The sequence below is a fragment of the Peromyscus leucopus genome, chromosome 13 (assembly GCF_004664715.2).
Source record: "Peromyscus leucopus breed LL Stock chromosome 13, UCI_PerLeu_2.1, whole genome shotgun sequence".
Taxonomy (NCBI): Eukaryota; Metazoa; Chordata; class Mammalia; order Rodentia; family Cricetidae; genus Peromyscus; species Peromyscus leucopus.
The window spans coordinates 8,631,220-9,207,935 of NC_051074.1; the positions used below are offsets into that span (position 1 = coordinate 8,631,220).

Consider the following 576,716-nt stretch of genomic DNA (forward strand, 5'->3'; position numbering starts at 1 on the left):
ATGCATACATAAAACTCTCAAATAATAAAAAAAATTAGAAGAAAAGATTTTAAGTAATCACCACAGTGTATTAATGTTGCAAGAATAAAAATGAAATGGCAAGTGGTCTATTAACTGACCTGCAAAGCATTTGACAGTATTCAGCACCCACTGATGGTGAGAAGTGAAATCCTCAGACACATGGTTATAGAAGAGACTTAATTAAGTAAAAACACCTACCAAGTCCCCATATCCAAATTGCATTTACTATGAAAGATGGAATGTGAGATAGAGAGAGACAGAGTGTCAGGCTGGCTGCAAATTAATATGCTCATAGAAGGCCATGGCAATCAGTCATGAAAAGAAAATGAATGAAATGCAAACACACTGGAGAGGCATGAGACTACCCGCCTGCTGATGACATGTCCCTCTACACCCAAATCCCAGAGTCTATTTTTTAAAATTCTAGGACATTTATTGAGTTTAGAAAGTTTCCAGATATATGACTAACAGACAAAATTAATTGCATTTGTATGTATTAGCCATGAACAAAGGGTCACTGTTAGGATTCTGCTCTCACTCCAGCACATGAGCAGCTGGGGTTTTTACATCTTATGTCCTCAGGGGCGCTGGCGACTACGTACCTGCCACGTGGTCACACAATCTGCACCTTAAAAAGCTGGATGTGGACCACCACCCTCTCTCTCTGCTCTCTGCTCTCTCTCTCTGTTCCCTCTCTGCTCTCTGCTCTCTCTTCTGCTCCCGCCATCTTTCTCTCCAGGCCTGTCTCTCCTTCCTCCTCTCCTCTCCTTCCTTCTAATAAAGTTCTTTGTAACTCTGGTAGTTGTGGCCGTGGCCCACGACTTTTCCGCCTGTAACCAGTGCTGCCACCAGTGCTGTTTATCTATCAGTCACTGTGCTGATTAGTGTTTTGTCAACTTGGCACAATCGAGAGTCCTTTGGGAAGTTGGAACCTCAATTGAGAAAATACTTCCATCAGATTGGCCTGTGGGCAAGCCTATGAGGCATTTTCTTGATTGATGATTGAGGGCAGTGCCACCCCTGGGCAGGTGGCCCTGAATTGAATATGAAAGCAAACTGAGCAAGCCATGGGCAACAAATCAGTAAGCAGCATTCGCCCATGATTTCTGCTTCAGCCCCTGCCTTGTGTTCCTGCTCTGTCTAATGTGGAAATTTAACAAGAAAACTCTACAAGTCCTAGGTAGGCTTGACAGTTACCGGCTGCCTCACTGGGGTGGTGCTTCAAGGTCAAAGCTGGAACAGCTGCCCACTAGACTTCCTTCCATGATGGAGTGTGATGTGGAACTCTAAGCTGAAATAAACCTTTTCCTCCCCAAATTGATTTTGATTATGGCATTTATCAAAGTGATAGACACCCTAAATAAGACAGCAAGCTTAACAATTCAATGCTTTTGCATTGTTCAAAAAATGGAAGCTCCTAGATGTCACTCTTGCGAAGGAATTGTACACCAAAAGCTGCACATGCAAATGAAAGTGGTCAAGAGAGAGGCCTACCATGTTCACAGAGGTCAAGAGAGAGGCCTACCATGTCCATAGAGGTCAAGAGAGAGACCTACCGTGTTCATAGAGGTCAAGAGAGAGGCCTACCATGTTCATAGAGGTCAAGAGAGAGGCCTACCGTGTTCACAGAGGTCAAGAGAAAGGCCTACCATGTTCACAGAGGTCAAGAGAAAGGCCAACCGTGTTCATAGAGGTCAAGAGAGAGGCCTACTGTGTTCATAGAGGTCAAGAGAGAGGCCTACCATGTTCATAGAGGTCAAGAGAGAGGCCTACTGTGTTCATAGAGGTCAAGAGAGAGGCCTACCATGTTCATAGAGGTCAAGAGAGAGGCCTACCATGTTCATAGAGGTCAAGAGAGAGGCCTACCATGTTCACAGAGGTCAAGAGAGAGGCCTACCTACCATGTTCATAGATGCAAATGCTTGGCACAATAAATGTGTGTATTTCCCCTACATGGGTATGCAGATTTAATGAGATTCCAAGCTAAACTCCAGCAATAGTCACTGTAGAAATAGGGAAGAATATCCAGAAATTCATACAGAAAGGCAATGAAGGTTGATGGTTTGCAAAAGGAGAACAAGTCAAAGAACTTGGCTCCCTGGTTTTCCAAAACTCACTCAGTGTATAACTAGAGAGCCCCAAACTGTGACACCACCTGAGTGACCACACAAGGAAGCCCAGAATAGAGCCACGTAAAATACACCCAGCTGGTTCGATGGAGGCGTGGGATCATCTAGAGGATGAAAACAGCCTCTGAGTGTGCGATAATGGAGCAGCTGCACAGCCCAAACCTCACACCCTGTGGCACATCCACTCAGGACAGACCGCAGACGTGAAGGTTAAACCACGAAGTACAAAGTTGTAAGTGGGAGAGAATCCTGGGATCTAGAGTTGGATAAAGAGTTCATACATTCGACATAAAACAAACAATTTACCAAAGAAAAACCTGATAGCTGGACATCATGAAATTGAAAAGGGTTTGCTGTGCAATCAACCCCTTAAGAATGGAGAACTGGGCTGGAGAGGTGGCTCAGTGGTCAAGATTGCATGCTGCTCTTCCAGGGGACCTGGGTTTGCTTTTTATCCTCATGCCAGGTGGCTCCCAACCTCCTGTAACACACGCCTAAAAGCAAAAATAGAATAACATCTTTTTAAAAGAAAATGAACACTCAAATTACAGGTGAGTTTGGCTCCTGCCTCTAGGTCCCTACCTTGACTTCTTTTGATGATGGACTGGGATGTGGAAGTGTAAGCCAAAATACACTATTTTGTATTTTTATTGAGACTCAACAGAAAAGGGACAAAGGCTGTGACAGACACTTCTAAGGAGAGAGTCTCTTGATAACAAAGCATCATCAGCCATCACGGAGATGAAAACAAAGTGTCTCTTGACTCTCATCGGAATGGCTGCACACAGGGACATCCCGATCTCTGGAGGGGATGCCCAGGATAAAGGCCATTTACACATCGCCGGTATGAACACAAAACGATGCAGCCTCCTGAAAGCAGTTTGGAAGGTTTTGAAAATTCTAAAGACCTCACTGCCCGATGGCGCAGCAACTTTGCTCCTGGGCTTGTATCCTGGAGAAACCTGTTCACAGACGTCTTCATTAAAGACGAACTGTGACCCAAGCTGAGCTGCATTCATGGCACCAAATGTGCCTCCACCATTGAAAGACGCCGCGGAGCACAGCTAGGATACGTCTCCAGAAAATGACAATGTGTGGAACGGTGGATTCCAAATGATTGCATCTGCAGAGGTCTCCCTTAATAGCTGGTGAACTCCATAGACCTGGGGAACAGAGTAGCCGTTACAGGGATAGGGAAGGAGAGAGGGAAGCCATCCCTACAGGGTACTGTTGGAGATCTGGGGATGAGAGACCCGGGAATCAGAGCCATCGAGGAGGGATGATTGAACGCTCGGCTATGACTGCATGGGGTCAGTTTTCTAGTCTCATTTTCTGTCCTTCCTTATTACGAGATGTTGCTATTGTTGGGCACTGGGTAGAAGTCACACGGGGCCTCTGAATACTATTTCTAACACCTGCCTGTGAATCTACAATTGTTTGGTTAAATGTTTTAATTAAAACAAGCAATGCTACATGAAAATGCAATTCATGAAAAGGGTGCTTTCAGCTGTGAGAAAGTGCCTCTGCATTGCCATGATACAGAAATGAATTCAGTGAAGGGGTTGGAGAGAGAGCTCAGCGGTTAAGAGCACTGGCTGGTCTTGCAGAAGACCTGGGTTCAGTGCCCAGCACCTACATGGTAGCACAAAACTGCCTGTAACTCCAGTTCCAGGGGGATCTGATGCCCTCTTCTGGCTTCTGTGGGTACTGCATGCATGTGGTGCATATACATACATGCAGGCAAACACCCACACACATAAACTAAAACTAAATAAAGGAGAGTAACTGTCTCAGGGAAGGTGGGGCTGAAAGGTGCCTTCAGTGTTGGGTGAACTATGACTCTGACCTGGGTTTATGACTCCCCTCTGTGTGATCAATGAAAGCTCCCGCAATTTAAACAGCTTTTCAAATCTTCCAACCCCTTTTCTCCCACAGTTCCTGTACTTGCTGACAATGCTTCTCCATCACCGCCCTTTGTGGGACCCAAGAGAACAAGAAGACATAGTCTGAGCTTGTTTTTCTGCTGACAACTACTCCCCCATGAGCGCCTGGCCGCCATGTGTGTGTTCCCTGCTGGGTCTCTGTCTCCAGCATGCTACTTAGCAGATAGGACCAACTCAGTCATTGGCTGGCTTGCTAGAGCTGTGTGGCCCAGCACTCCGCATTGTCCATCCCAGACACAGCTTTGACAGCTCACAGCAAGGTTCTCTACCCTTGTACTTTGCCCAGCTGTCAAGATTCAGCCACTAGGTCCCACTCCTGGTCTAAAGAAGATTTATTCCCTCTGGCTGAACAGCAAGCTGGTTCTTATCTATATGCAAAACATTCACAGAAATGGAGGCTGAAGATAAACAGCCCTGTAAGAACACAATACTCTATCACCCAGACAGGAGACTGTAGTTCTGATGCACAGTAACACACAGTACCTGTGGCACTCAGCTCTCTGTCTGCCCAGGACCGAGTTCTACTGGGAATAATGTCCACACTTGCTGCTCAGTCCTTGGCTTCTAAAGGAGTCCCAGGCTGTGGGTCCTTTGTGGCCTCCGAGGTCAGATCCATAGCCAGAGTAGTCACATGGTAGGAAGGCCTCCAAGCTACTTCTCACTTGGAGAGAAAACACACATTTGAGTTTGCTCTCATTCTTGGCACGCTTTATTTCTGCGTTGGATAAGAATGGCCTGCGCCTTGTCAACCTTCCCCAGCATGTGACTGAAGCAATGACCTCTGCTCTCCTTCTCTACCACCCAAGCTTTCAAGAAAAGGTTTGATCAGCCAAAAGGGCCCTGCATGGTTGGGGCTAGAGCACAATTCAGTGGTAGCCACTGGCCTTGCATATGTGAGGCCCTAGGTTCAAGTCCCAGAAGGTCTGCTGGCTTTTGGCAGGGTGAGTTTGCGAGAAGCCATGCCAGATATCCCTGTCAGATCTCCTGGGGGGACACACACTTGGAGCCTGGATGGACGGACACACACACACACACACACACACACACACACACACACGCACGTACGCACGCACGCACGCAAACAGAGAGAGAGAGAGAGAGAGAGAGAGAGAGAGAGAGAGAGAGAGAGAGAAGACTAGTGGGATCTCTGACCATTATCTTGCTGACCTCACGCCAGAGCTGCCTTGATCAGAGGCCATTCCCACTGCGTGAGGACCTGAGATGCTTTCTTAGGGCTGGGAGGGTTCTTTCCAGCATGAGTCACTGTCCGCCTCTCTTCCTTAATTAGTGCTCAGGGAGTTGCTGTTGTAACTCTGGTGAAGTCCACGGAAATTAATCAAAGAATCTCTTAGACCTGAAATAGATGAGAACTGCCACCGGCCAAGTCTGCAGGCACTGGGACCTGAATGGCCCGGCTCTCCTCTAGAAATGCATTTTCAGTCTCCCACATGCTCAACACTCCCTGCCCTGGCACTTCCTTCTTCAGTGTTTGTTTTCTGGAAGGTTTTCTACTTGTTTTTTCCGACTATGGCAATTTCTCAATCCACTACATACCACAATCCTCAATAAAAAACGGTTCTCATGGAACCCTGGTCCCGAGGGCTTGGCCAAGTACTGCTTCTTGGATGTGGTCCCTGTGTGTCTGCACACTCTGGGATGCAAAACACGGGAGGGCTAGCCACACTCAGATAACCCCCACCCCTGCTAGCCTCCAGAGGATCAGCCAGCCTTACAGGTGCCAGAACTAGGGGCTGGAGATGCCCAGCAAGACGGTTCTGTGGTCCCAGTTAGCCCCGTTATATCAAGAGGCTGAGTATGGAGTGGGACCTCATTCAGAACATGCAAGATAACAGACCCACAGCGGCAGCACCCAGACTAGGAAGCTGCCCCATCACCTACAGCAACCATCCCAGGAGGCCTCCCTTCATCCCAGGTGCTCAGCCTGGTAGGCTACCCATACCCATAGTACCTAGCTCCGAAGACCCCTTGCCCCACACAGCTCAGGCACTAGCCTGATCACCCATAGTTCCCAGTCTAGGCTGTCTGTCTGGAAGTCCTTCTCCCACTAGACGGAAGCCCTCTAGGTCAGTGCCGCTCCCTCCATCCCACCCCAGGACCACAGACCTAGGGGCATCAGAACACAAAGCGGCACACGGGCTGACTCGTCCTGCAGGAGCGCTGGGCACAGCCGTGGTCTAGTTCCTCTGCTAAGTAAACTCTGGTAGAGCAGAGGGGAGGGGTGGGAGACGCTGACAAGAAAGGAAGGTGGTCCCACGGAGTCACAGAGGACAGCCAGGAATGTCGAGTCCAGCCAGAAGGGCCGGCCCCCACACAGGGTCTCTAAGGTAAGGCCATGGGGCCTTAGCATCCCCCTTGGGCCTACACGGTCTTCATGACTTGGATCTTAGGAGTTTTGAGCTTTCTAGAAGTCTTAGAAGGGCTTTCTGTACTGAGGGGCTACCCATGTGCTTGTACCACCCCCAGGGCTTGCCAAGCTGGGTCACTGGGGAAAATGAAGGGTGTTGGTGACTGCACTGAACAAGGAGCCTGGGACACCCACCTCCTGGGTCACCTTGGGCAAACGGGTGAGCCACTTGCTGGTGTGCTAAGTTACTACAGGGACTTTTGCAGCAGAGTCAGCAAATCCTATTTTGGGAAAGAGGACCAGCTCCTAACATCGGGGTCAATCATGGCATGGACGTGGTCATGAGGGAGGTGATTATATCCTAGAAGTGCTCTGGAGACAGGCACAAGGCAGAGTTTCCAGAGCAGGAGGCAGAAAGGGGACACACACTCAGCTGAGGCCCTGATCTTAGCGTTGCAGACATCCACAGGTGGGAAACCTAGATGCATGGACCTCACAGCCACACTCACTCTGCCTTCCACTCTGCTTCCTCCATCCTGTGCTGTTTTCCAATGTAAATGCTTGTATCTGAAGTCCTTTTCTGATTTTTTTTTAATTGCATGTGTGTTCAGTACATGAATGTATGTGTATACATGTTGGGGGATGCAGGTGTATGTAGGCCAGAGGAGGATGTCAAATGTCGCTCTTTATCACTCTCCACCTTATTCCCTTGGGATAGGATCTCTCTCTGTGATCTCTCTGGAGCTTTCATTGATCACACAGACCTGGGAGTCTGACCACCACATGGTATATTCTCATCTTTGCTCAAACTCTGAGCTTATCTTCAGCAGAGAAGACATTTTTCCACCGGGGGATGAGAGCGGTGTCTGGGTATAGCTTGGTTGTCCCCAGTGGGTGGAGCCAGGGGTGCTGTTGATCTGCCTGCAATGCTCAGGGGCATGTCTCACATCTTTAAGTGCATTGACCTGACTCCCCAAAGTGTTACTTTGGCCCTAATCCTCTGCTCCAGCCAGGGCACTGGCCTTGGCTGAGAATGGAGAGATCTTCTTGGTCTAAGCCCAGCTATCATGGGACCTTGACGGAGAGAGATGAGTGGAAACGGATGTGCAAAGGGCAGGGAGCAGAGAGGCTGTGTCCTGTCTCTGCCCCATTCCATTCTTAGAGTTTCTATTGCTGTGAAGAGACACCATGACCAAGCGTTTAATTGGGGCTCGCTTATCGTTTCAGAGAGTTAGTCCGTTATCATCCTGGTGGCGTGCACCAGACATTGCATTGAGATGTCTCAATAGTTGAGAGCTTACATCCTGATCTACAAGAATGAGACAGAGAGAGCTAACTTGGAACCTCAAAGCCCACCCCCAGTGACACACTCTCTCCAACAAGGCCACACCTCCTCCCACATGGCCACACATTTTAGTCCTTCTCAAGCAGTTCACCAACTGGGGATGAAGCTTGCAAACACATGGACCTATGGGGGCCATTCTCGTTCAGAGCCGCACACATACATCTCACAAAGGCTGAGTCAAAACAATCGTTGGAGAAGAATCAGCAGACGTTTGGAGAACTTGAACTAGGAAGAAAGCAGCTCTCAAATTGGTAGTAAATGAGCACACAGCAAAACGTCAACAAAAGGAAAACCAAGGCCAGGCTGCACACAGCCACTCCAACCACAGTACAGGGACATGCGTCAGCCAAGAACACATTGACAAGATGCCCTTTCGTTCCACATTAAAGACACATTCCTGGGTAACAGACAGATCAAGGAGCAGATGAAGCGTGTGGTAAAATATGTTTTAGTTTGGAAGATTTAAAAATTACACACCAAGATGAAGTTTTGGTCACAGTCGTGAGCAAAGAGATTTCCGGGGTTTCAAGTGCCTCGTTAACAAAACAGAGAATAAAAAAAGAAAATGATCCAACAACGTCTACCATCTATGACCTTAAGAAGGTCTAAGGAACCAGATGAAAAACATAACTGACGTAGGGTAAGTGCCTTTAAACATGAAGAAAGTTCAGCCAGCCGCTGCAGCCAAGAGCTCATCCAAACAAAATAAATTAGGGTATTTGGGACTAATCTTGAATGGGGTTTCTGAACCGCAGCCCTGCTGACACTTGGATCCGTTCACATCTGGGGTGGGTGTCACTTGCTCCCTGCATTGCAGGCCAATCAGCAGCACTTCTGGCTCCACCCACTGGGGACAACCAAGCTATATCCAGATGCTTCCCCCATCCCTGGGCGGACAGTGTGTTCTCTGCAGAAGGTAAGCAAGCTCAGGATTTGAGCAAAGATGAGGGAACCCACACCATGTGGTGGGTAAGCAGAGTGATGTGATCTTGTCAAGGGAATGGCTTGACCAGTATATGGTTTTTGTTCGTTCATTGGTTTGTTTTGGAGACATGGTTTTTATAATCCAGGCTGGTCTGGAATTTGCAATCCTCCTGCCTCAGTCTTTTAAGTGTTGGGCTTATAGGTGTATGCCACCACATTCTGCTCACGTTTGAATATCATTTGAGATATATATCACGCGGTCAGAAAGCTTGGAAAGGACTTCGGGGGGCTGGGGAGTTGACTCGATGGGTAAGGGCTCTTGCTGGGCAAGCATGAAGACCCAAGTTCAGATCCTCTCACACACCTGAAAAGCACAGCATGGCTGGGTGCCGTAACTGTGCTGCCAGCACAGGGGTAGAGACAGAAGGATCACTGGGGCTTGTGGGGCTTGCTGGCTGCCAGTGTGGCTGAAAAACCCAGAATTCCACAATCAGAGAGAGAGAGAGAGAGAGAGAGAGAGAGAGAGAGAGAGAGAGAGACACGGGGAGGGGGGGAGGGAGAGAGAGAGATCTCCTAATCACTTGGCCTGGGAAGGGCCCACCGTCTCTTCTCAAAATGTCGGTGCCCCCACCATTGTTTGAAGACTGCAGCGGCTTTTGCCCTGCACGGCAGCTCACGTGGTAGCAGCTGCCTCTGAGTCATCCATGGCTCACCCACTTCCGGTACCTGAGCACGGACCCATAAAGCCAAGGGCAGGTTTGAGGCTGTGAGTGGCGGCTCCGGCCCCGCAAAGGGTGACCATACTTGCAACTGAAGCTGGTCCATGTGAGGGTAGAGTATTCACAGTCCCACTGTGGCTACCTTGCCCCATAGGGCGTGGGATGGTGTGCCACCTTGCTGCAGTGGTGACAGCATGCTCCCTGAGACGAAGTTGCATGAAACCAAGACTGAGCTACCTGGAGACACTCCTCAGGTAGCCGCCTTCTTCTCTGTGGATAAGCGGGATCTACTTTGTGAGAATGGGGGTGCCCCCAATATTGTTGATACTTTAAAGAACATATCAAAGCCCCTAAAAGTAGTACCTTTGGGACTAGATCATAATCAGGTCATGGTGTCTATGGTATGTGGTCTTTTTTGTGGGTGATAAGACATACAATTGAGGCTCAACCCCCCTCCCAGAAAGACTTCTGTTGTAAGTGAGGAGTGGCAACAGAAAAAACCGACATGAAGCCGCTAGCCTCGAGTGAGCATCTGACTTGACAGGGAAAGTGTTGGGGAGAGAGAAGCATGAGATGGGAGGATGGGAAGGAAGTGTTGTGACATTTCCTGCCCTGACAGGATGCAAAGGAAAGAACATCTACGTTAGAGCCTTCCTGGGCTCCAAAACCGTGAAACTTGTCGGAAGAGTCAGTCAGTGAGGAGGAGGAAGACATGTTAAAGACACAGAGGAAGGGGGAATCCGTGAATCAGCATGCAGAGTTGGGGTGTAGAAAACTAAGACAACCAGGGAGCACTCTGCCCTGAGCCGTGGGACTGGGGGCTTAGCTTGGTCCAAGAACAAAAGTGTCAGAACCACCGGAACCAGATGTGCCACTCTTTGGCCAGTGTGAATTCCAGAGATGAACGCCTGGAGTTGTGGCTTCTATGGAGCAAGAAGCTCTGTCTGCTCTAGGAGGAGACCACTGTGTGTATCAGTTCTTTCTGGGTCCCCAGCCACTGGAGGTCCCCACCACACCGAGGGTGGGTGATTCCTACTAAGCATACCTGATTCCTTCTGGAAACAGGTATGCTCACCGCTATACCACCAACACATGTCACCGGCTCCTCCACATAAGCACAGTCCAATGCTAACTGTAGGGGATAGTCACACAGAGACCAGAAAGGAGGCTCTAGGTAAGGAGGTCCCACCTGAGGAGTGTGCTTCTCATTCCCAGAGCCGAGCCATCTGCTGCAGTCACGTGAATTCACCAGTGTGGGGCACCGGTGTTTCTGGGAGCCCAGGATTGTTGTCCTCTGTGGGTCTGGGGGAGAAAGAGCCTTCACTACACAGCATGGTCCCAAGTAGCGGGGGTAGGGAGGGCACAGAATCCCAAATATGAAAAGTGTGTGGTGGCCTTTCACATAGAGAAAGGTGCTCTAAGGGGTCTTGAGATATGGGTCTGAGGAACAGCCAGAGGGCCAGAGTCACCTATATAAGCAGGCATTTAGCCACTGGGCAAGATAGATGGGTGCCAGAGAACGTTTGATGTGGAAGCCATGATTTGGCTGGCCTGTGTGATATGGGCAGTCAGGGGAGGAGCATGGCCATGCTAGAGAAAGCTCAGACTGAGGTAAAGGAGAGAGGTGGGTTCCTATATCCTGGCTCTGCTGCTTTCTGTCAGAGTGTTTGGGGGGCTGTGGGAGGCAGGAACTCACCTTTCCTAGGAACTCCTGTGAAGAGAGGGATAAGAAATATTAGGTAGAAAGAGAGACCTGGCAGACAAGAGGAAACATAGAAACACAGGATAGCTTCGGGAAGACCTGGGTCAATACCCAAAGGCCCAGGACTTCATTCAAAAGGGCTTTTTATAACAATGCCAAGGAGAGGGACAAAGACCTCCCCTTTGGTAGAGTAAACCCTTCCAAATACCTGGTACCCAGGCCCATGGTCCAATCATCCTCATGTAGTCCTGCTGGGTAAAGCAAGCTCAGATTTCACTAGGAAACTTCTGTGGGCTCCCACAGGGTACCAATTCCCAGCCTTGGGGCGTTGAAAGGACAACAACACTTGGACCTTTCAGATGCAACTGTTGGGTGGAGCATATTCACACATCCGAGTTACTATGTCGTGATGGTTCTCCAGAAGCAACACGGGCTGATCTGACTGGAGTGGTCTCTGCTGCCAGCCAGAAGTCCACCAGAATCTTGGCTACGAATGTCATGGAACCTGGACACTTTCCCTTCCCACCAAAGCCCTTCCAACTTTTTAATCTTTAATGCAAAGCCAGAAAGGACTGCATGTTGACCACCCCCAACCTCACCCTTAGGTATTTCTTCACGGACGTACTAGTTGTTGGTTTTCCTCTGTGCAAAAGTTTCCCTTGCTCTACACTCTCATTGACTCAGCCTCAGGTAATTCCCAGAAAGAGAATTCCCTTGTATTGGGTCAGGGCTCTGCAGGAGAACAGAATCAATAGAATGAATACATATTAAAGGGAGATTTAGAAATGGCTTATACAATATGGTTAGAGAAGTCCAGCAATGACTTTCTCACACCAGAGAGGCCAAATACCTGGTAGTTTCTTGGTACATGAGGCTGGGTACCTCAGCAGTTCCAATCTGGCTCCAACAGCCTGGAGGATTCCTGGAGAGTAGGCAGTGTTCAGTCCACATTGAAGACTGAAGACGTTGGCTCAGTATCAGTCAGCAAAGGAATCAGCAGTGGCGGCGGCAGAGTAGATGAGCTTGCCAGCAAGAGTGAAGGCTGAGTGAGAAAAAAAGCAAAACAGCTTCCTTCTCCAGTCCTCTTATCTGGGGTGATACCTGAAAACGCTGCCCATGCTTAGGCTGGGTCTTCCCACATCAACAAGAAGTATCAAGATAGACCCCCACAGACATGTCCACGGGCCAACTTAATCTAAAGGGTTTCTCGCTGAGACCCTTCCCTGGTTGGTCTAAGTTGTGTCAAAGTGACAACACCGGCCACCATAGCCTTCTCCCCCCAAACACTTGTGTAGAGACTTACCTGCTGAGGGACGGTGGTCGGGAGGCACTGGAAGTCTTCGATTCCTGTGATTAAAGCATTACGTTTCTACAAACACGCCAGGAACTTGGCTTAGATAATAAAAACTTACTGCAAGGAATGCCACAGCCTGGAATCTGAGCGGAGTCTTTTCAGGCAGTGTTCCCTGGTGTGAGACAAGTGCAGGGGCGAGTGTGCATGTTGTGTTCAGAGCCACGGCAGCAGGGCACTTCTGCAGGAACCTGAGTGAGCGCTGCACTTATTATGCACATTCGCCTTTGAATTGCTTTTCGGTCACTGTGCGTTCAGGAAATCATACATTGTTGCCAATTTTTTTTATGGTCCCCACATTCCATATCTGAGTCTAGTTTAAGAAACTGGTTAGGGTAAGGACGCAGTTTAAGGTTTTTTGTTTTTGTTTTTGTTACATTCCAGAAACTGCAGACTTTGTAAATTTTTCACACATGATTGCATTTTTTTTAAAATAAAAATTTAAAATGTACGAAGTGCAAAGTTATTCCAAACTGGAGAACTCTAGATACAAAATGTGTCCATCAGTGCTGGGAAGAGACCATCGGCCAGCCTAGACCTGGTCTTTGGCTCTGAGCCTTGAACCCCTGGATAGATGCGCTGAGCTACGGGCAGAATGGAGTCCAGAGGAATTGTGGGACTCTCCAAGGCCATCCCCGTCACCCTCCTTACTCATGTCTCTCTTACCATGCTCCTCTGTGTACAGAGAGGAGCTAGATGGCATCAGACTCCCCGAAGCCGTGCCTTGCTTCCCAGGCCCTCCTCGTAGTACCAGGGCATGGATGGCAAGCCCGTGCACCTGTGCCTGGACTGAGCCTCGGCCTTCCTCCTCCGCACTCCCATGGCCAGCATTTGACTGGCAGGGAGAGGAGCGGCAGGGACGACAAAGAAGACAGATGAGCCAAGGTGACATCCGAGGGGCGACAGCTGGCAGGGAGGGCTGACTGCAAAGGTTGTGGGGTCAGAGCAGAGACAAGGGAACCTCTTCTCCTGAGTTCTGGAGCCTCTGCTCTCCAACTCTCGTCAGCTGACTTCGGGCATCCCGAGTCCCGTAGATGACTTTCGACCTGCGCGTTCTCCGTAAACCAAGTGTTCGCTGCACAGTGAAATAGAGCATCCTATCAACCAAAGCAACTGAACCAAGGAGGCCTGATCATTATCCACCGTCCTTCTCCCCAAGCCATGGGATCTAATTCAAGCAGGGGATGATTTACTAGTTCACGTGTATTTCAGTTGGGATCCCCTGTTTGGGCACAGGGTGAGCCTCTGCAGCCCCAGCCCTGACATTCTTTCATGCCACAGTGAAGTACCAAGGTTCCTTTGTTTGTTATTTGTTTGAATTTACATCCCAACCGCAGTTTCCCCTCCCTCCTCTCTTCCCAGTCCCTGCCACCCACCCACCCCATCCACTCCTCCTCTGTTTCTCATCAGAAGCAGGTGGGCCTCCCATGGATATCAGCAAGCAAAGTATATCAAGTTGCAGTGAGACTAGGCACCTCCTCTTCTACTAAGGCCGGATGAGACGATCCAGGAGGAGGAATGGGTCCCACAAGCAGGCAACAGAGTCAGAGGCAGGCAGCCCCTGTTCCCACTGTTGGGAGTCCCACAAGACGACCAAGGTGCACAATGTCACACATATGCAGAGGGCCCAGGTCAGTCCCATGAAGGCTTCCTGGTTGTCGGTTCAGACTCTGTGAGCCCCTGTGAGCCCAGGTTAGTTGATTCTGTGGGTTTTCTTGTTTCCTTGACTTCGCTGGCTCTCACAATCCCTCCTCCCTTTCTGCAGGATTCCCTAAGCTCTGCCCCGTGTCTGTACCAAGATACTTATTCATGATGCTTTGGGAAATGTCGCTGTCACTCTTGGCTCTTCTGCCTGTTATAAAAGCTGCTGCTTCCTTTTCCTCTTCCTTCTTCCTAACTCCTTCCTCCTCCTCTTCCTTCTGCTTATTCAGTATCATGAAGTAGGTGTTTCTACTGTGAAGTCCTCCTTCAGCATATCTGCAAGCCGATCCTTCCTGGAGGCCTTGGGTGTTTACTTAGTCTGGCAGGCTGTTTTGCAAGTGTTGGGTTCCTTGTTCTAGACTTCTCTCTGTGGTGTTACAGTTTTGTTTTCTGTGCTTTTTTTTTTTTTTTTTTTTTTTTTTTTTGTCAATTTTGAGGATTAAGGGTTTAAAATGCTGTGAAGTCCAATCCTTCCCTTTTTGTGTGTTTTGGGTCATTAGGATTTACATCCTATAATAAAATAATTTAGCCCAAACTGTCCCTTGGTACCCAATTTTTAATATGGTCTCCTTTATATTTTTGTTGTTTAAAGTCGGTGTGTGTGTGTGTGTGTGTGTAAATTATCACTCCTTCCACTAAGATTTAAATTGTCAGCTAGTATGATTTGATCTATCTTCTGTTCTCCATTTTGCATGCCTGGGTTTCTCTTGATTAAAATAAGGCCAGGGGATCTGGGGGGGGGGGGCTCTGTTGGTGACATTCTTGCCATGTAAGCACGAAGACTTGATCTAAGCCCAAAAACTCACATAAAATACCCAGGCATGGAGATGCCCACTTGGTCACCCAGGACTGGAGAATGGAGACAGTACTGGAGAGGCAGCTATCCTACCCAGTGAGCCCCAGTGGGAGGCCTGAATTAAAAAGCAAGATGTTCGACACCCGAGGAACCACACTTGAGACTGACCTATGGCATCCATGTGTATGCACACGCACATACGTGTACCATGCCACACAAAATTAACTGAAATGAGGAGAGCTAGTTCTCCGTTGGCTTAACTGATCTCACTTGGAAGACTGAGCTTCTGAATCTACCCCATAACATGTATTTCTCCCCGGAACTCCTGAACATTTTATTGTTTTTCACACTTAGGATTTTTGTTTTCAGCAAAACGAAAGTGTGAAGTGAGAGGAGCTCCTGAAGGACATGAACTTGCAGGCTCCTCAGGAGTGCTGGGGAGAGACGGTCAGTTCTGGATCTTTCCCCTTGTGGAACAGAAGGACCCAACCCATTCATCCTTAAGGGCGCTTGAAGGAAAAGGAGGAGGAGGACAAGGAGGACCAGAACAAGGATGAGGTGGGGAGGGAGACAGTGAGCAGCTCCAGGAGCTGGAAGGCAGTGAGTAAGCCCCTCCCACAGCCGCTGGAGCTTAGACAGTGACGTCAGACCTCTGCATGTTTTAACTACTGTATGGTCCTTTACCACAGCAGGCCCAGGACACTGTGGGGTCCACCCGAGTCGTACCCCTAACCTCCAACTCAGCCACACGCTCCTGCTCCTTCTTCCAAAGCCCCGATCTCAGGCATGTCCCTCCCCGGATGTCCATATGCAAGCCTGGTTCCCTCCTGCGGGTTATCTGTCCGAATCTCACCCCCACTGTGACCTACCTTCCCTGCCTGTCCCTTTTCCTGTGCCTCACCCCGCCTTGCTGCACACCTGGGGCTCACTGGTACTTGTCATTTGTCCCCAGAACATGAACTCCCTCAGGACAGGGGTCTGGTCTGCTTCACGGTCAAGGATTGTCCCAAGGGCCTGGCATGAAGTTGGCTCATGGTGTATGCACAGTAAATATTTGGTGAGCGGATGGGTGAGAAGGTCACAGGCAGAGCTGTCGGGAGAGAGTGCAAAGGAAGGGAAAGAAGCAGGGAAGCCCAGTGGTCAGGGCTGGAGGTGCAGTGCTGTGGGGAGGGAGAAGGCCTCTGGCCTCTGACCTTTGGCTTGAGTGTCCCGCTCTCCCAGCTGCCTCCCACCCAAAGGAAAGGAAGGCAGCCCCGTGAGGAGTCTGTAACCGAAGACTCTGATCCACGGCTCCTGGCACTCAGAAGAAAACCCCCCATTCAAAATACCCACTTGGATTTTGTATGGACTAGTGTCAAATATTAAGTGTAAGAACAGATGAGAAGACATGTGATGTTTTCTCAGTAAATACTGAGCGAGCCAGAGTGGCCTCTGTGCCCGCTGACCTGCAAGTGTGATGGCCCCGAGGGCTCTTTACACAGAAATAATGCACTGTGAGTGTGTGCTGCTGTTGGGGACCTGGCTCTCGGAGGCCGCTCTTCTGTCCCATTAATTACCGCAGTGGAGGAAGTGAGGTCAGGCCTCCCACCAAGGCAATTGGGCTCGCAGGGCCACTCTGCGGTTCCTCAGGAAAGCGGTTTTTCTTATCCACACAGCATCACCATCTCAAGGCAATAAATCCTGTTAGAGGAAAGACAAAGGGGAGAGAGAGGAGCTCCATTTTGGGGTGTGTCTTTGAGTCCCCACACAGACAAAGGGCCACCATGCCCAGGAGCAGGACCTGCCCACATCTCAGCCCTCCAGGACCAGCAGCGGGGTTGCTGGGACAGGGTCAGCTAGTGTGATGACCTCAATGTAAAATGAGGGGACAGGGACTCCTGGGGAGCAGGCCACATCCACACACACATCAGCGAGTGGCCGGCTGGGCAGTGGCTCTGGAGCTCGGGGTCTCTTCCTGCCGGCCACAGGCTCACTAGTGCCGGCCACATAAGTGAGTGGCTTCTACACTGTGTCCCCCAGGGTCTCTGAGGCTCCCACCAGCAAAGCCATCTTTTCAGGGATCATAAACTCTCCAGCATCAGCTAATGTGGAACCCTGGGTCAGGAGGGAGGGACCGCCCCAGGGCCCCTGGTGACAGGCAGTTTAGAGGTCTCCCTCCTTGTTTAATGGCATCTCTGGCCAGGCTCCAGAGGCCACCCAGAACACACCCGGTTGTCAGCTGGTGACTTTGTTTCCAGAGCTTCAGGGAAGAGGGACAAGATTAGAGGATGACAAGTCAGCAGAGACTGTTATCCCAGGGTTCCAACATCTTTGTTTCATATATGGGCTCCACTCAGTGAGAGGCAGGTGTGAGCACCCCATGTTGGTCACAGGTGTGAGCACCCCATGTTGGTCACAGGTGTGAACGCCCCATGTTGGTCACAGGTGTGAACGCCCCATGTTGGTCACAGGTGTGAATGCCCCATGTTGGTCACAGGTGTGAACGCCCCATGTTGGTCACAGGTGTGAATGCCCCATGTTGTTCACAGGTGTGAGCACCCCATGTTGTTCCAGTATGACACCCATTTTCACAGGTATGAGCACCCCATGTTGGTCACAGGTGTGAGCAACACATGTTGGTCACAGGTATGAGCACCCCATGTTGGTCACAGGTATGAGCACCCCATGTTGGTCACAGATGTGAGCACCCCATGTTGGTCACAGATGTGAGCACCCCACGTTGGTCACAGGTGTGAGCACCCCATGTTGGTCACAGGTGTGAACGCCCCTGAGTCACAGGTGTGACGCCCATGGGTCACAGGTGGACGCCCATGTTGGTCACAGGTGTGAATGCCCATGGGTCACAGGTGTGAACGCCCCATGTTGGTCACAGGTGTGAATGCCCCATGTTGTTCACAGGTGTGAGCACCCCATGTTGTTCACAGGTATGAGCACCCCATGTTGTTCACAGGTGTGAGCAACACATGTTGGTCACAGGTATGAGCACCCCATGTTGGTCACAGGTATGAGCACCCCATGTTGGTCACAGATGTGAGCACCCCATGTTGGTCACAGATGTGAGCACCCCACGTTGGTCACAGGTGTGAGCACCCCATGTTGGTCACAGGTGTGAACGCCCCCTGTTGGTCACACGTGTGAGCCTTTGGGACCAGCCACAGAGCCTGTGCAGGTGTGCATGTATGGTCCCAGACTGGAGTGGGTTATTTCTTCTCTGTGACAGGTCTTTCAGGCCGGTGTTTGTTGGTGGCCTCTGGCCCCTGCTCATGCTTGCCTGAGTGTCACGTGCCTGCCCACAGCATCCCCTCACCCCCTCTGTTCCCTCCACTGCTGATTTTTCTGCCTTGTCTTCCCGTGGGCTGTCCTCAGCACCCTGTGCTGAGGAACCAGCTTAGCATCCTTTGCCCATGTCCCGCCCCCACCGAGGTAAGTGACGGGTGATGACGTGGCATTTCAATCCGGAGACAATTTCGTACTTCCCAGCTCTCCAGCGGCTCACCGTGCCCTTGCTCACACTCACATAGATGTGAGGTCCAGAGGTGTTTGCTTAAACCCGTGACCTACATTCTCCATCACGCAGCCATCCAACCTGGAAATGGCTGGGCAGCGGCACTGCCAACACAAACAGGGCTGTGCCGGGCTGTCGGTGGCTGGGCTCTTCCCACCCTCTGCCTGCCTGGCCCACACACCATTCCACCAGGAGGAGGGCACCCCCACTGTGACAGCCTCCTGAGGACTGCAGGTCGGTCAGGCAGGTTCCTCTGCAGTGGGGTCTCCTGGACCTGGCTCTGCCCTAAACATGCATGTACCTCTCCCAGGATACCTCGGAAGTAACGGCTGAGTGGAAACCTCATGTTTCTCCTCCAGCATTCCAATGCAAGCTGGAGCCATAACTAAGGGGTGTGTTCTTGGTTTAGAGTGTCGAGGGACTTCCAAACTGGTCTGGGGAGGACCTGGTCCCTGTGACCTTTGGCCACCTCACTGACACCTCAACAAGCCAAGGTTCAAGGGTTAATAACATGCATAAAGCAATGGCTTAGGGCTGAACATTCTAGAAAGGATCCTATGAAATAGACATAAGGAGGCAGCTAGAAGCTTTGGGCCTTGGTCTCACGGCCTTTGGAGGGTTGCAGGGCCTGGAGGTCTCAAGTTCCACTGTGGAAAGGGGTCACTTACCACTGTTCTGACAGACCTGACTGGAGCAGAGGAAAAAAAGAAAAGGCAAATACAAGAACACACGGACAACCTGGAACCAGATAGACTGGGCTCCCTGACGGAGATGCTGCGGTACCCGAGATGCTGACGTGTTTATTCTATAGCATTGAAGAGGGGCAGAGTTATCGCATACAGCCGGACATGGAGGTGGGTGCATTACATACAGATAAACAGGAGACAGGGTTATTATATACAACTGAATAAGGAGGCAGGTTTAGCTATTCTCAGTAGGAACAGTGTCTGCTGGGGAGCAGTCTTCAGGCTGTAATCATGCCGGGGCTAGAAAGCTGTGGTAGACATTTTACGCACACGCATCTACACTCAGACCTAAAGAAGACTCTCTCACTCATCTGAGCCTCACCTTGGGAAGGCTTTGCCACATCCCTGGAACTGAGGCATGAGGGGTCCTTGACGTGGTTATGCCCATGTCAGCAACATTCACTCAGGACTTCACACACTGCTCTGTCCCCTCCACAAGGCGCTGTGAGAACAGTTAAGAGAATACCCAGAGCACGGGGAAGCTCCTACAGTTCTGAGATGCCGTAGTACCAGATTTTTCTCTGCAGATACAGAGAGACCAGGGAGAGTGGGTTATAGCCCTCAACTCCCTCACCCAAGGCGTGCACACACTAGGGAACCACCGGCGCCTGGGGCCTGTCCACTGACCAGGGTGGTCGTTTCCAGAAGTCTTGGAGAAATGCCTCCAGTCTGGGCCTTCCTTTCACAACCCCATCTGGCACCCAGCTCCCAGCTCTCATCTGCACAGTCCCTAAGATGAGACCATTTGACCTCCCAGTTCCTTCTCAAAACACCCTGGCAGCCCCCTAGCTGGAAACCCAGTGGCACTAAATAGAAATTTATGTGACAGCCTCCGGGGAGAAGCCCAGAGGCGTTTGTTTAAAAGAAAATTCGTCAAGGCAAGCTGAGTCCGCGTCTGACCTATGATCTCCTCTGACCCTCCCCAGCGAGGGGGAGAGCGCCCAGCTACATCAACAAGCCACAGCAGAGGCTCCCACGTCAGGCTCCCAGTCCCCTCCAGCCTTAGGCACCAAGAGATGAGCTCTGAGGTGACGGCAGCGCCCCACACCTCAGGTGCCTGCTCAGCCCGAGGAACAGAGACCATCTTTCCTACTCCGGTTGTGGAGAGCAAAGGCATGTGTGGTCACACAGACAGGGAGAGCGGCTGCCTCCCTGAAAGCAACAGGCCCTGCCTGTGCGGAAGAGGGTCCAATGCTGTCCCATGCCCAGAAGCCGTTTTCCCTCCCACTGAGACATAGACTCCTCGTGTACATGGTTTGCCCCTGTGTACGCCAGGCTTCCTGAATGAGAAGCGTCAGTACAGTTCTGCGGGGTACCAGAGGGAGAGAGCTGGGGGTGCTTTGTGACCCGGAAGTTGGCCCCCTCACTCCCCACCCACCTTTCCTTCCCTTGATCTATGAGTTCCCTGCTGTGTCCCACGTCCTTACGTCTGGCCACATGAATTTCATACTTCCTTTCAGTACCCCACCCCACCCTGTGTTGATGTTCCCAAGACCCACCCTGCCCGGTGATGCCAGGACCAAGAGTTATGAACCCGAAGCATCACGCATCAAGGTGTCCTCGCCGTGCTCCCCCCAGGCAGATGGTTGCCCTCCCCCTGAGTACTAGGAAGGGATGAGGGGTGCCATAGGCTGGGGTGCTCCAGGCAGAGAAGAGATGGAAGGGCAAGTCTCAGACCTCAGCTGTGGACCGAGGTAGGATGCGCCCACTTGGCAACTCTAGGGCCTCCAGGCCAAGCTTCAGGGCACTGCTTCTCTGAGAGCATCTGTCTGCTCAGCCCAAGCCCTCTGCCACAGCCTGGAGTCCTTGCCCCATTTTGCTTAGCCAGCTCTAAGCCATCCTCTAAGGCTGCGTGAGTGCCCTCCAATGAGCCAGACGGGCCCGCCCCCACCTACTCCCCATCCTGTCTCCGCCACCCCTCTGTCTCACCTGCCTTGGAGCCCCCAGAGACCTTGGGCTATGTGGACACAGCGCTGACCATCTCAGCCACACTGGGTTCTCCTCTGCCATCTGGTGGCTGCAGTTTGCAACTGCCGTGATTCTGCAACTGCCCTAGAGTGGAGCGGAACTCTTGGGCAACACCCAGGCCCCGGGGGATCAGCGCAGGGACCTGCTCCCTTTCTGAGTCATGGATAGTGAGGGAAGCTGTTAGCTGTGAGGCCCGGCGTCCCTGACCCTGAATGAATCCAGTAGGGAAGCATAAGGGCCTACCTGAAAAGATTCTTGAACCCCACCAGTGAGAAGGTAGTATTGATACAGAATCCACTGTGGGTTCTAGGGTTTCTAGAACACTCTAGGGTTCCTAGCCATAGTCACCCCCAAAGCCCCCATGGGTGCTGTAGCCTTTCAGGATGAAAGTCTCACCCACAGGCCCACTTTGCCTGCCAAGAACTCCTCCTGCTGTGTCCCTGGGGGTACCCACAAGGGCCAGAGTGGAGCAATGCCAGCTTCCTCGACCCTTGCTTGCTCTCAGCCCAGCCAGAGCCGTCTGTGGACCAGGGCATGGAAGTACACTGAGGTCCAAGCTCACACACAGCCCTCCACTCCAGCCACACAGTAGAGGTTCCAGGTGGCCACACACTACACTGTCTCCATAGTGATGATCCAGAGAATAACGGGACAGAGACACACACAAGAGGCCTTCCCAAGACCCCATACCACACCCTTTCCTGTGTCTCAGGGTTGGGCTGAGGAAGTGGCCAGGGCAAATCCCTGGGCTCATTGCCTGGAACCCCACCCACCCCGAGTAGCTAAATGCAGTTACCCCAGAACTTAAGCACCCTAAGAGGAGTGCCGGCCCTGCGGCAGGCCCACCCTTTCAACTCCTGAGGCAAGGACGTAAGCACTTGACCCTTTCCTTCGTGGACAATACAGGAGCCCTCAGGCTGGAATCCATAAGCACCACAGGCACATGCCTAGGAATTCCTTCATTATGTTGCAGAGTGTGGGTCTGTGTGGACACTTGCTTCCATGAGCATCATTATGCCCTGTTCTTATCCCCACCCCCACCCCCTTCAATCCTCCTCCCCTCCCCCCTTCAACCATCCTCCCCTCCCCACTTCATTCCTCTTCCCCTCCCCCTCCTCCTCAGTCTCCCTCCTCTTCACGACACTACATATACATGGTTTTATAAGCCATATATGTGGTTTATATGTCCATCAAGAATTCCAAGAGCCACAAATGAGAAAAAAAATGTGATTTTTTTGTCTTTCTGTATCTGACTTAGTTTACTTGAGATGATCTCCAGTTGCATCCATTTTTCTAATAAACAGCATCATTTTGTTCTTCTTTATGGCTAAATAAGACTCCATTGTGCGTGCATGGACCACATATTCTTTATTTTTATTTTATGAACATTAGTGTTTTTGCCTGCGTGTATGTCTGTGTGAGGGGGTCCTGTCCCCTGGAACTGGAGTTACAGACAGTTGTGAGCTACCATGTGGGTGCTGGGAATTGAACCTGGGTCCTTTAAAAGAGCAGTCGGTGGCCTTAACCTCAGAGCCATCTTTCCAGCCCTTGACCACGTATTCTTTTTTTTTTTTTAAGATGGCTATTCATGTTTACTTAGTTAACATTTCCTTTTTTATTAAGACAATTTTTTTATTCATTTTACATACCAATCAAAGATCCCCCTCTTCCCTCGTCCCATCCCTCCCTCCCAACTCACCCCCCCCCCCATTCCCTACTACAAGAAGGTAAGGACTCCCATAGGGAGGTACATTTAGTAGAGGCAGGTCCAAGCCCCTCCCCCTGTCTCAAGACTGTTCAAGGTGTCCCATCATAGAAGTGGGTTCCAAAAAGCCCCCTCATGCACCAGGGATGGATCCTGATCCTCCTGCCAGGGGGCCCCTTAAGCAGATCAAGCTACACAACTGTCTCTCTATGCAGAGGGCCTAGTCCAGTCTTGTGGAGGCTCCACAGAACACATATGCTTTATCCCTCCATCTACTGACAGAGACTCAAGCTGGCTCTGTGAACTCTCTGTCCATTGCCTCATCGGCTCCTTTGATTAGTTGGGTCATTTGCTTTGGGAGGTATTTAGATTTTTAAAAGTTATTTATATAACCTAGACATTAATCCTCTATCAGATCTATATTGATCAAGACCTCTCTCCCATTCTTTGGCCGTCTCGGCTCAATAATTGTGTCTTTAGCTTTTTTATTTCATGCAATTCCGTTTATCAATCCCTGGTCCTATTTCCTGAGCTACTGGGCTCCTTTTCCAAAAGTTCTTGCCTGTGCCTATGTTTTGAAGTGTTTTCCTCTGGGACTTTTAGAGTTTCTGGTCTTAAGGGGCTTGACCCATTTTGAAACTGGTTTTGTACCCGGTTCTTCTTCACGCGGACACCCCATTTCCCCAGAAGTGTTTGTTGAGTAAGGTGGTTTCTTTTCTCCGATGTATATCTTCGGCATCTTTGTCAAAAGTCAGGTGGCTGCAGCTGTGAGCTGATGTCTGGGTCCTGTACTCTGCTTCATCCATCTGTCTGTTTTGCTATGACTTTGTAGTGTAACTCGAAGTCAGTCAGGACGCTTCCTGCCTGTGCCCTGGGCATGTAGTGAGGCTCCCCGCAGGGCACCATGTGTGTGTTGCAGAGACGCACACAGAGAATCTTTGGGAGCCCTCTGCACACACCACGAAGCATACAGAGACCCTGGTTTGGCATGTGCATACAACACAGGAGCTTACAGAGACTTGGTCAGCAGCCTTCAGCATATCCCACCGACATTCTGGAAGGTTCTTCTGTGTACACTGACAATCTCACAGAGGGTCTGGCACCCCATCACTACTATTTCCCTACCCCATGTGCCCACAAAGCTGTTTGTTGTCTTCCTGGTTTGAGACTGCTGAACTGGGGATGGTGGCTCTCTGTATGCAGCTCAGCCCAGGACGTGCCTTGTTTTAGCCAAGGAAGACCCTCTCCCTAAAAACCCTTAGTCCAGGCATACCTAGACAGGTGTCATTGTCCAGGAAGCTCGCTTTGGGAAGAGGGCTCTGATGAATTACTTCCGAAGCACACCCCACTTGGAGCTTTGGCAAAAAGCAGTAGGAAGCAGGAAGTAAAATCAGGCGGAGAGATGCTGGGTTATTAGGTCAAGCAAAAAGCTCCCTGCTTGACTTCCATGCTGTGGGGGCAGAGAGCCTGGGCGGGATGGGCCCTCAGGAAGGGGAGTGCCCTGGAGGTCTGTGGCATCCGTCAGAGTCTTCATGACCCGTCCAGACAATGAAAGATTCCTGGATCCCAAAAAGGGCAGAATAATTCACGAGGCTTATATTTCACGTGACAAGCCAGTTATTTATTGGGAAAACAGCTTCTCGAGGGGGAGGGGGAGGGACAAAGGGCCTCCTACCACAGCGCCTCCTCTTCCCCCTCCTCCTCCCTCCTCCTCCTCCTCCTCCCCCTCCTGTCTCTTGTCTGCTTGGCCAGGGACCGCATTCCGTTCCTGCCCGGTCCCTGGGGCCCACCTCCTACCTTCTGGCTGACAACTCCATCCCCAGGTCACAGCGCAGAGGAATGGCCCTGGGCGTTCGCGGTCCCTGCCAGGAGGTGTTCTGACCTCTGCCAAGTCCTTCACAAGGCTATGGGGAAATATGTTTTTCTTTTAGACATGTTGACCTATTTAAAAAAAAAGAAAAGCTTTTAGTTTAGGGCACCCGTCACACAACAATAAGAAGGGGGGAAGTCTAATTTGAGACGCCACATTTTCTCCTCCCTAGCAAACTGTCTTCTGTCCCCTCTCTGCTACAGTGACGGCCCCCTTAATCACTGCAGGGGAATAACCAGCCTCCAACGGAAGTTTGTGTTTTGCTTTTTCCAATCAACACATCCTGAAGCCATGTCTGTGTTGCTAGTCTCGCCAGTTACCCAGGGAACGGGGCACAGCCAACAATGAGAAGACGCAGCATGGTTTGCCCTCTGTCCCCTGGTCCCTCCTTTGAGGATGCAGGAATGTCCCCCCTGTTGACCTGTGTTGCATTGAGTGTCTCCATGCCCACATCTTTCCTCCATCAGCATATGGACTCGACTCCAAAAGTGACACTTGGATCCCTTCCTAATAGCCTTCCAGACTCATGATAACATCTCCACAATGACAGAGGACGCTCAGAAAACAGACTTTAAGACCCCGGCCGAGGGAAGAGGATACAGGCTGACTCATTTATTTTATTTTATTTTTGGTTTCTGTAAATGCAGGTAACTACATGAACCAAATGCTAAGCTAAGAATAGCTGCAAGTAATCCCTGTGGGAATGGCAGAGGAAAGCATCTACACCCACGCATGGGCCATGCAAGCTGGCGTGGGGGTGCAAAGTAAGCTTTTCAGAACATAAAATTTACTGAAGACTTGCAACAAGCCCCGAGAGCATTTACTCAAGAAAACAGACTGGCTCTCAGCTGGAACAGTGAGGCATGCAGTATTCTTCCAGCTACCTACCCGCTCTGCTCCTCTGGCCCTGCAGCAACCTCACAGTCCAGCGTCCCTCAGGCTCAAGGAAGCTGGAGGGCTACATAGCACTGTAGGGAGCCCACTCCAGGAGAACCTCCTCAGCCTGTTGTAGATGACAATGGCTATCACTGCGGTAGCTTGGGATAACCCCAAGTGGATGAAAGTGTAAAAAGAAAGCTGGGGAAAGAAATGTCTGGAACGGAGCTTAGAAAAACTCCACCACATCCGTGGAATCTCAAAGGCAGCTTGCCTGCTTAGGGCTGAGCACATGTTCCAGGCTCTGGGTGTGTGAAAAGGACAGGGGGCTTTGGTAACTGGCTGAGTTGGCCCGGCTTTCAGCAAGCAGGAAGGGAAGGTACCTGCATCATAGTGACCTGCTTGCTGGAGAGTTCAGAATCATCCTAGCATTCAGACAGCACATCCTTGCAACGGCTGCAAGAATGCCTGCCCAGGACTAAGGGAACTCCCATCCAGCCATGAGCAGCCTGCTGAGCTGAGCACAGACTCGGGTCTAAGCAAGCAAATCACATCACTAACCCCAGGACCAGGAGACTCCGCGGCTCAGGTATTCAGGGCTGGCATATTGTAGAACAGTCTTGGATATGAACGAGGACATGGTGACAGCTTTCCTCGAAGCCACAAGATGGTTTTCGATACCAAGGACACAGTGACAAATAGCAGTGTGGTGGCCGCTCTGAGGAAATTTCAGGCCCCTAGACCAGAGACAGAGGGGCTGTGGGGTTGGGGGCTCTGAAGAGAGGAAACCGGGGCTCATGTGATAGAAGTGGGGATCTTCTTATACATCTCTGAGAATGAGGGGGTTTTACAGTCTGAGCCTGCAGACAGGCTCTCTGGTTCCTATGTCTAATATTGGAAAAGGGTAGGGAACAGGATGTGTGGCCACCAATCTCTTCTTTGATAGAAAGTAACTTCCCAGGTTTGAGATCCTGGCACCTGGAAGCCCGTTAGCTGGGGACCCACAGACTGTGTCTCAGTAGAGGGTTCATCAGCATCTGTGAAAGGGGGCCGTGGCCTGTGCAGCAGCAAGATCCTAACATTACACTCTTACATGTAATATTATTACGTGTTATTCAAAATGTCCACGAAGCAGGTAAGGCTGTGGGTGAGTGTGACCATCAGAGCTGTCCAGTGTCCTGAGGAAGCCTGGGTGTTGAACTTCATAAAAAATTTAAGTCAACTATGTTCAATATATTTACAGAATGAAAAGAAACTAAAGTAACTGAAGGAAAATTAATAATTGTGTCTCACTAAACACAGAAGATCAATAGAAACAGTTAATTTTTATTTATGTTTGTTGTATTTTTCGCTACTTATTTTTAAAGAGGTATATAAGAATCAAAGATTGCATGTGCTAAAAATGGCACATGTACACAGTGTGCAATGTTTAAATCAAGTTAAACTTCTGCAGGAAAGTAGATAACTCACGAAAATAAAGCAGTTTTTAACCTACCATCTACAGAAAGTGATACAGAAAAGGTACAAGTGACCAGTGTGCTGATTTGGTGCCTGACAGTGATTTTTTTAAAGTTCTCCAACCACAAGAAATTCCTGTTTTTTCTTCCCATAGGCCAAGACTTGCCCTTTCCAAATTCACCTTCTCATTGGTTTAGGACACAAAGCCTTATCTCATGGATAACACACACACACACTTTTTTATTGCAGGCTCAGTCATGTAGCAGACTGCCTGCAACTTTCCAGTTCTCAGGGTCCTGAGATAAGTGGGTACAAACTGCCAATTAGGAGAGACGGAAGCCTCCAGCGATCCTTCTAGGCTCTTGAAAGGCACAGCGCACAGCTGATGTCTATGGCCACCCTATGTGAGACAGCGTAGAAGATCTACCAGACTCCTCGCTAACTGTGACTTGACTTCTGCTGGCCACCGTTTTTCCACCCTGTTCCTGTGCTCCCCAGCCTGTTTCTACAAGATCAACCCAGTTAGATCCCATGGGTGAGGGCACGCAGGGTTGGTCTTTTTATGTCGGGATTATTTCTCTAGACACAAGGATCCCTCCAGCCTTCTACCGGGTTGCAAACTGTAGCTTCCACCTGCTTCTGGCAGCTGGGTGGTGTGCCACAGCCTGTGAGTCCCGCGGTTTTCTTTATTCGGTGGTCAGCTGGTAGACACAGGCAGCTCCACTTCTACACCATTGTGAGCTGTGTCCAGGTGAACGCTGGGGTGCGCATGTCTCTGGGACAATCTGATTCTGTTTTGCTTTCTTTGGCCGCCTGCCCAGGAGTAGGACTGCTGATCCTATCATGGCTTTGCTTGTTTGCTTTTCTGAGGAAGCACCGTTCCATTTTTCATGGTGGCTGCAGTGTTTACACCCAGCACCAATGTGAGAGCCTCCCCGCCTGCCCTGTCCTCACCAGCACTGACTGATGTCTTCCTCATTTTGATCTTACTTTTGTTAAAGAGCTGAGTAGAGATTCTGGAGTTGTAAGTACAACAACTAAGATTAAAACTGCTCCAGGGGAGTCAATGGTGCTGTTCTTCACAAAGAAAGAAAAAGAAAGACATACCTGACTCTTGTTGTCTGTTTGATTTTCAAGACAGGGTCTCTCTGTGTAGCCCTGGCTCTTCTGGAACTCACTCTGTAGACCAGGCTGGCCTCGAACTCACAGAGATCTGCCTGGCTCTGCCTCCCCAGTGTTGGGATTAAAGGTGTGCGCCACCACTGCCTGGAAGACTTATTTTTTAAGGAAAAAAAAAATGAAAGAACTTGTCAGTAGCAAACCTGCCCCCACAGTAAACACTAAGGAGACTCTTAAGGTGGAAAGGACAGCATACTCCACAGTAGCTTGAGTCCTCCTGAAAACTAAAGGGTGGCCACTGATGAAAAACTATAACCCCCCCTCCCCGCAAAATACCCAAGTGCACCAAAAAGCATTTTTCAACATGAAAGGGGGCATAAATGAAGTAACAAAAAGCATGTAAGACAGATGGAAAGTGAGGATGCACACACCTGAACCACAGAGACAGCAGCAGCATGCACAGACCTGCACAAGTTCAAACCCAGACAAAACACAGCTCTTAGAGGGAGCCGTGGACACAAAGTCCCACCCCTAAGCAAGATGGTATTTGCAATTGATGCCTTCTGGGAAAAGAAAGGTTTTCAATTTTTCACCAATAGTCACTGCATATATCAACCACTCAGCAGGGCAGGCCCCAGACCCAGGATTAGTTGGCCAACACAAAGCAAGCTCCATGGCTTTTTGATTTTTTTTTGGGGGGGGCAGGGGATGGTTGGTGGCATTGAGAAAGAGAAAGAACATGAAGTTGGGTGGGTAGGGAAGTAGAGAGGATCTGGGAAGAGTTGGGGGAGGGAAAAGACATGATCAAAACATACTGAATGAAAAAAAATTAATTAAAAAAAAAGGGGGGTCGCCGGGTGGCAGTGGTGCACATCTTTAATCAGAGCACTTGGGAGGCAGAGACAGGCGGATCTCTGTGAGTTCGAGGCCAGTCTGGTCTACAGAGCAAGATCCAGGACAGGCACCAAAACTACACAGAGGAAACCCTGTCTTGAAAACAAAACAAAACAAACAAACAACCCCTCCAAAAAAAAAAAAAAAAACCAAAAAGGGTCAAAACAATTCAGTGGGAGAGGAAATAGTTACTTCAACTAATGGTGCAGGGACGATTGATTAGCTGCATTCAGAATGACATTGCACCTCCTTCATACCTTGTACAAAAATGAGTGAAAATGGATTAAGTTAAAACTAAAAGATTTAGATGATTTGGAATTAGGCAATTGTCTCTTAGCTTTGACATCCAAAATATAAGCAACCAAAGAAAACAGTAGATAATTGGACTTTATCAAATGTAAATTCCTGTTTTATTTAAAGCATGTTTTTTAAAGTAAAAAGGGAGCCCTCAGAATGGTAGAAATACTAGGAAAACTACACATCTGGCGAAGGATTGGTGCCCAGAGTAAGATTTCTTACAACTCAACAATGAAATGACAGTTTTAAAATGGGAGAGCATCTAAAAGGCAGTGCTCACTGGAACATCCAAATGGTAACCCATGCTCCATAAGATGAGGCATCTAGTCATTAGCAAAGACAGCCAATCACAGCAGAGCACCACATCTGCTGTGAATGCGTCTGGAGGTAGAAAGGGCGTGGAGAAATGGACCCCTCTACACTGCTCCTGGGATTTTATATCCAGGACATCACCTGCCCACCAGCTGCAGATGGTTATATACATGTGTGCACGTGGCCCGTGGAATATCGATCCGTGATAGAGTGAACCAACACAGGACTCTTTGACCCATCTGAAACTTAACAATGTTATATGATTCATTCACATCAAATATTTTTTAAAAAAGAAAGAAAAGAAAAGAAAAGGAAGTATATAAAAATGGAAATTAAATTTTCAGGATCCAGAGGTTGGGTCAGGGAGAGTAAGAGTGATCTAATAAGTTTTCTTTTTGGAATGATGGAATTTCCTAGAAGTAGATAACAGTGACTGTTACAAAATATTATGTGTATATTAAGAGCCACAGAATTATAGACTTTGGGGGTAACTGTAGCCGCAGTGTGGTGGCACTCTGATGGAAAATGTTTTCATTTTATGCATATTTAGGGAAAGACCTGGAAAGACGTCAACTATTGACAGTGATCATCCCTAGGTGATGAAAAGATGGTTCTAGAACGAAATTACACAGAACTTCTGGAAAATCCAAGATTGTTTTTAATTTAGAGCAAAAGAAACCATGAAGGATTGCAAGTTGATTCCCATGTAGCCGATGAGTAGAACTTTATTGTCTTCCCTGGCCACAGCCTACTCCTGTCCCCCCCACGAAGGGTGGCCACCATCATAGCATCTGTCCTCTTCCCAGGTCACATACATCCTGTACACAACGTGCAGTCCCACCTGCTTTGAAACGGAATGCCTGTGGGACTGAATTTATGTTGTTTCTTGGATTCTGCGTTTTCTTTTCCAGCTGCCTGATGGGAGGTCCCCGAGATGCTGCATGTGACATTGAGCAGTGGACATCAATGTATCCACTAGGGTGACTTGGGGAGCGCTGCTGTGATGAATCTAGAACATCCACATGCAATTCCCAGGGACTCGCGTCGTCAACGTCACAGGAAATGCCCTACTTTTCCAAAGTGGTTGAAACAATTAAGACTCCCACGGTATGTGTTCTTCCCAGGCCACGCCTTCAACAACATACTGCAGGGTCAGGCTTTTCTGCCAGCTTGGTAGGTGTGTGATAGTGTCTCACACTAGCTGATTTTCCTCTCCTCTAACTACCTGTGAGAAATGCCACATAAGAGCGTGTGTGTGCGTGTGTGTGAGTGTGTGTGTGCATTTGCATGTATGTGTGGCATGTGTGTATGGTGTATGAATATGTGTATGGTGTATGTGTGAGTGATGTGTGTGTCCATTTGCATGTATGTGTGGCATGTGTGTGTATGTGTGTAGTGTATAAGTATGGGTGTGGTGTATGTGTATGTGTGAGTGATGTGTGTATATGTATGTGTTGTAGCAGGCTTTCTTTTGGGCCACCAACCAGCTTCTAAATCATAACACAGAGACTCATTATCAATTATGAATGCTCAGCCTTATTTTATGCTTGTCCTACCAGCTCTTATAATTATAATCTACTTCTTTTCATCTATGTTTTGCTTGCCTCAGGGGTTTTTACCTTTCTTTCATTCTGTATGTCCTGCTCTGTGCTGGCGGCTGGTGGCTGTGTGCTGGCCCCAAGCAGCTCTCCTTTTTCTCCTTCATTCTCTCTTCTCTTCTTCTCTCCCTGGAGCCTAGATTTCTCTTCCTACTTATTCTCTCTGCCCTCCAGCCCTGCCTATCCCAACTGCCTAACTACTGGCCATTCAGCTTTTTGTTAGACCAATCAGGTGCCTTAGGCAGGCAAGGTGCAACAGATGCAACACATCTTTACATAATTAAACAAATGCAACATAAACAAATGTAACACATCTTTGCCTAGTTAAAGTAATGTTCCACAACAATGTGTATGTGTGATGTGGTTCGAGTTTAGCTCTGTATGTGGTGTCAGGTAGGGATCTCCAAAGCCATGGAGTCATGTGAAAAGTGGCGCACATTGTGCTGCAAACGAAGCAGGAATTGCATGGTGAGGAATTCTGGTGGAGCCAGTTCTTTGTCCTCTTTGAGCTTCTGTTTGTGACAGTCCTTAAATTCTGTCATCAATGAGACTAAGAACCCTAAGGGACTCCCTAAGATTTCTGCTAACACTCTGCAGTGGTTTTAATAGGTATGCACCACACACACACATAGATTCATGTGTTTGAATGCTTGGTAATAGGGAATGTCACAATTAGGAGGTGTGGCCTTGTTGGAGGAAGTGTGCCACTGTGGAGGCGAGCTTTAAGGTTTCCTATGCTCAGTGTGGCACACAGACTCCTGCTGTCTGTGGATCAAGATGTAGAACTCAAGCCAGGCAGCAGTGGTGCACACCATTAATCCCAGCACTCAGGGAGCAGAGGCAGGCAGATCTCTGAGCTCAGGGCCAGCCTGGTCTACTGAGTGAGTTCCGGGACAGCCAGGGCTACACAGAAGAAACCTTGACTCCATAAACAAACAAACAAACAAACAAACAACAACAACAAAGATGTAGAATTCTAAGCTCCTTCTCCAGCACCATGTCTGCCTACACACCATCATGTCCCACCTTGATGATAATGGACTAAACCTCTGAACTGTAAGCCAGCCCCAATTAAATGTTGTTCTCTATAAAAGTTGTCGTGGTCATGGTGTCTCTTCAGAGCAATAGAACCCTAACTAAGACAACTTTTTTCCTGCCTTTGAATTCCTTGTTGGCAGAGGAAAGGCACCAGCTCCTGCACCTCTGCAGGCATCTGTGCAGAGCACCTTTACCAGCTCAGCTGTCACGGGCCCCACTCTCTCATTTCCAGCTGCAGTGAGACAGCTGGAGCACGCATCTCCTGCGGCTCTCATACACGGCGGAGATTCATCCTGGGGGAACAGTTCCTGCTTCGTGACACTAGTGTCAGGATTTCACGCAAGCACCCAGAGAGGGAGTGAGGAAGAGAGAGGAGGAGGAGCCGGGTAAGGCTGTATCACTGTGCCGACCAGATGGGACAGAGTGTTAGTCAAGTTCTCTCTGGGCTCTTGCTTTAAGAGCATGTTGTGGCCACATTGAACGTAGAGATGTCCAGTGCAGCCATCCTGGGAAATGTCAACTGGTCTGGCATCCATTTTTCATGTGGGCATCCAACACTCCTGGCCTGTGATTTCCCCTACACTACTTCATACAGCATTTTGAGACATGGTGCTCTGTCCCACCGTCCTGTTACTCTAACGGGAGTAGGTCACATTGTCTTAATTGTTATGGAAAGTAAACCCTGTGTAAGTACAGTTGGCTCATACATCAAGTTCCCGCTTCATGATCGTTTTCTGTGTTTGTTCCTGGGATGTAGATGTGCAATTGATCTTTATACACACGTTTTGTGAGTACTAAGTTCGTTAAATTCTTATTAATTCTAATCACTTCTTGTTAGCTTCTCTTGGTGCTTTTAAGCACACAGTCAGAACGCAGGTGACCTTTTTGTCTCCTCTCTCTGATTGTCACCTTCTTTTTCACTCCTTGCTTGACTGCACTGGTGATGACCCCCCCCCCCCGCCGGGGTGTGGGGTGAGGAGAGAGGCGTCTTTGCCTCCCTGCCTTTAAGAAGTGTCATAGTCAGTGCTGTATTGCTGGGAAGAGACATCATGGCCATGGCAACTCTAAAGGAAAGCATTTAATTGGGTCTAGCTTACAGTTCAATGGGTCAGTCCATTATCATCATGCAGGAAGCATGGCAGTGTGCAGGCAAACATGGTGCTGGAGAAGGAGCTGAGAGTTCTTCATAAGGATCCATGGCAGCAGGAAGAGAGAGGTAATGAGCCAGGCTTGAGCATTCGAAACCCCAAAACCCACCACCAGAGACACACTTCCTCCAACAAGGCCGCACCTACTTCAGCAAAGCCACACCTCCTAATCCTTATCAAGTAGCATCACTCCCTAATGGCCAGTCATTCAAATATATGAGCCTACGGGGACCATTCCTGTTCAAACCACCATATTCGGCTCCCCGGTGCCCATAGGACTGTAACCATCGGTTGTGCTGGCTAGCCTTTTCTCAACTTGACACACGCTAGAGTTTTCTGAAAGGAGGGACCTCAATTGAGAAAATGCCTCCAAAAGATCCAGCTCTAAGACATTTTCTTAATTAGAGATCAGTGGGGGAGGGCCCAGCCCATGGTGGGTGGAGCCATCCCTAGGCTGGGAGGTCCTGAATTCTATAGGAAAGCAGGCTGAGCAAGCAATGGAGAGGAAGCCAGTAAGCAGCACCCCTCCATGATCTCTACATCAGCTCCTGCCTCCAGGATCCTGCCCTGTCTGAGTTCCTGTCCTGACTTCCTTTAGTGATGAACAGCAATGCTGAATGAAGTGTAAGCCAAATAAACCCTTTCCTCCCTCACTTGCCTTTTGGTCATGGTGTTTCATCACAGCAATAGAAACCTTAACTAAGACAAAGAGTAAACTTTCCTTTCTCACCACTAAACATGTTGCCCTGTTAAATCATATTCCCTTCTGATCCTAGTTAAGAGTGGTCACATCTGTCTATTAGTTTAGAGTCCCATCACACTGTCCCTTTAATGTGATAATTAATATTTATATTAAACCAACTGTTGTCTTGAGAAAAGCACAATGTGGAAGATCACTTCCCACCTCTGAGCTACAATCTGGGAAGGGTCATGAGAGAGCAGGATGCTCAGAAATACCCAGAAGTGCTCTGTCAGCCCTTCCTATGCAAGACAAATCCATTCCAAAGGGGCCTTGCCCTTTCTCTAAATCCCTGTGACAAGTCAGGAAGATGTTTGCATGTAAAGATGGCATCACATTTGGGGTCGTGGGTTTCTAAGGCTGAGCTTATATGTTTACTACCTCAGGATTCAACTCCATCCTTTCACATCAGAAGGAAGCAAAGATGGTGTTCTCACATCATCTCTCCTGGCTCAGTGTCCTTCTAAGGAGCAGTAGTGGCCAGTGGATTCAGGAGACCTCAAAGAACAGACTCTCTGAGTCCAGACACCTCACAGGACTGGGGACGAGGCAGCTCTCCATGATCTGAGACCCTGTTGTGGGCAGGAACATGGGTTTGTGGACTTGGCTGAGTTAACCAGGAAAGACCAGTGTAGCTCACAGCATGGCGCATGAAGAACAGGGATCTTCTGTGGGAGACGAAGCCCCCCAGCCCTGTGGCCTGAGTTAGGGTGCCCCAATGAGGGGTGCACCTGTCCCATGGGTGCCTCTAGGAGAGGCAAGAAAGCCCAATGAGCTGTAGGCTCCAAAGTAAGCCACCTGCACTGAGCACCCCACAAAGATGTTGTCACTCCGTCAACTGTGGGGTTTTTTTTTTTGTTTTGTTTTATATTTTAGAGAGGGTCTCACTGTGTAGCCCTGGCTGTTTTGGAACTCACTATGTAGACCTGACTAGCCTCAAACTCAGAAATCCACCTGCCTCTGCTTCCTAAGTACTGGAGTTAGAAGCATGTGCCACCCCGTCTTACCAGTTCAACCATGAATGTGGTAATTCAGTCCTCTCCTGTGTCAGAACGGCTTCCTGCAACGCTACAGCCAACACCTTCACCTCTGTCCAGCTGAGTGCAGACCTCACAGGGCAGACTTGTGCCACACTCCTGGCTGCTAGCCTCTCCCTCCCAGGAAAGCTTGCTAAAACAAAGCTAGCCGCAAGAAGGACCTCACCCTCTGCACGGTGAGCCCCACCACTGGTGACCCTTCAGCCTGGCATGATGGTGGCTGGAGTCAGAGTTTGCTTCAGACCCCTCAAGAATTCTAGCTGTAAGAGAAGGAAAAGGCTACCCGCTGCACCACATCACACCTCATCCTGGTGAATACATGAGCCCTCAGGTGGCTTGCTCTAGGACACTGGGTGTTGGTTCTGTAGGCTTGCACATGATGGCTGGAAACACTGGTCCTTCCTTGTCCTCTGCTATCCAAGCTCCTCTCTCTACCTCCTGTTTCTTCCAAGAGCCTCACCTTGCTTTCCATTAGGAACTTCAGACATCTTGTGATGTTCCTCCAAGGCCATCCCCTGCCATACAGCCTGACTCTGTACAGGCTCCAGCTGTCTCTCTCCTACCTTGGACAAAGTCACACCTACCAACCAAAAAGCAAGGTGAGGCCTGTAGGGAGGATGAGGTCTTTGTGAACTTAGCATATGTGGATATGTGGACCTGTGTGGCACTGCTGGACTCCAGTGTGGCCCTGGCTCCCCAGAATAGACTGCCTTTGCCTTGGTGCAAAGACCCATGCTGTTTATCCGACTCCCGACCCTGAAGGCAAGTTCACTTGTGTCCAGCTCCTCACCCACCACTTACTGAAGAACCCCAAATAAGAAGTTACTGGAGGGCCACGCTCACCCTTCCTGCATGGAGGCTACCATACTGTCAGGACAGATGGATAGTGAGGCCCAGAGCTGGGCAAAGCAGGGTCAAGGCAGACAGACACGAGAGGGCCAGGTCAAGACCAGCACGGGCAGAGTCTTGGAGGTGGAGAGTACACTCTAGGCTCCTAGACCTACAGTGTCCCAGTCCCTGGGTGGGATCCTCTCTGAACACCCTTGAGACACATATACCAGAGTCACAGAATTGGTTCCCAGAGGTGAGCAGTGGCTTGTACTTTATGGTTAAAAACAGGGCTTTCTGCTCCCTGAGGCCCCAAGCTCTGTGTCCTCCAAATTCTGTGCTCCTCACATTTTCTGCTCCCCATCATCTGGGTCGCCCATCCTCTGTGCACCCCACATTCTGTGCCACAAAAGCCCCTGGCCAGCAGAAATGGATGCCACTTTGAGGGACACATCTTGTCCCTGCCTCCTATGGTGTCACGTGACCTGCCTGGGCATCTGTGCCGTTGTCCAAATGGCCCCAGGAGGGCTACTGAAGGGAGCAGGGAGGCAAGGCCACCTTGCGGTGCCTTAGGGGTTAAAGCTGCAGGTGAAGGCCTCTGATGGAACTGGAGATGCAGAAGGGCTGGGGCTCCCTGGGGGCTCTGCCCTGCTCCTGCCCCTGCCAACCCTCACCTGTTTGAGCATAGCCTGGCCACACAGCAACCCTCCGAGGGGCCTCAAGCTCCCCGACCAAGTAGAGGAACACGAACGTCTCCGTCACCCCAGTGACAGCCCCAGCCAGAGTGTCTGCGGGGAAGGGGAAGGCCGAGCACGCTGTTAAAACATGATTTGAACACACAGAACAGCCACGTGAGGCTGAGTTCTCGACGTGGTGAGTGGATAGGAACAAAACTACGGAGGAAGTGGCTTCGCAGTGCCTAACGAAGGGCTAATTAGAGACCTCTCTGGAGCCCTGAGGAGGAGTTATTTACAGTTCTTCAGAGGGGAATGATTATAATAATAAGGTTACGGTGCCCCAATTAAGCTTATTACGATCTTTTCCTCTGCTCCAGGAATCCTCTGAGGTCTGTCATCAGCGAGAGGCAAGAAGAGGTGAGCGGGCCTGTGGGCAGCCCCCACGGGGTGGCCTGTGGCCCTCACTCCTCTCAGAGCTCTCGGGGGTCAGCCTGGGCAGACAGACAGCAGGCTGTGTGGCCAACAGTGTGGTCCCTGTGAAGGGCCAAGACACTTCCTTTCTCTCTGATGGCCTAAGGTACCCTGCTGTCTAAATCAGAACTAGGCAAGGTGCAGGACTCCATCACTGCTGATGAAACCATGGGGCCTAAGACAAACCCACAGAGAGGCGAGGGCAGCAGCCGCTAGGAAAGGACGCCAAACACAGCTCTGCTGTCTGCTCACCCTGCTTTATAGATGCTCTCCTTTAAATGTCACGTTCCCTGGGCCCACAGACTGCAGGTGCTGGGTCCCACAGATTAGCTGTGGGACGTGGTGGCTGTCTCCCCCAAAAGGGCCCCCAATGCTCCTGTAGCTGAAGGAGCCTCCTCGGGCTCTCTTGGGTTCTACAAGGCTGTCCTTGCATTTTGGTACCCCTCCCTGACATGGGTACCAAACTGAGGTACCCTGACCTCAGCTCCCCCAAGCACAGCACTGAGAAAGGAGGTGCCCTCTTTGCAGGTCATCAGGAACCTTGGTGACCAAGGCTAGTCATCGGACTCAAGTGTGCATACCAACTCCACATCCACCTGCAGGAGCTTAATGATAGCCTCCTAAAAGACAAGTCAACACCCCAGGCCTTGTCACTGTGACCTTTGCACACATGACCAAGGATCTCTAGATGATGCTCCAGATGAGAGCTACAGGTCCAGGGTCGCTTGGAGCCCCACCAAACCAGAAGAGGGAGGGAGGAGCCACCTGAGGCTCTGCAGGGAGTGCTCCCACGTCCACACGTTGATCTTGGACTCCAGAGCTAAACGGCCCCCCAGGTCCTGGTCTCTGCTCTTCTCCTGTCTGCCACACCCCCTCCTGCCCCTGAAGCTGGCAATGGATGGCCACGTCCTGTCCCACACCACCTAAAGGGCCCTTGCTGTAGAGTCACCATGGCTGCAAGCAAGGGGCACGCCCCACTCTCCGAGACCTTCAGGCAGCATTTGCAGACTCAGACGCCACAACGGGCAGGGAGCAGCGGCTGACACTGAGCGCTGTGAGGACCCTGCTTTGAGGAGGCGGCCTGCATCCCCTCCTGGGGTAGTTGGATGAGGCAGTGTTGATGGCCATTGCATACTGAGCTCCTGGTGCCGGATGGTAAGAGAGAAACAAAGACACCATCTCAGGGACCCTCGGGGCAGCTGCTCCCTGAGTGTGCTGTCTTGGGGTCAGGCCCACATCCATGCCCCTGTACTCCAGTGTCTTTTCTCCATTTACCTTCAGAGTGGCCACCACAGCCTCCCCCTTACCATCCAAATCCCCCCCCCCCCCACCGCTGGCCTCGGTCAGCCTTCCCCAGGTTGGATTTAAGCATTTCTCTCTCCTGCCCACTCGGCTCACGGTCCTCCTCGGCAGCGAATGTTCTAGGGCTTTGGGGCTGGATCAGTGACTTTCGTTGTGACCGTGACCAAACATCTGACAGAAAGGGTTTAGAAGAAAGGTTTCTTTGGGCTTGCCAGGTTTAGGGCCGCCGTCCTGGGCTGCCTCATGCGAGGCCCTGGGGAGGCAGAAAGTCAAGGCACCAACAGTGGAGTTGCTGGGAAGAGATCATCACATCGCACTGGACAGGAAGCAGTGAGTTGTGGGGGGTGGACACCTATATTTCTTCCAACTAGGCTTCACCTAGCATTTCCAGAACCTCCCAAATGAGTGCCCACAGCTATGCTTTAACACGCTCGCTTATGGGGATATTTTCACATTCAAATCATATCGGGCATTTATATTTCTCTGTCTCCATCATCCTCAACTATTCCATGTCTCCTTAGATTGCCCTAGCCTCCTAAGAGGGAGGACACACATCCCTCCTCACCCTCCTACCACCTCTGAGCTCCTCTTCCTAGACCTAACCTGTCTTCACGTTTTCTCTTTGGTGTGCTGTCTCCTTGGGGCAGCTGCGTTGTGACTCAGGACCCTGGGGCTCCAGGCCTAGTTTTCAGATGCCATAGGAGATGACTGGGAGTTTGCAACTGTAAAGAATGGGAAGCAAGTTGGGTAACAAGTATGAGCACATGCAGACGTGGGCAAAGACTGTGACCATGTGCAAGCAGTGGGTAAAAACTGTGGGCATGTCCAGACAGTGGGTAATGTCTGTGGGTATGTCCAGATAGTGGGCAAAGACTGTGGCCATTTTCAGACAGTGGGCTAAAACTGTGGGCATGTCCAGACAGGGGTAATGACTGTGGGCATGTCCAGACAGTGGCTAATGACTGTGGCCATGTCCAGACAATGGCTAACAACTGTGGCCATGTCCAGATAGTGGCTAATGACTGTGGCCATGTCCAGACAGTGGCTAACAACTGTGGGCATGTCCAGACAGTGGCTAACGACTGTGACTGTGTCCAGATAGTGGCTAACAACTGTGGCTGTGTCCAGACAGTGGCTAACAACTGTGAGCATGTCCAGACAGTGGCTAATGACTGTGGGTATGTCCAGACAGTGGGCAATGACTGTGGCCATGTCCAGACAGTGGCTAACAACTGTGGGCGTGTCCAGACAGTGGCTAATGACTGTGGGCATGTTCAGACAGTGGCTAACGACTGTGGCCATGTCCAGACAGTGGCTAACGACTGTGGGCGTGTCCAGACAGTGGCTAACAACTGTGGGCGTGTCCAGACAGTGGCTAACAACTGTGGCCGTGTCCAGACAGTGGCTAATGACTGTGGCCATGTCCAGAGAGTGGCTAACAACTGTGGCCGTGTCCAGAGAGTAGACTGAAACTGAGGGAAATGGTGTGGTGTGGTCAAGAAGCAAGCCTCGGAGCATGGCAATGGAGACATACATCTGCCAGTCCAGCACTCTGAAGGCAGAGGAAGGAAAATTGAGGGCTTGAGGACAACCAGAGGCATCCAGTGAGTCCTGCTTCAGACAAAGAAGGGGAGGAGGAAGAGGCAGAAGAAGAAGAAGAAGAAGAGGGGGGAGTGAACAAGCAAGAGGAAGAACAAGAGGGAAGAAGAGAGGAAAAGGAGGAAGGGGGAGTGACACTGAGTTTGAGGATGGCGAGGCTCCAGAACCTTCTCCTGTGGAGCTGTGTTCTAAGGGGTGGTCACACTACTTTGGAGCACATGCCTGTGAGGCATCTTGGCAGCGTTCTAATGGCTCTGGTCGGTCTCCATTACGGCTGGATCTGGAGTCACGGGGAGACACATCACGGGTGTCTCTGTGAGTGCATTTCCAGAGAGGTTTAACTGAGGAGGGAAAACCCACCTCGAATGTGGGCGGCACTGTTCTCGGGGCTGTGGTCCAAAGTAAACAAAGGAGGGAACAGGAGAAGCCGGGTAAGCACTGCATTGCCTCTGCTTCCTGCTGTGGACCCATGTGAGCGTGCCCCACACCATGTGAGCGTGCCCCACACCATGTGAGCGTGCCCCACACCATGTGAGCGTGCCCCACACCATGTGAGCGTGCCCCACACCGCGGTGGCTGCCACAGCTCTTGCCTCACTCACCATCATGAGTTCTCCACCACGATGGCCTACACCCTCAAACTGTGAGCCGCAGTAGATGTTCAGGGGATACAGTCCATCGGGGTGGGATGGCGGGGTGGGATGGCATGATAGGAGCTCCTGTCTGTCAGGGGCCGCAGCTTGCTCACACCTTGGCGAACCAGGAGACAGAGGGGCGCTGGGGTGCTCAGCTCTTTTTTTCTGTTCCCCTTTTAGGATCTCAGCTCCACGGAATAGTCTGCCACACTGGATGTGACTGAAAAGCCAGCCACTGAACAGAATGAAAAGTCCGGAACACTGGTCGCAAACTGTAGGAAATGTTCGCAGCACCCATCATGGGCGGCGTAGTGATTTTGCGGGGTATAAAACATTCCTGGTAGTCCGAGGGGACGCATCCACAAACAGGTGGGGAAAGTGAGGAGATGCAGACCGTACAAAGCGAGATGATCGTTCCCAAACCACATGAAACGAAGTCCATCTTCACTCACAAAGAACCGTCACCCATTGCATGGGCAAAAAAGCAGAAGTGACCAGGCTGATGAGGCACATGACTGGGAGGCTGCTGGTGGCACTCGGTGACCATCCCTGACAGCGCTTCGCAATAGAACCCATCACACCCCGACTCCCCAGCCATCCCACTACACAAATTAAACTTAAGTATTCCAACATAAAGTTATTATATATATATATATATATATATATATATATATATATATATATATATATATATATATATATGGTTGTGGGGATTTATCAGAGGCGACTGCTGGGACACAGGTTTAAGCCAATAGAAAGTTTTTATTAGACAGCTGGGTGTTCGAGATCCCAGAATAGCCCCAAGCCTTTCTCAGGGTGAGCTTTTAAGCACAAAAACCATACCCTGGGCTGACATACTTCAGCTAACAAGAACAGTTAGCCAGAAGCAGAACTACAGAAGCCAAAAAGCAAGGTTAGCACATTTAGAGACTTTCCCAGAACTATGTGGACTTTGATGGATTGGGTCTTTGTTTTAGTTTTGGCAAGTGGCGCTGTCTACGTGTTGAGTTTTACAGCCTGAATGGTACTTCCCCCCATGGAGTCAGTAGTGCTGAGGTCTGGGGGCCTACTGAGATCTGGGGCTCTGTTACATTGACAAAATATTGAAAATAACTCCCACTGCACGGTGCGTGTTGAACTGGTGAGGAATATGGAGAATTACGCCATTTCACAACGAATAAGAGCAGCTTGCAAGGGAAAGGAAGCATGTAAAGTATATGAAATACCCTGCGACAGAGAAAGAAGAAGCACGGGATGCCTTTCTTCAAAGGGGGCCCAAGACAAACCAGAAACTAACGAGGTGGATTCGCTCACAGGGTAGGAACATGGAGGGTGCCGTGAGGAGGAACAAACCACATCCCTGTTTCGTAGATTTTGGTGTTTGGACCCAACTTCAAATTTTATATGTTCAAAAATGTGAATCAACCAAAAGGAAAGAAAAACCCCGGAAACTATATATGCGGCTAGACTAAACCCACCAGCTGTGTATCCAGGGCGGGCATTCGACTGTAGCAGGGTGTACTTTGCAAATGCATGAAGACTTTACCCCTGTCTCCACCCACGCAGTCTGTTTCCTCCTCCCTCCATGGTAGAAGTCCCTGTGGCCGCTTAGAGAAATAGAACATGTCGGAGGTGATGCTGGGCCAGAATAACACTCCTCCTCATTGGCCCAGCAGGCTCCACTCCCCTCTTGTAGCCAGAACTCCATATAAGAAGTCCAAATTCTTCTGCTAGGGACAGGGCCAAAGCAAGGGGCACTGGGTATGAGACGAGAGACAGGAGATTGGCCCCCTGGTCATCCAGCCAGTGTGACTTAGCCTCAGGCAAAACTTGATGGGTACCTGTGTTCTTCCTCAGAGAGCCCAGCCTAAGTACACTCACTGCCCTGCCGGAGAAGCCAGCAGGGGATGCATGGGGGCACCAGGAGCCGCTGAAGCAGGAAGCCCCCAGCAGAGCATGGTCCACCCTCAGCGCTTAGGGGCTAGCATGTTCCTACCTCTCTCCATTTGTGGTGATCTGTCATACAGTAACAGATAACACCACAGAAACAATCCAACAATGATTTCAGGGGTTTTGTTTGTTTGTTTGTTTAAGAAAACCCATGTTGCCGGGCGGTGGTGGCGCACGCCTTTAATCCCAGCACTCGGGAGGCAGAGCCAGGCGGATCTTTGTGAGTTCGAGGCCAGCCTGGGCTACCAAGTGAGTTCCAGGAAAGGCGCAAAGCTACACAGAGAAACCCTGTCTCGAAAAACCAAAAAAAAAAAAGAAAACCCATGTCTACTGAGACAATGTCCCCATGGACAACCTTGACCTTCCTTCATATGTTTGCTTTGAGTTATTTTGTGCATGTTCTGTGTGTATCACAGACGGTGAAGAGAACTCCCACAGAGGAAACTTCTGATTGCTTTCCCTATCCCTTCTAGTCTTTCACACGCCAGCCTGACAGAAGGGTCCAGATGGAACACCAGTGTGTGAGCATGCCTGTGCTCGTAGACGCTGAAGTTTGGTCCACCAGAAAGACTGAGGCAGTCTTACTCATCATCATCAGGCCCTGATAACTAGGTGTGGCCCCTGAATCACCTTTTCCAATGGAAGGATCAAGAGTTCAGAGAAAGGGTCTGGACACGGCTGAAGCACCAAGGGCTGGGGCAGGGTAATGCTGTCTGAAGCCCAGAATCTCTTGTTAGGTCATGAAGTGGAACATTCCCAGGAGCCAGTGTGGTGGTTGGGTGGATAAAGGTGCCCGGTGGTAAGCCTGAGAACCTGAGTGCCTCCCCCAAGATCCTATAGTGGAAGAAGATGCTAGAAATAAAATCTGATGGTTCATTTTCAAAGTGGCCTTGAGCCAACTTAGTCCAGGGACAAACAGAAAACACTAGTGTAGCCGGACACTTTTCTCTGTCCAACCCCCGTCCCGTGGTCCCACAGCTGCCTTTAAAATAATCACTCAGAGGCTTAATATTAATTACAAACTCTTTGGTCTATGGCTCAGGCTCATTGCTAGCTAGCTCTTACATCTTAAATTAACCCATTTCTATTAACCTATATTTTGCCACGTGGCTGTGGCATTACCAGTCTGCTGGCATGTTGCTCCTTGGGCGGCTGGATGGTGTCTGCCCTGACTCCACCCTTCTTCTCTCTGTATCTCTGTTTGGATTTCCCACCTGGCTCTTATCCTGCCTTGCCATAGGCCAAAGCAGCTTTATTTATCAACTAATGGGAGCAACACATATTCACAGCATACAAAAAGACATCCTGTAACTGAAGTCTTCTCCAGTTCTGCCTGGCCCACAGTCAGGACAAATCTCTCTCACCCACCAGTCCCGCAGCTGCTCAGACCCAACTGAGTAAACACACAGAGACTTATATTGCTTACAAACTGTATGGCCATGGCAGGCTTCTTGCTAACTGTTCTTATATCTTAACCCATTTCTATTAATCTATGAGTTGCCACATAGCTTGTGGCTTACCAGTATTTTAACATCTGCTTCTCATCATGGCAACTGGCAGCATCCCTCTGCCTCAGCCTTCCATTTCCCAGAATTCTCCTCTCTCCTTGTCCTGCCTATACTTTCTGCCTGGCTACTGGCCAATCAGCTTTATTTATCAATCAATCATCCACTGCACTTCCCCTTTTCTTTTTTTCAAAAAGGAAGGTTTTAAATTTCACATAGTACAATTACATATAACAAAACAGTTATTGGCCAGGTGGTGGTTGCACGCGCCTTTAATCCCAGCACTCAGGAGGCAGAGGCAGGCGGATCTTTGTGAGTTCGAGGCCAGCCTGGTCTACAGAGCGAGATCCAGTAAAGGCGCAAAGCTACACAGAGAAACCCTGTCTCGAAGAAAAAAAAAAAAAACCACACACACACACACACACACACACAAAACAGTTATCAAGCAAGAATTACAGTTTTAATATCTAGTCTATTTGTATTTGGCAAAATTAAAGAAAATAGTCTATCTATCCTATATTTGTGAGTCTAAGGTTTCATATCTTACAAATCTCTTATCATAACTAAGGAAATTATAACTATCTAGCCTTCAACTACATCAAAGACCTCAGAAGGATATACTATTACCTGAGAAATGGGAGAAGGACGCAAGCAACTTTTGGGAGTCTTGCGAGAGTAGACAGAGACAGCTGGCAGCCTGGACAGTCATCCAAAGTTCCTTTGTAAAGTTGGGACATCTATCTTCAGCCCACAGGCCTAGAGTCTCTCAGTCACTTCTCTGTGTCCTGTAGAATGTCTGGCAGTTTCCTCTGCAAAGCAGGAACCTGAAGGACCATTTTGTCAAGCAAAGTTCAGTGGTCACCTTCCTATGGGTCCTGCATGTCCGTCCAGTTGATCAAGCAGTTCAGGCAAGAACAGTTTCTTGCCCAAATGGCTATTTTTGCCAAGAAGAAGATAAACTCTATATAGAGTGTCTCTGATGCCCATCCTCCTCTCTGAAGTAAATTAGTGCTACCAGGAGCAGACATGTCTCATTGTCCAGAAAGTCTAAATTTTTTAAAACATTTTAAATGCCATATTCTGTAGGTCTTTGAAGTGTTTGCAGATTACCTATCTATCTGAAAGATATCTATGTATACCTAGAAAACTTAACTAACATGGTTACAAGCTTGAATATCATAGAAGACTAATTATTAATCTGTATTTCTTGATTATCCATTACAATTTAAATTAGTTACCTAAACATAATACCTCAAACAAGAATAGAAATATATATATATATATATATATATATATATATATATATACAGTATAACAAAATTAAGTTTAAACTTGTATCAATAAACTAAAATCCATAACAATGTAAAACATTTTAAACAAGTTGTTCTTTAAAAGTAGATTCAATAATCTACCCTTTCATCCTATCATATCTATATCAACATCCCTCAGCACACTAGAGCCTGCTAATGCTTCCCAGCCTAGCTGTTCTACCTACCCAAACTAGAAGTTTGGAGTGAAAAATTATTTTGCTTGCCTGCAAAGTCATATGCCTAAGAGGTTTTAAAATAAACGGGTTGTAAAACGTGGAGATGCAAGCCGGGCGGTGGTGGCGCACGCCTTTAATCCCAGCACTCGGGAGGCAGAGCCAGGTGGATCTCTGTGAGTTCGAGGCCAGCCTGGGCTACCAAGTGAGTCCCCGGAAAGGTACAAAGCTACGCAGAGAAACCCTGTCTTGAAAAACCAAAAAAAAAAAAAAAAAAACCGTGGAGATGCAGCTACACACAACTTTGGTTGAGAAAAAGAGAGACACACACAAGCCACAGAGGGAAAACCCAGGTGACAGGTGAGATTGTACCTTCCTGATCATGTGATTATGTAAACGACGGGGGAAGGACCCTGGGTTAGGCTTCATAACCTGCTCTGACCTTGCAGGATCTAAAAAAATAAAAAATAAAATAAAACTGCTTCACTTTTCACTACCCTGCGTCTCCAGTGTTCTTCTGAAGTGGGGTGTTTGTTTCTCACATGCTAAATGAACAAACGTATTGCTGAAAGGAAGAACGAATTGAAGCGGGGAGGACAGGGATGAGTGGGAGGCGGGTACCTGCTAAGAGTTCCCACTGTGTCCCAGCCTCTGCAGTGAGTGCCCTGTCACCTGAACTGTGGCTTAGGCTTGGCAGTTCTGCACTGCCACACAGAGGCCATCGGCTGAGCTGTGGGGTGTGCTCAAGCTCCGGGTAAGTTTGTTGGGTAACCTGCAAGGGTCAGTGTCTCCAGTCACCGCCGAGGGCCCGGTGTGTCTGTCTAGACTCTAGACTCAGTCTAGAGCATCACTGCCTGGATCGCCGAAGAGCCTTGCAGTCCATGGAGGAGTGTGACCACTGAGCAGCCATCCAGAGGAGCGTGGAACCCCAGTGGAATCCTGAAACAGCAGGTGATGGAGCTGTTCCTGAGCCCATGCCTGAGACCCAGAGGCCAACCTCCGACATTCTGCCAAGGGAAGGAGGTAGCATTCATGCGGAGACCCAGACTCTTTGGCAAAGAGAGGCTGGCTCCCATGATCCTGTGCTGACCTATCCACTCAATAGCTGGCAGCCAGTGGTTCCTGTCTTTGAAACTGCCACACATCAGGAGAGTCTTCATTTACTCTGGGACGGCTTGTACCTCTTTGGCCTCTTGGGGACAGCTCAGCTGTGGTGTCAGCAGCCATATGTGATGGTGACAGACAGCTCTCTCCCTCACCCTGAGCTGGCAGTGATTTCATACACCTCACCAGAAAGGCTAGTTTCTGGAGCCAGAGCTGTGTTCCTCAGAGGATGAGAAGGGGTTCAGGGTGGTGTAATACGACCTGAGGGTGCTGCCCTCAGCTCTGGCCAAGTCCACAAGGTCTGAGGAAGGCTGGCCAAAAGAGCCCAAAGTCATAGAGATCATGGAGGCGTGGTCCTCAAATCTCACCGCTATGGTTGGCTCTAAGCAAGTCTCTTTATGGTTCTGGAAAGAGACGCACTGACCTTTCTATCACCTCAGAATGCTCAAAGCTCCTTAGAATGCCACTTTTCTCCTCAGTCCTGAAAGTGTTTGCAGGTCTCTCTGCCAAGGATGGATAACCTAGCCTAAGCATGCCAGGGCCAGCATTCTGGGAGGGGTCGCTGTAGGTCAGCTCTGAATGGTGGTGCTCAAGTCAGCAACATGCACACTCTTAACACTCCCAAGAATGGTGAAGAGATGCCAGCTGCCCATCCTAGCCTGGTCCCAAACTGCTGCTCTTGCCTCCAATGAGAGCAATTAATACAAGGCAGAGTCCGCAAAATGGCTGCCAATTGGCAGGGCTAAGAGGACCCTTCACATGAACCCCAGGCACCCACCCGCGGGCTCTGGCAGAGAGCTGTGTACACGACCACACCTCCCGAGATGTCTGCAGTGGCTCTGGAGCCAGCAGAGAGAAAGCAGCCTTCCCACAGCCAGAGTCGTCAGACTGTACAGCGTCAGGAGGCAGGACCCCAGGAGAGAAGGTGGTCAGTAAGCCTGAGGGAAGAGTAAGGAGCCAGGGGTCTGCACACAGGAGGTACAGCTGGGGGCCTGGCTTGCCTGTGTTCTGATTTCACAGAACCGTTCACAGGAAACGGCTCAGCCATTGCAGGTGATCTCACGCTCCAGCCACCCCGGCAATGTGCCCCACAAGAAGGACTGGCCCCTGCCCCACATGACCCCCTTTAAAATCCCTTCCAAAACCCACTCACACACAGGATTTGAATAGTCACACGGGTGTTTCAACATACAAGATGGCTCAAGGATTGTCTTAGGTGAGGTTCCTATTGCTGTGACGAAGCACTATGATCAAAAAATCAAGTTGGAGAGGAATGGGTTTATTTTGCTTACACTTCCCTATTGTGTATTGTTCACACTGAACACAATCCATATACTGTTCATCACTGAAGGAAGTCAGGACAGGAACTCAAACAGGGCAGGAACCTGCAGGCAGGAGCTGATACAGAGGCTGTGGAGGGGTGCTGCTTACTGGCTTGCTCCCCAATGGCTAGTTCAGCCTGCTTTCTTATAGAACCCAGGGCCACCAGCCCAAGGTGGCACCATCCACAACAGGCTGGGCCCTCTCCCCCACCCATCACTAATTAAGAAAATGCCCTACAGCTGGATCTTATGGTGGCATCTTCTCAACTGAGGCTCCCTCCTTTCAGATAACTCTAGTTTTGTATCGAGTTGACATAAAACTAGCCAGCCCAAGTACTATGTCTGTTTCCCATGCGTTGTCTCTCAAACTTAGGAGTAGAGTCTCATTTCCCAGAAGTGGAATGAGAGACAAGCCAAACGGGAGGAGGCCGGTGGCAGTGTGGTAGCCTCAAACAGTGTGGACAGCTGGACCTGGGCTGGTCTCCCGCTCTATCAGAGAGCCAACCTTTTGGGACCTACACTTACTGGGTGCTGCCTGCCCGGGAGCAGCGTCCCCACACTGATAAAACTGGCTTAAAGTTCCGCGCTAAATGTGAGCTGACGCTCGAGCCATGTGGCTCCCAGTTTGGTCCTTCTTCCCATTCTGGGGACGGAAAATGGAAGTTAAAGGCCTCTGTACAGCAGCAGCTGCAGGAAGGCTCCGTCCTGAGATCCCAGAGTCCTGTCAGATGTCCTAAAAGACACCATGCTGGACAACCTAGCTTGTCAGATCTGCCTTGATTCAAGGAGCAGAGTGAAGGAGGGCGGACCCTGGAGACCAGAAGTCAAAGAAGTGAAACGTGGACATCTCAGAGCAGCTCCAGGAAACTCCCCCAGGACACACCGGTTTGCTGCCTTCCTCGGCCATTAGTCCCTCCCTGACCCCCGGGGAACTCTCCTCCCAGGCCCTGGCCTCCTCAGCGGACCTCCTTCCACCTGCTGGATCTCAGCATGGCCTTCATGCTGGCCTATGTGTGTCTGCTTATGTGGGACACCGTGGGAAGAGGGTCACTCCTCGACAAGCACTTTACCTCACTCCAGCCAGGAGCCCCTGGGCAGTGGTGTGGGGCATCTTCCTCCGAGGAGCCGGAGGTATCAGGTGGCCTGACCACCAGGACCTCAGATCCAGCCTGCTCCTTCAGCTTGCCCCTGATTCCAGTGATTATGACATGTGGCTGTGGCATGTAGGGTGAGTGTAGTTATAAACCCTGGAGCTGGAGCTGGCTTGTCACCCCAGCATCACTGTCCAGGGAGCCTGTGAGCATAGCCACCTTAAATCTGTCTTGCTTGTCCTGATACACAACCTCCTTCTGCTCCTGCATAAATAAATAAAGCAACCTTAAATAAAGCAACCCGCTTGTCTCGGTCATTTGTTCTGTGTCCTCGTACTTAGGAGAGAGTGGTGGGTCCTACGATGTCAGCTTTTGTACAGAAATCTAAAACCTGTTTACAGTGACGGTGAACACCAAAATAATGGAAATAATCTCCTCCCTTACGTGATCTTTCATCCAGCGTGGCTTTCCTTTCCTTGCTTTTTATCTTTGTGACTTTTCCAGACATGCTGCTGTTATTTAGACACTCTTTCCCTAAAACGCAGCCCCCAAACACCTGTACCCCCTTCCCAAATCAGGAAAGGCGTTCTATGTAGCTTACCTCGCGTTTCCACAGCCAAGTGCCGATTCCAGAGAGATGCTTCACATGCTCTGTGCGGAACTGGAGTCGCCTTGCTTATTCGCTGGGGGTGGGCGCTGTCTGCAGCCCACGATACTCCAGTTTGTAGACACCGGAGCCCCATTTTCCTCCTACTCTCTACTGGAGCCCTGGAGGGGGTGCGAGTAGTCAGTCCACCCCAGAGATCTCTGTCAAGCTTCGGTCTCCATGTTGGCTCACACTGGATCTTGGGAATCCCCCGTACCCACCTTCCCCAGTGCCTCCCCATGTGTGGTCGAAAACAGTGATTCTCAACCTTCCTAATGCCTTGACCCTTTAATACAGCTCCTCCTGTTGTGGTGACCCACAACCATAAAATTATTTTCTTGCTATTCCTAACTGTAATTTTGCTACTGTTATGAATCGTGATGTAAATATCTGTGTTTTCCGATTATCTTAGGTGACCCTGTGAAAGGATCCTTCAAACCCCCAAAGGGTCATGACCCACCAGTTGAGAACCACTGGCCTGGTGGTTTACCATCACTGGTTTTCCTTTCCCTGTGAGTGTATGTTTTATGTCCAGGGTTTCTGATTGGCTGTGTTCTGTGTCACTCACTCCTGAACTTGGCTCAGAGTCATCCCTGAGATGGTGATGCTCCCACCACGTGGGCCTGCATCACAGAGGTGAGGTTGAGCTGTGGGGAGCACTTGCCTGGACTTTCCTTCCACTCCCCTTTGGGGATCCACGTTGGGCAACTGGGGTCTGCACCTGACCTTGGGAATCTCTCGACTTAGTCCTCTTCATCTTCTTCCCAGGTCTTTGCTTTGTTGGGGGAGGAGGGCGTGGCTCAGACTCCAAACTATGTGGGTCTTTTCCTGCTGTACATTTCAATGGAGATGGGGGTCTCATAGTGTACACTTTCAAGCCAGAGGGCCTCCATTGTTTTCTGAAACCAACTGAGACCCAACACTGAGTCCTGCCTGTGCAGGGGACAACAAACACACCCCACTCTGCGGTGAAGACCCCAGACTGTCTTAGAGGGCCTGCTCACCGGCATTCTCCTGTAGTGCCCCATTGGCAGCCACTCACGTGCTGTGCCTGGTGCTAAAAAACCCTTGCCAGAGGCAAGAACCTGGGCACAGTGTGCCAGGCCTCAGGTGGGCAGGACACCCAGCCCTCCCCTCACTCCCCTGGGCTTTCTGTTTATAAAACAGGGTTAGAGTTTTCACAAAAGACAGAAAGGGCCTTTGGCTTCCGGTTGCTCTGGCTTTGTGCCTGGAAACAGACAAACAAACAGACAGACAAAGGAATAAACTCCTCAAGACCAAAACATCACGAAAAGCCTGGTGATCTGCTTGAAAGTGGACGAGAGAGAAAAACGCAGAAAAACTAAAGCTTGGCTTCCAGAATGTCCCACATGACATCCAGCAGAGGGGCAGGAATCCGTGAGCCACCCTCAGAGAACACATTTTCACTGACTCCAGGCCCAGAGTCTGGGAAGGTTGGGACATTCAGTGCAGGCCACAGTATGCTCAGGTCCATCCTGAAGGCTGGGCCACAGCCCATGTAGAGCATGGCCACTCTTTGCTACTCTGATGTTTAACTGTGTTTAGTGTGGGCTGGAGAAGTTATGTTTCTATGTTGACAACTTGTAACTTAGGCACGGTTCCCGTGACTGTCTCTCAAAAGAGACAAGCTTTAATTACCGAACCTCTCGGGACACCATGGGCTACAGCAGAATGCTGCCCTCTGTCCCTGTGAGAGGATTCACAAAGTGACTGGGTCCTTGTTATACATGGTCTCCACTAGCTCACCAGCCCTCCTGCGCAGGGGCCTCTCGTTCCATTGTTGGCTGAGTCTGCCTGGGACGGTGATATAAACAGAAGTGTGGGTTCGGTAATGTCATCTCTGAAGTCTGTGTGCGAGCCTACTAGTTGACGGGGCCTTCACTTAACACTAAGTTAGACATTCTGGCTTAGGGTACGGTGAGATTCTGAATCCCATGACACCGTCCTTATGAGACAGGGGAAGACCACCTGAGGTTGCAGTCGGTAAGCACTGGTGTATCTTCTCTACAAACCACGCCATGCCTGGGACAGCAGCCACCTGAGAACGAATGGAGGCCTGGCACCAACCCACTCTCAACCTCAGCAAGAACCAACCCAGCCACCATGATTTGGGACATTTTTGCCTCCGCACCCGGAAGAAGTTACCACTATTAAGCCACCAAGCTCTTGGCAGCCTTGGGAGGCTCAGGCGGGAGTTGAACCTGAGGTGTGATAAAACGTAGTGACCAATCGCAACTTGGGGAGGAAAGGGTCTGTTTTACCTTACAGTTTACAGAAGGGAGGTTTGAGCAGGAACTCAAGGCTGGAACCTGGAGGCAGAAACGGAAGCAGAGGCCACAGAGGGGTGTTGTTTACTGTCTTGCTCAGCCCTCTTCTTAATACCATCCAAGATCACTTGCCCAGGGGTTGCATTGCTCACAGTGGGCTGGGCCGGGCCCTCCCACATCAATCATGGGTTGAGAAACCGCTCCACAGACTCGTCTACAGTCCAACCTGAAGAATGCAGTTCCTCAACTGACATACCCTCTTTTCCAGTAAGAGGGATGGCTTCTGGATGTGAGGGTACAGTCCAGGCAAAGAGGCAAGTCACTCATGAAGCCAGAGAAGCAGCGCCACACTGGTGAAATTGTCCCCGTTTGGGATGCATTCATGTTTCTATAGTTTTAGGTGAAGCCCGCGGGGTCTTCCTGCTGGGATTCAGTTTCCCTGCTGGAAAGGCTGTTGCTTTATGAGCAGGGTGAGCTCAGGCCGCTCTCTCTGAAAACCTGGAGGCTCCCCTGAGGGTCTGCAGCACATCACACATACACCCACCTCCCGGGCTAGCTAACCTTACTAATACACACCTCCATCCTCAGAAAGTGGAGCTCTGTAAACAGGAGTCTGTACTTCTAGAGAGCCATTGTGTCACCTGGGGATGGGAACACAGGAACAAAACCAGGTGGTTCCTGGGCAGGACCTGTCCAGACTAATACCTACTAATCCAAGATCCAGCTCAGGGACCAGCTGGTCACCACGAACCATCCTCCTGAGCTCCGAGGCTCTCTGCCTATGCAGGCCGATAGAGCTTTCATTGCCCAAACTGGTGATTATATCTTCATCCCAGTCATTTCTTCTCTACTTTTGATCAATTACATCCATTTTCCCCATGAGCCTTATCCATCTTCTCCTGAGAGGAGCTTCCAGCTCGTCAGATAAGGCTGGCGGGGAGTGCGTTAAATTTTACTGTGTGTACATGTGCAAACACACATGTATGTGCTTTTTGTTGTTGTTGTTGTTTGGTTTTTTGAGACAGGGTTTCTCTGTGTAGTTTTGGTGCTTGTCCTGGATCTCGCTCTGTAGACCAGGTTGGCCTCGAACTCACAGAGATTTGCCTGGCTCTGCCTCCCGAGTGCTGGGATTAAAGGCGTGCACCGCCACTGCCAGGCAAGTATGTGCTTTTTAAGTCTTTGAGATCAGGCACTTTGAGCTTCCAAGGGTTGGGGTGGACTGCAGGAGCCCTGGCTACGTCCTCACCCTGTGCCAAGTGCGGACATCCCTGTGGCTCCTGAAAACTGGGATCTTGCCCTGCACCCTGCTTTGTGTCTTTGGCCCATGAATCCCAGGGCTTCTCTGATCCTCCATGGCCAATCCACCCTGCCCACCAGATCCTTGTCCTGTGCCCAGCTTTGGCCTCCCTCCAGACCAACCTAGGGTTCCCTGACCCACTTTGACGCTCCTCCAAGAATTCCTGCTTTATTTAGTGAATGCATCCTGATACTGATTCTGCATCAGCTGTGAGTTGGGGTCACAGATGTGGACATTTCTGCCCCCCACCCCATGTTTTGTACTTCTGGTGGGCATGGGGCAGATTCTCCACAGACAAATACGCAGACACATGTCATCTCTAGTGCCGCTGACCAATGAGGTGATCTCTCTGAGCGAGAAAGAGAGGACCTGTTGATTTAGACTGGAGTGCGGTGAGGAAGGATCCCCGAAGTCAGGACATTGAATGTGAGACCTAAAGGTGTTGGGCTAAAGACGTCAATGAGTTTGGGGCAATGTTTGATGTCCTAAACTTTGTGTTACCTTCCTTCTTCATTCCCTCCCTCCTTTTTCGTTTTCTTCTCTTTTGAGTCATGCCCTGTAGCTCAAACTGACCTTGAATCTACAATCCCTCCCCCTCAATGTCCTGAATGCTGCGATTGCAGACACATCCCGCCACACCTGGTGACTCCTCAGGCCACGGGGCTTGGGCAGTCCTCCCAGGAACCAGCCCCAGCTGTGGTCAGTGCTGGGCAGTGATGAGCAGAGTGTCCGAGGAGACCAGAAGGGTGACCGGTGACCTGCCTGGACAGTTGTGTGGCACAGCGCAGTTTCCTTAGGATGGGGAGAAGGTCGAGTGGGTTCTGCAGAACCTGCCAGCTTTACTTACTTATTTTTGGAGCCTCCACTTTGGTTCTGACAAGCTTGTAGAGCTCAGGGGTTAATGAAGAAGATAAAATCAAGCCATTAGAGCCACCAAGGGCACACTCAGTGGCCCCTTTCTTCCCACTGACTCCTGCAGCTCAGGCCCTGGGAAGAGACCCATGGCACAGGACTGCAGCTCCCGACCCTCAAAGGCTCATTATTCATATCATATCACTCAAAGGTGGGGCCGCTCCTTTGCATCGTCCTCATCTCCAGGTCTCTGCTCTGGTAGGCTGTTTTGTCAAGGCCATGTCCCCAGCATCTTCCATGATGATGTACTCAGAGAGAAAACTCAATCCATTCCTGTATAGCGTGTGTGTGTGTGTGTGTGTGTGTGTGTGTGTGTGTGTGTGTGTGTGCGCGTGCGTGCGTGCGTGCGTGCGTGTGTGTGTGTGTGTGTGTGTGTGTGTGTGTGTATGTGTGCACATGGAACATGTGTGAGCATGGGCATGTGAGGCCAGGGGACAACCTCAGCATCTCTCACTGACCCGGCACTCAACAGTGGACTGTTTAGAGTATTGTCACACATATGTAAAGTCGGGGTTCAGACTGAACGGGGAAGGCAGGAGTATGGATAGGTGGCACTCCTCTGGAGATCCCGAGACTTCCTCATGCGGAGGGGTCCCCAAGTGTGTTAGGCTAACTGCCAGTGAGTCCTAGGGGTTCACCTGTCTCTGCTTTCCCGGTGCTGAGATTGCAAGAGAAGAACCACTCTCCACCAGTTTGTTTTTATATAGGTTCTGGGTGAGCGCTTTATTGTGTGAGGTATCTTCCAGCTCCCAAGTGTCCACAGTGTTTTGTCAGACCTAGTGGTCCACACCTGTAATCCCAGCACCAGGGAGGCTGAGGAGCAGCTTAGAGTACATAGAGAGACCGTCAAAAAAAGTCATCTTTGACTCTGCTAGCTAGCACCCCCGCTGGATCTGGCCTCTTGGCTGGAGTCACTCACCGGTGTCGGCAAGTGAGATCCCATTGCCTGGCTTCACACACTGGAGCTGTCGAGTGGTTTCAGGTACCGTGTTCTTTATGATTGGAAAACACCTTGGGTGTTCTTTTCTCACAGAGAAACTGTCATTTTCCATTCCCCTTTGTTTGATGAAGTTGGGATGTAACAGAATGGACTGTCCTGATGACCAGCACCAGCGAGTTCTGACCCAGCCATCCTGTCTTGCACTATAGATCGGATTTGTTGTTTCCAGAATGTTCTGTCAGTGTAGCAGCAGTGTGTGCACACAGAGCCTGGTGCATCATATCAAGATCCAAGTCTCATGGTTGAAACTGGAATTCTGCTAGCCCCCTGTGCAGACTGCCTGCCACTCTTGGGAGTGTTCACCCCGCTGTCTTTCCGGCTTTGGAGAGCCTATACTTCCGGTTAGAGACCTTGGGTCCATCTCAAGCCTCATGTCTCTTCTGCTGTGTCTCTCTCTCTGTCACACTGATTTTTGGCTTCAGGGACACTAGCAGCCTGGACTCTGTGATTGAAGATGCTTTAAATGTGCCATTGAGTTCCCAGCTTCTGGAATTCTCTCCAGCTAGGACGTGGATCTGCTTTCATGCCTTAGCACATAAGTCAGGAGTCAAGGCACCCTGAACCCTACTGTAGCCCTGCTCCATTGGCTCCATGGAAGGCCACTATGACATCCCTTACTCCCATGTCCCTCCCACCTCGTCCTCTCCCCCTCCCCACCACATGACCACCCCTGGCTCCTTGACTGATAGGAGCTCAGGCCTGTTGTTAGATTATCCTTAAAGTCCTACCGGGCAGAAAAAGCAGAGTCATGTCCCAGCCCAAGGGCCTGGGGAGCTCTGCCCTCTCCCGAGAAAATGCTGCCTGCCCACCAACACTCCCTGGACAGCACTAGGCTCTGCCTCTCTCTTCCTGGACCAGCATCACTCAGCCTTGGGCTCTGCCCTGGGCCCTTGCCTCTGTGTGGCAATCACCTTCCCCTCAGGATGAGTGAATCCTGTGTGACCCAAGGCTGCTCTGCGCCTGGTGCCCAGCCACAGCTGTCACAGGCCTAAACCAGGAATGTGGGGAGAAGTCCTCCATGCTCCAAGTACCTAGCCTGGCCTCCTCTTCAAGGACGGGTGCCTGGCTTTTGCTTTTATGAGACAAGCATTTGACACCCCTGACCCTGACCAGTGGCCAGCTATTGACAGCTCTTTGCAGGGATTTGAGAAGTCTGGACATGGAGGCAAAGCCAAAATTTTAGTAGAACAGAAAGAAAGAATAGTTCTTTTGGGTTTTGTTGGTTTTCTTTTTCCCCTTTTGGAGGCAGGGTGTAAGAATATGAATCTGTGGAAACTGTGCTTTGAAAATTGATGTTTGTGGAAAAAAATCTACTGTCATGTAATTTTGTGGCTTTAAGTATATTTGTTTTTCATCTCCAAACTTCTAAGATTTCTGTTTCTAACTTAAGGACAGAATTTTCTCTGACTTCATTGAAAGTCTCCCAGATGAAGAGCTCTCGTGAGAGATAAACCGGAGTGTTGAAGAATTACAAACTAACCCCTCTCCTCTCAATTAATTTACAACAACAAACCCCAGTTACCAGGGGGAAATGAATGCAGACAAAATGCTGGGGGGGGGGGGGAACAAACTCACAAAGCCAGCGAGTGATGTTTAAAGATTAATGCATAATTACAGCACCCTACCCCCATATTTAGATGTCTATGACTTCAGAAAGAATCTTCTCTGTGCCAATCACAGCCACTAAAACTGAGTTAGAAAAAGCAAAAGCAGGGTACTTCTTTAGACGTAGGCCTTGGGGTCACTGTGTTAGAAGTCATCGAGCCAGGCAGCTGGGGCTGGACTCACATAAGAACAAATTGTTGCTTGATTTCTGGGTGCTTAGTGTGATGGCGCAGTGTCATACGGGTCACAGCAAACACAAGCACGTGTCCTGTCATAGAGTTCTGACCTTCACCCTAGGCTGCCCCCTCCCCGGCTCCCGGAGTCCCACCTCAGGGTCCTCTGCTATTGGCATGGCCAGGGGCACTGCCAGGAGAAGGTGCCAGGGTGGCTCAGGCCAGTAAAAGGAGGGGCTGCTTGGCCCCCAGGGTCCTTCCTGGACACAGGTAGCAGGCTGAGGACAGCCATGTGCTCTCTCCTGAGTTTAGTGGTACCCGTGGGTAACTTCCTAGTGGATCCTCCAGGGACAGAGAGCAGCTCCCTGGGAGTGTGGGGAATATCCAAGAAGTCGTGTAACCAGGAACACCGCAGGGCACTGGTGGTGGCCCAACCTGTGGTGCCTGTGCTCAGGGAGCCCCCTGTCACCAGGGGGCTGATGTCCTTTTGTCATCTGCAGCAGGGATCCTGGATTGAGTGTGTGGCTATAACACCCAGTGGCTTTGCAGGGGGGAGGGTTGGCCTGGTGCTGATGGGCTGTTTCATACGAGTTTCTCGTGCATCAATGTGTGGCTTGCTTAGCTGGGTACTGTGAATACAAACATACTTCCAGTAGTCATTTTTTTTTTTTTAATGCACAAAGTGATTTCATAGGCCCCACCCTTTGGGTGCATAGCTGGACCCCAGCAAACAGGGCCCATCTACCCTGTCTAGGCCCCAATATTTGGATGCCACGACTCCCCAAGGTGATGCATCTGAGCAGTAAACCTAGACCTCTGTTCTCTAGGCCAGACCCATGGACCTATCAGGGAGCTGCTGGTGGATGTCTCCCCAAAGTGGCAGGCTAGTGTTCCAGTGGAGGTCCAGGGGACGCTTTGATCTGTATGCCTAGGGCTCACCAGGCTCATTCCAGGGCTGCATTTCCCAAACCTATTTGAGCACAGAACCCTCCTCTGTTTTGTTTTGTCCTTGAAAAAATAACGAACAACCCCTGCAGACTAGTGTTCCGTGGAACCCAAGTTTGAGAAACTCAAGTACCTACTTGTGGAGAGATGTAGGTTTTCCAGTGCAGTTCAGAAGCCCGGACAGCTGAAGTGATGACTGAATCCAGTCTCTGGGACAGGCTTGCTGGCAGTACCTCATCTCACAGTGTGTGTGCTGTAACTCTCTGTCTTAGTTTGGGTTTTATTGCTGTGAAGAGACACCATGACCACGGCAACTCTTACAAAGAAAACATTTCATTGGGGTGGCTCCCTTACAGTTTCAGAGAGTCAGCCCGTTATCATCATGACAGGCAGGGAGCGTGGCGGCATGCAGGCAGACACAGTGCTGGAGCTGAGAGTCCTCCATCTTAGCCAGAAGGCAGCAGGAAGTCGACTGACTGTCACACTGAGGGAAGCTTGAGAAAAGAGACCTCAAAACCCGCCCCCACAGTGACACACTTCCTGCAACAAGGTCATACCTCCTAATAGTGCCACTCCCCTTTGGGGGGCTATTTCCTTTCAGACCACCACATCCTCTAAGGATGATTTCACTGATACAGGAGAGCCATGCGCAGGGCAATGGGCGGGCTAATGGTGGGGACTTGACACCTGTCTAGATAGAGACCTTACTGCCCCTGCAGGGTCTTCACAATGTTTTAAACATCCCATCATCTCTTCCTCCTCCGTGGATTAAGAATCTGATAGGACACGGTGATGATCAAATAGCTCTGCTCCCTGGATGTATCCAGGGCTCTGTGGCCTGCCTAAGCCAAGCCTACCCTTCAGCTGACCATCCTGCAGGGATGTCTTGCTGATGAGGTACGGGGTGTGAGCTGGAAATGCTTTGCAGGGAGCTAGGCTACGCCTGAGGGGAGACACCAGGTATTGTTGGAGGCCAAGGCCCAGTCAGGACGGCTTTCGGATGGAGTGTCTTTTGGAGCTGGGGGAGGGACTGCCTGCTCTAGCCTCACCTTGGCACCTGTGCCGACTCCAGAGTGACCAGAAGTCGGGTCCCTTCTCCATCCAGGTGCACACTTTCCTCAGTGACACAGACCAGGAACCCCTGCTGCGATGCGTGTGGTTGAGCCAGCTTGGGGGTTGGATTCTTACAAAGGTGAGGCTGGGCCATGTTTCCTCTGTGGAAGAAGCCTGTGGCTGCCTTGCTGCAAGCCAGGGCTTTACCTCAGAGGCATTGCTTGGCTAGGGACAGACTTGAAGCTGACAGTGGCTAATCAAAGCCCTCCTTTGGAGAAGTCTCCTTCCTGCAGACGGCTTCTCTCTCTTATCCTCCTGTGAGGAAGTTCCAGCAGACACCGTGTGTAGCCCCCACCAGGCCTCCCGGCCTGCTCCGGTGGTGGGAGGCTCAGCTGCCTCTGGGTTCAGAAATGACCCTTATTCCCACTTCCTTGTGGGAGTGATCATCCCGGCCAACGCGCATCAGTTATCTTGAATCATTTTAATCTGCTCAGTGGAGCATTTCCACCTGTGGGATTTGGATGATTCATAAGCGAGACAGAACTCTCGGCTGCATGAAGGAGAGCTATGCATTAGGAATTTGACTTATGGAGGCAAACCCAAATATGCATAATTTTTCCGCTAAAATTGGGGATGAGGGAGGATTACACGTGACCTCAGGTCTGCTTCATTTTCCTTCTCAAAAACAGACATTTATATGGCCGATTTTAAAGTCCCTCTTAGAAAACTGAAAACTTGCATGTATGTACATACAACTTCAATGAAAAGGAGGAAGAGAGGGGAACAAGTTGAGTTTTCCATGTTCAAGGGAAAGTCGTCCAACTATGGTATATCTATACAAACAAATAATATGCAACTGTGAAAAATGGTAAGCACATCTACATGAGCCAGACACAGGTACCATGATGTGTAGTCAGTCATACTAGCATGTGATCTGTGGCAGGAACATACAACTTTGTTATGCTCTGGGCACACTGGCATGGGTCCTGCTCTGCCACTTCCAGCTTCCAACCACAGGTTGCTTGGTTTAGATGGTGAGGTTCTGAGCAAAACATTTTTAAATGCCTTAAAATTGATTCAGTACCAAATGAGCGGATGGTGGGGGGTCTTTTAAAAATATCAGGTAGGTAGATAACTGTTGCTAAATCTATTGCTTCTGAGTTCACAACAATGGTTTTGTTGGTTTTCCCCCAGGCCGTTTCCCTCAGCATCCTCCACTGGATGTAAGGATGTAGGTGAGCTCCTGCATCACAGGGTGCTGTGTTGGCTGTGAGTCAGCCCAGCTGCAGTGCCCTGGGGGTGGGAGTCAGCAGAATGACTTACTTCCCATTCCAGCTGAGAAGTGGCTGCCTGTTCCATAGCCTGGGGCCTTCACTCACGTTCTTTGAGCCCCAGAGGTTCAAGGTCTGCGTCAGTACTGACAGCCCTGTGGGAAAGGATGACGTGAGGCATGGTGGTCTATCTCTGGCCATTGCACTTTTGGTCAAGGCTCCTTTTAAAGAAATATTTCCACCACTGGGGAGAGTGATTTTTGAGACCCGATGGATGGGTGTAGAACCAACTGGAGTTCCACCCCTGCTGGATCACCTGGAACAGTGACTTCAGCTGGGACACTGTGGCTTGCCACTGTGCGTCTTCTCAAGGCAGAGAAGGGAGGTGGGTGCTGCTTTCGGAGGCTTGAGGGGGAGGGTGCTGTGGAATTTGGGCTGGAGTGGCGTGGAGAAGTTGGGCCGGGGTGGTGTTTTAGACAGGAACAGCAAAATGCAAGGATGCCAGGTCTGTGGGTGTATCAAGGGCAACACTAGAAGAACGACCGGAAGTAACCCCTTACAGCTTAGTCTACAGCGAGCACGGACCGGAAGTAACCCCTTAAAGCTTAGTCTACAGCGAGAACGGACCGGAAGTAACCCCTTACAGCTTAGTCTACAGCGAGAACGGACCAGAAGTAACCCCTTACAGCTTAGTCTACAGCGAGAACGGACCGGAAGTAACCCCTTACAGCTTAGTCTACAGCGAGCACCTGCCAACACCTGAGGGGAGGGTGGATGCTGGACAGAACTGGAGATGGGGTGTGGGTAAGGAAGAAGAGGGTCCTTCCTCCAGTCCTCCAGCTCTGCCCCTTGGCCTCAGGCCTGTGTTACCATGACAACCAGGGAAACAAGTGTGTGAGCAAGTGACCACCCAAGACTCAGGGCTGAGCGGGGTGTGTGCCATTGTTGGGTGACATCAGTGAGAGGTCTTCTTTTCCTCAAAGAAAAACAAACCTGGCAAGGAAGGAGGGGCAGAGCCAAGAGCACAGCTGGGGGAGGCCCGGAGCTGCCGGAGGCCCGGAGCTGCTGGAGCCCGGGAGGGGAGCCTCCTTTCTCCTCCTCGCCTGGCCCCCAGAGGCCCTGCTTGTCCTCCTTCCTTGGCACGCCGTTGCTGCACACTCTCAAGTGGACACAGATTTTTTAAAAGTCATGTTAAATTTCTTTAAAGCCACTTCCTTCCCCCGCCCCGCCCCCCGCGCGCCGCCCCCTCCACCCCCACCCCCACCCCCGCTCTCCGGCCATCCCTTCTTCCCTGCGCAGTGAGTATCCTAGGCCAGCAGGCTGACTCCCCTCAGCCTTCCCCACCAAGAGCCCAGCGCACGCACGCACACTCTGCATTTGCTCCACCACATCTGGTCTCTGGTGCCCTCCCTCACATATCCCCCATCCCCCGGTCTCCAAGGAGGAAATTTGGCCTACATCTCCATAGTTGCTTTTCACAAGGATGTCAGAAATCTGGCTGGAGGTCCCAGAAGCCTCCCCCGCCCCGCCCCTGCCTACACTAGCATTCCATTGCATCCCAAACATCTGGCTGCATCTGCAGGGCTGAGCGACTTGCGGCAGCTCACATTGCATGTGGGCACCGGGACCTTCAGTCCTAATGCTCAGACAGAGGGAGGCTCTGGCCTCCGGCTTGTGGCTCAGATCTGAGGCTGGAAGGCACCGTTGCCCCACAAACTCCTCTGTCCACAGTCTCACGAGATTCCTGCCTGATCAGAGTGAACCTCCAGAGCAGTGGAAGGGGCCCTGGGACCCGCCAGCCCTGCCAGGTCACCACCTAGAGGCCTTTTCCTCCACCTCTGATCCAAGGCTTGGCTATGGACTCTTCAGGGCAAACAGGTACCGGGGAAGGGCTTTAAAAACGTGCAAAGGGCTCAGTAGACGCCTCCGTTGGTAAAGCGCTTGCCTCACACACATGAAGACCTGAGTTCCATCCCGGAGGTCACGTAGCGGCACTTGTAACCCCCCACATCTGGGAGGCTGAGCGAAGCAGATCCCTGGTGCTTGCTGGCCAGCCTAGCCTAATAGGACCATGAGCCACCGGAATGACACCCGAGGGTGACCTCTGACCTCCACACGCACATACACAAGTGGACATGTGCAGGTGAAATGGGGGAGGGGGGCGAGAGGGAGGGGGGTCACAAAGCAACCCTGGGCTTTGAGGCCACCTCTGAAGAACAGGGGCAGTGGTGGGGAAGGATTCTGATAGGACTGAGCAAGCTCTTAAAACACTGAAGTCATAGGGGTGCCCAGAGCTCAGGTGTCCAGCTCTTTCCTGTCCCGTTAGGACCTTTCATGGCTGCTTCCCAGCCACACTAGCCATGCCGCCTGCTTGTTTCACTCAGGACTTCTTGCATAGTCCAGAGCTCATTGCTTATCATATCACACTTCCCTGATTCAACCCTTGACCAGCGGCGGGGGACTTGTCCTCACAGCTGTATCACCCTGCTGTGGGATGGATGGTGGGGACCTCCCGGAGGTGCCACACCACACCACGGGGTTAATTTTCCCAGCAGTCTTCCCAGTCCCTGGGCAAAGTCTCCTGGAGAGGGCAATGGTGCTGACCTCAGAGATGGGTCAGTTTGCATTCAGAGGGCTAACCATAGGAGACTCACCTCTCCAGGAGAGCGGGCATGTTGGGGAGGAAGAGAGCCATAAAGCCACAGAGCCGAAGAGCCATAGCCCTTTGGAGTGGGTGGAGGCCTTGGGGAGCCCCTCTCTGAGGGTATGGGAAAATCTTGTCTTTCTCTGGTTACCCACTCCACCTCCTACCCCCATACCAAGATGCAAGAACTTTAAAGCAGACGAATCAGTTTCTGCAGGAGAACACAGGATACCCCACCCACCGATGTACATACACACCTGTATGCCCGTGGAGAGACACACACACACACACACACACACACACACACACACACACACACACATTCTGTTCACATCCCTCCCGCTCCCTTAAGCAGACCTCCTCTGCCAGAGCCCTGGCTGGCCCGCCCTGTCCTCCCACCCTGTCCCCCACGCTGTCCCCCACCTTGCTGCCTGCTCCCAGGTTGATTTACCGCCCCAGAGAGTGAAGAAGCCCAGACTCCCGTGCTCCTTATGGACCGCGCTTCCTTGCCAGCAGAGTTCAAGGTGGGGTCAGTTCTCTTCAGCACTGGCTTCCCAGCTCCCTGCCAAGCTGGGCCACAATGTCCCTTTTGGGGGAAGGAGACCTCCCAAGCAGAGGGTCCAGAGAGCCGAGGAGGCATGAGGAGCATGGAGACTCAGACCGGGGTGCAGAGAGCCCAGGGGTGCTGCCCCCCTGCATTGTGAGCACCCTCCCAGATCCAGCCTCTCTCACCCCATGTCTGTGCAGGGAGGACAGGGCTTGGTCAGAGGAGCATGTCTATGTTTCTCCGTTCCTTCTGTGCCAAGATGGATGTGATTCGTGGCCTGGAGGGCTTTGGTTCCTGCAGACAGCATTGTGCTAGCTCGGCCAGCCTGGCTGAAATTTGGGTTGCAGATCCCTGCCTGTGCTTGGTTGCATCTCCTTGGGGTAGGGACCACATCACCTCTGCCTGGATGCTGTGGATGCCCGGGGCCTCAGAATCACTGAGAAACGTTTCAAGGAACATTCCAGAGGAGTGGAACTCTGAGAGCCATCATAGGCACAAATGTCATTTCAGGGGATGTTGGACTGGTCCAAGCGAGCCAGTACCTTTCCTTTACACATACTCCTGTTTTAATGAACAAACTTTGTTTTTCTCTGTTACAAAGCAGTGCGTCTTTTCTTGTTGAAAATTTAGGAGACACATTTTTTTATTTTTTATTGTTTACAGTTACCCCTCCCTCCTTCCCTCCTGTCCTCCCAGTCCTTCCCATCCCAACCTCCCCTCTGCCACCGCCCCACATGCTCTCCTCCATTTCCATTCACAAAAGGGCAGACCATCCCATGGATATCAACCAAACCTGGCATATCAAGACGAAGCACCTCTCCCTGTATCAGGCTGGGCAAAGCAATCCAGTATGAGGAATAGGGTCGCAGAAGCCAGCAAGAGTCAGAGGCAGTTCCTGCTCCCACTGTTGGGAGTCCCACAAGAAGACCAAGGTACACAACTGTCACACATATGCAGAGACCTAGGTCGGCCCTGTGCAGGCTCCCTGGTTGCCGGTTCGGTCTCTGTGAGCTCCTGTGAGCCCAGCTTAGTTGATTCTGTGGGTTTTCTTGTGATGCCCTTGACCCCTCTGACTCCTACAATCCTCTCTTCAGCAGGATTCTCTGAGCTCAGCTGTGGATCTCTGCATCTTCCCATCAGTTGCTGGATGAAACCTCCCTGATGACTACTGGCCTCGGCACCAATCTATGAGTATAGCAGTATCTCGTTGGGCATCATTACATGGACCTTTTTCTCCCCTCTAGTCATATTTGGTTCTATCCTGTCTCTGGGCCATCCAGCCTCTGGGTCCTGGAGGGGAGATACACTCTTGAATAAGCGAAATGACATTTAGCACACAGCCTCAAGACACAGCGAAGTGAGAGCCTTGATGCCGTTTTCAACTCCAGACCTCTGCTCCCTGCTCTTTGGTCTCCCAAACCACAATGTCCTTGCTGCGGCACTGGACTCACAGCCTTCCTTCCTGCTTTCCTGTCAGACGCAAGGGGTAGTGAACACCCCGAGAGTGTCGAGCTGTCTTTACCTCCCTGAATAGTTTTTAGGGTTGCAGGAGCTACTGAGACCCCGACCTCCTCCTCTCATGCAAATTCAGATGGAGAAGACCCAGAAGCAGCAGATGTAGCCCTAAGTGGCATGGAGCTTGCTGTGTAGAGCAAATTGGTTTCGAATGTACAGAGCTCCACCTACCTCTGTCTGCCTCTAGAATGCTGGGATTAGAGGTGCATGGCACCGTAGCTGGCCTTCCTCAATTCTTCTTTCTCAAAGTACTGAGGCTCAACATTTCAAGGCCCTGGAGAGCCTATATTCAGGATGAGAGAACCATGTCCCCAAGGGGAAAGAGAAGACCATTCCTTCAAAATGGAGGCTGGGTCCACGAGCTGCAATCTCCCTTCTCCCAAAACCTACTGAACCATAGGGAAATGATGGAAAGAGCCAGCCTGTGACTGCACCAGAAACAGGTGCTTTGTTACCCAAGGTGCATGAGTTGCCGCTGGACAGGAACACGGACAGGACCCCATTGAGAGAATGAAGGTTGACAGCATGCCATCCACAGGCACACGTGAGCCCAGCAGTCTCCAGGAGGCTATGCTGGGAGATGGGGGCAGCAGGACTCTGGTGAACACAAGGACACCTTCCTACAGGTCAGAATGTGTCCTTGAGTGAGAAGATCTGTTGATGGAGTCAGTGTTTCCCTCTTAGGAAGAGGCTCGATCTGGAAGGGAGGGGAGCCAATCCCCAGGGGCCCAAGGCTCAGAGCATAAGAAGGAGCCAGGCCCACCCTGAGCTGGCTGCTCGCCTTCCATGGGTCTGTCTTAAGCTGCTTGTCCTTCCCACCCTCTCCCAGCTAGTCAGCTAGGCTTCTCTTCCAACCCTTCCTTCTCGGTCTTTTACAAGGTTATAAAAGTTTCCTAGAATTGTTGGGAAAACAAAGGAGTGTGGAAAACACTTGGGCTGGGACCATGACATGTGGGCGTGGGGAGCCAGCATGGCTCCCTCACCGGCCAAGTGACTCACCAGCGTCCGACCACCCAGAAGCCAGGTCTCTGTCTCCAAGGGACAGTTCCTGCTTGTCATGGGCCTCTGGGCTGGCTCAGGAGGGGCCCAACTTTGAAGGTAGAATCCAGGGAGGCTGGGCATCCACGTCAGTGCTGCCCTGGGTTCTGGGGTGTACTCTGCCACCGTCGTCCCTCACATGTGTTCCACATGTGTGTATGTCGTGGATTTTGACAGGTGTCAGCCTTGAGAGGAGGGCATGGCTGCTATTTCAGTGGCCTCATCACAGACTCTGGCATAGGTGGGGTTTGGGAACCACCCCATCTACCCAAGATGTCACTGTAAGAAGTTCTGCATACCTGGGGTCCTGATGGAAGGCGACAGGCCTGTGGATGGTGGTCCCGTCCCACAGTGGGGCCTTGTTGGTTATACTTTTACCCAGGCGTCTGTTCACGTAGACTGAACATTCCCGAAAGCTGGTCCTTCCTTCATCACAAACAGTGTGACCTGTGCTTGATTACTGAGCCTGATCAAGGTCATACTCCACGGCCACCGTGTCCTCTCACCCCTCTGACGGGCTCAGTGGGTTCCAGGCCACATTGCAGAAACCTCAGGGAGGACTGGCCCTTCACTCTTAGTTTTCGCCATCAGACAAATTAGACACTCCGTTTTCGTTGGTATTTATAACACTCCAGAGAGAGCTCTGCACTCTCCCACCCGGGCTTCTGGAGGCCTCTGCCAGCTCTCCCCCGAGCCCTGGGTGGTGAGTCAGCCCCTGCTTCCACGGTGAGGTGGCTGTGGCAGTCTGTCAGTGAGCATGGAGCGCTTGAGTTTACAGTCAACTGGTCCGTGGACCGGATGAGTGGACTCCACGGCAAAGTGACCCAGACCTTGTGCAGAGCTATCAGGAGCCTGGATCTAGCAGGGTGGCCAGGCAGCCCTTGCCCTGAGGGGTAAGGTCAGCAGAGGGTGACGTGACCACCAGGCAGGGCTGCTCTTTATATTTAGAGGGGGCGCAGAAGGGGGACAAAGGGCCCCAGGCACTATTTGGTGGAGGATTGAGGGCAGAGTAGAGGCGGGACCAGCTGGGAGTCCTGCACCACAGCTGACAGGCAGTACTGCCCTGCCGAGGGCCTGAAGGAAGGGGGGGGGGGAAACGCTTCCAGAAACAGCTGTGAATCACTCCCCGTGCCCCCCCACCCCCACCCCAGCTGTGTTATGGTCCCGAGGCACAAAATAATCTCCAGGGGCTGCCCTGTGCTTAGATGTCTATCTTGTTTCCAAGGTAAAGGGGGCAGGGAGGGGGTCTTTCTCGTCCCTGTTCATTTCAAACTCTTAACCAAAAAGCACTAAGCCAAGATCCTGTGGCCTCCAGGATTGCCCTGGGCGCTTCTGGGAAGCAGGGCAAAAGCATTTATTGTCATCTTAAGGTCAGGTTCCTTTCCCTCTTGGCACTGACTGCCAGGAAGCTCGCGGCTTGATTTCTAACCCACTCCGAGCAGCTGTACAGAACCACGTGGTACACTGTGTGACTCCCGTGAGTCTTGGCTTTACCACAACGTCAATCCAGCACCCATCCTGTGGGCCGCCCTGTAGGCTGTCCTAGGTCTCTTCCTTCCTCTTTCCAAGCTTCACACTAGGGTCCAGGTCCTCAGTGTCCAAGATGGCCATGTGGTCACTGATAAAAGGCAGGTGGAAAGCAGGATTTCAGCAGCCCTGGGGCAGTATTGGGCCCCTGGAGCAGCCCTGCTCCTGGAATTGTTGGAGGGTTCAGTCTCTGTGGTACTGGTTCTCTGATGGTGGGATCTGAAGCTGAAGCTGAGCCTCTCGGAGGGCCATCAGCTCCCACTCCCAACTGGGAGGAGCGGGGTAATGTGGCAGGCTCTGCATTCTGGGTGGTGTGGCCCTGCCACATCTATTTCTGGTGAGTAGGATCAGGCCTCATGGATGTGACTGGAGTCCCCAGGAGGATGGCTAGAGATATAGCCTTCAACATGGCTATGAACTCACCCATCAGCTCCATACTCCAGCAGAGCTCAGAGACCCATGATTGCCTTGCTTCCTGAGGCTTCAGGACCTTTAGTCTCCAGACTCTGACTGTCCACAAGACACCCGGGCAAGAAAGGATATGTGCGGCCAGCCCATGACTCAGGCCTTCCCAGCTACAGATTCTGCATGTCCCAGCCAGGGCGCAGGGTTCTAGATCGGTTTGGTGGACCAGGGTTCTGCATGTAACATGAGCTGAGAACATACAGTTCCGTGGCACTGAGGCGCAGGTGAGCATGTTTGTCTTTGTGCTGCATTGAGGCGCAGGGGCTCATGGCTTCTGAGCACGGACCTTCTTACTGCGCTGTTAGGAAATGGGTGTTCTCTAGCTCCAGACCAAGGCTGTGCAAATGCCGGGGTATTTTGGGCCACCTCCCATCCAAGATTGTGTGTGTGTGTGTATGTGTGTCTGTGTGTGTGTGTGTCTGTGTGTGTGTGTCTGTGTGTGTGTGTGTCTGTGTGTGTGTGTCTGTGTGTGTGTGTGTCTGTGTGTGTATGTCTGTGTGTGTGTGTGTGTGTGTGTGTGTGTGTGTGTGTCTGTGTCTGTGTCTGTGTCTGTGTCTGTGTATCTGGAATCTCTGTTGCTACAAACACACATTACTGTGGTCCATACCAGGCTTCAATGGCCCACTGCCCAGGAGGGAATAAATGTGCCCTCAGCTTGGGTGTGGACCTAGACCCTTTCTAAGGCACTTTTGTCCCAAAGACTTTGCTTAACCTGGTCTTGCGAGAATAATTATCCCGGATAAAGAGAGCAGGTCTGGTCAAGTGAACAGACTGTTTCCTTGAGAAACATGGAAACTGAGCCTTTGGGTGCTGGCCAGTGAGGCTAGGAGCAATGACATTATGAGCGGAGACACAGTTGCCGATGTTTGGAGACAGAAAAGACTTAGAGTCAGCTGTGGAGACAGTAGGAGTGGACTGCAGCATCCAGAATCCCTGCAGTTATATTCTAGATGATTCACTGGCCTACCTTGCCAATCTGGCAGTTTATCAACCCTGGCAGCAGAGCTGAGGTCCTAGATCTAGCTTGGAGGGGGCTGCCCAGGAGTCCCTTGTCCATCCACGTGGGGGAGGTTGTCCAGGCGAAGGCCCTCACCTGCTAACGTCTGTGGCCTTGATTACGCCGTGCCTGGTGGGTGTGATCAAGGGCTGAGGCCAGGGCTGAGGCCCTTCCTGACCCTCTGGCTTTGCCCAGGGAGGGAGGAAGGGACATCAGATTCTGCAGCCAGCTCCCTCAGGACACCTGCCCAACCTCCCCCGGCCTGCTCAGGCCTTACCAGCTGCTTCAATGCCCCAGGGCCTGTGGGGGTTTCCAAGCTTGTCCCCAGAGACTGGAGGAAGGGGGCTAGGCCCGGCAGGCTCCCCCCTGCTTCCTGCGCTTTCCATTAAAGATGAAGCCGACTCCCTCCCCATCTGTTTCTTCTTCAGATAAAATCTATTTTCGGACAGAAGTATGTGCTCTGCTTTGCCACATGCCTCCCCAGTGCTGGGATGCAGCCTCCTCTGTGGGTGGCTGCAGCTGTGGCCCAGCGCATCCCTGGAGCATCTCAGAGCTGGGCTGGGGGTCAGGCCTGTGATCTACTCCTGCTCCAGGGGCCTGAGGGAATTCCTATGTAAAAGTTGGAGTCCTGTTGGTGGCCTGTTCAGACCCCAGGGCCCCCCAACCTGGCCATCCACCAGCCCTGGGACCCTGTGGGCTCTCAGGCCCTGCAGCCTGGTAGAGAAGTCTTTGTTGCCTGGTCCATGAGCTACCTCACTGGGCTCTCCCCAGGGCAGTTTTCAGACTCCTGAGAATTAGCCCAAATCCTCAAGGACCCCTCTTGCCTTACTTCCTGTCTGGGCACTTTCTGCTTCTCCCTATTTCCACCTCAGCAGGAAGCTGAGGGGACTCCCATCCTTAGTGACTTGGGTGTGACTTTAGCTGAAGTTAACTTTGCCTTAAGGTCTGGTTGGGGGAGGCCTCAGATCTATGTCTGTCGGAGGCCGGGGACCACAGGAGGCGGGACTTTGGGACAAGTTCATTCACAGCTAGGATGGTGTTCTGCGCAGGGTGGAGACTGCTCTCCGTGTCAGATGACTGCTTTTATTAAGTATACAGCAGGCACAAGTAAAAGAATAGACAGTAAGCAGCAGATAGAAGCAGCTGCGGGATCACAAAACCCCATCCAACTGGAGCAGCCGCAGCATCCAGATGACTGGCGAAGCCAGGCTGGAGTGAGCACGCTTGAATTCTCCGTCAAGAATCCAGAGAGCAGGCCAGTTTCTCCATGACTGAGCTTCCCAATGAAAGAGCCGAGAACAGAGGAGAGATAACCTCGTCCTTCGGAAACCGACGGGGAGGCTGAGGCAGTCAGCGGGGCTTCCCCGGTGAGCTTCCCCTCCACCGCGGCTCGGCTTCCCACTTGCACTTCAGGCACTTTTGTGTCACGTGATAAACAGTAGTAGCAGCCCCTGTTGGAAATGGTTTTCCTTCCAGTTGTTTTCCAGAACACAGTGTTTCTATTTTTAGGCCGTTTCCCGTCTCAGGTTGAGCTGGAAGACACTTGACACAGCCATGCTCCGGTCTGAAGTGGGGAGGGCCCAACCCAGCATCTCATGAACTCCAAGCGCACATAACAACTTACCAATAGAACCTTCTTTCCGGGTGTGTCCTAGGACAGGACCTTGGCGTATGTGGCCAGAGGGTCACTTGCTTTTGTCCACACCGCGGCTCCTCCCAGGTAATGCCATTCTCATCCCATCAGTAGCCAAACAGCACGATGCTCTTAGAGACCACTCGGTCCTCCCAGCAGTCTGGCCTCAGGCAGCTTTGCTGAGTCAAATGGCTTAAGGCACATGTCAGTTTGGACTTGGTTGTAGTAAGAGAAAACACAGGACTACAGCTATGATCCAAGACGAAAACATCCGTGCTGAGCCAAGCTCATGTCCCCTCAGCATGTTACACTTTCCCTGGGGGTGTGTCCCCGCAGGTCTCCAGTCAAAGGGGCCTCAGGCTTGGAGGCGGGAGGGCTCCATCGGAGGAACCAAAGCCAGAGAGCTAGGTGCAGGGTCCCCAGCACAATCCCCCACACAACTGCTTGCTCACATCTGTCTCCCTGACTGTGGCTCCCAGCCACGGTGCATGGAAGGGTGGGAGCCTTGAAGACACTAAGAGACGTGGAGCCAGCAGGGTGCAGACTTTAGAGTCTAAAGTTTAGACCATGAAACAGACCCAGAGGAGAGAATGTGCTGAGCACCTCAGAATAGAGATATAGGGCAGCTCCATGGAAGGAGCTATGCTAGACTCTTTAGGCCTCTGTAGGAGGATTGGGCCCTCTTCCCCCGCGAACACTACGGGGCTTAGATGGGAACTGTGATACTTGAGAATTTTGAAGAGAAGAGAACACTCCCCCTGACTAGTGGAACCAAAGGTATCAGAGATGAGTTCACACCTGTCCCCAGTCCCGGGCCACCAGAGGTCACACCAGCACTGCTCCCTAGGCCTGGCCAGCCTGTCCATCCTCTGCTTCTCGGCGGATGGCACATGGCCTCCAACAACGGCCAGTGCACCAGATGAGGCTGGGCTAAACAGAATCTGCCAGACCCATGGACCCCACTGCATGCCTGTGGAGGATGCCAGAACTCCGGGCCTTCCTCTCACCACCCAGAATACTTTCTCACTCTGGATGACAAGGATCAGAACCAAATGTTTCCCCCACACAGAAGGCTGAGGCCCGCCCTATATACAGCGCCACCCAGCTGAGGACCCGGATGCTGGCCCCACCCTCAACCTCCCCTGGGCCTGATGGCTCTTCCTCTGTCCTCTCATCCTGCTAGGTGCCCTGGGAGCTGCCTGCTCCAAGGGGGCCTCTACATCTCTAGTCTTAGCTTTCCCAGGGATTGGTTTGGCTTACTTGCCAGGCCAGCCCTCCTCCAAGAGCCAAGCTGTGGGCCAGGAGTCAGTGCTGCTGGCTTGCTCATCCAAAGGCTGTTTCGGGAACAAAATAAATGACTTTCCCTGGGATGGCAGTAGGCATGGGAAAGTCAACCCTCCTGGTCTGGGCTTGCACCCTGTGCTCATCACAGCATTCTCCAGCTGCCTATGGTCACCTCTGCTGGCTTCGGTACATGGCGCTTTAGATACACAGCAGCTTCCAATGCTCCGTGTGCCCTATCCAACCCACCCAGTCAGCCTTCAGTAGCACGAGAACTAGCTGCCACTTTTCAATGGAAAAATTTTTCAATGAAAAAACAAAACACAAAAAACCAAAAATCAAAAGGCAGGAAGACTAGCAGTTGCTACCTCAAGCCTGTGAGTAAAGTTCACAGACACTGGCACTCCCAAAGGACCCTCTGGAGCAAATGTCAGCTGTGGCAGAGAGGAGCCATGTGTGACCATGGAGGCCTTGATGTACCCAAATGAACAGGCTCAGACCTTTACTCCATTTCACGTCGTCCCATTTGGATTTCAGTTGAATAGCCCCATGGGACAGCAGTGGCCGTCTGGGATGGAGCAGGCCCAGGAAACCCGAAGAGCTCACTGAATGGGAGAAGGTGGAGTCTCGGAGGTTAGAGGGAGACATCTGTGAACATGGGGCTGGGAAAGATGCACAAAGTGAATTCAGTGATATCATGGCAGTGGTGTCAACACAGTCTTATCAGAGTGTCAATGAGGTTGTACACTATCAACAGTGTTTATACTTTAATATACTGCCAATTGAGTTTCAACAGTCATTACACTATCAATATTGTCAACACTGTCAACAGTGGCACAGTGGCATCCACAGTCTATCAGCAATGTCGATGGCATCCATGTTCCATCAGTGGAGTGCCGATGGCATCTGTAGATGCCATCCGTACTCTATCCACGTAGTATTGATGACATCTGTGTCCCATCAACGCACTATCGGTCATGTCCTTCCTCCATCAACAGAGTACTGGTGGTGTCCCACATACTATCAGAGCATCTGTGGCATGAACTGATGGTTGATGTCATCCTTACCCTGTTACTAGAATACTGTTGGCTTCCACACTCTGCCAGCACACTCTCAGGGCAGCATTGACAATATGAAACACTGTCAATAGGGCATCCTGGCATGGTTGTGGTACTGATGGTGCCAGTACACTTGCCCTCTGATTCCTCTCATTACAATTCAGTTCAGTGTTGTGAGTCAAGGTCTCATGTGATTCAGGCTGGCCCCTACCTCATGATCCTCCTGCCCTAACCTGTTGAGACCTGGGATTATGCCTCCACACTTGGCTTGGATCTGGCTACTTAATTTTGGATCATCAATTGATAGTATATAGAAATATATTTAATTTTTATATGTTGATTTTTTTTCTTTTGAGATAGAATCTCACCATGACCTTGGATCTTCTTGCCTTGGCTTCCTGGGTGCATATTGTCATTACCCAAGTGGCCTCATGCCTATTTTACTTTCTGATTTCATATCCTGTAACCTTGCTCAGACCATCTGTTAGAGAACATATTGTTAGATATTAATATTCAAGTGTTAAATTAAGTTTACATTCTTGGGATAAAGCCCACCTCACCATGGGATGGTTCTATATTTCTGTATCTTGATGGATTCAATGCACTACTATCTTGTTCAAGGTCTAATGGTGTGTTGTGGTTTGAATGTGAAATACCGCCCCCCAGCTGTTTGAACACTTGTTTCCCAGCAAGTTTCCCAGCAAGTTTCGGAAACTTGTGGAGCCTTTAAGAGGCAAGGTCTTGCTAGAGAAAGTAGGTCAGTGGGGGAAAGTTGGGCTTTGAGGGTTAGTTTTGGCCCTGTTTCTAGACATATTTGTTTCCTCATCCACTGAGATGTGAACAAGCAGCCTTACATGTCCGCTGCCACAGACCCAGTCAATCCAGACACCACGCCTTCCGTTCTATGGAGGACTGCACCCTCTCAGTGAGCCAGAAAGAGTCCTGCTACCTTTACTAGCTTCTTGGTGACTAGGGAAGTGCCCAGCACAGTGCATGCATGACAGTGGCCCATGGTGTCAGCTGGCTTTCTGCTCCTGAGTGTGAGGGTAGAAGTTTGTGTGAAGCGTCTGAGCCTGGGCGTTTGAGTGGGGAAGACCTATAATTTCCGATTCCACCAGCTGTATTTGTTAGTCATTTGTTTTGTGTGAGTCCATCTTACTCCTCTTCTCTGTTAATTTCTTTTAATGTAGAGATATTGGTGGTATTTTTTAATAGGTTCTAAGCACGTAAGCAAATAAAGAGAAAATGCTACTTTCTGAAGCTGAGGGTTTTAAACTGTCAATACTCAGTTTTGTTTCTAACATCCTAAAATATTTTTAAAATTATTTTTAATAATCTGTACTCATGTGTGTGCCTGTGAAGGTATGCACACACCCAGTGCGTGAGGCCAGCAGAAGGTGTCAGGGGTCGGATCTCACGGAGCTGGAGTTACAGGTGGTTTCCAGCCAAGTGATGTGGATACTAGGACCCGGGCTTGGGTCCTCTGCAAGAGCAGTGTGTGCTCTTAACCACAGAGTCCTCTCTCCTGACCCCTATGACGTTAGGAAAGAAAAAGGTGGGAAAGAAAATGCTATTTGTTACATGGAGATGATGTTCAACGGAAAAAGATAAAAATAAAATGGCACAGGGACAGGCATGGAGGCCATGCGGAGGGGTCTGTGAAACAATGCCCTCATCTATCACTGGGCAGTAGTTGGGCAAGGGCACGTCTCTCCCAGCAGGGCTTACGGTAGCTGTAGTGGGGGAGATACTAGAGTGGGACCAGAAGTCGGTTCACAGCAGGTCCTGCCAGCAACACAGTGTGAGTACCGTCAGCTGGAGCTACCTACCTCCAGCGCTTGTCCTTGCTTCTGGGAACATCCATCTCTTCCTGTGTAGAGAAATGTCTGCCTCTGCTGGTGGCCCTGCCAGTTCAGTGACATCGCTGGAGCTTTGTGCATCCAGTCATCAGTTGGAAATTTCAGAGCTGTGGGTTCCTGGCAAGCAAGAGCCTGCTTCCTTCTGGGGTGGGAGTGGTTCCTGGTGCTGTGCCTAGGAGAGTATCTACAGCCAGGTGTTAGGACGGATGGGGAAGGGTCTGTTCAGGTATGCGCTGCAGGCTCATTCTCCTGGCCATAGGAGAGACATCCCTGCTCCCGACCCCCCTAATCTGTGCTTTAGCCGTGGACTGCTATCTTCCTAGGAATGGTGCCCTAGAGTCCCACAAGCTGTGCTTTCCTTACATCGCGGGCCGCCCCTCCTGCATCTCCTCAGCTAGCTCCTCTGAGGATGTAGCACCTTCTCTCAGCTTGCCACTCACTGCTCCACCCTGTCATCCACCCAGCTTCGTGGCCAAGATGGACACCTAGCCCGAGACACGGATGTGCATTTCTAGTCAAGTTCTGCCCCTCTGTCTCTAGACTCCTGTGTCCAAGTATCTGCTACCATCTCCAGTTGGAGAGACGGTGGCCACTGCAGCCCAGTCAGAGGCTCCAAAGCCTGTGGCACTGTGAGCTTCACCAGACTGGCCCCCAGGAAACCCTGTCAGCCTTAGCCACTTAGTCCCTTCTCATACGGCAGCTGGCTACCACCCTGAGTTCCACCCCCTCTCACTTCTGCTCTGTCTGTCAGAAGACCAAGCCAGAGTCTGGGCAGGTGTCTCCTGCAGGCTATACCCTGCTGGGCAACTGCAGCTGTGCTTAGATGCTTTACAACTTCCAGATGGAAGGGCCCCAAGTCCATAGGCAGCTCTCTGGGGCCTGTGGGTGCTGGGTCCCTTCAGAGGATGAATTGCAGTCTAGTCAGCTCATCTGCAGGGTCCCCGCCCCACTTCCTCAGCCCCCACCCCCAACCATGCCCACCGCTTGGATGGCTCTTCCTGCTGTCCATTCCACGCCTCTTGCTCTCTTTCCACCTGCCCCTCCCTGTCTCCCCTGTGAGCTCAAGCCATTTCCCTCTCAGTTACTGGCTCAGGGTGCTGTGTGTCTGCATTCTGCTCCCTTGACCGCAGGTCCATGGACAGGACCTGACAGTACACAGCTAGCCAGTGAGAAGAGAGAAGAGGGTGAGTACATGTGGGAGCCAGTGCTGGGGCCAGGGGCCAGGACCCTGGCTCAGAAAGACCACAGCTGCCCTGTGGGACAGATGAAGAGATTAACCCAAGGGACCCCAGAGAGGAGTTTCAGGATTCTGGGGAATGGCTTGAGTATCTGACATTCAAGCGGCACTACCTCAAATTGTTTCCTTCCTGGGGTCAGGGCTTGGGGACTCAGGGGTGGTAGCCCACTGGGTAAGGATGTGGTTCTGGGAACCACCACCAGGTGGTGCTGGAATAGCATTGGCGTGTGTACACACACACACACACACACACACACACACACACACACACACACACACACACACACACACACACACACACCTGCACCCTGCTTCTACTGTGGTACTCAATAGAGCAAGTGTCCTCAGACCTCAGCTTGACCTGACTTCAGCAGCCCTCCTACTCTGGTTCAGGGCCCTCCTCACACATTGGGATGCGGCTGTGAATGGAAACCCATGGGATCAAGGCTTTACCATGAATTCCGTCTGACCTGCTTCCTGATCGGCGGGGGAAATCCAACTTTAAGCAACCTTGTCTCTGCCTTACTTTGCCCAGTGTCCCACTTCCAACTCCCACACAATTGGACACTACTGGACTCCTTCTGTCCCTGGAAAGAAGATTCACACCGACCTGGAACTGCTTCCCCAGCTGGGTGCGGTGCGGCTGTCTTGGGTTCCAGGCAGCCACTCACTCTGATGTTGGCATGAGCTCCAGGGAGGAGAGGTTCTCCAGAACCCCAGGACGCCTCACGGTGCTGCAGGACAGGCTAGGCCTCTACCCACTGTCTGGTCATGACTGGGAACACGTTTCTTAATACTAGGGAACTCCTTCCACCCCCCACCACACCCTTACCCAAGCAGGTCACCATCCTTGGGTTTATTTTGTTCAGTCTACACATGCACAGAATGGATGTGCCCGAAGCACTCGCCCCTCCCTTTAATCCTCCTCAGCTGTTTGGACTAGTGTCCTGGTGAACGGAGGTAGTAACAGCAGAGCACGCGTTGGGAGGCCGGCACTCTCCTAAGTGGACAGTTTAGCGAGAGCTTTCAGCCTAAGCTTTGCTGCCTGCAGGGCTGGGGCTAACCGTTCTGGGAACTGTGGAAGCCACCCTTCCAGTTCCGTGACCTCACCATGCTTCCCAGCATGGCTTGGATGAGGCTTGGGCCTGAGGCTTTACGGTAGACTGTACAGTGAATGGTTCTGAACACTCCCAAGTTTCTCCTTATCCAATCTTAGGTAAAGTCTTCTCAGAATGGCTAGCTGGCACGCATTTGACTTTTCATCAAAATGAATTAGAAGACCAGGAGATATTTGAAATCTGTAAGGACCACTCCCAACTTTTGCCCAGGGGATGCCCTCTCCCAGGTTGCTTGCTGTGGGTGGCCATGCTAGGCTGTGAGTCCGGAAGGGAGGTCTGCCAACCCCAGGAGTGTATGGTAGGCTTCAGGGAAGGCCTTAGGAGACCTGGAGCTAGGGGCACTGGACCGTGTTTTGTTTCACAGCGTGGAGAGTAGACATACTGTGGCATGCAAACTGAAAGTACAGCAAAGACATACGTTGTAGATGGCTGGCTGATGTGAGCATGGTAGTAGACAGTTCTCCTCTGGAAACCAAACTCCGAATGTGAAAGTGGGGATGGCTCAGTCACCATGCAGAGGGACCCCTTGCGTGTCCCAGGAGGGGGATGGGGTACTCGGCTCCATGTTGTTAGTGGTGGGAACTGGCAGTTTGCATACTGGCTCTGAGTCTCAGAGCAAGCAGTGGAATGCAGCCCTGGTCCCCGTCTCTGGGCCTCATTCACTGCTGAGGTTGGTTCTAACCCAGTTCATCACTGACTGCAAACAATGTCAGGGGAGACAACAGCAAAATGCTTTAAATGACTGGGAACTGAAAATGAGACCACAGTGGAGTCTACTTGTAGGCAAAGCATGAGAGGATACCATCTGTGGCCTGCAAGATGTAGGACTCTCGGCTCTAGCACCACATCTGCCTGCACGCCACCATGCTCCTCATCGTGATGATAATGGACTGACCCTCTGAAACTGTAAGTGAGCCACCTCAATTAAATATTTTCTTTATAAAGAGTTGCCATGGTCATGGTGCTTCTTTACAGTAATAAAGACCCTAAGAAAGAAGTTGGTATCAGGAGCAGGGTATTGCTGTGATAGGCCTGACCATGTTTTTGTTTGGAGGAATTTGAACTTTGGTACTTTGGGTTAGGAAAGCAGTGGAATGCTTTAAGCACTGCTTAATGAGTCATACTAGTAGGAGCATGGGAACTAGAGGTGCTAAGAGTTATTTGAACTGTTGGGGGCTCACTCAGGAGGTTCCAGAGAAGTTTGAGATCGTTCTGGTGATACTTTGGTGAGGGAAATGACTACCTTTTGCTCATGTCCAGAGTCTGCCTGAGGCTAAAGCAAAGTTTTAGATTAATTCTGTTGGCAGAAGAAATCTCAAAACAGCCTAGTATAGACTCTGTCATGTGGATATTAGTGGCAACTCTAAGGAAGATTTATAAGCTGAGCAGGTTATTACAAAATGAAAATTCTGAGGAGAAAAAGAGCACCAGGAAGTGGAATAGAGCTAACTATGTTCAAGGAGATAAATGGATTAAGAAATGAAATAAAGGGAGTGGTGACCTCAGGGCAAGATCCCACCCAGTTAAATTTCTAACTTGTGGAAATGAAAGAAAAGCTTAGAGCCAGGTGTGGTGGGGCACACCTTTAATCCCAGCCGTGGGAAGGCATAGGCTAGTGTTTCTGAGTCTGAGGGCAGCTTGGTCTACAGAGCAAGTTCCAGGACAGCCAAGTTTAGGCAGTGTAGTAAAATAGAAAGCTGGTGAAGATGTAATTAAACAAGGGGGCCATGTTCCAGCCCCAGCAAGCAGCAGGACTTAAGGTTAGAAGTTAAGGTTAGAAGAAAGGAGTTAAGGAATAAAGCTGCTTTGGCCAGGTATGTGTCAGGGTTGTCCCTGAATGGAGGCCTAGTAGAGAGGCCACTGCATGAAACTGTGAAGCTGAAGTCCAGATTGCTTTGGAGAACCCAAGATGTTAGAGATGCCAGAGTCATGGGATACCTGCCAGGAGAGCTGCTAACAGGGAGTGAAACCAGCCCAAGAGAAAGAAGTGTGTTGCAGTCAATAAAGCTGAAACAGAGTTGGAGATCGGAGGAACACTTGGACATCAGATATGGAGGTGCAGAGTTTGAAGTTTCCCCAGCGGGCCTATAGTCTTGCTTTTGTCCAGTATTTCCTTGCTATGCTCCTTTCCTTGCATTTTGTAATGGTAATGTATACCCTGTGACATTATGTGTTGAAAGTACGTGATCTGCTTTTTGATTTTGATTTTTTACAGGTTATTACAGTTAAGAGATTGCCATGTGCCTCAGAACCTCAGGAGAGACTCTGGACTTTGAGACTGTTATAGACTATGGGGACTTTTGAAGTTGGACTGAATGCCTTTTTTTTTTTGTATTATGATATGGCTATGAGCCTTTGGGGACCAGGGAGCGGAATGGGGTGTGAAAGAAAATAGCTCCTAAGGGAATGGCACTATTAGGAGGTGTGGCCTTGTTGAAGGAAGTGTGTCACTGTAGGAGCAGATTTTGAGGTTTCTTTTGCTCAAGTTTCCTTCAGTGTGACAGTCGACTTCCTGCTGCCTTCTGGTCAAGATGTAGCCAGCACCACATCTGCCTGCACCCTGCCATGCTTCCCCGCCATGATGATAATGGACTGAACCTCTGAAACTATAAGTCGCCACCTCAATTAAATGTTTTCTTTTAAGAGTTGCTGTGGTTACGGTGTCTCTTTACAGCAATTAAAAAAAAAAAAAAAAAACTAGCTAAGGCTGAAGTTGAAGTGTTGGAGCCCAGTGATTCCCTGGGCACAGAAGTCGGTCCCCAGGATTACAGGCACACACGTGCTAAGAGAGAGACCACAGCAGAGAACAGAGATGGGAGGGCAATTAACGCAGTCTTTATTTACACCACAAGAGTGACAAGTGTGTGATGTGGTACAGACACTGGACCCGGGAGGTGGAAAGAGGTGACCGCCAGAGGACACCGCCGGTCAGTGAAACCCACCACACAAAATGAAACAAGAATGAGAAAACCAAACATGACCTCCAACCCCGCCAAGAGGAGAAAGCGCCGCCGAGGGGAGGTCCAGACAACCAAAGAGAAAACAGGCTGTTACAGAGTGAAGGTGGCGTGGCTGCGGAGCCCACCCAGCATCATGTCACAGCGCTTCAATGGCTTCGACCACACTTCTGTAGTGAGCTCTTGCTGAGTGAGGTCAGCCTCCTGTGCATACATGGAAACAGCATGTTTAACATTCTTACAGATTGGAAAATAGTGCCTCCTCAGTGGAGTGCACACCCCCAGAACAAGGCCTGTCTGCATTCTGTTCTTTCCATAGCAGACTTTGATCAATGTGAGGCCAGAGAGGCCATCAAGGCCGGGTGCAGAGCATGCCCGGGTCCTTGAGAGGGAGAAATGTTTTCCTCCAGTGCTAAGTATCGCTTAGACCCAGGGCTCACAAAGGCCTGGATTGCTCAGTGTGGAACCCCAGCCCCGTGTCTTCCAGAAGGAACGAACCCGTCAACACAGCTGTGCTGAGACGGGAACTCACCCGACCCCCAGGTTCTCAACCAGAGGCCGGTGACAGCAGGCAGGGTGCACCTGGCCCTGTGCAGGGAGAGAAAAGGAAACAAACAAAACAGAACAAAATCCTCTCAACCAGCTTGAGAGACAGGCAGTAGGGTCTGAATGTGGAGCTTGCACATGGATACAATCGACTCTCTGTCAAAGGTGCTAGGTAAACTCTTCTTAATGACACATGTGTAAGTAGTCCTTTCATTGTTCTTACAATAAAAAGTACAATTTCTTAAGAATAAGTTCAATAAGACTCAAACTCCCCCCTCCTCTCCTTCAAGATTTTGTTTTGTTTTACAGAAAAAAATTTCTGCATCTGCAAACATCATGAGAGGGGAAAGAAAGGCATCGTTTCTCCTTCCCCAGAGCTGCCGAGTTTGGCGTGCAAAATCTGTATACAATATAAAGACATGCCGGCGTACGTCCATGCAACCTCCAGATGTAGGAAACTTAAAAAAATATATTTATATATTTATATCTATATATTTATATATGTATCAATGCCCATAAAATACATGGGCCCAAAGTCTACAAAAAGAAGGATGGAATGAGCACGTGGCTGTGACCAGTGAAGAAGGAATGTTCTGACGGAAAGAAACACAACCAAGTCCATCACCAGTGCTGCGGAGACCACTGCAAAATGGTCCTTCCTCTTGGGGACAGATTTGAAAGTAAAGAAAAACTGAAACACTTTGATAAAGCGGCCCTCGGAAGCCAGAGCCCTGGGATGTCCCTGTGGGTGTGGCCTTGGGAACAGCCGCCTGCTGGTGGGGCATGGGCTCTCAGGGTGCAGCTGGAAGACCCAAGGGTGAGTGAACACCAGCATCCTGAGGACATGGTGTCTTCGGGCTTCCCTTAAAGGGATGTAAAGTGCTTGCCCCCAGCTCCCTTGCCAGCACCCACCAAGGCCTTTGCAAAGGAAGGGAGAAGGTGGAAGGTTCAAGGTCCAGGCAGGGGAGTGCTGTGGTCCTGCCCTGGAGGTCAAGGCCGACCTTCTGCCCTCCCTCTGTCCTGGGAGACAACTCTGGGGAAGGGCCACGTGTCTTCAAAGGGAAGAAAAGGCTATATGGTAGGTAATGCTTTCGGCTCCCAGGGAAGCTGGAGTGAGCTGGCTCCCTGGCCAGGCCCCTGAATCAAAGGTGACTCAATGGGACCAAACTGAGCCTCTCTCACAGTCCCCTGGCCACCGAATAGCCTGTTTGCTACCCATCACCTGAAAAAGGAAGATGATGTGTACCTCCCACGAGTCGTGGCTGGCACAAGAGGGCAGGTGGCAGGGTGTGCAGAAAATGGGCCAAGGCGGCCAGAAGAGCAGCTAGCTGGCCTCTGCCACCATGCAGTGCCACAAGCTGGGAGGGGCTGCAGGTTGGCTCCTTCTGCCAAGGGCCAGAGTAGCCACAGGCAGGAAGGAGTCAGGCATGTCCCAAGACCTCTCTACCCCGCGCTCTGCCCACCATCTTAGCTCTGCACTGACTCACAGCAGCCCAGCCGGCAAAAGTCCAAGAATGTGTGCTCAGCCTGGCTGTCAAAAGCCTGACCCAGTTCCCTTACCCTGTAAATGCCACCTAACTCAGAAACTTAGCTGGGTGTCCCTTCTGAGTACCTCAACTTCCTCTTACCAGTCTGAACTCCACATACTTTGGAATGAAATTGGCGGCTTTAAGTGCTAAAAAAGAAGTTAGCAGTAAAAAGAGTCAGTTGTCATAGAAAAAAAAAAGAGCAAAGACAAAGACTGCCTGTCCCTCAGGACCCTGTGCTCCTCCAGGCTCAAGTGACAAGGGGCTGGTTCAGCAGCCACAGGCTCCAAACCCAGGGCGGTGGCTGCAGCCAGAGTCTAGGCTGCAAGGCTGCAGTGGACACCCCTGAACAGGTGCAGGGCCGGGCTCCGAGCCAGGCACTGTGGACATGCTTCAAAGGTCTTTGGGAAACTAGAGCTGGAGTTCTATTCTGACGGAGTGGTTACAAGTCCACACTCATTAATGCCGACCGCCCTCACGGCTCACACGGCCTGCCCACCCTTGTAATACTACTAGTGTTGCAAGACAGAAGCCCCTGGCTGGGCGGCTCCTGGGGGGAGCCTGAAAAGACAAGGCAAGGGGACCTCGCAGACCTGCTAGCCATTCCCGAGAGGTTCCCTCTGAAAACCAAGGATGACAGCAGCGGTCCTGTGCACAGCAGAGCTCTGCTTGCTGTACAAAAAGAAACAGAACCAAACCATAAAAACAACCTTCAGAGCTATAAAAAAAATGTACAAGTAAGAATTTAGAAAGAAAAGGTTTTAGACATTACCACCTTCAGAAAACTGCTGAATGGTGAGGGAAAAAAAAAATGTAAAATCCACGAAACAATGTTTTCTTCAGGATCTTTTGTGAAAAAATTCATACAAAAATCAACAGCAAGTTTATATCCTTTGCTATAAAAACTCATCAGGTACATATGTGCATGGAGGCTTGGAGAGGGCAGAGGCTTTGTTAGAAAATAATTAAAATTAAAGTACAAACTGGTAGGGAAGTTGCCCAGGGGTGAACATGTTGGTGATCTGGAAGCTGGAGCTCAAAATTCCTTGGGCTTCAATCCAGACCCCAGCCCTCAGCACCTCAGAGCTAACACACATGTCTTTCACCTGCCAGGACCTCTGCGGTCTGGATTTATTATATATATTTATATATACTTTGTCTATAAATGCATTATAAATATTTTATCAAGATCTCATAAGAATCAAGTTTCTTAGCTTGGAATACAGTGGAATATATATTATACATATATATATTTATTTATACCTAAAATTTAAGCAATACTTCATGCTACCTGCTTTTAATGAAAAGCATTCCGATCGTAACACTGCAGTGTGCCTACGACATGCTTCACAACCGAATGGAGATGCTCCACTGCTACGTGACGGATGAGAAAAGAACACTTTGGATCCGTTGAAAACATGTTGGACTTCAAAACTGCCGGCAGTTCGCTGCTTTCTGGAACTACCTCATCTTCCTTAAACAGCGATCAAACCAAGCAAGGCTGGCTGCACTGTGGCCCGGGGACAGTGGCTGGTGCCTACTCTTGTAATGCCAGGCCAGCATCACAGCTCAGCCAGCCGCAGGACACTGTCACACCAATCCTTGGTGTTTTTTTTTTTTTTTTTCTTAAGGCATTGTTCCTCAGACTTCAGAAAACCCAGCCACAAAAAAATCCATCAGAGCAATAAAAAAAGGCACAAACTCGCATCTTCCGATGGCTTCGAGAAGCTCCAGCTGACTCCCAGGCTCACATTTCTGTTCTGTCCAGTTTCTTTTTTTCTTTAAAGTTTCTTCCAACTCTGTCCCTCACTAGCTGTGAACCCCCACAGCACCCACTAAGGTTCACAGGCCAGAGCCATAGAAAACTCTGTTTAGAAAAAAGCTACAAGACGAGTTGAGTGGTTTACACGGAGAGTGTGGGATTGTGGGTAAGAATCAAATGTTAAGCACCAGTTTTAATCAAGTCTTTTCTGTATTATTAGATCTTTGATTTTCATTTTCCTCATGTCAACTCGATTCAGCAACTTTGCCCACGTTGCCACAGGCTTCTTCCTTCGTGGGCTTCCCTGGGGGACCCCACCAGTGTGTGCTTGGCTTTCCGCGTGTCTGTGTGCCTGTGTGGTGCACGCTGTCCTGTGTTCCATGTGATCTGCCACACCTGGGGTTCGTGTGCGTCTCCAGACCTGTGTCCAGGGCGGCGGAAAGGCCTCCTGTTGCTGCTGCACGCCTGGTGTCCCTTGCACTCAGAGAGAGCACCGAGGCAGGACGCAGGAGTGACACGGGAAAGTTTCTTGGCTGAGCTTCAAGACAGACAGACAAAGGAGAGAGCAGCAGCCTGGGCTACAGTGGTGGCTCCTCCTCCATAGGCTCCTCCTCCGACCTGCGGAGGAGAGAAGGGGGTCAGGCCGGGTGCACGGTGGGGAGGCCCTGCGCGATCAGGCTCAAGTTCTTCCCTGGTGGACAGTTCTGGTTGGTGGAGTCAGTGGGCATGTCCACCAGCCGTCCTGTCCACGAAGGGCTAGCCTGGCACAAGGCCGGGTGCACACAGTAAGAATCCGACAGGTCCTCATGCACAGGTGTACCCAGCAGGCCTTCCTCAGGGAGGGTATGGGCAGGCCTTACCTCTTCTCAGCAGGTTTTACGCCTACAGACAGGGAGGCCATGGCGGTGACTGTCTCAGCCTCTTCGGTCTCACACTTCTGCGCCTCAATCAGAGAGTGCCCCACAGTGGAGGACAAGCGCTGCAGGCAGCGCCAGTACTTGCCTGAAGGGAGGGGGAGCACTCAGTGACTTTCCCGCTTCTGCAGGTGGCTGGCTTGGCTCCCGGGTCCCGGGGCCCTAGGAAGCCTTTCACTTGTGCCTGAAAAGTGCCTCTCTGAAAGAGCACTGCCTGGTGATAGCTCACACACACTTATCTGCAGCAGAGGTCACTGGACATGGGGTTGGGACTGTTGTGGGGCCTGGCTCTCCACATTCACGGGACTCTGCCTTGCTGTGGGCAACCAGAAATTCTGGGAGCAGGCGTATGCAGACTTGATGGCACCTAGACTCTCGGAGTTTCCTACCTGGAGTCTTGTAGATGCTAGGGATCTACCACACCCAGATCCAGCACAGGGAGCCCTGCTTGAGCAGCTTTTTAGGGTCAGGGGCATCAGCAGAAACAGCTTTGAGGCCAGAACTAAATGGCCCCATGCAGACCTAGTAGAAGCCTTCAGGTGTGCAGATCAGAGCCCAGGCAAGGAGTGGCAGGTGTACCTGGGGCAGGGTGTTGCGTGGGCGCCTAGCTCTGTGCCTAGCCCTGGGGCTTTCTGCTTGAATGGGAGATGAGTTCTACCCTATATGGGGTACCTCTGGCCCAGGACACAGACTTACAGTTCAAGGTACCCTGGTTCTGGGCATCAAAACTAAGTAACTTGGGATCATTGGTGTCCAGATTCTTTCAAACCCCAATACAGCAGGAACTAGTTCTGGGAGTCTCTACTAGCTTATCAAATACCAGGGAAAGAGAGGCCTTGTGTTCTTGCCCTGGGTCCCCAGGATCACCTGGCAAGTCACTTACTGTGGATGTCCATCACTTTCTCCATGGAGTGGACAGCATTGGCATTGGGTCTCTGCTGCAGAACCTTTTCTGGCAGAGGCTCAAGCTGTAAGAGAGAAACAGATATATTATGATGGCGATGGACAGCATATAATCTGTGTATGTGTTAATCTATGTATGATCTGTGTATTTGTTAATAGGTGTCCAGAGACAGCACTTCGCTCCCCAAGATACAGCAATTTGTAGGGAAGATACAGAAACTCTAAAAAGCCAACATGACTCCATACTTTTTTTTCTCCTTAGGGTTCAATGGATTGTAGTCATGGCTTCCCAGGAGGACAGACCCAGGAGGAGGCTGCACAGAGAACGTCAGCTTGGTGTCATCGTTGTGTACCACTCAGAGCAGAGAAAGAATGATTAGTTGCTGAAGCTACACTTGTATGACCTGGCCTTGTAATGCCCAAGATCTCCAATACTGCTTTTCTCACACACGTGGAAGATGGCGGCACATGGAGGGAAGTGAGTAGGTCTCTCACAGATGAAATATCTAACAACAGGGTAGTAAGTAGGTAGCAGGGCCCCAGGGCAGAATCACGTCTGCAACAACAGCTATGCAGAAAGGCTGTTCTACAGATCAGGGAGAACACACAAAAGAGAGAACTAGAGCCAGGCCAAAAGGGGAAGCTGATCTTACCTCAGCTCTGGGTGGAAGCCAAAAAATAAAGTCACCCTGAATTTGCCCTGGCCTCAACCTGACTGGAGAGCTGCCATGTATAGTTGCTGGGCTTCCTGATCCAGGGCACCTGGCCAGTCACTGCAGCCTTCTGTGAGACATCCATCCCCAACCTGGCTGCATGTGAGCACTGCCAATTACATGGCAGGAGGCAGGAAGTGTGCCCTTCTAACTGAAGACAGCATTCAACATGCCATCAGGAGCCTGGGTGAGGGGAGCCAACACGGCACCCTCAAGCTCTTCACCAACAAGAGACAAGGGCTGAGGCCAGGCTGGTGGGAAGAGACTGGAGAAGCTATGGGGACACCAGAGAACACAGAGGGTCCACCTGGAACAGTGCCCCATAGCCACAGCTGGGCCAGGCTGAGCACTGGAATAACACAGCGTGGAGTCAGTACCCAACCTATAACCCGAGCATAAACACAGAAGGAAGGAAGAAAGGAAGTGTGTGTGGGGGAAGACAGACATTCCCGATAGAACTGCTAATGATCCCAGGACGTCACCTTCCTGCTTCTCCACCTCCACCTCCCACAGGGGAACAGAAGTGACTGCAAGTAGAGGCTGGTGACTGAGGTGAAGACACCACTGTGCAGCCCCGAGGACACCTCCCTCCCATGCCCACCACCAGCAAACCTCACACTTACTTTCACACTGCTGGGAGAGGAGGGAGGGTTTGCTTGGCTCAGGGCTCGAGGCTCAGTAAATCCTGCTGGGAGGTGCAATGGCAGGGACAGCCACACCGGCCCTCACTCGGGCAGTCAGGCAGAAGCACAGGTGAAAACAGGACAAACTTGACCCTCAAGCCATGCCCCTAGGGCCCTACAGCCAAAGGTCACACAGCTTCCCCAACAGCATCAAACATACAAGTTTGTAAGGGACGTTTCATACTCACACTGGCCAACATAAACCAGAACGTCCTGAGGTCATCAGAGCCAGGAAACGCAATGGGAAGTGGCACAGGCAGGAGACGAGGGGTGCAGAAGGACCAAGCCCAACACTAGATCCTGGGGGGGGACGGAGGAAGGGCCCTGTGTAGCACTGGTGACATCCAGACATACCTGGAGTTCTGTGGACAGCCAGAGGAGAGCTGTGACCAGCTATGACAAGGCTCAGGCAGTGGGGAGGCTGGCAAAGGGGACGTTTCCGATCGGTGTGTGGGAACTCAGGCACTGACACTAACACCTCCCCTCCCCTCCCCTCCCCAAATAAAAAGTGCATTTGGATTATCAAAGACTGCAGTTATAGCTGTTAGATGTGTTTTCAATGGCGAAAGAAAGAGATCACTGAACCTGACCTGGCAGACGGGGGGAGCCAGTGCTAGCCCTGTGTGTAACAGCAACAACCAGAACATAAGAAGGTAAGCTGGGAAGTCCAAACGCTGATGCTATAGCTGAAGGGACGAGGCAGAGCAGAAGCCCGACGGTGCTCGGGAGAGAGGCCCCAGCAAAGTCCCCAGCTTCTAGGAATGAGCATCGGAGGAAGCAATGACTGATGTCTTCTGCTGCGGCTGAGATATGTAGGTTTAAACTAAGTCTCCACCGCTCTATTGACCAATAGACTCAGAAGTCAGATGTGAGGGTGAAAACCTGCTAGATCAGAGAAGCAACCAGCTGACCTTGCTTTTTGGCCAGAGGTGGAGCAAGAGATGCGTCTCTTCACTGGTCTCAAACCCAAAAGAAGCGTCCAACTCTAGTCTGGCCCTTTCCTTCCTTTTCATCTTATCTATCCAAATTCCTGGTTTCTAGGCTAATTCCAGTCAGCTAGTCACTGGCTCCATCCCGATTCACGGTTAACTTTATTAACAGTCTCGGAGTGTCACAGTGTGATCAAATATCCCACAACAAATGACCATGGACTCTCCAGAGCTGGGAAATCCCAGGCTCAGGCAGGGAAGAGCCCCGCAGGGACAGCCAGAACCAGAAATCTAAAGGTATGCTGGAAACAAACCTCAGAACATCCGACTCAGGATCGTCAAAGTAGCTAGGGAGAGCAGGTCCCTCCACAGTCGGGGCAGTGGGCCATACACAGCTTTCCGACAGCAAGGGAAGCCAAGGGAGCAGCGTGAGATCTCTACGTGCCAAGAGGAGACACTGGCTACCCTGAATCGTATGCCCAGCGAAGCTGTCATTAACAACAGGCTGGAACAAAAGTATCTCCCCCAAAACCAAGTGGGATGTTGTCCACGCCTGCCCTTTTCCTAGAGAAAACCCACAGGATACTCCTGAGACACAGTAAGAATGTCCTGCAGGAAGACAGGAAATGAGGGATAATGGGGGAAGAAATCGCCTGAGTGCAGTGTGGCCCAGACCCAATGTGGGTGACACATGACAGCAACAAAAATGTCTAGTCAGTGAAATTAAGTAAGTCAGAGTGAGGCATGCAGCCTGGGAGGGGCTGGGACTGGGCTGCCAGTTTGGCAGGAAAACATGTAAGAGCTAGTTAAATTAGAATTTCTAATGAACAACAGTTTCTTAAATATACAGAGGTTATATGTTCACCCTGGAGATCCTGGTGAGGCCACTGCGGTCCAGGCCCTAGCTAACCAGGAATAACGGCACCTCCAGACTCTGCTGAGGATGCTGGCCCATGGTGAGGATGCCAGCTGCACATCTTTCAAGTGGGCACTGGGAACACAGGGAGTTTCGGGACCCCTCGATCAGATCACATGAAAAGATGGCAAGGAAGGAGAGCTGGGAGCTCCAAGACAAGCCAACAGAGAGTCTGGAGAAGGGAGTGGAGAGCTGGGAGTGACCTGGGTCCCACCTACAGCAGACGGCTGGTGTAGACAGAACCCAGCTTTGGGCTGTTAGCAAAGATGCATACGGAATCTAGGAGGACGGCTGGAAGCCAATGACAAAAACAAAGGTCGCTGGGCACAGCTGACCAAAGGAAGGCTGGGTGGCAACTTAAATGTTTAGCACAGAGATTTGAGGGCTGACTGTGATGGATGTAAACTCTGCATGGCAACAGCAGAGTTTCAGTTCATCCAAAAGAACAGGATGGCTTGATTCTCTACCTTTTAGAAAACAGTCTTAAGATGGGTAGTACTGAGAAGAGATGCAAAGAAACGTCCACCATGGTGGGCGATAGCAACAGGCATTTTTGAGACACAGAAGACAAATAGACCAGGAAGCAGGGGTGACTAAAAGATCGGCAAGCTTGTTTGGTGGACACATGTGATTCCAGAAACATGTGGAATGCCTGTGCTGACTGACCAGGGTAGTAGACCATCCAGCCACCCCCACCAAACACATCTCCTTTCTGTATGACAATAGTCTGTTAGGAATTGGCAACAGAGACCATGAGTGCTCATGTTCTCATGCCTAGAACTCATGGGACAGAGACTCAGTCACAGAAACCAGTAATTGGGGGTTGGCGAGATGCCTCCGTGGGTAAAGGGGCTTGCTGTAATCAACCTGAGTTCAATCCCTGGAACCCCCTTGATGAAAGAGGACTGATTTCTCGAAGTTGTCCACTGACCTCCATATGTGCTGTAGGATAGGCAGGCAGGCAAACAGGTAGACACACAGACAGACAGACAGACAGACAGACACACACACACACACACACACACACACAGACTGGGGAGATGATTCAGTGGACAGTGTGTGTTGTGTAAGCATGAAGACCTGAGTTTGAGTTTATGCCCCCACCAGCAGATGGCATGGCAATGTTCCTTCCCAACAGGGACTGATGTTTGGTTACATGGGGCCTGTGGTGGTTTGAAAGAAAATGGCCCCCAAAGGGAGTAGCACTATTAATTAGGAGGTATGACTTTGCTGGCCTTGTTGGAGGAAGTGTGCCACTGTGAAGGCACATATGCTCAAACCACGCCCAGTGTCTCAGACCACTTCCTGTTGCCTGCAACTCAAGATGCAGGACTATTGGCTCCTTCTCCAGCACCGTGTCTGCCTGCATGGCTCCATGTTGCACCATGATGAGAATGGACTAAATCTCTGAAATGTAAGCCACCCCAACTAAACGTTTTTCCTTTATAAGAGTTTCTGGGATTATGGTGTCTCTTCATAGCAACAGAAACCCTAACTAAGACAGTGCCCAGGGCCCTTTGCGGATGGGAAGCAAGGACAGAACAGAGACCCTCAGATACGGGGCCATGGTTGCAGCACAGACACATTGTTAGTGTCATCACTTAAGACAATACCCAAAACACACATTTCTCATCACGTTGGAGCACAGTGTGTGCCAACAGTGCACGCTCACAAGGTTCCCCAGAAGGCTGTAGAGGTTCTTTTAGAACCCTGGTTCCTCAGCTCTCTTAGGTCTCCCTTGTACCAGACTTTCCCCAGATTAAGGTCAGTATATATATATATCCAGGGCACCGTAGGCCACATGCTCTGTTGTGTGCAGCACGGTCACCATGCTAACAGCCTCTGTGACCCCCCAAAGTCCCCAGCCACAACCCTCCATCTTCAGTCACTGTGCCAGCTTGCTTCTTCACCAGTGTCTCAGACTTGCCTCCCACATGTAATGCTCAGTGCAGTGGCTGAGCAGACCACCCTGACACTCCAGGGCTCCCTCCCTGCAGGAGTCCATGGAGAATGGACATGGGGCCAACTGCCATCTGAGCTGGCCATATGTCTGCTCTCTGCTTGTGCCAGCTGCTCTGAAATCTTTCTCAACTGCTTTTTCTTTCCCTTTTCTGGAAACTATTTCCCCATGAAAGCTGACATGAAAACTGGAACGGAGGAATATGGTGGCCTTTCAGCAGTCCCCAAGAAAAAGGGCACAGAACAGAGAGGGCCCATCCTCAGTGATGAAGCTCCTATGTGTTCCCTTCAGAAGAGAGGAAGGATCAAATTGCATTTGGACACTTGGGATCTTATGATGAGTCTGCTATCCAGGCATGGTGTCAATCTGTGAAGACAACAGTGTTCAAAGATTTTTTCTAATGCTACAGGTAGAGAGAACACTTCATGAATGACGGCTCTGTTCTGGGGATGGAAAGGCTGGAGCACAGGGAGAGTAGTTCCACACATCTCAAGATGCCAGCCCTGTCCTGACAGTGGTTACGCTCCTTTGTTTACCACAAGTGCTTATCAACTGTGGGTTTCATATGGCATCTAAGGTTTAAGGTACAGTCACATCTACCTGTCATCCACACTCACCCCTCCACTTCAACAGTGGCCCCCTTCCTCTTCCCTAACCTTTTCCCTGTCCTATCCCATTCTTACTGTTTCCAGATTTCACACGTACAAAAATGTGTGATGCCTGTTCATTCCACTCCACGGTTGTGTCTGTTTGTTTGTGCCAGTACCATACTTACACCAAAACTGGGTAAGGCACAAAAAAAAGAAAAAAAAATCAAAAAACAAAAACCAAAAAAAAAAAAAAACAAAAACCCAAACAAACAAACAAACAAACAAACAAAACATTGCAGGCACATCTCCTTGATGAACAAATATGAATGCAAAATACTGGGGGAAAAAGTATAAACTTAGTTCAACAGCACATTAAAAAGATCATACATCACAACCAAGTCAGATTCATTTCAGGCAACCAAGGATGTTTCAGTGTAGATAAACTGGTAAGTGTAATATAGCAGAGAAATCACACAATCATTTCAATAGACGCAAAAAAAGTCTTCAGCGAAATTCAACATCACATCCTAATAGAAGTGTAGAAAAAGCTGGAACAGTAGGGTAACAATGTCAACACAATAAATCCTATGCATAACAGCCCCACAGGGGGGACCACCACTCATTCAGATCAGTGTTCAGAATCTTAGCCAGAGCAACAAGGTAAGAGAAAGAAATGCAGAAGATACAAATAGCAACGGAGTAAGTCAAGTTATCCCTATGCCTACAATACTATTCTATGCTTTAAAAATTCTAAAGACTCTACCAAAAAAAAAAATCTTAGATCTGATAAACACTATTGGCAAAACAGGATACAAAAATTAACACAAAAATCAATACTTTTAAATATACATGAACAAATTTGCTGAGAAAAAAGTCTACTCATAAGCCTGTTCAAAAATAAAAATAGAAATAAACTTAAGATGTGACAGCTTAGATAGCTTCTATTATATCTCATATTAAAACTTTAGATTAAGGTAAGAACCCAACAGCAAACCACAACCCAATTATCTGTTCACCTCATTCTGCCATTAAACAGTGACACATAAGCACTTCGACGTCTGTTCCCAGCAAGTACAGTGTATTGGACTGAAGAGAAGCTCCTGTTTTACTTAGTTTCTAATACTGAGTTGAACTAGATATGCCCGTTTGTGTAGGAAGCACAGTTCTTTTTTCTGAGCTAGCTCACTGTACTGGCCCTATAAGAAACACAGTAGAGGGAAAGAGGCCTGTTTCTCAAAAGCAGAGTGTTTTTCTTGTAAGGCCAACTGGGGTTCAATACAACTTCCTAAACGGAGTTGAATGACATTCAGTTTCAAAGCTTCTATTGATCCCAGTGTTACTTTCAGCCACTAATTCGGTACACGAACTGCCACTATGAGCTATTCTGGCCATAAACAGTGCAAATAGCACTGGTCCTCTTTCCAGAAACTTAGCTACAGTGTATTGGAGTGAAGAGGAAACTACCTTGTTACTTCCGTTTCATACTGAGGCTTCTGAACTAGAATATGCCCCGTTTGTGTAGGAAGCACAGTTCTTGTTCGTGAGCTAGCTCACCTGTACCTGGCCCATATAGGAAACACATAGAGGAAAGGGGCTGTTTCTCAAAGCAGAGTGTTTTTCTTGTTTGATGTGAGGATTGTGTGTGATATACGTGGTGTTCCAATATACAAACTTATTACCTAACAGAGTTGCCGTAATTTGACATTCTACCGTTTTCAGGGTATCTAAGCGATTTACGAGTGATCTTTTTTCGAGGAGTGTGGTTAAATGCAGTCCCTATCTAATTCAATGACATTCCTATGCCAATCGGAAACTGAGCTGGTGAAGCACAACAGGAACCGAACGTAGTCAAAGGCTACTCGCTCTTGAACGATGAGTAATCCGGATAGTTTGTTCGGTACTCGCCCCGAGTATCATCTCTATGAGACACAGTGTAGGCAAAATCAGTGTCAGGTCTTCATGTCGTTGTATTTTTAAAGGCTACTTATGGCATTGGAAAGTGGCTCTATTTACCATGCATTCTAGGGAATAACAGCCTGGGTATCTATTATGGCAAGTATGAAAAGAGAATGACTCCGTGCTCCGCTACTTACTTAGTTTTTCTGTGAGACAGACCGTAATATAGTGAAAATCACATTACACTAATCTAGTGACAAGTCACAGGCGGCTCCTTGGGATGGTTCGCCAGTGCTCCGTATAGGGAAAAGCACGGCGTGTCTTGTTGATTGAGTGATGCAGAGTGTGACAGTTATCTAGCAACATTCTGAAGCTAGCTGGCGTCCACTGTCTACTGGCCCCCTGACCAAACAAGGGGTATTAGGACGCACGTACTAGAGGGAAGAGTGAGGTGATTCAGGACGGTATTCGCTCATTCAAGGTCATGAAAGCCTAACCGGGGTTGGTTCTGCGAGTTGGCAGTCTCTTTTTTCACTGCAGCCAGATAATTGCTGCTCCGCAATCCTCGCATGCGCTGCAGGAGTACGCCTTCTCTGCACATATGAGCTGCTTCCTAACTCGGGCGTGACAGGTAGTCCTTGGTGATGCTGTTATAGTCAGTGCAGTGTTCGCCACAGTATACTTGGACTCTTCCTTTTTATGGTTGTAGTAGCAAGTGACAGTGTTTTTGGCCAGTCATAGTGGTGTCTAAGCTGGATTCAGGAAGGATTCGGTGTGGGCATTGAAGGCCAATCAGAGGAGGGCTCATTTTCATATAGATTACTCAGGCAGGCTCGACCAGATCTGTGATGTGAGTTATTCTTGTGTTTCTCCTTGAGTCCTCACTTCAGCACAAGTGGCTAACCACGTCTGATGCTTTCTACTTCGTGCAGAATGCTCAATGTCTCTCGCGCGAGCAAGAAGAATCACATTCACTGTCTTCACAGATGCGAGCGTACAAGACAGAAGCTCTCTCTTGTTTTAGAGGTTATGCATTTCTGAACTTAGCCTGAGTGCTTCGAGACTTGGATATTGGGCTCTCAGCCCCCGTTTGTGTAGGAAGCACCAGTTCTATATTCTGAGTCTTAGCTTCCTTGGTTACTGGCACTCTCGCTCCTCTACTATACTCAGTTAGAGGAAGAAGCGAAGGCCTGATATTCCTTAATAAAGCCAGAGTGGTGTTTTTCCTTGATGTAGAGCTTCACTCGTGTCCATCACAACCAACTGCTTAAAGCCGACGCTGCAATTGATGACAGTTGTGTTATCAGCAGATTCTTCAGCACTACGTGCTGTGGGTCTTTTGGCTGCAACTTAGAGAGTAAGCCAGCATAATGACGTTGTTCTATTACTCGGCAGTAGAACCTACTATGTACAACTGTGATGTCCACATAGCGCGTGTGGTTGTCTCTCTGCTCTTAGCTACTTCTTCTACCTCGTGAGATTGACTCTGCACGAAGCTCCTGTGTTTTTGAGTTAGTTCTAATACTGAGGGTAATCAAGATTCGCATAGCTAGAGTGTCCAGGCTGTCCAATTCGCCCCGTTGTTGATAACGGGCACAAGCACGAGTCGTCTTTTTTGTTAGCTGATGCTCTCACTGGATACCTCGACTTAGTATACAGCAAGCTTAGATGGGTGGCTAGAGAATTTACTGAGCGGGGTGTCCCGACCCGCTTCAAGTCGGGGGCCTGGTTCTTCCTGCTCTTTTATCACAAGAAGCTTCAGAGTATTCGTTTTTGCTCTGTACGGGCGTGGTGTTCTCAATAGCAAACTTCCACCACCAACGGAAAGTTACGAAATGATTCAGCTTTCATTATGGAGCGCTTACTTAAGTGCTCATCTACTCTGAGTGCTTGCCATCAGTCTCATCTTCCACAGCGGTGGGAAGTACACTCTTGCTTGTTGCTTATTTGTGCTCTCGTCCCTCCTCTGCACGTGAGCAGTTGCTATACTAGTCCCCCGTGTGTTTTTCTCTGGCCAGTCGAGTGTCTCATTTGGATCTTGAGAGAAGAGGCTCCGTGAGATTATATCTTGTTTCTTCATAAATCTGTACGTTATAGAACTAGGATCATGCTCGGCATCGTGAGGTTAGGTGAAGCACCTTCTTATTGTTCTGAGCTAGCTCAGCGGTCTGCTAGAGCCTCGTTATCAGCCACACTAGTGCCTGTGAGAGGAAGTATGGCTCTGTGTTCTTACCAATAGCAGTGGTGTTGTTCTTGTGACATGAGCGACCAACTGTAGCTTGTGCCACTACAAGAATCTCTAGTCTCACGGTCGGAGATGTTGAGATGTAAAGTCATGAGTTTCAAGTTTCTTTGCAGTGTGTGCTCCGCTTGTGTTTATCAGAATGGGTGTGTGTTGCAGAATCATTTCCGCGACGTACTGTGTAACTCATTCCTTGAGTTCGGTATATGCAGTACGAGGAATATGTGCTCAGTCATAGTGTCACTAATACGACTAAAGTTATAATTCCTTTGCAAAAATGCTTAATTAAGCAGCTATCGGTGCTGATTGGATGAAGTAGAAGCTCCTGTTACTTATTTCTAGAAGGATCGAGTTGCAGCTTGAATTGGACTCGATGCCCCGTGTGTGTCAGGATAGCGCAGTTCTTGTTGTGAGTCATGCTGACAGCCCTAACACGCTCTCAGTAAAATTTGCCGTTTTCCCAGGCGTAGTAGCCAGAACCACGCAACAGGAGAGGGAAGACGGGCCTGTTGCTCACACAGGCAGAGCTTATGTCCTCTCTGTCCAGAGGCCAACTGGGGTCAATACAACTTCCTAAACGGAGTGAATGCTGTCTTTGCTCAATGTGTCATTTTAGTTTTTATGCTTATTTATAGTGTTTATTCTCGTGTTGTTTTGATAGCGCTACTTTATTTTGCTTTGTCTTTATTCTGGCCTATAAAATACAGTTAAAGTTTTAGCACTCGATTGTCTGTTCCTCCAGCAAGTACAGTTGTTTATGGACGTGAATATGATTGTATATATTGTTTTATTTATATTATTTCTTTATATACTTTATTTTTATACTTATGATTATTTGCCTCTTGTTTGTTTGGTAAGTGCACTATTTTCTTTTGTTTTCTCGTTGACAGCTCTTATCTGTACTGGTCCTTATTAGTTAAACTCAGAGACTGAATAGTAAGGGCTGTTTTCTCAAATTGTCCAGATGTCTGTGTTTTTTTTTCTTTTTTTTTTAATGTTATATATTTTATTGTGTGTTTCAATACTCAATTCTTACTCTGTGAATTTTTTATTTTTTTTTTTTTTTTTTTTTTTTTTTTTTTTTTTTATGTTGTATTGATTATTCTCTAGTTTTTCATATGTTTCTCTAGCTCATTATTAGTTTTATTTTCAGTTGTGTTATGATATCTTCCTCAGCCTACTTATTTTTTTCTTTTTTATTCTCTTTCTCTTTAATTAATAATCTCAGTGCATATATAGCAACTCCGCTTTTTGTTTTTTTTCCCTATGAAGTATATGGATTTTTGTTTCTGGATTTATTGTAAAGTCTTCCTGTCTTTTTACTTGTTTTTCTTTTTAAACTGAGTTGATAACTAGTATTTGTCCCTCTTGTTTTGTTAGGTAAGTGCATCTCTATGTGTCTTTTTTGTTTTCTATGCTTGATGTTTCTCTATTTACTTGGCCCTTTTATAGTAATACTCTTGTATGAGAAATGTAGTGTCTTTGTTTTTCTCCATATAGTTTAGTGTGTAGGTTCTTTCTAAGGCCTCAATCTGGGCTGTTTTTTCAATTTTACATAACTTTCTCTAAACGGGTTGATATATATGTATCCTCAGTTTTCAAGTATCTTAGTCATTATATTTTTTTTTTCTTTTCTTTTAAAGGTACGAACTCTAGCACCTTTTATCGTGTGCTTTTTTTCTGAGTCCATATATCATGCAAAATTTTAGCCTGCTTCTGTTCCTCTTATTGCATTATACGTAATATTTGTTTATATTTGTGTATGAGTTTAGTTTCTTTTTTATTTATGTTTCTAATTACTGTGTTGATGAATCTTTATTATTATGCTCTCTCGTTTGTTTTAGTGAAGTTTACAGTTCTTTTTTTGTTTTTTGCCGCCACTAGTACTTCCTGCAGTGGACTCCTCAGGATATTACTGGAAAGACTGCAGGCCCGTAGAGGAGAACCGCGGCCCATGGTGTTCTGCTCAAGAAAGCAGAGTGAGTGATTCTAGGTGTGTGCATAGGCCGAACCTTGCGGTCTTCCCACTCGCAACTCCTAAGCGAAGGATTACTGCAATCGCGTTAATAGAAGTTCGACACTGCGTGCTCACTTAATGCCCATTAAGTTTGTGGTCATTTCTGCGGTAATGAGACAGCACTGTGTGTGCTCATTACTGATAGGGTATAACCTGAGTTAAATTCACTCGCTTTTGTACTTATTGCTCAACCTGGCGAAGATCTCACTCATTGTATGTGGATGCAAGACTCTCTCTTGGTGTGTGTATTAGGTTTCATCAAGATACTAGAGTGTCGTATACTACCTGTGATGAATGGTCTCTTTGTTACGAGGAACGCACAGTATTTTGTTCGTGATGGCGTATGGTCTCGACTATCTTATCTGGGGCTAGCACCTGGTATAAGAGAATCACTAATAAGAGGGTGGAAGAGACGAGGGCCCTGATTTCTCAAGCGCTAGATGTGTATCTCTCTCTCGGTCGATACTGGTATTCCATGATGCAATAGCTACTATGCTAACACGGGAGGTGTGAGGATGACACTTCCTCTGTGGTTTCACAGTGTCACGCCTTCTCTCTAGTACAGCTTTATCATCTGGGTCGTGGGAGGAACGCAGGCACTATTTGTTCGTGAAGTGAATGCGAGGCGGGACAGTCACACTGTGGCAAATGAGGCCACTGTGGTGTGTCTGTTGTAGAAGCGCACCTCTCTCGTGTAAGATTAGTCGTGCCAGTTAATTGACTGGATAAGGCTCCTGTGTTTTATCGATTAGTTGTCTCAATACTTGGGTTGTGACCTATAGTTAGGTCACGTTGTTGGTAGGAAGCACACTTCTCTGTTATGTACTGCAGCTGATGCTCTCACTGTGAGCTGGCTCCTGGATACCTCTAGACTAGGAGCACTTGTTATGATCACAAGCCAACACACCCAACACACGAGCGCATGCTGCTCGTACAGCTTGTGCTGAGCCTTTCGCTATTTGTTACTTACAGACAGGGGAATCTGAAACGACCAAGGGCATACTGGATGGTCTTATGAACATGCCTTGTTAACATTATGTGTATATGTCCTCCTCTCCTCCTTTGCATCTTTCTAGCACAAGGATTATGGAATATCTGGGGCAGGACCCGTGATGTGTCCGGGGTAGAAGACATGCGCTGTCAGAACATTATCTGAGGATGGTGTCCTGCACCACTCCCTACCACCTCTGTGGAAGGCTGGAGTCTCATGCCTGTGCAAGTGGATGATGGCCTGTTCTGTGCTAAAAAGTGGGACGAGTAGTGTTTTCTGCAGATGGGTGTCCATGCGCCAGACTTGGGGGTTCTAATACAACTTCCTAAACGTGTGATATGGACATGACATTGACTGGATATCATGTCTCTCTCTGTGGCGTGTAATCAGTCTCGTACAAGCCTCGTTGAAAGTACTGTATTCATGACTAGCAGCGGCTGCTGAACCATTAGAAGACCACTATTCGCTAGGCCATCTCATTGTGCACGAATAGACCTATGCTGTCTCGGCTAATAGCTTCGTGTGTGTGTTCTCTCTGGCACAGAGTGTTGAGCATTGGTTATTGGACACTGAAGAGCATATGTCTCACTAGGTTGTTGACTTAGTTCTCTACCCTCGTGGATGAAATAGAATGCCCCGTTGTTAGGAAGACAGTTGTCTATTCCTTTCGCGCTAGTCTCCGGACCATCTACTCGCCCAGTTTAGGCAACCTCATCGATAGCCGCTCATAAAAGGGGCGGTCGGGTTCTGTGCAAGTCAGGAGTCGTTGCATACTTTTGTTTTATCAGTGGGATATAGTTCAAAAGCGTCGTGTTTCAAAACTAATATGAACTTCCCTTATACGTGTGATGGTATTGGCTTGCTCTATATATCGTAGCGAGTGCAGTTGTGAGAGTGATACTAGCGTCAGTTCAGTGTTATTTTCAAAGTGAGACACAGGTCAATGCCCGTGCAAACTATTGTCTTTATTTGCGCTATTCTTACTTAAAAAGTAACTCTAGTGGACCTGTAGCTACTTCTCATTCTCTTCCAGCAAAAACGGTGTATTCAGGACTGAGACGAGCGTTTCGATCGTTAACTATTGTATACTCAGTATACTGTCTGTAGGCATCTCGAAAGGCAACGCTTGTTCAATACTACGTATGCCCGCGATGTTTGTTAGGAGCACAGTCTACTTGTTTCTGAGCTAGCTCACGTGTACTGGCTCCTATTAGAAACACAGTGAGGGAAAGAGGCCTGTTGCTTCAACAAGCTAGTGAGTCGTGTAGTATAGTGTCATATGTTAGTGTGAACTCCTAACATATGGGGAGGTGTCTCTGAATGATAAACTTCCTAAACGGAGGGACGTTGTTGATGAGCATATTGCGTAAGCAGTGTGATTCTCAACTCCACTTGCCCTCTGCCCTCTATTAAGCTTGCTATCGTGTGTCTATCTCAAGAGGTGGACACGCACGAGCCCTAATGTGTCGCTGTTTGGTCGTGGCAGACTCTTTAATGGACTATGCTAAGGATCGATGGGTGTTGTTCTACTTTTGGTGACGCATTGAGTACAGGTGTTATTATGGACTAGAATGAGCACAGCTGTCTCGTTTATCGTAGCTCTTCTGAATTGTGATGCTGAGACTTGACATACGTAAGAAATCTATCCCTCGGTGTTGTGGTACAGAGTGCCACTCGCAGAGGTCTTTGACTTGGGGTGTCCGAGCTTAGGCTATTGGCCACTGGACTGCTCTCTCTGCTTAGTAGATACCCTAAATGTGAGGGGGATAGACAGTAAGCGACTCCTAGCTTTTCTCTCTTGAAAAGCGGGGGCATCTTTCTCAGTCCTGCAAGGCTCTCACTTCGTGCTTGTCAGCTCACGATCGTCCTAACGAGTTGGTCTCTAGACTACTCTCGTCGTTTTACTGTCTCGTAGGCCATTAGCGTGGTGCTATGGCAGTGCAGTGCGTTTTCAAAAGACCAGATGTCCATTGATGGGTGTAGTGGTCACCTTCGCGACAGCGTAAAATATTAATCAGTGCATTAGAGATAATATGTCTATCCTCATATGGTCTCAACTGTTCCTTGCATAGGCGTCACCAGTTGTCTGGGGAATGATCTGAGAGAAGCTTTCTGTTTTACTTAGTTTCTTAAACATGTATAGTATGAACTAGATTTGACCAGCGTATGATTATGTGGAAGCTACTCCGTTCACACATTCCTAGTGCCATGCTGAAGCTAGGCGCACTGTACTGGCCCGATAGTGTTGTAGTAGACGTAGTATGTGAGGTAGTGTGTTGCGCTGTGTTTGTCGAAGCAGGAGTGTTGCTTTCTCTAAGGCAACTGGGGTTCAATACACTCCTAAACTGGTGTGTGTAGTGAGCATCTTCAGTGTTCAGCATTTGTATATAGGCATTACTAGCTCTAGAGAATGGAGTGTGAACGAAGAGGACCTTATTTGCTGCTTATCTGTCTGGGTCAATAAACAGTGGCTGATCAAGTGCGCACATCGCGGGCTTCGTTTCTGGAGTGTCCTCGCACGCTCTCAAGATGCATACTCAGTTTATTGAACTCGTAGGCGCATGAGCTCGTGTTTCTTGATATCTTAGTCTCTTCTTATAAGAGAGCGATGAAAGATATTGCCCCGTTTGTGTAGAAGCACGTTCTTTTTTTTGGCCATAGCCTCTACTCGTACTTCGTGCCCTAATCGAATACTACAGTAGAGGATTACCAGTAGCGTGACTGCCTGCTGTTGAAGTACCCCTGTTTCGTTCCCTACGCACGTGTGTGGATGTGATTTAACCTGAACTTGTTAATGCGCAGCTAGGTATCGTCTGGGTACCATTCACCAATCTACGCTAAACATTACTGTTTAAATGACATTAAGTTTCAAGTTCATAGCATTTCTAAGAGTGTGTCGTATTGAGGGTCCGGGCTGTATGAACAACCTAGCTTTTCTGGTCGCTCTATCTCTCGCCAGTTGATTCCGCTACAGAATACTGGCAAGGCTCGTTGGTACGTCACCTCTTCCATGACGCATGCTGGCGATTGAACGCAAGCGATCTGTTATGCGATGTGAAGAGTAAGCTTCCTGTTTGATCTAGTTTCTCTTCTTTTCATATACCTGATGGTATGCTGACTAGATATTTCTTCCGAGGTCTGTTGTTGTGGTAGACACTATGTCACCCTTTGTGGTCTTGTTAATCCTAGTTCAGCCTGTTCTATCGCCTAGTTGTGACTCTGGCCCTCTCCATACAGAAACACACAGCTTATAATGCGGAAACGCAGGGTCTCTCCGGCGTTTCTCGAAAGCCATGTGGTTCATGTTTCCTCGATAGAGTACCCAACATAGGGAGGTCTTCTCAATTGACAACTTCTATAACGAGCACCTTGAACAGATGATCGCTATTCGCTCCAGTTGACGCTTCTTTATGCATTCAAGTGTGTATTCTTCGTGGGGGATGAACTTGCTAGTATACTGTGGCGCTTGTGGTGTGTGACGCTGCGATAAACAGTTGCATTAAGTTGAGCACTTGCGTCTCGTTCTCATTTCATAGTAACGATGTTTCATTCTGATCTGATGGAGGAGATCGCTGTTGTGTACTTAGGTGTATCTTAAATCTCGCAGGGGTTGAGAGCAAGTGAGATATGCTTCCCGTGGTCGTAGTACTGGTCTAGGTTGCCCACCTTATCTTTATGCGTCTTGGATGCTTTCGATGCTTCTGTGTATGATTGGTGTCGGCTATAGAACACTGATACGATATAATGGGAACACGCTAGGTCCTCACTACCCTTCACAGGTGCATGAGATTCTTGCAAGCCGTAGGAAGAATGTCTTGTCTCCCTCGTATAAGTCTTCATCTGAGGGGTATCATGATTATCAAACTTACTAGAACTATGATGTGTGAGGGATGCTCTCTCGCATGTTTCATATATCTAGCATTAGAGTTCTCTTGTCAAGGGTAAGAGTGCACATCATTAGTCTGCGGCCCTTCCATTTAGGTTGATATAGGGCGCTCTGATGGTTGTGTTCTGATGTTATGAAACGAGTGCGGCATAAGGCACTGCGGGTGTGCTGGGTATAACACAGGCCAACAAGTACGACGCTTGATTGACTATCTTCCGCATCGAGAAGTCCCCAGCAAATATGCTCTCACGTTGAGTTTCTCCTAATGACTGTGGTTTGAATGCACTAGAGACTAGGCCCTCCAGGGTACTTCGTGTAGGGAACGTCACAGTTTCGTTATGTTCCGACGCTTGAGCTGCACTCGTTTACTGGCCTCTGGATCAGTGTTTTTCCTCATACCAGCTGATCGAAGCACTGACTAAGAGGAGAAGAGCACGGTGTTGTGTCAAATTAGCCCGAATGTTTTCTTGGTACGGGAACTGGGAGGGGCTCTTCGATGTCCATCTTGCGTAAACAGGTAGTGCGATAGAGAATTGCATCTTGCTAAGAGTCTAGCATTAAGGTTTATTCAGAGTAAGACCAGCACTATTGTGCTATTTCTGCCACTAAAGTTGCAAAGAGTGCTGGCGTGTTGTTCCCGCCATGTTCTCATGTAGTGAAGGGCAATATCCTGACTATTGAAGAGCTCCTGTTGGGTCTTGAGCGTATTGAGTCATGTGTACTAGATGAGTGTGTAGGGTTTAAGATATTCTCCTGATATATTGTGTAGGGTCTCTACTTAACTTTTGTTAGGAGACACAGTATATTTAGTGTACTTGGTTTCCCAGCCTTACTGAAGTAAACACTCAAGCTCGAGGTAGAAGAGGGACTGCTCTTCTTGCAAAAGCAGTGTAGTGTGATCCTTTTTCTATGCTCTCTTATCACGCGTCTGCAACTTGTGCTAGATCGAAAAATACCATTCTCAGAGAAGCGGATCAAGGACAATGCACTTTTGAATACATTCAGTTTCTACGTGTCTACTCTAGCGATTATATTCTGCTTGGGTCAGTCTTGAGCGAACTTCAAGTCACACTAGGAGCACTTTACTATAGTGCTGTCTTCTCTGCACATAGCGCAGTAGCTCAATAGCACTCGTGTCGCTCGGATCCACAGACACCCCGCCTCACAGCCTGTATTGCGCTCGCTCAAGAGGCACCTAGCTGTTTGTACTGAGCTCTGCTGTTGACTCACTGAGGGTCGAGACTGAGTTGCGCCGCAGGGTTGATAGTGGGGCTCAGTGATATAGACGATGTGCTTATCTGTTCTGAGCATAGCCTCACGGACTAGCAAGTGAGCGCGGGTGGATCGCCTCCGAGACTTTAAGTAACACTAGGTAGAGTGCAGAACTGAGGGCCGTTTTCGCTGCACGAAAGCAGTGACGAGACTGTCCTTTTCTGTAGAAAAGAGACGCAATTGCAGCGAGGTCCAAGTAACTCCTTCGCAGCTAACGCCTGATCACTTGCCGACTATCCCCTGACTGAGCATTCAGTATATTCAAGTTCTGAGCGTTTTGTTAGTTTTATATTCGTAGTAGACAGCACTATTGTGCTGAAGTGCTCGCCTCTGAGAGACTTGCCTGTCAGAGGGTAGTCTAGGCCGACCTAGGCCCGCGTGTTCGGAAGCATAGACGGGAACAGCAGTGTATGGACTGAGAGAGAGCTCTGTCTCTTATCTTAGCCGGTTTCTACCGTGCTGCGTTTCCTTGGACCACTTAGAACACCTCTCTTCGCCCGTTGTGTAGGAAGGCGACAGTTAGCTATGTATGTGAGCAGGCATCGCACCCACATTTACTCGGATGTAGAGAGAGACACACCACCCCAAGCGTATAGAGGAAACAGTGCTTCCGTGTCTCTTCGCAGAAAAGCAGTTGAACGCGCGTTTTTATATTTGTAGAGGCGCGAACCTCCGGCACGGGGGTAGCCATAGCAGTTTCTTATTATCTCAAGTAGCTGTGCCAGAGAGGTACTTTCTCTGTCTCCACGATTTCATAAAGATTAAGTGTATGTCGCGATGAAGATTTCGTATGAGATTAGAGCAGCACACTAGTTGTGCAACCTTTCTGGGCACTGCATAAAACAGTTGCAATCAGTAGTCGAGGTCACAGTCGGTTGGTCTGCAGCCACATGCACATGTGACAGTATTGGCAGAACTTGAAGAGAGAGCTACCTTTCTCTGCCCTAGTCTGCTAAGTATATAGAGTTGATCATAGATATGCGCCTACCGATTTTGCTGATTTGGAAGAGATCTTTGTGTTTTCTAGGCTACTCACGTTATGAAAATAATTCGACTACGTGCTTGGTCAGCCCTATATCATGAGGTAGCACCTAGGGTTTCAACAGGGAATACGAGGTGCAGAGCGTATATCGGGGGCGATGTTCTTTCAAAGCGAGTGTTTGTTCTTTGTAAGGCCAACTGGGGTTCAACACTTCTAAATGGAGTTGATGACAGTTCAGTTTCAATTCTAGCATTAGGTGTACTATTCGAGTGCCAAAGCCAAGGCCAGGGTGAAGCCGTGTCACAGGAACTCAGGGATCACTCAATTTGTCGCTTGCTATTCTGGCAATCTACAATATCACGTTGATGCGCAAGTGACCCTCCGTGCTGTCTTTTGCAGATGTACGACGTGGTATTTGGACTGGGAGAGTTTGGCTCGTGATTCCTGTTACTCTTAGTGTCTTTCAATACTGCGCGTGAAGACATAGCATAATGCTCGCTGCTTTATGTAAAGGCAGATGATAATGTGCTGTTAAATTGTCGAGTCGTCCGCTCCACTCTACGTGACGCCTCGAGCCCTGATATGGCAGACCAGCTTAGATGGCGAAAAGGTGCTAGCTTTTAAATGCAGAGTGTTTTCTTTGTAAAGACAAGCTAGAGGGACTAGTGCTTTTCGAATACAACTTCGTACACTCTGTGTAGTTGTAATGACCAGGTCTCGTTATCATGTAGCTTCTAGCATTTCGCAGTGTAGTTATTCAAGTACTCAGGCGGCTGAGTTCACCTCCTTATTTGTTTTGGTTCTCTGGTGTCTTGGATATTACACTCTAGTTGTCACATAGCACTCCAGCTTCTTGCCATGCTGTGAGATATTTTCAGTTTTCTGCGAATGCTGGAAGAGTAAGTTCTCTGTTATTTACTAGTGTTACGTCAATACTCCGATTCGCAAATGAGGCAATTATGTGCTCCCGCTTTGCTTTCGCTGTGTAGGTCTGCGAACTCGTCTGTTGTCATTATTGTTATCATCAGCGTAAGGCAACGATGTCATGCTCGGATCTCTGAATATGTGCTTGTAATTGGAGTAAACACAGATAGAGGGCGTATAAGAGGAGCCTGTTGCCTCTAAAAGCTCGAGTGTGTTTTTCTTGTAAGGCCAACTGCGCGTTCAGTATAATATGACTCTCTCTTATCAGCGGGGTCATGAATGTGAATTACTTCTCAGTATCATCTCGCTATGATTTACATGTGTATATTTTCAGTGTAAGAACATTCCGACGTATGTGTGCCATGGTGTGTGGCCACTATACAGCTAACAGGTGTGGACTTGCTCGATATAGGAGCTACGGCTCGCTTGGTGTTCACAGCCAGTACAGTGTATTGGACTGAAGAGAAGCTCCTGTTTTACTTAGTTCTAATTTCTAGGTGAAGTTGAACTCGAGCTAAGTTGACACCGCTCGTTAGTTAGTGTAGGCAAGCCACTGCTCTCGCTCATTCTGTCGCATTGTGGAGCTAGAACATCACTGATGTACTCGCGCACCAGGTATGTAGTTGGAACATCGATGTATTAGATGCACTGAGAAGAGCGTCTGCTAGATTCTCAAATGCAGGGAGTTGCTATTATTCTTGCTGTAAGGCTCAATATGATGGTATCAATACACTTCTTAAACGGAAGTATTGTACATGAGACAACTTCTCGCAGATTTCTAATTATAGCGGATTTAGTGGTTGTTTATTTCAGTGCTTTGGACCCACGAGGGTGTGCAGTGAGAGAACAGCTACTATTGGGCTGATTCCTGGCTGATTAACAGAGCATATAGCATCGGTTCTTCCATGCGCTTCCCAGTCACCATCTCAGTGCATTGATCTTGTACTGCTAGGAGATGCTCCCTGACTTTACTTATGTCTCTCTTGATAGCATAGAGGGTGGAGCGTACAGGGAACTTATCTCTGCCTCTTGGTATTTTAGGATTGAGTTGTGGAATGCGACAATTCGTGTTCTGTTGGCTAGGAAACATAGGATAGCACAGTGTTACTGGGATGCCAGATCCTTGACTGTATGAATGATCGGCAGTGGACGCAGTCGAAGAGGAGCCGTAGGTCCTGTGTTTGCTCTCTCTCGAAGCCGAGGCTCGACTGTGTTTTGGTGCGTGTGAATGTGGCATGGCTCTACCCTTGAGGTCAGGTAGTTACTACTCCAAAGCGAGTGCGTTTCTTTTGACACTATCATTTCTCGGTGTCTACGAGAGCTGGGATGCATCATTCAAGTTTTAAGTAGAGCGTAGCAGAGTCATGCTATTACATTGCTTGAGTGCTATTTCCTGCCAGCATAAACGTGTTTGGAAACTAAGCCACGCCCCTCTCTTTGATGGTTCTCCTCCGCTCACGGTGGTCCTATTTAAAAACGGACTCGGCACGCTCATGAGAAGAACCAAAAGATCTCTCTTGGGACCAGGACATCGTGTTTGGAAGAGTAGGCTCGCATCGTTGTTTAGGGCCACCTCTCATGCTTCTATGGAGCTGAAGGCTGTGGCATATCATAGATCGCAACTGTCGCACTGTTCGCAGGTAAGCAAGCACGATAGGTTCGTGTTTCGTTTCTGGTGTTAGTGCCTCACTCTTGCCCTTTGAGTTTCTTGATGCCCGTGGCCTATAGGAACACGTGAGAGTCTTGTAGGTCGATGGACGAAGAGCCCTCGTTTCTACGAAAATTTGGAGCAGAGTGTTGTTCTGCTTGTGTGAGCTCTCAACTCTCGGTTCAAATACACACTTACGTTGATGGAGTTGATGATGGATTCAGCATTTCAGAGTCGTCTAGGCGGTAAGGTGTATGAATCTCTCCTCTGGTGTAAGATTAACAAGCATCTATTTGTCATGAGAATTTTGTAGCATGTGTGTGTGTGGCAAGGCATCGAAATACAATAGCACTGTACTGACTATCTCTAGTACCACATCCTGGCAGGGCGACTCAGTTTTTTGTTCGGATTGCATTGCAGAGACCGCTCCTGTTATGAGCTAATCGTGTCTAATAGCACTGGAGATTTTCTGAGATCCGTATGATGAATGACCCGCTTATGTGTAGGCATAGATAGGCAAATTATCTCTGTTATAGCTGTCACTGACATCAGATTGCCTTTCACCTGTTAGCGTCACCCTGGCCAGCCTTGATGGAGCGGAAACAGCGCTCCGAACTCGAGAAGATAAGAGAGCCTCTTGTATTGCGTCTACTCGTCAAGTGTTTCGCTTCTTTCCCCACAAGTGCCAAAGAATAGGCCCGTTTGATTCTATACGTGAATCTTACCTAAAGACGGACGCTTGTATAATGTATATCGAGTGTTCAATGTGACTCTAAGATTTACGCATCGTGTTCTCTCTCATCGAGGACAGTGTTTACAGAACAGCAGATGATTGTTGTCTCTCTGCGGCATAAAACAGTGCAATAGCACTGGTTGATCTCGTCTACGCCTGTACAGTTGGTTATCCATGGTTAGTATTAAGGCACTCTGTAGGTAGCAGCTTGCTTTGTCTCTATCTTCCGTTGATACGTTGCACTATAAGCATCGACTAGATATGCCCGTTCTGTGTAGGAAGCACATTCTTTTTGTTTGCAGCTAGCTCACTGTACGGCGCTCCAATAGAACCCAGTTTTAGAGTGCAATGGCCGGCTGCTGTTTCAAAGCATGCGATGAGTGTATTTTGCTCCCCTGCTGCTCAAGGCAGACTCTTCACTGGGATGCCTTCTATAGAACCTTTTCCCTAGACCACAGTGAATGTGTTCGCACGACATTTGCAGTTTACTAATGAAGCTAGTATTACCATCCCATTATAGTGTTTCTTTAGCTATAGTCTGTGTGCCTAGGGAATCAGGACGACAAGTAACGATATAGATTATATACTCGGTGCTAACATTCGATTTGCAGGCTTCTCGACTCGGGTACATAGTATCCAGCTAGCAAAAATATCGATTGTTAATTGATGGAGAGATAGCTCCTGTGTTTTGCACGTAGCCTATTCTAATGTGCTTGGCACTCATGAATTAGGTTTATGTCGCTCCTGGTGTCCTCGATAGAGACAATGGTATTTGGTTCTATGCTGGCTCCACTCTGGCTCCAGTATAGGAAAGGTTCAGAGGAACAAAAGTAGCTGCCGATAGATAGGCGCTGATTGCTCAAATGCAGAGTGTTTCTATCCTAGTGTAAGGAGACCAATGTGGTTTTTCAATTAACACTTGCCCTACACGGGACGAGTTAGAATATCTCATCTCAGTTTCAGATTCAAGCTCTTAATTTTCCTGTTTAGCATTAACGAAACAGCACTATTGCTGCCATTTGATTGCTGGGCGGGGTGAAGCACTGGGCATGAAGTACGGCCATGACTGACGGATTCTCTTGTAATTGCTCACAGGTACGATGGTCTGGTCCGCAAAGAAGTTTTCCTGGTCCTTTCTATTAGTTGTTCTTTATTTATCTGATTAGAGAAACATGGTACGCATACTCGCCTTTCGTTTGGTACGATACGTAGCTTTCTTGTAGGTCGCTCTCGCGCATCGTCACGTGTTACCTGCGCTGTCGGTATGAAGATATTATGTGGCATCTCCTAGTCTAGCCGAGTAGTGTTTGGGTGATGTCAAGTGGGAGATGCAGGGTTATCGATGAAGCGTGTGGACAGTGTTGGTTTTTTCTAGTGTGACTGCTAGGAAGTGAGCTCGATGTACCTGGTGTTTTTTGGATAGCCCATCTTGCCCTAATATTTCTCTCGGGTGCTTGTTTGTAGACTGAACCATCGCTATATGTAATCTATGTTCTAGCCATTAAGTGTGTTTAAGTATCAGATGTGGTAAGACATCACCGTGATCTCGTTGTCTAGCATTGTTAGTTGGGTGCTTGTCCTAAACTTTGACTACTCCAGGGTGATCACCTAGGGAGTGGAAGATCTGGTTTTGCACTAGAAGACATGTAGTTTCCCGATATCTGCCATATAGACCTGAGATATCGCTACTGTATGGTTACTAGTTTCTATAAACTGTTGAATCTAGACGTTTGCCGCTGTTTTTAGCTACGGCGAATGCTCACACTTATTTTGTACTAGTGCGCTATTTCCTACTCTTTTTGACAGATGATTGTAGTCTGCCCCAAATATACTCAACATAGCATTCAACGGCCACTAGTAAGCAGTGAGATCATGAGGGTGGAAACCTGTTGTCTGACATGCATGTGCCTGGAGCTTTTCTTGTGTGTACTAAGCACTGGGTCAAAATTAACACCTTTCTTATTAACGAGAGGCTCTTCACTGAAAGTTCGAGATTTCAGTGGAATCTAGCATTATAGCTGTCAGTTTAGTGTATGTGGCTTAATAAGCAACTAGCATCTTTAGTTTGCTTGTGTGCTTCTGGCTGGCCTATAAATTCAGTGCCAATAGCACTTCTAGCGCTCTAAGTTCCTCTCAAGTCTTAGACGAGTACTGAGTCGTAGCATTGTTGATATCCCTTGAGAAGACGCTAAATGTTTCTTGTCACTTTTGGTTTGTGTGGGATCTAGTGAGGTTTCATGTATCGTATGATTAGTGCCGGTAATGGGGTTGATAAGGACCGCGCAGTTCTTTCCTTGTGTGTCCTGTATAGGCTATGTCATCTTTTGTCTCGGACTGACCCTATAGGGAACATCTCTCCCAGATAAGAGAGCGAGTGGACCCTGTTGTTTCTCGAAAGCAGATCATGTGTTGGTCACTTGTAAGAGTGTGCTAGCAGCTAGGCTGGGGTTCACTACAACCTCATCCTAAAGGGTATCTGATGAATGACAATTAAGTTTCAAGTTCTATGGGCCAGACCGCTTATATGTGTGTCGCATAATTCAGGTGCTTGAGGAGACCGCAACGTTCTTTGTGGTTCATTTTGGCCAAACGCGCTCACACCCATAGCAATCCCTAGCGGTGCTCTAAGATTTTCGAGCATTACTAGGTTATTTCTCAAAAAAGCTCCTGTTGATCTATATAGTGTTCTGATTGACTGAGTATATGGGAAGCTAGTACTGCCTCGTTGTGACTCCACCAGGAGCTCTGTGTGTGTATGAATGTCACGGCCTAGGATCTCTTTTTGTTTTCTGCGATCGGTGTCAAGCTCACGTTACCTTGGCTCTCCCTATAGGTCACGACACTCAGGTGCTGAGGGAAAGACGTGGTAGCTGTGTTTTGCTCGCATCAACATGAAGCAGAAAGGTGTCTTATGCCATTCTGTCAATGGCAACTTGAGGTTCTCATATAATAACTATCCGTAATCTGATAGTGTAGTGAAGCACTTCAGTTTGCTCAAAGGTCTCCTGAGCGCTATTAGTGGTTTTTCGGTAGAACGCACTATTGTGCTTTCTTGGCCATTACAGTTGCAAATAGCACTTGCGTCTGTTTCCGCTCCATGCGGATAGCAGCTCTATTGGTGGTGTGAGATACAGAGAAGATCTGTGAGATTAGTAAGTGTCCCCTCTTGGCCTTTCTATTGTGATAGTTGGTAGATTATGCCTCGTGATGGTGGGTGTATGGTCAGTCAGAGTTTCTTTTTGTTCCTTGTAGCGGAGGTGCGGGAACTTAGCCAATATTACAGAACACGCGTACTGAGTACCGGGTGGCCTGTTTTCTTCTCACAAAGAGAGAGGGATGGTGTGTCCTTTAATGACGCAAGAATTCGGTTAAGTTATCAACACTTTTCCATAACCACTCGGTGTTTGAGATATAGACGATATCTAGTATTGCTCTATTTTCTACAGAGTGGAAGTGTTTTACTCTCAGGTCGTCATATATATTACCCCCCAGTTATATAGTTCGCTTAGTGTGTTGTGCTACTCTGTTTTTGATACGCCTCTGCTAAATAGCTCACTCGTGTGTGTCTGGTGGCTTGACCCAGTCAGACTTAACCAGTGTATTGGACTGGAAGAAGAAGCTCCCTGTTTTAACTTATTCTTCAATTACTGAGTGAACTAGTAGCCCGTTTTGTAGTTTAGGAAGCACAGATTCTTTTGTCTGAGCTTCAAGCTCACCCTACTGGCCTTAGGTAAGACAGTAGAGGAAAGAAGGCCTTTCTCAAAGCAGAGTGTTTTCTTGTAAGGCCTACGTTCGGGGTCCAATACACTTCGCTAACGGAGTGAATCGACATTCAGTTTGAAGTCTTTAGCATTAAGTGTTTATCAGGGGAAGAGGTAGGAACAAGCACTGATTGTGCTATTCTTCTGATTAACAGTGCATGAAGAGCCTGCTGACTACCGTTTGTTCCAGCAAGATTTACCAAAGTTTGGTAATTTTGGGGGGGGACGGGAATAAGGGAGATGTAAAGTGGGCCTTACGCTTTACACTCTTCTTCTGTTTGTCTACGATGCTTCACTTGTTTTCTTAGTGTGTTTCTTAATATGCGTTGAGCAGATAGCTAATCTAGCTCTTCCCGGTGTGTGGCTCGCTCGCGCATATGCAATCTCTTTTGGTTGTGTCTGTTATCAGACGATTGTCTGAGTCTCTCTTGTAGGATCAAGCGACTTCTGTGTCTTGGTAGATCAGGTCTGGGGCCTGTTTGTCTGCATAACAGGTGATGATTTTTGGTGTTGCCTGTGTAGGTATGTGTTAGAGGGTGTCTCCAGCGTCCATGTGTGACACCATGGATATCTTTGCTCCTTGTTGGGACATGGCTTTTTTACTTTATGTATCAGCTGGATACTCCCTGCTGCACTGTGAATGTGCCTCCTACCCACCACCTTGCAGGAAAGAACCTCAAAGAATGTCCCTATTTAACTGGCATTCAAAGAAAAATGGGAGACTGAGCTTACATTTTACCTCCCAAAATAAATTTGGAACCATCAACTTAGTTTCTGAAATAGAAAAGCCTTTTGTGTTTGTGTGTGTATTGGTGTCTGTAAGTGAGAGATTGGGGTCAGGGAGGTGAGGCTTCCCAAGACAACAGTTAAATTTACAGATTGGCCTGGAGGAGGGACAAATGAGTCAAAACGGGCAGCCCTCTGAGAAGGCTGGAAATGTGATCATAGCTCACTCCTTAGTGCAGGGAGGGAATGAGGACCCCCACAGGTACTCAGGTGCACAATACAGTGGCTAGGTTGAGTGGCTGCAGGCTTCTGAGGATGACCATTGTGTAGTAGACCTATGTATGTGGTGTCATGTTATGTGCTGCATGATGAGTGTCTCTTCTGTAGCTCAGACAGCCTTCATTACCAGGGTCGTCCTGCTTTCAAATCAACCACCCCAGTCTGTGGCATGTGGGCTCTCACATATATGCATGGCCTAGACACATGACTGCATCTGTCTGCCTGTGGCTTGCTAGGTGAAAAGTGGGGCTAGTGCATCAACCAGGCAGGGATGTAGGCTCACATTGCATCTCACAGAAGAACTGTTCATTGCCAGCTACATGGAAAGGCAGGCCAGTACCAGGGGCCCAGTCATACATTCCTCTCATGAGAGGGCAGAATGCACACAGGGGCACCTCTGAAATGCACACTAACTGCAGTAAGTGCCTCAAGAGTTAGGTTCCCAGATGAGAGCAGGTGTTCCTGCTCCTGTGCTTTGAGAGCCACACAGCATCATCCGGAGAGTCACTGAACCCATCTCTAACTCAGTCCAGGCTGGTGGCTGCCACAGTTGGGGGGGGGGCACTAAGCTCTGTGTCCCTTCATCCAGGGGTCAATGTCATGTAGCAAAGCTACCAGGGTCCACTCTCCATCTTATACTCTGCTTTCACTCTCCTCTCCATTTGCTCACCATGGTAATCCTATCTATCCCCAATTCCCCCATGCTGACAACCTCTAATTCGAGAGCTTGCCTTTTCTTCTACAGACCCCGATTTTCAGTACTTCCTCCTACTTATCTACAATAGGAAAAACATCCCAGATTCTGTATAAAGGGCATCCTCAAGTTAGCAAAGGCTTGGGCTGATGGGAGGCTCTTCTGGCCTCAACCGGGTGGTCTTGACTTTCTCCCTGATCCAGTTCCTATCTCTTAGGACCAGAGGAGTAGGGTCTTCTTCACACCTAGAACATTCTGTCCTAATGCATCCCACCTGTGTTTCCTGGATTACTAAATGCCACCTCAGACACTTTTTCACAATGTGCCCTGCCAGAGCATTCTCTGCTACACACCCACACCTGCTCTTTTGCATCTTTGGCCTGGTGCTGCTCAACCCCCTACAAGCAAGTGCCGGAGATCACATTCCCCACATTCGTATTAGCCCTAGCTCCTCCCAACATCATGGCTTGTCGCTGTTGAACAAGGTAGTTCTACTCTCAGGCCTCTTCACCATTCGCTGGACCAGTTCCTCAAATACCCTGCCTGCTTCATCCTGGGACCAGGACCTTTACTCAGGCTGCAGGAGACATATTACTTATTATTCACCAGGCGGAAACCCTCAATAGCCCTGCCCCCAGGATTGAGGTGGACAAGGCTTGGCCAGGGCCTCACCTCTGGGGGCATCTGAGGCCCCCTGACGGTTGGGAACAATCAATCTCTGTTCCTCTATGGAGGCCAGGTAGGTCAAGAGAGGCTGCTGATTCACTGGTCTTCCAATGCTGAGCTTTATGCTTCTGTTTCTTGATTTCTAAGACCACTGTCTTTGCTGAAATTCTATCTAAGGAAGCAGAGGGTTCCATGATGAATTGCAACTATCTTAAAAAAGGTAGCTGATAGTTTAACCAAATCTCTACAGAGTGCTTGTCTCTTAGACACGAACCATCAGAAGGCAGAGTGGTGACTACAGCGGGTATCACCAGAGAGTGTACTCACAGGGACCATGTGCGTCTTACCCCCTGGCCCCAAACAACTGTTTGGAAGGAAAGGCAGCAACAGCAGCAGGCTGTACAACAGAATGAGGGCTCAAGGGCCGCTGAAAGGCAGCAGGCTTTGTAGTCTGAGGCCAGTGAGAAATTAAAGACACCACTCACAACAGCAGCACCAGTGACACCTTTGCCATACCTCCTGATGCCACACGACTGTTTCACTGCTGAGGCCAGGCACTGAAGACAGGTCTAGGAGGCTAAGGACAGTGTATCACTCACTCTCTGCTTCCCAGCCCACAGTGTTCCGCCCAAGCTCCGCCAACTTCAAAGCTGTGTCTGGCTCGAGGCCTGGTTTGAATTACAGTTCCTTTTCTCCTACAAGGCTCTGAGCCTGAGGAGAAAGTGCCGGTCACTTCTGGATCTCATTAGGGGCAATTTTCTTATCTTTTCTTCATCGGAGGCTTGACCCCCTGAAAATGTGCCCTGGCAGAAGAGTGCTCTGAAGAACAAGGTGCTGCCTTTGAGGCACGCCTCTCCCACGGGGCCCCACAGGAGGAGACTCAAGAAGAAAGGGGAATGAGCCTCTGACCCTTCTTTCCCCACCTGATGCCCAGGGAACCATAAATTGTGAACTTCAAAGTGCTACTTTACATTAAAATAAATAAAAAAAAAACCCAACCTGAAACAATTTCCCTTTTCAAAGAAGCGATTGAAGCTTTAGAAGGTACCCTCACTAAGGGATTATCATTCATACACTTTGCCAACCGTTAGGACAGACGTCAGGGTGACTAAGGAAGGCAGGCTCACCTCAAAGGCTGGCCAGGCAGGTCAGACACTGTGGACACCTGGGCAGGGAGAGCAGGGGTCACACTTGGCCCCAGATCAGAGAACTGCAGGCATACTCAAGAAATGCCCTCAGTGAGCACAATTCAGGAGGAGAGAGCAAGGCCTGGGGGATGAGGGCCGGCCCAGTCACCAGCTGCAGGGACTGCTGTGACTGGAGGACATCCATTACTGTCATCAAGAGAGTACCAGAGTCACCAGGAGCCTTCACAAGACCTGACCTTCAAAGAGCAGCCACTCAGAAATAAAGGTCACTAACTGAGCAGTGGGCAGACAGAGGGGTACTCACCTGAAAGCCGCCAGGTACTCTGCATCTCCCATGGGGGGTTCAAGGCCACCCGTGAAAGCCATGTTGACGTTGAAACCCACGCCTGGCCCTGTGCCCACCTGTGGCCACAAGGAGAGAAACTGCTGTCACCGACACTCTGAAAAGAATATCTAGGTCAACTGACACTTGCACTAGTGTGTGGGCTGGCAGGCCCACAGGGATCTTCGTGGGTCCTGTGGATTCGTGGGTCCTGTGGATTCGTGAGTGTGAGCACCAGTGACGCTAGCCTCTCCAGCACCGGCACTGTTATCAGTGGAGCAGATTTTACATGGCTGCAGCTGCTCACAGGCCCTGAACTAGGAGGAACTAAGGAGAGACACCTGAGGACCTGGGCATCATGTGTGCACACAAGTGGCTCTGGACTGCGGGGCTGTCTTCAGGAGGCAGGCTCTGTGCTCCTGGGACCACCACGTCGTACCAGATGCCAAATGAGAGAGGGACATGGGTGTGCTGCCTAAAGACAGTGGCTGCGAGAGCCAGCACAGGTACAGAGAAGCAGGTGTCCAGGAGGAGCAGCACAGCACCTGCCTTGGGCATATGTTTCCTTGCCCTGAATGGAGCCAGAAAAGATGTGTAGATTCTCACTCAACATTAGACAAAATTCTGGCCCAAGTCATGTACAGCATAATCTAGGCTAGCATTTTCTGGAAGGGCAGTCTGATTTGTGAAGTGCTGCTTCTGTGGCAGTCAGGTGTGGCCTGCATCTGCCCTGCTTTCCAGACAGTTGCAGCACCTGGCTCCAAGCTGGCTTGTCCTCCCAGTGACCCCCAAATGTCCTTCCCACATTCCACGTACCTCATCTGGGGCTCCACTTCCCGGGAAGAAGTTCCCATCGTCATAGCGGTGCAGGGACATGTAGAGAACATTGGGGTCATTGTAGAAGGCCTGCTGGGTCCCGTTCCCATGGTGCACATCCTGCGAGACCAAGAAACTGGCTCATGGAGGACCAGGCCTCAAGAACAGCTCTTACCATCCTCTGTCCCCCGTACCTTGGGCTAACAGCTCTTACTTGGCGAACACCCTAAAATAAAACCTTCAGCCTGGCCTGCACCTCCTGGTAAGGTGCCAGCAGCATGACAGAGATGTCGAAGCCAGAGTCCAAGCTGGCAGTGTCTCTGTGCACCCTGAGCACCAGAGCACATTCCTGACTTCAGTGAAGAGGATGGGGCTAACTTCTAGCTGAGCTGAGGCTGTGATTTCAAACAAAGCCATCCGATTCCTCTCATGTGCCTGCCTCAGTTGCGGTGAACCACTTCCTCACTTCCACAGCATAATCACAGACTGTGGGGGTTTCTCATCGCAGAGGGCATATGGCAAATGAACTTGGGTGACAGACAGGTGCCCAGGGCCCCACCCAGAAATGACCAGCAGTTTTCATCTTTTAAAAATAATTTATTTATTTGTATTTTATGTACATTGGTGTTTTGCCTGCATGTATGTCTGTGTGAGGGTGTTGGATTCCCTGGAAAAGAGTTACAGACAGTTTTGAGCTGCCATCTGGGTGCTGGGAATTGAACCCAGGTCCTCTAGAAGAGCAGCCAGGGCTCTTAACCACTGAGCCATCTCTCTATCCCTGACCAGCTATTTCCTTAAGACACAATGCCCATGTAACCATGAGAGGAGCAGGCAAGAAAAAAGAGGCCGCTATGGCTTCAGCCAGGCCTGTGGACACTGCTGAGGGCCATGAGAATTGGTTCCCAGGACAGGCAGGCAGGTTGGCTCTGTGCTGCTTGGCCATGCGTGTGAAAAGTTTTCTCTACAAGGTCACCTGTGCTCAGTGTAGGATGTGGATGTCAAGTGAAGACAAGTGCCCCCATCTCATTTACCAGGCACTGCTGAGAGGAGGAACCATGGATAACAACTACAGTAGTAAGCCATCGTACTGTCTGTGTCACCATCAAGCAGGTTAACACAAAGTGTGGCCCTGGGAAGACAAGACAGTGTCTATGGGTCATCTGCTGACTCAGTCGTTCCCAGAACGGAACTGTCTTGTCTATGTTGCCACCAACTGCAAGGTACTCTGTCTTTTCCCACATCTCTGCTTGCTCCCGAGGAAGGACAAGGTTGCAGGAGGGGCAGGCTCAATGTAGGTGGCAAACTGCCCTGTTGCCCTGCCTTGCTTAGGCCCTGTTCTAGACCTGAGAGTTCATTTGTCTCCTGGTTTACGTTTTGTTGCTTCTTTCTGAAATGGAGAAGGGCATGAAATCCAAATGATACCCACCTGACGTGGGCTGAGTAAAGTATGTTATGAGCCATCAGTACCAAAGGGCGTTTCTGTCTCAGAACCACTGGCTTCTTAGAGCTTTTCCCACAATAGGCAATTCTGCAGAACAGGGCCATCCAGCACGCTGGTCCTGGAGACCACAGCCCACTGCCAGGACCAGGGTGATCACAGGCCTGGCAGAAGCCCAGGCTGCCTCTTTTCTTGCTGCTCAGAGCTCGTGACTAAGGCACCATGCCTAAGAAGGGGTGTTGACATGCATCCCCCAACTCCTGTCCACTCACGAGGCAGGGTGCTGCTTCTGACATTTGGTTTAGTTCTCAGAGAAACAGCAACTATTCCAGACAGTGGGGCTGCAAGAAGCTGCACTCACTCAGGAAGACGGAGGCTCAGTCACTGTGTGAAGTGAGTTTCAGCTGGCATAAGGGGGCAGCCAGGTCCATGTCCCCAGGTCAGAGCATACAGCCAAGCCTAAACACAACCTCCAAAACTCTGAGAGAGCCTCCTGAGAGAGAGTTCTGGGACCGGTGATGGTGGCCTCCCTCAAATGTGTGTACTATCCTGGCAGGCTGGGCCCCTGACTGGCAGGATCAGCTGGCCTCTGTCTTGAAGCCAACTTCTCTGATCTCTAGGACTGTTTCCAGAAAGCTCAGTTCCTGGATTCTAAGTTTCAGCAGAGGTGAAGGCCCATGTTCAGTCACGCCTGCCGGGCAGGCAGCCACTCACCCAGTCCACAATGAGGATCTTGCTCACATTCAGCCTCTGCTGGAGAAGTTTGGCTGCCACTGCCACGGAGTTGAAGTAGCAGAACCCCCTGCAGAGGAGACGTCTGGTTACTGTTTTTACACGACTCTTAGCAGACATCTAGAGTCCTATGGAGGGCCTCAGGTGAAGGACAGCTGGTTCCTAACTGGGGACCTTAACTGATGCTGCTGATTAACCAACAGCCACGAGGACAGACATACAGACACACAAGCTATGTTAATATACATATACCACAGATCCACAGGCACACAAGCATATGTGCCACATGAGACTCACCCATCAGACACACATACCATCCTCCACAAATATACACTGAAGTATGAGCACACACACACACTATAGAAGACAACTTCCCACCATAGACAATCTCCCCACACCGGCACACAAGTGTATAAAAGATACCGACCTATAGACACACATAACTTACAGCTATACACAAACACACATGTACCCACTACCAATATACACAGACACACTTGTATGTATCAGATACATACACATGCACACACATACCGAAGACATATACAGACACTGTTAATGGTTAATATTAGTTGTCAACTTCACAGGATCTAGAATCATTTGGAGACAACTATTTGGAATTATCTAATTGGTTCAGTCTCTGGGCAAGGTTCGGAGGAATTACCTTGTTTAGGTTAGAAAGGGTGATAAAACGCACCGACAATGTGAATGGTACCGTCCCCGTGGACTAGGAACCGAAAGCATCATCACACACATCTCTGGCCCAGCCTCCCTGATGCCCTCATTTCTACCACTTGGACCGGCTCTTCCTCAAACCCAACAGGGAAGCCTTCATGGCCATACTCCTCATCCAACCGCACTACTCTCAAATCACATGTCTACCTTGGTTGTGGGCAAGGGAGACAGACTAACACACCCTGGGTGATGTGCACAAGGCCACTTAGCTCCTCCCTGGGCACTCAGATGCTCACCCAGCCCTGTCTCCCATGCTTTTTATCAGCCTGGTGTGTCCACTTACATGGGTGTACTCTCCTCGGCATGGTGTCCTGGGGGACGAACCACAGCAAAGCCATTCTGCAAATGATAGCAGACAGTGGGAAATAGTGAGGAAAGACACTTATTATCCCCCCCAAAGTCACTACAAACACCAGTCACCAGATTCCGAATCCACAGGAGGATGTGGTTTCCATTACTACTGGTCCCATGACATGGATGGGAAATGGGGTTAGCTGAGCCTTGGAGGAAGTCTGGCTCCTTTTTTAAGGAGTCTGTTCAGAGAGCCTGACCTGACCTACTGACAGACAGGAGACCAACTGGCTCTGTTTCCAAGTGTCAAGGGTTAGGGCTGCAGCCACTGGAGGGGGTGTGGGCTCAGGTCCTGGATGGTCTTGTTGCTTGTTGCTCACCAGCAGCCTTACGGCAGGCGTAGATACAGACATAAGAAAGCTGGACATGATATAACCCCAGCAGGAAGATCAGGAGCTCGAGGCCAGTCTCAGCTACACTGTGAGCTGGAGGCTAGCTTGGCTAAATGAGAACTTGTTTTCTCATTCTCCCATTTAAAAAAAAAGTATTCATATAGGCTGCTGCTGGGTCCATGTTATGCTTCAAGTAGGTCTTGTGCCCACCTCTATCCTGACCATATCTTAGCTATTTGGGGTATGGACAGCACATGTATTACCTAATTCCCCTCCCACCCAGAAACTAATCACGGCAGAGCTGGTTCTGGATGGCATTGCTACACAGCTTATGCCCATCACTTGTACTTTACAGAACCACCTGCACACCACTGGGGCTGCTGCTGTAAGAACATTCAACCAAGCCTGGCTCTCTCCAGCCCCAGGAAGAGGCATGGTCAAACTTTAACTGAGCAAAAGGTCAGCCAAGGGTTCTGGGTTGACAGGACCAGGGCAGTGGTAAGGCTGAGAGGTGGAACCACAGGACAGACGCCGTGACACTCGGTGCTGCAGACTTCCTTCCTCACTCCTGTGCCAGCACTCTTGCTGAGTCCTGGGCACTGGCTTCGGGAGTCTGACAAGCCTCAGACTCCACCTGCCTCCTGCAGATAACAGTATGGATGGTGCTGAGCAGGAGGCGAGCATGGCACGAAGACTCACCAGCCCCACAATGAACACACACAAACTCCCAAGGGGACATTTCCCCATGAATGTCCCCAGGATACACGATCTTCCACCAAGTGTACAGCCTTCTACCTTCAGGGCCCCATCTTTTAGCACACCACACTGAGTAGGGAAGACAGTGTGGTGGTTCTGAGTGAGGCCACGTGTGGGCTAGCTCCAGGAAGTCTCTCTGCACCTATCTATCACTGTGAGCTGAGCCAGACCCTCTTTTCTCAGAGATACCCATTTTCCTTGTAATGATGAGAGAAATTATGGGTCTTCTAATTTCGGGAGAGCTAAGACACTTTTCAAGTAGAGCAAGGCTTTTCACTTCTGGGAACAAGACAGGCAGGAGCTGCCAGTGATGGGGTTTGGACTTCACAGGTGCCTGTCCCTATGCACATGACAGGGACCCTGGCATGGGAGGCCTTTCTTGTGAGATGAGTGGTAGCATTAAGGGTTTAATAAACAAAACAAGGGGCTAGAGAGATGGCTCAGAGGTTAAGAGCACTGGCTGTTCTTTTAGAGATCCTCAGTTCAATTTCCAGCAACTACATGGTGACTCACAATCATCTATAATGAGATCTGGTGCCCTCTTATGACCCACAGGCATACATGGAGGCAGAATACTGTGTACATAATAGATAAACAAATCTTAAAAAACAAAACAAAACATGGTTTCTGCTCGGGTTAGGTATGCTGAAACCTGGGGCCTTAACTTCCAACTGCTGTCTGCTTCAGTAACCACCCTGTGGGTCACACAGCTACAGAGTGAACAGGAGGCTGCAGGGTCCACACTGCACTGGCCTTCAAGGTCTGCCGCCTGCCAGCACTGACCAGGCCAGAGAAGTTAGTTAGTTTCCCCAAGGCAGTCCCTTTTCAACCCTCACTTACACGAGGTCAGTGTCTCTCTACCAGTCTCACACCACAAGGCAGACGGGTGTGAATCCAGCTGCCATGAACTATCCCAGAAGCTGTTGTTATTTTACAATGACTACTCTGAAAATGTCTCGTTTTAATCTCAAAATAGCTGATGCTGAAGAGGTAGGCTACACAAACAAAAGCTTTCTGTGCTCCTTAGCAACTGGGAAGGGGTAAAGGGCTCCTCAGATCCATCTCAGAATGTGAACTGTACGTTTTCACCAGCATGGAATGTCCACATTATCCTGGACAGGAGCCGCCCTGCACCAATGCTTTCCAGTCACTGGCCAACAGGGAAAGGGCTGAGCCTCCTTGTGTCACCCAGCCAGATCTATCATGCTGACTGACCTTTAGCTCTCCTGTGGCCACCTTGAAGACCAGCTCCACCACACAGCCCACAGCCAGGCGGGCTGCTCCCGATGAGTGTACCTCATTCCATATGGTGTCGCTGTCCACCTGTGAAAACAACACTCCTTGGTGAGCCAACTCCTGGGTCACTGTCACTGCCATCCCACAGGTTGTGTAGCCTGGGTCCCCTAAAGCTCTGCCCCTGAGTTGTAGGCCAGAGCAGACAGCAACCCACACCAGGTACATTTCCTTTTGAGATACGCCAAAATAATAAACACAGGAATAAAACAAGTGACCAGAAATACTGTGTTCCATCCCCTCTGGGATACCCTTCTTCTTTCATTTGTTCCAATAGACCTGGAACTGACAGTAGGGATCCTAGGTGACTGATCACCTCACTTTTTAAACTGGAACTGGAGTGAAGAGTTATATTAACAAGCAGAAAATGAAATGGAACAGAACTACAATCCATGGCTCTTCTACGTGTTGACTTTAAGTGTACACTCTTACTAAGGGCTGCAGGTAATTGAATGGGACTAAGGCATGAGGCCTAATCAAGAACAACTAGGTCTGTCCCCGGTGGCAGAAAGGTGGCTTGTTAGCTTCTACTTCAAACAGCAAGCAGGGCCAACCAGCTGTCCACTGGCTTGGGCAAAGGAGAATGCATTGCAATTTTTAAAAATTCTATTTGTGTGTGTGTGTGTGTGTGTGTGTAAATGGATATGCACAGATGAAAATGAATTCTTGTGGAGGTCAGAGGACAACTTGTAGGAGTCAGTTCTCTCCTTTTCCTACATGAATCTCAGGGACTAAACTTGGGTTGTCAGGCTGGGCAGCAAGTATCCTTACCTGCAGAGCCATCTTGCAGGCGTTTTTAAGGTCTGGTTAGTGGGGAACAAGGTAAGACACTCCCACTATTAGGTCTACAGGGAAGCCCAAGACAGGAGCCTGGGCAAGGATCAAAGGGCTGCAACGTCAGGGCACAGGAATAACTTGTCTATATGTATGCCCTGGAGGCTACATGGGGTCTGGGCCAGACACACTGAGATTTAGGCCCTTGCCAGGGAGTTATGGCCCGGGAGTGAGTGGGAGTTGCTTGGCTAACAGCTGTTTAACTTCTTCAATCTGAGGTTTGCCAGATCTGTGAGGCATCTCTGAGCACTCAAAGAAGCTGAGAATCCAGACCCACAAGTACCTCTCTTCATCTCCAGCCTTGGCCTTCCATGCCATCCTGATAACTGACAGACACTGATCATCAGTGCGAGGAGCAACTCTTCTCAGCTTTTCTACAAGCTTCACTCTCAGAGACAGATGATCTAAAATTCCTTTATATTGGTTTAGCCTTTGCTGAAAGGTGTACTTAGCATGGGGTATGTTTTTTGAATGCCAAAGGAACCCCTGCTGGGAGGCATCACTGTTCAAAGCTGAGACACTGGCTTGTGATTCTATGAAGATCAGCTTTGGCTGGAGAATCAAATCATTATTATCAGCTCATTATAATATCAAAGGTGACAGTTGTAGGATACACTCCACCAGCTTGTGATCTCCAGGGGCAGCAATGTTCTGGGCAGCCCAGGCCAGGACGAAGGCTATGAATGAGTTCAGTGATCATTTTCTTCCCACATGTGAAGAGGGAGCCTGGCTTTAGAGCCTGGCTAAGACACGGGGAAAGGGATTATGCATGCCATTTGCCTGCTCTTCCAGGACTTTCTATAGACTGTACTCTTCTGGACATAGGAGGTAAGCGTCTGTAGCTTGGCCAAGCCCCCTTCTGCACTGAGAGAGGGGTAAACCCTTGACCGACCCCAGTGCAGTAGCCCAGGCTGCAAAGACAAGACTTTGCTGCTGTTTTGGTCCTACTCTGTCCAGCTGCTTCCCCTGAAGTGGTACTGAGGGGCGGCCCTTTTCAGTCAGGGCGGTGATGCTCCTGTGGAATGGGAGCTATAGAAAAATGCTTCCAGGAAGGACAGACAGAGGTGGAAGAGAAACACAGAAGCATCTGGGAAATGAGAGCTGAATAATGATAATGGAGCATGCGGTAAATCTGGGTTAGCCCTGGGAACCAGGAGGCTGGAGCTGCAGACGGGAGGAGGCAGAAGACACTCCCAGGCAGGGATGGGACAGGAGCAGAGACAGTTAAGAACACAGGTCCTCACTAGGATGAAATTCACAATAATGAGGTAAACAAAACAGCAGTGTTTTTTTATTTGGTTTGAAAAAAAAGGTTAAAACTGTTTCACACCTTTACTTCACAGAACTAAGGCAGGCTGAGTTTTCAACTCTGAAAGAACTATTACATAAGGAAATGGTAATGGAAAGCTGCTTCCAGGGACAGAGGGCCTCCCTTGGGGTGCCTGTTCCTCATCCTACACAAGCCTCAATTCCCCCACAGCATCTGCATTGCTCTTTCTGACACACTGGTGGGTTACACCTGGAAGGAAAACTGAGTGAGACCACTTAGGCCTAGCCTCAATCCCATGTGAAAGGAGACCTGAAGATCCTAACTCTCTTCAGGTTGGGTCCCATGGGCACCACTCACATCTGTGCAGTATGTCTGCACTCATCTCGCATGCCTGCTGCACCTCAGATCTGGGGTTAGTGGTGCAGGAGATTGCCCAGGTTCGACCCCCCAGATCTAAGCTTGCATTTAGTTTTCATTTGCAAATTATAAATGCTGCCTTGCACAGGGCTCTCTGGCTGCAGGGCAGTGCAAATCCAAAACTTTTCAAGTCGAGCCAAAAATTTGCCCTGAATTAAGAGATTGCAGCCTATTTACAATACAAAACAAAGTAACTCCAGGAGGGCTTGGTGGTGGTATGAATAGATGCCATCGATTCTCTTTCTGACGGGGCAATTTTCAAAGCAGCGATTTCTGTAAAGACTCAGGAAGAAAACAATTTTGTTTCATTTCCATAACAGAATCCAGACCTCAGCTTCACCCCAGGATCTATGATCAAACACAGTACAGGTTTAGCAGGACAACTCTGGCCACGTGCTAGCTAGCCCAACACACAGTGGTGCAGTGGGACTGACTCCAAGGGTCAGAAGACCAGACAGGACACTTGCTTGGTCCTGCTCTTCCATCCAGAGGACAGGAGCACAGCAGATCCTCGGCCTCCTGAGGCGGGGTTGAGAGCAGAGGCTAAGGCTGTCTGTGCAGACACCTTTACCACTTGTGTGTCTCAGGCTGTTTCCTAGGTGACTAGTTGCCCGTATCACCTGGCTATAGAAATGGCTATCACCACAAACCTGAGAGTGTCTTACAAATGCCACCTGACTCTGTCTGGAGGACAAGTTAGTAAGTGGCACAGAACAAGCCCACTCTGCCTGAAGAAGCCTCTGTGGCCTGTGTGGACATGAGCACAATGCTATTGTGGATGCAGGCTCTGAGGCAGTCTACACATAAGGTGCACAAGAGCTGTGTGTGGACTAGTAGGGAGGGCTCCAGATGCAGTGTCAGACAACCTGCCCCCAAAAAGGTGCCTGAGTTTGGTGAAAAAAAATGCTCCCCGCTCTCAGTTCCTTTGAAGCCCCACATGGCCCCGCCTGCCCCATAGTACTGTTTATGGAAAACACCTGGCAGCCATTACCCACTCGAAAGAGCAAGGCAATGATTTCTGTGACCACTGGGGCTCTGAGAACAAACAGGACATTATTTACACATTAAAGAAATACTTACCCCAACACCACCACAAGGGAGCCTGACAAACACGGAGGTCAGCGAACCTGGGGGAGAAGATGAGGGTCAGAAGATCAGGGTAGCACTGTCTCTGGGAGTGGCCAACCCTTAGAGCATGCTGTGGACACCAGACCGGATAAGATGTTCTTAGCGTCCCACCGGCTCCACTGCAAGGCTGCACTACCAGGCAGCAAGTGCAGGGAGAGCAGCTGTGCGCTGTGAGCCTGAGAGGGAGCAGGCTCTCATGGCTAGACAGCTACAGGAGGCAGGGGTGGGCCCCAGGAGTTGGCCCAGCCCTGCACAATCCAGACATCATGCTGCCTAGAGAGCCTGTGGGCCAGGGAGCTTGTTTATACCCGATAGTGCTCCTACTAAAACACAGAACTCTTCCACTAAGTGTTGGCAGATCTGGGAGTTAGGGGAGGTTCGCTGTGTCTGCATGTCTGGCTGAAGTTCCAAGTGTGGAGCTGAGTAAACTAGCCCATTCCTGGCCTGCACCTAGGGGGTACTGTGTCACTATGGGCAATGCAGGAACAAGGCCATACCTGCATATTCCTTGCCACTCTCAGTCCTCAAATTCATACTGAGGAAACAGTACTGTTGTGGCCTCCACTTCCGGCTGTTTCTTGAAGGCTATGACCCTTGGATCCTACCTGGACCAGCTTCTTGCCACCCCTGCCCTTCTGCCTCAAATAGCTAAGCACCCACAGCCTAGGTCCAGGGCTTGGTCCTTATTTGCATATACAAATATGGGAAGCAGAACAGGGCCATTAAATGCATCTTTCCTTCAGTGTCAGGTGGGTAGCAAGTAAAAATGCTCTAAACTTTGCATACATTGGTTCTTGCAGCAGAGGGGAATCTTCAGGGGAGTAAGAGCTGGCCATGTAGCGGAGCTGTACAGGGAAGCACCATGTCAAATCAGTGCCTTAAATGGTGACTATTCTTTCCAGAGAGGATGAACATGCAGAGAATGGAGATAGGGTAGGCAGGGAAAGTCTGGGCCTTTGGAGAAAGGCTGGGAAGGAGGGGTGTGGACTATAAGCCACATCCCACCTGCTTACTGCTTACTGTCCAACTGCAGTCATTATGGGCCTGTATCCAGAGTGAACTGTAACCCGGGCACCCAGCGTCTAAAGCTGGGGACAGTCAGGCATGGAGTGACCGTGGACAGCCCTTTCACTGTCACTCCTCGTTCCAACAAAGGGACAGCACTGCCACATCAGGAAGAGTTCCTGTGCTCGGGAACCTGCGACTTTCTCCAGTAAATTCCCACTGGTTATGTGGTGGCCCATGAAAGTGTATTTCCCTCTGCAATTACAGCCAACACCATGTACATTACAGATGTCAATCATTGGAGTATTTTCATGCTCATTATCCAGCCAACATAAAAGGAAAAAGAAACTTCATCCTATGTGAGGCACAGGGCATGATGTTCATGACAAGAGCTTTGGTGTCCATCACTAGCTATACCCAGGGGTTCCTTGTTGTTGGTGGTTTAAAATCACAACCATTTCAATCAGGCTGCAAAACATTCCTGAAGTCTAACCTTAAGGACTATGTCCTCTGGTCTACTCACAGCAGATTGCTGGCTCACGTGGCAGGAAAGACAGTAGTTTGCCTTCTGCAACTTACACTCTGTGGGAGCCAGCAGTTTAGGTCTGCCTTGCCAGCTTCACAGTAAACAAAGGCAGGTTATTTTCTTCAGCATGGCTGTTAAGTGCCTCCTTGCATCCCTCCAGGGATGGTGACTGGCCCACTACACCTGTCATTTACTTCAGTGAAGAACTACAAAGGGTCTTTTGTACATGGCAGAGAAATGTGTGGATCGGATTAAAAAAGAAAAGAAAATCACAGTAGTTTTTACAAATCTAACTAGGGCTACTTTAACAGAACTTGGGATAACTGCTATTATTATGTCTCAAATACTCGGGCTAAGGATGTTTGTGAAGGTCTGTGGTTAGGATACTGTAGAAACTTAAAACATGGGTCTTGAGAGGTCTAGGTGGTGATAGACTAGGTACCTCCCACAGTGCCAAAGAGCTCAGCAGGAAGGAAAAGGATACCAAGGGAGCAACTCCCATGGGCACCACTTACACACAATGACACGGGGTGGGGCAGTCAGCCCCTGCACGGCTGCTGGAGCACAGGGATGGGGACAGGGTGGGGAACGTTCTAACGAAGAAAGAAACCCATGCACAAACAGGCTTAGGGAGTAGTGCTGGCCCAAGTGTTCACATGATGGGTGGGCAGTGACGGACTGCATCCCAAGCCTTGCACACAGACACTTCTCCTGTTCCAGAGGACACACATCTAACACTACGCTTCTGCCTTTGATAACCTGTCTCGAACCTGGTTTGAAACTAGCTCAAAACTCAGAAAATTCTCTTGCTGGTAACTCTGGTGGGTTGAGAAGGGATGGCTGATGAAACGTGCCTAGGTGAGCACTTGTCTAGCTGACTCCTCCCCTGCTCCTGTGAGATGGAACCTGTTCCTCAACTCCAACTGAAAAAGTCCCACCTTGGGCCTAGGTCCTGCCTCATTCTGGGATCTACATGCTGCCTCTCCTGGATGGAGAGCATCCCTGGAGCCAGGGGGCCAGTGTGGAGGACAGTGGGTTGTAGAGTCCAAAACAAATGGCATGGTCTGAAAAGTCAAAGTCCCAGAAGAACCAAGATGGCCCTGCACACAGCCTGGCTCAGTAGCACACAGCATCCAAACCACACAGTCCCAGTCTACCCTGCCTGCTGCTACATGGGGCCACAGGGCTGTCCTCTGGACTATGTTATGGGAGTTGCTTCCGGGATGGACCCCTTGGCTGCCTGGCAGCATCCTGCTTAGTCTCATCCAGGCTAGCAGTGTCCCCCAGGGCTTGAGAAATGGCGCCGAGGAATCAAACTCCTGGGCTGCCAATGCTCCTGTTCCTCCTGCTTGCCTGGCAGCCTGGCTGGAGGACAGACAGGAGGAAGCAGAGCACCCCCGCTCTCTGTGGAGCCTTGCAGTGGATCGATCGCCTCGTCCTATTGCTTGCTCTTTGTCTCAGCTGCTGCCTGCTTGGTCTTACTCCTGAGATCTTTGTAATCCGGTAAGAAGTGCCCGGCAGCGCTAAGCATAAAACCCACCCTCCCCTCCTCCTCGGCACTACTGCTAGGACCAGGCACCACAACAGACCCTGGTCCTCTCCTTGCAGCTGGCCTTTAGCCCCATTTTGGGAAGCCTGCCTCAGCTTGTCTTCCAGCCCAGGAACTTTCTCCTTTGGTGATCATGCTTTGAATTTTCATTCTCCCAACAGCCTACACTTCCTCCTTCTTCTGCGTTTGTTTACAGTCTCTCCCCTCTTCAAGGTCTCTCTAGCTGCCTGGCACACACTGTCCTGTCTACTCCTGACCTAGTGTGGAGTCCACACTGGAAGCTTAGGATGGGCAGTGGCTTTGTAAATGTGAGACTAGCGTCACAGTTTTAAGGGCACTATTTGCTGGGAACTCTCACTGTCAGTGTCCTTTGGACTGGCCAAGCTCCTGCAGGGGAGTCCCCTGCCTTCTGACTAAGGGTGAAGGTGAGCACACAAGGGGCCCAATAGGGGAGTGGGGGTGGGAGATGGACTTGGTGCAGATCAAGTCCATGGGACCATGACCTGAAGTCAAAGTTTCAAGGCAGAGACCAACAAACCTAGGTCTGTCCTTATCATTACTGTCTGTAGTCCTGGATCAGTGCAAAAGTCACTATCTCTGAGCTGCTGGGTTCTGTGGGGTAAGCCAAGCAGGCGATATAGGATACACATATCCCACCCCACCCCCCAGTTTGTCAATCCTACTTTTACTGGATAAAAACTCCAGCGGTGAGGCAGAATAGGTCTCTGCGAGCCAGAACATGGCCATGGAGTTTGACTGACAGGGCCAAGACACAGCTTCCTTGTCTGAGACCAATGACTTCAGTGTGGCCAAGCCTGAGGCTCTCCAGGCCTCCTCTCATTACCCGGCCCCCCCCCCCCCCCCCCCGAGATTTCAGAAAGAAACTGCAAACAGGACAAGTGCTGGGCGCGCCTGGTCTCAAACAACCCCAAGCAGCTTCCAGAATTGACTGGAGCTCCAGGCTTCTCTGTACCCAGGGTCATAGCAGGAGCCAACCTTCCTGTCTTAGCCAGCCACACCAGCCACACAGTGGCCCCAGCTGCAGGGGCAGAGGGGTAGAAACATCACTTGCAGGAGATCAAACCTGGTAGGGATGTAAGGAAGGTCTCGAGTACCTAGAAGTTTCTTACTGTCCAGTTTCTGTCTGTTGAGAGGGTTTGTGCCATAGAGGAGTGTGTGGGCTTCCGAGTGCACTGTCTGCAGTTCTTCTAATGTGGCCTTGCGTCCGCGGATGCACTGTGGGGACACAGGGTAAGAACATGTGTGTCAGCTCAATCTCTACTTCAGCAAGGCCACTGCCCCACAGGGAATGTAGTCTGATTATGAGGATGGGTATATGATTATTAGATTACTGAAAAGCAGAAACAAAACAGTATACAATACAACACAGTACTTTAGGTGGCTTGCATTTTAATCATAGCTTTGAAAAACATTTAAAAGATAATTCTAGTTTTAAACATGTTACCCTTCACTGTCACACAAATGATTTCCAACAAATTATTATTTTGCTTTCTGAAACCAGGGTCCGGGCTTAAAAAAGCAGGAAGTGTCAGAGGCAGGGCGAGCCGCCCGAGCTCATTCTCAAGGGGACCCAGGCCACTGCAGGAAGAGTCAGAGGCAGGGCGAGCCGCCCGAGCTCGTTCTCAAGGGGACCCAGGCCACTGCTTCTCCTCAACACCAGCTCTCCATGTCCCTCCCTTGTGCATGGCTGACACACTGGAGTCTGTGCTTACACTGGGAGGTGACTAGGAGTCCTGTGCTCCTCTGCAGTTTATAAGCTCATCAAACCAACTCTTGAGCTACTGCCAGATCTCTAGAAACTAGCAGATGAGTGCCTGCTCTTTAGCTGAGGTAACCACTTAACTAGCTGGCCAGTGGGTTATGAAACAGACAAATATTTTATAGGGAAAGGGTTCCTTGGGGGTTAGGCGAAGAAAAGTCCTCATCACTCAAGAAGCTGCTGACAGGGATCTGATCTCCCCTTCCTGACCATTTATCTGGTCTGGTAGGTACTGGCCTACATGGTAAAGAAGAAGCTAAACCAACATGGTGTGTGGCTCTGGTTCTGTAGGCTGGCAGAGGGGCTGGGGCCTACAGAGAAGAAAGATCTCTCTAGTTCAGACCATTCATGGGGTGAGTCCACCCACCAGCCCTCACTGGTACCCAGAGTGAGGTACAGCCCAGGCTCCAGTTTCAGTGTCAGCGGTTGGGAACCTATGGGACGTCAGAGCATCACCTACTTGACTTCTGTGTTGGACATCAACTCTAATGACAAGGGCCTAGGACTCAGGCTACAAGTCAGACAAAGGGAACCTGGTGTGGACGTGTGCCTGCTCTCTTGGGCTGAATTAAGGAACAGCTCCTCTGTACCACAAGGGGCTGCCATGATGAGCTTCCCATGCTTGGGATGAAGGTACTTACATCTGGGGAGCTGGTCAGTGTGTTTACTGTTGTCAATGGCTCTAAGGCCCATCTTGTCCCAGCTTACCTCTCCAGGCTCCTGCCAACTCTGCTCTGACCTCATAGCCTGACATCTAAGAACCCTCTGCCAGCCCTCACCTCCCCCTGCCACTGGCCCAGATGTGGCAAATGTTTCTCACACCTCCATGGAGGCACAACAGAAGGTGAGGTGAGGTGGGTGGCTGTCCTGCATTCTCAGATGTTTGGACTCTCATCCCTGCCTGGCTCTGCTTGCTTTTTTGGCTGAGAATGCCTCCCAGTCCCTGCCTGAATATACTGTCCTGGGAGGGACAAGACATTAGTAAATGCTGGCAGCTGAAGGGTGCCTCAGGGCAGCATCTGGATGGGCAGGATGGCAGGACGCAAGGCCAGCTGGAACAAGAGAGGAAAGAGGATTGGTCTCAGGGCTTGTGTACACAGGCCAATGCTGCCCCCCAGTGGCATAGCATTCTGGATAGATTCCCAAAGCAGGTGTCTGTGGCCTCACCTCACCCCTCACTGTTCACTTCCCACCCAGAGGCCATCAGAAGCAGGTGTGGGCCTGATAAGTGAGGTACAATTTGAACGGTAAGGGATACTGGGGCCATGTGAACCCTGGGATGACCTAAACTCTGAATATTCCAGTGCATAGGGGAGGGCAGGTGGGCTCAGAGAGAGAAAACAGAAATAACTGCTGCTCTACAAGGCACTTGCTAGTGCCTTTGAAATTCCTTGTGCCCTATCCTATGCTGATGTGCAGGATAACTTGAGGGAAAGTCATGGAGGGGTTTTCTAGTTGAAAGAGGTCATAGCAGGCTCCCCTGGCAGGTACTGAAGGTAATCCTCTGGTGATGCCAGCCCTACTGCACAGATGGGGAAAGAAGGCCCACCTGAGACTACCAGCTCCCAGGAACCAGCCTGCCCTACACAAATCCATCCTTCTTCCTCAGAGCTCAGGACTCCTGAGTGCACAGGATCTGGGACCGCATACCTGCTGGATCATGTGTGGGGAACCAGGAAAGGCTCAACATGGTCTTGATTGACCAGAGCCCTATTATGTGACCAGCTCTGTTGTGGCCAAATGTGGGGTGAACCCTGGACCCCACTGGCAGGCAGGCCAGACTCCTGGGAGCAAGCACGGTAGCTGAGCAAGCTGAGGAACAGCACTGACACAGACATCCCTTCTAGAGCCTTCCCACACAGCTCCCTGGGCGGGCAGAGGGCCTGGCAAAAAGGAACCAGAGGCAAAGCTAACCAGACTTGGGGCTGAGGGGGAGAAGGTGCTTTCCATGCTGGCCACTGCCTCATGGAACCCAACATCTGAGGAAGGAAAGGCCCAAGGCTCTCCACACATCCTCAGAGAAGCTTTCCGATGTTACATCAGAAGAACACATCTTAATAAAGTTGCCAGGACTGATGGGACATGTAGGCTGATCTTCCTCTGGGTCTTGGATCCTTCCCTCACCGCATACGTATGGATGCACACACTGGTCAGCCACAGAGCATGCTGGGAAGTAACTAGGAAGAAGGCAGGGACAGCCATGGGGAGGCAGCCTGGCACTGTTCTGTAGAAGCAACAGAATCTTAGGGAAGCAGTTTGGACTCTGCCATGGAAGCTCCCAAAGGCTTGTGGAAAGGAAGCTACATGCCCAATATGGCAGTGCTGGCACTGTGGGTCCTGTAAGAGGCAGGTCTGGCAGAAGGTGACTGGGAAACGGGGACTTCACCCTTGGGAGATATTATGGCTCAGGCCTATATGACTCAATTAGTTCTCAAATGAACAGGCTGTCACAGGGAAAGGCCAGCCCACACAGCAGTCTCTTTTCTGTGTCTCTCTCAAGCTGTGGCTTAGTCAGGGGAGTCTCACCAGATGCTGATACCTTGGTTTGGACCCTCCAGCTACCAGAACTGTGAGGTGGTAAAGAGACCTCTTTGCTCTATTAAAGTACAAGCCTCAGGTATTCTATCACAACAACAGAAAAGGTGCCAAGATGGGCTTCTCAGAAGCCCATAGACAGTATGGATGGGGATGAGGAAACACAGGCAATGTTTCCTGGATTCTCTCCATCACTGTAACATGAAAACAGATTGGCAGACACTGTGAATAGAGCAGGCCGGAGGCCATGTCCAGGAACAAGCAAGGCAGTAGGTATTCCTCTATCACCAGAGATAGGTCCCATACCTCACACTTGCCACGGAGGCCAGTCTCCTGCAGGCGGGACCAGATGCTCTGGATCCTCCCAGCATGCTCCGGGTGGCTGTTGGTGTTCCCACAGGTACACTGATGCTTCAACATCAACGTGTCATATACAAGGCCTGCAGTGGAACAGAGCTGAAGTCAGAGCAGTGCCCAGGGCTGAGCCAGTCAATGCCAGAAGGTGGTGCTGGGACAGCAGAAGAATTCCCAGGAGGGAACAGAGCAGAGTTGGTTCTTGGTTCAAGTCCACCCTATCCCCTTTCCAAGCTGGTACTTGAGGATCTAGATAAAAGCAGAGTGAGAGACCTAGCACTGGCCAATACTCCAGCTCAGAAAGACTGTGGCTGCACCATGGGGCCAAGTTATGGATTAAAAGGTGACAAGGGACCTGGGTGGCCTCTGGGCTACACTGAATGCTGGGAATGACAAGTGTGGCCCTTCAAGGCCTGTCTGTCTGGTCTGTTGGGTAGGCACTGTCCAAGGTTACCACATGGTCCAGGCCAGCATGAGCTTTGTGGCTTGCCAACAGGTAACTTCTAGAGCAGCAGCTGGACATAGGGTAAGAGGTGGCATGTATGGGTTCACTCAAGATGGACCCAAGATGACAGAGGGAGCTGGACCTCATATGTGAGATACACAAACAAGCCTATCTGAAATGAGCAAGTACATGAACACAGCTTAGAAACTGCTGACCACAGAAGTGTGTCAGCTGTGACTGGCTTCACAGAGTGGCACACACAGGAAGATCTCCTCTGAATAGCCACAGAGGGCACTGAACACTGCTCACATGCAAGCTGCCACCAAGGTTTCAGGACAGTTTCCCTATCTGAGCTGCAGTCCTTTGAGGACACGTTCATTTCAGCCAATGGTCAAGTGCTCATGGACAGAACACTTGTTGGGTTTTATGAGGTGCAGTTTTAATTTTTTTTTGAAGTAATGTTAATTTCTAGATATTACTACTGAAACTTTTCCCTAAACAGGAAGTTTCCTTCTAAGAAAAACTTGGCTGTATTGCAGTGTTCTGCAAGACATTTTATAAGACCTGTGAAGGATAAAGCCATTCCGTTTTCACATAGCTTTTCCTCATTAGAAAGAAATGTTAAATCAAAACACTCTGAAGAACCAACCTAGCTGCCCTGCTTGCACCACAGGGAGCTATTGGAAGAGTGGTGTGACCATCTTGTGGGGATAGCTTTCTGTCCCTGCCTCTATGCAGCTGTGGTCCATACTTCCGCTGAGCTCGCTCCAGACCTCTGGACCTTTTAGGCACAAGCTGAGGTGCCACTGAGACACGATTTCCAGTCCACAGGGCAGGTGCAATGCCAGAGAGGTCCAGAGTTCGTTCCAGGTCTGCTGTGCTCTGCTCCAGCAGAGCTCTCCACTAACCACGGTACAGGGCACTGTGCTGGAGCCTCATGGCAGTCTCTGTCCTAGGCTTGGTTAGGGGAACACTTGCAGAAGATCAAGGCTGCTATTGCTGACTAAGAATGGGAAGCTGAGATGCACTATGCTGGCAACAGGTGGGACTGCTTTCTGCAGGAAAAAAAGAAGGCACTTTTCTGAGCTTGTGGCCAGCTCCAAGAATAACAGCATCATGGTGTGCTCCCATGACTGAGTGTGGTTATCAGACCTGGCATGGTGCTGGCTGCTTGTCTCTGGACAGCGTGGCCTGGGTTCTTCCCAGATTCAGCTGTAGGCTGCTCCCCTAGCCTCTCATTAATGGCTTGCTCTACAGCCTCAGACTACCCCTGACCCCTTGCCTCCCACTGTCCCCCCACCCAGCAGGAGGCTACAAGTTACCTGTGGTGAACCTTGGTTTGGTGGGGGGCTCCTGGACTGACATGGGGAAGGTGGCAGATGCTGGGGAGGACTGTGCCCGAGACAGAGGCCTGTGGCTGCCAAATGACACAGGGATGCCAGCAGCCTCCATAGACGCCTGGTAGTTCCTTAGCTGGTGGATCCTCTGCTGCTCCAGCAGGAGAGCTTGCTGCAGGGCAGGAGAGAGGGCCATCAGTGGCAGAACATTCTCCACCGGTCTGTGACACTTACTATAGTCACCCCTAGCCACCGACAGGCCTCTCCACTGTGGGACTACTATCCATGGATTTATGCCTCCTAAAGGTGGGCCATGATCTGAGTGGGATCACTGACAAGAAGGCATTTGGCACACTGGCCCTGCTTAAGAGGATGAGGGGACTTGCCATCTCAAAGGCCTATAGGGAGGTGTGGTCCAGGTGGGGCTTGGGATACATTCTCTAAAGAGATAATGAGCAGTGGTGGAGGGGCTGGTATTGGACAGGGGTCAGATCCTTGGCTGAGAGAATCACTCTGGCCATAGTGAAAATGGGACTGTGAATACACACTGCCAGCCCTCCATAGGTTCTTCTGGTAGTGAAAGAGTGATTAATCTGTGAGTCAAACTCAGCAAGAGAGCAAAGGCAGACACTGAAGGGCCAGCCTGATACCATCTTATGTGGTTCCGCCTTGGCCTCCAACCACTCCAGCAGTTCAAGCTAGGAAGGCCAGAACTGTGAGGGCCATAAAGTGATATGCTACTAAGGGCTCAGGTGCCCAGGGGAGAGGCCTGGGCTGGCAAGGGTACACTGTGGGGGAGGAAGACTCTGGCTGGGTATCTGGAGTATGGGATCACCACTCAGGGGATTAGCTGCCCTGAGGGATGTGGACCCCGATGGTGGAGTGAGGCAAAGATGACGTTCCCAAGGTTGACCTGCCCAGAGGCTGCTCATTCTGTAGTGAACAGAGGAAGCCACTTCCTAGGGCCCCAGATAGATGAAAAAGGAAACCACATCATCCCATGCCACTGCTGCATGTTAAAAAGGAAGTCCAACTCACCTCGCCCCGCCCCAAACCTCGCCCCAAGTCCTATTTGATGGACAGATCTTATGGCTTTGGAGAATACACCCTCCTGAGAAGCAGGGTCCAGCCCTGAGCTGTGAGCAGAGGAGAGGACTTTGCCTGATGCGGTAGTCTTCAGCAGACAGGAGGGCCGCAGGAGGAGGAGGGTCAGAACCACCCACACAGAAGCCCAAGGCCCAGAGCCTCCCCAGCTTGCATCAGACCATTAAGCAGCTGACTCTTCTGAGCTGATGTCTCTGTGCACTTCCACAAACTCCTCTGTGCCCAAGGTCCCCATGAGGGAGCTTCACTGGTTCTCCAGAGAACACAGGAAGCAAGGACTCCTAAGGACTGTCTCATGCTTGGATCATCTGGTGTCTACAAGACACCAGTCCCCAAAGCAGCACTGAAATACTCTGACTTATATCTGTGTGGTTAACAGAGCACTGTATTTCAATGAGGGCAAGCAGGTATTGGCTTCCTTTGAGGGTCTACTCCAGACACGACAAACATGTCCCCATGTCCCTTTAACCACATGTCCGTTAACCTGTTAACAGTCCTGGCCACTAATTTTCCTGAGTGCCTGGATCTTAAGTCCCATGGCATTCACCACCCTTTTAATTCTACTAGACTTTAAAGAGTGGTGGTATGTGATGGAAGCTAAGTATTCCTGGAATCAAACAGGCCACCTTTGCTCGAGACCCAGGAAAGCCTCACAGAGCTGGGCTCTGGGGACAGACTACGGGACCTATTCCCAGTGTAGATACTCGGGAGAATCCAAGCCACTCTTAGGCCGCGTGTGCTGCCTAACTGTTCCAGGGACCCTAGGAGAACGGAAGTCAGCAGGTGTCTGCTGGAGGAGCCTTGCTGTTCTGGCATACTGAATGCTATGGAGAAGCAGTGGTGGTAGGCACATCTGGAGTATGACAGGACTGAGGAGGGGCTTGGAGAATCCTGGAGTCTAGCAAGCAGCGGTGTATGCCCTAGAATAGTACCCAGGAATCAAGTACAGCTTCTTGGGAATACTTTCTGAGGAAAAAGTAGCCTCCCTGGGGGTTTTCTGGCTTCTAATCCAGGGCTTCCCATGCCCTGTCCAAATGTCCCTAGTCTTTCTAGACAAGTGCCCGTTTACCTTTCACTCCCAATCAACAGCCACTCACTGAGCGCCGTGTCTCTGGCAGTCTGCTACTGTGTACTGCACCCCAGACCTCACTGTCCTCTCTGGATCTGAACGATGGTCACCCAAACAGCAGTACGAAAGTTCCAGGCTGAGCAGACCCTGACTCTTTTCTTCGTTTGTTTTTGAGACATGGTCTCACCCTGTAGCCCTGGCTGGCCTGGAACTCATTATGTAGACCAGGCTAGCCTTACACTCACAGAGATCTGTCTGACTGCCTCTCCAGTCCTCGTATTACAGGTATATACCACCACACCCAGCTCCTTTTTGATGAACACTTCCAGCCCCCTTGTTCCAGCTCTCGCAGTCAGGCTGAATCTCACAAGTGCTTTCTTTGTTGTTACTATCTACAGCCTCACACACCTGAGTTTTGTGTGGACCATGTGCTCAAGAAGGCACATGAATACCTACAGAGGGCGGGTGTCCAACCTGCATGTACATGAGAGTGTACAACAAACACCCCACTGTCCGTGAAGGCAGGAAGATGGCCAAGGCCAGAACAGTGAGTGTCTGTGATTCAGAGGGCAAATGGAAAAGCTGAGTCAGCTGTCTGCTCTCCTAATTCCACACCTGTCTGAAGAGCAGCTCTTGCTCAGTGGCTGGGCGCTGGCTGGGTTCCGCCTCTCGAGTGGGCTCTACCTCTTCCTCCTCACTCTCAATGGGCTCCTGCTTCACCTGGACACCAGCTAGGGAGGGCTCCTTCTGCCCAGGGAGCCGGTCTAGGTAGGGCTCATCCAGCAAGGCCTGGTGTTCACGGAGCTCCTCCTCCGTCTCCTCAGGGTGGCTCTCAGGCTGCCGGGGTGGCTCGTTGGGTTTGGAGATCATCTGCTATGCAGAGGAGACAAAAGAAGTTAGGACAGTCACCGGAGTAGAAGAGGCTCCTCCACACTCCACTTGTGTGACCCAGGGCCAGCAAGTACCATTTACCCACACAACGTGGACCCTGGCATCATCTGAGATGCATGGGGAGTGATGCTTGGGGTTAAGGCAGACAGGCACTAGGTGTTTGGTGTCTGTGCAGGGAGTCTGTGCCAGGACATCGAAACGAAGTCAGGCTGTAGGCTGCAGCTCATCGTGCAAGGAAGAGTAAAGGTGAGCAGGAGAGAGGCCAGTGCTAGTCACACAGCCACAGCTGCTGAGAGCTGCCCAGCAGGACATCCACGGCTGCAGGAGAAGGGCAACAGAGGCAGACATCCAGTTCCCTGTGCTGAGAAGCTAGTACAGGACTGGAAGGGCCCGGCAGGAAGTTGTCAGAAGCTGCCTCGCTGAAATCTTAGGGAAGCCCTACACTGAAAGGACCTGCAGGATGTACCATCAGTCCGTGGGGAAGAGTGTCAGAGATGTGTCATGCTCCCCAGCTAACGTTTACAAAGGTACCACAGCCATGGAGGCAAGATTTCTCCAATTTCGTTCTGAAAGCCTAGCCTGCTAGAGATCTTATTCTTAAAACCCCAAGGCACACAGGCAGAGAAGAGAGGTGGAAGGAACAGACAGAGAGCCACTGGCCTCAGGGCACTGCTCCTTACAGGATGGACGAGCTCTGTGGGATATAGCATGGTGACAGTGGCACCTGTCCTGTACCTAAAGCAGTCTGAGTATGCACATGCATACAGTGGGGTGGCTGGGTGAAATCCTAGACACTTTAGCTAGCACTGCTGAGATCATGTCATATTGTATACATGCAGATCAGCACACTGTGAACAGCCTCAATAAGGCCGGGTGAAGCCCATGTCAACTTAGTGAGCTGATGGGAAAGACTTGCAGGCAGACTTCCCAGTCTGTGAGGTGCTGATGCCCCCGTACTCCTGTGTACCTCAACTCCTACCTCTGGCACTGGGAGGGGGAAGGCCAGGTGACACCATTCTGTCAAGCCGCATGTCTTTCCTGCACCCTGTTCTCCCCAGCACCAATGCATTCTAACTGGGAATGTGAGCTGAACTGGGTATGTGATGTCAGGTTTGTGAAGACTGCGCCCTTCAGGTCAGGATGGATGGAAGGGACAGAGTATCTTGAGATAACACAGAGGAAAGCCCCTGGAGAAGGTGGCTTCGGATAGGGAGTCACAACAGACAGACAGACAGGCAGGCCCGAGAGGAAAGAAGCAGGGAAGCTGGGTGGGTGGGGCTGGGAACAACTAGGGCCTCTAGACCAGGCTACCACTGCACAGGATGACGAAGGGTGGTAATGGGGCTGTGAATGCAGAGACAGACCATGGGGACCAGCACATGGGCGAGGGCTCAAAGGACTTCTCTTTGGCCCAGTGAAAGGGGACACAGCCAGCCAGCCTTTCCTCCAATACGTTTATGTGAACATCTGATTCCAGTGACACTCCTCCCCCCAACAATGGGTCTCTGTCCTATGTCCCCACAGTTGACCCCTAACAACTTTTGTGCCCCTGTCTGGCTTGAACATGTCCTGTGTTCTGTTCGGTGTCACGGCTCTTCAGTGTCCCGGTACCATCTAGGGTTTCTCAGAGTTCCAGTTCCAGTGTTCCACTGGACAACATCCAACTTTCCTAGAGGCTGGAGTCCGCTGAGTTAATCCGGGCAACACTCAAAGTGACACATAAGGGAAAGGATGTCCCTTTAGAACCTTGGACAGGGGCTCCTGTTGGCTGGCTTTTCACCTCACTAGCTGTGGCTGAGGACGGTGCCTCTAGAAAAAGGTGGGTAAGTGTTAACATCAGTCCATGCTTGCGGGGTTCTTCCACTCTATGCCTGATGTGGGAAGGCCTTGGGCTTCTTGCTTTTGGTTTCTTGTCCTCTCCTATGTCAAATGGCCACACTGCCAGGAGAGGCTTCCCTGCTTCCTCTCCACGTTGGGCACAGGTTGCTCACAAGGTGGGAGCTCCCTAGTGTCACACAGGCAGGTCTGTAGCCTTGGCAGGGGCCAGGCAGGCAGGAACTCTAGAGCAGGGAGCAAGGAGGCTCTCAAGGGGCCACAGCTTGGCTAGGCTTCCCTCCAGAGGGTGCCTAGGAGGGATGTTGCCATGGCAACAGGGGCCACTCAGAGCCCTGTCAATGATGCAGAACAGGCCCATGGCCTGCAGTGGGTGGGCCGCTCTAACTCAGCACTGACGCAGATGCTGGTGCAACTAGTCTTCGTTAGCCACAGTAACAAACAGAGACAATCTCTCTCTCTCTCTCTCTCTCTCTCTCTCTCTCTCTCTCTCTCTCTCTCTCTCTCTCTGAAATTGAGCTCTGCTTCTTTGTGGCCAAAGAGGCTGGATCTTAACGCAGAGCTGGCTTTGGGAAGCAAACCTGGCCTCGGGCAATATGATAAGAGAAGCCAGCAGGGAGGCAAGCAGAAGCTCACCAACATGTCAGTTCCTGTTGTCCAGAGGCCTCTTGGACATCAATGCCCTGTTTATCAAGGGATGAGAGCACACACAGACTAGCATATCCAGAACAGCAGGATTAAAATACCAGACCAGAGCTCAGAGTTAGAACCCCACTGGAAAGCACAAGGCATTTAAAAACTATTGGGTACTCTCATAAATAGGCCACCCACAGGAGTCAAGTTCTCATATTCAAAAGAGAGTAAGACTCACTGAGGCCAACACTCTGCCTCCACAAAGATCAAGTGATCTTGTAGACCCAGCAGCGCTGTAAGAACTGCTTCCAACAATGGGGAAGAGACACCTCATTACCCCTTTTCCATGGAAAGAGGAAGGCATATTTATGAGCACAACTTCCCACTTTTTGAAATAAGGCTGTGGTGAGGTGGGTCTGGAGGCAGCAGCTTCCCTGCCAGGCTGAGCACTGCACTCATCCCCTAGACAGCCTTCTTCCCCTGGAAGGCTTCTTCCCTTAGCATGCCTTTATGAAGCACATTAATGTGGGCACAGCACTCATGTCAGGAGCAGATACCGTCAGGTACACTGGCTGCCACTCCAATCCCAAGGAGTCAAGAGGGAAGCTAGCTCAGCAGCCCTGTTTTGTCCCTTGGAAAATGGGAATGGGCACAAAAGCCTGCTGAAAACAAAATACTAGAATGAGTAACTGCTCCTGTCACATCTTTGGAGCATTGGTACTTTATGATGGTGGCTGGATGCACAGTGGGCAGTGAGCCCAGCTGTGGTCTCCACTGTGTCAAGAAGGGAGTAGATGGCCCCAGGGAGCAAGCTTCTCACAGAGCAGGGCAGGAATGCTGGTACCAGATAGTACAGAGAACACCACTGTCTTCCTGGGTGTCCCAGGAAAACATTGTACAAACATTTCAATCAACTGTCATTTGCTATCACAAATCAATCACGTAACAAACCCCAGTGAGATATATGTCACATGTGAATGGGTGTTTCCTGTCTTCAAACCTCCTACCACACCACTCAGGTAGTGACATAATGAAATTAATAAGCCTAGGCTGGCATTAGAGAGATGGATATGAAAGTGCTTTTGACACTTGGGAGTATAGACACTTGGCAGGAGCCTGTCTCACCCCAGCAAATGCCTTTCCTGTGTCAATGACGGGATGTCTGGAGTCCCCAAATTCTAACATACTCAGAGTGCTGGGCATAAGGGCTGTGCGCTAAGGGACTTGGGGCTGGGGAACTGATATTGTGCCTGAAAAGCAGGAGGAGCCTGGCTGAGCCTATGCTGGGCATGTGGTCTGCAGGTGCTTCCTTGGGAAACCAGCTCAATCCTGGACCTCTCAGCTTGCAGCAGAGATCAAGGTGGGATGGTGTAGACAGGAGCCATCCCTCTATCTGGGAATATGTGAAGTCAGGCCTCTGATTCACTGGGGGGCTCTCTAGACCCCTTCAGATCGGAGATCCCTCTGCACAGGCACTCATCTTCTGGTACAGTCTCTCATCCCTGATCCTTTCTCACCTTCCACTGGGAACCCACAGAAGGCTTGGACCCGAGGACAGGCAGAGGACCAGTGATAGAGTACCTTCATCTCAGTCCTTTCACATTTTGTTTCCTGTGGTCAAATCAACATCTAAAAATATTAAATAGAAAATTCTAGAAACAAACAATGTCTAAGTGTTAAGCTGCACACCATTCTGTTTTGTATCATGAAACCTTGCACTAACCTACTCCATCCCATGAGGATGGGCCCCCATCCTACTGCATACGTGCTGTATGTACCACACTCAGCTGGTTAGTAGCCACCTGGATTCTCAGTTTGGCTGTTATTCACAGGACTCTGTACTGCCCAGTTTCAGGCACCTTCTTAGTATTCTGCAATGTATCCCACCCCAGATAGTGAGAATAAATGTAACTCATAAGCCTAAAATCCATACTTTTAAACTGAACAGCTCAGTAGTTTACAGACCTCTATGACCATCACTAAAACCTAACTTGGGAACATTTTCATTATCCCTAAACATATATGCATGCTATACCCACTGACAGCTGTTCCTATTTCCCTACAAGCTAAGTTAATTCATGGCTCTAAGGCAGGAGTTCTCATCCTGTGGGTCAGGACCCCTTTGTGAGTTGAATGACCCTTTCATATCAGGGGTTGCATATCAGATATTTGCATTACGATTCATAACAGTAGCAAAATTACAGTTAGGGAGTAGCAATGAAATGATTTTATAGTTTGGGGGTCACCACAATATGGGAAACTGTATTAAAGGGTTACATTAGGAAGGCAGAACTGCTGGTCTAAGGCTTGGCCTATCTGGTCACATAGCAGGGTCTGGGTTACTTTCCTGACTGCCACGTTTTCGGGTCTATACATGCTGCAGGACCCCATGACAAGAGAGGTGTCACCACAGGACAATACCTGGGGATGCTCTGGCCACCATTTGGCTGCTATGAGCAGTAGAGATAAGGTGTGTGGGAAGGTGTTTGCAAGACATTTCCATTTCTCTTGGAGGACAGCTGCTGGGCTGTTTGCAACGCACTCCCTCATCTGAGTTGATACTGAAGCTCCCGCCTGACACATTTGATGGGAACATACTAAGCCCCTCCACTTCTCCACAGGCCAGCACCACAGCACTAACTTTTCCCATGGCCTCCGCCTGTAGATGGAACTGAGAGGCTCTGGACAATCCGTGAGCGCACAGACCTCTACAGGCTGCCTGCTCCCAAGCTGCCTCTGATGGTGTAACTCCCACACTTAAGCGACTGCAGGTGCCAGGTGACTTGAAAAACACGCTTCAGGGACTCGATACCACCGTAAAGTTGTGGGCCTGGGGTCAGGGTTTGCTTAAACATCTGCTTGGCAAATGACTTTAGAAAATCCCTAAAAAGAACTGCCTGTGTGGACTGCCCACACAATGCAGTAGGGCTTCTTGCAAGGCTGTGGCTCACTGTACCTACACATGCAGATGGGCCGTGAGGAAGGCTGCGACTTCTGCACAGCAGCTCCACACAACAGCACACCTGCCTAGGCTCTGGACCACACAGCACAGCAGGGGCTTCGTGTCCTCCCTTCCCCGTTCTGGCCACTCAGGGTGAGCAGAGGAGCATCCGGCATCCGGCCGGCTCCAGGGAGCGGCCCCGGAGGGCAGCTGGGCAGACCCACCTTGCTGAGGTGCAGCTGCTGCTGCTGGAACTGCTGCTTGTGCTTCTCCAGAAACTGCTGGTGCTGCTGCTGGATCACCAGGTGCTGCAGGGCCTGTGCGTTCTGTGGCAGGGGCGCTGACTGCGTGCGCCCCAGGGGGCGGTGCTGCCGCAGCTTGTGAATGGATGGGGACACCCTGTCCGCACCAACCAGGGACTGTGTGTGGAGGGGCAACGCCCCCAGGCCTGAAAGATACCAGTCTGAAGATAATATGGAGGAAAAAAAAACAGCAGAGGGGAAGAGGAAGAAGAGAGGGGAGAGACGCTGTTGAGTAACCAGTGGAGAAAATGACATGCCTGCCAGCCCCGGCGCCGTCTACGAAACATGACTGTCTCAAACAGGCCCAACCCCGGCTAGAGGATGTTCGCCTGGGCTTCAAGGGGGCAGAGTGTAATTTGAAAGCAAGGCCACCTGAAGATCCCACTGATGCAGTCTTCAGGATCTCTGTCTAAGGAGCACTTCAGAAGATGTGGCAAAGCCTAGAACAGCCTGCCACCTCTCACAGGTATTCCTGAGGATGGCTGTACTAGCTCCCCCACATACCCAGTTATCAGAGAGAAGAACGGTTTGCAGCTGACCTGCCAAAACCCAGAGACAACCTGAGAGCGAGACCCTGTCACCATCAGACACCCAGGTACTGTCAAGACCTTGAGCTTCAATGGATTCCACCACAGGACTTCACTTTGTAGCAAACGCAGAGGCACTGGGAGAGGAAGGGAGGGTGGAACGGGGAAGGCCGTGAGAGCGGGACTGCATAGAGAGCAGGCAAGTACACTGACAAGTACGGCAGCATGCAGACGGTGCAGAGCAGCTGAAGGACAGGGGACAGACATGCGTCAAAACAGTGAAGGATGTAGAGAAGAATGTTTGCTTCCACACACTTCCTCTGGTTAGTGTGCCTGGGAGGAGGACCATGATGCAAGGCTGTGCTGAGAGCGGATACCTTTGCCAGTGGGTACTGTGCTTCGACAGTGCTCTGAGATGAGCAGCTATGGCCACCTAAGTAGTGGGATGCTGTACTACAACTTGGGATCGAATGCTCACAGGTTTCGGAACTACATGCACTGTCATTTATCACTGCTCTAGACAATGGGGAACTTGGGCCTCTAAGGACAGCTATGGCTGAGCAGAAGAAACCTTGTTCAGGAAAACAGAAGAAACCCAATGTGACACAGCATCAGGACCACATGACACAGAGAAAGGGGCACCAGGAAGAATGGGAGTAACAGCTGAGGGAAGAGTGTGGAGGCTGAAGGTGAATCACAAACACAGCCTGACATCCAAGCACTTAGAAGACTGAGGCAGGAGAATCGGGTTCAAAGCAAGATTTAGTATCAAAGGACCAAGTAAGTGAACAGACAAACCCAAAACCAAAAACACCAATCCAACCCAAAAGGAACAGCTTCAACCAGACCAACACCGACCAGGTTGCTGGGCGTCAGATGCTGCCTATGGGAACTGAGTCTTCCCACTTTGTCACTCTGTGCTAGCATCTCACACACAGACAGGAAGGGGCCTGAGCATAATGAGCCACCTATGGTCACTGGGACACTGCTCTCCAGAGTTGTGGCAAGGGTGTCCATTCTGTCTCAAAGGATACCAGCAGCCAGAAATGCTGTTCCTGGCCAGATCACTGGCTTGGGAGGGCCAAGTCCACACTGGAGATGAGAAAGCACAAGGCAGGAGCATAGTACCAAGCGCTACAGACTGACTCATACCAGCAAGTGGAGAGGCTCCAAAATACCAGGCAGAGGCTGACCCTGGGGAACACTGGAACACAACAGGCCAGTCCTAGAGCTGCTCTGGCTGTGATTCTAAGTGAAGCAATAACTGTGAGGAAGTCATCCACAGACTTAAGGATGGTACAGAGCTGGGCAAGGCCATCAATAGGTAGGGTTCTGTGTCTCACGGGAAACATTCCACATTTGTCATTTCTGAAACAGTCTTTTCATAGCATATTCACTAGGTAAACAGCACGCGTTTCCTATTGTTCTTTAACTTGTGTTTTTCTAAATGTAATCCTCCTCAAGCAAGAACAGCATCGGGTCTGCCCAGGTCAATTCTAAACTTCATGCACTTGCTTCCTTGAGCTGCAGGGAAGCCTGTCGGGACGAGAGCAGGAGGCTAAACTGAGGAGCACCGGCACTGACTTCTACTCCTTGGTCAGCTATCTAAGCAGGACCTAGTTCCTTGCCAGAGCTGAGGTAGCTATCATGTAACAGGGACAGAGTTACTACCTTTGTATGGGCTTGGACGTTCTTTCTAGCCTTCTTCTCTAAAAGCTACATGAAGCCAAGGAGGCTGACCTAACTGCCCAGAGACCTGGCTGTGGTTCTTACCTGTGACAAGGGGCGTCTGGGTGGGTGCCTGCTCCAGCAGGACCATATGCTGTAGGAGGGGGTTGTGAGCTGCTCCACCGTCCCGTTCCAGGGGTGAGGTGCTCAGGTAAGGGGTGAGGTGGGTGCCAGGGAAGAGGGAGATCCGCTGCTGGAGGGCTGGGAGAGCAAGTCTCTCAGCATCCTGCTGGCCTGCTGCACCCTGAAAGGCACAACGGGGATATTCTTTAGGCTGTGGGGACTAAGGCAGACAACCACCCCATGCCATACCGACCATGGAGGCCAACGTACACTTACAGCGGCAGGGCCGGTGGCAGGAAGCCCCAGGGTGATGTTGGGTAAGGATGGCGATGTGTACAGAGGGAGTGGGGCGACTGAGCCTTCTCGAGTCACAAGTCTATGTGCCAAGCTCGTCTGTAGACAGAAGACATCGTGACTGTCAGAGTCTGCCATAGATGTTTCAACACAAGAAGCGCATCCAGGACTGCTGGCGGGGGCGGGGGTGAGGGCATTACAATATAAAGTGTCAACCTGTAGCGACCTGGTGCAAAAACAGGCTGCACAAATGGTGGCCTCCAGGTGAGTGTAAGCATGCCACAGGTACAGAATCAGTGTTCCCATTCCTGAGTATTCCCTCTCCAAATGAGCTCTTGCTACCTTGTTCATTTTTTATTCAGTTTGCCTACTTACCATAAAACTATGGGTAGGAGATTTAGGACAATTCATTTAAAAATATTTTTGTAGTTATAATTTTTTCTAAGAATGACATCAAAAGCAGAAACCAAGAAGAAAAGTTATTAGTGAACAGGAAAAAACATGTTCTTATATAAGAGGTAGATAATGTTGACAACAGGATCTGCAATCTACAGAAAAAGCAAAAGACTAAAATAAAAAGAACCTGTCAATCAAAGACCAATTAACATGAGAGCAGAACTCAATAAAGACGATGACAAAAGAACCCATATTAAGGGAAGTGGAAAAAAAAAAAAAAAAAAGCTCAACTTTATCAGTAACCAAAAACCATATTTACCAAGTCATCTAACTGGCAGACTTCCTAAAAGCTCAGAAAAGCTGAAACACATGGCCATGGGATTATAAACGGCTGTACTTACTGCAGACTGACTTGGCAATCTGCGTTTGGAAGCCTTAAAAGGTGAATTGTTCTTGATTGTGAGGCTCCACTCTGAGGATGCAGTGGTTAAGATACAGTCCTAAGGAAATGGCTCTCAAGCGCAGGAAGACAGCCACAGGCCATTTAAGCAGTCACATGATGGCAGCAGTATGTGGCTTCAACCACACTAGTCACAGTTAAGAGACAGGGACTTGTGCATGTCAGCACACAGGTCAGGAACGGGCCTGATAACTGTGATGGCTGCTCCTTCTGTTTGTTGGTCATTATTACTGTCATCATTGTCAGTGTTAAGAGGTAGAGGGAGGCTTAGGGCTAGATTTATTGTTAGAGGTAGTGTTGGCCTTGGGTTTAGGGACAGAGCTAAGTTTAGGGTTAGGGCTGTGGATAGGGTTAGGTTACAACTTGGCATAAAGTTAGTGCAGGAGCTACAATTAGTGTTAGAACTAGGGCTTAGGATAGTTTTAGACCTAGTTGTAGAGTTTGGGCTGGAGACAGGGTTACAGTTTCATTTAGGGCTAGTGTATGAGCTAGGATTAAGTTGAGGGTAGGGCTTGGGTTAGTATTCATGTTAGGTCTATAGTTAAAGCCAGTGTTATTAGGTTTAGGGTAGGGGTAGGTTTAGTGCTAAAGTTGAATTAGGGCTATGTTTAGAGTTAATACCAGGGTTAGCGCCAGTCAGTATTTGGGTTAGGTGTAGAGCTTTAGCATAGTGTTGGGTTCAGGTTCAGGTTTTAGGTTTAGCATAGGGTTAAGGTTTTGGGCACGGTTAGGGCTAGGTTACGGTTACTGCTAGGGTTAAGTTCATGGTTAATGCTAGAGTGAACACAGAGTGTTACATCTAGGATTGTAGCCAAGGTTAGTTTTATACTATTTCTGCCTGGGGTAGGGGTGGGACAGGTCCGACTGTCTGGAGTACTCCAGTATGTACCCTATCAATCTTTGCAGGTACATGGATAGGCCCTGCTCAGAAGGACTGTGTTTTATCTCCACCATCCCTACACGCCGGACACCTCAATGCACACCCAAATGAGCAAGCAAACGAGACTACAGGATGCTGGCTCCTGGCCTGAGGCAGGTATAAGTAGACATCATGTGGTGTTTACCATGAATAGACAATCTCATTATCTCCTAGTTCTTCTAGTGTACTATGTAATTAAGGCTGGGAAACAGTCTTAGCACAGTAAAACTTCATTCCCAGGACAAAAAAAAAAGTACATAAGCTTAATTGATGAACAATGGTCACTTGTCTGCATCCCTGGCCAGACAACAATTTCTTCCTTCCTGCAAAGGGACAGGTGGCCACTTTCTTAGGGTTCATGTCAGAGACCCTGACTTCCATGATTGACAGGAGGCAGGAAGGATAGCTGCCTTATATGTGCACTTGGCCCAGAGCAAGGACTCTAGCCACCATGAGGTTTGCTAACAAAGTTCATACATACACAATGTAAGTAATCATCAAAGGGCTGTGTGTATACATGCATACTGTGCATGTGTCAAAGTAAAAGTACTTTTAGATATCACATCAGGGAAGATGTTTTAGCTGTCATGGAGAGCAGGGCTGCACTGTAATGTAATAAGCTGAGAACAAATGAGCAGAGCTAATGTTTACAAAGGTATAGTTGAACTCACAGACATCTGCCTGCCTCTGCCTCCTGAGTGCTGGGATTAAAAGTGTGTGCCACCACTGCCCGGCGGTATAGTTTCTTTTAGCACTCAGGTGGCTGCTTAGCTGATTTACTTGTAGAACTAAAGCAAATTGCTTGGTTATGTTTACTTGCTCACACAGAACATGAGTATTTGTGTGAGGAGCACACTGAAGATCCCCTCAGAGCTCCATCCACTACAGGGTGGGCTTGTTAGTTTCCTGGGAGTTCTGTGGTTCCTTTGTGAATCTGTGGTCATGAACCTGTGCACACCTTGCAGGAGTGTGAACACGTGCAGTTTATAATGAGAGGTGTGTTAGCTACCAGCACTTCTGCAGAGAGAGGTCTTAGGAACACAGCTGAGGTTACCCAAGGACCCCACCATGCATAGCTCATGCATGAGAAGCCCTCAGCCACAGCTCATTCAATTCTACTATCTGAAATTCAAAAGGGATGTTCACATGTGATCCAGTACTGAAATGTGAGCTCTGCCTATGACAATGACAGTCGGATGAGAAACAGTGGCAACCTTACTGTTCTTGGGGATGCTCTGTATGCTCTACTGATTTGTGGCAGCTCAGTTTATATATTTAGGCTTTATAAAGATTAACACACAACTTAGACCAGAGCAGTGGTGCTCCACCGAAATGAGGAGCTGTTACACTACTGTGATGCATCTAACTGCCGACATCACATATGTATGGGGGCCCACGACCAACAAGAGGGAAGCGGAGTTAATATCTGAGGGCAGGAAGCAGTTTTGTGGTTGTGTTCTGAGACTAATTACAGGTAGGTCTCAGCCATGACCTCAGTCCTACAGAAGGACTGTTAAGACTTCTAACAGCCCAAGAAGTACTAAACTGTGTAAAGTAAAAGGGACCTAGGCGCAACCGAGTGACCCTCACTTCTTGCAGCGACCCACATTTCTAACTTTGTAGACATAAAGGAGCTAGACATCGGAAATGAAAATGCTAAGCGCTGTACCTATACATGTGCCCTGAGGCTATCAGCTCTTTGGAAGGGCAAGACTCGTTCCTAAACAGTGAGGAAGTCAGTAACCACATTACTAATGACGGACTCCTGTAAGCTAGGTGCTCCTAAGAAACTTCCCCAGCCACTACAGCACACAGCAGCTTAAGGGGCTGTTTCAGGGCGTTCTATTCCACCCTGGCCTGTAGCAGGTCCCTGGGACAGTCTGAGTACTTCTGTTTCCCCCACAGCCTGCTCAGGGCCTGCCTTCCTCACCTATGGGAAACTCGGAGAGCAGCCCCTCCGCTGTTGTACATGAGGCATGAGGGTCAGGATGACTGTGGAGTAATGGGAGTATGGAGTAAGCGCAGGTGCGGGACCTGCTGTTCTAGAAAGGCACCCTGGACCTGCCTTCTCGGTTTTGATCCTTCCCTTCCTCCCACGTTAGTGTCCAGCGGTGATGTCTGCTCCCTAACACTTGGTTTTGCTGGCTGCTGTAATCTGTGTCTTTCTTTTCAACTCCCCATCCATTCTCACATGCGCTGCTTGCCCGTGCCTCTGCACACAGCGTGTGTGACCCCAGACCGGGAAGATCGAGGAAAGGGCAGGCTGGAAGCTCTCAATATGGGGGGACCAAGGTCTTCACGGGTCAGGAAGACCATGATGAGGAGAATGGGGCAGTAACGCCTGGAAGGCCCTCCCCAGGGTACTTCCACACTTTGGTCCTCCCTGGTAAGTCGGGCACACGGCAGGTCCTGGTGGGAGTGCTTGACCCGTGTGAGTCTGCGGCTGACCCACCTCGGCTGGAGCGCTGGGCACGGCAGGTGCGATGCCATTTTCGGTGCTGACGTTTCCAGAGCTGCTGTTGGGAGAGCTGGGGCCGGAGCCGGGGGCGCTGCTGCACGCGGAGTCTGTAGATGAGAGACGGCAGTTGGGGTCGGCACTGGAGAGACACAGAGGGCCCTACTGCCTCCCTGGGTTTCTGCTTCCTAGACTACTGGCATGCGGAACAGGGCAGGATTTCAAAGCAGGAATGGGAACACGATTCCCTTGGTCTTGGCTTACTGCTGACCTCCCATGAGCCTCCCAAAGCTGAAGCTCTGTGGATGCATGGCCGAGCCCTTCAGAATGTGCACATTACCCACTCCATAGCTCTTCTGAATTTCAAAATGGTTTGAAACATCAGAAAGGTAAGCCCTTAAACACTTATTAATATTCAGACAACAGACCAGTGAACACAAAGGCCCAGTGTTTTTTGGTTTTTTTGTTTTTTAAATAACAGCAAAAGGTCAAATTCATTGTCTCTATAAAAACAATTTCAAACTAAACCAACCTACTGTGACTGCTCGGTTTACATGCGATCTTCTTACTTTACTATGAACCACCTAGGGCCAGCACACACAGGCAGTGGCTTCTGCAGCTCACCAATGCCGTTTGAAATCACACAGCAGTCTTAACAGATATTTACATGTCTGGGGCTTGACTCTGACCAGTGGGCCAGGCACAACGTTCTTCACACCCATGGGCTGGCTGCTGCTATCTCCAACCACACAGAGTGGGCGGCTGCTCTCTATGCTCAGGGGCAGACACTGAGCTTTTGATGTCTGGCTTAGGGGTGCTTTGACAATGGCACCATCTGGTTAACACTTCTCAAAGACACGAACTGCTTTCCTGAGAAGTCCAGGTATCTGTTCATCATCAACAGCACTCTGAGATCAGAGTCTAGTCCCAATTTGGACACAGTGGGCCACTGAAGGGGTTCAGAAACACCCAGCTAACAGGGCTTCTGCACAGCTGGTTCTGAAATTTGTCTACAAGTACAGTGCTGCGGGACAGAGGAGAGGAGAGGGCTGGAGCAAACCTGTCCCAGCCTCCAGAGCGAGCAGGAGCTTGGCCTGAGTTCTAAAGAGGGCACCCTTTCACCCCACTCACAAGAGGAAGCTGTCCATAGTGACTTCACCTGCCCTGGACTTAAGTATGCTAGGGCAAAGATATCCTCACATTCATCATGGCAGACAGGGAAGGCTGGGTCCTTGGAGGGGGTCATCCACCAGTAACTTGAGGTCACTCTCACCCTCTAGCAGCTGCCTACACTCTACCTCCACTCTAGAACTTTGTATCCAGTACTGTGGTAAGAACCATGCCACAGACACTGATCGTGAGCACAGGACTCAGTCTATCCCTGTCCCTCTTGTCCAAATGCCAACTAGTTCATTTTGGTGTGCTTGTACTTCCTTGAATTGCACCAACTGGGAGCTCCAGAGCCTACCTGGACCGCAGAGGTGCTTCCATTTTACTTCTTAGCACTCAGGCTTTGCTCGGCTCTGGATCTCTACCCTGGGACTATGCTCCCTGCTGCTTCAGCCTGTCTCTGGCTGCAGCAAGTCCCCCTTAGGCCCACACTCCTAGGGGTATGCAGATAAACACTCTCACCTACATGCTGCACTGTAGGGCAATAAAGTGTGGGTATGCGTCATGAGTTTCACTTTTAGCAAACTGATTCTGGTTCTAGGAATCTGTCTACAGAAATGCATATAATGCAAGGCTTTCTGTGTTATTTACATTAGCAAAACGAGGGTGTCAAAAGTCCCTGCGACAGTTATGAAGTGAGGAGGAGATATGGTTGTACAGTAGGAGGTCCACGCTCACTGTGGGGTGAACACATGCACACACTGAAGAGCATGGGAGGAACCCTGATCGAGGCAGCAGCCGTGCTTCTTCCTGTTCTTCAACCAGCGTGGACTTCATTCCAGCCAGGAGCAGCAGCAGCAGCGTGTGAATGTGCTATGTCCCCTGGCCCATCTCAGGGACCTCCATGCAGGGTGCAGGCCTCTCCTGCCCAAGGACATTTGCTGTTCCCTTGTTCTATTGGAGCAACCCTAGCTAGAGTCCCCTTCTGTCCGCTGCCTGAAAACAGCCCTAACTGGGGCGGGCACCTTTCCTGTTGCAGCTGCCCAGGTGGCTACAGTGACCTGGGCAGCACACTCTATTTCCCAATTTCACTCATCCATCAGGCTGTAGCTCAGACCCCACCTTCCTCTCCACAACCTTACATAGCCACCATGGCTTCACTGACCTTGCCCTAGGCTTGAGTGCAGACTCCCATCTATCGAGTTCGGCAATGACCATGACAGTTCAATGCCGTCATGCTGGCCCCCCAGGCCATCTCCCTTGGCTCATCTTAGACAGCAAGATCCCAGAGAGCAGGCACCTCTTCTCCCTGTGTCTGTGCCCAGCCCGGTCTCAAAGGACTCTCAATGGGCTTTAAGCAGTAGCAGCCATTGAGGTGTGACCCTGCCTCACAAATACCTTGTCAGTGAAAGCACAGAGCCTGGGCACATGCAAGGACTGGCTCACACCAGGGTTGCTACAGGCAGGTCGGCGGCACACCAGTATGAACAATTTCTACTGACATGCCCTACAACGCCCAACTAAATTTCCCAGTGAAGGACAGGTGAGTGTGGCTTCTAATGCTTCCGGTCTCTCGAGACAAGACATTTCTAATTGTATAAGCAGGGGACAGACAGCTGCATGGAGAGCAGGATAAAAATGAGGTGTTTCTAAGAGAACAGGCAGGCGACAGACAGCTGCACGGAGAGGAGTTCCCAGGTACACAAGTGACACGATCTTTGCACAGACCTAAGATCTACAAGCCAGTCCTGGAGTGAAGGCTCACACTGGCCTTGTGTCTAGAAGGCCACACACCCCTGTGTCCTGAGGGCAGGTATGTGAGACTTGGGTACTTGCTCTGAAGAAGGCAGCACAGGAGGTCTTTTGTCCCTGGGACATCAGCACATTCACTAAAACCCACTGGAGCCCACTGGGCAGCTGCTACTCACAGACCAACAACTGGCACCCTGGCCTTCAAACAGCGTGTTCAAGGTGGGAACACCCTCCAGGTCAGCTCTGACAGCTTCCTTTTTCCTAGATGCTAGCATTTTAGGTGGTGGGGTGAGCTCCTTAGCCTGAGAGGGACGTGCTGGGAGGAACTTCCTGGGGTGGGGAGGGCTGTGTCCTGGGCTTGTCCACCAACAGTGCCAGCTTGTTCACTGCAGTGTGACTAGCTGAGCTCCTTGCTCTTCCTCTGCTCAGCTGGACACACTGGTGAGGAACAATCTGGAAGGCTCCAAGGCCCCATGATGCCTGTGGACAGCAGAAAGCAGGCAGAAACATGCCATCACCACTGAAGAACAGGGCAGTTTTAAATCCACCTTCAGAGAAGCTCTGGGTTAACCCTGAAATGCCAGGCAAGACAGTTCTCTCATTTGGGCCCAATGGCAGCCCTCTCAGGGAACCAAGCCAGGGAGCAGGACCTGACCAGGCGTTCCAGTCCCCCACCTCTAGGTGGCTGGGCCGCATGTGCAGTGCTACTGAACAGGACTGCATAAGAGAACTGTGCTGAGTTGAGCCACATTTGTTAGAGGGGTCAGAGTGCAGGGTGTGTGTGTGCTGGGATGGGGCGGGGTGGGTGGGGGCTTACCTGCTCCCTGACATACCTGTGACATCCAGGGGTCGCTTTTTTAGAGCAGTGGCCACAGGGCCATCTTTCCTGCGCAACAGGGGGCTGCTCCGCCTCTCAGCTACTTTCTGCTTAAGCCTTGACCGTAATTTCAGGTTGGGTTCAGAAGCTGTTATGAAAGGAGATGTCGTTACAGCCAGGCAGACACCGCTGGGGTCAAGGGCATCACACTGGTGGTTTAAAATATGCACTTAAACTTCCACTTAAGTAGAACATGGAAGCAGGGCTCTACTGTTGTTAGTTCACTCCCGTTAGCCCCATTCGTGGGTGCAGGAGGCTGGGAGTCAGGGCAGCCTGTGTGTGCTTCCACCCACCCTGATGACATTACACAGTGTTACTGATTCACTGGGCATAGCAAGAAACCAGTGAGGTGCAACCATCACTCCATGAGGATGTCTCTCAAATAATGGACTCCTCCTAAACAATTCAACTGTAACTTTAAAGTGGCGCTGCTTTGAAACCCGAGGAGAGCTGACAAAGGCACCTTTCAGGCTGTCAACCGTGACGTCACCGCAGCTTCCAAATCACCGGCTTTGGTGTTCACCTGAAGACACCTGAGTCTCACCGTCCAGGAGCAAACACTAGCCAGATTCCAGCAGCCTCTGTGAAGGCCAACTGAAGCTCCAGAGCATGAGGTGTAGGATTGGCTAGGCTGCTTCTCCTCACTGAAGTACAGCTTGGACCCTGACTTTCTTTGCTGACACTGGCTAAAGGCACAGCTGAGGTTGGGATCTGGCTTGGTTTTTGTAAACAGCTCTCCTGTGCAGACAGAGTCATGTAAGAACCTGCAACTGTGAGGCCATGATGGAACTCCATTCTCTGCAAGAAAGTGCAGACCCTCCCTGTTCCTGGGGTGGCACAAGCCAGAAGCTTCAGCAGTCTAGTGGGAAACCCTGATTCGAAAAGAGCATGGGACTCTGCAGCCATCAACTTCCAGAAGTGCAGTCTGAGGTGCCAAGCCAGCCAACCTGCCAGAACCCCTCGTGGCTGTCCTGACAAGCTTGGGCAACATGTTGATATGTGAAATTGTGAGATGTTACCTTAACCTCTCTGAATCCTGGGAGAAGTCCCCTACCTCCATGTGGCAACACATGCATGCATACACACACACACACACACACACACACACACCAAAAAAAAAAAAAAAAAAAAAAAAATCAGGACTCAGAGAGGCCAGGGTTCTGAGGAAACTCTGGCCTGGATCATGTGAGCAACTGAACCTTCTTTTGGAAAAAGGCTGAGGCAAAGCGCAGATTTAAGACTCTTGGAAAGAGGGGACTAAGCAGGTTTCCTAAACAGCTTCCCAGAGAAGTCAAGGCAGGTTGGGTCTGACGGGTTCATGCGAAGAGATGAGAAACTCAAACTGACAAAAGCTTACCCTTACCACAGACACTTTCCACACTGCAGGAAGCCCTGCCTGGTGCCGAGTGAATACTGGGTCTGTGTTCTTAAATTTCCTGGTTTCCAGAGCCATGAGCCAAGTAAACTCTTTATTCCCTATGCAGTTTTGTTTGTTTGTTTTGGTCTTGGAGATTTTGTAATTGCAACAGAAAATGGGCCAGAACAAGCACAAACTGTAGGAAGGATCCTGTCAATGAGGGTACGTATCAGTGATCCAATCAAGTCCTTGCTACACCTTAGCTTTTATGAGTGTGTGGAAAAGCACTGTTAGTGTCTTTAAAAAGGCCTTAAAGATCCAATAAGGATAATTTAACATTTTAATTAATTATATTTTTCTATCTTAATTTATTTATGTGAATGGGTGTTTTTCCTCCATATGTTAAGGACATGAATCACTGTCTTCTGAGGCCAGAGGAGGGCATCAGATTCCCCTGGGACTGGAGTTACGGATGGTTGTGAGCTGACATGTGGGTGCTGGAAATTAAACCTGAAAGATCAGCCAGTGCTCTTAAGCACCTAGCCATCTTTCCAGCTTTGAAGGTAATTCTTTAGGGTGCCCAGAAGCAGTGGGAAGGGACCAGGTTTCACCCTACCTGAGACCACAGGCAGAATTCTGATAGAAGAGGGACCCTGCAGCAGAGACACCACTGTTGTCAATAATACAGAAAGGAATGAGGCCTCTGATAGGAAGTCAGAGCTGGGCTATGGGACAAAACTGACAATAGAACCTGTATTTGAAAAACTATCTAGCTCCGAGCTCCTGTGAGCAGGTAAAGGTGAGGGCAGCAGGGGCTGGGGTGTCAGGGGCCTTGACAATCATCAGGTACACACAGATGCCATAGGCCTGGGCTACTGAGCGGGGTTATTTGCATGTGGCCCTCTGCTAAGTAGAGCTGAGGGGAAGGTTTGGTAGGACAAGTCACGGGGTGGAAGGAGTCCAGACCATCTAACAGCTGGAGGATATGGAGCAAAGTCTTTCTCTGGGTCTTCCTTGACTCACTCAACTGCTTCTCAGAGCAGCTGGGGGTTGAGGAGGTAAGAGGGTCTCCTAAGCCAGTCATGTGAGAAGTAGCTGGGGATGGACTCAGACAGTTGAGCTCTGAGCATGAGAAAGCTCAGGCAAGCTGCATGCTCTTTTCCCGAGAGAAGAAAGACAACACAGCATGTGTGTGAGCAGCTATCCCAGGGAGCCCAGCAAGGCCTATGCAAATAAGCCTGGAGTTCAGAAGAAAGCAGCACAAGATTGCTAAGGGCTTATTTCACTTTGTATAAAGATTAAACTCCTTTAAGGACTGAGATGGGCAAACTCTACGCAAAGTCAACGTAAGTTAGTGTCAAGCCAGAGGCAGGAAGTATTCAGAGAGCTATTTGAGACTGTCACTGTAACTTGATCACAGTACCTCATGCAGGTAATATCCCACTCACTGTCTTTCGTACCCCCACTTCATCAGAAACACAGAGGTGTGCTCAGCATTGGCAACATCAAGGGCTGGAAGAAGCCACGTTCAGTGTTCTGCAGGCCGCTTCTCTGAATACTGTAGGAAATTAAATGCTTTCTCTGGAATTCTTATTATTAATATTATTCATGAGCTGGTGGTGCCTCTTCAAATTTGGAATGTAACCAGACCTTAATTAAGGTTTTCTGGAGCCTCTCCAGAGTGTGAAAAGCATTCCTTCCTCTATTCTCAGGGTGTGGGGTCTGTAGGTGGGCTGTATGACAAGGCTAGAAGTCAACACGGCAGTGGCTTGGCTTCTAACAGTCCCCAGAGAAATGCAGCCCAGCACAAGGACCAATGTGGGTAGACTGAGACTCCTGGAGAAGCCTTAAGGCCCCACAGACAGCCAAGGAGGGCCACATGGCTGTGGTGAACAGCAGTGGCCAGTGGTGTAAGTGTTCTGTCTTCTGTTCTGACAATCTCTCAGGGACTATGCTACAGGTTACGGAAGGCTCCCGACTAGGAGCGCTACCACACCATCCGTAGGAGAGGGCAAGAGCCTGCAGTCTTGCTGCGTTAGTGCTCTGGGCTAGACAGGACAGAGGCATGCACTGTCTCTTCCTGTTGACCTCTGCAGGAAGTGGCCTCGGGTGTTTTCAGGAGGGTCTATCCTTTGGTGAGAGCTGACTACTCTGCATTTAAGCTGTGTCTTCATCCTTCTATAGCAAGACCCTGTCCACCAGAAATGAAACAAACCTGACAGGGCCATTTTATTTCACACGCTTCAAATATCAGTCAAGTCCTGTTTAGGCCGAGCTAAAATGTCCCTCCATTCCACGACCAGTCCCTGATTTCTGTTTGCTCAAAGCCATGCCAAATCACACTTCAATGTCCTCTGAAACTTCCTAGCTTAGGAAGGAGTAAAAGGTGAGCCTGTTTATCTCTGTGATGCCTGTGAAGAAGTCACTGCACATGGCTCTACTGCAGCCTTGCTTAGAGCTAATGGAAACTTGGGATTTCACCAGCTTGTTCAGTAAAAGCAGGTATGCCCCTCAAACCTCATTTCTGAAGGAAGCCCAGAAGGAACTGCCCTGAACTGCCCTGCAGGTTGAGGCTCCACCTCCACCATCAAGGCTGAGACTATGCAGCTCCACACTCTCTGGAGCAACCTTCAGAAAGCCCACCTCTCTCGGGCCACCCCAATGCACTGTCCACAGCCTCTTCTGCCCTTCTCTAAAGTCCCTGTCCTCCACGACCATCACCCAAGAAAACCAAGAGTGTCCTGCCTTGTCTTGTGATCTACCACATTCCTCTTGTTTTGACAACAGTCTACTCCCCTTTACAGCCTTTGTCCATAAGAGAGCTGATGTACAAAGCTGTGGGCTAGCAGGGGGGTCCCTGCAGGAGCCAGCACACCTTCACTCTGGGTACCTTGATCATCCCTGTCTGGGTGCTACCCAAAGGCCATATAGAGGGTTACACACTCACTGACCTTGGCCAACACATCCACAGGAACTGTCTTAGTCCTGGAACTACCCTATTCTAGACTGTAGAGTAGAGCATACTACTAAGAGGGGATTACCCAAGGTGCTCTGGGGATGAGGCCAAGTTCTACACTGCACGAGTACATGTATGAGACTCATTGCTTTTGGGATCAATCAAATAGGGAAGCTTAGGGTCATTTTAAAAAGAGTGTCTGAATGCAAAAGCCACTACCCTAAATTAGCACAAGATGCCAAAGCACTGCCCGTGGCTCCACAGGGGTCCCCAGACTGCCGCCAGGACGGAGGTACTCAGGCAGCAGACTGCACACTGACCTGTTTTCCTAAGAGGGAAGTCATCTTTGGCGTCATACATTCCCAAGACTGGGTGGTTGTAGGAAGCTGACACCCCGCTCTGGGGCGGAGAGCTCTGGTCAAGAGAGCTGTGCTGTGTCTTCCTGGAAAAAGGCAAAGACAGATGTCAGCATGCCCAGACATCCCAAGCCTCGGGATACCGAATTTTGTTAGCCCCTCTTTTCCAGGAGTGAGGTGAGAGTAAACCCAAAACACATGCAACAGTATCCACAGCCCTGTCTGTGTGCCCTATGGCCCATCTCTGCCCAGACCTGCCCTCTGCGATTCCGAAGTCCTCAGACGGTTTGTCTTCAGGGTGCAAGCAGTGGATGATCAGTGGGCACAGGCATGAGAAATAACAAGAAAGGCTGCGGGCAGTGAGATGGGGTCGGCACAGACACTAGCAGGTGCTGGTAATGCCCACATTTGTCTGTCTCCTCAAGCACAGGGTCCCTTGAGGATTTTCCTTGTGCAGAATATGTCCACCACTCACGTCCACGACAACAAATCCCCCAGCTGTCTCCTTTTTGGGATAGTTCAGCAGCAGCTCAAATCTCTACCCTGGGAGTTACTACAGCAAGTGAACTTCTAATTGCTATGCACAACTTAAGTCCTAAAAACAGCCAGATGGGAAAGGTTGCAAGTGGATGAATGCTCAGAACAGGGAGAAGGCGGAGGGGAGGCAGAAACTGGGCTGCAGGGTAAGTCTAGGGCACTGAGGCCATCCTAGATGACCTTTAGCCAAGCCTTCCTTTGAATTCTGAGAACATGAAACATTCTGTAGTCTTGAAGACAGGAGATCTGCTTAAAGGCTTGAAACACATTTGCCCACTTTCTAGTTCAGACGTTGCCAAATGACTTATGTGAATACATAGTACTCAGCACACACACATCTGGAGTTATGTGAACCTAGAGTGGGAGCTCTCAGACATACACAAGTGTATATTTAGATATTTGAAAGCATATAATGTAAAGAATGGATGAAGGGACTCTCAGACACAAATCCAAGAGGGCATCCCTGAAGACTTCAATGCTAAGTTACAATGGCACCCCTTTTCTCTTCCCTACAAACAGGTGGTGTGTGTGTGTGTGTGTGTGTGTGTGTGTGTGTGTGTGTGTGTGTATGTTCACATGTATGGGTTAAAAAGGTAGTAAACTATAGGAAAATAATTTAAATATGGGAATTAAAAGAAATGTAATAAACACAATACCATTGTTATGTTTCATGACAGGACAGTTTCATCCTACAGAAGAACAGCTGGAAACTGGTCACTCCAGATCCAGTAGATCTCCTCTTACTGATCTCATCCCTCGAGTTGCTGTCAATATTAAACCTACTTTTCTGCCCAGCCTGTAAGTGAGCTGAAATGTGAGGCTGCTACAGATGACCTGCCTCAGGCCAGGCCCACAGCTCTCAGTACTGTCTACCTCCTTGTCCTCTCGAAACAATTCTCAGAGCTGGAGCTGGCAGCTGTGCTGGACAGCCAGTGGGGCGCCTGTGGGAGTCTGGATATCACAGAAGGGGACCTTCATGTCCCCATTACCAGCTCACTTGTAACGAGCCCCCCCCCCTTACCCATAGTCTTTCACATTTCTCCTCTGCATGCCAGGAACAAGCAGCCACTTGGGAAGAAATGCCAGTAGATAGTCTTGGTGTGGCCTCTAAATGCCAGGCCAACTCAGCTCACCCTGAAATAAACTCACCGAGGAAGGATCCAGATGTGTGACCAAGATCAAAATCCTCTCCCTGCCTAAGTTTGCACACCCTAACTCCTACACCTCATGGCCTATCACTGACACCTGTTAACATACCCACCGCCCACAGACCCTCATATTCCAAAGGTTAGGACCACAGAACAGCTTCTAATTCTCCCCGATTTCTAGCCTAGGATGCAGACAAAATCGGCAGGAAGATGCAGGTTCACTGACCAGGCCTTTGTAAAGAGGAAATCTTTGGAGGTAGGGGATGTACCTCAGTGGAAAAGTACTTGCCTAGCATGTGTGAGGTCTGGGGTTCAATTCCTAGCAGCACCACCAGCACCAGGGAAACAATAAATAAATAAAAGAGTAAAAATAAAGGCAGTTCTCATATAACAGGTAGAAAAACAAATAATACTGTTTTCTTTCAAAATACCACCTTGAATGTGGACTAAAACAACACAAAATCAAGCATTTAAATTCTATCAACAACTAGCCTTTCCTATTACATCAGATTTATACCAGTGATTTAAAATAAATAAAACTCGTTAATCAAGTGTAACATCACTCTAACAGAAATGTGTGAGCTACACATGTAATTTACATTTTCTAGTAGCTACATAAAATGAGAAAAAAAATGGGTGAAATTAACTTTAGTATTCTACTTAACCTGAGATATAAAAATACTATTTCAACATATAATTAACATGAAGCTTATTCATGGAAATCCTGTGGTCTGAATTTTCTGCAAGCCTCAATTTCACAGGCCTGGGAGCTAATGCATGGACAACCACACTGCACTGTGCAGGCTCAGAAGAGGTTTTAAGGCTCAAATTGTGGACACTCTCTGCCCTCCATGGATTATTACCACCAATCAGGCTTTGAACAGTCCCAATTCCAGACTGTCCCCTTTGTCCCTTTGCTGGTGATTCTCCAGCTTTGTTTTGCTGAGTCCAGTTTTACATGACTAGAGTGGTAAGGGGTGGCTAGTGTCTGCCCTGCCTAAGGACACTGTGTGTAAGGTTTCCATACTGCTGCACAATTGCAGTGCATGGTGACCCAACTATCAGGCCACTTCACCTGCTATGGGCTTCTGGGTCATTTCTGTTTCAGTGGCTAGGACCACAGAGATTAAGCCTGGGTGTGTACTTGCATCCCTGGGCAAATACTAGAAAATACACTGCTGGGTATCATTCTAAGACCTGCTAAATCATTTCCAATGGGACTCTACCACTTAACTTCCCCCAGCCATCTGTGCAGGAGTGGTCACCCCCACCCTGCCACCCCTGGTCTGTTAAAGTTTAGCTAGCCCTGTAGGTGAGAAGTGGCATCTCACTGGGATGGCAACGCACACAGCCTATTTGTGGCCTACTGTTCCCATCTTTGCCACATCCATGTTAAGCTGCTGCAGCTTCACGAGCACTTTATAGATGCACGCTGAAGGGTTTCCTTCTAATCTATCACTCGCCTTGTTTTCAAAGAGTTGCTTTAAATGTTGATGCTGTCCGACTGCTTCTAGTAATGGGCTCACAGCTCATGACACTGAAGAAGAGACTGCACCAGTTGTTACACTTCAACTTTTAAGGGTAATTTCACTGCTGGAAAGAAACCCCTCCCCTCACGTTTCCTTCTAGAAGTTTTGTCAGCTTAGCCCTCATGCTCAGACCTCACTGTCTTTCAACTGCTGCTGGCAATCACCACGTGATGTGTGAAGCTGGGTAGTGGTTTGTCTCTGTCTCTTGAAGACGGTGTCTGATATCAAGTTATGCCCTTTCTAGCCAGCTTGCTCCCAAACTGTTTCAGGGTAGAGGGTCTTGTGCAGGTTAGGACCTCCCTGGAGCATCCTGCTCAGGACAAAGTTCTAGGAAAAGACCTCCCACTCCCTCCCCTCCAGGAACTATACCTTCAATCTCTCAGTATGTACCCAATTCCCTTCTCCATAACTGCTCACCTGTAGCAGGCTACCTGCTGGCTGAATTCTGCTCCCAGCCACATCTACCTCCACCGCCCCTGCTCCTGTCAGCCTTTCTCCCCACCCCTTTCTGCTTCAGCTGTCCCATCGGTCTACACAACTGTGACTGCCCTCTTGGGGCTGTAACTCAACTCACAAATCCCACTTTCTGCAAAGGTACCTCTTTGAGTACTGAATTTTCTTGTAACAGCACCCCCACTGAACTTCCTAGTCCCTAAGTTGGGCTGTTCCATCATCTTCTCCTCTAAAGGGGCTCCCCCTGCTCCCTGGTGTGAGGACAATCTTTTAACAAGTGGTACCAACCTGCCCTAGGCAGCTCTCCCTCCCCAGGTCCCGCTGTCTCTCCCAGACCCTGTCTGGCCCTGCTGCTCTTTCCAGCTTGCATCCTTGTGTCCACCCCCAAATCATCATCCCAACTGCTATCCTTGGCTGCATTTCCCTCACCATCCTTACACCTACATGTAAATGTAGGACAATGGAGCCTCTGCATGGCAGAAGCCCAGGCTGACCTCTCCAGCGGAGGCTGCAGACCACACCACAGGCTAAGGCTTTCTCTGGCTCCTCACATTGCCTTTCTCAAGGGCCCTTTTGCTCATGACCACTCATCACTACTCCTCATGGTCCACCTCCCTCGCCTCTTCTGAGCTACATGAAGACCAGTAGTCTGCTTTAGTACATTTGCAGTGTATGCAGCCACAGAGCATGTAAGGGACGATGAAGAGCCTCACTGTACACATGCTCCTCCTCAGGTTGTGTTGTGGTAACAGAGGTCATCTATACAAATAAATGTGCCACTTCAGTGGGATCAGAGGTTTTTAGTAGAAACAGTTGTCCATTTTGAAACTAGAAAAGCTATTTTTTTCCCTCGAATGAAATTAATGACTACATTTTGATTTAGGAAACTTCCCTATTGCTTCTTTCTAGCGATGAAATGACCCTTAAGAGCAACATAACATAATTTCAAATTAGCCATGTGCTTCGTGTGAGAACTGGCCAAGTCTCCTCAGTGGGCTCTATACTACACCACAAATGGCCCATGCTGGCAGGGCCTCCACCCAAGCCTTTTTTACCCTGGACAAGTTAGCTGCTTGTATCTCTCAGCAGAGACAAGGTCTTGCTTTGGTCTGCCCACTATGCATGCTATGGCCTAGGCTGATATTTTTTCCCAATTCTGTCCAAATCTAGATCATAAAGGTGCTGTCAGGTCCAAAGGAAACTCCAATTCCCCAAAAGGCGGTGTATATTTTAAAAAATGACAGTATAGACTCAGCTCAAGCTGGACTATGTCAAAGGACCACTAAAAGCCTGCAGTCCGCATGCCTTAGGAAGCTGTGAAAAGGTTTCTGCCCACAAAAGGAGTCATTTCCAGGACTTGACCTATACCTGTTGTCGCATATCAAAGCCCATGCTGGCCTCCAGACTCCTTCAGTCCTATTCATACTTGTTAGGCATTTCAAAGTCCACACCAGCCTCCAGGCCCTCCCACCTCCTCCTTCTCTATATACTACAACGCTTCACCCTCCCTCCCCCTCCCCCTCCTCTATATACTACAACGCTTCACCCTCCCATCCCCCTCCCCCTCCTCTATATACAACGCTTCACCCTCCCCCCTCCTCCTTCTCTATATACTACAACGCTTCTTCACCCTCCCCCTCCCCTATATACTACAACGCTTCACCCTCCCCTCCCCCTCCTCTATATACTACAACGCTTCACCCTCCCCCTCTTCCTTCTCTATATACTACAACGCTTCACCCTCCCCTCCCCCTCCCCTATATACTACAACGCTTCACCCTCCCCTCCCCCTCCTCCTTCTCTATATACAACGCTTCTTCACCCTACCCTCTTCATTCTTGCTTCTCTTGAAGACAGCCCCGTCCAGTCTGCTTCTTTTTCTCTTTGCTCTGGACAATTAGAGATGCCTCTGACCCCCCCCCCACACACACACAATAAAACCCATTCCCCTAACCATGGAGCATCCATTTCCATGTATATCGGAGTGGTTTCTTTACTGTGCTGTTAGACTCTGACTAAGCATTAGATCAGAACTCAGTAAGCAACGGTGGATAATCAGGACACAAGTCCTCTGCAAGCGGCTCCTGTGGTGTTTCAGAACAGTGACTGGTCACTGCCACGACATGGCTTGGCACTCTGAAGATATCCACCCCTCATCTGGCTGACAGTGACACTATCCCCAGACCTCCTCCCTTCAGATCTGGTTACAGAGCTTTGGGGTTCGGTATCTCTACCACCCCTATATTAGGTCTTTTAAAAACTGGGTCCACTCAAAGCTGCCCACAGAGCTGAGTATGCCATGCACCCCAAGAGTAGGCCCAAATAAGTCACTTACCCGTACCAGTAGCGGGGATCGCTGGAAATGCAGTGGTTCAGGTTCCGGTGGGCCAGCGCCTTCTTCTTGTTGAGAACAAACTCCTGCAGCTTCATCTTCACCTCGGTGCTGGCCACAGCACCTGGGAGGAGTATCAGAGTGAGGAGGAGGAGAGAGGTGTGAAGCAGGGAGCACAAGGTACAAGGCAGGAAGAGGGATCTCCCTCTGCACGGCTCTCACAAGGCCAGGAAGCTTTAAGGGGAGGTCTTCTATCTAAACACTGCATGACTGCATTCTACTGACACTCAGATTCAGCAGGAAAAAGGTTTCTGTTAGCGAACACAACTTATTTCTGCAGGGAGTTTTCATATCCTAGCATTAAATTTCAGAGCCAAGTGCTGGAAGCATGGTGGCGCTACTCTTTCTACCAAACAAGCAGCAAACTCTATTTTAGAGTTCTATGCAAACAGAATTTCCTACAGCTGCCCAGAGGGACAAGGTCTGTTCTACTGGAAAGCTGGTAACCAGTGTCCTACATACACTACAGAGTATGGCTTTCTTAGCATCAAGCACACCTCTGTTCCCCTCTGCCTGGTGCCACACACACTTTTGGCAGGCAGATACTGTCATTTCCCTCAGGTGGAAGTTGTGTATCCCAGGGCTTTCTTGTGGTATGGTAACTGTTGCTGAAAGCTGTGTTGAGGAGAATTGCAAGATCCTAGAGATGGACTGCACATGGGCGCCCTGGCTTGCCATGCACAGTCAGTCTGTGGTCCACAGATCTACTGCTAGACACCTCAGTACTGTGTCCACCCATCCTTCTGAATACTATCGTACAGTGTTCAGGCACTGTTCTGGGTGGTCCCCAACACTTCATGCAGCACACAGGATCAGTAGAGTGATCCTATCACACAAACAGCCTCAAGATATTTTATAACACATTTTCAGGAATGTCTCTACACACTGACACCCTGCCCCATCCATTAGGCACCAGGGGTACAAGTCCTCTTCCCAGAATTCAGGGTTAGCTCTTTACATGCAGACATTCCACTGGTACCCTGAGGAGCTCTGGACAGCTGTGGGACCTACACTTACTATACTAGTTTGGCTTTACTTTATCTCCTGGCTCAGTTCTTCCCAGGAGTTGCCATGCCGTGTGGTGGTGGTGGTGGGGGGGAGATGGGGTAGCTATGCTGAAGGGTCTGCAGACAGGTCCTAGTCACTTGAGTTGTTAGGCTGCATTTATAATTTATCAAGAGCCTACACATTTAAACTTACAAGAAAACTATAAGGAGGTATTCTCAGGCCCAGAGGTAAGGTGAAGGTCTGGAGAGGTCAAGGGCACACATATGCCTAGTCTCATTTCCTGTTAAAATCTGGATAGTCTGATGACCCCACACTACTTTTTATTCTGGGTTTTCCTTTGTCACCAAATACCACCACATCCTCCCTGCTCCATTGTTTTTTAAAGCTCTGCCATTGACTTTTCTTTCTAAAGTTGGATAATCATTGGGGCTGGGGGTGCTGAGGCTCCTGACTGGCACTAGCAAACCCCCTGGGTTCAATCCCCAAGACCACCAACCAAAGAGACAATCCTTTGAGCCAGCCTTCTGTTCTGGTCCTGGGTTTGTTAGTATGGTTTTCCTGTCACTCTGCATGCTCTAGAGCCATTTCAGCACATGGACTGGAAGTGGCGACTATCACCAGAGAAAGACGGTCTCCTTCTCACCTTCGACATGTGCCCAAGGCAGAGTTATCGCTGGGCACACATCCTCTGGTCCGGCACAGTAGACCAACTGCCCAGGCTGATGCACTGTTCTACAGACATGGAGGGTGAGAGGACCTGCAGACCCTATGACAGGAAAGCACCATCCTTCACCACTAGTCACCTGCACTCTAGGCCAACTGTCTGTCAATGCACGGACCTGGAAGGATCCCAGGTTTGTGGAAATGTCTGTTCTACATGTGACACTCCTAGACACTCCTGAAAGCAACGGGTCAACACTGAACAGAAACACAAGCAGTAGAAACCTAGGAAAGGATGATGCCTGCAAACACATCAAGTATCTTTACAACCAGCAATAAAGGAAATGCCCTGTGGTGTGGCTGGAGGCAGAGAGCAAGTCCACAGAAGAGCTACTTGAAAAGAGAAATGAATGCAAGCCCAGATATAAGGCAAACTTAATATCACCATTACAGTGACGAAACGATTAGTTTCGTAATGCTATGGAGGATGCTGCTGACAGACCAGATGATGGTGATGTGGGACAGCAGCCAGGTGGCAAGGCTGAAGTTCAGGGCTTGAGGTTCAGCACCGACTTGGCCTACAGACGACACCATCAAAGCAAGCGCAGAGTCACAGTTTCTCAAGTTCAGAGGGAATCATCCTGGTTCTTGGGTTCCACAAGACGAATTTAAAAGGGAAGTTTTGTGCAACCCACTGTTCCCCTGCTGCTGGCTCAGGCTCTCTTTCTACATATTTCTCTAATAGAGAAAAAGTTCTAGAATCCAAAACATAATAAATGGACAACAAAATTGTTTTCTTTTTCTTTTAACTATATCCATCCTGATTATCACTTATCCACCGCACAGATTTTCAGGGCTCTTGAGAGGTGCCAGCGCTGTCCCAGCCAGTGGGGACAACATTGCTCACACACTAGCAGGCACCAAGGGAGGTCTGAGCAAGCGTCAAGCCATGCAGAAAGAGAGAAGGAACAGACCTGGATGGTGATGGGATATTTAGGGAGGCTGATGGGATGGCAGGGGCTGGGCACCCAGTAGGCTGGGCACAGTGCTGACCAGTCTGTCATGGAGGCACAACTTGGCTTCTGCCTGACACTTACTCAAGTTTCTCATCTTCCCTGCTCCAGTGGGGAAGGCACGGACTCACAAACAGGACAAAGTCACCCTCAGGACTGGGTGACCGACCTCAACCCCAGCCTCTGCATCTGTGTCTCTCTACTGCATGCTGTAGACAGAGTCCAGGCAAGTGCTCTGTCACCAAGTACCACCCAGTCTGGCACTATGTCAAACTGGGTCAAAGTAAGGACGCCTGCCCATCAGGGCTATGCCTGCAGCCAAAGGCATACCACGGTGCCATGCTATCTGCACTCTGCTCAGAGGAGACTTCCTGTTCTTGAAACTAAATGGCTAGCAGGCACCTTAGATTCCCAAATGTCTCCAAATGGGAACATGGTTGGCAAAGGTAATGCTGCTGTTACCTGACAGGGAAAAGGTCATGTACTCTTATGAACCCTGTGGGTCAAATGAAGTTCATTATTTGTTACCAATAAGTAAACTGCAGCGTGATTAAGAATAAATGTTTAACAATGTAAATGTTTACAAATATATACACAATTCATTAAATATTGAATAAAGTCAGTTAAACAAAACCTTAAGATAGGAGATAACAAATACTTTGCACTGGTTCTCAAATGTTGAGAAACTGAAGATGCCTCCTGTCATTTGCCTCTGACGGCGCAAACAAGAATCCCCTTCCCGGCTGAGCTGCCGGGCTCGACATGAGAGCATCTCCCAGTGCTGGTCTGCTGGCTGCCTTCTCCTCATAGGACCACATTCTTAGGACTTCGAAGACATGAGAGCATCTCCCAGTGCTGGTCTGCTGGCTGCCTTCTCCTCACAGGACCACATTCTTAGGACTTCGAAGCCCATGCAAGCTTGCCAAAGACTCAACTGTGCAGTTTATTATTAATAATAAAACCTGACCACCCAAATCCACAAAGTGAAACCCATGGCTGCTGCCTGTGATGGGATTGGCGTGCAGCTGAGAACATTCCAACACCAGGTCAACAAAGGGCGGAGCTTAGCACACAGCACAGAAATCATTTCTGACTCATAAACAGACCTGAGATGTTTTCTGAAGTAGTATTCTGTGAGCCTTGAGATAATATTTTTATTGGACCATTTTCGTAAACTCTGAGAAAGTAATTTAGACTGAGATGCTTTTCAGCAACTAGAAAAACTGTTATTTGTTGGTTGGTTGTAGCACAGATTGACTGGCTAATGTTTAAAATTTGAAGTAATCTTTTCATAAATAACCACTATTTCCCCTACTCCAACAACAACAACAACCAATCCAGTAAACAGGATCCACAGTGAGGCACACATGTGCCACAAACGAGGGAGGGAGTGGCCAGTCCCAGGGCTGGGATGAGTCCAGCCTGGGCACTGTGCCAGTGGCACTGGGATCTGTGCATGCACTCGTCTGTCGGGCGGTACCACGCTGCATGTGCACAGTCAAGTCCCTCACAGACTCCTATGAGGACAGGGTGACGGCTTCTCGGTGGGAGGCAGCCCTCCACGAAGAGCACTAGGCAAGCCATGAACCGCCTTACTTGGAGCCATAAGGCTTGTCTAGACCTCAGCATTCAGCACTGGCTGCACTTGAAAGCTGCTAAGGAGTCTGAAAATCAGATTCCTGACCTCAGGTTCACTGCAGGTCAATTCACTAGAGTGGCTGGCCTGAACAAGTGTCAGGACAGTCGATTACAGAGGCCAGATCTGCACAAATGCCACATGTAAATCCCAACAGGTCTGCACTTCACCTTGGAAAGGCCTTCAGTTGCCTTTAAGGAATTTGCTCCCTAAGGCCACCACTGAGTGAGATGTGACAGTGGCTGGGTACATCATTCAGGCTTAGCATTTCCTTCCAAAGACCAGGAAGGAAACTACCTTGAAATTCTATCAGGTAAAGTGAAAAAGATGAAATATTTTCACATTTCAAGAGTGGAACATCACATTACTGATGATTCTAAGTGTTAATTTTGTGCATGAAACAATTTCTTAGATTTAGAAATCATGAATTAGAGAAATAAACTGACAAGAGAGTAAATTAGCAATAAACTTAAAATATATGTTTTGAAACCATTAATTTAAAAAATATACAAAATTACACTGGCATATTAAATTACTTCCCAATTTAAATTTAGAATTAATTTGGCATAATAACAATCTTTACACTAAAAATGAGCTTGAGAGTGAATTCAAGTAAATTAAATTTACTTGACAGTCATCATTGACAGTCATCATTCAATTCCTTTGAAAACATAAGGACTTTGTTTTAGGAAAGTCCCATTTGTAAATACTTCTAATCTAATGAGGAGTCATTAAAGGCAAGATGTCAATTGTGGAACCTAAAGCTTGCACTAAGGCACACCTCCAAATCTCAATCTGTTCTTTCAATCCCGACAGGATGCAGACCACAAACAGAGCCAAGGGGAGGGAGTCCAGGGAGCGGAGGACAACTGACTGCAAGGATAACTACTTCAGGGATCCGAGCAGGCTGACCTGCTCAGACCTACTAGGAGTGGGCAGGAGACCTACAGGCTTCTACAGCCTCTGCTGGCAGCCCAGGACACTGGGGGACCTGGGACACAGAGTTAAGCTGGACAGAGAGGGTGGACCACCTCGACCAATGGTCTCCCTGTAGGCACCCGTGGATCAGAGGCACAAGGGGCCAAGGCAGCACAATGTAGACTGCGATGAGAAGGAAGGACCCAGGAAGCCCCAGACTCTGAAGCAGGCCCCAGAGAGTACATCTTTTGTGTTTCAGTAGCCTGACACTCTCCTCTGAAATGTTTTAATGCATCTGGACAACTTTGCAAAGCAAAGAGGAAACCCAGTTTCTAGGCCAGTGTGTCACTAGTCCTGAACCCCATCTCAGCTTTGCATTCAGACCAGCACTAGGCTGAGACACTCTGACAATGGTGGGGGCGACAGAAGGAAGGGACGGGCAAGTGACAGGGAGGAGAGAGCCAGCCAGAGGGGCTATGCTAAACTAATGGACTATTAATGGCAGAAATCCCATGAAAACTATAACTATCCGAATAAAAATGTGAAACTAGCTATCTAGCAAGTAAAAAATCCATCAGTTGAGTGTAACAGCAGTTTACTGGAAAATTTCAAATGAGTACAACTAGACATCTGAACAGAATAAATCACTAAGAGGAAGCAAATTGAAGAAACATAGGGGTCATAGAAAAATGGCCTTAACGTGTGCAACTAAAAGTCTGAGATATACTGAATGAGGGAAAAAGCAGTATTTCTTTTGAGACAAAAGGTGAGAATAATCAGTTCTAAGATTTCATAAAAAATATTAAATCATAATATAAGACTATGAATCCCAAGGAAAACAAAGAAAACTGTAGTTAAAAGTATACCTGAGAAATACTTCAAACAAGAGGGACTCTTTATTTTTTGGTTTTTGAGACAGGGTTTCTCTGTGTAACAGCCCTGGCTGTCCTGGAACTCACTTGTGTAGACCAGGCTGGCCTCGAACTCACAGAGATCTGCCTGCCTCTGCCTCCTGGGTGCTGGGATTAAAGGTGTGCACCACCACCACCACCTGGCTGAAGAGACTCTTAAGAGTCGCCAGCTAAAAAAGATTATCTCTGAGCAAGGAACAATACGAATTATAGCATCTTTTTTTAAGGGAATAAGATCTTCAGAGTGCTAAGAGAAAATAAATACAAACCTAGTAAATCTACACAGCAAAATTAACTTTCAAAGACTAGGGAAATAACATTTTAGACAAGAATTCATCACCACTAGATTCCATTAAAGAAATTGTGACAGAAAATCATCACAGGTAAAAGTTCACATGTGGAGATGAGTTCAACTTGTAAATAGGAGTGTGGGTCCTAAACGAATCAACACCACTTTTGAATTTAAGTGAGATTAGATTTGATGGAGTCAAACCGGCTGTAGTACCCACAACTGTGATCAATAAAGGAATGGCAGAATAGTAATTTCCAAGTTAGTAGAAAAGGAAAATTATATCATTCAAATCTAGAGCAAGAAAATGGAATGACAAGAGGTAGATAATTGAGGTTTGTAAAGTACACTGACATACCTAAGTACAAACATACCAATAGTTCTATTAAATACAAATGGAAAAAAATCACTTTAAGACAAATATTAGACTATGTGTGAAAATTTACGGAATACAGATACTGTTTTTCTTAGAGGAAAATTTAGAGCTTTACATTCAGATTTCAGAAGAGAAGGCTGGAATCAATCATTAAGATATGTAACTCACAAAACAGGAAAAGTCACAAACCCAAAGAAAACAGAAGACAGAGAAAGAATGAGGTTACTATAAATGAATGAAATAGAAATACATTCAACAGACTGTTTCCATAAAGCCAAAAGCTAGAGTCTTAAGTAGACTAACATGACTGATAAAAAGCCCCTGGAGAGACTAAAGAAAAAAATTAATGAAACCAACCAATCATCAATAAGAGAAGGTGCAGACATCCCATACCAAGGATGTAAAATGAGAAAACACCACAGTTCATACAGACCAAAGAGAGAAAGGATGCTTAGCTTAGCCTGGGAGCAGCACTGTCATAATGCCAAGCCTGGCAAGGCTTTTCAAGAAGGGAAATGCTGACAGTATCTCTTACAAATATAGTTGCAGATGTACAAAATATGAGCCAACCAAGTATGCAACACATAAAAAAGGATAATGCTTTATGATCAAGGTGAGAGAGGTTATTTAATCTAAAAATGTCAGGTGGAATTTCTATCCAAACAGGTATATTTACCACATTAACTAAATATGTCAAAAAAAATAGTCATGTGATCACCTCCAAAAGATACTGAAATATCTGATAAAAATTAGTATCCATGCATATTCAAACTTGTAACAAACTAACAAAGGAAGGTAACTTGGTAAAACAAATAGGCCAAGGAATAGTCCCTCTGGAAAATGTGACCTGCACCAACAAAAGGGAGCCAGAGCGCCATCTTTAACCCATCATTCTAGTGGAATCTTAGCTAGGTCAGTCAAGTAAAGATGGAAAAGATGTGAGGGCATTGTGATTGGGAGGGAAGAAACAAACCTGCCAGTATTTACGGATGATGTGCTTCTGCAGGCTGAAAACCTAAATCACCCTGCTGATAATTAGAACAGGACTTTAGCATGGTTGCTGGGCAGAGAATCAGCAGGTTGCTGATTATGTTTCAAAATTGCAAAACGAAGCTATGCACAATAGTGCATAGCTATTAAACCAATCAGATGGCTTGAAATATGCCTGCTAAAGTGCATGTAAGTCTCCTGCACATACAACTCTAAAATTTTGTTAAGAAAAAATTAGAAAGGTCCAAAAGAATACTGAGGGATTAGGAATAATCAACGCTGTAAAATATCACATCTCACTAACAGGATGCAGAGTCAGTCCAAGTATCAGATAAAGCCAGGACATGTGTGGATGGCAATAACCAATTTCAAGACTTTTCAATGAAAACACTAAGTGCCAAGAGTAGGAAAGTATGGTAGGTGGAACACCACTGCTCTGGTGCAGACTCCAGCTGCCAGACAGCAGGTGAGAGACCAGTGCGCAGGCCGCACCACCACTGCTGCCACCAACTGGACTCTGTTCCCACATACCCATCCTGCAGCCCAAACCCACCGGCCCATCACCCTCCGCTTTGCCAACCATCCCCGGTAACATCAGCAGCAACTATAGGCACAAGTGCCACCCACACCCATTGGAAGAACAGGTGAGTGACTGGTCTTCAGGCTGAACTGCCCCAATCTCTAGGCTCTAAACCCCAGGGCACAACCTATGCCCCTCCCCTTCCCATCTCAGTGCCAGCAAGGCAGCTGGGCCCTGCCCTGAACTCTGGTGGAATTCCACTGCTCTGGAGCAAACCCCAGCAGCAGGCCAGCAGGCTGCACCACCACTGCTGCCACCCAACCACACCTATCCTAGCATCTTCCCCATGGACAGCCCTCTCCCGCAACATCAGCAGACCCTATAGGCGTAAGCACCACCCACACCAACTGGAAGTACATTAGCCCCTATAGGCGCAAGCACCACCCACACCAATTGGAAGTACATTAGCCCCTATAGGCGCAAGCACCACCCACACCATTTGGAAGTACATTAGCCCCTATAGGCGCAAGCACCACCCACACCAATTGGAAGAAGAGATGAATAAATGCCAGTGTAAGAATACATTCAACAACATAAACCAGAACCCAGTGGCCCTACAACAGCAAGACCTGAACATTCTAATGCAGATGAAGCAAAAGAAAACCACCTTAAAAATAACTTTTTGAAGATGATAGAGGCCCTTAAAGATGAAATGAAAAATTCCCTTAAAGAAATCAAGAAAAAGACAAACAAAAAATTGGAAGAAATCAATAAATCCTTTAAAAAGAAAGCCAAGAAAAACCAAACAGGTGAAGGAAACAGTTCAATACTTGAAAACTGAAATAGAGGCAATAAAGAAAACACAAATGGAGGGAATTCTGGGTAAGCAAACAGGAACTACAGATGCAAGCATTTTCAGCAGAATACAAGAGATGGAAAAGAGAATCTTAGGCGCTAATGATATAATAGAGAAAATAGATTCATCGGTCAAAGAAAATGTTAAATTAAAAAAATTCTTAAAACATCCAGGAAATCTGGGACACCATGAAAAGACCAAACCTAAGAATAGTAAGGATAGAAGAAGAATTCCAGCTGAAAGGCACAGAAAATATATTCAACAAAATAGAAGAAAACTTTCCCAACCTAAAGAAGGACATGCCTATGAAAATACAAGAAGCTAACAGAACATCAAATAGGCTGGATGAAAAAAAAAAAGTTCCCTTGCCACATAATAATCAAAACACTAAACATACAGAACAAAGAAAGGATATTAAGAGCTGCAAAGGAAAAAGGCCAAGGAACATATAAAGGCAGACCCATCAGAATAACATCTGACTTCTCAATGGAGACTCTGAAAGTCAGAAGGTCCTGGACAGACATTTTGCAGCTACTAAGAGACCATGGATGCCAGCCCAGACTACTATACCCAGCAAAAATTTCAATCACCATAGACGGAGAAGATATTCCATGACAAAACCAAATTTAAACAAAACCTATCCACAAATTCAGCCCTATAGAAGTACCAGAAGGAAAACTTCAACCCAGGTGATACTTCAAAAACCTGTACTCCACAAAATTGGAAAATCTAAAAGAAATGGAAAATTTTCTTGATAGGTACCACATACCAAAATTAAATCAAGACCAAACAAACAATTTAAATAGGCCTATAACCTCTAAGGAAATAGAAGCAGTCATTAAAAGTCTCCCAACCAAGAAAAGCCCAGGGCCAGATAGTTTCAGTGCAGAATTCTAGTGCAGAATTTCAAAGGAGAGCTAACACCAATACTCCTCAAATTGCAACACAATATAAACAGAAGGAACATTGACAACTTCTTTTTACCCTCATACCCAAACCACACAAAGATGAAACAGAATTATAGACCAATCTCCCTCATAAATACTGATACAAAAATACTCAATAAAATACTGACAAACTTAATCCAAGAACACATTAAAAAACATTATCCACCATGACCAAGTAGGCATCATCCCAAAGATGCAGGGATGATTCAACATGTGAAAATCTGTCAATATAATCCAACATATAAACAAACTGAAAGAAAAAAAAACTACATGATCATCTCATTAGATGCTGAAAAAGCCTTTGACAAAATCCAACACCCCTTCATGATAAAGGTCTTGGAGTGATCAGAGATACAAGGAACATACCTAAACATAATAAAAGCAATATACAGCAAGCCAATAGCCAACATCAAATTAAATGGAGAAAAACTCAAAGCGATTCCACTAAAATCGGGAACAAGACAAGGCTATACACTCTTCCCATATCTATTCAATATAGTACTCAAAGTTCTAGCCAGAACACTAAGACAACAAAGGGATATCAAAGGGATACAAATTGGAAAGGAAGAAGTCAAACTTCCACTATTTGCAGATGACATGATAGTATACATAAGTGACCCAAAAATTCTACCAGGGAACTCCTACAGCTGATAAACACCTTCAATAATGTGACGAGATACAAGATAAACTCAAAAAATCAGTAGCCCTCCTATATACAAATGATAAATGGGCTGAGAAAGAAACCAGAGAAACATCACCCTTTACAATAGCCACAAACAATATAAAATACCTTGGGGTAACTCTAAACAAACAAGTGAAAGATCTATATGACAAGAACGTTAAGTCTTGAAGAAAAAAAATGAAACAGATTATCAGAAAATGGAAAGATCTCCCATGTTCATGGATAGGTTAAGATTAACATAGTAAAAATGCCAATCTTACCAATAGCAATCTACAGATTCAATGCAATCCCCATCAAAATCCCAACACAATTCTTCACAGACTTGAAAAGAACAATACTCAACTTCATATAGAAAGACAAAAAACCCAGGATAGCTAAAACAATCCTATACAATACAGGAACTTCTAGAGGTATCACCATCCCTGACTTCAAGCTCTACTATAGATCTATAGTAATAAAACAGCTTGGTATTGGCATAAAAACAGCTTGACCTGTGGATCAATGGAATCGAATCAAAGACCGTGACATAAATCTACACATGTAATAACACCTGATTTTGACAAAGAAGCCAAAATTATACAATGGAAAGAAGAAAGCATCTTCAACAAATGGTGCTGGTATAAATGGATGATGGCATGTAGAAGAATGCAAATAGATCCATATCTATCGCCATGCACAAAACTCAAGTCCAAGTGGATCAAAGACCTCAATAAATCCAGCCACACTGAACCTGACAGAAGAGAAAGTGCGAAGTAGCCTTGAATGTATTGGCACAGGAGATCACTTCCTAAATATAACACCAGTAGCACAGACACTGAGATTGACAATTTTTAAATGAGACCTCCTGAAATTGAGAAGCTTTTGTAGGGCAAAGAACACTGTCAATAAGGCAAAAATGGCAGCCTACAGAATGGAAAAAGATCTTCACCAATCCCACATCTGACAGAGGGCTGATCCCCAAAAGAACTCAAGACACTAGACATCAAAATACTAAACAGTCCAATTAAAAAAATGGGCTAAAGAGCTAAACAGAGAATTCACAAAACAAGAATCACAAATGGCTGAAAGACATTTAAAGAATTGGTCAACATCCTTAGTCATCAGGGAAACACAAATCAAAATGACTCTGAGATGCCATCTTACACCTGTCAGAATGGCTAAGATCAAAAACACTGATGACAGCTTATGTTGGAAAGGATGTGGAGAAAGGGGAACATTCCTCCACTACTGGTGGGAATGCAAACTTAGAGCCACTTTGGAAATCAATATGGTGGTAACTCAGAAAAATGGGAATCAATCTACTGCAAGACCCAGCTATATTAATCTTGGGCATATACCCAAGGATGCTCAATAATATCACAAGGATACTTGCTCAACTATGTTCATAGCAGCATTATTTGTAATAGTCAGAACCTAGAAACAACCTAGATGACTCTCAACAGAAGACTGGATCAGGAACATGTGGTACATATACACAATGGAGTATTACTCAGCTGTAAAAACCAATGACCTCATGAAATTTGCAGGCAAATGGATAGAACTAGAAAAAAATCATTCTGAGTGAGGTAACCCAGACCCAGAAAGACAAACACAGTATGTACATACTCGTAAGTGGACATTTGGAGTAAAGTACAGGATAACCAACCTACAATCCACAGCCCCAGAGAGGCTACATAACAAAGAGGGTCCAAAGAAAGAAAGCATGGATTTCCCTGGGAAGGGGAAATAGAAGAGATTTCCTGGGTAAACTGGGGGCAGAGGTGGGAGGGGGGATGGGAACTTGAAAGAGTGGGTTGGGCCAGCTGGGCACAGGAGGTGGGTTAGGGTCAGGACAAAGGAAGAGAGTAATGAAAGAGACATCTTGATGGGGGCATCATTTCAGGGTTAGGGAGAAACCTGGTGCAAAACTCCCATGAATCCGTAAGTATGACCCCAGCTAAGACTCCTAGCAATAGTGGAGAGGGTGCCTGAACTGGCCATCTACCATAATCAGATGGTGACTACCCTAATTGTCATCAGAGAGCCCTTATCCAGTAACTGGTGAAAGTAGATGCAGAGATCCACAGCCAAGCACTGGGCAAGATCCGGGAGTCCTCTTGAAGGGAGGAGGGATTGTAGGAGCCAGGGAGGTCAAGGTCATGATGGGGGAACCCAGAGACAGCTGACATGAGCTCGTGGGACACATGGACTCTGGACCAACAGTTAGGGAGCCTGCATGGGACCAACCTAGGCCCTCTGCATGTGTATGAAGTTGTGTAGCTTGGTCTGTTTGTAAGGCTCCTAGCAGTGAGATCAGGACCTGTCCCTGGTACTTAGCTGGTTTTTGGTAACCTGTTCCACTTGCTGGATTATCTTGCCTATATGCAGGGAGAAGAGCTAGGTCCTACCTCAACTTGATGTACCATGATTTGTCCTAGCCCATGGGAGGCTGCCCCTTTCTGAGTGGAGACAGAGGAGGAGTGGATGCGGAGCGGGGTAGATGGGAGTCAGGGAGGGAACAGGAGGAGAGGAGGGAGGGGAAACTATGGTTGGTATGTAAAATAAATAAAAAGAAATGTTAATTAAATAAAAAAAAAGAGTAGGAAAGTATGAAGTGGGAAGATTAGCACTGCTGTGCTCAGGCTCACTTCCAAGCTGTGGTAACTGAAACTACAAGCACTGGTGATTGCAAGGGCCGATGTCACCACAGGAAGCCTGGAAACACAGGGATGCAGACAGAGAGGGGCAGATGCACATCCTAAACCATGCAACACACACATCGGTGCCAGCAGAATGGATGTCCGTCCACACAAGTGGGAAACTATTCAAATGCTGCGAAATGGTTTGGGAGAAATGAGTGGTTTCTAAAATACAACCCAAAAGTACAGAAAGAAAACTGAGAGAGTGGACTAAGCTAGAACAGAGAATCCTGTGCTTAACAAACACCATTACGAGCCAAAAGTCACCACTCAAAGGGAGGAAAGAGCTGACAGTGCACACAACTCACCACGAGCTTTGTTCCGTAACGTGCAGGGGGTAGCCCTACACCAAGGCAAAGGGAGCTGTCTCACCTGAAGCACAGGTAAAGACCTGACTGAGCATATCCTGGAAGGGGACTGTGCAGACCAGTCAGACTCCTACTTCCCCTCAGTAAAGCAGCACCAGATGTCAGAGGGCCTAGGACAGAGCTGGGATTAAGATGACCGACAGCAGCGGTGTGGGGGAAGGGGAAAGACAGAGGCCCAGTGGTCCAGTTGGTTCTTTGCTGGGTGGATGGTGCCTAGGTGCTAGTATCCCAGCTCCCAGGTTATTCCTTGTTGTCACAGACTTATCTGTCTGCATCTTTGTATATCACATGCCAAAATGATTCTCAAACAACGTCAAATAACAGACTTTACAAGAATGTTTTAAGCATATGCATCTTGTTATGTGGTACAGATGGAGATTAAAATTCATACAAAAATTTGTTACAATGATCTGTAAAGATAGCTAGCCATTTTCAGTGTTTGCAGATAAAGGATTTTGGGGGGTCTGTCCATGTGGTGTCTAAATGACAAATGTCCCCCCCCACAGGCTTGTGTATTTTAATAACTGGTCCTAATTGGTGGTGATGTACATGGACTTTATAGAACCTTTAGGAGGTGTAGTCTTGCTAGGGGACGTATGTCACTGGGGAGGTGGGCTTGGAGGGTTTCTAGCCTTCCCCCACTTCCTGCTCTCCCTCTCCCCCTTTCCCATGTGTGGTTGAAATGTGCTCAGCCTGCTCCTGCTTCTGTTGTCTTCCCCTATCGTCCCTGCTGTAACAGACTCAGACCCTCTGGAACCATAAGCCATAATGAATTCAGTGTGTCTTTAGTGCTTTTGGTCATGGTATATTTCCATCCTAGCAACAGGACAGTAACTAATACAGTCTGCACGGTAGATTTTAGCAATAACGTGCTACCTGTGGCCTCTCAGCTACTGTCAAGGAGGGCTCTTCTTAGGGAGGTCAACCACATCATCTCTGTATCATCAAGCAAGACTATGGGAGGAGTGGGCCTCAAAGGAGGACTGGCCCCACAAGAACTGCATCCTCAGCTGCATGTCCATCTACAGGCTGACACCTACTTCAGGGGCACTTAGAAAATATATCCAAAGACAATTTAGGGAAGACCTCGGAGTTGGAAGGCAGTGTGCTTTACAGCTTTAATATTCTGTGCATCTGCAAAGAGTTCTGTCAAGTAGTCTCAAGATGCCTGAGTCAACATGGGAGCCCCAGAATGCCCCTGCACCGAGGCTGATACTGAGTCCTTCCTGACACCTGGATGAAGCCAAAAGCAGGGCCACTGGTTTGCCTCTACGCCCAAGAGAAGTGACCTGAACTCATCACCCTGAACGCCGATGACTCGATGTGGGGTGACAAGCCCCTCCAGAACTGCTGCCGCCGGGGCAGCAGCACAGGCAGCAGAGGCAGTGGCCGGGTAGGGCCGCCCTGAGTCCTCACTGTGCCCACCAGCACTCACTCTCTTTGCCCTTCTCCTTGTTCTTGAGCTGCTGCAGCTTCTGCTCCCGGTGCTGCTTCTCCAGCTCCTGCTCCTGCCGGTGCCGCTCCAGTTTCCGCTGGTGCTCCAGCAGCTCCTGCTGGTGCTTCATGGCCAGCATCTCCTGCTGCTGCTGCAGGCAGAGGAGGACAGAGGTCAGAGCCCTGGAGACCCACGGACACCCAGGAACCAGCCCACCACTCCCTGACGAGGGGTCCCGGGGTGCCACCTGCCCACCTGCCCACTCATCGACGGTGGCTACAGAGGAGACAGGTTGCCAAGGCCTGAAATTCCTCTGCCCCTTTAAGGGCAAGATTCACAGAACAGCCTTGGATCTGTGCAGAGTACTCAGGAAGAGCAGGTGACCTTTTAGGGTGTAAATGCTCTTTGAGTATGCCCCACAGAGCTGAAATAGTGAGGCCAGTTCGCACAATGCTGGCATTTTCTTAGCCATGGAAGACTTCTGAAACTCCACCATAGGGATTCAACCACCAAGAGTCCACATTAAGAGTGTGCTTGCAACACACATGGCAGACCAGAGCCAAGTTTAAGCTCCTCAAGGTGAGCAACCAGACAATGGTATGCACGCACTCACCTGAGGCAATGCTGCCTACTACCTCAGAGCAGAATTAGTTACCAACAGGCAGAAGCACAAGGCTGAGTCAGAAACAAGCAATTCAACAGGGCAGCAGGTGGCACAGACAAGAGCATGAAGAAGTCAATAAGGTTCTATCACTGTCAAGTTCTGGAGCAGGAAAGACCACTGGGACATGACAAAGAGAAGACGCCGGTGAGGGGACAGAAGAGAGACTGCAGGATTTATGATGCATAGATAAACTGCAGGTGAATACTGCCATCAGTTGAGAAGACTAACGATCTGCCCACGAGTAAGGATTCTGGACATGGTCAAAAACAAACGGGGAAAATGCTTACTCGACTAGGCAGATCCCTGCCACTGCACTGCAAAGGGCAGACAAGAACCCTGCCTCCACCCAAGCAGGGAGCCTGGCGGGCACTTCAGCAGGGCCACTGGCTCCTCTTGGCCTAAGAGCTATTTCCAGCCTTTACTGCATTAATGAGTGGTTACCCTGTGGGCATGGGCACTTTTTGGGTGTTGCTTCCTCATGGAAGGAAGAGTGGCAGGGAGTGGTAATCAAGCAATCCAGGTGGCCCGTGAAAAAAAATCTGACACAGCGTGTCCTCACCAGAGTGAGTGATCAGTGATTAAGTATGGAGCAGACTAGAACAGGACATTCAGCCACTCAGGACTGTGCAGAAGGTCACAGCACAGAATGCAGCCATGACAGGAAACCAACCGGTGGTTGGGACCTTTGGAGTACGTTTCCCCCTCGGGGAAACCTCAATCTTCACAGCCTGGAAGGAGCCTGCGGTGGCAATTTGCCAAGTTTGCTTGCTAATTTGACTACATCTGGAAGGAACTGAAACCCCAATCTGTTATGCCCTCCTGTGAGGAATTTTCTTTTCTTCTTTCTTTCTTTTTCTTTTTCCTTATATTTTGAGACAAGTACATAGTCCTGACAGTCCAGGAACTCACAATGTAGCCCAGGCTGGCCTAGAACTCAGAGATACCTCTGCCTCCCGAGTGCTGGGCGCACCAACACACCTGGTTTTGTGTGGGATTTCCTAATCAGATTATCTGACACAGAAAGAGCCACCCTCAGGGTGGCAGCCCACACAACGGAAACGGAAGAAGGAAGCTTTGCTTTTGTCTGCTTTCCCTCACTCTCACAGACAGGTTCATCTGTCCTGCTACTGAGACATTCATTTCTTTGACAGTATTAGAGCCTACTTCTTTGGGATTCCAACTTAGACTGAAAATAAGGAATCCTCCAGAACGTCTGTGCCAGACTTGGCTTGCTGAGACATCCAACCTCACAGACTGAACAACTGCTGCATTGTAGGCCTTTCGTCATGAGGTTACCAGACCACAGCATGTAGGCCAGTCTACTAACCCCCCTTTAATATACATACACACGGTGTATCAGGCCTGTTCCTTTAGAGGTCCCTGACAAAGAGAGAGCAGCTCAAGGAAGGCCACTGAGGTGAAGGTTTTGGGTTAGGTGGGCTGGCTCCTGAGCAGAGGGTTTCGATGATGCCCACGTGGGCAAACAGCTAGCCCTTCAATCTATGCATGAATGTATGAACTAGCACACAGATGAGGTCCAAGCCTGAGTGCGTCTGAATGTGCACAGGTGTGGTGTCAGTGCACATGAGTGTGAAGATAGCTAGCTGCCCTTCATGGATGTTGCCTCTCATGGTCTCCAGCAAGGCTTTCTGGAAGACAGACAGGATGTACCGGAGACATGTCCAAAATGGTGCTGGGTGATCACTCAAAAGAGGAGCCTGGGCCAGCCTTCAGGCACTACAGACAGTGCTGTATGTACCACGCCAGCTCCAAGGGTCACCTGGACAATCCTCCCCAATCCAGGAGGAAGCCAGGAGGTTAGCCCAGCCACAGTTAACCCTGACACACATCTCTCCAAGTCCATGCTTCCACAAGTCCAAGCCACACAGAGGCTTGGCCTGTACCCTAACCACAGGCCTTGCAGCTCACTGGTTGGATTTCCCAAGACAGTGTCTGTCACCAGCTTCCACAGTCAACTACAGCACTGGATAGATTAAAAAGGTGGGACTGTAAACTGCTCTGAGTTTGTCCTGATCAGAATCGTAATACGCCACTTACTCAGCACATGAAGTTCAAGTCACATCGTTATCAAGAATGTGATGGAAAAGTGACAGCAAGTGTATGATTTTATAAGATGAATATTCTTTATCCACTCCAACAATCAAGCCTGTGCATCCCAGGCATGAGATATAGGAATTGAGCCATGGAGATGACTTTCAGTGAAACCTAAGAACTTCATGAGCAAAACAAACAGGACCACCAGCTTACTCATGCCTCATGCATAATACAGGAGGTACTAGACACTGCCCTGTGGGTCTAGTCTGGGAGATCCAGGCAAATTCTCAGGCTGCCACACCTATCATAGACACTCTGGGGCTGAGGCTAGCCCTTAGGACAGTGACTACAGCTCTGTCCTCACTTGTGCTATGTCCCCACAACCTGCAGAACGGGCATCCTTGGCCTTGCTTTCTTGTTGCTAAGGAAGCAGCCCGGTGCCAGGGCCTCACAGGACTTCTTAGAGCTGTCCAGTCACAACTGTGGTCATGTGCAGCAAAGATTTACTGGCAGACGGAGCAGGTGACACTCGCAACTGCAGAGGCCCCATACTCCCTGTCTGAGGGGATTTACAAGGGCTCTCTTGAGAAAATGAGCTCTGTCTACAAACATATTCACTAAGAATATGCTGGCGCAGTGGTCATTCCTAACCAGGTGTATGGGGATAGATTAACTGAAGAGAGGACAGGCATTCCCACAATAGCTCAGAAATGGGAATGAGAAAACATTGGAAAACTGTGCTCAGGCAGGGGTGGCCTGCCTAGAGTACCTTTCCCACAGAAAGGCCACTTGCAGAAGGTCTCACATTGTGTCCAGAAGTAGCAGGAGCAGGAGGCGCCAGCTGAGGGCCAGCAGGTCAGACTGTTGGCTCTCTGGTTTATATTTCAAACAGGCACTGAAATGGTCTTTTAAGAGACAGCAAGACCAAAGGAAGCAAGTGGCTCTATGCCCTGAGCTGGCATCATGCTTCTGAGGACTGTGAGGTGGCACAGGAAAGGATGGGCAGGCCAGCTGCCTGGCCTAGCTTGGTCTGTCCTTTGCCAGCTGCTTTCTCAATGCTTCCACTGGGCAGAAGGGTTGCCCCACAATGAAGACCAAATGACAAGGGGCCATGAAAACACTCTAAAGGTCTGGTGTGAGGTTGGCATTTGCACTTCAACATCTTACCTTGAGTCTGCTTCTGAAAGACATGTTCCAAAGAGAATGGTGTCGAACAGAGGATACTAAATGTCATCCTGAGATCAAGATGTCAGGGAGACACAACCTAGCTGGATGAATGACCAAGCCCAAGAGATCTACAGTCTCAAAATCACATCTTCACTTAGTCACCCTTGCTGATAGCAGGCAGTATAGATAGGTCTAATACAAGTTGGGATCTAGGCTCCTCCTGGCCAATGGCACTAAGCCACTGAACCCAGCTCCAGGACTTAAGATAATAGCTTCAGAACAGTAACACTTTCCTATCCTTTACAGGAAAACCAAATTACAATACTATACACCACAAGTAAAGGCATGGAGATGAAGCCATATCCTCTATTAGTTTCATTCCAAGAGGCTGTTCCCCATCATTTTGGGGAAACACCATGGACTGTATGGCTGCCAGAATAACATCTGTGAATAAGGGGGTTCATAGAGTGTTTAAAGGTATGGTGGTGGTGTTCACAGGTAATGGCACGTACAAGGTGTCACTAGGCAACTGGCATCAGGTAATATACCTGTTTTAATTACCTTCAGAAAGCAAACATGGTGGCATTTTAAAAATAATATTATAATCAATTTATAATCATCCATTGCAAAAAACAACCCTAATCACCTAGCCCTGTTGAGAGTCACCTAACTCAGGAGCACGGAGTGGGCCACTGCTAAACAGACCCACAGGACTCTCCCCTGGGACCCAGAAGGGAAGTGGGCTTCCTGTTAACAGCCACAAAGACACACGAACTTGAAATTCATGAGGCACAGAAGTCCAGGAAAACTGTACCACAGTCAACATTTTAGATTACAAACAACAATCAGATTCCCAAAGACACCCTACAGCAACAATGCTGGCCCTATGTGAGTGTCACCACATCACACTATTGTGATGTTCTGCACTTTACAGTCACTCAGTCAGGGCAGAAAGGACTAACCAGATCTCTGCTCCTCAGCCCAGCACAGTCGGGACACTCTAACAGTGACCCTTGGCATCTCAGACCCCCGGATCTTAATTCTCTCCTCTATCTGATCACACACAGTATCTGTCACAAGGAACTCCCTCCTTGAGTCCCCAAGGGCAGGGCCTGCATTATCCAGGAAGAAGGGTGGCACACATGTAGACACCCACCACTGGAGTGCAAAACTCAGGCTGTAACAGCAGGCCTTCTGGAAGTGTTGCTTTTACAGTGAGTAAACCTAGCCCTCCTCCCTTGGTAACACTACCATGCCATGGCAGGGGGAGAACTGCTGGGAAGAGATCTCGGGCAGATTCAAACACCACCACCACATGAAATAGTAAAACAAGATGACCATGGTGTGGGGGTCTGAATGAGAATGGCTCATATATTTGAATACTTGGTCTCCAGTTGACAGAACTGTTTGGGAAGGATTAGGAGGTATGCCCCTAGGGGCAGGCTTTGAGGTTTCAAAAACCCACACTATTCTCAGCTAGCTCTTCCTGCCTTGTGACTGTACCACAAGATATGCCTTCTTGGCTACTGCTCCCACGCTATGTCTGCCTGCTGCCACACTCCCCGCCATGATGGTCATGGGCTCACCCTCTAAAACCATGAGCCCCCCAATTCTGTGACAGAGAGCACAAAACAGCCAGGAGGTAAACCTTTTGCAGAGGAGGCCACTGTTGTTTGTCTCATATACAAGTGCCTGCAGTGGGAATAGGAAATTCTTTTCTAGAAGCAAAGAAATATGGAACGCTTTCTTCTTATCAAAGCAATAGAAAAGTAAGACACATGGCCTAATTTTTCTAACAAAATCAGCAACAGCAGCCCCACTATTCTACTCGGAACTTAAACCGGCTCACCTTTAAGCCAAATCTCAGTTTTGAAGCACATACTCATCCCAAACTTAGCTTATTTGACTCCAAGTTTTGAATTACTTGACAATTTAATAGACATCTTTTCAGTGTAAACCCAATCAGACTTTTCAATAGTAAACAAAAATAGGAGCTTTCTATGCTGAAAGGCCTGATGCTGAGATCAGGTGTTCGTCCACTGCTCCAGCAGGACAGGGAATCTTCTGGGTCTCCAGGAAGTTCCCATTATCCCTAGTGATTACTGACCAGCCAACGAGAAGAGGTTACAGCCAAGCTCAATCTGATAGTACACACTACTAACATCATAATGCTGTTCACAACACTGTTCAAATATCAACGTCTCAGGTCCAGCCTCAACAGAAGCTGAGGCCATGGCCATTTAGGAAGCTGTTTCTTGGACCCCAGGAGTACTATATGGCCCTAATATCCCTAGGGCAGGCACGTCAGGTTTGTGAGCCTGTGTGTGTGTATCCTACAGCCACACGTGCCCAGGGTGTCCTGATGACCACAGCTGATCGAGGAGGCACACGGACTTTAACATGGGGGAAGGCCCAACAGCAGGTGTCTTCTCCAAAGTGCCTTTGTTGTGACGGAACATCTGATGAAAGCAGCTTAAGGAAGTGTATATTTTGGTTCAGAGTTAATGTGCTGGATAGTTTTATGTCAACTTGACACAAGCTGAAGTCATCTGAGAGGTTGGAACCTCAATTAAGAAAATGCCTTCATAAAATCTGGCTGTAGGCAAGTTTGTGAGGCATTTTCTTACATGGTGATTGATAGGGGAAGGCTAGCCCATTGTGGGTAGTGCCATCCCTGAAAGGCTGGTGGTCTATAAGAAGAAATCAGGCTAAACAAGCCATGAAGAGCATGCAAATAAGCAGCACCCCTCCATGGCCTCTGCATCAGCTCCTACCTTCAGGTTCCTGTCCTACTTGAGTTCCTGCCCTGACTTCCTTCATGATGAACTGTGATGTGGAAGGAGAAGCTGAATAAACCCTTTCCTCCCCAAGTTGCTTTGGTCATGGTGTTTCACTACAGCAATAGTAAGCCCAATTAGGACAGCTGGAGAACACACAGTCTATCATGGTGGGGACCAGTCAGGAAGCAGAGAGAAGAATGCTGGTGCTCAGTTTACTTTCTCCTTTTTATTCAGTCCAGGACCCCAGCCTGTGGAACAGTGTTGCCCATATTTAAGGTGTATCTTCCCAATTCTCAATTAATACAATCTAGAATGCCATCACAGACACACCAAGATGTTTGTCTCCTAGGTTATTCTAGGTTCTGTCAAGTTGACAATATTTAAAAAGTTAAGGGTGTTTTTCTGATTAAAACTAATACTAAGGGGCTGGAGAGATGGCTCAGCAACTAAGAGCATGGGTTGCTCTTCCAGAGGACATGAGTTCAATTCTCAGCACCAATATGGCACCCAACTGTCTATAACTCCAGTTCCAGGGCTTATGATACCCTCGCACAGGCATATATGCAGACAAAACACCAATGAACATAAAATAAAAATAAACTCTGTGTGTGTGTGTGTGTGTGTGTGTGTGTGTGTTCCAAACGTGGAACTAAGCATAAGCAGATCACCTATAGTTGATCGCTTATAGTCCGGGGCATCTAGCTCAGCAATATGGTAAATCTAGACTCAAAACCACCCACAGGCATTGAGCCAACTTCCTCACATTACTGGGCCTCATACTGTATAGTTGGATTTGTATAGCCCTTTAAGCATATCCAGTATTTTCAATAAAAGCTGGTCCCTGACTCATTTTGATGCTTAGAGATGGACTCCTACACCCAACAGCTGGCCTGATGTACTAGAGACTGTTCTACAACTGCTAGGCTTATCACTTGGAATGAGTGAATTTATTACGTATATAGCAAGCAAAGTAACAGGATAAACAGCAAGTAGCAGATAGACAAAAACAACAGATAGATAAACAACTGTAAAACACCATTAAGCTGGGTAAGCACAGCATCAGAGGAGACTTCAGGCTTAAATAACTGGGAAAGCCCCACTGAGACAGTCTGCTGGAGTTGCCAACAGAAAATGTCTATGGTGCAGCAAAGTGTCCCTTCACTTCAGGTGAGGCTTCCAACAAAAGAACAAACAGTTGGGGGCTGGAGAGATGGTTCAGAGGTTAAGAGCACTGGCTGCTCTTCCAGAGGTCCTGAGTTCAATTCCCAGCAACCACATGGTGGCTCACAACCATCTGTAATGAGATCTGGTGCCCTCTTCTGGCCTGCAGGCATACATGCAGGCAGAGCATTGTATACATAATAAATAAATAAATCTAAAAAAAAAAAAAAAAAAAAAAAAAGAACAAACAGTGGTAGATAGATATCATCCAGTTCTGCTCACCACATCGAGCAGAAACCAACTGGGTTGGTTGAGCTAGTCCGCTGGAGCTCTGATTGAGCTCTCTCTATGGCTGACCTTCCAGCTTCCTGTTCCCACTGCAGGCACTTGGATACTACAAGTCAAACAACAGTGGCCTCCTCTGTAAAAGGTTTACCTCCTAGGTACTCTCAACACAGGGTTTTATGCTCTCTGTCACAGAGAGCATACACCTATTCCCAGACAGGGGAACTTTGAGACTAACATGTTTGGGTCTGAAATGGGGAAGGGAACCCCACTTCCAGGGCCAGTTCTTCAGTTAGTTCAAACAATACATGACAATTTATCAGTAAAATGTACACTGCATACCCGTTCCATGTTGGGGGTACAGCCGCCTGCCTGCTTCCCAGAATGAAAGTATGCACTGATCTTGCCTCCATAGCACCCTCCTGGCTACAGTAACTTCAATCCTTACCCTCTGGGTGCCAGCAGGGCCAGAAGGTTGTCAGTGAACCCAGGATAGTCACACATCTGATGGCCAGAGTCAGCACAGAGTAGCCAGAGAAGGGCTACTATCACCTCTGATGTGGGCCAGATAGATCCAGTCCAGCTAGACTTCATACTTAACATGTTAACACCAAGGAAGAGATGAGAGTTGTCACCCTGTAGATGGGAACTACCAGAGACAGGCCAGATAGCAAGGGCAACAGCAGTGTAGCCCCTATGGGCACAAGTCCGCATGCCCCGTCCTTGCACACACCATTGTGGGACTCAAGCCAAGCTAAGCAAATGCATAATCTTTCTTCCCTTTCACTACTGCACAGACTTTTGCTACAGATGGACTCTGTTCAAGATCATGAGTGGCCGTGATGGTATAGCCTACACCAGTTTCCAAAGCAGCTTGTCCTGAAGCACAGCTGGCCTGTTCCCAAGCTTTCTGCACTGTGAAAGACCCATTAGTCTACCCAGATGTAGACTAACAGCTCCCTTGCCATCTACCCTCATATTATTTAAAAAAACAAAAAACGATAACATTGGAGATAAAACTAGGATAAGTCAAACACACTCTGGAAGAAAGCGTGAAATCCAAGTCTGGGGCAGAGTGTGAGGAAGGAAAGAGAGGAGACAACCAGACTGCTGTGTTGAGTCCCATCTGTCTTGACGGACCTGGACATTTGTTTCCTTAAAGCCACCAAGGCCAAATATGCTGTTCTGCAACTATACTCAAAGATGCTCAAAGAGCCTTTAAGGCAGATCTCATGTACTTTCCTGAGATAAGCACAGGGCAGGCACCATTATTCTCTTTAGCTGAAACATATTAACAGAGCAAAGAAATAAAGTCATCCATGGGCGTGAAGCTGTTGACTGGCAGGATGTGTGTTGTTTGTCCAGGGTTTGTAATGGAGCACCGGGGACTAAAATGTCCCAGGGCTCTCAATAAGAAACCATTTCCATCTCCACTCACTGGACCAACTGGCTCAAATCCAAAGGCAACCTCATTACAGCACCCTGGAAACAATCTATCCTTCCAGGTACGCCCAGCAGTGAGCAGCACCCCCCAGTGGGTCTGTCATTCACCATCTCCACCCGAAACCAGACACTTAAGTGTTAAAGACAAGCAGGTGCACCGTCCAGCAGTAAGGTCCAGGAAAGGGAGGTGAGCACCAACAGTGGAGCCCGTGCCAGGGTTGGAATAGGAGGTATCCCAGGGGCTGAACTACAGCATCACCAGGGTATAGGGTGTAAAGAACAGTGGAGGTGTCAGGAGGACAGAGATGGCAGGAGCAGTAGACAAGAAGATACAAGCACAGAGACCCAAAGCAGCACAGCAGCCTGCAGTGTGTGAGTGAGTGAGTGAGTGTGTGTGTGTGTGTGTGTGTGTGTGTGTGTGTGTGTTTTCTCAGGGAGGCTGTGCACCTCCTAGAGTATAGAGCTCTTCCAAGCCTCTCCCCATCCATCAACAGCTTAACACCAGCTTTTCCTTCAAGCCCTAGCTCAGCACTATACTCTCCTGCCCATGGTAGCTTTAGATCTGACCCTTCAGGTGCCAGCAGGGCCTAGTCTTCATCATCCTAACACACAGAAGGCATCAGAAAACCTGGGATAGCCATACAACTGATGGCCAGTGGCAGCAAAGAATGGCCAGTGTTACTGCTTATGTCCTACCATATCCAAGGTTTTATGAAGATTACCAACTTCCACTCTTACCTGGAAATACAATGAATCTCACTCTTGTCTGCAGACACCACAACCCAGAGGAGAAAGCAGAGTTAAAGGACATTTGGGAAACATGAAGCCTGATGCTCAGAAGCCAGGAGCTCCTGGCACAAATGAGGCATAGTCAGGATGGCACCAGAGTGGCCATCACTGCCCTTGGGCAAAAGGTAAAGTTGGGCCTGTCACAGAGAACCTCAAGCATGGGGCTGATCTGCCCCACTCCTGTGGCCTTAAGGCTGACCAAGTAACCAGGGACATGACTTCCCGGGTACCAGGCAGGGGCACAGGTTCCTTTCCAATCATGGGCTACTTGGAACAACAGGTAGTCTGAAGACTAATCTTTATTGTCAACTTGATGAGATTTAAAAACATCAAGAAAACAACCCTGGGTGCATCTATGAGATGTTCCAGAAAGATTTAAAAGATGAAAGGTCTTCCTTAAATGTGATAGTATCATTCCCTGGGCTGGAGCCCTAGATTAGAAAAAGAGAAAAGGTGGTAGGCATCAGAATTTGTCTCTGGTCCTGACAGATCCCAAATGACAAGCCACCTTGTACTTCTGCCACCATGCCTCATTGGCCATAGACTGGACCCCCTTTTCAACTGTGAGGCAGAATTAACCCTTCAAGCTGCTGTCTGTCAGGCATCTGGTCATAGCCACAAGGAAAGTGACCACACAGGTATAAAGCAAGCCAGAGTCCCTTTCCTCTGGTGCTGACTGCCTGAGTTTGAGTTGTAGTCTCCACCTGCTGGACTCTAGAGACTGGGGAACGGGACGGAGCACTTGGATGCTGCTGGGCCGTCAGAGGCAGCAATCTTGGCCAGCAAGAAGATGGTGGTAGGATCTAAGTCAGCACCCACACCTCAAAGCAGGGACTACCCCACAGTGCCAGGGAGAGCATCACTGATCTTCACAGAATTATGAAAATTTCAGTTAATTCAGGAGAATAATAAAAGGAAACAATTTTTGTTTGCAGGTAACATCAGTAACCCAGAAGACATGAAAACAAAATCAATCCCAGAAAATTCTATCCAGTTATTCTAGATAACACAAAAGAGTGAAATGCAGAGCTCATCTATAGACTGGCAGTAAGAGAGCAGGAAAAATAAAAATGCAGAAACAGATTTATCTGCAATAAAAACAAAAATACAAACTATCCCAGATTAAACATTTATATGCATTACATGAAAAATAAAAACAACAATTTACTAGGGTAGAAATTCGAGTCAAATAACTTTTTTTTTGGAGTATAAATTCAATCCTAGGAAGCTATTACCTAACAATTTCAAATGGTTCCCAGCATAATTGTGAAGACTTCATGAGAATGGCTGTGAAGTTCATCTGGGAAAGAAACAGGCCAGACAAGAGGGACAAGGTGTGGGGAGGCGGGCAGGCAGTCTAGCGTCTACGTGGGTATCACTGGAGCTGCCTGGTGCCAGCACAAGGATGTAGCAAGCTAGATAGAGGACAGACATATAAATATGCACGAGAGGGAACAGAGGTGGCATTTTAAATCTCTTCAGAAAGAACATTTGATTCATGATACGACAAGTGGGGAACTACTCTGTATCAAGTGAGAATGAACAGTGGAGGCTGGAATAATGTCCCTTATTCATAAAGAGCACTCCTACACCTACATGAAAAGACCAGCAATGCAACTGAAAATAGCAGAGACAATGTTAGAAGAAATGCAGACAGTCACAAGGCAAACAGAGATGGTTGACTACACTGGCAGCCATAGACGTGCACTGTGCGGGCTCATTTTCTACTGACTTTACACAGGTTACAGTTACCTAAGAGGAGGGACCCTCACTTGAAAAATGCCTCCATAAGACTGGGCTTGGGACAGGCCTGCAGTCTATTTTCTTAATGAGTGACTGATGTGGGTGGTGCCATCCCTGGGCTGGTGGTCCTGGGTTCTATAATAAAGCAGGCTGAGCAAGGCAGTAAGCAGCTCACCTCCATGGCCTCTGCATCAGCTCCTGCATCCAGGTTCCCATCCCAAGTTCCTGTCCTGATAAACTATAGATGTGGAAGCATAAGCCAATATAAATAAAATAAACCTTTTCCTCCCCAACTTGCTTTTGTTCATAGCGTTTCATCACAGCAATAGTAACACAAACTAAGACATGCAGGAAATGTGAGAGAGGATAGAGAGGCCAGCGAGGTAAGGACAGGTGGTCTAGGAGTGTCCCTGGTCCTGTCCCTCAGGCTCTAAGAGGAGTGGTCACTGCTTCTTGCTGTGGCTAACATGTTGTAGTACCAGCCCCACAGCAAGTCCCTGTGCCCAAGGGTCTTGTATCATGGCAGTGCAGATGCTCTTCTCTGCTCCACAGCAACATGCATGCTGTCTTAATCCTTCAGCTGCCTCCCACCCAGCCTCTCTGGATGCATCTGTGTCTATCCTAGGCTGAATGCTCTTGCAATTTCTGAGGAAGTTCTCTGTCTTGGAAAGCCAGTTCCTGTGCCACTCATTTTAGACTGGCCATCAGCCCCTCAGGTTGGGATACTGGATTTACATAGGAAATTCAATGATCAGAAAGGGAGATACTATGAATGCCAGAAAAACCAACAGCTACACAGGAAAGGTCATCTAACGCCTGTCCTAGGGAATTTAGCTGAACAGCACACGTATGAAAGTCACAGTAATTAAACATTTAATTCTTTAACCAGAAGGACAGGTGAGGCCACACCAGGCTCAGAAGGTTCATACATGTGCATTCAGGATGTAGTGAGTACGTGAGCAATCATCCTCCAGAGGACAGAACTTCTGTTCCAAGTCATGATGGAGAACAAGGCTGGCCATGTGTCTCTGGAGTGGCAGAGGGGCAGGGACCACTGCTACCTGCTAACCCCACGCTACTTTTCAAGTAGAAACGCTAGGAACGTGCATTACTTTGGTAGAGAATACTTCTAAATACTAAAAATAGTACTGCAAACCCACAAGGTGGCTATTCTAAGTCACTGTCTTGATCTTCCATGCCACCTGGGTCTGAAACAGCTACCACCTTTACAGGGGCAATTCCAGAAATTAATGCTAAGGGAAATGAGCAGAAGAGCAGGGCTTACAGCAGGGATAGGGTGATTCTGAGAATTACAACCCCTGGAAAGACCTTGTTTACCCCAAATTAACAACTGAAGTTCTACTTTAAAAACTACTCCTGTTCCAATTATAAATTCTATTCAAATTCACTGATGATTTAATGACACTAATTAGATTGTGTGTTCAAGAAATCTGTCTGACAAACACCACTGCCAAGTGTTGTTAACAATATGATGGCATGAAGAGAGTTTAAGCCATCAAAACAAAGGACTGCTAATGCAGTGACACAATTATATAGTCTAAAGGCTTTTATGATCTCAGTTTTAATGAAAAAATTAAAACACACAAAAAATGTATCCTTCAATTTCTATGATTCTGAGGTCCTATCTCAACGGCCAGCTCTACAGCCAGGTTTCTAGGCTTCCAGCGTCTCTCCTAGGGTCTAGAACTGTAGGGTAGAAAGGCATGCTCCTAGGGACTGAGCTGAGCTGACACCAGGCACCCGGTCACCCTGGCTGACGGGACCCTAACTCAAGGTTCTTTATATTCTTTATGCTTCTTGAAAATGCACATAGGCAGGGAGATTTATTCCTGAGACTCTTACTGCTTGAACCATGGGAACAGATAATCAACTGACAGGAGGAGAGCACAAAACTACTCCTCACCACACCTGATAGAGCCTCCCACTGCACACCCAGTCCTGTCTTCCTGCCATGCTGCTTGCTGCTGACAAGGCTCCTGTGTATAAACAGCTATGGGGAGGAGGAATGCTCAATGGCAAGGACACCACAGGTAAACTAAAACTCAGCAGAGCTCTTGAGTCTGTCTTTGGCCGGGATCCACACTGAATCTAAAGGAAAGTCAGTGCGTGCATAGGTATGGCTGGTTCTGAGGTAGCCAGGACAGTTAGGCTGTGTCCAGCCGAGGTCTACATCCCTGAACCTGTGTCTCATGTCACAGGGCTCACTCTATTGCTTACTCTGAGGACAGAGAGGACCTTTGACCTATCCTCATTATCACCACCCAAATGCCTGGAATTAGCCTAGGTATATCCCTGGCAGAGTGCCCGTGTTCAGGGCCATCCTTCAGAGAGGGACTTAGCCCAGAAACCCGACTACAGTACCAGCCTCTGGGACAGGATCTCCAAAGCACAGCAAAAGCTCAAGGTTACAAGACAGACATCCTACAGGCCTGTCCAGAGCTGCAGTGCAGCAGCAAGACCTGGAAGCACAGGGAGGGGACAGACCGTGAACTTGTAAAAACAAACGGTGAGACGGGGTCATGCAGAGACTAAGACAAGCAGCCTGGTGAGGTGGCATTCTGTCAGCTGGCACACCAGGGTCACTGGGTGCCATTACCTGGAATGACTTCTACTGTTTTCCAGCTGGCATATGGCCCCTGCCTGAGGCCAGTCTCAAACACCCAGCTCCTCGTCCTGGAAAACACGGCCCCATGGGAAGTGGGCCTGGCCGTCCAGAGCAGAGCACTAGGCAACTGTAAGCAAGGCTTTCTTCCCTTGGCCTGATGTTGGCCTCTCCTACCAGGCAGGAAAGGACTGGGAGTGTGAAGAGCCTAGTGCTGATGGAGTCCTTAACTAGCCGCCCCCCTCCCCCCGCCCCCCAACCCAAGAGAACAGAGCAACAGCAGGAGCAGCAGCAACAGCCCTGCATCCCAGGACGACTACCCAAGACCCTGGCCTCCTTGTAGACAGCTCTCAGAGCCCTGAGTGAGGTTTCCTAGATCCTCTTTTCTTATAAGGCCCAAGCAGGACAATGTTCTCAGCACACACATTCCTGAAAGGGGAACCAGGGCTGCTGCTGGGCCTGCTCACCAGGGCAGGCAGGGCTCCGTAATGTGTTATCTGAACCAGGAACAGCTTGTGCAGTCTCCTCAGCAATCCACATCATGACCTACAGACAGAAGTCATTGCCCAGGGCCCTCCATGGTTGGAGACTGCTCTGGTGATGGCAGCACTGCAGAGGTGCTTAGTGCCAATCCAGGCTCAGGGGTCTTAGATGCTGGGCGCCATCTTGGTCCTACTGGGTGGGCAAGGTGGTTCTGGGAAAGTACTGCTGGGAAGTGAGTAGCCACCATACATCCTCCATTCCGAGCCCAGCTAGGCCTCCTTCAGGCCTACCTTGAGATTACCCTGACCAACACAGTGCAATCACACGAGACTTGGCAGGAGCCAGTGGCTGTTCCTGAATCCCTGACCTGCAGAAATCATTATTGCTGAAACCGTGATGTGTTGGGTGATTCTGTTACACAGCTGTGGGCAACTTGTACAACTGGTATGGGAGGCTTTATGCTTTAATGTGACTACTGCAGATGGTTTTTACTGGACAGTGTGGCTCAACATGGTTCTTAGTAGAGACATTCCTGGCCTTATAGCCTCACCATATAGCATCTACATGCATGTTTCTTTCCACTTATTTAATTTAAATTCTGGGATCAGATTGAGCAACTATAGAGAGTAAGCATTAAAAAGGTCTTTGTTAACAGTTTTTTTCTTCCTTGTTCTTTTTCTTTTTTGGGGTGAGGGCGTTTAATTATGAAAAGTCAATGGGAAAATCTGATGAAAACCACAACGAACCCTGAGTCCTCTGAGGTGTCCACCACTTTGGGCCTGTTTTCTCACTGGCTATTTTCTTACATGGGTATGCACTTTTAGAAAAAAACTTCTACACCATGAGTTCCTGTGTCCTCTGCAGGAGCCATAAGGCCTAGGACATTTACAGCAATCTTATGGTGAGGGTCACCTGGTTCCTGGATCTTGACACTCTGGGTCCTTCTTGGGGACAGAAGGAATCACGTGCCACCCAGAGGCTATCTGGTTCTCAGGTCTTAGCATTCCATGGATGATCCCAATCCTGAGGACAGAAGGAGCAGGTGTCACCCAGAAGTTACCTGCCTGGTCCATGGGTCTAAGCACCAGATGGGTGCTGCCCATCATGGGCACAGAAAGGGCAGCTGTCACCTGTCCATACCTCAGCACTAGATGAAATCACACCAACCATGGGGAAGAAGCAGGGGTCACCCAGGGGTAGCTAGTCCACATGTCTCAGCCCTCCACGGGTGAACAGACCCTGGACAGAAGGACGGGTATGACACGGAACCCAAGGATGCTGCTCACCTTGATGTGTTCATGCAGCTGGGCTTCATGCTGCCGGGACAGCTGCTCGTGCTGGCGCTGGAACTCAGCAATGAGGATCTGCCGCTGGATCTGCTGCTTCTGCTTCAGTGCTAGAAGCTCCTGCTGCAGCTGCTGCTCCCGCAGCGCGGGTTCCAAGGGCAGAGAGAACTGGTGGTCCAGGCGTAGGTCCATGGGTACTGCTGCAGGGGCCACTTGCAGAGGCAGCGCCGTAGCCACGTCCACTGTGGAGAGAGTACAACATGGGAGAATGGGTCACTGAGGCAGCAAGGCTAGCCCTGGGGTCTGGGTCCTTCTTCCCTGTAAAGCCTAGATGACAACTATCATGGGATGTTAGCGGCTCAAAGGGCATCTGGTGTCCCTTGGTCAATGGCCTGACAGGCTCAAAGCACAAAGCTCAGGGAATCCTGGGGCTCTGTCCTCAAGCACAAAGATCTCAGGGCAGTGGCAGATCTGGCCAGGAGACACACTTGCATGGAGTTCTTACTCCCTACCCTTTGCCAAAGTGGAGGGCTCCACTCTCAAGGGACCCTATTGCAAACCCAACGGCCCACCTGACGTCATATTGAAAAGTCAATAAAGGGAAACTACAGTAAAAGGCTCCGCTTAGCCATGCGAGGAGCCAAGTGCCAGTACTTGGATGGGCAAACCGCCTGTACTTTGTTTCTGCCCCTTCTCCTAATGAAGCCACTGCAGAGCTATGTATGAGCCTCAAGAACAGTGTGTGCCATAGAAGTGGTCCAGATAGACACTCAAGCGGAGAGCCTGTTGCCATGGTAAAATAAGCACCCTCTTGAAAAACATGTTTACCCAACCGACTGCAGCCAATAAAGTGTGCTCCTGGCGGGCAGCATGAGCGTTCATCAGTGTGTTCTGCACTCACACTGTGCCCATGTTCTGCCAAGGAGAGGCCACCGCGATTCTGATTTAAAGCAGAAGCTGAGTCAGTCTCGGTGCTTACAAAATTAATTGCAAATTAAAGCAAGAGAAACAATGTGGAGGAAAGGTAAGTTTTCAATTATCAACACAGGGTCAGGGAGATGGATAAGTGTATGAGCAAAGGTACCTGCCACCATGCCTGACAACTTGAGTTCAGTCTCCAGCACCCATGCAATGGAAGTGCAGATCCAACTCTTGAAAGCTACCCTCTATCTATCTTTTACAAGTGTGCCATAGCATGCATGACCTACCCACCTATGCAGGTACACAAATGCACATATGCAGGTACACAAAATTTTTAAACCATAATTAATGATAAAAGAGTAAGTGTCCAACTTGAAGCGGCCCCTCACGTGTCACAGGCCGTTAGTTATGAGCAGTGTGTCATGCATGGGGCTCCTTCCTGTGTGGCGCTTCCATACAGCAGCTGTCAACAGGCATCTCTGCAGACAGTCCCTGGGTTAGGGCAAAGGCTCTGTGGACCCTACCTCCAGAAAGCCCCTCCCTCCCCACTGCCCTGGATGCAGGGCTTCATCTGCCCCCACACAAGCACTGAGCCCGAGGGAAGGAGGCAAGAACACTGTCCCCTGGAAGGGACTCAAGGTTAGAGGGAAGTTCAAGTGCAACACTGGTGGCAGGTGCCTGACGTCAGCTCCTGTCCCTTATGGATTTCGCCTTAACTAGAGTCCTCTAACAGTGGCTATTCTGTACCCTTGCTTCTTGCTGAATTTTTAGGGCTTTCTACTCACAGATGCAGGATGGTCTTGGACCAAGACCTGCCTGAAGCCCTCTCCCTAGGTTTATAAACCATATTTGACAATCTTGAGCCCACAGACTTGAGTAAGAAAGGTGCTTGTTTCTATTGGTCCCCTGTAGCCACTCCTACACAGCAACTCCCAAAACTGGCCTTAGTGGCCAAATGATTGGATCCCTGGTCCCAGGACTCTTCCTTGTCCTTCTAGGGTAAGGCTGGGAAGAGATCTAACAGTCACCAGAACCCTAGAGAGAGTACAGGATAGGACCAAGGAGGGAGGGGTATAGCCATAATGTAGACCCTCTTGGGTTCCCCATGAAAATCACCATCTTCACATCCCATGTCCCTGCACCACCCTGGTTTGTGATCTGGCCCTGTGGTCACCACTAAGTCCTCCAGGGCTAGACTGACAGAGGGGTAGGAGCAGATAGAACCCAAGAAATATCTGGGCCTTGAGACAGCAGCCTGCCCAGCCACAAGAAGACCAAGCAAGTGTAAGGCAACTGGAGATCTTCATGTCCAACAAAACCCCCCCAGAGGTCCATGAGACTACCTGGTCTTACCAAGCCAATGCTTCTGCTCCTCCTCATCAAGGAGGCAAGGCTCTGGCTACTTACAGAGATGTTTGCTTTCTGTACCTTGGCTCAAGCTAGGTACACTCTAAGCTTTTTATTTGCTATATGCTTGCACCATGGGCAGGATTCTCTCTCTCACACAGGAACAAAGACTGGATTACTTATCTTTCCTTTTTGTCCTTTTTGATCTCTTTTATTATAAAATGAAACAAGATGGAAAAATACAAATAATTCAGGTTTTATAGAACAACATTATTTCCATGTTTACTCAGTTTCTCTTTTAAGGATAAGACATTGTAGAGGATAAGGAATTAAAGGGGACCACTTCCTGAAGGAGACTCAGGGCAAGTTCCTTCCTCAGGGGCCAGCTGTGCTGTCCGACTGAGCAGTAGGTAACTGCAGGTGCTTCTTGCTGGGGTTTTACCTATCCCCCAGTTTGAACTCACAGCCTTTAACCTGTCAATCTCTTGATTAAATGAGACTGCCGCAAGCTGGTTAGCTTGCCTCTGACTGCCTAGGATAAGTCACATCATCTTTCTTAGTTATACACACATATGGTCCCTGATGGGCTTAGTCTGTGGCCACTTTATTTTAGAATATGAATTGACTAGGGGTGAAAACTAGCCTATAATTAATCAATTATATATTCTTAATGTCTGGTTAAACAGGATAGTTTAGTTTAAATAAAAACACATGAAAAATTAATGAAACCATGACACTGTCTCACAGCTTGTAAACTATCTTTTCCTGTATTACTTCACTTGGCTCTGGGGGAGAGGGCAGGTGTGACTCCTGCTACAATTTTGCTGACATGACCTACGATCTTACATATTAACAAGGTTGTATCAAAGATGCTGGGCACAAGAGCATGCTATCTGCCCATTTCTAATTTCCACAGAGGGGTACCATTAGGCATGCCTAGCATCTCTTTAAAAAAACCAAATACACAACCTTTAAAAGGATTGTTTTGGTTAACTTCAAGAACATGATAGGCCAGTCATTTCTACTACTGTATCCACATACTGGTAACAAGGATGGCGGGGCTGGTGAGATGACTCAGAGGTTAAACACACTTGCTGCTCTTCTAAAGGACCAGAGTTCAGTTTCCAACACCCATGCTAAGTGGCTCACAGCTGCCTATAACTCCAGCTCCAAGGGATCTAATCCCTTCCTTTGGCCTCTGTGGGGCACAGCCGGTACAAAACTGAATGCTTAGGGACTGGCAGGGCAGAGTGTGCAGAGGGCAGCTGGGGATGGGATGCTTAGCTCCAGGCAGTGGCCAGACTGAGCTGCTCAGCAGCTCCACCTCAGTCACAGGGCAGAATGACAGCCAGCTGGGACAATTTCCATAGTAGTTCTTCGGCCCTGAGGCTGGCCTTAGAGCCTGTTACAAGGAAAGCACCTTCACACTTGGTCCAAAGGATACTAATGTGAGTGTGCTAACAAATGACCCTCTTTCTTCAATCAGAGGCCAGCTACACAGCACTGATACACTTCCCATTGCAACACAGGCAGTATAGCTCCTGAGCTGCGGGTCAAAGGTGGCGAGCACCCCACCAAGTAATGTAAAGGGGTCGTGGGGTTCTCTGAATGTGGGCAGGGCATACTCTTTGAAGAAGAGCGGGGAGAGGGGACTCGGAAGGTGCTTACCATGCACTGAACATAGCCTTATCATAACAAACTAAATCTGAAGACAGGGCAGGACAGATCGCATTGTTTGTTTTGAATTTTGTTGCTTCTTTACTCAATATGCTCAATTTACTGATGTTTTAGTTCCTCAGGCACTATTTTTAAAGCTGTAATTGAAGTGTAACCCTGAGTATTTAAGGTGCCCTAAATCTGTAAGCCAGACTGAAAGGTGAGTGGAATGGCACCATGCCCACCACACAGGATGAAGACGGCTGGACCTCCTCTTCACTCAAGCGTCATCCATGTTTACTGCCCCACAGGTATCTGACCTTTCTGTACAAGTACCATCTATCCCAAAGGTCAGTTTCTGCCCAGATCTTCTTTTCCAATCCCTAATTCATGAAATGCATGATGGCCAGGCCCCATTCCCTAACTTCCAGCAGCCCAACAGCTAAAGAGGAAGAAGCCAAGGGCAGGGCTAATTCCAAGCTCTCCTGTTGTGAGCTCTGTGTGGACTACAGGTCTCTGAGGGTACCTACACTGAGGGTTGAAGAAAAAGGGAGATCTTCTCTCCCACAGTCCAAGAACCGCGAAGCCAGCAAGACCCATGTGAGAGTCCACTGAGACCCTCCTCAAATCCACAGTGGGCCTGCTCTCAACTGTTGGACACGAAGAGCAGAAAGGGTGGTGTTGGGAACCAGCACTGTCTGCAGTGGAGTCTGCCAGTGAGCTCCAAAAAGCATTTCCTTGTTACACTGAGTGCTGGGAAGGGACCGAAAGACTGCCTGGACCTGCATCGTGAAGTGCCAATCAGAACTCCATTCTTGGCTACAGAAGCTGAGAGGAAGTAGATCAAAGGCCCCTTGTTACCTGCGACTCACATCCCATAACTTAATTACTGTTGTTGTTTCCTCTCAAGTAAGGCCACCTTGGCAGATACAAAATGAGGCCTGGAACCGACACAGGCAAGGAGACTTGGCCAAGGGCTCCTGAGAACATGGCCTGCCCATCCCCACAGCCATCATCAGGAGGCCAAGAGGCGTGGCTGTAGCTCTGCTCAAGTGCCAGCTGCAGAGATTGAGGCCATGGTCCCCATTCACTCATGAGAGGACGGCACTGGCAGTTGCGTCAAGAATGACTTGTGCTATTTCTGTATCAAAACCACTGGAAATGCCACAAGTTCCTAACAGAGGCTGCTGGTGCTTTTGACCCAGGGCTCCAGGAGAAGAAAACGAAATCCTCTCTTCTTAAAGAACATAGCATCAAAACAAAACCGCCTGTATTCTCAGGAATAGTCTATGGAGGGCTGAAAACCCCTCCATAGGCTGTGCTTTGAAAAGCTTATCAATACAATTGGACCTATGACGTCAGTGAGGACACAAAGACCACATTCAGTGCTCCAAGGAGAAAGGCAGGTCTGCTGGGAGCAAGCCCTCCTACAGGAAAAGCCTCCAGCTCTCCCCCCAGACCCTGCTTTCCATTACGCGGGTCACTCCTCTTTCCCTGACACCATTTCACACCATCACACAGACACGGAATGAAAGCAGCACTGTTCAGGAAATATACCAGAGTCGAGGGTCGCCTCAGTAAAGAATAACTCATTCAGCTCCAGGGAAAAATAATAGATATTTCAACTATGTAACCATGACTTCCTCTCACTGACATTTGCCTGTATGGGGGTGGGGGGAGAGTTAGGGTGGGAGAAGGGAGGGTGAGGACACTGGCGTGTCATCGACATCCAAGGGCACAGTCATCAAGTAAAAGGACAAAAAGGAACACAGTTCACATGCCACCTCAGCACAGAGTCACTCTCACCGAGTCCCTGGGAACCCCATGAACCTACCACCCTCTTGCTTCTCTGTGGCACAGGCAATCCTGAAAGTGTAGTCCCTCTCTGGTCAGAATAAAGGCAGTGGGCCTAAGTGAGATACAATGACACATGACAGGCTAAGGTCGAAGAGTTCTTTGGAGCCCAATCGTCTAGGACAAATGACTAGAGCCTATCTGGGGCAAGTATATGAGTGACGCCAAGCAGCAAGGACTGCCCAGCACTGTGTCTGGTGGGGACTCAGGAGGACTTCCCATGATCCAGGAAGCAAGTTGCACAGCATTGCTCTTCTCCCTGTACCGCGGCCACTCTAGGACTCAGGTGCAGCTGAGCAGCCTCTGAGGAAGGCCCTCAGAGGAAGCAGTGTCCTCAGGTAACGGAGGTGGCGGGGCTAAGAGTAGGTGGAATGATGTGGTTCAAAATAGGTCTACACGGACTCAACTGGGTACCCAGTCCTTAAGAGAGCAGCAGCAGCAGGAGCAGGCCAGCCGCAGAAACGCCTGTCTTTAAAGGTCCACTTGCTCCCATGTGGCCAGGCATCCTGGGCTCCCGCACAACTTCCTACCAAGATTTGCCCTCCCCATCATCTCCTGGCCTAAGTCCTACGGTATTCTCCCATCACTTCTGTTACACTTCTTGCTCTTGGTTTCTTCTCATTCTGCAGCAACTCAGACCAAACTGGACTTGGAAGAGGAGGTTTGAGAGGTACTCTCACATGTGTGAAAATGTGCTTCCTTTGGCTATGGACAGCACTCCAGATTGAAAACCATTCCTTCAGAAATGTGAAGACAATGATGAGCCATGTCTTCTTATTGTTGAATCTGCCACTGAGAACAGGAAACCATCTTATCTGGACCCTGAATTGTGACTTTTTTCCCCTGATGTACAGAAACCACCTACTTGGGCTCCCTGTTCTCAAGCTCTGTATCCTGTGCAAAGACCTCCCTGGTCCTTCAGTGCTCAGTGCTGCTCTCCAGCTGAGGGATATTTCCCATGGGTAGTTCAGGGTCACTCTGGGTCAATTCTTTCAAAACCACCTATTTTCTGGATCTTCACAGGCATAATAATGAGTCTTCTGAACCCCATCTTTCTTTCCCATTACTCCTAGCTCCCTCTTTTTTCCTTATACCTAATGGATTTCTTTAAATGTTTTCATTATTTCCACTATTTCACCTTCGATAAACCACAGAGCCACATTTAAAGAACAATCGCTCCCGGGCATTTACGCTGTCCAGTCCCATAGCATTTGGGGGCATGGAACAGCCCAGGTAAATCATGGGGGTATCCTTTTCTCAGCAGTCCCCTGTTTCCCAGTCTGGCCTGGGCCACCTGTCTCAGGTGGAAGAGAACTGAGTGGATTCTCACACTGAGCTTCTCAGAGGGCATCAGCTAGAAGCCCCATCTTGGTGTCATGGCCTCTGCTAAAGAGGACCATTCCTATTTCAGCCCTGGAGAACAAAGGCTGAGCCTTGGAAGCCTCTGACCTGGGTCAGAGTGACCTGGGTCCCTGTTCTAGTTATACATCCAAGTCCTCAACTCAACTGTGTCCCTAGGCAGAGGACCTCTGGTCACAGTCTGTAGTCAACAAACCTTCAATGGACACCTCAGAAGGGAAGCAGTGGCATCCAGCTCAGCAAAGGGTGGGGTTCTGCCTCCACATCACCAGGCTCCTTCATCCCTTTTCCTGGGGGAAAGGCATTCTGTGGCATATCACTCTGTGCTCTGGAGAGGGATCTGGCTTTTGGTCTGCCAGGTACGCTGAGGTTTCCCAAACCTGCTTTTCACATTTCTGGATGTGTCCCTTGTATCCCTCACCCTTGCTGGCTTATGACCCTTCCCTAGAATGTTCATCCTTAAGTGTTTGGGGCAATTTCAAAAGCAGCACACAAAACAAGGCCAGTGAAATGGCTTAGTGGGTGGACGTGAAGAGTTGAGTTCCAGCACCAGAACCCACGTGGTGGAAGGAGAGAACAGACATGTACGATATCCAAATCAATTAGTAAGAATTCCATTGCTATCCTGTTGCCCAAAAATAATGGGTTTATGCTCTGTTTCAATCAGGACCCAGTAAGGTCAAGCACTACCAGAGAACTGTATCTCCCAAAGCTACTGTGATACACACACACACACACACACACACACACACACACACACACACACACACACCAGTCAGAAACACTTGCTACCTGCCCTATAGCTCTACTGATGACGCTTGCCTGGATCAATGAACTCCCGGCCCTGGCTTTCTGTCAACTGTATGTTCTTAGGGCCTAGCAGATTTGGCTGTGATTTTCCAGCAAGAGCAGGAGAGCCTGGTGGCAGGCGACTGGGACAGCCCAGGTGGGTATTAGCACTAACCATGCCTGCTGCCAACAGCACTCTTCTGGTCCTACAGCTGCTGTTTCATGTGCTCGATGGGTTCTTCACTATAAAAAAAGGCAGGGCAAGTGCTTAACTCCCCTCCCCCCCTTTTTTGGCTAAGTTTTAAAAATGATGAGTGGTCTCGCAGTATGGGTAGTGTGTTTTACAATGTCTTATGTCCTAATGACCTGGGTCTCTCTTAGCTGCAGATCTCAAAGATACTCAAACAGTACTGTCCTCAGCCACAGGGAATCTTGGGGCTGGTCCAAGTTCTAAAACACAAAGGTTTCAGAATAGCTCTGTTTCTGATGGGACATGATGGCCTGTTCTTACAACTGTCTTGCCCTTGACATGGGTTACATGTTTAGCAACAAGACTCTGGCTATTAGGGTGATTGCTATTATGGGTTGGGACTTAGGACATGTTATGTTCTTACTGTCATTCTTGTACATCTCTAAATCGAATGAAATTACACGTGTTTCAACCTCCATCTTGCCTTGGAACTTCAGAGCACAAAACTTATTAAAACTATCACTCACAAGGACTGAAAAGCTCTATCTAGACGCCACTCAAAATTCTGATTTATCTGCAATAACTTCTCTCCCAAAGATGTCTGAAATGGAATTACAATTATTTAATGTGCACATGAGCATGCAGGTGCAAATATATGAAGGAGGTATGGTGGAAATGTCACAAGCACTTTCCAAGACAAACATCCACGAATGTTTTGTAGGGAAGAGCCACAACCCAATGACACTGCCTGAGCCTCACAGGCAGGGAGGTCTTCTGCACCATCTTTCTGTGCCTCGCTGCAATGCTTGTATGCAATGCTAAGAAATCTTGTTAACAATTCACCAAGATAGAAAACATGCTTGAAGAAGAAAATGAGGATACAAACAGAGGATGCTTTGTAGTGCTTTCTTTTCAGCTGAAACCAAAATGTAAAGAAACGTATTTGTGAGTGTGTATATGGAAAGGTTTTCCATTTGGCACTGGGCAGGAGAGACACATACCATATACAGCTTATGCTAAATGTAATCTCTAAGCTGAATCTTCCATGAACAATTCTGGAAGTCAGTAAATGGTGGCATACTTTTCTAGGTACTGATTCACCCCACATTTCTGTATTCTGTAATGAAAGATAAACTGTTGTCTCCAATCCTACAAGAAAGACTGCTCCACGCCAGAAACAGGAAAGCTGTATAGGCAGTCCCCTTTTCTTCCCAGTATCTTGGTCCATACCATGCCCTGTCTGTAGGCTGGCCTGTTGGAAGCCATATGTATGTATATACTGACTTCTTTCATGTGCATAAGGATTCCACAAGAGTCAGTGCAACTGTGTCCTATCAGAGAAATGTAACACACGTTGCTAAGTTAAGTTGCTGGTTGACCCATAGCTAGTCAGCACCAAGTCCAGGAAAGGCCCCAGTATGTACAACTGGCATCAGGAATCCTAAGGAAGATGTACAGCCCAGGGATAGCTAGGACTCATAGCCCAGTCAGGGCGGCAGTTCTCAGGGTGGGCAGGGTCAGGAACCAAGCTCAGGCCCAGGTCCCATCCCACGGCTGCCAACTAGCCTCAAGGAGCCCCCACTGCACTGACACAATCTGGGTACCCTAGAGCTTGAGAGTCTGTGTTCTGGAACCGACAGTCCACCATTACACAGCTCCCCTTTTAAGGAGAAATGCTCAGAGATGTATGGTAAGAACACCAGGGATGAATCCCTCACTAAAGGGTTTGCCTGACCACTGGCTCCTCCTTTTAGCTGAGACTTGGGTTCTGTTCTTAAGCAAAAGCTGATCCTCAACTACTGCTGGGCTAGAGAGCCTGAAGCCTGAGGACCACAAAGTGCATTCTCTTTCCTCAACAGCTCCTGTGTCCAGGAACAGCCACCTACTTACCCAACCCTAGGAAGAACAGGAACAGCAGGAAAGCCCTGCCTAACCCTACTGTAGCCTGGAGGTAGAAAAGAGAATCCTTGAAATGTTATTTTCAGTACCAAAAAAAAAAAGGGGGGGGGGCTACAAGGCTACAATTAACACCCGGTGGGTGTGTCTCCCTCTGCCGTCTCATTCTCCCCAAGCCAGGGCTCACCTCATACACTTGCACCATTTTCCTCAAGAACACCTTCTTCCAGGCAGAAAAGGCCCAAGTAAACCACAGACAAGGGACAGTCTCATCACACTGAGCCCAAACAGCTGCTGCCAAACAAGGTGATCCTCGGCGGTTTGTGCCTTCCGTACTCAGTGGGGTGATCCTCCACGGCCTCCTGCCTCCTGCAGACAACCATATAACACAAGGCCAGAGAGTGGCTACATCCACATCTGGGTGCTGGCTCCTCTGACTACTCACAGAGCCCAGAGGCAGGGGACCTACTCTGCAAGATTTCCAGTATAAAACTAAGATACAAGAACACACGCTGGCACAGAGATGGCAAGGCAGTGGGCCCTGGAGCCAGGTTTGAGTTCAATCTAGGCTCAAGATTCTGAGGACTACACTCTGTCCTGAGTCAATAATGGACACCTCCTCAGTACCAGGAGTGCTGATCTTCTGTGACAAGTGCTGAGCATGGAGCTGGCACTGGTGTGCGGTCTGGCTCCACCCTGCACCAGGACACACTCTGGGGTAGGCACCATCCATTCTGGAACAACCAGGAGAGGCAGTGCAGGGCCTCCTGGTGAAACGGTACAGGCTGGGCCTGGGTCCTCTCGCTACTTGTTAGCTAGAAAGTGGGTCAAGAAAACATTTCTCCACACAGGTGAACAAGAGGACAAGAGAGAGCCTGGCAGCTGGGGTATCTGGGAGAGTCTGGGAAGGGCAGAGGGCTATACTGAACTGTTTCTGGTTAGATAAATTCATGAAAGGAAAGCCTTCTGACAAGAACAGGGGCAGGACAGCCCACACAGCCTGCAGGACAGCCGGCTGCCGTCCAGCTAGATCTAGTGGTGCTCATGCAGGTAGGAGGGCTGGAACTGTTCGGCTCACACTGTGCCCAGCTGGGGCAGCCAGCTCTCCAGGCAGCCAGTGAGCTGTCTGAGAGAAAGCCCAAGACAACATCCAGGGCCCAGAAAGCATGCCCCATAGGCAGCCCTCCTGAAACAGAGAACATAGAAACAGACAGATCTGGAAAGAATTCCCCACCTCCTTTTTAATAATCCATCTTAGGCTGACACAGGGTCAGGAATTAATAGGCAAAGGCACACTGGAACCTTCCATTCACATACTATCCAGAAGCCAGGCAGTCTGACTGGTACACACAATGAGTGACCATGCTTTGGGTGTCTTTTCTACCTTCTAGTTACCAACAGTATGTGTCCTTTGGCCTTACTGCCGCTTTTAACTTGAACAGCCTGAGGTTTGCTAACACAAGGGGCTGAATATCCAAGGACTGCTTTCTTTAATAGGAATGGTGGTGGCTGCCTGAATCCCAGGCATAAATAGAGGAAGGAAAAGAAAAGACAGCAGAGGTGTTCTGGACTCCCAGAGGCAGTCCAATCTCAAGAGACCCCAGACAGCTGCAGAATGATGAGTCCCTCAACATGGGGACCCAAATTCATGTCATGTCACCTCTATGTCTCAGGACCACACACCAAACCCCTGGATGGAACAACCCTATCCTTACCTAGACCACCTCGGACAGTTGGCCTTAAGCCAGGTTTCTTTGCTTGCACATGATATATACTGGGCACACAGGTGAGGGGTGGCCAAGAGCCAGGGGACACAGAAGCAAATTTTTTTATCAGCCTACCTCATGTAAGGAGAACTTGGGCCCTCCAGTTTCATCAGGCATCAGAGACACTAGAGAGGTGAAGAAGGGCTTCCTTGCCCTAAGTCTACAATCCCTGGTTAGGTGTCTGAGGTCAGAGAGACTGATACAGTCCAACACCCCCACCCCTGCTGGGAAATGAAATGCTCTCTGTAGTGTAGGAGAAGGAGGGGAAGAGAAGCAGAATCGAGGCTACCTTCACATTCCTGGCTGAGCCAGAAGCCATGGTCTAATAAAGCAGCTTCTGTGAGGCTGGGACTTACTGAGGCCACACAAACGAAACCAGCTCTGTAGAACAATCCACAGCCTCTAGCCAATATGTCGTGTGCTCGTTGAGTTCAAGCAGAGGGTCCTACACCCCAAACACCGCCCAGTGGGAACTCAGCCTGAAACTCGAGAAAACAGGAAACTGAATGCATCAAGCTCCACTCGAAAGGTGCCAGGCTGTGAAAGGCTCTAGAACAGAGTGAAGACTTTGGGCAGATAGCTGGAATAAGACAGTGACCAGAAGGTTCTTGGCACCTGCTGACCAAAGAAATCAGCCAACATTGCTGCCCTTAGAACTCCTGTCTGGGGAAGAACAACGCTGTGATGCTGGATGCATGCTCACAAGGGGGCTGAGGACTACCTAGGCCCACCATGAGTGAGCTGGCTTTTCTTTCAACAGCTAGGAACAGTGACATGCTGAGTATCAGCCCTTGCTTTCTGGGACAGACTCAGCCAAGTCTCCTCTGCAGCCCCCAAGGAAGGCCCTAAGTGCTCTGGGGAAGTCTTAGCAAGCCGTCCTCTAATCTGAGAAGCCCAAAGCTTCTTGGGAGTTCCAGTGTCCCACAGCACACCCAAGACTCCACAGCCTGGGGACATGGAGCGGCTCTCCTTTCTCGTCCACCCACTCACTTCCCTGTACACTCAGTCTCCCTGCCTGGCCATCCCACATGGCAGGAAGAGGCATGCCAACATATGTCTCAGTCCTAGGATTCAGGTTCCAGAGTCAGAGTCTGGATCTGCCAGAACTCTTGAGAAGCAAGATTTCAAAAAAATCAACAGCTAAAACTTTCCAAAGTGGAAGATACACACCTACAGAGAAAACACAACCAAGTGGAAAAGTGTAATACATTAAGACAGTGTCATGAAGAAACCAGAGCCCCCAAAATCAAGGCGTGAGATCCACCCCGCCTGTGTATGAAGTGAGCTCTTCTTACAGAGGGGTCATGGAAACAGGAGCCAGAGCACAGCTCCCCTCTGGGGACCAAGGAGACCAGCTGCTACACTAGAGGTGCGGCAGAGGCTAGCACAGAAGCAGCACTGACATGTGTAGCCTGAAGCCAGGAAGCTGTAAGCCATGGAAGCCCCAACGATGGAGCTATGGGCTCTCAAGTGTGACACAAAGTAACGTACAGGTGGCTCTAAGAAACAAGCTAACAAACAGGACATGTTCCCTCGGTCAGGAGATATCCAGAGGCATTATGCCTGGTGGCAGGCAGCAGGAGGTCTATGAAAAGCGTGAGTCAGGCAGAGGTGCGGAGGGAAATTCTGAAGCACCAGCACAGCTGGGGTCCCATGGGACGACTGCTGCTGCACAACTGACTGCTGGAAAGCAAGGAGACAGGGCGTAGAGTGGGGTAGGATGAGAGCCACCAGGGGAGGTTCTAAGTGGAAAGATGGCCTTCTTCTCCAGACTTCAGAAAGGCACACCCGGCCACCTCTGGGCAGAAGCACACAGTTAAATCTAGTAAGTTTACCGCAGACAGTCTCGATCCTATCAAGTCTCTAGGTGCAACTACCAAAGACAGGCAACAGGAAACAAAGACCCTTCAAATGACAGACAGGGCTGAACACAAGCAAAGTCTGGAACACAAAATTCCACTATAAGACCAGCCACTTCCTGCAGATAAATCTCAAGACCACAGAATAAAATGAGGTAGGGAGGAGAAGCCTATGGACTGACCAGAATTTGTGGTATGTACCAGCCATCTACCTGGTCCCTGAGGCAAACAGAAAACTCAAACTCTTACAGATACCCCCAGGGACATTTAAAACAAAACAAAACAAACGGTACCAATGGTGTCACACCTGCATTAGAACCATAAGACCCCTGTGCTGGTGGCCATGGTGGCACATCTAGCACTGTGTGGGCAGAAGTAGGAGAATGACTGAGTTCAAGGCTAGCCTTGTCTATATATCAAGTTCCAGACAAGATTCTGCTAACAAACAAACAAGCAAGCAGGTGTGCATGTGAGAAAAAGACAGAGCTCAGCGTTGAAAGGCACTTGCTGACAACCTGGTGACCTGAGTTTGATTCCTGGAGCCACACAGTGGACAAAAAGAATGAACTCCACATGGTGTTTTCTGACTTCCACAAGTATGTCATGTGCATGCGTGCATGCGTGCGCGCGCGTATACACACACACACACACACACACACACACACTTAAAAAAACAAAAAGACGATATTTTCTTGGGGAATAATGAGCAAAGCAGGAACATCATCTCTGACAATAAGAATACAGATTTATAAGTTAGACCTATCATTAAGAAATTAAACAATATCAGAACAAATGCAAAAACAAGTAAGATAAATATATGAATGAAGAGAGAAACATTCACTGCATGCTCACACACCAAATTAAAAAACAAAGAACAATGGATTCTTTGAAATGACTAAGAAGATGACAAACTTCTAATAACAGGGATTCGGAAAATAAAGAAAAGTCACAAATTAAAAACTAAGAGACAAGCCAGGGCATGTGGCAGTGAGTGAGCACATGCCACATGCTGGGGCTCAGGTTCCATCTCAGATACTGCACGAACATCTTTATTTACATATATACATACATAAAAATATTAGAAGCTAAAAAAAAAAGACCAGTTACTTCAGATATGGCAGCGACTTAAACCAATTCACTTTAGAGCCAGTGTAAAATAGGCACATTTCTAGAAAACATAACATTCCAAGGTTGATAGACAAGAAAAAGGTGGGGAGCAAAATAATTCTATACTATTACCATAATCTGAGACAGTATTTCAAAATCTTGCCATAAAGATCATTCCCATGGTATTCCCGGAAAAGTTCCAACCAAGTGATCATTCATTTTAAATAACACTCTTCAAAGAAACACAGTATGAGGAGCCCTAGTGCACCCTACCAGGGCGTGGAAAGCCTCATTACAGAACCATACAAAGGCACTGTGAGAAAGACAGAAAGATTCCGGGCTGGGCCACGAAATTCTCCAATGACATTAGCCAGTTTGCCCCTGGAGTCTGCACTGGAACTGCCTGCATGGACAGGGCTAGGAAGAACATCGTTCACAAAGTCTCAGCAAACACAGCTTTTGGCTTGAGGAAAGCAGAAGACATACTCCCAGGGACAGACAGGAACCTCTGGAGATGACTGTGCAAACGACAACACTTACTGAGCATGCTGTCACAGAGGGCTATTTCTGTGGACAGGAGCACAACTGTCTCGACTCACGCTTTAGATCACAACGAATCCTACATGTACCAAGACTCAAAGTGAAGGAAAAACTGATGACTTTCAGACAATATTATTGAACATTCTCATATTTCTGGAATGAACTCAAGATGTAGAAGGAGCTTCTTACCATGAAAAATTAAACCAGTACAGTAGATCTGATGAGCAGGCCAGCCTCAGAAGACTCCTGACACATGCCAAGCCAGCTGTCTTAAGTTAGAGTTTCTAATGCTGTGATAAAACACCATGACCAAAAGCAACGTATTTCTTCATCATACAGCTTATACTCCATCACCCAGAAGTCATGGCAGGAACTGATGTAGAGGCTACGGAGATGTGCTCCTTACTGGCTTGTTCCCTCTGGCTTGCTCAGTCTGCTTTTTTATACAACCCAGGACCACCTCCTGCTTAGGGGTAGCACCACTCACAGTGAACTGGGCACTCCCCCATCAATCACTAATTAAGAAAACACATTATAGATCTGCTTACAGGCCAATCTTTTGGAGGCATTTTCTCAACTAAGAGTCCCTCTTTCCAAATAACTCTAACTTGTGTCAAGTTGACAACAAGCTAGCCAGGACACTAGCCCTTCACAAAGGACTGTCCTGAGCATAAAAGCAAATTTTGTAAGGCAGAAGACCCTCAAAGATGAAAGGAGGACCCACAGGCCTAACCACCATCGGCAGTTTGGTGATTCCAGACTTGGGCATCAACCCATGCCCATCCGGTTTCACAGCTACACCTTCTGACCATACCAAGTGCTGCAGAAGCACTGAGCTGCTATCATGGGATGGAGAGTCTTCCGGAAAGCAGTTGTTCTCTCTTAGAGAACCTAGTTTTGTTTCTAGGACCCAATGCTTTAGCTGAGAAGTGGCCTCAGGGTTTTTGCAGAAGCGTGGGCCCGAGTGACCATGGGGTAGGGGACTGCTTTAAGAGGTAGGGACAGTGGGATCAGTCTTGCAAGTTAACATCTAGCATTCTCACATGCAATCTTCCAGCTTTATTTAAAAACACTTTCTCACAGAAAATACATTTACATTTGTTTTTTCTCTATACTCTATATCAGGTGGATTACACCAATTTATTCTTTTACAGTCTTACTATATATATATAACCTGCTTAAAACAAATCCACCTATGTTAGATGTGCAGTTTACTGAGTTTCGGCACATGTATATAATTTCATTTTAAAACCAACCTATTAGAAATTAACTTGAGTAAAAATTTCTGAAAGCTATAAATGAACTTATTTTATCCTATTTGGTATAAACACAGAACTCTGGCTCTCACAGTCAAAATCACCAAACAATACAACTCAGCTCAGAACACTGGAGATAGTCCTCTGTATCTTCAGGAGGGCCCTTCCCCATGCTTCTTAGAGGAAAGTCCTACTACAGCGTGTGGTCCAAGATGGCTGTACTGGCTAATTTTATGTCAATGTGACATGGGCTTGTGTCACCTGAGGTGGGGAACCCAATTGAAAGAATGCCTCCAAACACTGGGATGTAGGCAAGCCTGTAAAGCAAGAATTCTTAACCTGGGGGTCAAATGATCCCTTCACAAGGGATCACCTAAGATCATCAGAAAACAGATATTTACATTATGATTCCTAACAGCAGCAAAATTGCAGTTTTGAAGTAGCAATGAAAATAATGTTATGGCGGGGGCCATCACACCATGAGGAACTGTATTAAAGGGGCACAGCATGAGGAAGGTGGAGAACCACTGCTGTAGAGCATTTTCTTAATTAGTGTTTGATAGGGAAGGCCCATCCAATTGTGGCTGGTACCATCTCTGGGTTGTGGTCCTGGGTTCTATAAGAAAGCAGGCTGAGCAAGCTTGGGGGGCAGGGATGCAGTAAACAGCACCTCCTCATAGCCTCTGCACCAGCTCCTGTCTCCAGGTTCTGGCACCGCTTGAGTTCTTACCCTCACTACTTTTGATGATGAACTTTTTTATGTGAGTGAAATACCCCCCCCCACACACACACACAACTTGCTTTTGGTCACAGTATTTCAACACAGCAATAGTAACCTTAGGAAAATGGCCCAAGCCACACAAGTCTCCTTGCCAGGCTTAGTAAGCAAAGGCACAGGAATGGAATACACACTGATGACTGCATCCTGAAGTGAGAGAAAAGCCAACAAATAAGCACTGGACCATGCCATGCCTTTCTGTCCCTATGTCCCCTCTTACTGTGCTGAACTGCCGGCTGGAGTCTCCCACCAGCTCCAATTGGCTGAGGAGTTCTCTGAAGCAAGACCGCAGTTACTCAGCAACTAATGCTGGAAAGACGGGATTAAACTCCCGGCAGCAGGCCGCAGTGCAGTTTAGTGCTACAGGTTCCCCCACCATCCGGGAGGCCTGAGGTTCCCAGCATCACAAAGAATGTTAAATCATCCACATTCAATTTTAAAAATAAAACAGAACATCCAGGCAGGGATTCACTCTCCCCTCTGCTAACACAGACATGTCAGGCAGGTGTAGTCAAGCCCTGGGATGTAGTCCCCAGACCCCACAGCTTCAGACCTCCTCAAGGACTTCCTCTAGAAATTGAAGGGCGCCAGGTGGTGGTGGAGCACACCTTTATTTAATCCCAGGACCCGGGAGGCAGAGGTTGGCAGATCTCCGTGAGACTGAGGCCAGCGTTGTCTACAGAGCGTCTTGAAAACAAACAAACAAACAAACAAACAAGGGGGCTATAAAGCTGAAACAAGCAGAGGCACCAGCAACGCTGTCACTGACAAAGGCGCTGGGGTGGACTGCTGTTTGGAGCTGCCGGCCCTCCTCGGCCTGGTGCCGGGAACTCAGAGCAGCCCTGCAGTGCGCAAACTGCTCAGAGACACTGGAGCAAGCTCTAAGAGCCAGGGAGGGCATGTACGGAAGCAGTCTGGCTACCTGATCCACACAAGCGTCAATCTGCAGCTCCATCCACGTCTTCAAAAAGGAATGGCTAGAGCTGATTGAGAACAGGCATCTTTTGAAGTTATGAGATACCAGGAGTCTAGTAACCTGTAACTTAAACTGGGGTGACAAGTTCAAAGGGTCTTGGCCTCCCAGCCTCCTGGACAGCAGAGGGCCTTAGCTCACCACACATAAGGAACTGCTTTGAGTAAAGGACTGGCTGGTGGCACTGACCCCAGCTGTCCCTAAATGGCGCTCTGAGGACAGGAGGACAAGATATCATGTGAGGAGACACAGCCACAGGATTCTAAGGTAATAAGCGGCTGGCCAGGCAGAGGGCTGGCTGCAAGGGTGCTAGCTAGCCACCATCAGCTCTACCTCCATCCTCCTGCTCCCTCTAATGGGAAGTAGTTTTCCTTCCTGAGAGCTTCCAGACTTGGTGCTGCAGGGTGCTGACCTGAAACAGCGCACTGAAGCCTTCACAAGAGAAGCCAGCGCTCTGCCTGGGTCTGAACCGAGCTAGAGAAGGAGTGGCAAGTGACAAGGCTTACAGGTTGAGGATGTGACTGAAATCTCCATGCCACTCTCTGTGGACCCTCAAAAGCCAGACATAGGAGGCTGCCAGAGAGGAAGTAGAGAGAACAACAAGAAAGGGGTAGAAGACTGATGTCCCCCCCAACTAAATCCAGAACAGTCATTTTCAAGGCTGCAGCCGGGTGAAAACCAACAATCCTCACGCCTGTCCGTGTATGTGACGTGCACACTTTACAAAGAAGTTGTAACTGGTGCAAATGTACACAGCTTAGAGGAGATATCAGAGGACACAGAATGCAGAAGAGCAGGAATGGACAGCCAGAAATAGTATCAGCAGATGAGAACTTGCCCTTGACTTGGGATAAGCAGGTTCACAAAGGATTGGTGCCATGAATTTAATAGCAGAGCAAATACTGTGGTCACACCCATGCTTCCAGTTCTATGTCAGTTTATTTTTGCCTTCCCATGATGCACTGACAAAAATGAACTTCAGGGGGAAAAAACAAAAACAAAAAACAGCCAACTTCCAAACAGAGCTTGGTTCAAACTACAGGAACAGGAATCCTCTCTTAACAGTTATATTCTGATAGTCTGAATATATGTGAACAGCTATAAAATAATAAACATAACACACATAAAAAATCTTATAAATTCTGGGTGGTGATGTCACCCAGCACTCAGGGGGCAGAGGCAGGAGGACCAGGCCAGCCTGGTCTACACAGTGAGTTCCAGGACAGCCACAGCTGTTACACAGAAGTCCTGTCTTAAAAACCAAAAACAAGTAAGAAACAATAATCATCATCTTAGAAACTGTCTAAAGTTGAGCACAGAAAACAATTCCCAGTCTTATACACTTGAATAATGGTAGCAGCAGTAGTAATAATAACAACCACAATTATCTAAACAAGAACAGAACTCAAGGGGACAAAGCAGTAAGAATAAAAGGGAGGTCACAGAGACACCACTAAGTTCTTCCATGCAATTAGGGAGGAAAGGAAGTGAGCAGAAGGGTCCCAGGTACCAGGAAGAGTTCATAGGAAAGCCCTAGGAACTGTGACAGCTTCCACCAACCACACTACAGGGATCTGCTTGTTCCAAGAAAGCGCTCAACAGTAACAACAGCAAAAGGCAAGCACACGGGAGGCACTGTGGGGCTCCTTAGGCTGACCAGAGCATGGCGGACGGGGAAGGCTGTTCCCGTCCTTCTGTGTACCCTCTTCCACCTCCAACTACGTCTCCCTGCATGTTGACAACAGGACACAGAAGCCCTTCACGCAGAAGAGCAGTCACTTCCACATCTGTCAGTCCTCTTAAGTGCCCTCCTGCCAGCCAGAATTGCTACAGACAGTGGCATTTTGATAGGGACACCTAGTCTGGTGCATTGTTTTTCAAGACTCTTACCAAACAAGCATAAATTTAGTCCTGATGATGTTGAAGACATCTAAGGAACAAACTGTCTTTACAAATCACTTTCAAGGATCTTTGTCAACAACATAGAAGGCTTTACTCACAAGAGTGTCCCAAATCTGACTGGGACAGACCACAGTTCTCCTCTCCTGGGAGAGGAGCAGCAGCTGTTTGAGGAGTTCCTAGTGCCACACCTGCCTCAGGTGCGAGGGGCAGCACGATGCTACACGGAAGGCACACCTGCTCAGCTCACTGCACCTCTCTTGCATTCCTGACGCTGATTTTATTTGGAGACTAGAGCCTCCCACAGCCTAGGCAGTGCTTTGCAGGCATAAAGTCCTCTACACTGACTGCAAGAGCAAAGGTCCACCTGAAGATGGCTGCTCTGCTAATCAGTGAAGTCAGGGTTAGATTTCTCCTGCTGCCTATTTCAGAACTACCCTCAAAGTTCTCTAGAAAAAAAATGCTTTTAATATTCCAAATTCATTCTCTACCCACCAAGAAGATAAACCTACCATACGCACACAGTGGACTTGCAAGCACATATAACAAGAACTAAAGCTCAAGCCTGGCGCACTGGGTGCTGGGACTGGAGAAGCACACAAAGGCATGCACTTCCTGAAAACTGTACAGCAGGCTTACCCACCACAACAGTGAACGTGCCCCACACTGCATGTGTGAGTGCTGCTACCAAAGACAAGCAGAATCTCCAGACATAACAAACGGGCAGAACCATACCCTGGAGACTTTGCTGTAATGATGTTATAAACCAAGTGTTATCAGGAAGGAATTCTAAGAATTGCACAGAAACATCCAAACTAGCCTTTTACTGTTGAAAACTGGCACATCCCTGGCCAGAGCCATGCTCTTACAGGTGGAAAATTGGCAGCCAACTTAGTCCTCGCCCGTAAGTGTTAAAGTTGGTCTAGCCAGGGCCCTGTATGAAGTTCCTCCCCAAAAAGTGCTGGACCTGCTCGTAGAAGCGTACACCTCAAGCCACCTTTGAAAGCAATCTCATTACCCTAGACTCAATGGGTGAAAGTGTATTACTGGAAAATTAAAAATAGTCCTAGTGGTCTGGGAAGGGTACCAAATCTGCATTGTCTTTGCCATTCTAGTTACATAAGGTCACTATTACATAAGAACACAGAATTTCAGAATTTCCTTCTTAGCAACCTCCAAACACTTGGTTATATATTTCATCTAACAGCTGGGCCACAGTAGGAACCACTCTTACCCAACACAAACAGCAGAAATATATAAAAATAGATGTTTCTTGAACTTGGTGGAAGGCGGGAACAGGGCAAACTGGAAGGAAGCCGCACTGCTGGGGTAGTGGGACTCCTCCAGCTCCCTCCTTCCCTCCAAGGCAGCAGGGCATTCAACCTGAGCTTTCTGAAATCAATCTGACCTCACCTGACCTTAGATGGCCGAAGAGGAACGCAGCATTCTTCAAGGGCTTCCTGGGTTCCTAGGGATAGAAACAGTCCAAAAAGCAGCTGGAAATCTGGTGTGTGTTGGTGGTTCAGATGTTGGCACCCAGCAGGATCTCACGGGCGCTTGCTGTGAGTCAGCCAGCAGATAAATGCGTAACCTTGGGGAAGTTACTTGGTGTGCCGGTCTATTTCCTAACCTGTACCTACTGAGTACTTCCTGCAAGACTGAAACTGCAGAGAGCACATGGCACTCAGACGAAGGACAAGCTGTGACAAGGGAACAGCTGTCAGCAGCGTCACCACTTCTACTGAGCTACCAGAGCAGGGCCCTGAACAAGTCCTCCTGAAACCTACGGCACCCAGTTCCTCACATGTGGACACCCACTCTCTGGGATCAAGCCAGTCCTGTGGCACAGTCTCTGGCAAATCGGCAACACGATGTTCTGCTACCTCTTCGAGACGGCTTCTGCAGACTACCCTGGGACAGAGGCTCTGTGGTAGCCTTGAAGTGACACCCTATTTGCCCCCAAGGCTCACTTCTGTGCGGTCTGAATGCTCTCACACTTGCTACCTGTCCAGGAAACCTCTCAAGCTTGCACTCAGATTCACTGTGCTTCTCCATCTAATTACTAATTATATTACTGCCCAGAACTTGCGGGAGTCTCTCTCCTCTACCTAAAAGCTAACTGCCCAGGATATTGGCAAGTGACTAGTAATGGTGGCGTAACATGGCCAGCACTTCCCTGCCCTGCCTCTTCTGCCTGCTAGCTGGAACTAGGGTATCTGCCAAAGCTGGCACCTCCCAGCCACCAATATCCCTCAGGTGTATCCCTCGATGCCGGACCAGTTTCACCATCCAGTGTTGCTGAAATCATGTCAGCTTCTCAAGAAAACTCCACCCTGCCCTCAGTAAGGTCCTGTCCCCTTCTCCTGCCCCATGATCACTCTGATTTGACTGTCCCTTCCTCTAGGCACAGCCCAGTGCCACAGAAACAGGGATCTCTGTTGAGGTCGCCCATGCACATACCCCAAAAGCTAAAGACAGCTGGCTACAGGTAAATCCAACCTGCAGGAGTGAGTGAGGGAGTGGATGAGCTAGTTAGTCTATGGCTTCCTAGACAGCCCTCCAGAGTCCGTCTTCCTCACTGTCTTGTTACTTCCCATGGCACTCAGTACCTCTGACCTCTGCTTCAATTCTACACAAGTGACACACTGGAGTCTCCCCAAATCCCCAAGGGTCAATAACTTCTAACATGCAACAGCAAGCTAGTATCCTGGCAAAGGTCTACTGGAAAACTCCTACTTTCAGATTTTAAAAATACCTAAGTATCATTTTTTTTTAAAGAACCATAGAAGAAATTTGAAAGTAACTCTCTTGAAAAACATGTTTTACAGAGTATTGATGTAACACATTTTACAAATTAAACACCACAAATTAGAACTTATCAAAAGCCATCTCATTTCTACCCAGAGAGAAGGGTATGACCTAAACTCTCTTATCAAAAAGGAAAAACCAAAATAAATGAGCGGAATGCTTAATCCAAAACGAACGAAGACATCCAAATCAACAAAAGGAAGTGGCATGGGGAGAGAGTGCACACAGGCACAGCGCAGGGAATCTACAGGAAAGGAATGGGTTCTCGGAGGGCAAACTGGAGGTACCAGGGCCATGATGACCCACAGGGCTCTCCTCTCAGTCAACAGACACAGTCAGCTGGAAGCATGAAGGAAGGGGCGTGGCTAGAAATGCAGGAGAAAGGGAGTAAGATACAGCTCAGGCTGCTCACAATGCTCAGGAGGCCTTAATGAGATGGAGATGGCATCCCCTACCTCAAGCTCTTTACCAACCTGACTGGGCCACCTGCTTCTGCCCTCTGTTCCAGCCAAACACTCAGTCCAGTAGTCAAGAGGCCCCTTGATCTAGGTTCTGGGGTTCTGGTTCCACATGGCAGCATGCGAGCCATTTGGGAACACAGAGACCTGAGGGTTCAACCAAGTATACAGGGTATGGCCCCAAAGGGATTATCCCTAAAGGTAACCAATTGTTGGGAGTAGGAAATATTATGCAAGGCTAACATGTAGCTACTGAAAACTGATGCCACACCCTAGCTACCTAAGGTAGACAAGGGCTGACAAAATCCTCTTGCATGTCCTGGCTAATTTACCTGAGATACCAAAGTCTTAAAACCTGTAATAAAAATTGATGATAAACACGGATTCAAAGCGCACTGAGAGCGAATGTCACATAAATCTGTCTCTGTACACTAGTCCTGTCTAAATGACACTTCTGACCCCAACACTTAAAAGCAAAACCTTCCTTCCTGCCCTAACTGCCCAGAACTCTCAAAAATCCATGGAAAATACAGCTAGTTTTCCATCCTTTGTACAGTCAAAGACCTAGATGTTACTCGAGGCCACTACACATTTTCCTTTTAAAATTAAGAAATGGAGGAGGAGGGTTACGGAGAGACAGTTTAGCAGGTAAAACGCTTACTGTGCAGGCCTGCGGACCTGAGATCAATCTCTAGAAAATACGTAAAAAGCTGGGCAAGGTGGTGAGTACAGGTGATTACAGCTAAGGAAGGGGAGAGAAGAGGACCGACCCTCAGGGCTTGTCAGCCTAGTCTAATCCCAGACCTCTAGGTTCCCTATCAGCAAAGTTGGATGAGTGCAAAAGAACACAAAAAGTTGACCTCTGACCTCACACATGCCCCTGGCACACACATGTACATCCACAGATACAAGTTACACACACCCCCCCCCACACACACACACACCAGCCAGTTACCAGCTTCATGACACGGGAATCCGTGGAATTAAGACCCTTTGGGAGCACACCACACACAATGAGAACTGTTTGGTTTGGACAGGCACCCTCAATGTTCAGCACCAAAACAAAGAGCTACCTACCTACCTTTCCTACCTCACAGAACATCCTGTGGTGGACAAGGAGCTTTTCTGGTGTATAGCTGCAGCAGCAGCAGCTACAGGGAACTGAAGAGATGGACCACTGTGCGAAGCGTAAACAACCCCATATCCACCCAAAAGGGAAGGCTTCTTCCTTCCTTCCTGAGTACTGTGGTGAGGAACCGGCTGGGAAACAGGCTGGCAGAGCAGAGGAGGGCAGGGTCTAGGCTGGGGGTGGGAGAGGAAAGCCAGCCAGTCAAGAGGGTACCTTCCAAACCAGCAGCACTTCTCGGAAATGATGGCAGTGAACACAATCAGAGTGGAAAGCGGGTTGTTTAGAGATACAATGCCCGCACAAGCAAATAGAAATGGAGGATAGCACAGCGGCAAGCACATCGTGTACAAGAAGTGATAGAACGTGGACAGGTCCTGGAGCAGTGTCTCTCCAGACACAGACCGGCTCAAAAGCCATGGGAAACATGGTTCAGCTATGACGTGCTCAGAGGCACAGCGACGGCAGCACCCGGACCTGGAGCAAGGCAGAAGTAGTGACAGTCATCTGCTCAGGAAGGCCAGGCCACCTGGCTCCCTATACTCACGCCACTGGCAGAGCCAGAGATCCCTCGCTACAGAGGAAGAAGGACCGAGCAGAAGCGGGGCAGGGTGGAGGCTGCAGGCTACCTGTTGAGATGCTTGCTTGGTCTCTTGCTCTCTTGCTCCAGGATGCCAGTAGCTAGCACCCATCAGAGTGAGGTTACAGGGGTTCAACAAGACTGGGAGTTTAAGCTGTAAGAACTGGCCACGGTCTTGCCAGCTAATGGGCTCACAAGTTTAAAAAAAAAAAAAAAAAAAAAAGACTGAAGGCAGGGCCCTGACGGACCAAGAGACACACGACATTTGTGAAGAAAACCGGACAGCACCTTTCCCCCCGCCCCAGCCCCAGCCCCCCGCCCCAGCCCCCGCCGCCAGAGAGAATAGGAGGAGACAGAAAACAGGAAAGCAGGCAGCCACATAGCCAGAGAAAGACCCCAAGCATAACTCTTCACCCAGTCCCATCAGCAATAACACATCAGAGTGGACTAAGAGGTCAACACTGGGAAAGTAGCTCTACCTCACATCCAACCAGTCACTTCCCCCACTGGGTGAGCACAAGGTTGTAGTGAAGGGTTGGCAGGCAGAAGAGATACTGCCAAGTACCCCACTCCATACTGGGTCACCCAGCACCCCAGGCCCCTGCTGGGCGCCTCCCCTTTACCCTTGCCCTTGTTGATTCCATCTACCAAGAGCCCTCAAGACTTTCCATCCTAGCCTTTCCATTGAACTTCCCGGGGTCGGCGGTTTGCTTCATTTGCTACATACACTTCCTGCTAGTGACACTCCCCCAAGCCTCTGGGATGGAATAGAAGGTAGTAACACCCAGAGACGAGGGGCAGGCCCGCCAGACGAACAAAGAAACCACACTGCAACATGGCCACAAGATGGTGTCTTGGGTAGGCTCAGGACGGGTCCTTTTCTACTTCCTTCAATACTGAGCCCAGAGCAGAATGAAAGAGGGAAAGAAATGGGACCCGAACACATGGAGCCCCTGGGAGACTGCCCCAGTAGTGGAAAGCAAAAGCAAAGAGCAGAGCAGGATTATTTGAGCTGGGAGTACAGGGAGGCCTGGGTGGGCTGTCTTTGGGAGTTCTTTGAGAGAGTAAGTCTTAAACTCCCAAGAAAAACTCCAATTTGCATACTCCTCAGCACTGCACCAAGGGAGCAGGTAGAGCCAAAGAAAATGTTAGGGCAGCTTCTAGTACTAATAATTCTTGCTACAAAGTAGCAAGGCTGGTTTGTCATCACCAGAATTATCTTATGCTCATGAACGCAGGGCAAGGAATGGTCCAGAAGTGAGATGTGATTGGCAATGAGAAGGACTGCCTGGGCGCCTGGGCACTCTTCCGACTCCAGTGAAAGACAGTTTGCTTACATGGGACACACTCTCATGGCATGTCAGAAAATAGGCAAGGTCACTCAACTGTCAGGAATACAGCAAAAGCTGATGACACAAAACACACTTACTGTTTCTGTTCCGTAGTATAAAAATGCAACATGAAAGATACTTCACACCAATTTTCAAAGTCTTTGTAGCCTTATTTCTGTGAGGCATCTGATACTTGGTTGAAGTGACCAAAATGGAGTTGAAAGCATGTCCTCTATGCTACATGTAGGCTCCATGAGATGTCCCACACACCCTGTGGATACATGCCTTTCTCTACCTACTCACAGCACTTCTATACAGGCCTAAACTCATGCTGCGAACACTCTGACCTTCAGTACTGCAAAAATGTGCCACACGTGCTAGGAAACAAAGGAGCCTGGCTACAGAGGTAAGAGGAGTGTGAATGTCATGCGGGTAATCCTTGCTGACACACCATCCCTAGAGCAGAGAAAGAAAATGAGGATAACGGGCACAGGAAACACTTGGTTCTTGAGCTGGCACATCAGAGCTACATCCCACGCCATCTTCAGTACCAGTCAGTGTGCCATTAAGAGACGGCATTTATTGAAGAACTACTAAAAAGCTAACAGATATGTGAGCTTAGTGAGAACTCCATAGGGAAGCATTATCATTGCTGTCTGAGGAGTGAGTAACAAAACCCAGGTATTCAGCAGCGGGACTCACAGCAGCAGACAGCAGCAGACTGAAGGCAGGTCACAAGGCAGCACTGTGAGCCACAGCCTGCCCCACACCGAGCGACAGGCTCTCCAAGAGCATGGCAGAAAAGCTAACACAAAGCTTTCTGGTTTTCTCAGAAACTTATTTACCATTTTTTTCATAGCCCATCAGGGCATGTGAGACATTCTTATCTCACTCCACACTGGGAAGTACTAGGAAACTATCTCGAAAAGCCCAAACTATGGCAGTGTTAGACAAAATGACTCGAGCAAACTGAACTTGAGAGAAAGTGAAAGTCAGAACCTCTCCAAAAGTTCAACTTTAAAAGCTGGCCATTTCCATGAACTATTTCGGGTGAAGCCAATGGTGTGGTAGGTGGGAATGGAAAGACAGAGCACAGGCCCCCAGCTGAAATGTCATCTGGGCAGGCACCAAGCCCGGCGCACTGGCTCTATCACACTTACTTCCACTTCTAAAGTGACCTGCGCCTCTCACCGTGTCCCTCCTTCAAAGCCCAAGCAAGTGGGTTGACTTACCCGCGCTGGACATGTGGTTCACCCGGGCAGGATTCAGCAGCTCCACCGGCTGGTCTCGGCCAGAAAGTCCATCTGAGGAGAGGAGACACTGGCTTGAGAAACGGTGAGTTGAGCAGAGTTTTCGGCAACAAATGGTACTGGAAAGCATGTGCACCCCCAGCCCAGCCCAGCCCAGCCCAGCCCCACCCACCTTCTTTTAGAGGACAGTTTCAATTCCAGCACTGATTATTTTTACTTGCCAGAAAAAATGAAAGACTCTTTGTAGAATAATCAAAACAGCCCCCAGTTGAGATATGGTGAACTGGGATTCCCGCCTGAGGGCATCTGGTTGAGCTAGCATGGCTCACTTATATTTAGCCCAGACTGGGCTTATCAGAAGTGGGCTTTTCTGCAGAGACCATAAGCATTAAGATAAAGAGCTCCCCCTCTTCTGGTCTTGGTCACAAACAAAGCAGCTGGGGCACGTGAGGTGGACAGAAGGAAAGCAGGGTGCTGGGGTGCTCCAAGCAGCCCTGGGGAACGAATGCCTTGCCAGCACCAGTGGCCTTACAGAGATTACACAATCATTTCTTTGAAATCCATTTTTAGATCACATTCAGGAACCAATCTGGCTATTCTGACTTGAGGCAAGAATAAGACTGGAACCTACCCACCATCAAAACCTGGCACAAGATGGATGTAGACCTCCTGGTATCTCTGTGTTCCCCAAACATGAAGGGAAGAAGACCCACACAACCCCACAGAACCAGACTTTCCCTTTAAAATCAGCTTGTGACAAGTGGTATTAGATGTTCTGCAGTGACATGCATACCATTGCAGACCGGCATCAGCAGTCACCCATGACAGGGCAGTCATGCGGTTCCCACAGACAGGGTTTCAAAGCAGAACACAAACAGATAACAGATTTGGTTGAGCAGAGGAGCCAATCTGTGTGTCCTCAGAGGAATTCCAACTCTGAAGACAGAAGCCTTGGCCCACGAGACCCAAAGCATGCCCTTCCACAGAAGAGATGGCACATGCAGGAGGTGATCTGAATCACACAAGAGACAGAGTGGGACTGTTCCTCAGCACCACTCAGAATCGAGGTCCAGCAACTTTAGCATTTCATAATAGAAGAAGCACACTGAGCCTATCTGGGATACCGTAGTCCATGCTCAAGGGATGAGAAGGAAGACTGAGAAGTCACTGTCACACCTTATAGGCAGCCAACCACTAGTCCCAAACAATCACCTGCCACTTACAGACTGAAGGCTTTCTCAAGAGCATGGCCATCTGAGACGTCCTGACCACAGGATTGTAAAGCCAACAACAGTCTCCTTGAACCTTAATGACTACTCAACAAGAAACCTCAAGGGGCAGAAAATACTTCCTACGCCTTTCTTTCCTGCAAAGAAACAAGAGTCCATTGTAGAAAGCAATAAAATGCTTCAAAAGGGATAGGTAGGTAGGTGTGTGTGTGTGTGTGTGTGTGTGTGTGTGTGTGTGTGTGTGTGTGTGTGTGTGTTTGAACATTTTAAATTCACCATGAATACTTCCCAGAAATCCAAAAGGCACCTAGGCTGGCTGCAGGCTTCCAACAGCTAAGTGCAGAGGAACTACAGCCTGCCTTGCTCTGGGGATCCCTCAGCGTTCTTTCTGTCCCTGCTGCCAGTGCATCAACAGAAGGCCTCCACCACTCTCCAACCTTCCCACCTGTTGTTGTTTGTTATTGTTGTTGTTTTGCTCTTTTGGGGGTCGCCACCCAGCTCCCAAATACACAGAGGCTTATTCTTACTTACGAATGCCCGGCCTTAGCTTGCCTTAGTTTCTAGCCAGCTTTTCTTAAATTATCCCGTCTACCTTTTGCCTCTGGGCTTTTCCCGTTCTCTTACTTCTGTAAATTTCACTCTTGCTCCATGGCTCACTGCGTAGCTGGATGGCTGGCCCCTGGAGTCCTCCTCCTTCTCTGGCTACTTCTTCCTCTTCTCCTCCCAGATTTCTACTTCTATATATTCTTTCTGGCTGCCAGCCCTGCCTATCCTTTCTCCTGCCTTGCTATCGGCCAGTTCTTCATTAAACCATCAGGTGTTTACACAGGCACAGTAACATAGCTTCATAGAATTAAACAAATGCAAAATGAACAAAAGTAACACACCTTAAAATAATATTCCACAACATCCACCTTACACGTCCATCTGGGAAAATGCCAGGTTTAGTAGTTAGCTAATTCAGAGCACTCCAACCCTGGCACAGTATGCCATCAGGTGTGGAGCCCGTTTCTGGAGTGTGGGCTTGAGATGGTGTCTGCCCTGGGCTCTGAAGGCCCAATGACTCTAGAGGGCACATAATAGTACCTACTATACTCCCACAAGAAACTTTACATTTTGAAGTAGCTGGTGCACAGTGTAAGTTACATAAAGTCTCTCTGTGTGCCTTTGTATTTTCATCAATGTGCAGTGTGACTGAGTCTTGGTCCATATACAGGATGTCTTGGCTTTTTACTGGCATCTGTCTCTTAGCCTTCAGGATAATGTTTACTGTGTATACAAATTACCTGTCTCACCGTGGGCAACAATACAATGATAAGCTAACATGGATTCTACATATAAGTCAGACCTTAAGCTTGACATGTTCCAGCCTTTCCTAGAATAGCATATGTTGTACCCTGACACCCACTGATTCTGCCACCCGTTGAGTGACACTTTCTGATTCAACTCTGACACTACCTATTGTTCACATTGATCCCACTACAGAGAGGGGGGCAACTTCAGGTCTAAAATATAATAATAATAATAATAATAATAATAATAATAATAATAATAAAATAGCTTGTTCTAAAACAAACAAAAAATTTATGTCTTAAATTGCATGTCATTCTGAATACCAGATGAAAATTTGAGTTCTTCGGACCCATCTTGCCCAAGATGTGAGCCAAACTTTGCCCAGCATATCCACACTGGGGATGTGCCACCTACCTTTTACTCAACTACTTAGCAGCCACTTCTCTTACCTACCAAGCCAACTGTCATGGTACTACAAAACTAGCATTCATGTAGCTCTTGTTTTATTTACCAGCAGCCACAAAACACAAGAGCAGTCATGTGAGCAATTCAGGTACACCAAGGAGAAGCTGCAAAGGCCACTCAGTCCATCTCACCATTATCTTAAGAAGGCAAGTAGTACACAGGACAGTTTTGAAAGAAATCACACACAGAGAACTTACATGAACACTCTGTTATGTGTGTTCTATTATATATATTATTAGCTGTTTCTCTCTCGCTCTCTTTTTTTGGGGGGAAGGGGGAGCGGGCTTTTCAAGACAGGGTTTCTCTGCGTAGTTTTGATACCTGTCCTGGATCTCGCTCTGTGGACCAGGCTGGCCTTGAACTTACAGAGATACGCCTGGCTCTGCCTCCTGAGTGGCTATTACTCTCTTGATGTGCCCAATTTATGAATTCAACCTTATTACTTGGTACACATGCACAGAAGAAACAGCACTTGCAGGAGTCAGTACCCTCTGTGGTTCTGACATTCACTGAGCATCTTGAAACACAACCTCATGAATAAGGGACAACTGTCTTTGCACCCTGGCTTACTACTAAGGAGAAAATGAACGCCCAATGAAAATGCACATGATTCCCAAAGTCCCCAGGTCCTATCCCCTTAGAGTCGGGGTGGTTGTGAGATTAGTTTTAACTGTCAGCTTGATGATCTATGCTCACATAGATAGAAGGTCTTTATGAAGAATTATCTAGATCAGGTGGGCCTGTGGGGATGTCCATCAGGAACTGTTGTGATTGTTAACTGATGAAGGAAGACCCACCTTGAATGTAGGCAGCACCATTTCACGGCTGGGCCCTGAACTGTGCAGGAGTGAAGAAAGCCACCAAGATGCACTTATTCCTCTCTGCTCTGGACTGCGGTTGTGCTCTGATTAGCTGTTTAAATTCCTGCCTTGACTTCCCCTCACTGATGCAAGTGTAAGCCAAATAAATCCTCCCAAGAATTGCTTTCAGTCCGCTTTTTTAATGACAGCAACAGAAATGAAATTAGAACAGTGAGCATTCATCCTTTTCCTGGCTCACTGACCTGGCAACAGGTCAACTTCACCAGTCAAAAGATTTTATGAGCTGATCTCTAGTCCTCCTACCTCCATCTTTATAAATCAGATCAGAGGGTAGGGCTGGCAGCTCCAACCCTGGAATCTTTGTCTTTCTAGTGACCAGACTCCAAGCCATCTCATTAGACTAAACTGATATGAATGAAGACCCAAAGACATTCTGTTGCTCAGGAAATCCCAAGGACTTCAAGGGTTCAGTGGTAGGATCTGGCCCCAAAGTCATATCCTGTTCTTCTTTTACTGGAGAGACTGCTGACTCTAAAAATGGTATCCAGATCCCAATCCATGCATCTTCACATCTTTGAAAAACAATTTCAGACCGCTGAAAACCCATCATGGACAGATATTCAGCACTACTGTATATGACATGTTGGCCTCCAAGGTAAGGAGCGACTCTGAAAAGAGGGTCATCTGCAAACACACATCAACTCTAGGGAGCTGAGCCTCCTGAAGCCACTTGCAGAGCTCGGCTCAAGGTTGGTACAGGCTCTCCTCCTTTGGGTTCCTCCATGAACGTTTATTCAACTGTTCACAGTAAGCCATACTGCGTCCTGTGCAGGGTGCGTTACACATGGCATGAAGTACAATGCTTTGCTTCTGGTTGGTTGGTTGGTTGGTTGGTTTTCTCATGAGAACATCCAAGAGGTCCGATCTTTTACCATCAGTCAGTAGACTGCTGTGTTGCAGCTGGCATCTCGATGCTCAGCCAGCTTGCTGGTCCTGTGCCCAGTATCACATCTTTTTTTGCCCACAGTAGTTCTGTACAGTTCTTCACACTCAGCAAAGCAGGGCCCAACATTCTTCTCCAGAAGCAGTCAGAGTAATGGTGGCCCCTGCACCATCACACTCACAGGAATCTGTTTCTGAATAATCCCCCACCTCTCCCACACACAGAGGAGAACCACAGCCTGGCTGCGCCTGTGATCCTATTAAGTCTCTCAGCGATGCTTTCAAGTATTCAGTGTCAAACTCGCGAACTACTTGGACTTCTGATATTTTCATTACAATATTTAAAAACGTTACTAAAACAGAAAGGTTTTAAAAAATGGTTTAAGCATTTTAAGTTTCTATTTTAGTTTGCTGATGCATACGGGTGATGGGCATCCTTGGATCCTGTTCAACTCTGACCCTTCCGCTCATCTGTCCACAGCTTCTCTCAAGCTCTCCACATGAAAGTAGCAGTCCTGCTTATTCTTACAGCACTGGACTGGGGCTAACAGCACAAGGACAGTGGCCAAGGGCTCCTGCCCTGTCTAGTCTTCCCGGCAATGTTGTTTTGGCAAGAAGCATGGCACCTGCTGTAGGTTTCTGACTGGTAATTTTTTACCATGCTGAGGAAGCTGCCTGGCATTTCTGGTTTGCCAAGACAGATCTTTAATCAGGTACGTTTGCTTAATGCATTTAACTTTTCTGCATCAATCCAGACCACTGAGAAACTCCTCCTTCCACCTGGAAATATGGTGATCTTCTTTATCTCAAATGCCACCAAGTTCTTTCCCTTGGGAAAAAGACGTGGTCAAGTTGGTCGAGGTCAGAGACAGTAAGAAGTTAGAGTGGGGTCTGAAATCCACTCTGGAGTCAAGTCTCCCAATTCTTCTCAGGCTTAGTGTCACACACTTCAATCCACTGTCACAATCATAAGAGGAAATCAATGTATCAATTGATTACTTGGTAGGAGACTGTTTGATACAGGAAAAGCTGAGGTGTTTATAATGATGAATGGTACGTTCTCTTTCTACCGAAGATGTTTTTTCAGACATGGTTAATAGGGAACCTATGGATAAGTGGCAGCTATGATAATTCAAATCTGCATGGTATCCTGTCTTCCAGTCCACTTTTAACAACTTTTTAAAAGCAATCTTTACAACAGTTGTGGGCTCCAGGAAGTTAGAGGCAGTCAGATTCTCCATGTATCCTGCCCCACCTCCTCGCTAGCACCTACTTTAAGATGGTTTATGCCGACAGCTGCTCCTGAAACTCAGGTTAGATCTCCTCAGGTTCCCTGGTTCTGATACCCCTAGCAGTGTTAAGCAGGACTGGTCAGGTCGTGCCTCTCCCCCATCCTCATGAGCATACTTGAGAGGAAGACAATGAATGACCAGCTATTCCTGTCACATCACATCAAGGGCACTTCTACAGCACAAATATGGTGTGTCCACCAAAATACAGGTTGAAACCTGATTTCCAAGGTAGCAGTGCTGTGTGGTGGAAGGCACTGAAGAGGTGACTGGTTCAATGGGAAGGATTAGTGCTACTCCGGAGGAACGGCTTCTTTCTTACAGAGCCAGATTAATCAGTGCACACATGGTTACTCTAAAGACAGCCTGGCTCGCCTGTCATGCTTACACATCTAACTTCCACCATGTTATTTGGAACACCATACCTTTACCAGAGAATGGCCAGATGCCAGTGACATGCTTCTGGGCTTTACCACAGCCTTTTATATAAATTACTCAAGTCTGGAGTATTCTGTTACAGCAACAGAAAATCAGGCTTTTAAATAGACGTAGAACACCAACTGCCTGTGTGAGCGCTGACCACCCACATGACTGATGCACATTTCCCCACTGTTAAGATACAGCTTTGATCCCCTATCCATTCTGTCCTCTAGGAAACGTCATGAAGTCCAGGTCCTCCATGAAAAGTTCCATGTACTTTCTTCCCTGCCTGCATCTCAGATGATGTGAGATGACAGACAGGGAGCACCGACTGCACGTCAGGCACTAAGAAGTTAGGCACACGGGTACAGGTGCAGGGCCAGGTCGGATGTTGCCTCCATGGCAGCAAGGGCTTGGACAGTTATGAAGGACCTTGAAAGGTACCCACACACGGTTCCAGGCCTGGCTCTGCCATGCACACACAATCTTGAGCTCTGGAGGCTCCATTCCACACTCCTATTCATCCCCAAAGCAGGGTACTGATAGCTCTGTCTCAGAGATCTGGTTGAAGACATTTCCTCTGTCTTCCTCGTTGTCCTAGCCCAACCCCTAGAGAGCTCAGCTCTTGCCATACACAGAGAGGAGATGACCCCACTCCTCTCAGGCCCACCTCTATCATCTATTCCAGCCACCGAGTTCTTCGTGAGAGGTGAGAGGGCACTGCACAAGGGACAGGAAGAAGGGAGCACCCAACGTCACTTTACAATCGGAACCATGTGGCTCTGAGAGAAACTGCAGCATACTCTGGGACAGGAGGCTGCAGGATACAGAAATGCTGATGCTGAACTAAAATCTGACTTAATGAGAAACAAAGAATTCCTGAGTTAAGGATATTTGTGTATGTGTGTGTCTTATTAAACTAGGTGACAGGGGGAAACGTTTTTTTAAATAGGTTAGGGCCAGCATGATGGTTCAGTGGGCAAAAGGGCCTGACCCGAAGCCTGATTTAAGCTCAATCTTTGGAACCCAGACGGTGGGAAAAGAGTTGATTCCCAAAAACTGTCCTCTGATCTGCATACACATGTTGTGGCACACACAAACACAAAACACACACAAATGCATGCACACTCAAAGTAAATATATAACAATGTAATAAAAATAAATTTTAAAAAAAGTTTAGCTCTTACAGGCTAGAACAAAAAAATTAACAATCATGAAAAATGATGTACTGAACAGAGAATGAACATAAATGGCTTACTGTTTGTCTGAGTAGAAGTGAAAGAAGTCCCCACCCCCTTCTCCTAGGAGTCCTGGCCCTGAGAACAGCAGCCTGTGGCCTCTGCAGTATGGGCACTGCTCACTGCTTCCTCACCCAGCAGCTCAGTGTGCAGTCACAGACCACTCTACTCCCTGTGTGTATTCAGTGTGGCTTTACTGGATTTGTTTGTATACAGTGGCCAGCGCACCCATCCCCTTGGTTCATGGTAAGGCCACTGTCCCCTGGCCCTGGCCCATGTGACCATTGGTGGGATCCTACTGGCACCAAGATCTATCATTCAGTTACCTTACACAAGTCTGCCATGAATGGCTCAGGGACAGAAGTGGTCAGCTACCGGATTACCCAGCACTCCTATACCCCACTGCTCTCCTCCGCTGAGCACTCCCAGCCCCCATGTCCCTTTACTCCACAACCCCTTCCAGGCAAGGGAGTATCGCACACCCAGCTTACACCAGGCTCAGCTTTCAATAAACCCGGCTCCTCCCTGTGTGAATTTCACTAATAGCCTTGAGTGCCCCAATCCATTAAGTTCTGCTTTTTCTTGCCACACAGGTTATTGAGAAATACCAAAGTTCTATAATAAAGCTCGCATCTGCCCATTAATAGGAATTAAACTTTAATGAGTAAGTGTCGTGAATTCCTCAGGCATGCCCAACATAGTTTATGTGTATTTATTAGAGAAAATGAAAATGGAAGAAAGAATCTCTTTCTCTAAGCACTATTTTTCCTTTGGGGTAATCAGGCAGACATTTAAAATGTCAAGGATAACCTATGAGGTGTTCTTGCTGTTTTCCCCCTAAGAATCACAACTAGCTCCAGCCACAGTGGGAAAGGGGGGGAGGGGGAGGAGACCAGTCAGGGATGATTTTTTTTTTCCATCCTGTTTTGAACAAGTAACCAAAGAAGGGGGTGGGGGGGAGCTATTAAAACAGAACACCAGTGACAATGGAGTTTGGCTGTTGGAAACACCTGCTCGACAATGGACACTCCTAGCTTATGGGCAGCTCTCACCTACGGAACACCTTAACCTCAGTGCACGACAGAGGCAGCTGCCCACTGTGATCTTGGAGCTGAGTGGGAATTGGCTCACTGCCATGGCCCCGAACTGAGAGAGAACCAGACTGCAGGGCCACAGTGGAACGCTGGTCCTCAATATCTGAAGTGTAGTGTCTATGAGTTTGAACCGCTTTCACACTGAAGATTCGAAAACTGTTAAGTGCACATGGGAATATGATGGCATCTGGGATTTGCCTGAAATGCCTGGGACATAAGTAAGGCAGGGTGTATGAAGTGGGCATGGCAGAGAATCCCAGGGCCTTAAACAGAGAGAAGCAGGGATCACACCCCTTTCATTTACTTCTGTTTGAAATTGTTCTTGAGCAGCCAAGAATAAAGACAGGCCTTCCCTTCTTCACACCATTGAAATCTGTCTAGCCTGTCTTCTCACTAATGTTCCCATGTTCTTTGGTGTGTCGCCAGCCCCATGCTGGCCAGTGAATTCGCATTTCTGGCTCCTGGTCAAGATACAAGCAGGTGCTGAACTTCTAGGGTGTGAAAAGAACACAAGTCAGAAGCCCAGAACCACCAACACATATCGTGCCCAGCTACATCAATCCTGCAGAACTAGCCCTCAGCTGGACTTCCTCCTCTGTTGAGCACAGACTGGCTGATGTGCAGTGGTAGCAGAAACACTGGTCCTTAGACTGGCTATTCATGGTTCTCCAAAGTTCTATCTTAGCACAGGCAGCACACTTGGCTTTTGTCAAATCACCAGGAAGGCTCACTGTCTAGGACCATGCTCTCTCTAGGACATGCTCAGTCAATCAACTAGGACAAAACACGAAAACAAAACCTCTGCCCAGACACTCAGATACCACGCAGAAGTCTAAACCTGCATGCAAAGGGAAGCATGGTCAGGCCTGAGCCACAAAGCCGGCTACCACTCAGAAAACCTCTTCTAGGAAGATATAAATGTAGAAAAATGACAGTATCCACAGAGTCAAGAAGCTCTAGAAACAAGGAACACACAGCATGCCCAAAGACGAACATATGTAGAACACAGCACATCCACAGGCAGACATTGTCCAGGAGAGAACAGGCCTGACCCTGGGGATATGGGGGAGGGGGTCCTGGCAGAGCACTCGGCCAGGTGTGTCAAAGGCTCAACAAGCACCGACTGAACCAGCAGGTGAGTAACAACAAGGATACAAAGGAATATGCAAAAGAAACATCTTTGTCTAGATGGTCACCATTGACTGGGCCTATCCTCCCCTGGCCAGGGGCAGATGTCTTGTGGAAAGAGCTACACAGTGGCTCTCTCTGGCTTCTTTCCATGGACAGGTCTTCCCCAGAGAACAGAATGGTCCATCAGACATTTATAAATGAGCTCAGAGATCAGGAGACAATGTCTTGGCCAGCTCTGCAAACAGCACTCCTCTCCATGCTCAAGAACATGTCCATCTACCCTGTCGGGGGGGACCAACTGGGTGCACTGTTTCAGATAGGAGAGGAGAGGAGATGTGCATGTTTCCCAGAACCTGTATGACAGGTGATGGGTAACAACTACAAAGGATAGCACAGCAGAACCCACAGACTCTTGAACTATGTGCAGCAGCTCTCAATATGGGCACTTTCAGTTAGACAGGGACACCGTTGTCTCAAGCAAAGATGCAGCCCTAGCGCTGATGCCACTGGTGAAGAACTTAAATCCTCCAGACACCAGTTGTCCGTCTGTAGGACCAGAAGCTGTAGTAGTTGCAGCCTCTCTTTTCCTGCCAACTCCTGTTTTCTGAAATAGCACCTTTAAAGAGAGCTTGGGGAGAGGGAGAAGGCTGTGACCTGGGGCCTTGTGGCCTGTGGGGCCTGGTGGCCTGAGGTCAGACATGCCCAGCTAAGTCAGTCTTGCAGAACCAGCCTCCAGCTGGACTTCCTTGTCTGTTGAGCTGACCAAGATCGGCTGATATGAGGAGTTAAGTTGACTTACAAAGAGGGAGGCCCATGATCTGAGTTCAGCCAGAGTCTAGGCTAGCTCCTCCCTAAGGTGCTCCACCCTTCGAATGCCAAAGCATCTGATGGGAGTGCAAGACTCCCTGCAAAGTATGAGTCAGCAACCAAAACTCCTTTACGGGGAACCTACCTCCAAAACACTTTCTACATCACTGAACATCGCGAATTAGCTAAAGGTGTCTGTGGTCAAGTGACAGGAAGCTAGAAAATAGGTAGATGTTAACAAGCAGCTCAGAGGGATGAGTCACTAATCCACAATACACTCTAACCAGCCATTAGAGGAAGTCAGAGGCAGCTCAGCCTGTGGCCAGACAGTGCCGAGCATTTTACCCATCCTCCCTGCGTTGTGCCGGCCCTGCGGTGTTCTTAGCTTTCTTACTGAACATGCCTTTCAGAAAGACTGGTCTGCCTTAGACGCCAGAAGGAAAGAGGAGGGCTAGCACAGAGGGGGTGGCAGCAAGTGCCCGAGGGGTGGGCTGGCCACAGGGGTCCCAATGGGTCAAGGTGGACTCCAGGAGCACTTTCCCCTCCACTAGAAGGCCACTCGGGTTCAAAGACTTCCTCCCCTGGAATTCTGTGAAACAGTATTTGCTTCAATTCACTAAACTGCATTTTCTTTTTCTAGACTGATCTTACGGGATCTTCCCAGTACTGAGCCGCCGTCCTGAATGGGGAGCCTGACAGAGGCTACTGCTTTCATGGTCAGGCACTGTCTAAGAGCTTCCTGCACCTGAGCTTAGTCCTCACCAGGGACAAGGACAGTTACTGCCCTTGTCCCAGATTAACTGAGGAGAAAAAGCCTGCACTGAGCAGGCTGCAGACCAGCCTCCCATGCAGCGTTCAGCCCACTGGTCTGCACATAGGACACTAGCGCAGGGACATGGCATCACTTGTCCATGAATGCACTCACAGTGTGTTTCCCTGGCTGGCTGCTGAGCAGCTGGCAGGATTTGAAGAATACCCTTTGGGGAATACCAAGTCCTGGCTCCCCAAACTCCCAACAGCCAAAAGGTCTAGTAAACAGTGTGGTATCAGTGCTGGAGACTGAGCCATTGGCATTTTAGACAAAAGCGTGTGAGGGACCCATGTGAGCTTGTGTGGCCTCTAAGGAGGTATTTGAAGGACATTCGAGAAAGAGTCATGTAAAGGGCACCAGAAAGTGCCCTACAGGAGGAGGAAGCCACAGATAGAAGATAGAACACGACACTGTATGTGTAGAAGAGCACAGTGGGACAAGAGCCATGAGGAGGATCACGGAGCTCACTTCAGATGCCTTGAAGGAGATAAACTAGAGCCACAGGACTAAAGAGTAAAGTGGGCATGGGAAAGAGGGTGTGGGGGCTCTTCCAGAGCCCCAGGGCTGGGAGCAGCACAGTCACCAAGGAGCTGGAGGGGCACTCTCTGGGGCCCTACTTTGAAAGGCAAACCCTTAGGACTATCTGGTAGCCTTTATGCAGCTTGGTCAGGTCATGCCATTTTTAGAGGTGCAGGAGGCAGAGGCCTGGCGAGGGCATCAAGCCTGCAGGGTGAAGGACACGAATGGCAGCATCTGCTGACTCTTGGAGACCTGTCCAGCGCTTTGAAGAACCAATACCTCTAATCTGCTTGGGTCATTAGATTTTCTCAGAAAAACAAAACCACAATGTGTAGGATTTGTTCAAGGGTTCCAATCTCACGATCCCTAAAACCCCATGGTGGGTTTTGGCTTTCCTCGCTCTGCTGATCATGTGTCAGTTCTAGGTCCACTGGCCTGTGTGCTGCAACAGCACACAGCTGCCCTAAACAAGTGCAAGCACCTCCCCATCCTGGGCTAAGCTCTGGCCTTCTGAAATAGTGCATCCGAGTTGCAAAAGGAAGAGGCAGTGGCATACTGCAATCTACAGTCTACACATCCCACCCAGGCTTGTGCAAGAATGAACGCGCAGTGAAACCCACAATGGAGCTGGCTGCTTTATTTTAGTTTTCTTGTTTGCCTCACTGTGGCTTATGCTGACTGAGACAGGACTTAATTAAGTACAGGGCCACTGTCTTGGTGTGTTGCTCTTGTCTGGAAGGTGAGACCTTGGCCTGCACTATCTCTTAGAACAGTGTCTCCATAATGGTTCTGGCAGCAAGTCAGGCTGTTCTCTGTTGCCATGAAAGTTGAGAGGCATCCTCATACTAAATGAAATGCCTGCTTTAATTTCACAGCTCTGACCATCACTATCAGGAGCAGACCAAGGTAGAGCCTGCCCTCCAGGACTGGGGCCTTGGAGAAACCATCCAAGCCATTCCATCATTCTGTCCCCAAACTCAGGTCTCCAGGAGAGGATGCTACCCAAGACCTCAGGCCACCGTGCTGAAAACATCAGGGGGCAACAATGAATGGCAGACTGGAGGTTGCAGAGAGTCTGAGGATACTGCCTTCCTCTGCTGGCTCAGGTGGCTGCAGTCCCCATTACTGTTCTGCTGCTTGCAGGCCATCACTGGCTGAGCCTCCACCAGCTCACTTTGGTACAGAAATAGGGTGTGCTGACCCATACCACTGTTTCCATTACAGGCCGTCCATCTAAGAGTGTCTTATAAACTCTACGTGTGCTGTCAACAGTGCTGCTGACACTTGATGCTCCTCCCATGGGAAACAACTAGAAAAGAGCTTTCTTCCTGGAAGCCAGCAGGGTCTGCCCAGTTTCTCTGCTCTGACCGGAAAGATGATTTCTAGTAAGCTAAGACTGGCTTTACAGCAAACCCTGTGGATGAAGACCCAGAGTAGGGACTGGAAACCCAATCTAGTAAATTATTCTAGGAGAGATGTTCAAATCAAATGGAGGTCCTGGAAACAGGACTCTTACCTAGGTCTGTTTGGACCCTACTGTGAAGCTCAGGATTCATCTGGACTTTATCAACTTAGGTAGCCAATAGGACTGGATGGACTCCAGGGCAAGCACCTGGCCCTCAGCACTGCCAGCCCCTCTAGACCTCCTGTATCTAGAGTTTTCCTGAGGGGGAGGGAGAGTAATACAGAGTGGAAAGAGGAGGTTGTAATACACAGTCAACTTTTAAAATGTCATAAAACTTTCCTCAATTTTTGTGCTAACAGTGCAGAGCACAGTGATTTAATTCTATCTTTTAAAATTTTTCAAAACATAATTATATTTAAAAGAAAGGACACACATCAAAGCATGCAAATGTCACCATGATTACCAACATGTTAGGCAAAGTGTGTATAGTTTCCATCCTACCAGACACTGCTAAAGGCCATGACCACACAGGGACTTCAGTCTTGCCTCCATCTCCACATACTTCTATTTGCTTTCTGGACTCTTAACCAATGCTCTCCCACTGTACCGGGTGCATTCAAGATAATTACATCCTGGCTGTTTAAATCAAGAATCCCATAGCACATGACTCACCCCAACAAAGGCAGTCTGCCCCAGTCTGCAAGCTGTAGCAACTGACACATTTCCACTATGCTCAGTATGGATGGACTCACGTAACTTCTCCACGCTGGGCCTAACTAAGGTATAACATTATTCCTTTTTAGACAACCAAAATTCAGCTTCTAAAAATACAGTGATTTCATTGTATTGTGTTCTATTTTAATCTTCTAAAGATAGAGCTAGCACCAGGAGAAGCAATTTGCTGCTGGCTATGAACTACACTAATGTCACAGACAGGATGTGATTTCGCCTGCAGGTTCCACATGACAACTGCAGAGGGTGGTATCAAGGTTTTGGGCAGTGCAGTATAGGAGGACCCTGGCCACTGGTTTCCAAACCATGACTCAATGGCTACAGTGAAGTTCAAGGATAAAAATGCTTACCTAGAAGGCTACATGTTCCACCTAGTGGGCCATGCAAGTGACTCTGGAAAGCTGAAAAAGATGTTCTAGGCAAGGACAGAACTCTCATGGACTGCCCTAAAGAACTCTTTCAACCAGGCCAGGGAAACAGAAGGGGATACTAAGAGAGGGAAAAAAAAAAAAAAAAAAAAAAAAAAAAAAAAAAAACTCTGCAGAAGGTTGGGACCCCCAAGCAAGTGTTCATGTTAGGGGTGGCCTCCTAGATCGTTATTTGTGTAGTTCTGGAACCCCAGGTACAGGAGTTAAAGTAAAACTTGTCCAGAACCTGGGAAACCTAAGAGTCCCATGAAAACAGAGAATGGCTCATCAGAGAGCAATGTCCTACTATAGATGAGTTCTTCCAATGAAAATTTAAAATTATAAATGATGGTGACAGCCCACAACCTAAAAATTAATGAAGGCAACAAAACAGAAAAATAAACTGTAATATAGCTATAAATACTGTAAGGAAACATAAGAGACTATAAAACATGAATTTTAATTAAGTATTTATATTTTAGAGAAGTTACTAAATAAAATAATATTTACACTTCTTTATAAATTGTATTTATCTACCTGCAACATGTGCTAAGGCAATGGTGGCATAAGCCTTGTGGGAGTCACAACCAATGAATGAACTGACCTAAGGCCACTCCATGAGATGGAACCCAACACTGCTTTGAGTGACCAAGAACGAGAGAACAGAGAGCCCAGGGACCATGGATAAAACTAAATACCACTGGCCTTTAAAAACAAAATGTAGTGATAAAATGAATCCTAATGATATTCTACTATAGTCATAGATCAGTCAGTGCCTTGCTCAGCCACAGTGAGAGAAGCTTCCTCCTGTAGATGATGGGAACAAATACAGAGATCCAATAGTCAGACATACACAGAAAGAAAGACAGAGAGAGAAACTGACAGAGTGAAAGAGACAGAGAGGGAAGAGAGAGGGAGAGAAAGAAACAGATAGGCAGGCAGGCAGGCAGAGACCCAGACACAGAGAGAGACATAGACACAGAGAGATAAAGACAGACAGAGACAACTTGGAATACTCAGCACTAAAAGGAAGTCTCCATCACACCCCTCCTCTCAGGGCTCAGGGAACCCCACTGAAGAGGAAGTAGAAAAAAAATCGAAGAGCCAGAGGTGATGTAGTACAGCAAGAAAACAAGTGGTTCTCAGCCTTCCTAACGCTGCAACCCTTTAATACAGTTCCTCATGGTGTGGGGACCCCCAACCATAGAATTATTTCTGTTGCTACTTCATAACTGTAATTTTGCTACTGTTATAAATTGTAATGTAAAGATCTAATACACAAGATATCTGATATGCAACCCCTGTGAAAGGATCATTGGACCCCAAAGGGGTCATGACCTACAGGTTGAGAATTATTGCTCTAAATTAGTATGCTCAAAGTTCACATGAACTCAGAGGCTGAAGCAGCATGCATAGTGCCTGCATAGTTCTGCATCAGGTCCTCTGTATAAATATTATGACTTCCAGTTTAGTGTTTTTATGGGATTCCTGAGTGTGCACACAAGTGGGTCTCTGATTCTTGTGCCTTCTCTTCAGTTCTTTTCCTTCTGTTTGTCTTGACAAATTTCAAGGTGATAGTTTTTGCTTTATCTTATTATATTTTATTTTGTTATCTTTTATTATTATCCTTTAGAAGCCTGTTCTTTTCTAATGAGATACAGAAAGGGAGTGGATCCAAATAGGATCCACACAGGAGGGAGATGGGGAGGAACCGGAAGGAGTATAAGGAGGGAAAAATCATAATCAGGATATATTATGTGAGAAAAGAATCTATTTTCAATAAATGTATATTGATATCATATACTTAATAATAAAAGTTAAAGGGGCTGGAGAGATGGCAATTAAGTGCACTTTTTGCTCTTACAGAGGACCCAGGTTTGGTTTTTCAGTACCCACATGTTGGTTCACAACCATCTTTAACTCCATTCCCAGGAGATCTGATGCCTTTTTCTGATCTCATGGGTACCAAGCACACACTTGGTGCACACACATACATGAAGGCAAAACACATAAAATAAAGTATGTAAATCTAATAATAGTTTTAAATAATAAGAGTTAAAGAATAATAATTATAGGGGGCTAGAGAAATGGCTCAGCAGTTAAGAGCACTGGCTGATCTTCTAGAAGATCCAGGCTCAATTCCCAACACCCACATAGCAGCTCACAACTGTCAGTAACTCCAGTTCCAGAGGATCGGGCAACCTCACACAGACACACACGCAGGCAAAATACCAATGCACGATCGATAGATAGATAGATAGATAGATAGATAGATAGATAGATAGATAATTTTAAAAAAAGAATAATAGCTATAATGAAAAAAAAAAAAGGAACCCAGAAAAAAAAAAAGAGAAATTAGGTTTGGTTTGGTTTTGGAGGCAGGTTTTCTCTGTTTAACTGCCCTGGCTGTGCTGGAACTCACTCTGTAGACTATGCTGGCCTCCAGTTCACAGAGATCTGCCTGTCTCTGCCTCCCTAGTGCTGGGATTAAAAGCTTATGCCACCACCGCCCAGCTAGGTTTTTTCTTTTAAGGAGCTTTTAATGCAAATTTTTAAACAGAATACGAAAGAAATTTTCTAGAATTGATAGATTAGATATAGTTAAAGAGAAAAATAGAGAACAAGACTATAGACGTAGACAACTGGAATGTAGCACAAAAATAAATGAACAAGGAAAAGGAATGAATGAGTAATGAATAAAAGAGTGAGACAGTCAATACAGAACTAGTGTGGATTACTGAAGTAAAAACACAAACATAATATTCAATAATGTAAAAATCTAGAATTCAGAAACTTTAGATTTGTAAGTAGTATAAACAAGTACAAACCAGCATCTAGAAGTTTTGCAGCAAAAGATCTAAACATCAGCATGGGAAGATGTCCATATGGCACCAAGGTAGTACGGCAGGCTACCCATGAAGAAAGGAAAACAGGACTGATGCTCGGTCTTTTGGCTAAGATCAAGTGATAGTATCTAATATTTCCTCTATCTGAGAACAACGTATTAACTGACTGTTTGGAGGTAGGCGATAAAAAGCATAACTGGACTGAAAACTACTTTCTAATTGCAGTAGAAGAAGGAAAAAGGAATAAAAGATAAAGAAGCACCCTCAAATTGCTAAAAGGTATAGCTAACTACATTTCTGTACCCAGCTAAACTTTCATGCAAAAACCAGGGAGTCAGGGAAAAGACACTTTCAGACAAACAAAAATTGTTTGCTGGGGGCTGAGAAGATGGCTCGGGAGTCAGAAACACTTGCTGCAATTGCAAAGGACCCAGGTTCAGTTCCCAGCATTCACATAGTGGCTCAAAACCACCTGTACCTCCAGTTTCAGGGCATCTGATGCCATCTTCTGGCCTCCACAGGAATCGGGTATACACACAACACACATATATACATAGAGGCAGAACAATTATATACATAACAAATGAAACTAAAAATATTTGTTTGCCATTCAGAAATCATGTGTCAAAATAACAACTAAAGGATTATTTCACAATGAAGAAAAGTCATATCCATGGTGGAGTGAGATGATCAATGCAATGCTAAGATAAAATATTAGTAAACATGTAAGTACACACAGTTGGTACTAAATAACACACAGTTCACATAATCACCAAGACCACTTTTACCACAAGTAACTGTTTCCTCAGACTTATTTCCCAGTATAGCGTGCATGTGCGCTAAAATAATTGTTTGAAACACCTTGCTAACTTCTTATATAAATGCAAATCCCCCAATACAAATTCCCCAATACTAGAAAACCCAAATCAGTGCATTTTCGAAGGTTGAAGCTGGCTGTGCTTCACTTCTAAGAGCCCATCGTTCTTCCTCAGAGCCAGTGTTTTTATTCTTGAATGAATCACACAAAGTGCAGCTGTCCCTGAAAACAGAGGGTAGAGACACCGACTGCCCACTGTGGCTGCTGCTTTCGATGAAGAGTAGGCAAGTGACTGCAAAACTCTGCTGAGACAGTCTAGTGCTACTCTAAGTAAGACACCGCTCATTAAACCTGCTTGGAAACAGAAGCTACCCAGAGCTTGAGTGACAGCAATCACTGATGCACATGGGCTCTTCTCAACACAAGCCACTTGACACCACATTTGCATGTCCGAGAACCTTTCTTTGAAATCAGCCACACTTATGCAAAAGCAACCCTTTGTGAAAAATAATCAGCAAAAGATTGCTTAGTTAAAAGTAACTAGCTTTGGGGTAAGGATAAACCACTCTATGCAAATAATTTTGTATTAATGCAAATATTATGTTTGTCTTTTATTTGAATGCAAACAGCATCTGTTTTGCACTGCCACTGCCACTGCTTTGTAGTTTGTGCTGAGACTCAACTGAGTTCCAGCTGCTCGTTAAGAGTGGAGAGCAGATTTTCAGAGAGCTGAACACACCAAGCAGCCCTTCAAAAGAGCAGAAAGCAAATGAATCCCATGGCTTTTCTCTTACTGAGGAAAAGAAATAAACCCAAGAACAGATCCCAGAATCTCTTTTGTGGAGGTTTAGGTGGGTGTGTGTGTTGGGGGGTGGGGTGATCCTTTGCTAAAAGTTTGGGAGGGAATTAAGATTACTTTTCATAAATTCATTTGCAGGAAAATCCATTCAGAAGACCACATTTTAAAAAGGAAAGCTGAATGTGACCAGTGGGTCTCTAGCTCAGCACTGTGCTGTCTAACTGCCCAGCTATCCAGCCAAATTCTCTAACTCTGGCAAGGAGGGACTATCTGTCAACACCAACCTCCCAAAGTTACTCCACTAGTAAATACTTTTCTACCTCTGTCTACAGATGGGGAGAGAGCTCTGTATGTGTGGGGGGAGGGGAGAGGGGGTGACCTTTGTACCCATGATGCTGGGGTAATGACTTTCAGAAGCACAGAGTGGACAGGTAAGTGAGTAGGTGGGTAGGTGGACAAATCAGGATACTATATATAGGGAAACAAATTATATAGGAAAAGAAAACCAACTAAGTTTCTTCTGACTTTAAATACATTCAAATTCCAAGTCTCTGCTCCACCAAGAACACCTGGCAACAGCTGGACCTCAAAACACAAAGACATGATATACACTCCACTCCTACAGAGCACAGAAAAGCACAATCACAGTCACAGTCACTAGTCCAAGTGTCCCCACGGATGAGGCCAAGGAGAACCACCTGTGTGCTGTCAGATGGGCCTCAAAGGAAGTACGTACTCTCACATACACCTGCTGCTAAAACTCAAAAACACCCATTCACAGGACTGTAAAGATGGCTCAGAGCTCTGTAATGCTCTGCACAGAACCAGGGTTCAGTTCCCAGCATGCAGCAGACTGCTCACAACTGCCTACAGTAGCAATTCCAGGGGATCCAATGACTTCTTCTAGTATCCATGGACGCCTGCATTCATGTGCACATACCCAGACATAGCACAAACATACACATAACTTAAATATCTTCAAGTAAATCCACCCAAGCAATTTTTCATGTGAGTAACAGACCAACCATTCTAATAACCTCAACAATTAGTTTGACTTTACTTTCATTCCCAGTAACTGTCTTATGCACTCCTGAACACCTCACGCTATTCTCTGTTGCCTCTAATAAATGCAAAGGAATTTCTGGTCTTGACAAAAATACCACAATTTGATGAATAAACTTAAAAATGTAAGAATGGGGTAAAGTGACTTATCACAGAAAACATTCGGAAGCTAGACAAACCTATCTTTAAAGGTACTGGTAAATTAGCTAAGTAGGGATTACAGCAGCAGGTGGAGGCCTGGGGTGAGCCTGGCATGTGGGGCATATTTCCACTGAGATCCCACACAGAGGTCCCAGAGAACTCTCCAGAACTTTCAGCACTCTGACCCTCTCTTACACACATTTCATGAGTAGAAATCTAGGGACTAGAATGAGTGAGGAAGGAACAGGACTCTTTCAGTCTAAAAAAAAAAAATCCCTAGAAATCTATATCCCTGTACCCCCAACCCCCAGGCCAAGGCAGCTCCATTTGTAATGACTGAAACCCCTGAGTTGAAGAAAGTCAGTAAATAATAGTTTGGTGTACTTCTAAAAAAAACCACCAATCAGTATAAATTACCACATTAACAAGTAAGAAATTTTACATCATCTCAGCAAAGAACCAGAAAAAGCATTTATTGGTAAGATTCAACATGGACAGGCAAAGGCCTCATAGAAATTTTGGAACAGAATCCCACAGCCCTGATTAATAAGGGTACTCCCAAAAATCAAACAAAGGGGACTGGGGAGGTGGCTTAGGGGGTTTAGAGTTCTTGCTGTACAATCACAAGGACCTGGGATCAAATTTCCACCCCCAAGGTGGTTTGGTGAGGGAGGCAAACACATGTGGCTGCATGTGCCTGTAAACTCAATGCTGTGGGGGTGGAGGCAGGAGCATCTCTGGGCTTACTGGCTACCAATCCAGGTTTAATGAGAGACCACATCTCAAGGTAAAAAGAGCAGAGTGGTAATGTAAGACACCTACCAACTTCCACTGGCATTCAAATGCGCTCTCTCTCTCTCTCTCTCTCTCTCTCTCTCTCTCTCCCACCACACCCCAGAGTAAACAAAGATCTGTAGCAGGCATCTTAGCAAAAACACAATGGAAGAAGTACCTCTCACTCCTCATCCCACCTCAACCAGAGCAAAATAAGAATGCCCTCTAGGCTACTCTTGGAACTACACCTAGCCAATGCTAAATTCAAGAAAAAGAATGAAAAACAAAATGATCATCACTTGACTTGGCATGTAGAGAATCAAGAAGAATCATCAGGACCAGAATTAATTAGTAAATATAGAAGGTCAACAATATACAAAAATCTACTGTGTTCCTACATACAGCAACGAACAATAAAAGAATTGTAAGATACCAAAGATGGCTCTGGAGAGATGGCTCAGCAGTTAAGAGTACACACTTTTTTTCCAAAGAACCCACAATCCCATGTAAATCCAGCTCCAGGGGACATCTGTACATGCACACCATGCACACACAAAAGTAATAAAAGTGGATTTTTTTAAAACTTCAAATATAACAGCATTCATCTTGAAAGCCTGCGAGATCTAACAAAAGACACAGAGCCTTTCTATGCAGAAAGCCAGGAGCCAATGAGATAGAAGTGGAAGCCCATGGAAGTCTATGTTCCCTTGGCACCCCATCCCCACCCACATATACATAGTGGTATTCAGTGAGTAGTTAGTGTGGACTACGAGAACTGGGGCAGGTGTAATGTGTCCCAAATCGTCATAAGAATGAGAAGAATGACACTGAGACCTGAAACAGGCATCAGGTGTCCTGAGCCCTCTTCACAAAATAGGAGACCAACACTTTGGACCAAGTCATCTTAGAAGAAGCAAAGATGTCAGAACACAAGCTATACTGGGAAACAAGTCTGAGGAAACAGTTACTTGTGGTAAAGTGGTCTTGGTGATTATGTGAACTATGTGTTATTTAGTACACAGCTGTGTGTACTTACATGTTTACTAATATTTTATCTTAGCATTGCATTGATCATCTCATTCCACCATGGATATGACTTTTCTTCATTGTGAAATAATCCTTTAATTGTTATTTTGACACATGTCCCCAGTGGTTTCCACCTAGGGTATGAACCTGTCTCCCCTTTCCCAGGGAGGGCAGAGGCCATGTCCACTGCACTGGGAGAGTGGCTTGGTCCTTTCTGGGATGGAGATTCTCACCTGAACCCAAGAAACATGCAGAGAAGCCCTATCCTGTCAGCAGCCATTCTGTGAGCTGTGACCCAGGCAGACAAGAGAAGCACCACCCAGGGAACACTGGACCCACAGTCTCCATCTCACAGAAGCAGACAGAGTTTTAGGTCAGCACCAAGGCTCAGAGGACACATCTCAGTCTGTGTGTGTGGGAGGGGTGATATATTGTGCACCCCAATAAACTTATCTGGAGGTTAGAGAACAGAACAGCCACTATATTAAACAGAGGTCAGGCAGTGGTAACACACACCTTTAATCCTAGCATTCCGGAGGCAGAGATCCATCTTGATCTCTGTAAATTCAAGGCCATGCTGGAAACAGCCAGGCACGGTGGCACACGCCTTTAATCCCAGGAAGTGATGGCAGGAAGCAGAAAGATATATAAGGCATGAGGACAAGGAACTAGAGGCTTTTTAAGCTTTCAGGTTTTAGCAGCAGCTCAGCTGAGATCCATTCAGATGAGGACTCAGAGGCTTCCAGCTTGAGGAAACAAGATCAGCTGAGAAGTTGGCAAGGTGAGGTTAGATGTGGCTTGTTCTGTTTCTCTGATCTTTCAACATTCACCCCAATACCTGGCTCAGGGTTTGTTTTTATTAATAAGACTTTTAAGATTCGTGCTACAGTTGAGGACTGAGCATGGTGTGGGAAGGGATAAGATTAACAGCACTTATCAGATCCTACAAAGATAAACAGAAAACAAGTAGTAAAGGCTGAGCTGAGCTTCAGACCAGCTCCCAGGTCTCTGCAGAGATTAACTCTCCACTGGAGCACGTGGCAGCTCCCGCGGATGAGAGGAAGAAGGAAGGGTGTCAGCCCCAAATCACTGTAAGTGGAGCGAGCCAGTGTGTGCCCACACCTTCATACCCACCTGGGGTCCAGTGCCTCAGGAGGCTGCTGTTTATGCTTCTGTGCACATCCTGAGAGGACATGATGAAATACTGTTCAACTATTACCCCAAACAGACACCAGCTAGTGTACTGAATGACACTAGAAGTCCAGTGAGGCACCTAGGATGCCACAGGCTCACAAAGGGAATCTTCTGGTTCCCCCAACAACCTAGGAAGGAAAAGGAAGCTTTGAAGGTATCTCCTTCCTGAACAAAAGGTGGTATACTGAAAAGGGATAGCAAGACAGAGGAGAAGGCCTGGGGGAAAAGCAGCTGAACACCCACAGAAGGCTAAATATCCAACAGACTATCTCTCTCCATTACCCCAACAGGACAGAGTAGCTACCATCACCTTGTGTTAGCTGGTAATTGCCAGGAGTCTAAGCCAGGGATACCAAGGATTCTGACAAAGTATGTATCCAAAGGGGTTTGGGGTCAACTAAACACAATGATAGTGCCCCAGGAGGAATCCCACTCCAGGGGATGCAGCTTTGCCTAAAAGCCTTGGGCACAGGGACCGTTGGTACTTGTCCATAAACTTGGAGTGTGGACAATATCCCACTGAAATCCCCTGACCTCATAACTCATGAAAAAATGGCTATCCACACCACACATGTGCATAGCTCCCTGTGGCTATTCAAAGCAGCATTATTTCCAGATGAAATGGGTTTTAACAGATTACAACAACTTTGGCTCAGTGTCAGAGGCCACAATAAGTCACTTCAGGAATGGGAGGTTAGACCTCCCCCCCAGATAAAAGAAACAGGATAGCTTTTTAAACTCTGTGGAGTTATAAATGGAAGAAGAGGTTTTCCCTAAGACTATAAAAATAATTAGGGAGGAACAGGAGAAAGAAGCTTCTGTGTGGGCACAGGTGAAAACCTAATTAGAAGCGGATTAGAATTTTCTGAAATCACCCTTTTCCTTGCTTGACCAAGTCAGGGATGAGGTAACGACGACGATACTACCTGGCAGGACTAATCTCCACCATGTAGCCCCAAGAGCTACAGGATGGCGCCCACCCCTGCACTCTCAGCCAACTGTCAGCTACCACCTCAACCTCACCCTGTGCCTAAGCCTAGGTAGGGGCAGAGCAGGACACCTGTGTGTACCCCACAAGGGCAGGGAGAGAGCTACAATCGGGTTGGTGGCTGACCCTCAGCCCAAGAGTACAGATGTGTTCTGGGGGCTGCAGAGATCATAAGGCACTCAGATAAGAGCATGAGGTTCCTAGTGGGTGGTCTCCTCTAGGAATCTAGGTCCCAGTACCCATGAGTTCACCTGATACCCCTGTGCTCTGGGAGAAACCCCAACATGGAGCCCAACAGAAGCTAAGACGTAGGTGAGGTTCTTCCTGCAAGAGGGAGATGCTTAAACCTCAAAACAATGAGAAAGGGCCCTCATACTACCCTAGTCCAGAGATAAAACTTGCAGAGACACTGCATTTACTGCAGTGTGGCCTGTGGAGAGGGGATTCTACCCACAGCACTTGTATGGTAAGATGATCAGAAGCCCCTCTAGACACACATTTTATCTAAGTTCTCAGTTATCCTGGCTGAGCTCATGGCGTATTTACCAGCCAGGCAAAGTGATGGCAGCTTCCCTGTTCTATTTGACAAACACTGCACTTCTTTACTATCTGATGAGTACAGGACACAGCACCCAAGGACACAGTGGCCCCAATGGCCACCCCAGAGAGTGCCTTACCCACTATGTAGCAGTCTCCCTTCCCCTTTTTACTCAACCCTCCAGCATGTAATGCCTCCAAGTCTACAGAGTGACTGGTACTCATAGACTAAGCACAGCACTTACCACCTCTGTATCCCCACAGGCCTATAGCTGGGCTAACAAATGGCTGCTGTTGGAGGAAGACGGGCCTAGAAGTAACCTTGTAAAGAACATGTTCTAGAAAGACAGATGGTCAGGGGAGGCCCTGAAGTCGGGGGTGCCAACAACATCTGAAGGAACTCCAGGAGACAAGACACCATGATGAGTGATGGCAGCCCTGACACTGTCCCTGGAAGAGAAAGGAAGCTGCCTGGCTAACTCAGATCATCCAGCATGCTGCCCGGGCTGCCTAGTGCCCACACTCTGTGCAGAGTGAGAGCTTGGTGAGGACAGACTCCTGTGTCCACCACTCCCCCAGGTTCTGAGAAGTAAGGGGGTGCGGGACACAGTACACTTCATAGTCAGTTAGGACTTTAAGCAGCAGAAGCTTGCCCAAGGAGAGACTCAATGACAGAAGGACAAAACAGGGCAGGACAATGCCCTAAAAAAGCAGAGACGCTCACAGTCCCATTCAAATAGGGAGGCTACTTAGCTACTCAGGAGATGGCTCACAAACAAAGGCCTCCTCAAACACTAGGGATTCCCACCTGCTGGGTGGATTGACCCTAGTATGAATCAATTAATCTCACTTCAGTCCAACTCACAGATGTATCTGCTGAAGGTTAAATTCTGTTTCGGTTTGCAGAATTAAACACAGGTATTTACACACACACACACACACACACACACACACACACACACACACACACACTCATAAATGTAGTGCATGTGGGGTGGGGAAATGGCTTTTGTATGGTTGGTTTTTAAATGTCTGTCCTAATGTAGGATGTCTCATGAAGGTCACTGGGCAGATGTGACAGTTTATCTTGGTAAAGAAAATGTGGCTGTCTGAGACTCTGGGGGGATGAAGCCACCAGCTTCCACAGGTCAAAGAGTTCCGTGGTCAGGGAGTCCAAAGACACCCGAGGAGGATCAAGGGCACTGCGGCAGATGCTGGGTACACTGCTTCTCCAGTTGGGACTCACAGCCCGGTGGGTCGATCACACGACCCACATTTTCATGAGCGATCATTCCCTGTGGTGGGCCTGCCCTGTGGCAGGTACCTAGGCATGGCATGAAGGATGTGGGTCAGGGCCACTGTTTCTTCCCCATGCCGTTACTATTCCAGCCACCCCACACTGTCTACAACACAGCATTTGCCTATCTTTTCCTACAAGCTGGAAGTTAGCTCTCAGAACTTTGAAGATTTGAAAAGTTTTCAGATGTCTCTCCTCTCCTTACCCACAGTTAGCCAAAGGGACAGGCAGGGGTCAAGGCTGCTGAAACACCTGCCAGTTATCAGCCAAAGAAAATCATGCTACCCCAGGTCACCCTGACCCCTAGCTGACAATTGAGGTTCCCCACAGGGATGTGCTAGCCCTATGACAAACACTGGAAGAAAAGAAAAAAGAAAAAAAAAAAAAAAAAAAACCTGTTTCGAACAACTTTTAGAAACTGCATGTCAAACTCTTCCTTCCAAAACTTGTGACTTCTAGCAGACACAGCAATAGACTATCCTGTAGGAAATCAGTCTGGAGACACCAAGGTCACTCTAGGAAGTATGCTTGTGGAAGACAGGCTCATTGTCTGCTGCATCCAGCCCTGGGGGGTAGGGGGTGGAATGGGGAGTGCACTGCAGAAAAGCCCATTGGGAATCCACCTGGATGGGGAGCATTTTGGATCCCATTAAGGCCCTGTCTGGTTGTGGAGGGAGGGGAGAGGCACCCCATATAGGATGTGTGTGTCATTCCCAACAGCCTACAAAACTAAGAGGTCAGGAAAATATTCCCAGACAAGGCCCATGAGCAACTTCCAGAAGAGTCACTGTGAGGGTGTACACCTAAGGACAGTGACCCTAAGACCACAGAGTCCCTACCATCTAACACAGAGTACCTGAACAGCAGCTGCAGAAGTAACACCCATGTGGCACTCTGGGGTCCTAAGTAGTAAAGGAAGCAGCCTGGGAGCTAGCAGGTTAGCCTGGATGGGATATCAGTCCTCTGACCTGTATACCCTCCTGTGCAGGTATGAGGCATGTGGTAGCACTCAGGACACAAGCCACCGCCTTCTTGTTCCTAAAGGCAAAGGGATTCCTTGATGAGAGAGAGAACCATTTCACAGGATGGTGAGTCCTGGAGGGAGAATCCACAGTCCTGGTATGGCCCCGCAGAAAAGGATCCAAGTCACTGGAATCTACACACATCTGAGGAGCACCAAAGAACCAGTCTGAAATTCCCAAGACCCAGGGACAGAGAAAGCACAAGTAATAGGGCTGGGAAGCCCCTATCATGAGCTCCACAGTCTTATCCTAGCACCAAGAGAAGCCCTGGGCTCGAGCTGGTCAAGCTCAGAGGTAAAAAACAAGGGTTCTCGGGCCAAGGTCGCTCCTTGGTGCCCCAGCACAGGTGACACTCACTGTCATCTCTGGTCTGTTTTTCTCTGTTAAGGAAGACATTCTGTCTCCATGGCTGTGAGACCGTGTGAAGCAGTTTGTGTAGTCTCCACATAGGTGCTGTTGCCAGCACCGCCTTGCCCTGAACACTGGTAATCCCAGGTGCTGCACTTGGCAGAGGCATCTTGCCAAAGCGCATGTATGTGCGCGTGCGTGCGTGTGTCCTCAGCACGGCCAACGCATGGCTGCCTTGCTCGGCATCAGCAGGACATCATGTGAATAGTTGTGACCTTCCAAACTGGAACTCGACATTTTGTATCTTACTTTTAAAGCTCCTATAAGTAAAATAACTATTGGCTTTATTAAAATATACATTTAATAATAATAATAAAAAAAAAACCACAAGGGTTCTCTTGGCTTCTCCAGTAAGGCCTCAGCCCCCATCTATACTCTCCAAGGACCTTCCCTTGGTGGGCTCCAATGCATTCCATCTCTAGATTCCAGTGAGATGTAGGGCCCCCTATCCTGCCCATGTTTGCCTGCTCAGCCAGAGCTTGAAACACACAAGAGACAGCAGGAACAAGAGAGGGATAGCCCAGGCTCTGAGATACATGTTTATATGACCATGAACATCTGTCTACTCAGTACACTAAGCTGCTCTGGGGAGGTTCTGGGACCACTGGAGTGACATGAGTGCCCACATCATTCTAGTGTTCCATGGAGGGTAAATGAAAGTGAATGAGGCAGGTTAAGGATGGACTAGCACTCAACAGTGTCAACCATCTGGGCCAGGCAGGCTGCTACAGTGTGACCAGAAAAACACTATCTACCATCCCCTAAAACGATGTCCCCACAACAAGAGCACAGCCATCCCACCTGATACTTCTGTTCCTGTTTCCAAGTTGTACCCAGCTGATCACAAACTCCACCTATCACAGCAGTGGTACCAGAGGCCACAGGTAGGGCACAGGACACTGTCCTAAGCTTCTGAGCATAGCAGGTACACAGTAGTGCTCACAGACAGGAGAAGCAGCAGAAGCAGGAGGCCTGGGGCAACTTCTAGGGACACCTGTCATCCCTGTGACCTTGGGTATTTTGTTTCACCTTTGGGGATTCACCTCTGCAACCTGAGAAAGACAGTGGCTCCCTGCTCCTATCTACCCCATCCATGTGCCTAGAATCATGCTCCATAAGCACCAATCCGTGACCATGAAGACCTCACCTGAACTGCACATCACATCCTATACAGGCTCACAAGTAAGTCTGAAAAGTTCCAACCAAGGCATAAACCCATCCAATGAAGACCTCTAGAACACTACAGGACACAGTGAAAACAAATCTGTAACTGTTCCCGGAAGAGCCCTGCACAGCTACAGAGTTGAACACACAAGAAACTAGCCACAGACAGGAAATGCCAAACCACAGCTTGTAACCCTTCCTCGTGAGGAATGCTGGCAGGGTATGAGGTGAGGGCTCCGGAAGCCACGTCAGGCCCCGACTCCTCTGGAAGAGCCTATGGACCAGTATCCTGCCTTTTTACCATCGTTTCTCTGCATCGGTGGTGAACACCAGGGAAGGGCCCAGGGCAGTGCTGTGCCGGGGCTCCTCCACTGCCAGGCCAAGGAGCAGAGCTGTCTATGGCCACCGGCCAGGCCAAGCAGGAGCTACTGTGACCACTGTGACCACCTCCGGATTTTCATACTGTCATTCGTCATATTCCTGACACGTGGCCTTCAAATGTCATAGCTAAGAATGGAAGCATTTTCCTGAAAAGACAAATGTCATCAAGCATTTTTTAAAAACACTTTACGCCAAACTGCAAGCTACAGTTGAATTCCACGCATAAATCAACTTTCTTTAACTCTGATCTAAATTCAGTTGATGTAAGCTTACTAAAAGAGTCGGGAACAATTGTGAAGGGGATTTATGTTCAATTGTGATGTTTTATTAACTCTTCCTTGAATTCTGTATTCAGTGTTCCTGCTGACAAAGTGGATGCAAAGACAGGTAACGCCTGAGGTGGTAGGAGTGGGCAAACGCCATGATGCATAAAGCAGTGTCCACACTATGCTTCCAATGGAGCCAGTCAACCAAGGGTCGGGGTGATTGGGGAGGACAGAATTTCTCAGGGTAACGTGAGACTTAAAAGGGTAATGAGTAAACAGCCGAATGTCAAGGGTAAGGATAGTCATCAAGAAAGTAAACTGCCCCTCTACCCCTCCAGATCTGAACTATCACATGAGGAGATCAGAGCTCCCTTTACGGTCACTGTCACCAGCCATCCCACAACCACCCCAGCTTTGTGTCTACAAGCCCATGGCCCCAGAGGAATCAGGAGGTGGGCAGAGGAGGGTGACTAGAGTGGGCATGGGACCAGCTTACCTTTCCTCTGGCAGGAGAGGGAACAAGACTCCTCAGGTATAAGGATGAACTTTTTCAGCCTTTTCATCCATGCTTAACCAAGAACAAGTAAGACAAGGGGGAGACTCTAGGAAGAAAGAGGGGCCTTTTGTACAGGCTGCTCCAGGGCTCTTGGGCCTGGCTGGGTAGGAAAAAAGGCGTTAAGAGAGCCCCAGCAAGCCCATGCCTCAGAGACCTAAAGATCTCTGGGAACAGCTAGGCAGAACAGAATTGTGTCACTTTCTTTTTGTTCCTGTTTATTTATTGTGTGTGTGTGTGTGTGTGTGTGTGTGTGTGTGTGTGTGTGCGCGTGCGCGCACATGTGAAAGTCAGAAAACAATTTGGGGGAATAGGGGAATAGGTTTTCCATTTCCACCACATGAGTTCTGGAATCAAATCCAGGTCACTGGGTTTGCTGGCCTGTGAACATCTTCTATCAGCTAAGCCATCTCATAGCCAGAAATACAGGGCCAATTATTTTCACAACTGAGCTTACAACGGGCTTATTCCTCGTGAACACTTGTTCACACTAGGAAATATTCTCCATGGACCCATCACAGCACTGTAAGCTTAAGTCTCACCGACCTGCATGCAGTGTCTGTCTGTGAGCAGAGTATTCAGGGGTTCTGAACAAAAGTACTATCTGCAGACACAGGAAGGGCCAGGTTCCACTTCCTGACACTCACAAGGTCCCATTTTGACACCTTCCAGCTCAACACTGATTTCCACACCAGTTCATGGGAATATTCTGTGAACTCTGACCTCCAGTGTCTCAGTTTCCCCCACACGAATGAGAGGAAGATACCCTTCAGCCTTAGAGATGCTGTTCTCATATGAGCAGGCTACTACCATAGATCCCTGGGGGGTCTCACATGCAAGATGACACCAGCCATTCTAACTCACACACCACCTCTCCTAAGTCAGTCAATAATGGAAGTATAAGCTGTCCACATGTGAAATGTGATGACCAGCCCAGCGAGGATGGTAGTCAGGTTCAGTTCCGGTTCTTAGTCTGGGGCTTCATTAATTAATCATTCATAGTCATACACCAAAGCTTCATAGACACCAGGCACTGTCTCCTCCAACAGCTGTGGTAGCTGTACCTGCCAAACCCCAAACCTCACTCAGTGATGTCTAGACATAAAATACAGCTGGGCAACTCTGGGGAAAAGACCTGGTTTTGTATAGATGTTCTCTCTCTTTTGTTTTAAATCATCTTATTTTATTTAATGTGTGGGGGTGTTTTGCCTGTTTAGGTATCTGTGCACCACATACCTATAGTGCCCTCAGAGGCCAGAAGAGGGCACTGGATCCCCTGGAACTGGATTTAGAGACAGCTGTGAACTGTCATGTAAGTGCTAGGACTGGAACCCAAGTCCTCTGTTAGAGACTCCAATGTTCTTAATCACTAAGCTACTTCTCCAAGCACCATGAAAAGACATTCTTGAGGTCAACGAACACACCCACTAGCCAAGTTTATGAAGCGTGGACTTCCCAGGGTAGTGAAGGAGACTGTAGTCTGGTGGCTATTGCCATCAACACTGTGGTGGGGCTGCCCCAAGCGACTGAGCCAGCTCTCTGAAGTCTGTCCCTCCCCAGGATGCATGTCAACTAACAGAAATCAAAAGCAGAAAAGGCCTTTCAACACTGGGTGATACAATCTCCAGCAAGCTGAGGGGACACATCTGTCATTTCCATAGGACAATCATGTGCTCAACTGGAAGGAGAAATGCAAGCTAACAAAGAGCAGAGAGAATCAAGAAGCACCATGGTGACATAAAATAAGAAAAGGATGCCCAGGGAATGAGAGCTCAGAGTGTGCTTTAAACAGCACAGAGATTAAAATAACGAGAGATAGATGGATGGATGGATGGATGGATGGATGGATGGATGGATGGATGGATGGATGTCCAAGACTCCCATGAACTGACCCTTCCCTGTCCCAAACTACTGTTCAGTGTTTTTAAAAGTTACTAAGTTCACAAACGGGGAAGTGGCTGAATCTTCAGCTGCCAAGTGAGATGCAGCCTCACCCAGGAGCGGCAGAGGCAGGTGGAGGTGGCTTCCAGTTCAGATCAGTGCACACACCAAGGTCTTAGGAAACCAAACCCAGTAAACGCTATGCTCCAGTCAAAGAATACAGTGACCTATTTTCAGTCAGAAAGATGGTAAATGTCTAGTTCAAGGTTAAACAACAGCCTGATTAGTCACTCCCTAACACACCTGCAGCTCAAACACCTGAAGTATGTGATGAACACACAAACCCTCCTGTTTTCTCTCGTCAATCTGGAACTAAAAGCAATGCAGGATGCAGAGCTAAGAGTCAGGCACAGTGCTCTAAATTTGAATGACTGGACTGATCTTTGTGGGGTTTGTGCTAATCTTAAAAGTCCTCCCATGTGGAATCACCAGGGTTCTGAGAACACCTCTGCATCCTCAGGGACCGACTATAATGACGCATCTGCCACCACTGCACATGGTCTCCTCAGGGCTTCTCATCTGTTGTCGGGCATTCTCTGGATTCTCAGGGGAACAGACATGAATTGTGGGAAGTGGTGCTGGCAAGCAGAGAATGAGGGTGTGTGTGTGGGGGGGACCCTTATCACAGGTGCCAGAGCCCTGCCCCAATCCTGCTGTAACTGCTTGCACATCTACTTTTTGAGTTCCTGATGGCTCTGTGCCCCATAATTAACCTATCAATAGGGGAAACAGCCATCTGAGAATTACAGAGCATTGAGAACGGTTTGGGAACTTTTGTTCAGAGCAGGAAAAGACTCGTTAATGCTGTAATGCTCAACGAGACCGGCAATCCCAGCCCCAGTGAACAGTCACTACATGACGCAGATTCCAACAAACTGCACAATAACGATGAGAAAGCACAGCTTCAAAAACCAACAAAGAAATTCGGCTCTCTCTGAGAAACCTTCAATTTACTTGGCCACTTTCTCATGGACATTCAATTAAAAACAACTGTGGGAAAACAAATCCAGCCGCTGGAAACAGCAGAAGCCAGTAGGCCATAGAACAGGCATTCTCCAAGGAGCCCTACAAGCTTTTCAGCATTGACATTTGACACAAGCCAGAAGCCTAGGCCAAGAAGAGGGCCACACTTCACCCCACCCAAAGTGAGTTCAATAAATATCTGATATGACAGCAAAGCACAAACAACAGAAGAAAAAAAAAGATGTTATCAAAATTTCAAGCTTCTGCCTTTGTGGACTGGAGATAGCCTACTAAGTACACTGAGCCTTGTGAGCCAGAACCCACATGAAAATGCTGGCTGTGGTGAGGCACACTTGTAATCCAGCAATGGAGAGGTTGAGAGCAGAAGATCCCAGGACCCCACTGGCCGGCCAGCCTGGCTTAACTGGGGAGCTGCAGGCCAATGAGAGGCCTTACCCCAAAGTAGGATAACATCTCAGGAGTTTTCCTCTGGCCTCCACAAGCATGCATACACATGCACACCCAAACATACACATGTACTCATTCACACTCATGCACACAGTAACTAATTAACCTGCTTCAAAGGATATCATCCACAAAGGAAAGGGTGCTATGGAATAATACTTTTATGCACTGGTTTAATAAAATGCTGATTGGCCAATAGCCAGGCAGGAAATATAGGTGGGATAAGCAGACAAGGAGAATTCTGGGGAAAGGAAGAGCAGAGTCAGGAAATGCCAGCCCACCATCCAGGGAGCAGTATGTAATGCCACACAGGTAAAGCCATAGAACATGTGGTAATATACAGATTAACAGAAATGGGATGAGTTTAAGTGTAACAGCTAGTCAGTCGTAAGCCTGAGCTAATGGCTGAGCAGTCTTAATTAATATAAGCCTCTGTGTGTTTACTTGGGTCCAAGCAGCTGCAGGACTGGCAGGTGAGAGAGATTTGTCCTGACCGAGGACCAGGGTGGGATATAGAAAAACTCCAAATACAAAAGGAGCTTTCACATAAAGGAGCTGTATTCCGAAAACACAGCCAGCAGCTAAAATTCAAGCATAAAGAGGCGAATAAGGCAAGTGAAAAGAGGTAGGAGACTTAACAGACATCTCTGCAAGGAGAACCAACAGCCAAAGAGCACATGGAAAGATGCTCAACAGCAGGCTTCAGCAAATGCACATGGCATCAGGTGAGGCACTACTTCACACTCGCTCATGGGAATCAGGACAAGACCACCATCAGTGTCACAGCATCTCCCAGCTACCTATGGGTGCACCTGTCCAGCTTTGCAGGAACCACAGCCCAGTGCTACCTGACCTTGGTGGAGCAGGTGGAGCAGGGTAGTAACTGTAGGGTGAGAAACTGAGGCTCAACTCTAGCCCTTCAATTCTAAGACAAGCACAACACTGGCTCTTGCTCTTTTACATCCTTGCCCTGAGCTGCAGGGCTTCTTCTCAAAGGCCTTCTTCCTTCCTCAGGAAAGGAAGGTGGCTAACAAGAAAGCCACCTTCAAGGCCTCCATATGAATTCTCAAGTCAGGCTCAACATGACCCCCAGAGGTGGTATCCCTACCCTCATTCCTACAGCCCGTAAATATAAATAAGTCTATGTCCATGGTAGAAGTGACTTTGATGATGTGATCAGGGATCCTGAGCTGAAAACCAGGTAAAGGGTTAATTCCAGTGTGGGGACAGGAACTATGCTGCATAACAAGATGTCTTGTCATAACAAGGCAAGAAAGCCATCACAGACTACAAAGTCACATCCAAGGGACTTAAGGGCTCCTACAGACCAGAGACGGGGCCCTATACAACAAGAGACTATTAGTGCACTGAAACACATGTTCACAGTTACCCACAAAAAAGTGATAAAACACTAGCTTTGGAAGATACAAAGCAACTAACTCGTGTCAAAAACTGGTAAACGAAGAAAGTTTTCTGCCTGAACTATCATGGTGGTGAGGAGACTGTCTCAACAGAAGGCTTCTACCCAGCACACAGGAAAAGAAGGGGCTGCAGACTACCATTCTGCAGCCAACTCAGCAAAGGCAAGCCAGACAAGGCTGACAGTAATGGCTGACCACCCAAGACCACTGGTGCAGCTTCTAGCATGGACAAGTCATCACATATGGGGGGAGCACCTTGGGGAAGAGACAATGGACACTGGACAGAACGACCAGCTCCTACTCTGCAATTGTAGTGCACATCCACGGACCAAAGTGAGAAAGCAAAGGTGCAAGCCGAGGGCAAGAGGCTGTAAACAAATGACAGACAGTGCCCATTATGGCTAACAGACCTGACTCATACCACACCAAACCTCCCTAAACCACGCTAGCTAACCCGTTTGAAGCAATGTCTTCTGGAAGTATTTAGAAACTAAAGTGTGGCAATGGTGTTGTGGTGGTATCTTTCAGACACCAGTGTTGACAGTCAGAGTCCTTATAAGAAAGTGCAATGAGGGGGGCAGAGCAGTCAAGGCTGAAGAGGGAGAAGTGCAACTGGCCAGTCCTTGTTCTTCCGTCTCACTTCTTTCAGAAACGGGAGACAGGACAGCCGCTGAAGGTACTGGTCTGGACTTGGGTACCACTCTGCACTGGTCTGGACTTGGGTACCGCTCTGCACTGGTCTGGACTTGGGTACCACTCTGCACTGGTCTGGACTTGGGTACTGCTCTGCACTGGTCTGGACTTGGGGACCGCTCTGCACTGTTCTGGACTTGGGGACCGCTCTGCACTGGTCTGGACTTGGGTACCGCTCTGTACTGTTCTGGACTTGTGTACCGCTCTGCACTGTTCTGGACTTGGGTACCGCTCTGTACTGTTCTGGACTTGGGTACTGCTCTGCACTGGTCTGGACTTGGGGACCGCTCTGCACTGGTCTGGACTTGGGGACCGCTCTGCACTGGTCTGGACTTGGGGACCGCTCTGTACTGTTCTGGACTTGGGGACCGCTCTGCACTGGTCTGGACTTGGGGACCGCTCTGCACTGTTCTGGACTTGGGGACCGCTCTGTACTGTTCTGGACTTGGGGACCGCTCTGCACTGGTCTGGACTTGGGGACCGCTCTGCACTGGTCTGGACTTGGGTACCGCTCTGCACTGGTCTGGACTTGGGTACCGCTCTGCACTGGTCTGGACTTGGGTACCGCTCTGCACTGGTCTGGACTTGGGTACCGCTCTGCACTGTTCTGGACTTGGGGACCGCTCTGTACTGTTCTGGACTTGGGGACCGCTCTGTACTGTTCTGGACTTGGGGACCACTCTGACTGTTCTGGACTTGGGGACCGCTCTGCACTGGTCTGGACTTGGGTGCTGCTCTGCACTGTTCTGCGCCCCACTGAAGCGAGGTGCCCCAGTGGTCTGCAACCAAAGAGAAGCACACTCCCAGGCTATGTAGAAGAGGAACACTCAGAATCTCCTAGGCTGCCACATGAAAGTCATTCTAGTTATTACCAACAGAGGACAGAAAGTGGGATCAACCCACTGTGACCTGACTTCCTGGCTCATGGGCAGAGTGAATGCTCCAGGCTCACTGAGAGACACGCTGGGAGGCTGGGGGTTGGCAGTGATGGTCTGAGTCTAGCCACGGCTGTGACTAACCAGGAGATCAGGACACCAGCTACCCTTTAACAGCTGATTCAACAGCAGTGAGAGTAACCTCAACAGTAAAAACAAGAACACCACCAGCCTACTTGAAACAAAACAAAACAAGCCAACTCCTGAACTAGGGTCCCCTGGGAGTCAGCTCCTGATCTGGTGCTCCCCAGAGAGGCTTCCTCAACCAGACATAGATCAGAGCTGTCACTGTGACTTGACTGAAGGTCACTCCTGCCCAAAAGCTGATCCAAAAGGAAGAGGCTCTTTCTCAGCTGGACTGGAAGCAAACATCAGGCCAGCCAGCCTTACCCAGATTTCCAACCCCCTTCCCATTTCTCAGATAGGGGGTAATATTCCTGTGTAGTTAAGTCTTTCTGAAAAGGAATTCTTCCTCAGTTTATTTTATGCACCAAGGAAGGAAGGACCGGTGGCTCTCCTTTTGGCTGTAGACATTCCCATAGGTGCCAACGCAGCTACCGCCAAAAGGGTGACACCCAGGGTACTCGTCACCAGCCAAGGCACTGCACCACCGCACCATCTCCTACAACTCAACTTCCCGAGGGAAGACAGGGGCAAGAGGCAGGGCCAGAAGCCTCTGGGGTCCAAGCCATAAGCCACTTAGGCCCACCGCCCAGACCACCAGGACAAGCACAGAGACCAGCCTTCTGAGGCTATGCCTGGCCAATGTCCCCTGCTGGATGCCAAGCTGCCAGCAGAGCCTTGCTCACGGCTGCTTTCTTCACATGTGGTTTGATTGACGCAAATCAGAAGGCAAGCAAATGATTCATAATTGTCCAAGCTGAAGGCTCACACAGAAATGACACTAGCTCAAACTTGCTGACTCACCAAGAAGCTACAATGTCCCAGGGAACATTGCTGGCTGGAACTTTCACACATATGTAGGTACATGACTCCATGGCAGCAGACACATGGTACTTCAAGAACATCCACCCATATCTTATGCTGCACACGCATGGTACAGATTCAGAAAGAGAGGTGGGGCAATCATGTGGAAGGGGCAGCAACCTCCAGCCAAGCACACTTCAAGCATGGGAGAGGGGTGAACTGTGTGTGTGTGTGTGTGTGTGTGTGTGTGTGTGTGTGTGTGTGTGTGTGTGTGTGAGAGAGAGAGAGAGAGAGAGAGAGAGAGAGAGAGGAGAACATCAGTGTGTAGTGGTAAACATGCATGGTTATGATGCTGATGCTCTTCTGCTCCAGCTTCAGTTTTAGTCCCAGGCATAAACCCACCCACCTTTAAGGTACCAGACACATCTAACTGGTAAAGAAGGTTCATGGAGACAGCTGAAGATGCTAGATGAGGCCTAAAGGCCCTTCTATCAAGACCAGAACCAACTCACAACAATCACTGAGTATATGGTGTGGGGGAAATGCAGTCCCCAACTTGTCTGTCTTGGTTGAGAATGCTTCTAAGAGGGAAGATCTTAATGGACCAGCAGGCAAGCACCAGTAATGGTGGGCAAGCTCCTTCCAGCCACGTGGAAGAGCGCATCAAGCACAACAAGCTGGTTAAGGTGGGTGAGCTACATGAGGTTTGAGGAGTAGGAGCCCATGCAGTCACAAGGTCTCCTTTGTAGCAAAGAAGGCCACACAAGGATTTGGCACTATGATGGGCTCTGGCAATCACAGAGAAGCCCATGAATAACAGACAAGTTATGATCAGTGAGGCCTGTTCCACTGAGGAAGCCCACACCGGAGATGCCATGAAAAATGCTGATTTTCAAGACCAATTCCATTGTGCTGATAACTGATAACATAGGGCCTGTCTGTGTGCCTAGCTCTGCACCACTGCCACCCTCCCTCCCTGTCAGCAAGGCTGCCAGTTGTTGGAAGTGATAGAGGGGCCTAGTCTTGCACATGAGTTCTATCCAGCCTCTGCATCCCTGTTGACTCCTCCCCAAATAGGTGAGTAACTGTACCTAGGACCCTCAGCATCATCCCCAGTGACGGAGAAAGACTCTCTCCAGCTAGAGGCCAGAATCAGACAGTCCAGTTCGGGCCACTCATAAGAATGTACCCTCTGCAGACAAAGGACAGCAATAGAGTAGGGGAACAGCAGGAAGGTGGGAACATGACCTCAACCTGCAGCCATCTTCACTTTTGCAATTTTTTCAACAATGGCAAAATATAAGCCCTAATCCTTACAGGGTGCCATGCAAAGCAGTAATGAAGCCCTCACTGGTAACAGCGACTCTCTCCTGAGCTGCTTCTCTGTGTGGATGACATCTAGAACTTTGTATTGTCCTAAGTGTTTGTAGCTAACTTTCCTAAACATCCAGGAATCCCTGAGAACAAGACTGGATCAGGCTAATCTTGGTGTCCAGTGCTGTGCCCACCTAGCACAGCAGGTACTTACTCCCTGTTTGCTGAAGGACAAGTAGAAGCAACATCAGCCTGGACCCTTCTGCGTACTTGAAGAACAAGTGCCAAGCACCCAGGTACGAATCCCACAAAGCACTGTCATGTCTGTCACTGGCATATATACAAGATCAACACCGAACACAGGAGCAGGAAGGTGCATCTGGGCCCAAGCACTAGGATGCAAGATAGGTACAGTGCAGAAAAGACCCCCACAGGGCCGACCTGAGGACCATAAACCCCATGTCACTGGATCTTGGTCCCTGTCGCATTTCTGAGCCAACAAAGGACTGCTGTGCCAGTTGAGCAAGCAAGTCCAAGCACTCTGCATCTGCAGGATCCAAGAAGAGTCTCTCCTTATTTGGGTCCCATCTGCATATAACCACCCACCCAACCTGGGCACCTGGGAATTTGGGAGTTCTGGCCTGAGACATGGGAAAGAGGAACAGTGAGGAGGTGCAGAAACCCCAGAGGCAGCAAGGCTTACATAGAAGTAACTACCAAACAGAACTTTCTATATGGATGTCTGAGGAGGCTAGTGAGTACAGCATGATTCTATGCCTAACTACCAATATCCTGGGTAGAAACAGAGCATGCTGTGACCTATGCAAAGGGTACAGGCCACACTCTCTTCCTTGGTGTCCATGAGTTCTGGAGGCCCTCCACAGACACTGAAATGAGGCCCTATGCTGTAGGTAGCACTGTGAAGCAATCTCCCCAATGTGAAGTGGTATCCATGGTCCATGGATGATGTGCACCCCCAGTTCCAGTCCCTTCAGCTAATGTGATGGGGGACTCCTGGCCCCTTACAATTCTAGAAACACTGTTCCAGGAAGCTAGCTAGCTAGATGGGTTAGCAAAGGATCTGGGCCATGCTCACCTAAGACACATGGGGGTTCTTTGTCAACGCTGGAAGGCAATACCCATGAAAAATGTCCATCTGGAGAGCAGCAATGAAGCTTCTGAACACTACTACAAGGCCAGACAGTAAAGGCAGCAAGGAATGTTCCTTAAAGCACTTTCTGTCCCAAACCTCCTTCATGTGGAACTCCACACAGAAGCAGATGAACACAAGCTGTTTCTGGGAAGTCGACTCACGCTGCATCCAGTGTTCTTGGTAAAATGACTAATCCATGCCCACTGCCCCCTCCAACAGGCAAAGCAGGGCAGAGTCTCCACAGGGAAACTGGGTAGCTGTTCACCCTCTACTGGGCCCAAACATTGAAGCCTCGTGAGAAGGGCATTGGACATTCCTACCATAATGATCAATTCTACACCACATGAGGAAAACATCAGATGTGATCAGAATGTTACACAGAATGCCAATATCTCACTTGGCCATCATCTGCCCCATGCATAAGCATGCGGACCAATTTCAACCAAACAAGCCATCTCTATCTAGATCTGCTCACCCACAGCTGAACTCATATGGCAGGCTCTATACTAGTCACTCGCTGGAGGCCCAGACAAAGCCCTGTTCCTACAAGGTATGACTGAACTTAAAGAGCTGTCTCCAGAAGGAAGGCAACAGGAGGGCTGCAAACTTTTAGCAAGGAGAGGCTAGCTGACTACTTCTGGTGACACCGATGTGCTGGGACTCTTGAAGAGAACAAAGGGGGTTTCAGGTTGGAAGGTGAGGAAGGGTCAAAGACTTCCGATATGGACACCGAATGTAGCTGGGAACCCCAATTAGAGAGGAAGTAAGGTAAGACAAGGGCAAGTCAGATCAGCCACTGGACAGCCTGGGATACCACTAGGGGGATCTCCCAAGGGACCTGACCAACCTGAGGTGTCTGCAGCACAAGAACCCAGCCCTGGGCACAGTCAAGAGGCCTGAGTAAATAACCTAGCAATAAGAGCTATAGGTACTCTTCTCCTTTGCTTCTCATGGATGAAACTACGCAGATGTAATTCACATAATTCAGACCGTGGTGTCTGTGACTGGCAACCATCAAGGAGCACAGTGGACTAGGACAGACTAGGACTAGGCAGCTCCAGCAGAATTTGGAGTAAAGACTTGCCCAAAACAGATCAGCAAATGGAGGATCAGATGTCAAGAACTGGGAAATTCCAGTTTGACACTGACTGGGCAGAGACACCATGTAGTAACATGGAGGGGAGAGGGCTTTGAGAGTAAAGACGTGGGACACTGCCTTCTGCCCACTCTTGTTATAGGAGGACCACTTTAGGGCACAAGAGAGACTGAGTGGCCAGAGCTAAGGTTCTCTACCAATCACCATGCTATCTGCTGCAAATGAGAGTACTTAGGTTATATGAAGCAGAACCTTGGTGCCCTTGGTGCCCAGTGGCTTCCTTCTGAAAACTCTATCATCACCTATGAGGCTACTGGATCAGGAAGGAAGCTGGAATGGACCTTATAAGGCTGATGTCTAACAAGAAACTAGGATGCACTAGATATTCAAGACTATGGCTCTTTGAGATCCAGGGAGCAGTCTGACCAGAAGAGCTGGTGTGATGAGACAGGGGTGGAGAACCAGGAAACGGAGGCAGAAGCCAGGTGCTGCCATCAGGGTCAGTACTGACTAGTGGCTGCTCCACTGAGAAGCCTCAGACGAATATCTCAGTTCTACCTTCCTTTGCTGACTCCCATCCTGCAGTAGTCAGGGGCACCTGCCATTGCATCAGGTGACATGCATGAAAGCTGACCAAGTGGGTACCCCTGTACATCCCATGATAAGAGAAACCAAGCTTGTATCTGCATGAAGCTGCCACCAGCCACAAAGAATCACAGCAGGAGCAATCTTGGTAGGAGCTGTGTCAAGAGTCAGCACTGAACAAGCACCTTTCCAGTGCATCAGAACCTCTCCTAGTCCAATAGCTGGAAGAGGGCATGGCCACACTGCTTACAGAAAGGGCATGATGAGCAGAACCCACTCTGAATAAGAGGAGAAGAACATGGCCACACTGAACACAAGGATCAAGCCATGGGAAGGAAGGTGCCATAGGCAGTGAGTCTAACCAGGGCTGGAGCATGACTGCATGCAGAGACAGAGCTAGAAGCAGAGGCACGGAGGTTTCTGCCAGCAAGTACTAGTGCTGCTAGACCTGGGACCTCAGTAGGGGATGGGGAGAAATTTTGATGGGCAGGAGGGACTCGAAAAGTCAGCTAATGCAATGCTGGGAACTCCCTCCCCTGGGAGTGTGAAGGTAAATCTGTCTCACAGGCACTTACTCAGTGGAAACTGAGATTCTGCATTAAATACGGTTTCTGTCACATTGCTCAGCTTACCAGCATGAAGAAATCCTCCATGAGCCAGAAGCAAATAAGGGGAAAAAGAAAAGAACTTAAGTTGAGCTGGCAGCACAGCTGAAAGCAACGAGCCCCACTAATATCCTCTTCCAGACTGAGTCCTGGGGCTCAGGACTCAGGCAGAAATCCTGCCACAGCCTCAATGGGCTCTGCATTCTCGGCAGGGTACTGACAACAGGTTCACAGGAGCAGCACGTGGAATTCCATCTCAAGAAGCATCCTTGACAAAGAGCCACACTCTAGCTGCACAGTACAAACAAGAGCCCACTTAGAAAGGAGCTTGCAAAGGTTGAAGGCATGAAGTCAAGCTAACTGCTGACACTCAGATCATTAGAAGCAGATGGATATTCCCCGAACCTTGAAGAAACAACTTCATTAAAATTTCACAGACAATCCTCTGTACGTATGTTTTGATTAAGTAAAAAGTTCGCTAAAATGCTTAAAAAGTTTAAGCAATGAAAAGAGATGCCAGATTGTCCACACTAATCACTGCAAGAACCAAATAAGCTTTCAAAATTAAAAACTATAACTGATGAATTGAGGGGAAAAAAACCAGATGTTTTAAGCCACAGATACCATACTATCAACAAGAAAATTAAGTGAAGTGGAAAACAACTGATGTTTTTTTAAAAAAAAAAAAAACTGATTAACAAGAAAAGGCAAAAAACAAGGGAGAATCGATGAGAAATGAGGACTCTCAAAAAGCAAATGGAGGTAAAGAATGAAGGCAATGGAGTCCATTTGAAGAACCATGGGCTGGGTGTGCTCAGAACTGACCAAAGGACGAACTCACAGAGAAAGAACGGGTAAGAAAAAATGTGCTAGAAGAACAAGAGAAACCCACACCTAAACAACCAACCAACTGAACTCCAAGGAGCAAACAGTCACACATGCCCAGTTAGGAAAGGTTGCCTACTTCCTCCCTGCTGCCCCCCAACAACGCCCGAGGCAGGTGGGAGAGCTGGGAGTGTGGGAGACACATCGCCAAACCCCACCAGCTGCAACACTCAGGAGAGCAGCACAACAGAGGCAACCCTGGGAGCACAGGTGTGGGTGAGCAGGGGAGAGCTGTGCCCATTACCCATCCGTCTGGTGGCAGCATGGGCAGGGGAGAGCTGCCTTCTTCCCCTTTCTTGCCCAGCAACACTTGGGGCAGGTAGAAGCGCTAGCCCTGTGGTCCTAAGAATAGGAGAGCTCTCCCTGACCCCCATCAGCTGTAACACTTGGGAGAACAGGCCCTGCACCTCACCGGAGCAATACAATAGAGCCAACTCTGTTAGTGCAGGTATGGGTGAGCCAGCCCTGAAGTTGTAAGCATGGGAGAGTTGTCCCCATTTCCCATCTGGCAGACCAACCCTGCAGCTTCCCAGGCCCAGACCCATGGATATGACTTGGCCCACCCCACCATCCACCCCATTCATGATATGCTAGAGCACATCAAGGGACCTGACCTGCAGGCCCAAAGCTGCAGGATCTCCACAAAACAGGGCAACAACAGGATATGCAGAAGGAACCCTAGCAAGGGCCCAGCATCAATAGTGTAGAGGCCTGGAATCAGACCAATGGACTCTTTGCAATGAACACTTGCAAGTAAAGATAAATGGACAAAGGGGTTCACAGCATGACTCACTGTGTCACACTGCAGTTTCCATGACGAGATTTTTAGTTTTTCACTTTTTTCTCTTAATTTTTTTTATTGGGGGGGGTGTGCAGGGGCAGAGGGCAGATGCAAATGGATGGGGAAATGAATGGAATCAAAATACATGATGTTAAAGACACATAAAATAAATTAAAAAGAAAGGAAGAAAGAAAAAGAGAAAAGAAGAAAAAAGAAAAGGTTGACCAGGGAAGGAAGGGACTCTGTGTTGACTTGAGGCCACTCAAGTGCAAGGAGCTTGGAAGCCCAGAGAAGAGGATGAATCTGCTAGGGGTATGAGAGGAGGAGAACCATCTTAAAACTTTGTAATGCAACTGTTCAAGAGGGAAGGCAAGCATTCCATGTGTAAGAAACAAAAACAAGACCCAACTATGCAGCTAACATCTACTAATGCTCCTATAGGCTCTTGCCCCAAAAAGAAGGAAGGTATTCAAGAGAGAACTTGAAGACACAGCAGGTGACAGTAACTAAGCTGGGAAACAGGTGACCAAGAACTGTCTAGAGCCGTAGGGACCCCTCAGGGCACAAAGCATAGGAGTTTCACTTTGCTGAACTGGTAGAAAGCTTACCTGTCACGTCACGGGCAGCAAACTAATGCAGATGCATCAGCTTCAGTTGGAGCCATCCTTGCCTGGAAGCTCCCTGAGGCTTCCCTGCTGTCTTTTCCAGGGCTAGCACCCAATCCAGAACCCCATACAACTCATTTGACCATCAAAACTCCTCTGGGTGAAACAGTTTGATCAGCCAGCTCCTAGTTTCTGATGACCCTGATAGTTTTGAGGTCTCCCACTGGGTATAGTGTAGAATGTACTAGATGTAGGATTTGTCTGATGTCCCATGATGAGCACAGGAGTGTACACTTAAAAGTAAACCCAAAGAGGGCGTGTTCAATCCTTCCATCACAACAAAGGTTGTTTACCATCAACACAACCGCTCAGAATGAAATGTCACTTGTAATACTTCACACAGCACCCCAGGGGCAAGGACAGCTTACAAAAGAAGCAAGGTCAAAGAGTCATAAAAGGATCACAGGCAGGCAGCCAAAAGGGGGTGGGGAGCAGCTGGCTAAGAGAACCCACCAGGCAGAACAGTGATGGCACATTTAATCCCAGCACACAGAGGCAGGCAGGTAGATCTCTGAGTTTGAGGCCGGCCTGGTCTACAGATGAGTTCTAGGACAACCAGGGCTACACAGAGAAACTCTGTCTCAAAAAAAAAAAAACAAAAAAAAAACAAAAAAAAAAAACAGAGAGAGAGAGAGAGAATCAATAGTATCTCGGGTTATTTTTTAAAAAACTTCCATATTAAAAAGACTGCTTCAAAAGGAGAAATAAGTGATGTTAAAAATAAAACAGTACATAACTATAGATCCAGAGATTTTTTTAATATATGGATATATCATGCACAATTAATAATAATTAAATAAAATGGAAAAACGCTTTTTAAAAAATGGCCCTCTAAGAATCAAAGTCAATTGGACATGGTTAAATATTCCTATTACCCAACACAGGGGAGGTAAGGCATATTTAAGGCCACCCCCTGAGACAGAGAGAGAGAGAGAGAGAGACAGAGAGAGAGACAGAGAGAGAGACAGAGAGAGAGACAGAGAGAGAGACAGAGAGAGAGAATGAGAATATGAGAATATCATAGTCAGACTACTGGTAACCATTAAAGATGCTGAGAGACTAAAAGAAACCACTCGACAACACAGTACCACAAAAGGTATAGATTCTCAAAACATTTGATAAATAATCCTAATATTAAACTCTTTTGGAATGTATTTTAAAAGCTGACATCCAAAACAGAGATTAGAAGCCACTACAATTCAGCAACAGAATGAAGATCCCCAAGAAACCCAGCAGAGACTTTGGGTCATCATAAACTGATTAGTCTGTAGCACAAAGTCATCTGCGAGTCACCCAAAGCAACAGATGCAAAAAGATATCGACCAAATGAAATACGATCACCATGAACTTACCCTGTGTGGAGCATGCCACATTCTTGTGTTTTTCAGACAAGGTTTCATGTAGCCAGGAAGGCCTCAAATGTGCTATGTAGCTGATGTTGGCCTTGAACTCCTGATTCTACTGCCTCCACCTCTGGTGTGCTAGATACACGTGAGTTCCACCCTCCCTGAGCTGGAACTAGCTCCAGCCCTGGGAAAAACAGACCTTCTCTCATACAGCCAGGAGTCCAGAGGAAATCTAGCATGTGCCTCTGCAGAACTCACTAGAACTCCCGGTCACTCCACAAGACTGAGAAATGCATCTAAAACTAGAAAGGGAGGAGAAAAACTGCCCCTCTACAGCTAATGACCTTTGTCTAAGAAACACTGAAGAAGTCACAGAAAGTCACTAACAAACTGTTAAGAGTTTAGAATAGTTAAGTGATTATATATGATATTATATACATACACATATACCCATTGGAGCCTGTCCTGGAACTTTCCCTATAGACCAGGTTGGCTTCGAATTCACAAGAGATCCACCTACCTCTGCCTCCCAAGTGCTGAGATTAAAGGTGTGCGCCGCCACCACCTGGCTTTACAATTACTAATCCTTTTTCTTTTTCTTTTTTTTTTTGGTTTTTTGAGACAGGGTTTCTCTGTGTAGCTTTGCACCTTTCCTGGAACTCGCTTTGTAGACCAGGCTGGCCTCGAACTCACAGAGATCCACCTGCCTCTGCCTCCCGAGTGCTGGGATTAAAGGTGTGCGCCACCACCGCCCGGCTACAATTACTAATCTTAAAAGGCTTAATTTAAAAGAAAAATACACAGGCTGGGAAATAGCTTAGTAAGAGCCTGTTGTGCAGGCATGAGGACCCTCAGAACCAGTGGTGCACATCTGTAATCCAGCACTGGCTAGGCGTGGGAGGAGAACAGCAGGCTCTATGGAGCTCAGTGGCCAGTCAGCCCAGCTAATTGGTGAGCTCCAGGTTCAGTGAGAGACTTTATCCCAAAAAAACATCAGAAAGGAATTGAAGAAAACACTCATTCAAACTCATTCAAACACACCTGCACACACATCCGCACACACCTACAAGAACACACACCACATTCACACACTAAAATAATTAATTTTTAAAAGAAATATAATCTTTAATGAAAAATAAGCTACAATGTAGAAGAAGAAGAAGAAGAAGAAGAAGAAGAAGAAGAAGAAGAAGAAGAAGAAGAAGAAGAAGAAGTCGTCCACTATAAGATCTTTATAGAGAAAAATTATAAAAATCAACTGAAAAACATTACAGAAGAACAAGGTCCTGGGTCCAACCAGCAGCACCAGAAGGGTGGTAATACAAAAGACCTGACCACAGGCCAGTGAGACGGCTCAGGAGGTAAAGAGATTTGCCTCCAAACCTGCCAACCTGAGTTCAATTCCCCAAATCCATATGGTAACATGAAAGAAGGGTTTCCTCTTACGGACACATGTACCCTGTGGCACACCCACACACTCACATACACATAATCAAGCAAACAAACTCATCAATAAAAAAGATAGAAGAGACCTATCAACAAACTACACAAGTGAATAGACTGTAAAAACGCCGGTTCTCCACCAAGTGTGTTCATATACTCAATGTGATTCCAACAGCTGTCATTCAGACTTTGAAAGGAACTTGCCCTCAGAGATGACACCACCAAGGAGGAGCTAGGAACCCTGAGAGGGAGGTGACAGCAGAGGGCCCCTCATGCCAAAGGGCCTGTGAACAAGACAGTGACACCTGGGACCAAGATAGGTTCCTGCACGCTGTGTACACCCAAAGCTGGGCACAGACAGTGTGACCCTGACAAAGGACATGCTGCCAGTGCAGCCACCACAGGGAAGGGCAAAGCTCTACATCAAGGCTGCAAGGGAAGGGAGGTGCAGCCAAGCCGTACTGCAACCAAGACGGAACTTCCGACGCTGCTGGAGAAGGCAGGGCTGGCAATCTATGGCCTAGAGAGAGGCTTCACTGCTGTTTTGTTTCTTAATAAGATATAAAAGGTAAACCACCAAAGGCAAAATGCTGGTTTTGGCTCAGCCAAGGTGCAATTTAAGAAATATTTTTGTGTATAATCTCTTCTGTATTAAATAACATCTTTAAAAAGGTGCTTGACATCAACCAGGAAAAATCCACTCGGGTCTTTTAATTAAAACCTAAAAATGTACAAGTACGTTTTACTAAATTTGTTATTTCTTTTCCAGATATGAGCTATCATTTCCTGTTACATGGTTCCATGCTCATTTAAACTCTTGCTTTGAGAAATGAAACCTTCCCAAACAGCTGACCATGGGGATAGTCAGTACCAATGACACGGGGACCCCCATATACCAAGGCACATCTACTTTCACTGCTGAAGGACATTTCTTTCTGTGTGTACCAAGAGGAGGGGAAAGCTCCGAGACCCTTCATTGTCACCAACCGAGTGACAATGGAAAGACAAGCAATTCTAAGCCCAATCAGTTTAAACAACAACAACAAGAAGCAAGCAAGCAGACAGAGCAGAGCAAGCTAAGAGGGCAGGGGCAGGCCTAGACACAGTGATGCATGGGTACCACACAGTGCGCCTGGATGGCACATGACAAGGAGGGGTGTGCTTTCTTCCTGTGCTGCACAGGCATGTCCAGGATTGAGATTTTCACTTGAAAAGCTTTATACCATCATGACTGACAGGATAAATAATCCAGACAGCAAGAAACCAAAAGGAAAGGGCTGCTCGGATGTGGGTATCCACCTCTACCTCACTGCGTGTGCTCCACAGGATGACCACATGTCCCTGGGTAACTCTCAAACAGAAACCTACACTCCTAACAAAGGAAACATCAACACAAGCTTCCCTAGGCCTTGTTCAATGGAGTGCAAGGATTGCCATCACAAGGGCCTCGGAGTTTTGTGAGAAAGCCAAGAACCGAGGCAAGGAACAGACTTGCAAGTCATCCTGGCCTGCCATGGCTGGCCCAGGCTGGCCAGGCCAAGTGTAAGGTTCCAGGGCCAGCTGCAAGGCCAAGGATTGCCTTACTGGCCAACAAGACAAGCCACAACAGCTGCGACACCAACGGGCATACTGAAAATAGAAGGGTATTTGTTTGCATCGCCTGTGAAAAGAGCCTGGATGGGGGTGGAGCTCTGAGAAGACAAGAGCAGTCAGGAGTGAGATTTTGAGAAGGTTAAATAAAGCGGTATGCAGTAGTGTATGCCTATAATCTCAGCTACTGGATGGAGGGCTCAAAGTTCAAGATCAGCCTGCAAAACAGCATGCAATCTGTCTTTAAAAAGAAAACTGGTCAGCTCGTCACCTAGAGAAAGACTATGGAGCTGGGGTGACTCTAGAAACAGGCACACACACCCCACCTGGAACTTTGACTGTGAGGGTGCCAGTGTGCAGTGCCCCATGGGAGAGCCCACAGCCAGCCTTCTGCTGGGACTTAGAGTAGAAAAACATCTTTAGAAGACAGCATACAATTAACACAGGAACAATCATCCTCCTAATTTAGGTTAATCTCACTTCGTAGGCCTTGTTGGCAGTGGGAGTACTAAAGCTATCTGTGTGGGTGCTTTTCATCTGGTTATTTTACGTCTCCACAGTTTGAAGATACCAAGGAAGACCTTAAATGTCCACTAGCACCTTCTAGAGAAAGGGTGAAGACTCAAAAGAGCTCACAGGCCCTGCCCTCCCAGGAGAGTGAGTCTGTTCTGAAAAGCCCTTTGTCTGCAGCCTGCAGCAGAGCCGGCCGGCCGGGTAGGACACTACTGTTGGGGCAAAGGCCTGCCTGGGGTGGGAAGGACTGGCACTGCATGCTCTCTGAAGGAAGGGGGCAGAGCCAGGCCTGGCCCCAGAGGTGGACGGGGCCTGGGTGCAGTCTAAGAGCGAGCTCCTCCGGCAGTGCGGGTGGCAGGCACCGCACACCGCCTCTCCAGCAGCACCGAGTGCTGCTCCTCTGCCCTGCTCCACAGGCAGTGAGGGCCAGGTTCACCCAGTTCTGGCCCCAAACGAAACAGAGTCCTCTGGCTCAGTGTTCTGGGGTGAGAACACAACCCCCTGGCCAGCATTTGTTGTTTGCTGGATGTGTGACGCAAAGGCTTCTGAGAGCTTCTGAGAGAGAATAGCAATCCCATAAACACAGCCGTCCCCGAGGCAGGAGCCAAGAGAATCCGATGAGCAGGGGGCAGTGACCCAGCTGCACTGAAAGAGCCTTGCTTCAGGGTGGACAGGCACAGAACCTGGAAACAGAGACCTACCAAAACATTTATTTCAAACACCTATCTTTATTCCAGAAAAGCAAATCAAAGCCTATCTGGGGATTCAAGCAAAAGTAATGGGTGAGGTCAGGTAGTAGGTGTGATTCAGAGGTACCCCAAAGGCCAGTGGACCAGAAAGAGAGAAAAATTTATTTCTCTCTTTTTTCCTTTCATAGGAGGGGGGCAGAATGGAAGAAAACCAACAAGGCCATATTTCAAAGATTTTTAACTGTCTCTGCTTGAGGGGGTACAGGGACTACAAAAGCCATGTGGGAAAAGCTACCCAATAACACCTACAGACAAGTCCCATTCCAGCTCTTCGGCAGGAATAAGGAGGCCTGTAACTTTAAATTATAGCCAATAAACAGTAACCCTATTAGATGCAGTTTTACTTCTAAGAACATGCAACTAAACATCCCTATAGAAATACACTGGGAATGGCCACTAGCCTGGAGGCTGAAGGCATCCAGAGCCTTCTATTCCATCTGCAACTGAGGTCTGTGGGATTTGGACTTCTTGAAATAACAGAAGCCAGCTGACTTCTGGACTTTGGGGCTCCCAGAACATTGATTAGGGTAGCTTTCTTTAGAATGCTGGAGAGATGTCCTTCCCTAAAGTGTGGCTAAGACCTGATCCTTTCCCAATGTTAGTGAAGAATTTCAAGCATCTTGCAAAAACAACAGCAACAACAACAAACCTTTCAGAAATGAAGTATCTAGTCAGTGGGTAGATAAGCCTACAAGGGCAGGGTGGGGCCAAGGAGTGAAGACACAACTCAGGACTCCAGATACTCACTAAGGCCAGATCCTGGCTACCCTGAGCGGGGAGGGGGAGAACTAACTTATAGCTGTTTGCCTGGCTCTTCCATTTTTATTCTCTTTGGGTCCACCCATACTCCACACTGAGACATTTGCGTGTGCTCCATGGACACAGCATAGGCATTGTGGAAAACCCTAGGGGCAGCAACCCTGCCCTCTTTCTTCCTTCCTAGTGAAGCCTTTTTTGGTGAAAGACCATGGCAACAGACATTTGCTGAGCACCTGATGGGTGCTTAGCACTAAGGGAAGACTTCAAATGCAGTATAAAAAAAAATATAGCAAATCAATCACAGAAATGTCTACAGAGGAAGCCAGGCACCCCCCCCCATCACCAACCTGCCCCCCAATCACCTGGCAGTAGTTGCTAATTCTTAAATAAAACACCACACTTTGGCATGCACACAAAGCACAGAGTGAGTCAGGTCACACCAAGTTCAAATAGAAGTTCACTTCACACTATTACCCAAGAGGGCATGGAAGGCCAACTTCACCACAGGGACATCTCCCTTCAGGAGAGAGTGACACCTCAAGCCAGAGGACCTGGAGGGAGGAGTGACATGAGGCTCATCTCATCATCATAGGGGTACAAATGATGTCAGCTCTTGGAAGAACTCTAGTGGATGCACAAGCAATCCTATCTACCTTGTGGCCAGAGTTGTCTGGAAACAGGGGACAGGATGACAGCAATCTGGAAACTACTCAGTTGCCAGGGCAGAGAGGTGGTAGCCATAGGGACAGAAGAAGAAAAAAGGGGGAAAAAAGACGATATGAATGAATTGTGAGGGTAGAGAAAAGGAAGCAGTCAGTGACAGGCATGTTTCTTGGGTTGTCCATTCCTAGGAGGGGAGAATGTAGTGTGGAACAGGAGGAACTCCAGAGTTCACCTGGGTATGCCAGGAGAGAAGAGAGCTGGAGGCATCGGGAGCTGCTGTCAGGGGAGACAGTCTCGCCCTCACAGCTCTGAGGCACACAGCTTCACCTCACCTGTGAAACATCCATGCTGCCCTCCCCTGGGATCATAAGAAGCCATGTTAGTTAATGTTGGGGAGCTGCTGAACAGGCCAGAACACCATGGGTTAGGCCAGTTATCACTCCGGGGAATCTGTGAGAGGTCAGAGAAAACCTACAGGTCTAACCCAGTCACTGCTGAGGACATCCAAAATGGATGGAATGTGGACTAGTGATCACAGCTAGTGGTACGAATAAGAGACAATCAGCGCCGGGCGGTGGTGGTGCACGCCTTTAATCCCAGCACTCGGGAGGCAGAGGCAGGCGGATCTCTGTGAGTTCGAGGCCAGCCTGGGCTACCAAGTGAGTTCCAGGAAAGGCGCAAAACTACACAGAGAAACCCTGTCTCGAAAAAAAAAAACCAAAAAAAAAAAGAGACAATCAGCCAGTCCAACAAGGCTGGCCACACCAAGGCTGCAGAGAAAGCTAAGGCAGGGCCTTAGTGAAGGGAGCAGAGGTATTTCTCTCCCCATCTCCATGGCTCCAAAGCAGCTCACCATCACTTCATTGTTACCCATGCTCCTGCCTCTCCAAAGGTTTCCATCCTGTTTATATAGAGTCTGCACTTCACTTTCCTTCTGAAACAAAATGCCCCCACAAAGACCAATAACCACAGAATCACTACAAGATTCGCTGTACCAATAGGCCAGGCAAGCCCTCCAGGCCACCATCTACTCAAACTGTCCATTTCCCTAGAACCCTTCATTCTCTCAAGACTTCCTGGTCCCATCCACCAGCATTCTACCTGCAGGAGCTTCTAGCAAGCTACTGTGGCTCCCACCCCGCAAGGTCGGAGCTGAAAGCTGTAGCCAGCAAGCAGGAAAGCCATGATGGACCAGTAAGTACCAGAAAAGCATGGGAGACAGGAGAATTGCACCATCCCATTCTATAGATGAGAAATACTGAGCCTCAAAGATCCAAGGTCTCCTATCAAGAGACAGGCTGAATCCCAAACAAAGACAATGCAAACAGACACCAGCAGCAGGGCCTGTATTATCAAAAAGTGACATTTCCCCAAATGCCAAAACATGTGCAAGCATGCACACATGCACAACACTCCCACTTTAATATCAAGCCAGTGTGAGCGGGTAACAGCCCTGGAGTGCAGTGCCCTCGGCCACTGCTTCTCTGCTTTGCCTGTCTCCATGAGGTTCAGTCTCACTTTTCTTAAATGCAGACAGCTAGCTTCATGCCAATGCTTGATTTTAAAGGTCACCCCTTAACATTTCCTGTTTCAGGGCCACCTTAGATCAGGGTCACAATGCTGGCTGGCATTTAAAAGAATCTGCACTCTTTTGTTTTTCCCTCCTCTTTTAAGGACTACACATTCATCTTATCATTTCTGCTCTTTTTCCTTGAAGATAAGTCATGAAGTAATGATCTGAGGCCCAAAGTTAGGGGTGGACAAGGTGCTGGTTGGACTCCATCCTAGGTCTGGGGCTGAGTGTCCGTGTAGCTGATGGGGGCCTAAGACATGGCTTTAGCCTCAGCCCAGGAAACCTGGGTAGCAGGTTAGTTTGGGCAGCACTGGGTTAGTGATCACACTTACTCACCAGGCCTGTCTGAGGCACACAATCCTAGAACTAGACAAGTGCAGTAATCACCCTCTGGCCTCACTGGGCTGATCTATGAAGCCAATGGAATCAGAAACCAAAAGACAATGATGGGAGGGGGGCACTCAAGCCCCAACATCTCCCATGAGCACCAGGCACAGAACTGAGCGTGTCTACAGCCTGCTTAGATGATACCTCAAATGTTATGTGGAATAGGAGCCCCCAAGGTAGATTTCACTTTGAAAGGAGCCTACCTGAGAACATAACCTAGATCTTTATACCGTCACTGTGTCCAGACCCCAAAGTCACTGAGACAAGAGGGAGAGTTCAGAGTTCAAGTTCACTTACCACGAGTCCTCAGACCCGAAACCTTGCTGGACTAAGATGTCCTTAAGCAAGAAGACTGGTCTTGCTAGGCAAACACAAGGAGATTTGCTCTACCATATGACAGGTGGGTCTCCTTAGTTCTGCTCGCTGCTACCAAAGTCGTGCTGAGTGCTAGTCACAGTAGTAGCACCCCGGGAGTCACCCAGCAACCCATCACTAGTTACTAGCTTAAGAAGGATCCCAAGAGCCTCCAGGAACCCACACAATCAATCAAACCTACCCACACTGAAGGTAGCCCTTGCACAGGCCTACCAGGCACAGGGTGGAGATACATAAAAGATCACAAGCACGAAAAGAAAATCTTAGAAAAACTTGTAGAAAACAGGGACCCAGAAAGCAAAAGTAAAGCTTCTAGATACAAAGGCAAGTGAAGTTCCTCAAATTGATCAAAGCAAGTCCACGCTATAAATCCTCAAAGTTCTATCATATTACACTGCTGCTGTGGCCACACTCCAAAACTATCTCAGGCATGCAAGGCCATGCTGTGGGAGATGGGCACTAACTTCAAGGCATCACTCTACCTGCAATCAGTCACCGGGGTGTACTTTTGCTTGTTGCTATCACGATGGGAAAATGTATTTCACACAACAGATATGCAAGGACTGAGAAAGAAATACTCAACCCCTTCCAAGCAAGCCTATTTATGATTCAGGAACAAGACAGGAGCATCTGAGCATCCCCACAACCAACAGACCTAGACTGAATCTAGGCTTCACATCCGGCTGGGCCAGACCCCTGGACAAGCTGTAGCTTATCAGAGACTGTCCAATCCCTGAGCATCACAGACTAAAACACCTGCAGAGCCCAAGCCAACTACATACTGGAGCCCCCGCAGGATCAGGAAGACCTGGGAACAAGCTGCACCTATCCTGTGACCCTAGCTGTCACAAGTACCACCATCACTTGACAAAAGCTAGGTGTACTATGGGAGATTCCTTACGAAGTCCTTGCAACTCCTCAAAGACCATTACCTCAGTAACCTCATTTCAGGCTCCAGCCAGACATTAGCCACAGGTAAAAGCTCATGTATCTGGGACCCACAGTGTGAAGCTCATACACATCCCCTGTAGGTTAGGTTAGGATGGCACTGACATTGATAAAATGTTTAACTACAGACATCACTCAGACTCGGCTGAGCTTTATAATGTGCAACTTTTTCCTTTAAAATGGACACCCAGAGGCAGCCCCTTCCTTCTACCAAGCCTCATTTCAGATACTCAGACCATGGAATGGGAAGCCACCATGAGGTTTCTTCTAGGTCAACACAGACTGTTAACACTTAAGTGAAGGGCTTCCTTATACCACAGGACATCCATTTATCAGGCTTTTCCTTGTAAAAGGTAGAAGACAAGTGCCAGGCAAAGGCACTCCAGTACAGGGACACTTTGGGGTGCTTATGAACAGTCAGTCATGTTCACCTCACACTCAACAGAATACTCAAATGGTCCAACACCTCTCATGACCATACACTCAACATGCAAACGTGAAATGTCACAAGGAGGAAACAAGTACCGCTGGTGCACAGGGGACACATAGTAGTTTAATGTTTACTATGTAACTGACCAACATCTATTTAGGGCCAAGCAAGTCTCAATAGCATGACTTGGTAGAAAAGGCCAGGGTGATACTTGGGTGGGTTCCGTCTTGTGCCAACCCTGTTGACTTCCAGACATCACACCAAGCCTGGTCAAGCTACTCACCGCAGGACCAGCTTCCTGCCCTGGTCTGCCATGAGAAATAAAGGATGCACCAGACTAGTCCAAGCAGCAGTGAGCCATAGGGAGACAGCCTAAAGAGTGAGAGGCAGGAGACGAGGGAGGGGTGTCTATCATGCAGCCTCTCCTTGGGCCCATCCTATTTGCTCTTCTGTGTCCAATGATCTTTCAGAAGTGTGGGTACACGCTGTGCTTGCTGTTGTCACTCATGCAGTCCTAAGAAGGGTCTCAGAACCAGTGATAACCCCAACTGACCCAGCGTCACTGTTCTCCCCCCATCTGGGAATTTCAAAAGGATGAAGGCCCTTACACTCAAGTACATGAAGAACCTGCCAACTCTAGCAGCTCTGTGGGCAGCCACTAGCCACAGATGGCTAAATGAACTGAACTCAGTTCCACAGTCACTTTAGCCTCCCTTGAAAAGCTCAGCAGCCCCCTGTCTGGAGGATTCCTAATGGATAGTACAGCTATAATCACATTCATATTCCAGAAAGCCCCAGACTGGAGGACCAACAGGCCTCTGCTTTTATAAAGTTATCTTTGTATCCCAGAGCCTGTTCTTCTTCCTTCAACTAAGCAGGAAAAGTATTTCCAACTGTCCTTGACTCTGTCCCCCAAACAGGGTAAGGCTGGTGGCGTCCTCCATCTGCCATGAAACAGGAGTGGAAATAGCCACCACAGAAACAGTGTACCTTCATCTCCCATTTCCCCAAGAGCACAAGAACAAGAGACCCAATTTCCCTAGCAGCCCTTCACACATTCTCCAGCTAGCTCTTTTCTTCCTTTCCCTTCTCTCTATAAGACCTATTTTTTAATTGTGTACATGTGCATGCATGCATGCATGCATGCGCGCACACACATAGGTGTGTATAACTATGTGCCGCAGCACACATGTAGAAAACAGAGGACAACTTTCTGGAGTTGGTTCTCTCCTTCCACTATATATAGGAGCCCAGCAGACTAAACTCAAACATGTGAGGCTTAGTGCCAGATACCTTTACTCCTGAGAGCCACCTCACTAGCCTAGAAGTACATTTTCTCACCATGTCCACTTGTACCCATGCTGCTCCAAGGAGGAGCCCTATGAGGGATCCACATACCCCTCCTTGGGAAGGAGAGCTCAATGTCCTCTCTGACCCACCCTATCAAAAGATACACCCATATACCCAGTCCTCAAGGCCTGTCTGCTAGGTTTGTTGATGCGAACTAAGGGCTTTCTATAGTGCCTTGTGAGCAGGCAGCAGTCACTCCATGGAGGTCATCCTCCCTGTTCCATGCACCTGCCATGTCACCCAAGCCTTGCTAGGTCAAATGTTTCCCACAGCAGCCACCACCATCCAAGGATGATAATATTGTTATCACAGGGACTGTTCCTCCTTCAAGTGGGAGCTGGAGTTGGGGTGAGACAACTAAACCAAACCATCGTCGACCTGCCACAGGGAGCTATGAGCCTGAGACAAGAACACAGGCCAAGTTATGTCAGGCTTTCACAAAGCTGCCCTATTCCTGATGCTACTTTGTTTTTTATCTAAGCTGGCCTTGAACTCATGGTGATCCTCCTGCTTCAATCTCCCAAGTGCTGACTTGTTTCTTCGTGAAGCAAAACAAGAAAGTATCTTCAACTGCTGCCATGCTCCTGGGTGGGGTTACTGGACATCCATCAGAAGACCTACAAGACTACTGACATCAAGGAAGGCATGTCTAAGCCTGAGGCCACCAACTTTTCCTAGGCCTCCAAGTCTTTCACTGAGGAGTCAAGAGTGATGCCCTAGCCAATAATAACTACCACTAATGCCAAATCAGCCAGAAAACACTCCCAACTCCAGCCTTCCGTCATACCTCTTACAAGCTGAGGCTGGAATCAAGAACTCCATTCTGGCTGGACAACAGTTTGCCCAAACAGTGTGCAATGGACACCAGTGGTCAAAACCTAGACCAATGTCAGCCGGAAGAAGCAGCAAAGGTTTCCAGAGATGTTTGAACAAGTTCACTTCAGAATCAAGGGCAAAGCAAAATTAGCAGCAACCTCATCTGGGCTTCTCAAATCCAAGTGGCTACAATCTTCCTAGGCTAACCCTAAGGTATGCCAAGCTAGACAAGAGCAGCAGGGAGGATTGCAAATCCTAGCCTTCCTTACCCACCACGAAGCGAATGTGGTTAGGAGCAGCTTCCGGACAAAGGAGGAGAATCCTAAGGTAGTGTTCCCAGTGCTCCAAATTTCTCAGCAGCTCTCTCCCTCTTTCCAGTTACAAACTAGAAGGAATCAAGTGACTTGGTAACATTGTGCAGAGATTGCCCAGTCCTAAGCCCTTGCTGCAAGCCCTCTGGTAAAGAGCACAGCACTGTTCTCTATCTTCCTTCAGCCTCAGCCTGTTTTATGTAGGCAAAGTTAAGAGTGTCCCTTGGGAAAACTGGCAGTCAAGCCATCATCTTGTCTACTTATCTCTCCCCACCCTGCCAAGACTAGCTTCCAGGTCCCCATATCAAATCCATTTGAGCCTCTGCCTCTAAAGCCACACTCAAGAGGCCAGTGGGTGCTCTAAAATGGCACTATGGCTGAATTTCCAGCTTCCCACCTACAGCAGTGGACTCCCAACTAGTTGTTTAGCCTTGTGTATCAAACAAGGATGGAAAAACTCACGCAAGACAAGCCTTCAGCTAGGACATTGCCGTGTGTGTATGTGTGGAGTGTGTGTGTGTGTGTGTGTGTGTGTGTGTGTGTGTCTCAGAAACAGGACCTGTTGCTGATACTTTCATTTCCTGCTTCAAGGATTACATTAGATAAGCCCTGACTACACAGAGCACGTCACAAGTATGAAATGAGAGCAGGTGGTGGCAGAGTGACACTTGCATTATTAATCCGAAGCAGCAGATGAACAGTGTGGGCCCTGCTTAACCCTAAGCACCCATGAGGACGGCAGGTAGAATTCTGCATACCCAAGACCATCCTGCAAACTCAGCAGGCAAAACACACTGTTTAGGCATTGTTATTCTTCAAAAGACATGCTGTTTCCAGGGACCTGGGCCCAAACAGCAAACTCCACAGATGGCAAGGCCACTTTGCCAGAGTCCTAGGGTTAAAAACCTTCAATCAAGCTGTCACCTGGTGTCATTAAAGGAGATGCTGGGGGAAAATGGTTTATGTGACAGAGATTAGCAACCGCACAATACAGACACTTGCTGTTCAAGAGAAATAGGACTGTATATGGTGATATTCTAGAGTTAACAAAATCATATACATATGAACATGTAAAATGCTTTGGAGCCCAATGCCTCCTTGGTGATACATGCAGCTCAGTCAAGAACATATGCTAAGGCCCCCATAGTCCAACTACAAGCCCCAGTGTTGTGAAATACTTTCTATACACTGTGAAGATACGTCACTCTGAGTGGTTTGAAAAAAGCTGAACAGCCAATAGCTAGGCTGGATTTCCAGGCATAGAGGACGCTAGGAAGAAGAAAGGCAGAATTTTGAGTAGACACAAAGGAAGCATGGCATGTAGGGAGATGAGGTAACTAGCCATGAGCCATATGGGAGCACATAAATTAATAGAAATGGGTCAATTTAAGCTATAAGAGCTAGTAGAAACAAGCCTAAGCTATCAGCCAAGTTTTCATAATTGATAATAAGTCTCCATGTTGTGATTCTCTGGCTGGCAGAGAGAAAGACTTGCTACAAATGGCGTCCAATGTAGGGCCATGTATTTCCACATAATACCTGGGAAAGCTTTAAAAAAAAAAAAAAAGGTTCCAAACAAACAAAAATGGAACCAAATACGGCTTTCTACTCCTGTAGTCTATCATGTGGGACACAGTACAGAGACCATTTCCTGGCCACTGCCTGTGGGCTTGAGCCGCCAGGATCCCATGAGCTAAGCTGAGCAGTGGTTAAAGGTTTTACTCATGTAGGCAGAAAGGTTACAGATATGCAGTAAAGCAGGTTCACATGGAAGAAAAAAGAAACTCTAAAAAAAACCCAATAGCCAGGTGGCAGTGGCGCACGCCTTTAATCCCAGTACTCAGGAGGCAGAGCCAGGTGGATCTCTGTGAGTTCGAGGCCAGCCTGGGCTACAGAGTGAGTTCTAGGAAAGGAGCAAAGCTACATAGAAAAACCCTGTCTCGAAGAAAAAAAAAAAAGTTTTAAAGTAATAAAGTCTTTAAAGAGAGAAATAATTAAAAAAAATAAGCCACGTAGAGATGGGAATACATAGGGAATCTGGCTCTTGTGTGGTGTTATATTGGCTTTAAATCTTTTGATTGCTGATGAGCAAACAATAGCTACTGAGAGACATTAGACTATAAAAGCTACTAAATTAAATCAGCCTGTATATTTTAAAAATGTCTTAACCTCAATACAGAAGTAAAAAATTACGTTACATTAGGGAAGAGCTTATGCTTTTGTTTCCGCAGGAAACAAAGGCTGTGGATTCCTTCCAAGTTAATAGAGATCAGATTTGACTGGGGGAGACCTCCTAAAAATCCTGGCTACAGACATAAAGAAATAAACCTAGAAATACTACAAGACAGGTGATGTATATTTTACCTGCTCAAACATAAAACAAAAAAAAAACAAAAAAAAACGTATTTGGCTGGCTTATGTACAACGCACAATCCATACTTGTGTTAATGCAGATATGTATGTTACCTTTAAAAGTGTGTGTGTTTTCAGAGCAAGGTAACTAGACACCAATGCAAATGGGTGGCACAGGTGATCCAGCCTCTCAGATGCCGCTGTTACAGTTTCCTCAGAGTTCTATATCCAGAACAGCTTCAAGGATGCTGGCTGAGATGCTCCAACCTCACAAACTATTTTAGCCAGGACTTGACCATTATCCTAATTTTCTCAGAGTCCCCCCAAAGATTCCAGCGCCCCCTGACAACAGGAAGCAGTCTAGAGAACACAAGGCCTGCATTCCCAAGAGGTGTGTTGGATGGTTTTTGGTCATTCAGTGGGCTAAGGATGTTTGTCATTGTTTAGGGGGTTCATTACAAATTGTTATTGGTCATGGTCAGAAAAAAAAATGAACACAGGAGATTAGATTCAGGGATCTTTTTTCTGAAAAGAAACAGAGGGGATATAGTATAAAAATAGTGAGATGAAAGGGTGGATTGTTGAGTCTACTTTTGAACAACCACTAGTCTCAAACATGTTACATTGGTATGGATTTTTGTATACTGATACAAAAATTTAAGGTTGTTTTTGTTAGAACATACTGTACATACCTTTTTACTCTTAAGGTACTATACCTGTGCAGCTCATTTAACAATGTAATGTACACTTCTAAATCTTGAAAGTTACTATTACAATCTATTTAGAATAATAAAGAAATACAGTTAGTAGTCACCTATATCAAACTTATAGTCATGTTAGGTAGGTTTTCAAGGTCAGAGGTATATTTTAGATGGACAGGTGGTCTTCAAACACTTCAAAGACCTACAGAATGGCATTTAAAATGTCTTGTTATCATAGGGTTTTTCATGACAATAAGACATGTTTGCTCCTGGCAGCATCAATTTACTTCAGAGAATATGATAGGCATCAAAGAAACTCCATACAGAGTTTGCTTTCAATGTGGCAAAACTAGTCACTTGGGCAAGAAACTGTTCTTGTCTTGACTGCTGACAGTATGCTGTACAAACTGGACCAGCAGGACACAAAGGAAAAAAGACTGTTGAAGTTTGCCAAAGTAAGGCAAGACAGTCCTTCAAAATTCCTGCTTCAAAGAAAGTCTGCCAGACATTCCACAGGACACACAGGAAATTGACTGCTGAACTTTGTCAAAACAAGGCGGGACAGTCCTTCAAAATTCTTGCTTCACCGAAAAGTATGTCATATATTTTAGGCCCATAGGCCGAAGATGGATGTTCCAACATTGCAGAGGAACCTTGTGGTAACTGTACAGATAGCCAGATACCTCTGTCATTTCATAGTTTTGAAAGCTGCTTGCTCTGCACTTCCTGTTTACTCAGATATTATTATATCCTTCTGGGATATTTGACGGAATTGAAGACTAGATAGCTATAACTATAGTTTTCCTTAGTTGTGATAGAAGATAAATTAGGTACAAAACTTTGGACTAAGATAGGATAGATAATACAATACTTTCTCTAAATTTGCCAAATTCAAATGGACTACATATTGTGGATGTAATTCTTACCTGATAATTGTTCTTATTGTGTATAGTTTTACTGTATTAAAGTTAAAATCTTTCCTTTTTATTTAGACAAAAAGGGAGAAACGTTGTAGAAATAATCTCTTTGTACACTGTGAAGATGTATCACTCTGACTGGTTTAATAAAAAATTGAATGGCCAATAGCTAGGCAGGATTTCCAGGCAGAGAGGATGCAGGAAGAAGAAGGGTGGAGTAATGAGGAGACACGAAGGAAGCATGACACATAGAAGATGAGGTAACAAGCCAAAAATGGGTTAATTTAAGTTACAAGGGCTAGTTAGAAACAAGCCTAAGCTACTGGCCAAGCTTTCATAAGTGATAATAAATCTCCATGTTGTGATTTGGGAGCTGGTTGGTGGGACAGAGAAAGACTTGCTACACCCAGGGCAAGCAGGTGGGCCGAGTACTTTCCTATAGACTGCCACCACCATCTCAGCAGTTCTTATTCCTGTTGGTGGTATGTAGATCTTGTGAGCTGGGGTGGCAGACATAGCAGCAGCAACTTAGATGCTTGCTTGGCAGACCTCATTTCTTCTCATTCAGGACAAGAGAATAGAGCTCTCCTTACCCCTTTGGCCCTGACAGCTTTACTAGGCCGGTTTGGGCACTATGTGACTTGGGACCTCCTTTACTGGAGAATCTGTGTCCTCTGGGTGTACAAAGTACATGCTGGTGGCAACATGGTTTCTACTTTTACCCTTTTATTTATGAATGCCACCTTGCTAAGCATAGAAATGGATTCTCTAATTTTCTTTTCCTAAATTTTTGTACATTATAAAATATTCTGAGGCAAGGTAGTGGTGGTGCATGCCTTTAATCCCAGCACTTGGGAAGCAGAGGCTGGCAGATCTCTATGAGTTTGAGGCCAGCCTGGTCTACAGAGCAAGTTCCAGGACAGCCAAGGCTATACAGAGAAACCTTTTCATAAATGAATGAATAAAATATTCTGAACTATCATCAAAAGAATGTTATAACAAGTGCTAGAAGTTTCTAGGTTTAGGGAAAGACTAAGAGCTGAGTTTGGTTTTTTCATCATATTTAAATTATGGATATACAGCTTAGTTTCAATTCAAACAAGAACTTACTTCTAGCCAGCTGTGAGCAGCAGGCAATGAATTTTGCACTTTAAATAGTACACTACAAACATTACACTACACACACACACACACACACACACACACACACACACACACACACACCTACACCTGCACCAAATACTCTTCCCTACTCCCATCCTAACATAAGTGGGAACAAGGCCTCCCTCGCCCTCACTGGTCATAAATGGAAACAGGGAAACAGCCTTTCCAGCAAATGATTGAATGTCACAGTGATGCCCCACAGTAGAAATCACTACAGTGTCCTATATAGCTCAGCTTAGCACATGAGAAGTGTTTTTGTAAGCTAGCATTTGATGACTAGCTAGTTCCACAGGCAGTCTTTCTACTACACACTGATGGCAGGTCTGTGTTAGGGCAGAGGAGAAGGGAGGGGCAGCTCTTCCCTGGGGAATCACTTTCCTTAACAGATGTGATCCCTATTACTTCCCAAGCTTTGCTAACTTAGGAAGATAAAGAAGTTCAACTTTTCAGTGATCCTGGGGCTTCAACAGCCCAGGAGGTGGCACATGAGGCTAAGCCAGGCCCAGCAGGTCAGGAACCACAACTGGGGACACAACCTTCCTGATGAGACATAAAGTCCTCAAGACATGTGGCCAGGCCTCACTTGTTGAGATGTCATCATCTGGTGCCAGATGACAGACACACATGACAGATACTTTGTCTCAAACCAAGCCAACCTATTCCCGAATTCAGACCAACCAACTCCATTCTCATAACTGTGACATAAGCCAAAAACTGGAAAAGATACTATGTCACCAGGCCATAGGACATCTGTTCCACGTCAGGCCCCCATGTGGCCAACGGGTCCTGACAAGCCCTCTGGCACAGAGGGCCCTGGCTTCAAGCCCACTGGGCTTACTGGTGACAGAGGGACAAAGCTTACTCTTGCTAGCCCATCTTACTTCCATCTCATTTCCCACTCTACACCAAGCCACGTTAATTCACCAAAAGAACTTTCTAGCAGGGACTGAAGAGCTACAAGGGGACATGTGTCTATTGAGCCTACGGCAGCAGGGGAAGAAGGAGGTGCAGGCTGCTGGCCAGGGTAAACAGCTCTGTCCTCTTTAATCCATTCATTCTTCAATCTTAAGTATTCAGGGAATCCAGGAGAAGCCATAGCAGCCAAGATGGTCTTCTCAAGTCCCACTTACCCACTGACTCTACATGTTCTATTCTGTGGGCTGAGGAAGGATCCAGAAACCCTGACATAAAGACAGCTCAATGCCCTTAAGCAGCACAGAGGCCCAGTCAATATAGACTCCTTGAGCCCACGAAGTACTAAAATCTGCCTGCCAATGACAATGGACATCCTCTGACAAGTGAGAACTGTGTAGCTGCCCTCTGGAGCCATAGGCTACTTTTGAAACCAGAACAAGGCAGAGGGAGACCAAATAGTGCAGGGCGGCTGCCTCCCGTGTTTACCTGCCCAGACCTCTAACAACTCAACTTTCTGAGAGTCAGAGAGCAGCTGACACAGCCAGGAAGAGGATTCTGGAAGAAGCCCTACTTGTTCAGAAGACTCTCTGCTCAAGCCACTGAAAGATACCCCAAGACCAACTTCTCATCACAAAGGAGATTTATTTGCCCCAGAGGGACAGAGTGCAGGGAATAAGAGACAAAGACAGGAGATGGAGAGTGAGGCAGAAGGAGAAAGTACAAGGGAGAGGCGTGGAGGGATATTTGCCACAGAGGGACAAAGGACTGCCTCTGGATAGAGAGAAGACCGGTGTGGCCAGAGGCAAATGGCAGTTTATAAAGGGAAAGGGGGAACCCCACATTAGGATAAGTTGGTTAATTTTAATTGGAAATGTTAATTAGGGTAGCCAAAGGGAGCTTCTGATTGCTAGACTTCCAATACTTTGATAGCTGGATCTTGGTAGTCAGCCTCAGGAGGCAGAAGTGGCCAAATAAGGGAATGGACCTTGGTGGCTAGCTTTCAGAACAGAATCTAATGGTTTTTAGCAAAGCAGGGGAAATGTAGGAAAAGCAGAGCCATGATTGTCATGCTCCAGCCTATGTTTGCCATGCTCGCCGGGGACCTACTAGAACCCTTTGGACACTACACCACACTCAGTCTGCAATGTGGGGACATACTTTGTCCAAGTTCATATGAGCAAAACAGAACACTAATATCAAGGGTTCTGCATCTTCCTTCCGTAAGTGGCACTGGCTAGAAGCAGCCAGCGTGGATCTGAGAACAGTTGCACTGACTCTACAGGACACCCAGATAAGCATCACACCCCGCCACGTGTCAGAGGTCTGTTCTGGCTCTTTTCTTCTGAGGCTCACCAGCAAACTGAACACAACACCCAGCGGCCAACACCCCATGACCTATCCTCGTCTACCCTGGGAGAAGCCTAAGACTGCCCAGCCTATGGCTCTGCCAAATGTGAGGCCATGAGCAAGCCATTTCTGTCTGAGCCTCACTTTCCTCGTCTGTGAGACAGGGTTCATACAGGTACCATCTGATAGGTGTGTCTGAGGAGTACAGAGGAAACTGCATTAGCACATATAACAAGGCCTGGCATCCCTCAGAAGATGGCTGCAACCTTCAGAGCCAGCAGAGCCAGGGTCCCTTTCCACCTCCCTGAGCAGCACACCAGGCTGACTAGTATAGCCTCTGGTGACAGATTTTCCTAATAGGAATTCAACATGGCCTCAGGAAACAATTTAGTAAAAATACAGCCTTGTCCAGGGCCAGCCATCTTCATGGCAAGAGAAGAGCTACTGTTCCGACCCAGGTAAGTGAGCACCTGGTATTTCAAAAGGGTAAAGATGTGGACTCGAAGTCCAGTTCCAGCAGAGCAAGGTCAGTGGAACCTGGACAGTCCCATCTTCCCACTCAGTACCGGGCCTGGCCACCAGACTAAGACCCCACAGCCCTGAGAGCTGCCTGGGCTTCACAGGGCTGTGTGTGCACAGCAGACACCCAGTACGAATGTTCTCCACTCCCTGACACACAACCAAGTCCACCAACAAATGGCATGCCCACTTCCTTCCCAAACCCAACTCCTCCAGAAGCATGCTATCTATGGGCTGGTCAGAGGCAGCAGGGCACACAGTGGTCCCCAGAACGAGTTTAAATGCTCCAAGTTGATTCCAAGGCACTGGTCACTGGGAACACCACTGAACAATTATATAACAAAACTCAGAAAATCCCTTCCAAGTTTATAGCAAGCAGTTCAAAGATACTTTACCGACAGATAAGGCTCCTGTTCAATCCCAGAAGCCCCTCCAAAGCTGTTGGTCCAAGGGCAGTTAACACCGGGAAGAGAAACTCCAGTACTGCTGCCCCGGGCTCACCGGTTAGAATCCCACTGCTCAGCCCTGACATCTGGTTTCTATTTCATATCCATGTTGTCACATTACATAACAAGCAGATGACATGAGGAGTGCCACAAAAGTTTCCGCTCAAGACTCACAGAGAATGCCCGAGACATTGTTTACCTCAGGCCACAAGCATTCTCACCCAAACTGGACCCTGGGCTGTCTCCAGGGCAAGCAAAGCAAGCCTCCTCAAGAGAGCCCTTAAATGAACCAATGCCCTTCCTTCCTCTCCCCGCACCTTCATGTGGAATGACCTCTGGCCTACATTTAGTTTTTCCGCACCTGGAAAATGACTTCTGCCTCCGAGGCGTACAGGAAGGTGTCGGCAGTGACACAGGGTCACAGTGGAATCAGAGACAGAAAATTCCTGAAACAGCTGCCTGCTCCACCTGTGTGGGTCTCAGGAGAAGATTCTACCAAGTGAGTCTCCACCGAAGGGCAGTCCTGATAGCAAGCATCCAAGGTTCTCCACACCTTGTCTGCCCTGTACCAACGGGCCCAGGCCTCCTCAGCTGATCTGCGGAGGCTTTGGAGTTCCTGATAGAACATCCCAAGTGCACACTTGAGACAAGGACGGACGCTGTCATGCCACCATAGCAGGCAAGGGTCCCTTGGAGCTGCTCTCTTTAACCTCTCATGGAGCAGAGGGGAGGTAGCTGAAGAAGGTTTTCAGGCAACAAGCATGAGATCACAAGTTTTTCTACGGTCATTCGGCGCAGGTGAGTTCCCAAGAGCCACCGCTCTAACCCAAGGTGAACAGCTTTGGCCAGAGGAGGGGACAGAAGAAAAATGTGGTGTGTGTGTGTGCTCATCCGTGCCTGTGTCAAGGCCAACAGTCTGCTTTGGGCGTCACTCCTCAAGAGCCGTTCTCCTTGCTTATTTGAATAGGGTCTCTCACTGGCCTCAGGCTCACCAATTCAGCTAGGCTGGCTGGTTAGTGAGCCCCAGGGTCAAGCAAGCAGGCCTGAAACACACCTACACATGCACACATGCACAGCACGAGCAGGAGGCTCAGGAGGATTTGGGTTACATTCTTGCTTCCCACCTGGGGTCCTTGTGGACAGCTATGTCTCACCATATGCCAGTTCCTACAGTACACAACAGGGAACCACTAGTGAGTAGGCAAGGCAGAAAGGAGCCTAACTTAACTTCTAGAACACATGGCCGACTATGCCCAGCCCATGATTCCTGAATTACTACTGTCTGCATTTCAAACTAGCCACACCCCATACCATGGCCAGGAGACATTCAGACAGCAAACCATGAGTTAACTTACACAAGCTACACCATTAATGAAAGCAGTAGTTTCCTTGCGACAAACGTATGCTGAGAAATGCCTTCTATGTGTTGAGCTGACACCTGAGCCATCCAGAGTCTAATGCAGGCAGCAGGTCTCTCAACCATCTGCACTTTACCCCAACTCTCCACCATGTGGCCTACTGGTGCTGGCCTTGCTCCCATGTAGTCACCAGCCTGGAGGCAGCTCAGCAGGGGAAAGCCCTCGAAGATGAGAAGTGAACCCTGCCCACTGAGGGAGGTCAGCTGTGGAAGGTTGTCTGCCCACTGAGGGAGGGCAGCTGTGGAAGGTCTCCTGCCCACTGAGGGAGGGCAGGGCAGCTGTGGAAGGTCTCCTGCCCACTGAGGGAGGGCAGGTCAGCTGTGGAAGGTCTCCTGCCCACTGAGGGAGGGCAGGGCAGCTGTGGAAGGTCTCCTGCCCACTGAGGGAGGGCAGGCCAGCTGTGGAAGGTCTAACATCCCCTGCACCCAGGAACCTGCCTGAACTTTATGATCAGCCTCAAGAGGATGCCTCAACAATGGAGTGGGAAGGTCAGTACCACAAGTGACAGAGAGCAGCCCGTCTGTCTCTTGCCTCTCATTTCTTCTTCCTTGCATCCCAAATTAGACTCCCAGACCCCTAGTTTAGCCCCCAAAGAATAGAGGGGCTGTTCCCAGAGCTGGAGTTCTGGGGTCGGCTCAGGCATTAGACTCCTGTGGAGAAGCTAAGGAAACTGAAGAAAATCACAATTCTTAACCCGAGTCCACAGCCAATGAGCCTCGGTGTCATGTGACAGCACCACCATTGAAATTGGCCACATAGCCCATGCCCACCTAAGGGGACAGAACAACAGCACCACCTGAGCAAGTACTGGATGCCAGGGCCAGTAGCATGACAGAGCAAAGACAGCACTCTTCTTAGAGAGGCCCTCAGCATCACTGCCAGGGTTTCAATGCCAGGACTCTAGCTCATGAGAACCAGGAAGAAGGAAGCCACCTCCACAGCAGGAAACACTGATGTCCCCACACACAACCATGAGGTGACAGTGCAACCCAGTGCAATTCCCAGAGCAGGTCTGCTCACACACACCTTCACATGTGTTCTTTCCTCCCTCCACCCAAGCACAAGACTTGCTTGCTGTTCATGGGGTGTGTAGTGAAGGGTAAGGATTCCACTCTGGCACTTTCCTACACATGCTATTGGACTCTGCTCATGTCCGTCATCTGTTCTATGATGCAGGAGAGATAAGCCACTCTTCTTTGTATGTCCAACTAATGAAAACTTTCATACCAGCCTTTATGAAAATAACGCTGAATTAGAAATAGGGGCTGTGCCCCAAGGGTGAAGTTGGTATTTGTTGTGTCCAAACTGTACAGCACTCACCACAGCAGGAAGAGAAAAAGGAGGGTGACCAGCACTCTGTACCCATGGATAAACACAATCTGCAAACCAGAGATTTCTACAGAGTCCAGGACAGTGGTCCCAGGCTCAGGACCAGCAGAAGCGTGGTGACCCAGGCACATCCCCTTTCTTCTTGGCTTCTTCAACTAGAGAAGCTGGCACACTCACAAGCTCCAGATCCACTTGCAAGTCCCACTTTTAGCCTATATGCAGGCCACCATTGTGCTTGCCGGGGGCAGGGAAATGCACAGGAAAAAGAAGCTGGAGGCAGTGGCCTGGTGCAGCTTGTATACAAGACTATCTTCTGATCTCTGCCTAAGTGCCTTCCAGCAACCTGGAGAGGAGTGAAGACCAGATAAAGAAGCTCTCCTCTGTCCTTGTCTCTATACCAAGCTGGCTTCTATTTGGACTCTTTCCATATTTTAAGTGTGCTCTACATGGAAAACAACAAAGGTTCTTGACCAAAGAACTACATGGGATATCCCTGAGATAACCAGGAACTGATCTTACTATCTCAGAACTGAGAGGCTGGGGTAAGGACCCTAGAAGTGCTTATAACCAAAGAACAGCTCTTCTCCAAGGAGCAAAGACTTGGAGGAAAACCAAACCCAGATTTGATGCTCTAAGTTGTAGAGACTGTCCCTACAGACCTTCAATGGGACACTGACATCTGGGAATCACTTAGTTTTCCACACTATTAGCAAGCATGGCCTTAGCCCCTCTGAACCCCCAAATGAGTCCAGCTCTCAGCTCAGTCACATCTATAGCTTTCTAACAAAAGCTAGTGCTCCACAAGATCGTCAACTGAGGACAATGACCAAAGCAAGCCTGAAAGGGAACCCTGTTCCTGGCAGCATGGCAGGGGCCATTTCTGACCACGTTGCATGCAAAGTTATTCAGCCAGCAAAGACTGCCTCAAAGAGTTCAAAGCAAGGCAAATCTGGGGAGAAGGCCAGAGCAGGGCCTGCCACTGGCTAGAAGGGAGCAGATCCAGAAAGAAGGTGCCCTGAGGAATGAGGGCCACAGGTCACCTGCTGTGCTTGGGGAAGAGTCTCAACAGCTGGTGAGGGCTGACAGACACCCCTGGCTTAGGCACCCTGAGGTGTGTGTTAAGCAGGGCCTCAGCCACTGAGTAGAGACCTGCCAGATTCTCTCTGGAGGAATGTGTCATCAACACACACATTGCCCACAGAAATTTATAAGGACACATGTAACAAGAGCAAGTCATGGGGAGACACTGGGCCAGGAAAGTAGCAGCAGGGTCACTGGACAGTCCTGTTACTTAATAGCTGTGCAGCCTCTGGAGAGCTCTTAAACACCCTATGCCTCAGTTTCCCATCTGCCAAATGGGAATATGACAGCCTATCTTTCCTGGAGGGACATTAAGAAGTAAATGAGATTATATGTACTAATCATTATTAACATATAACCATTACTAATATCAGTATTTGTTAGGCAGAGCTAAAAATGAGCCGTGTAAAACAGAAATAAATTATAATCCTTGAAACTTTAAACTAAATGAATGAGTTATATAATGAAGTAGATAGAGCTAAAGAGAATTGTTGACCACTGAAAAGCCCTACAGAAGTAATTCAGAATACACTACAGAAAGACTCGAGGACACAGGACTTGAAGGCCGGGGGAGAGGCTGGAAAGGTAACGCAGAAAACTGGAACTTGGTCCCCAGCACCCATATCAGGGGGCACCCATTCCTCCAGCTTTAGGGGGTCCAGTGGCTCTTCTGAACTCCATGGTCTCCTGCACTCAGCTATGTACAGGCTCACACACAGAAACACATGCACCTAATTAAAAACAAATCTTCCAACAGGTATGGCAGGAGTTGGCGGTAGAGGAGAGGCCAGACAAAGAGCCACACCATCACCAGTGTTCCAGAAAGCAGAATGATTCCAGACAGCAATGTACACTTCAAGTACCTGAGTGCTGAGAGAGCCGAGAAGCACGGGGACGAGAACTACACCCAAGGCAGCACGGTGCTGGCACAATGACCAGATAGAGGCAGGTGGAAGGACACAGAGTCCAGTACAGGGTAAAGGTGGCATTGCAGTCATTGGTACAAACAGGGATTTCTAAATAAACAGCACTGGGACAACTGAAGGGTGATCTGGGTGAAGATAAAATTAGACCCAAACACCACCACACCCAAGGGTAAACCTTTGAACAGCCAGGGTATGACGCACACACAAACCCCACAGCAGAAGGGACAAGAAGGAGTCCCTGCTGGCTTCGCAGAGGTTGGCTTCCCATTGGAGATCCCAGTACAGGTGCAAGAAAGGAACAGGGAGTGTGACTCTGGGGGAGGCTTCCGTGGCAAAGGAACATAATAAACTGTCAAAAGCAACAGTAAAGAGTGGTCACGTGGGGTAAATATGTAGCTAGCGGTCACAGTCCTCATATGAAGAACTCTGGCAAAGTGTGGGAACTGAGTCCAACATCCCAAGAGGAGAACAGCCTTTGGAAAGGAAAAGACGTTCTCGATCTATCCAGACGGCAAATGAGAAGAGAAGCTCTGCGGGCACAGCATGCAGAAGCGGCTACCACACCAGACCAGACGGGGGACTATGAAACAGTCCACTCTATGCAGGAAACTATACCAAAATTAGGGGTCTATTCATCTTCCTACAGAAATCACTTCCCTGCAGTAACTCAGAACGCACAACTCTTGTAACGTCACATGGACGGCTGCTCCCTGAGTAAAGTTCCAGTGGGGCACACTGCCACATCCCATTCACAGGGGTGCCTGGTCATAGATTCAACTGCTAAGAGCTTCAAACAAGGAGGCGTCCAGGTCCCAGCAGAAGTCAGGAGTTAGTGAAGATGCCTATGGACACTCCTGCACAATGTAGAGGTGAGGGGCGGTGTGTACTCCTGCCTTGTCCTACAAGCAACAGCAAGGTAAGGGTGAGCAAGCCAGCTTCTCCAAATCTAACTGCCACACAGAACGTTCACCTCCACACTCACAAAGGATGATCAACAAATCAGAACAGCTAAGATGGAAAAAGCTGAAATGAAATATACCCAAATGGACCACACCATGTTTTCCACAGAAGATGAAACTCTCTGAAGCACCTCAGACACAGCATTTGGTTCTGTGCTGTCCATGCATGCCCAGTTCTGGTCACTGGGGTTTGTTTTTGTTTTGTTCTTTTTAACAGAGACACGGGTTGTTGTTGTTGTTGTTGTTGTTGTTGTTTAGTATTCTAAAGTTGAACAAATGAATCAATACATCATGAATTTTTGGGTGCTAAGCACTTTGTTGAGATGTCTTTATAACAACAGCAGGGTCAGGCAGGAGTCTTGGGAGAGTTCAGAAGCCTCAGGTCAGAGGCTAGGGAGTGCCAGGGCGCCTGCAGTATCTCCAGGTGTGTACTAACAGCAGCATGGGAAACAGCAGCTTCTCAGTGCAGCTTCTCAACTGGCACCACCACCTCTGTCTCATGTCCAGGTTGAAGCCAGGGAACTTGGGGCACTAGGACACACCTCTGCAGTCTACTAGCCCAAAAGGCATACCTGAAGCAAATCACGAGGAACTGAACAAAGTCAAGTGCAAGGACTTTTTGTTAAATGGCAATCCTGTCTGTTTCCATACTGCTATTGTCACAAAGCATCAGAAAAGACGACTAAGACTATTCCAGCTCAGAAAAGACTGTGGGGCATAATGCATAAATGTTAGGCAGGATCTGAGGTTTTTCTTTTGACATAAAAGAGCCATTCTTACCAGACAATCACAAAATGTGGACACACGTGCACTACAGAGAACAGTCCTGGATCACAGTAAACTTTCTACTTTACTCATGATGTGGGGTAATGGGAGGCTGTTCTTGTTTTAGAGAGTACATACATGATAGAAAAAGAGTGCTAAAATGTTCCCCAAATTCCTAAAATGCATTACTCTTCAGATTGAGTTTTTAAAAAAGTAAATAAAATGCTGAGTGACAATGCACAAGACTAAGAGATCAGGGAGCACTGGATCCACATATGCCCCAAGGAACATCCGTCCTATCAAGATCAGGGAGCACTGGATCCACATATGCCCCAAGGAACATCCGTCCTATCAAGATCGGGGAGCACTGGATCCACATATGCCCCAAGGAACATCCGTCCTACAAGACCAGGGAGCACTGGATCCACATATGCCCCAAGGGACATCCGTCCTATCAAGATCAGGGAGCACTGGATCCACATATGCCCCAAGGGACATCCGTCCTATCAAGATCGGGGAGCACTGGATCCACATATGCCCCAAGGGACATCCGTCCTATCAAGATCAGGGAGCATTGGATCCACATATGCCCCAAGGGACATCCGTCCTATCAAGATCGGGGAGCACTGGATCCACATATGCCAAGGGACATCCGTCCTACAAGACCAGGGAGCACTGGATCCACATATGCCCCAAGGGACATCCGTCCTACAAGACCAGGGAGCACTGGATCCACATATGCCCCAAGGGACATCCGTCCTATCAAGATCGGGGAGCACTGGATCCACATATGCCCCAAGGGACATCCGTCCTATCAAGATCAGGGAGCATTGGATCCACATATGCCCCAAGGGACATCCGTCCTATCAAGATCGGGGAGCACTGGATCCACATATGCCAAGGGACATCCGTCCTACAAGACCAGGGAGCACTGGATCCACATATGCCCCAAGGGACATCCGTCCTACAAGACCAGGGAGCACTGGATCCACATATGCCCCAAGGGACATCCGTCCTATCAAGATCGGGGAGCACTGGATCCACATATGCCCCAAGGAACATCCGTCCTATGAAGCAGCAACACCACACAGGGAGGAACTTCACTCAATACAGAAGGTCAAAGAAACCGTTCTCAGACACACAGCAGACAGAGACACTCCTGAAAAGAAAATAAGACTGAAGAAAATATGGTCCAATGAGAATGGAATGTGGACAAAATAAACATATAAGAAGTAGAACAAAGACTCCAGAATGCAGAAAGAGTTATCAATAACATTAATAAACATAGAAATATTAAAACAAGAATACTTCCTGAGAGATCATGGAGAGAGCAGGAGATACTCCTGAAGAAAGCAACCAGTGGACTAGCTCAGCAATGAAGGGAAAGACACACACAGGCCATCCATCCTACAGACCAGCAGCCAAGTATCTATGAAAACATGGGCCCTTCAGAGAAGAGGATACAAGCCACCGATAGAGGATGCTGGTACCTAGCCCAGAGAGCATGCTTTCATCGGCCTGATGGCTACAGTTGACAGAACCAGTCCAACATGGCATGTCAGGGGTGGAGGGTTGGCAGGTGGAAGCAGAGCTGCTTGGAGCAGCCAGCGCACCTTAGGGTCCAGCAATGCTTACTTTCCACCACACACCACCCACATCTGTACCAGGAAACATAGAGAAGGCTCACAACAGCACATATGCTGGCAGACAGGTCTGCAAAGACACAGCACACCATTGGAGGACAAGGAATGTGTTAGGATACTTAGTCACCAAAAGACAAGGGACACTGACTACAGATCCTGCATGTAAGACTGAGCCTCGTCGAGTTTCATCCAAAAGTCCCGCAAGCTACAAAGCATACACTATAATTCCACCTACATTAAGTTTAGAAATGTGTAACTGAAACACCATGGAAAAGGTTCACCCCTGCCTGCAGATGGCCCAAACCTATCACTCATAAGAACTACAAGTTAAACGTTTATCATCTTTGTTTTGTTGTTCTCCTGAGCAGGTTCTAAAATCGAGGTATTTGAGCCTCATAAAGCTAGACAACATGTGTGTCTGCTAAGAGGTGATGTTAAGTAAAGTCCAAACAGAAAATGTGGAAGAACACTGACCATGCACAGGCAGCAAGGAACTCCTTCAGAAAAATCCATGGCTGCATCCTTCCCAGCGCTGTGAACCCAAAGATATGCATCCTGACAGTGACCAGCACGGTTCCTCAGCTGTGTTGGGAGGGAAGTCCCACTTCTGGTTTTGACTTACAGGCTCTGGATGGACATATGAGTGTGCAGACCTCTGGCTCGGGCAGTGAGTTTTCAACTTGCAAACAGGAAATGTTTTGCTAGCCATCCCCTCAGCATCTCTTCCCAGGGCCTTTCGTTTTCTCCCTCCAGAAACCAGCTGTTGTACACTGACACAGGTCAGCAGGCTGAGCCTGGTCCACATCCCTCTGAGCCGATGTCCCCACCCTGACCCACAGGCCCATCAGTAGCCTGCAATAGCTCTTCCTCCAGGCACCACTGCAGGAAGCCTGGACTCCTTCTCTAAGAACAGTGCAGTGTTCTGCGGGCACTCACTGTGATCTCTCTCTACTAAAAGCCACTCCACAGTGCTCCTGACACAGTGCTCCCCGCCTTCCCGTCTGCTCTGCTGTTGAGCACTCTGCACAGCACTGCTGTTGGTCCTCTGTGAGCACCTGCTCTGACTGCTTGGGCTGGGAAGCAGCAGTCTGTCATTCCTGCTAGTCCACTGTCATCCCGGAAGTTGACCGTTGGCAATTTGACAAAACTATTACATGAAAACAAAAGCATAGCAAATTCATTCTTTAGCAATTAGAATTGATTTACATAAGCCATAACAATTTATAATAAATAACGTAAGCCCTGGCATGGTGGTGGAACATACCTGCAATCCCGGCACTCAGAGGCTGAGTGAGGCGGGCAGACCCCAAGTTCAAGATCAGTATGAGCTGCACAGCCAGATCCTGTCTCAAAAATCAATGGATCAAACTCAGGACACTGCATATATAAAACGATCAGCCATTTCTAGTAACTGCAGCTTGTGTATGAAAGAGCCCTTAGGCTGGGTGTTAGGGCCATCCTGCTGGGGCTCCATCCCCTAGGCACCTGCTACTCATCACCCCAGGAAAGGAACAATCTACACAGCCCTGCCTTGCTTCAAGGTCTGGTGGTTCATCCCACCCAATGGACACATGAGCACATCAGCCACATGCTGTCTATGCCAAGTTTCTCTTTCCTTCATGCTACCTGACCTGAGGTCTACTGGGTTCCATTATTCCTCACAGTCTCCCCCTCAGTCAGCTCCACATAGTCCATGCCCTGCTTGGACTTCACTGACCAGCAATGGTACAGCTTGCAGTCCCACTGTGTTCCTCAGAGTCAGCTCATATACAGTTACCGAGAGAGCTGAAAACTTAAAGTCAGGAGGCCCTTGGCCAAAGCTCTTGAGGCTTCCCAGCAGAAGAGAGTATCACAGTTCCTGCCCTTCTCATCCATGAACCTTCAGATGGAAGCCTGCAGCCTGGTACCTAACTGCCTCAAACTGCTCACGTCCCTTTCTTGAAACCTCAGCTTTCTCATCCACAAAGTGGGCAAACCCAGGGTCCACAGCACTTGCCCCTAAACTGTCAGAGAAGTCCAATCTGTCCATTTGTAGGAGGGCACCCAGCATGTCAGGCATGCCAGCCACATTACCATTACTCCTTCTTCTGATCTCTGACCTCCTCTTAGCACATAAGTGAAGCCAGACTAATCACTGCCCCCAGTTCTTGGGGTACCCTGATGTGTGGGAAACACTCAGTGAAGGATTTATGTTGTTGGGAAAGGTGGTAGTATGGAATGGGAACCAGACAAGATACTGATGCCCTGAGACTCTCAACACCAGCACCTTGAGACTCACACTGCAGTGGACTGATGAGCTCCCCACATCTCGTTGAAGCAGCTGGGCATTCTTGTGAGCCTGGCCCCTGTGTGATTCAATAAAGGAGCAAGGAACAAATGAAGACATCGCACACAGCCAGAGGGAACACATGCCACAGACATCTTAGGGAGCAATATTATTAAAATCCGCATCCCCTGTCTCAGCGATCCTATTTTTCTGAACTTGTATCCAAAAACACTAATACGAACAATTAGCCACAAGCAAAAAGCTATGTGTCTAAGAATGTTCACTGAGGTGCTGTATGCTATAGAAAAGTTAAACTCCCATTTAGAGGGGATTTGTAAAGACCACTGTTCCATCATGTTTGTTAGATGCAAACGTGAGGAGGGCACAGAGACAGGGCAAGTGGGGATGAGGGCAGGAGGCCAGGGGACCCACACCAAGTGTAATCTGCCATTTTCTCAGAACTGGGTCACAGTCAGCGGGGCCAAGTGAGCAGTAGCAGTTTCTTTCCACTGCATACCTTTAAGCATTGACAGATTTTAAGTTGATACTACACTTGATACATTTCAAAATTGAGGAGAGAACCATTTTTCTATTTGTTTAAAAAAAACAAAAAACAAAAAACTTTCATGCGAAATCAAAAGGTGATGCTGGCAGCTCCTGAGAGTAGTTCTGTCTGTGGTAAAGCACCACCCAAGCATGGCTGCCCAGGCCAACAGCACAAGCACTGTGCCTGAGAAGCCTGCCCCTTCCACAGGGGAACCATGGGAGAGGATAGTAGATTCCAGGTCACCCCACCCCTACCCAGATTTCAAGGAAAAGAAGGTCCAGCCAGAATCAGAAACTACCTAAAAGCAGTACCCTGTGGATCCACCCAGCATGTGCCACAGGAGAAGGAACAGGATGGTAGCCACACAAAGCTAGGTCCATTCATACTATTTGGGCATAAAGAGGTGTCACAAAATTTAAAGACAACATATACGCTTTTAAAAACCTGTAATTTTAACTCAACTGTGAAAATTCAAAACAAAACATATTCTTTATAGCTTCACTTGAAATCCAGACCACAGAAAGTACACCTGCATAGGGCCACAACACTGAGACACTCAGGAAGTCTCAATGTGGCTGGTAGGACTCTTAAAACTTAAGAAGGACATAACCGTGAGCAGCACTGGCTCACAACTGACAAGTATGTTGCCCAGGAACAGAAATTTTGAGCATTTGAGAAGTTTTTCAAAGAAAATGCTCAAGTAATCCTGAACTTGAAATTCAAACTGGGTAGGCAGAGGCCCAGTCTAGGCACAGTTAGGTGAAGAAAACACAAACACTTGGGGCAACAGATGAGAACGCTCACTCTGTCCAAATGAACACCTCCATGATTTTCAAGTAGAAAAACACACCCACAAGGTACAGCATTCCGAACAGGAAGGTTTGAAAAGAAACTTAAACAGAGAGAAAAGTGGCAGTCTGGTTTTTCAAACATTTTTGGTTGAAGGTAAGAACAGCGGTATTTAAGCTCATCTAGGTAAAACAAGTAACCCTGCTCCCTGCAGAGAATATGCTTGCTACCACTAGTCTGCTGAGCAGGACCGGAGCAAGGCCAAGGCCCCGGTGTGCACTGCCTCCTCCCCACCAGCAGCCGACCTGCCACAGCAGTGCACTCAGGGTCCACGGGCAGATCGCGGGGGGCCTCGGCAGCAGGCTGAGAGAGCAGCACGGAAGCACCACTTACGGGGTTCACCAACTCACAGTCTGCACACTGTGTAACGCCTGCCCGCTTCCTACAGCTGCCTCATCAGCCCCTCTCAAACACCCCATTCTTCAGAGCGGGAGACACAACACAAGAAGATCTGACAACAACATGCTGATAAAGGACCAGGGCGGCAGGGATGGGGTCAGGAAAGGAAAAGTTGTAAGTGTGGCCACAACACCCTGGCCTAGAGAGAGTAACAGCTATGCCGATCTGGAAAGGGAACCGTACTGGAGCAGGTACTGCTTCCAAAGAAAACTTTCTCTAAGACCAGGCACTTCCCAATCACATAACCGCTTAGAAGCAAGCAACACCACCCAAAACAGAGCACTGAAGGCAGATCTCCACCTCACACAGTAGCCAAAAATTAACCTAAATTTAAAGGTCTAAACACAGAAACTAAAACCATAAAACTCATCAGTGAAAACAGGAGATCTTTGTACCCTGGACCTGGCAGCAACTTCTCAGACATGACCCCAAAGTCAGTCGACAAAAGGAAACAAGAACTGAACCGCCTCAAAAGCAGACACTAGAGAACACAAAGACAGCACTGAGTGGGAGGAGCCTGGGCAAGCCATAGAGCAAACACACCAAGGACTTCTGCAATTCCACAATCAGCTAACAGCCAAACCTAGACAGACATCTACCCAAAGACACATGAATAGCCAGTAAGCATATGGGGAGGTGCTCAGTAGTCCTGCTTATTAGCAAATGCAAATGAAAACCACAGTGAAATGCCAACTGTAACAGTAGCAAGACATCAAAAATTAGGGGATGTCCAAAAGTATACCCACTGGGCATTGCTGATTTGATAGATAGTATAGGATAGATAGTAGATAGATAGACAGATAGACAGATAGAAAGATAGAAAGATAGAAAGATAGATAGATAGATAGATAGATAGATAGATAGATAGATAGATAGGCAGGCAGACAGATAGATTATATGTCTGTGTGTGTGTGTGTGTGTGTGTGTGTGTGTGTGTGTGTATGTGTATGTGTGTGTGTATACACCATACAGCACTGTGAAAATTCTGGTTCCTCAACAATTACACATGGCATGATCATGATCTTCCAGGTCTGCCCCAAAGGGGACTCAAACTAATACAAGTCCACCAATGTTCACAGCAGCCAAAACCTGGAAACCGATCAAGTTACATCAGCAGAATGGATAGACAAGGTGTGAATCATACAGAAGGAAACATTATTCAGCTTGGGAAAGGAATGAGATTTTGTCAGGTGTTGTACAGATGGTTCCTGAAACACTATGCTACATGACATAAGCCTGGCAGAGAACAGACGCTACATAATCCCACTTACCTGAGGTACCTAGGAGTTGATCCCAACAGAAAGTAGCATGGTGGCCACTGAGAAGGGAATGTACAACTGGTACTGAAAGGAACAGTTTCTACTTGGAAAGGTCAGTGTCTGAAAACGGGTGCATAACCAACCATGCACAAGTACTTATGTCACCACTGAAACACACTTAAAGGTGGTCAGTGGGAATGTTGATACTGCCTCTATTGAGACAATAAATAACAGACAAAGGATGAACCAAGAAACCCACATGCAAGTTGGAAAAGATCAGAATTAACACCAATGTAAAGAATAAGTGCTTCACAACATAGCCCAGCCTAGGCCCGAACTCCTGCCTTTGCCCCTGAAAGGAGAGATTACAGGCATGTGCTGCCACACCCAGGCAAAGGTTGTAGCTGATAGATAAGTTTTCAAGACACACTAAATACAAGACCCCAGGCAATGGAGACGCACCATAGATAGGTGCCTTGTGTTGTTAAGAACAGTGAAGCTAAGTAGGGAGAAGTTCAGGACCTTTACTGAAGGCATCCCAACAAGCAAATAGCTGCTGCTTCTGTGGCTCAAGAGGTCCACTTGCAAGCCATCTTAAGACCCCAGACAGCACACAGAGGCGGACATTTTGCTCTCATTCCTAACAGAAGCACACAGACCCAAGACTTTCCCGGGTCCTGTAAGATAGAGGAGAGAAAGAGAACCAGTGAGACCGCATCACCTGCAATGGTACCCACATACATATTTCCAGGAAAAGCTTAGCCTATGATGACTGAGGTTAACGGCCTTTACTGAACATATGTTTCAAAACCAGAGACTGCAGAACCCCACCCTACCCCCCAGCCCCGGAAGCCACAGGGACCCAGGGCTTGGCTCTGTCCTCTCAACTGCATCTGATAACTTGGCCTAGCCATGGAGTCTCAACACAGTCTGCAGCAGAAGCAGTATCTTCCCACAGAGAGGCATAAGGCTTAGGGAGCAAGTGACATTAACAACCGAGCTGAGCCTTGTAAGCACCCTCCCTTACCCAGGGACCAGGGGGAGAAGTGGCCACGCCCACCCGCATGCAGCTTAGGTGGTATGGGAAACACTGAGCTCTAGCTCCATTCTGGCAGAGCCCTGGAGTCCACCAAGGGGCACTTTGTTCTTTTGGTAACATGTATGTTAGTACTACCAACACCCTAGATTTCATTCAGAAATCTTCCTTAAATTGGGGCAGGAAAGCAGAGATAGAAGAAAGTGAGTAGAAAACAAAGACCCTGAAATTATGCTCCGTCCAGGGGACCTGGGCATCAAGGCCTCAGCACTGCACTGTAACTATGCCTCTCGGCTTCTGAGGGCATCTGCCTCAGACACAGGATGGCCTGACTCAGCCATCGAGTATGTCCAGAGTATGCCCCTTAGCATCTGGAGCACCTGGATTACAGAGGCTAGAGCCACACGTGTTCCCCAAAGATACCTAGAAGCCCAATGTCTGAGTCTCGCACTTCCAGCAGGCCACCGGTTACAAGTCGTTTTCCAGGAATCAGAAGGAGCTGTGGCAGGACATTTGATCATGCTTTGACCAAGTGTGCACTCGAGGATGAAAGAGAAATGTCTTCAAAAGGTGTCTTAGACAGAGGGGAGAGATGAGACAAGAAGAGAGAGGGTCTCACCTGCTGGTGAGAAGGTCCTACAGTGAGTTCACTGAATTCTTGACTTCAGCAGCAAGGTCTGTCCACACAGCAGGGAACAAAGTTCCTCTCTAGGCTCACTTAATGCTAAAACCACTGAGTGAATCTCACATAGGGAGGGACCTTTCTAAACCCAAACAGAATGCCAATGGAAGGCAGTAACTGTTCCCAAAGAGTAAACACCCAATGGATGTGTCTGGGATGTCAGGGGAGAGACAGCACACGGTTCCATAAATAAGCTACAACTGAGCGCAGTAGCCTGACCCACGAATGAGCACAGCATGTGGTGCTGAGCTAGGCGGCCTCTGCACTGGGGCTCTGAGCAGCAACAGTTCCTGCCGTCTCTGTAGCTGCCCATCCTGAGGCTTTGAGGGCAGGCAGGCCTGGCAGGGTGTCAGCAGTGGTAGAGCTGGGCCTGGTGTTTATGTCTGATCCAGACGACTGAGGGCTCATGACGATTTACTGACGCAAGAGCTCCCAAGCACTGCATGCCAGAAATTAATCAGGGGAGGAAGAATTCTTTTTAAGAAACCACTTGGCCAGGGCTGCCCGGCCTGAGGCTGAAAGTGTAAGCGGAGCCACTCCTCCTCTGGGAGCAGCACACCCAAGGCTTCCAAGCAGCTCCAGGCTGGTAAATCAGGCACAGGCACAGGCTGGGGAGGTCCTGCCACAATGCCTGGCCCTGCTGCGGGTGGCCACAGTATCCAGTGGCCTGCCCCAGGGCCAATCTTCTCCCAGGGGCCCCCTTCGGATGGCGTCTGCAGAGCCCCACCAGTGTGCACACTCCATGGTTGGGGGTGTCTATGGAAATGACTGGAAGCCTCTGATCTTGTAATCTATTGCTATAATCCCTTTCTCAAGAACTGAGTTTTAAAGTTTACAAAACAGGAGACAACCTTAAAAGGGAAAAGCTGGAATGTGAGGGATGTAGTCTCTGCAGGAGCAGCAGCCTCCTCCCAGGGTAGGATGTATGGGCAAGCCAAGCTCTTCCTGCAACCCTCTTCTCACACACCCAGATGCTGTGTGTCATCAAATGCATGGTCAACTACACACAACCATGTCACATCAAACACATGGCTAACCATGCACAGCCATGTCACATCAAATGTATGCTTAACTACATACAGCCACATCACATCAAATGCATGGCTAACTATGCATAGCTGTGTCACATCAAAGGCATAGTTCACTACACACAGCCACGTCACATCAAACACATGGCTAACTATGTACATCCATGTCACATCAAATGCATGGTTAATGACACATAGCACGTTACATCAAATACACGGCTAACTATGTATAACATGTCACATCAAATGCATGGTTAATGACAGCACGTTACACCAAATGCATGACTAACTATGTACCATCACATCACCTCAAATGCATGGTTAATGACACACAACATGTTACACCAAATGCATGACTAACTACATCTAGCATTCCTGTATCTCAAACAAAACAAGCCATGTTGTACTCTATTCCAAGGGTGGTAGCCCCAAAACCATCCATCTGCCAGCCAATCAGTGTATGAGAATAGGGGAAATCCTAAGATCAAGAACTAAGGTCTTCATCACACAGCCCCTGGCTCCATAAGACAAAGGATCTGAGTCCCACTCCCACTGTCCAGCAACTACTCTGTCCCTGGCCCTCTACACTCTCTGATGCCCACATATCTCCTCCTTCCCAAACTATTTCTCAAGCTAATGCTAACTCCTGAATGGACTCTTCACTCATGCTAAGGGGTTGGATGCACAGACGGGAAGGAAGGAAGGAAGGCAGGCGGGGAGGCTTCACACCACTTACAAGATGCAACCCAAATCACCCCATAAAAATATGAATAAAAGAGTCACTGGAGTGGCTCAAGGCTACTGATAGAATTCAGCTCACTTCATTTCACTGCAACATAAAAATCAGCTAAGCTGTAAACACAATGGAACAGAGAGAACAGAGCTGTCTGGACAGTGCAGGACAGGGGCCCCTGCAGAGTGGCCAACAACATACCTCTGTCATTAGACAGAAAACAGGCTAACTGACCCTGGCAGGTAAGACCTGACTTCCACTCTGGACTTACAGCACTGAGTTATACCCTGCCATCCTCCAGTCAAGGACAAGGGTGGTAAGGGTAAAATGTAAACTGTTACAGATGTGTCTGCAGGCTTTTCAAAGGAGGGACTGACAAGAGCTGTGGGGTGCCAATGTGAGAGGGTAGCGAGAAGAGCAGGAAAGAGGAAGAGCACTTTGAACCATCAGCCTCTTGGGCAGCTGCTAGCTTCCAAGCCACACATAAAGGATGAGGATCCAACCAGCATGGCCTGGCTCTCCCAGAACCAGGACTTTATACCCTAGGAAGCAACTCAGGAGAAAAAGAGACATCCCAGAGTAAAGCAAAGATGGTTATTCTAACACCAATTTACATGGGCTTAAAACAACCTCAACACAAACAAGAACAAAACCTGACAGGACTAAAAGGAGATTGCCTCCCATCTACAATCACAACAGAGCTGCTTGACTGCCAAAAATCTCTGCCAATAATAGAAATAAGAAAGAGCACAACTCCACCACACTGTAAGGGGCCAGTGTTAGCTTAATATCAAAATTTAAAAGAAGAAATAAAGTTGGGTGTTTGTGGTGACACATGCCTTTTAGTCCCAGCACTTGGGAGGCAGAGGCTGGTGGATCTCTGAGTCAAGGCCAGCTTGGTCTACAGAATGAGTTCTAGGACAGCCAGAGCTACACAGATAAACCCTGTCAAAAATGAATAAATGAATGAATGAATGAATGAGAGAGACAGACAGAGAGACACAGAGAGACGGAGATGGAGAGAAGAGAAGAAAAAGAGGATGAGGAGGAGAGAAAAGAAATTGGGGGACTATGTGTATATTATAACCATAGTTATAGAATTGTAAAGCTAGATTAACATTTTAAAAAGCACACACCTTTAATCCCAGCCGGGAAGCAGAGGCAGGTGGACCTCTGTGAGTTTGAGGCCAGCCCGGTCTACAAAGCTAGTTACAGGACAACCAGGGCTAGAGAGAAACCCTGTCTCAAAAAAAAAAAACAAAAAGAAAGTCAATTGAGAAAATTTGTCATATTAGTCAAATAAAAGGAAAGAAATCTATTATTAATTGATACATAAAAGTCTAATATATTAAGCCAAACCAAATGAAAGCTTTAACTTTACAGACTGAAAGAGTGAGTATCTGTGGTTCATGTGGTTCACACCCAAGGTCTTGACACACTCTGATGAGAAAATTCTCAGCACACTAATGACAGGTGAGAACACCCTTATCTTGGTAGAGCATTTACACAAAAGCTGCAGCAATGCCACCCTGGTGATGACATTCTGGGAGTTTTCCTTCTCGCTGCAGCAAGACACAGAAGCCCACAATACAGTGCTGCTCAGCAACTGACTGGAGTCAGAGAGCACAGGAAGAAGACAGGCGAAGACTCAGCCCACAGAACAGTCATCATCCAGAGAGTGTGCACTTTGCTGAAATCATCTAGAGAGAAACTAGTGTAAAAAGCAAGTTATGTGACGTGCCAGGTGACGAGGTAACTATACAAACACAAACTGTAGTTCTAAACATGAGCAAAAAAGGTGAACTAGGAAACAAAACAGCAAAAAACATAGAGAAATCTAACAAAAAGAAATAAAACCTCAACTATGAGATTACAAAATGGGTATTAAAGACCTAAATAGACAGAAACATATACCACACTCATGGGTTGAAAAATTGGCAATAAAATATATTCCATATGCAAATCAACAAAATTCTAATACAGAGACTGCAGTAGGTAACTGAAAAGGACTTTAGACAGCTTAAGAAAATTTACAACCTTGGATGACTAGATGACTCTGTTGGCACAGGCAAGTAGAGCAATGGGTTACAACAGTCTAGAACCAAACCCATTCACATAGAGACTTGACTGGCATCGCACAGTGAAGGAGAAAGCATTAACCCTTCAGTAAGTCACTGCATTAATCAAATACTAAAATTAAAAGTGGCTAATCCCCACTTCATGCCATACTTTAAAAATCCAAACCAAATTATGACTGGTAAAGTGGTGACATTTCTACTAAAAATTAAACGGAGCATCTTCAGGTCCTTTAGACAGGCACAAATAAATCAAGTGAAATAATGTGTTATATTAAAATTAAAAGCATCTGTTAAATAAAAACACTAAAAGAGAAAAAGGCAACCCATAGGATTGACAGAAAACAGCAGTAGGAATAACCAACAAAAAGACACATATCCACCCAATCTAAACAAAAAAGCTGCTACAAATCAGTAAGAAAAACAAAGACAAATTGCTTTCCTGAATTTCCATCCAGGAACTGAAGAGGCAACTTCCCCACCACCCACATACGGCTGGTTATCCAAGCCGAATGAAAGTGATCAGCAATCTTTAGTTAATTCAGCTATAACAGTAAAGATGAGAAGACTGTACAGATGACTGAAGGCTGCATGTGAGACAGACAACATGCTCATGCAGCACAGGTCAGAGCACGCTGTCACAGGCAATCTTACACAGATCATCTGCTACACACAAGCTATGGTGGCATCAAACAGAAGAACTCCAAGTGAAAACCATGCAAACATGAGCACCAAATGAAAGAGCACCTTGGGTTGGTCCATCCAATGAAACATCATACACCCGTGGAAATGGACCAGCTGCCATATCTACCTTGCAAACACACTACTGAAAGGACCCAGACAGAAAAGAGCAAATGCCGTATGACTCCATTTTAATAAACTTAAAAACTCATCTGAGATAGGAAAAGTAAAGGGTGGCGTCCAAGTAGGCCCAATGGAGCAGGGACACTGTGGTCACTTCTCTGTCTGCAGAGCAGGCCCAGGTGCTCGCCTTTCCTGAGCTCCCACTGAAGCCTCACGCCTGTCTGGAGGCTAGCATCGGTCAAGAGAAAGCTCCCACACGGGAACACTTAGGTCTCATGTTTACCAAAAACTCAGCTCCCACCAAGGAAGACCTGTTAGACAGGCGACCCGACATCCACATGCAACCATAAAGGAACAAAGCAAGCACTAAATGCTGAGATGCCTGCGGTGGGTGAACAAGCACTCATGGAAGAATATCTGCTAATGCACTTCATCTCTGGAGCTCAGATTCTTAGTAGATCACAGCGTGGTTCAGACTGATCCCTGCCCAGGACTCACTGATATAAGCCAACATACTAGATTCACATTTATTCACAGTAGCTATTTTAAGTCTAAAAGTGGCACTTGACCAAATGTTCTACATTTACTACATAAAATAGAACAAATTTAAGTTCTGATATTTTTCTAAGGTGTGTCCCTAAGTCTACTGTAGTGACCTTGGGACTCCCACCTTTCCCTAAATGCTTCTTGGTCTTTTTTAATCCCCTCAAGCAGATGGGAGAGGCTGGCAGGTATGTCTGGATACACCTCTTCCAGGATCTGATACTTCCGTGTGGTTCTACTGGTTAGGGCTGCTGGGATGATCATGGCTTGAAGGGCTATCTCATCACACAAACAAGTCAGGCCTAGAACATTGGCTTTCCAGAATAGCTGGTTGTCAGGACAGCAGCAGCCAGGGTGTGTGGCAGGAACAGCAATCTCTGGGGATGTGTCTATCACCATCAGGCTACACCTGAGATTCTGCCGTTCCCCCTTCAGTCTGGGAAGGCTACACGGGAAGCTCACACCAGCACTAAGGCCTCACAGACACGGGGACTCCTATGCCACTGGCTCACCCAGGGAAGCTCCAATCACAGAAAAGACAATTTTTAGCAATACTAACAGGAAGGGATCAGGACTCCAGAGAGTCAATAAAATATGGTCCAAACCTGGCAAGCAAGGAAATCAAATGTTTCCTCTTCATTCCATATTGTGGTGATTAGTAGCCACGTCAGACGGCTGCTGCTGCGTTTGACATTTTGTAGCTCTTCCTTTCTTCTGAGCCACCAACTTCCTTCCAAAACTGAGGACAAATTAATAGCACATCCACATATCTGACCAGAGCCAATAGCTCCCAAACAAATGGCAACAGCGGAGGCCGGATGCACCCAGAGTGGCCCTGGCTGTGTGTGGCAAGGCTTTCCAGGAACAGAGGAGCAGACAAGACAACGGGCTTCCGCTGAGGTCTGCAGGCCAGGCCCCTGTGGAATACATGCAGTGCTGACTGGACCCAGGCCAGACTGGGACAAGCTACAAATGAGGCGAGCAGCACTAGCTGTTTCTGCACATTGCTTCACCTTCAGCAGGGACAAAGAAAAGAAGCAGGGGGGAGACTCCCAAGGAAGGCCAGGCCACATACACTGCCAGGAGGCCCTGTCTGGCAATGGTACAATGCAGGCCACCTCCTGGCCTGGCACTGAGACTGCTCACAAAAGAAGAGACAAGGGTCTGAGAAGGGCATGGTGAAAACTGCTCCGGGCTGGCATGAGCCATGCCTTATCTAAGGCTTAGAAACACACTGCTTCGGATGCCACCCAGTGCACCTCTCAGGCAGTCCAAATATGCCACACTCCCATAGGCCAACGAACTTCCTCTTCATGGCCTCCATGGTTTCCTCTACCCAGCCTGGTAGCATCCCTTTATTCACCTCTGCAGCAGTGCAGTAACCTCTGTGGTTCAGACTGACCGCTGCCCAGGACTCACGGATATAAACCAACACAATAAATTCACATTTATTCACAGTAGCTATTTTAAGTCTAAAAGTTATATGTTGACAAATGTTCTATGTTGACTACATAAAACAGGACAAATTTAAGTTCTGATATTTTTCTAAGGTGAATCCCTAAGTCTACTGCAGTGACCTTGGGACTCCTGGGGACCGAGACACTGTGTAGAACCAACAGAGGCCATAGTATTCAATGAGCTCTGACCTCTGCTGATCCCGAAGTCTCTGTGAGCACCAACATTTCAAATGCAGCCAACACCAACATTTCAAAGCCCTCACTCAGCAGGAGACTGTGCAGCACCATCAACAGGGACCTAGCATGGGCCTGAAACTCCTGCCCAGTACTGAGATCTATCAGGAGCTCAGGTTAGTTTCCCAGTGGCAGATTTTTTTTTTTCTAACAGACATGTATCAAACTCATTTTGAAGGTATTCAGACAAGCTATGAGAAGGTACCTGAAATGTAACAGTGACTGGTAAAAATTATAAAAGGTCTAAAACTAGAAAATGTAGAACTTGGTTGTACAGAAAGCAATGGTGAAGATATTATCATCATAAATAATTTTAAGTAGTGTCTCAAGCTGAACGGACTTCCCAGTGCATGCCTGTAACCCCAGGACTCTGTGACTGAGCAGCACTCAGTGACTGAAGCAAGAGGATCTTGAATCCAAGACTAGTCTGGGCTATATGGTAAGTTTCAGGCCAGCCTGCAACAAACAAACAATAACATTAACAAAAATAAACCAAAATGAACATGCTAACTCAAATACTTTGAACTGCCTGTCCACGCCTAGCGAAGCAAAGCCCTCCTACTGTAAGGGTGTCTGGGTGTTAACCCAACTCCTTGCTGCCTGGTAAACACCTTTGCAGGGAGACAGCACAGATCACCCACCTGCCAGGCTCCCAGCTTCTATCAATTACCCAAGCTTGAAAGAAAATCAAACTATTCCCTCTACGCAGGACAGCCCCAGCAAGCCCTCAGACCACCAGGTTCAAGGCTTGTGGTCCCCCAGCTCAAGGCAGTCACTGGTTGCATTCTCATGCCAATACATGATAACCAGTCCATGAACCTCAGTTGAACTGAGTCAGCTACTGCCTGCAATTGGACATGACCTACCTGACCTTCCCTTCCACCATGAGATATTTATAAGATGCTACACATGACTGAGAAGACAGAAGAGAGCCAATCCCAGGAAGACAGGAGGGTAGATGAAAAACTGGACTACTTCCGGAGGCTAGAAAGGAGCCACAAGGGGGACACTGCAAAAGAAAGCCCAGCCTGCCACCTAAAGCCCAGCAGGTGCATTTCCCATAGGCTATATTTCATGTAGCATCATGGGGCACTGAAGCCCATAGTGGGTACGCAGCATGCCAAGCCCCAACAGCCCCAGCTCCAGCCCCAGCAATGGTGCTGGGGGGCAAGAGGGAGGTGCACGGCTACCATACTGACTGTGGTAACTGTCTGAAGGGGGACACAAATACATTCTCTCAACTGTCTACAGAGGACAGTGTCACCGACACTCATTTAGAAAAGAACCATTTTCCTAGATGAGAACGTCTTTTGCAGACACAGGATTCCCAGAGGAAGGCCCACAGATGAGGACATCTGTGCCTTGTGGTCCATGATCCTTGGCTGAGTGCCTCTGCTCTAAGGCAGCCCCCCTGCTACCTGCCCTGATGCTGCAAGAGGGAGACAAAAGTCACTGAAGTTCTGGTTCCCTTCTCAGCTTCCATATTCAGACCCTGGCTCACTGTCGATGCCCATGTAGGCTTTCCAGGGGACCTTAACCTCCTACTTTCTATCATCACACTACTAAGGTGACCACCTGGGGCTCAAATGTCACCACACACAGCACCAGACACAGTATGAAGAGAACTCTGCATCATGGCTCCAGGTTACACAGATGCTACCCGAGGGAAATGCTGGCGGCATTCCTTGCATCCAGTTTCCCCAGGCACTACCTCAAACTTCCTAAACACTTTCAATGCCCAGTTTATAAGAAAGACGGATTCTGTCTCCCTAGCCCTTTCAATAGAACCAGAGCAGAGCACTGGGCCTGGACAGATGACTCAGTGGTTAAGAGTCCTTGCTTATTCTTTCAGAGGTTCTGAGTTCCAATCCTAGTACACATATGGTGGCTGTGTAACTCCAGTTCCAGGGAATCCAACACCCTCTTCTGGCCTCTGTGGGCACTGCATGAATATGACATATAGACATACACACAGACAAAACATCCATACATATGAAATGATCAATAAATCTATTTTTGTCTTAATTAAAACAAAAACAAAAACAAAAACAAAAACAAAAACAAACAAACAAAAAAAACACTGCCACTGACCAGACCAGAAAGAGGGATACAGGATAAGGTGGCCACTTCACTTGCCCAGTCATAGGGAGCCTGCAGCTGCAAGCAGTAAGGCACAGTGTACAGACAGGTCTGCACGCTGCATCAGTCTGGGAGAAAGGCCTGGGCCTGAAGAATCAGTCGGTCCTTATTATGGACTGGCTCCATGTGAAGACAAAAATAAGGAGCATCAAAAATTCTGCATCAGGCTGCTGGCTAGATGTGGGAGGGAGGGGCTTCCACTAAAAGCAGCCTAGCCTGCTCTTAAGACTGCATGCATTAGAATCTGTAACCTCAGTTTTCTCGGAACACCAATCCGGGAGATAGTGAGGTCTTTTGAGTCAACAAGTCACTGAGAAACAGGGCTCTAATTAAAGTCCACTTTCTCCCAGAGATCTCCTAGGAGAATGCAAGAAGAGCACGCCAGCTGTGAGTGCAAACTAATCAAAGTGGAGCCTGCAGCTCTTCCAGTGGGAGCTTTAACACCTTCTGCAAAGGCCTAAATGTTGGTGTTCCCCACCCAGTGTAGCAGCATTAAGAAGTGAGGCCACAGGGAGAAGATGAAGTGTGAGGACAACACCCAGAGTGTACTGAGGGCCCTTCAATAGGGAGGGGCTCTTGGCACAAAAGAATGCAGTAGGGTGGGACCATGCAGAGGCCAGGGAAGCCCTCACCAGACAGTCACTGGCATCCTGATCTTAGCCTTTCAGCCTCCAGAAACACACCATAAATTTCTGTAGACTTTAAGGCATATGGCCAAAGGGGTTTTTATCACAGCAGCAGAAAGGAACAGAGACACAGAAAGTAAACAACCAGAATACAAGGAGCAGTCTTCTAAAAACTGTTCCGAGAGTCTGGAATTTAGTGGGGGTGGGGGTGGGGGTGGAGAAGAGCTCAGTCAGTCAAGTCTTTGCTACTTCAATCTCCATACCCATGTAAAAAGCTGGGCACAGTGGCATATCTGCAATCCTGGCGCTGGGGAAGTGAAGACAGGGGATCCCTGGGGCGCCCTGGCCAGCCAGCTTACCCTTTACCAGCAAGTCCCAGGCCTCAGTGAGAGACTGTTTCAAAAAACAAGGTGAGCAGCTCCTGAGAATGACACCTGAGGCCTGAGGTTGACCTCTGGCCTCCATATGCACACAAAAGCATGTACACACACACACACACACACATACATACATGAACACATACCTGCCCATCCCAATCTCAGTCATCAAGGGCCAGCATGCCTGGATAACAACCAACCCCACTATCTAAAGGGAATACAGTCGAGAGCTGATTCAGGTCTTGTGAGAATGTCACTGAATGCAGAGAACCAATTCATCCTGTAATGACCACTAAGAACACCAAGATACTTAACCAGCTTCTTAGCTCTTCACAATTAGCCATAGATCTGACTTTTAAAACACACAAATGTTACCTATAGATAAGCTTCATGACTTCTTTTCTAAGTACACAGTTAGGGAAGAGTTAGGAATAGATGAAATGCTGAGCAGTGCTTCAGGGGAGATCCTGAGCTGCTCAGAGTACTTGATGACAGAAAAGGGTGAGCCTGCCATCTCACCTCATTTGTTTTCATCATTACAGTGTCCCTCAGCTGTCCATTTTTATGTTCTCAGGAAGGAAGCAAAGAGGTGCTGAGGAGAAGCTCTAAGTTTCACCCAAATTTCCAAATTAACATGGTTCACTCGGTTCTTTCAACTCAGCTTTCCACGACCAGCAAAGGGAGTTCAGAGAAGGTTTGAAACATACCTCATATGCAATGCACACGGTGCAAAAACCAGAGGGCCCAGGAAGGCTGAACAGGATAGCCAAGACCCATGTGTGTAGCAGGAGAGGGCAACAAAGGGCAGGGTCAGAGCCTCTGCAGCTAGACATGATGAGATCATGGCCACAAAGACTGCAACAGCAAGGCCAACTCTCTCCCTCCATTCTGAGCCTTGTCTCCACAGGCCAGGTACCTGAGGCAGCAAGCATCATGCCCTGCTCTTCAGACTCAGCCAGTGCAGCTCTTCTGGGGGAACATCTTCAAATGTATACAGCACTTCTGGAAGCATCTATGATCTGCCTATCCCCTTTCATGGCAAGAATCACTCCATCCCAGAAGTGCTTGCTACCCCTCCTGCCTGGCCTGGAAGTCCTACACATGTAGAGAAGATGACTAGACTTATATGGGCCCAAAGCACCCAGAATTATGCTGCCCACAGAGAAGCATGTGATGTTGGTCACAGATTCCAGTTCCTAGCTGGCCTCCAAAGCACTGTCCAACCTCAACCTAGGCAGTTATTTGATGGCGGGCAATACTGGTTTCCTCACCCACACAATGGAATGATGGCGTTCCAGCTCACTTCACAAGGTTATCACGCCACATAAATGTAATAACTGGAAAGCACAATTCAGAACGAACTTGCTATTCATTCTGGTCCTTTAAAAGCACAGCGGTGTTTGACTTGGAGTAAGCAAGTAATCAATGCTGATTTATGATCACTATAAGTTTTAAACACCTACAGTTAAACAGAGCCAGTTCTTCAGTTGGAGCAGCTCTCGGCCTTGCATAGACCAGCTCTGGAGGCGGCATGCATCTGCACACCTGTCCACGTACGACCTGCCCCCACTGCCGGGCGCTGCAATTATGGCCTTTCTGTTCCAGCACCAAGCTGTGCTCAATGGTTCCTAATGATTCGAGTATTGAGTTTTCTGTGTCAAATACATACCAGGAGTTCATTCTTAAATTTCAATATCATTAATCATCTAACATTCAGCATCTCAGAACTCAGAAATTTGCATTTCTACAATGGGGGCTTTGAAAGAAGGACACAAATGCAAATGTTCCCCAAACTGTGTAAGAATTTTCAGAAAATTGCCAAAACAAACCATCAGCACACCATTGACAGCGAATATTCTGAGCTCTTCCTAGTGACAGAGTATTCGTGATTTTTAAAAGACAAAACACAATTTGAGTTGAAAAAATGTTGAAAAAAAATAGGTTGAAAAATAAGTCCTTATGTCTCCATGATTTCCAGAACAAATCTTGACTGATTAAGATCCCAGATAATCACAGCATGGAGAAGCCAGGGTGGCAACAACTTGAGAGCTGCACACACTGCCGGGTGGCGGCTGGGAAGATGCCAGCGAGATGCATGTGCTAGGAGCCGGGCAGGAGGCAGCAAGATGTACACGAAGCATTCTGGAAGCCTTTCCTTCAGAAAGCAGGCTGAAGCACTCTCAGGATTAACACACCACCACCCAACTCAGGTCCACTGCCTGAGGCATCTCACATCCTTCTCCAGAGACCCGGATGCATGCACAGAAGAAATGGTCACTTCTCCATGACCCTAGCCAGCTCAGTCCTGTTCCCCACTGTCCAAACCCTCAGAGTGGCCACCTCCTGGTGCCCCTCCTGTTCCCTCCCAGATCTGTATGAAGCTGTTCCTCTCTGGCTGACTATGCTACCTGAGGCTATCCCCTCGCTTACACTCCTAGACCTTCTGCTGGCTGGCTCCCCTAACTGCCTATATACCTGTCCTGCAGACCTACTGACATCAGCCATGGTCTATGGTTGTGGGAAGAAGAAGGCTGAGGAGGAGACACCAGCCCACCTTCCAGGGAGCAGCATGTAACAGGCACACAGATAAAGCCTCAGAATACATGGCAACATCTAAATTAACAGAAATGGGCTGAGTTTAAGTGTAAGAGCTAGTTAGTGGTAGGCCTGAGCTAACGGCCAAGCAGTTTTAAATAATATTAGCCTGTATGTGTTTATTTGGGTCTGAGCGGCTGCGGAAATGCAAAGATGTAGGAGCCAGGTAGACACAGGAAAACTTCAACTACACATGGTGGTCTCTTACACCAGGCCTCACTCAGAGTCTGCAACTTACCTGCTACTAGCTGCCCAGAATCACATCTGTATGCACCACAGTCCACAAAATTCATTCTCTACCCTACTGTGCAGTATCCCTGAAACATATACACTGCAGAGCACCATGTAAAAGCTACAAAAAAAAAAAAATGTTCCTTTATGATACAAACATATTACCATTTAATTTCTTAATTACTATATAATAACCTAGGCAGACAAACTGGTTGAAATAAATAAGACTCAAGATCATACAAGTGAAGGCTAGGACCAAGCATGCACCTTTAATCCCAGCACTCAGAGGCAATAAACAAGAGAATCCCTGTGAGTTCAAGGACAGCCTGGTCTACATAGTGAATTCCAGGCCAACCAGGGCTATACAGTGAGACCCTGTCTTCAGAACAACAAACAAACAAACAAACAACAAAAAGGTGAGGACTAGAGCACAGAGATGGAAGGAACCTCAGGATCTCAGCTCAGTCCAGGCCAAGGGCAGAGAGCCTCTTTTTGGAGACTGTCATTATGTTGTGTTGACACAGTCTTCAGCTCCTCCCATGTATTGTTTCAGACCAACAGAGTATTATTAAACTACAAAATGGACCAAATTAAAGCAGTGATCTTGGATTACACATGCTTCCCTCAAAATGGTTTAACTTTATGTGTAACCCGACACTGGCCAGGCCTTTCACTTAGACCTAAGGAGAGATAGGAAAACAGAAAGAAGGCTTCCTATCTGAGGCCATCAGCTAGGTCACCATGGATGGCTCCTAGCGGATACCTACTTTCTCTAAGCAGAGACCTTCAAACAAGGAAGTTCAAATACACTATAGACACAGGGAGGTATCAAAACTGAATGAGTGGATGATCAGGTGACAATGCCTGGGTTTCCTGGTAACCAGCCAGTTACCAATATCTAGGTGCACTTTAACATGCAGAAAGAGACAAGCAATTATAGAAGGGAAATGGACAGGAAATAAAGAATGGCTGCTTGTTCTTCCAGGGGACCTCAGGCACATCAGTCCTCACACCGCTATTTACAGGGGACCTGCCTCACAGTCAGAGGTCTAAGAGCTGAGTTCACCACAGCCTGCCTGGGCATATCCCAACAGTGAGGGCTTCAGTGCAGGATGAGACCAGCAGCACCATTCAGAACCTCCTTCCACGAAGTCTTCACAAACTGAACCAACCCAAGCCCTTTCCTCAGGCTGCTCACAGCACTGGAAACAGTTATTTAGAGCAATAAATCCCAACAGCTAGGCGGCTTTTACGTCAGAGAACCAGGGCCTGGCTCTAGCAAAGTCCAGAAAGAACAGCAATAAAATCATAACGCAGGCCTCACCCAGCACCACAGGGAGTTTAAAGGAAAACAGGAGAGAGGAGTTATACACAGCAAATAAAAAAGGCCACTTCATCACCAGGCCAAAGCCAAGCTGCCCTGCCAATGTGAGAGAGGACCCAAAGGCCACAGGACTCCACCAGGGCCTAATGTGCCACCAGCATGCGCCAGGCCACACAGGAGCAGCCAGGAGTGAGCCAGGCAGGCCAGGGCATGGGACCAGAGAGAAGACACTGGGGTCACAGAAAAAGGGAGACAGACAACTATGAGACAGTGACAAGGACCAGCATGACTATCCTGGTTCCCTAGCTTTGTCCCAGCACAGTCAGAAGTTTCCTGTTCTGGATAGCAAACTAAAGGCTGGGAAGCTCTGTGTAAGAGGCTGTAACTAACCTGTGCAGGGCTTCAGACTCAAGTCCCAATATTAAAACTCCCCAATATTAAAAATCAATGGATTAGGTAATTGACTACTGATTCTCTTTCTTCCCGAAATCAAATACAAATTCAAAATACAAATAAACTGTGGAAGGATTCAAAGGCAATGCCTCACAATGAGAAAGGCCCAGAAGACTCACACCTGAAACTACAGGGCCAAGAGGCCAGTATGTATCACCAGTAAGGACCTCTGGCCCAGGCACAGAGCCAGCTCCCTTTTTGGCCATTCAGGGCTGTGATGTGCCATGTGAAGGGCACCTGTTAGATGGCTGCAGAAAATAATCTGCAGAAGACCAGAGGGCTAGAGAGGCAGGAGTCTCAGCAAGCTCCAAGCCCTGAACAAATAGCCCAGCCCCAGACATGCAAGCATTCTGAGGAAAAGAATGGTCTCAGCACGAGGCAGCTCTATCTGACCCACTGCAAGACACAGAGGCACACACAACTTGATGCAAGGGGAAGAGCCACCTAGAAACCCAAGGCTAGATGAACAAGCAGAGGGGTAGCTCAGTGGTTGAGCACTTGCCTGATGTGCAAGAGGCCCCAAATTTGATCCCCAACAGAGGGAGGGAGGGAGGGAGGGAAGGAGGGAGGGGAGGGAGAGAGGGAGGGGAGGGAGGGAGGGAGGGAGGGAGGAACATTGATGGGTAAAATTCCCCACACAAAGGGCAAAGACTCTCTGAAGGAGAAAGCCAGAGTCCAGCTGACCCCATTTCTGAGGTTAAGGCTTGAAGAAGGTAGCTGGGAAAAGTCGGAGGTAAATAGATGGGGCAAGATCCATTAGCCAAAAACAGGAGAGTATTTTACAGAACAAAATAAACACTGTACTCTGGTAAGAGAGCTCATTAATCAAAAGAATAGTCATTAATTTTTAATTAAGCGCTGGGGGGAAAACACTGAAATATATAGAGAAAAATGATTAATAATGTTAAAAGACTATTCCAAAAATGTAACTGCAATAGAACATTTTACTTTTCTCAGAAATCAAGAAGCAAAGAGTAGAGGCCATCCTGGCTTAAAAACTCAATTGAGTTAATAGATATAAGTAACATTTAGGGAGAATGTACAAATATTCTTGTACATAACTAGGTCATGCATATGTATGAGAAAATTTTAAACACAGTACTACGATATACTTGCAAACTTCTTTAGATCAACAACACAGTAACAAGAGCACACTTTTCCTCAAATGCCTGGGTAGTGTGTCCAAGATCTGATTGTATCTCTATCAAGTCACATAGTATGTACCCCATTTAAACAGCAAAGAAAATGTAGTTATTTTCTTCAGCATGCTAGCAGAAATCAAACAGACTGAATCTGCCCAGTGCCAGAGGGGTGACGGTAGGAAACTATACCTCCTTACACACCGCGATTAGGAAGTTCAGCTAGACAACATTCTAGAGCAATTTCAGTCATCCTTAAGACATTTTAAACCTGTATGTCTGCCGACCCAGCTTCAGCTTTTCAGAAGTTATCCAGTGGAGATACTTACGATACTGTACATAATATATTCACAGTAATTGTGTGATGTCAACTTGGGGCTACCGTGAATACTGCCATAACCACATAAAGACCCATCACAAAGTGTCAGAAGAATGTTAGGTTTATGTGCACACTGACATCAAGGATTTCACAATACACTAACATGTAAAAACATCTAACATACTACCTCGCATACAACTGTGGACACATTTCACTACATGCTCATACACAGGGAAGATATAAACCTCCATCTCACTGCAGAGCAGGAGGCATACCTAAATACCAATATCTGCTGTACACATTTCAGTATACACAGCTTAACTTTTTCCTACAATCACCATAAACAATTTCTTCAGAACAATCAATACATGAACAACTGAATCAATAAAACCCTCCTACTTAAATAAAGCCTGGAACCCTGCCCTCTGAAGTTCTCAGACAAAGCGATGATGCCCCAGAGAAGTATGTGTAACCATTCTGCTCTCGGCAGTCCTGGAGGAAAGGGTCTAGACCCTAAGCCTCTGCCTCTACCCAAGAGCAGGCTCAGAGGCAGGCTGACAGGGCCTCAGGCAGCCTCCTGTGTGTACCCAAGACAGACACTGACATCTAAAGCTCCAGAGACTACACGGTGAACTAGAAGCAGCCAAGGGCAGGTGAAAGTTCCACAGGAGGTCAGGCAGGGCTCTCTACATTTATCATGGTTCACGATTTGCTACTTTCTAAGTCCAAGTCCCATACTTATTTGTTAAGACCCAAGCATGCAGTTTCTGATCCTGTTCTGCCCTTCCAGCTCCTTGACCTTAGACTAGTCCTTGTCCCAGCATTCCCAAATGCATCTAGGGCTAGTGAGAATCAGAAAGGCTCCTGAAATGTTTAATATGGCACCAGAGAAAGCAAACTAAGACACTGGATTGGCTGTGTGGAACCAAGGCTCACCTCACCTAGGGTCATCACAGCAGCACTGCCCCTCACTTGCCCTGACAAGAATCTCACTATGCAAGCTACCTGCTGGTATTTATCCATCACCTACTCAAACACAATTCTTTTTTCTGGCATCAAAGACACTGTCTTCCATTAAAGTAGGCATGCAAAGCCAGGGCATCCTCTGACTCTCCAGGAGGTCTACATCAGCCTCTTGAGCCCAAAGACAAGAACCCCCAGTTACTGAGCCTTGATGAGGCTGCAAACCAACAGCACTGCCCCAGGAAAGCAAACTCTGAAACGGAACAAGCAGGCTGCAGCGGCAGCAGCGACACATCTGTAAAGAGGAGCACTAGGAACCAAAGATGCAGGCCTTACCTGGATGGCTTTGGGAGCTCATTGCTAGCAGTGTCAGCGCCTTAAGTTCAAAATGGCTCAAAATGTCCACGTAAACAGTAGCTCCAACCAGCTCCAAACTTCCACCAGCACATGCAAGTAAAAACTGAGGCGGCTCGGGTCCCAGCTGCGTAAACTCGAAGTCTCACTGGCAGGGTCTTGTAAACCAAGTAATCCACAAGAAGAGCAGAAGTTGTCACCTGGCCTTGCAGAGATGAACCTGCATGGTCAGAGAAGAAAGGAGCCCTCAGTTGGGATGTGAACACTGAATCTGGACACCACCACCTAACTCAGGAAAGAGGTTTCACTCTTTTCTTTTTTATAAACCCAGGAAGTGGAAAAAGCAATTCACACTAAACCATTTCTATCAGCATGAACTGAGATTTGTCAAAAATCACATGTGAGCAAAACACATTGGTGAGCAATGTTCTTCATCACCGCTGACATCATAGAATAGCTACGCAGTTGGCTGGGCTGTGGAGCTGTTACACTCATGACAGAAACCCAGCAGTATTCCTGACCTCCGCCCACCAGATGCCAGTAGCATCAGCCAATTATGACAACCAAAAATGTCTCAGGGAGGCCAAAATCAACCTCAGCTGAAAGTCTTATCTAGGGATATCAACCACCCTTCCAGAAACTTCCCCACCACCAGGCTATTGGGAGGAAGTAGTATAGAACCTTACACTGATACACATATATTTCAAGCTGCACAGGGAAAATGCCACTGTCCCACCTTGCCTTTCCATTGACAAGCACCCATCCAGACTTCTCTGCACACGCTGCTACCATAAAATTTAGTTCAAATTCCTTAAGTTATCTCCCTTGTGCTGGTCTTTATAACTACATTTTCCCAGGTTTATAAGGAATGCATGGCCAGGCAGAAGAGTATCTTCAGGGTACCTGGGGTAGCCTCTCCCCAGAGGCAGGTGCTAAGTAACATACACACTCAGACCCTTCCTGCTGGACTTATCTTTCTCAGCCTTTTGCCCATAGGAACCACTGCCCAGAGAGCATCCTAGTCCCCAGTTGCCACTTTCCCAGGTCACTCTACACCACTTGGTAAATGCTTGGGAGGGTTTGAAAAGAATGTAGGTTTTAGGGCACTGTCAAAAGTCCTGGATTTAGTAGATTCTCCCGCTGACCAGACTCTTCTACAACCCAGTCACACTTCAGAGACAAGCCAATGAATGTCAACCCAAGACTACCTGACTGATTCTGGCTCCAGTACCTACTGAGCCATCTGTCTATAACTATTTCTTTAAGAATGTGATGGCCGGGCGGTGGTGGTGCACACCTTTAATCCCAGCACTTGGGAGGCACACTCGGGAGGCAGAGCCAGGTGGATCTCTGTGAGTTCAAGGCCAGCCTAGGCTACAGAGTGAGTTCCAGGAAGGTGCAAAGCTACACAGAGAAACCCTGTCTCGAAAAACCAAAATAAATAAATAAATAAATAAAATGTGATTAATCTTTTTTTTTTTTTTTTTTTTTTTTTTGAGAGTGTCTCACTATATAGACCAGGCTGGCCTTGAACTCAAGGAAATTGGCCTTCCTCTGCCTCTCAAGTGCTAGAATTAAAAGCATTCAATACCATGCCTGGCTTATGAATCCTTTTATTAAGCAAGTCAAGTATTTTCCCCAGCTGCTTGCAGCTAATCAGCTCATCATGTCAAGGACTGTCTCTAAATGCAGGCTATTCAAGGTGGTTTCCAGCTTTACACTATTGCCTATAGCTATGTGTCCCTTATCTTTATGACACCTGACCTGTACCCAACAGCACCATGACTTTTACCCATGGGTTTAGAACTTTTACTCCTCTCAGTCAGGATACCACTTCTTTAAAGGGAAGCAGGCACCACAATTCTGCAAACCCTGTGACTCTAGGCAATTTTGCATCCATCCTGCACAAGGACACGTCTTGACTAGGGTATAAAAGTCTCAGGTCACAACCATCCATCCATCCATCCAGTAACACTGTTCCCTTGGTACCATGGAATATCCTAAGTCCAGCTACCCCAGAGTTCCTATCTCTATATAACTTTTAGGGCTGGGTATTGCTGATGTCATTTTCTTCTGCCTACATGCTACCATGTCTTTTCTTTAGTCTGGAAATTTAAAAATACTGTCAGACGGTGTACCGCTAAGTGTCTCTTGATTCGTTTTGCTCACAGCAAGACCCTTTGAATACATTTCCATCTTCCTGCTCTGGAAAATGCTCAGTCACCCTTGATTATTTTTATTCAACTCATTCTGGCTTCTTGAGAGATTCTATACTGCTGCTGGACTCTCTCCACAGATCCCACCCCTCTTGCCTCAGACACATCTGTTGTTTATTCTGCATTCCCAGGCGGCCTCTCTGGTACATTCTGCACATGACTGCTGAGATCTTCCACAGTATCAGCTTTCTTCATTGTGGTCATGATGCCATTTAAGTAAGCTTTAAACATTGTTCTCCACTACTTCCCTTGAGTACTTTTATTTGGCCTGATCCTCTTCCTAGTCATCCCACCCCCACCCCACACGCCCTCATTTCTTGAGCCATGTCTAACCAAACTTCAAAAAAGCTTTCTCTGACTAAGACAGGAATCATGTTCTTCTGAGCTGTGTTCTTAGGTAATCTGGAACACCTTGTTGCCGGGCTCCACATTAGGACTGTGGTTTATCCTCAAAGAACAGCCCCTCCAGACCAGAGCACCACCCAAGCCCACCTTGCCCTTCCTACAGGATAGGTCAGCTTCCCAGGATCATAGCTCCCACCCAAGGCTTCTAGCAAGCTCTCTAAGCACCACTGGTGGGGAGGGGCCCCTTCTAATAAAACCCAAGAGTTTCTATTGGGACACAATACATAAGTTCTGGGAGGACTCATACTTGGCAAAACTGAACACTAGAAATACTAGGGCTTAGAAGAAGAATGAGGTTCATAACCAATACACCACAAAAATGTATAATGAAAACATTATCACAGTTTAAAAAAAGACACTTAAATAGTCCTAACAAAAAGTCTAATAAATGCAGAATTTTAAGATTTAAAAACAGTGACAACAATTTAAAGAGAAGATGTTTCTGAGGCTGAGAGTCAAGGACAACTGAGCCCACTCTCACCTGTGTCTGCAACCTCGTCAAACTGTCCAGACACTCCACTAAGGGGTGGAGCTTGTCAACTTTAAAAAGAGTCATTTTTGTACCAGATAGGAAGAACCACCATGAGGTAGGACTGGAAATGGTCAAGAGACGGGTCATTCAATTTTTGTAACATCAGTGTTCCCCAAGCAACAGAGGCTCAGCAACATGCTACCTACAAGAACACATGTTCAGTCTAGGTACATAATAACATTCAAGTCAGTAACAGACTGCATTCCGCAAATACAGCGGTGGTGGTCACATTACAAAGGAGCCCCATGTGACACTGTGGTCACCTTAGCCTGTGTAATAGTCACACAATAGCAATGATGACAACACTACATAGTAAGTTCCTTCACAGAGCTGAACTTGACTATGATGTCACAAGATGGGAAAAGTGCTATCACACAACCGTGCAGGTTAAGCACCACTGACCAACTGACTCCACTTAGAATCCCCCAAGAGATGATGAGGAATCCCTCTGTGTCTATGAGGGCCCTTCTAGAAGGAGGAACTGAGCACTAAGTGCCATCTTGAGTAAAGGAAGCACCATCCCATAGATGGAGAGATCCAGAGAATGACAGAGGAAACTGGAAAAGCCTGCCCAACACCAGCACCTTCCTCTGCTTCCTAGCCCACATGACCTGACCTGCTGTGCTCTATCACGTCCTCCCCACTGATCAACTGCACCCTCTGAAATCATAAGCCAACGTCCATCTCCTTTCCCTTGGATCTCTCAAAAACATCTGGTCACAACAATGGCAAAAGTAACTAATACCCAAACACTAACCAAAAGCAAGCTGGTAAGGAGACATCAGCATCAGACAAAACAAACATTAGGTCAAGTTATCAACAGGATGGCAGAAGGACCAGTACGTTGAACAGTAAATGAAAACCACACTTTACACTAGACGCAAAACTAAGAAAAGCATGAAGGAAACTGGCACATCTACCATTACAGCTGAGGCTCTCAATGCTTGTTCTCGGGGACTGTTACAACAGCAGATAGAAAACTAGCAGGATGCTAGAATACATACACACACCTCAAGGTGGCTCAGTGACGTTTACACAATACTACACAAAAGCAGTGGGGTGCACTTTCTTCACTGGCCTTTAACACACAGAGCAGGAACAGAGGCAGAACACCTTTAGACCCATAAAACAAGTACCATTAGGTTTAAAAGGACTCAAGTCACATAAACTTATTTTACTAATGGAATCAACTTAAAAATCAGTAAAAACAGAAAGATATCTTAAAATCCCAAAAATGTTTGCACACTACATGATGCATTTCAGTTCCCCACACACCTATGACCTCAGCATTTGGAAGGTGGAGGCAGGAGACTCGGTAGTTCAAGGTCATCCTCAACTACATAGAGTCTGGGAGCAGGCTGGGCTACATGGAACCCAGTCTCAAAGTATACAACAAAACATTTCATGAATGAAGAATCTGGAAGGCACTTTGCAATGAATGAAAATGGAAACATAAGACATCAAACTATGAACTGCCCAGGGGGAAATTCTCCACACTGAATCCCTGTGTTAGAAAAGAGTCTTGAGTCAGTGACAGCAGGCTTCACTTAGAATTAGACAGGAACAAAACAAACTCCAAATAAACAAGAAGACAAAGAGTAGAAATCCAGTCAATGAAAAAAAGGAAGAATAAGGCCAAGCACAGTGGGGCACACCTGTGACCCAGACATTGGGGGGGGATGAGGAAGGAAGCCAGCGAACTCAAGCCTGTACTACACAGTGAGCCCCATCAGGAACACAGAAGGGAAGACAGGGGAAATGAATGTGACAAACTATTCTGAAAATTCACACTATCAAGAAGAGGGAATGAACACAGACCATACAAACAGTAAAAAAAAAACAAACGAGATAGCATCATAGACAACTTTATGGCAAGGACTTACATAAAATTAACAAGAGCTTTGAAAGACCTAAATATCAATTATCAAGAGGGCAGACACATAGCAGGTCACATCTTTGGGGTCCCAGACTCATCAAGGGACCCATCTGCAGCTGTTGCCATGGCGGGGGTCCACCTGACGGTGGCACTTGGCTTCCCCTCTTCTACAGGTTAGCTCACATTCAGTGCAGGATAAGGAGCCCTTATCTTTGCTTTTGGTCACTAGCATTAGTGGAGACAGCTGAATATTTCTTTCTTCCTTGCAGTATTCGAACAATCCAGGGTAACCAACTTCCTCGGCTCTGTCCACTGGAGCTCCATTAAGTCAGCTGCTCATGCTTCCCGGACTTGTTGCCCATCTTTTTTGTTAAGCATGTGTTTACATCAAGTTAGTACTGACCCTGAGGTCCCAAGCTAACCACTACAAGGTTTCTAAAGTTGCCCTTTCCTCTTTTTTAACGCCTTTCTCCAACAGTGAGAAACCTGGCTCCTACAGTATACAGTTTCTTGGTTTGTTCTCCTATACTCATAAGGAGTTTCAAAAGCCCTCCACACAATGAACAGGCTCATGAGGAGACGGTACTGTGTACTCAACACTGTGCTTCTGTCCTCAGCCTTCTGGTGTCCACCCAGCCCCGCTTCCAGAGCTGTCCATGCATCACTTCAGGACAGTGGGCTGTGCCTCCAGGAGAGCAAGCTCTAAAGCCAGGGTGTTATGTTGCATTTGGGGTTTCCAGTCTGACGGGTCTAAGAGTAAGGAAATAAAAACATATGGCTGATCCTAGTGGTGCTCACCTTCAATCTCAGCACTTAGGAGGCAGAGGGAGACAGATCTCTGTGAGTTCAAAGCCAGTCTAGTCTGCATGGCCAGTTCCAGGTCAGCCTGAGCTACATAGTGAGACCCTGTCTCAAAAAATAAATAAAAATAAAATACAAATTCAGTAGAAAAGTATCTATAAATGTAATTTTAAATTGAAGATTCTTATAGTTTCCACATAGGTTTCTCTTGCTGAAGGCAAGTTTTTATGTTGTGGAATCTGATGCCAACACAAAGCAAAGCAAATAGAACAATGAGGCCAAGGCACCAACTTCAACAATCATGAACACTCTGCCATTCTCACTTCATCCACATCTCCTTTTCCATACACTGAGATGCCCAAAATCGAACTGTAAATAGTTGCAAGTGGGTTCAGCTATCACCTACTGTGGGTTTGTTGCTGTGGGTTTTGTTGATGATGTTTGTTAATGCACTGCCAAAGGCATGATGAAAACTAGCTTCAGTGCCATCCTCTCAGAGCTCTGTTACCAGCAAGAAGGTTTCAGAAGATTTCACCTTCCATGGGAGAGGCAGAGCCTATGGGGTCTTGATCAGGGCAGAACCTGCTGGGGTCTGGAACAGGCTATGACAGGCTGCTATTACAAGATGGCTGAAGACGGTCTCTAGAGCTGGAAACTCTGCCTTCCATTAAGTCACACATCAACCTCTGGAGTTCTTTCTTGGCCAAAAGACAGTCAGTCACTCCCCAGTGCCACTGCAGACTGTTTCAGAGCCAGGCTGGGCCAGGACCCATAAGCCAAAGAAAAAGACAAAAAAAATCTGGATGCAGAGGCAGAGGACTAAGGATGCCTAGAAATGAGGAGACTGATGAGCCAGGTCCAGAAACGATGTGCAAGCCATTTGACACAGATATGGGGAAGCAGACCAAGGTAAGTCAGAAGACAGTGTGTAGGCCCCCTGGCCCAGGGTGCTCCAGGCACCACACAGATGACAAGACCATGTCTGTAAGAGCCAGAGAAAAGGTGAGTAATTCCGATTTACAAGTGCCTTCAGGACAACAGTGACAGGCGTAGCCATCCCACTAAGTGCCGTCTGAGACTGGGCACAAACTTTTACAAAGACATCTCTTTCTGTATTTCTACTCCATACAGAATAAGTAGCACTGTAGCTTTGTGTGCTAAGTTACCTAGGTTCCTCCCTCCTGCAACTTGGAAATTCTGAAATCCTAGTTGGCTTGACTTCACATGAAGCAAAAAAACCTTCCAGTGAGCAAAAGTCTCAGAAGCTGTAAATCTTTAAGAGGATTTCTTTTAAAAATCTTTATGAAGCTACCAAAAAGAGGTGTGAGCAAAGAGGGCATGTTCTGTCCCTTACCACACCCAGTGGCTGGTGCAGGAGCAGCAGATAGTTAATGACACCATCGAGCACGAAGTGACAAGAGAGAGTATGGAGTAACGAACGCAGGTCATTACAGAACACAGGAGGGAGGGAGAGCAGGAGGCCGCTCTCACCGCTGCCAAGCGATGCAATCTTGAGATGCTCACCAGAACAATAAGCCATGAAAAAGAACTGGAAGGGGGTGTCTCCATCCACACACAGTACACCTGATGCCCAGAAAACCCAGGACAATCAATCAGTCAAGAGCTATTAAAATGTCTACATTAACTTAAGATTGAAAAGTAAGATGGTCAATAGACCTAAGTGTTTCCACACAGGAGGGACAAAAAGAAAGTAACTCTGAGAAAACATTTATGATACCATCAGATTATCAGCAAATAGCAAGGGCTAATTTTATCAAAAGATGTAAAGCTTATAAGCTTTATTGGAAAGTATAAATATACATATAAGCAAAATTAAAAGATTTAAATAAATAAAACATTGTTCTATGCATATGGATTTAAAGACCTAACAATGGTTCAGACATTGACATTCCCCAATTAACTGGTAGTCCATGCAATCATAATAAAAATTAATAAATTTTTAATTTTAAATAAAAATTAGGCCAGGCAGTGGTAGTACATTCCTTTAATCACAGCACTTGGAAGGCAGAAACAGGCAGATCTCTGTGAGTTCTGAGGCCAACCTGGTCTACAATGCAAGTTCCAGGACAGCCAGGGCTCTTACACAGAGAAACCCTATCTCAAAATAAACCCCAAAATTTTAAAATTAGATTTTTTTGGAAATTGACAAATTAATATTAAACTTTACAAAGAAACACAAAGGACCTGGAAGACTTAAACTCTCAATTATATTATATTGATTTATTATAAACAAGCCAAGGAACATAATATTCTAGAATGAACACAATATGAGCAAGGTCATCTGATAATAGCCAAGAACTCACCCTAAATCCCAAGGTTTCATTCAGTCTTTCTGAAACATAATGCTTGGGTCATGACCCACCTAGCAACCCATCATAAACACAGGAGATGGGTTACAGACCTAGTCCAAAAGACCACAAAAAAACAGTGTTTCCATAGTTAGAGAAATCTCCTCAGACCATAAAGAGAAAATTTTCAATTTATCCAGACTCAGCAGAAGAAAGAGAAGACAGCCACACAGCAGGAGAAGCAGCCTACCACAGAACATTCAACCAGAGACTGACACCCAAAACTCACAAGGGATCCTCATGAATCTGAAGAGCTGACAACCCCCAATTTAAGGGTGAGGGGCTTGGGGAAGAATGGGCAAGCGGTAAGAACAATCTCCTCACCAAGGTCTATAAGCAGACAATCAACACATACACAGTGTCTGCATCTGTGCCAACAGGAAAATGAAAACTAGAGCTACAGCAGGGCAGGACTAACTCATCAAAACGTCTACATTTCCTAAGCAAAGAAGCACCAAGTACTGGTGAGGACATAGTAATAACCAGAGCTCTCACACTCAACCCTGAGAGCATGAAGGGCCCAAACACCCAGGAAACAAATCCCTGGGTGACAGGAAGTAACACAGTATGCACAAATCCTATGCCCCACTAAAGCCCCTCCAGACAACCTGTTCTCTAGTTCTGCCCATGAAGACAGAGAAGTGAAATGGGGATGTGGCTCAGTTGACAGACTGCTAGCCTAGCACGAACAAAGCCACAGACTTGGTCTCCAACACTCTATAAACCCAGTGTGCTGGTGCACACCTGTAATCCCAGCACTGCGGAGGCAGAAGCAAGAAGATCAGAAGTTCCAAGTCATCCCTCACACATAGTGACTAAGGCTACATGAGAGTGGCTAAAAAGTTAAAATAAAAAAACAAGGACATACCAGCATTATCCGTGATAGGCCAAAACTAGAAACCTTCCAGACGCTGGTCATATTATAGAATGCTCTACAGCAAGAATAAAACTATCTTCACACAGTCACAGACAGATCACACTTTACAATGCCAAGCAGAAGAGGGCAGACATACATGGTTTGCACTGGATAATGGCACAAATATAAAATGTGTAAACGGAGAGTGCTGTTCTCAAGTCCTAGGACACCCTGGAGAGCAGTGTGGGACCACAACAAGGGAGAGTGAGTGAAGAGCTGCTGTCTCATCTATGAGAAGGCTGGCAAGGGCAATGACTGCAAAGTTCAACCCAAATACTTCCTGGCTGCTGTCACGTTCTCACATAGGTTGAACCCCATGAAAGGTTGGAAGATGGGGCTCAGTTCCTCAAAGACCATCTTTTGTCACAGAAGTCCAAACAATACCCACATGCCTATCGGTGTGCACCTCTTTACCTGGCTCTCTAGCTAGCAAACACACAGCTGACAGCAGTTCTTGCCACTACCTTCCTACAACCCATGTGCACAAGAAGCCGGTCATTCCTCCTCCTTGAAACACACCTTACAGGAAGGAGGTCAAGGTGCACATTACACACAGACAGCAAGGGAAGGCCTGAGTCGGGATGATCAAAAAGAACAATACGTATGAAATAGGTAGTTTAAATGTTTTGATTAAATGCTTACTTTAATCTGAATTTTATTAATTAAAATTTAAATAAATTTTAAGCAAAAATGAAATGCTGACTGTATGATTCCTCTTACTTATACAGTAAGCATTTTAGTAAGCCCTCTTGTCCTCAGCAAATGAAATATGGGCTATGAGGTTTGGTGATTATGTTTTATAAGTGTGTCATTTTATAAGAGATGGCTCACACAGTGAAAGGCTACAGATTTTTCCCCATAATTTGTTGGGACACATTGATATTTACTTTCACAATAGACGCCATACTTGAAAGTAATAAAATCCCATTTCACTGTGTTCTGACAGAAATAAAATATGAAGTACTTCACTAATCCACAAGCTGAGTCTGAACAAGCTGAAAGGATGCACAGCCAGGTGGTGGTGCACACACCTTTAATCTCAGCACTCAGAAGGCAGAGCCAGATGGATCTCTGAGTTTGAGGCCAGCCTGGTCTACAGAGCGAGCTCCAGGACAGTCAGAGCAACACAGAGAAACCTTGTCTTGAAAGAGAGAAAGGGATAGAGAGAAAGAGAGGGAGAGAGGAAGGGAGGGAGGGAGGGAGGGAGGGAGGGAGAAGGGTGTGCTGCACAGAGGGCCATGGTTCTTTCCAATGAATGAGAGCTAAGATGCTGGAAGTTATGATGAAGACAGGAACAGGGGCAGCACCATGCCAGCATCCTTGAGGCCTACCATACTTTCTTCACAAAAGCCCCACGGATCCTTCTGCTGATGGCCATGTCTAGCTACTGCTACTCTATACTGAGGTTACAAATGACGAACACCCACATTCTGGCCTGATCTGGAACATGTACAAACTTCTTGGTAAAATAACTCTTTAGATGAAAGGCCCAACTGGATCAAAATTCAGATAAAATGATACTTGTTTCCTTCACCTGCAAAATGAAATGATTTTGGAGAAAGATTTTAGAGGAGGTCTGGTTAGCACAGGGTCCTATGGATTATTCAATACCAAACTGCAACAAAAGGCCAGGATGTCCCAGGCAGATAGCTGTAACACCCAAGGAAAACCCAAGACTTATCAATGACCCACACAGGATCCCAGAGCAGGAGGCAAATGGCTTCAAAGCCTCACTTTGGATTTGAATGAGAACTGTCCCCCATAGTCTCGGGCATCTGAACACTGGGTCTCCAGTTGCTGGTGGCATTGTTTGGGGAGGTGTGTGTGATACAGCCTTGATGAAGAAGTATGCACGTGGAGCAGCCTTTGAGATTAAAAGAACTGTGCAGCTTCCAGGTTGCTCTCTCTGCATGCAGTTAGGTGTTACTTCCTCCTCCTGCTGCCATGCCTGCAGCTTGTTGCTATGCCTCCCCAACATGATGGACACTTAGCCTCTGGAACCCTTAAGCCGAAATAAACTCTTTCTTCCATAAGGTGCCTTGGCCACGTGTTTAATTGCATCAACAGAAAACTAACTAATACACTCACTTAAATGAACTAGTGAACACGGTGCCATCCTGATAGAGAAGCAGGTACTCAGAACCACTAACTTAGGGCAGTACCAGCCACCTGCACAGAAGGCTCACTTAGAGTGTCACAGATGGAAAACAGTGACAATGAGTTCCCACCTCCAACCACACAGACACTACTTGAGTAGCAGTTCTCGCGCCTCGGAGGACCCCAAAGTCTTTTCAGAGGGTGGAAAATCAATTCTTTTTCTTCGCGCTTCTGTGCTTTGCTCTCTCCAGAGTACTGTGGCACTTTCTAGATGCTCTGTGAGGACAGTCAAGCACACAACAAGTATGAGCGCATCGGGTTCTCTCTTTTCTCACCACAGCTCAAGAGATTCGTATCCTACGAATACGAGCGGTGTGCCCCTCTACTTTGAGATGCACATGCCCATACCAGTAGTTATTGTGCCTTAAAACATGGGCTTGTCAGACTTATCCATAGCCCATTCATTCAGCCACACCTCCAGAACACACCATTCTATCACCACCAACCGGTATACAGACAGACTTCCCTCCAAATGTCTTACCATCTTGGCAGCGTCTGGAGCCTGGGAGAGTGGAGAAGCTCACACCTTGGTTCTGCACCAGTGAGGTAGAGTGGGGTATGGGGTTGAGTGAGTCACACCCAACAGGGGCAGCCACAGCCCCTCCTGAAATGAACACTGGTTCTCTCTCTGCTATCAACCTGTGCATAAAGCATCCTCTCTAACTGCCTGGATGACTCCTGAGCACAAGATACTGGAGTGCTCTGCATGCTAGTAGCCTGCTCCTTCCTGAACTGCCCTTGAAGTTCACTCACTCTGGAATCGACCTCTCTCGTTTGTGAGACTCTGCATTAAGCATGACTCCTATTTGCCAAACATTTTCTAAAACTCACATCTACTCACTGAGTAGGTTGAGGATATTTTTGCCGGCTCTCAGTGAAATTCTTACTATACCAACAGAGGTGTTTGGGGCAGCTTACAGGACCTGAATGGATGAGGATGAAGCCCAAAGGTCTCTGAAGACCACTACCACCACCACTACCCCAGTGAGTTACCTACGTGTGAACCTGAATCCATCTTAGATTTATATGAACAGACAATTCACCAGGAAAATGACCAAGCAAAAACAGAAACACTAAGACTAAATGCCACTGAGGTAACACAGCACTCGGAGGGACATGCCAGAGAAGCAGGATGCTGAAGACAAAGAATGATTGACAAGCTCCTACACTACATGAAGACCAGAACCAAATCTCACAGAGAAATCCAGAACTAAGTTGGGTAAGTGTCAAAACCTTCAGCCCCAAGGAATCGACCGAACTCCCAACAAAGAAGAGCAAGGGAGACAGCTGTTAAAGGGGTGCCTAGGATGATGACAGCAATGACGACAGTAGGAGGAGGTAGAAAATGCACCCTTCAAGTTCAGGGGAAAATTCAAACAAGAGAGCAAGAAGCAAGCACACAAGTTGTGCCATTGGTTTCTCATCAGTGACTCATGGCCAGTGTGCCTGCTGTATGAGCTGAAGCTTCTATGAGCTGAAGGAGAATAATCTGGTTGGACAACAATGACAGCATGGCCACCATGGTCCCAATGCCACCTGCTAACTAAAATGGCATTTCACCACATCATGTAGAATGATGCCCCCAAGTGTGCAGTCAACCAACACCTGCTCACAAAACCCCTGCGTCTGCAGCCTAAACAAGACCCAACATTGCTGTGGGACGGTCTATGTGTCAAATTGCTCTGATTGGTCAATAAATAAAACACTGGTTGGCCAGTGGCCAGGCAAGAAGTAGGTGGGACAAGGAGAGAGGAGAATTCTGGGAAGCAGAAGGCTGAGACAGAGAGACACTGCAGCCGCCGCCATGACCAGCAGCATATGAAGACGCCAGTAAGCCACCAGCCACGTGGCAAGGTATAGATTTATGGAAATGGACTAATTTAAGCTATAAGAACAGTTAGCAAGAAGCCTGCCACAGCCATACAGTTTGTATGCAATATAAGTCTGTGTGTTTACTTGGTTGGGTCTGAGCGGCTGTGGGATTGGCGGGTGACAAAGATTTGTCCTGACTGTGGGCAAAGCAGGAAAACTCTAGCTACACAACATCCTTCCAGTGCCTACTGGAACTCTCATGAGGTTTGTGGTGGGAGGCCATCTTCTGCCAAAAGCTGCATACCTCCTCAGTGCATCCCCCTCCCTGAGTAAGGAAGGGCAACTTAGCTTCTTCTCTGTCTCCAACTGAAGACCCCACAAACCACACAGGGCCACACCTTAATCCGCCCAATGTTCTTCATTCTGTCACTGCCACCTGATAAGGGGCAGAACTGGCAGTGGGTCCTGCTGGGGCAGGACCACATACAGAAGGAAAGATCTGATTCATCAGGAGCATCACAGAGTTGCCCAGAAGCATGCTCAAGAACAGAGGCCCACCCAGTAGACTACAGGCATAATGCTACCTGACCCCCTCTTGTATTGAAGCTACAGCAAGGATGATGATTCCAAACACTATACAAAGGCCACCTCACCTGTTTAGTCATCACAAGACCTTTCATTTTAAATGAACATTCTATGAAAAGCAAAATGTCTTATCTCCCACTCACCAAAAAGAATGAAGAGAGGGCACAGTATCAAGTAGCAGGAGTCAATCTGGGGGAAGTATAGCAGAATTGTCCCTCTGTCTCTTCCCTCAGCCTACATATGTGGGCCAGTGCCCTCTTGACCTGCATGCAGCTAAGGAACAGACCTGGACCAGGCTGGGCCTATGTGGTTGTACTTTTCCTGAGCTGGAAACAGAAAAGCACTGCCACTCTGTGTGCGACAGACAGCTCCAGGCCCTGTGCTGCTGGAAGACCAAATCCAGCAGGTACCACAGCCAGGGACAGTAAAGGACCAAAGGAGCATCAAGAGAAGGCAAGGGTATAGGGATGGGATGAGGGAATGACCTCCAACAATGGGGAGATGGAATGGGGTGCCCTGGGGCCTGGGAGGCAAAGAAGCTAAGAACCAGTCAAAGAATGGTGTGTACAGTGTGAACACAGCTGCCAGTCTCCACACTATACACATGTATCTGGAGAGTGTCAAGACTACTACACTGAGAGGCACAACTAGAGGGCCATGGCCTCACCTCCCTGCACAAAGGACTTCCCAATGTCATCTGCAGGCCCTTGAGCTGCCTGCTCTCAGCAACTACCCTGAGGCTGCACCTAGGGACCCACCATACTTTGTCTTTTGAGTCCTCTTTCACTCCAGTGAGGATGTGTGTATTTTACTCTCCTCTCTGAGAAGATTCTGTCTCTGATAAAATGGCCTTTCAGAAACAAAGTTTGCAGACCTCCAGTTCCACCCAACTCCCAACTCTCCATTTTCACAGAAAAATGACCTGCACCAACCCACTTATCACATGAAGGGATCTTTGGAACAACATGCTTCCATAGGGCAAGTCATGGAGATGCGAAGTGCCAAAAGCAATGAACTCCAGGGTAGAAGCAGGCAAGGAGTAGGAAGAAGGCCGTCTTGGAGACTTGTCCTTCCCACAGACAAATCAGAGGTACTAAAGAGGCAGGAAACTTCAGGGATGAAGAGAGGAAAACTGAGACTTACCATCCAAAGGGCACAAGAGTACATGAGAAGAGTTTGGGGCAAGTCTGGAAAAAGTGGGACTCAACTGTGGGGTCCCACTACAGGTGAGCCCCGGTCATGAGCAGACCGCCTGCCTGAAAATAAGAGAGTCCTCATGATGCCACTGTAAGTGCTGGTAAGGATTAATAAATGGGAGCTCAAACACCTGAGCAGACAATACCCAATCAGCTCCCACCTGCCCACCAGCTGCCCATGTCTTCCAGGCTTCTCTGCAAGTCCTAGAGCAGTCCTCCAGATGTGATTCCTGCTGTCCAAGAAAGCTGAATCCCTGGAGGGGGTGCTAGTGCCCCAGCCTTCAAACCACCTGCTCCAGGACGGTGTGGTCAATGGTCTTCTTGGGTTAGCTGCCCTCCCAGATCATGGACTGGTCACCCTCATCCTGTCTTCACACCACTGGGGTTCCATCCCCAAAAAGCCCCACAGAGCACCAGTCCAAGCTGAGCTTGGCTGGGCTGGGCCCTGATGCAGGCTCTGCATCTCCAGAACCATGTGATGGTTCTCTGCACTGGAAACTCGAAGAACTCAAGAAACAGCTAACGGTACCTGCCTCATCACAGATCATTGAGAAAGAACAGTAAGTCTGTGAATGAGGTCTGGCCCTCTCACAGGCACTGAGGATGCCAGACAACTACAGGCAATTCCCCAGGTCTAGGCCACATGGTAACTGCAGTGAGGAAACAATGTAGACCGCCATGGCCTTCAGGCAGAAGTATGGTGAGGAATCACTGGCCTGTCCCTACTAACAGTACCAATTCCCACTGGTCCAGGACTAGGCATGAAAAAGGAGGACATGACCCAGGACAGAGACAATGCAAAGTCTCAAATCCTGACCCCTGAGAAGCATGGCCTAGAGCTGAGTTTGATTCCTGTAGAGAACAAAGGCAGACAGCCTGATCAGGTTTGGAGTTTGGACCTTGTCAGCAAGGAGTAACGGTGAAGAACTACAAGTTCTGCAGTGACTCATGGGTCTTGTTCCCCAAAGCCTCTAGTCAATTACCCAGGTACAGACTCACACACATACGTCCACAATGACTGTACTTTGAAATTATACAGTATGTTATGCATTATTAACCGCTAAATATAAACTACTGCTACATAGCACATATTTCTGCTACAGGAGTACCTCTCAGAGTATATGGCTTAACGCTTGTATAACACACACACACACCACTTACAAACACGGGTCTCATCCCATCGTGTGTGTGTGTGTGTGTGTGTGTGTTGGAGAGAACAAGTGTTTGTGCTTACCATGGGACCAACAAGAGCCTGCATTTTACAAAAGCCACCCACCTTTCAACACTACTACAGCATGCATAGTTTGAGCTCTGAGAATATTCTGCAGTTGGTTGTGACTGAATTGATGCTACTGAACAGTACACCTTCAGATGGTTAGAGCCAAGTTTCAAACTTTTTAATCTAAAAGGCCCCCCACACATACAACAGAATGTCAAATGACATGGTTATATGGTTCCTTCCCTCTATGTCCCCTCCCTTCAGAGCCATGCTGCCTGTCCTCTTCTACTTAGCCTTTCTAGCCCCCTTCAGAGAACAAGGAAAGGCACTCATGCAAACCTCCAGTGCACAGTGACCAGCACCTTCCTTAGAACCTGCAGGCTGCCGAGAACAACAGCCATGTTCACATCCCAGCTGCTGGTAAGACAACTGGGGACAAACAGTAGTAAACACAACATCAGAACACATACATGTATTTACAGAAACAACTGTCCCCCAGACATGGGAGAAACATATCATGTCACAGTGAAGGAAACAATCTTGGACCCAGTGTGACATGCCACCTACTGTCTCTCTTCCCCACTGCAATGAAAATTGCAGCCAGGGAGCTCCAGGGCAAGACCAAGGACTCTCACTCAGTGCATTGTTTTGCATATTCTAAAAATGAACTACAGTTGAGCAGTCTCCTTTCATTCTGTATAGTTACTACCACACAAATACACCTCTTTAACTGTATCTGACTGCTCTGCTAAGAAACTAAAGTTCTGGGGAATTTAGACCCATCTTCCAAAGCTTAGAGACAGAAATGAAAAGATCGGAAAAGGAAAGAATAAAGGTACACTTCATTCAAATGCAAAATATGTAAATGAGAGCTGACTTCATTTCCTCGCCCCCAAACTAGAAATGATGTGTGTAACTTGCCCCCAAGTGGTTTAGTCTCTGACTGTGCAGCAGATCCACCCTCCTCTACTGCAGGGTCCTTTGCTTCTCAAGTTTGAGAAGCATTCATGTCAAGGCTTCTAGGCCAGTACTGGCAGCATTTGTGGATAGTGGGGGGAGCGCTAGGGGTGGTATCCTGTAGGTACTGCAGGATGCTCAGGAGCCTGGCCTCAACCTAGTACCACAAGCACAGCTTGTTATGACAACCCAGACCATCTCCTTCACTGTTAAATGGCTCCTGAGGAAGGATAGGTCAAAAACGCCTAGGGATGAGACCCCTCCAACAGACTCAACCCTGAGTGATTCAAGTCACCAAAGTCTCCAGCAAGACTGGCTTACATGCTCCATAGCAATGGAAATCACACAGCCAAGGGATCACTGTGGCTTCAATACCAGGGCCCCAGCTTCCCGCGCTCTTTCAGCTGAGCACAGAATCCCACCACTGGCAGCTGGCTGCCCAAGCTAGGCAGGGTGTGCACCCACGGAACAGATTAAAATTAGGCACCCTAATTATTAAACTGTCACTGTAAAAGCCGGGAATACCATTTTTTAAATGAATAGGAGAATTAATGGATTTCTTCATTTGCTTGCATTTGTGCTACTCAGCCTGTCTTTTATTATCAAGGCAGTCATAAAAAATGCTTCTGCCACATATGCAAATTAAATCATTAGTATTTTCCCAATTACAGTAACTGCTTATTTGTATTGCTGATCTATTCTTTCAATTTAGTTCCCTTAATATTAATGATATTAGAAATGCTTTAATAAAAATACTCAGGCAATCAAGAAACAAAATTCTCATTATATACCTTTCTGATCATGTAAACGAGGACTACCCAGTAGTAACCTGAATGGGCTACCTCACAGAAACTGAGGGTAAACCCCAAGAGTTGTAGGGCCCTCCCCTTATATAGGTTTGCCCACTCCTCCAGAGGCCCCCACAACAGGGACAGGTGGGCCAGAGCTTCCCAGGACACAGCCCAACCCAAGTAACAGCTTCTACTTTATCATAAGGCCAGATGAGAGGTACCTCTGCGGTTAACATACCCATGCTAAAGGTACCTATCTAACAGCATACTCATCTTGCTCTGGTCTCTCCAGTACCCAGAAGACACCTGGTTCCTGTGCCACCCCGATCCCAGATGCTCAGGGGAATCTCCACATCATTGTAGGTCCAGCACTGCCCTTCACCAATGGGGCCTGGCCCTGCTCTTCCCACACTGGGTGCAGTCTTGAGCAGACCTTTGTCAGTCACAAACTTCAATCTAGAGTATGAATGACTTGTCAACAAACTGAGTCTGTAATCTGTGCAGAGATTGAGTCAGACCTAGAAAACAGATCTGACAGTGCTCAGGTATGTGAAGTCCTCTCTTAATCAAGTGGAACCATCTGGGAAGAACAGGTACCTTATACCTGAACATTCCAAGAATCTCTGAGAAATTCACAGCAAGGGCAAGGGCAAGGGTAGAGCAACACCAAGACAAGTTCATCTCCAAACCCCATACACTGCAGGACTGGGCAGTCAAACTGAGTCTTCCCTGTTCTGAATGAAAGACAGCCCCAGTCCGATCAACTCACAGCACTCCTCTCAGACGGCTAGGCTAAAAGGCTGACCCATACACTGAGAGAGGAAAAGAAATAGATACGGAATGGAAATAAGAAAGCAAAGAGGATGCTGGTAAGTCCATACAATTCTGTAGGGTATGCAGAAAAGCCTAATCCCTGGATAAGCAGCACCAATCGTAGCCAACAAGGACAGGAACAGGAACCAAGGAAGAGAAACTGAGGGACACAAGTGTCTGAGCAATGTTCAGGGAGCCAACAAACAGGGGCATCTGAGCTGGCCAGCTCACCTCTGCAGAGACTGAGTGAGTAACAGGGAACAGTGTACTATCTCCTCCAACAACACACTGGACAGGGAGACAGAAATGACCCCAGGACATCTCTGACCACGGCTAAGAGCTGGTTGCATGCCAAGCCAGCACTGAGACATGCAGGCTCTAAGTACTGATCGCTTGATAGATCAGGTGTTCTTAATCTGAGATGCCTAGGATACCTGGTGAACTCCAAAGATCCACAACCCTTTCAGCTATAAGCAAAATGGCATTTGCAAGGTTTATATCCCCGCTCTGTGGGTAAACCGTCAATAAAAAAGAACTGCCCTTCCTCCAAAGGAGCAAGTGCTGACTGCAAAGACGGGTCTGGCTGCTTCACCACATACTGGCTGTGGCTAGGCACACTCCCAGGGCCCCTCTGCTTTTAGCCCTAAAATGTTCACTGTATTACATATGGACAAGGGTAATACTTTTTTTGTTGTTGAGGTTTTTTTTTTTTCTTTTGGTTTTTCAAGACAGGGTTTCTTTGTGTAATAGCCCTGGCTGTCCTGGAACTCGCTCTGTAGACCAGGCTGGTCTCGAACTCACAGAGATCTGCCTGCCTCTGCCTCCAGAATGCTGGGATTAAAGGCATGCACCATGATGCCTGTCCAAGTGTGATGTTTTCACAGTTTCAGATAAACTTCCATATTCAGGAACCCATGGGCCAAGGACACAGTGATGGGCTTTAAGGAGAAGTGTCTCCTTGTATGTCCCCCAAGTTCCTACACTGCTGTGGGAAGGAGCCAGTGCAGGGGCACTAGTAAGCCCAGATGTGGGAGAAAACAAATACTACATGGCACGCGCATACATACAGATACACACACACACACACACACACACACACACACACACACACACACGAAGCCAGGATTCTGACTTCCACGGGGTATGCCCTGTCCTCATGGGTCTGTCAGGAGTCAGGACTCACATGACTGGGGCTCAAACACCCCCACCCCACAGTGGGAGAAAGCCCTCTCTCCAGTACTAACTAGCACTGCCTCTCAGTTGAACTTTGCTGCCTCCTAGCCTCCCTCATACCAGGAGGCAAAGAACATGTTCTCACTCTGTACACTCAGACATGCAGGATAGCTACTCTTAAAAGGAGAAAGCACCCTGTCCTGGAGCCCTTCAAGGTCCAAAGGAAAGGAGGATTCTGGCCACCCTCTGCCAGCTTAATGGCAGGAGAGCTCTGCCCTAGTTCAGCTCAATATGGAGAAGGTAAACAGGGCAATGGTGTAGTGGAGCACACCTTTAATCCCAGCACTCAGGAGGCAGAGCGAGGTGGATCTCTGTGAGTTCGAGGCCAGCATGGTCTACAGAGCAAGATTCACGACAGGCACCAAAACTACACGGAGAAACCCTGTCTCAAAAAAAAAAAAAAAAAAACAAAAACAAAAAGAAGGTACCCAGAAGCAACCTATTCCTAGCCTCAAGTCTGTGAACAGCTGCAACTCCAGGCATGAGGCTTAGCTGTGTCCGAGCAGCACACACCTACTTTGGTTCCAGGATAGCACACAGAACAAGTTCGTGTCACACCAGGAGAGCATCAACAGAAACAGGAAATTAAGAGGGATCATCAGTACCGACATGGAAAGAGATGGCACCAAAGCAGAAATAACACCAAGACCACCAGGACTGGGTCACAGTGGTCCTGGCCACAGGATGACCCATGTAACACAGCTCTGAGGCTAATTTCCAAGGAAGAATATGAAGTTAAGGTAAATTTCCCTGGACACCAGAACCGGCAAGCCAAGAATGGACAAAGCCTGGGGCCCTGGATGATTCCATGAACAAAATGGACAATATGGAGCCACAAAAAGATGGAGGGTGGAGTCCTCCAGGCAGAAGCATCCTCCTACCTCCAGGGTTAGCCAGGCAAAGATTGAGGCCACAGTTATACCTGAAAAACTAAGAGGAACGCCCTAAGGAAAAGAGGTCAGCACTAAATTTAAGTATAACTCCTGGCCAATTTCTGAAGTCTAAAAACCAAGGCCCAGAACCCTCAGAAGGCCTTATCCTCCCAATGCCTGGCCCACTCAAGGCCATTTGATGAGATGACACTCAGGACTTCTGCCCTGGAGAGGACTACTCAGTATTCTTGACTTTAAAGATTAAGGCCCAACATCTCGATGCAGAGGAAGAACTGGGGAAGGACCATACTCCCTAAGCAAGAATCTCATTACCCTAACCCTAACCACCATCCCAAACACAGAGCCCCAAAACTCCACAGTTCCTCAGTGAGTAACGGTGAAGAGAATGAGCACCCGCTGACCCTCCTCCCACCAGGAATCTGTGAGAGAAATTTAAATTCACGCTGGATGTGGGCTCCAGTGTGCAGGCATGTATGTCTATGAGTGTACACACGCACACGTGTGTGCGTGCATGTGTGCATGTGTTTGCACACACGCAAATGAGAGCTGTGTGTGCCTATCTAGGTACATGCACAGGGGCAAGGGTAGCATTCCCAGAGCTGAAGCGGGGGTTGAAGAAAGGGAAAGGGGAGGGTGGCTAACAAACGGCATAAACAAGGTCACCTGCCAAAGCAATTGCCAAGCCCACAATAGCAACCAGTGGCCAAAACATTCCCCAGCCTGTCCCACGAGGCCACTTCCTGCTTGAGTCTTGCCACCCATGGTACAGGTCCTCAGTGTGCTTTGCCCAGGAACATAAGTCACCAACACAACCACTAGGAGAATCTTCCACCTTGCCTCCTAAGTCAGGACCCCTGTGAAGGGTGTGCAGGCACCTCTCTGGTCAGAATACTCTCCGCACTAGGCATAGCATACCAAGGCTAAAACAGCTGCTGCCTCCCTCCACACAAGTATCTGTAGCTAGCCTGTGCCTGCTGCCAGGGATGTAATACTTGATCCTCACACAACTCAGCCATGGCAAGGTCCCGCCACTCTGGTTGAACAGAGGAGAAAACAGGAAAAGCCAGGCAGATGCCAAGAGAATAGCTCACACACAACCACAGCAGATGCGCACCTGTCCTGTTTCTCAAAGTCTAAGTCCCTCCTCACACACTCTAACCACCCAAAGTCAGACTCCGGACGAGCCCGGCCCTTCCAGTTGATGCGCTACTCCACTGTGCACCCAATCAATATGAAGGCAAAAAGGCACAGGCTCAGAGCAGCTGCTAACTGGAACCCACAGCCCTCACCATGGAACCTGCTGCGCTAGGAACATCCGCTCTTCCAGTGGGAGGCTAGAAGCAAGAGCATCCAAGCTATGGGGCAGAAGGGCCCATACATAATGACAGCACTGGGCCTGCTCCATGCTAGACACCAAAGCAGCACAGCAAGACACAGCTGACCCCACGCATGCGGGCCTCAGAAGGGAGTGAGGCTAATTCCTCTCATGCTGGGGCAAGGTTGGGGGTTGGGCTGCCAACCTCTGCACTCTGCCTGATAACAGAAACTTTCAGAGACAGAAATTCTCTTATCCAAGCCGTAAATGAACAGACTGAGGCCAGGAGGCTGAACAGTTGACTCTGTGGCCTGCCACAGGCTGGAGGACCACAAAGTCCAGGCTCTGAAGCCCCTCGGTCAGATTCCAAAGTATATTCCTTCCAAAATCTCACTGGCACACAGGAAGAGGTATGGTATGGATCACTGACTGGGCCTGAGCTGTATTTGCACTACGTCTTCTCAGGAGACACTTGGCATCTCTCACTCCTACCTATGGCAGAAGCATCATCAGGTAACTAACAGTCATAAGGAGCAAGGCCAGCCACACAGGGAAGCTGTCTAGTGGGTCTGGAAGCCCTACCCTCTGGGCTTCTGGGCAGCCCAGTTACTGGGGCCCTGGTCTGCCCTCCACCCTTCTGTTTACTTAGGACCCCAGCCATGACCATCTACCTCACTGGACTACAACCACACTCCACAACAGCATCTCTTTCCACCCAGTGGCACCACTAGAGCCACGCTGGGGCTGAGTCCCTCTCTGAGGTCATCCGTATTCTCCAGTTAGCCAGTGGAGATAGAAGAAAGCAGGACCCTGTCTCTGCAAGACACTGTGGCAGTCATGTACACACACCACTGGAGAATGCTACCCAGGCCCTGCAGCTGACCTTGCCGAGCACACTTCACCTCCTAAGCAAATCATTCTTCCCATAGAGAGGATCACATGGGATTCAGGTCTGCAAAGTGTTCAGCACGGCCTGTGCTGTAAGCCTGAGCTCACTCAAGGACTGCTCCAGAACTGCTGCAGAGCCCAAGAAAGATCCAGGTGCTTCATAATGATGGCAGCAACCTAGCAACTGCCGCCCTCCTCGGCATCCCTTCCCCTTCCCTCCCTCTAGACAGCAGCCATTTCCATAGGAGGAGGCTGATGTCCTAGCCAATTTCCGGAAGAGGCGAGGCGAGCCCAGCACCAGCATGTAGGCTGAGCCGCGCGCTGTGCAGGCTGTGCTTCTCATGGCAGTGCCTGACTCAGAGATGTTGTAAGACCAACGCCAGACCAAGCAGTACGAACTTAAGACTCTGCAGGGGAAAGATGGTCCTTCCTTAAGGGCATGCACTCAAGGAGTTCTGGGACATTTAGCAGGGCCCTGTCACCCATGAAGCTGACTCTTCTAAGACCAGGTGCAAGGGGAATGGGGGGGGGGAGAATCCTTAATACATTGTAAAGGAGCCAGCTCCCTCCCTGCTGGAACACTTCCTCCATCTGTACTTTGGAAAGTGGGCCAATCAATTTCCCAGAGTAAGTGATTGCGTAGAGAGACCCTACCTGATAAAGCTAACACCAGAAAGATCCACTTGACACTCCAAACCACTACACGTCTCCTTTTCAGTCATCTCAGAAGGACATAACCTGACTCTATGCCCCCTCCTCTATGTGCCTCCATTCTTCAGGGGCTTCCTTCCAGGGTGTATGCTGTGCCCACAGCAATCCCATGGAGAGTGCACATGGCCTGCACCTTTCCCTCAGTCCTCCTTGCCCTCCACAGGGTGCCTGCCCCTTGCTGTGCCACCACACACTGTCACATGCCTACAGCACCCATATCCTGAGCATCCTGTCACGAATCATCCCTCCAGTCACTGTAAGCTTGCCTAGGAGGACAGTGATTCCTTCTCATACCAAGGGGAACAGTGAAGCGGAGGATGGAAATCACCCAGATGCAGGGAATGGGAAACCCTTAGCAACTGCATTTGTGGCCCAGGACAACAAAACAGCTCTTTTCCACAACACCTAGTTGTCACCTTGCTGACAATAGAGACCTATCACAAAAAGGTCATCAGGCCACTTCACAGCCCCTCCGGGAAACAGGGCAGCACCACTGGCCCAGGTACACATCACATCAAAGAGCCTGCAGACTCACTGACAAGGCAGCTACAATCATAGGCCAGGCCCTGTCTGCAGGAAGGGACCGTAACATACACAGTGCCCTGAGGGGCTCATAGCATTCCAAAAGCAATTATCTTGAGCCCTCCAGTCCTTGGTATCCCCAAGCTACATAACAGCCTCCACAAAAACAAAAGACAGATAAATTCTTGCTCCCAAATGATACTAAGGTCCCTGCAGGGAGGCCTCCCAACCACAATTCTGACAGATGCAGAGATACCCTAAGCTGGGGTAGGCTTCAGAAACCTGCAGCTGCATCAAAGGCCTGGTCACCAAGAGCCCTGCAGATGACACATTCTGCCCTTCCCACTATTCCTACCAGAGGCCTGCAAGCAAAGCAAATAATGAGCAGCATAAGGTGGGGAAAGAGAAGACAGACAGGGAGATGAGGACCAGGAACCTCCAGTGGGTCTCCTCTCCCTCCATCCTACAGATGCCAAGAGATGCAATGCCAGCCAGACAAGGAAGTCAAAAAGGTCAAGCTGTGGGGTTCAACTCAGGCTTCACTCAACACGCATGCTCTGTCTCCAACACCCCAGAGCCGTGGAAAGTCAGCTTCAGAACCATTATCCTACACCAGAGGCCAACAGCACCAAGATGAGCAGAGCCACGCATACATCCCCCCACCTGCAATCAGCCCCCTAAGGAGCCAGAAGACAAGGCACCTCAGAAAAGTAAAGCCCCATTGTTGGCCTCTTTATTCTTCGAGCTATATTCCCACTTAGATTCTGAAAATCTGTCACCAAAGTGCACCCAAATGACGATCACAATCTAACCTAATGGAGGAAATGTTCTTCTTTAGGAAGGACTATTGACTAACTCTAAATCCCAACATGCTCTTCCAAAGGCCCAGCGCTGTGGCCTGCCCCATGCCAGCTGCCGGAGAGGAGAGTCAGCCTGCTGCCTGAGGACTTCAATGGGTACCAACGCACAGATCTTTCAGGTCAGCTGCCACTTCAGCTGACAAGTGCAGGAGACCCTGGGGCTGCTGCAGAATGTACAGGGCAGTAAAAATGAAAGGCAGCAACCTGTTATGGGAAAGGAACTTACCAGAAAAGTGGAGAACTCACTCCGCAGTCCTGGATCTGTCCCTCCAGCTCCGACAGTCAAGGGGAGAAAAACACAGGAGCTGCAGAGAAGTGTCCCACAGAAAGGGGACGGATCACTAATGCCAGTTCTACCTAGTGCAGACTTCACAGAAATACCAGACCAAAAGGGGCCTTATCCACTGTGGCATTTACCAACTACTCCCTGAGCTCTTTAAAGTCCAAGGGCACCTTAGACCAACTGACCAACCTGTACCCCCTGTCCGGGAGGCTACAGCACAAACCTCAACTCGTGGATCGCAGGGCTCTAGCATGAGTTCAGAGGTGAGCAAGCTTTAAAGGGCAGAGCAGAGCAGGGACAGTGGGTAGGGCCACACTACTGCAATGACATGTGCCCACATGCAGCAGCTCTGGTCCTGGGCTTTGCTGCAGAGACTGGTGTCAAGGTGAGAGCTTTTCCTCCACTGGTTCCCAGCAAGCCTCTGAATAAGCTTCTTCTCTAAGAGGTCCGGGGTGGGCCACAAAGGAAGTTCTCAGCAGCAGCATTTGAAAGAGAGACTGAACCCCGTCCCCTCAGCCTGCAGCGCCAGCCTCGGAGTAGAGTGACTCGAGCTTGACATAAGGGGCCCCTTCATGATGGTGCTCAAACCAGAGCCCTAGCACACACTACCTGGGAGCCTTGAAGATGTGCCTCAAGACAGTCAGAGGTTAGGTCCATCAGTAGCAGAGCCAGGCATGGGCATAAGAAACAGAACCGAGGGAAGGCAGCCACATTAGACACCAGATGACGGCACGGCAAGGCACAGCAGTCCTTCACAAGGACAAGCCCCCTGCAGCCAGCACAAGAATACCCAGGTCTTCTCTGCTCACACACTCCAGCTATGCAGTCCTTGGAGCTGGGCCATCATCCCGCCATGAGGGCCTTCCTACCCTGATGCAATTCCACCACTCCAACTCTGACTCAAAAAGACCACACCTGCTTACTCTCAGACAAACACCCCTCCCCCAACTTGCTCAGCCTCTTGCCACCCCAGCCACAAGGAGCCCTCTCAGCCTCCTCTCTTCATGCTTCACACAACCCTGGTTCTTGGGGTGGTAACCTTAAGCACCTGTTGTATGTCTGTTGCTCTTCCTAGGTCCCTATCTGCATCTGTGTTTCTTTCCGGCGGCCAGTGGTAGGAAGGAGGTTTGGGATCCTCCAGACCTCTGTGCCAGCCACAAAGCAGGTGTTCAACGGAGTCCCATCTCCCAAGCCTCGTCTGAAACTATAACCTGGGCACAATTGTGAGCAGGATGAATACTTAGAAAACAAATAAAAGGTCCATTAGAAATATTCAGGACCTTCTTCTTCAGCACCAGAGACCAGGGGTAAGAGAAGCATAAAAACTGCCGCTTCAAAAAGAACTACTCTAGCAAAAAGCAGCCCGTAAAACAAATGAGGGAGTCACCATTCCTCACCATTGGGACAGCACTCCCACTTGGAATACTGCTTCAGGCTTTCAAGCCATAGATGATTTATTGTCTCAAGCTTAAACATCAATCCAACAAAAGCTCTTGACTCACACAGACGGAATACTTCATAGACAACAGTAAACTAACAAAGCTCAACATGCAGCTTTAAACAGAGCAGACTCTAAAATGTTTATGTATGCAACCTTATTAAGGGATCATGTTAAAATTATGAGGTTAAATAAGAAATGACTAAGTAATGTTATTAATTCCAAATTAAAACAAACAGGGAAAATGCCTTTAACAGGAGCAGCAGCTTGTCACCTTGAATACCACAGCCAGCCTCCTCCACCCACCCGGGGGACAAGCTGGGCATTTGCCCCAGCCGGGCGCAACGGCCCGTTTGCCCCTTGGCAGCTGGGTTTAAGTCCTTTCTGCCTCTCACTCCTTGCTACATCACAGAACCCACTTCACTTGTATTTATGGATCTACTAAACAGCGTGTAATCTCCAAAATCAGGAGCAAAAAGTTCCCAGATGCTTGGGGGGGGGGGTAGGGAACAGGCAATTCCAGAACACAAGCAGACAGCACGGGAGCAATGGACTGGGTGTGCGTCCTCACACAGCTCTGCCTCCAAGGCCTGCACTGCATTGCCCACCCATCCATCAGGTACCTGAGCTGCCATGTACCAGGCACAAAGCAGACATGAGGCATTCTTGGCCTTTTGACTCCTTGAAGTCTTGGGCCAGCAAGCGATGACATTAAACAACTCATGTCACGACAACTTATTGAAACTGCACAAGTGGAGACCGTGAGGCAGGAGGAGGAAGGCCTCTCAACTAAGCTGAAGAGAAGACTGAAGCGAAGGACTGGGGAAGACAGAGGCAACTGGAGCGTATGTGCGAAGGCCCTGACCGAAGAGGCCCGGGAGGAGAGGAAGCAAAGCAGGCAGAGAAAGCTCGGCAATGAGGCAAACACCATGAGTGAAGGCCAGGAAGCCAGAGGCTAGGACCCGCAGGCTCTCGGGGTCTTCAGAGAAGCCCTGACAGGATTTCCTGCACGGAGAGCTGGGCAGAGGTCTGCTTTCGCAGAGGTCCATTAGAAACAGCCTGCAACACGGACTGCACCGGAGCAGAGCAGACCAGGAGACCAGCCCCACCTTGGAGAGCTTAGGAGTGACTCGGAGCAACAATCTCAGACTCTTCTAATGCTAAGTGTATCTATCAGCTTCCCAAGGACCTGGTTATTCTCCTTTAAAAAAACAAAAACTGAGCAGTACCAACTGTTTTAATTCAACTATAGTATCATTTTCATTTTTTATACTGCAAAAACATATAACCAACACCAACACATATAAACAATGAAAGTCTCTTAAGCCCCATTTTCCTGATATCCCAATGGCCATCAGTATCACCTTGGAGACTCCTTTAAAACCAGAAGGCCAGTCTATAGACTGCTCAAAGCCAAATGCCTGCCTGCCATGCACAGGGAGGTCCCCACCCCCCAACAACAAGGGTACTCACGGAGCTGCACTTCCCTAAATGGCAGAGTCCCATGCCCAGCATGTACCTGGGTGTCAATGTGCGTATTACAGTCTCCCATTAGAATAAATTCTAAGATAACAGAACTGCCACTTGAATGAATGGCCATTCTGATACTTTCCTGGAGAACAATTAAATATTTTGCCTAAGAGTATATATTGTTCTCTTTACAGAACAAATATGTTTACTACCTGATGGGCCTAGGCCCCAGTCTAAGCAATGGTTACATAGAACTTGTTATGCTCTAGGAAGCCAAACAGGACAGGAATCCTTATCACAGCCCTGGGTGCTGTTATCAAACTAATACAAAGGGCACAGATGGAATCTCCTCTACACTGGGTTATTAGCTAGGCTGTCTTTTCTTCTTAGCTATGATCTGCCTACTTGCATTCCTTCCTAATCTTGTAACAGGGAAGCTCGTCCTTTTGTTGTTAGTTTGCAAAAGCTCTTTATATACTGACCATTAATCTCATACAGGCCAAATGGGTTGCACATTCTTTCTCTTGCCTCTGGATCTTAATTATGGAGTCTTTCTCCAGAGACTTTCTTCTTACTGTTACATCTGCCAATAATTTTTCTTAAGGCTCTGTTTTTAAGGATAAGAACACTTAGATGCAGTAGTTTTTCAGTTTGTGGTCCTCAAATACATGCTTCCAATAAAAAGTTCCCATGTAACTGACAGACTACCGGTGAACACTAAGCAGCTCTGGTTAAAAAACGGACACAGAGCACAGGCCGTTTTCTGCCGCCACCACCTGCTCCCTCCCAGACAGCCTTGATCTTCTCAAGAGACCCAAAGCAAGGAACAGGATGTAGCAACCATTGGCTAACCTGATTGGATTGTTCTGTTCCCAATTCCTGTGATGCTACGGATGGAACCCAGAGCCTTTTAATGGCCCCAAACCATACACAGAAGACACAAAGTAAGACAGCATGAGGGCATCACAGTTACTTCCCTGACCCGGATGAAACCCAGAGAGCCGTGACAGCTCCAAGGACAGACAGCCCAACACTACACTGGAAAGGTATTCCAAATTATCTTCTCAAGGTAGCTGTGCTTGTTGTCCAAACAACAGCACTGACCTTCCACACCAGGCTCACTCTGGCCTAGAAGCAGAGGCAAGGAGGAATTCAGTCTCTGGGACTCAAGGCTGTCATTCCTTTCAGACATCCCTTCATCAAAGCATGTGCAACATCACCCATCTCCTGTGGCTACGCGAGCAATAAAGGAAATCTAGATGGGAAGTGCTCACAGAATGACCCATGGTCCTGACTGCGTGCTCATTAAACACTAGCTACTGATTTGTGTGATCTCCCTGATCCAGAGAGGACAGTCTGATCTGCTCAGGAGCTTCCAGGATTCTAACGTAGCCGAGTTACATGAAGGGTCCCAGTGGAGGCCATCTGTATGGAGCCTGGTCTGGCCTTCCAGGAAGTAAGGAGGCACGTCAGGGAGGCAAGGGCAGCAGCAAAGCCAAGAGCAGCTGCAGATGCCAGCCCGCATTCCACCCTAAACAAAGCCCATCCTGCTCACTCACATGAGCCTAAGAGCAAACAACCGACCTCCTGACAGAAACACAGGCCATCTCAGCTCGGTGAGTTCTGTAGGAATGGACTAGGGTCTGTTCAAATACAGCAGCAGCACTTCTGACTCTGCCCCTCGGTCATCTGCCTTGAGCCTCAAAGGTCAGGGTCACACTTAATGTCCAGAGTTGGCTCAACAGCAGGATGCATGCTGGTCACTGGAGACCAGAACAAAGTCACTCCAAAAATCCCTTTGGGGCCCCTACCCCAGAGTAGAATGGGTTACAACCAATGGGGCATGGACTCAACTCTGGCTTCACCCCAGAGCCTCAGAGCCATCCAAAACTCTGGTCGTGGGACTGAGCCCCAATTCCACCCCAACCTGCCAACAGTGGCAGGTGTCTCTCATTTCTGCACCTCCCTGGCTCCCCACATCAGGTATTAATGTATTACTTATGGCAGCTTCAGAGTTCTGAAAAACCAGCCGTTTTCAATAGAAAATGGCATGGACGAGCTCGACAGGAGTGATGAAATTTTTCTCTGCTCTGGCAATTAGGACGGCACAAAGTCGCCTTTCCTTTGGTGCCACCCCCAACATCAAAGGATTGGAATTCAAAGCCATTCATGCTGCATTGAAACCTCACAATGAGGCTGGAAAATGGAAGTCGATTACTGGGCAAAAATATGCAGTAGTTAAAAGGAAAGACTTCTAACGAAATTAAGCTGCAGCAGCCCCACGACGGATGGAAACTTCCAGTACTACAGCTCCTCTGGTAAACATCAAGAGGGGCATCCTCCTAACACAGGTTTGAAACCCAAGTCAAGCTGAGTGCCAGGAGGCCCACGGAGACAGAGGGCCATGCTGTCTTGCCCACTTCATGCAGCAGCAGCCCCTAGGCTTCTGAGAAGATGCCATTTGGGGGCGTTTTATGTTGCACAGCTCTCTGATGTTGCTAACCACAGAACATTCCGGCTAAGGCTGCTTTGGTCGCATCTGTCCTTGGTCCCTAGGCCTTCCAGGCTTGTTTGCAGTCCACAGTCATCTTCCTCCCCCGCAGGGCTCCCGTCTCCCCTCTAAGCAGGCAGCAGACCCCTAAAGGGGGCAGTGTTACCTCTGCCTTCTAGCAAACCCAGCCTCTTCTGGGTGATGACTGCTCTTTAGGAAGGCATTTGATCTTTAAAAGAAAAGCCAGAACACAGAAAACCATAGAAGTCTTACAGTGTGTCGGGTGTGTGTTTTTTAAAGGCATGAAAATACTTCCCTCCTACACAAACGGGGAGTTCTTCTGGGGAAAGATGCCACAGATCCCGAGGAGTGGCAGATCTGGGAAAAGCGGATGGGTCTTAAAAATAGACAACTGAACCTAGACTAGAGCTGCAGAAGCTACCTGGGGAAAAAAAAGAATTTTTAACTAAATCTCACATATTTTTGATATTCAAAACTCCATTCTGATGAAACTTCTAACTGGGTGGCATTTTGCATTTCCAATTATAATGGAGTAATTGTGTTGCCATAGAGACTGCAAAATTCTGCAATAACTTTTGCTGCCTTGTAACTGCTATAGTGTATATTTGTGTACAAGCAGCTGAGTTTTCTTAATTCAACCTCCCTGCCTCTCCCCAAGCACTACCCCCTCCCACCACCACCCCCACCACCTTTCTGGCTGGATTCTGAAACACCACACTAGCTTTCATCAGGCCGGTCCTGAAATAATGCACGGAATTATCAGAAGCAATTAAAACTCCCAGCAACCACGATCATATCACGGAGGAAAAAGCGAAACCAGGTCAAGGTGCAAGCCGCCAGCATCCCCCTATCCCCAAAGTGAGGCAGAGCCAGAGCTGTTTACACGTTAATACTCCCAGGCCTTAAATGCTTAGGTGGTTTGTGGGAACAGGCAGAAAAGCCTGAGCAGAGAAAAGCAGGGAGGCAAAGTGACTACACAGGCCTTTCCTCCCTCCCCGAGCAGGCAGAGCGGCTCTCAGAAAGCAATTAGGTAGGTCTCTACAGTAATGCAATTAGGATTTAGTTAAGAAAGTCATTAGTTCTAAAATAACTTAAGTTTAATTTCTGCGACGCTTTATTTGAAAATCGTGTCACAGCAGGTCAATTTACAGCATGCAATAACCAAAACACTGCTATCAGCGGCTGCAAGTTATTAACAATTTTCGGTGTGCATTAAAGGAGAACACGGGTTCCACACCCGGCCTTTCCGACCGACTCCCGCGGTGTGGGCTACAGCCGTGCCTTCGGAACCCTCGCTCAGGGTGGACACCGGGTCGCCTCCCGGGCTCGCGCAGCTCCTCGCCAGCCCAGCGGCGGTCCGGGCCCAGCCGCGGCCCCCGCCCCGCCGCCTGCCGCCGCCGAGGGGCGTTTTCTGCAAACTCACAGGCTGACAAAGTTACATAAACGCCCCGGCCCCCGCCCCGCGCGCCCACCTGCCCGCCCGCCGGCGCAGGCCGCTCTCCCGCCCGCCAGCCCGCGGCGCAGGGCCCCGAGGCCTCGGCGGGGCCGGGCGTCCACCTGCCGCCAGCGACCGGGCGGCGCGGACAATGACGGCCGGTGGCTTACCGCGGCGGCGGCGGGCCGCGTCTAGCCCTGCTCGGGCGCTCCGAGCCGCATCTCCTCAGCCTGCGCCGCCGCCGGCGGGCGGGCGGGCTCGGGCGGCGACGGCGACAGCAGCCGCGTTGAGGGGGCCGGGCGTGAGGCGGCGCGGCGACGGCGGCGGCGCGAGCAGGCGCGCGGGCTCGGGCTCGGGCGGCGGCGGCGGGGATGGTGCTCCGCGGCGGCGGCCCCACAACCTCCCCTCCTCATTCACAAAAAATTGACCCACGTTGAACCATGATGCTGCTCCCCCTCGAGCGCAGAGCCGCGCGGGGATAGGCCGCGCCCTACGCCCGTCAGGCGCCCCGGCCCCGCCCCTCCCGCCGGCGGCCCGTCAACCATTGGCTTCAACGGCCTTGCGTCACCTCCCCCCGGGGGCCCCGCCCCCTGCCTGGTTTCTAATGAAGAAAGCGTCAATTACGGCTCGACCCCGCCTCTGAGAGCTCAGCTGCCCTTCCATTGGTCCGTGGGCCCTAAGCCCGCCCCACAGTAGCCCAACAGCCGGCCCCACTCCGCAGGCACTACAAAGAGGCTCCGCCTCTGCCCGCCCCCATGCAAAAGTTCCAAACCCCATTGGTTCCTGAAATTGTCAATCCCGGTGAGCGGGGCGTACAGAGGATTCTCCAGGCGCCAGCGATGGGAGCTTCGCTGTGGAGAAAGAGCAGGGAGCTGGGGCGGGCACTGACTGGAAGCTTTGGCCAGACCTGCTCGGCAGCCCGTGGCGCTGCCTGGGTCAATATGGTGTGCATGAGCTCCTGTCTCATGGTCAAAGGGGTCGCAGAGGGGCGCGGACTGAAGCGGGGGCCCGGCCAGGCCTGGTTGCTACCTCCATCTTGGGCAAGGCACAGATCACGTGGGCTGCGTGCCGGGACGCCGAACCCAGAGGGTGTGCGCAGGCGCAGCGGGCCCCGCCCTGCCCCGCGGCAGGCGCGCCGTTTGGGGGTGCGGCTCCAGTTATAGGGCCTTGAGCGCGGCCGTGGGAACTCGGGGCGTAGTGTCCGCTGCTGTTGCGGAGGTGTAGGCCCTGGGTTGCCGCCACCACGCCCCGGTTTGCTAAGATGCGGTTCACAGCCGCAAGGCTGTGGCCGGGACTTCGCTGGGCACCTAGTAGGCCTGGGCCAAGCGCCTATGATTGGCGTTCTCGGGTGTGAGGGGCATGAAAGGCCACGTTTCTGGCGCCCCTGGGTCCAGTTCCTTTCATCAGGAGAGGAATATAACTTCTCATCCTGTGTGCGTGGTATTGCCAGAGTCCCATGTCCAGCATGAAGGAGAGAGCGAGCACCTTGCCCACCCTGCATGGCATCTGACTAGTGACCTAGGATGCTGGCCTGTTTACTTGGCCTTGCCATGTAGGATTGAGCAGAGATTAATAGCATTTTTGGTCCATGACTTGGAGAAAGCTTTAGGTATGTGGATTAAAACAATTCTCAAATTCTTTTCATTACCTCAGGGTAATAGTCATTAGATAGCTTCGTATGCTAGGACAGCTCAGCTGTGCAGCCAAGGGATGAATTGTGGAATGTGAAAGAGCAGAAGAAAATGACCGCACTTAGGAGTGCTAGGGCAGCCGCTTATAGAAAAGCACACTACCAAATTTACGTACAAAATAATGCATGATCCGTGCCAACTAACATTTAGATGAAGCATGAAGTTCAGAAGTACTTGAAAGGATTAAGATGTAGCATAAGTAATCAGACATTTGACGAGTACTGAATGGAAGACAATCCTGAACCAAAGTTACATGAGGAAGTTCTGGAGGATAATCTTAGATGTAATGACTTTCAAAAGGTCGAGTTCGGTGGGCAGTGGGGAGTATTGCTGTGTGCTGATCTAAGAGTTGTGCTCGCCCGGCGTCAGTGGCACACGCCTTTGATCCCAGCACTGGGGAGGCAGAGGCAGGCGCAGGCGGATCTCAGTGGGTTTAAGGCCAGCATGGTCTACAAACTGAGTTCCAGGACAGCCAAGACTGTTACACAGAGAAACCCTGTCTCGGAAAAAAAGAGTTGTGCTCTGTATATAAAAGGACTGTAGCAGCAAACAGTGTGGGAGGGCCTGTGCCAGCCCAAACCAGAGTTCTATGGGGCTCTATAGAGTCCTGGTCTCAGACTGAGGCCAGGTGTTAGAAACCTGTCCACAGACCCCTAATACCAAAACACCCAAGAATTAGTAGAAGCCCAGCAATTAAAAGTTATATATATATATATATATATATATATTCAGACTGGAGATAGTGCACACCTGACTGGTACAAACAAGGCTCTGGGTTTCCTCCCCAATATTGGAAGTGCAGGGTGGGCCAATAATCTATAATTAGTTGCTCATACCAAAATCCCAGCATCTCAGAGTTTAGAAGTAGAGCCAGTCTAAACTGTGTGGCAAGAGACATGCTTAAGACCCTGGGTTTGGTCACCAGCACCGAGGTAGGAAAAAAACTTAGACATACTAACTGCAATAATGAATGTGCACTGAGTAGGCATTGAACCAAGCACATCAGATACTTTAGAACACATGGCAGAAAATTTCCAATCATACCAAGCAGAGAACACAGTAAATACCTAGGTGTAACTTCCAAAGCAACTGAGAATCAGCATGATCAGAAAGATGAACACTCAGGACACTTAACAGTCAAGGAGAAAAATGAAGGTAAAATTGCTCCCAGATGATTAACCGGCTTCAGGGTGGAAATTGATAGGACCTGTCTGTCTAAGCTGTCACTAATGAGCAGCCTTCTAAGCCAAGGCCTATGGCTAGCCAATTGTTAGTTATTTGTAATATTACTCCTGTGGGAAGTAATGAAGGCAGCTTTTCAAATCAATGAGAAAAGAAGATGGAATGCAAACTGCTAATAATTTGAAGAAAGTAATGGATTTCTACCACATCAAGAAGAGGGAGACCTAAGCATTTTAAAAAGTACTTTAAAAAGAACCTGTTAGTGGGCATATCGGTCAGACAGACCATCAACAATCATGAAAGAAAGTACTGATCACCAACTTAATTAAAATTATTAACTTAATAAGTAGAGAGATGGACAAACCCCGGTTGTGAAATACCCAAGAATATTACTCAGCAGTATAAAAGTAAACCACAGGCAAATGAATGTGAGTAGCTTGGTGATGAAACCAGACAGCAACAGAACACCCAGGAGCCAGCCCACAACCATGGGACCAGAAACTAGATGAGTACTTCTTCTGCTGGACAGTGGCAAAGGATTATGTGATAAGAGCGAGGTGGATCTTTACATACACGTGTAATGTGGAATTCAGCTTGCACGAGGGCAGTCCCCTTTCAAAACTCACTGGATTTAAGAGCTACGCCTTTCTCAGACAGGCTTTACCTGAAAACAGTATTGCAGGAAGTAGCTGCCTCACTTTTGAAGCATCTGGACACAAAGGAAGTTTAAAACAGGGAAAGGCTTGCATCATCTTCATAGAGGCTGGTCTTCACAGGAAGGAGGCTTTCAAAGCTGAGACGAGGACAGGATTCCAAGGCAAACAAGCAGAGGCAAAGACAAGAAAACAAAAGAAGGAACGCCCAATGAACATGACAGAATGTTCTATTCCTTAATAACAGGAGAAAGGCAACACTGTATCTGTTGATAAAAGCAAACACGAAGAAATCAACACCATTACACAGTCACTGAGTGTCACCTGATGGAAACTTTTAGACAATTTCTCAACTACAGGCACAGATGAAACCTTACATTTTGTATATTTTTTTCAACAAGTGATTTCAGTTCTGGAACTCTGTTCTAGTCAGTGTGGCTGTCAGTCAATATTCAGCTAAAGATTCACAGAAGGAAAAAAAAAAGGAATGGTTGGATTCCACAAGATAGATCACTAGGTAAAGATGAATGCCATCAAGCCTGAGGACCCGAGTTCAATCCCAGAGACCACAAGGTGAAGAAGAGACCCCACTCTTGCAAATTTTCCACTGACCGCCACACATGTGCCATGGCATGCACAAGTGCATATTTACAATAAATGTAATAAAAATTGAATGGTTTATATAATAATGGGTTGGTTTTTTTATTGTGGTTTATATTGGTGAGTTGTGATGTGTTGTTTGAGCTTCACTGAAAAGCTGGCTTGGAAAGCAGGGTTGCCCTCCACTCCAGACCTAAGCATGTTTATGTTGAGTGTCCTCTAAAACCCCCTGTCCCGGGTCAAGCTGGTCTGTGGCTCTGGAACAGAGAGAGGGGAAACAGTAAGGAACTAAGGGGTTGAAGACATTGTGTCCTTGAGCACGCTAGAAGGTAGACTAGTACAACAAAGATTAGTAGCGTTTATCCCATAGCAGGAAACGCCTACAGTGGGAACGAGAAAGCAGAAACTCCTCCTCCGTGCACAGGATCCTTACCCAGGATCCTCAACCAAGAATGCTGGTTGACTGCCTCAACTTACACAGTTTCTGCTGAATAATTTTGAGTGCCCAGTCTGATAATGTTATCTGTCTGCTGCTATTTGTCCTTTAACTTGGAAGCCTTACCTGAGGGGACACTGTGCTCTGCCCAGGACTCTCACTTGGGACTCCAACTGGTTTCCTTAACTGGCATTGTTAATTTCCTTAACTTCCATCATTGTTTTGTACTGGACCTTGTCAGCCTGAGATGTGAGCACCAGCACTGGATGTGAGCACCAGCACTGGATGTGAGCACCAGCACTGGATGTGAGCACCAGCACTGGATGTGAGCACCAGCGCTAGATGTGAGCACCAGTGCTAGATGTGAGCACCAGTGCTAGATGTGATGATGCTTTGCTATCTGCCGTTTCTCTTCGTCTGCTACTCACTGTTTGTTTGTTTGTTTGTTTGTTTGTTTTAAACTTCTGCCTGCTCACTCATTCCAAACTGAAAGCATAGCTATTACAGACCATCTACTGACTGCACATAATACAGATGGAAAGAAACTCCAAGTTTTAAGGGGAAAAAAATTACAAAACATTGTTACAATATTGCATAATTTTTACAAATGCAAACAGTTGCAGATCCCAGAATATGAGAAAATATATACACCAGGGTGATCTAGGTGTTCCCTGAGCTATCTTCCAACCATTGGAAGAAGAGAAGACACACTCTTCTCCTTGCTAAGGAAAATGCTGGTTAAGCAGCTGGAGACTCGGTCAAGCTGGCTCCTGAATCACAGAGATGCTGACAAGTGAGAGGAGGTGCCAAGCAGGCATGAGAGTCACCAGAATTCATGCCAACCCAGCCCTCCAGCCCTGGTCTTTGTCTCACTGCCCTTTGCCCACCAAGCCCCTCCCCAAACCTGCTCCAAACAAGAATGGTTCAACCACACTATTAATCCAAACAGCCGTAGCCCCACAAACCAGTTGAACCATCTGAGGCCCTCTCCTGGCTCAGGTTATACAAGTTTCAGCAATGAACTACTGATTCTGTGAACCTAACCTTCACTGTCTGTCTGTCTGTCTGTCTGTCTGTCTGTCTGTTGTGAGAGCGCATGTGGTGTCCCCAGCATAGGGTGTGGGGGAGGATAATGGAAGCCAGACCTACAGGAGATAGAAAATAGCAGTAGGGAGGGAGCCCAGGAAGAGGAGAGGTAGGGGCAGGCGAGAGTCCAGGGCCCTGGAGCGAGTCCTCAGCCATTTGGGAGAGGAAGAGAAAATTTTGAGTCATTGCTTTTTGAGGAACTCAAGACAAAATGTCTTGAACCTAGTCCCCCAAAGCAGATACAGGGGTTGTATGAGGTATGAATGACAGGTTAGGAATGGAGACAGGGAACAAGGAAGAAAGGAAGGCAGGCAAGCCAGTGCTGTGTGTTATAGTCAGCTAGCCTGTGGGTGCTTGCAAAAGACGGGGGATGTATGTGTTCATCTACCGACTCGTAGTCCAGCGACAAAACTAAGCCTGCCAGGGCTATGCCTTGCCCTTCCAGGTGGCATAATTATAAGTTCCCAGTGGTCCCTGTGTCCCCAAACCCCACCTTAAGCATCTGAGCAGACAAGCACAGAGGAGAAGAGGAACAGAGGACCAGATGGGCATGCTTCAGGGAATCTATGAAAGTGGCCCCTTTCAGTGGGAAATGCTCATCTTGAAGAACTTAGAGGGTCGCAGAACACCGACTGAAATGGAAGGAGGGCCAGACCTGGGAAGACCCTGATGAAGACTAGTGTTTCTGTGGCCCAGAGGAGTGTGTGGAGAAAGAGAAGTCCCTGGAGCCAGGGAGAGCCTGGCAATTCTTCCACATCATCTTCTGAGTCCCTAATGGCCGAGTGGCCCAGAAAGCGGTTCAGTAGAATAAAGACGCCCCTCTTCTGTGGACCCCGCCCCTGCATCTGTGGAATCCCCGATTTTCAGTCTCCTTGAGAATCACTCCAGAGTGGGACCTCCAGCCTCTGTCTCACCCCCTTCTTCTCCTTGTCATTGGCCCCACTTCTCACCTCAAGGACTTTCATTCCCATATCCGGTCCACTACCCCGGACACTGCTCACGACCACATGACTTGCCTTCAAGCCTGATGATAGGCATCTTGGAGCAATGGTCAGCCCTGAGGAGTCATCCTCAAAATAGCACCAGACCCCCTAGAGGTGGAACCCTGGGACCCAGGATGAGGAGCATATTCTGGAAGGGGAGCCGCAGCCCTAGAGGTACACCACCCAGACTTCTTATGCCAGCACTGACTGTGGGAGCATGAGGGGCAGGTCTCAGGTTCTGAAAAAGCCCGACAGAACCATTCTGAAGCAGGGACAGGCCTCTACCAGAAGGAAGAAGCAGGCTGGCTTGGTCAGGACCCTGGGCCAGCTGAGTCTCCACTCAGTGAAGAAGGAAGAACAGAACACACTCAGGCAAATTCTAGGAGAACTGCAGGTGTAGAGTAGGAGACTGGGGACCATAACCTTGTTTTATAGTAGATACGCTTGTCAGCCCAGCCTAGAGAAGGCTAAGGAGATAAAGGAGACAAGGATAACACTGAGCCTGCTTGACAGCAGCCAGGCCAGTAGGTAAGGGACTGAAAAAGAACAGGGACAAGCGAAGGATGGCCGTGGGGCCAAGACCAGCCAGACCAAAGCTCGGGGTCACCGTTGCTTGCAGCATTCAAAACTCTGTTGTCGGGGCTGGAGGGATGGCTCAGAGGTTAAGAGCACCGACTGCTCTTCCAGAGGTCCTGAGTTCAATTCTCAACACCCACATGGTGGTTCACAACCATCTGTAATGAGATCTAGTGCCCTCTTCTGTATACATAATAAATAAATAAAAAAAAAAAAAAAAAAAAAAACGCTGTTGTAGAGCATTTGTTTGTTGGGTGAATGGGCAATTGGTAAAGAAACAGAGAGCAATGCGGTGGTGTGGGCAGGGGAAAGATGGTGCCTTCGCCTGCCGCCACCGCCGCCGCCACCACCGCCACCCCTTACCGCCTTTGGTGGGTGAGAGAGCTGGCCCTGCCCCTCACCAGCAGCAGTACTCAGGAAAGTGGCCCCTGCACCTCCCCTGGACAACACAGTAGAGCTGGCCCTGCTGGTATGGGTGTAGGAGAGACGACCCTGAAGGCATGAAGACAGGAGAACTGGCCCTGACCCTTGCTCTTTGCTTCAAGGGTCAAATTAGCCAGGGCAATGCCGGAGAGCTCACCCTGGTGGTGAGGACGGGGGAGAGCTGGCAGGCTGACCAACCCTGCAACTACCCAGGCCCAGAACCAGGGTTATGAGTTGGCTCACCTCAACATCCATCCCATTCATGATCTACAGAAGCATGTGAAAGAGCTGGTCCTGCAGACCCAAAATGTCACAGAGCAACAACAGGATATCCAAGAGGGACCAGCACTGATACGGCAGCAGAAACCAGAGGCCTCGAATCAGACCAATGACTTTTTGCAATGAACACTTAGAAGTAAAGATATATGAACAAAAGCATTTACTGTGTAACTCACTGTGTCACGCTCTAGATTTCATGATGAGACTTTTCCTTTTCTTTTTTTTTTCCTCTTGAATTTAATTTATTGGGGGGGGGGTTGCAAGGGCGGAGGGTAGATATGAAGGGACAAGGAAATGAATAGGATCAAGATAGATGACATGAAAGACAGAAGGAATAAACAAAAAGAAAGTTTAAAAAATTTAAAAAGAAAGAAAAAAGCAGAGAGCAAACACTGAGTATCCTAATGGTGCTATGAGTGAAGGGCAGAGGCCACAGTTCACACGGGGATCCAGGCTCCATGTGGAAAGGGGTGGTAGATGGGAAAAGGTAAGAATCGGAGACCCGGAGGTGTCCAGGAGATGGGCAGCAGACAACTCTCTTGGTTGGACTGAGACATAAAGACATAGGAGTTGAAGGATGGTGTCATTTTCGATTTCAACATGGGGAGAGGGCAAAGTCCAGGGTTCTACAGAGGAGTAGACTAGCTTTCGAAAGATCTAAGAATGTGGCCTAAGAGACAGCCCTTGAGAACAGACATAGCTAGGTGAACAAGAAATCAAGAGGACCCCCAGAAAAAAAGCAAAAACCTAAAGATCAGAAATCTAACATACATGAGACCCCGGGTTTGGGCTCGCAGCAGTGGGAAGGGAGAGAAAGAAGAAACCTATACAGATGTGTCCTTTAGGCAAACAACGGTCCTGGTCTTTCTAAACCAGGCGCTGGGGCCTGCGTGCACAAGGGAGGAGATGGAGTTCATGTCTTCAAAGAGAGCACGGAGGAGGGAAAGCATGACCTCTGTACAGGAAGACAAGCTAAGCTACCCCTGAGCGGTACAGCAGGCTGCTCTCGCACTTTGGTCTGGTCTACACCACAGACGGCACGGGAAACTCTGGCCCAGGCCAGCCAGGCACTGACACAGAAATGAGTCCCCATGCAAGAGTCTTGGGGCTTCTGATAGTAGCTCACCTCCTCACCCAGCTTCTCAAGGACACCCAGCAATAGTTTCTCACTCACGGTGAGCTCATGACCAAAAATTATCCAACCTAAACTCTCTTATAGAGAATGTGAAATTTCACCTAAATTCATATGGCCCATAGGAAATGATTCACTGTGAGCAAGCGTCAGCAGAGGAGTCAAAAACAGGGCTTGCCCCTGTCAAGACATGGGGGTACTGTAAGTGTTAAAATAAGAGTACTAGAAAAGACTAAGGAAGTTAAGGAAACCCACACTAGATATGTAACCAAATGGAAAGGTGCTAAGAAAAAGAAGAGCTGACTTCCTTAACCAACAGCACTTCTAGACATGCAGAATATAGTCATTAAAATTAGAAATCCAAAAGGGAAGAGAAAAATAATAATCAATGATGTTATTGGTGACTTGTAAATAGATCCGAACAAATCATGCATGTGCAAACCAGAGAACCTAAGAGGGGACTGTGGTCTTCGCTCAGAGCAGGGGCCATGTGGCTACATCACGGCTGCACCCTACCCCCATACCCCCACCTGGAAGTGTCAACTACTTCGGGCTGTGCCCCCGGGGAACTGTCAAAGGGAGTCACCTCATCTGGCAGAGCTCTTTCCTCCTGAAGCTGGTGCCTGGTTGATGGCCATCAGAAAGGCCATCCCTCCACAATGCCTGAGCTTTGCGTGGGATCCAGGAAGCAAATCAGGATGAGTCTGTCTCTCAGCCTTGCTCAGCACCTTCCCCGGCCCTGCCTTTGGAAAAGCGTCTCTCACGTATAAGTCACGGGTACAAGATCTTAGAGCTCAAGCTGGACCTCTAGGGTCTGATCTCAGACAAGGCAGCAAAGGAGGAAGGGAGGGGAAACAATGGTGTGTGGATATCTTAAAGTGCCTAGAGCAGTGGTCCTCAGCCTCCCTAGCGCTGCGACCTTTAATACAGTTCCTCGTGTTGTGGTGACCCCCAACAGTAGAATTATTCCATTGCTACTTCATAACTGTACTTTTGCTACTGTTATGGATTGTAATGCAAATATATGATAAGCAGGATATCTGATATATGACCCCTAAGGGGGTCATGACCCACAGGTTGAGAACCATTGGCCTAGAGGCAAGCGCTCCTCAGATCCAGGAATCTCTATGAGTTCTGAAGATAGCATCCACCAGATAACCCAGGAGTGACGCCGCACCAATGAGGCAGAAGCCTCATAAGAGTCACCAGGGAGAAGTGACCACTTGCCTTCTAAGGCGCGATGGGACTCATCATGGGAACTGCAGAATCCCCGAGTCACAGATTTTGAAGCTGAGCAAAGAGTCTGGTCACCCTGCAGGCTAGGCCAGCTGAATCCACTCAGTAACGAGGAAGACTAGAGACACGTTCAGGCCAATGCTGAGAGAACTTACTACCAAAAGCCTCCTGTGAAAACAACTGAGAAAGGGTAGTCCTCAACTCAAGTCAGTAGTCCTGGCTCCAGGACCCAGCATGCTCACTAAGCAGCTTCCATCCTTTACCAGTGTCCCTCCAGCCCCTCAGAGAGCAGCTGTGCCCTGTCAGGGAGCACCAAGACCTGGGGGACTGCTGTCCGTAGGACTGGGTTGACACAGACACGGGGACCCTCCTCACAGCCAGTGTAGATAAGGGCACACAGGATGGGGATAGATGGGATCCTGCCTCTGCCTCCTTAGTATCTTTGCTACAGTGGCTACGTTACACGATTTCCTTAAACTTTGCAGCCAAGCACTGAATATTTCTAAGCTCTCAACTTCTGTGGGTCAGAAGTCTCCTCGGGCCGCCATCTTGATGTCAGCCAAGACTACACACTCAGCTGAGGGTCCTCTTCTAAGTGCCCCGGCTGATGGCAGAGCTCAGTTCTTTGTAGTGGGGGCCCTGGAGTCCCTGCTCTCCAGAAGCCATCAGCTGAGACTTTTCTGAACTCTTTGAGGCCATTCTCCATGTTCTGTTTGTCTCTCTAAAGAGCAGCCTGTGCCTCCGAAGCCAGCAGGAGATTCTCTCCAACTTGGCCTCTCTTGACTTCTAAAAGTGTTTCTGATTAGATCAGGCCCATCAACGTCTCCTCTTAGATCAACTCAATGTCCACTGACTCAGACAGAGCCTGTAAGACATCTGCAAAATCCCTGACATGCAAAGGAGTGAAAACCTACAGGCTGGGTCTCCCCAGAGCGTGCCACTTTGCTGGACAGGCCTTCTGATCTGTTTTTCTTCCTGGAAGCAGGATATTGCATCTCCCAGGTGAGTAGTACCCTCTCTGGGCAGGAAGGAAGGGAGGGAGGGAAGGAGGGAGGGAGGAAAGGAGAGAGAGAGGGAGGGAGGGAGGGAGGGAGGGAGGGAGGAAGGAAGGAAGGAAGGAAGGAAGGAAGGAAGGAAGGAAGGAAGGAAGGAAGGAAGGAAGGAAGGAAGGAAGGTAGATTCTTTAGTGAGAAGTCACAGTCCAGAGACTTCTGTACAAATAGCCCTATTAAAATAATACCCATTTCCTTTAGCCTCCCAACATAACTTAGTTACTTTCTATAACTGCTTCTTTCTGTCTAGGCCAGTACAAAAGCACTTAGGTTTTGCTAGTTGGGGGCCTTCCTTTTCTATGAGTCACGTAAATCCTAAATAAGTAAACCTGTGCCTTCCACTTGTTCATCTGTCTTAAGCCCAAAGACTCTTTGATCCTCGATGGAACCTGGGGAGGGGAGACAAGACTTTGTCTCCCAGCCCCTCCTGTGCGCAAATCCTGCCCACACTCCCCAGTGGGGCTCTGGGAGCATCTTATGCTGCCCTGCATGCTTGTCTGAGGCTCAGCCAGACTCAGGGCTCTGCAGCCCTACCTTTCCTCCTTCTGTAGCCCCGTACATGTCTGCTGCTAAGCCAGCTGTACGTGTTCACATCTGTCTTGTAGCCTCATACATTCTCTCCATCTGTTCCCTTCTGCCACAGAGCACCTGAGACTGGAGATTCATTTAGAGGAGACAGTTATTAAGCTTACAAAGGCTAAAAAATCCAAGATCTATTAGCTTCATCTGCTTGGCTTCTGATGATGTCCTCAGCTGCTCCATGCATGGCAGGAAAAAAAAAAATGAGGGCTGGAATGTGTTCAAAGAACGAGTGGGGGCAGGGTGGTGTGCAAAGTGAACCTATGTGCAAAGTGAAGTAAGGGAAGGTGATAACTCACCCAATCTCATGATTGTTCACTTTTGAGTGGAGTACCCATGACTTAACGACTTTTTAAAAGTACCACTGCCACCTCTCAGCACAGTGCACTGGGGACCGGGTCTCCAACACAAGAATTGGGGGATGTAAACCATATTCGAACAGTATTATATGACCGTGGCCAGTGTTTACAAGTGGCCCATATGTTTCTGAAATGAATGAGCCCCTAATCTCAGAGTGTAGAGTTCTCTTGATCCATGGGCATCTGTTTGGCTTGAGATGCAGGTACTTATCTATCAGATGGCAGAGCTCTGGGAGATGGAGAACAGTTATCCTGAGAAGAAAAGCCTAGGGCATGCCCCTGAAGTGACCTCCCTGCTCCCCGGTCCCCTTCCTTTGGCCAAGGACAGGAATCAGCTGCAAAGCAATGCAAAGCTAAGAAGACTCTGAACAAGCATTGACATAAGCATTGACTGAACAAGCAGCGACATAAGCATAGAAATTTTCTGGTGTAAAAAACAAAGGGGATCTGAGAAGGTGTGAGGCCCCGTGAGAATGTAAGCACTGTGTGTTGCTAGTGTTGCTGGGAGCTTTGGCTTTGTATTTTGTTAACATTTTCCAAGAAAACACTACCCTTGAGATAGAATAAACAAGTTCCAAAACATCAACGAGGCCAGGAAAAGAAGGGAGAGAAAATTCTTCAATCCAGTAGACTCTGGCTAGGAAGAAACGGCAGAGGAAGGCCGGTCAGCAGCCAGGGCGAAAGTTAGTAGAATGCCTCCAACACATTCTCCAGAAAGGGTTGAAGCCTAGAGCAAAGCGGGTATGTGGAAAGATGACTTAGCAGTTCAAAGAACTTGCTGCTCTTATGGAGGAGCCTGGTTCATTCTCGGTCCCCACGTGGTGACTGACAACCATTCTCTAGTTCCAGGGGATCCCGTGCATTTTTAACATGCCCATCACCTGGGCATCCAGAATATGCCCACATTCATCTCTGCATTACTTTCTCTCCCGTTGCTTTGACAAAATGCCATGACCAAAAGTAACTTAAAGTTTATTTTGACTGACAGTTCCAGAGGGCTACAGTCCCTCCTCCGGGCAGGGCAGGTATAGCACGAAGCTGACTGTTTACATTCTCATTCACACACAAAAGTAGAGAGGAAACAGGAAGTAGGATGAGGCTAGGAGCCCTCAAAACCCAACCCTAGGGATTTCCATTCTTAGCAAGGCCACACCTCCTAAATTTTCTATACTCTCCCTAAAACAGGAACCAAGTATCCAGATATCTGAGCCCACGGGGACACTTCACATCAAATGACATAAGACTACATTATTATAGTTCATTTTCAATATGAGGTGCGCCTCGAGTTGGTCAGTTACAGGCAGTGGGAGGCTCTCTGCCCCTCTCTCCCCTAGCTGGCAGCCAGTGCCTGCTTGTCTTAGAACCCTGAAAGTTGGGAAGTTACAGGCATTTGCTATGTGACTGAGCCCACAATCAGGAAAAGGGGCAGTCTCAAGCCCCAAATTGCCCTTTAGATACAAGTGCTCTGAACCCATGAGATGGGAGATTAACGAAAGGGGTGATTCTCAGCCTATGGGACAGCAATTGCTTATGATTGGGACATTTAAAAAGATTTGTTTATTATTATTTTATATGTATGAGTGTTTTTGCCTGCGTCTATGTGTGGGCATATGTGTATGCCTAGGGCCTGAAGGATCTGAAGAACACATGGGATCCCCTGGAACTAGAGAATGGTTGTCAGTTACCACGTGGGGACTAAGAATGAACCAGGCTCCTCTGTAAGAGCATCAAGTTCTTTGAACTGCTGAGCCATCTCTCCACATACCCGTTTGCTCTATGCTTAGACCCTTTCTGTCGAAGGTACATTAGAAAGTGCTTCATGTCCAAGAGTTCCTTGGATTTGTTATTTAATCTCCCATATACCACCACAATAACAATAAATCACAATGAAACCCCGTTGACTAAATTTGCCAGGTAAAGACAGCTTGTCAAGTTGGATTTAAAAATCAAAGCCAACTACTGCTCATAAGCGATATCCAAACAAGATAACACATAAACACCAGTGATCTGAGGAACGAAACAGAATGTTTAAGCCAAAACTTTTGAAAGCATTTCTGTTATTAGAAGATTGCTGGAATTTTCTAGGAAAGAAAGGATTGTTGGAGACAAAGATGGCCACTGTGTGGTGGTAGGAAGGAAGATTGGCCAGGAAGGCAACTGCGGCTACATCTTTCCGCTAGGCATTCAACCTCATGATGACATAAACCAAAGCTTCATGGTTCAAAGGAGGAACACGTAAACCCACAGCATGGTGAATATTACTCTCTTTATAGCTGATAACACACAATGTGAGTAATAAAGCAACATCCTTATATCAATGTCCAAAGATCAGAAGTGTCCTACACTCCTGGAACCCTTGTGAGAAAGCACGTGCTCTCCACAGAGATGCAGCCATGTGCAAGTGCTGGCCTTGCAGGCACCCAAGGCCACCGCAGATCTTAGCATGCCGGGAGAGTCGGCATCTTGCAGGCCATCACATGTGCTAAGCTGAGAGGTCAGCTGCTCTGCCTCTGTGGGCAACCGCCACAACGGAGGAAAGGTTGGGATGACTGTGTTCCTAGGGACCCATTAGGAATGTCCAGAATTTCAAAGAAGATAAAAACTGTTTGGTGATGCACACCTGTGAGCCCAGTGAGGGAAGCAGAAGCAGGAGAATCTCTGCAAGTTCAAGGTCTTCCAGGACTACGTAACAAATTCCAGGCCAGCTAGGAATATTCAATAAGAACTTGTCAAAAAGAAAACCTAACCAATTAATTAATTAGTTAGTTATTATTAAGTTAATAATAAGTAAAGACAACATTTACAATGCAAGAGCCTTATAGTACCTAGCTAGATATAACAGAAGTTGTGTGCAGATGGAGAGTTATGAAACCATTGAAATAACTGGAGACAGTTACTAAATTTCATCAACTCTAAAACATGTTTTAAAAAAAATATTTTTAACATCTCAGAAATCAGAGAGAACTTCAAATTGACCCTGCCTTAGCTTCTTGTTATAAATTAGCTGGCAGGACTTGCTCCTTTCCTCAAAACAGAGTTCGTAATGGTATAGCTTTTAATTGGCAGCATCTTGGATGCAGTTAAAGAAATCCCATGTTCATAGATGAAAAGACTAGAAACTATGAGCAGCCTTCTCTCTGCTGCATCATGAAACCATATTATTGTTGGCTAGCTGATTCTGGAAGTAGGTCAGGCAATTTTGGTAAATAACCAAGGAAATATATCTTGATCAGATGTCAACATCCATCCTAAGCTTTAGGGATGTGGCTAGAAAGGGTTGCCCTGAGATGGACAGATGGAAAAGTATAGGACAGAGAAGTCCAAACAACAGCACGTGTACATACAGAAATGTGACTATGGTGGTCTGAATGAAAATGGCCCCCATAGGCCCGTAGGGAGAGGCACTATTAGGAGGAGGTGTGGCCTTGATGGAGGAAGTATGTCACTGGGAGCAAGCTTTGAGGTTTCAGATGCTCAAGCCAGGCCCAGTGTCACTCTCTCTTCCTGCTGCCTGCCTAACCAGATGTAGAATTCTCCGCTACCTCTCCAGAATCATGTCTGCTTGCATGCCACATGCTTCCCACCATTTAATGGACTAAGTCTCTGAACTGTAAGCTAGCCCCAGTTAAATGTTCTCCTTTATAAGAATTGCCACGGTCGTGGTGTCTCTTGACAGCAACAGAAACCTTAACTAAGACAGTGACCTGTGACAGAGATTGTATCCAGGAGCATGTAAATAATTTCTAGTCCTTGGCTAAGTAAATTGAGTGATACTTCCAAAAAGTGAAGTACTACACAACAAGGATAGGAATTCATGATCACGTTTGTGAGCACATGTTTGTGAGCAATGGAGGCAGACCACTAAATCACTGGGCTTGTGCAAGTGGCTATCCCTACCGAAAGGATGAGCAAAAGCACTATTTCATCCCGAACAGGCAAACTTGGAAGAAAAATAACCTGTATGAGAAAAGTAAAACTTTAGAGTTTTAGAAGGCAGTGTGAAAGGAATAGGTTATGATCTGTGGGTAGATTTTAAATACAGAGTTGGAAAAACAAAAAAAAAAACAAAAAACAGAAACCGTAAAGAAAAGTATCATTGTTCAACTCCATTACCCATTAGGGGAAGGCAAACTAAAGCCACAGTCAGTTGCTACAAAACTACAGGGAAAGAGAAAACAAAAACCAGTGAAGATGTGCTGTGCTGTTGTGGCAAAATGATACCTTTCTTGGGCATGTGTGCACACTGCTCTGAAATACAGAGCTTTTGTTTTTGTTTATTGCAGGCTTCTTCCGGTGTAAACACACCTAACATAGAACCTGGTGATCCAGCTGCTTGGCATTCTCCCCTGATGAATGCAAACTCTTGCTCACACAACAGCTGGATGCAATGTTTATTGGGCCTCTAGTCACAGCAGCCATGGAAAGGACTTGTTCCTAGTCTGTGGCGGAGTGAATGAATTGAGTGATACCTCTAATGAGGAAAGGGATGCATGGCTATGGTTCTGTGATCAACATTTGTGAGCCTATGTCATGATATAAACCTCTCAGCAGGAGCACTGAAGCAAGCCCATTGGACCTTCGCTCATTTCATCCTCACAGTGATCCAGCAGACAGGTGTGCACCCGAGTCCCTTGCCTTTCCTGAATGAGAGCAAAGCTCAGAGCCGTGAGAAGGGATCCACCTGAGCGAGTGCAGAGGCCTCTTAGACCTCTCCCACCTCGGCTGTGGTAGCTGTTGCAGGGAGCGTGGTGTCTGTTACACATCAGGTCTTGGAGTGGATCTGCTTGGCAAGTCCCTCAGGGAACGGAGGGTGGAGCTCAAGCTGACTTGGGGCTAGCTGAGCTGAAAGGGTGTGTCTTAAATCTCTTCTATAACTGTTATCCCTTTCTTCAGTCCCAGCTCACTGGGCATTTTCCTCCTACACCAGTTTAATAAAACGATTAATATCTCTCCTCTGTTAAAATGAAAACCACTGTGTGCCCCACAACACCAAGGTAGGAGTCACTTAAAAACCGTTAGTAGGACCTTTTCCTGGCAAGCAGAAGCTCTGGGTTGGATCCCCAACACTGCATAAAACCAGGCACAGCCCATGTGTATAATTGAAGCACTCTGCTGGTGGAGGCAGGAGGATCACAAGTTCAAGACCATCCTTGGTTACATAGTAAGTTTAGTGCCAGGCCTGGAGCACAAGAACCTGTCTCAAAAGCAAAGTCAATAACAAAACCCAATAGAAAACAAACAAACAAACAAGCAAACAACAACAAAAATCTGTTCCTCTTCTTAGACAAAAACATTTTTTATCTTAAAACTTAGGGGTCACCTCCCTAAGCCATCTTGTGGAATCCACTGGCTCCCCAGGAGGACTTCACTGTGAACACAATGGGGCATCTGTTTGTTAATTTTAATTTTATTTCCCCCACTAAACATTCAAGTGAGAAACATTTGGAGATTTATATTCAGGGCACAGGACCAAATGGTATCCGAAGCATTTCTTTGTTAAATATAATTAATTTTCTTGGCTTTTTTCCTCCATCATGACAAGGCTGGATCATTCCCATTCATCCTATTTATAGGTGGACCCCTCTCCCAGAGTCAGTGACGCCCACGGAGATGCTGGAGGGAGACAGCGGTTCTGTTTCCTTTCTTGTTTTGCTATCAGAAAACGGGAGCCAGGTATTTTGTGGTACCAACTTTTAATTTAAAGAAACAAAAACAACAACAACAACAACAACAAAGCAGCAAACGAGAGACGAGCTTTTACTGACTGAGTTTGTCTGAAGCAGGCAGCCAGCTCACTTGGCTGCACTGCCGGTAAAGTGTGCCGAGAAGTCGCAGCACCCAGGAGCTAGGGAAGGTGTGGGAGGGAGATTCCTGTGTAGCTGGAGAAGCAAAACTATTGCTGCTTCTTTTTCCTTGTTTCCTTGCTAGATAAAAAGGAAGACTTCTTTGTTACACGTGCGCACATGCGCGCACGCAAACACACAAACACACACACACACACACACACACACACACACACACACGCATGCGAGCGAGCGCGCACAAACATCACAGTTAGAATCTAAAGAACTCTAGAAGGAACTGCATAGACAATGTTATTTTTCCAATAAAAGATACATGTGATCTGGCCTGGTGTTGTTTTTAACTGGAGATATTGACTTCCATCTGACTGATGAGTGGAGCATCTTTCTCCTGAAATATTGATGGTAGATTACACGAAACCACAAACTATCTCCGCAAAGCCCATCATCTGTAATCCTAATGGTCTTTTCTCTCCTCAGGATGACTGCTACATTCATGATATGATGGCTTTATTCTGTCTTGGGGAAAAACTTTTTACCATACTGCTAAATTAACTTGTCAAAAGGCTTCAAACTTCGGAAGCTTTTACAGCTCAATTCAGTGCTATTATTCAAGATTGAAAGGGAAGGCCATGGACTGTAAAAGCTTGCAAAAAATAAATTTCACGGGCTTTCATAGACTGAGTGAAATACTTACCTTTTGTTCAGGTTGTATGTCTTTATTGAAGAGTCTGCGAATAGCTGTGCTTGCCTATAAATCCTTGCGCTTCCCTGAAAGACTGTGTGTTCTTGTCTGCTGCCCTTGAGGCCACTTTCAATGTGTCCTCTGGAGGACTATTCACATCCAGGGAACACACTTGAGCTGGGCACACTCCAAGATGTGGGGACAAATGGAAGTCAAAGATCCCCAGCTTCCAGAACAAATCGTTATCTTTCCAATTCTCTTATTCTTTAAAAAAAAAAAAAAAAAAGATTTGTAAGGGACTGGATGGCCAATTACTGCTTATAATTGCAGGCTAACTCTCAGGGCACATTCCAGGGGATGCTTCTATAGTCTAGGGATGAAGATGAGGAGACCCGGCTGCATTTCTTGTAAGCATCCTCACTGTGACAGGGCATCTGGGACACTGAATGGCTGGCACTCAGTGCCAGCACACCAGTGGTGGGTCAGCTCTACCATCCACACCACAGGAAGGAGAGCCCATGGGTTAGAGGTCAACTGGCAGCCTGGTGGAGATGTGACCCAAGACTGACATAAGCCACCCCTGCCCCCGAATCCAGGACTATTCTGGCAGGGGCTGGGGAGCGTCTGTTATCATGAAATCGGCACCTTTATGCTTTAGCCACTGGAAGGCGCTCATAATGGTGGGTGGGCTTTGCTGATGTCCTGTGGACTGAGAGTCTCATGGTTGCCCTTCAGTCAGTAGGAACTATTTCAATAGTGACTCAGAGCACTTGAGATATTGTAAAACATAGATTTTCTGGTCGTGTGCCAAGAAGTTTATAAGACTGAAAAACCAAATTTGTGTATTTGATATTTTTGTTTGCTTGTTCATTTGTTTGGTGGCCCTGGCTGGCTGGAAACACACCACGATACCTGACTGTCTTCAAACTTTGAGGCATATTCCTGTCACTGCCTCCTGAGTGTTAGTTAGGCGTGTGCTCTCTCACTTCCAGTTCAAGAGACGTGATTTCTAAAGATATATTTCTCCTCTTGATCATGCACGAAGGCAAGCTCGTGTTCTCTCTTCTGTGAAACCTGCCTGCCCACCATGGAGTGGAGTCTTTCCTATCGACCACTGAGTCTGCCTTAAAGCCAGGGAGCCTGCCCTGTCTACCATGAAGTCTGCAATGCCTACCACTGCACCTGCCCTGCCAATCATAGAGCCTGCCCTGCCCACCACGGAGTCTTTCCTATCCACCACCTAGCCTGTCCTGTGAACCATGGAGCCTGCCCTGTCCTCAGCAAACCTGCCCTGCCCACTATGAAGCCTGTCCCGTCTACCAACCAGCTTTTTGCCCTGAGCTTCTGTAGGGTGAAGGCTTACTCTCCTAGACACTTGACCTCTCCTGTATTGCATAAGGATTCTTTGAATCATACATCATGACTCTGGTTGACTTTGAGCTGAGTGACAAGCTCCTCATTCTAGCCACAGTCCCTGACACAGACATGGTCCCTGTCCTCTCTACACAGAGGTGCGGGGCAGAAATGAATAGGTTTGAAAGCCCAAGGGGCTGACTAATTGGCACCTTAGATTGCAGACAGGTGCAGGGGGCCCAACAAGTTAGGAAATCTCTTGGGGTTCTGGTGAAGTGCCAAGCAAGACTCACAGGAGAATTAGAAGAGGATCTGGCTTTGGTGGCTAGGTGTGGCAGGAACAGTAACCAATGGTCCATTCCGGGCTTGTGCAAGGGTGTAAGGTGTAAGGTAGGTTCAAAGGTCAGAAGCTGAGTCGTGTGTCCTGCTCAGACAGAATCCACTTTCCAGTTTCACAGCCAAGATTCTACACTGTGTAGCACGCCTCAGGAGACTCTGTTATGGGGTGCAGCCTCTTCCCAAGTCTCCCAGTGCTTCATCTGGAGTGTCAAGCTGACCTGATGCAGTCTCATCTGCTCTGAGGGACAGCAGAGCAACCCTGGTGACTTCTGAGAAGGGGAGGGGGTCGTCCTGAGGCTAGGAGTTCAGGAATCCCTCTACTGGATAGTCAGTCCCTTTGCACCCATAGAGTCTCCTCTTCCCACTCTGAGTGGTTTTAGGAAGAGTCACATGAATTATGGTCCCATGAGCATGCCAGGCTTGCATTTGACATTTTATATATGGGTCATCATGACTCTTTGCTACAGTCTTAAATAATATCCCCCATTATTATTCTTGTTCTCCAAGAAGAAAGATGAGCACACAGAGACTCCAAGTGGCTTCCTAATTCACATAGCTAATAAGGAAGTCTCAGGGACAGGGCAGACATCTACCTCCTAACTCTCTTGGGCTTTTCACAAGACATGTTTTCTTCTGGTTTACCCATAGATGGAAGATGTGGCCCTTGGACTGTGATGCCAGATCTAACCAGTTAGAAGGTGTCCTGGCCCAAAGAGCAATGACATGTGCCTCCTACCATCAAAGCTTAATTTTTCTATGTTCACAGTGAGAGACTTTCCAGCTCGTAGAGGTTCCTCCCTGCATTGACAGATTTTTCTTCTTCCTGTAGAGGTTTCCTGACTAATTCAGAATAGAAACAGAGACATAGAAATGGGATTTGCCCAACCATCTCCAAGAGGATTTTAGTTTGGGGCTTGTGTTACTGGGCAGCACATGAAACAACAGCCCTGGGTGTTACACCTAGAGATTCTAACAGCAAGGACAGAAGCAACTACAGTAATTCACTGAAAACTTTGCCGATATTTTGAGAAGAATGTCTCTTTTGAGACCGGCAGAAATAGAATATAAGTCAAGGAAGTGGAGAGAGACTCATCAAGGCCCCCAGAGCCAGTGCAGGGCTGGTGAAATGGTCCAGTGTAGAGGGGCCTTGCTACCAAGCCTGATGACCTAAGTTTGGTCCTCAGGATCCACATGGTAAGAAAAGAACCGACTCCTGCAAGTTGTCCTCTGACCTCAAGATGTACGTGCACACGGAGTGTTCACACGCAAAACGCACACGCACAAATAGATAGTTACGACTTTTAAAAGGTCAGTGCAAACATGTGGGGATGCATCTCACATGTGGACATACATGTGCACGAACAAACGTGCCCTCCAAGTGCATGTTGAAACTCTTCCCCCATGTTGGAGATGGGACCTCTGGAAAAGGGAAGAGATCATGTGAGAAACCACAGAAACAGAAATCTTTGAAAACACTAGGCTGTTGATGAACACAGGGCTTAGCATAGGCAGCAAGACCGAGGAAGACACCTGGACAGTAAGCAGGCTGCAGGCTTGCTTGGGGTAGCTGTTTCAATGGGGTTGAGTGACAGAAACAGAGAGACACACAGAGAGGCACAGAGAGGAGATAAATACGTAGAGACAGACACAGAGACACACAGGGAGAAAGGCAGAGAGGGGGGTGGAAGCTCAGGCCCCTGTCCTTCCTGGAACTGGTTCAATCTGGTTTCCTGTCTCTGCTTTTGAGAGCAGCTCAGGATCAGTCCACCTTGTGAGAGGCTCTGATACTGGGTCAGCTTCTTCACGAGCACCCAGGCAAACTCATCCTTCCTGGGAGGCCGGATGAGCTGCAGGATCAGCTAAGTTCAGGCTGCCTCCCTTTTGCGCCCCCACCCCCACCCCTGGGGACAGGGTCACCTTACCTTTCTCCAACATGACCCCCTTTTCTACTTCAAGCCCTCTCTCCTCAAAATGATCGGTCTCAGCTCAGAGCTCTGCTTAGTGGTGTGGTCCCCTCTCCATGAGGTTCACGACTCCAAACCAGTCACAAATGTTGTGTGAGAGACAAGACCCTCTGAGCAGAGGATGGTAGCACTTCCTGCGCTGACAGAAAAGGAAGGCAAAGATTGTGTTCCACACCCTGTGCAACCAAACACTGTCTTGCCCAGATCTGATAGTCTCTAGATCTGGGGGCTGCGGACTCTCACCTCAGTCAGATGTTTAAGTTGCGATCTTCTAACCCAGCTGTTCTTAACTTCCTAACGGTGCAACCTTATGTTGTGGTGACCCCCAACCATAATATTATTTTTGTTGCTACTTCATAACTGTAATTTTGCTACTGTTATGAATTATAATGTAAATACCCGATATACAGACGGTCTTAGTGACCTCTGTGAAAAGTGTTTGTGACCCACAGGTTGAGAACCTCTGTTCTAGCCTGTCACTGGGAATCTTCTCTCTCCTGGCCAGCAACTGGTGTGTTAGCAGTGGGATTCCTGATGCCAACTTAAAATGTAAATGGCAGCTAGGTGGGTCTCCAGAGATCATTTTATTTTCTATATAACAAGAACAGGCCATGGGAAGTACACCATGTTTTTCAAGCTCTTTGCTCTTCTTTGGTTTTTAGAACCCTGGAGCATAGATGTGATGCTGGAGGTACAGGTGTCTGCTGTGACCAGGAAGCCACAAGCATGAAGAGAGCCAGGAACTTGCTACAGACACTGGAACAGAAAATCAGGAGGTAGGTACCCAACAAGGAGCCATGGCACCTGGGGCTGTGCCTTTCCTCATTTGTGTATGTGAGAGAGAAAAATAAACCTTAATACATTTAAGTTGCAGGGGTTTAGTCATATATGACTTGTAGCCTAAAGCATCCCTTGCTGATAGGAACCATATTTTGAAAAAAAAAATTAAAATGAACTCAGCAGAACCAGGGCCTTAGCAGTCATTGTTTACTGTCTACAAACCTGGGCAAGTTCTGCTGAGTTTGGTCACCCTTCCTGGAATAAGAAACAATGAGCATAAATATTAGTTCACAGAAAGTTTGTGTCTCAAACGGAAACCAATACAGTTCCAAACTTGAGGACCAGCAACAGGTGCTCCCCAGAAAGGACGCTTTATGACCTGCAGAACAGGCTTCTAGAGACAGTGATGTTAGTGCAAGGTGTAAATTGCTCTACCCAGACCCCACACACCACTGATGTTGCCAGAAGACAGAGGTGTTGAGCAACCAGTGTGGCAGCGGGACCCCAGGCTGCCCTTGGATGCAGCTTGCACTCCGCAAGCTGATCATCGGACCCTGTCAGATCCGCCCTCTTCCAGGCGAACCTGAGCAGTTCTGGGAGCAAATGTTTGTGGGAAGTGCCTCCGCAGTCTTTCTGTATGGATCTGGCCCTTCGGTTCGTTTCTCTCTTCCTGTGCTTCCTGCTGTGGGAAACTATAAGTGAGCACAAATCACTTCTTCTCTGGGTCATTACCTCCAAGAACAGCCATGCTGGCTGAGCTCTCCGAGACCATCCGAACCAATTTTAATCCAGTGCGCCTTTGAAAGCAGTTCCCCTTCCCAGAGTGCCTTCAACTACATCCAAAAGGACAGCACTGTTCGAAACTGTAATTCCATTATCTCAGACTGCGACACAAATGCCAGCCCTCTGCGTGAGCCATTTCAACATTTTCCCTTGAAATAAGAGTTTGGCCTGATAACCTCGCCTTTAATTTCTAAAACCGTTTCCACCCAGGAAGTGAGGCACTGCACATTCATGCTTGAGGCACACATGTGTTTGTGCATTTGTGCATGCTGACACACACGGGTGAGGAAAATCAAAGTCTCTTAGGGCTTTTTGTGCTTTTAGTTCCCTCTACAGAAGTTTTCATTTTGTTGTTTTGTTTTTCAGAAATGACTGTGGATTTATTTAAAAAAAAAAAAAAAAGTAAGGTTTGTGCTGGAGAGAGAGAGTTCGGCACTGAAGAGCACTTGCTGCTCTCACAGAGGACCCAGGGTCAGTTCCCAGCATGCATGTCAGGTGGCTCACATTTGCCTGAAAGTCCAGCTCCATGAATCTGTGCCATCTTCTGGCCTCCATAGATACCTGCACTCATGTGTATAGCCTGCTCCCCAAATAATTAAAATAGCAAAAATTCAAATAAAAAAATACAAGGCTTATTAACCCCAAGTCGAGTAAAATTTATTTATACATGTGGCGTCAGTAAGTTTTAATGATTGTAATAAATTAATTGTTGAAATGCATTAACCGTTACACGAGAATACATTAGTTATTTATTTTCTTGCCAATGGCGGGTCTCCTATGGGAAATCATATTAGTTACTTATCAAATACCCTGACAAAGGCAACGTAAGGGAGAAAGGTTTATTCTGACTCACACTTCTAGGGTGTATCGTGGTGGATAAGTCAAAGTGACTGGTCCTTGATACAACTGCCCAGAACGTGCTGGGGACTTGGGGGGGGGCATCCCTGCCCATCACTTCAGAACTGCACAGGGAGGTCTGTGGACTTGGAATAGCCCTGCCCATCAGTTCGTTCCACAAGTACAGCACTGGCTTCATGGCACCCACAGTCAGGAAGCCCAGAGTGATGACCGCGTGCTGCTGCTGCTCAGCCCCCTCTCTCCACTTGCACAGTCCAGGATCCCAGCCAAGGGAATGGCGCCGCCCATTTATAGAATCACGATGACCCCCCAGCAAGCATGCTCAGAGGCTCTGGTGATTCTAGATCCTTGCAAGTCGACAGCACTAATCAGCACCGAGAGGAATGTGAATGCCATTTTCAGTTCTCTATGCTTATCACTGAGTCAAACAAAGGACAGACAGCAAGCTCTCTGTAAATAGTGGCCTATACAAACGGTTACTGCCAAAGACTACTGCACAGAGGCACCATGCTTTCCGCAGGGCTTCTCTGCAACGCCACTTCTAATTCCGTATTTGGTGTTTTTAAAAAGTTATGACTCTTGCATGAGTGGCAACAGTCCGAACAGTTTCTAATTCCTGGGTGCTGATAGGGCTTCCTCTGGGAAGATGCCTGCTCTTTAGGCACCACTGTCACATAGTGAATGCATGGATTATTTGCTTTGCCTTTGACGCAGGCGACTGTGACCTGTGGCCTCCCTGGCTGGATCCACTCGCTAGCTCACTTACCCACACCAGCTACAGCTGCCTGTGTGTTTATTTTGGTCGTGCATTTCAAAGGCCCATTTCTACCCTAAACAGACATAATGGAGCAGCTGCGGCTGATAAAAACTCCAGCATAATCCTCACCCTCTTGTACATATCCTGTGGTTTCAGATTTAATTTTAAAATTTCGCTTAACTCTTGATTCGCAATTGATATAGTGGGTTCTGTGGAAAATGACAGACAAGCTGCTCTCTCCCCGGAACAGGCACAAGCAGAGACTAACAGAGCCCCTTCCTGCCTCCCCAGCAGCCAAGATGGCTGACCCAGGGTGGCCCTTCCGCCTCAACAGGGTGCTGGATAACTGACATGTGGATGGGCTACCGGAGTCCACAGGTAGCAAGCCCTTGTGAGACGGGCAGGAATGTATGGCTAGAAGGATTAGGCCCAGGCCCTTCATGACACCCCCCCATCCCACCCCATGCCTAGAACAACTCTGAAGCCACACGGAGAGGAATATTAGGTATTGATTGGACGAAGCCTAGTGACTGCCTAGAGTGTGCTGAACACTTAAGATGGCGCACCCTTGCCCATCAGTTCATGACTGCATAGAGAATGCTGTGGACTTGGGGTGGCGCACCCCTGCCTGTCAGTTCGTTCCATAAGTACCCTGGCTCCGTGAAGTGCACAGGGTGAGAAGCCGGGCAAACACGGTATCGGGTTTACTTATATCTGAAAACCAAAACAGAATGTTCCTCTCTCAAACCATTCATAATGGTTTCTGGGCTCTGGGGTCCTCCTTAAACCCCAAGCCTTCAAGCCACAGAGCCTGAGCCCTGTGAATGGAGCTGGCACACTGTGGTGCAATGGCCATGCTTTCAAAAGCCCAGCCAGTCCTTCTAGCACCCTCAAAATCCACATTCCACGGTGTCACAAGTGACCCAAGAACCCCGCTTCTGTCTTCAGAGAGCCCACAGCACCAGTTTCCACAGTTACAAGAAACTACCAGAGACAACCAGCTTATGCTTAGTTGACAGTCCTAGAGAAGTCAGTTCAAGACCCATGGGGTAGATCATGGTAGGGATGCATGGAAGTCAAGAAGAGAGGAAGAAGTCGGGAAGTGCCCCAGTGGCCTGAGGCCCTTTTACCACGTTCCTCCTCTGTGTGTTCCACATCCCAGCAGTGCCGCTTTGAGAGCCAAGCCGTCAGGCTTCTGGAGGGACTACGATGTCGCAACCACACATAGGCGTTCCCTGCACATGGAAGCCTGGTGGTGTGAGCAGGCAGAATTGTCTAATTCTTTTAGGTTTTTTGTGTAGCTCCTTGTACATCTGTGAAGAATGACCTTTCCCTCCTCTGTTTGAATTCCATCCTTTGTATTCCTTTCTCTCGAAATTACATTAGTGGAAACTTCCAACAGAATCATGCATGATTGTGAAGATAATACAGACACTTGACTTTGAGGGGGTTGAAGAAATGGTTTTGTCAGTAAAGTATTTGCTATTCTGATCCCCAACACTCACATGAAGATCTGAGCAAGGAGGTATATTCGTGTAACTCCAGTGTTGGAGATCTGTAGACAGGAGGGTCTCTGGGGATTGTTGGCCAGCCCAGTGGATGAAGTCCAGGTTCAGTGAGAAAGAATAAGGCAGGGAACAATTGAGAAAGACACCCAACATTGACATGTACACACTTGCATGAACACACACACATACACACAAAAATAATACTTGTCTTTTATCTGACTTTAATGGAAATACTTTTGCTGTTTCATCACGAAGTCTAGACACTATACATTTATTTTTTATTTTTATTCGTGGGCATGTGTGTGTGTGTGTGTGTGTGTGTGTGTGTGTGTGTGTGTGTGTGTGTGTGATTGCCCAGAAGAGAACATCAGAGCCCCTAGAGTTACAGATGGTTGCAATCCACCTGATGTGGGTGCTGAGAACCAAACTCCAGACTCAGAAGCATTCTTAACTGACCTATCTCCCAGCCCTCACTGTAGATTTCTTTTTGTCAAGTAAATGCTCTTCATCGAGTAAACAGTATTTTATTTTTAGTTTCCAAGACTTTTGTTTTTTAATTGTATGTTTTGAATTTTATCAAAAACCTTTTTTTTTAATTTGACAAATGTTGAGGGTTTTTTTTTTTTCTCTCCATTGGACAGAATGACACTGATTTAATTTTCAACTGTTGAGTCACCTCTGTATAATTTGGATGAAGAGTACTTAGGCGTGAAGGACTATTTAAATTTTTTTCCTATGGAAACTGATTTCAAAAGGAAAATATATAAAACTTGGGGGTGTGGCTTAATAAGTTACCACGCACTGAGTGCTGGACAGGAAAGCAACCTCCCCCACACTTTCCCAGTTCCCCTCCCACACTTTCCCAGTCCCCCTCCCACACACCTTCCCAGTCCCCCTCCCACACACTTTCCCAGTCCCCCCCCCACCCCGCGTCCCACCCCCTGTCTGTCACAGCCCACCTCTTGCTGCAGTCACACTACCCAACTACAAGTCTCCCAAACTCACAGTTTTCCTTTGCCACCTTGACCTTTAGATAGATGGCGTCAGTTTCTTCCCTTGTCCTTCTGTCCTGGGTTCTTTTGTCTGTTGCTTCTTCTGGTTCTCACTCATGTGCTTTTTTCTGCTCGTTTGCTTTATTATCTTTATTTGCAGAATGAAAAAAACCACACATTTTTATGGAATGTAAGCAGTGCGATATGCTGTTCTGGAGGAGCTGTTTGTGAGGTCCCTCCGAGATTGCCAAGCCACTGACAGTCTGGGATCATGTTATTCCCGTGGGGCTGGAGGATTCCTACATACCTTGATAATTCAGAGCTGAGCTATATGTTCACCCTAACACCTAGAAAACATGTTGCTGGAGACACGAGAGTCAGCAATGCACATCTCTTCCTGACTCCGTTCACAGAAATTGGCCACAGTAGGAGACTGATACCATGCAAATTAGCAAACATCACAAGCAAGAGCTTTGCATCTCAGAAAGTCAGTTGTTAAGAATGTAGCAGGACATGGCCACTGCAAGGTTCAAGTCCTCGGAGCGGATCCCTAAAGTGTGTGGGGTTTTTTGTTTTTCATTGTCATTTTTTTGTTTTTGATTAGGCTCCCTGCTCTGGACTAGGCCCAGACTCCAGTTTCTGTCTCCTAGGCTGGCACAGTGATCAAATGTCCCTCATGAATCTCCCACATCAGCAAAGCTCATTTGGGCAGAAGCTGGCTTCAAAGTTGCTTCCATGTTGGCAATCATAAACAGAACTGCGATAAACAGTAATGGAGCGTAGTATGAGTGTGTGTGTGTGTGTGTGTGTGTGTGTGTGTGTGTGTGTGTGTAAGCATCCTTGAAGGCCAGAAGAGGGCACCCCAGAGCTGGAGTTGCAGATGTTTGTAAACTGTCTGATAAGGGTGCTGGGAACCAAGTTCCAGTCCTCTGCAAGAGCAGCAGACACCCTTAACCACTGAGCCATTTCTCTGGTTCCATCAATATGTCTCTTAGTAAAGGACATCTTTAAACTGGTAAGATAATATAGATACTATCTGTCCCAGCAGATTTCTGCTCATCTGACAGACACCATCCAAGAATCAACTTTGGTCTTGCAAACTGCTCCAAAAGTGGCCAGCATCTCACTGTTCCAGGTGCACAGGCAAAACCTTCAAGCCCTGGACTTGCTGAAGCTGATGTGAAAGAGAACTGACTGCCAAACTATGGTCTCCGGGGGCCAGCTCCAAGGCTATTCCGTGGTCTCTCTTGGGTCCCTAGCTCCTACCCGCTCCTGGTATTTGACCCACGTTCCAACCTTCCTGGACCACCACATGACCCACCCCAGCTGAGAGGCAGCAACAGAAGTGACCATGTTGTCCCTTACCATCAACAAAAAGTTGGGATGTTAGGTGCTAGGCTGTTCAAATACCCAGAAATGAGCTCGACCTGGACTACAGGGGGATTCCTGGTGTTTGGATAAAAGCCAGCACTCCTGAGGAACTTGCGAAACCAGTCCCCATCCACCAAAGGAGTCATTTCCTTACCTCTGGCAGAAGCGACATATGGCTCCATTGATTTATACCTGTAGCTGCATATCAAAGCCCATGCTGGCCTCCAGGCTCCCTGAGTACCACAAATACCTGTTATACATAGGTTTCAAAGCCTCCACCCTAGCATGCTGCTTCTCACCTCCCCACCTCCCAGATACCCATATGTTTTCTTTATAACTACAAGGTATTTTCCTCTGCCCCTCCTACTCTCACTGTATCTGTCTATCTATCTATCTATCTATCTATCTATCTATCTATCTATCAATCAATCATCCATCCATCGGTCTGTCTATCTGTCTGTCTGTCTTTCTATCATCTATCTATCTATCTATCTATCTACCATCTATCTATCATCCATCCATTGATCTGTCTGTCTGTCTGTCTTTCTATCAATCTGTTTATCTTTCTATCTACTATCTCTCTCTCTTACTCCACATATTCTCTCTCTCTTATTCTCTCTCTCTCTCTCTCTCTCACTGTCTTTTCACTTTCCTATGCTCTATTCTCTATCACTTGTTATCTCCATATCTCTATTACTCTCTCCCACTCCCCAGCTTACCTAGCCTTGGCCCTGTCTAGTGTGCTGATGGGAACCAATTTCCCAAGTTCCTGCAGAAGGCTGGCTTTTATCTAACCACCAAAAATCCTCACACACACACACACACACACACACACACACGACACATATGTACACATAAGCACATCAATCCACATAGTTCAGAGACAAATGACACCTGTGGGAGAACACAGACCAACATCTGTCTTTTAGCATCCATCACATGCCTCCGTTGGTCCCTTTGGCTCTGTGGCCCTGGGGAGAGTCAGGTGTGCCCTCTGGGTCCTGTTGTGCGGTCAGTATAGCTGCACCCTGGGAGTTCCTGGCTTTCCTTAGCCTTAACACCACGCATAGGGACATCATCTGTCACCCTGTGCAACTGCAAAGTGGTCTAGAGAGAAGAGTCACCTTTTGGGGGATGCCAAGGCATTTATTCCCACAGCCTGGCCAAGAATAGCCCATATGTCCAGCGGAATGTGTGGGTCGGCTGAGCTCAGTGTTTGTGAAGCAGGGGACAGTGGGGCACAGCATGGCCCTGCTTGTGTCTCATCATTCTGGGACCATTGCCTGTTTTCCTTATGGAGCAAACTAAGAACCAACGTTTCATCCTTGCCTTGGACTCTGTTTTCTGAAGAACCCTGGGTAAGGCAAAGCATTATTTTTTTTCTTACTTAAATCTGGAGGAAAACTGACAGGGACAGAGAAGCTACCCACATGTGTCCTTAGAGACCCACCTCTCAGCCTCCAGGCCCCACCATCCTCCACACAAGCCCTTTGTCCTCACAGTTACAGTAGAGCTGCTGTGGCTTTTCATCAGCATGGCAGGAAGGAAGAAAGGGGATCGGGACTGCCCCCTGACAAGCTGTATCTCTCTATTCGGGACAGCAAGATGTCACAAGATACTTTTTCAGGGTGACACAGTCCAGAAACAATATGGTCCAGGGGTCTTGATTGGGTTCCTTTTCTCTGTCAGTTAAAGAAGGAAAAGGCAGGAAAAATTGGAAGCGTGACAGGTAGCAGCAGACAGACCTCAAGCACCACAGACGGAGTCAGCAGTTGAGGGGAGGCATTTATGGGGGTGAGGGGTCAAGCACATGGCAGGCACACAGTGAAGCCCCCTCCCTGCAAAGCAGAAGGAAGAGAGGAAGCTGAAAAGCCAGTCTCTCCTGGAGGCCTGGGGGTCTTAAGGTCTCTGAAGAGTTTCCCTCCCCTCTGTCAGGGTTGGCCAGCTTGAAGACAGATGATTGGTCTGCAACTGTTGTGGCTGAGCGGGCTTTGAACTTACTGAGCCAGTCCATCAGCAGGGGGTCTGCTGGTGGGAGACAAAAGCTGCCAGACTTTTCTCTCAAGTCAGGAGGTTGAGAGAGAAGCTGGTCATCTTGGAGATTCGCCACCTTTATTACCTAGCCATGGCCCCTCTCCCTATCTGTCTGCCAGCCAGGGAATCTGTCTGTCTCCTCTCTCAAGGGGAACTAGGAAATGCAGACTCCAGGAGGGGTTTGGTCTGGGTGTGGCCTGGAGGCCTGAGGCAGGGGTCCTGGCCCACAATGCACTTTTCATGGATTCTGCTCTCCTGTCTTGCTCTCTACCTGGGACCAAGCAGTTTTCTCTTTTTTGTCTCACACAGAATAAATTTTCTATCTTCCTTCAAAACTGCAAATTGAGCCACATGTGATTGCTCACACCTACTAACCCAGCATTTTGGGAGGCTAGGGCAGGAGGATTGCTGTGGGTTCAAGGCGGGAAGCCTGGTCTACACGATACTATCCTAGTCTGAGTTACGGAATAACCCTGCCTTTAAAACAAAATGAAACCAACCAGACTAATCAGCACCCCCCTTGAAAACTGGATTCTATAATAGAAAACTTAAAAAACTACTAAAAAAATATTTCCACCACCATCCCCCTCCCCGGCTGTCAGTGGCACACGCCTTTAATCCCAGCACTCAGGAGGCAGAGCCAGGCAGATCTCTGTGTGTTCAAGGCCAGCCTGGTCTAAAGAGTGAGATCTGGGACAGGCACCAAAACTACACAGAAAAATCCTGTCTCGAAAAACAAAACAAAGCAAACAAACAAAAAGTCCCCCCCCCCCAAAAAAAAAAAGATTTAAAAAAATGTTAAAGAAAACATTTTAAAAGTGAGAGATTTTATGCTAACACTTGGATGCCTGGACTCTCTTGGGAAAAGACGGAGAACTGGAAGTCCCCTCACTTTGATTAGAGTTGAGGGGTGACCCTCCACTCTAGAGGATGCAGGCCGCTCTGGCTTCCTCTGGTCAGATCTGCTTTCTCTCCACCATCCGAGGAGGCTATGAGTTCCCAGCAGCCCTGGTGGGGCAGACACTGTGCCCAACCAGCTCAGACTTCAGCTGCGTTGAAAACCAGGCTTCCTGTACCTCATTCCACACACTACACCCACCCTCTCTCCCCTGGAAGTGACTTTGAGGAAGCAGACAAAATCAGCCCCCTTACTCTAGAAGCAGGCACATCTTTATTTTCATTTTTATTACTTATTATTTTTATTACGAATAAGCTGGTGTTAGAGTTATGTGTTTGGTGTTGTACACACATGTGTGTGGGTGTGTACACTTACATGCACGTAGAGGCTAGAGGAGGGTGTTGCATGTCCTGATCTGTCACTCTCCACCTATACACCCTTGAGACAGGGCCTCTCACTCAACTTGGAGCTAGGCTGGTGGCTTGCAAGCCCCAGAGATCCTCCTCTCTCCGGCCCCCACGGCCAGCCTTCTACATGGGTGCTAGGGATTTGAACTCGGGTCCTCTTGCTTGCATGCAAGCACTCACACCCACTGAGACATCTCCCCAGCTCCCAGGTCATGTTTTTCAGGGGGTGCCCTTTGACCTGTTTGGTCTTGCAGCCAGTGCCTTCCTCTGCAGGCAGTGAGGACTGGTATGCAGGCAGTGAGGACTGGATCACCCACCCTGACTTGGTGCAGTTTGGTTAGGATTGCCATTTCTCCTTTCCACTCTGCCTGATTTCAATGGCACATATCTAACTGAGAACGCTATCTATCAGATGGACTGTGATACCCGTGAACAACAAAGCCCATCCGGTGGCTTTGACGGTCAAGCATCATGATGCACAAAGGAATTGTTGTCTCGAGTCTGTCTTTTTTTTTCTCCCCTTGTCTTTATTTGTTTTCATTATTTATGTATTTTAAAAAGTTTAACTTCATTTTATGTGTGTTAGTGCTGTATCTGCATATATGTATTTGCACCAAGTGCACCCCTGGTGTCCATGGAGGTCAGAAGAGAGCATCAGATCCCCTGGAACTGGAGTTATAGATGGTTGTGAGCCATCATATGCTGGGAATTGAACCTAGAACCTCTGCAAAAACAACAAGTGTTCTTAACCACTGAGCCATCTCTCCAGCCCTGTGTTTATTTTCAGAAGGATTTATCTTATTTTAATTATGTGTGCCTCTGTGTGAAGATGTCCACAGAGACCAGAGGGCTTAGAGCTCTCTGGAGCTGGAGTTAGAGGTGTGAGCCATCCACTGGGAGCTGAACCCGGGTCCTCTGGAAGAGCAGTATGTGACCTTAACCACTGAGCCATCTCTCCAGCCCCATGTTCGTTTTCAAGATGTGCAATCAAATCTGAAACCGAATGACCTCAGCTTTTCTGTGTTTGCTTGCTGGGCTCTCCCTAGAACACGGTCGAGATATCTCTTACCATATTGTAAGAGCTCCCCCTTCCCGGTTGCTGTCTCCTTCCTTCTCTTCCTAGCCATCACGAGGTGAGCAGCTTCCTCTGCCACATATTCCCACCACGATGTTCTGGACACATGCCAAAAAGCCAACTGGCATGGACTGAAACGTTAAAACTATGAGTCACAATAAACTTTTCTTTTTTGTTGTTGTTGTTGGTTTTGTTTTGTTTTGAGATAGCTTCTCACTGTGTAGCTCTGACTGTCCCTATTGTAGACCTGGCTGGCTTTGAACTCCGAGACCCACCTGCCTCTGCCTCCTAGGTGCTGGGTTAAAGGTGTGTGCCATCACACACAGTTACCTTTCTCTTTTCTAAACTGACTGCCTGGGTCAGTTTGTCACAGTGATGGAAAGATGACTGACAACCATTTGTTACACTGCAGGGACATGTGTGTCAGAGTTCAAGTACGCCCTACAACAGATTCACAGAGGGTGTGACCTTCACCCCCTGAGCTTAGCATTGGGTGCCAATGCTGAAGGTGCTGGTAGTCTCAGTGTTTTTCATTCATAAATGTTTCCTACGTGATAACAGCTTCGGGTGTGTTGAGAGCAGGGAGACCATATCAGCCACAAATTTCATTCTGAATACTTCCCCCAGATAACCTCCAGTGTTTCTGTAAATGTAGAACTAACAGGCTTAATTCAGAATCTTCTGGGGAACTGGGGATTGACAGTCAGGACAGCTCTGATATCTCAACACTAAGTTCTCTGCTTCATCTCCTTAGGGATCGCCTTCAATGACTGTGTTTTTAAAAAGTGAGAAAAAGCTGAGTGACGGAGAACAGGAAAGAAAGCAACAATCCTCTCTCGGAAATCACAGCAGTCTCGGAGACATTTCAGTCGACACACAGTTCTGAAGCTTTTAATTTGCAGCTGTGAGAAGCGGACTGCTGAGCCCCAGCAATCCAAAGCCTTCGGAAGATGGGAAGCCACACGTGTGCAAAACTGCTTCCGAGGCATCCCTTGTTAGGAGGCTTGATGGATGGATATGTCCAGGGTCAGTGCGGGAGTGGGCCTCCTGCTGTAGGATGTGGTGTGGGCTGGGTCATGGGCTGGGCTGGCGCATACTCTGGTCTGGGCCACACTCCTGCAGAGGCTCACCAGAACAGATAGGGTAGGGTACCATCTTACCCTGTACTCAGCAGCAAACCTCCAGAAGGAGATAGAACATGCCAGGAAGAGGCAGGGTGACATGGAGGAGAATGGAAGGTCTTCCAGGACAAGGCTGGCCTCTGTGTAGGAGATGGGTGGGGCAGGTGGCCAGGAGCCCCCGCATGCCCCAAGAACTCCTCATTGACCTTAAGGGGGGGGCTTACTCAGGTGGGACCCTCATTTCTCATTCAGTCAAGGGGATGGGTGGATGCCCAGGTCACAGATCTTGGCTCTGTCCCCTTTGTGCCTGTGTGCCCCTGTTTCACAGTATAAGGGCGGGACATTGTGGTATGGAGAGCTCTTATCCATAAAACTACATCATCTCATCTCTAACCATGCCGGGGACTGCCTGGTGTGTGTGTGTGTGTGTGTGTGTGTGTGTGTGTGTGTGTGTGTGTGTGTCCCATATGGGCCTGTCTGCCTCTCAGGGATGGTCCCCAAAGCCTTCTACTCTTTGCAGGTGCTTGTCCTTTGGCTCCCAACTCCCAGGGATGATGGAGGGTGGGGCCTTATGTGCACAGCGCTGCCTCTCTCTTCCCCCGTCTTGATTTCTTTTTTTTTTTTTTGGTTTTTCGAGACAGGGTTTCTCTGTGTAGCTTTGCACCTTTCTCACTTTGTAGCCCAGGTTGGCCTCGAACTCACAGAGATCCACCTGGCTCTGCCTCCCGAGTGCTGGGATTAAAGGCGTGCGCCACCACCGCCCGGCCCCCGTCTTGATTTCTTTCCATTCCATCCAGGCCCTTCTGCAGGAGCTACCAGGCAGAGCCCTTTGGGGGCCGCAGAGACCGGCAGGACATCTTTTCTGAGATGTCACCCAAATCCTGGTGCAGCTGTTCTGAAAAATCACATGTTGCTTTAAAAAAGCATCTGGAACCCCCCAGTGTATCATCTTTCACAAAGGGGCCAAGAGGAGAAGGTCAAGAGGGGGTCACTTCACAGGATCGAAGCTGCCTGCTCCCTCTGCTTTGGCAGCAGCCTGACTCAAGCTGAGCCAACCTCCAGCGAGCCACACAGCTGTCTCTCTCCAAACACACAGCAGCAGTACCCTCTCCCACAGCGTCGTCGTCTGGGCAGTTAGTGCTGTTCAGGGGTGGAGCATGAGGACCATGGAGATCACAGGAGGGCCTTGGCTTTGGCCTGGGGCACACAGGTTTCCTGTGCTTCCTGTGTGCATGTATGTGTTGGAGGTCCGTGATGGTGATGAAGGCTCTCCCCGAAAACAAAGCAAAGCTCCTGTCGGCTCTGCCCAGCTGTGCTCACTGCAAAGCTGGGGCTTGGCAGTGCTGAGGCTTCTGCTGGTGAAATGAGGATGGCAAGGCCCCCTGGGGCTGAGCCTGTGAATGCCACACAGGCAGGGGGCCTTATCCTCCCCCTGGCACGGGCTGCTGGCGACTTGCCAGACTGAGCTGAGCCGCCCCCAACAGACAGCATAATACAGGTCCCAAGTCAGACCCCAGAGGCCCAGGCAGTGACTTAGGCTCTGTGTGCTTGGCACAAACAAATGGAAGATGTCTATAAACTTCTGCAGTTGGACCCAGAAATGGGTTTTGCTTAGATTACTTCTCCCAGGGGGGGATGACAACCTATTTTTAAAGGCTCAAGTGGAAAAGCCTTCTTGCAGCTGTGAAAATACTTTCAGGGGTCAGCCTTCCCATCCTCGCATGCTGTCCCCGCTGACAGGAAAGATGGATGTGCTGTTGCTGGCCTCAGAGCTGGGGTGGGAGGTCAACGCTTGCACCTCTTCCTTGAGGGACACTGGGGAGGTTTTCATCTCATGGATCACAGGAGGACTCCAGGCCTCACCGTGCGGCACTTCCCTATACGGGTTTCTGAACATGGGGCAATGGCACCCTCGGGGAGCAGCTGAGGGCCTGGGATCTGCCTCCCCTGAAAAGGGCACCCCCTCCCCCCACCCCTGGAGAAGGGTATAACCCTTCTCAGACGGTTCATCTGTTGGCCCTGGGAAGAGCAAGGTTTCTGCTAGAGAGCTGGACAACTGTCATCCGGGCCTTTGCACAATGCCCGTGACCATCCGAGGCTCCAGAGGAACATGCCAATCACCGTGGCTTGGTTGGCAACATCTGGAAGGGTCTGTCTGTAGCCTAAATGGCCTAAAGTAAAAACCTACCACAAGGTGCCTTACCACAGTTCCAGTTAATTCCTTTGAATAACTTCCGGGGTGGGGGTGTGGGGGGGGGGCAGGGGAAGCCCATTTCTGAGGATGGAACTGGCAGGCCCTCACACTTGTGTCTCTTCTACAGTCTCTCTGAGATGCTGGGACCAGAGGCCAGAATCAGTGCACTGTGCTTATGAAGACCCAGAGACCATGTATCTTTTATGTCCAATTGAGATCTCAAGAGACATACATATCTTGGGCTCAGAGGCATCCTGAAGGAGCTCCACTTGGTCCCATGCGTAAGGTTCAAATGGGGCTCTGCCACCTTGTTGGGCCTGTGGCTATTTTAACTGCACGAGCTGTGTGACAATTACCCTCCCCCCCCCACTAGCTATCTTCAAATTCATGATGCTTCTCTCTCTGTTTGCTTCCAGGTGCTTGTGGATAGGAGCAGAAATTACCTGGCACCAAAGGAGTCAGCCCAGGCAGGAATTAGGCCCCGGAGGCAGGAATTAGGCTCAGTCATCCCAACTCTTCTCAGGGGTGCCATTCCCCAGGTAGGTTCCCCAGGTCAGCTCAGGTATGCCCCCTCCCATTCAGGGTCCCCTACTCAGGCATGGCTCCTTCCCCGGCAGGCTTCCCAACTCAGACATGCTCCTCCTCAGGCAAGCGTCCTCCCCAGGTGTACCCACCCCCTCCCTCTTGCCCAGAGGGAGTACAACCCTTTGTAATGGCCGGATAAGCTGACAGTCAGAATGAAAATTAGCCCACGTGTCCTCCCGAGCCTCCCACAAGCCAGCCGCTCCCTGACCACCGCTTTGGATTCTTGGGCCTTTCTCCTTTTTGCTTAGTGGTTGAGCATCTGTCCCTGAGGCTCAGGGTCCCCTCTGTGGCCGGTGCTAGGTCAGTGCCTTAGTCATGTTCTATTGCTGTGAAGAGACACCACGACCGTGGCCACTCCTATAAAGGAAAGCATTAACTGGGGCTGGCTTACAAGTTCAGAGGTTTATTAATCCATTGTCATCATGGCAGGGAATATGGCGGTACGCAGGCAGACATGGTGCTGGAGAAGTAGCCGGGAGTTCTGCATCTGGATCCTCAGGCAGCAGGAAGAGAGAGTCTGGGTTTGCAGTGGGCTGTTGGAAACCTCAAAGCCCACCCCCTAGTGACACACTTCCTCCAACAAGGCCACATTCAAAGCTATGAGCCTATGGGGGCGGGGATTCTCATTCAAAACACCACAGCCTGTGTGCCTGCAGGGCCTGCCTTGGTTCCTGGCACACAGTGGCTACCTAGGAATGTCCCTTCCCTTCTGTGAGTAAGGTTTTCCAGCAGTGGGACTGCCTAAGACTGCAGTGGTGGCTGGTGGCGGCTAGGGTTGATCCGAGGCAGGCCCAGCTGCCTGCCTGAGGTCTAACAGGGCTTTAGGATGAGTGTGGTCCTGGGAAAGGCACCAGGCAGTGAGTGTGGCAGAGAGAGAGAGAGAGAGAGAGAGAGAGAGAGAGAGAGAGAGAGAGAGAGAGAGGCTGCAAAGCTCCAGGGATCTGGACGTTACGACCTGGGTCACACAAGGTGCTGGTAAATGTTTAGCAACAAGCTGGACCGTGGCACCTGCCCCTTCTCTGCTGTAAACACGTGCAACTCGGCTGCTGCTTGGAAGAAGTGGGAAGACGGTGTCAGCTCTGGGGAGCCCGGGGCTGACTCGGGGACACCCCTGGAGCAGCAGCTGACCCCAAGGACAAGGCTCTGGGGTCAAGTCCACCGAGTCCTCACGTCTGCTGCTTCATGGCTGTCACCCACGGGTCTTGTTTCGGATGCTGGATGGGAATGGAAGGAAGCAGTCCCTTTCTAGTGCCTGGTACAGCAGGCAGAGCCAGAGTCTTAGCGCAGAAGGATGTAGAATCCCTTTTGCCTAACTTGTAGCCAAAGCAGGCACCTCCTTCTAAAGAGGCGCTTTCAGGAGACGCCTCTGTCCCAACCTGGGTTGGGGACCCGGCTCTGTGCCGAGCTGACTTTGGCATCTCCTTGCTGTCCTTTTCACTGTTACCACGGTGGCTCCCCAACTCTCCTCCATGTCTTGTGTGGGACGAGGCCCCCGGCATCTGCTCTCCAGCCTTGGGGGCTGATGCATAGCGTGGTCAGATTTCTTCTGCCCAGCATAGGCTGGGAGCTCTCTGAGCTGAATCGACCCACACTGCTCTCAGCCTGCTTGCTTCCTCTTGACTCCTGCTGGGTCACTCATCCCTGCCTCTCAGGGGCAGAAAGAGCGGCCAGTGTCCTGCCCACACCACTCACCCTACTCAGGAAGGTCAAGGCCTTAGACTTCGGAGCTGTAAGGCCTGGTCCCCTTCTGGCTACTCCATCTCTGAGCTTTCTCTTCAGATTTTGCGACTGTGGAAGTAGCACATGGAGAGCAATGGTCCATCTCAAGTTACCTGGAAGGACCACCTGGTCAGGAAGGGAGTACCGCCAAGCCCCAGGTGGTGACCTAGGTAGACAGAATGCAAGGGATGGGGAGAAAGGCAAGGCCTCCTGGCAGGCCGAAAACAGCCTAGTTCTGCTCAGGCTGGGTCAGAGGGCTTTCTGGACTACCTACCGGCAGGAGTCCAAACGGACAGCTTCCCGCTTCATTCTAGAGTGAACACAGAGTAAATCCCTAAAAGCCAGAGAAATCCATGATGTCCATGTAAGAAGCCTGGGTCCCTCTACAGGGGCCCCCTTCCACTGGAATAGCAAAGAGACTCGCTTTAGATCCCATTTACTGGACCAGGATCCTCATTTTCCTCTCCAGAGACCCCTTGTTTCCTGGAAGGATACTTGTGTTTAGTGACAGGCAGGCCTCTGGCCTTGTGAAACTCAGTCCTAATCCCTTGGTTAATAAAGTGACTCATGTCTGGGCTTGCCAGCTCTTTGTTCCAGAAGATAATAACTTGTGCCGAGTGGCCCTTGGTGCATAAAAGGTCACTTCTGATCAGCCATGACTTTATCTTCCATGACTGCTCATACTTTCCCAGCCCTCTGAGGGGGAAAGTCCAGGGGCCGCTGTGGACCGAGCTTGAAGGTGCCTGCTTGGGCTCCGTACATTTCTAGGGTGCCTTGTGGCTTGTGAAATGCACTCGCTTCCCAGAGAAGTACCTACACTGTTGTGTGTGGCCAACATCTTCTGCCCTTGTGAGCTGGGCTGCTGTGGGATCCCACCCAGCTGAGAGCACTCGGCACAGAGGAGCCTGGCGCAGGCACAGCAATTAGTTTGTATTCCCACAAACATTTTCACCGATTCAAGTTCTTCACAGAGAGAGTGAACCAGAGGGTAAACTGAACCACAGATTAAAGGGCTGGTGTTGGGCAATTCTTTGAACTATTTTCTTGGGTTTGAGCCATCATTATTTGTAACATTCTATGAAAAGCCAGCAAATAATTGTTTTCCCCCCTGACTGATTTTGTTCTTTTCCTCTTAGCAAATATTGATTCTCTCCCCCTTCCCCCTTCAAACTTGGTGCTGAATGAAGCTGAAATTAACAGGGCTGCTTTTGTTTAATACAATGAACAAAAACTTGTATTGGAGGGGTCTTGTCCTACCAGAACATCTGTGCATGGCCCAGATGGCAACTGGGCTCTGGAAATAGGGCTTGTGAGCCTAACTCCTGCAGAGTCAGCGCGGGAACGGGTGTGTTGCATTTTAATAGGTCCTACAAAAATAGTAACTTTCGAAAGAAAACTTCTTGGCAACAGAAGTCTTTTTTTTTTTTTTCATTTTTTGAAGAATGTGCAAAGATTATGGGACTTCCCTATTAGAACTAAATAGAGGAAAGCATGGTTTCTGTCTAAAAGTTCTGCTCCCAAGAGCTACAAGGATGTGTTTGTAGCACAGACTGGTGAGAGTCACGGGACAGTGGGAGATGATGGCAGTATTGGTGACATGGCTGTCCCAATGTCTGGGTTGTTTCTCTCTGAAAAGTTTTAAAAGGGGATGGTCTCTGTCAGGGATGTTCACTGGGAAGTTTTGTTTTTGTTTTGAGGCACAGTCTCATGTAGCCCAGGCTAGCCTCAAACTCATTACAAAGCCGGGGATGGCCTCAAACTTTAGATCTTCCTGCCTACACCTCCTGAGTGCTGGAATCACAGGCCTGAATCACCACACACAGTTTGTGGGTGCTTAGGATCAAATGCAGGGCCTCATGTATGCTGGGCAAGCAGTGTTCCAAACGAGCCGCAGCCTAGTCCCAAATGGGAGGGGTTTGCACAGGTGTGCTGCAAAGTCCCAGCTCAAGTCTTTCTTCACAAACGTTAGCAAGACAGACCTTCTTCATCCGCGTTTTGAGTCCCAACTGCTGAAGCTTTAGCTTCTTGGGCAGAGTGGTGCCTGGAGCAATGCTGGGAAGTAGCAGGAGGCCTCAAGGGCTTTCCCGGCACACGTAATCATTACCCAATGCCTGGAGTTTCCCAGGATTGTGTCAGGCCAGCACTGAGGGTGTAGAAGGAGAACTGAGAGAAGACCATGCGCACACTGTCGTAGGAAGCAGTTCAGGGTCACGGCTGTTTCAGGCCCTGGAACTGGTTTCAGATGTTAGCTTTGAAGGTGCTGCAATCTTTTGGTTTCACCTGTGGGAGATGGTCCCCAGCCTTGCAGAGGCCCACATTTCAGTGTGGCAGGTGAGTGACCTGAACATCAGCTCAGGGAAATTTTATAGCAGATGTCTTTTTGTACTCAGTTGCTTTTGTCCAAAACTATGTTCCTGAGTCCGTCTGGTCTGCTGTTTTCTGTTGCTGTGTAGTAGCTGGTATATATATAAAATCCATCACAGTTTACTATTGTCCCTCCCCCTTCCCTCCCTCCCCTCTTCTTTTTAGATTTCTTTATTTTGTTTGCAGTATGTGTGCATGCTTTTGTACGGGTGCCCTCAGAAACCAAAGCATCACTGGATCCCAGGCCTCTGTGAACTGCCTGACATGGGTGCTAGGTTCCCAAATCTAGGTCCTCCAATAACCCAGGAAGCACTTTTAGCTTCTGAGTCATCTCTGCACCCTGCTCCCCTCTCCTTATTGAGACAAGATCTCACTATGTACCCAGGACAGTCTGGAACTCACTATGTAATCCAGCTTAGCTTTGAACTTGTAGCAATTCTCCTGCCTCAGCTTCTTCGGTGCATATGCTCCCCAGTGCTGAGTTACAGGCATATGCTCCCCACTGCCACTTAGCTTCATTTCTGTTTCCAATGGGGCGAGGGTTCTTGATTTTCCTCATTTTTTATTAGATTTTTGCGTCTTTTTAATGAAGTGCTTATTGCAATCTTCTGCCCATATTTTCCCATTTGCTGACTGTCTCACATCCAAGTCTGTAGTGATCCCTCCACAATCTGAAGCACATGCTGTATAGACCCTCCAGGGTGTGGCTCCCACTGCAAATACACTTTTAGTGACTACAAATCACTAATTTTCATTGATTTCACACACATGTTTGTAAATGCCAGTATTTCCCTTTATGGAGACTGTTTCTTTGCCTCAGGTTTAAGAGTTTTTTTTTTCTGTTCAGTGCTTGGCAGGACAGAGTTGCATTTTATATCAAACCCTCTGTAGACTTGCCTTTCCCAGGAGATCTGTTTAGGGGTGGGGGCAGCGAGAAGACTCAGTGGGAAAAGGCACTTACCACCAAACCCAACAGAACCCACATGGCATAAGGAGAGAACCGACTCCTTCAGGTTGTCCTCTGACCTTTACACACACATACAATAAATACATACATGTAAATTAAAAAACATACATGTAAATTAAAAACATACATGTAAATTAAAAAACCGTAGAGGCCCAGAACCCCTTCAGTCCCGAGCAAGCTGGGCAGACCTACCTATCATTGAACTGCAATTGATTTTCTTTTGGATGGGCATAGTTTCACGTTTTCTTGAATGGGTAACACATAACCATAGCACTATTTACTACGCCCCAGCTGTCTGTGACTCAGCTGTCTTACACAGGACTCTGTTTGGTCTTATGCATTTTTTTGTCTACCCATTTCTCTAGCAGTGGTGTTGACAGGTAGGAAGGCTGGACTTTCCCTTGTTTTTCCTTAAGATTGTCTTGATTCTTCCTGGACTCTTATTATTTTCATTTTATTTTATTTTTGAAACAGAGTCTCTCTATTATGTAGTTCTGGCTGTCCTGGAACTCACTATATAGATCATGCTGGCCTTGAACTCACAGAAATACACCTGGCTCTGCCTCCCAAGTGCTGGGATTAAAAGCATGCGCTACTGTGCCTGGCCCTGGACCTTTAAGATTTTTAAGGAAAGTAAAAAACACAAAACAAAAACTAACCAACCAAACACACACACATACACACAAGACTGCCAGTTAGCAGAAGAGATCTTGCAATTTTGATTAGTATTGCATTTGAATCTGTAAATATTTTAGGAAGAATTGATATATTCACAATATTGACCTTTCTAATCCATGAACATGGTACCTCCTTACTGATCTGGGATTCCTTCATACATTTTGTTAATTTTTTTCCACAAAGAGATTGTACCTTTTGTGGATTTATTATCGGGATGCTTTTGCAAATCATATTTTAAGTATATTACTTTTTAAATATTGGTGTTTTGCACATATGCATATATGTATAATTGATTTCTGCACCTTAGCTTAGTACCTTCTGCACTAAATTCATTAACTATTACTTGTGATATTGATACATTTGTTTTATGCATTCTAATTCTTACGCCATTTGTTTCCTTCTCTGGCCTCACTGTGCTGGTGAGAACTTCTAATCTAAATTAAATGTGTGAAGTGATCTTTGTCTCGATTTTGACCTAGAATACAAATATGTCATTATTTTACCAATAAAAATGCAGGACTTTCTTCTCCATTGTTTGTATACAAGCCCCTTCATTATATTTTTACTTTTCTATTTTCCTAGGTACAGTGTGTATACTTTCTTTCAAGTCTTCTTCCAATTCACTAATTCTTTCTTCAACGGTATCTAATAAACTCCCTGTAGTTTAATGTTTTTGTTTTCTGAGAAAGGTAAGGGGGAACATCTATCTATCTGTGTATGTATGTATGTATGTATGTATGTATGTATGTATGTATATATGTATGTATGTATGTATGTATCTACCTAGTGTGTGTGTATGCTTATGCCATGTGTGTGGGTACCTGAGGAGTCTGTAAGAGGGCATTGGGTCCACTGGAGCTGGAACTGCTAGAGGTTGTGAGCCACACAGTATGGGTGCTGAGAACTGAACCTGGATCCCCTGGAAGAGCAATATGTACTCTTTACTGCTGAGTTATTTCTCCAGCCCAATCACTTCTTTATTAATTAGAATTTTATAAGTTTTAAACATCTGTGTTTTAACTTCTATTAACACACAATAATTGTATGTATATATTGAAGTTTTACTGTTCTGATTATTATATTTTTAAATCCATAAGCTCAGTCTGCATCTCTAAATCTTGCTAAACTATAAGTTATAGCTTATTGTGCACTACAAATATTTTGACGCTTGTGTATTATTTTTCTAAACACAGTACATAGGATTGTTTTTAAATCTGTAACTGAAATGACAGTTGGAGGCTTAAGAGTCCATTTGTTATTTCTTGTTTATGCCTACTTCAATCACGACAAGTTGCATTGTTATGCACTTGACTATTTTTTTATGGGCGTACCTCCAAAGTATCAAAATAGGTATAGATATAGGAAAAGCATGGGTTTCACTGGGTTGGTTCAACCAATCCCACTTATGTTTAGCCACCCAGAAGCCAGCAATAGCAGGGACATCATTGGAAGTAGAGGAAGAAGAGCTGCTGAGGCATCTCATCCATCGGTCACTGGAAGAAGCTGGCCAGTGAGTGCTCAGTCACCATGACAACAGAGAACCATCTGGAATGAGAAAATGTGGCATGTTAGTCACCCCCATGTACACTAGTCCTGAATACCATCCTCTTTGACAAATCATGTTGGCTTAACTGTGTCGCCTCCAAAATCGAACATTGAAATTCCAACCCCTGTACTTCAGAGGGTTACTGTGTTTGGAGATAGGGCTTTTAAAGAAGTAACTGAGTTGAACTGAGCTCATTAAGCTGAACCTACACCAACACAAAGGGGAAACTGGGTACATTCCTCAGACATGTGCAGAGGGAAGACCATGAGAATGTAGCTGCCTCTAAGCCAAGCTGCAGGCTTTTGGAGGAATCCTGCTCACACTCTTCTCTCAGACTTCCAGCTCCCAGACTCTGAGGAGCTGAAGTCCTGTATTTCAGACTGAAATGTGATATATATATCCTGTGACAGCCTCAGCAAATGAGCACAGTAGCTCCCACAAAGTCAGTGGCACCGCCAGAGGATTGGAGTGTTCTCCTGGTGAAGATATTTAGCAGAAGGCATGAAGGATGAAGAGCAATAGCATAGACCCCATGGTGCTTTCAGAAGGGACCACATCACTCAGAAAGCCGTTCTCCTCACCCAGCTCATGGCCTGAAAGCAGTGAATGTGTGTTTGTACTGGGTGTCACAACCATGGCAACCTATCTAGTGCTGTCCTGTGACCCACTTTGTCAGTGATGGGACTTTTCAGTCTTGTTGCCACACAGGGTCATAAGGTTGTTGCTTAAAAACAGTCCTATTATGTCATATATTTCATATGACAAGTTTACATGTGATCTTCTCTGGGAATTTTATTATCTTTGGCTTCTCAAAGAGACCTACTACGGTCAAGGTTATTCTGATCAAACGCCATCAATATCGACACAATGATTAGACATCATTTGGGAAATTATGCCTCATCTTCAGACTTAACACTAGGCCGTTTTAAAAAGGCTATGTCTTGCCACTGTCCTTGGTGGCCTCGTGTGTCATTCCATCCCTGTAGCTGCAGATAATAACCAAAGGATTGTCACCCTTAAAGCTTAGGAAGGTGCTGGGACACTGAATGGATTATACTGTCAGAATTCACTAGCTGTTTTTGCCTTCCACAAAGGAGGCAATAACGAAGTGGGGCATCCATGCATCCAGGTTAATAGGAAGCCCATATACTATGGTTGGTTTTAATGTCAACTTGCCACCAATTAGAATCACTTGAGTAGGGAGCCCTACCTAAGAATTGTCCTGACTGTGTTGAATGGTGTGGGAAGGCCCAACCTGATTGTGGGTGGCACTTTTAAGTAGCAGCCCGCATTTAAAAAGGGTTCTTCAGGAGGAAGATCATCTCACCTTGTGTGTGCTTAGCTGTCCCTCTTGCCACAGAGTTTATTTACTCCATTCTTGCTACCACTGCCAATTCCTTTGCAGAGAGCAGAATCGGTATTTGCAAGCTCTCATTGTGGTCTAGGGACCAGTTCTCCAGGAACTTTCTTGCCTTCCATCATTTGCCCTGCTCTCAAGAATATTACCTTCTTAGGCTCCCACAATTCATTAAGCTCTGAGCACTTGGTGGCTTTTCTAGACCAGAAAGTCCTTCCACAGTTCTCCAAAAACACGTGGTCACGTCTGCCACAGCAATCCCCCACTCCTGGTACCAAATTCTCTCTTAGTTAGAGTTTCTACTGCTGTGATAGAACATGATGACCCAAAGCAACTTCTGGAGGAAGGGGTTCATTTCATAGCCCATTATCCAGGGAAGCCAGGCAGGAACCTGGAGGCAGTAACAAAAGCAGAGGCCATGGAGGGGGGCTGCTTACTGGCTTGCTCTTCATGGCTTCCTCAGTCTGATTTCTTTGTTCCTCCTCCTCCTCCTCCTCCTCCTCCTCCTCATCCTCATCCTCCTCCTCCTTCTTGGTTTTTTTTTTTTTTTGAGACATGGTTTCTCTGTGTAGTTTTGGAGTTTTGGTGTCTGTCCTGGCTCTCACTCTGTAGCCCAGGCTGGCCTTGAACTCACAGAGATCCACCTGGCTCTGCCTCCTGAGTGCTGGGATTAAAGGTATGTGCCACCACCACCCAGTGTCAGTCTGATTTTTTATAACACCCATGACTACCAGCCCAAGGATGGCACTGCCCACAGTGAGCATTTCCTCTCAGGACTGCCCATCACTTGCATACATATCATGGTTCAGTTACTTATATCAAGGGGTATGCGTATCACAGCAGGTCCATCCTCCCACTTCAGGCAACGTGGCCCCAAACAATAGCTACCTCTGGTTACCCTCCTCAAGACTGCTTCCTAACAGTCAGGCTTACTGCAGAAGGATGGCCAGAATTCCACTTTGGACTTCTCACAGCCCGCAGATGCTGTCTGCTTCCCCCGGGAGGAATCCCTCAGATGGCCCATACTGAGGTTTCTTAGAAGAGGCCAGTTTGGTGGGGCTCATCAGTCGGCAGCTCCTTGAAGGCAGATTGACACCTCACCTGCCATCTGGAGTGTCTCAAGAGAACTGCCTCCTACCCCTTGTTTTTGTAGCTGTCTATACTTTCTCACCTGCTGTCATTCACAGGAGACCTGAGAAGCTTCCTTGGTGTTCTGACTGGGATAAAGGAACAGATGCAGAGGTACCAGCTGATGTTATCTTTCCTGCCCAGAGTCTTCAGTGGGTCTTAAGGTTGTGTCCCAGCACCAATCCCTGACTTCTGGAATGGTCCACTACAGCAAGCCCTTCCCACTGACTAGTAATCCCCCTCTGGGTAGGACTGGAAGAAAGGAAGGGGGATTCAACAGCAAGGGGAGCCACAGCCTGCGTCCATTGTCTTTAGTTAGAGGAGGCTTAGGAGTTCTGGGGGCACAATTTGGAATGTCCCCAAGAAGGATGGAAGCCATCCTGGCTTCCAAGGCCTGGAAAGGGCTTCAGGGGAAATGCCTTGTCTCCAGGGACCTGTGGATAGACCCAGCCCACAGGAGCATCTCGATGGAGTGTGTCAAGGTCACTCAGCAGACCCATCTCTTTGGTTTCAGCCTAACTCCAGAACCCATCTCCATGCCCAGTGTATATAGTAAGGGAGCCTTCATCTCAGCACGTGGGCTTTCTTTTTCTCACCAGGGCCCTATGTTTTTCTCATACCTCTCCATCTTTCAAGGACACCATCTTCTCTGCCTCTTCCTGTTCTACCTCCCAGCCACATAGTCCATTGGGGAAACTGATGCCCAAGAGTGGTGGGCTAGTTGGGCTTCCTCATACCCTTCCCATGGAAGATCACTATGCAAGCCTGGCCAGTGCTAGTCTTTGCTTTCTTCCATGTGCTTTTGGTCTACTCACAGTGAGTGAGGCCGCTTTACCACACTCACTGGATCCGAGAAGAAACTGAGGCATGGTGAGGTGGAATGCCTTTCTTCATGTCATACAGCAAAGCCCAAGTGTCCTGGTCATCTGACGCCCGAAGCACTGTGTCTATGCTCAGTGGCACTCACACGGGGAGCAGGATGGAATGTGCTGGAAAGGTCCAGACTACCATCAGCTGGAATACAAGCTGCTCTGACTGTAGACTGTCATGGCATGTGGACTGGTCAAGTCACAATTGCTGGTGGCTCCGGACACTGGGCAGTCACAGGCAGGGAGGACAGCCAAGGCTGTGTGTGTGTCCCTCTGCAGGTTTCCTCCGGATCCTCCGAGAAGCAGTCTCGAGGACGTCCCCAGTGTTCCTTCCATGTCTGAGTCGGAGGCTCGCTGTGGGGTGTAATTAACACTCCTGACAGCCAACTTAACACATGAGCTGTCTTCATTCAGCTACAGCCCACGGGGCTTGGTGACACAGAGATGCTGCCACTGTGGGGGTTGCAATTCTTGATGCTCCCCATTCAGTCACTCCAGGGGCTTGTCCCCCGCAGCCCCTCTCTCTGTTCTTTCTCAGACTCCCTTTGTCCTGTCTAGGGGGTGGTGGTGGGGGTCCGTGCATCCCACCAACTGCTGCCTACAGTGCCCCTTGAACAACTGTGCCAGGTTGCCATGGGCACGGCCCCCCAGGCGCAGAGAACAAGAGCGCAGCATGGAGAGCTGCTCCCGGGCCTCAGGCTCCAAGCTGCTCATTATGCTGCGTGTTTTGTTTTAAATTACCTTCCGCCGTGAGGGTGTGTTTTATCCCCACTCTAAGTACTGTTGACAGATGTGTTAATTCATGTATTTAAACAGATATTTAGCAACTGGCAGAAGATTCGACTAAAAATAGGTCATCTTTCTAAAGGGCTCTTTAGCGTCGGGCTGGTCCTCATAGCTGCTGCTCACGGCTGCTGACTTGGGACTTGGGGCAGCCATTTTCAGCACGAGGACATCTCATCAGTGGGGACAGGAGGTCCAAGGGACAGAGAGCAAATGTACAAGCCCTCTGTGTGGGTGCACACCTGACCAACTGTTGGGCATAGAGGAGAGCCCAGCCTCCAGGGATTTGCATCTGGAGTGGTGGGCCTGGTCCAGACTGAGTACCTCTCTGGTACTCAGAGTGGTCCCTTTGTAAGCCTCGGTGTGTACTGTGTACGTGTGTTTCGAGATGAGCAGTGCCTGCTACCTGTGAAGGATGAGACTGCCAGGCGGGCCTCAAACTCCCAGGGGCAGGAGCCTTGGGGACAGGGCTCCAGCAGAACCTGTGTCTTGTCCAAGCAGCTGGGACCTGCGGACCCCCAGGATCCTGCTTGGCCGAGGCTCCCTTGGTCAGTCTGAACAGTCAGAGCCACATGTGAGTTGAAGATCATGCACTCTCTGAGTGGGGACCCCGAATGGCTCGTCTTCAGGGTCCCTGTTTCTTGTGTCCCCCAGGAGAGGCAGAAAGGACCACATTTAAGGAAAGGTGTAATGGAGGGCTCCTTCACATCTCACGAGGAGGGCTCAAACCCGAACATGATGATGACCTTGCAGCAGGTTCCTAGTGGTAGAGGCAAGTTTAACTCAGGCCTTGGTGATAAAGCTGTCTCCCTACAAGCCTCACTTCCATTCCTCCTAGGGGCCATCGGAGCCACACACACTGCAGTCCTGTCTCTGGCGGGTGGAGGGTGAGCCAGAGCCAGGAGGGAGGCCAGGAGGAGCGAGAGGCACGTTTGGGCTGGGCCCACATCCTGGGTAGGCAGGACGAGAGCTGCCCTTGCAGCTGGGGAGCCGAGAGTAGAGAAGGGATCGTAAAGGAGCCACCCTGACCTGGAGCTCGGGAGGGGGACATACAGGGGACATCTCTCGGTATGAAGGAAGCCAGAGAAGCAGCACGTTTGTGGGAGTGGAAACTTCAACTCAGGGCTGTCTGGTGACCTCAGAGGACAGAGGGAGGTGGGGTGGATTTGCTCCGGGGTCCTAGCTCAGGTTTGAGTGCAGCTGGTCAGTAGAGTGCCACCTCCTATGGACAGGAGAGTCCTCGGGTTGGCACTACCTGGGGGGTAGGGGGAGATGAGAGGGAGCTTGTTTTGGGAGGTGTCTGGGTAGGGCACCCAGGCATGGAGATGGGGCAGAGCTGGTGCCCCCGACAGTGAGTGTTCCACCATCTCCCACACACATTTCACTCCAGTCCTGAGGTGTACCTTGGTCCCCTCTGGCCTCTCTTGGGACACTAGATCACTTGTTTACCATAGAGTTTGCTGTCCTCGCCATCAGGGTCAGGAGCAGGTGGGAGGTGGTGGGTGCTTGGCGGGATGGCATGGGTGGTGAGCTGCTGGATGGCATGGGTGGTGAGCTGCTGGATGGCATGGGTGGTGAGCTGCTGGATGGCATGGGTGGTGAGCTGTTGGCATCCCTTCTCTACCCTACAAAGGGTCACCTTCCACCTCCAGACCATCAGAGTCTTTTCGAGGAAGCCAGTCACCCACTTTATACAGTCCTGTATACAGCAGGACTGAGGGCCTACCAGGTTTTTCTTAACTAGTGTGAACAGTAGCCTGTGAGGTAGCCTAAGCCCTCAGTTCCTATCCGCAGTCCTCCCTGTGGTAAATACAGACTCCCAGGACCTGATGCACAGGAGGCCCGGGGAGTGGGCACGGCTACCCCAGCAGGACACAAGCAAAGCATGCCCAAGGCTCATGGTTGGCCCATCTACAGACCACGTGGCTACTCACTGCCAGTCCAGTCCAGCCAGGGGTTTGGTGAGGCCTCACGGCTCCTGAGCACGGAGCAGGGAGGCAGCAACTTCTGGTTCTCCTTGCTAATTAGGAGCAAGGCTCTAATTTCTTGTGCCTGTCTGCAAACTTCAGTAAAACCCACGCAGGGTGACAAGTTGGAGGGCCCTGTGCCCTTGTAATTAATTGATATGGCCAATTTCCATTTGGTTTCATTATGCTGAAGTCCTTTCTGCCCACCTGGTGGCTCATTGGCCTCATGCAGTCCCAGCCTACCTAATCTAGGAGCCAGAACTAATTAAGGTGGAAATTGATGCTGGGCAAATGGTGGGAAATATACAGCGGGGCCTGACTTCCATTCCCACACACTGTCTGGCTAGTGTGGCCATGCACTTCCTGACTCTATCGTCCCTCGCCCGCTCAGTGCTCCTCTCGCTCTAGAGACCCCTCAGCTGCTACCAATTCACAATGCTACCCTCTCAGTTTGCATCCAAGTGCTGGTGGGTAGGAGCAGGAATCACGGGGCATCCTCAGGTGGGTGTGCTTCTTCCCCAGGAAGTCGCTCTCCTCAGACAGGCCCTTACCTAGGCAGGCCTCCTCCTTAGACACACACTCGTTCCAGGTAGGCCCCTTCCCCAGGCATGCCCCCAACCCCGGAAATGCCCCCTCCCCAAGCAGGTCCCCTCTCCCTAGGCTGTAGTGCCGCAGCCCTGATCTTTCTCAGCTGTTTCACAGGTAAGTGACTGGTTAACCTAGGCAATCCCAGGTGTGGTATAACTTGGTGCTAGGAGCTGGGGCAGCAGGGCGTGTCTCCAAAGTCTGGTGGGATGGGGAAGGAACTGGGTGCATTTGTGGGAACACCGGTTGGGAAGGGGGAGCCAGAACATGGGATGTGGCACTTCTGAGAGATGAGGAGAACTGTGAGCACTCGGAAGTTTCCTCTAGGTGTGATAGGGACCGTGGGGGGTGGGGCATGATCTGATTTATGTGCTGAGACATCCCCTCAGATTGCCATGGGAAAACTAGGGTGTGTGTGTGTGTGTGTGTGTGTGTGTGTGTGTGTGTGTGGTCTGTATAGTGTGCACATATGTCTGTAATGTGAGTGTGTGGCATCTGCAGCACATGTGGTGTCAATATGTATATAGAATGTGTGTGCCTGTGTGTTCATATGCTTGTGCTTGTGCATGTGATGTGTGTGTGTGGCATGGTATACGGTATATATACATTTGTGTGCATGTAGCATGTACATGTGCAGTATGTATGATGTGTGTTGCATATGGTATGCAAACATGTGTGCATGTATATATGTGATGCTTGGGTGTTAACAGTTGGGCTCAGCAGCCTGCTGCAGGCCTCCTAGTCAGAGATCACATTTCATTATCCACCTTCCCAGCAGGATTTTGGGTGACAAGAAAAAAAATGTTCCCTGGCCATTCTGAAGAGCAGGACTCCTCAGAATGGATTAGAAATTCCGAGTCATAGAACCACCTTCACTCTGGGAAAGACAAGACTTCCTTGTGGTCCTTTTTGAGTGGGACCACCAGATTATCACAGTGAAGTCCCCAAGCACTTGGTGGGTGTTCAACAATCTGTAAGGTGCTTCTGTGTGTGGTGCCCAGCTCTCCTTGTGGGGAGACCCCAGCTCCATTCCTGCTACATCCCTGACATTGAGACTGGAGATGGTGCCTTCCTCCTTCCTGAGGGACCTCACATTTCCAACCTCGTGTTCTCTGCACATGCCAACTGACTGTTTTCCATTCAACACTGAAATTAAAGTGACTTTGTGGGGCTGTTTAAGCTACAGATGCATCTAGTGTAAACCATGTTTACGTGGTGACTGGTGACCACTTAATCACATGCTGATTATAGCACAGCGGCCAGGCGACCGTGCAGTAAGTGCTGTGTCATTGGTCCTGATTATGCCATGCCCCAGTCTCATGGAGGCTGTGTGGCAGCCGCCGTTGGCCCTTCCAAAGGCACCCAGACACCCACAGTGTAGCCTGTGATTATCCAGGGCATATGTGAGTTGTAAGGACAGACAGCATTCAGGAGTGTGTGTGTGTCAGGGGGGACATGTGTCTGGTATGTATGTGTATATATATATGTGTGTGTGTGTGTGTGTGACCTGTATGTGAGGAGTGTGTGTGTATGTGTGTGAGATCTAGCACAGGGTGAGTTGTATTAGAGCTTGTAGGAAGTTGTTATGGGGTATTCATTCACTGGAGGGCAGCCAACTCCTTAGCTCCAAAGCTACAAGGTTCCACAACATCTTTAGGTTCAGGGGAGACTTAAAGATCCAAGGCTCGAAGCTCAAGTCTGATGATACGTGGTTTGATGTGTTCTGTGCTCCAGGCTGGGCTGCTTTTAGCTGAGGAGAAGACAGCCTGTCTTGAGGAAGTGCTCTGTGCTGAAAGAAGTGGAATGGAATTAGGGGTGGAAAACAATGTGGTAGGTAACACAAACCAGTCGTAAACACTGAAATTCCTGAACTGGGCAAAGAACACTGGGGGCTCACTGAAGCTTCCTGGATGTGGACAGGTATTAGAGTCTCCAGGGATGAAGAAAAAAGGGAGGGTGGGAGGACATGGCACATGGTGTCCTGGTAACCCTGGGCCTGGCGGTCTGTTTCCAGATCCATGAAGTCCCGGGATCTCTCTTAATCAGGGAGGGGTAGAATTCTTTGTCTGGGGGAGGCTGCTTTGAGCAGGGATCCTGTTCCATGCATTTAAATTGCCCTTGTGAAAACATTGAGTTCAGGGGACAGAAGAGGGAGCCAGGCCTCAGAGCGTTCAAGTCAGGGGGAGAAATGAGAGCAGGTGAAGGGTGTAGATGGTACCAGACAGAGCAGGTCCAGTGACAATGTGACCCAATCATCAGGAGGTGTTGAGAAGCAGCTAGGCTAGCCTCTGGTCCCCATGCCACATTCCTGACTCCTCTTCCCACCACTCTGTAGACCCCAGGTTGCCCCTTGATGGTGGCTAGAAAGATGGGCCACCATTGAGGCTAGGAGCTGCCTGATGGGGACCGAGCCCCACCCTGGGCACACTAGGCATCGCATGAACTGAGGGTGGAGAACCCTGCTCCATGCTAGGGGAACTGGCCAGGAAAGCAACAGAAACTGATTCTGCCTATAATGAGGGCATAGGAAACAATTTGGAGGTGGGCAGGGGCATTATTTTGGCTGCAGGAAGACAACAATGTATAAAGGACCAGTCAGCATCCCTGCAGCATGGCATGAGTTGGCAGAGCCAAGTGACAGCTCCCTCTTTTCTGCCCTGAGTCTGTTCCTTCTGTCTTCACTCACTTGTCTCTGGTTCTACTAGAGACACTGCGGTCTAATCAGGCACAGTCCGAGTTTCTCTCCATGATGGGAAGCTTCTCCACCATGGGCCATCTGTGTGCTGCTGTGGCTCTGTCTTCCCTTCCACCCAGATCTCCTCTCTGGGCTTCAGCCCTCTTCCTTCTTGTCTGTCACATGGCATGTTCCAAGGGCTCCCAAGCCTCCACGACCTGACCAGACAATGTCCTATCCAAATTCCAACCCAGTCTCCACCACAGCCCCCCTCTCCTGGACACACTGGCCACTCTGGCTGCCTTTCATTCCACAGAACATACCATTCTTCCTGTGGTCACAAGCCCCCCTCCCTGGAATGCTCCATTTTTAATTTTATTCTCTTTAACTTTGCTTTCTATTTTCACATTTCAGCGTAGGCATATTTCTTGGGGGTTCCTGATGCAGATCGCTGGTCCAGGTTGGATCCCTCTTACAGCAGCTCCTCTTTCTGATGGTGCTCATGCACAAGTTGAATCATTTGGTCACTGATCGCTGCATGCTCTGGGCCATAAACTCCTGAAGTCATACTGTTTCACTAATCACAGGATCCATGGCTTCTGGCACCTGCCACATAGTAGGCACTCAAAAATATTTACCAGCTGTGTGAATGAGTTGACAGGGCTTGTGAGGGGTTGATTGGTCGGGGGTAGGGAGAACAGGGGTGCTTGTCTTCTCTCCACCATTCATCAGCAGCCACTGGTTCCTGCTCTATCTGTTTCCAGGAAGCTCTCCTGCCCCTTTATTTTTTCTTCCTGGCTTCTGGATGTGACCTGATGTCCCTGGACCACCTGATAGCACTTTTGGCCCTCAAGGCACCTGTGACACATGGTCGTTGGTGGTCCTCTGTGGGCACAGGCAGAGCCTGCCATGATTTTGCAACCTGCCACTTCTCTTGATGAGGGGGCCCATGGGACCAGATGACGAGTGGAGTCCTATGATCTCCGGATTCATGTTTTTACCTGTTCTCTTAGGTGTCATGTCTTTGACTAATCTCTGTGACAAGAATCAAGGGCAGCGTATGCATGCCTGAGACCATGTGTCCGTCAGCATGCCCATGACATCATGCCCCTTCACACATCTGGGACCAGATATCTTCTTATGTATCTGTGGCCACATGTTCCTCTACATGCCTGCAGCTATGTGTCTGCTCATAGATCGAGGCTGCATGTTCCTCCATGTGCCTGAGGCCATGCGTCTGCTCATGTGTCCAGGGCTGCATGTCCCTCTATGCACCCAGGGCTGTGAGTCCTTTTGTGTGTTCAAAGCTACCTGTATGTGTCTGAGCCTGCACATCTACCATGCACCTGGGACAACGTGTCCATTTGTGTCTGGGAAGTGTGTACCTGGAGCTTCCTGTTGTACTTCCTGCCACGCTGAGGGGCAGATTCCAAACTTTTCTGTCTATGCTTCTATGCCTACACTGAAATGTGAAAAAAGAAAGCAAAGTTAAAGAGAAGAAATTAAAAAATGAAACATTCCGGGGAAAGGGACTTGTGACCAATGGAAGAATGATGTAGCTCCAGCTTCTAACCTGAGCATGGTTCCAGGAAGCCGGGCGACAGGGAAAGGCTGAGGACGTTGGGACCTCTTTTATGCCCTGTGTGTATGTAACCGTGACAGCACCCTGCTGGGCTTCAGCTTTCCTAGGGCAAACTGAGGTCCCAGATGACAGCGGCAGCCTGCCTGTCTACTCAAGGTCAACGGGGATCTGCCCAAATGAGATCAATGATGTGGAACAAGACTAGACAGACAGTGAGCTACCAGTGCACAGTCAGCAATGAGGGACGTGCCTTCTTGTTGTAGAGTGACCCCTCCACTAGGTGCCATTGACGTCAGCGTCTGCAGGTTGTGCTGTGGATGGACTGAAATGAGGTAAGACTGCTGACCGAGTAGATCCCTGGAGGCTGTGGAAGGAACCATGAGTGCTGGGCATACCTGGGGTGGGGGCGATCTGGTTGAAAGGCTGCAAGCAGAGTTGGGACATGGAAACTTCATGTTTGGAAAGGCTTTAGTTTGGAGGACAACAGGGACCCAGTGAAGGTTTCAGAGCAGGGCAGTGGCGTGCGTGAACTAGCTCTGCATGCCACATTCTCTGCTCTTGGTCCCATGTATGCCGAAGCCTGTTTCACAGGGCCGTGGATCATCCACTTTATCTAATCTACATCCACTAATCTACAGGCATAAACATTTAGAAAGCAGTTTGGTGGACACAGCATGCCCATTTATCAAAACAACAGTATTATGTTCTCCTTCCTGCATGGCCTATGCCCTCCCCAGCATAGGCTTGACTAAGTTTACAGTACCAGACATGAATCTCCTCCCTCACAGTAGGCCTGAAATCCAATCAGAAAGTGGTTGGTTACCTCGTAACAATCATGCCATTATTATACTGGGTACATCTTGCCTAGCAGGTGTGTTGTGCGGACATGGCTGTTAGAACTCATGAATTCACAGTGGCTTTGATCTTCTGAACAAGGTTGATCCAGTCCACATTCCTCTTTCTGGGGGCGGGGAGTGAGAGTATGGCTCACGGTTACACCCTAAAAAGTTAAAAGTTACTTCCTTAAGCAACTTCTGCAACTGGAGCACTGGCTTAGGGCTCCTCAGGGTCCTCCTGAAGTCTGCATGAGATGACTGGGGTTTTCTTCAAAGGACTTTTACTCAAAATGCAGGCTCTTGGATGGAGCCTGTGCCAGGGGTGGGACTTCCTGTGGCATGTATGATTCAGCACTGTTAGCAGCTCTGCAGCATGCCCATCTTCCTGGGGAACTTGGTCCTTTGACATCTCAGTTCTATGGCACCTGCTTCTGAGCATGGAGCCAAGGCCTAGAGCGGCAGGTGGGGTCTGGGTACCTTCTGCCTATGAGCATGAACCGGGCCTGTGTGGCACATGGGTTCTGTGGTCCCTTCTGATTCTGAGCACAGAGCAGGCTCTGTGATGATAGGCTCCTTTGGTCAAAAAGTATCAATAAGCTTTGGATCCACTAGACCCTGGACTCTGGGAGAATGACTTTTCCCACTGGTCTTATCAATCACGCATTGTTAAAAGATTTGTCTGAGTAAAAGGCAAACTTGGAGTAATTTTTAAAGAAAACTTTATCCTATTGATACAAAATGGTATTTTTGCCAAGTTGTAACCATGGTGAGCAAATGTAACTAACACTTGAAAGGAACTTGTTTCCCTGACACTCTCCACGTCAGTGGACCCATTGTTCACACCTTGTTAAAAAATATCTTAGGGGTGCTGTTTAGACCCTCCTCCCCAGGCATGAGTCATTTCTTAGCAACCACCAAGGCACCATGTGATCAGCTGCCAGTGCTGGGGTAGCGGTTGGATGCCACTTCAGCCACAGTGTCCCAGGTATTCACGTCAGATCACCACCCGTTATCTTCAACACTGATGGGACCTGCAAGAAAACAACCAGCACAAGAAGCAGTCTGGAATGAGGCACATAGGCAGCAAAGCCCTTTCCTCCCCCAACAATCCCTCAGCCCCATCACCTGTCCACGGGCAGACACCCTTCCTGAGAAATCTCAGGCTTAAGACATGCCTCATACGTGTCCCTCAGACACATGGACGCCTGCTGCCTAAGGCATGCAAGCAGCCCTCCCTGCAGTAGGTGACATCCCTCTGCTCTAGCTGAGGCTGCGAGAGCTCTGGTCAGAGTCACCCTTGATAAGATCTGCCATTGGGACATTAGGGATAGAGAGGTGGCTGAAGAGCAAAGGCAGGAGGCTGGCTTCCTCCAGCCATGGTCCTTTCCGGTGCTGGAGCTCTTTTGCCCAGGAGGATCGTAGCTGCTCTCCTGTAACCTCATGGGTGGTAAAATGAGTACCAGGGTTAAGAATTCAGTCTCCAATCGTGCTGGATTCCAGGGCAGATATATGGCAACTTCTACAGCCACCCCAGCTTTGAGGGATTCGACATAGGCTGCATGCTTGCTTATAAATACAAATGGAATCACAAGAAGAATGAAAAAGAAGCCCCAAGGAAGTAATGGGGCAGATGGTTGGGAAAGGAGAGTTTTCATAAACTACAAGACAACGGTAGAAAATGGGAACCTGCAACTAGCAATCCAAATGTTTCTCAACAAGGTAGCTTTCAAGAAAGCGCAAAATGGAGCTCCGGGAGTCAAGTTGAAGAGAGGGAGGAGGGATGGAGGGATTACATGAGCAAGCGGTGGGAGTGTCAAGATCATGATGGGGAAACCCACGGAGACAGCTGACCTGAGCTCGTGCGAGCTCATGGACTCTATAGCCCGAAAGCTAGGGAGCATGTGGGTGACAGTTGTGTAGCTAAGGTCTGTTTGTGGGGCCCCAAGCAATGGGACCAGGATCTGTCCTTGGCACATGAACTGGCTTTTTGGAACTTGTTCCCTATGGTAGGATGCCTCTCTCAGATGCAGGGGGAGGAGCTTGGTCCTGTCTCAACTTGGTATGCCATGCTTTGTTGACTCCCATGGGAGGCCTTACCCTTTCTGAGGAGTGGACGGGGGTGGGGTGGGGTGGGGTGGGGGAGTAGAAAGGAGGTGGGGGAGGGGACAAGATGAAGAGGAGGGAGGGGAAACTGTGGTTGATATATAAAGTAAATTTAAAAAAAATTTAAAAAAGGGCAAAATGTACTGTATGGTCAGAGATTCCTGTATGTGTCTTGAAGTGCTTCCCAGCAGAGGGCCCACACCAGAGGGGCCTCACATGTGCTCCATCACCCCAAACAACCCCAGAAAGCACTAGACCCAGAAATGGCCACCTCTCTAGGAGCAAGCAAATGCTGTGACAGGCAAGAATGCAGGGCGAACAATGACGGGGGGGGGGGCATCTGAGAGTCCTGAGCAAAGCCAAAGAGCAGCCTGCCAGCATGCCAGGCAGGCTGTGCAGAAACTGCTGGGCCTTCCACACAGGCTACCCAGGAACTGGAAGTGTCACCGCAGTTGGGGGAGAGAGGTGAGTCTGACATAGTGTCTCATATGACAAGATGTGTCCCTAAGAAATGTTTGGCCCCAAAGATCTGCATGAGTTGGTATAGTGAATGAGTCCCAATGTGTCCTCAGCTCTTCCACATAGTCCCTGGAATGAGAGGCTAAGCATGTAGAAGGCCTGGAGGGATCAGGTCCAAGAGAAGAGGAGCCGGTAGATGGCGTCCAGGAGGACAATGTCTATGACCTGAGAATGTCACACGGTGCAAAAGAAGAGCCATAGGCAGCATGCCTCATGCTTCTGCCTTGAAGCACACCACACCCATCCTTGAATGGAATAGATGGTAGAGATGGAGACATTGGCTGAAGGAAAGCACCCCCCAACCCCTACCCCCACCCCCATCCCGGACTTCTAGAAGTGCTCTGAGGAGTCAGCTCATTAGTGCATCAGGGAGCAGGAGAGGGAAACTCCTCTGCTAGCTGGACTTGCTTCATGCAAAAAGCAGGTCAAGGATTTTTCAATGAGAAAGAGACACCTAAGGAAAGAAAAGAAAGAATGTTTGCTGAATGTCTTGGTGGTCCCAAGTTACAAATAGTTTCTTTTCTAAACTCATGCAAAACCAAAACAAACCACAAACACTAAGAATTTAAGACCTTGGAACACTAAGTAAAAGGCATAAACAGGACCAGGCCTGGCAGATGGGGAGGGTCTGAATGCCAGTGGAGGAGGGAAAAGGAGGAGGCAGGGAGGGAAGGAAGGGAGACGGGGAGCAGAGTGGATGATGGGGAAGCGCAGGAGTCTCCTTTTGCTCACGTGTGTGAGCAATGGCATTTCTTTCTGACTCCTGGCTTGGAATGGTCCCTATCATGACTACAGGGGTTGGGTCATGGTTGCTGGAGCTAGGATCCAGTCTGGCACGTTTATTGTGCCTGCTGTTCCATTTGCATATGCTTAAACTGTCCACAGTATAAAACAAGGTGGGCTTGGTGCCTCAGGCTTGTCACCCCAGTGGCTTGAAGGTTGAGGTTGGAGGATCACAGGCTCAAGCCCCGCCTAGGCTTCAGAATGAGTTCACAGTCAGCGTGGTTAATTCAGTGAGGCCCCTGTGACAAAACCATGAAGTAAAGGAAGGATTAGGAGTACAGCTCAGTGGCAGAGAATTTGCCTAGCTTGTGTAAAGCTTTTGGCTCAACAACCAGTACTGCAACAATAACACATATGTACATACATGCATACACGTGTGTGTATCATTCACTGACCACAGAGAGTCTCTGCAGAGTCCCTGTCACCTATCATGAGAAAAGCCCAGAGATAGGGACAAGCTACCCCAACTGCAGCCCAGGACTACACCCTGCAGCTGGGTCTGGGACAGAGGCAGGACCTGTTCCTTTGGGGTGAGGGGCTGTGTATGGATTGTGCCTGTGGCTCACAGAAAGCTACATGGCCACAACACATCTCTTGAGATGATGAGGCCAGGGCCTTTCTGCTTGCTCTCTTTCTTTCCCGAAGAAAAGGGCTTGCTGCCAGCATTCCCAAATGAAAGGCTGTGGAGGCTCTGGTGTCTGCAGCAAGGTGTGGCAGACAAGGAAAACGTTATTTCAGGAGCTTGCACGAAGGGGTTATTTATGAAACATCAGCTACCATATGCTTTCCCATGCTGGTTCACGGGGTAATGATTCTTATAATTACCTGTGTTTAGAAATACCTTCATGCAAAGAAATAAATATGCCTCCCACTGAGAATAGCAGCAGCCCTTCCTCTCCACTAATAAACAAGTTCTTTTTTTTTCCTCCAGTGCCTGGAATCCTTTTTGGCTTCTCACGGCAACATGGGGTGGAGAAGCCACGGTGCTCAAGCCTTGTGCTTGTCCCTACCCAACAAAGATCGTGCTCCTGTGTCTTGGGTGAACTCATTTGTGGTCATCTGAAGGACCACTTTCAGCTCCTGTTCCTCAGCCTCTTGTTATAGTGCATCACCAGAAACAGCAGCACCAGAATGTTGGAATGATACAACTTGGAATAGTTAGTTGACACTAATCCTTGGTCCTTCACTCAGGGATGAGGCTTTGCTTCCCTCTTCCAGTTAGAATGTTCTCTATGAATTAGAGTTCTCAAGAGGTCTCTCCTTGCCCTAAAGCCTGGTGGCTGTATTCTGAGGTGAGCGGAGTGTGTGCTTGGGGGCTCACGGGCACTCGGGGGACACACTCATGGAGTGGGAGTGGGGTGGATCCTGAGTCAATCCATGATGGTTTGGCTTTGGAGGGGCTGAACGCTCTGCCTAGAAGGTAGACTCTAAGGTGCACAAGGCCATGGCCAGCAGAGGAGCCCAAAGCACACACACATGATCGCACGGAAAGGTTATGCACCGAGGCACAACTGTGTGAGTATGTGCACACCCACGGGAGCATCAACATCTTGTTCTTAGCTGACAGTATTTGCCGAGAGCAGCTGCGTGTAACCTGTGCTGGGTGCACCTGGTGGGACATTCCTCAGGCTGTCCTCTGGCTGCGGTGCCCAGCGTTGTGCAGTTGTAAAGAGAAACGACTTTCTCTGCTCTTGTGAGTTTTCCATGGAAGCACGACCTGGCTTCTCTAATGGGTCAGCTTCTCTGACTGGTGGGTTTAGAATCTTCCGTGAAGGCCATCACGGCCAGCAGCACAGTACCGCTGCATGCGTGACAGTGCAATGCGCAGTCTACGGAGGTGGGGTGGTGAAGAAATGAAGGGTTGCACTTTTGCCATGTGTAGCATGAAGTGCTCAGTAGAGAATGTTTGGCCCTTTGGCACCCAGGGGTCCTCTAAACGCCTCTGAGAACCAGGGAGGATTTTAACCCTGTCTCAGAGAAGGAGGCCAGCATGCGGCCAACTAGAGACGAGGGGCTCATTTCACTGTAGGTGGGCCTGGCCCTGGCTGGTCAGCAGGTGTTGGGTAGATTCATAAGGACACAGCACTTCTCACTCCAGCAGTTACAGCAAAGCCTGTGTCCCTGCTTTGTCCCCAGAGACTTCAAAGGCCTGGCTCCAACCCACAGAATGGGGTTCTGGGGGGCTGGTTTCTACTCCAGACCAGCAAGCTGAAACACACACACACACACACACACACACCCCACCACCACCACCACCACCACCACCACCACCACAAAAATGGTCCATGCCTTTTAGACAAATTTACATAAAATCCACACTATATGAGAGGAGGCTCTTGCAGCCAGCATGCTGTCATAGCACAATAATCATGACATCAAGCACAGCTTGACCAATGGCTGGAGGGTTCATGCCCCTATCTAGCCACTTATGTGTCCTCACATTCATTTGTCACCTGACTGAACCCCCATGGACCAAGCAGTTGCCCATCGAACCCTTTCTGAGACCCATCATGTGTGACATCTGCTTGGTTGTGAAGATCTAAGATGTCCGCATTTGGTGAGGGACTCACTGTTTCCTGAAGGAATTGGACAAGCACGCAAATAACCCCAGTATAATGAGATAAGAACGCAGATGGCTCCAAGTTAGGTTTAGGGTTAGGCATAATTAGGGGAGCAGATGGGAAATTCGAGTTAAAATTCAGTAAAATTTTAATTAAAAGATTATGTGTTTCCACCCCGAGATCTTACAAAGATGAGCTCAAGTCTCACGTGCCCGCCACCCCCACCATCCCCACAAGCACAGACCTGAACACAATCTGTTTTGAGCGGAGGGGCATCACCCACCCTGGAATCGGTGGTCTGGCTCCACCACGCCCCACTCACAGCCTGGGGAGACTGACCCAGCCGCCACTCTTTATCTGTGAGTCCTAGGAAGGCAGCAAATGTGAAGGCAGGGACTGAAGGGAGAGGAGGTTGGAGAGATGAGCATTACCCAGTGTCACCCTGGGCCATGGCCAACTGAGGTTGTTCTCCTGTGGCTCCTAGGTGACCCCAGATCGGTCCCCATGCATTAGGACTGAGCCCCTCCTGAATGGGCCAGGATGACCTTCTCTGTCTTTGCTTCTCTGATCTGCCCTTATCTATGGCCAGGAAATGCTCTTTTTCTTGGAGGGGGCTACCTAAGGGCTGAATTCCAGAATTCTGTGGGTCCCTGGCTTTGGTACATTTCTGTGGTTCTTGGGGGTGGGTGGAGGGCCTGGGAACCCTGTGCTGCAGGGCTTGGTGTGGGGTTGCTAGTCCCAGATTCCTGGGGATGGTAAGAAATTACCCTTCCATTTGCAGTTCCTGTCACGGTGTCGCTCATATGTCAGAGCATATGTGTTGGAACCAGATTTCAGAAGATCCATCCCTTTCTCTCTGTTCTTGTCTTTCTGTTTGGACAAAACTCTGTGCCATAAACCTGCCTTTTCCTAAGCACCTCTGCCGCCCCAGTAGGCTGACGCTAGCAGGCTGGCCCTACAATTCCATTGGTCTGCTTGTTTTCAGAAAGTCCTGAGGGGAACCTGAACAAAACTTGCCAAAAGGTTCATTGTAGCCTGGCTTGATGCTGCAAGCCTATAATTCTAGTTACTATGCAAGCTGAGGCAGGAGGATTATAAATTCAATGCTTGTATAGTCAATAGAGTGAGTTAAGGACTAGCCTGAGAAACTTTGAGATACTGCCTTAAAATAAAAAATAAATGAAGGGGCTGGGGATACAACTAAGTGGCAGAGAGTGCTTTCTTAGAATGAGGAGTGTAGACCCGGGTTCAGACCCCAGCACTGGGAAAAGTGAATTGAATTTTCTTTCAGTCCATCCATCCATCCATCCATCCATCCATCCATCCATCCATCCATCCACCAATACATCATCCATTCATCCATCCACCCATCCATCCATCATGCATCCATCCATCATGCATGCATGCATCCATCCATCCATCATGCATCCATTCACCCACCCATTCACTCTCCACCCACCTATTCATTATCTATTCATTCAATCACTCATCCATCCATCTATCCATTCACGCACCTCTCATCCATCACACACCCTTTCAATTATTCATCTATCAAACCCCACCCATCCATGCATCCATCTACCCACAGTTACTCATCCATCCATCCATCCATCCATCCATCCATCCATCCATCCACCCACCCACCCACCTACCCATTTATCCATTGAATCACTTGCCCACCCATTTATTCATTCATCTGCCCATATTTCAACAAACACTGGACTTATTCCCTCAAGATATCATTGAGACCATAAAATCTGTTTACTTTTAAAAACATGGCTCACAGGAATTTTTAAAGATCAAAGTCAATCATGTGAAATATTAGCACTCTCTCTCTCTCTCTGGTGTGTATGATATGTGTATGGTATATATATGTGTGTGTGTGAAGTATGTATAGGTGTGAAATGTGTGTGTGTATATATATACATATATACATATATATATACATATATATATGATAAGTGTTGGGTATGTGGATATGATGCATGTGTGTATATGGTGTATATGTTGTGATGTGTGGCTTGTGATATGTGTTATATGGTGTGTGTGTGTATGTGTGTGTGTGTGGGGGTACATTTGTACACAGCATCAACATGGGTCAACATTCTTCTCTGCTTTCTTGCCTTCTGGGAGTGCAAGTGACCAATGTCAGCCAGTGTGAAAGGCATTGTTTGCCTTTATTTCTGAGATTTCCCTTGGTGTCAGTGACTACCTATCAAACATTTTGGAATGTTTTTAGATTTATAGAAAAGTTAGGCAGAAAGTCCTGAATTCCCGCCTTCCTTCCCCAATTCCACTGTTTGTGGTCACATGTCAGTATGGAGCATATCTTAAAATTGATGAAACATCATGTGTTATCCTTGACTGAAGTCTGACATTTCTTCATGTGTTTACTGTGGCTTTGTGTGTGTACATGTTTACAAGTGTGCGGTTGAGTGCTTACATGTGTATCTGTGAGTGTGGATGCCAGAGGTCAATCTTGGGTGTCATTCCTTAGTCATTATCTCAGATTTTTGAGACAGGATCTCTCTAGGACCTGGCATTTACTGATTTGGCTAGGCCCACCTGCTGGTGAGCCGAGTGACCTGCCAATTGCTGTCCCTCCAATGCTGGAAACAAGTACACACCACTGCTCTTGACTTTATTTCTTTTTGTTTGTTTGTTTGTTTTTGTTGTTGCTTTTTGTTTGCTTTTCAAGACAGGGTTTCTCTGTGTAGCCCTGACTATCCGGAACTTGCCCTATAGACCAGGCTAGCCTCAAACTCATGTGGAGCCACCTGCCTCTGCCTCCCAAGTGCTGGGACTAAAGGCGGGCATCACCACTGCCTGATTCAACTCTTAGCTTTTCTATTTGGGTGCTGGAGATGGAATCCAGGTCATCATGTTTGCGTAACAAGCACTTTGCTGGGTGAGCTATCTCCCCAGGACCTTACATCCCGACTTTTGACGCCTGCGGTGTCACATGCAGGACAGATGGAGCCGTTGAGAAGTTCCCCTCTCCCAGTCTTGCGCCTTCACGGAGACTGTGGAGGCAAGCAGAGAAAGGAGGTATGGATGGAGCAGGTGTCCTAGGAAGCCAGCAGAGGTGGCCATATCCCAGAGAAGGGGTGGCCTTGTCCTAGAGATGCCAGGCTCATCCTGCATAGGGCTGATAGACGAATGTCAAGTAGGAGCTGGAGAATTTCTTGACCAGCACTTTGATTATTTAGTGATGCCTTCTGGATGGCTCAGACAGGTACAGGGAAGGGACATTGTCTCTGAGGAAGGAAGAGGAGAAAGCAAGGAGATGGATGGTGACCCTAAATCCCCGAGTGTGGCAGCCTTCTGAGGCTGGAGGCCCCAGTTTACAAAGGACTGGACCTGCTGCACACCAGGGCGGTGACAGGTGACCAGGAGGTAGAGATGATGGGTGGGAGGTAAGTTTTGTGCAGGGCTACCAGAGTGTGGCTTTTACTTCTGAAATCCCTGATGCCATGGTCACATTGCCAATCCTGACCACACCTGAGCAACATATACAGCCAGGTGGCATTGCCACTTTGCAGAAAACATGTGTGGCCTGACTTTTTCCCCACTAGGAGCTGAACCCAGGGCATAAAGAAGCAGAACCCATACGCAACTCTCCACCCAGGACTCTTGTTCAGAATAAGCCTGTCTCTGAAAGTATCTTTGCGCAGAGTTCCTGTAATTCTCCTTTTTTTGTGGGGGTGGGGTGGGGTGGGATGGGGAGTGGCTAGCATTTTGTGTTTTCATCAAAGCCATATTCCACCCATGTTATATTCTGTAGCACCCGTTCAGAGCCAGGTCTATTTTTTAAAAAGCATTTGGCACTCTGAAGTGTTACATGTGGCTCAGTGAAAACAGCAATATGTGGAGACTCAGAAGATGTCGCTCCATGGTAGGCACAAGACGTGATCAGCCTTAATTTTTCTCCAACACAAACACGACTCAGTGGTGCCTGGGGCAGGCCAGCGGGTGAGACTTCTGCTCCCCCTGTGTGTATCTGCTGGGACCACGGCAGCTTGAGGGCTTCACAGCAGCTTGGGGACCAAGTCCTCTGGGTCTTACGTGATCTTTGTGACAGTTCCAGAGAGAGAATTAGGGTTGTCCAATGGCTCTGAGTGAGCGGTAGAGTTCCTGGAGGCCAAGGGCAGGATCCACAGCTGACCCCAGTTCTCCTCTCTTCCATGGCCGAGCATGCCAGCTGCACCGAGCCATGCTGGGGGCAATGCTCCTTCATCATGGCCTGTACCTGAAAGGAGGAAGATTGTGGGTTCTAGGTGCTAGGTAACCAGTTGATAAGCTTCTAGTTGGAAACCTGGGGGAGAACAGGTCTCCATCTTTCTGGGAAAATACTGATGACTAATTGACCGTACTGAAAATTAACTACCAGGCCCCAGCCCAGGGGAAGGTAGACTTCTACTGGCATAAACGCCACGGAGTCTGTGACAGCCCACCCTCTGGAAGCTGGCCAGTTCTTTTCTGGGTTAAAAGCCCCAGCTCTCCTTAGCCTTACAGACCACTGAGGAGCTTGCTTCTGACAGAGTATGACCTCTCCCCAGGCAGCTCTGCCCCGTGCTGAGGACTCTTCCCACAGCACTGACTTGTGACAAGAAGCAAGGGGGGACCTCCCTGGTGCAGGTGGTCAGCGCTATAATGAGAGTGGTTCCTGGGGTGTCCTTGGCCAGGGAGAAGAGGGTAGAGCCTGACTCCTAACCTCTCGGGGCCCTTGCCTGGACATGGGATGAGCCCATGCTGCCTGACCCTGACTGTTTCTGGCATTGGCAGCGTCAGGGGCTGTGCCTTCAGCAGATGGTGGCTCCAGGGCAGCAGGGACAGAGTCCCAGAGAGTGAGTGGGAGGGGGAGGGGGAGAGAAGGGGGAGGGGGAGAGGAGGGGGGATGGGTTTGAACATCAATTTCTAGAGCTGCTTAAGCAGATCACTTTATTTTATCAAGTGTGGACGAGCGTCAGAGAGGACACGAATCTTCCCTCACAGCCTGAGCAAACTTGAGCCCTGTTCTCATCACACGTAGGCACTGACCTGTCTTCTTACCCTGGTTTTGATTGGTCTCTAAAAGGCAGAGGTGAGCCAGTGGCTCCTGAGAGTGCAGCAGGCTGACAGCCCCACAGAAAGCTTAGGCAAGAGGAGGTCCTAGCTCTGTCAGGGCCATGCAGCCCTGGAAGTCAATTGCTAGGGGTAAGGTCCGGAAGCCTTGGCATTGCCTGGCTTTCCTGAAGTTTCCGCAGGTGTCACACTCCAAACACCGCCCCCGAGGCCCTGGATGGGTCTCCACAACAAAGCCTGGCAGTCTTCTGCATCCTGTATCCTGGCCTGGGCCCCGCCTCTCTTTCTCTACCTAGCTCATCGGAACATCATTCCACGAGGAGAGCACTGTTCCCTGCATCCCAAATCCGTGTGACAGTCTAGCCAAGTGGTGACAGTTGGCCACATGAACGTCTGGGATTGTGGTTGTGTTGTCTTTTGAGGGTGGTGTAGCACCTACTTGTGTTCTGTTTACAGAGGAAGAAGGCACGTCCAAAGCTTCTGCCATGCTGCTGGAGCCTGGACGGACCCTGAGTTTCCTAATTGGCTGCACCTCTCTTTCTTGGGTAGTTGATCCTCATGTCATGCAAAGATAAACTGGGATGGGACATCCAGGAGGTAAGTGGAGGTGGCCTCTCTGGCTCAGCACTGGTCCACTGTAGGGTGGCTGGTGGAGCACTTGCTACTGATGGTTGATACATAAAGATAGATGAGAATTACAGGGGCAGCTGAGATTGAAATGGTTATAAATGCATCAAGGTGGAGTTCAAGTGTGTGTACATTTGTGGAATACCTGACACATGAGGTCCCACACTGGGTTGTAAGAACAATTTAGCAGGATTTCAAAAGTGGGCGAGGAAGACTGGGAGAAACGGAGCCTTCTTCATACTCACGCTTCCGTTTGAGAAGGACCACTCAGAGAGTGTGGAGGGCTTTCTAAGGGTCTGGCAGCTGAGCCACAGGGAGATCTATCTGGTGAGGGACACAGTGATAGCTGGAGAGGGATGGTCTGTGGGCCTCCAGCATCAGGGAGGGGGTCCCTCCTCCCCCTCCCTGCTGCAGCTGCCTGTCTGGGAGTATAGGGGACATATGGAGTAAGACAGGGTACAGCCAAGAAGTCCACCAGTGGGCAGCTCTTGTCTCCTCTTGTCTCAAGCTGTGGCTGAGCTGTTGACACTGGCAGCGAGTGTCTCCAAACCCTGGGCACACTTTCCTGCCTCCACATTGGCTGTGCCTAAAGAATGACCACTCTGTTCCTGGATTCCAATGGTAGGGTCTTGAATCTTGGGGCTGTTCAGGGGACTTGGAGCTTTAGGAGAATGAGGCCTGTCCTGGGGCCCCAATTTCACTCCTGTAGCAAATTGAGTTCTCTAGCGACATTTATTTAGCCTGTGTGCTATGGCGCATATATGGAGATCAGGAGAGTCAGATCCATCTTTCTACCATGTGGAGCCCTGGGGAGCAAATTCAGGTTGTCAGACTTTACTGCAAGCCCCTTAACTGGCTGAGACCTTTGCTGACTTGTGATTGAGTTTTTTAGAAGTTGATGAAAATTGGGACTCCAATGAGAAGGAGGAGCTATGGTTTGAAGTGGAACTGTCTAGCTTTGCCCTGGCTAGGATGATGGAGCTGGTTCAAGGTCAAAGTGTCAGGGAGGAAGCCTGGAGTGCACAGTTCTGTGCTTCTGATGGAGTTCCCTGCTCTCAGTTCTCTGTTTGTGACATGGGACCTTTGGGGTGGGGCCAGACAAGTTCTGCCTCCGTGTTCAGAAACCTTTTACTTTTGAACAACAGCACTGCTGGGTTGGAGCCAGAATTCCGATGAAGGAGAAACTGGAGCAGCCTCAACATGCTCTGTGGAAAGTCAGAGGTGGCCAGGATTCCTGGGGAGCGCTTGGGTGTGGGTGACAGTGAGTGGGGTGGTAGCAGAGCAGGTCCTGTGCTGTTCACTCCCACTGATGGCCGTCCTGCGGGTATGACTGTCCTGTTCCTCCTTCTGGCTTTCAGCCTGACTTTGTGAGTTTTGGCCTTTTCATCAGCGGGCTGAGCTGCTGGACACAGTGAGCTGCTGGATACAGTGAGCTGCTGGATACAGTGAGCTGCTGCTGGATACAGTGAGCTGCTGCTGGACACAGTGAGCTGCTGGATACAGTGAGGTGCTGGACACAGTGAGCTGTTGGATACAGTGAGCTGCTGGATACAGTGAGCTGCTGGACACAGTGAGCTGCTGGATACAGTGAGCTGCTGGACACAGTGAGGTGCTGGACACAGTGAGCTTCTGGGTACAGTGAGCTGCTGCTGGATACAGTGAGCTGCTGCTGGATACAGTGAGGTGCTGCTGGATACAGTGAGCTGCTGCTGGATACAGTGAACTGCTGCTGGATACAGTGAACTGCTGGATACAGCCTCGTGAAGGGGAGGATGACAGAGGCTGAACAGGAGCCAGCAAATGCCCTTCTCAGCTTTATCTGCATCTGCCAGAAAGCTCTCCTTCACACGTCAAGTGTTCCACTGGACACCCTATATGTATTGCAGCCACTGTGACTTAGGCAGAAGCCCCTGGCAGAATGTGGCTTCCCTGTCTGATTCTGAGGTTCTGCCTGCCCCGATGCGGTGCTGAGTCACATTGACAGCCAAGATCTGGACCAAAGGGAATTGAACACCTACTCTTCACCTACCCAATGTCTAGATGGATGAAGCCCTTTCTTCCGTCTGTGTTGGTCTGGGAAATGTGGACAGCAGGCTCTGGCTGGCTGAAACCAGTGTGTCTAAGATGCAAGGTTCTATAAAAGATGTTGTAGGGAATGTCATGCCTTTAGGAACTCTGTTAGAGAAAGTCTCCTTGGGCCTGTGGGTGACCTTGATGCTGAAGGGTAGGGGTGCCATGTGGCAAGGCAGCTGGGTGATAAGCAGGAGGAGGTCTGCCTGAGTTAAAGGCGATCACTGGGGATACCCATGGATGTCCCTGCTGTCTCTACATCTGGTCACAAGGTAGCTTCTAGTAATACCCAAGGGCCTATGTTTTAGGGACTATCTGCAATGACAAGACTTAGACCCCTGAAGACAGCTCTGCGAGGTCTCTGATGTATTCCTCCTCTGTTTCTGGGGTGTCTTGGGCTGAGTCCTGTGATCAGAGACTTGCCAGACAGTTGTAGACATGAGATTCATCTCTCAAGGAAGCTGGAACCCACTGTCTCACCTGTGATAGTGAATAACGTCACTCTTCCACACCCAAGGTAGCTTGGGAGTCACTTGGCCCATGTGCATGGCAGGTGAGGGTCAGATGTTTGCTGTGGCTGCTAAACAGTCTGAGATCCATGACGATTTCCATGAAATCACTTCTAACACCTTAGTAACTGAAATGAGATGCACCAGTATAAAAACCGACTCTCTCACGTAGTTTCAAAAGCACGAAGTAACATCTGTGTGCAAACCGCCACCTCAGGCTCTTTCAAAAAGGTTTCATCAGCCCCACCGAGAATCCACAACCATTTGACAGGAAGCCACATTTAACTTCCTCTCCACCCTTCAGAGCCACAGAATGAAGAAGGATCCCTGAAGGTGGGCAGGGAGCAAACACAAGCTCCCCACAGAGGCTCCTGATCCCAACTCTGTTCCAACTCAAAGAGGAACCCAGGGTGGCTGCTCGAAATGCCTGGCCACCCTTGTGGCCAGCCATCACCTTCCACCAGAGAGATACATGACAGGGCTTCCGGTGTCACCGAGTAACCGGTACTCAGCTTCTTTAGGCGGTAGCTCCCACTAGCTTGCAAACCTTGGCAGGGCCTACACAGGTGCTCTTGAGGCGGATGGGGGCAGCTCTTTAGATGTTGCAAGTCCCCTCCCTTCAGTCGCTCTGACTGGCTTACTGTAGCATAATGGCATTCCACATCAGACTCCTCGTCTGTCCGCAGCCCCTTCCGTGAGCCGAGGAGCCTAACCGGACACGCTCTTCTGGACACAGCACTGTTGCTTCTAGACTGTTCATCTGGACTGGGAGGTGAGGGGTGCTGAGTTTAACAGAGAAGGCTCTCTTCCTCCTCTAAGGGCTGACCCTGAGCAGCCGTTCCAGCCTTCTGTGCACCGGGGACTGGCTTGGCTCGCTTACATCATGCAGGGTCGGCTGAGTGCATCTCCCATCTGGAGAAGCCTTTGAGGCCACGGCGCCTGAGCTGAAGAGCCGCCTCAGCTTAGCTCTTGACGCCTGCTGCTGTTTGGATACTCCAACCTTTTAGGAAGGTCGTTCGATTCACTCAGCTTCAGTTACCACCATCCTTGAGCGAGCGAGTGAATGGGCCGCTGCATGCAGTCTCACAACTTGAACTCAGGTAGCATAAGGAGGGGATGACCCAGAAGATAAACACAAGTTTGGTGAGGGCCTGACCTATATTGTCCAAGTGGCTTGGTGCAGGCATGGGGTGGGATGGACTCCCACACCTCGAAGCCTGTGGGACAGGAGCATAGCGGATGTCCTCTGCTGGCTCCTGCTACATGCTTCATAAAATAGACTTATCTATACTTTTAGGAATCCCTTCCCAGTGTGCAAGTCTAGAGAACTCCCCTGGTACACACCTCTCCTTGTCCTCATGCATTTGGGAGTGGCTCCTCGCCACCTGGGACCCTTGAAGTTAGCAGCTGGTTCTTCTCCACTTTTTCTGGCACTTCCCCGGCCATGTGCTCAGCCCACAGGGAGCCCAAGAAATCCTTGTTCACTGGCTGAGATGCGGAGATATCTGGCTGCCAGGAGAGTCTACGAGAGACAGTAGAGCCGCCATCTTGCCTTTTCCTGATGAGGATGCAGCCGTTCTTTGTCCCTCTGCAAAGGCCAAGACAGGCTTTCATTACTGTGCTCATGCTACCCAGAGAGACACCTGAGGAGACCGTCCTCTCCAGGAGACACCTAGAGTGGGTGTTCCAGCCACTTCCTCCAGCCTCTGACCCCCAAGAAGGTCAGCCCAAAGGCGTGCACGGAGATGGGTTGATTTTTAGACTCGGTGGGTGAGGGGACAGGAACAGCATTACAAAGAGCAGGAGGGCAAACTGCCCCTGTGATGGCCCTCCTCCCATACGAGAAGGACTCTCTCTATCACGCTCCCCAAACTCTGGCTCTTGAAGGAAGAGATTGTCTGCTTGGCTCACAGCTACACCCCCAATACTAGAACAGGGGTATGGGCTGATGAATCACCAGAGGTTAGCCTCAAGGAAAACGTGTCCAGGCTTATCCACAGAGGGTTGGTGGTGTAGAGAGCATGGAGTGGCCAGGCTCAACATTCATGCAGTTGACTGCTACATCAGTAGAAGGCATCAGAAGGGAAGGGTCAGGTGTCTACCAGGATGGCAGGAGCAGGGTAGGAAGCCTAACAGCCAGCCGTACAGCCCTGTGCTGGGTCTCAGGCTCAGAACTGAGTCACATTGTTGCCTAGGTAGGATGTCCTGGTCCTGGAGCTGGGTGAAGAATGGAGGTAGTTGGTTGGCGGGCTATGGCTGTGGAGCACTGGGACCCCTGTTGCAGGTCCCTGGCTGTATCTGGCTTAGCCAGGAAGGCAGAAATGGCAGATCCATCATTCTCCTGCTACAGCAGTTTGCAAGCATCCGCAGTCCACACTGCGGAGAACCAGTGGCTACTCAAGACCACACAGGCAGTGGCAGATGCTGGTCTTGCAGGAACTGTCTATACTTGCTGTGACCCACTGCCCACATGGTCCTGTATCATGGATTTCTTGGGATGTAGCTCAGTATCAGAACACCTGTTCTGGGTTCCATCTCTAGAAAAAAAATCTGTGAGATATAAGAGTAAGAACCTACAAACTTGAGGTGTTTGGCATCTTGAAAGTGCACATTCTTGCTGGACCAGGTTCTCATACCCTTAGAAAACCAAATGAATCTGGTCTCACTCCAGAACCAAGATATAGCCAGGTGTCAGCAGGGGGCATATCGCAGCATTTCACCCTCTCTCTTCCTCAGGAAATGCCAATGGGGAGTTTCCCTGTAGCTTTGCAAGGAGCCTTCTGAGGGGCTACTGTCCCAAACATCATCCAAAGCCATGACCTTCGCACTCTCATGTAGGCAGTCTGGAGGCGATATGACTTATGTGCTTCTCCACAGGCCGTGGGTACCTGTCACAGATGCAGCTGCTCTGGCGGAGGCACTGTCCACTGTGCCTCACCCTTCCTGACTGTGCAGGTGACAGGAGACCGCGTGGACAGTTGGCACACTGGGGCACCCCTTGAAAACATGCCTTCTCTCACGAACGGCCTAAAACACCCTTTAAAAGCTGCCGTGTGTGAAAAGCCCGTATCCTGCATGAAGACCACAGCAATGTTTGCTGGAGGGATGCAGTGCAGACAGAGCCACAAAGGAAGCCACAGGGGTCTTCAAAGAGGCCATGAAACTCAAGCCACTCTGTGTCAGAAAAGCCATCGCCCTTAAGTGAGATTCCCCAACTCTCAGGATAATTTAAGTTTTCTAGTATATTAGGTTTGGTTTCCTTTCCTCATTTTGTTTTTTTTTCTTCTTCACCAACACCCTTCCAGTTCTTCTTGCCTTTGACATGGAATAGCGGGAACAGCAGGAGGGTATGTATGTTGATGATGCCTGCATGGAAGACCTGAAGTGGCATGGTGGGCTTGGGGAGGTCCAGGCCAGTGTGTATGAGAGACCAACAACCAGAAAGAGACTTGAGTTTTACCTCATCGTGCCTTCTGGCAATGTCTGGCATCAAGCTGACTGTAGTGGGTAGCCATTCCAGCTTGGATCTGGAAGTTCCAACCCCCATTGAGACTCCGGCAACTGTCATGCCTATGAGGCGGGGCGAGGGGAGGTGCTGGAAACCCGATTACTGGATGGGCAAGCGCTCTCTCTGGGCGCGCTCTCTGCGCCTGGACCCTGGACGGTGGACATTGACTGTGCAGAGCTCCAGAGAACACTGTTGGATTGTGATACACCTTCCCCAGACACCCGCAACCTATCCATTCCTTCATTTGTAAGTCATCCACTAAATAAATCTTCCTTTTAACTACGTGGAGTGGCCTTTATAATTTTCCCCAATAGCTGTCTGTGTTGGGCTCTCCAGAGACTCAGGCCAGGAGAATACCCCGTCTCCATCTTCGTATCACCGACACCCATGGACCGTTATCTCCCCATGCTCATGTCTATGTCCGTGTCTCCGCTCTCCCCACTTCCTTCTGTTTGTAGGCGGGAATCCATTTGGGAAGTGACTTGAGCAGTTAGGATGCTAAGCAGCCCCACAGCAGTGGCCTGGAGCTGGGGACCATGAGGAGAGGTGGCACAGGTCAGCCACATCAGACCCAGGGACAGAAATCGAATGGTGTCACACGGAGACTAAGGCTGAAAAGCCAAGAGCCTTGGGAGGCCACTGCTGCATGTCCTGGAGTCTGAAAACCAAGTATCCATAGTTCTGGTTTCTAAGGAGAGGGGCAGGGAGGAAGTGGGGGAGGGAGAGAGGGGTGAGGGAGAAGAGATAGAAGGGAGAGAAGAGAGACAGAGGAGGAGAGAGAGGGGAGAAAGAGAGGAGGGGAGAATGGAAGAGTGGAGCTAGGGGGAGGAAGAGGAGAGAGAGGGAGGAGAGGGAGGGGAGAGGGAGGGAGAGAGGGGAGGGAGGGGAGAGGGAGAGGAGACAGAGAGGGGGGATGTTAGAAAGGAAACAAGGGGAGAAGAAAGGGTAGGAGAGAGATGTAGAGAGATAAGAGGGGGAGAAAAGGAAATAGTGAGGAAGGGGGAGGGCACAGGGGAGAAACAGGAAGAGAGTGAGAGGGAGAGAGAATTCTACATTTTTCTCCTGTGCAGCCAAGAAGGTGTTACCACAGGCCCGGTCTTCCCCACCCGGCCGACTTGCTCATCGGTCTCCTCCAACACCCGTCCCTCCCAGACACACATGCTCAGAAGCAATGCCTCCTCAGCCACGGAGGCACCCATCACCCAGCCACACAGCCCTTGCTCCCCCCTCAGAGCCCCCAGCTGTGCTTCCAAGCTATGGGAGGAATGTGAGCGTGTCCCAAGGTGTGTGGGGCCGGGAGGGGGAGTCCTCCTCACAGTCTAGTGCTGATGGCTGGTGTGCAGTCCTGGAAGTTGACCAGCGTGGGCAGGACTTTGGTGTCACACTGCCCTGTCATTTCCCACAAGGAGAGTGCCTGAGGGTTCCCATCAGACCCCTCAGCAGGGGGTGGCAAGTGACACCTACACTCTGTTAGTTGGTCCTGAGGAGATTCCAGACCCCTCCCTATAATCTGTCACCCTATGTCTCCCACCCCAATCCCAGACAGACCAACCCTTCTTCCAGGTCCTGTCCAACTCTGGGAAACCACTCTGGTCCAGTGTGATGTACATCCCATCACGGGAGGATGAATGGCCACAACCACCATCAGGATCTCCTGGCCTCGGTGAGCCCTGGAGGACAGACACACAGTATCCCTCCAGGGACCTGAGGCAGGAGCTGGCAGGTTGTTGGCCTATGTGCCCCATGTTTTCATTTGAGAGGTCAGCTATGTCTGGGGCTCTTCCCTCTCCCAGTCCCTCTCCTTTCCCCAGGCACTTCTGCTCCGTGATTAGGTGTGATGAATACGTTTCACCCTGTCCAGTTGTTAAAGGATTGTCACAGAGGGGTTGGCGCTGTCTGGCTAGGAGAAGCAGGGGATCAGGGTGCACATGGTTGTCTCCCTGTGTGTGCAGGGTGCTGAGTTTGTTCCTAGAGTCAAGAATTAGAGGGAGGGGAGGGATGGAGGATGATGAGCTTGGCTGACTCTTGGAGGGGCTGTACACACTGCAGCAAGTTCCCTACCATTGATTTCTTATGCAAGGGATGAGCTGACAGGTACATGCCACCCATGGGACTGGGCTTCCTTCCTGAGTTCCTAAGTCTCTAAGGAGAAGAACAGGAGACAATAGGGGGACTGTGGGTCAGAGGGGGCTTCTGTGACCGCAGGGGGATGTAAGGGAGCACTTAGAGGTTGGAGGGCCTCTCAGACCCTGAGATGTGAGTTTCCGGCCATGGTTGGAGACATTCCTGTGCCAGACATGAACACTTGTACTGCGGAATGCACCCATACTACAGAGTGCACCCATGAGAACATACCCACACTTCAGAGGGCAGTCAGGAGAACGCACCCACACTGCAGAATGTACCCACACTACAGAGTACACCCATGAGAACACACCCACACTGCAGAATGTACCCACACTACAGAGTACACCCATGAGAACATACCCACACTGCAGAATGTACCCACACTGCAGAGGGCAGTCACGAGAACATACCCACACTGCAGAATGTACCCACACTGCAGAGTATACCCATGAGAACATACCCACACTGCAGAATGTACCCACACTGCAGAGGGCAGTCACGAGAACATACCCACACTGCAGAATGTACCCACACTGCAGAGTATACCCATGAGAACATACCCACACTGCAGAATGTACCCACACTGCAGAATGTACCCACACTGCAGAGGGCAGTCACGGGAATGCACCCACACTGCAGAGGGCAGTCAGGAGAACGCACCCACACTGTAGCATGCACCCACGCTGAAGAATGTAATATGACTCCTTGCGCTCACTCTATCGGGCCTCTGAGAATTGTTAATTTCTACCAAGCTTAGAAAAACACTACCTCATTAAATAGTTAAAGTATGCAAGTTGATCACGCTGTGGTCTGATGTAAAGACTGTACCAACAAGAACAATTCTCACTGCCAGCCTGCCAAATGGAGACTTTTGTTTCCATTCTACAGACAAGAACACTGAGGCCCAGAGAGGACCTCTTGTTCCTTAGTGCCCGGCTTCTCCCTCAGCTCTCTACATTCCACAGGATCCAGCTGGCACATGAGAGGGGAGGGAGCCCCTCAACCCATGACTGTCCCATGCTGTGAGCTGTGTCCCACAATCTGGACACTCCTGCTGGGAAGACAGGGGCCTCTACAGCATCCCAGCCTTGCCCTGAGTGTGTCCCCCACCTCCATGCCCCAGCCTTGGGCCAGGCACAGCCAGGCAGATCACGCTTAGTTCTCTAGGACCTGACTAGTTTTCTGTCTTCAGCCTGTGCCTGACCAGAGGGCTTAAAGAAAACGCCGGGTGGACAGAGCCGTCCTGTACACACCGCAGCCAGCCTCACATTGGCATCGTGAGAGCACCACTGTGTGACTCTCAGATTCTACCCCCTGCTCCTCCTGGGTAACTCCCCCTTGCCACAGGATGACACGATAACACTGGTAATCGGGTCATTCTTCCCAAACCTCAGCCTCTATGTCTTTCTTAGCAGGTGCTAAATTGACGCTCCAGCTGCGGAACACTAACAATTAGCTCCATTAACGTCACCACAGCTGTAATTTTTGAGGAAATGAAAAACATTAATAACTACTACCACGAGCTGAAAACCAAGGCGAACACAAAACATAACAGCCCCCAGAGGTGAGATGGGTTCCGCTGGGCTGCTGCCCCTGGAGGGGAGGGAGGAGCCTCGCTCCCCCTGAAACTGGGTTTTCCTGGGGGAAAGGTAAGGGTCTTCAGGGCTCAGTGTCCCACTAAGGGCTCAGTCAGGTAGGTGTGCTCAGTGGTGGGGCCCAATGGAATAATATACACATAGTAGTTGACTTGACATGCAGGGGGACAAGCTGGGCTGAGGGCAGTAGCACGAATCTTAAAAGTTCTTATTAATAAAAACAAACCCGGAGCGAGGTATTGGGGTGAATGCTGGAAGATCAGAGAAGCAGAACAAGCCACAGCTACCTCACCTCACCAGTTCCTCAGCTGATCCTGTTTCCTCAGACTGGAAGCTTCTTGAGTCCTCATCCAAATGGATCTTAGCTAAACTGCTGCTAACAGCCTAAAAGCTTAACCAGGCTCTAGTTCCTGGTCCTCACACCTTATACACCTTTTTGCTCCCTGCCATTACTTCCTGGGATTAAAGGCATGTGTCGCTATGCCTGGCTGTTTCCAGTGTGGCCTTGAACTCACAGAGACCCAGATGGATTTCTGTCTCTGGAATGCTAGGGTTAAAGGTGTTTGCGCCACCATTTTCTGGCCTCTGTATCTAGTGGCTGTTCTGTTCTCTGACCCCAGATAAGTTTATTAGGGTGCACAATATTTTGGGGAACACAATATCACCACAAAGAGCAAGCGACTGATCTAGATAGTTCACCACCCTTTTTAGTCTGCACTTGCATTCCCCCAAGCACACATGTGCCTACCACAGCATCTCCACATACATATGATATCACACACAAAATCACTTTTGCGTGTACATACCCTGTACATGCACCCAGGGAGACTCACACGTCACCCTCACTATGTATATACACCAGGTACATGCACTATGCACGTACACAGCCCCTCATGTTGCTCAGGCACACTCATATTCCACCCACACTTTGTATTTACACCAGGTACATCTACACACATGCACAGCCCACAGCGTATCCAGTCACATCCACGTAGCACGTGTGTACTCATGTGAATACCTTGTCATGTGTGCATGTAATACAAACCACCAGACCTTGCACTCAGGCACCTGCCCTGGGCCGGGCACTGTTTCCAGGACACTGTGTGTCACTCGCCACTTCCTACCCCCCCCCCCACACACACATACAAAGTGCCGAGATATACTTTCGGATCTAGGATATGATGGCCCAAATGTTTCGATGAAAAGATAAGATGACCGGCCATCTGGTGCTGAAGCGATTCTGAAAACAAAACAAAACAAAACAAAACCAAAAACAAACAAACAAACAAAAAAACAAACAAAAAACCCCCACAGTATCATTTCCAGCAGTGATTTAATTTTCAGAAACTTTAAATGAAAAGGTACCTTGAAGTGACTTTTCTTCAAAAGTTCAGTATTTACTGTGGGTTTTATTTTGTCCCCACGCTGGCTAGTTATATGTTAACTTGACATAAGCCAGTCACCTGAGAGGAAGAAACCTCAACTGAGAAAGTGCTTCTAGGAGATCAGGTTGTAGACTAGTCTATAGGGCATTTTCTTAATTAGTTACCGATGGGGAAGGACCTAGCAAATTATGGGTGGTGCCATCCCTGGGCTGGTGGTCCTGGGTTCTATAAGCAAGCAGCTGAGCAAGCCATGAGGAGCAAGCCAGTAAGCAGCACCCTCCATGGTCTCTGCATCAGCTCCTGCCTCTAGGTTCCTGCTCTGCTTGAGTTCCTGCCCTGACTTCCTTTAGAGATGGACTAAAATGTGGAAGTGTAAGCCAAATAAACCCTTTCCTCCCTAACTTGCTTTTGGTCATGGTGTTTTACCACAGCAATAGTAACCCTAACTAAGTCATCTGCTAATGTTAATAAATATTTTGTTTTATATGAACTACACATTGGAAAAGGATGCATGGGTTGGTGCTTACTTCTATATTATGTATATAAGAAAAACATTTGATTAAAACCACTGTGTGGGGACTGAGGAGATGGCTTAATGGGTGAGAATCCTTGGTTTGCCAGCACAAGGACTTGAGTTCAAATCCTCAGCTCCCACATGAGGAGTTGGGTGTGGCTGTATGTGCATGTAACCCCAGCTTTAGTAGAAACAGAAAGATCCCCCAAGAGCTTGCTGGCTGGGCAGCCTACCTAAAACAGTCAGCTTCCAGATCAGTGAGAGACCCTGTCTCAAGGCAGCAAGGCTAGAGTGGTAGAGGAAGACGCATGAAGTCCTGCTTGGCCTCTGCACGCATGCACATTCATGTTCACACCCACACACTTGTGTATGCACCACATAAACATACAATACTTGCACATTACCGTGTGTCTATGTGTATATGATCAGAGGCATGGTGCATACACATACACATTCCAACTCAAGTGTGCACACATGTGTACCCACAAACCCACACAAGTACACATCAACTCACATGTGGATATATGAGAACCAATGACTTACATGTGCACAAATGTGCACCCATCAACTCATATCTGTGTACTGTGCTTTCCCCAGCTTACATGTGCACATGAATACACTCATAGACTCACCTGTGTACACATATGAATTCAGTGACTCAAACATGGACACATGCACCTGCTAACTCCAATGTGCACTCACTAATTCACGTAAGTATCCATTGACTTATACATCTTTATCCTGTGCCCACCAGCTCACATCTGTGCACATCTGCACCCACTGACATCTGCACCCATCTGTACCAGTCTGCACCCACCAGCTCACATCTGTATCTGTGTGTGGGTACCCACCAGCTCACATCTGTACCCGTGTCCACCCACCAGCTCACATCTCTACCAGTGTGCACCCACCAGCTCACATCTGCACAGGTCTGCACCCACTAACTCACACCAGCTGCAGGAGCCCAGAGTCCTAGTTGCTCCTGAGATGGAGAATTTCAGGCAACACTTAGAGCGGCATGAGCTTCGGCAGGGCCAGGCCTCGAAAGGCAGAGACCAGGACTGAGCCTCCCAGGGCTGGGAGTGGAGCTGAAGACACAGGACTCCATGGAGAGCAGCGTCAGCGGTATTAGGGTGCAGGGTGGTTGGGTGCAGGAAGTGTTCCACCCTCCAGCTAAAATCCCTTCAAGGAGGAGAGGTGCGGGCCTCACCCTCCTGTTTCCTGTTCACTGGCTGTCTATTCCTTTCACTCTCCATGTACCTGCAGGAGGACCCAGAGATGGAGACACTGGACCCTCACCTCCCTCTGCTACTGTGGTTGCTGCCTCCTGCTTCCTGCCTGTCTGCCTCCAGGTTTATTTCTCTGGATTCACTTCTGGTGTCTGGACTTGGTGTGAAGGACCTGCTGTCACATGCGTTGACTTCATCCTGGGCCTAACAACCATCTTTCAGGAATAACACTCATGCTTTGGGCTTCATCAGTCAGGATCTCTGGAGGTGTGCTCTGTTCAGAACAGCGGTACAGGCAAACTGTCAGAGTTAGGGCCCAACACCTCCGTGCCATCTCCAGCAGCTTTTCAGGGACTTCATCATCTGTTGACGTGCATGTTTCAATGAGCTGTTTATCTTGCTACATCCAAGCAGGATTTAATTAGCAATTTATTACTCTTTCTAATTTGGGTGTTTCTCTAGAAATGTGGTCTGAAATGATGTATTTTGTCTGTCCCAGGATACTGTATGGCACTTCTCCCTTCATTTGGACACACATGTCTATGAAATTGTGCCTAATTTACATGGAATGGCAGGGCCCCGTTTACCCTGTCTACCTCTCAGAACCTCGGGAATGGCCATGGGTTTTTGCCCACATACTGGGCTCTGCTTTGCCATCCTGGCTTCTTTTTCCTCTGCTTGCTCAGTGGCAAGTCCTGACCCCCACAAGAGGCTTGCCACCTGGCCAGCTTTGCAGCATCTGTACCTTCCTGCTCATGTGGTGGGCAGGGCCCCTGGCTTCAGACCTCAGAGGCTGTACCATGGCAGGTGTCCAAGCTTACATGGATTTGTTTCCTGGGGCAACAAACACCACTCTTTGGTCCTTCTTCTTCTTGGATCACGTGAGTTCCTAAGCTGCAGGGTGTGTGTCTCACCAGGAGAGTGTCTTCCCAGGAGCCAGCATGGTTGGTGCTGAATGTACAGAGAAATCTCTGGAAGCATCATGCAGGAGCAGGCCTTTGTCCTGACTGGAGACATCTGCACTCCCTGCATAGATGAGCTCATTGTGAGTGAGTGTGTAAAACTGTGAGTGCACATGGGAGTGTGCATGTACACATGCAGGAACGTATATGTGTGTGTAGAAGGATCCCTTTGTTCTGAGAACAGCTAGCGAGAGGCAGGCCTTCTGTCCAGCCTGGCTGCAGGGCAGCTGGCTGAGACACCTAGGCCTTGCCCTCCTATTTCAGACTTGCCATTATGCTAATCTGGCACTGGAAGGGGATGGGTCATGAAGAGGGGACTCAGAAAACAGAACCTGATTCTAATGAACAGTTCTTGGGCTGGGGTGGCATGACACTATTCCTGGGGAGCTGTGAACAGGTGTCTACTCACCCCAGATAAGGAACCAATGACAGACCAAAGTACGGACAGCACCAAAGTTCAACTTGGTGAACCAGTGCGTTTTATTGGGGTTACTTACTTACAGGAGCAGAAATGACTCAAAGCCATCTTTGAGTCATCTGCATCTCCAAGGCACACATCAACACAGGTGACAGCTGACAAACACTGGAAAACGGAGCCCGCTGCATAGCCTGCAGCCAGCTCAGCCTGCAGTCAGCTCAGCCTGCAGTCAGCTCAGCCTGCAGTCAGTTCACAGCCTGCAGTCAGCTCAGCCTGCAGTCAGCTCACAGCCTGCAGTCAGCTCAGCCTGCAGTCAGCTCAGCCTGCAGTCAGTTCAGCCTGCAGTCAGCTCAGCCTGCAGTCAGCTCAGCCTGCAGTCAGTTCACAGCCTGCAGTCAGCTCAGCCTGCAGCAGTGCAGAGCCTGCAGTCAGCTCAGCCTGCAGCACCTCACAGCCTGCAGTCAGCTCAGCCTGCAGTCAGCTCAGCCTGCAGTCAGTTCACAGCCTGCAGTCAGCTCAGCCTGCAGTCAGTTCACAGCCTGCAGTCAGCTCAGCCTGCAGCACCTCACAGCCTGCAGCACCACACAGCCTGCAGTACCTCACAGCCTGCAGCAGCGCACAGCCTGCAGTCAGCTCAGCCTGCAGCAGTGCACAGCCTGCAGTCAGCTCAGCCTGCAGCAGCGCACAGCCTGCAGTCAGCTCAGCAGGTTGGAGGGAGTCCTTCCAGGCAGCTCAGCTGGTCTTTGTTCCTTTTAGGCCGTTCTGGGCTCTCCGCTTCTTCCAGGTTGTTTGGCTTGTCCCATAGTGACCCTCAGCAGTCTTTACTGTTTATACGCTCTTGGGGAAGGAGGGACCTAGTGAATCTGGCCATTTTCAGGAACTTCCTGATATTACTATGAGTTGTTTGCTTCCTGTCTTAACTCCTAACCCCCTTACCCTCTTCTTAGAACATCCCAATTATTTCACCTCCCTGTACATATCCTGTCTTAAAAAACTTCACTGCAAGATGGAAGGTTTTAGTCTGGGGGGAAACAACTTTGCAGCAGGGATCCACCCAAGAGCATGGACACCAGGCCAAGTCAGCCCTACCTACTTCCAATCTGCTGGAGAACACTGGCCTTGAACCAGGGCCTTTGTCTTCAGAAGTCCACACAGGCAGCCACGTGCTGAGACTCGTCTCTGAGAGGGGACCACAGCTCTACATTGCATTTGTGTACTGACTCCAGACTTCTGAGTGCTGGATGAAGAGTGGACTTGTGGGTACTGGGTACCTTTTATAGGCTGGTAAGCTGGCCTGGTTCTCCTAATCAGGAGCAGATGGAGCTTTCTGGGGCTGAGGAGCCCAGTTCTTTCCATCTGCCTGTCATTCTGATGTCCCAGGTGCCTCCTGACTCTTCAAAAGCCTGTGCCCTTGGTGTCCTCTCTCCTGGCACCTCTTGCTTTCTTCAGCATGGCTCTGTCTGATTGACCAATTTGCATATTCTTGGTGATGCTATTTGACCTCTCACGGCAATGTGAGCTCTGGTAGGAAGTGGGGCTGTGGCAGCTAGGACTGTGCCAGGACGCTGTGGCACAGTACTTCTCAGTACTGGAAGCAAACCTCTGACCCTCTGTGTGACCTGGAGCCATGGGAGCCACAGGGCAATCTGGTCATCCTGATGGATGCTGTGGGCACAGGGAGGATCAACAGGACTAGCACCCCAATCAAACCCTCCAGAACTAGTACAAACGGCCATTCACATTGGGCAGTGGTGGTGCCTTGAACCTCAGCATGGCTACCTCAGTTTCTGAAGCCACCAGTTCACACCCTTCCCTGTGTGAAGCTGTGAATCCACAGACAGATCACCCCACCCTACTCTGGGTGTAAATGCCCAGGCTGGGCTGGCAAGCTTAGACTTGAAGCCTATCTGCCATGTTTAGACCAGCCTGGGAGGTGACTAAGCCCATGTCACACATGTCACAGGCACAGCTTCAGCCCAGAGGGAGCCACTACTCCTGCTCCTGAACCATATGACTGGCCTGCTTCTCAAACACTTGGGACTTTAAGGATGCTGTGACAATGTACAGTGAGGGTGCTGAGTGAAACTCGGGACAAACGTTGAAAGCTGACAGTGTGCTTGACACAGGAGCCCTGTAACTGTGCCCAGTGTCTACACTGCCTTTCACTTTCCTGTGCTGCCCACGTGAGCTGTCACTATTTATCCCGGCTTGACTACCTAGGTTGGTGTAATGTATGGGAAAGGGACACTTGGCTTCTGTTAATCCCCATAGAGCATAGAAGAACCTCCAGCATGGAGGGGGAATTACCTGTAGGCGGACCAGCCAGGGAACAGCTCTTCTTCCCAGCAAGAGAGGCAGAGGCAGGGGAATGTCCAGTGGCTGCAGGGGCCAGAGTCAACCAAGAATGCATCTGGAGGTTGATCCTCCTACAGGCAAGGAATCTGGCCTTTCCTGGTGACTCTTCTCTGGTGACCACAGGGACAACCTAAGGGCTGGTGTGACAAGCTGAGACAGCTCCTCAAGTTGAAGGAGTGCCCAGCATGCTGTCTCTGATACAGCAGGTCACATATGTATGTATCTAGGAGGTCGATGTGTAGCCCAGGATCCATTACATTGACCCACGGCTTGTGTATGTGCATTGATGCTCAGTGGACCTGGTGGACAGCTGGCTGATGTGGTGGCATTTCACTCTGAATTCTACTTTGCAAAGACTTTTAGCCACACCCTATACTTCACCACATGGGGAGAGATAGGCAGGTCCTGGGAAGCGTCCAGACTCAGCATGGGTCACGGGTAGACAGCCTGCTTTTCCTGTATCACATAGTTACCAGGAGCCCTGCCACAGACGGTGTGACCAAGCAGATGCCAGCGCCAGCACAGGACCTCACTCCATGAGGTGCTTGCTAACACTGGCTGCTTTTTTTTCTGCTTGCTATTTGCAATAGTCATGAGGGATCCTTTGGAAACAATGTCAGGAGCCTGTGTGATGCTGCTCAGCAGCTGACATCTTGTGAGGGGAAACAAAAAAAAAAAAAAAAAAAAAAAACCAGAACACATCTAGGCAGGTGGAGGGATCGATCTCAGCCCGCGCCACCTGTCTTGTTGTCAGGACGAGAGATATACGATGGTTTTATTTAAGATGCTGCTTCCGAGCTGGCCCCTGGAGAGGCACATCTCATCTGGGTTATGCTAAATCTTTAATAGCTTTTGACTGTAATATATGCCGCGAGGAAGCACACCCGGCAGAGCCATCCGGCGGCGTGGCAGGTACTCTGGCTGTTCTTGGAGAAGGTGAGTCGTGAACCTGGCAGCTTTGCTGGTGTCTGCAATGCTGGCCTTGCAGCATGGGAGAAAGGATGGGGACAGTGGGGCAAGCTTGGAAGGGATACAGTCTCCGAACACTGACTCTCACACCTCCCAGGGCACACAGCCTTGAGATTCTGGACATGGAGCAAGGTCTCGGCTCTATACTGAGTTCCTTCTCAGTGAGTTGGGCCAGCCACATGAAAAGGGCTCTGTGACCATCTGAAGTGAGAAAAGAGCCTGGTGGACTTGGGTTGATGGAACATCCAATGCCCCATCTTGTCAACGCAATCTTGTACCTTGACTCAATGCTTTCTGGCAACTTCCATTCCTGATTAGGAGGGCCAGCTCTGGAACTTGGCTCAGTGGACACTCAGAGCTCAGGTAGTGGGGTCACCATGGTCATGGGACCGAGGGATTTGGGGTCATCTAGTCTTCAACCCATGACTTCTGGGGAGGGAACCAAGGCCAGTAGCCATCTTGGCTGTTAGAGGGAGCACTTTTCCTGGGGCCCCATTCCACTATGCTGGGAATTGCCAGCTGTGGATGAGACTCACGTGATGTCCTGTGAGAGCTGCTGGGCCAGTTCTGTCATCCAGGCCCTTGCTCAGCAGGTTCCACTTGGGCCTCTCCTCTGCTCTACCTCAGTGTCTCACTCAGCTACCATTCACAATGCGCCAGCCTCCCCTTACCACCACGGTGCTCTCTGAGGTCAAGAGCCAGGCTCAGTGAGCACTCAGGACTCAGGATGTGCATAGAATGGAGTCGTAAGCCGAGAGCTTGGATCTGCAGGGATTTTACTTATGTGGGAGACTATGGAAGTAGCCTGACCGGGACAGCCGTCTCTAACTTCCTGCCTTCTCTCTGAGTGGTAGAGAAGGACAAAGGGATGCTGCCCAGCAGTGGTGGTGGGGAGAACCTCAAGGTACCCCAAACCCACACAGAGTTGCTTTGTTTCCCTACTGGTCATGGCTGAAGGAGTCAGTTCTACTCCGGCAGGGAGTCATGAAGGTTGACACACGTCTGGGTGACTGGCACCCTCTGACCCTCGCCCTCCGGCACCTTCCCGTTGTCTTTTCCCACCTCAGCCTTGCTCCCTTGGCCCAGGCTTCCGTTCCTTTCAGTACGATCTCGTCAAGGTCAGCCCCGCCCCCTTCCAGCCACAGCTCCGCATGTCTGCGAGAGTTGATGGGGACCAGTCACCGCCCATTGCATTTTTCCAAGGGGCTTAGTTACAATGCAATTTGAGAAGCTTTGCCATGTGCATTCGATAAAACCATCATGTGAAATGCTGAAGACACACCTACCACATTTCCTCCAGCTTCCTGGTGGTCCTTCCTACTTCCTGCTTCCCAGATTCTCGTCTGGTTTGCTTTGGCAGCCGTGAGGAACAGAACCAGATGCCCACCCAAGTACCACTACTCTCTGTCACTATCTCCTCACATAGGGCTTCCTCAAACTGCACTATCCCAATTCACCCAAGTCTGATTTATTTTAGAAGAAAATCCTTATGACTGTCACTGTGAAAGCCATGGATGCATCGTCCTAGTCCTATGTGGTAATGGGTGTGAGCTCTCTGTGGTGGATTAGATGAGAATGGCCCCCATAGGTTTAAATGTTTGAATACCTAGTCCCCAGTGAGTGGAACTGTTTCAGAAGGATTAGGAGGTGTGGCCTTATTGGAGGAGGTGTGTCAATTGGGGATGGGCTTTGAGGTTCCAAGTTAGCTCTCTCTGCCTCATTCTTGTAGATCAGGATGTGAGCTCTCAGCTACTGCTTCGGTACCGTGCCTGCCTGCTGACCTGCTCACTGCCACGATGGTCATAGACTCTGGAACTGGGAGCCCCGGACTAAATGCTTTCTTTGATAAGAAATGCATGCCTTGGCCATGGTGTCTCAGCACAGCAATAAAAAAGCAACTAAGATCCTCTCTCTCAGTCCTGTTTCTGCAGCTCTTACAGAACACCACAGACTGGGTAACCGAGAAAGAATGGAAGGGCTGTTCTCACAGTTCAAGATGCCAGGAATTCAAGGTTCAGGTCAGGTGCCTTGGCTTTCCTTCTGCACCTCTCCCCTTGCCTGCCCCCCAATGTGGAAGGCTGACTGTAACAGAGTTAGTCCCTGGAGAGACGTAAGTGCCACCTGTTCACACTGCTACATTGGGGATTATGCTTCTGCTTTTCCTTCTTGGGAACATGTTCAATTTGAGTCCCCCTTGTGTACAATACCCCAGTGTTGGGGATTATTATTTTAAGATGTGTTACTTTTGTTTGTGTTGCATTTGTTTAACTCTGTGAAGCTGTGTTACTGTGTCTGTCTAAAACACCTGATGGTCTAATAAAGAGATAAACGGTCAATAGCAAGGCAGGAGAAATGATAGGCAGGGCTGGTAGGCAGAGAGAATAAATAGAAGGAGAAATCTGGGAGAGGGGAGATCTAGGAGCAAGAGAAGGAAGAGGACATCAGGGGCCAGTCACCCAGCTACACAACCAGCAATGGAGTAAGAAAGAAAGATGTACAGGGATACAGAAAGGTAAAATCCCAGAAGCAAAAGAGAGACAGATTAATTTAAACTTAAGAAAAGCTGGCAAGAAAGAAGTCAAGCTAAGGCTGGGCATTCATAATTAAGAATAAACCTCTGTGTGTGATTTACTTGGAAGCTGCATGGCGGGCCCCCCAAAAGAACAAAAACAAATGACACCCCAGCAACTCAGAGATCACAGATCTGCCTGCTGCTCTGTTGCAGCCACCAAAAAATGGTTTTGTTGATGCTCCCCTCTGCTCAGGGCACGTGTATGAGGGTATAACACCACCTCTGAAGAGAAGAAACACTTTCCTGGGAGCCACAGACTGTGAGGGGAGGTGATAGCTGAAGACTCTCCTACCTTGGAAGGGTCATCTCAGGAGACCTCACATGCCAGAACACTGGTTGAAGAGACAATGGGTGAGCATCCTCCCCAGGGTAGGTATTTCTGAGATGCCCAGGCCTGCTGCCCTAACCACTCTTCCCTCCTTGTCTTGATTAGATTAACTGAGGTAGGAAGATCTGCCCACTATGGGTGGCATCATTCCCTAGGCTGTGTTCCTGAACTGAGTGAATAAAGGAAGAAAGTGAGTTGAGCCCAAGCATTCATCAATCTCTGCCTCTTGGCTGTGGACGCAGTGTGATCTGCGGCCTAGCTTTTCTGTTGTGACTTTTCCCATTGTGATTGACTGCACCCTCAAACTGTGAGCCAGAACAAATCCTTCCTGCTGTAAATGCTTTCATCAGGGTATTTCATTATAGTAACCCTCTTCTCTGGCCCTGGGCGTTCAGCTCTGAGTTGTTTCTCCTCAACTCACCTCACTTTAGGGATGTGGCTTGGTGTCCTGTGGGGAGCCACAGGCTAGATATACAGCCACAGTCAGAACTGTCTTGTGGTTCCTGTCCCGGGGCAGGGTTGGCAGGATGTGTCCAGAGTGCAGGGCCCATCAGCATGGCCTCTTGCCTTCTGTGTCAGGCTGATTTAGCTGGATGTCTGCCTCTGCCTCTTGGAACCTACATGCCCTTATCAAAGGCACTGGGATCCCTGCCCAGGATGAGTGCCACCCTCCACACGGCCTTCCCCTCCCTGCCTTTGCCCCTTTGCTCCCACTGACCAGTGGTGTGGAGTTGCCCCTTGACACATTCCTGAGGGCAGGGTTAATGTCACAGGCTGCCTAAGTCACATGTGGCCCCAGCCCCTCCCACCCCCAGGGCCCGCTAGGTCCACCATGAAAGTGGCTGTTTGGGTCTAAGTAGGTATGGGACTTCAGGGCCTCACCGGATGCAGGCCTGTCTGCTTGCCTGGCAGATGAGCAATAGAGAGTGGTCCCCACTGTCCCTAGTCATTAGCGATCCAGGATCTTGGAGGCTGTGGACACCGGAATGCCCACGGATACCAACACAGCTCTTACCTCAAAGGGGTGAGTGATAGTTTATTCTAGAGCCAAAGCTGAGTGACTGTGACCAGGGAGCAGGGTTAGGGTTGTTCCAGTGTGGTAGCAGTGTGATCCAGTGTTGGTACTTTTTAAATTCGCTGCTGGAACCATCAGAGCGAAGGCAGCAAGCTCCCTGACATAGTGTCAGACACTCTTGGATGACACTCTTAGCTTTGGGTCTGTGTAAACTAGGGGGTCTGCTAATACATTCCCAAAGAACTTACCCAGTCGTCACAGAGGTGGCCAATGAGAGGCTATTGAGGGGACTAAAGATAACTCGAGGTGATGAGGCTACCGACCCGTAACACTCCATCTCTCCCCAGTCATTGACATTTTAGTCAGTCACAATTGTGTGGCCTTTTTTGGGATCTTCAGTTCATACCCCTAATATTCCCTGAGGTGGACACTATCATGGGCTCCTTTGTAGGGCTAGTCTGCCCACTGGCTCCTCCTCCTCCACCTTCTTCAAGACAGGTTTTCTCCATGTAGTTTTGGTGCCTATCCTGGATCTCGCTCTGTAGACCAGGCTGGCCTCGAACTCACAGAGATCCATCTGGCTCTGTCTCCCGAGTGCTGGGATTAAAGGTGTGCGCCACCACTGCCTGGCATTCTGCTCCTTCTTTGTACTCCACCTTCATCTGTCTCAGGTGCTAATAACCAACGTGACCACCCCAAATGCACAGGGGCTGGTTGTGTGTAAACACAGACTACTGGATTACTGCTAGCCAGGACGTATCCTGCCAGTGATGGGCTTCCCACCATGCCTCTGATGTGTGAAGTACCCATGTCCCCACCCACCATGGAACATGAATGCTCAGAAGACTCCACACGCATTGTAGAGAGCAGTGCATAAGGAAGAGTATGCAAATTCTTTACTGCAGGACATATCAGTGCCTGTGAGAGGGTAATATGCACTGAAGACTCTTCCAGAAAAGACTGGGGTTTGCAGTTCTCATGAAGCAATTTTGCCATGGAAATGTTTGTCAAGAAACTGTCTGGTACCTTGGACTCCAAGAATTCCAGGCTGGGACAGACATGGTGACAAACAGCTGCTGCAGAGTTCAGACTTTAGTCAGACTAAAGGTTACTGGGGACGCAGTTCTCTGGTGGGACCTCCATCCTCACCTGGCTGCACGGTGATAGTGTCTAGCTTCTCTTGTGTGGTCTGCATCTTATTTAGTGCAGCAGACTCCCCAGTTTGTCTTTCCAGCTATGGGTGTGTGTGTGTGTGTGTGTGTGTGTGTGTGTGTGTGTGTGTGTGTTTGTGAGAGAGAGAGAGAGAGAGAGAGAGAGAGAGAGAGAGAGAGAGAGAGAGACCCTCTGACCCTGTCACCTAAAGTCATTGCTTCAGTCTCTGTCACTGATAGACACCCGAGGCTGCTTCTGATGGATGTGATCCTCACGGTGTCTGGTGTCTTGCATGCTCTTGTAACCTGTCACTGAATCTGTTTACCCCACCAGTCTGTTGGCTCCCCGAGGGCTGCAGCCATGTCCCTGCTACTCACGCTGTGTCCCTGTACTGGCTCGCTGCCTGGAACATGGGAGACATCCCACAAGTCCTTGTGGGAAACACATAGTGAACGCTCCATTGTCTTTGGACAAATGCGCTCCCTCAGCTGATGCCGGGCATGGTGACCCAAAGGGAGGCGCGTCTCATAGACCCACAGTGATGCTGAGCCATGGTTGGCCCACCAGGCCATGGGGAGCCTCCCAGGAAGCTGCAGAGATATGTCCAGGTTCCCCATGTCAGGACAGAGGCTCAACCTGGCCACTCCTATGACGCTGCCTATAAGGGAGGTCATCCTAGCACTGGGCTGCTTGCTAAGGTGGTAACTCCCAGCTGTCCTTTATGGCACCACCCAGGCCATGACTAATTTTGTCATGATGTGGATTGTTGGAAATACAGGGATGATGGGCAGCTGAAAGGAACCTGTGGCTTGACACCAATGGCCAGGGGGTAGCTGAGTTTTTGGGGTATACAGCGTGGCAGAGTGGGGCCTCTACAATCATCAATGTGGTCACAAGAGGCATTTGGGGGGCATGAGTATTGGTTTCTCAGGGCACCCTGGCTGGTCCACACTCAGCTTTATCTTAGTCCTGCCCCACATGATGCCTGTCGCTTTGCCCATATCTCTGAAGCAAGACACAGGGCCCAGGCTCCCTCCTGCCTCTGCTGCAGGGGTCACCATTGTGGATGGGGATGTGTAGTCAGGTATGAGGACAGTGACCAGATGTCTGTTCGGTTTCCATATGTGTACAGAGGCAGGCTCAGCATTTCCAGCAGGTGTCCATGTGGGATGCTGGCCAGAACCCTCAGCCTCACACCACGGGCTGCCCTTACAAATAAGGAAAGGCACTTTCTTGCTCCAGGGTTGATGAGGCAGAAGTGGCTCCACCCACCGCTCTGGCCATCTGCAGATGCTGGCTTCTTACTGTCAGATAGACAGTACCTGATGTGTGTCATGGGTTCTTTCGGCTCAAGTCCAGTGTTCTATAGGAATGGCAGCTTCTAAAGATGCTGCTGTTCAGCACCCTCTCAATGCTGTAGGGTGCCATGGGTCTGAGACTTGGGTGCTTCAGAAAACTCCCCTGCTGGGACCTTTAATATTCTTCCTTCTAGGTGTCCTGTGATACCTCAACTCTGGCAGAGCCCTGAGGGTGGCATAATCCCCAAACACAGACAGCACAGGATTAGACACAGGCTAAAGGCTGGCACAGCTGACTATAATGCTGGCTATGTTGATGCAACAGACGGGGAGACTTCCTGGTTTGTTGGTGTTCTGGTCTTCTGACAGAGTCATCCCCCAAGCTCTGCATATGAACCCCAGCGCTCTTAGCTCGTCCCTCCAAACTCTCTGAATTAATTCTTCCTTCAGCCAAGCTCCCACAATTTCTGAAGCACACAGTCAGGTGGCCACGGGCACAAGCCCACTTCTCTGGCAGCTACTTCTTCGTGTCTTAGTTTTTCATCTCCGTGACAAATCCCCGAGGGAAACAGCTTAGGGGAGGGAGTTCATTTTGCTCAGGATTTCAGAGGGCTCAGCCCTTGTCTGGCTCTATTGCTTCGGGCCTGAGGTGTGGAGCAGAGCTGCTCACAGCATGCAGCCAGGAAGTAGATAGTGACAGGAAGTTGCATGGGATGACATGGGGACAAAGTCAAGAGCCTCGCTTATTCATACCTTCGAAGGTTTCTTCCCAGATAAGTTGACATTAGCAGGTCTTGTGACTTACTATGGATGCATTTTGGGGGTCAGTCTTCACCTTCTGTTATGGGTTGGTTATGAAGAGGAAATGGGTCCTGAGGCCATGACTTTGGAAAGTAGATCTTGTCTCCAACTCTGTCTCTGCCTCTCCTCTTCCAAGATATTTCTATTTTACCACATGTCTAAAAAACAGTGGCTCTAGCTGACTGTGGCTAGGAACTTCTAGAACAGAGCCCAAAGGAACCCTTCTTCCTTTGAGCTCTTTATGTCATTTTGTTACAGAAACACAAAACAAGTAACTAAAATTGGTATGGAGAAGTGGGGTCGGAGGTCACGGCTGTGACCGTTCCTGACAATGTGTCACAGAGACCCTTTGGAGATGAGAGGAGTGTGGAGGTGTGGTGTCATAGTTTCATTTCCCATTGCTGTGATAAAACCCTGACAAAACAATTCAACCGAGAAAGGGTTTATTAGGCTTCACTTCCAGGCTACAGTCCATCACTGTGGGGAAGTACATCAGCAAGCACTTGAAGTAACTGGTCACATTACATCCATAGTCAGGAGCAGAGAACAATAAACTAATGCATGCATGCTAATCTCAGCTCACTTTCTCCATTCCAGGATCCCCTGCTTAGGTAATGGTGCCACCCAGAGTGAACAGTTTTTCCCACCTCAATGAACAAAATCAAAACAACCCCTCAGGCAACCTGATCTAAACAGCCCCTCATTGAGATGCTCTTCCTGGCTGATTCAAGACCGTGTTGGGCTGAAGATAACACTTATCATCACATGCGAGGTAGAGTGCTATAGGCAGAGCTTCATGGGTGATTCCGTCAGAAGCCCAGAAGCCCAGAGTGTGGACAGTGAAGGATGTTCAAGAAGTTTCAGGTGGGAACAAAGACTCCGACAGGAATCTGAGTTGAGGCCACTGGTGGTACATTCTGGCAAAGAATTTGCCTGCATTTTGCCCATGTGTTAAGGCTCTGTGGGAAGCTGAGTGTCAAGATAGTGGACTAATGAATCTAAGGAGAAAACTTCAAGGTAGCTCAGCATTCAGACAGTGGCTTTGCTGGGTGCTTTTACTCAAAGCTACTGAGAAAATAGGGAATCAAAAGCAGATCAGAAAGATCTGAAAAATGTGCAGTTTGGCCCAAAACTGCCTTGAAGTTTGGACAGACAGCATCCACCGTGGTATCCAGAGCATAAATGTGTGAGCTCCTTCAGAAGTCCTTGCTTTGAGAAGCAAGCACATGGCACTTTGTTTGCCCAGGGTCACCTAGGAAGTTGTTTCCCAGGATTCACTTCTTCATGCTCAGCAACCCAGGCATTCAGAGACTTGATGGTTAAGAGATTATCTTGAGTCTCAAGGAAGACATTGAGCTTGGACTTTTGAGAAATGCTGTAACTCATGAGACCTCTGGGACTCTGGGGTGGGTTAAATGCAGTTCACTTTGTGAAGTGGACGTGAGCCCAGGAGGTGTTGTGGCTTGGATAAGGAGTGCCCCTCCAAGTGGTTTTTGTGTTGAAGGCTTAGCCCTCAACTGGTGGCACAGGGCTGACTTCACCAATGTGTTAATCTCTTGACAAATTCATGACCGAGTGGACTCTCATGAGAATCCAGTGGGAGAAACTGGGGAGGGTGCGCGCCTTTCAGGACACATCTTGTTCCTTGACCCTTCCTTTCTATATTTTTGCTTCTTGGCTACCATGAGGTGAGCAGTCCTTCCCTGTCCTCTACACACACACACACACACACACACACCATACCCTTCTGCCATGATAACCTGAAGGCCCAAAGCAATGGCACCAGCTGACCATGGACTGGAACCACCAGCCAAAACCAAATTTCCCCCTTTGAATTGTTTATGTTAGGCATTTTGTCACAGCAAGACACAGTGACAGCTTTTTTTTTTTTTTTTTTTTTGGTTTTTTGAGACAGAGTTTCTCTGTGTAGCTTTGTGCCTTTCCTGGAACTTGCTTTGGAGACCAGGCTGGCCTTGAACTCACAGAGATCCACCTGCCTCTGCCTCCCAAGTGCTGGGATTAAAGGTGTGCGCCACCACTGCCCGGCATGACAGCTTCTTACAGAAGACTAAAGATAAGCAGGAACTGGAGGGACTGTGGACAACAGTGTGGTGGGCCACCTGCTCAGGGAGAGGGAAGGCAGGGGTGGGAGGGCAGGAATCCCTGACCCATGCCCCAGCAAGGAGAAAGTCTGGACAGGCAAGAGATTGTTGTGGGATGGTCTGTATGTCAAATGCTCTGATTGGCCAATAAATAAAACACTGATTGGCCAGTGGCCAGGCAGGAAGTATAGGCGGGACTAGCAGAGAGGAGAAAGGAGGGAACAGGAAGACAGAGGGAGACACTGCCAGCCGCCGCCATGACAAGAAGCATGTGAAGACGCTGGTAAGCCACGAGCCATGTGGCAAGGTATAGATTTATGGAAATGGATTAATTTAAGATATAAGAACAGTTAGCAAGAAGCCTGCTACGGCCATACAGTTTGTAAACAATATAAGTCTCTGTGTTTACTTGGTTGGGTCTGAGCAGCTGTGGGACTGGCAGGGGATAGAGATTTGTCCTGACTGTGGGCAAGGCAGGAAAACTCTAGCTATAAGAGATGTACTCAGAAACCAGAGCATTGTTAGGAGCGCCTTGGATGGGTGTGGCTGGGGTCTGTCCCCAGCATGCCCACCACTGGCTGGGAAACCCAGGGGTATGTGGGCTCAACACAGACATGCTCAGCTGTGGTGCATCCTGAAGACCCAACGTCTGTCATGGCATTGGTTCCATACTTAAGCCTTGGAATGCTAGAGTTTGAATGTGTTTCCCAGTTTTTAGGGTTAGAAACTTAGTCCTCAGATTCATATTGGAGGTGGAGCTTTGGGGATTAGGTGCAGTTAACTGAGGCCATGAGAGTGGAGTCCCATGATGCCATGTGGCCTTTTGAGAAGACACCCACTGGCTCTTCCTGTGGTGACTCCGTTCTACATGATTGGTGTATAAGCTTTTCCAGAAAGCATGTTCATGCCATCATAATCTCCTTGGGCTCCCCAGCCTTCAGAACAGTGAGCCAAATAACCTTCTGTTCTTCACACACTGCCCGCTCATAGGTATTTTGTTGCAATAAATGCTTAAGAAGTCACCTTTCTGTCCATCTGCACCAACGGGAGAACATTCCTTGTGGTTACCTCATCCAAGATCCACAAGGTATATGTGGAACAGACATGGGGGGGGGGTGGATCCAGACCTGATCCAGGTCCAGCAAACTGGTCACAATGGACAGAGCTATGCCCAGAGCCTGCAGGCTGGAGAGCCTGAATACATGACTTTTGGTTTAAAGCAACTGAAGGATGGGGCATTTTGTTTTGCATCATGTTGAAGAGTAGCTAGTTGATACACTTTGGATGAGAGGGTGAGGTACGAGTGCCCTCAATGCACAAAGGCTCTGTGGCTCCCCATTAGCTTTCCTCTTCACAATGGACAGCTCTGAGCACAGAGGGTGGGCAGCTCCTTACAGGGCCACTTACAATAACCATAAAGAAATCTGTGGCTTTGTCTCGATGCCAGGACAGCAGGGCCTCCGCATCCGATGTAGAGCTCACCCACTCAGCCTTCCTTTTGCAGACTGCGGTGTTTAGAATGGTCTCCACGGTGGCACATTCACCACTGTGTGAAAGAAAGTAGCGTTTCAAGGCTGGCCGCCAGCTCAGATGTTGACTCGCTGCCACATCCTGGGAAAATTTCTCACCATTCTGATCTTCAGCCTCATCATCGAGGAAGTGGAGTGCAGCATTTAACCACCTCTTGGCACCATGGCCAGTGCTGAGAAGTGGCGACCCACGCACAAAGTGCCTTTTACGGTGACCATAGGTGGCACACAGTGGGCAGTAGACATTATTAGCAAGCGGGGAAGAAGAGGGATGAATCAGACCAGTTTTCTTTATGCATCTCTTGACATTTAAGTTGCTATAAAGAATTCTGGGTTGAAATAGGGACTTGGTGCATTGAATAGTGGTACATTAAAAAGAAGGCATTAACACAAGCGAGTAGAGTCTGAGAGAGAGAGAGAGAGAGAGAGAGAGAGAGAGAGAGAGAGAGAGAGAGAAAGAGAGGATGTTTTAAAAGCGGCATGGCAGATGGGAGAGAAGCAAGGGCCAGCAGAGTGGAGATACAGGAGCCAACTGGGGAACTTCGGGACGTTTACACTGCACCTCCAAATCCACACTGAACAGGGGAAGTTGGGGTGCAAGCAGCCCAGGGCCACTGCAAGCTCCATAAGTGGAAGACAGTAGGGAAGGGCAGTTGGCCTGGCTGGGAACCAGCATGGCTCCCAGTGGAGTGACACTTCATAGCCCTGGGCCTCGGGAGGTACTGAGGTGGGAGGTACTGCCCTAGGAGGCACCCGGTGGGATCCTTTCAAATCTTCTTTCTGTTCACTTGCAGCTTGGGGGCTGGGTGTCCAGGGAAGGCAGTCAGGTAGGTGAGGGACAGGGTCAGCAGAGAGTGGAACTGTCTACCTGCTGAGGACACCTTGTCTATGAGGATGGAGGTGTCTGCTGACCTCCTGGCCACGCCTCTGCCCTCTAAGGACAGGAAGAAGTCATTGAATGTTCTTGGCCTCTGGGTCCCCAGTGTCTCATGTCCTTATAGGAAGAGAAGGGGACAATGATACAGGGATGAGATGGAGAGAAGGTGGAGGCAGAGGTGGAAGCCACACAGCCACAGGCTGTGAAGTGCTTGCAGCTACCAGGACCTGGGAAGTGGAGAAAAGACTCGCCCTGCAGCCTTGTGGTGGAGCATTGATTTTCCATGACTTGTTTCCAGAACCAGAAATGACAAAATCTGCTGTTTAGTTCATGGTAAATGGTTACCCAGAAGCCTCAGGTCAGGAATGCAGCTAGGGTCCTGCTGGGGGACAAGGGGTGGGCAGAGAGGAGCCTGGGGTGGGTCAGAGAGGTACTGTGCCTTGGACTCTGGCTCTATCCAGCAGATCACGTGCACTGATGCCAGGCAGAGAGGCTGCTGCACAGGGCTGAAAAGCCATAGGTAGAACCTGATGGGGATAGATGTTGAAATTGGAGATGAACTCACAAAAGAAGGATGGAAACACTGTGGTACTAGAGAAGAGAATGGAATGTGGAGAACCCACCAACGAGACACACTCCAGGAAGGAATCAGCATTAAAACAGGAAAAGACCGCACAAGCTATGGGTGCAGAGAGTGAATGTGAGGCCATTTCATGGACTTCTAAGTTCTATCGTCAATGCTGGGTGGCCATAAACAAGTTATTTAGCACCTCTGGACCTCACCTATGCCATTTGCAGATGGTATAATGATTTTTTTGTTGCTAGGAGTAAATAAAACCACAGTAAGAGTGGTTTAAGAGGCCAAGAGCAGTCCCCAGCAGGTCGAAAACAGCAATGCATGCCAAATGTTAACATGGAGAGAACAGAAACGAAGGCCAAAGATATAATAGAAGAAAATTTCCAGGCTGCAGAAAGCTTGGCATACAGATTTTGATAAACAATCACCAGTGGAAAATAACAACATCCATTGTGAATTGAATTGCAAAGAATAGAAATGAATTCAGATATGTCTGTACTACGAAATGCCACATGACTATTGAAAATAAAAACATATGCATGTGCTGGTTTGGCGTGACCTCAACCTGTGCTGTTAATGGAACAGAACTGGTTGAGGACAAGATGCAGAGGGTGACCCTATTTATGAAAGCCTTGGTTCTGGTGTCTCCTGCTGGATGGGGCTTGGGTAGCTTCCTCAAGGTGGCCCCTGGTCAGAGGAGTAGACCTGTGAGTAACTCCCCTTGTCCTACAGCTCTCCGTAGCTCAGAGTGTCTCATTTGATATTCAACAGCTGTCTGGCAAGTGGGGAGAAACGGATGCTAAAGCTCTGCTTATTTGCAGGGAGGGCTGAATGTCTAGCTCCCCAGGCTCCACATAGGCTGGAAGCAAGGGTAGGCATCCCGGCCCGTCTCTGTTTCTGTTCACTACACCTGCCTCATGCCTAATTCTCCTCCAACTCAAGGATCAGTACTCTCTGGGGTGCAGCTTCAGGGTGCCCAGGGCCCAGAGCTGTCCTCGTAACCAGGCAACACTGATAACTTTTAAGCTGGTTTGATTACCCGGAAAAAAGCAAACGTCCACCTTATTCTGTTTCTTGCATCACTGGCAGAAAGCATCGCTGTTGCCAGGCAACAGCTGGGTGCACATCCCCGCCCCCCGGCAGGAGGCTGTGGTGGGCTCATTGCTGATGTGTCCTTGCTCATCCCCCCACTTCACAGTCACTGACCTGTGTGACTGAGTGTGCCATGTCCCTGGCCCGGAGCCAAGTGTGAGAGGCTGCAGGCTGGGTTAATGCCTCTTCCCGCATCATGAACTCCTGCTTCGCTGTTGGCATCCAAGCCTCCATCAGAGGTCCCTGGGGCAGGCAAGTTCCCTGAATTATGCATTTCTATTGACCTTGCTCAACCTCTTTGGCCTTTCCTTCATCACATGGAGTGCTGGGGCCTGCTGACTGGAAGATGGCCTTAGAGGACCAGAGAGGGGACGCTTGGACGATGGAATACAGGGAGTACCAACAATGTTTTCTGACTTAGCGCTAGGACCTCTCTCTCTCTTTCTCTGTATGTGTGTGTGTACAATGCACTCACACCCATATTAGCATATATACATGTGTATGTGCCCATGGATGTGGACATGTACATTCATGTAGACGTACGTGATGTGTGTGCAGCATGCACACGTGTCCAGGTGTGCCTAATTGTCCACATGCCTACAGCTTCCTCAGTCTCTCTCTGGTTCTGTCCCCAGCCCTGAGGTCCTGCTGTGATCTTTCTATGCCAGTCTGCTATTCCTTTTCTCTCTCTCCATGCAGGACACTTCCTTTCCCTCCACCATGATCATCAGAGTCCCCTAACCTTTTGGCTCCTACTGAGTTGTAGTTCTTCTTCGTGAAAGTGGCCCTGTTTCTGGGACCCCCACCCCGCCACTGGGCTGGTCCCACCATCCTGTGCACCTTGGGTGTGCATCTGTACTGTGCTCTGCATGTGAGGCTGGGGAAGGTACTCCCTTTGGGTCAGCTGTGACTCTGGGCCTTCATCCTCAGCCACTCACTTGTCCAGGGCTACGCCACCATCCGGGCAGCTCCTCTTGAGCACTGTGCCCACGGTGGATCAAGTGCTTGGCCAGAGAGCTTGGTTTCAGGTCAGCGGTGAGCGCCACACTCCAAGCTTCTCTCTAGAGCAGTGGTTCTCAGTCTTCCTAATGCTGTGACCCTTTAATACAGTTCCTCGTGTTGTGGTGACCTGCAACCATAACATTATTGCTGCTGCTTCATAACTCTAATTTTGCTGCTGTTAGGACTCATATCTCATATGCAGGCTATCCGATATGTGACCCCCCCAAAGGGGTCATGACCCACAGGTTGAGAACCACTCGTCTAGAGCTTAGCCCTTTTCTTCTTCCAGATTCTTTCCCTCAGGCCCAAGGGCACTCAGGAAAAGCTCTTCTCATTCTTTTTTCTCAGGGCTGATGGGAGGGCAGTTGCCTGGCTCTGGGGGGAATCCGGAAGTCTGGCTGCCCCTGTGACATGCTGCCTGTGGCAGTGGAAGTCCCTGAGAGATGAGCTTCCAGAGGCTATCCTGACCTATGGGTGCATCTTAGGAGACTTTTGCTGTGGGTTCTCCTGAGGGCCAGCCTGTTGCTGCAGAAGGTGAGATGGGACCCACATTGTGGACTTTTCCTCTGGAGTCTTGCTTCTGGGCATGGATTATGGTACCCTGCGGGCCTGGCTGGGACAGAGCTTTTTATTCGGAGTCCTGCAGAGACCGGCACAGCAAACCAAGTACAGTCACCTGCTTTTTTTAGCCCCTGTTTGGGTTCAAATTCTGCCATTAAGAAATCAGACAGGGTAAGAGACAAGCAAAGGTTGGAAACTGGAATGACCCCCATAAACATGTTCTGTTCAAGGTTCCAGCAATGATGTCCTTATCACTGCCCCCCCCATTCCACTTCAGTGGGCACCATGCATTCTTCTGAGTACTTGTGGGGTCTACTTCCTCTCAAGTAGTCTAAAAGGAGGGTTTGCTGCGTCTCCACAGGACATATGTGGAAATTGACTAAGACAGGCAGGGTGACTTGTCCATGGGTGTGCGGATCTGCAGGGTGGCTTGTCCAGGGGTGCGCGGATCTGCAGGGTATGTTAGACTTGCAAGGCTGGCAGAGTGATATCTGTTGTTGCTTTCCAGAGAACAGTGGATTTGGTGAGCCTGTGAAGAGACAGCATGAAGACCACAAAGCAAGATAATCTTGCTGAGCATCCTCACCATGCCTCCCATCATCCAAGCAGTGTGGCTGTGTCTGGCTGGCACAGGGGTGTCCCGTGTTCCATGTGATCATTGACACAGGAAAGCCTTAGGTCCCCATCTCTCTCCCCAGTGCTCAGTGTCATCTTTGCTGGTGGAAAACAGCAGTGTTGGCCGTCACCAATGGTAATGATCTTCTCACAATAACTAAAACTGCCAACTTTCCTGAATGGTCAACATTTCCTCCATGGGGTTTGCTTTCTTGTTGAGCTAGCCATTCCACAGCTTCATCGAGTCTTGGGACCCCCAGAAGGACCTGGGGGATGCTGTGATGGCTGGGGATCTGCCAGTCTTTACCTCTTAGCATCTCAGGGTGACTTTCACCTGCCTGCTCCTGTGAATTTGACAGCGAGACCCCAAAGTCTATGAGGAGGGCCTGTAAAGAAGGCAGGCTCCCTCTAACAGAGGCAAGCCCTGCCCCCACCCACTGCCTTCCCAGCCTCCCAACAACTGACTGAGCATCCATGTGAGCCAGGAGACTGGGACTCTCCTATGGCCACAGAGGTTCCTCTGTATACTAGACAGAGACTTGAGTAACATGTGCACCGTCCTGCCTGGAGCCTGAGAGAAAGGCTAAAGGCAGCCCCATTCCTACAGTTGTTTGAATGGTGCCTCACCCCCCACAATCTCTTGGTACCCTAGTCCAGGGACCAGTGGCTTTCATCTCACTGAGAGAAAGGGTCTTCATAGCTGTGAAGCTGAGGGTCTTGGGGTGAAAGTAGCCTGAAATATCTAGGTGAGCCCTAAACTCAAAGTAAGTGTCCTTACAAGAGAAGGGCAGAGGGAGAACAGAGCATTGAGAGAAGAAGGGAAATGGGGAGGAAGGGAAGAGGGGGGAGGTAGGAGAGAAAAGGAGGAAAAAGAGGAAGACTAAGAGGGGGAGAGGGTAGGTAGGAAGATGGGGGAAGGGCAGGGAGAAGATGAAGGGAGGGAGGAAGAGGACAGTAAGGAGGGAGGGAGATAGGAAGGGGGAGGAAGAGGAGGGGCAGAGAAGAGGAGTAAGGGAGGGGGAGCATAGGACAGAGATGGGGGAAGGAGGAATATGGGAGGGAAAAGGGAAGAGGGGGAGGAAGAGTAGGAGAGATGAGGAAGGAAGGTGTGGTGGTCAGCTTTAACTGTCAACTTGACACAACTAGGGACAGTCTTAGCTGAGGCATCTATGTGTCTGGATTGTTAGTTGGTGTGGGAAGACCCAGCCCACGTGTGGGTGGCACCATTCCCTAGGCAGGAGATCCTGGGCTGAGCACAAGCAAGCAAGTGAGCACAAATGTGCTCATTTCTCTCCGCTCTGACTGTGGATGTGAGGTGACTAAGATGTTAAATTCCCGCCTTGACTTCCCTCGGTGATCACTGTATCCTGGAACTGTAAGCTGAATAAGCCCCTTCTTCCCTAAGCAGCATTTTAGGGGGTATGTTATCACAGCATCAGAAATGGCACTAGGAAGAGAGAAAAAGGGGGAGAGAGAGGGGAAAAAGGAGGGAGATGAGGGTAAGGAGGATGAGGAGAGAGAGGGAGGGAGGAAGAGGAGAGGAGAGAGGTAAACTGCCATGATATGTGTATGATTCGTTCCCCGTTGGTCGGCTTCGGCCTCTGGAATGGAGAGATGATAACTTCCTAGTTGTTGTTAAAGCACTATGTGTTTAGTGGGTGGAGGACATGCCATGGCACACATGTGGAGGTCCGAGGATAACTGTGGGAGTCTTCTTTCCATCATGTGAGATCTGGGGTATTCGGGCATCAGCTTTGGTGGCGAGCACCCTTACTCACTGAGCCATCTCTCCAGCCCAGCTTCCTCTGCCTGAAGCTACGCAGCAAGCAGCTCAGGAGGCAGGAGCACCAGGCAGAGAACTGGACTCCTGGAAAACACGGCTTTATGAGTGCAGACTGACTGGGACATGCCCTGCCCTGGAAGCTGCTGCACATCATTTCCTTCACAAGAACATTTTTTTACGATAATTATAGATTTCCACGAAGCCTCGGGATGATGTGAGAGCTCATCCCACCTCACTGAGATGCCCCCAAGGCAAGCTTGTAGCCATAAAACAATATCACAATTTGATGATGTGTGCCTGCCATCTCCTGTCTGTCTGCCTTCTCACTGCTGGCTCCTGGTTGGGTCTTCTCCACGGACACGGTGCAGCTCATCCATAGGTCTCCTCTCACATTCTCCCGGACACAGCCCCGCCCACTCTCTCCCGAACTCCTGGTTAGCATTACTCCCTTGCATGCCCATCACTGCTGTGTCAAGAATGGTGCACACTGTGTAACCTCCCAGCTCACCCTTCCCTCTCCATAGCAGCCAAGTGTTCCTCCTGTCTTCCACACCTTTTCTGTTGCTGCGAAGGGACACAGTGCCTGAGGTAACATAAAAGAGGGCATTTCATTTTGGACTTGCTTACAGTTTCAGAAGGTTAATTCATGACCATCGTGATGGGGTGCATGATGGCAGGCAGGCAGGCATGGCACTGAGAAGCATACACAGTGGGGCAGGGAGGAGGAGGGAGGGAGGGAGGAGGGAGGGAGGGAGGGAGGGAGAGAGAGAGAGAGAGAGAGAGAGAGAGAGAGAGAGAGAGAGAGAGAGAGAGAGAGACTAGCATGGGCTTTTGAAACCTCAAAGACACCACCTCCCAGTGACACACCTCCTCAAATAAGGCCACACATCTTAGTTCTTTCTAAAAAGTTCACCAACTAGGGACCAAACCTTCAAATAATAGGAGTCCATGGGGGTCATTCTCATTCAAACCACCATGCTTCCAATAGTTGATTTTGTTGTGAGCAATTAACACAGTGGACGGCTCAAATCTAACCCATCACCCAAGGAAGGATATTTAGGATATGTACATTAGTGTGCCTGTTCAGTTTGGATACATGTCCTCATTTCATTGGCCAGGATGGATGCTAGGTCAGGTGGTGAGGACCTGTTCAATTGGGAACTCAAGTTTTACCACTGACATCTTTTATTTCTCATAATATCTTATCCCTCAAAGATATGAAAAAAAATAAAACTGAGAACTAAATACTAATGAGTATAAATATACATGTATGATATTTGTGCCACAGCTTTTACACTGTTTTGTTTATATAAATTTTCAATATTTTATAACAGCATATAGCTGATTTCAAATGCATTCTGGAAGTTTTAAATTATTAAATCTTATCTCTTTACAGTTTTTTTGTGATTGCTGATACATTTTAACTTTTAAAAAACCAGTTTGTTTTGTGGTTTATTTTTGTTCTGAAATTTCCATTTCTTTTTTGTGCTCCATCTTGAATCAATTGTATATTTAACACAGGTGTTTCCTTCTCTACATTTTGAGTTATACAAATCCACGATCCATTTTATACCTCTGGAAGGATTCCTTTCATGAGTGGGGGCGGGGGGGGAGCCAGGCGGAATCTGAGGATGAATCAAGTTGGCTGCCAAAACCTTTAATGGAGAAGAGATTACACCTTTTACACTGTACAGTTGCACATAGGATTAAACAGGAGACAGGGGTCATGTGAGCTGGGTGTGGCTTGAGATCAGAGGATGAGGAATCTAGCCTTGACCTTGACAGTCATATGTTAATGGAAGGGCCACAAGTTCCTTTGCTAGAGATAAGAAGAATGACTGCTGTATCAAGCAGGAACTTTCCTCAAGCTCCCAAGGGAATGGAGACCCTTATCCAAATGCCTGGCCTTGGGAAAAGGACTTCCGGGGAGCAGACAGTATACTACAGTTTCTTAGTCTTACTATATGGGCCTGTTCCCCTCATAACGCTCCAAAATGGAAGGTCCTGATGTCTTACTCTTTTCCCATCATACTGTACCATTCTGATTTCTCTGTATTTATTAACTGAATTCTTGCCTTTAATGGCCTCAGGCTCTGGATCTGGATTGTAGGCATTTCATCCTTGGGATCAGGTGTGTCTAGTAAATCTCTAACTTTCCCGTTCTTGGTGTCATTAGGAGGGCACAATGGAATTCCTGGTTCAGGGGCAAGGCAAGGAAGGGGGGGGGCGCTGTTCCAAAGAGTTATTTTGTTTAGAGAGGATCCCATTGTACACATTTTTATCCTTTACCAAAGTCCACACAAAATTTCCCAAAGGGAAAGGCATTAATACTGAGAATCATTAAAAATGAAAGTAAAAAGTGCAGGAGAAGTGAGGTCTGCAATGTTGAAATGCTGGAACTTCACCAAGCAGCAATGGTCACCACAGGTTCCATGCCACTTCACTCTGTTGGGATTTAGTAGGATGTTTTCTAAGCTGCTATCTAGACTCATGGGTATCTTCCTTCCTTTGCCTCTGTGTTTTCTGGCTCCTCAGAACCTTTCTTTGTGATTGTCTGCCTGTCTGCCTGTGTATGTGTTCAGATTTGTTTGTGTGTGAGTTGTTATGCCTGCATCATGAGCCCCCCAGAGAGCACTAGGAGTCCAAGTTCATATGTAAAAGGAGAGAGCCTTTATTGCAAGCTCGAGCTTGGGCTCTCTGTCCATTCTGACACGACGGTTGGATCAGGGAGTGCCCTGAGCTCAGTTATGGCAGAGTGTTTAAGGAGTAAAGGATGGGGGAAGGAGGGGAATTTGGATTCAGTTGGGGGTTAAACTCCTGACTGAGCAGGAGTGGGGCACAGAAGGTAGGTACTGCCATTGCTTTAAGGAAATTGGCAACTTATATACAAATGATGTAAGCTATTCTTAATGTTCTGGAACATCTAGTACTTGTTTGTCTCAATTCTGATTGGTCTCCCACAGGGTACACAGTTTGTGGCTTTTCCTGGTTATTGTAAGGACAAGGCCTAGTTCTAGAATTATTAGTTTGCAGCCTGTCATGGCTGTACTAATGTTGTTAGGCCTCTTCATGGGTCATATATGTGCAGCTACACACGTACAGCCTGGGTGTTGTTTTTTGGGTACTGCCCACCATGGTTTTGAGACCAAGTCTCCTTTTGACCAGAACTCATCCATGAGACCCAGATGCATGTCCATTGGGTACCATGGATCTTAGCTCTACTTCCCCAGTGTTGGGATTACAAGCACACACTCATTACATAATGAGGACATTGGAGAGGATGGATTCAAAGCTTCCATGGTATATTTGATGGTATGGTATTCTCAGCATGGCGTCCTTGTCATGTACAAGTCATTACACTGTACCCAGCTTTTTAAAATGTGAGTCCTGAGGGTCTAGACTCAGGGTCCGATACTTACAAGTCAAGCACCACTGACTGAGTCGTCTCTCTAGTCTGGAGTTTTCTTCCCTTTGAAAGGAATGGTTTCCTTTATGAGTCCTTACAGTGGATCTTTAGTGGAAGCTCTCATGGTTTGCACAAAGACTCTAGAGCTTAGCACCTGTGGTTGGCTTAATGAGCCCTGGACAAATGGAGGAGGCTGGGGGATGGCACTCCGAAAGGCCATCACTGTAGGGACACCACACTATCAAACATACCATGGAAGCTTTGAAGAGGGACAGAATCTTCCCTCTCTGATGTCTTTATTATGCACCAGAGGACAGCACAGAGACCACTAGGAGCAAGTGCCACCCTGCCAGGGAGGTGCAGAATTTGACTTGGCTTGTCTGCACCGTGGGGTCCCCATGTCACTGCCCTGGTGCCTGGCTAGATATATTTCTCCTTAGCAAGCTCTCTCTGCATCCTTCAGGGTTCAACCTGGTCCTTGAGTTCAGACACCCCAGATTCTGCCAGATAAGTCTTAGTGCTTCACATGTGACAAGTTCAGGGGCCTCAGGGAGGTCCTTTAATGTTGTGCTGACCAAAGGTGTCCTGAAGACTTATTGCTACTGTCAAGAGGAAGGCTCTGGAAGGTTCTGGGTTCTCCCTCTTACTCAAGAATTCATGGAGCCTGTGAACACCTGTGGGTGTTTGTGTGGAGCCAGTGTGGAGTCTGAGGATGTTTGTGTAGAACCCATGGACACTGTGAAGACAATGTAGAGATTGTGTAGGAGCCAGGAAGTTCTGTGTGCAGCCTGTGTGGAGTCTATGGAATCCTGTGTGGAACCTCTGGGGATTTCTGGTGGAGCCTGTGTGGTGCATGTTTGGAGACTGTGTGGATGCCTGCATGCAGCCCGTGTGGAGCCTGTGGATGATTGTGTGGAGACACTGTGGAGCCTGTGGATATCTGTGTGGAGACACTGTGGAACCTGTAGATGCCTGTGTGGAGACTGTGTGGAGCCTGTGTGGAGCTGGTAGACTCTGCAAAGAGACCACATAGAGCCTGTCTAAAGCCTGTAGAGAGCATGCAGATGCTTATGTGTAGCCTCTGTGGATGCCTGTGTGTGTGTGTGAAGACTCTGTTGATATCTGTATCAGATATCTCCATAGATGTCTCCATGGATGTCTTTGTGGAGACTGTGTGGAGCCTATGGATGTGTGTGTGGAGCCTGTGGATGTGTGTGTGGAGCCTGTGTGGAGACCATGAACACTTATGTAGAGTCTGTGTGAGGCCTATTTGGAGCCTACATGGAGACTTTGTGGAGCCTGTGGCACATCTTTGTTCTGTAGGGTGCAGTAGCGGCCTCAACTCCTTTCCAGGGGACAAGCATGGGGAGTCCGGGCCGGTCCATACGTTTTGATTCCCCCTCCTCCTGCCACAGCAGGCCTGCTCTTTATGTATCCAGCGGGAATATTTTTCATTATCTTCCCTCTCAATTTAATTAATCCACATCCCGTAATGAACCTTGAAATTTCAATTAAACACACCATTACCAATCAGTGCAGAGCTGGTCGTTGGTGGCTTCTTGCAGTGTGCTGGTGTTTTGTCTGGCTATACTGATTCATTTGCTCGGGCCTGGCATCACCCCGTCCTGGGACAGGAGAGTTCAGGAGGGCCCCGGCACGGCATCCTTCCCTGGGAAAGTCAGTCATGGTCTGCTGGAGTGTTCTGGTGGGATTGTGGTTCCTGGTGTCTCAGAGAGTCCCTTCGGCAAGGCTAGTGAGATACGCCTTGCCGCTCCTCCTTTGCTGGGCTCCTGGGAGACTAGCCATACGTGGTAAGACAGGCCAGAGGATGGTTCACCACCATAGTAGAATGGTGCATGGTGATGGAAGGTGGAAAGGCCCATACCCAGCAGTGGAGGGTCTCCTTGATACCTTCTGCAGGACTCAGTTTCTCTTGGTGACAAGGCTTACTGTTCAGCTTTCTCTCTTCCAAAGGCACCTGTTGACACTGATGTCAGTTTTGACGGACAAGAGTTCTTGGAGCCTGGAATCTTGTGTTGTAGGCACATGTGCTTCTTGTGCTGACTTTGAGTAGTCTGGCTGTCCCCTCTAGTCCCCTGGAGGTTCTTGTATCATCCCCTGTCTCCTGGCTGGGCCACCATCGTTCTCTCTCTTCGTTGGCAAACAGCCACTTCCTTGCAGGGCACCCCTCCTCTGCTCCTGCTTCTTGAGGGGACCTTCCCACCCTAGAGAAACCATCTCCTCTCAGACCTCACAGAGGCCTAGGTGTCCCCGTCACATGTTCCTGGTTTCTGACGTGTTAATTTCCTCTTGGCGGAAGCTCTCACTTTCTCGGGGACCCGCCAGCCTTGACTGATCCTTGTTCCTCTCATCACATGGAAAGATAGCCTAGCTCTTTCTCAATATGGCTTCTGTTCTAATTTCCCATGGATATAGATCTGCTCAGACAGGAGACAAGGCCTTGGAAGAAACCTCCTCTTGCCTTTGGTGACATCTCATGTGCTTAGTACCTTGCTCCCTGACCCACAATGGTGTCTCCTTGTGGTGATTTGAATAAGAATGGTCCCCATTAGCTCATGTATTTGATTACTGAGTTATAAGAGAGTGGCACTACTTAGAAGGATTAGGAGGTGTGGCCTTGTTAGAGGGAGTGTATTACTGGAGTGGGCTTTGAGATTTCGGAAGCTCAAATCAGACCAAGTGTCTTTTCCTGCTGCATGTGGATCCAGATGTAGAACTCTCAGCTACTTCTCCAGCACCGTGTCTGCCTGCATGCTACCATGCTCCTTGCCATAATGATAATGGACTAAACCTCTGAACCTATAAGCCAGCCCCAACTAAATGCTTTCCCTTGTAAGAGTTGCCATGGTCATGGTCTCTGTTGTTGGTTGTTTTTTCTCCTTTGGGGGGCCCACCACCCAGCTCTCAAATAAATCACACATGGAGGCTAATTCTTAATTATAAATGTCTAGTCTTAGCTTATCTTGTTTCTAGCCAGCTTTTCTTAACTTTAAATTATTCCTGTTTATCTTATGCCTCTGGGATTTTTCTTTTTCTTACTTCTGTATATCTTACTTTCACTCTTACTCCATGGCTGGCTGTGTGGCTAGGTGGCTGGCCCCTAGCATCCTCCTCTCTGTGTTCTCTTGCTCTTCCTTCTTTTCCTCTCAAATTTCTCCTATTTATTCTTTCTGCTCACCAGCCCTGCCTATCCTTTCTCCTGCCTCACTATTGGCCATTCAACCCTTTATTAGACCATTAGGTATTTAAGACAGGCAAAGTAACACAGTTTCACAGAGTTAAACAAATGCAACACAAAGGAATGCAACACATCTTTTCATCATTAAACAAATATTCCATAGCATAAACAAATGTAATGCATCTTAAAATAATATTCTACAGCATGTTTCTCTTCACATCAATGGAATACTGACTAAGACACTTCTCCTGGAGAGTACACAGGGGCTCATGCAGAGTCTGATCCCTTTCTCCCAGCACCTGCCTTGTCTGGAAGCCATCCTCCCTACTCTGGGAAGGACAGTCACTTTCCTTCATGAGAGGGACACACTCGAACTCCTCCTTGTCAACACTTGGCTCTGAGTGGGATTGTTGAGTGGGAGAGTGGGAATAAGGTAGGGAGGGATGTGGCGAGCCTGTCCATCCCACTCCAGGTTAGGAGCCTGAAGACAGGCTTTATCTCCTGAACTAGTTGAGATTTTGATAAAAAGTCATGAAAGATATTGCCTCTGTGAACAACTAGTTTGTGGCTTCCTGATGCTAAGATGCCTGTTGACTGCCTGCCAGGTTGTCTGGATCGCGTGTCAGCAGTTTGCCTATTCACTGCCATGCTGCTGCTGCAACGTATCTGAAATGGCCTGTAGGTTTACATGAGGGCCATGTTGGATGCTGGGCCCCATACCTCCCACCTCCCTCTCCTGGCATGCTGATGCCTACTACTGATCATTGCTGTATTTTACAGCCCAGTTTCCCTATCCCTGGGCTGGACACACCTTGGAGCTTTCCTGGAACAGGGCAGGTTCAGGGTGGCTGTGTCTAAATGCACCCTCTTGACTCCTTCCCACCCATGTCCTTCTGGACTCTTCTGAAGTTTTCTTTTTGTGGTCTGTCACATAGGGACCTCATTTCAGATTCTGATGCTAGGGACCCCCATCTGAGATGAACAGCAGTGAAGACTGGAAAATGAGGTGACCCTTGGACCTGGACAGAAGCTGTCCCACAAGGACTAAGCATCTTCATGTGGGATGTTGCATCCACATGGCAGTCAATGGTAACTGACAGAGGTTTGCTGCTATAGCACTGAGCAGTAGAGTTGGTGATCAATACAAGGATGGGCATATCTATGTGCCAATAAAACTTTATTAAAAAACATGCCACCTGATCACAGATAATCAGTGAGTTGACAGTGAAGCCCTAATCTGGCACACCTGAATGTTGTTCTGTGGTCCCCTGATCCCATTGACCAGGACTGTGCTCATCCATTGTCTTGGTAGTATTCACTTGAAGTGAATAGTTCCTGTATTTTATAGGTTATTTTTTCTGTTGAATTACAGACATATAGTTATAGTAAGGATAAAATATATCAGGAATTAACATGTTTGGGGAAGCTGTTATTGGGAACACATACTGAGAACTTTAAAATGATTAAACAGAAAACTGAGCACGCATTTAAAGACTGGCTTCTCTGAGTGTGTTGGAGGTAGGATCACGGACTTGCAAATGGCCCTTTAGCAATAAGAACCAAGGCAGTGTAGTGGACACTGGCATTATTCCAATTCTAGTCCCTACAGTTTCAGGAGGTAGGCAGAGGGGTGACATCTTACACCCTTACACAAGATAAACTTTAGGGACTGCGCTATAGAACGAATGCGCTAGCTTTTAAGCAGAGCTCACCTTGGCATCGTGCGCATTCTAAGAGGCTGAATTGAAAATGAAATGTCAAGTTTTCCATCTCATTCTATGAGGAGCGATTCCCAAACCATCTCTGTCCCCACCTAGGAGAAAAGGTCCTCCATGCAGACACTGCAAAAATCCTAGTGAATCTGAAGAAAGACAAAACAGGGGGCTGGAGAGATGGCTTAGAGGTTAAGAGCATTGACTGCTCTCCCAGAGGTCCTGAGTTCAATTCCCAGCACCCACATGGTGGCTCACAACCATCTGTAATGAGATCTGGCACCCTCTTCTGTATGCATAATAAATAAATAAATCTTTAAAAAAAGAAAGAAAGAAAGAAAGAAAGAAAGAAAGAAAGAAAGAAAGAAAGAAAGAAAGACAAAACGTGTTGGAGAAGGGTGAGGCTGCGGAGAGCTAAACCCTGCCCATCTCCATGGCATGGATGGTCCATGACACCACATCCCATGGAGTCACACCCTGGACTGTCATAGCTCATGGCATCCTTTTGGATCACAGGTGCAGTGTAGTAGCCCAAGTTATTCAGCTTGGTGTGACATCATGGTCTATTTGGTTTGTCTAAGGACTGAAGCATCCAAATAGTGCCAGGGCTGTAACAAACTCCCAATAAATATCTGCTGTGAGTGAAGTGAAAAATTCCCCCACAATGCTGAAGTCTTGAATAGGGTTAGGAACACTGACTGTTGACTAGAACACCTTCCGAGAGACTGTCTGCTTTCACCGTTATTTGCGGACTTTGCCTGTAGAAGTCTTGCCATTTCTTCTACCCAGGATTCTACGGCCAGGATTGATGGAGGCCTTCAGTCTGAGCTCGTCAGATGTTGTAGCAAGCCACTTTGTCACTGTCTTCCCCCCCCACTCCCTTCCCTGCCATCCCCTTTTCCGCTTCCCCAGTGGCCCCTCTTGAGTCACCCTCTGGACCCCAGCCTCTGTGCTGGGGCTTCGAAGGCACACAGGAGCTCCGGGAGACCTGGTCTACAAGAACATCTGGATGGGGAGACATCAAAACCTCCAAACATCGGTGGCTGCCAGGAGAGTGTTCCTGGATACCCGGGGTGGCATCGAGGGCTTGACTTTTGTATTAGTTTTCTCGTGGATGTGACGAGAACAACCTAAGGAGGGAAGAAGGGATTTAATTTGGCTCAATCCTGAGATGCAGTACATCATAACAGGAAAGTCGTGGCGATGGGAGGCAGCTGGTCCCGTTGTATCTGCAGTCAAGACGTGGAGAGAAGTGGGGTCAGTCTATCAAACCTAGTCACCCACTCCTAGTGACGGACTTCCTCCAGCAAGGCTCCACCTCCTGAATGTTCTTCAGCCTTCCAGAACAGTGCCATCACAAGCATTCAAAGACATGAGGAGCTTGTGGAGTACAACATTCAGACCACATGCTTCATGCAGGGAGAGATCTGAAGGAAGTCCACGGGGTTAGAGACAGGATGAGCTAGAAGGGACAAGAAGGGGGAAGACTGCAGAACTAATCTGTGGTGACTAGTGTCTCTACCTCAGCCCAGCAGGAGAGAGCACTGGACCATTCTGCTGTTTCTCCATTTCCTTCTGTGTCGTGCCTCCGTTTCCTGAGTTTTTGGTTCAGTCTCAGGTAGTTTGAACACATGGCTTCGAAGGCCACTAATCATTTCCACCCCTCCCCTAGGGTGAAGGCTGTGAGACCTTCAGAATTTCAGCTCTCAAACCACACTCATCAGGAAAACAGATTGATCCTGGCTCATTGTCTCAGAGTTTTCAGTCATCAATCAGCCAGCTCCAGAGTCATCAAGGTGGGAGGGACAGTGGAGGAAAGGCACTCACATATTGTGGTAGCCAGGAAGCAGACAGGAGGTGCCTGGGGCATGAGGTACTCACCAAAGGTATCTTCTACTTCCTCCATCCGGCCCCACCTCCTGATAGTCCATTCAACTGTGACCTCACCAACAGGCTAAACCATTGATCAGACTAGAGTCCTCATGATCCGGCCACCTCTCGACAGTGCCACCAGCTGGGGATCAAGCCCTCCATCCACAGGTATTTGGGGAGACACTTCAAATCCAACCCATAGCAGTGAGTCAAATGCTTGCCCAGGACAGTGCTAGTTAGTGGACTGTGGGTATCTTCCGGCACCAGCGTTTGTCTGCTGGTGGGGTCCTCCCTTCTTACTCTGTAGTGTTAGGACATTCCTGCCTGGCCTGGGACTCCAAAAACACAGGGCTTATCAGACTTTCCCAGAAACAAGCTATGGCCCAGAGGAAAACCCCAAGGAAGAAAGAAGACCCTGCATAGTCATGGCCCCACCATGCCGAATCCTGAGGCCTGTGGAGTGGATACTGGTGTCAGTCTTGGCCCCGTTCTTCCCACTGCAGCCTCGGCGGCCTCGTGTGGGCTTCTCTGAGTCTTCTGCCTCGTCTCCAAGAGCCCAGGGAAGGAGTGGGACGCTCTGCCTCCTCAAGATGACCTCATCCATTGCCAGAAGAGCAAGACGGAGAGTCACCTCCAGGGAAAGCCACCAACCTCCAGGACCCTCAGAGGCTCCCGTGTGCCTGTCTCTCAGGCTGGCAAAGTCCATACCATCTTCCTCAGTTAATCTGGGCCCCCACACACTGCCAATGAAGGAGGCAGAGCCCATGACTAGGAATGGAAAGTCATGCACACAGAACAAGGAGAAACACCCAGGCCTCAGACCACATCCCAAGGAAGGGCATCAGGCTGAGTATGCAGCTACCTCACACTAAGAGATTTTTCCTATGTCTTATTTCTGTTGCTATGGACTCAGTGTTTGGTTTTCCTCAGAATGTGTATGTTGAAATGTAACCCAACCCTCTTCCCTACCCCCTACATGAGGAGACCAGGAAGTGGGCCCTCGGGAAGCGATTAGGTGGATTTAGTCCTTACAAAGGAGAGCCAAGTGCTCCCCCTGACCCCCACCCCGCTCCTGTCCCTTCTACCACGATGCCACCGATTCACCAGGAAGTTACATGAAATCTTCCAGCCACTTAGTCCTGGGCTTTTAGCCTCTAAACTGTGAGCAGTAAACACCTGAGGCCACTAAGGTCTGCAGGTCTGTGATGGTGGAGGGAAAGGTAAAAACATTCCTGCCATGGAGACCAACTGGAGGGGCAGAGCTTCGGGGATGGCCTCCAGGATGTTCAGTCGGTGATTAGTTAGCATCAACATTGCCCTTTCAGTGAGTTCGGAACACCATCCCAGGAGAGTAGCCTGGTTCTAAATGTATGGGCTGCTGCTCACAGGGTGCAGTCCTGGGACAGGATAAGTCTGAGGTGAAGGGTGGAGGTGGGGGCAGAGGCTTGAAAACAGGGCTTCCATGAGGCCATCGTAGGGCTATTCTCACAGGCGGCGGACAAACTTCCCCATGGCTGTCCTTGCATGGGCCCAGGGTCCACCCCTGGGAGCATCCTCGGCATGTCCAGGTTCCACAGCCTGTGCACAAGGCAGGTGTCATGGAAGTGACCAGCCGCTGTCCAGTTGTAATCATGCCACTCGCCATCTGAGAAATGGTGCAGGACAGGACAGAGGTGGCTGAGGACCAGACAGGTGGGTAACAGGGACCTGGTGCCACCAACTGCTTGAGATAAGCTGCCCACCTGTTTTTACCAATGTGCTTCTACAAGTTGCGAGGTCAGTCTTTCACGGTACACAACTAAGTCACGAGTGTGACAGAGTGGCCCCAGGAAGCAGGTTGTGATATGCCAGGGGACTTACTGAGTGTGTGTGGCATCTCCTAACCATATAGACAAGATTTGGAACGGATTTGAACTGGAGCTTCATCTAGATCAGTGGTTCTCAACCTGTGGGTTGTGAACCCTTTGGGGGTCAAACAACTCTTTTGCAGGGGTCACCTAAGACTGTCCGCATGTCAGATATTTGCATTGTGATTCATAACAGCAGCAACATTAGAGTTATGAAGTAGCAATGAAAATAACTTTATGGTTGGGGGTCGCCACAGCATGAGGAACTGTGTGAAAGGGTTGCAGCATTGGGAAGGTTGAGAACCACTGCTCTAGATCATTTAAATCTCCAGGCACAGAGATGCTGGGTCCTCTCTCCACTCCTGCACCCTGCCCCCCACTGCAAGACATGGGGCTGGAGCTCCCAATACTCTTTGGCTTTCCTGCCTCCCCATGGACAGGTCTCCATCCCTTCCTGTCTTTGGTGACAGCTGTCACAGAATAGACCACAGAAACTCTGAGCTCTGGCTTACGGTTATGGCTTATCTCCATGCCCATGGGTGAATCTGGTAGGTTCCAGGAACACACTAGAAGACAGACACCATCTGTCTTCTTCCCTCTTGTGACAAGGACAAGGAGTAAAGACGCGTGACAAAGACATTCTAACTTGGGGAAACAGAGGGGAGATGTAACACAGTCATCCACCCTGACACAGCAGCAAGCCTGGAGCTGTCTGCCCTGGAGGTGACTAGTTCCCCCAGGGACTTCCTACAGTTGCTTCACAGGTGTGTTACAGGGAGTCCAGTCCTGCCTGGATTCTGAGGTGCAGTATGTTTTCCATCTTCTTGCTGCTCCCCCCATTAGGTGTGGATGCTCAGAAGAGACAGATGAGAGCAATGTGGGAACAACCTAGTGTCAGGTGGGCAGTGGCTTGCATAGCACCCAAGATGGATGACCAGGCTGGGGAGCTCGACGGGAAAGGGGGGGACATTCATCTGTGATTGCACAGGTATCCTCAGTCCCCTCTCCTGGACTCTCCTCTCTGCTAGAAGTACACCTCTGCCTTCCTTCTCTGGAAGCTGACGCCCAGAAGAAGGCATGGGGAGCAGGCAGGAGCAGAAACGACTGCAGGGAGGCCACACTTTAGGAACCTTCCAGGAGTCACGCTTGAGTCAGTGAGAGGGGTCACCGCATGACAGGGAATGCAGTGGCTCGGGAGCATGCACCGTCCCCTGAGGCTGCATGCTGCATGGATGCATGGATTCTGGATGACTTGGGAGAGGGAGAGGGGGAGGAGGGGAGAAAGAGGGGAAGAGAGAGGGAAGGAGGGAGGGAGTGAGGGAGGGAGAGAGAGAGAGAGAAAGAGAGAGAGAGAGAGAGAGAGAGAGAGAGAGAGAGAGAGAGAGTCATCTTGGGAGCCGGTGCAGTAGGTAGACTTGGAGGAAGTCAGCAGTGGGCACCGCCTGCTTAGGAAGCAGGTGTGAGCACCCCCCTGCTGGTGTGGGGCTAGGGTCCCCAGACACGCAAATGCATTCCTCAGAGCAGATGTCCAATATGCTCCTGTTTGCTCTGACTCAGTAAGGACTACACCAATAGCAAAGTTAAAATGGCAGGGTGGATGCCCTTCAGGCGGCTGCATACTTACTGCACAGTGAGCACTCTTATTAAAAGGGTAAGCAGTGTGGGGGACCTACCCTGTCGGAGAGCGGGGCCGCAAACTTCAGAATTAAAATACTGTGGACCAAGCCCAGCACTAGGCTGACGGGGAAATTAATAGATAGCGTTGTCCAGAAGAAATCCACCACCCTTAATAATTCAGTCTGTTATTAAGGTGATATTTCAAATCAGCAGCCCAAGGATGGATTATTCAATAAGCGTCTCTGTGACGTCTACCTCAGGCTTTGGGGAGAAAAATGAAGTTAGAGTCGTGGTTTACATCTCACACCTGATGGGTTAATGCTCCAGCTATAAATATTTAATATTCACATAATCACGAGAGCACAGAGAAATTTGTGAGGATTTAACAGATGTGACAGCCTTGAAAAGAAAGGTCTGTAGAGTTGACGATGTAAAGGTCTTTATTTACAGACAGCATGGCCCGGAGTAGGGAGGGCTCTGGAGAAGTAGTCTCTGGCAGGGTGATGGGCCAGGCAGCATGGGTGGAGAGCAGCTGGGGTCCAGCTGGAGGGAGGGGAGCAGGCCTGGGAACTCAGCAAAGGCCCCTCAGAGGTGCCCCTAGATTCCAGCAGGGTCCGGGTTTCAAATCCCTCCACCACACTGGCCATGAGATGAACTAGGAAGCATTCGGGACCTTGCTGAAGTTATTACCGTGGTTCTTGCCAAGAGCTGAAGGCAAATGGCTTCCTGCCAGGGTCCTTCAGCTCAGATGGGTCTCCTGGGAGCACCCGCCACCAACAGTGAAATCAGCGTGAGCAGACCTCAGAAAGGATGGGGCGACTTTTCTAGGATGCACCAGGTAAAGAAATAACCCTTTGATCGATGGCGTTATTAAAAACATATAACGAATCCTGTGAGAAATGGAACATCTATTCTAGAAAATATGAGCAACAGGTGTGAGCAGGCTCTGATGGAGGGCGAAGCTGGGCGGAATGTAACAAAGAGATGGAAACAGTATCTGACCTCCCCAGCCAGGAAATCGTCATTTGGCGATTTAGCATCATTTGGCGATTTAGCAAGACTCTTCTCAAACAACACCCAGAGATGGCTAGGGACTCAGTAGACACACAGTTGGCTTTTTTCTGCACATCGACTTTATCTCAGTAAGTTTACCAATCTCACCTGTTATAATAGTTATCTTGAAATTATTTTAGGTTTATTAGTGTGTAAGTTTTTAATTTTCCAGAGACCACATGGGTTCATATTTTTCTTAATGGTTTCTGGCTTTTATAATGGGCTTAAAAAGCCCTTTCTTACACCACGATTATTTAAAAAGAAGTCTCTCTTTTTCTAATGGAGCCTTTTATGGCTTTATAATGTAATATGTAGTTCATAAAATCTGCCCTCTTTCTCAAATGGTTTCTTGCCATTTTAATGTGTTCACTTTTCTGCCTAAATAAATGACTTATTTTGACAGTGTAAAAAAATCCTCCTGGAATCTTTATTAGCACTGCAGTAAATTTTATTTAAGCGTCACTGTCGGTTTTATACTGTTCGCATTTACTACCCGTGCGTGTTTGCCTTGACTGAGGTCTCCAGTTCATTTATCTTAACATGTGGTTTTAAGAGAGGAGGAGCCGTTAGACGGAGCAAGAACAGAATGCCGGTCCGTATCGACTCTGGTGAAGGGCTCCTGGGACCCATCATTCTGTCTTCTCACCCGGCTTTGCCTTTGAAAATCTCCCCCGTGAAACTTAAAAGTCTTGGTCTACAGCTGCCCTGTCTTTCTCCGCGGACTCTAAGTCGCCGCCAAAGGCCTGTCTCCGCTCGCTGCCACCGTGAAGAGGACTGTTCTCAACGTGTGCTTGATATGGTTGCCCTGTCTTTATGAGCCATAAAGCAGCGAAGGTTGACTCTAGGCCTCTGCTCATTGATTTGTGTAAATGGAACACAAGAATTCCTGAGTGCTCTTCAATAATTCATGCCTTTATAAACATGGAAATCCACTCCAGAGCGTCTCCAAGAAACGCTGCACTGTGGGGAGCGACATCTCTGGGGAATCCGAGGAGCAGCTCTGCCTTCCTTGGGCTGAGCATGGAGCGGAGACATGAACACTCTCGTGTTACACAGCCAGCCAGCCTCCTAGTCTGCCTCATGACAGGGGGCAGCACTGTGTCTCCTCGGGATGAAAAAGAATTGTCTTGAGCCACACACAGACCCTCACTTGGACCCTGGGAGTGTGCTTTTCTAGAGCCCCTGCACTGGACTCAGGGAGGCCAAGGACACGCCAGTAATGTCCCGATCCTGGGGACGTCAGCAGGGTCTGTGCTGCCTCTGAATGCCTTTAAACGATGTTTTATTGTTCCCATATGTCTCTAAGGCCAGAACCCTGGGTGGCATCCCTAGAGGAGTGTACTGGGTGCCCTGTGAAATCTTTTCAAGTCATTCACCTGCTATGTAGTCTTAGGTGAGAGATTTTTAAATTTCAGGTCCATAGTTTTGCTATATTGAGGATTTCGGTAGTAAATCCCCACCTCACAGAACATTCATGAGATAGCATACAAAAGACTTTTGTGGAATTTGTGTGTGCATGTGCGTATGTGTGCATATGTGTGTGTGCGTGTGCGCGCGCGCGCGCGCGCGCGCGCGCGTGTGTGTGTGTGTGTGTGTGTGTGTGTGTGCGTGTGAGGACTGCGTGTACATTGTTGTACTGTGGGGAGTGCACTCATGTTTGTGTGCACTGTGGGTAGTGTGTATATGTGCACTGTGGGGATTGTATGTGTGCACTCTGGGATTGTGTGTATGTGTGCATACTATAGGGAGTGTGTGAGCACTGTGTGTGCACTGGGGGTAGTGTGTGTGCACTGTGGAGAAAGCGAGAGAGAGAGAGAGAGAGAGAGAGAGAGAGAGAGAGAGAGAGAGAGAGAGAGAGAGAGAGAGAGAACTACAGGGATTTTGTATGTGTGAACTGTGGACAGTGTGTGTATATGCACTGTGGGAATCGTGTGCTTGCACTGTGGGGAGTGTGTATGTTTACACTGCAGGCAGACTGTGTATGTGTGCTGTGGGGATTGTATGTGTATGTGCCATGTGATTGTGTGTGTGCACTATGGAGGTCTTGTGTATATGCACTGTGGGGATTGTATGTGTACTCACTGTGCGACTGTGTGTGTGCACTGTGAGCAGTGTGTGTATGTGTGCACTGTGAGCAGTGTGTGTATGTGTGTACACTATGGAAATTTGCTTTTGTGCTGTGGCTTATCCCTGGGGAGGCATTGTTTGTCCTATAACTGTCAAGAGAAAGGTCCTGAGGTCAGGCACGTGGTCTGCAGCTGTAAGGTTTCAACATATGAGACAAACATCCCCAGACCCAAAGAAGGGTTTTGGTAAACACATCTTTTGACCACCTACTGCTCCTGTGTCCCAAATCATCTACAATGGTGGCCCTCACTCCCATGGCTGTATGACTTCTCAGTGTGACATCTCCCTGTTTTCTTGTTTCCCTGGTTTCTCCAAAATGTCGCCACAACACAAAGGCCACTTCATAAGGTAGCACCAAGTCCTCTGAGTCTGGACTATGTGATCCTAAGTGCTCCTCCAGGTGGTTGGTGTGGGGAAGGCGTGAGGCAGGAGGCTAAAGATGGTGGGACCCTGGCCAGATCTGGTTCAGCTAAGGGGAAGCATGTTGGCTAACTCCCATGCTGAATGTGGCTGCCAGGTGTGCTGGCTGGAGCCATCCCCGAGTCCAGGAAGAAACACAGGACAGACACGAAGCTTCTTATTTTGACAACATTTTGGAGAATCCAGGGGAACTAGCGGGGGGGGGGGGGGGGGAGGCCATACAGAGGAGTCCTGCGGCACTGGGAACGAGATCGAGCATTTTAGAGGATTGTGGCACACAGGAGCAGGAGGAGGACAAATGACGTGTCTACTAGAGACCCTTTCTTTGGATCTGGGGATGTCTGTCTCATAATATGAAGTCAGTTTTACTTTCAGACTCCACAAACTTCTACACTAGGGGCAAGCATCGGCTGGAGTCAGGCAGTTGCAATGTCTCATATGGTTATCTCTTCCTGCACTTAAAAGTGTCTAATAAAAATTGATGTATAATACTTTTATGACTTTTTGTATTTATGCTTGCAGTAGAAATTTGAAATCAAGTTCTTGAGTTAGGAACCCTCTTTGGACACCAACCGAATGTCAGTGACATGCTGTTGTAATTAGGACACATGAATCTGTCTTCATCTCTTAATTGTATCAATTCTTTTGAAGTTTAGAAGGTTCTCAGGTCAATCAGCCAATATTCTCTTTTATGAGTTTTGAATTTTGCCTGCTGATTAGGAGACCTTTCCTACTCTAGTAGCATAAAAACTGACTTGTTATGCTTTCTTCTGCTGTTCTTATCATTTAAAAGTTGGATATTTTATTTATGGGCGATTTGTTTTTGAGTTTGCTGCGGATGCAAATCTAAGCTTTTCAAGTTTCCCGACAGGTTCTCGAGTGCCCTCCACACCGGCTTGAAGCCCCCACTTGTAACTAGATGTTTTCTGCTGCACACGATCAACTGTGTGTCCTGGTGTTGCACCACGTTCTCAGCCAGTGTCTAATTGTTTTTGTTACTATCACTGTACAGTCTGATTTATGCACAGTAGAGGGTCTCCATGATTTCCTCCATTTTCTTGGCAACTTCACTATATTTATGATTCTGATAGTGCTGGAATCAGCTTTCCCAGTGGAACCTCCTTGCACTCTTTGATCTGGGCTGCATTTAGTGTACAGTTTGGGAGGGATTCTGTGTCTTTACCTATCCAGTCCCCACACCCAGAAACAAGATGTGTCTCTGTTTAAACTGACCCCTCTCATGTATCCCCTGGAAGACTCTTATGATTTTCTATATTTAGATGCCTGCCGCCTCTGATTACACATGCTTCCAGAGAGTTCCTGAATCATCCCCCCCCCCCAGGATAAGCCCAACCTTTCTTTGTGACATCATGCACTGCACTGTTCGTGGAGAGCATCTCCTCCGTCCGTGCTGGATCCCTGGGTCAGGGGACCCTGGCCTGCACTGTGCCTCGTGTCTGAACAGGAATGTGGGTCTTCTTTGTAAAAAGTCACCAGTTGTGTTGGGTTAAAGCCCCCCCCCCAACAATGACCTTGTGTAACGTTCTCCACTTCTCCAAAAGCTCTGTCTGCAAATCCAGACACATTCCGAGGCCCTGACACTTGGCGCTTCCACACAGGAAGTTCAGTGGGCACAGCTCAGCCTAGGACAGACTGCAGTGCGCTCAGTGGCTCTGCACTAACACTGTGTGAGTGTTTAATACGCTGCCTACCCCAGGTCCACATGAAATGAGGCCAGGTGGTCATGGGCTGAGACTTCCGAAATCGTGAGTCAGTCAGTAAAAGCATTTACTCCTTTTAAGTGGATTTTCTCTGGTGTTTTGTCCCAGTGGCAGAAAACTCACCAACACCTCAGCTAAGAAAATGTATTTTGAAAAAATGTTATAAATTTTTGTATCCATGCTTCCAGGCGGAAGAGTGGCTGCAGCAGAGCATGATGGGATAGGCTCCCAAGAAATAGCTGGCACTTCTGAGCCATCACAGTGTCACTGACCGGCACATGAACGGAGTAGGGGTTCAAATGGTGCCTAGCAGAGAGGATCCAGACCCTAGGACATCATCAACCAATGCCACATCCTGCCCAACAGTCTCAGCTCTGCATTCTCTTCCCATTGGTTATAGCCGCCAGCTCTTCAAGGCGCTTCACACCAGCATCGCCGTCTGTTGGTTTTTGCAGTGATGACATGAATGCATCTTCAGCATGTGCCCATGCTGGTTGGTGGGAGAGTCTTTCCTTATGTCAGCTTCCAGCAGATTCTGTGTGCACACTGTGTTTAAGGCTGACCTGTAGTGCGCCGATTCACCTGTGAAGTTACAGCTCCATCTGCCTCTAAAACAACTTTCTTTAAGCATCATACCCATCCATGAAGGCATGATGATTCCTGCATCCTCTACATTGTGGGTACCATGGGCTGGTGAGAGCTAGAGTGCCCTGGCAAGTGAATATGTCTTTGCTCGTATACAGCATCAGTGACTCCCGGTGAGTTGAGCTGTGCAGACTCTTCAGCGTGGTGGAGTTCACCAAGCTGTTTCCGATGCAATGTGTTCTCTTTCTTAATTATTTGATTTCAGCAAATGCTCTTTGACCTGCTCCTGTGAGTGAAAGATGTGCAAGTGCTGGTGTTAGAGCCAATAAGGGGAAAGGAGCAACGATCTGGAGGACAGTGAGCATCCAACAGAGAGAAAGGTGGGGAAGAGAGGAGGAGGAACAGGTGAGGCGTTGGCAGCAGAAACATACTATCATCCTCCCCACACCTCTCCATCTCCAGGCAGGTCCTCAGGATGGATGATGACAGAACTGCTCCGTGCACAAGGGGCCAATGGGCTGTGAAGACCCTGGGGACTGGCTCTTTAAGAGCCTGTGTCTTGTAACACAGCCTTCCTGTCCTTCCTGGTCCCAGTGGGGTCTGTTGCTCTCTCTCTTCCCGTGTTGGTGGTGATGTAAAGACGGGCATGGGTAGCGGTGCAGGCAAAGGCACCTCTGATCCCCGTCTCTGTGTGGTACTTTTGCATTTGGAGTACAGGAACTGACCAGCCTAAGAGGGTGTGGATGACAGCACCCCTCCTCACTTTGCTCCTCTGGCCTCATCAGTGGAAAAAGCCAAGCCTGGTCTGCTTGCAGCCCAAAAGATGGGCTTCCCCAGGACACTTACTGAGTCTCTGGGGGACTATGTTTCTTGTTTCAGTAATTAAAATAGCCAGACAAAAGAATTGTAGGGGGCTAGGGAGATGGCTCAGTGGTTAAAGAGTACTTGCTGCTCTTCTGGAGGACTCCAGTTCAATTCCCAGCGCCCATATTAGGAAGCTCACAACCACCTATACCTCTAGCTCTAGGACATCTGATGCTGTCTTCTGGGCTTTGCAGGCAAAGACACACACACACACACACACACACACACACACACACACACACACACACTCATGCACACACAATTAAATAAATAAAAATAAATATTTTTATAGCACCTTAAATCCAAATTTAGCGGCAAATTAATCCCAGCAGGAAGCCGAGGCAGGTGGAGGCCAGCCTGGTCTACATAGCAAATTCCAGGCTGTCCAGGGCTACATATGGAGGAGACCCTTGTCACAAACAATCAAAAAACGAAAATAAATAAATAAGTAAATAAAAAGCAACTTAAGAGGTTTGTTTGGCTCACAGGTTGGAGGTTTGGTCTGCAGTGGCAGGGGAGTCATGGTGCAGGAGTTTGGGACACCTGTGCATCGCGGGAGCAGTGGAGAGGGCAAGAATGGCGCAAGCTTGCATTCAGCCTCCGCTTTCCCCGTCACTCAGTTCAGAACCCTGGCTCACAGGACGCTGCTGCTGCTTATAGGTAAGGTCGGTCTTGTCACATCACCGAACCAAGCCTATTAATAAATAACCCCCCTACAGGCACAACCAGGGGCTACCTTACTCTCTGTGGCACCTCTCAGATGTCCCCCGAAGTCCCATGCATGGTTCCTGAGTTCCCACGGGGTTCCCTGAGGTCTCAGCTATGGTTTTGTGAGGATCCCACCCGGGGTTCTTAGGGCTCACATCTGTGGTCTCTAAGATCCCACCTGTGGTCCCTGGGGTTCCGCCTTTCCTGAGGTCTTATCTACGGTTCATTCCAGGGATTCCACTTTGGATCCAGCGCTCCATTCTGTAGTTCCCTGAGGTTGCACCTGTAGTTCCCTAGAGCTCCCCTGAAGTTCTCTGACTTAGGAGGTGGGTGGCAGGAAGGCAGAGCCCTTCCATGGTCCCCTCTACCCTCAATGTCATCGAGTGTCTGCTCTGAACGTGGCCATTTTAAGCAGAGGCACTCACTGACTGTCCCTAGGTGAAGCAAGCCATAGAGCTGGACTGTGACGATTCTTGTGAGCATATTTGCCCCGCAGCAGATGCACCAAATTTCTAGAGCTGTCTATTTGGAACAGTTGGTCCTTCCAATGACCCGTAGCCAATGGACCAAGAATTCCTTGGCTATCCCAGAACTGCTAATCGGGATAAAGGCAAACACAAAAAGCTGAACACCCTGCCAGACAGCCCTCATGCCCTTGACGCTGTCTAGCGCCATATCAAGGTCACAGATTCATTTAAAGACTCCCAAAGGGCACTTGACCTCAATTTTTATAATTTTCTTACTGACATGCAGGAGAAACTTTCTTGCTGTTCTCTTATTCCCCCTTTGTTACTCAGAAAAGTTAAAGTTTAAATGGCAATTCTCTCTGGAATTTAATATCTGTTCTCGACTATCCTGTTTAATTGCTAACCAATTCTTTAGAAAATTGAATCACTATATTCCATTGTGTTTATGCACTGATGGCCTGGGAAGGGTTGGCAGGGACCTCCGCCAAAGTTGACAGCGGCTGTGTTTCAAGCTGTGAGCATTTTATTAGAAAAAGTTCAAGCTGAAATTTTCCTTCATTTCAATTTCCTTTGCTTTTAAAAATTTCAAGTTCAAGCCCCATGTTGTTGGGTGTGAGGGTGTCAAGGCTGGGACTCCAGTGTGTGACACTCTCTCCACCTGCTTTATAGTTGCTGAAACTTGTTTCAAATGCCTAAAAAAACAAGGCCTGAGAACATCTTTGGAGAGGGCTTGGGATGAAAGAGCATTGTGGAGGTGCCTGCCACCAGCCCAGCCCTTTCCACTCACGTGGGGTCTAGGAGAGGCCACTGGCCACCTCCACCCCTGGAACCCAGGCCTGTCTGCAAGAAAAGGCTTCACGTCTGAGGATCTTTGACATTCATGGTCTAGGATTCTTCCTGAAGCTTGCTCCTCTCAGGAGAGTGTAGCAAGGCAGGAGGAGATGGCACAGGCTAGACCCTGGCTTGCCGCCAGGCCCACAGCCCACACCCATCAATTGGCTTTTTCTGCTCCACTCAAACTCATCTGATGGTGTGCTAGTTGGCTTTTATCAACTTAAGGCAAACCAGAGTCATTTGCAGAGAAGGAACCTGAATGGAGAAGATATGTCCACCAGACGGGCCAGTCTGGTGGGGACATTTTCTTAATTAATGATTGACGTAGAAGGGTCCAGGTCACTGTGGGAGATGCCACCATGGACAGGTGGTCCTGGGTTCTATAAAGCAGGATAATCAAGTCAGGGAACAAGCCAGGGAGCAGCATTCCTCTGAGGCCTCTGCTTCAGTTCCTGCCTCCAGATTCTTGACTTGCCTTCACAATGAATTATAAACTCTGAATTATAAATAAACCCCTTCTTTCCCAAGTTGGTTTGATTGTGATGTCTAGTCACAGCACTAGAGTGTGGACTGCACCAGCGTTCTGCCTGTGCATCCTTTCCTGGACACCACAAGGTCCCTGTTATGCCACTGACACTGCATCTTCCCAGACTACTTGAAAGCTTATTTACATCTATTCCAGAGAGCCACCATGGGCGCTTTAATACTGCCCAATAAATTGCCATAAAGGATCATTCTTTATATGTGTTTCTGATTTTAATGACCAAGGCTGTTATGCCTAATGCTCAAAGCGACTGCTTAAAAGGCCTTTCTTGAGAAAATTGTCTTGAAATGTAGCATTCGGAAAACTTTTTACTGAAGTAGTTTAATGCAGAAAAAAGAGCATGCATCTTAAGTGTGTGGTTGGCTGGACTTTTGTAGACTGAACATGCCCAGAAGAGCAACTATTCTGTAAGAGTGAAATGTGATCAGCTGAGGGATCTGAGGCTCGTGCGGGGTCTGAGAATTGAAGCTTCAACCACAACTGGCCTTATGTTGCTCCCTCAGCATTGGGAATACATGTTGATCAAGTCTGGGGTACTACTCTAGACCTCCAGGGCCAGGGCTGGATTGTGGCTAAGGGCAGAAATTACTATCTGTTGATCCCAGTACCCTTACCTGCCGCCTGGTCTCCATGTCCTTAAGTATGCACTGTGACAATGGGCAGCCGTCAGGATGACTGAGTTGAGGTAAGATGCCAGGCTCCTGGGGACATCTCCCGAGGCATTAATAAAACCGCACTGCACACCAGCCTGGTTCTGATGCAGCAAAGGCCATGGTCTGGTTGATCCGGGCTGGCCTTAGGGACTCAGGGTAGAACTGCAGACTCACTGTCTCCGGTGCCTTCTGTAGGTGCAGCCCTGCTGGTTCCAGTCCCAGACCTCTCTCTGTGTCTGAGATTTTGCCCTTCCCTACACCCTTACCATAGCTGCTGCTGCCAACCTGTTCTGCTGTGTCCTGACCTCAGCTACACTCCTCATGCCCTGGATCCTTAAGAAGTCTGTTCTGGGGCTGGGGGATGGCTCAGCTGACACAGTGCTTGCTTAGCTCATGCGAAGCCCCAGCTCCTGTCCCCAGCACGGTACAAATTGGCCGTGACAGGGCAGGCACAACACCTTCCCCTGCACACTGACAAGCTCTCCTTTTTAACATTCCTTAAAACGGGTACTCGAGTTCCTGCTCTGGCTGCTTCACTTATTTAACGTGCCTCCGCATGAAGGGATTGCCACAGTATTTTCGGCTCTTGTCGTCTGCTGTGATTCCTGCTGTTCACATCTCTGGGAGTGCGATGTGGTTTGCATGGTGGCTTTCTTTCTGAGGTTGGCCAACACAGTCACACTCCAGGACGAGAACCCTTACTGCTGAGTTGTCTCCTAGAATGAGAATCTGAGACTCTATTCCACAGGGCCCCTTCCAACCTCTTGGACACTGAGCGTTTAGCATTTTCAGTAGCAATTTTGGTTAGTGACTTCACAGTTGGGTTTTTGCTGCTCTGGATCTTTCCAATTGAATCAGCCTAACTATGGCAGTGCCCTAGGACACCCCTGTAGACCCATCCCAACATGTCAGCCACTGGTGCCTTGACCTTGGCAGTCTATGTCCCTTCCTAGAACAGAGTGAGCTTTTCTAGACTCATGAGACAACGTGCCTCATGTTTCAGCCATTGCTTGTTTCCTGGGAGTTTTGCAGAGTCCATCGGGAAGTGATAGTAAGACCAGGGGAACGGAGAGCTGTAACAAGGGAAATGTGATATGCAGAGAGTGTGTGAGGATGGTGGCTAGCTGTAAGTGGCAGAATTGGACTGAGCCTTTTGGAATCTCTCTGAGTAGCTCAGAGCAGAGAGGATGGAGACTCCTGGGCAGCAGGGAGAAGCACAGGCAGAGAGTGACAGACCCGACATGACAGTCCGAGTGTCTAGACATCAGTACTGAGAAAACACAGGAGGGCAGGACGTGGGCATATGAGAGCAGAAAAACTGCTAAAGTCTTCAGTGACACCATACGAACATGGCAACCACATGAACGTGGCAGCAAGGCAGATCCCCAGTGCAGCTGTTGGGCACGCTGCTCATGCAGACCATGACTGTCATACGCCTGTGTGAGTGTGTGTGAGCTTGTCTGAGGAGGGGGTGTGTGACTGAATGTGAGGATGTCTGAGGTATGTGTGTGAGTGTATGTGTTTGAGGGGTGTGTATGGGGGGCTGTTAGTGTGAGAGGGTGTGAGATGGGGAGCTATGAGTGTGACGACCTAGGAGGGGTGTGTGAGGGCCTGGAGGCACGTTTGGTTCAGATGCAGCCTTGCTGTGGAAGTGAAGGATAGGCTAAGCCAAGGCCACATTATTCCAGTTATACACCCCACCCCACCCCCCCGAATCCAGGTCCTCTTGCTTTGTGCCACCCCGCACATGGGCTTCTCAGAACTCACAGTGGAAGGAGATGAGAATCCCAAATCCAGGCTACAGAAAGAGGGGAGAATCCGCAATACCCAAGTGGCCCAGGAAGAAGATGACTTGGACAATGAAGTTATTCATCCAGGAATCTGTCTTCCCCAAATCACCTTGTAGACAAATGTAACATAAAACACAAGCCTGATAGAGAAGTCATCTGTTGCTGTGTTAATTTGAACTGAAGAAATCAAACTATTACTATTATCAACCAGTTAATTAGATACCCTCACACAGGTAAGCTTGCACTTATAAAGTAAATACATTTGGTTTTCTCTTTTAGGGGTTCACATGTCAGTAGAGCAAGTCAAAACCCTAAGACCATCAAAGTTCTTTTGACAATAGGCATGAAGCAATGGCCTCAGGACCTCTCAAACTCTGAGTGTAACTTCCTTGAAATGAGCTTACTGTGCAGAGGCAGTGGCCTACTGTTGTAGATTATTTTCAGATGTGTTACATTTGTTTAGTGATGCAGAGATGTATTGCATTCTTTTATGTTGCATTTGTTTAACTCTGTGAAGCTGTGCTACTTTGCCTGTCTAAAGCACCTGATTGGTCTCATAAAGAGCCAAATGGCCAATAGTGAGGCAGGAGAAATGATAGGTGGAGCTGGCAGGCAGAGAGAATAAATAGGAGAGATCTGGGAGGAAAAGAAGAAGAGCAAGAGGGATCAAGGAAGAGGACATCAGGGACCAGCCACACAGCCACACAGCCACACAGCCAGCCACAGAGTAAGAGCAGAAAGTAAGATAATACAGAAGTAAGAAAAAAAAAGCCCCAAGGTAGATAGGATAATTTAAAGTTGAGAAAAGCTGGCTAGAAACAAGCCAAGCTAAGGCAGGCAATCATAAATAAGAAAAAGCCTCTGTGTATTTATTTCGGAGCTAGGTGGTGGGCCCCCCAAAAGAGCAAAAACAACCAACAACAGTCCACTCCCCTTGGGACAGACGTGCCCATTGGGTGGTCTCCCCTTCACCTGGATGGATGGATCTGTTCTTAGGGAGAAGTTTTGTTCTCTTAGTGGCCCGTGGTGTCAATGGTTGCACTTGGACTCCAGAACAACATTTGGAGTTTTTTCAGTATTGTCCCAGTAACTAGAGTTTCCCTCTCCCCATGGAGGAAAGGGCTGGATTCTTGTTTTGTGTCTTGAGTCAATGGCAGTATGGACCTGCCAAAGGGGCAGCTAATGTTCTTCTACAACATCTTGGTGTCAGTATGGCCGGACTGGACCTCTGTTCTGCCACATGTTTTGGTGGAATACAAGAATCCCCAGCTCTGAAAGCTCCAGCTACCTTCACCCACCCATCCCCCCAATCCTGTCAACAAAGGAGTGCATCTCAGGGCCCTTGTCTACCTTTATGCAGGCATCAAAAATACTTGAGAAATAACACTGTCCATGAGCTTCAGAAGTGTCTTAGTTTCTGTCTCATCCCAGTGGGAGATAATAGGGAATAACCACTATTGAGAGGGGACCCATGAGAAAAGGGGGCTTTGGTTCATTTTATTGGCTGCTGCTCACCAACATGACTATCCATATGTGTCCAGTGATGAGGATGAGCCTCTCTGGCCTTGATGTTCCTGCTAGGACAGAGTCTGTCAGGGGTTGGGCTACAGATGGGTGTGGCAGTGCCCAAGCAAGATAGCTGGCGTGAGGGGTGTCTGGAGGAGAGTGTGCAGCAGAGCATCCTTGGGTAGCTGTAGACTAGGTATGGGCGGTCACCAATGCTCTTGGGAGATGTGCTAGACATTGGTGCACATTCGTGTTGTTTAAACTCTGAGAGGGGATGCCTTAGCCCAGGGCAGAGTGAAGTGGGAAGTTAAGTCAGGGCCAACTAAGGGAAGATTTTGTACAGAAAGATCTAGTAGGGTCAGTCTGGGTGGGTATGAGTAAAGGAGGAACAGGGAACGTGTCTACCACAGACAGGTTCAACCACAGGATGTCTCAGGCAGAGTAAGACTGGGCACATGTGTGTTCCCATCAACAGGAGGGATGGCATTCTAAAGCAACTGACCTCCTAGCCAACCACAGACCACTGGTCAATGATGACTGTCAACTTGAAGGGTCTGGAATCATACAGAGACAAGCCTGTGGGGATGTCTACAAGAGACTTTCTAGAGTGGGTTAATTAAGGTGGGCGATCATCTAACATAAATGTGGGTGGCACCACCCCACGGACTGGAGTCCTGCACTGAATCAAACGGAGAAAGCCAGGAGCAGCGTCCCTTGCTCTTGGCTTCCTGACTGATTGCAACGTGACCAGCTGTCCTCCTGTCCACGGCTGGACTGTATCCCCCCGTATTGCGAGCCGAAGCAAACCACTTCTTCCCAAAGTTGCTTTTGTCGGGAATTTTGGTACAGCAGGAAAAGCAGCACCGTGGAAGGGCCCTCTCTGCGGCCGGCGCTTTCTCGCCTCCTCTGCTCCTCCAGCTGCGCACGCTGGCATGTCTGCACCCCCAGCGCCTGCCAGCGTCGTCTTTAGCTCATTTCCTCTGCTTGGGTTTTTTTCTTTTTAATCTGTGTACTCTCTTCTCGTTTCTTTTTATAAAAGGAAGCCTGACATTCATTTAGCTCTTTCATAACGTTTCAGGGAACTGAGACGAACTCTGTGTCTTATAATTAGGACTCTGGGCAATTTTAGGAAGAAATAACCGCGTCTTCCCAAACTCTTTATAAAAACTTCCTGGGAAAATGTGACCGTGCTGTTGGGAAGGCTGAGCAGCCTCCTTCCCTGCCCCGTGCGGGCCTTGTTTGGGGGCCTGGTGCCATCACTCCGTGATCTGTGCTGTATCCAGAACATCCAGCCTCCAGACTGGGACAGACCCTGTCAGGTCAGCATTCCGGACTGGCTCAGAGTCAGTAGGGAGGGGTTGGGAACATCAGGAATCGAACTTGGTCTTTTTCTTTGGCCTGGGTGACCCTACACCAGAAGCTCTCTGAAATGTAGCTTATCAGGCCACAGAACTGAGACCTACACCCTGGTGGTCTCTGGCGAGTCTGTAGCCTCAGTCCACTTTGCAGCCCCACTGGGTGCAGCCAGCCTGCAAGCCACCCAAGAGGAGCCCCCACCCTCTCAGGGCTGTGCTAAGCAAACCTTCAAGCTGGCACTGGGGGACACACCTCACAGTTCTCAGGCTCAAGCATCCATACAGCCCGGGTGTTTGCCTCTGTGGAAGTACCTGCCCCACATTGGGTACCTCTCACTAGAATTCCCTATGGAAGCATCCTTGGGGTACAGGTGTCTCTCACTGTGGTGACTATGTGATGTGGTACACATCCCCGTCCCTGTCTTGGGCTATATGCTCACAGACCTGGACCTGCCTCTTGCCTCTTCACAGATCAAGTCTGTGAGAAGCTTGCCACTGGCTCCTTACCGTCTCTTCCTTGGGACGTGCCTGAAGTTTGTCTCTTGGTTCGGGCCTGAGTCTCTTCTCAGGAACTTTCGGGTCTCTGCTTGGCTGGCGACACCCTGAATTTGAATTCTCCCACAAGGCCTCTGTGGACCACTGGTGTCTAGAGCTGACTGGAACCTTGGCGTGTCCTCCTACTCTGCTCTAGTGGAACTGGGGAGGGACTTCCGGGTTTGCTGAGTCTGCTGTGAGCATCTGCAAGGCTGTCCAGAGCTCGAGAACTGGATTCTTAGCACCCCTCAAGGCTTGGCAAGTGCATAGGCAAGGCCAGTCCCTGGGTTTTACTGGGCAAGGCCAGTCAGAGGTAGACCTGCAGAAATCCTCATCACCCCAGCTCCACTAGCCCCCGGTGTGAGGAATAGAGTGCCCAGCCTCGGGGGACATCAGAAGGACACCTTCTTACTTCTTTTCTCCTCTGAGGTAAAGGAAGGAGATTGGGGACAATAATGTACCTGGGTTCTGAAATGGCTCTGCAGAGTAGGTGGGGAGACTCCATCCTCACTGAAACTCGGATCACTCAGAAGCGAGAGGCTGGGACTTCAGGTGTGTATGCAAAGGTGGGTATGTGATGGGGTGTGTGCATGTACACATGTGCACAAGAGTGATAGTGTGAGCACATAAGTATGTGTGGACACAAGTGTGACAAAGCGTGCCAGTGTGCATGTGTGTGTTCCAGTGTGTGGGTGCACCTGTGTGCATGTATGTGCACATGTGTGCACGCACACCCATGTATGTACAAGCATTGCTGCATGCCTGTGTCCACTGAGCACCTGAAGCCCAGGAGAGTCTGTGCCAATTGAAATGCCTTTCAGACCTCGATGTCAGCTGGGGTGCCCCCTCTTTCCTGAGGTACTCTCTCCTCTGCCCTCTCCCCCGCCCCATCATGAGGAGGTCTGTGGTGCTCCTTCTGTGTGAGCTGATCCCCGTGGACCCTGTGGATCAGTCCTATCAGAGAAGCCAAATGCCTCCTGCCCCTGAAGGCTTCAGTATCTCAGGAACTTGAGAAGGAAGATGACGAGGCCGTGGTTGGGCCTCTGTGGCCCAGATGTGGTCTCCACAGGCAGCCACTGTCATGTTCATCTCAGACCTAACAGGACTGGCCTGTGAGGTGGAGGGAGGGGACCCATCTGTGGGTCTGTGGAGTCTGTCTCCTGCCACCACCTCTGACCTTTCTGTGGCATTTGAAAGCTTTCCCACTTCCAGATCCCCTGAGACTCCACCAGGATCATCCACACAAGACTGTGGAGGATCTCAGAGTCTGAGGGGGCCTGTCTCCAGAGGGCCATGTAGGCTGCAGGCTCCATGGGGACATGTAGGCCACATAAAAGTATAAGCTTCTGCAGGCTGAAAATACTATACTTCACACTTGTCCTTCACAGGATGCAGAAACACACACATATACTTCCTGTATATGAACACAGATAGACACATACCTGAGAACATATACGTACTTTACACAACTCGTGTACACATAACACACATACATAGACACATACACACTCACATAATACTCCTGCATATATCAGACACATGTATGCAAACCAATGCCTTTGTGTGTGTGTATATATGCAATTTTAGATATACTGCCATATACTCACACATACATAGACAGACATATAGACACACATATATGCACCACACATAAATACCTCCCCCACACAATAGCAATATGTGTACATATATATATATACACACACATATACACATACACACAAACATATAGAAACATATACAAATGTGGATAAGTATACAGAAATATACAATACATACGTAAGAACACACATGCAATACAGGCAATATGTACATACTCATGAATAAACACAGAGGCATGCATGCACACCCCCAGGCTATGGTCTTCCTGCCCTATACCTTTGCACAGGCTGCCTGCCCTGTGTTCCAGCTGAGCCCCTCCCTGTGCATGCCTCACGGTTAGTAGGTCTTCCTGTCACAGCTTTCCTTCTTCCTTTGTCCACATCAGAACCATAGTAACATCTTGGCTTCTGGATCCATCATGCGCTACCTAAGGACAAAGGTTTCATAGGACCAGAGAGAGGGGAGGTCACACCATGTGGTCTCTAATGGGCAAGTCACAGCAGGTAGCCATGCTTCAGGCTGGGCTTGAGTCAACTGCTCACCTGCTGTGTGACTTAAAATAATGGTCTATTTATACACTTCCCTTCACCTGAAAAGCAGAAACTGATTCATGTTTTTCATTCAACTCTATGAAGTGCCTATGGGGTACTAGCCACTGCAGTGAGCTCCACGGACGGATCCAGGCTTCCAGGGGTCTTTTAAACTTGTTGTGGGAGACAAACTCCCAGTGGTGCTTACTCCCCAGAGGAACACTCAGTAGGGCTAAGAAGGGCCACGATGGGGAAGGTACCCTGCATCTCTGTAGACGATGCCTCCTCTAAGCCTAGATGTGGGAGGGGCTCCAATCCTGGGGATGCTCTGTGAAGTGTCCATCCAGAGGCAGGACACTTGTGAAGACAGGTGTGCCCCTGGTCATGTTGGTCATGTTGGGTTCCACGGACCGTGGTGAGGATTTGGGATCTACTTTTTGAGCGCAGTCAATGAGGCTGTCCGTGAAGGGGGTGATGGACTTGAACCAGGGTCAGTGTAGCTGCGTGGAGGATGGACACACAGGTAGAGATGAGACAGACAGGCGAGGGTGTTGTGACCAAGAGACTGGCTAGATATGTGAGCAGAGCTGGCTTGCAGATAATCCAGTTTCAGGTCAGAGGAGCATGGCACTGCCCAGTGAGCAGAGCTGGACACGGAGCAGGCCGTTGTGAGAGAAAGGGCCGGATAGAATCTGGAAGGGTGAGTCTGGGGGAGAGGGACAGGGCTTCTGTGTGCAGATAGTGTTTAATGTCACGGCGATGATGGGGTTGCCCGGGGATAATAGCACCCTGTCCCAAGATTATCGTGAGACACAGACAGGCAGATCCAGGGCCGCTTGGCTTGTAATAAGCACCAGGGCCATCAGCTCAAATAAACAAACAAGCACAACCATCTGGCAGCCTCCTATAGGAATGGAACTCACTGTAGAGATTGGCCAGGGTATCTAGTTAGGAACAGGCAAGGCTTGGTGGGCCCAGGACATTGTACCATTCCCTCTGGCCTGTGGGTGTTCAGGTGTATCTTATAGCTTGCAGGAGCAGGCCCGGGGGAGGGGGTTTTTCTGCATCCAATGCATGGGTAGTATGCTCAGTGGCCAGTGCATGGGAGGAGGGGACGGTGCATTTCTGCACAGTGCAGACCTGGCTGCAGGTGAGGGAGAGTGCTGAAGAGTGTCCAGAAGACAGCGCCAGGCCCACATCCAGGCAGGTGCTCAGGCCTCTGAAAGGGTGGTGCAGGACAGAGGTCACAGGATTGTTGTGGGGGCTTGGTGATGGGAGTGGGATGCTCCAGGAGGCTCGGCCACAGAGGGTTGAGGAGGCTTGGGACATCTGCCAAGATCAGTGCTCAGACCCAAAGTGTCCCTTCGGACTCTAGGCTAAAGTGTGCTTGAGGGTCTATGGATGGGGGGTAGGGAGGCTGTTGGATTTGTGGAGTGACACTGGCAGGTAGTTCCATCGCAGACACCTCTCGAAGAGTCTTTTTGGCGGCATAATAGAAAGGTGAGATGGAGCCACACAGCCCATTTGCAGATTATTGCAGGAGTCTCTCAAAATGGCAGACCGGCTTGGGCCCAGGTAGTGGCAGTGGATAGATCTGAGGCTATGTCAGAAGTGATGACAGCTATTGCCAGGTCTGGTCACATGCTTCAGATGCCATTAGCTACCTGTTCACATGTCCAGTAGGCTTGTCTACAGAGTGCTGTGTGGAAGCCAGGGTTGCCACACTCCTCTCTGCCCTGGCTCTTACTCCCTGTGAGCAGAGGTGAGGCGAGCAATGACTGCAGTCCTTCCTAAGGATAGTGACTGTGCATGGTGGTCTTCATGCACCAGAACCTTAAAGATAACTGGGAATCTGCACTTGACATCTTGGTCTTACACCATCTCTGCTCTGCTCATGCCGTGGCAATAAGCCCATGCTGACCTCCTCTGGTGCATTAATTTGCTTTCTATTGCTGTAACAAAACATCATGACCAAAAGTAATTTGTGGAGGAAAACATTTATGTGGCTTACATGTCCTAATCACAGTCCATCACGGAGGGAAGTCAGGGCAGGAACTCAAGGCAGGAACTCAAGGCAGGAACTGAAGCAGAGGCCATGGAGGAGTGCTGCTTACTGGCTTGCTCAGCTACTTATCATATACCATCCAGGACCACCTTCCCAGAGGTGGCACTGCCCACCATGGGTTTGGCTATCCCACATCAACTATTAACCAAGAAAATGCCTCCACAGACTTGCCTGCAAAGCTGATTTGATGAAAAGCTGATTTGATGAAGGTATCTTTTCAGTTGAGGTTCCCTCTTCGAAGATAGCTTGTGCCAAGTTGACAAAAAACTGTCCCAACTGGTATCTCAATCTTGGATAAAAGAAGTCATCGATCCAAGCAGAGGCAGAGTCCATGTACCAGTTTAGGGTAGACTCAGGGACACTTGGAGCAGGGTTCTAAGTTGGAAAGACAGTGTGTAACATTAGTGAATATTTGCCTGGACTTCTTCTGTTTGTTTTTTTTAACCCATCATGCCAAGTGTCCCTGGTAGACTCAACCTTGTCCAGGACAGCAGCCTTGGGAATAACACCTCCTTTGTGGTTACTACAAGTTGAAGGGATGGGTCCAGCTGCATCTGAGTGGCAATAAGATTCTGGTTATGGGGTTTCTCCAATCCTGGGGTTCAGAGACGGTAAGCACATGAGCCTAGTTCTCAGGGGTCTGACTCAAATGAGAAGCTCAATAATGGAGGATGTAGAATAAGGTCCCAAAGATGTCTCTGACCTATGTCTGGGCACTGCAGAGCATCTCCTCACACAGAGAAAGTGATTTACAAATGGGGTGAACCTGGGGATCTTGACATGGAAGATGATTCCAGATTCTACCAGTGGCCCAAGGTTAGCACAAGTTTTCTCATAATGGAAGCAAGGTGTCAGGGTCAGAGGGAGGGAAAGACAGAGGGAGGAAGAGGAGGGAAGGAGGGAGGGGGAGGGAGAGGGAGGGGGGAGAAGGAGAGAGATGGTGTGCAGCTGGCTTTGAAGATGTGCTAAGAGCCACAGATTGAAGGCAGCCTCTTAGAAGTAAGGGGAGCTCTGGGCCTTGGGTGAAGGGGCCAGGAGAAGCAGGAACAATTGAACTCTCCCCTGAGCCAGAAGACTCCTCACCATGGTTAGGGCTTCCCATAGAGGTGTCTCAGAACCTACATTACTACATTGGCAAAGCCTTGGAGAGATCCTGCTGCCCACTGTATTCCTCACTTGCATACTTGCCCCCAGCGATGAGTGAAGAAGTGGGGCAAGAGGTCCAGATGGCAGCTTTCTAGATGGGATTTCTTTTGAAGTTTAACAGCGGGCTCTTTTCCTTTTTCCTTCCTTTTCCTGCCTTCCATCTTTCCTCCCTCCATCCTTCCATCCCTCTGTTCCTCCCTCTTTCTTTCTTTCTTTCTTTCTTTCTTTCTTTCTTTCTTTCTTTCTTTCTTTCTTTCTTTCTTTCTTTCTTTCTTTCTCTTTCTCTCTCTCTTTCTTTCTTTCTTTCTTTCTTTCTTTCTTTCTTTCTTTCTTTCTTTCTTTCTTTCTTTCTTTCTTTCTTTCTTTCTTTCTCTGTATCTCTAGCTGTCCTGGAATTCATTATGTAGGTTGATATCAAACCCACAGAGATCCACCTGCCTCTGTCTCCTGAGTGCCAGGATTAAAAGTGTGTGCCACCACACCCAGCTAGGTTATTTTCTAAATGACTCGCCTCTCCATTTCTGTATCAAAATACTGACAGGAACAACTTTCCCGAGGAAAGACTTGTTTGGACTCATGGTGTTGGGGATCTCAGCCCATCACGGTCAAGGCATGCCAGAGCATCTCGGTACACAACGCCTGTGGAGCAGCAGTCCGGGAAGCAGAGAGAGAGGCAGGGCCAGGCTGGAACCGTCCAAGGCTTGCCCCTCGTGATCAGCTTCCACCAGCAAGGAATCACCTCCTGAAGACTCCACAGCCTGAAACATCACCACAAGCCAGGGAACAAGCATTCCAAGTCTGAGTCTATGGGGCATGTTTCAGATTCAAACCATAGCATTCTTCTCATGGCCCCTAAGAGCTTACTACCATCTTATAGTGCAAAATGCTTGGCATTAGGACGGTAAAAAGAAAGACTGGACCAAAGCAAGACCAAAACCTAGTTGTACAACCATTAAATCCTATGGCTCCATGTCCATAGCACATGGTGGCCTCGGCAGAATTCTAGGTGGTTTGGGTACCCTCATGTCTATGGCATCACCACCTGAAGTAGATATGGCCTCTCTCTTGGGCTGGCTCTGTTTGGTACCTACGGCTTTCTTTGGTTGAGGCATTCCTGGTCTCTCCAACACTCTGGGTTCTCCTTCGCAGCTCAGGATTAATCCTCACAGTTTCTCACACTGTCAAAGGCCTTCTAAAGGGAATTTGACTGGATTACTCACTGCCTGGACCGTCGGGCTTTCTCCGAAAATCTTGGCTCAAGCCTCCATGAGCCCATAACTCTCCTACTCTGTATACCTTTCAAATGAACACCATATGGACAACCTCAGGTTCTGCCGGCTTGGGAAGGAGTCACGCCCCTTTGGCCCTGGCTGCACTGGCCTCTGAGCCCCTGTATGGCTGAACTGTGAAAGTAGTCTACAGCTCTTTCTTTTTAAAGGAATGGACTTCAAATTGGCTCCCACTTTTTTTAAAACAAACAAACAAACATAATTTCTTTATTGGGAATTCTTTGGGAATTTCACGCCATGCACCCTAATTCCACTGACTTCTTGGTCCCTTTTCCATATCCGCCTATCACCCTTGCAGTGGCCCCCAAAAGAAAAATTAGAAAATCAAACCAAAACAAAAGCAAGAACAAAACAAACAAACAAACAAAACCCTCACCTCTTCATTTCTGCTTTCCCGCCTCTCTGAGAGCTCTTCATTCATCCTGGTGGCACTGGGAGCCTTGGTGTGTCACACAGTGTACCCTTTTGTCCAGTCAACTTTACTAGCAAATGTTCATTGCAATGAGTCACTGGTCTGGTTCAAGACCTCTGGTTTCTGGTACGCCCTCATCGCTGGATCCTCACCGGAACTCCTCGGGGATATCCCACAGCCACCCCGAGTCATGGAGATCCTGCTGGTGTCATTCCACAGGACCAGTCCCTTCATGAGCTCCAGCAGGTCCTAGAAGGGGTAGATGTTAGGGTAGGCCAACCCAAGGCACAGGCTGTGGGCCTGGGTGGTAGCTGATCTGGCCTTTCAGGGCCACTGAGGCCACCTGCCTCAGGTGAGGGGGTGGAGTTGGTGGCTACTTTTAAATCCTAGAGCCTTTGATGGGTGAGGTCTCACCCTCAAGCACCTTTCCCATCGCCACACCGCGAAGTGTATGGCTTCTTTAAAAACCATTTTAATCCTTTTAACAACCCCAACCATTTTACCACAACCATTTTATCCTCAACTTTAACACACCCCTTTCTTGGCCAAACTGCATAGATTTTCACATCTTTCTGCTTTACTTTTTATTCCCAATTCTCACTATAAATTTGGCCAAAAGCAAACATCAATAATCATGGTACAGCCTGATATTATGCTGTTCTGAAAATTTAATTTAAATTCTACCAAATTAATTATTCCATTATTTCAAATTCAGCCTTCTTTGGATTTTCAGAATACAAGAAAATAAGTTATGAGTAAATTCTTTGCCAGAATGTGACTCAAATGGCCTCTTATCCAGTTCTAAATAGAGTCCACATCCCTCTCTGAAACATCACTGTCTCTATTTCTATCAGGATTCTGGTCTTCTGAATGCTCATCTGAGTGGTTCACTAAACTGTGCGTATAGCATCGTAGGACTTCTCTAGCTCACATTCTTCAGATTGTTCCAAGTTCTTCCAGCAAATAAGTTCTAAAGGATAAAGAACACCACAATCAGATTTAGTAACAGTAACAGCATCAACTCCACTCCTGGTACTAATTTCTATATTAGTTATATTTTGCATCACTATGAGAAAGTATCTGCCAGAAGCAGCTACTGAGAGGAAAGGCTTACTTTGGCTCAGGGCTAAAGGGTATTTCAGCCCACTGTAGTGAGGAATCTTTGGTAGACATCTCAGTCAATGGCAGCAGGAGCGTATGGCTGTGTCTGTTCACATGTTGGCAGATCAGAAAGCAGAGAGTGAAGCAGGAATCAGGGGCTTTAATCCATCAAAGGCCCACCCCTAAGCACCTGCTTCCACCAGCTAGGCCTCACCTCCTAAAGCTCCACAGCCTCGCTAAGAAGCACCACCAGCTGGCAGCAAGCATTCAAAACCTGTGATGGGGGAGCATTTCAGATTTAAACCATGCATTTTATTGAAACATCAGCAAAAGTAACCCATTTGCACAGCAATTTGAGGAAGAGAAATTGAGGCAAAATTGAAAGGAAATGGCACCATGATGTGATCCAGTTTTTCTCTTTTGCTGTGCACAGCATGGCTCTTGCCATCAGGTGTAACATGGCTCTATGTCCCGCATCGTAGGGAAATAGCCCATTAATAGACCTAGTTCTGGCTGAAGTTTTCCTGGTCCCACCTGGCTCCTGCAGCCACTCAGACCCAAATGAACACACAGAGGCTTAATATTAATTAAATTAAATTAATGGCTGATAGGCCATTAGCTCAGGCTAACTACTGACTAGCTCTTACATTTAAATTCAGGCTATTTCTGTTAATCTATATGTCGCCACATATTCTGTGGCTTTACCTGTGTGCCATTACACGCTGCTCCCTGCACGGTGGATTGGAGTCTCCTCCTCAGTTCTGTTTTTCCTTCCCAGAATTCTCCTTGTCTGCTTATCCTGCCTATACTTCTTGCCTGGCTACTGGCCAATCAGCATTTTATTTATCAACCAATCAGAGCAACACATTCAGTCACAGCAATCAGAACATCCCACAACACATCTCCATTTTCTTTCTTTCCTTTTTGAAAGCTTCTTTCCTTATCTATCTATCTATCTATCTATCTATCTATCTATCTATCTATCTATTGTGTGTTCATGTTCACACACACACATACCATGTGCATGTGTGAAGGTCAGAAGACAAATTTTGGGAGTTTTTTCTCTCCTTCTGCCATGTGGACTCCAGGGATTGAATTCAGGTTGTCAGACTTTGTGGCAAGATTGTTGTTGTTGTTTACCTACTGAGGCATTTCACCAGCCTCCAAAAGGGTGCCACATTTTTCTAGTCACAGAGTTATGTTAAAGTTAAACATTCTCAAGTGTAAAAAAAACTCATAAAATTTCCTCAGAAAGTGGATTTAAAAATAATTGACGTATTCCTTGATTTGGTTCGTAAATTTACCTCCCTGGTTGTAAGAAAAGATGATTTCAGTGCCTAGAATCTCATCTGAAAACATCAGAAACCCCGAAGAGCGTGCACGCTGCCAGGAGACACCAGCCTGGTGCCACAGTCCCTGCAAGTTGGCGCAACAGGCGTTCACTGCGGCTCAGAGGTTCACGCTCTTCTTCCCAGAGGTTCACGCTCTTCTTCCCAGAGCACTTCTTCGCAGCAAGCTATTTCTGTTCTTGGGTCCAAACAGGGATATAGGAAAAAACTACTCCTGTGTTTCTCTTCCCCTGTCTATGAAGTTTCCTCCAACCCCCTGCAGAGGCATTCCATGGGTGACCACATTCCGCTCCGCTGACAGTGGCCCCCCTGTACTCTTCGTGGGCCATGCTCATCCTCACCAGCACACTCCACCGTTTCTCTTGCTGTTCTCTGAAGCTTGGCATCTGAAAAGGGCTTTGCCCTTTCTCTCTCATGAGCGTTTTAACACATTTCAAAAATAACAGAAGAGTGTTTTTAAAAACCGAGCTTCGCACAGGGCTCCTTCTCATTGAGTCACGCTTCATCTTTTCCTTTGGTGCAGCAGAGGGGGGATTAATTTAAGACAGCTGAGAGAGTGACGTCATGTCACACGCTGCCACCATCAAACAAAGAAGGAAAGAGAAGGGCCTGCCTCAGGCCACGCGGAAAGGAGGTGTCCAGAAAGGCCAAAAGAGACCGCATGTGCTGCTTGTGAATCCAAGCAGAGCCTGGTCAGCGAGAACCAGAGAGAGCTGAGCTCTGTCATTCCAAGATGCTCCGTGTGTCTAGGAAGCTGGCACCAAGCAAGGCTGGCACTTAAAACCTTGCTGAGGGAAAGTTATTCATAGTCAAATTAGAGTTCTGACAGTTATATTGAGTAGACATGATATTTTAAAAATATACATAACATACATTTTACTTAAAAATGTGAAAAAGGCGGTTTCCCTTGCGTGGCTTCTTATTTAGTGTGACAAGCTGTGTCTGATTGTTAATTTGGGGTGTCAAGGTGGCTGGACTGAGCGGTGTCTAGGAGATTAGTAGAGGGCACCTCTGGGTGTGTCTGAAATGTTCTCAGAGGAGATTCACGAAGTGGAAAGCTTTCCCTGGATGTGGGCAGCACCACCCCATAGGCGGGGACCTGGATGGAATAAGGGGAAGATGAGAGAAGCCAGAAACAGCAGCTCTCTCTCCTTCTCTCCCTCTCTCTCCCCCCTCTCTCTCCCTCCCTCTCTACCCCCCTCTCCTTCCTGGCTGCTGTGGTGTGAACTACTCTGCTCCGCCACACACCCTCCTCACCATGGTGGACCACAGCCTTGGAGACTGTGAACAAAATAAGCTGTTACCTACCTCATTCTCTCCTTCTCTTCTCTTTCTTTCCCTCCTCCTCCCTTTTGTCCCCCTTCTCTCTCCTCCCTCTCTTCTTCCCTCCCTTCATCTATTTGTCATGGTGATGAAAAGTCCACCTGACCGCAGCGGATAGTCCATCCTGGTCTGCAGCCTGATCTCCCCTTTCCCCTCATCATTCATAAACTGGGAGAGTGTCACAGATACGCTCGTCACCTTCTCATCCCTTCTGGGTGGCTTTAATAAACTAACCCACCCGCATATCCTAAGACCACATCTCCCAGATGACCTTGCAGTGTGACCTGACTCCCTCCAGACTGGTTCTCGGAAGATCTGGAGTGGAACTGTGCAAGTTCTGTATGTGGAGATGTTCTGCCAGGCAACCCTGGATGGAGCCTCCAGTTTCTTCCACGGCTGAGGTCCTGTGTCCAGGTACCTACAGTAGGGATGCTCCCAGGGTGCTGTGAAGTGGGTGTCTCCACAAGCTGTCCTCATCTTTATGGTCCCTACTTGGGGCGTTTAGATCTTCACCCATTCCTATTTTCCCTTAGGAATTCTGTAAACTGTGAAACAGGTTTTCAGTGTTTCTTACTTACATTGGCCACAGTGGGTACAGGAAGAAGCTATGTGAAGGGTAGTTGTTAAACTTGGTCCATTACACATCTCCACAATTACCTCCGACTTGGAATGTGCCCAGTTTCCACCAGACTCGGGAGGGTCTTTTAGGAGGAATCAGGACACTGATGCTCACTCTTGCTATTTAAAGTGTCGGTACTCTGATTGGTTTATATATTTTGAAATGTGTTGAAAGGCTGGAGTTGTGACTCCTAGATAGTAGCCTGTCTTCAGGTTTTCAGAGTCAGCAAGTCGGGTGCAGAGACCAGCTTCATAACGAGCCCCAGTGCTTAGCTACACCAGGAACCCTCTGGGGTTATCTTGCTGGGCCTGGATCTGACTTATACATGAATGTGAGCACTGAACGTAAACCTCCACGGGCCTACACCGCAGGCCAGGGGCCTGTCTGGAGTTTGCCTCAGCTCTGGCTCTTATGTCCCAAGATCTCCCTGGGAAGAGCCACTGTGAGGTCAGCCCACCACTGGAGGTCAGGCCACCGCTGGGGCTGGAGGATGCAGTGTTTGTGAAGACTGAGGGATGGCGGCACTGTAGCTGTGATACAAAGAAGAGGAACGGACATTTCCGGTCTTGCCTATTTAAAGTAGGAAAAATCCATCCTTTCCTCTCTGAAGAGGACTGCTAAACAACTCCACACCCAGGCAGCCAGCCTCATCAACAGGACTCACCAAGGAGAGGGCTGCTCGCTTGAATCGAGAACGAGCAGGTGCACGAAAGGAGTGTGGTGATGTGGGCTCCGGCGCAGGAAGAAAGACACAGCTCGGCAGCGCTGTGATCAAGAGACGATGGGAAGATAATCTCTGCCTAAATTTTGGAGGGAACTAGGGGCCAATCTGATCCAACTTAGAGCTGACTTCAGCTTTCAGATACTTTCTTTTATGAACGTAGTGAGTGTCATCTAGTTCCCAGCAGGTGCCTGGTGCTGAAGTGGCAAGATATAGCCAGCGAGCCATTGTGCCTGGCCTATGACAGAAATGAAGCCTCCCGTTCCCAAAGGGGCCAGCCTTGGTGCCTTCCTTCTGCTAAACTCAGCTTTTGGACCGAGATGAACTGGGTAGCCACTCATGTCTCATTCCTCAGGTTTTCGTCTCAAGTTGGTAATCTGCTGTGTGAAGGGGTTCGGCTACCTGTGGAGTTCTCAAGTCCTAGAGTGATCCCACCCCAAAGCCTCCCTTCACGCCACTCCCTCTGGTCTCCAGGAACCAGAGCAGAGAGTGAGGGGCCGGTCCCAGCAGAGACTTCTCTGCGCTCTGCTTCTGAGGCTCCTCGCTGGTGCGTGTGGAAGCTGCTGGCCCAGTGCATGCACAGCGCAGCTGACAGTCTCGTGAGGACGTGAGCCTTTGTTGGGAGTGATTGAGTCTTGCATTGTTTTGCCAACTCCTAAACAAATGGACGGATCCGTTTGGAGCTTGTCTGTCTTTGTTGTTGTTTAATAACGCAGCAATCATATATGTGCGAGATAATGGGACGGCTGACTGCAAACTTGAATTATTTCATTTTATGGAGTCTTAATTAGATTTGTAATGCAGAGCCCCTAAGTACCAAATGTTTGCTTAGGTTTAATGAGACCTGTTATGGAGAGCGAGAGAATTGTAATTGTCCCATTACCACAACAGTGATACATATTGCGAAGTTTGGCATATATCACATTATAAAAGATGCTCTTGACACCACGGGGGGCCGCTCCTTTCGGTCTGTCTCCATGCCGTGTTATCTAGACTTCCGACTCAACACGCCTGCCCCCTCCCCTTCCCCGGTGTTCTTCATTGAGGGTAGAATGGTTCACTTTGCAGACTAAACTGATGGCTTTGGACACAGCCATCAGTCCTGGGGTCGGGGGAGGGGTTCCCAGCTTAAAGTCATGTCTTTGGTTATATCTGGTGACATCTTTCCTGTCCGAGGACATGTCCTCTGGCAGAAGCTGGTAACTTCTGGGGGCAACTCTGTAGCGGCTAAACCCAATTTCAAAGTGATATTGTCTCTTCTGGATTGATGTTCCCGCCCATAGGGCCCTGCATCCTAGGCTTGTCAGGAAGGAGGCCTGGCTTCCTACCTCTCACCACTGTAACTTTACCACAGACTGCCCTCTCTCTGCCTCAGACCAGAGCCTTCCTGCCAATGCATTGGAGAGAATCCAAAGACCACCTCCCTCCACCCAGATGAGCCTCCCATGCAGACACCTACCGAGAACTCCCTCCTCTCTCTAGGCAGTTCCTCTGGCCCTTTAATAGACAAATGCAGCTGGGCCTGGCCCCAGGCAGACAGGTGTCCCCAGCTCACCTCCAGAGCCAGTTGAATGGAGAGGTTGGAGCTCAGGACCTACTTCTCAGCGCCCTCCCAAACTGATACCCTGGTGCTGTGAGGAGTCCTGGCTGCCTTTTCGTTTGCAGCCTGCAGCTGAGGGAAAAGACAGTGTGGCCCTTCAGGGCTTCCACCCTTACCATCGAGGATACTGGTTAGTTCTCTTCTGGATCAACTCCCAGCTCCTCCTGGATGTCCCTAGGCCTGCCTCTTGCTATGGGGGATGTGGAGCTCATTATGGCCTACATCCTTGGTTCCTGGGAGGGTTATGTGAGTGACACCTGAACCATGAGTAAAGGACACCAATGTACTGGCTGCTGTCTGTGAACACTGCTCTGCTTTCCCCTCACAGATCTGACAGGTGGTGGTGGCCTGTGACTGTCAGCCTTCAGCGTGGCTCCTGAGGTCCCAGCCCTGGGTAGCCGCAGCCCGTGGAATCCCATCTCACAGAAGGTTGGGCTGGTGACCCTGCTGCTGGCATGTCACTTCTGTCATTAGGAGACCTGTGATTTCCATGTCAGGTACCCTCCCACCTACCTGGGGAGTCCACCGGCCCATTAGGGGACTGAAGCCATGATGTGACCTCCTGTCCACTCCAGTCTTTGTACATTGACAGCCCCGAGCTATAGCTTGGTGGAGTCATGAGGGACACCAAACCACATTAGTTGGTCCTGACCAGAAACTGCTATTTTACGCTGCTGGGTTTAGGAAACTGTTCTACAACAATGGGAAACTGAGGCACGGTTTCTCCAGTGATGTGTTCTAGACTTAACTCATAGACTCTTCCCTCCCACAGCTACAGAGGACCCGGGCCCCTCCTTCACCCCCTACTACCCAAAGCCTCAGGCTCCTCCACTCCCCAGAGTGGGAGTTTTTCCCCAGAGTGGGAGCTTTACAGACAGTCTGCCATCCCTAGCATGCTCACTACATCCTCTTGTCCCTGAGACCTTGTGTAGGTCTGAACGTCACTCATGCCTCTTCTGAGCCCACTCTTCCATGGCATCATCTCTAGGCCCCAGGCTGAGTCATAGCAGTGATCTATGACATGTGTGGCACACTATGGTGTGGCCTTGATGGCCCATGTCTTCTGGTGAGGTGTGTAGTCAGTATGTTCCAGGGCACCCCCGCGTGCTGACTGACGTGCCTGTCTGCTTGTCCTATAGGGAAGCAAGTCCTTCCCCGGTCATGAGACGACAGCTCTTGATTGCTGCCTAAAGCGAAGCTGTGGCTTCTGACCCACAGTGACCGACCTAACACATGTGCTGTTTCAAGTTTAATGGGCTTGCAACAATATGTCACCCGGCAAAAGATTAGCTGATGCCGACCCTGCGCCTTCCTGACACTGTGCCTTCCCAGGAGCAGTAAAGATAGTCAGCTGCAACCGCAAAGCTGGTCAAGAGACAACAGCAAGCATATAGGCCTCGGGGCCAGGTGAGGCCTGCAGCTTCCGAGGTGGCCAGAATCACTGGGAGTCGGGGCCCAGGCCCTGCAGCCCCGACTCCTCCGGCAGCTGACCCTGCTCAAGCTGTCTACTTCATCCTTCTTGCCTTGGTGGCTAGAAACACACACACACACACACACACACACACACACACACACACACTCCCTTGCGGGGTATTGCAAGAGTGCTCAGAGCTCCTTGTGGGGAGTAGCAACTCCCATCTTGTCCAGTGTCTGCCGAACGCCTGCCTCTGGTTTTGTTGCAATGGTTTTTGTTTTGTTTTGTTTTTTCTGCATCTGGAGGAACACTCAAGCCCCTGACAATTGCCACTCTACAATGTTGGGGACAAAACCAACAGTTTCCTTGAGTGATCAGACATTTAGAGGCACAGGCTTGAGGCCAGAATTTGTGATCTGGGATGAGAATGCTTCTCCTGGTCCTCTTCTTCCATGGGGCCCTCTTCCTGTGCAGCTGGGCACAACCCAGCTGGAGTGGGCAAGTCATTGACTCCGGGGTCCCAAGGGGTCCCTAGAACATAGCCCTGAATAACAAATGCCCAGAAAACTCACTGGACCCCTGGCAACCAGATGAGGCGATTGCATTTTTTTTTTTTTTTTTTTTTTTTTTTTTTTTGTCTGTAAAATGTCGGAGGCAAGCTCACATGGAAAGTTCGTGCAGAGCTGTAATCAAAATGATTACAAGGTACAAGAAGACAAAAGCGGCCGAGTCAGAAGCAAAGAAGATTAAACAAAGAAACACACAGCTAAGCATTTGCCTGCAAATGTCGTGGTTCAGAGCTGCTGTCTAAACAGTGTTGAGCCTTAGGAATAAATTGCTGGTGGCTGGCAGGGAGAGGCTTGTTGCTAGAGTGTGCTCTGCCCCGAGGAGCCCGAAATGGTTCCCGTGCTGGGTGAGGCGAGGGTAGTACACCCTGGAGTTGCTGATCTGCCTGGAGGTTGGCCAAGCCACTCAACGGGGACCTAAACTAAAAGTAGGAATTTTGGTGGCTCACATGGGCTGTCCGTGACATGTGAGCGTGGGGACATGCAGCACTGGGCACAAGGGAAGTGAAGGAAGCGTCTGAGCCCGTCCTTGGTGTCCTATCGTCGATAGAGTGGGGATCCTCAGCAGTCTTCCGGTCCCCACCAAGCAACCGAGGGAAAGGCCCTCTACCGAGTACCACACCAGGCTTTGCACACAGAGGGACCCCAGAGTTCAGCTGTGTGTCTAACCACTGTGCCGTGGGATCCTGCCCATGCCGCTGCACTCATGTGGGAACGCAGCTTCCTTCCTGTGAGGACACGAATGTTTTGTTGTTACTTCACACAGAGCCTGGGGTCTGTGTATCCTGTGGCCTGTGCAATTTCTGCTCTAAAACCTCTCTATAGCACAACAGGGACCTCAGCTGGGTGTGCCCCAGCGCGGGCTCATTTCCCCCTTCTTTCCAATTCCACATCGTTACACTCCCTGAGTCGCGGCTCCTTGGCCACCTGAAGGTTTTTAATTTGCTGTTTTGACACGAGGTCCATTTTAACTTTCCTTAGTCTCTTCTTGCCACCCACACCCTTGTGGGTTAGGAAAGAGAAGCACAGGTGAGGAGTGAGCTGTGGGGGAGGGTCCAGGAGTGTGAGGGGTCTGCTGGGAGCTGGGGACACAGCCCTAGGATTCCACCTGAGTGCACCCACTGCATCATACCCACGGGGCCTGGGTCACTCTGGGGAGCCGAGGGTCTGCCGGTTCTGCACTTTCAGGTACAGGGTGTTCTGATATGCAGAGCCAGCTCCTACCCTTGCTGGGCTCATGCCTAGGATTGGGACTGTCCCCAAAGGTCACATTCAGCTCCCTCTGACCCTGGGTTCAGAATCCAAGGTTGCATTTTATAGGTGCAGCCTGAGGCAGGTCACCTTATAGGGGCCTTACTGAGAAAGACCTCTCTGGAGAAGCAGGAATGGCGGGTGAGGAGCTGGCAGGGAAAGGGGTCTCCTAATCTAGAGGCCAATCCACATCCCCTGGTCCAATGGGAGCCTCAGGTGTAGACGGTGCCCGTCTGGGTTTTGAGTTGTGGATGAGGCCTCCACATCCCTGCATGGTCAGCCACCAATGGCTACGGCTGTCGGGGTGGGGGGAGATCCTAGAAAGCACTTGCCATGCCCCGTCTAGCTTCTAGAGAAGTTCATGGTCAGAAGCTTCCAGAAGGCAAGCCTACAGGGAAGCCTGCCCCCTCCCATGGGCTCTGTGCACAGGGCTGTGGTAATGGGCCACAGCCTCAGCTGCCGTGGAACCTGCCCTCAGCTGCCAGCAATGCCGTGTGCCCTGGTCCTGCTTCACACCTTCTCTAATCTCCTCGTTCACCGTGCCGACCTCACGAAGCCAACCCTTCCGAAGACCCCGAGTGCAGTGAAAAGTACCTGGCTCGCTTTCGCTGGTGGGGACCCACCGAAGGCTGCAGAAGAACTCACTTGTCGGGGTGGAGTGCTCCAGAGCGTGACAATGGCAAGTGGGAGGGACTGAGTGCTGACGCCCAGCCCTGGCCCAGTCCCGTCTGCAGGTCTCGAGTCCATTCACTTCTTCTGTGGCCAGGTGCATGCCAGAAGCAAGAAGGAGGTACTGCGGGGGAAACATGTTCAAGACCTGCAGAGTTAGCTTCTCACACTGAGCTCGCCCTGAAATACCCCCTTCCCAAGTTCTCTGGGGCCCCCAGTCAGCTCTGCTCCTCGTCCGGGTGAGCCACAGTCTGGGAGTACTGGCAGACTTCCTACAGGAAGTGACACCTGAACTTTGTGGCTGACACTGGGCGGGCTGCAAATCAGTGTGTGGACTGTAGCGTGATGGCTGGGAACCTCCGAGAGACCCCAGGGCCTGAGCCCTGCCTTAGGGACAGGGGACTGGGGCCTCGGAGGAGGAAGTATGTCTCTGGAGAAGGCATGGGCCTTGAGTTTATAGCCTGGGCCAGTTTCCTGTCCTTCTGTGCTTCCTGGCCGGGGGCAATGTGAGTGAGCAGTCTCACCTGTTTGCTGCTGCAGTGGGGCCGCTGGTGTATGACAACTTCCCACCACGATGGACTCAAGCCTTGAGCCAAGTAAACCTGTCCTTCCTTCCAGAAGGTGCTTCTTGTCAGGTGTTTGGCCACAGCAATAAGAAGAGAACTAACATAGACGTCATGGGCTCAGGAAGCCCCCAGAAGGCCCAGGGAGAAATCACACTTCCATACAGCTCAGGCCATGAAAGTGACTACCGTGAATGCCGGCTCTTCACACAGGCTCCCTGTCTGTGGAGGGGGAACAAGCCAGGGAGATTTGCCAGTGGCCCTGTATGGCAGTACCCTGGGGTCTGTCTGTCCCTCCACCAAGTCTCCAGTGAAAGGAAAAAAGCCAGTCACTTCTGCCCTCACACATCCCAGAGGGGACACTGCCTGCCTCCAAAGGCTAGCGAGCGTCTGAGTCCTGTGATCAGATTCGGACACAGATCGACAGAGGGAAACCTCTTGTCAATCAACAACCAGGGCAGTCACCACTTCAACGTGGAATACAGTCGACAGACATGGACGTGACTCTGACATTGGGGTTATTCCGGGGAGATTTGAAGACGGGAGTCTGAGAAGTGCAGCAAACAAACTTACAGAAGCTCGTCAAAGCGACGTAAATTATAAGCAAATAGCATGGGAATCGCAGGAGGAGAAGACACAGAGCAGGCAGAGCGTCTCTGCACGAGCTGCAGGCAGAGCGTCTCTGCACGAGCTGCAGGCAGAGCTGGGGGCACTACCAGAGTGAGGGAGCTCAGAGCAGGTCAGCAACAACCTCGCTGAACCACAGGGAGAAACAGAACGGCCTGAAGAAACATGTGTGCCAGTGACAGGGATGCTTGCCTCACCTGTGTGCCAGAAGACCTGAAGAAATACCCCGAACACAGTGACTGGAGAAGGCCCACGCTTGGTGAGAAACAGATCCGAAGAGCCAAACAGCCCCTGGCCAGGATGACCCCTGAAGCCAACATGTAGAGAGAAGGGCTGAGGAAGATGGAGAGTCACACAGACAGTAATCGTTTAGGGAAAGTAGGAGGCAGTCTGTGAATATCGAGCAAAGATTTCACATCAATGAAGACTAGAGACCAGGCTGGAAGGACTGCTCCATTGTGAAGACATAAAACCCCATCGTGTGCTTGAAGAACACGAGGAAAAACTGCTAGACACAATGGAAAAGTTGAAAGCCCACAATTGTGGTTGGAACCACCAAAGTGCCACTGTCAGCGTTGGAGGGAGGGGGTGTGTGGAAAAGCCAGCAATGAATGCAGTCAACACAACAGTCTGCAGTGTGTAAAACACTGGGCACGGTTACAGGCACCTGTAACTCCAGCTCGGTGGAGGGTGGAGACAGGGGGATTGCTGGAGCTTGCTGGCCACCAGCATAGCTCCAGGCTCTGTGTGAGACCCAGTCTCAAGGGAATAAGAGGGTGAGTGACAGAGCAGGGCTCTTGCCGTCCTCCTCTTGCTTAGACGCATGCACATGTGCACACACAAAGAGTATAAATCAATGAAGTTGTAGAAGGAAGATATGGAGAAAATTAACATCTGATTCTCTGAAAAATTTAAATAAATGATAAACTCCCAGCAAAACTAATTCAAATAAAGAGAGGAGGATCATCTCAGGCACCTTTGTTACTTTCCCTGTTGCTGACAGGCAAAATTCCCTGACAAAAACAGATGAAGGAAGTTTGAGGCTCACAGTCTGATGATATGGTCCATCGTGTCAGGGAAAGCACAGAGACAGAGCTTGAGGCAGCAGGTCACCATGAATGTGAGCACTCAGCTTGCTTCTGCCTTTTTATTCAGTCCAGGAAATCATATCACACTCTTCCTGGCCGGCTCTTCCCACCTTGATAATCCTAATCTAGACAATCCCTCACAAGTGTACTCAAGGGCTTTATCTCCTTGGTGACTAGATTCTGTCAGGCTGGGAATCAATATTGACCACACAGGCAGGGAATGAGGCACCACCACAAGCCCTACAGACAGAAACGTGACAACGTAGAAGAAATGGAGCAATTTTTCGACCAACCCCATAAACTTCCAAAAACTCAATTAAGATGGAATAAAAACTGAATTTCTCTGAAAACCATTTAAGAAGTTGAGTTTGTAATTAAAAAAAAAATCCCACAGATGATTACCCACACTGTTGGGTGAGCAGAAAACAGAGCTCAGCCCAAACCTTACACAGATCTAGTCCACACTGGATGGTGGTTAAACTATGAGGTGGGAACTACAGAGCTTTTAGTGGGGTAATAGAAGAAAATCTTCAGGACTGATGGCAGTAAAAAAAAAAAAAAAAAAAAAAAAAAAACCCTCAGATTTGGCACCAAAAACAAGGGGGAAACTGATGGGTTGGGACATATCAAGCTTACAAACTTCTGGTCTGCAAAGACAAGGCAAAGTGTCTGAGTGGGCGGAGGTACATTCTAACCACACTTGGGAGAACCACAGTCCAGGCTAGCCAAAGAGCCTGTGAAACGCAACGATAGTTTTAAAATCCGCTCCGGAATCAGGCCAAGAAATCACACCAAGCGCACGAATGAGCGCGTGAATGCCACTGGTTGTTGTGAAACGCACAGAGAAACAAGAGTAAAAAGAGCAACAAACCAAATGCTGCCACGGATGTGGGTGGACTAGCTCGCACACTGCCGGTGGGCGTGCAAAATGGCACAGGAGCCCGGGAAAACACTTTGGCATTTTCTTATCACACCAAACACCACCATGAAACCGGCACTCTGGCATTCTTGGGCATTTATCTCAGAGAAATCCAAACTTAGCCCCACATAGGGCTTCAGGTTCTGTCATCTTATCTTGCTTTTTAGACACGTTCTGTATAAGCTCTCAGATTTGTCTCTATGGATTAGTAAAAACCTCCTTGTCCACAGCAACACTTCCACTTCCTCATAAAAAGGTAGCTCATTCCTGATCTCTCTCTGTGCCCCCCCCCATGGACTTAGTCATCTTTTGTTCCAACTCACCTTTCTCTTTAAGTTCCTAGTCGATCATATTATACTTTGAATTTCCTTTGATTATTTCAGTCACACAAATCACTCAAGTTTCTAGTGCTTGCGATATCGTTTTTTTTCAGATCTATGAAAAAAGTTTAAGTATGTTTCTTTCTTCCGCTCCAGTTTCTGTTATACAATTTCTTCACTGAAAAATGAATAAAATTAATTCTACCCTCTACATAAGGTTCACAGAAAGTTTGGTTATAATTTGGCATTTAAATTGGGTTTAATCTACATATTAAATCTACCTATCATTTATTTATTTTATTATATATTTTTGTGGTACTAAGGATTGAACCCAGGTGTGGAGAAGGCTCTGTATATGAGCCACACCCCCGATCCCCTGTCATCTGTCTTTTAATGCTGTGGATTTTTCTTTGTATTTGGCTGGTTCTGTGAAGTTGCCTCTCAACTTGAGCTCAGGGCTGCCATTCTCCAACCCCTGTCTGTTGAGTTACGATGCATCAACAACATCCCGATGCTCAGCAGACACAGCATCTAACCGGGCGATTCAACTGCTACTTTTTATTTCCTTCTTGGGTGGTCTTGGAAATGATTTTTTTTCCTGGAATATATTTGTCTTGGGATGCCTCTTGGGATATAATATCCTTTAAATAAGTGTGTTCTGTCTTCTTTTCAGGTTTTTGTCTGGTCTTTTTATTTCCTGGTTCTAATGGTTCTCTTCTCTCCTTTGTGAGCTTTGTATGTGAATTGTTAGATCTTTTTTTTTTCTTCTGTCTTCCAGATCTTTTATTTTCTCTGTAGTCATTTAAATAGTCTTTTCTATTTTGCTCTGTCTTATTCTTGATTTTTAGCACCATCTACGCTTCTCCCTTCTGCTTCTCTTGCAGTTTTGTAGTATTTGCCTGATGTATGCTTGTGCACCACACGCAGTTCCCAGAACTGAAGTTATAGGTGGTTGTGAGCCACAATTGTAGGTGGTCGGAATCAAACCCTGGTCCTCGGCAAGAGCAGCTCATGCTCTTAAGAGCTGAGTCATCTCCCCAGGGCCACTCAACAAAGTCGATTGCAGTCTTTATTTCTATATATCCAGGATTTTCTCTTTGACTCTTGCGTCAGTGTTGGGAGCTTGCTCCTGTCTTTCATTGTCTACCACCTCAGCAGCTCTTCTTTCTGTCGGCCTCAGAGAGGCCGTGAGATATTTATTCTCTCTGATGTCGGGAAGAATTCCTATAGAAAACGTTTAACTATCTCGCTTAGAAGTTGTTTTCCCCTGTCTTCTTCCTGTGGGGCTGCATCCAATGTGGGGTGGAGGCAGGTAGGGGAGGATCAGACAAGAGCTGGGATGATGTCAGGACACAGCTGACAGGCTTCTTGCAGCATCTCCAGCCTGGGTACGAGCAGCCCGCATGAGTCTGTGCTCTGCTCTCGCTATCTCTAGCCTTGTGCTGGCCACTGAGCGCTGGGCCCCAACCATAGCAGCAGCACCTGTTGTCAGCTTCTCAACCTCTCTGGAGCCTTCCTCATTATTGTCTCCATCCTCCTCTTCCTCCTCCTCCTTCTCCTCTTCTTCCTCCCCCTTTCTCCTCTCTGCTCTTCCTCCTCCTCCCCCAGAACAAGTGCAGAACAGAAGATTGCAAGTTCAGCTGCCAGGGCCATCCCGAATAAATCCAGGTACATATAATTTTCAGTCAGGGTGGTAGGTGAGTAACCACTGGGCTTTATGCTTCATTAAATTGGCATCAGATTCAGGGTGCAGTCAAGTGTAGGAATATACTGGTATTTATGTTACCACAGGGGCTTGGGCAGCAGAGTTCAGAGAAAAATCAAATTTCATTATTTCTTACAGCCCCAGCTGTCTCTCTGTGGTGTCCACCTCATCAAGAATGTTGCCGTGGCCTTCTGCTCTCCTCTGAAGAACATGCACGCCTCTGCTTTCTGTAGCCTTCTGATCACCTCGCAAACCATCCCTACCCTGTGGCCACCTCCTCTGGATGCCAGATCACGGGATACTGCCTGTGATCTCTAGCCACAGACCTCACCCAGCTAACTAGCTGTGATTTCTGTGGGAGCGGAAAAGCATCTGGGGCCTCTGTCACAGAGCTGGCCTGTTCCAGAGCACTTAAAGGTAATCCTCAGCCACCCATCCCTCCCTGCCCACTTTCTCTTTCTAGTCATTAGTTCTTCTTCGTGATTCCTGATAGTGACTGCTTGAAGATGGTTTGAGGATGACAAGCAATCAGGTCCCCATGGTGCTCCAGTCAGAGCTTCCGGTCTACTTCTGTCAGAGTGACATATCTGTCGTGTCAGAAATGCTTCGCCCACATGGGTCTGGGCTTGGGTGCTGGGAGGAAGAACCACACACTTCTTAAGATCTTCTCCTGCAGTGAACAAAAGTCCAGCTCAACAGGAACCCAGAACCAGTTCAAGACTTCTGAGATAATGGAAGTCATGATAGCATTTAACCTGAGTCCTGGGGCAGACACCGCTTCTGTGGAATAGGAGTGTGCAAGAAGTCTGCCTATGGGCTCTCTCTCTCTCTCTCTCTCTCTCTCTCTCTCTCTCTCTCTCTCTCTCTCTTTCTCTCTCTGTGTGTGTGTGTGTGTGTGTCTCTGCGCGTGTCTCTGTGTGTATGTATGTCTCTCTCTCTCTCTCTGTATGTCTCTGTGTGTATGTATGTGTCTCTCTCTCTGTGTTTCTCTCTCTCTCTCTCTGTGTGTGTGTGTGTGTGTGTGTGTGTGTGAGAGAGAGAGAGAGAGAGAGAGAGAGAGAGAGAGAGAGAGAGAGAGAGAGAGAGAGCACAGGGGGACTTTGGCTGCAGTACAGTTCTAAGAGGGTTTTGTTAGGGTGGAAGGTAGACACTTAAACTAAATATCTTTGCCGCAAGAGTCCTCTGCCCGTGGAACAGAGTCCCAGCCTGCTCACCAGAGTCTGGCAGCTGCCTGGGCGTGTTGTCTGGGCATTGACGTGGTGAGGCACCAGTACAGCTGAACTACAGCCAGCTCTGCCCAGGGCATACGGGTCAATGGGAGGTAGCCAAACTGCTCAGTGTGACCTGCTCAGGTTCAGTGAGTGCTCTGGATGGACTCTGGGAAGACTGAGGACTTGGTCCCCCCGGCGGGTCACTGTCATGCTAGATTATCTCTGGAACATGGAGCCTGTCCCCCTGAAAGTTCCATTCACCCTTCCTCTTCCTCCTCTCACAGCATTGTGTGGAGTGACTGAGGCCGCTGAGTTCCCTGCCGCAGCAACGTGAGGAGAGGCCACACTGAGATGGGAATTAGGCTCTGCATCTTCATCCTAGGCCTCTGGCTCCGGAGCCTGGAAACTGCTGGAAGTTGCCCGTGATTTCTGGCACCCTAGCTCTGCTGGAGGCACTCAGGACTCTCTGGGCTCTCAGGGCCCTGGAGTTTCTAGCACATAGGTCTGAAGTAATGAGTCTCTCTTTCCATCCACGACATTTCCAACGACAGCACTCAGATCAGGGACCTCCGTGTGAGTCAAGGCCCAGGAGCTCCAAGACGGTTGGTGAGCCGTCCAGGTCGAGTGTCCCGTGCACTTGTCCTTAGCTGTGGTGACCATCTGCTGTCCCGTCTCTACTCCCTCCTGACACAGTCACTCCTCCAGAGTTCTGTGAGCAGGGATGGCAGGGCATCCACCTCGCTCACGTGACTCCTCCAGCCTAGATACCTGTACCCATCTTGGAAGGGCACACTCAGCCGTCCCCACCCTCCACTCTCCAGCTCTTGGGGGGTGGGGGTAGGCCGCAGCTCTGTGTGTTGTATTCATCTCCCTGGCCCGGAGTTCTGCTTCTCCCTTTTCATGGTGGGTTCCTTCCCATGTTCCCATGACCCCATCTGTGATCACCTCCAGACTTGTGGGAATGGGAAGAGCTGTTCACGTGTCCTAAGGTGCCTGCCTGTCAAGTCCCACGGGTGTCTCTGTCAATCCGTCACAGCTACATCTTACCTGCTGGGGATAGGCCATGGCAAGGGCTGTCAGCTCTCTGACTGTTTGGCTCACTAGTTTGGATTTCTGGGCGAGGTACAAGAACAGTTTGCCAGTGAGAACCAGACAGGTTGGCCTTTCGTAGAAGGCCTCACTCCCAAGGCGGGAAGCACACGTTGCGGTCCACTCCCACTCAGTACGGTTACCAGAAATTTCTTCCCCAGCAGTCATTTCCCACCTGCTGACGTCTTCTTCCCTTCTTTTCTTGGACTCACTTTGGGGGGAAAATGCCTTTCCTTACAGGGAGGCCAGTGAGCTGCTCTCCAGGGAAGCTTCCCCAGTCAGGAGGGCCGCTCCAGGCTGGCCTCCATTCCTGGCAGCTCATCAGCCGACAACCATATCTCAGCTTCATCTGCCGCTCAGCAGCATCTGCTCAGACGTGTCCAATGAAGCAATCTTGTCTTTCCCAGAATGAGCCTCTCCTGCCCCCACACACTCAGCCTCTCTAGTCTGCACCCCAAAAGTGGCGCTCCCTGTAACTCCACTGCATACTTCTCTGCTGAGAGGCCAAAGGTTAGAGTGTGGAGCCTGGCTCAGGGGTTCCCACGTTTGTTCAAGAGCTGACCCACCGCGGCCATGCTCCTGCTGCAGGCATTCTGGAGGGGGCCAGGAGCCCTCTGAGGAATGTGTGTCTAAATGACATACTTTGCTCCAGCTCTCGAGCTAGCCAGCTTCTCTTCCACCTCCTGAAAAGATTGTTTTTCCAGTGCGTGACCCCAACATGAAAGCCATGGAGGGTGCCTATCTTTGGTTCCCACGCTGGCTGGCTGGCTGGCTGCTGGCTCTCACCGTTTCACTCAGATGAGCTGTAGCAGGAGCCAAGGAAAGATCTGAAGGAAACCTGGGGGTGGAAGGAAGCCTGGATGTCGAGAGCATCTCATTTGCTAACTCTCTGAAATGGATCCATCCTCTCTTCAGCTTTTGCAGACAAGCAGACACTTGCTCTACCCTTGGCACCCAGGACCTCAAGCCCACTCTGAGTTCAGCATGTGCTTGTCAATGTCCCCACTGAGCCACTGTGGGGGTGCAGAGCACAGGTCAGCCTAGCCCTCTGATGGTGAACATGAGAGAACAACAGCCCAACATCCCCTACCACGGAGGTCCCTCCCATCCGTCTTCCAAAGACAAGTCTACATCGCCAAAAGGTCCCTGGAAAAAACAGCAATGGCATTTGTTCAAAAGAGAGGATTTCTGCTTTCTTTGGGGTATAGTAAACATAGCTGTACACTTCTAAGACAGCGCCCTCGGTGCCTGCTCAGGGTTGTTTCCTTCTATAGAAAAACAAACAAATAAACAAAACTTATTGGCCCCAGGTTGTTAAGAACCAAGGACTTTCCTCCCATCTCACCCCAGTACTAGGGTCTCTGATGACCCTTCTATGGATGGCGGCTCTCTTCCCCTGCTCCCTGGAGTCCCAGCGCATGTCTTTTGTGCACTTGGGGGGACGTGGAGGAAGGCTTTCTGAAGCGGCAGGTGGGAGAGCTCCGAGGGTCAGCCATGATCTTCTTTCCTTGAGAGCCTCTCTCTTATCTCCCCCACCGTCATGAGCACAGAGAATCTCTGTGGGTGGCAGGGCCCCAGCGAGTGGGAAGAACTCATGGGCACCAGCGGTAGATGGCCTGAAGGGGCTGATGTGGCTGCCAATTCCCTGACTGCCCCCCTGCATGGCCTCTGCCATCCATGGCTCTGAGCCACTGTGAGCAGAGAGCCCCTTGGGGCCTCAGATGCTGGGACGTTGGACAGCATTCAGGTGTGCACTCCAGCCAACCCACCCAGGGAAGACTCACCCTGGCCAATGGGAGCTGGACGTTTCCTAGCAGACCCTGCCCGCGGTCCCCGCTGGAGGGCAGATGGGGTAAGCCAGGCCATGAACTTAGGGGATTTCCTCAGTGCCTGTGGGTGAAGACAAGACGGGACAATGCTTCTGTCTTCCAACCCTAAACCGCACTCACGTAAGAATGTGGCACCCTCAGGTGAGCACAGCTCCCTGGTCCATGTGCACAGGCACATCCAGAGCTGTACACACCTTCAATAGGCATGTGTGCTACCACACTCACAGGATGTGTGTGTGATGAGGAGCACATGTACACATTAATGCCCACATTAATAACACTGCACATACCTCTCATAGCAAGAGGCCCAGGAAGGCCTGTGCATTTTGCTGAAGCCTCGAGGAGGCAGAGCAGAGCCTCCCACTACCACCTGTAGGGCCTTACATTTCTTTCTTCCCAAGTAAAAAGTTCTTTATAGGGACCTCGGTCTTTGCTCAGGGAACAGGCTGAGCTTGTGGGTGAAGAAGCAGCCTCAGATCTTCACTGGCACAAGGGTTAAACCAGATCATAGATGGTACCAGCATCATTCTTGTGGGTACCAAGACCCATAGAGCCCTAGGGACAATGCCAATGCCCTGTGTGCCTCTCTCCTGGCTTGCAAATAGCATCTTTAATCCATTAGCCCTTACCTGATCTTGAATGCCAGTTTCCAGAAACTCGTGAGAGAGTATGTGTTCCTGACATTGGTGGTAGCCTGTGAGGACCTCTACCCCGGGCAGCTCTGTCCCTGACAACTCCTTACAATGAGTCTCACTTGCACCTAGGCTGGACAGATCCCATGTTTAGTGGGACACAGAGTAGCTGGAAGCAAAAGGATCCAACTTTCACCTTAGCAAGGAGTTAAGGAGTGGACTCAGAGCAGGGAGGGGTTCTGTACTGGCAGCGGCAGGATGAGGAAACTCTAAGGGGTCCTGCCCGGTGCCTTGGGGCAGATGCAGTTGCCAGTAGGCATTTGGCCCTTCTTACCCAAGGCAGGCAGGAAAGGCAGCTGGAGAAGAGCCTGGCCACGGCTTCCAGCCACATGCACATGAGATGGGCTGTGCTGGGGCCCCATACAGGTCCTTTTCTGTCTCGAGGAAGAAACTATGGGATGCCTGCCGCTGCCCCTCTGCCCTTGGCTTTCCCATGGTTCTTTGCTGCCTTCCTGACCTTGGCCATCACAAGTTAGGTCGCCATCTTGCTAGTTCTCAGCTCCTTGACCCTCCAGGCTGTGAGTAGACATAGACCACATGGTCTGTGTCCAAGGCCTTGTGCTCCCCATAGGCGGGAATCCTCCCCGACCAAGACTGCTGGATTCTGTTCCAAGCCCAACTTGTTGCAAGTGCCTGTCGCTGTGGAGATGCATTGGCTTCTCGGGTGGGGACTTCTGGTCTAAAGAACTAGGGGATCATACTGGTCCCATGAAAGACCCTCTCTGGAGGCTGCCTCCAGGCTTTGTACCGACAGCACATTCCCTCGGTGTCCTTCTGATGAGGGTCCGCTTGCTTCCCTTTGGCCTGACTCCTCTGGAGACCCCAAATGCACACCCAATAACCATGCAGATCAGATCCCCTGCCCTCTCTCCCAGGGCCCCCAAACAGGATGAGGCTGCCACAGAATGAGAGCACTGAGCAATTACACATGAAATACTTGTTCAATTATTCACCTAACAAATTAACTCAGTTTGTCACAAAGAATGGAATTAGTTTTATTTACCGAGTGTACACAAGTCAAAGCAAGCCAACTTTTAAAGTGCATGTGATAATGTACAGCAACTGTCTCCAGCACAGTAAAGCTGGGAGTATACAAAACGATTCTAATGCTGGCAAAGAATGCAGGGGTTTCTGGCTAGTGGAAAGTGAGGACTCCACAAATGGCCCTGAGCACACTTAGAGGTGGTTTCCAGGCTCTAGGTGTCGACTTGCACAGACGTCAACAGTTCAGACTGAGCCTCCTGTGGATGCAGTGGGGCTGGTTCCCCTGGGATGCGGAGCCCAGTTCCTCTCTCCCCCTTTCCTCTAACACGGCTCCCACTGAGTCTCTGTCTTTACACATGTCCTCTCCCAGGGCCATCTTACCCATTTTTCCTTGCCCATGGTTTGGTTTCTAGAATTTTCCGACAATGCCGCTGGAATCTATCAATATGCCAGGTCTCATCTGTCTGCGCTTCACTTACCACAGTCCTCCTTCTGGCATGAGTGAAACTCTCATGCCCCGAGTGACCGACCACAGAGCTTCATGCCCTCCTGCTCGGCTGCTCAAACGGAGTTACTCATTCCATCTCCCACGAGACTGCTGGCTCCACATTTATGGTGCTTGGTGTGGCTCACGACAAATCGGAGAGTCCAGTGTCCCCTCTGATAGACTCCCAAATGCCTCTCTCCTATCTGGCAGAGACCTCTCCTCATGTGTTCAGTGGCCTGTCGTCCTTGCGTCCTTTTAGTACTATATGGAGATTTTAGCTGCTACACATTTGAATTCTAATCTTCTTTATATGTTTTGTGTAGATATTAACTTAGACTATCTTTGAATGTATGTATTCTGAGAGTTTTGTCTCTTGGTGAATAGTATAGTGCAGTCACATTTATTATGCTTTGTGCTGTATTCCTAACTACTTCCTCCATATTATTTCATGAGCTTATCTCTGTATTCCATACACTTTTCTTTTCCTAACATCTATGGAATAGATCTTTTTACTTACAGTTTAACACATTGCCTTGTGATTCTCTTGATGGCCACTCCCTCAGATCCATGTTTATGCATCTTTTCCAGACCATCTCTCATCATCCTTTGCTGCCCTATGAACAAGGCAGGTCACCAAGGCTGCTGACTCTTCACTCTACTCTCTTTCCATCCAAACCTCTTCCCCACAGGGTGTGGAATCACTTAGAATTTGACACAGAATTATTGTACACACAGTTTTGCTTTAATACATTATCTAATCAACTACTTTTTTCTACAAAAGAGACTTTTCTGTGAGAAACTTTCTGAGCCTGAACATGTCTGAAAACGCCTTTCTTTTGCCCTTGCCTGTGAACGGGATATAAAGTTTTGGGTTTAGGACGGTCTTCGGTGTGAAACTGTCATAGCACTGGCTTCCTGGGTGCGACATCTCTGGCAAACACAGTGCTGCTCTCCTGCTCACAGAAGTCAACGCTCCACAGCTGTGACAAGCAAGACACCCGGGGCCAGGTACTTAGCAGAAGAGAGCGTTAGTTGGCTAACAGTTTTGAAGGTTGACAGTCTGGGACTGGGACCTCATTGTTTGATTTTATTTTTTTGTTTGTTATCAGTAAGGCCCCTTGGCTGGGTCACAACATGGTAGACAGCATCACAAGTGGGAACCTGGAAAAGAGAGAGAGAGAGAGAGAGAGAGAGAGAGAGAGAGAGAGAGAGAGAGAGAGAGAGGTCATATGGCAAGACAGGGAGCCAGGCAACAGGGAGGAACCATCTTGTTATTTTCCAACAGCCTTCTCTCATAGAAACTGACTGGGGTCCTTAATCCTTTCTAAGGATATTGCCATAGTGACCTCTTCCTAGATTCCACCTCTCAAAGGATCTGCTCCCTCCACAAGACCACAACCAAATACTGGTGGCCATCTTCCCCTGTTGGATTTGTCATGATAAATGATAGGGGGGATGATTAGGTAAATAGAAGGTAGGTAGGTACAGACAACATAATAGATAAGGTAGATGATATTGATAAAAATTATAGGCCATAAGTGTATATAATATGTACCTTATGAAGTACATATACTTCAATATGCATTGTATATATATTTTCCCCTAAGCTGTTTGGGAGTAAATTCCAAATGCTATGTCCTCTGTTTGAGCATTTGTGTGTACTCTGTAAGAATGTTCTTACTAAGAAAGTAAACATTGACATTACAGTCACAGGTGGCACTCACATCTTTTAAGTGTCCCGATATTTTCCTGCACAGCCAGCCCTGGCCAGCCCATACCTGGACCGGGACCCCTGCATTGTGCTGCTGCTTCTGCTATAGCCTAGACCACAGCCTTGTCAGCCCTGAATATGGCTGCTGTGGAGATTACGAGAGTCATCTGCCAGAGGTAAAGGGTTGGGTCTGCTGGACAGGGATTTTTGAACAGTGTGCTCAGGGTTATTTCCATGATGCCAGTGTTATTTGCAGGGCTGGATCCATGGTGTGGGTGGCAATCCACAGGACACATGGAGGGGCAATTCTGCCATCTGTGGGGCGGCTGTTGGGTATACTCCTTGGTAAGAACGCCGTTGTGTCCATTGCCTAGTTGCTCAGTAGCCCATCCACTATTTCTACCCGGTCATACCCTGTTCCCAGCTCACACTTGTGTGGCCAGAATAAGAAACTCCTCATTCTCCTCCAACAAGCCATCACCTCAGGCCCGCTGAGGATCACTTCAGTGGCTGCAGGGGAGTGATCCCAAGCTTTGTGTTTTCTCATTTCTTCTTCTTCTTCTTCTTCTTCTTCTTCTTCTTCTTCTTCTTCTTCTTCTTCTTCTTCTTCTTCTTCTCCTCCTCCTCCTCCTCCTCCTCCTCCTCCTCCTCCTCCTCCTCCTCCTCACCACCACCACCACCATCATCAGCTTTTTTTTTTTTTTTTTTTTTTTTTTTTTAAAGACAGAGTTTTTCTGTGCAGCCCTGGCTATCCTGGAAATTGCTCTGTAGACCAGGCTGGCCTTGAACTCACAGAGGTCTGCCCTTTGCCTCCCGATGCTGGGATTAAAGATGTGTGCCGCCACCACCTGGCTGTGTCTTCTCATTTATAAGCCCTTTCTCTGCTATGAGACAGCGACTCTCTTCCCCATTATTTGCTTCCCCATTTCACATCAATATGAGTTTAGATCCCCAATTTAATCTGGGAGTTATGACTGTTAATTCCCTTGTTCATATAGATGCTCATCAGGGGACTTTCTGAAGGTATACCTTGTGAGTGACACCCATACAATGCCACACTGAACTCAGGAACTGTGGGTGAAAGCATGGAGCTAGCCAGTGGTTTGATCTGGGTCCCTCAGCTCTGCCTGCTTCTCTGGTGTGCATCTCTGTCATTGTCTTTATTGACCTGGCCCGTCAGCCAGAGGTTGACTAGGTGTCTTGTTCTCCCTCATCTCCTCATCTTTAGTCATCTCCAGGGTGCTCAACAGCCCTGGATCTTCACCTCCCAGAGAGCACCAGAAACCTCAGCCAGGGACCACCATCCCATCCGATTCAGCCTGAAGGAGGGAGCCAATGTCCTACCTACCCTTGCCCACACTCCCAGGCACCGCAGAAGGAGCCCAGCTATCTGGAAAGATGTTTGGCAGAACATAATAGGAATCATGAAATCGTTTGTTCCGTTTGACCTCGTGGTGATATTTCTGGGAAATCACTTTAAAAGAAAATTCCCAAAATGAACAAAGGCCTATGCACGAAGAGGTTTATTGCAGAATTATGCAACTCATAAAGTAAACTGGACGTCGCCGGTCAGCGGGGGAATGCCGAGCGGCTCAGGCACACCACACCCAGTGCAAGGAGTCCCACACTGCCTCCCAGATAACCCTGGAGATTATAAAGCAAAGAGAAGAACATTTGTGATGTGTTGTCAGGCAGGAAAATGAGAGCATGCAGCTTGCATGCACCGTGAACAGACCTATGGGAAAGGGGGCAGCGTTTGTTTTCCTGAGTGGCTATAAAGGGCACTCCATCGAGAGGGAGGTTCCTTCTTTGTCTGAGGAGGCAGAGGCTCTGACATGGGCGCCTCTCTCAACACAGCCCCAACTGCCATGGAGGTAAAATCACACAGCATCAGATGGGGAGAGCTGCTCTTTAGAGGGCCAGGACACCTGGCCTCAATGGGCGGAGAGCATCCCTGGTGTAGGGACAGTGGGACAAGATGGGGGTGAGAAGCCTGAACCAGTCAAGGGAACGGAGTTCTCTCTTGTCATCCCTCATCACAGCATCTCATGGTAGAGGTAGATGGCCATTGCCTTCTCCCTAGTTGGTGTTCCTAGGGACATCAAATAACCTGGACACAAAGGACAGTCTTGGTGCTTCAACTAAGTGTACCGAGGGTGCATCTTGCTTGCTAGTCTCCGTTCTCAGTCCTTACTCCAGGGCTGGGTAATATACTGCCGCTGTTTCCAGTGCCTCATGCTTCTAGCATCTGGGGAGCATGCTGTTGCCCAGAAAGACAATGATCTTTAGATGACAGCTTGCTTTCTAACAGACACAATACAGGTTCCCCACAGAGCGAAGGATGAGTCACAGGTGGAACATGAGAGAGAAGAAAGGTGAATTTGAGTAAAGAAAACATCTGAGTGGTCTATGTGACCCCACAAGCCATGTGTCAAGGTCATAAGCTTGGCTGGAGCCTGTGGTCAGGTCCAGGCCAGAGGCAGGGGCAGGAAGGGAGGATGAGACACCACAGGCCTGTCCAGACTCTGAAAGATAAACAAGACCCTCACCCTCCTCCAACGGACAGTCTGAAGTCTCCAACCCTTCCGAGTAACTGACCTGAATGACTGTGTTTGGCAATGTCAAGCTGCTCAGCTGACCCCCAAGCTGGGCTAGCCCAGTCACTTGGGGTTTCCAACAGAGGCAAACCTTGGTGATATCACTACCCCAGGGATCCTGAGACGGCCCCCGAGGGAAGAAAGTCCATGGAGGGTCACTGTAAGTTCAGGTTGGAATGACTCTGTGCAGCTGAAGAAGACAAGAGATGGTCAGGGAGAAGCACCATGGCCACTGGTTACCTTCTGGGGTGTCTGTGTACGGAAGCGCTGAAGTCTTTTTTACTTGATAAAAATGTCAGCAAGGGGCTGGGACATGAGTCAGTGGGCACAGCGGCTCTTGGGCCAGCAAGCCTGGAGTACTCAGTAGTGAACAAGAGTTCCTGTGTCAAAGTGGAAGGCCAGGACCAATATCTAAGGTTGTCCTCTGACCTCCATACACACACAAGTACACAGAAATTGCATGTGCAAAAGATTAAAAAATATTGACAACATGGTGTTTTCCCAGGAGGAATTCTGATGTCAGAAACTGTCATTTTTTTTTAAGTAGGTTTTTTTTTTTCCTCTAGCAGAAAAAAAAAATCAATATTGCTTTAAGGATAACATTTGGAAAGAAGCAGGTGGGTGTGCATGAAGTGGGGGTGAGCTGGGGGAGGGGTGGAGTCCCTGGGCTCTGCCACTGGCCAGTACTACAAAGCAGGTCATCTGAACTCTCCACTCTCAGCTTTTCCTCCTGGGAAACGGAATCAATTGAGGCAGCAAGGGCCCCACGGGGGTCTGCTGTCCTGTGGTGATATTAACTGGCTGAGCTTGCCCTCTGTCTCCCAGTCATAAAGTCCAGATCTGATGTTCTCAGTCATTTAATGTGATCAGGACGGCTGGAGTGCTTGCCAGCCGGCGGAGCCCGCAAGGGTCTGTGCTGGTTCCTTTTGCGCACGGGGGATGCATGACTTGGGATCTGAACCAGATCATGGGCCTGGCGTCTGCTGGTAATTAAGGGCTAGGGGTGGGGTGGGGAGTCTCCATGGAGCTCCCAGAGGCCCATGGATGAGATCTGAGTGGTAGATAACAGGTCAGCAGGGGATGGACTACGCCTCCTTCCCTCCAGAATGGTGACCTGAAATGACTTGTCCAGGGCTGGCTGGGCAGCAGCTTCAAGGAGGGAAAGTGCAGTGTGGGGGACCCTGTGACAGAGCACTGCCAGAACGACCTGAGCCGTGGGCATGCTTCTGCCACAGGTGGAGCATCCAGGGCTTTCCAGGACACATGGCCTGGGCTGGCAAGTGCTTGGCAGACAGATAGGGAGGGTAGAACCACACAGGAGGTTGCCCTGGGTTTGAAGAGTTCCATAGGAAAGGATGACCTGGCTTCCTCTGGCTGGGCACACCTTCTCATTTGTTGAGAGGACTACATTCAGGAGTGTCTGGGAGGGAGTCATGTGGGGGGGCTATGGCCATCATGTCACACTGACTATCTAGTATAGTCCCTGCTACAGTTCAGGGACCATCCAACCCCCTCCCTACACACACACACACACACACACACACACACACACACACACACACACACAGTGTGCTAGGCTGAGAGCTGTTCCCATGTGCCTTGCAGCATGTCCTGGAAGCAGCTCAGGACTTGGTGGGCAGTTCTGGGAGGACAATCAAGGTCCCTGGCCCACCATCCCTCCTGAAGGATCCCCCTTTTGGCCACAGGCTGGGGCTTCCTCAGGTGAGGACTAGACCCAAGGCTGGGCCATCTCTCCCAGCACAGTCCTGTTTCTGATGAGACCATCCTAGTCCTGGAGACTGGCACTCAGCACATCCCCAATGTCCACCTTGTCTCCAAGAAGGAAGCGTGGGGGCAGATGGTATTCTGCAGGAGCCGTCCAATTTTGCCCCACCCATAAATATCCCACCTCTTAGTTCAAATCCAAGCTGCCAAAGCCCCCACACCCTGAGAAAGCAAGGGTCAGAGGAGGAGAAGAGAGGGAGGTGCCATTCCGTCCCATCCTCCCTGGGAGAAGGTCCTCACCAGGAGGCGCTAGACCATAGCGAGGTATGTGTGCCCCCAAAGTGGCTTCTTTTTGTGTCACCCCCAACCCCTATGCATTCTCAGTGCCAGTGAAGCCCTGGATGAGTGGCTGCCCAAGCCAGGGGACCCAGTGTTGTCCTCCTGGGCCAGCACCAGGGGTGTAGACCAAATGCAGTCTGGGATAAAAGGGACATTAAGGGCAGTGAGGGTAACTGAGCCAGGAGATCACTGAACAGGGGTGTGGTCTGTGATCTGGGGGGTATCATCTCATGGATGCCTGCATGGCAGCTGCCTCTTCACTGGAAGGGGTACCCAGAGGTCTCAGATTTTAGTCCTTAGAGCAAGGCTCAGGGGCGAATGCAATGCCAGCTCCCACGATCATGCTTCCTTCCATGCAGCAATTTCTGCCAAGGACACAAGCAGTAAGGAGTTTGTCTGTCACAGAAGAGGCCAGCTGTCAGTGAGCAAATGGTGTTCCCAGGGGCCAGTGAAGCCTTTTCTACTGACAAGTCACTGGGACCTGTGGAGTCCAGGGGGCAGGGCCAGAGAGCTGTGGCTTTTCTGCGCTTTGCTGAACTGTCCCTTGGACTCTGGGGCGAGCCTCCAAGCTTCACTTTTGGGGGGCTTGAATGGGAACGGCTCCCATAGGCTCATCTAGTGGAAAGGCCTATCCCAGTCAGTGGAACTGTTTGGGAAGGATCGGGAGACAGGGCCTTACTGGAGTAGGTGTGGCATCGTTGGAGATGTGTCGCTGACAGCGGGCTTTGAGATTTCAAAAACCCATGGCAGAGGTGCCCTTCAGCCACCCCGGCCTGCAACTTGTGAATCAAATGTGAGCTCTCAGCCACTGCTACAGTGCCATGGCTGAGCTGCCCGCATGCCACCATGATGTTCATGGACTAACGCTTCGGAACTGTAAGCAAGTCCCCAATTAAAGGCTTCCTTTTCTAAGTTGCCTTGGTCAGGGTTTCTCTTCACAGCAATAGAAGAGTGACCAAGATACCTTGGTGGACACTCACAGCTCAGCTCTGGTCAAGACCTCGTGAGGAATCCTGGCAAGCTGTATAGGCCTGTATCCCAGGACTCAGCAGACTAAGGACAATGAGCTTGAGACAAGTCTGGGTTATATAGTGAGACTTTATCTCAAAACAATTAACATGTAAGCCGAGGGAGAAGGGCCCAGGGAGGATGGGTGGTGACGCACTCTAGCTTAGGTGGCCACTGCTTCCCACGAACAGTTGTTTGGAGGTCCTCTACCGCCACCACCAACCACCACCACGGCCATCCGTACAACTTATTCTGGGCACAGAACAACCAGAATCTCCTCAACATTAAGTTCAGTTCTAGTACTGAACAGGGGAGGGCAAAACCCGTCACTCCTTCAGGAGAAATTGAGGTTCCCCAGCCCAGGGCAAAGCCACCAGAAGCATCTCCCTCAACCTCCTCCTGAGACCATGGTGCCATGGTCATGGAAGTTAAGGGAGCTCCCTGAAGTACCTTATGGGTTTGCCGAGCTGCAAACACTGAAAGCCCAGCTCCAGACCTGTGCCAAGCCTTCCCCCAGGAGATATTGTGATTCTTACTGAGGTCATGTACTGTGAAGGGGCTTCTCCCCCACTCCCTGGGCTCTGAGATATCAAGTGTCCCCCTGGTACAACACCATCTCCTTTGGCGGGCTCGAGGCTGTCTCCTGCTAGCGCCACTATTATTTAGGTACCACAGACCCTCCCCTGCAGCCTGGCAGCTGTGGATCCAGATCCTGATGTTAGGAAGAGCCGTGTGTGGCCTTGCAATCCGGGTGAACCCCCCTGCACAGGCCAGTTGTGCAGTGTGAGAGCCCAGGCACTGTTCTTGGTACCTCACCCCCTCGCTTTGTATCGCACCCAGACATACGGATTCTACAGACTCTATCGCACAAGCAGCTTCCTGTGTCCAGCACAGAGATGACAGGACAACCCATCTGTGGGTCCCTCCTGCTGGCCTTTGTGGCTGCAGCGCCCCTTTCTCTTCGGGGCCTCCTGCAAGCACTGACCTTTTTCATGTCCATCACTTTGTTGGCTCAGGAATTATAAACACTCATTGACTTTCAGATTGGATTTGTTCAGCCAGCAGAACTCCCCTGAGACTATCCAGTTGTATCAATACTTGGCTCTTTCTCCATTGCTGAGCACTCTCCGTGGCATGTCGGGACCACAGTTCAGCTCTTCACCTGCTGAAGGACAACTGACTGAGTTCTAGCTCGAGGCATTGTTGGCAAGATGGCTGTGAGCATCGGGCACAAAATTCTAATGTCTTACACTCTTGGCTTTGCACGAGGCTTTCTAGCATTCTCACTGTGTTCAAGGGTGGACTCTTGGGCATCTATATGTGTGAATACACGCTCAGAGATCCAGCATAGGGTCATCAAGTGAGGGCAGGGCAGTGTGGTAACTGCCCTTGTCCCCATAGATATGTGGGTGCCTCAAGGACACTCAGTCCTCACCACATCTGGGCTAAGGACATTTGAATTCTGTCCACCTAGCAAAGGTGTAGTTATCAGTCTTCTAGACCTGGGGAAAGACCTCTCTGAAGAGAACCCAGGTAAGTCTGGGGAGCCTGCACAAGGCAGCTGCCTGTGAGGCACTGGGGGTGAGTCAGGTGACTTTTGTGCTCACCTTACCCCTCTGTCTTGGGTTTGCTGGTGTGTGCTGAATGTCTCACCACCTCATAAGCCCTTGATCATTCAACTTCATGTCTCGGCATTCACAGGCCTTTTCTGTTCACTCCCACATGGACCTCCCTCCTCATTTGCTGGGAGCTGGGAGCTGTTTCTTCCCCAGTGTATATCACCAGAGCCTTCTTTTTCATGTCAGGTTTGGGGTTTCTTTTCCAGCAGGTGAATTTCTGAGTCTCAATTCATGCCCCATGAGGTAGTGGTGTGGAGCAATGAGTGTCCAAAAGTATCTGAACTGATGACTAGGGTGACCATGGAGACATTTAATCCCCACCGGCTGGAGCACCAGGCAGCAGAATAAAGTGCCCATTCATAGTAGCTTATGTAAAAAGGACCTCTGAGGTCCCTGGCAGCATCCCTATATGGACTAAGGTTCAAGGCCACAGACTAGTGACACTGGTCTCAGAGAGTTCACCACTTAAGGTTTATCGGTAGGCGATGGTTGGTGGAGGACAGCCACCAGGGCACCGGTTCTCAAGCATCTGGAGGTCCTGAGGCCCTGTCTCCCTTCCCCTCTGAGGTATGGACTGAGGCGAGCGCTGGACACCCTTCTCGTCCACCCAGTACTCAGGGAAGTATTTCAGATATGGATGATATTTCTCACCTAAGTATTTTAAAGGTTTGTTTTAGGAGTTGAAAAGATGACTTTGCAGCTGAGAGCATGCACCACTCTTCCAGAGGACCAGAGTTTGGTTCCCAGCACCCATATTAGGTGGTTCACACTGCCTGTAACCCTAGGTCCACGGCATCTGAAGTTCTTTTCTGGCATCTGAGAACACACACACACACACACACACAAATATATATATATATATATATATATATATATATATGAAAGAAAAATAAAAGATTCAAGGATGCCCAAGATGGGTGCTAGGAACTGAACTCTGGACCTCTGTAGGAGCAGAGAATACTCTCAAACACTGAGTCATCTCTCAAGCTCCACCCTAAATACTTTAAAATAAAAAGATTCTTTGGTAATTTTTTTTCGACCAGAATTAAAACTGTGGTTATTTAATGCACCCTCGACTTTCCATATGCACCATGTCTTTCTACGCCATTACCACCAGAGCCTGCAATGCTGTAGGCATGCCCTCGTGGTGCTCTTAGGGGCCTTGCATGGGAATCCTCAATGGTGATTGTAAGTCACGTGATCAGGGAGGGGGCTTCATCCCCAAAGATTGTGCAGTGGTCTTGCTCACAGGTTCCAAGTTGCTCTTAAAATGATTGAGCACCACAAAGCCTTCTCTTTCAAGTGGTTCTACCCACCAGCATCATCATACCAGAAGCTAAGACGGAGCATCTGAAATATCTATCCACTCGCTAACATAACAAGAATAAACCTGTCATGTGTTTACACAAGTCACGCTGATGGAAACCAGCTCCACTTTCCACTTAAGAATTCAGCAAAAATAGTGGCATTGCAGCAGAGTTTGCATGCTTCCCCCCGCCCCCGGCTGCATGGGTGGCAGCAGGCTTCTCCGTTGTCTCCAGCCCTCGGTTGGATAGATTGCTTTGGCTGAGACATGAAGAAAACAAGATAGATTTGTTGGAGGGAAAATTTTAGTAATTTTTCCTGTAATTGTGTTTTTTTATTCTTTGACAGAACACCAAATTTTGCTTTGCATTTTCTTTTCTTCTCCTTTCTTTTTTTATTTTTCTTGGGTTAAGAACAAATAGCCTGAGATCTCCATCCTTCAGGTGTGTGTGTGTGTGTGTGTGTGTGTGTGTGTGATGTATACTCATGTATATTTTCAGGGTTCCTGCTCTATCATTCTCTTTGATTTAATTCCCTTGATACGGGGTCTCTCACTAAATCTGGATCTTATTGTTTTTCAGCTAGGCTGCCAGACACACAGCAAGCCCTACATTTCAGGCACATGTGGCCATGTCCCTAGCTTTTGACATGGGTGTTGAGGACTTAAGCTCAGGTACTCTGCCCATCAGCAAGCACTCTTACCTGCTGATCCATTTCCTCGGCTCTCTCTAGGCAGAATCTTCTAATGTAGGTGTGACCTTCCAGAGTCTGACCTCCCTCTGGAACTTACCTGCACTGCCCTGTGTAGAGCGTCCTGCGCCCTGTGCCCTGTGCCCTGTACCCTGCACCCTGTGCCCTGTACCCTGCGCCCTGTGCCCTGTGCCCTCTCCCTGTAACAATCCCTTCACTGCTTCCTTTATTCGTTCATCCCTTACTGGAAAATAAAGTTGTCCCCAACTTGATTACTGTGCCCAGTGCTTCAGTGGACACAGGAGGGCTGGTGACTCTTTGGGGGCCCTGTCTAAAGTCTTTCAGACACATACCTTGAAGCAAAATGCCTAGATCACATGATCATTTTATTTTCAGTGCTGGAAGGTCCTCTGTGTTGCCTCCCAAAGCTGGGTCAACAGGGTTTGGGCTAAGCATTCTCTGGTCTTGCCTTTTAAAGCTGATAATGGCCACCCTGGCAGGGGGAAATGATGTGACATTGTGGTTTTGATATGCATTTATTTCCCCATCAGGACTTCCAGTGCTTTCTAAATTATCTGCTCTTCATTCTGGAGTCTTCTTTGAAGAAAGGTCTATTCGGATCCCTTATCCACTATCTAGTTAAACTGCTAGTGTTTTGTCTGAGATGCATTGCAGAGTTCCTACTTTTTTTTTTTACCTCTCAGCAGGTTTCAGATACTCTTTCCTGCTCTCTAGCTCTCATCCATCTCCCTCTGGCTGCTTGCTGTGCCCAGCACTCTGGCTTCCTGCAGCCTCTCTAGTGTGTTTGGAGTGATGTCCTGGAGTTCATTTTCAAGAGCACAGCCATGAAGCTCCCAGGGTGTTTCCTCTTGGACCTTGCAGTTTTTGGACTCACGATCAAGACTCCAGCAATACATGTGCACACAAAGGGTCAATGAGTCTTCAACAAAAGGGCTAAGAACACATGATGGAGAAGGCCTAGTCACTTCACAAACTGAACTGGAAACCTGAATACATGTTTAAAAGAGGGAAACTGCCCTTCTCAAGAATCCCATATACAAAACTAAGTCTTTTTTTTTAAAGAAAATGATGTATTTATTATTTCTCTGCTTGTCTGTGCATGTGTCTGTGTGAGCATAAGAAGGGCATCAGGTGTCCTTTTCTATAATCTTCCTTTTGCCTTTGAGGCAAGGTCTCTCCCTTAACCTGGGTCTTTTGTTTTCTTGGCTAGGCTAATTGCCAGAAACCCCAGTGGTCCTCTGGTCTCTACCCATCTTGGAACTGGTCATAAAGCCAGGTGCATGATGCCTGGCTCATGACATGGGTGGTGGGATCCAAACCCAGGTCCTCATGATGCAGAGCAAGCACCCTACGCTGCCAAGCAAGGTTGAGGAAGCTTCCTAGCCATTGTTGCAGCCTGATGGTAGTTTCTTTAGGACAAGTCTCAATGTGCAGTACAGACTCAGACAACGAGTTCTCGCTTCTCTGTGATGTCAGGACACAACAGCCTGTCCTTTACTCTGAGTGGCTCCCCTCCCGTGACACGAATGTAGACCAAGTGTTGGTTACTGGAAAGTAACTGTTCATTGAATTGGAGTTTCAAAGGTGGGCACTACTCCCTACCAGACACCAAAGCTTCTCACTTACAAGTATCACCACCCACCACATCTGCTAAATCATTATGAAATGGGAAGCCATGAATGATTTGGGTGTCGGCCCATGTTTTTCCAAAATTTGAATTTTCGTTTTAAAGGTCATCTTGGTTCAGTGGTGGCAAGTCCTGTCAGTGGGTCTCCTTGGGATAGCTATCCCCCTTCATCTCTCCCTAAGATCATGTCTTAACTGTGTCAGTAAACATGCCAAGGAGTCTGTAAGCTGTTCCCTAGAAATGGACTGGTTCTGCCATGACTTTGGTCACAGGGACTGTCCTCTAGGTGGCTATTATAATTGTTTTTTTGTTTGTTTGTTTTTTTGTTTTTTTTGTTTCCATAACCAAATGCTTGACAAGAAGTGAGTTAAGGGAGTGTGGTAGTTTAAATATAATTGGCCCCCATAATCTCACAGGGAGTAGCATTAGGAGGCGTGGCTTTGTTGGAGTGGGTGTGGCCTTTTGTTGGAGGAAGCGTTTCACTGTGGGGGCGGGCTTTGAGGTTGCCTATGCTCAGGATACCGCCCAGTGTCTCATTCGACTTCTTGTTGCCTGTAAGATGTAGGACTTCAGCTACTTTTCCGGCACCACATCTGCCTGCACACTGCCATGCTCTCCATTGTGATGATACTGGACTGAACCTCTGAAACTGTAAGCGAGCCACCCTAATTAAATGTTTCATTTATAAGAGTTGCTGTGGTCATGGTGTCTCTTCACAACAACAGAAACCCTAACTAAGACAGGGAGGAAGGGTTTATCTTGGCTCACAGTTCAAGGAGGACACAGGCCATCATGGAAGGAAAGGCATGGCATCAGGAGCCTAAGGTTGCTGGTCACATTCCATCCACAGGAGAGAGATGCTAGGGCTCAGTTCACTTTATTCTTTTTTATTCAATCTGGGATCCTGACTGGGAGGATAGTGATGTCCAAATTCAGGGTAGGTCTTCTCACCCAATTAACCTAATCTAGGAAATCACTCACAGACATGCCTAGAGATGTGTTACCATGGTGATTCTAGATCCAGCCAGGTTGACAATAAAGATTAATCACCATCATCAGTATCCTCTACTTTGGAAAAACATTTTTTTCACATCTACTTTAGAAGAGCAGTAAAAAACAAAAAAACAAAACAAAACAAAAAAACATACAGCCTGAGCATCAAGGATGGGCATGGTCTCTAGTTTACTCAGGATATCCTCAGGCAGACCATCTCATGTTTTCCCTCATGAGTGCCCCAGGCAGTGAGGCACACAGTGACTGCTGTCACAGAAAGATGCTAACCTGAGGGCCATTGTGGGCAGCTTGGCTCCTTTATTGCAAATGTCAACAGAGAGAGAAATCTCAGCATCATGAAAATAGACTTGACCTCATATATGACCACCAAGGTCTCTGGGACTCCAGAGGCATGGACCACACTTTGAAAACACTGCTTTGCCCCAAAGATCAAGTTCTTCCATTATTTTTTATTCTCTTGAGCATCTAAAATTGTTAACATAAAACACACTTAAGGCAAGCATGTGACACTTTCCAAAAAAAGATCACACCTCAAATGATAGAAGTTAAAAAATAGTGATTTTCATGTTAACCATCATCTTATCATTTAATGTGCCTCTCTGAACAAAATTTCAAAAGCATTTTCAGTAAGAGTTATGTGATATTTTAGACAAATATGTATTGCTCACTACTGTGGCAAAATACTGAACAGTGTCAGTTTAAAGAAGGAATGATTTACTTTGGCTCCCGTTATCAGAGGGGTCTATGGCGGGAGACCAGGAAGTCTGGAACTAGGCACAAGTCTAACCTTTCAAAGGCCACCTCTAGTGACCTACTCTGCCATCCAGACCCCAGCTCCACAGCCTTCAAAATGGTGCCAGAAGCTGGGGACCAAGTCTTCAGAACATGAGCCTGTGGGGAACATTCCAGATTCAACAATAATAATATGAAACTGGTAGTATGTACCAGTGAGCCCAGTCATTGGCTTAAGGAACACAATGTTGAGCCTCTGGCTAAACCTGTGCTTGCATCCATTTCTGCCCCCTCCAAGACACTGACATATTCTGAATAGGATGTTTGCTCTTACCCTGAGTATCTGTCCCTAAACAAAATATAATGATTTTTAGAAAAAAAAAGTTCCAGTACAGGTAATGTTTTAAGCCTCTCTCAGATGCCAGGGGTGCATTGTCATAGAGCTAGGTACCTGCTTCAAATTCAATGGATGTTAGCCATTTGCTATTCTAACTGGTCAGGTCATATGCCCACCAGCAGCATCTAAAGCTCCTCTCCACGTGTGTGGAGGAATGTGAAATAAAGAGACTTGCACATTCATTGCTGTCATGGGTACAAGAGGAATTTTTGTAATTTCATTTTTGTCTCTCTGACCATCAGTGCATGCATTGTATTTCCAAGTTTGTGTGTTGGTGCGGACACACACAACTTCTCCTATAAGTTGACTTGGCAAATCTTTCAACACAAGTATTTGATAATTTCTGTTTGGTACTGTGGTTTGTTACTTAGTATTTTAGGGAACCCTCAATGTACGCTAGATTTTAATGCTGGCCTTGTTGTGTGACACACCTCCCATGAGCTAGTGGCTTTAAGAATTTGCTGTCCTGTTCCTGCTTCCCAAACTGGCCATTCTTGTCATGGTTCATGCTCTTTAGGACTCCTTTCCTCCTCTAGAGCCGTGATATACCTTCCTGTTTTAAAATAATAAAGACTTCCCTTCTGGGATGCAATAAAATGGTTGTGGAGTTTCTCCTTGAGTGCTATCTGTAGTTGGTTTTTTTTTTTTTTTTTTTTTTTTTTTTTTTTTTTTTTTTTTTTTTTTTGGTCTGAATTGCCAGCTCCCAAATAACCACACAGAGACTTAATATTTAATTATAAATACTCAGCAATAGCTTAGGCTTGTTTTCTAGCTAGCTCTTAAAATTTAAATTAACCCATTTCTATTCATCTATGTGCTGCCCCAAGCCTTGCTTACTTCATCTACATTCTTCCATCCTACTCACTCTGCATCTCATGGTGTCTCCTCCGACTCCACCCTTCTTCTCCCCAGCATTCTCTCTGCCCCAAACATCTTGCCTGGCCATCGGCCAATCAGCTTTTTCTTAACAAGGAGAGCAACACGTCTTCGCAGTGTACAGAAAGAGTATTCCATAGCAGCCATCAAATAGGGGTCTATTTTTTAAAGACAAAATCCCAGCATTATTTGTTGACTTCTTTTCTATGGCCTGAGATGGCACTCTGTCCGGCATCAGTCCCCATGGTTCTGGAGAACACTTCCCCACAGTGGGTGGATCTGCTGTTTCCTGGGTGGGGATTGGGGGGAGGGCTTGGTGGACTCTGAGGTCAGGCTGTTGAGCAGGTCTGCTCAGGCCTCGGGTGTCCTCCTGGACCCTTCCATCTGCTGGAAAATCCCACCTGTGCTTGGGTGTTTGCTTGTTTGAACATTCAGTTCCGCTGGGTTAGTTTTTTTTTTCCTATTTCCTGAGACACGTTTCACAGGCTGCCCTCACAGTCACAGAAATCCTCCTGCCTCCACATCCTGAGAGCTGGGATTACAGATGCCAGCCACCACACCCAGCTTCGCCCAGGTCCTGCTTCATGTGTTCATGTCTGCTGCACCCCCTCCTTGAACTAATCCTTCTGTCACTGTGAGATGTCCCTCTGCACTCATGGTGACTCCCTGTCCTGGAGTCTACTTCCTCTGACCCCCACTCCATCTGTCTTATGATCAGAGTTTATGAAGTCTGTCTTTGCAGAGCTTTCTATTCTGACCTGTCTGTGTCTTTGTACGCCTTGTGCTTAGTGATGCATGTTCTCTCCCTTATTTGCTTAGGCCATTACATTTCTCATTCCCATAATGATTCCATTCATTTCTATTTCTTCAGCCCCCTAATACATTTTTATTTATTTTTTTTTACAGTAAACAGTCGATTAGTTTTAGAAATGTAAAAGTATTTTGTATTTCACTGTGGAGTATGCTCTACCACAGGTAACCTACGGCTCTCTTCCTCATGTGGACCTCCAGCATGGGCACCAGCACTTGAGCATCCACCCAGTGCTCTGTGCAGGTTGACTCACGAAGCCCTTATGGCGTTATCAGTCAACACACGAGGCTTTCTTCTTTACAGAAGGGGGAGTTGAGGTCAGGGTGACTACAGGAGCTGCCTTGTCTCAGAGGAAGACCCAGGACTAGAATCTGGGTCTGGTTGCCTATCAGCCCATGCAAACAACCAGTAGTGATGCTCAGAGATTGGGATAGAGAGAAAGTATGTGCAGCTATCCTAGGAAGTGTGAAATCACTTCACACTTCACCTGCTGCGGAACAGGGCTGAGGCTTCTGTGACCTGGTGTGACAGGGAGCTGTGGCGAGGGAGCAGTTATCCAGGACAATACAACCAGGATGGCAAGGGGGGTGAGGAAGAAAAGCCAGCCATTATCCAGACCAAGGCACCGGCAAGGAGAGAATGTTAGGTCATAATCTTGTTCATCCACAGAACGCATGGCTCCCAAAACGGAGGTCCTCGAGGCAGAAGACAAAAGACACCCAGACAAGCATGGCTGCAAAGAGAGTAGGCTAAGGACCTCACCTGTCCTAGGCTAGCACAGTCTCCTGGCTAGGAAGGCCTCTGAGCAGGCTCCTTTCCCCAGGTTGCCTCCAGGCCCATGGCTATCATCTTCAAGCTACTGCAGAGCAGTCCTGAGAACCCAAGTCAATATGTGCTGACTCACTGGACCGGGGTCCTGACCAATTTCTTCCCAGTCCTGGATCTTGACTTCTTTCTCTCCCACGGGATCCTCGCTCCCTCCAGAGAGATGCCCTGTAGTCTCTCCCTCTCAGAGACCTCCCCAGACCCCCCCAAACGCTGAACACAGATAAACACAGACAAGAACAGACCCAAATGACAGCCTGCTCAAGTGTGAACTGTGCCGGTCTGAGGCTCCTCCCCTCGTCTGCCATCATCTGCCTCTGTGTCCACATGCTGGCAAAGATGGAATCTGCTCAGAACCTGGACTTAGAAGCACTGATAGCCTCGATGAGGTTATCGACATTAGAGCATAGAAAAAGCAAATTACAAATGAAGCCAAAAGTGTTTAAAGGAGGTGATCTCACGTTCACGCTTGATCTAGGAATGGCCCCAGAACACCCTGCCAGACCACAGCCTTGCACAGGCCAGCGTAACCTTGCTCAGAAAACACTTTTGCAAGGGCATCCACCCAGCCGTGGCCTGCCCGAGCTGGGATGGGCGTCACCTTGTTATTGATCCTTGAACACTGCTGTTATGAGTCTCGCTGGAAAGGACGGCTCTTTCAAAACAGCCTCTGTGAGCTCCCCTGCCCCCATTTTGCCTTTGGAGACGTCTGCTTGTCTCTGCACCCTTGAATCCGGCAGTGTGTTCCCTGGTCTCTGAGAATCTGTTTGCTACTCCGGGTAACAGAATGGAGAGGGGCAGAACCAGGTAGCACACAAAGGCCTTTCTAAGTCTTACTCCACACATGGCATCAACTAGCATCACAGTGATGTTTCCAGGCATCAAGAGGAGAGAATCTGAGGGTGTCACCAAGACTTCAAGCCAGCTACTCCCACATATGGCTGGGGACTGCTGTCATTTAAGTGGGTTTTTAATGGAGACTGGATTTATACTCAGATGGTATGCAGGGCAGGAACTAGAAAAATTGTACACATGTGGCCTGTGGATGTACTCCCCAGACCCACTCATGTCAGTGAGACAGACACAGAAGGATTCTGTGTGACCAGGAGAGCAACAATGGGAAGGTCCCCAGCTCCGGAGAGGGGCGGGGCTTTGAGTCACTCTGGGCTGCACGGTGGACCTTACATCAGAGAGCGTGCCCCCACGTAGGCATGTAGGGACAGAGTGTGAATGGGGCTGCACAGCAAGGCCCCCTTTGCTACTAACCAGAATCAAAAAGACTCGCCTTAGAACTAACCCAAGGAAAGGCAGCCCCGCTTGCTGCATGGCAGTGGAGAAGCATCTCAGTGGCCAGGGCCAGGGGGAAAGGCTCCCCTGTATCCCAGCTGTCACCCACTCCTGGCCTTGGTGGTACCAGGCAGCTCTGCTCTCTGCCAGGGCTTCTCATGGGTGGAACTGGCGTCCATCCATTGATTTCTCTTCAGTGCAGCGTATCCCCCTAAAGTTTGTCCCCTGTCCCCATGGTGGCCCTGTCCTCTCCTGCCCTTGGCTCAGGATCCTTGGCTCAGGTTGTTCTGACCCTACTTGGTTTCCTTCCCTCAACCACAGTGCCTGAGTCCGTGTGCCTGTCTGATTATGTCTCTCATTCCTGAGCACCCTAGCTGCCGTCCACTTCCTGCAAGAAACAGCTGGCCCTTTGGAGCAGCGTCATAAGATACCCACCCTATCACTGGTGCCAAGTGTTGGGCAACATAGCCTTCGGCTCCTGGTTCCCTTGCCCTCCTCTGCGGCCCACACAGAACCTTGTGAGGCTGCCTTCTCGCTTCTCGAACTCACTTTCCATCTCCCACCCCCAGCTCATCAAACATGAGCCTCTCCTCTCTCTTACCTCTGCCCAGCCAGAGAGCTCCGTGGTGGATGCTGGGAATGGCTTCTTGGTCCTGGGTCACTGCCATGCACAACCAGTTGGCAAGGAACCGGGGTGCTGGTCCCATGGTGTACAGGCTGCAGACCAAGGTGGGGAGAAAAGGAAGAGGAGGGAGAGAGGGTGTCAGGACAGACACTAAATCTGTCACCAGTCTGCAGGTGTGAGGGCCCAGCCCTGGTATTGGGAGACAAGATATGCCTCTTGGCTGCCAGAACATCTTCATGGCGTCTCCAGTTCTGAAGGCGTGGGGTGACAGCTGGGGCCGCTGACCTCACTCAGTAAATTGAGCTCTGCTGTAATCCATCTGCCTCCCCAACATGCCAGCACCAGCTCATGTAGCTGCCAAGCTTGGTGGGGGACATGGGCAAGTACCGTTGTTTCTCTCCTTTCCCTGTCTCCCTTGGAGTACATCTCTGGAGACCTGGTCCAGGAGACCAGGAGAGGTTAATGTGCCCATTGCACACTGCGGGCAGGAAGCTCAGCTGCATCTCAACCAGGCCAGGGTGTTCCAGCCATACCTGGCTGCTCAGTGCCCCTCCCCCCACTTCCCATGTAGCCTTCTGCTTTCCAGCTCCCATCCCTAAAGACAGCCCGAGATTTGGGGGTCCCATACCACTCCCCATTTAAAAGGGCTGCAGCAGTCCAACCTGATTCTCTTAGTGAAATATCTTCAGGACTCTGAAGGCCAACCTACCCCCAACTGCAAAGAGACTAATAGACTCTACGGCTCACCCTCCTCCACGGCTCACCCTCCTCTCCAGTTCCTAGGATGTCCGGATTCCAAGCCCTCCCTCTTGCTCTATCCTCCGCGTCCCCATGGCACTAAGGCAATTGCAGATGCCTGTGAGGAGAGCCGCTCACCTCTGCACAGCCAGCCTTGAGCCCACAGCAGCCTTGTTCACATTTCTGCTCCATTGTGGGCTGGAGGCCTTTCAGGAAGGCTCCACCCACTCCTGACCATGCCGCACCACCTGGCTCTTAGGGAACTTGTGATTCCGGGGTCAGGGTCCAGCCCGCAGCTGAGAGTTGAGGATTTGGGATTGCAGCTGAGAGAGTTGCAAGCAGGATGTGTAGATCGGAGTTGAGCCTAAAGAAGTCATAGTGCCCCATGGTGCAAGTTTTAGGGACCAGGCTGTGGGCAGAAGCCAGGGATGGACTTAGGACCCTTGAGGCAGAGGCTGGAGGCTAGCTCAGGCGCTAGAAGCAGCGGAGGAAGTAGCTAGGGGAAGGAGGTCCAGGCAGGCTAAATGCTGGAGAGTGATAAAGGGGCTTTTCCTCCCCAGTGGGGCCCAGGGCTAGTCCCTGCCTCACCGAGGGGGGTCCAGGACCCAGAGCAGTTGGTCTCCATATGCCATCGGCATGTCCCCACCCTGACAGGTACTGTGTAGGAACTGCCACGCCTGTGAGTCCCCGAGGAAACCAAGAGCCAGGCAGATCTGCTGGGGATGCCTGAATGTACTCAATGCTCCCCCTTGCCTCTCATTACCATGATTGGAGGATGCCTCTGCCCCTGGAAAGGAAATGGGACCCCCCACCACCCCAGTTAACTCTAGTGGAAGGCTGATAGTCACCATGCTGGGTCAGGACTGAATGGTCACTCAGATCTGCGTTACGTATCAACTGTGGCTGGATTACAGGACGCGGGGCCCCGTGGGTCATGTGATGCTCTACCCTCTGACCTTCTTCTGGGTACCAAGCTGCCTCTATCGCTTCACCTTGCTCTCCCTGCAAAGCCAGGTCTCTTCTCTCTGCCTGTAGCTGGGCCCCCTCCACACCGAGGGGAAGAACACTCACACCGGTTTGATGGGACAGAATTAGAGTTTCAGGCAAGAAAGGGCTTAGAAGCCTTCGCTCTGCTGCCCACATGCTGGGCCTAAGATTCGAGGCAGGTGTCACTGGCCCACACAGCCTAGGAAAGGCCAATAGCCAACTTGTGAGAATGGGGGTACCCCTCCCTTCCTCAGGTTGCCATGAGATGGGGAGGAAAGGCAGCCCCATTTCTCAGCTCCTCGTCACCAGTGTGAGGGCCACACTGGACAGGTTCTGGTCCTCAGGGAGCACAGGACAAGAACCCGGCTTTTGAGTGGTGGTTCTCAACGGTGGGTTGTGACCCCTTTCGGGGTCGCATATCATATATCCCGCATGTCAGATATTTACACTACAATTCATAACAGTAGCAACATTACAGTTGCGAATTAGCAACAAAATAATTTTATGGTCGGGGGTCACCACAACATGTATTAAAGGGTTGCAGCATTAGGAAGGTTGAGAACCACTGCTTTTGAGGATGCTACTTAGGGCTAAGGGCACACACTTCAGCTAAGACATCACATAGGGAACCTGACTCCACAGCGGGTGTACAAGCCTCTTCTTTTTTTTGTTAATTAGGACAATTCATCCCATTGACAGCTCTGGGAGACAGAGCTGTGTCAGGCTGAGCAGAGACCCGGGCAGGCTCCAGGGGGCTGGCTTTTCTCTGTCTGGGCTACTGAGATGACCAGACAAAAGCATTCCAGGATCTTAGGATCACCACACCTGGTCACGTCATGGTTAATCTTCATCGTCAACCTGATTGGTTTTAGAATCGCCTGGGAGACACGCCTCTGGGTATGTCTGTGGGGGCATTTCCAGAGAGTTTTAACTGATGGGAAGACCTACACTGGCTGTGGGTGGTACCAAGCCATGGGCGGGGTCTTGGACTGAATAAAAAGGGGAAGGGGAGTGATCACCGGCATTCATCTCTCTCCTTCCTGACTACAGACACAATATGACCAGCCGCCTCGCTCCTGCCGCCATGCCTTACCCACCACGGTGGACTGTTGCCCTCAGTCAGTCCAGATCACCCCCTCCTTCCTCACGCTGTTTCTGTCAGGCATGTTACATAAAGGTGAGAAAAAAGTGACCGCTGGGACCCTCACATACAGCCTGTCAGGAGAACAGCTGAGTAACAAGCATCCCTCCCCTCGATGACTCAGACAAACAGCAGAGCTCATTTCTCACCTCCACCTGTGTGTCTGCTCACGTTTCCCCAGGCAAAGCCACTGGCCTTTGTAACCGCATGGGGTAGTAAACAGACGCTGTCGACATGAAGTCAGGAGGCCAGCCGCAGGACGGCCTCTTAGCATGGGTGTCCACCTTGGGACTGCTCTGAGCTCGCTGGTGTCGCCCCCTCCTGCCAGCACCCTGACAGAGTCGAGTCCACCCTTCTAGCAGTCCCTTTCATTGAGTGGAACCTCAAGTTGGCACCAGGGTCATCTACGGACCACCGCCAGCCGGGGTGCAGTTGGCTGTCACTGCTCCCTGGGCCAGCCTGGTTCCACCCAATCCTCACCAGTGATGTGCCCGTCTGCCCATTGCTTCCTGTCATCTTTCTTCCTTCTATATACCTGTCTGTTCTCACGCCCACCGTGCCCGTCTGTCACAGCTCGTCTGTCTCTGGACCAGCTTCAACTCCACATGTCTTATGGAGGTGACTCTCAAGGGCCACCTGTGGGCTCGTGTGTGCTCACACCAGGGGGAAGTCGGGGGCGGAGGCTGGGACACTCAGGCCAGAGGACGTATTTCTGTCCTGTCTCACTAGGTGGTCCCTCACTTCATCACAGATGACCCGAGGAGGGAACAAGACATCGCTGTCTGGTGACCAGGACTGCCTGTACTCGGGCTGTTCACGGGGAGCTGTGGGGTCAGAGGAGAAGGTGGGTACCGCTGCCCCCAGTCCTCCTGACACCAACTCACTGGCCCTCTGACCTGTCTCGAGAGCTGCCCACAGCAGGTCTCAGCAGGCAGAATGGAATCCGAGGGTACTGGGCTGCCTGGTCTGGCCCTGACCTGGGATCAGGGATGGTTAAGGACCCGGGTGGGGATGTTCAGGGACTGTTGGAAGGGGGGTGTTTGGAACACTGTAGAGCAGTGGTTCTCAACCTTCCTAATGCTGCAATTCTTTAATACAGTTCCCATGTTATGGTGACCCGCAACCATAAAATTAGTTTGGTTGCTATTTCATAACTAAAATTTTACTACTGTTATGAATCATAATGCAAATATCTGTGCTTTCTGATGGTCTTAGGCAACCCCTGTGAAAGGGTCATTGACCCCAAAGGTCACGATCCACAGGTTGAGAACCACTAGTGTAGATGATTTGCTCTGTCCATTTCCCGGAACTATCTTTGTTATTTTCTTCTCTCGTTTATGATAGGCTTGACCCTGACAGGAAGCCAACGGCCAGTCCACCCTCTCAGAGTCTGAACTCACAGCCGAGGACTCTGTGAGAAAAGTCACACAGTTTGCTGTTTGTTGCGTTTTCTTTTGGGACCCTGACAGAGCTTTAGAGGCATTTCTTATTGGTGGGCAAGCGCTCGCTAATAAAACCAGTTCATCACATTGCTCTTTTCTGGAGTGCCTTTATTGAGACATAACTCATCTCAATTCACTTTCCCCGTTTAAAGTACATGATTTGCTGCCTCAGTGGATGTGTGGAGTTGGTCTGCAGCTCCTAGGCCCTTAGGTCTGAAACCTTAGCTTCCAAAGAAATTAGAAAACAGAACTGGGTAAAGGGAAATGGATTTATTTACAATTTGGCCAAACCAGGGAAGGAAAGAGCCAAGTTCTTTTCTCTCCACCCTGCCTGTGACAGTCTTAGGATGTGCAGAAAACCACAAAAGGAAGGTGTCAGAAGATGCAGATTTGGCTGCAGGGGAGTTTAACAGGTCCCTCCTGGGGGAGGGAGCTGAGTCTTGGTTGTCAGCATAGAAGGCAAAGGCCTCCCTCCCCTCCCCTCCCCTCCCCTCCCCTCCCCTCTCTCTCTGTCTCTGTCCCTCCCCATTCCCTCCCCTCCCCTCCCCTCCCCTCCCCTCTCTGTCTCTGTCTGTCTGTCTCTCCCTCTTTGTCTGTCTCTGTGTCTCTCTGCCTCTGTGTGTATGTATGTGTGTCTGTCTCTCTCTCCTTTGTTTCTGTCTGTCTGTCTGTCTGTCTGTCTCTGATAGATTTACTTATTTATTTATTAAGTGTGGGGGCAGTGCACAGCATGGTGCACTTGTGGAGGTCAGAGGATAACGTTTGGGAGTCCTTTCTCTCCTTCCACCACGTGGGCCCTAGGAATCGGACTCAGGTTGCCAGACATGATGGCCTGTGCCTTCACCCGATGAGACACGTCCCTGGCCCCCACTCTCCCTGGGATCAGATTATCTCCCCTGCTCCATCTGACTCCAGCCCATTCTCTCTCTCAGCATGGGATCTCAGCTGCACCATCGCCATAACCAATATTAGGGCATTTTTGAACCCTGAAGAGGAACTCTGTGTCCATGAACAGTGACACAATTCCACACTCACTTCTCTGACCCACTTTAGGGGGCAGCAGTCACCTGCAGTAAGTGTGGTTGTCCGCCTCTCTCGTGAGCCACATGGCACATCGCTGTCGTGGAATATCATTTTAAGATGTGTTACATTTGAGCCGGGCGGTGGTGGCACACGCCTTTAATCCCAGCACTCAGGAGGCAGAGGCAGGCGGATCTCTGTGAGTTCGAGGCCAGCCTGGTCTCCAAAGCGAGTTCCAGGAAAGGCGCAAAGCTACACAGAGAAACCCTGTCTCAAAAAACCAAAAAAAAAAAAAAAAAAAAAAAAAAAAAAAAAAAAAAAAAAAAGATGTGTTACATTTGTTTAATCTGTGGAACATTTGTTTAATGATGCAAAAATGTGTTGCATTCCTTTCTGATGCATTTGTTTAACTCTGAGGCTGTGCTACTTTGCCTGTCTGAAACACCTGATTGGTCTGATAAAGAACTAAACAGCCAATAGTGAGGCAGGAGAAAGGATATGCGGGACTGGCAGGCAGAGAGAACACATAGAAAGAGAAATCTGGGGAAAAATGGATCAGGGAGCAAGAGAAGGAGAAGGAGAGGAGGACTCCATGAGCCAATCACACGGCCACACAGCCAGACATGGAATAAGAAGGAAAGAAAAGATATACAGATATATAGAAAGGTAAAAGCCCAGAGGCAAAAGATAGACAAGGGTAATTTAAGTTAAGGAAAGCTAGCTAGAAATAAGCCAAGCTAGGGCCAGGCATTCATAAGTAATAATGTCTCCATGTGTATTTATTTGGGAGCTGGGTGGTGGGCCCCCAAAAAGAACCTGAAGAATAAAAGAGTCAAAAACAACCAACAACACTCTGTTTTCAAGGCTCATCCACTTTGCAGCATCGATGTGATTTGGGTTCGGGACTCACAAAGCACCATGTGCTGAAGATTTGCTCCCCAGGAGACTGGCAGGTGCTGTGGAACTTTGCGGGGATTTGTTGAGGTCGTTAGGCCTTTAAGCAGACCCGTATGAAGGGCTGTGCCCACCGTCTGTGCCATGCTCATGAGAGGTCTAAATGACAGGGCTTCAGTCCTGGACAGGAGCCTCCAGAACCTTCATCCAAACTAAACCTTTTTCTCTGCAGCATCAGTTGCCTCAAGTGTACAGTCATAGTGATGGAAAGCTGACTAAGGCAAGAACTCAGTCACCCTTCATCTCCTTTTCTATACATGCTGCATTTTCCTTAACCATGCAGGAGCTGATGGGCATTTGGGTCCTTTTCTCAGTTTTCGCTGCTGTCAGTGACGTTGCAATGAACTTTGCGTGCAGGTTCATGTTCACACGTCCTCATAAAAAGATGTGTTTGTTTATTTCACGTTGTATGTACATAGGCGAATGCCTGCATGTATGTAAGTGCACAATGTGAATGTCTGGCATCCCCAGAGGCCAGAGCAGGACATCAGTCCCCTGCAATTTGAGTTACAGGTGTCTATGAGCTACCACGTGGGCACTTGGAACCAAATCTATGCCCTCTGCAAGAGCAGCCAGTGCTCCTAACCCCTGACCCATCTCTCCAGCTGGACATGTCCTCATTTCTCTCTTGTGCATTTGGAGTAGATTTGCCATGCCACACACTGTCTGGGAAGGTCGGGGCTGCTTGCCGGCCAGCCTGCACCACTTTGCAGGTCTGACAGGCATGTGCAGGGCTTTCAGCATCCCTACGAGCTTGCCGATCCTTGCTCTTTCATGTTCCTTACAGCCCCGCTTCTGGATAGAAATAGTGGCCTGTTGTGGTTTGAATTTCTCTGATGGCTCAATTTCCTGGCCACCATTTTGTTGCCTGTGTATTTATTTATCTTCTATAAAGAAACATTTATTAGACCCTTTGCCCAGTTTCTGGTGATTGTCTTTTTGTTACTAAGCAGTGTGAATCTAATTATATATTCTAAATCCAAACCCTTTACTAAGACACGAGTTTGGAATATTTTCTCCTATTCTGTGAGTTTTTTATTTTCTTGATAACATCCTTTGAAGCCCGGAAGTCTTCTAGCCAGACCAGATGATGCATGCTTGTCTTCTCAGCTGCCTGGGAAGCTGAGGTGGGAGGAATTACAAGTTCAGGGCCAGGTTGGGCTACAAAGGAGGCCAAGGCTAGCCTGAGCAGTTTCATGAGATCCTGTCTCAAAGGGAAAAGTAAAAAGAGGGCTGGGAATGTGGCTCAGTGGTTCAGCGCTTATACAGCTTGCATGGGGCCCTGTATTCAATCTTCACGTCTCAAAGAATGCTCTGAGTTTAAGTCCAACTTTCTTTTATTATTTGTGATCTCAGTACTGTAGGAAACCATGACCTAGTCTGATGTCATGTAAACTTGTGTTTATTTTTATTTCTGGAATTTTAGTACCTACATCTCAAGACTTGGTCCCCTCCCCCACTTTTTTTGAGACATGGTTTCTCTGTGTAGCTTTGGAGCCTGTCCTGGAACTCACTCTGTAGCCCAGGCTGGCCTCGAACTGACAGAGATCCGCCTGCCTCTGCCTCCCGAGTGCTGGGACTAGAGTGCATCACCACCGCCTACACCACCATTGCCCAGCAAGACTTGGTTTCAAGTTTGGTTTTTATGTCCAGTGAAACAGGGGTGTGATTCCTTTCTTTTGAATGTGACTGCCCAGGTGTCTCCACACATTGTTTAAAAACTGACTCATTCTGTACCAGTCTATTCTGTACCAGTCTATCTATCACAGCACCCTTTGTGGGAACCAGTCTCTGAACTCTCAGCTTGATCTCTCTAAACCCAGAAAGCAGGATTCCTGAAAACGTGTCTGTCTTTGTCAAAAGATCATACCATCTATAGAGGCCATTCTGCCTACTTTGTGACCTTGAATCCCCACCTATGAACTTTAGGATCCAAGTGTCACCGTCCATAAAAGAGCCAGCTGAGCTTGTGACGAGGCCTTCACTGGACCTGGGTTCCTCACAGAGAGTCCAGCTGCTGTCCAACTTCCGTCAAACCAACCAATCAGTCTCCAGTTCGTATGTTTTGACCAGATGGCCTCAGTCATTGTGGGGAGGACAAGGAGAGGCCACGGGGTAGGTGTCAGGGAGGACATGCAGGAGCATGGAGGTTGCAGCCCATTGACAGAGTTCTCCTTTAGAGGGGCTTTGCCTCCATGCCTCTCCAAAATGATGTAGGGTCACCTCCTAACTCTAAATCAACAAACTGTGAACCTTAACAGCAGCAGCAAATCGCCTCCCTGGAAACCCCAGGCCCACGGAACTACCACTGAGCATTATCACCTAGCCAAACAGCCACACTTCCAGTGAGTTTTCTGGTCCATGCCCTTGGCACGTCCTTCCGTTCACAGAAGTCCTCTTCCACTCTTTCAGCGGTGCTTTGCATTATTCTGAACATAAGTTTTGTACTTAATAAAATTCAAGCTTTTCGCTTTTTTTTTTGATGGAGTCCTAAGTGTATATTCCTTTGGTTGTATTATAAGTGGGAAGGTTGGGGTAATTCTGCTTCTGGTTGGTTCTTACCTCATGTGGAGAAATAGATTTTTCTACTTTGATCTTGTGTTCAGCAGCTTGCTCTGATATTAGTTCTGGTAGCTTATTAGTCATTTCCATAGGATTCACTACATATTGCGTTCTTCTCAAAATAGCGTTATTGCAGCGATGTTTGAAGAAAATTAAATATGACCCAAATTTTTGTGTTTTTCTCTTAAAAGTTGACAGCTTACTATTTTCACAAACTGAAGTAAATCACACTTTATTGATAGTTTCATTACGTTTTCAAAGAAGGCCCACAGTGTGGTAAGATTTAAGGAGCTTGCGTACCTGGGCTTATAGTAAATACGCTCCTAATTAAGTTAACCTCTGCTAATTACTGAACATTCATTCTCTTATCCTTTTTGAGGAGCTGTATTTAGTTAAAAAGCTTCAGCCACAACCTCCAGCATATTCCCCCTGAGGGACATGATGCTGCACATGACAGGGACCTCACAGAATGCTGGCTGCCAGGAATAACAGGTGACAGGGGTGTCAGAGACAAGTCCTGGGGGGGAATCGAGGTCAAGTGGTCAAGGTCACGTTTCCGTCAGCCCAGAGCAATAGAATGTGGGAGTCAGAAAATATTCTAAGCAAACAAAAGGTGGCCATGATGGTTAGTTTAATGGTCAATTTGGCACAATCTAGAGTCACCTGGGTAGAGAGTCTCACTGAGGGAGACTAGGTCAGGTTGATTTGTGAGCATGCCTGTGGGCGATTGTCTTGATTGTGTTAAAGGATGTGGGAAAACTTAGTCCACTGTGGGTGGCGCCATTCCCTGTGTTCGGGTCTTGGATTGTATAAAGGTGAGGAAAGTGAGTGGCGCTCTAAGCATGTGTTCATTCCTCTCTGCTCCTGACTGTGATGTGACCAGCTGTCTGATGCTCCTGCAGCTTTGACTTCCCTGTTATGATGGACTGTAAACCTGGAATTGTGAGCTCAAATAAACTTGTTTATACTCTAAGTGGTTTTCAGTCAGAAATGAAACCAGGACACCAACAAAGCAGTGATGTCCTCTGCCTCTGTTGGACCTGCATTGTGTGTATATATACATGTATGTACATGTCTGGGATTGTACTCTCATGTTGGTTACTCTGTGCTAATATGTTAAGAACATTCCCTCATAGTTTGAACCTTTAACATGAATTTCAGTTATACACCGTGTGACCAAACTGTTTCATTATTGTGGGACGTTCAAGCTCTTCCAGCTGGTGCTATGGAGTTGGGGTTGCCATTCACCTGGCCGTGTTCTTTTGTTGGCACAAATCGTGGTGGGTGCTGTTGGGCAAATGGTTGACCTAGCTTACATGTTGCCATTCATACCCAACCCTGGCACCCACCAGAGGACTGCAGAGGTCCCTTGACAAGGGTCTAGAGACTAGCCAGAGTCGATTACAGGCTGTGTCTGATCTCTCTGGGAGGCCTGCCTAACACGAAACCATTGGGATCATAATTACAAAGTGATAGATGTATTATACTGCATAGGCAGAAAGAATCCTGCAAGCCACAGCACAATAAACAGAAAAAAGTTCAAATAAGCCAAAAACCCTCCATCAGCAGAGCAGCACTGGGCCCCAAGATCTCTGGGCCAGAGCTGTCTTACTCAAGCAGAGCACTTAAACTGAGTGTCTGCCCTCAGGATGGGGCTTCACACAGGTGAGGTACTTCCAGGGCAGCCATTCACGGGAGCTCCTGTCCCCGCTCCATTACGGGGCCTCCCCGTACCTCCAACTCACTCTCCCACCTGCCTCTGCCTCGTCTCTGAGGGCTGGTCAAACGCTGCAGCTCCTACCATATTCCCAGCCTCCGTTCCTCGTGACGGTGTCCCTATAGTTCTCTTTATCATCCAACATGACCATCTCCCCCCTCTCTGCTGCGCTGCCATCTGCCTCTCTTCCTGGAAGCAAATCTGCCCTGAGGCAGTAGCTTGGAATGCTTTGCTCACAGCTGTTTCTCTGAGTCTTAGGGGAGCCCGATACTAGAACTGTTTGTAAGGGGGATAGAGGACCCCTGTGCTCATCCAGCCAGTCAGAGGAGCGGGCGGCTCAGTCGCACAGGTATCCAGGGTCACTGTGGACTCCGTAGGCTGGGAAGGTCAGCCTGTACTGTCTTCATCTGTTTCTGCCTTTGCGTTCTCTCCTCAAGTTCACAGGATGCCGACCCAAGCAATCTGCCCACTGAGCCGCCTCACCTGGGTTCTGTCTGCAGGAATGACGGCCAGGAAGCCTGGAGCAGACCAGTGCTTCTGGGAATGGTCCCTGGACTGAGGGCCAAGGCCCAGCCATGCCAGCCTTTCACAAATGTTCAGTGTCAGCAAGAGTCCTGGAAGTTCTGGAGGACAGGGAAGCGCTTCCAAGTCCATGCCCAACTCATGCTGCATTGTCGGGCAAGGATGGCGACTGCAGACCAACCATCTTTTCAAAAGGGGCTGTGTCACCAAGCTGGCACTGGCTCTGGTGGCTGAGTCTGGATGATACGCTGAGATGGAGAGAGGGAGAGAGGGAGGGAGAGAGAGGGAGGGAGGGAGAGAGAGAGAGAGAGAGAGAGAGAGAGAGAGAGAGAGAGAGAGAGAATACAGTCACATGTGTGTGACCAATTTGGAAAGTGGGGAAAGTCTTACAGAATGGAAACATTTATCTTGGAAGAAAGATGAGCATAAAACCATGGCTGAGAGGGATTGGGTATCACCCAAGAGATCATGAATCTGCCTCAAATTATTTCCCCATGAAGTGGGCATCTGCATTGGGGACACCCCTGTGTTCCTTACCCTTGCTGTCATGTGGTTCTACAGCAGTGGAATTTTTGAATAGGGATCCAGTGAGGAGCAACCCCCTTGGTCATCTGTCCACCAAAGCAGAAGGCACCCTGCCTGTCAAGGGCCATTGCACATGGCTTTGGGGAGTTCTGGCGTACCATGCTGTACTCACTGGTTTTCTTTGAAGCCTCAGAGTCATAAGGAAGAAGCTGGCCCTGGCCACTGTTACGGCTCTTGCTTGCAAATTCATTGGTCCCTTTGACCAGCTTTTAGGCTGGGCCCGCAACTCCTCCCTCAGTCAGGTGAGGCCCAGCAGATGCCTATTCCCAGGCAAACATGTCCTGATTGAATCTCACAGCACTGTTTTTACTTGCTAATGCTGTTTTTGATTTGTGGATCTTATTTGACCTTCAGATGAATTTAATAATGGCCTTAACAGGAGAATTTGGGAATGCAGCAGGGAGCTTCTCTGTCTTGCCCTGGGGCCATTTCAGGCTCCATCAGTGGTATTCTCTGTGAATCCGAGGATGTGTTTTCAATCAAAGCTGACTGCCTGGACTGCCAAGAGGTAGATTCCAAGCCGATTTTCTCTTATTTTTCTAGATGCCACAGAAACGGGCTGCCCTGGTGCTAGAGAGGCAACCCAGCTATTGAGGAATACCCCATATCCATGGTCACATTCAGGGCCCAGGGTCGCACTTTCTGCACTGTGTTCTTTCCAGGGAAAGGACACATACACCGCCATGTTTGTGTGCCCAAGTCCCGGGTCCTCGCAGCAGGTGAGGGTCTTGTCTGTAGAAAGTCCTGGGCACATACAAGTTCTGTTGGACTCCTTTTGCTGTCTCTATGAAGCTGTTGGATCTCCACATGGTCCAGGGCTCAGGTGAATATTCACCTGAGCTGCCTAGGGTGTATGACCCCTAGGGTGAGGGACCTGAGAGGTCAGGACCCAAGACACCCCTGGGTTGTTTGTGTGGCGTATGCTGTTTTCCACATGCATTAACAATGAGTTGAAAGAGGCTCAGCCAGGTGAGTCACAGCCATAAACAGCAGAGCCAGGACTGAGCAGGGTTCTTTCCAGCTCCAAAGTACATTCCCAAGATGCTAAGATACTCATCGTTAAAGACATACTCCTGAGGAATGTTCGGGGGGGGGGGGGGATCCCTTTATTAAATGAACTCTCCACACAAGTTTAGGAACCAACCATAGATTTGAAAAGGGGAAGAAATGAATGTATCCCAGAACCTAGGAAGCAGAGGCCATGCATGGCACAGAGGGGTGCATCTGGATCAGTGGTCCTCAACCTTCCTAATGCTGCAACCCTTTAATACAGTTCCTCATGTTGTGGTGACCCACGGCCATAAAATTATTTTCATTGCCACATCATAACTGTAATTTTGTTACTGTTCTGAATCATAATGTAAACATCTTTGCTTTCCAATGGTCTTAGGCGACCGCTGTGAAAGGTCATTTGACACCCGAAGGGTTTGTGACCCACAGGTTGAGAACTGCTGGTCTGGATAAATGTGCCCCTGGACCTGCTTGACCTTCCTGGGCTGGGCAAATGAACAACCCATTGTAAAATTCCACAGAGTGGAGGAGAGCAGGAAGGCTGAATGTGGACCCCCCCCAAAAGAGAGTCCTCTCCATATGAGATGAGTTAGAGTGACCACTTCATGGGTATCCTGAGGACAAAGTGAGTATGAACTGTGAGAAATCAAGCCTGTCACAGGGTAGCTGTGGTGTATGCTCCCTGAACATGGCTTAGGAAATATGAGCAGAAGCAATGTCCACCAGCCTGCGCCTGTGGGGTTGCCCTTACTGGAAGGCTGGGTGGGCAGGTCTACAGAGCCAAATGCCGACTGCGGAGGAAAACTCCACTCTTCATGTCTTTTAAAGCTGGAGTCCGGCCATGAGTCTAAGAGAACCCAGCTCCTCTGTGGGGCCATACCAGCCAACCAGGACTTTTTAAAGCTGGCTGAAACCCTGCCCAATCCAAGGCTGAGAGAGAGAGAGAGAGAGAGAGAGAGAGAGAGAGAGAGAGAGAGAGAGAGAGAGGGAGGGAGGGAGAGAGAGAGAGAGAGAGAGAGAGAGAGAGAGAGAGAGAGAGAGAGAGAGAGAGAGAGAGAGAGAGCTGACTCCCAAGGAGCTGCAAGCAGACGCACTGCATGGGGAGCCACCCATAGCATGAGTCCACATCTGAGTCTCCGTGCCATTTCCATGGGGTCAGAAAGTAACCCAGGCTCAGTAGTGGGATCCACTGGAGCCACAGTGATGCACAGGGCCTCTGAACCCCCATGGAGAAGAGAGCAGAGATACGAGGAGGCAGACCCTCCCCTTCATGGTAACAACAGACAGCTCTTTGAGGACAGTCCCACCCCAGTCCAGCGTCCCAGTGTGCTCAGTGTCCTGTGTCCATGCAGGACTCCCCACCCTTCGGAGTCAGGACTCCTCACCTTGGCATCAGTATCTTTTAGGGTATTTCCTGTTCCTTCCTATGACTGCAGACATGGCTCTCGGGGCATGTGGAGGTATCAGTGAGCTAGCTGAAAGGCGCAAGAACACAGGACGGCCCCTGATACACCCTGAGCACTATGGGAGAGAAGGCCCATTAGCTGCCCCTCATCTTCTGTTGCCGGATGGAACCATGGCCACTCCAAATCTCTGGCCCCGCATCCCTGTGCAAGGCCTCCAATGTCTTCAGTGCCTCCTGAGCAGAATACCCTGGGGCTTCTGTCCAACCTTGCTGTTAGTCTGGCTGTCAACCCAACCCCCTTTTTGTGTAGGTGTGTGTGTGTGTGTGTGTGTGTGTGTGTGTGTGTGTGTGTGTACTCCTTGAGGAACTCTTGATGGGGAACCATCTGCAGCCATGCAAGTGACCCACAGCTCGTCTGACTGCCCATGGCTGCTGAACCTCATCCTGGTTAGTGCTTGGCTACTGGTTTCAGCTCTCTCCCCTCTTGGTTGCTTCATTTTGCCACACTGGGTCTGGGTCTTGCATGAATCTCTCTCCTCACCAGCTGCTCCTAATGGGAGTCTGGAAAGCCTGCAGGGGTGTGGTGAGGGGGGCAGATTACACTCCAGCATGTAGCCTGGCTCCTTTTGCATCACCCCAGTGACACCTCTGAGCCAGGTATAAGCCCAAGGCAGCTTAATCTACATCCCTGAGCATCCAAGAACTGGGCACAGGCAGAGTGGCCTCCAAGAATGCAGGTGGGCACCTACAGGTGTTTGCCTGTAGGGACTGGGCTCCAAGGAACCCTTGAGTGGTTCACCTAATTGGTGCCTTCCCACACACCTGGAGGATGTTCTGGAGTCGGTGCCCTGCCAGAGATCCTAACTCTTCCCCTTGTTGGTGTGCTGTGGGCAGAGACAGCTGTGGAATGTTGGAGCAGCCTCTGCTGAGGTTAGGGATCTTTCCTAACCATCCAGGGAACCTCTCCAACTACACCATTCTGTTTTCTGGATCCTGGAACTTCTTCCCCTCTCATGCCAAGTGCGTGGGTACCCCAAGCCTGTCTCCCACTGCCAACAGAGGCTGAGACAGGTGGGGACAAGAGGAGAGATGTCAGGAGGTCGATGAACTGATGTGCTGTGAACTCTGGGGCCTCCTGACATCTCTCCTCTGTCCCCAACTATTTCAACATAAGTGCAGATTAAAAAAAAAAAAAAAGGCAGGATGCCCCCAAGGGGGTGACATCATTTGTCCAAAGCTCCTGAAGTCTAAAACCAGGTAGCCTAGACATGGATGAGTGTTGGTATCAGGGGATCCTGAGAGGAGACACAGCCTTCTTACAGAGGTGCCTTGGTGGGGCCTTCAGCGGGGCCCGATAGACTGAAGCTGAGTAGTGAGGTAATCAGGGGTGGGAAGCTGGAGAGTGGGATGCCGGACAGTGGGGAGCTGGACAGTGGAATGCTGGACAGTGGGATGCCAGACAGTGGGGAGCCGGACAATGGGATACTGGACAGTGGGATGCCGGACAATGGGATACTGGACAGTGGGGAGCCGGACAGTGGGGAGCCGGACAATGGGATACTGGACAGTGGGGAGCCGGACAATGGGATACTGGACAGTGGGGAGCCGGACAGTGGGGAGCCGGACAATGGGATACTGGACAGTGGGGAGCCGGACAGTGGGGAGCCGGACAATGGGATACTGGACAGTGGGGAGCTGGGCAGTGGGCAATGGTCCATTCCTTAGATCCCAATCATATGAGCATTTCCTGACTTCAGCGCTCCTGCATTTCTCCAGGTGAGGACTGGACTGAGCGGCTGTGTGGCTCACTGCCCGGGTCCTAGATGAGGTCATCTACCTGCATCCGGGTGGGGTCTCCTTCCTGTATCTGGACAGGGTCACCTGCTAATACGAGGACAGGATTGCCTGCCTGGGTCCTGGATGCGGTCATCTGCCTTCAGCTGGGTAGGGTCACTTCCTGTCCTTGAGTCAACACCGCTTCTGCTGTCTGCTCGTGCCTGGTGTCCTCCGCTAGCTTGGAGATGTGGCGGGCATGCAGGGAGAGCTTGTCACATGCCAGGGGTTTGAAGTCCTGGGAGACCCTGAGCAAGCCAAGCCTGCAGCTGGCGAATCTGCCCCTTCTGCGAGATCGTCACAAAGTAGAATTCCTGCCGGGGCAGCTACCTCTTCCAATAAATAAAACACACCCTTAGGGACACTGCAGAGGATGTGGGATCACAAGGCAGGGGGATGGGCCGGTGGGAGTGGGGGTGGGGGCTCCTTACCCCAGCTCGGTCTGAAGTGTAGCTGATGAAACTGGAGTCCTCAAGGCCCTGTAAGCGCCACCCCCCCACACACACACACAAACACACTCAACAGGACCCTGTGGGCAGACACCAAGGTTGACGGTCACGAGAGTGAGCACACCGCCTCCTGGTAGACTCCTGAGGCCTGTTCAACCTCACCGAGACGAAACAATTCTCTCACGATGGTGGCAGTGGGTGGCCTCGTCAGGACCCACCATTCCTGCAAGGCCAGAGCCTGACTCTAGAGGGAAACAATACTTGACCAGCATAGCTCTGTCCTTGGGGACGGGTTGTCAGAGGCAGGCTGGAAGAGCAGGGAGCCTCTGGGCTGGTGGGTAGGACATGGTTGACAGGTAAGCCTGAGGCAGGATGCCCAGCCCAGAATAGGTTGGCTGCCCCACGGGGCTGTGCAGGCAAAGGCTTTATCAGAGAGTGGAGGTTTCCCTGAGAGGAAGCCCTGGGGTGCCTGGACCCTCCTACTCTGTGGCCCCAGGCCCCTGTGCTCCTAGTCCAGTCTAGAGTTTTATCAGTCACATAGGCAGGCAGACTCCTGTAGGAGAGGTCCTACCTCTTGTTATTTTAGACTTGATGCTACACGAGTTCCCACTGGGTGAGGACAGTAGGGTGGTCTCAGCTTGGGTCTCTGTGTGAGCCTTGGGCCCTGGCTGTGGCCTCTGTGGCAATCTCTTTGATGAGGCACATCCAAACAATGGAATTTTTGGACTCCATGAGGACCATGGGAGACCACTGAAGTCCTGAGGCCGCCATCCCTGCAGCCCTCTGATGCCCATAGTGGACATGGCGTGGACGTGGAAGTTCCCATGGAACTCTTGGAATAGAGGACACGCTCTCTCTAGCCACATTGGATTTGGTGTGCCGCCTTGTGGTCCTTTCCGGGAACTGCACCTACCCACCAGGTGGTTCCTAACCTGGCCCCACTGGCTGCCCCGCTCATTCCCCGTGATTCTGTTCAACGTGTACAAGCTGACCTTCAAAGCCACCATAGTTCCTAGAGGATGCTATAGTTTGATTACAGAGAATGGTCCATCTGCATGTTCTAAAAACTAGATGTGAACATCACGCAAGCAGCCCAACTCCAAGCCAGCTCCTTCCAGTGAAACGATAGGAAATGAAGACCTGGCTTTCCAGTTAAGGGGTTGCCAGCAAGCTTCTTTCCACACCCATGCCTGCACCTCTCTCCTAGTCTGTCAGGACATCTTTGAAGCAGAGAAAGCTCACTACCAACACTGCTGCACGTAGGTGGATGCCCTTTCCATCTCCCCTCACGGACCACACTTTCTCTGCACCCTCCCTGCACTTTCCCTTCTGAACTAGGATGGGGAATATGCACATCCCTGATCCCCTTTCCCAGACCTTGGGAGCATTCAGGAATGGACTGCACGTGTGAGGTAGATGATGCCCAGAGGGGGCTTTTCTGCAGGGGAAACAGCCTCTGCTTCCTCGGGCTCGGGGATCTGTCTTCAGCCCCACAAACCCCCACCCATGTCCACTCAGGTTCTATATATTCATAGGTATGGCCAGGGTCACATCACCCCATGCCACAGACAAGGCCCTGCCTGCCGCTGGTGGGGCTGAGGGGACCCTCTGATGCCCCAGCGACTGCTAATGCACTGTGAGTCCTGGGGTGCTCACCTGCCCACACCATTACCCTGGTGGCCATACAGTCAGCCATCTTGAGGCACACCTGGGTCATGTTGGGGTTCTGGGGAACCAGCTCTGTACATACTACTCTGTTCCCTCTGGATGGGAAGCTCAGCCCCACACCTCAGGCTACCCTAGAGCCATGCCAAGCACACTCACACCATCATGCGTGCAGACATGTGTACAAGTGCACATTCTCTCATACACATACCGCCACACTCACTGTATTCTCACATCACTACTTCATACACACACACACACACACACACACACACACACACACACACACACACACACCTTTGCACGCCATCCACTCACACACTTGAGTGTATTCAGCCCACATCTTCTAAGAACAAACAGCCATCTCCAGGAACAGCTCAGATTAAATCCATATTTAGGAGAATTTCCTGAAGAAAACATAATCAACAAAGATGCAGTTCCACCCCAGGGAGACAGCGCTTACCTCGTTATGCGGAGCAATTTAGCGCCTCGCTGACTAGAACTTTCTGTTGCAGAATATAATATTTGCTTTCCCTTCGCATCAGCAAAAGGCCCATTAAAGTTATTTCCCGAAACAAAGAACCATCTGTCCCCTCAAGGTGGATTTAAGATGCTGCCTCAGGCACAGGGCCCCAGCACCCAGTCCGGCAGAGTGTGGGGTCTGACCTCAGTATGTGTTCATCTTGGGTGTGTTCCCACCTACCAGGGGCCCCAAAGCAGGGACAGCACTTTCCCCATCTTGTCCACGGCCCAAGAGCTGGGTCTCCTAAGGGGGAAGGGGCATAAATATTCATGGGATACTCATGAAAGGGGTGTAAATACTCATAGACTTTAAGGTAATTACCACAAACATGTCTATCTGAAACTCAGGAGCCAAGAAGCAGACAAGGAATCAAGAGAGAGACAAAATGATTTCCAATTAACAGTCTTAGAAGAGATTATTAATGTAGCCGCTATTATGAAAAATTACTGTCCTGGGATGGCAGGTAACTCTATCCATAAAGTGCTTGCCACATAAACATGAGGACCTTTGTTCAATCCCTAGAATCCATGTAAAAAGCTGGGCATGACGGTGCATGCTTGTGATCCCAGCCCTGAGGAGGTGGAGACAGGGCATCATCTGAACTCACTGGCCAGCCAGCCTGTCCTGGGCCTCCTCTTTTGAAATAAGTTGGCTGGCTCCTGAGAAACAACATTCAAAGTTGACCTGTGACCACACACTCACATGCACGTGCATTTGCACACACACAATGTACTCACACTCATGTGAAACCTCCCACAAACAAATGAGCTGATTTTCTTACAAAATGTTGCTGAGCAGTGGCGGTGCATGTCTTTAATCCCAGCACTTGGAAGGCAGAGGCAGGCGGATCTCCAAGTTTGAGGCCAGCCTGGTCTGCAAAGCGAGTTCCAGGACAGCCAGGGCTACACGGAGAAGCCCTGTCTCGAAAAACAAAAACAAACAACAACAACAAATTGCATGTTCACTTATCCATACTCCAGAATTCTACCAAGAAAATTGGGCAAGAATGTTCTAGAAGTCATATCCAAAAAAGCCAAAAACTGTACAAATTCATTCACTGATCAATGGAGGACATACAGACACTCTGTGGTATATTGATATACCATTAAGTGAGGACAAGTGAACTCCCTGTGGTATATCCATATACCATCATCCTGTGGTATGTCCATATACGATCAACTGAGGCCAGATGAATATCTGTGATATACCACACACTGGAAAAACCGCTCAAAATGGCTCACTCCATCTGAGAACCTGTGACTGTCACATGTTAACAAGAAGCTTGAGAACAAGAGGCAAGCTATGAGGGAAAACACAGAGGAGTGTCTGCCCCAAGGCTTTACTGGGATGGGGCCTGAGAGAAGTTCTGGGATTAAGGATGTGACATGAATCTTTACAGGATTTGAGTTAAGGAGTACATAGATCTGTGGGCTTACTGAAGCACATACTATGTGATGCAGCAAATGCTGCACTCTGAGGAAGAGTTATAGCCGTGAGCCATGGGCTGACAAAGAAGAATGAGTTCAATTCAGTAACCTGCCTTCACATCTCAAAGACTAGAAAGGCAGGAGAGGAACTCGGCCCAAACCATGCAGAAAAGGGAAGATGAGACAATACAACGGGCAGGTGACAGGGAGCATGCCGAAGCCTGGCTCCCAAGGAGACCAGCAGGCATCTGGTTACACTGCTCTAGGGAGAAGGAAATTTAGCTACCCCCACTGAATGCAGTGTTATGAATCATTGTGTGTGTGCCCCCTCCAGGATATCCCGGGCATGCAGGCAAACATGCTGGGCAGATGCAGTGGCAGGCTGGGCAGATGCATGCCATGCAAGCATGGTGGTGGCAGCGGCGGCCAGTAATTCACAACCCAGACACTGCATCCACGTGGAGAGTTTACTATAATAGAGAGATGAAGAGAAAGATAGGAAAGAGAGAGAAGAAGAGAGAGAAAGGTCGAGGGTGCGCACTCATGGGAGGAAAAGCAGAATAGAGAGAGAGAGAGGAAGGGGAGGAGTTTTTCCTTAGAATGAGGCTTTCATGTCAGGACATAGGGTGGTGCCAATGGGTGGGATTTCAAGGGGCAGACCAGAATATTAACATACAGAGCATGCACAAAGCCCCACTGTTCAATAACTGACTGTTACTGAACTCCAGTTAGTGAAAATCACTGGTGGCATTTGGGAAGAAAGGTATTGGTGACTGTGAACTTGAAAGGCATAACAACATAAAAGCTGGATTAGTGAACAGCAATAGAGATCCACTCATGGGCTGATGGGCAATGAGACAAGTGAGCAAGACACAAAGAACTGGGGTGTGAGTTACTGGTTGGGCATTGTAGGATGTATTCAGGGTTTCTGAATTGTTTGAAAATTTTCATCATAAAATACTTGAAGAAATGACTGTCAATTGCTCAAGGCATTTCCTGGTGACCTACAGCAGTAGAGCGCATGCTCTCTGCAGGGGAGTAGTCACGTGTGCTTGCTCATTTGATGCTCGCGTTTGTACATCCTCCTCAAGCCTGTGAAGTAAGCACTTACCGATGGAGTCATCTCCCCAGCTCGCGAAGCAGTGATCTGTGTGGAAGGGGTGGTGGTGGTATATGTATATGTGGGTGCAATTGAGTGAGGCAGAGTGTGTCAGTGCAAGGGTGGGGGTGGGGACAGAGGTTCATGCCAGGTGTCTTCCTCAATCACTGTCCATCTTGTTTTCTGAGACAGTCTCCGACTGAGACAGGCGCTGGCACATTCAATTAGACAGGCTAGGCAGCGAAGCCCTGGAGTTAACCTGTCTTCACCTCCCCAGTGCTGGGATTATGGTTGTGCACCCCAGGCAGTGTCCAGCTTTTCCATGGGTGCTGGAGACTGAGCTCAGGTCTTCATGCTTACGATGGCAAAGCTTTGCTGACTCAGCCATCTCCCCATCCCCTCAAAGTAGTGATTTTTATTTATTTATTTATTTTTTTATTTTACAACACCATTCAGTTCCACATAATAGCCACAGATTTCCATGCTCTCCCCCCCCCGCCCACTCCCCTTCCCCCCAGCCCACCCCCCAAAAGTAGTGATTTTTAATGTCAACTATGGCAAGAGCTAAAAGTAAATGAAGCCGGTTAGGTTAAGACAGATAACTCGGTTTCCTTTGCTTTCAAACATGCCACAGTTTGCTTCCCTGTCTACCAGGAAAGGAGCCTTTGTGTCGTATCTATGAGGCTGTGATGTGGGTTCTTGCGGAGAGGCATGCAGCCACCCTCTCAAGTGGAGTCTCTACAGCATATACTTCAGGGATTGGTAATGCAGAGGGCTACGCAATGCACAGAGAAGAGAGCGGGCTGGGCAGTCAAGAACAAGGAATGCATGCTCCTAAACCAGTCCGACACCCCAAAGGGAAGATATGAAGAACTGGGGGGCCAGGCCTCTGAGTGGAACAAGCCCCATTCAGTCACATTCAAGTTATCTACAGAAACGAAGTGGCAAACCCAGCCATGACCTCCGACGTTGGGGATAGTAACACCTCCCCACGTGCATCCAGGATCCTCTGCTCAGTGTGGTGCTGATGGACCCAAGGAGATGGAGGCCCAGAGTGGGATGCCATCTGGAACAGGAAGAGATGCGGATGGGTGACCACACACAGCCCAGCCGCGCTCCGCTTGCCACATCCTCCCTTACTGCTGCGTTTTTGCTTTGCTGCGTTTGGTGTTTGATAGTGAGGTAGACTCGGTCTATTGACACATTCGTTTATTCTTGAGTCCGTCACAGATGCCTTATATCACTTGCTAATGAGCACCTATGAACATGTATAATCTCCAAGTTCTCACTGATGATCCCGGCACTCCCGCCACAGAGCAGGAGATAGGGACAGAAGTGGAAAGACACTGGCTGTCCCAGGTCCACTTCTATGCCTTCTTCAGAGTCAGGGCAAAGGGTTGGAGACCAGGCTTAGGAGCAGCAGGCTGGCCAGTGGTTTGGCTAGAACCCCGGGCAGCACAGTGTTTTTCATTGCCAGGACACTCAGTGTGTCCCCCATGTGGGTGCATCCCTAGGCTGGCCTGGGTGGGTACAGCACCTCTCCAGTCTGCTGAGAGGTTAAGAGGGGGTGATGGATCCGTGTTCCATAGACAAGATTGTAGAAACGAGCAGGTGTCTACCAGATTTCCTGACTGCACAGCCAGCTGAATCTGGAGGCCAGGTTAGGGCCAGCTGCCTACCGATTCCACCCAGAGCAGGGAGCAACCCGTGGAATTTGCTCCTGGTACACATGCCCAGTGGCTCAGGAGAGGACCTAGCATTATTCTTCTTAAGGTTTGAAGTTGGTAGCTCACGGTCCTGACCATGACGTACATGAAGGCTGCTATTTTGCTCCCTCCTTTCTGGAAGTTTCCAATGCCTCTGGCTATAGTGCTCAGTTCTTAGGAATATTTCTTGGGTGTGTCTCTGATGATGGCAAAAGCAGGAAGCAAATGTGCCAGCCAAGCACCTTTTTAGAGTCACCGAGTCTTTCCTCTGGGCCACTGTCCCAGGTACTTATGCCCAGAGAGCACGCAATCACCTGTGTTCCTATGCCTGGCTTTGTGGGAGCAACCAAAGGCGGCATAAAGGCTTCTGGGTGCCAGTGAATGCTTTGGGTCAATCCCAGCCTCCTCTGTGTGCTACATGTCCCAGCTGGGAGGGACACAGGTTCCCCATGCCATCCTCGACTCTTTCTTCACCTTGCCATCTGCCCACATCTGCAGCATCCATACGGGCTGTGCTTTGCAAACCTCATGGAACTACTCAAGGGGTCTACAGCCTTGCCCTTGGAATGGCTGATGCAGAACTCTGTGGGAAAGGCCCGGGGGGCCTTCTGCATGTCCTCCAGCTCACAGAGCCCGCCGAGTCTGTGTCTGGGTAGCCATCCATCATGGTGACCTCATCCTCACTCAATACAGCATGCATTATTCTTTTTCCTCTTAAGATGCCTCAAGGGATGTGTGGCTGATAACAGAGGTTCTTCCCAGGTCAAGTGGGCAGTGGGGGTAGACAGAGAGCCAGTGCTTGTCAGAGACCACCACGGTGCTGTCCTGTGCTCTGAAGACCAGCTCCTCCCTGGTCCTTCAGCCCACCAGCTCTTCCTCAGCCTCAGGGTACCTTCCCCAGCTGTCTTGTCTAACCAGCCATTACTCATTGCTGTCCATGGCTTCCTCTGTCTGTCCCTTCTCAGGGACATACTCTCCTGCTACTATGCTGATAAATGTGTAACTCACTGTGTACCCACACTCATGAGTATTCAGTCTTTGCTAAAAGCGAGCCAAACAATTCTGTTGCTGAGCACTGGGCCCAGCCTTTGACATGTGTCCTGTTATAGGCTCCCGATAACTTCCCCTAAATAAGACTGGTTAACTTAGTTCCATTTTGTAGACAAGAAGTGTTAGATTCATTGAAACCATGAGCTAGAATTCCAAGCTCCAAATTCCAAATATTTCATTTGAGTCATTTTTATCATCAGTTGTAGTATGAGAAGAGGCTGTACCTTTAGAAGTCATCCCAGGCAGTCAACGGAGTGTTGTCCTTATGGGAGCTAGGGTATGCCCCTTGGGTCAGAAGCAATTGCTTTTCTATAGTCCAACCCTGGTTCATGTATTCCTTTGGTCTTTCCCAGCTCAGCTTTTTATTGGTGTGTGCCCTTGTGGTCCACAGATGTCTATGGGTCTCCTGCTAGGTCTCAGTTCCCCAAGAGAAACAGCCTCCTCTGATTACTACTAATATTCCTCAGACAAAAGGACTTTTGTCACCCCCATAGATACCTGTACCTCAATTAGTATATGTGTCACCCTACATAGATATATCTGTCTCTACAGTAGAATGAGAGCTCCTGGCAGTCAAAATCATTGTGTTCAACTATGTTTCTTTTGTATTCAGACCCAGAAAATAGTAATGGCTCGGTAAGTAATTGGTGGATGAAAAGATGTGTGGATGAGTGGATGGTTGGATAGATAGATGAGAGTTTGGATGAGTAGATGGATAGAAGCATGCATAGACAGATGAATGTGTGGGTGGATGTGAAGATGGATGGATAGATGGATGATGAGTGCATAGAGGGGTGGATCAGAGATAAGTAAATGAGTGGGTAGACAGAAAAGTGAATAGATGGAGCTTAGTGAGTGAATGTATGGAAGCATGCATGGATGGGGGTGGATGGGTGGGTGCATAGATGAGTGGTACTAAGTACCACTGTACTTAGATGAGTAAAGGCCAGAAGAATGGATGGAGGGTTGGATAAGTAGATGAATGGATAGATGCTGAATGACATAAGCCAATGAGTAGATAGACAGGTAGGTTAGTAGATGGATGAATGGATGGATGGATGGTTGATAGATGGGTGTATGAGTGGATGAATGGATGGATGAGAAGTGAGTAGATGAATAGATGGATGATTAGTACTTAGATGAGTATATGACAGAGGGATAAATGAATGAAGGGATGAATAATCAAATGTATGGATGAATGAATGAATGAATGGAGAAATGGATGGGGTGGCTGGCTGGCTGGCAGGGTGAATGGATGGATAGTGGATAGGTGGGTGGATGCCAGATGGGTGGAGGAATAGGTGAATATATGAATGAGTGCCTAAATGGTTGGATAAATGAAGCCATACATGATGGGGAGATGGGAAGGAAGCTGACTTGATGGCTGCACAGGTAGAAAAGTGGGTGAAAGGACACATGCTGGGCATGCTCAGTGTTTATTACTATGCCCTCTTCTCAAAGATGTGGTATTGAGGGCTTTGAAAACAGGAAAAGGGCCACAAGAAAAAGAATGTGGATGGCACCTAGAAGCTAGAGAAGGAAACAAGAGAATTGTCCCTTAGGACTTGTCAAAGGAACACTTCTCTGTCAACACCTGAATTTTCGCTCAGTGAGTTCTCTATTGTGTTTCTGACCAGAAGTTATGAGTAAATATGTGTTTTTAAGCCACTAAATTTGTAACAATTATTCCTGGGGCTTTGATATTCAACAAAGAAAGGCAAAGGGCTTGAGGATGGTCTGTCCGGCCAGGGAGATCAGGCCCATTCTCCCAGACGGAGTTATCCAAGTGTCAACTACTGTCCTCAAGTTGGGGCTTCAAATTAGAGCAGATTCTTGTGCAGAAGCCTTGCCCTTGGGTCCTTACGCCTTCCAAAGCATCTCCAAATTCCCGTGGTCCATAGAGCTGTATCCCCTTTCTGTGAGGTGTATCTGTGTTCCTACCAGAAGAGTGTGTTACCCTTCTTCACTTCCCAGACATAGGCAACGTGTGATTGTGCCGCACCCAGGACCACCTCACCAAGCAAGAGGCAGGGGCCATCAGGGCCACACTTCCTCCAAGGCTCCAACAGAGGATCTGCTCTTTCTTCTTTCAGTCTCTGATGGCTCTAGGCTTCCTTAACTTCCTTAACCATGCCTCTGCGGTCACATGACATTCCCCTACACCTCTGTCTTCCCCTCCTTTCCCCTTAGCCTCTTCGGCAAGTTTCTATGTAAGTTTTCTGTGGCCACCATAACAGTACCAATAGAAATGTCCCCTTTGCTCCAGAGACTGAGGGTCCCTGATCAAGGTGTGGTCTGGATTGGGTCCATTTGATGCCATTAGAGTGACCCGGCCTGATCTCCCTCAGATATTGGTGTCACTAGCAATGATTGGAGTCCGTCCATTCTGGCACCTCCGCAGCCTCTGTCTTCATTTTCACATGGTGTCACACGGCTGTCTCTGTATTTAACTTCCCTGTTTTAGAAGTCTGTTGTACTGGATCAAGGCCCACCCTGATGACATCATTCTCACTTCATTTCCTACAACCACCTTGCTCCCAAAGACGGGATTTCAATGTATTTTAGGGGGCATGATTCAGCCTGGACAATCTCAAATCTTCCTCTTCCCGTTCTTAAATGTCAGTGTGCTACCACCGAACATTGGGGCCCTGAGGAATCCTGGGGAACCCCTTCATCTTAACCCCACCACTTCTTTATAGCTCAGCCTCACAGATTCTAGAGATCAAGATGTGGACAGATCTTTCTTGGAGCCACAATTCAATCCATGCATGGCGGGTCACTGGGGTGCACACTTATTAGGTCATAGCCTGATGGGCCACTGCTTTCTAATGAAGGTAAAATGCATAGCATTTCTCAGTGTTTTCTTCTCTGTGATTTCCAGTAACTGCTTTGTCCAATGTCTACTGGATTTTCCCCACTGGAAAGCTGATTCATGGCTGCCTCTTGAAAAGAATCAAAATACAATAGACAAAAAGAATGAAGCAGATTTGCAAAGGGCCCCAACAGGGACCAGGTACTCCTCACAGGGACCTGGCTCGCACGCACGCACGCACGCACACATGCCAGGGCTAGCTTCTGCAACGACAGAAGGGCCCAAGGGCCTCAGACACACTGCTTTTGAGAACAGGGAACCACTGTGTGTGTGTGTGTGTGTGTGTGTGTGTGTGTGTGTGCTGCTGAGGAAACTTGGGCCCTGCGGGGTCACTCACCCTAAGTGAGCAGCAGGGATGCGGTGAGGCGTTAGCGTGCGAGCACCCTGGATACCACATATCAAGCGAATTTGCCTGGGCTGACTGAACACACAGTGTGACCTCGTGTCATCCCTGGGACCTGCTGTATGCGCTTTGTTACCACAAGGCCAAGGAGAGAACCTGGTACTGTACCTCATCCCTGCCAGGGGCCAGAGTTACTGGCTTCCTGAAGACACCACAGGGATCTACAGCTGAGCCGGGCTGGGCCCATCATGTTGTTAAGCCAGTGACTTTTACCAGGGAGACCTGTGTGTGATCAGAAGATCTTCCCCCAGAGGAACACAGCCAGAGTAAGTCTGTCCTATACATCCACTCACTGACGTTGCCCTTCTCCCTGCCATGAAGATCTTGGGAGGCATTGTCCAGCACAGCCCAAACCATTGGGTATGGGATGTGCCTAAGAGTCAGGAGATGGGACCTGACACTTCCTGTCCTACACAGGCAAGGCTAAGTCAAGAGCCACAGAACTCACAGATATACCCTAGAGCCAAGGGTCCTGGACCATGGCCCCACCTGCGGCTCCTGAAGCCTAGGCTTGGGGCTCTGGCTCCACCCACATCCCCTGAAGCCTGGGCCATGGCTGGAGCAGGGATGTCCTGCAGCATGGCAGTTTTCAGATGCTGCCTAGCATCCAGGCATGTGGAGGGAGGGAGAGCCACCTGGCCTGCCCAGTCCACAGTCTCTGCTCTAGGCTCCGGAGTCACCGGGAACCAGGCAGGTTTCCTCAGGTCTTCGTAGAAAGTCGATTGTTTCATCCCCCACTTTCCCAGAATATCCTAAGAACTCTCCAGGCAAAACCACACTCCTGTCCATAGGGCAAGGAAAACTGAAACAGCTGCTATATTTAACAAAAAACACATCCTGTTGCCATGACAACCTGTGTTCTAAAATTAGAAATCCCTCACACAGTGGGGTAGCTGCCATAAAGAGAGCTGCTCAAAAATGCCTCTCCATCCATCGATCTTCTGGAGGGGAGCTCAGCGCCCCGGTCCAGCCCACCCACGCTGCAGCCATCCTCCTCACACTGATGCAGTCTCCACCTCCCGGAGCAGATGAAACCCCCCTCTGCTCCCCCCAGCTGTGCCTACATTCAGGCTGCGGGGTTTTAGTCCAGCTGATGGGGGTTCTCCTTCACTAGGAGGCACTTGACCATCCCATGCTGGATGCTCTGTGCTCCTGGGGCTACAGACACATCCTCCTGGGGAGCATGGGCTAGGGCATCTATCAGGGAAGCCACCGGCAGCCCAGGGCAAAGAGCCAGATACACCCCGAGGATCCTGGTCACTCCTCCCTGTCTTCAAAGGAGCAGGGTTTTGCCAGTGGCTTGCAACCACTTTCCACCTCTCAGAGTCCAGTCCCCCTCCCCTCACCGCTCTGGCCTGAGCACTGCACACCACCCAGAAACTAGGGAGCTGGACCCTTGGGGTCACTCCCTACCAGACAGTTTTGCAAGTATCTGTGCTTAACAGACGTCAGGACTCCTTTCCCCTCCCAGGATCTGGTACCCTGCAGGCCTTTTCCATGTGGTCCCTCGGACTTATCCTTTGACCATAGGCTCCTGCCCATCTCCACCCACTTCCCACCAGTGGATGCTGCTAAGTGAGCTGCCGAGAAGCCCAGGCACCCCTCCACTTCCGTGAGATTCTGAAGGAGGGAGTGAGGCGACATTCTCCTACCTTCTTCATAGTCATTTCCTGGGTGCCGGTCCATAGTTTTTAACAGACACGGGAGTGTATGGTCACCCAGTCGCGGCCCTGAACACCTTGTGGTCTCTGACACCCTTGGCCTACTGTCTGTCATTACTCACTTCCACCCGGGCCCTGGAGATGCTGCTCAGCCCTGCATCCACAGCTGCAATCCCCGGTGGCAGAGCACCGGAACCCAGCAGGATAGATAGCACCCTGGAGGCACACATGACCATGGCTGCCTTGAGTAAAAGCCTCCATGGTCACTCACAGGAAACCCTCTGGAGATGCTGCCTATCAGTCTTGTGCAAAGAGAGGGAGATCAGGAGATCTTCAGGATGGCCATCTCCTCCCAGAAGCCGGGTAAGGGGTAAACAGGGCTGAGGTGGGGGAAATGCTTCAGTAGTGTGGCCGTTGATAAGCTGCCCAGGGCACTCCGGTGACAGAGCCTTCATGAGCTGTCACTTATGCTGGGATGGGGTCTTCAGCGATACAGTTCTCCAAGAGTCACCCATGCGCTAATAAGCAAAACTTTAAGACATCAACTCACTGGTTTGGCAAATGGTTACACGTCAGAACCCTTTCTTCGCTCAGCTTGGCTTCCCCTTTTTATTCAGTCTGGGACCCGTGGAATGGTGTCACCCACATTCGGGGTGGGACTTCCTTGCTCTCCACCTTTTCACTGACACACCCAGAAGTATGTTTCCATGGTGATTCTGAACCGTCTCAAGTTGACAGTGGAGATTAACCATCACAGATTTAGAGGGACATTTGAGGGAAAGGAAGCTTGAGTTTGGGACCTCGGGACTGGGGCAGCGGTTTAGGGCGTAAAGTGATTTCTGTGCAAGTGTGAGGCCCTATGTTTGGGTCCCCAGCTCCAGGATAAAAGCCAGGCACCGCGGTGCACATCTGTATCCTAGCACTGGGGGCAGGGTGAGGGGTGGGGAAAGAGACCAGTGCTTCCCTGGAGCTTACCGGCCTAGCCAAATCTGACTTCAAGTTAGGCGAGAGACCCTGGTTCAAAAAATAAGGTTGAGAGCAATAGAGGAAGACACCCATAGTGGACCTATGGCCTCATACACACAACCACACAATTGCGTGAGCACACATACACAAGCACACCCACATGCATGCCTACATGTGCGCACACGCACACACACACACACCTCCAACAGATTGGCCTCGCCGAACAAGAAGCGTCCCCGTGAGACATCGTCCACAGTTATCCCTGGGAGGTCTCTGTCAGCGCAGCCGAGGGAAGCAGGGTTGGAACACCTCAGCCTCAGAGCATCCACCCACCCCAACTCCGGCAGACCCAGGAAGCCCTGGGACACATCAAGCTCACATCTGAAAGAAATACAGCAGGGCTCTTCCTGAACTCGGCACCAGCTCTGACGTTGCACTTGGCATTGCCAATAGCGAGTGGCCAAGTTAAGATGAACTTCCCTGCGCATTTAACAAAACAAAACAGAACAGAGTTGATTCGATCACGCTGGAGATGGACTCATCATTCTCTTCTCTTTACAGGAAGAGTGCTGTGCAGTTGTGTGAAGAAACCACGAGAACTGCAGACAAGCAGAGAGGGATGTCAGGCGGGGAATTACCAGTGACGGATGGTGTTTGTCTGGCCTCGGATGCTTGGGGTGCTTGCGGGGCCCCAAAGTACAGTGATTGGCTGAGACTCTCCTCGTTCCAAGTAAATATTCACATTTAAAGCTACGTTTATATTTACAGATTTCCTTTTTTCCTTACCTGGTTCCCAAAGGTGTAAGATCCTCGGGCCGTGCACCTGTGCCCACTTCCGTGTGGAGGGCTGCAAACCCCTCCCCCCCCCCCCGTGTGTGTGCGTGTGTGCATGTGTGTGTGCATGCATGCATGCATGCATGCACGCACGCACGCACGCACAGTACGCAGCTGCTCTGATGACAGAGGGGTTAGAGGGATAGAGGAAGGCCCGAGGGCCCGGCGCAGCCTTGTGTTTCACGTTTATGGAACAGAGGCCTCTCTGAGCAGGAAGGATCCATCTTGCCAAGTGCACAAGGGACACTTCCTTTGGAGAGCAAAGGCTGTTTTCCGAGCCCCACAAACTTCTGCTTCATGACCTCCATCGCCTTTAAAAGAGATTGTTTTCTTGGGTGTGTATGGTGTGTGTGTGTGTGTGTGTGTGTGTGTGTGTGTGTGTGTGTGTGTGTGTCTATATCTATGTGTTGGGGGTTGGAGTGCCTGTGTTCATGAGCATGTGGAAGCCAGAGATAAATGTCTGTTGTCCTCTGCTATTGCCCTCCATCTTAGTTCTGGAGACATATTCTCTCCCTGGACCTAGATATCAGTCATTCAGCTGGACTGTCTGGCCCCAGTGATCGCCCTAGCTCTGGGGTTACGGTCACACACCACAGGGCTGCTAGGGACCCAAACTCAGGACTTCATGCCAGCTCCCCAGCCCTCCACCCCCTCCCGGTGCTCTTGTGCCTCTGTTGCTGTCCTAGACACAAGCCCTTCCTGGAGGGAAGCATATACTAGAGGTGGGGGGGGGCATGGGCCGGACTTCACAGGAAAGACAGGGGACTCCAGAAGCTCAGCCAGCTCCTTCCTAAGCAGGGACTTGACAAACAAGTGTAGGCTCAATTGTCATGGTCTAAGCACAGCTCACCAGATGTGGCTTTTCATGGGGTCCCAGACAGAATGCAAGGCCACCAGGCCATGGCTCTATAGCATATCTGCCTTCGCAAGCTTAGTGGCTTAATGCCACCAGTTTGATGACGAGGTGGCCCCTCGGCTCTCACTGCACTTCCTAAATGGCATTGACCTTGACTGGTGTGGCAGGCGCCTCATCTTCCTGGTTCACCAATGCTGCACAGTGAGCGCCCCAGTTGTCAAGCTAAAAATAATGAGGACACCCACTTGGCTCACAAACACGCGGTTTTGGAAGAGCTGGGCGGACTGCAGCTCTCTGAGCCCTAAACACTGGCAGTGTGAGGAAGAGGGCTGTGGGGAGGCAGCGGGCAGTCTGAGGTGCAGAGGGCGGTGTGAGGCAGCAGGCAGTGTGAGAGAGGTGATATAACATGAGACACAGTGGCCCTTACTTTGCAGGTGCTGAGAGTCTCAGATTCCTTCACAGATGGAAAAGCGCTGTCTCAGCTCCCAGGCCAGCGGGTATGAGCTCAGGTAATCAGTACCTCCAGGTTCATAAACAGATGCTCTCTTTAATGAGGGCATTTGCATGAGAAGGAACATCCGTGGACCCTGTGTGACCTGAGAAGTGTGTTGCTCTGTGCTTTCGTTCCTTCCTCTGTTGCTGTGATTAAACACCTGCCAGCAGCAACTTAAGGGGGGGGGGATGTTCCCTCCACAGCTGAGGGAACTCAGTTCACTGTGGCAGGAAAGGGCATGTCTGTGGGTCTGGCCTGTGGTTGTGGAGGTGGGAGCTTTCTTACATTTGCATGCATCAAGGAGAGAGACGAAAAGCAAGAAAGAAACGCTTCTTGGAAAGCGTTTTTTCCAGGTTCCACTAACAAAACACGCACAGGCCACTGTAGCCATGTCCTAAGAAGGCTAGCTCTATAGCTCCCGAAACCCATCACCCACAGTGATCTACTTCCTGCAGCGATGTTCCACCTTTTGAAGCTTCCACAGCCTCCCCAAACAGTTCCACCCTATGTGGACCTGCATGATAAAAACCAGCCCCATAGGGAACATTTCACAGTCAAACGGTTACTTTCTATTCCAAGCCCCCACAGGCTTTGTGGCCATGTAATAAATGCATTCGGGTGAATTTCAAAAGTAGCCATAGCCTTTAACAGTCCAACGCTGTTCAAATGTCCAAATGTCTCTAGTGAGACTCAAAGCAATCTCTTAGCTGTGAGCCTCTGTGAAATCAAAATGCACGTGACATGCCTCACGTATCCAATGGCACAAAGTAAAGATCTCCATCCCAAAAGAAGAGGAACGGGGATATAACAAGAGAAGGACAGCCTGAAGCAGGGCAGGAACTCAGCCGAGAAAATGCCAAACCCTGAAGCTACATGCTCAGCATCTGAAGCTCGTGAGGGCACTGTCTATGCACGAGAGAACTTGGCTAGTGCCCCTCCTGCTCTGTTGCCTATGGTACGTGTGTATTCTCATAGCCAGTGCACGTGGTAACCTGGTGCTTCTGGCTTTCCTTGGTGAACAAGCCGTGTTTTGGGCATCCTCAACATCCTAGACTCTCCTTAACATGGCAACTTAAGGCTTCACACTCACAGCCTCACACACAGTCTGTCCAGGGGCTCCTAGCCAGTCCTGCTACACATTGCCCAACCTCAGGAGCTTCCTGGAACCTTGATACAAGCTTCTCTCTCGTGTCTTGCATGATGCCTGTGAAGAAAGCACCACATAGATGATGCCAGGAAGCTTGAGATATAGTCCAGCCTCCTTAGGAAATGGCTACAGTGGTCTGTGTGTATTTTGTTAGCAGAACCTGGAAAAACGCTTTCCAAGAAGCCATTTTCCATCAGGGTACCCTGAAGGCTCTTTCTTCTCTATTCTTTCTAATGAAATCTCATGTTTATGCCCTAAAGTTCTCTCGATAGGGAGGCTCTCACCTTCAGACACCTTACCCGTTGTCCCAGTACAAAGTCTGGGTTTCTGTGTTGTCGTCTCTTGAACAGTCACGGGTGCTTTCTTCATCTACACTCCTTTGTCCAAGAACTTTAAGCTCATCAACTCTCTTCCTTTGCCAAATCACATATTTTTCATATGTTTCTGCTCTGCTTTCTCTTTTGAATTTTCACTGCCAACCTCGCTAAATGCACTGAGCAGTAACCCTGCCGCAGCCTGAATATTTTGCTGTCTTGAATTTTCTTTCATCAACAAATCACCTCATTTGAAGTTACTCAAGTTTGTAGAACATGAGCAGCTAGATTCTTTGCCAACATGGCATGAATGATCTTTAGCCCAGTTCCCAGCTGAGTCTACTCCCCTCTGAAACCTTCACTGCCTGCCTGTGTCTCAGCTTCTGGTCTGGACTCCCACCAGAATAGCCCATTCATTCAGCTCTTGTAGCACTCTGGGTCTTCTCCAGCACACAACTCTCCCACATTGTTCTTGCAAACCAGTGCAGAAGGCCAAAGAACCATGTGGTCATGACTACTGGTCAAATGGCCCTACAACTCAGTACCGATTTTTCTGCATCATTTACTTTCTTATCACTTCGATAAAATGCCTGAAGGAAGCAACTGAATAGAGGAGGAATGTATTTTGTCTCCGAGAATAGGTGAGTGCAGGCAGCCCATCCTGGTGGGGAAGGATTGTCTGTGTGAATGGCCCACGGCTGTGGAGGTGGGGGCTTAGTCATATCCAGGTGGATCCGGGAGCAGAGAGAGAAAAAGACACAGGGGTCAGAAGCAAGGCTGTTAGAATCCCTAAGACCCACGTTTGAGTGACTCACTTCCTCCAGCTAGGCCCCACCTCCTAAACATTCCACCGCCTCCCTAACAGCTCCTCCAGCTGGGAACGTGGGGGCCAGCGGGGAGTGGAGCTGGGGCATTTCAAACTGTAACCGGAACAGTCAAGGCCGCCACTGTTCTGAGCGCTTCCAAGTCTGGGCATCTGCAGCTGTTATCCTAGAGAACTCACATCTGGAGGGGCATACACAGAGCCCTGTTCATCAGCGTCCCCCTGCAGCAACAGCCAAGCCTCAGGGCCTAGTTAACTGCTGGCTTAAAATGGAACAGGAGCTCCTCCAATTATATTTTCCATAAAAATACGATTTCCAAAAATAGCTGATTATTTTTGTACCTGTAAAGCCAGGCTGATGTGAGTGATGATGTGTGACTTTGTGCTGTTGAATGGATCCGATAGTCATCAGCTGCTGGTCCTCAGTCTCCTTTTCTGTGGAGACATCAGGCCAGCACTCACCCAAATGGTCAGAGACCTGAAGCTTGGGAATACAGGAGAGGAAGGCATGGATCCCAACTCCCCACCACCACCACCACCACCATGCTGTGGGAAAGGCGGTTTCTCATCTCAAGGGAGGATGGCTGGAGGGAACTTCATCCGTTTTATGGGTGGGGCTCATTCTCACTAGCTGCCTCCTTGAGGCTCCCATGGTCCAGGTGGCTCTGGTAGAGGGTGGGACTCATTCTTGAGTTGGTCTCTGGCAGAGTGCGTAAGGAGGGTGTTGGGAATGTTTGCAGAGAAGGCCAGACTCCTCAGACTTGGAGTTGAAGGAAAGGATCACACTGTCATCTAGTGCCCGATCACAGGCAAGGAACGAAGCCACCGAAGGGAGTGGGGGCCACCTGGGAACCTCAAAACACAAGTCGAGACTGTGCCTCTTGAGTTAGGAGTGTAGCATTAACAGAACCGGGTGGGGGTGTCTCAAAGCCAGTCTGAGCTCTGACTTGGGCAAGAAAGAGAGAGAAGGCAGATTGCGGGATGGGAATTTTGGTCCACAGCCAAGCTCTTTTTGATGTCCGTTTCCTCAGCTGTCGGCGGAGGGCACCGGCTCCCTCACCTTTCCTTCCTTCAGGTGCCTCAGAGTCTCAGCATTCTGCCCTGGACTCACCAAGAGACAGGATGTGTTCAGAAATTCTCAGCCCAAGAAGATACTGTGCTTCCCGCCAGAGCTAGAGCCTCCTGCTTGTAGGAGAAGAGAAGTGAGATGGACCACCTACAAGCTGCTGGCCTCTGAAATAGAGTGACTGTGTGACAAAGAGACATCGAGGAGCAGTGGTTAGTCAGGGACCACTCCCTAAAGGCCTGAGAAGACTCATCAATCTATTTGAACCGGAAACAAAGCCCCAGTGTAAGGACCCACCATGTTAATAGACTCTAAACTCAGAGTCCCAGAAAGTCAGGTTCCCAAAGAAGAGCTGTGTGTCTGTTTTTCTCAGCCACCTCCACAGAGGTGACATGGAAATCCCATTGCCTCCTTGTAACAGGCACATGGCTCCTATGTCCCGGGACTGTCGTGTGAAAAGCTTACAGAAAAGAACTGAGCATGTGTGGGTCATACAGCACTCTAGAGCTGAAGCATGACAGGTCTATGACATGACAGGAAACAACTGTGGTGTATCTCATGGTGACTCTGCGCCTCTTCTGGACTCACGTGACAAAGAGCCTCTAACAGCCACATGTCCCGAGGCCACAGCTCTTCCTCACTGGGACATCTTTCCTTTTCATTATTCTGTGGTTGACAATTTTATGCTCAGCTCAGTTTAAATTTCCCAGGAAAAGTCTGCGATGTTGAACACACAGTGAACCCAGGCAGTCAGGACAGAGACTTGGGAACACAAGTTCAGGCTGTCTTCCCAAGACAGAACTGACAGAAGGGCTTCGAGAATCACTTTAGTGGGGCAAAGACGCCACCAACCACCCTCGAGAGTGACCTCTATGAGGTTAAGACACTGCTAGCCACCCTCCGTGCTAGTGATGTCCCAGAAAAAGGAGAAGGAGAGTAGCAGAACCAACCTGAGGCCAGCACAGCCTTGTAGCTGGGAATGCTTGCCCTACAAGCAGCCCAGCTCCTAGCTGGTGGAGGACGCTCTCCAGCCACCACGAAGCACCCTCACCATGGCCCCTTCCTCCTGTAGCAGGAGAATACACCATTCACTTTTTTTAAAACCACATCTTAGTTTCTGGAAGACTTTACCAATTACCTTTATCAAGGTTTCTGTTGTCTTGTTTCATGACTTCTTGGCCTCCCACCCCTGTTCATCCTGAGGCCACAGATGCCCACTATCCTAGTTTGTTTCTAGTGCTGTGATAAACACCATGACAAAAAAAGGCAACTTAGGTGAGGAAAGGTTTATTGAAGCTTACGGTTGTAGTTCATCATAAAGGGAAGCCATGGCAGGAATCTAAGCCAGGAACCTGGGGTAGGAACCTCAGGCAGAAACCTAAGGCAGGAACCTCAGGCAGAAACCTAAGGCAGGAACCTAAGGCAGAAACCTGGAGGCAGGAACCTAAGGCAGGAACCTGGGACAATAACCTAAGGCAGGAACCTAAGGCAGGATCCTGGAGTCAGGAACCTAAGACAGGAATCTGGAGGCAGGAGCTGAAGCAGAGACCAGGGAGGAGTGATGCTTACTGGTTCACTCTCCATGGTTCACCCAGTTTACCTTCTTATACAGCTAGGACCACCTGTAGGTGTGTGGTACCACTCATGTGGACTGGTCCCTTCCACATCTACCATCTATAAAAAAAAATGCCCCATAGACTTGTCTGCAGGCCACCCTGGTGGAAGCATTTTGTCAGTGGTTGTTTGTTGTGGTCCCTTCTTTCAAGATGACTCTAGGTTGTGTCAAGTTGACAAAAAAAAAAACCTAATGAGCATATCCACACATCCACAGCCTGGAGGCCCCGGAGTAGCTTCTGCTCAGTGGGGGCCAGTGCAAATCCCACCTCCTCATTGTGGCAACTTGTTACAGCAGTCCTCAGGAGGGAGGAGATTTGGGGGAAATCTCCCAAAATCTCCCAAGCAGTCTCCTGCAAAACAGAGGAGGAACATGCACTCTGAGGCTTTACCATTTTTAATGAGTTAATCTCAACAGTTTATTTAATGGATTGTCTGGCAATGTTTTTCAGTTTGCAATGAACCTGTTCAGGACAAAAAGCATTGGAAAGCTTCCAGCTGATGGAAATTTCCACTGTGCTCCATAATGCTGATGCTGAATGGGTAGACTGTAGGAATGGTCTGTGGATCTGTACCCTTCACCATGGGCCTATCTGAAATACTGGATTCATGAAAACCAGAAGACACAATCTTCTGTGAATGCTCCCATGAATGTTTTGAGAAATTGGTTGATGGCTTAGGAAGATGGTTCCGTCAGTAAAGTGCTTGCCTTGAAAGCATGAGGACCTGAGTTCAGTCCACTGCACTCGTGTTAAAGTGAAGCTGGGTATTAACATGGCTTAGAGTACAGGCGGTGACGACGCACGCCTTTAATCCCAGCACTCCGGAGACGTGGTAGGCAGATCTCTGTGAGTTTGAGTCCTGGTCTACAGAGAGAGTTCTAGGACAACCAAGATTACACAGAGAAACCCCTGTCTTGAAAAACAAACAAACAAACAAACAAACTGAAACCATAGAAAATATGGAAATAAAATGAAAATTTTTATTTAAAAATCTGGTTTAAGGGTTCCGGCACTGGTTGCTCTTCTAGAGAACCTGGACTCAATTTCCAGCACCCCTAAGGCAGCTTCCAGCAGTCTATAATTCCAGTTCCAGGGGATCTAACTCCCTCATCTGGTCTCTGCAGGTACTGCACACACATAGTACGCAGACATACGTGCAGGCAAAGTACCCATACACATAAGAATAAGTGAATAAGCCGGGCGTTGGTGGCGCACGCCTTTAATCCCAGCACTCGGGAGGCAGAGCCAGGCGGATCTCTGTGAGTTCGAGGCCAGCCTGGGCTACCAAGTGAGCTCCAGGAAAGGCGCAAAGCTACACAGGGAAACCCTGTCTCGAAAAACCAAAAAAAAAAAAAAGAATAAGTGAATAAGTAAGTAAATGCTAGTGTGTCGGGGCTACTTGTAATTTCAGAGCTAGGAAGGAGGACACAAGCAAATCCCTGGCTCAGCAGCCAGACAATACAGAGCAATTGGCAAGCTCCAGAGTAGTCAGGGATCCTGTCTCAAAGGAAGTGGATGGCATTCCAGGGGATGACAGCCAGATTTGTCCTTTGGCCTCCACATATGCACTTGAACACACACACACACACACACACACACACACACACACACACACACACACAGAGAGAGAGAGAGACAGAGAGACAGAGAGAGACAGAGAGACAGACAGACACGGAGACACAGAAAGAGAGATTAGTTGTTATTCCTAAACAATAGCCAAGAATCATGACATAGAACGTGCAGACAGAGAAGGCACATTGGTCCGTTCTCTGTAAAACGTGCCTCTTCATTTAGATCAGTTCATTCTTCTAAGTCTGTCTGCTCATTAAAACTCCCAGCTTCCATGTGCGCACATCAGAAGGAGGGAGAGCAGCCGGGCATGGCCCCTCAGCAGGACTCTGAGAACAGCAGAATGGTAGAGATGTCGGGACGCCGAGATCAGCAGAACAATCGAGATGTCCGCTTTCCCAGCCACTCCATCAGCACCCTCAGGTGCAGTCGGTCCTAGCCAAGAGTCCTGGTTTTGACAGTCAGTTGTGGCATCAGGGTGAATCCTAGAGAAACACCTCCCTTGGAGAACACGGCATCTGGTGATGCCGTGAGTGTGGTTCAAGCTTTGAAGGAAGCTCCCCAGGCAAAGGAGCCAGCGATTCTGCAGGGACACGGAGGGTGTGTGCATAGCATGCTGACACCACTCCTGCTGGTCAGGGGGCCTGAGGATGAGAGCCCACGTGGTCAGTGGGTGATTAGAACTCCGCGTCCTGTCAAATAAGCTATGAGAGATTATCTGAACATAACTCAGTATCTTGTCGAACAAGTTAGTCGTTAAAACTTAAAATCACATATACACATATGTATGTATGCATGTATATCCGTATGTATGTATCAGGGGCTTCTAGAGAGAGGGGAAGAGAGAGCGCCCTGGTCACTGAGGCTGTGTAGCTCCACCATCTGCTGGAAGCAGGAGCTCAGCTGCGGCCTGTGGTGTGAGCTCTCTCAGGAGGGAGGCCTGAGAACAGGGGAGCCAGTGAACATCTCTCCCTTTCCAGAGCGGAGAGAGTGAGCTGAGCCAGCTCACCCATGCTGTGAGTCAGGACAAGGAACCAGTCCCTCCTTCCTACCCTTTGCATTTTGCTCAGGCCCTCTGTGACTGGATAAAGCCCCTGGGAAGGGCGGTCTACACTGCTTAGCTCATTCTCTCAAACGTCTATCTGGATACACCATCCCAGACACCCAGGAACCATAAATCTGAGCACACTGTAGCCTAGCCAGGTGGGTGCATAGAGTACACACACACACACACACACACACACACACACACACACAAACACCACAGAGAGAGAAAGAGAGAGAGATACAGACAGACAGAGAGAGAGGGAGGGAAGGAGGAAGGGAGGGATGGAGGGAGGAAGAAAGAGAAACAGAGACAGAGAGAGAAGCTGAACCACACACATCTGCGATCGAGTTACGTCGAATGCTAACATGGTCCCACAGCAGCACACGGCTTCCCTTTATCGCCTGTCATAAGTTTAATTTTATGAACATCTGAGTTCTGGAAATCAACCCAAATGTCCTATCATGCTATTGATGGCACATTATAAAAACATTTTGAAATCTTTACTCGGAGTGTTAACTAAATGGAGCGTTGAAGAACTTCACTTTGAAGACTTCAGCTAATGCAATGATTAGAAACAAAGCTAGAAGCGGCAGACCCGAAGACTGCAGGGGGAGAGAAGAGCCAGGGACGCCGGGCTCCAGGAAGCTCCTGCTCCTCAAATCCTCCGGCCCACGGCCGTCCCAGCAGCAAAACCCTGTTACTTTTATAACTATTCAAAAT

The 576,716-nt window shown here is 48.8% G+C and overlaps 1 protein-coding gene and 2 long non-coding RNA genes across 3 annotated transcripts; 1 reads left to right on the plus strand and 2 right to left on the minus strand.

The window, feature by feature from the left end:
- Positions 1-80,194: 80,194 nt before the first annotated feature.
- Positions 80,195-356,152, minus strand: Hdac4 (histone deacetylase 4). Its single transcript, XM_037210476.1, has 26 exons — positions 356,040-356,152; positions 323,647-323,884; positions 225,174-225,245; positions 197,449-197,690; positions 180,970-181,120; positions 165,626-165,746; positions 159,588-159,709; positions 154,911-155,042; positions 151,213-151,325; positions 146,968-147,084; positions 146,674-146,872; positions 144,296-144,519; positions 138,389-138,643; positions 135,586-135,772; positions 133,771-133,904; positions 130,280-130,385; positions 126,022-126,068; positions 122,343-122,450; positions 119,972-120,027; positions 118,936-119,023; positions 116,784-116,903; positions 115,949-116,047; positions 115,625-115,662; positions 85,970-86,106; positions 85,033-85,174; positions 80,195-84,790 (listed from the first exon to the last, which is right to left on the minus strand). Exons 2-26 carry the CDS (start codon positions 323,666-323,668, stop codon positions 84,751-84,753), a joined length of 3,072 nt encoding a protein of 1,023 aa, XP_037066371.1. The 5' UTR covers positions 323,669-323,884; positions 356,040-356,152; the 3' UTR covers positions 80,195-84,750.
- A 71,343-nt stretch (positions 356,153-427,495) lies between these two features.
- On the plus strand, positions 427,496-430,497 carry LOC119088937. The gene is made up of 3 exons (XR_005092698.1): positions 427,496-428,653; positions 429,810-430,133; positions 430,238-430,497. It is a non-coding gene; the product is annotated as an uncharacterized LOC119088937 (long non-coding RNA).
- An 86,281-nt stretch (positions 430,498-516,778) lies between these two features.
- On the minus strand, positions 516,779-537,492 carry LOC119088938. Its single transcript, XR_005092699.1, has 3 exons — positions 537,369-537,492; positions 536,469-536,584; positions 516,779-518,444 (listed from the first exon to the last, which is right to left on the minus strand). It is a non-coding gene; the product is annotated as an uncharacterized LOC119088938 (long non-coding RNA).
- Between the last annotated feature and the right edge of the window lie 39,224 nt (positions 537,493-576,716).

Excerpts from the sequence above, each read along its gene's own strand:
- Hdac4 (XM_037210476.1), bottom strand. The coding sequence starts at position 323,668 with ATGAGCTCCCAAAGCCATCCAG. Across the intron at positions 155,043-159,587 it reads CTTCCCTCTTAGGAAAACAG|CTTCTGAACCCAACCTGAAA; the intron begins GTCAGTGTGCAG and ends CTTTCATAACAG. Across the intron at positions 116,048-116,783 it reads GAAGTGGAGCCCCAGATGAG|GTGGGCACAGGGCCAGGCGT; the intron begins GTACGTGGAATG and ends TTGTGGCCACAG.